This window comes from Aethina tumida, chromosome 1, assembly GCF_024364675.1.
Source record: "Aethina tumida isolate Nest 87 chromosome 1, icAetTumi1.1, whole genome shotgun sequence".
Lineage (NCBI taxonomy): Eukaryota > Metazoa > Arthropoda > Insecta > Coleoptera > Nitidulidae > Aethina > Aethina tumida.
The window spans coordinates 3,425,412-3,895,475 of NC_065435.1; the positions used below are offsets into that span (position 1 = coordinate 3,425,412).

General features: G+C 29.1%; 28 protein-coding genes and 2 long non-coding RNA genes across 52 annotated transcripts; 19 read left to right on the top strand and 11 right to left on the bottom strand.

Annotated features, from left to right (window-relative positions):
* Positions 1–45,745: 45,745 nt before the first annotated feature.
* On the top strand, positions 45,746–52,502 carry LOC109608301 (zinc finger protein basonuclin-2). Of its 2 annotated transcripts, XM_049961164.1 has the most exons (3): positions 45,746–45,824; positions 45,990–46,225; positions 48,377–52,502. In XM_049961164.1, the coding sequence occupies exons 2-3, from the start codon at positions 46,007–46,009 to the stop codon at positions 51,509–51,511; spliced, it is 3,354 nt and encodes a 1,117-aa protein (XP_049817121.1). In that variant the 5' UTR covers positions 45,746–45,824; positions 45,990–46,006; the 3' UTR covers positions 51,512–52,502. The 2 variants fall into 2 exon arrangements, with proteins under 2 accessions (XP_049817121.1, XP_019880277.2); XM_020024718.2 differs by having other exon boundaries at positions 45,812–46,225.
* Positions 52,503–57,753: 5,251 nt separating this feature from the next.
* LOC109608302 (uncharacterized protein DDB_G0287625) lies at positions 57,754–65,973 on the top strand. Of its 7 annotated transcripts, none has more exons than XM_049970384.1 (13): positions 57,754–57,931; positions 63,852–63,905; positions 64,020–64,094; positions 64,165–64,233; positions 64,290–64,316; positions 64,395–64,430; positions 64,662–64,697; positions 64,751–64,792; positions 65,243–65,290; positions 65,347–65,379; positions 65,458–65,501; positions 65,578–65,616; positions 65,844–65,973. In XM_049970384.1, the coding sequence occupies exons 1-12, from the start codon at positions 57,914–57,916 to the stop codon at positions 65,609–65,611; spliced, it is 516 nt and encodes a 171-aa protein (XP_049826341.1). In that variant the 5' UTR covers positions 57,754–57,913; the 3' UTR covers positions 65,612–65,616; positions 65,844–65,973. The 7 variants fall into 7 exon arrangements, with proteins under 7 accessions (XP_049826341.1, XP_049826340.1, XP_049826337.1 ...); XM_049970383.1 differs by lacking the exon at positions 57,754–57,931 and adding an exon at positions 58,592–58,762; XM_049970380.1 differs by lacking the exon at positions 57,754–57,931 and adding an exon at positions 59,427–59,595.
* A 19,824-nt stretch (positions 65,974–85,797) lies between these two features.
* LOC109608316 (uncharacterized) lies at positions 85,798–88,808 on the bottom strand. The gene is made up of 3 exons (XM_020024733.2): positions 88,552–88,808; positions 88,154–88,370; positions 85,798–87,306 (listed from the first exon to the last, which is right to left on the bottom strand). The coding sequence occupies exons 2-3, from the start codon at positions 88,364–88,366 to the stop codon at positions 85,912–85,914; spliced, it is 1,608 nt and encodes a 535-aa protein (XP_019880292.2). The 5' UTR covers positions 88,367–88,370; positions 88,552–88,808; the 3' UTR covers positions 85,798–85,911.
* A 528-nt stretch (positions 88,809–89,336) lies between these two features.
* Positions 89,337–90,888, top strand: LOC109608319 (mitochondrial import inner membrane translocase subunit TIM50-C-like). Its single transcript, XM_020024737.2, has 4 exons — positions 89,337–89,592; positions 89,646–89,941; positions 89,999–90,479; positions 90,537–90,888. Exons 1-4 carry the CDS (start codon positions 89,466–89,468, stop codon positions 90,734–90,736), a joined length of 1,104 nt encoding a protein of 367 aa, XP_019880296.1. The 5' UTR covers positions 89,337–89,465; the 3' UTR covers positions 90,737–90,888.
* A 1,372-nt stretch (positions 90,889–92,260) lies between these two features.
* Positions 92,261–113,863, top strand: LOC109608304 (zinc finger CCCH domain-containing protein 13). Of its 5 annotated transcripts, none has more exons than XM_049962117.1 (11): positions 92,261–92,399; positions 93,517–93,603; positions 95,815–96,086; positions 96,148–96,580; positions 99,971–100,057; positions 102,335–102,627; positions 102,684–103,256; positions 103,363–103,731; positions 104,472–104,537; positions 104,596–104,760; positions 111,962–113,863. In XM_049962117.1, the coding sequence occupies exons 2-11, from the start codon at positions 93,525–93,527 to the stop codon at positions 112,466–112,468; spliced, it is 2,844 nt and encodes a 947-aa protein (XP_049818074.1). In that variant the 5' UTR covers positions 92,261–92,399; positions 93,517–93,524; the 3' UTR covers positions 112,469–113,863. The 5 variants fall into 5 exon arrangements, with proteins under 5 accessions (XP_049818074.1, XP_049818075.1, XP_049818073.1 ...); XM_049962118.1 differs by lacking the exon at positions 92,261–92,399 and adding an exon at positions 93,034–93,093; XM_049962116.1 differs by lacking the exon at positions 92,261–92,399 and adding an exon at positions 93,112–93,434.
* LOC126264386 (uncharacterized) lies at positions 105,872–111,940 on the top strand. Its single transcript, XM_049962115.1, has 2 exons — positions 105,872–105,990; positions 107,475–111,940. The coding sequence occupies exons 1-2, from the start codon at positions 105,974–105,976 to the stop codon at positions 111,082–111,084; spliced, it is 3,627 nt and encodes a 1,208-aa protein (XP_049818072.1). The 5' UTR covers positions 105,872–105,973; the 3' UTR covers positions 111,085–111,940.
* Positions 113,864–116,681: 2,818 nt separating the features above from the next.
* LOC126266464 (uncharacterized) lies at positions 116,682–120,431 on the top strand. Its single transcript, XR_007548816.1, has 3 exons — positions 116,682–116,754; positions 118,375–118,412; positions 119,475–120,431. It is a non-coding gene; the product is annotated as an uncharacterized LOC126266464 (long non-coding RNA).
* A 3,095-nt stretch (positions 120,432–123,526) lies between these two features.
* On the top strand, positions 123,527–125,695 carry LOC109608326 (uncharacterized). Its single transcript, XR_002192290.2, has 5 exons — positions 123,527–124,147; positions 124,198–124,387; positions 124,439–124,489; positions 124,546–124,878; positions 124,929–125,695. It is a non-coding gene; the product is annotated as an uncharacterized LOC109608326 (long non-coding RNA).
* Positions 125,696–134,752: 9,057 nt separating this feature from the next.
* Positions 134,753–258,577, top strand: LOC109608305 (neuronal acetylcholine receptor subunit alpha-7). The gene is made up of 9 exons (XM_049961001.1): positions 134,753–135,123; positions 180,525–180,664; positions 181,159–181,203; positions 232,211–232,320; positions 236,563–236,743; positions 247,110–247,185; positions 250,345–250,736; positions 253,410–253,678; positions 253,733–258,577. The coding sequence occupies exons 1-9, from the start codon at positions 135,036–135,038 to the stop codon at positions 254,016–254,018; spliced, it is 1,587 nt and encodes a 528-aa protein (XP_049816958.1). The 5' UTR covers positions 134,753–135,035; the 3' UTR covers positions 254,019–258,577.
* Positions 258,578–261,737: 3,160 nt separating this feature from the next.
* On the top strand, positions 261,738–289,617 carry LOC109608327 (acetylcholine receptor subunit beta-like 1). 2 transcript variants are annotated; one of them, XM_049961093.1, is made up of 10 exons: positions 261,738–261,991; positions 266,571–266,707; positions 271,562–271,606; positions 271,667–271,776; positions 271,896–271,986; positions 276,614–276,961; positions 279,390–279,583; positions 279,989–280,150; positions 282,489–282,735; positions 284,799–289,617. In XM_049961093.1, exons 1-10 carry the CDS (start codon positions 261,910–261,912, stop codon positions 284,961–284,963), a joined length of 1,581 nt encoding a protein of 526 aa, XP_049817050.1. In that variant the 5' UTR covers positions 261,738–261,909; the 3' UTR covers positions 284,964–289,617. The 2 variants fall into 2 exon arrangements, with proteins under 2 accessions (XP_049817050.1, XP_019880304.2); XM_020024745.2 differs by having other exon boundaries at positions 282,501–282,735.
* A 1,429-nt stretch (positions 289,618–291,046) lies between these two features.
* LOC109608325 (QRFP-like peptide receptor) lies at positions 291,047–303,541 on the bottom strand. 2 transcript variants are annotated; one of them, XM_020024744.2, is made up of 7 exons: positions 303,391–303,541; positions 300,166–300,425; positions 295,297–295,418; positions 292,763–292,886; positions 292,228–292,433; positions 291,480–291,755; positions 291,047–291,428 (listed from the first exon to the last, which is right to left on the bottom strand). In XM_020024744.2, exons 2-7 carry the CDS (start codon positions 300,412–300,414, stop codon positions 291,266–291,268), a joined length of 1,140 nt encoding a protein of 379 aa, XP_019880303.1. In that variant the 5' UTR covers positions 300,415–300,425; positions 303,391–303,541; the 3' UTR covers positions 291,047–291,265. The 2 variants fall into 2 exon arrangements, with proteins under 2 accessions (XP_019880303.1, XP_049824157.1); XM_049968200.1 differs by lacking the exon at positions 303,391–303,541 and adding an exon at positions 303,275–303,296.
* A 2,758-nt stretch (positions 303,542–306,299) lies between these two features.
* On the top strand, positions 306,300–312,077 carry LOC109608328 (vitellogenin-like). Its single transcript, XM_020024746.2, has 3 exons — positions 306,300–306,391; positions 306,581–310,954; positions 311,013–312,077. Exons 1-3 carry the CDS (start codon positions 306,361–306,363, stop codon positions 311,996–311,998), a joined length of 5,391 nt encoding a protein of 1,796 aa, XP_019880305.2. The 5' UTR covers positions 306,300–306,360; the 3' UTR covers positions 311,999–312,077.
* Positions 312,078–315,121: 3,044 nt separating this feature from the next.
* Positions 315,122–320,931, top strand: LOC109608329 (vitellogenin-like). Its single transcript, XM_020024747.2, has 3 exons — positions 315,122–315,167; positions 315,441–319,802; positions 319,862–320,931. Exons 1-3 carry the CDS (start codon positions 315,137–315,139, stop codon positions 320,845–320,847), a joined length of 5,379 nt encoding a protein of 1,792 aa, XP_019880306.2. The 5' UTR covers positions 315,122–315,136; the 3' UTR covers positions 320,848–320,931.
* Positions 320,932–322,202: 1,271 nt separating this feature from the next.
* On the top strand, positions 322,203–327,860 carry LOC109601625 (vitellogenin-like). Its single transcript, XM_020017877.2, has 4 exons — positions 322,203–322,299; positions 322,421–324,626; positions 324,679–326,732; positions 326,788–327,860. The coding sequence occupies exons 1-4, from the start codon at positions 322,272–322,274 to the stop codon at positions 327,786–327,788; spliced, it is 5,289 nt and encodes a 1,762-aa protein (XP_019873436.2). The 5' UTR covers positions 322,203–322,271; the 3' UTR covers positions 327,789–327,860.
* A 2,582-nt stretch (positions 327,861–330,442) lies between these two features.
* On the bottom strand, positions 330,443–332,562 carry LOC109601630 (inhibin beta chain). The gene is made up of 4 exons (XM_020017882.2): positions 332,095–332,562; positions 331,563–331,796; positions 331,107–331,501; positions 330,443–331,019 (listed from the first exon to the last, which is right to left on the bottom strand). Exons 1-4 carry the CDS (start codon positions 332,504–332,506, stop codon positions 330,855–330,857), a joined length of 1,206 nt encoding a protein of 401 aa, XP_019873441.1. The 5' UTR covers positions 332,507–332,562; the 3' UTR covers positions 330,443–330,854.
* A 14,630-nt stretch (positions 332,563–347,192) lies between these two features.
* On the bottom strand, positions 347,193–353,885 carry LOC109601641 (RING finger protein 11). The gene is made up of 2 exons (XM_020017897.2): positions 353,571–353,885; positions 347,193–349,424 (listed from the first exon to the last, which is right to left on the bottom strand). Exons 1-2 carry the CDS (start codon positions 353,694–353,696, stop codon positions 349,086–349,088), a joined length of 465 nt encoding a protein of 154 aa, XP_019873456.1. The 5' UTR covers positions 353,697–353,885; the 3' UTR covers positions 347,193–349,085.
* An 879-nt stretch (positions 353,886–354,764) lies between these two features.
* Positions 354,765–362,803, top strand: LOC109601644 (uncharacterized). 5 transcript variants are annotated; one of them, XM_020017900.2, is made up of 5 exons: positions 354,765–355,195; positions 355,756–356,043; positions 360,224–360,371; positions 360,438–360,800; positions 360,883–362,803. In XM_020017900.2, the coding sequence occupies exons 1-5, from the start codon at positions 355,035–355,037 to the stop codon at positions 362,158–362,160; spliced, it is 2,238 nt and encodes a 745-aa protein (XP_019873459.2). In that variant the 5' UTR covers positions 354,765–355,034; the 3' UTR covers positions 362,161–362,803. The 5 variants fall into 5 exon arrangements, with proteins under 5 accessions (XP_019873459.2, XP_049826505.1, XP_019873462.2 ...); XM_020017903.2 differs by having other exon boundaries at positions 354,767–354,929; XM_020017901.2 differs by having other exon boundaries at positions 355,055–355,195; positions 355,461–356,043.
* Positions 362,804–364,151: 1,348 nt separating this feature from the next.
* LOC109601639 (mesoderm induction early response protein 1) lies at positions 364,152–369,472 on the bottom strand. Of its 2 annotated transcripts, none has more exons than XM_020017893.2 (6): positions 369,340–369,472; positions 368,961–369,204; positions 368,691–368,904; positions 368,569–368,639; positions 367,033–367,413; positions 364,152–366,100 (listed from the first exon to the last, which is right to left on the bottom strand). In XM_020017893.2, exons 2-6 carry the CDS (start codon positions 369,159–369,161, stop codon positions 365,840–365,842), a joined length of 1,128 nt encoding a protein of 375 aa, XP_019873452.1. In that variant the 5' UTR covers positions 369,162–369,204; positions 369,340–369,472; the 3' UTR covers positions 364,152–365,839. The 2 variants fall into 2 exon arrangements, with proteins under 2 accessions (XP_019873452.1, XP_019873451.1); XM_020017892.2 differs by having other exon boundaries at positions 368,560–368,639.
* Positions 369,473–369,677: 205 nt separating this feature from the next.
* Positions 369,678–370,430, top strand: LOC109601640 (COMM domain-containing protein 5). The gene is made up of 3 exons (XM_020017895.2): positions 369,678–369,819; positions 369,875–370,196; positions 370,250–370,430. Exons 1-3 carry the CDS (start codon positions 369,738–369,740, stop codon positions 370,416–370,418), a joined length of 573 nt encoding a protein of 190 aa, XP_019873454.1. The 5' UTR covers positions 369,678–369,737; the 3' UTR covers positions 370,419–370,430.
* Positions 370,431–371,162: 732 nt separating this feature from the next.
* Positions 371,163–373,005, bottom strand: LOC109601632 (golgin-84). 2 transcript variants are annotated; one of them, XM_020017885.2, is made up of 6 exons: positions 372,822–373,005; positions 372,582–372,772; positions 372,441–372,522; positions 371,556–372,394; positions 371,344–371,504; positions 371,163–371,290 (listed from the first exon to the last, which is right to left on the bottom strand). In XM_020017885.2, exons 1-6 carry the CDS (start codon positions 372,932–372,934, stop codon positions 371,231–371,233), a joined length of 1,446 nt encoding a protein of 481 aa, XP_019873444.1. In that variant the 5' UTR covers positions 372,935–373,005; the 3' UTR covers positions 371,163–371,230. The 2 variants fall into 2 exon arrangements, with proteins under 2 accessions (XP_019873444.1, XP_049820330.1); XM_049964373.1 differs by lacking the exon at positions 371,163–371,290 and having other exon boundaries at positions 371,347–371,500.
* A 463-nt stretch (positions 373,006–373,468) lies between these two features.
* On the top strand, positions 373,469–375,728 carry LOC109601631 (G patch domain-containing protein 11). The gene is made up of 3 exons (XM_020017884.2): positions 373,469–373,620; positions 373,675–374,131; positions 375,122–375,728. The coding sequence occupies exons 1-3, from the start codon at positions 373,571–373,573 to the stop codon at positions 375,407–375,409; spliced, it is 795 nt and encodes a 264-aa protein (XP_019873443.1). The 5' UTR covers positions 373,469–373,570; the 3' UTR covers positions 375,410–375,728.
* Positions 375,729–376,332: 604 nt separating this feature from the next.
* On the bottom strand, positions 376,333–377,119 carry LOC109601634 (translocon-associated protein subunit gamma). The gene has a single exon (XM_020017887.2). It carries the CDS (start codon positions 377,005–377,007, stop codon positions 376,459–376,461), a length of 549 nt encoding a protein of 182 aa, XP_019873446.1. The 5' UTR covers positions 377,008–377,119; the 3' UTR covers positions 376,333–376,458.
* Positions 377,120–383,290: 6,171 nt separating this feature from the next.
* On the top strand, positions 383,291–430,266 carry LOC109601635 (transcriptional coactivator YAP1-A). Of its 2 annotated transcripts, XM_020017888.2 has the most exons (5): positions 383,294–383,979; positions 425,882–426,012; positions 426,293–426,424; positions 427,964–428,209; positions 428,264–430,266. In XM_020017888.2, the coding sequence occupies exons 1-5, from the start codon at positions 383,516–383,518 to the stop codon at positions 428,512–428,514; spliced, it is 1,224 nt and encodes a 407-aa protein (XP_019873447.1). In that variant the 5' UTR covers positions 383,294–383,515; the 3' UTR covers positions 428,515–430,266. The 2 variants fall into 2 exon arrangements, with proteins under 2 accessions (XP_019873448.1, XP_019873447.1); XM_020017889.2 differs by lacking the exon at positions 426,293–426,424 and having other exon boundaries at positions 383,291–383,979.
* A 74-nt stretch (positions 430,267–430,340) lies between these two features.
* LOC109601636 (protein MON2 homolog) lies at positions 430,341–438,107 on the bottom strand. The gene is made up of 13 exons (XM_020017890.2): positions 437,766–438,107; positions 437,580–437,711; positions 437,341–437,523; positions 436,914–437,285; positions 436,084–436,281; positions 435,776–436,022; positions 435,577–435,721; positions 434,231–435,523; positions 434,012–434,174; positions 432,248–433,638; positions 431,785–432,195; positions 431,087–431,169; positions 430,341–431,028 (listed from the first exon to the last, which is right to left on the bottom strand). The coding sequence occupies exons 1-13, from the start codon at positions 437,883–437,885 to the stop codon at positions 430,853–430,855; spliced, it is 4,914 nt and encodes a 1,637-aa protein (XP_019873449.2). The 5' UTR covers positions 437,886–438,107; the 3' UTR covers positions 430,341–430,852.
* Positions 438,108–439,867: 1,760 nt separating this feature from the next.
* LOC109601633 (leucine-rich repeats and immunoglobulin-like domains protein 2) lies at positions 439,868–442,257 on the top strand. The gene is made up of 4 exons (XM_020017886.2): positions 439,868–440,109; positions 440,448–440,635; positions 440,930–441,491; positions 441,926–442,257. The coding sequence occupies exons 2-4, from the start codon at positions 440,459–440,461 to the stop codon at positions 442,144–442,146; spliced, it is 960 nt and encodes a 319-aa protein (XP_019873445.2). The 5' UTR covers positions 439,868–440,109; positions 440,448–440,458; the 3' UTR covers positions 442,147–442,257.
* A 404-nt stretch (positions 442,258–442,661) lies between these two features.
* On the top strand, positions 442,662–449,338 carry LOC109601643 (congested-like trachea protein). 2 transcript variants are annotated; one of them, XM_020017899.2, is made up of 5 exons: positions 442,662–442,773; positions 442,835–442,973; positions 444,594–445,020; positions 448,517–448,690; positions 448,742–449,338. In XM_020017899.2, the coding sequence occupies exons 2-5, from the start codon at positions 442,881–442,883 to the stop codon at positions 448,939–448,941; spliced, it is 894 nt and encodes a 297-aa protein (XP_019873458.1). In that variant the 5' UTR covers positions 442,662–442,773; positions 442,835–442,880; the 3' UTR covers positions 448,942–449,338. The 2 variants fall into 2 exon arrangements, with proteins under 2 accessions (XP_019873458.1, XP_049826611.1); XM_049970654.1 differs by lacking the exon at positions 442,662–442,773 and having other exon boundaries at positions 442,803–442,973.
* On the bottom strand, positions 445,196–448,505 carry LOC109601642 (toll-like receptor 9). The gene is made up of 3 exons (XM_020017898.2): positions 448,202–448,505; positions 447,329–447,487; positions 445,196–447,278 (listed from the first exon to the last, which is right to left on the bottom strand). Exons 1-3 carry the CDS (start codon positions 448,256–448,258, stop codon positions 445,374–445,376), a joined length of 2,121 nt encoding a protein of 706 aa, XP_019873457.2. The 5' UTR covers positions 448,259–448,505; the 3' UTR covers positions 445,196–445,373.
* Positions 449,339–450,614: 1,276 nt separating the features above from the next.
* On the top strand, positions 450,615–455,856 carry LOC109601638 (patj homolog). Of its 2 annotated transcripts, none has more exons than XM_049970561.1 (4): positions 450,615–451,175; positions 451,227–451,508; positions 452,606–453,306; positions 453,474–455,856. In XM_049970561.1, exons 1-4 carry the CDS (start codon positions 450,714–450,716, stop codon positions 454,480–454,482), a joined length of 2,454 nt encoding a protein of 817 aa, XP_049826518.1. In that variant the 5' UTR covers positions 450,615–450,713; the 3' UTR covers positions 454,483–455,856. The 2 variants fall into 2 exon arrangements, with proteins under 2 accessions (XP_049826518.1, XP_049826519.1); XM_049970562.1 differs by having other exon boundaries at positions 450,616–451,175; positions 451,230–451,508.
* Positions 455,857–456,486: 630 nt separating this feature from the next.
* Positions 456,487–460,807, bottom strand: LOC109601628 (AP-3 complex subunit beta-2). Its single transcript, XM_049970889.1, has 13 exons — positions 460,607–460,807; positions 460,479–460,554; positions 460,254–460,424; positions 460,044–460,204; positions 459,743–459,992; positions 459,046–459,604; positions 458,773–458,993; positions 458,240–458,486; positions 458,026–458,183; positions 457,817–457,971; positions 457,178–457,761; positions 456,916–457,123; positions 456,487–456,863 (listed from the first exon to the last, which is right to left on the bottom strand). The coding sequence occupies exons 1-13, from the start codon at positions 460,732–460,734 to the stop codon at positions 456,710–456,712; spliced, it is 3,072 nt and encodes a 1,023-aa protein (XP_049826846.1). The 5' UTR covers positions 460,735–460,807; the 3' UTR covers positions 456,487–456,709.
* Positions 460,808–461,791: 984 nt separating this feature from the next.
* Positions 461,792–465,330, bottom strand: LOC109601629 (1,4-alpha-glucan-branching enzyme). The gene is made up of 8 exons (XM_020017881.2): positions 465,037–465,330; positions 464,679–464,848; positions 464,506–464,621; positions 464,317–464,445; positions 464,056–464,265; positions 462,848–463,337; positions 461,987–462,792; positions 461,792–461,930 (listed from the first exon to the last, which is right to left on the bottom strand). The coding sequence occupies exons 1-8, from the start codon at positions 465,147–465,149 to the stop codon at positions 461,883–461,885; spliced, it is 2,082 nt and encodes a 693-aa protein (XP_019873440.1). The 5' UTR covers positions 465,150–465,330; the 3' UTR covers positions 461,792–461,882.
* Positions 465,331–470,064: the final 4,734 nt, after the last annotated feature.

Sequence of the window (470,064 nt, forward strand, 5' to 3'; positions counted from 1 at the left end):
AAAAATTAATAACAAAATGATTTAAAGGAGTAAGTACTACCTTCACACTCAAATAAAAAATCTAACAACTTTTCGAATATTTCTAAAACTTTAAAAATATATCAAAAATTGTTGATTAAACACAAAATAAAATTATGTCAACATTTTTATTTACTGAATCCTGAATTAAAATTTTAATAACTTATATTTTCCTAATAAAATTAATTAAATTAATTATAAATCAAAAATAGGTATTCCAAATATGTATCTTGACTTCCTTCTTAAGGTCAAGGAATATATTAATTAGATAGTCTTTTAATTAAACAAATAGTCGGTACCTAAAGTTTCTTCACATGAAACAATCTTTAAATTAAAATCAAAACCTCTTCAGTTAATCATAAAAATGAATGTTTTAATAATATAATTAATTAAAGGAACAAGAAGTACCTACTCAGTGAAATATTAAAAATTGTAATTAAACTCAAAATAAAATTAACGAGTTATTATTTCTTTAATTAATTAAAATTTATATTTTTCTAATAGAATTAAATTAATAGACACATTCTTATAATATTTTAATTTCCTTCTTAAGGTCAGGAAACGTTAATTAGATATTTTAGTTAAATAAATAGTTGGTATCTAAAGTTTTTTCACATAAAACAATTCTTAACCATGAACATCAAAGCTTTTCAATTAAGCAAAAAATAAAAAAATAAGTGTATAGGTACTACTTTCACAATCAAATAAAGAATCAACTGTGAGCTTCTGCCAATAAAAGTTTTAATAGACGTATTAACCTTTAATCTAGATCTGAAAAGTTGGAGAATAGTCGAGCAGAAAGCCTATTTCCAACAAAGTGGAAGCGAAATGAACCAGTCATTAGTTTAAAAGTATGTGTGGCAGTAAACGTTATTACCATAAAAATCAACGCTAATGAATTGATAGTACAATAAGATGAGTAAAAACGTTAAAAGACCGTACCAGTTCAGGAGTTTCTGATTGTGGGCTAATGATTGTTATGGTCGTTAATGGTTTTTAAGTTGTAGGCCGGGCTTTGGTACCATGAATCGCAATATTTTGGACGGACATCGGTAGATATCTATGTATGTGTGCATCTGCCGCTCCAACATCTGCCCACAACCCACCAATTAAACCATAAGTGTCCAGTCCATAAGGGTCGATTTTATAACGAAACGCCTTTGACGCTATCATAGACATCTGTATTGAGACGATATTTCATTATGAAATATTTTACAATCTAAATGAACTATACCGGTATATTAGTCGACGACGCACAATCCATTCATTAAAGCCTTTTCGGCACAGTCGCACGACTCCAGGAGGAATTCACGGGTTCGGTGGAAAGTGCAACATCTGGTTGTTGTGCATGTGCACCAGTACGTACGGTTTGCGTAATGTTAGAACAAGGTAATGGATACATAAAATCGAAAATAAACAGGACACACAATACCGTACCGAAAACATCACGCTCCAGGCCATGATCTACGGTGACTTGCATCCGGTTATGTTACATCGGATGCAGATGGCGTACGCGTCACTCGCATCACCACAATCGCATTTTTCTCCTCGATGGAAAACCGTTTTTCGTTCGGTTTCCTAATATTTTGATAGTGGTCTGGTCTAACATATCTATTGTTGGCTGAGTAAATACATAATAATGAATGTGGTGCAAATCAAGTACACACAAAACGAATTACAATAAAATAAATTTATTGAACAATACACCTGGAATAATGCGTTTGTTTCAGACAATGTGGCTGAACTTAAATATCAATATGTTGAGTATTCATTGCCACACAACGAATACTGTTTGTAATATTACAATCAAACAGTCTGTGATACAAAGATGTCGAAATTAAATTAGGTTGAATGGATATGAAATAAAATTAATTTTTGTTATTTGATAGACGTGTTAAACAAACAGTGTATCAACTAAAAATTAAATCGACCTCTATTTACAAAGCACTAATTAATCATTTATGAGTTTTATAAAAATGAAACCCAAACATATTATTTCTCTTACAAAATTTTATATCAATGGTGTTTAAATACTATTAGTGTTACGTAAGAAATTATATCGACTGGTATTTAAAAAAGGAATGATTCAATATTATAAAATTAAAAAAATATATTTGTATTACATAATATCAACTTTTATATTAGTGATTTTTAAATACTGTTTCAAACTTTTTCAGTCCATACTATACTTTCAGAATCAAATAAAAAATTGTGTCAACTCCTATTCAAAAAAAATTAATTAAGTATAAATTTTATAAAAATAAAACTTAAATTTTTCTTACAAAGTATCACATTTATTTTCAGTCTTCAAATAATATTTGATACTATATTTCAGCGTAGTCTTCAAATAATATTTAATACTATACTGTCAAGAAAGATAAGAAAAAGAAAGGAATATATAAATGAATGGTTTACTCATTAATGAGTATTATAAAAATAAAAATTAAAAAAATATATTTATCTTACAATAAATCAACTGTTTTATTAGTTCTGTTTAAATACTGTGTCATACTATTCTATACTATCAAAATCAAATAAATGTCAATTCATATTCATAAACAAAATGAATTATTTATGTATAAACTTTACAAAAATAAAGTATAAAAAACATATTTCTATTATAAAATATTAAATTTAATTTAATGGTCTTCAAATATTATTTGATACTATACTTTACTATCACTATTAAATAAGAAATTAATTCAAGTGATATTTATAAAAAATGATTCCATTATTAATGAATATTATAAAAATAATAAATAAAAAATATGTTTGTCTTACAAAATATCAATTTTTAAAACCGTGATGTTTAAATACTGTTTCATACTTTCCATACTATACTATACTATTAAAATCAAATAAAAATTGTGTCAACTCATATTCATAAAAAATGAATTCATTATGTAAAAAAATTATATAAAAGTAAAATGTAAAAACACATTTCTATTACAAAATATTAAATTTATTTTAATGGTCTTCAAATACTATTTGATACTATACAATCAGTATTAAATAAGAAATTAATTCGAGTGGTATTTATAAAAAAAATGATTCAATTATTAATGAATAATAGAAAAATAAAAAATTAAAAAATATCAATTTTTATATCAGTGATGTTTAAATACTGTTTCATACTATTCCATACTACACTGTACTAGAAAAAATAATTGTGTCGACTCATATTCATAAAAAATGAATTCATTATATAAAAAAATTATATAAAAGTAAAATGTAAAAACACATTTCTATTACAAAATATTAAATTTATTTTAATGATCTTCAAATACTATTTGATACTATACAATCAGTATTAAATAAGAAATTAATTCGAGTGGTATTTATAAAAAAAATGATTCAATTATTAATGAATAATAGAAAAATAAAAAATTAAAAAATATCAATTTTTATATCAGTGATGTTTAAATACTGTTTCATACTATTCCATACTACACTATACTATCAGAATAATTGTGTCGACTCATATTCATAAAAAATGAATTAATTATGTATAAACTTTATAAAAATAAAATTATTACATAATTTTATTTCTAAATTAAATTTAATATTTTGTAATAAATATTAAAATTTATTTGATACTATACACTACAATCAGTATTAATTAAGAAATTAATTCGAGTGGTATTTATAAAAATGATTCAATTATTAATGAATAATATAAAAATAAAAAATTAAGAAATATGATTGTCTTACAAAATATCAATTTTTATATTAGTGTTGTTTAAATATTGTTTCATACTTATTCTATTGTATACTGTACAATACCAAATAACTAACTCAACTATATATTAATAGTAATTAATTTTTTATATACAAAACAAATATTTAATGTTTTTAACATTTGTAAAAATATTTAAACTTTAACAACCTTCACTTTAGCACAAATTCACCGAATCCATTTTACATAAAACAGTCGTATATTTAAATATGGCAAAAGATATATTTTATCATAGGCCATTATTCACCTCAAGACACGTTTGTCCTTTCAATAAATTGTCAAGTGACAAAAACTAGAATGAAAATTGATTGCGCAGCCCCGGAGTGTATCAAAGGAGAGCCATATTTGGTGTTGTGTAGTATACAACGGACATAATCATTTTGTCATGTGAACGACCAATATTTTCACCATAATGTCACCGTTTTATTGCCTTTATGAATTATGTCGTTCCTACGTACGTAATATAGTGCTAGTTCGGAACCGAAACGACGACAATGCCAACAACAACCTATGCGTTTATAAAGCAACAACTTATGTCGCACGTACGACGAGTTGTGTCAATTTAATTTTAAAACAACGCCGTTCGAAATATAATTTCTTTTTTCTTTTTTTTTTTTTTTTGTTGTTTGCCAATTTTGCCGAGGGGAAAGCGGTGCGTAATTCGACATGAAAAACATTTAGTGTCACGGGGGAGGATGGACACTCTTACGTACATATGTTCCGTATGACCTAATTTAATTAAAAATTCACAAGCCACGTGACCGGGCGCACGCCACAATGTAACTAACGCGGACGACCCCAAAAATCTTTCGAACAGACTCGTTATTATTAGTTCTGGAAATTTAATATGGCGAATCCATTATCTGCGTTCGGGTGTTTTTTTTTTTTAAGTTTTTCGACGGTAATACAAACACACGGGGAACTCACAATTAAGGATTGTTATACAAATTTATGATCTGTTGAGTCCGGTATTGGACGGAGGTATTAGATCAGTGAGCAGAAAGAAGTTAGTGCGAGATACATATTAATTTTAGTAGTAGAGTAAAAAAATGTTTTATTGATGACGACCGTTCGTTATCTGTACGGTAGGATCTCATTCTGGTTTCCTTAATGAAATTTATTCAGTTTCATTGTGACTTGATTCTTGGAGCATAAATATTAGAGATTTTATAGGGAATATATTAGTTATGGTCGACGAATGTCCTGCTCTATACTCGCAATAATTAAAGGCCACGTCCGTTAGTTAAACTTAATTTAAAACTCAATTGTATCTGGTCTTGTGACTAGATATAATCTTATGAGGCTCCCTGTGTGCTGGAGAAAGACACAGCAAGTACGTATAAAGTAAATTATTCAACAGCCGACACTTAGGTATCAGAGACCTTGCATTTGCCTTAATTTAATACAAAGATTTCCCAGCGATATATCTAGTGTCGTTAAGGTGGTCACATAGCGAATCAGATATGGAGATTAGTCAACTAACAAATGAATTTTTAATTAGCAAACAAATACATATGCATCTTAAGACGACTATGTGAATTTAAAAAAAAGGAAGTACACGTATACACCATACGTATAAGCCACTATGACTATGAATGTACTTCTACTGTTCCATTCAACTCTATTGTCGTTTCAATTTTCGAATTAGCCTACACAAATGTGAGAATTTTTTTTAATAAAGGTATCACATTACCATAATTGCCTCGTACTTGTGATCACTTCTTTGTTAATTCGACTAAATCTTTTGAAAAATATACACACACTCACAAAACTATTTTAACACATTAATTTAATGTTAATACATACATTTACATAACTTTATCTATTCAAAATACAGTTTATTATTACTGTAGTTGAATAATAGTCTATAACTCGTGTATAATGAATATTGCCCACTCAAGTCACCTCCGGGAGCAACAGACACCAATTAATTTTTTATATTTCTATTTCTTTATCTTAATAAAATTTTAAACAACTTTTCAAAATATTTTGCCACTATAAAATAATTGATTTAGCTTAAGAAAAGATTTTTTTCCCCATATAACCTATTTACTGCATTAATAAAATGTTTAAACATTTAAAAACTTTTTTTATGACTATAAATAAATTAACTCACGTTGCTTAACAAAAAATAAAAAAAATTTTTATTCCAATTAACATTTATAACATTTAAAAAATAATCAAGTATTCAAGTTATTACTGTAGTTCAATAATAATAATAATCATTGTAACTCATGTACAACTCAATTAGATAATTTTTAAGGACACAACAATCATTATTTTACATCTATTAACTGGATTAATCATTATTTAAAATTAATTTTAAAAATTCCTATTGTTTATTCTAGTAAAATTAAATAAATAATAATAAAAAACTTTTTTTATGAGTGTAAATTAACTTAGATTAGAGTAACTTAAGAAAATAAAAAAATTTAACAATAATTTTTTACCCCATATGACATATATAACTTTTAAAAATAACCAAGTTATTATTCTAGTAATAATTATAACCCATGTACAATTTAGAAGCACTTTTTTATGATTGTAAATTAATTAACGTAACTTAAAAAAATTCCAAAAATTTTAAAAAATTAACAATAATTTTTTTACCCTATGTGATACGTATATATTAAAGATAATCAAGTATGTGTTCAAGTTATTATTGTTGTCAATAATAATTGTAACTATGTACAATGGATATTACCCACTTAGATAATTTTCAAGGTCACAAATCATTATTTTACACCTTTTATAATAGGATTAATCAAATTAATTTAAAAAAATTCTTGTTTATGCTAGTAAAATTTAAAAAATCTAACATATATTTTTATGTTTATAAATTAACAGACGTTGCATAAGAAAAAATAAAAATATGTAGAAGATATAATAGAAATTGTTGTCCCCAAAATAAATAAATAGTTATTTATTCTAATCAAAATTCAAAAATATTTCACTACTGAAACAATAAATTAAGTGATTCAATTCGTGCAACAATAAAACAATCGAAAAAAATTAACAATGTTCGATTGAACAGGGGTGTCGAGATAATACACGGTATCATTTTTTTTCACCACACATAACATTTCCAACCTTTAAAAATACATCAAATACGTGCCCAAATGAGATTGAAATAAAGCCGGATTAAATTTTACGTATGGCTCTCGAACTCCCCCTTTCTATCATCCCAAAGCGCCACACATAAGTATTATTATTCCACAAAAATGACAAAACGCGAAACGAAATGGGGTGAAAATGACTGGATTTTATCTAGTTGAACGTCGAACGGGGGGTGAAACATATGCAGCCATAAACACCAGTTTTTTTTTTCCTCCTTGAATGCTTAAACGCCGTTTGTGCCTTTCTTTATGGTTCGCAGAAGTAAAGATTATTAAATTAATTAAATGACCGATTGCGAACAGGGCAGGGGAAAAAAGTGAAAGCAATTAAATTGAACATCGTGTGTATCTCCGCATATTTTCTGGGATGGTATATCAAAGGATTATCAAGATTGAAGTCACCATTGCATGCTGAATTAACAGCATTGATTGTAATAGCAGTGTTTTTAGTAGAATCTGGTTCTTTAACGACAAACCGAAAGCATACAGTGGTGTCTACCATATGATTGTGTATCTAAAGTTCCGTGAAGCTTGTGTCGTGACCAGCATTCATCAGATATGGGTACCACTCATCCATCAAACGTTGGGTGTGAAAACCCGATGAACAAGATAAGAGAAACACTTTGTTATAACCTTTGTCTAAATGACCTTTTACATGTGTTTGCTGTAAAAAAATCATTTATCTAAACTAGGGGTTGCTATTTCATTTAATAAACTACAATCAGATTTCAACGAGTCCCATTACAAATATAGTCACACAGCTGGTGGTTACAACGTCGGTTCGCTTTTATACCGTTTTAATAGTTTACACCTGAAAATGTACGACGATATGGGATATAAGTTACATATTAAAATTCTGTAATTTAATACGTGCAGGTTACCGACTCACCGTTGATGCAGAGGACAGTTTTTAATGGGGATCGTAAACTTGTCGTTACCACACCGTTTTATTTTATTGTAGATTTCAAATATTTAGGTTATTATCGTAATAAATTTGTTTAAACAAATCTTAAGTATCCAAAGTATTTATAAAATAGAAAGAAACTAACCATTCTTATCAGAAAATAAAAAAAAAATGTTTCTATATCCTTCAGTATAAGAATATAAAAAATTTTACCATAATAAACGGAATTATTATTTTTTTAAATAATTAGAAAGTCAATAGAATCTAAAAAAAGGAAAATATAAGGATGTTCAGAAAAGAAAACAGAAGAAGAATAAGATTCAGAGACAAAATCCTAAATATCTCAAGAATAAAATGTTACAAAGAAGAGAAGAAGAGGAGTTTCTACAATAAAATAGAGTAAGAACAAGAAATATATAAATAATCAAATTTAATTCAGGAACAATAATGAAGAATAAGAAGCTGACAAGGCTAAAACATCTAAATTAAGAAGCTTTAACAATAATATAGAAGAAAAATAAGAAATATCTAAAGAATACAATTTGATTCAGACACAAAAATTCTAAAATTCTGAATAATAAGAAGATACAAAGGAGTTCAACAACAAGACAGAAGAAGACGAAGAATTATCTAAAGAATGCAATTTGACTCAGGAATAAGTGTCTTAAATATATAAAGAATAAGACGATACAAAGAAGCTGAAAAAACTAAAACATGTAGATATCGAAGCTTCAACAATAAGTTAGAAGAAATATCTAAAGATTACAATTTGATTCAGAAACAAAAAACTTAAATATCTGAAGAATAAGACGATACAAGGAAGTTGAAAAGACTGAAACATCCAGATGTAAAAACTTCAGCAATAACATAAAAAAATATCTAAACAATACAATTTGATTCAAGAACAAAAAACCTAAAATTCTGAATAATAAGACACAAAAGAGTTCAAGGAATCAAAATATGTAGATTTGGAAGCTCCAACAGTAAGACAGAAAAAGAACAAGAAATACCTGAAGAATAAGACAATACAAAGAAGCTGAAAAGACTAACCCATCTAGATGCAGTAGCTTCAGCAATAAGAAGAAAAAAGATAAAAATATATCTAAAGACTCCAATTTAATTCAGGAACAAAAATCCTAAAATTCTGAATAATAAGAAGATACAAAAGAGTTTAAGGGACCAAAATATCTAGATTTGGAAGCTCCAACAGTAGGACAGAAGAAGAACAAGAAATATCTGAAGAATCAAATTTGATACAGAAACTGAAAAGACTAAAACATCTAGATGTAGGAGCTTCAGCAATAAGAAAAAAGATAAAAAAGAATACAATTTGATTTAGGGACAAAAATCTCAACATTCTGAATAATAAGATACAAAAGAGTTCAAGGAACCAAAATATCTAGATTTAGAAGTTCCAATAGTAAGAAAGAAGAAGAAATATCTAAAGAATTCAATTTGACTCAGGAACAAAAATCCTAAATATTTCTAAAAGTATAAGACGAAACAAAGAAGTTAAAAAGACAAAAAAAATAAATAGACAAAAAAGTTAGAAAATATGTAAAAAGTATAATTTGATTCAAGAACAAAAATTCTAAATCTTTGAATAATAAGAAGAAGATACAAAGAGGTTCAAGAAACCAAAATATCTAGATTTGGAGGTTCCAACAATAAGACACAAGAAGAACTAGAAATATTTGAAAAATCAAATTTGACACAGGAACAAAAACCCTAAATGTCTGAAGAATAAGACGATACCAAGAAGCTGAAAAAACTAAAACATTTATATGTAGGAGCTTCAGCAATAAGACAAAAAAATATCTGGTTTTAAAAACTACAACAATAAGACAAAAAAGGACTATTTAAGAATAAGAATCTAGAAATCTGAAGTGCAAGAAAATACAAAAAAGTTGATTATAATTGAAACTTTTAGATTCCGAAGCTTTAATAATAAGGTAGAAGAAGACCAGTAAATACTTAAAGAAGTCAATTTGCTTCATGAGCGAAAAATCAATAAAACTAATCGACCTCTAAACCATACAAAAGAATATAAAATGATTTATTTCCGTTGACATTTTTTATTGAACATATATACCATATGGGGTTGCGTAAATGCGTAAAAATTAGCACAGTAAAACATATAAATTGCACGCTGGCATTTCCATATTTACTGCGCAATAAATTATTTTCGATTACTAGTACGGTTATAGAGATATGTATACTTATTTTGTCGTTAAAGCTAGTACATTACTTAACAGTGGAACTGTATTATTAAAATGAAAACTCAGTTTAATATTAATTATAGAGCTAATTGTAAATTACTTGTAGGTTAGGTACCGTAATAAAAATTTTATTAGCCATTGTTGATGGGACATAGAACTATATTATAGTTATAAACATTAAACTAATGAAGAACGCCGAGCTATTAAGACCGAGCTATTCTCATAGCATTTTCCTGTTTACAACTTTTATACTTGAAGACTGTTAAACAGAGGAAATATCATTTATTTCATGCGCTCACACTTTTCTTATTTCCTACTTGGTGTAAATATTTACTTATTAATCATTCCGTTCCAATCTATCAATCCGTCAACGTGCATTTCATTATATCAAACTGTCACTGGTACATTTACGACCATAAAGCGATTGCACCACATCGAAAGAGTCCAGTTCCATTATTTTTTTCTTTCACTGGTGCCGTGTCAAAGAACCATATGAGTGAATTCGGATGGGTGTTTAGAAATTTAAATTTCTGCCCAGATACGATCGAAGTGTTACAAATGTTATTATTAAAATGGCTTATAAATAAAATAGATGAGTGCTTTGCACATTTATCATATAACCAATATTTTCGGTCGTGCCATATCAGGATGGTTATCTACGCGTTTCTAAAACAATACAGAACATTATAAAAGTTAATTGTGGGTTGTCAAGGTGTCGATTTGTGGTCTTGTAGATGTTATCAAAAATAAATATTATGCGTTGAAACAAGAGAATCGGCCGCGTGTACACTTTCGACGTTAAGAAACGGCGTTTTAGGGGCCAGAATTGCGGGGAGGACACAACCGATCTTGATAAATTTGATTGAGAGAACCCCAGTTCCGATTGCATGACACGTTTTGTTAGCGGAAACGGAAAACTATGCAGATGGCATTGTTTTAGACACTTCTACATGCACACCTCAGGAAACCAAAACCCAATTTTATGTCCTACAAATTTTATGCTACGCCCGATCCTATCTGCGATCATCTACCTCAAATTACATGGATACTTCGTTCTAATTCTACGTCGCCACCAATGTCTCGACGTGTTTTATGCTACGGGGGACAATTTTTGCCTTAAATCGGCGGGATTGTTGTCAAATTTTAATGAATGCTAATAAATATTCACAAAGATAAAGGGACTATTAGCTGCACATTTGTTTTATGCCGATTTTAATGATTATTACCGGCTGAATGAGTCATCGTTGGTGCAAAATACAGTTTTCTAATGGTAGACTGCTTGACTTATTATCATAATAAACACGTCTTAACTATCGAAAGCATTTATAAAATAACAGGAAACCAAACCATTATTATCAGAGTATTTAAAAAATTCAACAGGACAAAGAATTTTCGTCATAAGAAATATCTAGATTCATGCATAGTTCATGTATTCAATTTGTCAAATGAATTGTAAGCTTGTATAAATCAAAACTATATAAAAAAATGTTAAATGGGTTAATAAGTAAAAAATAACTAAAAAATTATATTGAAGGAACTAAAATTTCTAGATTAAAAGCTCCGTTTCCTTTTTCTGCCTTATAAAAAGGTATGTACAAAAAAAAATTTAGTATGTCTAAAGTACAAAACTGTACAAAAGAAGTTAAGTGGGTTCAAAGGCAAAAAATAACTAAAAAATTACATTCAAAACTTCGCTGTGATAGTACTAAACTAATAAGAAATCTACACAAACTGACAAAGTTGTCTAAGAAAGGACATTAAGAATTGATCAAATCCTTGGAAAATATAATAAATTCTTCATCTTTATCAGGATAATTCATAATATTCTAAATTATTGAAAATTTATAGATGGTTCAAACACTAAAATATCTAAACTAAAACACAAAAGGAACAAAAATATCAACTATTATATCTAATCTTTGCTACAAGAAACATGTTTTTCTTAAATATAAAGATACAATAGGTTTTATGTAAAATTATAATATAAAATAGAAGAAAATCAAAATTTCTAGATTCAGAAGTTCCGTTTCTTTTTCAGGCTTGTAATAAGATTTGTACAGAAAAGAATTTAATATGCCTAAAGAGTTAAAAGTAAAGTTTTAGAAGTTAAAATTGTAAAAAAGAAGTTAAGTGGGTTCAAAGACAAAAAATAATGTAATAGTACCAAACTAACAAAAGAATCTACACAAACAGACGAAATTGTCTAAGAGAGGAAAATAAAAATTGATCAAATCTTTGGAAAATATAATAAATTCTCCATATTTATCAGTATAATTCATAATATTCTAAAATTTATGGAAGGTTCAAACACTAAAATATCTAAACTTAGAAAATCCAGTAATAAAATACAAGAGGAACAAAAATATCAGCTATTATATATAATCTTTGCTACAAGAAACATGTTTTTTTCTTAAATATAAAGATACATCAAATTTATGTAAAATTATAATATAAAATAGAAGAAAACCAAACTATTCTTATCAGAAATTTTAAAAAAAAATCGTTTTTATATTCATCAGGGTAAAGAATTTTATCATAATAAGCTGAAATATTGAATTTTTATTTAAATAAATTAAGTCTAAATGTTCAAAAAACAGAAAAATATAAAAACATTAAAGAAACTGAAATTTCTAGATTTAGAAGTTACATTTCTTGCTTTCTTAATTTTGGAAATAAAGATTGATCAAATCATTGGAAAATATAACGTCTCCATCTTTATCAGGATAATCATAATATTCTAAATTACTGAAAATTTATGGAGGATTGAAACACTAAAATATAATAAAATACATGGAGAATAAAAATATCAACTATATATCATTATAAAATTTTAATATAAAATAGAAGAAAACCAAACCAACCAAGATTGCTGAAATTCTTGAAAAATATAATAAATTGTCTCCATTTTTATGGTAATATTCTAAATTACTTAAAATTTGGAGAAGGTTGAAACGTCAAAATATTTAAACTGAAGATTCTGTAATAAAACACAAGAGGAACCAAAGACTAAAGAAAGAAAGTTTTAGATTTGGGAGCTCTGTTTCTTCTTTACCTTGGAATAAGACTCGTACAAAGAAGTTCATTATTCATCATCAATAATATCTAAAAGTCATATTATAGATTTAATTTAAATAGCACCGAACTGATATGATAATGAAAAATTTCACATGAATAAGAAGATAATAACATATAGTTTGTAGAAAACTAAAAATCAGAAGAACATTTTTGGAATAAAAAATTAAAATGTCTAGATTTAGAAGATCCATCAATAATCCAATCATACCACAAGGTTCAAAAAACCAGGATGATATCAAATATTAATGAAGACAACGAGCTTCCTGGTGAAAAACATTCTTTGAAGGAAAAGAAACGACGACCAGCACACTTGTTTAGTGGCGATTTTAATGAACGTTACCGGGTGAATGATTTGTAGGAAGCTTACGGTTGGTGAGTGTGTTCATTGTAACGAAAAAAAAAATTATAAAACACGAATGGTACAGTATGTAAATCGTGTGTGTGTGTGTACGTGTTATGAGGAGTCTTTGGGGAGTGACAGTGGGGCCGTATCAACGCGTTAAGTAGCGAGTTGGTGAGAAATGAATGCCAAAGATGAAGATTGTCACAGGCGCTGCCCAAATCTACATACAATACAATGACATGTCGTAATGGGAAAAAGTTGTTCCGTTGAATGAACTTGTAGACGGACGGTATGCTCCTTGAACACAATTTTCTATAAATCATTGTTACGTTCCGTTAATTAAAAAGTTCAAACATATATCTAACCGCTAATCTCGGCTATCGCCGGACTTTTTCTTTTTTTTTTAACAAATTGACGACGATTTATTCGACGACTGGCGTGAGTTGGCCGAAGACGTTTCGTGACAATCTCCACGCCACCTTTTATTATCATTTTTTTTGACATTTTATCAAAACTTTTTAATAATATTCCCCATATAAATACAGTCAAGTATCCAGTGTCCATAAAAAATATAATATAAAATGATGTTACAACCTCTTTTTAAATTAAAATAATAACACCCAACAAATATCCATATATATCTATCTATCTATCTATATATATATATATATATATATATATATATATATAGACTGTTTCAAAAAAATCAACAATATTTTTTTCTTATTTATATCGAAAATCTTGTTGGAAATGGTAAAAAAATACTGTGAAAGTTACAGCTCTTAATATTAATATTTCAAATTTTAATTTCCCGTTTAAATAACACGGGAACGGTGTTCTTTTGGATTTTGAAATTGTTTAACTCTCGTTAAAGATAATATTTCAAAATGATCAAAACAGATTTATATAGAAAATTTAACACTCTACAAAAAATGTCTATTACAGTTTTTTGATATATTCATTTTTTCAAAAGTTATTTAACACTGCTTTGCTTTAAAATTTTGACATTTTTCTCATTTTCTGACGCAACCATCAACTTTATGGAAAAATTTTATATGACATTTTTTGTAGAAAATTCAATTTCCTATAATTTATCTCCGAAAAAGTTTTTGATATTTTTTACAGATCATAAGTTATCTGCAGAAAACTAAAAATTTTATTAAATAAATGTTATTTTACTGCTTAAAATTAAGCATTTTATATAAATAAATAGATTTTTACTAAAAAAAATGATTGTTTATTATAATCAAAGTAATCGTATATATATATAATCGTTACACTAATAGACTTTTACTACAATTTGGCATTTTTTTCTGTATTCATTTATAACTAGCAATAAGTGTTTCACGAAAAATGAAGAGCAATTACAATACTTATTGTACTATTGCTTATTAGTAAAAGTCTGTTAGTGTAACGATATATACTACTTTGATTATAATAAACAATTAATTTTTTAGTAAAAAACTATTTATTTAAATAAAATGCTTAATTTTAAGCAGTAAACATTATTAAAATTTTTGGTTTTCAGCAGGTAACTTATAATCTATAAAAAATATCAAAAACTTTCGGAGATAAATTATAGAAAATTGAATTCTCTACAAAAAATGTCATATAAAATTTTCCCATAAAGTTGATGGTTGCGTCAGAAAATGAGAAAAATGTCAAAATTTTAAAACAAAGCAACTTTAATGTTAAATAATATTTGAAAAAATGAATATATCAAAAAACTGTAAGAGACATTTTTTGTAGACCGTTAAATTTTCTATAAAAATCTGTTTTTATCATTTTGAAATATTATCTCTAATGAGAGTTAAAAAATTTCAAAATCCCATGAACACCGTTCCCGTATTATTTAAACGGGAAATTAAAATTTACGATGCAGCACCTCATAATATTAATATAATAATAGCTGTAACTTTCACAGTATTTTTTTTACACGATTTTCGATATAAATAAGAAAAAAAAAATTGTCGATTTTTTTTAAATGTTAATGTTTTGGTCCAGACTTCGCCACACCTCTTGTACCTCCAGAATTAGCTGATGGTGGTCTCCATATTGGTTTTGGCGATTCAAAAGTCTTCTTTTCATAGCATCCCACACTTTTTCTATTGGCTTAAAGTCTGGGGAGCTTGCTGGCCAAGATTATTTTTACAGAAATGATGAATATTGGGCCAATAAAACAAGATATACTAAACTGCACCGTTTAACGAGTACCCAGAAACTCGATAAATAGTGAAAAACATTTAATTTTTGCATTAAAAATTGTCTTATACAGTGTGTCCTTTTATATTTAGTTATGTTATTCAAGTCAAAATATTTTTTAATTAAATATAATTCGATTTTTCTGGATACTCGTGCGTATAATAGTCACATTTCAGTGATGACGTAAAATTAAACGTTTCCAACTTAATAAAACGCTTTTTGTGTGCGTAAAAAAAACCCCGGAGAAATGACGGCATATTAAAGAATTCTTTGGATCGGTTCTAATGTTTCGTGTCAACCTGCCATGTGCTGTGTCTCTCAATTCTCGTCACTGTCAATTTAAAACAAAGTGACTGTTTAATAACTTCATGCGCGTAGAAGAAGTGGATAGGAAGATGTTTTTTTTTTTCCTTTAACAGAGGGCCGATAATAATACAATATTGTGAAATGAAGGCTCAGGTAGAAAATTCTAAACGCCATATGCACAGGAAGTAATAAAGGCAATATTTTATTCCCTTTTGTCATGCCTGAAATTAATTTCGTTAAATATTAATAAATGACATACGCAATCTTGATAGTGTCGTTACGTTGTTAAACGTTAACGAGTGTATTATTAATTACATGGTTTTAATCTTAATTTAAAATCTGTGATTTTGAGCACGCATGATCTCATTCATATAATATTTATAAGTGGGATTCTACCCGTTTCCTAGGCTTTGTAATTTTGTAATTTTCTCCGCGTACACGGAATTATCCGCATTTTTTCCGTTCGTAACACAAATAGACGCACGCCGAGATTTATCGTCTATTTATAATTTACTTGACAGTTACCCGATAATATTAATAAAGGAAATCAATTAAGCCGCTCGTAAAAAATATCACATCACTTTTGCTCGGGTCCAATTTAAATGATGTTTATAGTCACAGACACACGGTATATATCATAACAGTTTATTTTTAAAATCCTATTTCTAAACGTGTCCGAATTGATATTGCACGTATAAAAATATCAGCGAAATGTTTCGTCCGAAACGTATTTTTATCAATTAATTTTATGACTATTTTTTAAGTAAAGATTATTTTTGTTGGGGCAATTTTGATGTTATATCATATTAGTCGGTGCGGTTGTTTATTGTTGTTTTCCGTCTGGATGTGTTCAAATATTTTCACCACACCGGAATATCAAATTAAATGCAGCTGACAAACAAAAAGAATCTAATTAACTAATTCAACAAGGATTATATGTTTATATTTAACAATTAATTATCAAATAATGATAAACCAATCAGAAACATATTTACATGGCTATCAGTAAATCGAATAAAATTATTATACATATTATTTACAATTACGCATTGTATGTATATATGCATGGTATATTGGCAGATAATTTTAACGAATTACCATAATCAGTTCAACATCACAATTCAAATAAATTCTGTCGTGTAAAACGTTATTACGAATCGTTTTCAAATCATCGCAACGCAATTTTTCCACTTACATTGTATTAATTTTTATATTGTAGTAGTAAGGGGTGAATATGGATATTTTACATTCGTATTTGTGCTTTTAACAATAAAATATTAATAAAGTGTGTTATTTTAACGATTTCAACTATTTTATTCAATATGTTTTCCTTTAATGTTAAAAACCCTTTTATAATTTTTTATACTTTTATAAAAACTAAAGAATTTTTTTATTTATTTTTTAACTTTTTCCTATAATTAAATTCCCAGTAACTCTTATTATATTAATTAAATTATCAATCAAAATGTTTATGATTATGAATAATTTTATACATTTTTTAATACCGTTTTTTAATTTAACAATTTCTCAGTATATATTTTTTGAAATTTTAATTGATGTTTTATTTTGTGATTTTTTGAATTTTAATTACTTTAATATTTGTTATAAAAACAGTATAAAAAAAATTTACAAACAATTTCTGTATTTTAAGTTTTTTCTTCTACAAAAAAAATTTCTAATTTTTTTATTTATTACTATTTTTATTAACGAAGGACTTTTCCTGTTAGAAAATAAATAAAAAAAATAAAAAAAAAATTACGTAAAAATAAATTTTTACTGACTTTAATTTTATATTTTTTTCACTTTTATTACAATTTAAAGTTTTTTTTATTTCTTGAACAAATTTTTGATTTTTCTATAATTAAATTTATAATAACGTAATTTTAATTAAATTAACAACTGAAATGTTATAATAATTTTATGTTTCTTTGTTTTTAACTGTTTTTAAATTTAACAATTTTAATTTGGTTCCTCTGTTCTCTTTTATTTTTGAAGTTTATATTATTTTTTCCAAATTTGTTATTATTAATAATTTTCAGCATATTTTTGTTTCTTTTTTCTTAAAATTCTAAAATATATTCACATAATCTATAATTCAACAATTTTAAAGATTCTAGTTTAAGAGTTCTTAAGAACTATTAATTAAATATTTTTATAACAATTGTTTATAATTGTAAATAATTTTTGAAATTCCATTATTTTTTATTGATTTCTAATTTCACAATTTCCACTTACCTATTTTTTTATTAAATCCATTTTTAATTTTTTTACAATTTATAATTTTTCAATTTCATAAAAAATATTGAGTATTTATTAATAATTTTTAACAAATTATAATATAAAATAAAAATAGAAAAGGAATTCCGTAAAAGTAAATTGATAAATTACCACTATTTTTTTTTTTTTTCATATTCTGTATTATGTTTATTACACTTTACACTATTATTTCTTCCAAATTTGAAAGAATTTAAGAATTTTTTAAAAAATTACTAAAATTCCACATTTTTAAAGATTATGACATTTTAAGTATTAATTAAATACTTTTATAACGACTGAAATGTTTATAATTATTAATTTTTAAAATTATCAATTTTTTATTGACTTTTGATTTCACAATTTAAAATAAGTGAACTATTTTATTAATAACTCTATTTTTATTTATTTTTACAATTTATTATTTTTTTACATTTGTTGAGTATTTATTAAGTTCTGCTTTTTTGTATTTATTAACAATTTTCATCAATTTTCGCTTTTTTATAAAAATTTGTCGAAACAATTAGTTCTTTAACATTTTTTTAAAATTTTACTAATAACATTGAAAATCTGAATTCATACATTGAAGAATATATTAAATTTTCAGATAAAATTGTTTTTTTTTAGTATTTTTACATTTTGTTCCAAACAAATAAATATTTAGAAGCATATTTTCACATTTTTGTATTTATTTTATAATAACTTCAGAATTTAATTTATTTTTTCTTTATAAGTAAGTTTCTTAATTTTTTAGACCTTTAACAGTTTCTTGAGCAAGAAAGTTTTTTTTTTAATTTATCAATTTAAAATTTTGTTATTCTAATATAACTTCCTTTCTATTCTCTTATTTTCAATTTTATATTTTTGATTTTATATTAAAAACATTAAAATGTTGAACAATTTAGTTCTTTAACATATTCTGTTTCGAAAATTGTCATTACATTTTGTCAATAATATTGGAAAACTAAATTGAATAATTAAAAAATTGCCAGATAAAATAAAAGTAATATCAATATTATTATTTTTCTGACTTTCTAAATTTTTGTTACTTTTATATTATTTATAAAAATTGTAGAAAATATTTAAATGTCCACATTTTCATATTTTTAATTTTATATACAAATATGTTTTTAATAAATTTGAGAATTTCATCTTCAATAAAAACCAATAATAAACTTAAAATTTCTTAAATTTTTTCTCTATTTTAAAATTTATATGTCTTTGTTTTTTGTTTTCAAAAAATATTGACAAATATTAACAATTTAAGAGATCAATTTTCTGTTGAAAAATTTAATTGTATGAGGAAGTAATTATGTAAAAAAAGAATCAGCTGCACCAACCTCAGTGATAAATTTTGAGAGAATGGTAAGTAATAGTTTTGAAGCAATTATTTACTTATCTTACAGCTTGCAGCATCCTCATCCTACGCACAGTCTTCGGTTAAATCTTCCGGAAAAAATGTGCTCATAACGCAAAAATATTTTCGAATTTATTCAGCAGCTCAAAAATTATCGAACCATTATGAATTTGTGCGTTGTATTTTTTTATTATTGTTGTGTAATTTGATACAATATTTCCTAATGTCATATGGTCCGTTGAACAGCTCATAATGCATTGTCCCTGAGGCATGGATTAAATATAATATGGCATAAGGGCCATTGATACAGATTTCGGGTTCTGTCCATTTTTGTCTATGAAATAGGGATGAAACTGGTCTATAGAAACATGTTCCGTTCACATTAAAAATTATATTATGCGGTCCCATTGTATTGTCAATCATTTCGTTGAGCTGGCCCGCTCACGACATTTGCGGAAAAACCAACGCCGAACCAAATTTTAGGTAACCAAACAAAAAAATAAATAAAATGAAATAAAGCGGACGCCGCAAAAAATGAGACACCGGACCGATCGTTATCTGAAGCACTGAAGCACAAGGCAAAGCCGGAGCCTCCCAATAGAGAGACACTTTATTGTCCTTTATGTTTGTCATTGTGCATGACGCCCGTCCCCCATTGGTCGCTATTGTCACGTTATCCGGTGGCCAATCGCGTCCCGTGTGCACCTTCAATTCTTCATGAACTATTGTCACAATTGTCACGCAAATGTCACCGAAATGGCAGACGGTCTATTTACGGGACTCCATCGTTAAATAATTCAACGTACAAATTACGGCTTGCCTAAAAACCTGATTTTTTTTAAGGTTTTCTGTGCGTGTGCGCACATTTATTTTAAAATCGGATTATGGATAAACAAAAGTGTTTAAATATTTCGCATGAAACGGGGTATATGCCTATTATTAATTGTTGACAAAAATAACAAACATTAACGTATTTAATTCGTTGCAAATGTACAAAGTGCTCGTACATCAAAGTTACAATCAGTTTCATAAAATAAATACATGTGCATAATAATAAAATTAACAAAACAAATAAACTAAATGTAAATGACTGTTTTATTTGTTTTCCATATACAATAAACAAAAATATTATAGAAACAATAACATTCATGATAAATCTTCTTAAAATAATTAATTTAATATTAATTAATAAAATGATTATATAATATAAAATATTTTAATATTTAAAAATTCAATTTATGATGGGGGGACAAATATATATTATATACTAAATTATCTTTTTATTAAATTTTGGGATATTAAAATTAAATTGGGCAACATTAAATATGACAAAATTATCGTATATATATATATATATATATATATATATACATATATATATCTCATATCTCGTCATATCTTAGCTAAAGATAATTTAGTTTTTGTTTGTTGTATGTTTTATAGAGAATATCTCGAAATTTATCAGAAATATTGTTACATAATATATAAAGATATTTTATTATTTTATAAATTATATATTTATGGAGGTCTTGATATTTTTACGACATTTTGAAGGTAAACTCAATTATGATTTCCATTTGAAATAAAGAAGGTTCCATGTCTTCTAAAATTTGATGGAGATATATTTTTTAAAGAAAATATCTTACAGTAAGTAACAACGTCCCAAACAAATTATCGATGGTTAAAACATTTCGATAATATATTTTTTTAAATATTTTAAATTATAGATTTAACAAAATCAGCTATGAAAAATATTCTGTATATAGGGGATAACATTAAATATCTCGAAATTTATATCGTATATCTTATCTAAAGATAATTTATTATTTATAAATTATATTATATGTTTATGGAAGCTTCATATTTTTACGACATTTCAAGGTTACACTCAATTATGATTTCCACGTATCACGTGTTCTAAAATTTCAAGTAGATCGATGGTTAAAATACTTAATATCTCAAAATTTATCAGAAATATAGTTATATCTTATCTAAAGATTATTATTTTACAAATTATATATTGATGGAAAGCTTTATATTTTTTCGACATTTTAAAAATTAAAACTCAATTATGATTTCCATTTGAAATAAAAATAAAAAAAGTTCCTCTTCTTTCAAAATTTCAATGAGATATATTTTTTAAAGAAATTATCTTACAGTACGTAACAACGTCCCAAACAAATTATCAATGGTTAAGATTCTTTGATATTTTTTTCAAATATTGTATATTGTAGCTTTAACACAATCGGCTTTGAAAATTACTATTTTGTCTATGTTTTATAGAGGATAACATAAAATATCTCGATAATTATCAGAAATATCGTTATATCTTATCTAATGGTAATTTATTATTTTATCCATATGTTTATGGAAAGCTTTATATTTTTTCAACGTTTTGAAGGAATTATGATTTCCATTTGAAATAAAAAAAATCAACTTCTAAAATTTCAATGAGATATATTTTATAAAGAAAATATCTTACAGTACGTAACAACGTCCCAAACAAATTATCGATGGTGAAGATACATTGAACATATTTTTTTTCAATATTGTATATAATAAGTTTAACAAAATCAGCTTTGAAAAATTTTCAAGTATCTCAAAATTTATCTGAAACATCGTTATATTTTATGTAAAGATAATTTATTATTTTACTAATTATATATTTATGGAAAGATTGATATTTTTAAAGGTAAACTCAATTATGATATCCATTTGAAACAAAAAAGGTTCCACGTCTTCTAAAATTTCAAGAAGATATATTTTTTAATCAGCTTTGAAAAATCTATATTTTGTGTTTTTTTATAGAGGATAACATTAAGTATCTCAAAATTTATCTGAAATATCGTTATATCTTATCTAAAGATAATTTATTATTTTATTAATTATATATTTATGGAAAGATTGATATTTCTACGACATTTTAAAGGTAAACTCAATTATGATTTACATTTGAAATAAAAAAAATTCCACGTCTTCTAAAATTTGTAGGAGATATATTTTTAGAGAAAATATCTTACATTAAGTAAAAACGTCCCAGACAAATTATCTATGATTAAGACACCTTGATAATATATTTTTTTTTTTTCAAATATTATAGCCTTCACACAATCAGCTACGAAAAATACCATATTCTGTATATTTTATAGAGAATAACATTAAATATCTCGAAGGATCTTGATATTTTTAGATTTTACAGGAAAACTTAATTATGATTTACATTTGAAATAAAAAGTTTCACCTATTCCAAAATTTCAGGGAAATATATTTTTTAGAGAAAATATCTTACATTAAGTAAAATCGTCCCAAACAAATTATGATTAAGATTTTTTTTTTCAATTATATATAGCTTTCACAAAATTAGCTATGAAAAATACTCTTCTGTATGTTTTATAAATGACAACATTAAATATCTCGAAATTTATCAGAAAATCTAAAGATAATTATGCATTTTTAGGGAGCTTGATATTTTTACAACATTTTAAAGGAAATCAAAACCATTATATTATTATCACAAAATTTTAAGAAGATATATGTTTTTGATACCAGTGTCGTATATAATGTAAAAAAGTGCGCAAAGAAAGATTTTACTATTCATGTCAAAAATGAACTAAATGTTGTTAAATGTCAGTTATTATTTATATTTTAAAAACTGTGAAAGATTAGTTCTGTATTCGATCTGTAAAATGGTCGTAACAGCCAAAACGAATAAATTTGGAACACCCCGTACTTATAATACATAAAAAGAGACGACAAGTAGTGAGGCAGAGAAATTGTCAAGTACATAGAGTACATCTGTCATACGAGAGCGTGTTCCCATGGACTGAGGGTCGTGCATAATACAAATATACCCTTTATTTGAGATTGTAGAATGGCCAAAAGCTGATCTAAGCACACGGCATTATAAGGGTGATCCTTCCAATCAAAAGGGTGTATTTAGTAGGTGGAGCTCCCCGATGTATTGACAATTGTGCAAATTTATTAAAATGGATCCGAACTTTCCCATACATTTGTCGTGCACATTTGCATGCGTAATGCACGTAAGACACGCAGAGATAAAGTATAAAATGTGTTATTCAGAAAACACAATTCCAAATATCAATATGTTTTCCACTTGTAATTCGTTATTGTTCGTCGTGCCCTCGAGTTAGTCTGGCACAAAAATTATGCATGTATTTGTACGCTTCCTGGTTTCGTACTGTATCTTCAATAATAATTTGCAGACATTACGCTTAAAAAATGTTTTTATTGGACGAACGGTTGTGCAATAAAAACCACATTCACATACATAAATACATAATTGGTGAAACGTTACACTCCTCACAACACAAACACACTGCTACTTTTCACCATTATTTAACTGCAACACGAACTACACAATTTTCTTTGCACACTCCATTAGACTTCCTGCAAAATAACTTTATCAACACTGTGTTTATTATTTACTTTGTTTATAAAAAGACATTTTCCACTTTTTCCCCGGATTAAAATCTATATAATCAGCGACTTAGTTTAACTTGCATATAGTAAATACTACGTGTTGCATGACTAACCATGCATGGTGTCTATTTTACATGTGTGTCACATTTATTAAACAAAGTAATCGATTAAATCATAATTGTCGTGCTAGAGTGGATTTATTATTTGCACTGTCACTTCTTTCATGTCTGAATCGTGTTCAATTATAAATATTGAAATGTTCCCAGCGATTATTAACAGGTGAATAAAACATGAAAACAAATATTATAACCTAACTATTAAACTTGTTTCAATTTACTGTTAATATTACCTTAAGTCTGCGCAGCTTAAAATCATAAAAAAACTGGACATACATTTTAATACGAACTATTAAATATTTATACGATAGTTTACTGATATATGTTTCTCAGAAACATTGTTTCAATTTTTATTTTAAATGTTTTCACGAGTAAAAATATACGAAATTGTGCAACATCACTTTTAAACAATTTTTAGTAATGTAATTTAGTTAAATTTATATTTTAACTAATTCTATGTATTTAAATCTGTTTAAAACTTATTAAAAATGACATTTTTAAAGGCATAAACTTAAAAAATCCACTGTGAAAGTCTGCTCAGCTCAAAATCCTAAAAAAACTGCGCAGTAATATTACTACGAATTATTAAATATTTACACTTAATTTATTTGAAATTTTGAGAACGTTTACAATTATGTATTTCCCAAAGACCTCATATTTGATTTCATTTTTTTCTTTTGTATTCATCATAAGTAAAATTGTGCAACATCACTTTTAAACAATTTTTAGTAATGTAATTTAGTTAAATTTATATTTTAACTAATTCTACATGTTTAAATCTGTTTAAAACTTAGTAAAAATTACATTTTTAAAGACATAAACATAAAAAACACACTGTGAAAGTAATATTACTACGAATTATTAAATATTTACACTTAATTTATTTGAAATTTTGCGAACGTTTACAACTATGTATTTTCCAAAGACCTCATATTTGATTTAATTTTTCTTTTTTGTATTCTTCATAAGTAAAATTGTGTAACATTACTTTTAAACAATTTTTAGTAATATAATTTAGTTAAATTTATATTTTAACTAATTCTATGTGTTTAAATCTGATTAAAACTTATTAAAAATGACATTTTTAAAGGCATAAACATAAAAAATCCACTGTAAAAATCCTAAAAAAACTGCACAGGAATGTTATTATGAATTATTAAATATTTACACTTAATGTATTTAAAATTTTGAGAACGTTAAATATTTTCACACAACTACAACAATTTGGAATTTTGAAATAATTTACGATTATTGATTTTGACAAATATCACAGAAACCATAAATTATTAAATAACGTTAATAATAGTACATTAAATCTCTTTTACATGGAATTTTACTAACAATCTAAAAAAAAATGCAAAATTACTTTTCAATTCTATTATTTATTTAAATTTATGTATGAACATTTTCTAGATATACCATATAATTATCGAATAAAACTTTCTGAAATTACTTCTTACACCTTAGTAATTCGAAATGTTTGTTGGTAAAAAGTAACGCAAAATATGAATTAGAATAAGAGGAGAATAAATAATAATAAATGAAAGAACAAAGTCTCATAGTAGCAAGGTGGTTAATACAAGTTAGGCCTCTAATGCAGGTGTATTAATTTCACGATTTTTTCGCCAATAAATGTTTTATAATGCGTACAATCATGTTAGCATTTTTACGAGCATTTCACAGCATGCTAAGTCGTTTGCGGGTAGGTTAACAGCAGATAAATTTAGTATACCTTCGTAGCCTACCTTTAGCATCGGCCGAGATTTGATCTCCCTTCAAATAAAATAAAAGAACAGCATCATTTTACATGTTTTGCTGAATTATTGAGTCATTTACTGCTTCCACGGCGGTGGGTATTAAGACGTCCGTTTACGTTTGAGGTTTGGAAATGTTCGAGTAATACACTTACAATAAACAGTTAAAAATAACGAATTCGACTTGCAATTATGGATTTTGTTGGCAACGTTTTATGTAACGGAGTTTCAAAACTTTTATTAAATATTAATATTAATGTCGAGTGTCACTTGTCAAATGTTGCGATATAATTACGGCATAATTTATAAATTATACATAATTTCTTGTGCGGCATAAAAATTATTGATGGTATTGCCAAATTATGTTAAAGCATCAACGGAATATTTATTAGCGATTTTAATTGTCACAATATTAATTTATTTAAATTTATCGTCAATTAAAACCCACAAATGGTGACAATATGTAAATTATTTAATTATTTATTGGACGGACATATTGTTGAGTGTGACTTTTAGAGCCCCCGGTACCATATATTAAAGGAAAAGAATTTATAGACGCAGCGGTCTCCCATAAAACGATAAACCAAAGATTGCCTATAATTATAGGTTAGCTTGTGTTGTCCACCTTTCCGAATTAGTTTCACTTTAGGTAAAGTACGATCTGTAGGTACCACGCTCCGAGAAAAAAACTCGTTCCAAAACATTACACACGTTTTTTGTTGTGTATTTATCATTTTATGTTTTATCTTCAATTTTCTAAATACTTATTAACTGAGCCTTTAACCTTTAAAACTTGCGTCACGTATAATTATAAGTTGATTAGTTGCCCATAGCTTTGGAACCTCTCTTGTTTTTGCCCCATTTTTAAACCGCTGTCAAACGCAACAATTAGTACCCAAATTGGAATCCTCCGAGTACCCGAACGCACGTTTACAACTGTTATTAATAATAATTATTAAATGACAGATGCGCCGTGTATGTTACATACATTACATGAAGGCTTTGCATACTTCGACGCTCTCTCTAAATCGAGATGTGGGAGTATACCCAAACGGGTGAGCCAGCAAATACTCCAAATAAACTTTGCGTAAAAATACGAATGTTGGAATTTTCACCAAAACCCTCGCGAATGGCAAAACCAGAATTGTTCCCTATTTATTTGCGGCTTACACAATTTTATAGCATTCCAAATATTTAATCCGATAATTCGAGCAGAATACCACGCAAAACTTTTATCGGAGGGATACATTTACTCACTAGGAGTCTTAATAAAAATAACGAGAATTCTCCCAGATTTACCAATGTTATTTGTTGTTCTTTGTTTATCTAATGTCAATTATGAACGTCACATTATAGCTTATAATTTTCCTCCAAGTTTTATTAGAAACTAGTTTTCTTTATTAAATAAAAACTTCCTTTCCCATTTCTTTAAAAAATGGGCTTGAGATTAAATTGTCAAATTTGACAGAAGGTTCTTTAGGATATTCTCATTTGACTCTGTCGAAAACTAGATTTTTTCATTAAATGAAAACTTCCTTTCCAATTTCTTCAAAAAAGGGTCTTGAGATTAAATTATCAAATTTAACAAAATGTTTTTTAAGAAAATCACATTTAACATCTGTTAAAAACCAGTTTTCTTCATCGTTTCTAATTTCTTCAAAAATGGAGTTTGAGATTAAATTATCAAATTTGACAAAATATTATTTCTTCATTAAATTAAAACTTCCTTTACAATTTCTTCAAGAAAGAGTTTCAACATTAAATTATCAAATTTGATAAAAGGTTCTTTATGAAAATCACATTTGATATCTGTTAAAAACTAGTTTTCTTCCTCAAATGAAAGATTTCTTTCCATTTCTTCAAAAAAAAAAAGGTTTGATGTTAAATTATCAAATTTGACAAAAGGTTCTTTAAGAAAATTACATTTGACACCTGTTAATAACTAGTTTTCTTCACTAAATGAAAACTTTCTTTTCAATTTCTTAAAAAATGGGGTTTTAGATTAAATTATCAAATATGACAAAAGATTGTTTAAGAAAATCAAATTTTCTACATTAAATGAAAACTTCCTTTCTAATTTCTTGAAAAAAAGGCTTAAGATTAAATTATCGAATTTGACAAAAGGTGTTTTAAGAAAATTACATTTGTCATCTGTTAAAAACTAATTTTCTTCATTAAATGAGAACTTCCTTTCCAATTTCTTCAAAAAAAGGCTAAACATAAAATTATCAAACTTGACAAAAGGTTCTTTAAGAAAATTACATTTGACATCTGTTAAAAACTAGTTTTCTTCATTATATGAAAACTTCCTTTCCAATTTCTTCAAAAAAAGGCTAAACATAAAATTATCAAACTTGACAAAAGGTTCTTTAAGAAAATTACATTTGACATCTGTTAAAAACTAGTTTTCTTCATTATATGAAAACTTCCTTTCCAATTTCTTCAAAAAATGGCTAAACATAAAATTATCAAACTTGACAAAAGGTTCTTTAAGAAAATTACATTTGACATCTGTTAAAAACTAGTTTTCTTCATTATATGAAAACTTCCTTTCCAATTTCTTCAAAAAATGGCTAAACATAAAATTATCAAATTTGACAAAAAGTTCTTTAAGAAAATCACATTTTCAGTGATTTTTCTAATTTCTTCAAAAAAGAGACTTGAGCTTAAATTGTCAAATTTGACAAAAGGCTATTTACGAAAATCACATTTAACATCTGTTAAATTTGACAAAAGTTTCTAAAAAATTATTTTGACATCATTAAATGAAAACATTCTTTCCAATTTCTTGACGTTAAATTATCAAATTTGACAAAAGAATCAAATTATCAAAGGAAATCACATTAAACATTTGTTAAAAACTAAGTAAAAACTTCTTTTTTAATCTTTTTTATAGAAGGGGTTTTAGTCATAAAATTTGACAAAAATATAGTTTAAAAATATCAAATTTAACACGTTAAAAACACGTTTTTTTCTTTAAATGAAAACTTTCTAATTTCTTCAAAAAAAAAAATCAAAAATTTGATAAAAGACTCTGTTAAAAATTAGTTTCCTTCGTTAAAATTAAAAATAACGAGAACGCTTCCATATTTAACAATGTTGTTGTAGTTTGTTTAACTAATATCAATTACGAACGTGGAGTATTGAATGGTAAATTGGCATGTGGCCGTGCATCGTGAGAATCGTAAAAAAATTGCACATTTTGGAATGATGGAGTGGCATTCGCATTTGGAATATCATGCGGCCATCATTGATCAATGGAGGAACGTAAAATCGAGAACAAAATCCCGGAGGTTGTTAAGAGGCTGTCATCAAATATGAAGCAATATTTTGGTCTGATAAGTGGGGGCACCCTATATATTTTTTACCCTTTGTCGAGCATTAATAGGCAACCCTTTATAAATACACAATGCAAGTTTTTCATCATGTCTCTATTATTTATGTTTGGATGACCGCTTTATCTTTCCGATGCTGTAGTTTTGTACGTTGCTCGCATGAGTCACGCAATTTATACGCTACTATTGTAGCCACTTATCATCCAAATACCCCATACTATTTTCGTCTTTTCATTAGTTAAACAAAACAAAAAAAAAAAAAAAATAAAAATAAAAAGCTTGTGTCAAAAATGTATCGCGTTCCTTTTTACCTGTGGACCGCAGCTTAATAATATTCATAGCCGGGGATTAAGGGATTTTAGACAATAACGAGATAAATGTTGCAATCTAAATTTAATTAACCTTAAAGGAGGCTGCGGTCTTAATTCGAAATTAACATATTTGCCTTCACATAATTTTTTTTTCTCCGGTTCCGTTACGATTCGTCAATGTTTGAGGAACAATGAACGAAGAAAATCCGCCCGAACGGATCACCGTTGATTAAAAAACAATATTTTCTATGAGTAAAATTTCCACGATAACCAGTATATACATAACAGCGAGAGGGTCCATCGAATAATTTGGTGCGGTATGACTTGAGGCAGTGAGCATAGATAATGAAGGCAGCAGAACGAGAGGCACACATCGAAAACGAGAACGAGAACGAGAAGAACAGAGAGTCCGTCCGATTCTTGTTATATTAGCTATAAAATATCGCGTCGTTTTAGTTAGGGACGCGGCGGATCCGTGCCCGTTAATGATGCTGCCCGAGACAATGAGTTCTCGAGACATATATTACACTATCAGACAAAAGTATGCTGGTTGATTTTCTTAACGAGAATATTTCGGTGTATGGGACAATTTCGACGCAATAAATCCGTAATAAATCATCGACGTATTTTAATTAATGCAATAATTAAAAAGGTTTTTCTGTCGCGCTCCGCATAATGACCCTGTATATCAAAATGACAAGGTCCCATTATACGTTGACCATTATTAAGAATAGTTTACAAAATTAATTTAAATGGGAGGTGCCGTATCTGAGTTAGGCCTGTTTAATTATCTTAGGTTACGGGTTGTAGTTTTAGTTCGGGAAGCATATATTTTACGTATGACATTTTTAATTTTTCTTTATTAGAAAACGCCTCGTTGTCGACCGATTCCAGATTAATTTAATAAAAAACACGCTTATAAATTATTGCCCGTGTTTATGTTTCTAATCATGCAACACGAATTCCTGAGATCCTCGAACCAAATCAAGAATGTGACACATTGTAACAGCCGTATATTTTATTAATCAACACTGTGTAAACATTTTTAAGTGTTCTAATAAACCCTAAAATAAACACAATATTCCAATCCGCCACTTATGGGATTATTTACATTTCGAACGACTTTGTCGCCTTAATTATGTCGACGCTTGGAAATCTGTTTTCGGAGCCGTATGCAAATACGAGGTGTCAGTCAGTTAACGTTACAAATACAAGACGTATTCCGATCCGAAACAATATACATAGTTCCCTTGATTTTGGTTTGCGTTGTATGCGAGAAGGTTCGGTGCCACGTTTTGCCATTTATGGTCAGGTAGAGCTTTATTGAGAGGGCGGAACGACAGAGATCCAAGTCTGTCACTTATACATAGTCTCATCTTCTCAAAAGTTCATCAGGTTTTCGTTTAATAGGTCCATCACAAAGTGGACGCAAAAAATATCATTTGTGTCTTCCAGAAGGACACTTAAATTATCTTAGCAAAGTTCTTTGTCTAATAGAAACTAATTTATCTCACTGAATACAAAATTTCTTTTAAATTTGGGCTTCAAGCTTAAATTGTCAATTTGAAAAAAAAAAATTCTTTAAGAAAATCACATTCGACTCTGTTAAAAACTTGTTTTCTCCATTAAATGAAGACTTCTTTTCCAATTTCTTCAATAATGGGGTTTGAGATTAAATTATCGAACTTGACAAAATGTTATTTAAGAAAATCACATTTCACATCTGGTAATAATTAGATTTCTTCATTAAATGAAAACTTCCTTTCCAATTTCTTCAAAAAAGGGTCTTGATATTAAATTATCAATTTTAACAAATAGTTCTTCAAGAAAATCATATTCGGATTCGATATTCCTTATAAATTGGGGCTCCTTGCTTAAATTGTCAAATTTGACAAAAGATTCTTTAAGAAAATCACGTTTGACATTGTTAAAAAATAGTTTTTTTCGTTAGATGAAAATTTCCTTTCCAATTTCTTCAAAAAAGAAGCACGAGATTAAATTATCAAATTTGACCAAAGATTCTTTAAGAAAATCACATTTGACTCTGTTAAAAACTAGTTTTTTTTTCATCAAATGAAAAATTTCTATTCAATTTCTTCAAAAAAGAGGTTTGAGGTTAAATTATTAAATTCAAAAATAGGTTATTTAAAAAAATCACATTTGACATCTGTTAATAAGTAGTTTCCTTCATTAAATGAAAACTTCCTTTCCAATTTCTTCGAAAAAGGGTCTTGATATTAAATTATCAATTTTGACAAAAGGTTCTTCAAGAAAATCATATTCAAATTCGAGCTTAAATTGTTAAATTTGACAAAAGATTTTTTAAGAAAATCACCTTTGACATTGTTAAAAAATAGTTTTCTTCGTTAAATGAAGACTTCCTTTCCAATTTCTTCAAAAAAGAGGCTCGAGATTAAATTATCAAATTTGACAAAACATTCTTTAACAAAATCACATTTGACTCTGTTAAAAACTTGTTTTCTTCATTAAATGAAGACTTCTTTTCCAATTTCTTCAAAAATGGGATTTGAGATTAAATTATCGAATTTGATAAAATGTTTTTAAGAAAATCACATTTGACATCTGTTAAAAACTAGTTTTCCCCATCAAATGAAAAATTTCTATTCAATTTCTTCAAAAAAAGAGGTTTGAGGTTAAATTATTAAATCCAAAAAAGGTTATTTAAGAAAATCACATTTAACATCTGTTAATAACTAGTTTTCTTCATTAAATGAAAATATCCTTTCCAATTTCTTCAAAAAAGGGTCTTAATATTAAATTATCAATTTTAACAAAAGGTTCTTCAAGAAAATTCGAAATTTCTTATAAATTGGGGTTCCGAGCTTAAATTGTCAAATTTGACAAAAGATTCTTTAAGAAAATCACCTTTGTCATTGTTAAAAAATGGTTATTTTCATTAAATGAAAACTTTCTTTCCAATTTCTTCAAAAAAGAGGCTCGAGATTAAAGTATCAAATTTGACAAAATATTATTTAAGAAAATCACATTTGACTGTGTTAAAAATTAGTTTTCTTCATCAAATTAAAAATTTCTCTTCAATTTCTTCAAAAAAGTGGTTTGAAGTTTAATTATTAAATTCAAAAAAAGGTTAAGAAAATCACATTTGACATCTGTTAATAACTAGTTTTCTTCATTAAATGAAAACATCCTTTCCAATTTCTTCAAAAGAGGGTCTTGATATTAAATTGCCAATTTTAACAAAAGGTTCTTCAAGAAAATCATATTCGAATTCGAAATTTCTTATAAATTGGGGCTCCGAGCTTAAATTGTTAAATTTGACAAAAGATTCTCTAAGAAAATTACCTTTGACATTGTTAAAAAATAGTTTTCTTCATTAAATGAAGACTTCTTTTCTAATTTCTTCAAAAAAGAGGTTTGACATCTGTTAAAATGTTCTTCATTAAATGAAAACTTCCTTTCCAATTTCTTTAAAAAAGAGATAAATTATCAAATTTGACAACAAAATAACATTTAACATCAGTTAAAAACTAGTTTTCTCCACTAAATAAACATTTCTCTTAAATTTAAAAAATGGACTTTGTACTCCCTTAGCAAAGTTGAGAAGCAGCACCTCAAAAATTGCGCACCATCAAAAACTAGAATATCAGTGAAAGAATGCGTGGGTAAAAATTAAGCCACATTATTTATAAAAATTTGGCCCATAACCGACATAAATTTGGAGCGGGTGGTCCGAAATGTCATGGGGTCAGTCCTCTAGGTCCCCGTGTCACCGTAATTTAATGGTTTCGTGTAGTTTAGTGGGCTGGTGACAGACATGAAAAAATTGTCGATTGTCACAGAGTTGTATTGACAGCGGGGTGCGACCCCCCAATACAGGAATCGAATGCCGCAAGGTGCCTCTTTTGACAAAACCCGACACGACAAAGAAATATACACTTGATCAATGCGAAATGGTTTTTATTTTTTAATTTGTGATGGTCGCATTATTGATGTGGTCTTTTTGTTCGAAATTTTTACGCTTGTACCAAAATAATGGACCATTATTTCACATTGTTTTTTTTTTCTTTATGTTCTTTCACGTAAACAGTTTTATCATTTGTGTTTATTAATTTTTCATGAGAACATCGCTTTTTTATGTATTTATTCGTATTTACCTTAATTTCGTTACCGTTTGTATTCAATTGCTACAACAATTATATATGGTTTCTATTTTACATTAATCGTTGGGAGTAACCAGTTTTTTTTAAAAAAGAACAAATCTAACTTAAGTATTGTTATACTCTTAATATAATCGACGGTTTTCTTCTATTATCCCACATATTCAGTTACACTTTTTCTTATCACTATCATTCACTTGGATGTTTTGTCTTTTGTTGGCAGTTTACGTGGGTTTAACGTGTAACTACAGTAAAAGTGACTCACTAATATTTTAAATAATGATAACGACAATTGTTCACAAATGATAAGTTTGTGTCAATTCAAATATTAAAATTTATAGGCACATAAATTAAGATAAGTATTATCAAAAGTATTCGTGTAATTTTTTATTTTTTAACATTTTATTACTACGAAAACAAAATGACCAATTAAAATTTGGACTTTTGGATCTAAAAGTGAAATCACCATCATTTCATTTTTCGTGATATGTAAATAAATATTATAGTTAGAAAGAGCTTTCAAAAGCTCTCAAATTATATAAATTTTATAAAGCTTAAAATATAATATAAAAATTTATTAAAAGGAATCATAAACCAAAAACGATACGAACGATAAAACTAATTTCTCTCGAAAACCTATCACGTAAAAATTTTTGTATCTATTTCACTAGCTTCAATCTATTGTCCAGACCGACAAAAATTGTCCTAACCAATTAATATTTCGTCAGAAGTAAATAAATAATATAGTTAGAAAGAGCTTTCAAAAGCTTTCAAATAATATACATTTTAAAAAGCTTAAAATATAATATAAAAATTTATTAAAAAAAATCATGAACTAAAAACGAACCCAATTTAAATAAAATTAATTTCTCTCAAAAACCTATCACATAAAAATCGTTTTATCTATTTCATCAGGTTTACTAGCTTCAACCTATTGTCCAGACCACCAAAAATTGTCTTAACCAATTAATTTTTCGTCAGAAATAAATAAATAACATAGTTAGAAAGAGCTTTCAAAAGCTTTCAAGTAATATACACTTTAAAAAGCTTAAAATATAATATACAAATTTATGAAAAGAAATCTTGAACCAAACACGAACCCAATTTAAATAAAATTAATTTCTCTCGAAAACCTCTCACGTAAAAATCTTTGTATCTATTTCACCAGGTTCAGTAGCTTCAATCTATTGTCCAAACTAGCAAAAATTGTTCTAACCTATTAATTTTTCGTCAAAAGTAAATAAATAACATAGTTAGAAACAGCTTTCAAAAGCTTTCAAATAATATACATTTTAAAAAGCTTAAAATATAATATAAAAATTTATTAAAAGAAATCATGAACTAAAAACGAACCCAATTTAAATAAAATTAATTTCTCTCAAAAACCTATCACATAAAAATCTTTTTATCTATTTCACCAGGTTTACTAGCTTCAACCTATTGTCCAGACCACCAAAAATTGTCTTAACCAATTAATTTTTCGTCAGAAATAAATAAATAACATAGTTAGAAACAGCTTTCAAAAGCTTTCAAATAATATATACTTTAAAAAGCTTAAAATATAATATAAAAATTTATTAAAAGAAATCATAAACCAAAAACGAACCCATTTTAAATAAAATTAACTTCTCTCGAAAACTCACTTAAAAATCATTGTATCTATTTTAACAGATTTACTTGCTTCAACCTATTGTCCAGACCTGGAAATATTGTCTTAACCAATTAATTTTTTGTTATATGTAAATAAATAACTTAGAAAGATCTTTTAAAAGCTTTCGAATAATATATAAAGCTTAAGACATGAAAATTTATTCAAATAAACCAAATATAAATAAAATTAATTTCTCCCAAAAACCTAAAAATCTTTATAACAAAATCGAAACAGCACTCATTAAATCAGCAATCCAATTCGCGATAAAACATCAACCACACTTAAACCACATCCATTTAAAACCGAATTCGAACACCTGAAAAAAAAAAATGAATGCATCAATCCTGTGGAAACATTAAATGCATCCGTGATCCTCACCCGGTTGTTCCATCTCTGTAGAATTGCGGTGTGCAGTCGCGTCTCCCCGGGGACCGATGTCGGGGGGTGAAATTGTTAAAAAAAAAAATAACGTAGGAACGTTTGTTGTCGCAACGTCCCATTAGAACGGATCCGTGCATATTTATTTGTCAATCCATCAAAATAAGGGTCAAGTAATTTCTCCGTCCCGACGTCATGGACGGGTTCAGACGCGCCCTGCTTTAGATGTTACGTTGGAAGGGGTGAATCGATCGTAGTCTCTCTCTAAAGAGTTCTTCGCTCCATATCCATTAAAACATTTTGTACAACTCACTAACCTGGAAGCTTTTAACTTTCTTATCCCGGCCCATGGGTTGTTTTTTTATTATTAATAGACGGTTAATCTTAATTTAATTATTATTTAACGTGTTGTTGTGACAACTTTCGCGTAATTTATGCTAGCTGGGTGAAGGGGGAGGGTAACGAGATTAAATAATTACACCGTGATACGTCAAATTGTCACTGGTGGTGTAACATTAAATTCGGGATGTAAGAAAGGCATCGACATGGGTGGGCCGGCCGACAAAGCGCCTCAAATACATTAGGATACAATTGCTACGCAGGATACCGGTAAGGCAACAGTACAAGTTACGATCTTTTACATTATTACCGAATAATACGGTTGTTACACTTGTTTTAAATAATGGTTAACTGGTTAATCAGACGTATAATTGTAATCCTTTTTCTTTCCGAAGTTAATTCCGACACAGGTAAGCGAAAAGACAAAAACAAATCCCGCAGAGATGTCAACTGTTGACGGTACAACCCACCCGCACCGCTCATGACTTTCCAGACAAATCTCGTATGAAGTAATTGCCGGACAATGGGCCGCTGCGCAAATCTCATTAAAAAATTACCTTTGGAACGGGGGAGGTAGGGCGGCACAACCCTTTTTTGGGGCCCCCGTACTCGACACCAATTTTACAGGTGACATAATTTCCTATCGCGACTTTTGATTTTACTTCTTCTGGTCAAATCCATCGTATTGTTTCGTTGAAAAAAAAAAATATAACGAATTAACAGTATTATTTTAAAAAGTTGATTTAAAACCATTAGGTTGGGATTAGGTTAATATACAGAAAATTTTAAATTCAACAAATCAATTAATCCAGATTGAAAATTTGAAATATTTTAAAACATTTTTTCTACCAAATTTGTTTTCTATTTTATATTTGTTGTATTTACGAAAATAAATTTATTTTTACATTAATTTTATTTACAATAGCTGTTTTAACAACAATTTTTGTTTACATTAGAAAAAATAGTGCATAAAATTTATTGGAAAATAAAAAATAAATTTTAAATTGCTTTAAATAAAAATTGATGGAATTATATTTTGAATTTCAAAACGTTATATATTTTTAATAGAAAAATACACACAAAAGTTAATATATAACAATAAATTTTAATTTATATTTTATAAAATTAAACTAAACTAAAAATAGAAAATATTTATAATTTGGGATTTGTTTAACTTAAATTTAACTAAATTGAGTTAGGTTAAAATTAGGTTTATTTAAGTTAGGTTGAAGTTAGTTCAGCTCAGATAATTTTAAACATTATTAAATTAAAGTAAACTAGATAGACACATCTGAGATCGAGTTAAGTCAGAATTAACTAGATTGAATAAGGTTAAGATTAAGTTTATTTAATTCACGTTAGTTTAAGTTAGATTAGGTTACGTTAGTTTAGCTTTAGAAAATTTTAAACATTATTAAATTAATCTAACTGGATAGACATAGTATTGATTAAGTTAAATTTAACTAGGTTGATCTGCATTAACCTAGTCCTAACCAAACTCCAACCTAAACCTAACCTTGAAATCAACTTTTTGTTTTTTTTTTTAAAGGCTACTGCTAATTTTTAAATATTTCAATTTATGATTATTTTTATCTAAATTGATTAAATTTATTTAATTTGAAAATTTCTAACCTAACATTAATGTACTCTTAACTTAACTGCAACCTAATCTTAATCTGAACCTATATCAACTCTGACCTAAACCTTATTTAATCTTGAAACCAAATTAAAATCTGATATAATTTTTAAATATTTCAAATTATAATTTTTATCTAAATTAATTGAATACATTTAATTTGAAAATTTCTAACTTAACCCTAATCCTAACCTAAGTTTAACATTTAAATCAACTTAAAGTCTTTTAAACTATTCCTGTCCATTTATTATTTTACTTTACATTTCCATTAACAATTAAGAAAGCCGGATCTACTTAAGATTTTATCTTCAATTTCAACAAATAACTCAAAAAAAAAAGAATTTAGTGATAATCGAGTCTAATAGGTGACATAATTATAGGAAATAGTACAAATTGAATCGGCTTAGATAAAAAAATGCGGAATAAAATGACATTAAACGGTCGGTTTCATTCATTAACGGTAAACATCATCCGGCTTACGTCTTATTATGAATCATTCTATTTCCCTTATCGCATTTCATTTCAATTTAATTGATATATTTGTCAAGTTCAATTAATTTATCTGCTTGTTCTGTTATCGTTATAGTTAGTTAAAAAAGAGGACAAACATCAGCTGTCGAATATATATATACAAATATATTTAGACAAGGTGACCAGTCTGTAAAAATGCTTTGAACTCTTGTTCGTGATAAGGCATGCTTATGGATGCATTTTATAATTTTGTTTACTGTCACAACGTATCAGATGGTTTCCAAAACACGTCTGCAATATAACCGATGCTGAAAAATTATGATTAGACCACATCAATTTCCACTAAAAAGGGTAAATAATAAATTGGACGAAAGGTGTTTCAATAAATCCCAAATTATTTAAGGGTCGTTATAACGTTTCGTAAAGAAATTCCAGGTAAAACGTAGCGCCGTTTAGTTCCGGTATCTTAACAAAATAAAAAAAAAAAATTAAAGCTTAAAATACGTAACCTTCTGTTCTAATTGTGTTTGGGTATATTGATTGGGTTTTCGGTGGAACAACACAAGAGGAACGAACGAAATTAAATCGGTTACCGATCTCGAGAAAAGATTCAATGCAAATAAGTTTCCGTTGGCACTCGTGTTTTTTTAAGTGCCCAGTTTAGTTGGATAATAGGCTTGTGATCTATTTTACGACTGGATTGTCCGAATTTAATGTAAAACAAGTCGTTATAATGGTGTTTTACAAGTAATAAAGGGCCCCGACACAATATATTAACTTTCGGCGTTCTTAATAGTCGAAGTACCTGCCGGTGCCTAATGTAAAAAATGCGGTTTCGCCTTTTCATCGACAAAGTGTCACTAAAAGGACCCTAATAATTGCTTTTTGGACAGATAGCTAAAACACTGGGGCCGGCCTCTCTCAACCGGCCGGTTTAAGGTCGAAAAGGGATTTTTACTAACTTTTAAACTTCATATTTCATATTCTGTCAAATAACCCCCACTAAATGATTTTTTTTCTTTTTGGCATAAAACTGACTAAGATTTTCAATATTTTCTAATTTTCAAATTTATAATTATTTCCATTTAATTTATTTAATACTTAATTTTCTAAAGTAAACTAACTTTAATCTAAACTAAATAAACCTAATCCTAATCTTGCCAAACGTAATTAACAATAAACTACATTAGGGACAAATTAGAATTAGGTTAAGATTAGGTTAAAAAATTTAAAATTAAATAGATTCATTTAACTTGGAGAAGAGTAATTATAATTTAAAATATTTTTAAAAATCTCGAATTTGATAAATATCAGTTTTATCAGTAAATAATTTCACACTAATAATTTTATAAAAAATTAAATTGATTTAAGTAACATTAAACTAGGTTGGTGACAACTTAGAACTAGGTTAAGATTGGAACAGAAAATTTCAAATTAAAAAAAATTAAATTAACTTGGGGAAGAATAATTATAATTTAAACTATTTTTTAAAATGTCAAATTTAATAAATTATCAGGTTTATCAGGTTGGTGGCTAATTAGAATTAGGTTAAGATTAAAAAATTTCAAATTAAATAAATTCAATTAACTTGGAGAAGAATAATTATAAGTTAAAATATTTTTAAAAATGTCAAATTTGATAAATTATCAGTTTTATCAATAAATAATGCATACTAAAAATTTTACAAGATTTGAATTAATTTAAGTAACATTAAACTAGGTTGGTGGCAAGCTGGGATTAGGTTAAAATTAGGACAGAAATTTCAAATTAAATAACTGCAATTAACTTGAAGAAGAATAATTATAATTTAAAATATTTAAAAAATGTTAAATTTGATAAATTATCAGTTTTATCAGTAAATAATTTTATAAGAAATTAAGTTAAATAATTTTATAAGAATTAGGTTGATGGCTAGTTAGAATTAGGTTAAGATTAAGATAGAAAATTTCAAATTAAATAAATTCAATTAACTTGGAGAAGAATAATTATAAGTTAAAATATTTTTAAAAATGCAAAATTTGATAAATTATCAATTTTATTAATAAATAATTCATACTAATAATTTTACAAGAAATTTAGTTAATTTAAGTAACATTAATCTAGGTTTGTGGCAAGTTAGAATTAGGTTAAAATTAGGACAGAAATTTCAAATTAAATAACTTGAATTAACTTGAAGAAGAATAATTATAATTTAAACTATTTTTTAAAATTTCAAATTTAATAAATTATCAGGTTTATCAGGTTGGTGGCTAATTAGAATTAGGTTAAGATTAAGATTTGTTTAGAAAATTTCAAATTAAAAAAATTCAATTAACTTGGAGGAGAATAATTATAATTTAAAATATTTTTAAAAATGTCAAATTTAATAAATTATCAGTTTTATCAATAAATAATTTTTACTTATAAATTTACAAGAAATTGAGTTAATTTAAGTAACATTAACCTAGTTTGTTGGCAAGTTAGAATTAGGTTAAGATTAGGATAGAAAATTTCAAATTAAATAACTTCAATTAACTTGAAGAAGAATAATTAAATTTAAAATATTTTTTAAAATGTCAAATTTAATAAATTATCAGGTTTATCAGTAAATAATTTTACAAGAAATTAAGTTGATTTAAGTAATATTAAACTAGGTTGTGGTTAGTTAGAATTAGATTAAGATTAAGACAGAAAAATTCAAATTAAAAAAATTCAATTAACTTGGAGGAGAATAATTATAATTTAAAATATTTATAAAAATGTCAAATTTGATAAATTATCAGTTTTATCATTAAATAATTCATACTAATAATTTTAAAAGAAATTGAGTTAATTTAAGCAACATTAAACTAGGTTGGTGTCAAGTTAGAATTAGGTTAAGATAGGATAGAAAATTTCAAATTAAAAAAATTCTATTAACTTAGAATAATTATAAATTTATATATATATATATATATATATATATATATATATATAAATATATATATATATATATATATATATATATATATATATATAAATATAAATATAAATTAATTCAAGTAAACAATTTCACACCAATAATTTTATAAGGTGTCATGTCTTATTGATTTTATTCCGTATTTTTTCGAAACCAATTCAATTGGTGCCATTTCCTGTAATTATGTCACCTATTAGAGTCAATTATCAGAGTTGAGTTCTGTGCGTGTCAAAATTTGTAGATGAGATCTTAAGTGGGTACGGTTGAAACCAATGACAGTGCGACCATAGAACGTTCTGAAAAGCCGGGGTTTTTTAAATGTTAATGAAAAAGTGTCCGGTCGATATAGTTAGGCGCCGCGGCTAGTTCTCTGTATAAGAAGTACAATACGGAATGACAATGCAGTATTATACAATCGGTAAAGCTGATGACTGACTATGAAGGAAACTATCTTGATCGCTTCTTAAGTGGATGCAGCATGTGTTTGTCCTAGATATATTTACACTGGAACGCTTCGAAATGCCGCACGGTGGGCACAAAGAAAAAAATACTTTGTACACCATTAATTTGCCGTAGTCCGTTTATTGTTTTACCATCCGCACAATCGCCGCTTCAGCCAAAGGACAAAAATCTAATCGCAATATGACGAATCATATTTACAAGTCAACAGTTAAACGATGATATTAAGAATAGGCCAACACTTAAAGATGAGATCAGACCCGGCTTTACATAAATATCCCAGTATGCAGCGGACAATTCAACAACAACTATTAAAATCTCTCAATAAGACTGCCACTTGAACTGGCGCAATTCTCCAACACGTGACGCCGTACGATTTTTTCCAACCGAAAGTCCTCGAAATCTGCGATGTTTATAATTGTGCCATCGGCAGTTATTAAGCGCGATTAGTTTTCGTTATTAAAAAAAAATCTCGTGCCATCGATAATTAGGAACGTAGTCTTATTAGCGAGCGCCGCAGATTCTAGAATGTTTTCCTTGTGCTCTGCATGTGGAAAAAGCGTATGGCACAGCCAGGTAATTGGCTTAGGAGACGCCATCTCTGAACTGTGAAACATATTAAGACAGGTTCACTCGTAAAGCGTGAACTCGAGCATATAATGAAATGTATTATTCTTTAAAGTACCGCTAAAATTGTCTCACTTTTTATATTCTCAATTAAAAACACAATGCTTAATGACCAATTAATCTTTTTATGCCACTTCTAAATTGTGACAGACTGAATATGGCAACTTTTGATTTCTAATTATACTGTGACCGTCTAACTGGTGTACAATGTGACAAGCTTAAGGTGATTTGTGCCAGTTTTATTAAAAACTGGCAGAAAATTGCTTTGAATATTCATTTTAATAAAGGATACGACAGGTGTCCTGTTATAATAAGGATTTCCCCAATTATTATTATTCTATTAATCAAATATCTTACAAGTGACAAACCAATCAATATTCTGTTAATATATAAGATTAAATTTTGTTCCAAACTCTATATATTAATTAAAATTAATTTATATCCTATTTTTATTGGACATCAAAATTTTATTTATTTTATTACTGATATGTTCTTAAATAATTAATGTAAAAATATTTATAAATATTGTAAAAAATATAAATTATATTTCGAAATTATTTATTTAATATAACTACTGTCTTGGTACACACAAAAAAAGAGGAAATATGAATTTATAATATTAAGTTGGGCGCCAAAAATGGTGATTTAAAATAGCTCTATAAATATTACAAAAGCTATTTTTTATCAAATATTTAGTTGAAATTATAAAATATTTTAATATAAATCCAATTTTTATTTGAAAGTCACTAAATTCTTAATACAATCATTTTAAACTCTTTTTTTCTAATGAATGTTGGCGCCCAACGTAAGAGACTCATACAATTCATTTAATATAAAAAAAATTTTATTAATAGATCCTTGAAGTTATAACATTTTAAATGCATGTGTATTAAATACTATATTATTTATTTATTGAAAATTATTAAATATTGATAACACTTAAAATTAATTTATGTTGTATTTTTTGTATTTTTAAATAAAAAATCAAAAACAAAAAAAACGTGTTTAATACGTCAGTATCAAAATATGTATTTTGATATCGAAATTCATTAATATGTTAATAAAATTTTAATAAGAGTTCTTACGTTGGGCGCCAACAAAAATCGAATTTTAGTTTATCAGTGTTAAAAATCTACAATTTTAGATTGAAATTCAATTAAAAAAATGCAATGGTGAATATTTACATGAGACGCCAAACAGGCATTTCATCTGTATTAAAATCTTGAATTCTTATGTTGGACGCCAAATAAGATTTATTTTCAGTCACTATATAATAACTATGTGCATTTTAAGTTAAATATCAATTACATATTAGTAAAATCTTATAATTATTCCATTATTGAATGTCAAAAATTGCATATTTTAATCCATATTAAATATGTGCTTATTTATATTGAAAATTCAATTAAATTTAAACAAAATATTATAATGGTCTTACGTTGGACATTAGAAAAACATATTTATAGTGCATCTGTAACAAATATTTGCATTTTTATATTGAAAATTATATATTAATAATAATAATTAAGTCTTAAATTAATTTTTATTTTGGGCGCCAATAAAGCATATTTTCTGTATATCTCTATTAAATACTTGTATTAAAACTCAGAAAAGACATTTTTAGTACATCTGTAATAAATAGGTGCATTTTAATATTGAAAGTCAATTACGTAAAAACGTTGGGCGCCAACAAAATATATTTTCGATACATAAATATTGAATTTGTTGGACGCCAAAAATTCCAAAAACATTTTATTATAACAAATTTAAAGACCTCAGACATCAAATCAATAATTATAAGTAATTTATTTTAAATATTTAAATTGATTTCAAAATATCAATTAACTTAATTTAATATATTAAGTATCAATAAAACATAACATGTATTTTTTTGACTGAGAAATTTATTTACATGTATTGTTAAAATATTTCAATTTAATGCACTCTTAAAAATATATACGTCAATATAAATGTGGATAAAATCTTAGAACGAATATTTAAGTTGGGCGCCAATTAAACTTATTTTCATTATATCTGTATTAAATATTTGAATTGAACAAAATCTTAATAATATTTTTTATACATAGGACACTAGAAAAACATATTTTTAGTATATTTGTAAAAAACATGTTCAATTGTACATCGAAATTCAAACACAATATTAACGTTGGGCGCCAACAAAGCACATTTTCAATACGTAAGTATTGAATTTGTTGGGCGAAAAAAATTACAAAAACGTTTTATTTATGAATATATGAATTTATAACAAATTTAAAAATCTCACACATCTAATCAATAATTATAAGTAATTTATTTAAAATATTGAAGTTGATTTTAAAACATCAATTAACTTATTTTACTATATTAAGCATCGTCAAAACATAATATGTATTTTTTTAACTCACTCTTAAAAATATTTATGTCAATATAAATGTGGATAAAATCTTAGAATGAATATTTAAGTTGGGCGCCAACAAAACATATTTTCAATACATTGTTGAGCACAAAAATTACTAAAACACGTTTTATTAATTAGTGTACATTTCAAATCATAACATATTTAAAGATCTCAGACGTCAAATCAATAATTAATTATAAATTAATCTGTTTTAAATAATTAAATTGATTTTAAAACATCAATTTAGTCGAATTTTATTAAATTAAGCATTATCAAAACATACTATGGAGTTCTTTAATTTATTTACATGTGCAAATTTATATTTCGTTAAAATATTTCAATCTACTGCCCTTTTAAAAATGTATATGTCGATATAAATGGCTTAAATTTTGTGTTTTGTAATTATTTTATGTCAAACAATAATAAGATCGACTAAATGAAACAAAATTAAAGTTATTTGAATGTTACAAACATGAAAACCGAATTAAAAAAGGTTCAAAACGTTTCCACCGTTTTGTCCAACCCATTTATATTTATGGTAACATTTTACAGTTCAATAAATTGAAATCAAATATAGTTTATTACCCTTTTAAATATGCGTCATGTTAAATTTTAAAGTGTGTTTTACATCAGCTAGTAAAGTTTGTTAAGAAAACAGGAGACAATGTTTATGTGCACATCACGTAACTATTTATTATATTTTGTACCGCCAAAATAACCACGACATCCTCGTAGTTTATTTGAATTCCTTTTTGTTAATCATTTTTCCTCCTGGTGAGTTAGCTAAGACAGCAAAATGTGGATTTGTACATAAAGTTGGGCGCCAACAGAAGAAAAACTCTTTAAATATTATAAAACGAACTTGTTTATTACCAAATATTTAGTTTTACTTAGAAAACAGTCACAGAGAACTCTTGTGATGTATTTTACGTTGGGCGCCAACGTAAGATAGATTTAATATAAAAGTAAGCAAGTAACTCCTGATGAGTTAGCAAACCGATACATTTTTATGCTAAAATAGAGGAACAATAAAAATGCTAAAATGGAAGAAAATGTGATTCGAGTATGGTTAGTGTACGTGTGTGAGACTTAGATATAGATCGCGTCGGAAAATAAAAGAGGACGGGCGTAAGAGAGAGTCGGGCACAGAGTCTGTCGGTAATTTAGATAGTTAAAGTAAGATAGTGAGTAAAACGGCGAGCGGGCGAGCGGGCGAGCAAGCAAGAGTTCGTGGAGTAGAGTGGCGTGGAGTCTCCGGCTCTCCGGCCGGAGAACCAGAGCCGGGCAAGTCGGAACGATATAGGTAGGACAGTTTGACGGGGGGTGTACTATGTCCCTCTGTGCCCCTTGAAGGGGTATCGTCACCTACACGCCGAACGTCCACCTTGTCGTGCCTCCCCCCACCCCTGTCACCCAAAGCTCCGCCCCACCAGTGCGCACGCTGACTCACCCCCCACTTTTGTTACAGCACTGGACAAGTTGGGTATGCGACATCTCTTCGCTAACAGTGCTCCTGAACCGGTGCAAGTGAATGCCGCGTTCGACATCGCCAGTTTGATACTTTACGGATGTCAAGCTCTGCCAATCCGATTGAAAATATTATTGGACCGTTTGTTTTCTGTGCTGCGCAACGATCAAGTGGTGCGGGTCTTGCATGGATTTGGCTGGACACCGGACGACTACTCTAGAGGATACATCTTACAGGTAATCCCGTCCATCCTTAGCTGGGACTTGGTCCTCTCTGGTTGTTGATCTGTGATCATTGAAGTGACTGTGGTGTTTGTGACAAGTGACGGTGCGACCTGCGACTTCTGTCAGTCAGTGTTATAACACGCGACCCCCTTCCGGAACGGATTCTTGTACGTACGTCCACATCTAGCTCTTCCTTCCCTTCCAACATCTTCATTTTTTTTTTCTTCCGCAAGACGCATTCGTAATCGACTTCTTTGGCACGAATGCGTTTCGGCTCGGGATATTTTTGATGTTGCTTTCGTGCAGAATCACAGACGCTCAAATTATACAGTGTTTTGCATATCATTTTTGCGAGACGCAATCATTTTTAGTTAGGTATAATTTCGAAAATGGCCATTTTCTTTTTTTTTTTCTCTTCTTCTTTTATTAATAACCTTCGTGCTCTAATGCTGGATTCTGGCACGTAATGATACACTGTCTTAAATAATAAGTGGGGTCATGATTAAACGGTCATTCCGGCCTGTATAATCAGCGATATTCCTCAAATTATTGCATCTGCAACGGACACAATTCTTCTTATTATTATTCTTCTTCTTTATGAACAATCAATTATCAATAGCAGTGTTAAAGGCCCTTTACTTAATACCCTGCTAAATTGATCATTTACCAGCAATTTACTTATTAAAATAATGGCGCGTATATACATGATTAGTATTCATTTATGTAAATTAAAAGTGTTTGCTCTTCGTTGGTATTAAGACAACAATGTCACCGACGTTACACACCTTCAGCCAAACATGTAAATAAACCCTAACTAGAAGCAAATGTTTTACTTGCGACGGACTCCGATTATATTATCAACATGTTACTGTCGCACCAACATTAATAAATCCTAAACTTAAGGGGGCAACTTATTATCACCCCACGTCGGACGTTTAGCACATATCTTTTTTAAACATCACACATAAATATTTTCTCTCTATCTGAGTGTGTGTGTGTGTATGTGCATGATATTTGTTTACATTCGATTATTTACTACAAGTGATTCACCCATCATAGAAGAACTACCGACGCTTCTTCACCAATCAAACGACGATAACAATTTTGGCCTTTAACTTTTATATGGTAGAAACTCAACCAACCAGACCATCAAGAGACAAAACAATTGAAGAGGAGGTCTTGGGTGAATTTCCTCACGCTCCAATTTGACTTGGTCAATTAAAATGAAGTCTTTCCCAATCTAGTGGCAACAGTTTTTTCTTTTCTAAATTAAATCCATTTTAATTATTGATAAACGCAATTAACGGGTAACCTTGTTAAAGTGATAATTGAAGTTTAATATTGTTAAAAGACATCCTTTTCTAAATTGTGATAATTTTTTTTTAATGAAAGGTCATTTTCAATATCCCATTGTTCTTAATAAACGCCGATGAGTCATGAAGTAGCGTCATTTTTATTGTAATAAGGAATTTTTATGTCCGAATTAAGGACTTGTGAAATTTCTCATCTTGCACGACCAAGATTGTTTGCCGACGGGAGCTCATCATCACTTTTTACGGCGCGTCCAACTAACACCTTTTACGCAAACTTGAAACAATCAATGGAATTCTTGTGACTCTTTTAAATTTAATTTAGTAATGAGGCACCCTAATCCAATTTGATCTAATAAATCTAATAGACTTCAGGATCTGACTTAGTTGTTCAACTTGTGGGTACAAACAAACACAACTATCATCTAACATCTAATAGACACTTTTATACCTTTAATGAACTTTAAAACAACACGAAGGGGAGGGTACCGTTCTCACTGAGGGAATTTTTCCTAAAATTATTTATTTATGTAGATGATTTTTAATTTGAGTCTTCAATAATTGATTAAATTAACTGTAAGTTATCATGAGCACGCATCGGCAAGTTTTAGAGCATATCTGGTTAACAAATCACAATTAAAACCATCTACATTATTATTGGACCAGGTCGAGGAAACGTTTCACGAGTCGCAATAACGCTTGGCGTTCAAGCCTTACTCCACAATTCCGTTTGGCAACCGTCCACTTTAGTGTGTGAAGCAACAAACACCACATCCTTCTTCAACTTGCCCTCACTTGTCACCAATCCCTTTGCTTACGACTAGGTTATCCTAAATATGGTGTTTCCTTCCAGGAGTCACACGGCAGCACTCTGGACCGATGGAGTATATGCAGTCCTGAGGAGGAGCCTCTGGTCCTCCAGCAGTTCCTCAGGTTCGGAGAGACGCGGGCAATAACGCAGCAGTTACTTTTGGCACAGCAGGCGCTTCAGGACCCCACACTGGAGCGGCTAGAGCGGCTGCACTCGCCTCATCCCCCACGCAACCGGGCGATGTCCCCAAACCGTCACGGCCCATCACCGACGACCGTCCCACAATCGGCTTTCCATCCGTCGCGTTTGCCCACAATGTCGCCGCATCAAAAGCACCCGCTCAGCTTTCTCAAGATGCCAACATCCAACGGACCCATATCCTCAAACTCGCCGCCCCGAAGTATTAACAGCTCGCCACTGAACCGACTCCAAAACATGCAGCCGTTCGACTACCGCAAACTCGGCGCCGGCCTGTGCAACTTCCCTAGTCGTGTCAGTCCGGACGTGACCAGAAGACGTACATCAGAAAACGAATCTGTGGGCCTGAACCTGAGCATGGCCACCTCCCTGTCTCTGCCGCCTCCTCCACCGCCGCCCAGTCACTCGGCGGCCGCAATGGCGGCTGCCGCCGCCGTATCCGTGAACTCTAGTTTAGTGGCGGCCAGTCTGGTCGCCTCCTCCTTCCCCGGGCTAATGTCCTCCAAAATGTCGACGGGTAACCGATCACCATCCAGTGCGGAAGCGGCCACCGGCAACAACAACAGCGAAGACGACGAGGAGGACGAGAACTCGCACAGCGCCCTGAACCTAAGCCGCGACCGCGACCTGCACAAAACACCCCGCCACCGCAGCATCCCCGGCAGAAAACCGGCCACCCCAACGAAAAGACAGTGGGGCTCCCCCAGCCTGCCCTTGAACCTCGGCACCCAGTTCATCAATCCGGCGACCGGGAAGAAACGCGTGCAATGCAACGTTTGCCTGAAAACGTTCTGCGACAAAGGTGCTTTAAAGATCCACTTCTCCGCGGTGCATCTACGCGAGATGCACAAGTGCACGGTGGAAGGTTGCAACATGATGTTCAGCTCGAGGCGATCCAGGAACAGGCACAGTGCTAACCCCAATCCCAAATTGCATTCGCCTCACCTCCGACGGAAGATATCGCCGCACGATGGCAGAAGTGCACAGTCGCACCCCATTTTAATACCCCCGCAAACCGGACTGAGTCTGCCAGCTGCAGCTGCCGCCCTAAATCCGCTTAATCCGTTCGGGCCTTTCCCGTTATTGACTCCCCCGCCGGATATGAAATACCATCCGCTGGCGATGGACTTTAAACAAACATTGGATTTGAGCATGCAGAGGCTTGAGGAGAACAAACACTCCTTGAAGGAATACAGCGGTTTGTCCTTAACTCCGAGTCAGCAGCAGTCTCATTCCGAAGACGATGAAGACGATGATGATGGAATTGTTGTGGTGGCGGGTGATGAAGAGGATGACAAAAATGATTCCACTAATGGAGTATCGGTTGCGTCATCTGATCAACCAGAAGACTTTAGTATGCCAGTGAAAAAACAAAAAATGTCAGTTTCTGATGTAGAAGAAGACATAGCCAGTAATGTAGATTCCAATGAAGATTCTTTAAGTGTAGTAGACACCCACAGTTTAAAAGACGAAAGCAATGTACAAACCAACAAAAGGAAGAGGAAGAGTCAAAATCCTACAAGGTGTGCAGTACCAACAGTAATGGAAGACGCAGTTAGCGACGGAGACTCATCTAACGACGTATTCTCTGAACGTTTGATCGAAAAACCAAAACCAATGGAAGTGGAAGAACCCAAAGTAAAAGAGGAACCGGAAGTCAAAGTTGAGGAAAGATGCGAGTCCCCTTTAAATTTGGGAAAACGCAGTCCAGACGTAAACGCCAACGAACCGGAAAAGCCCATTAGTCCAGAAATCAAAACTAGCCTAGCTCCATTGTTCATGATCGACAAGTTAAAAAAAGAAAAGCCATTTCATGAGACTGAACCGACGGAAGAACCAGAACCAGAAGAGCGACCGGCTAGTTCAGTAGAGAGCAACAAAAGTGACGAATCCTTCGATTCGTCAAACCCCTTGCGCCACTTGGAGAGTTTGTCACATGGACATTTTGGTGATTTGATGGCAAGGCATCTAGGTTTACCCCCACAAAACCCCCAGTTCCCGCCGTTGGGGTTTATGATGGGAGGTGGTCCGCCCAGCCCAGCCCGTTCCCAGGCTTCTTCTGCTGGAAGTAGTAACGGAGGCGAATCACCGGACGAAAATAGTCAAAACCAGTTGTTCGGTCACTACGACAACGGCCAGTTCATCAGTACCATGGATGTGCCAATCGATAAGGATAACCCGAGGAGGTGCACGGCCTGTGGCAAAATCTTCCAGAACCATTTTGGCGTCAAGACCCACTACCAAAATGTCCATTTGAAACTGATGCACAAGTGCAATGTGGACGGTTGCAATGCGGCGTTTCCCTCCAAGCGAAGCCGAGACAGGCACAGTGCCAACTTGAACTTGCACAGGAAACTCCTCTCCACCACATCCGATAAGTCTGCGACCAGCTTGTTCCTGGAGAAGAGTCCATTCGCTAGTCTCACTGGCAATCCAGCCTTGCACAACGACTTCCTGACCAGGTTGTACGCCGAAGAAGCTTTGAAAAGTCACCATCTTCCACCTCCAAATCTAGATCAATTAATGCTGAACGGTGATAGAATACCCCATCCTCCGCTACTTCTTCCACCACTGGCCGGTCTTCCATTCCCCCTGGGAAACTTCAATCACTTCAGCCAGTTCAACGGTTCCTCCACACCATCGCGGAAGGAACGGTCGTCCAGTTCGAGTTCACCGGTTTCGGGATCTCCGCCGCCAACCAACCTGTCACCGAGTGCGTCGAAATACGTGCACTGTGTGGAAGAGGACATGCCGACGCCCGACAAGGAAGGTAACCTACCCTGTAGACTTTGCAAGACCTCCTTCAGCTCGTCCTCACAGCTGAAGGACCACTGCGAGAAGAACCACATATCGGAAATGTTCAAATGTACTGTTATGGGCTGTCCTAAAGTATTTATATCGCGGACGAGGAGGAACATCCACTCGGAAAACGAGTCCTTGCACGTGAACTCGACGGGCAAGGAGTCCCAAGTATCGTGACCGTTAAACAATGTTTTAGATTTTAGAACAGTGCCGTTTTGGTGGTGATCGAACTGATGGACTCTAGATTATGTTTCATATATGTGATTATAGTTTAATTAGTTATTATTTCTTGAAGCCAGTTTCATTTCTTTAATTTATTTAACGCTTGTATAAAGGATGTTTATGTACTTTGTCTCCGAATGTACGATACACATTATGATGAACATGTGATCATGGTTACTTACTTAGTAATTTGTGTGCGTTCCTATTTTTTCCGTACTGTTTATGTACATATGTTCGAGGTATGTGTATGTTTGGGATGGAGTTTACTTTTTACTTCAGTGATGTTTTTTTTTATTACTCTGTATAGAAAATTAGCCAGTCTTGACAAAATACTCATTGTACATACTTAGTAGATATTAGAGATCATTAGTACGATGTGATTACAACAAATTGCTATTAATGTGAATATTATATCCAATTGCTCATTTTTATAATCTAATGGTTTTTCTTTTTATCGATAGTGAAATTGTCGCTTACAGAATTCCCGTTGTTTAACAAATAATATTCACTTATAGATAGAAAATATTCAAATGTATATTTAAATGTGCAATAACTCTGTAAATACGCTATCTTGCCTATAAATGTATAGATGTATATATTATTTAATATAAGTTTCAAAACCAAGGATTATATTTCATCCTTAATACGTATACGAACGAATTTTTCGCCAAATTATTTTCCTGGTTTATTTATTTACCAAAAAAATGGTTTTAGTGAACAGAAAAACAAACCTTTATGAAATGTACAATTTAGTTAAATAGTTTGTAAATTATTTCGATTTTATGTTCGCGAAAAGTATTTTTTTGGGGAATGTTTAAAAAAAAAACCTTTTGTATAACTATATAAGCACCATTGTAAATGTTTGTTATTGCATATTCACCTTCTTGTGTACAGTAATCAGTAATATGTACTGCCTCTGGGCTTTATTAAACCTATAGCTGTCGTATTTTTGTGTTTTATTTCTTTAACAAAAAACCTTCCAACCACAATTTAATCAACCAAAAGAATAAGACCGTAAGTATGTTTCAATATATTAAGATCAATTTATTTATTATTTGTACAAGGTGTGGTAGTAAACAGAATAAAAAAATCTTAACAAAAATGAGCCAACTAATGATTGAAAAATTCTTTATTTAAAAAAAAAAATAGTTATAATTACTTATTATTTTTTCATTATTTGCAAACAAAAAAGCTTCTAACAAGTTACAAAAGTTCAAACTGCTTTCCATTTCTAAAAAGGCATGAGATCTTTGTGCAAAGGCGTTTTTTGATTAATTAGTAGCTGGAGCTTCTGGCTCTTTACATCAGTACCAAAGACTGTCGTTTTTAAAAAAATCTAAAGGGTTTAAATCTAGAAATCTAGCAGGTCATAATACAGAAGCACCCTTTCCTATCAATGTAGGCGGAAACGTTTCATCTAATTGTTCTCTAAGCTGAAGCACCATCATGGTGGAAGCACATTTGTTACCTTTGGTTCAAAAAAATATCTTCCAAAATACAAGATTTTCTTTACTTCACATATACGTTTCATGAAAATTAACAACAATCATAGAAAAAATTTCTCTTGGAGAGTTTTCCTAACAAGAGAAGTACTAATTCATACCTCAGCTGACATTCTCCTCGTTCTTACACATTATTCTTCAATTTTAAAAGTAGATATAGACTTAGTACTATTTGCTCAATGAACTTATATAAAAATAAAGAGGCCATAAAGCATCACACCATAAAAACTTTGGAGAGAATCTAAACTGACCTCAGTCAAATTCTTAAGGTTTATCTCACAATACATTGGTCACCATTCTTAAAAAAGATAATAAAGAGAAGACACAAATGAATAATCCCCCATATTTCAGTTTATTTCCGGACCCATATTTATTAAGACTTTTCTGCTTATTTTGGTACATACTTAAATATTTTGAGCACATTCACTTATATATTATGATAAATATAATTTAAACTAGTAATAGAACCTCCAGCGCCATCCATTCGTCTAACTAGAAACTACAGTCTTACATCATTAATTGAACAGCAATTAAATTTTATCTAGATGATAAAAAATAATTAGTTATATTGGAAAACATTTCATTTAAACCTAAACACTATTAAGCGATTTAATTAAACAGGTGATCACAATTAAATTTAGAATTACATTTTTAAAAGAAAATTTTATATGAAAGATAAATTATTATATCTTTATCTCATTATAAATGTTTTCAGTAAAAAACAGTTTTATACAATAATTAGCATACTTTTACGAATTTTTATTGTTATTTGTGTTTTGAAAAAATATCTTAACCAATATTCAGAAACAATGAATTTTTAAACTTGAATAATTATAAAGTAAAATTAATATATTTATAACGACATTTTATATTAATAAATAACTTATTCTTCAAATAATATATACAGGTTGTACATTTTTATGGAACCTATATTAAATTAATTAATCGATTAAACATAGAAAACTATTAAATGGTTTATTTAACCAGGGGATCATAATTGAGTTTAGAATTACATTTACAAAAGGAAATTTTATATAAAACTTAAACAATTAAATCTTACAATTATCTCATTATATTATTTTTGACTAAAAAATAGTTATAGATAATTAATATATTTTAATAAATTAATAAAACTCTTGATTGAATTGAAGAAATTATTCACAAAAAATACATGTGCACAATTTTTGAACAATTAAACTAATTTAATGATTTAATTAAGTTGGTGATCACAATTAAATGTATGTATGAATATATAAATAAATTTTGTGTAAAAAATATTTATAAAATAATTAGCATGTTTTCATAAATTAATTTTATCCATTTTATTTTTATAAACTGCAGATATTATTCATAAAAAATATCTGTTCTGAAAAATATCTTAACCATATCATTAATTAATAATTTTTAAATTCGTAAATTGTAAAGTAAATTGAAATTGTGTGTTTTGAAAATATATCTTAACCAATATTTGGAATTAATAAATTTTTAGATTTGGAAATTATAAAGTAAATTAAAATTGAATTAAATTATTCCAGAACAAAATTTTGACATATTGATAACTTACTGTCGAAAAAATATATACAGTTGTGACCACAAACAATTTATTAAAATATGTATTAAAAATATGTAAGATTTGAATTTGATACTTATAATATTTATTCTTTCTGTTGTTGTTGTGTCTACTGATCAATCTAAATCAATTCTTTCAAAAATTGCATAGTTTTTATTTTTTAATGGATAAAATTATAGCAAGTTTATATTTTATTGCCATTTATTATCCTCTATGAATTTAAATTGTTTATTTACTAGCGGTCTCTTATTTCTTTATAATTATTTAACAATTAGTCGAAATGAAACTATAAGAAAAATTATGATTCAGAGTTACCAAGTCAATTAGTGACGAATCTAAATTTATTTTATATGTAAATGATGGTTCTGCGAATGTTAAACATCCTACAGGGACAAAATTACATAAAAAGTTTGTTATACCCACAGTGAAACATGGTGGCGATTCAACTATGCTATGGGGATGCTTCAATTCTTTTGGAGTAAGCCCCTTATACTGATTTATGTACAGAGATATATTTAACAACAAATTGTTTCCATATATTAAAGAAATGATGAAAGTTAAAAACACAGATTTAATCTTTTCAAAATTCAAGTTGCTTCAAATAAAAGATTGAAAAATACAATTACTCTTTCAATAAAATAAAAACATTAGAAAACTATTTAATTGTTTTAATTGGTACAGGAAAAATGAACTGGAATTAAAAAATAAATAAATAAATTTGGATGTTAATAATAATGTTCTAGTAATTATAATCAATTATGCGTAATATAATTTATTAAAACCGACAATAATTAAGATGTTACAAAGAACCGATACCGATACGATTTGCTTGGGTTTTCGATATCCTGACCGAAGAATATGACAAGAGAGTACGGTATTGTGGCGTGTTAATTGCGTGAATGCGAAGACCGCGATAACAGTAAGTAAGCTACTCAATTTACCTTAATTCTGCAATTGGAGATAATAACTTCCTATATCGTAGAATTATATGAGTTGGCAGATTTATCCGGTATCATCTGAAGCGTTCACTGAAACAATGGCTTCGCCTTGTACTTACACATCCACGTTGCCGTTCCGTCTTTAATAAAGTTTTATCAAGAATTGGGCGGTTTTTTTTATGTAAATCGCGTCGAATAAAAAACGCCGATTTTTTATGTAAACTAGGAGGATTATTCTATCTGATAGGTACCGTGCAAGTCTAGCATATGACATGTTAATAATAAGGTATCACCACCGGCTAGAAATTTGACATGGGTCGGTTGCTTTTTCTTGGAATATGGCAATTAAGAATTTGTTAAATTATATGTAATTTTGACTGCTCTCTTGTATTAATCGGCAATTTTTATCCGTGCATTGCTTAATACTGCTTAATTGTTAATTTTATTCAATTTTCATTTAATAATGTTGCTAATTGTTACCGTATGCTGAGGCTATCCACTTTTGTATACACAACATTGATTAATTATTCAACAACATTCAATAAACGCAATAATTCAGAAATTCTTAAAAAATAATGAAACATGTTCAAAAAGTTGTTCTTTACCACTCTTGTTTGCTTAAATTAATATTAATGTATTCCAATTTTTGACAATTAATATAAAGATAAAGATCTTAAATAAATAATTAATTTATTAATGGGACTTACCATTATGTTGTAAATTAATCTGATCTGTAACAAAAAATATATATTTAGTACTGAAGATGACAACTAAGTTGAGTTCTGTACAATCTTCTTCCACTACTCACTAGATGTCGCAACTTTACTCAGTATTTATTCATTAATTGCTGGGTGCTAATTGACAGAACTTATTTCTTTTTGTGAAAAACAACGAAACACTTTTCAGACATTAAAAAGAAAATTTTTGGAAATTGTCTTTTCAATATTTTATGTCATGGAATCGATACAAATGGCGAGTTACATCAAATATTTTAAAGTAATCAAAACTGACACTGTAAATATTTTTTAGGACTTACTCTTTCTAGTGTGTGTAAGTTTAAGCAACTTGTGTTATCAAGGTTTACGACCTGCATCATCTTTGGAAAGTGAAACATGTATGTGTAGCCAAAATAACATCATGTAACATTGTTCTTCTAGGAAACATATTAAAGCAATTCATTTATTTTTTATGTTGTTAACACTAGATTATCAAATATGTGCAATTTTATTCAGTTATCCAGATATCCTCGAAAGTTTTGCCTAGAGCTGCTAAAAGCTTCAGAAACAAATCTAATCGATATTCTCTTTAAAAATGTATTACATTCAAGGAATATTTCAATTAGCGTTGTTTCCCGTTGATGTTTTCAGTACACTTGAAATTGCTTGGAATAAGTTCCTTTAAGACTTCTAATTTTATCAAATCACTACCTGTTAAATTTTATTTGTTCCAGATTTGGAATCATTCTGGGAAAACTTCTTGATTTTTATATTAGCTTTTTTGACTTATTTTTTACTACACATACATTTATATTTGTCAGCTATGCAGAATGTATATCCAACATTTGATGATTATGAACATGATGAAGATGATGATCCAGGTTATGAAATTGTTAATCTGTCAGGACATTGTTATTCCAATTAGATGGAATTAAGAGGACAAAATCACAACATTAATAATTATTAGTATGATAATATTCATGAATGTTGTATTTTATTACTTTTATAATATAATTAATGATAATAAATCTAAAAGAAGTATATGTGTTTATTTTTTTTAACTAAACAAATTTAATTTGAAGTGAACTTCAAATATTTTGAATAATAAATTAATTAGTGAATTTTACTTCAGTTGCAAGTAGGAATATTCATTAAAATTCACTTTCAAAATTTATATTTCAAATCAGAAGAAGTATTTAAATTTCTTGCTGATAGATAGGCGCCACATGTAAACATTTTGATAGTCATTTTAGCAAGCACTATTAAATATTTATTGATTTTTTTATTAATTATAGAGCAACTAACAGTAACCTATGTTAAAATACTTAATAATTATTTATATTATACATTTAACTTCATAATTTTTAAAAATACTTTCAGCTAGTTGATACCAGAGGGAGCCAAATAAAATTTACGAGTTAACCTCAAAAATAATTTGGCGGTTAGATTAAGAGTGTCGTGCTGCTTTGCTTGCATGATTTTTTGTCGCTGCCTTGACTAGAAAATTTTGCCTAGCTTCGACACAGTTGCAATACTGAACGTACATTCTTCGATACAGTTGCAGTACTGTAGTCACATATTCGAGTTTCAAGATTTTTCCAGAGAATTGTCATAAGTTGGTTGCTGTCAATATGGAACGTCACGAGGAGGTTCGTTGTTAACCATTAATATTCTTCCAATAGCGTTTCTTACAAACATGTCTGTTTTTAACCACAAAACTGATATTTCCTAATATCATTTCACCGCTCTGGACACAGACCTGTTTGTATGAGACACTATATTTATGAAAACGTATTCCAGATTCATCTGACTGGATGATATATCAATTTCTACAGCGTTTTTAATTTGTAATTGCAATTTAATGAAACATTAATGCTAAACAACCTCAGACGACTCAATTGGCATATATTTTTTCGAAATTGACATCGGTTGTTACTATTTTCCGTAAATGTCACAGATTGTCATTGGTTTTGCTGTCGATTATTCCAAAATTTTTTGAATATTAATTTAATTATACATAATCATGAAGTTAAGCTAAAAGAATCAGTTTTTATGATTATTTCTGCATGGTCTTTAGAACCAATTTTCAAAATCTTACAGAGAATGAGGTTAATTTTTCTAATTTTCAAAATTTTTGTTTCAAATAATGAAATAATTAAACTACTTGCTAACAGACGGCACTACATACCAACCATTTTAAAAATAGGTTTATCTAGTTGACACCAGAGGGAGTCAAAAAAAAATTTACGACCTAACCTCAAAAATAATTTGGCGGTTTGATTGAGTTTCGTACTGCTTTGCTTGCATGATTCTTTGTCGCTGCCTAGACTAGAGAATTTTGCTTTTCTTCGACATAGTTGCAGTACTGAACGTACATCCTTCGATACAGTTGCAGTACTGTAGTCACATATTCGAGTTTCAAGATTTTTCCAAAGAACTCTCATAAGTTGGTGGCTGTCAATATGGAACGTCACGAGGAGGTTCGTTATTAACCCTTAATAGTCTTCCACTAGCGTTTCTTACAAACATGTCTGTTTTTAACCATAAGGCTAATATTTTCTAATATCATTTCACTGCTCTGGACACACACCTGTTTGTATGAGACACCATTTTTATGAAAACGTATTCCAGATTCATCTAACTGGATTATATATCAATTTCTACAGCAGTTTTAATTTGTAATTGCAATTTAATGACACATTAATCCTAAACAACCTCAGACGACTCAATTGGCATATATTTTATCGAAATTGACATCGGTTGTTACTGTTTTCCGTAAATGTCACAGATTGTCATTGGTTTTGCTGTCGATTATTCCAAAATTTTTTGAATATTAATTTAATTATACATAATCATGAAGTTAAGCTAAAAGAATCAGTTTTTATGTTTATTTCTGCATGGCCTTTAGAACCAATTTTCAAAATCTTACAGAGAATGAAGTTAATTTTTCTAATTTTCAAAATTTTTGTTTCAAATAATGAAATAATTAAACTACTTGCTAACAGACGGCACTACATACCAACCATTTTAAAAATAGGTTTATCTAGTTGACACCAGAGGGAGTCAAAAAAAAATTTACGACCTAACCTCAAAAATAATTTGGCGGTTTGATTAAGAGTTTCGTACTACTTTGCTTGCATGATTCTTTGTCGCTGCCTAGACTAGAGAATTTTGCTTTTCTTCGACATAGTTGCAGTACTGAACGTACATCCCTCGATACAGTTGCAGTACTGTAGTCACATATTCGAGTTTCAAGATTTTTCCAAAGAACTGTCATAAGTTGGTGGCTGTCAATATGGAACGTCACGAGGAGGTTCGTTGTTAACCATTAATATTCTTCCACTAGCGTTTCTTACAAACATGTCTGTTTTTAACCACAAAACTAATATTTTCTAATATCATTTCACCGCTCTGGACACAGACCTGTTTGTATGAGACACTATATTTATGAAAACGTATTCCAGATTCATCTGACTGGATGATATATCAATTTCTACAGCGTTTTTAATTTGTAATTGCAATTTAATGAAACATTAATGCTAAACAACCTCAGACGACTCAATTGGCATATATTTTTTCGAAATTGACATCGGTTGTTACTATTTTCCGTAAATGTCACAGATTGTCATTGGTTTTGCTGTCGATTATTCCAAAATTTTTTGAATATTAATTTAATTATACATAATCATGAAGTTAAGCTAAAAGAATCAGTTTTTATGATTATTTCTGCATGGCCTTTAGAACCAATTTTCAAAATCTTACATAGAATGAGGTTAAGGAAAATCTAATTTTCAAAATTTTTGTTTTAAATAATGAAATAATTAAACCATTTGATGACAAACGGCACTACATACCAACCATTTCAAAAATAGTTTTAGCTAGTTGGTACCAGAGGGAGCTAAAAAAAATTTACGACTTAACCTCAAAAATAATTTGGCGGTTTGATTAAGAGTGTCATACTGCTTTGCTTGCATGATTCTTTGTCGCTGTCTAGACTAGAGAATTTTGCCTAGCTTCGATATAGTTGCAATACTGAACGTACATCCTTCGATACAGTTGCAGTACAGTAGTCACATATTCGAGTTTCAAGATTTTTCCAAAGAACTGTCATAAGTTGGTGGCTGTCAATATGGAACATCACACGGAGGTTCGTTGTTAACCATTAATATTCTTCCACTCGCATTTCTTACAAACATGTATGTTTTTACCCATAAAGCTAATATTTCCTAATATCAATTCACTGCTCTGGTCACACACCTGTTTGTATGAGACACAATTTTTATGAAAACATATTTCAGATTCATCTGACTGGATGATATATCAATTTCTACAGCGTTTTTAATTTGTAATTGCAATTTAATGAAACATTAATTCTAAACAACTCCAGAGAACTCAATTGGCGTATATTTTTTCCAAATTGACATCGGTTGTTACCATTTTCCGTAAATGTCACAGATTATTATTGGTTTTGCTGTCAATTATTCCAAAAAATTTTTAATATTAATTTAAGTATGCATAATCATGAAGTTAAGCTAAAAGAATCAGTTTTTATGTTTATTTTGCATGGCCTTTAGAATCAATTTTCAAAATCTCACAAAGAGTGAGGTTAGAGTAAACTAATTTTCCAAAATCTTACTTAGAATGAGGTTAAGGGTAATCTAATTTTCAAAATTTTTGTTTTAAATAATGAAATAATTAAACTACTTGCTAACAGATGGCTCTACATACCAACCATTTTAAAAATAGTTTTAGCTAGTTGGTACCAGTGGCGGCCAAAAAAAAATTTGCGACTTAACCTCAAAAATAATTTGGCGATTTGATTAAGAGTGTCGTACTGCTTTGCTTGCATGATTCTTTGTCGCTGCCTAGACTAGAGAATATTCGAGTTTCAAGATTTTTCCAAAGAACTGTCACAAGTTGGTGGCTGTCAATATGGAACGTCACGAGGAGGTTCGTTGTTAAACGTTAATATTCTTCCACTAGCGTTTCTTACAAACATGTCTGTTTTTAACCACAAAGCTAATATTTCCTAATATCATTTCACCGCTCTGGACACAGACCTGTTTGTATGAGACACTATTTTTATGAAAACGTATTCCAGATTCATCTAACTGGATTATATATCAATTTCTACAGCAGTTTTAATTTGTAATTGCAATTTAATGAGACATTAATGCTAAACAACCTCAGAGGACTCAATTGGCATATATTTTTTCGAAATTGACATCGGTTCTTACTGTTTTCCGTAAATGTCACAGATTGTCATTGGTTTTGCTGTCAATTATTCCAAAATTTTTTGAATATTAATTTAATTATGCATAATCATGAAGTTAAGCTAAAAGAATCAGTTTTTATGTTTATTTCTGAATGGCCTTTAGAACCACTTTTCAAAATCTTACATAGAATGAGGTTAAGGAAAATCTAATTTTCAAAATTTTTGTTTTAAATAATGAAATAATTAAACTACTTGCTAACAGATGGCGCTACATACGAACCATTTTAAAAATAGTTTTAGCTAGTTGGTACCAGTGGGAGCCAAAAAAAAATTTGCGACTTAACCTCAAAAATAATTTGGCGGTTTGATTAAGAGTGTCGTACTGCTTTGCTTGCATGATTCTTTGTCGCTGCCTAGACTAAAGAATTTTGCTTTTCTTCGACATAGTTGCAGTACTGAACGTACATCCTTCGATACAGCTGCAGTACTGCAGTCACATATTCGAGTTTCAAGATTTTTCCAAAGAACTGTCATAAGTTGGTGGCTGTCAATATGGAACGTCACGAGGAGGTTCGTTGTTAAACCTTAATATTCTTCTATTAGCGTTTCTTACAAACATGTCTGTTTTTAATCATAAGGCTAATATTTCCTAATATCATTTCACTGCTTTGGACACAGACCTGTTTGTATGAGACACCATTTTTATGAAAACGTATTCCAGATTCATCTAACTGGATGATATATCAATGTCTCAGCATTTTTAATTTGTAATTGCAATTTAATGACACATTAATGCTAAACAACCCCAGAGAACTCAATTTGCATATATTTTTTCCAAATTGATATCGATTGTTACTATTTTACGTAAATGTCACAGATTGTCATTGGTTTTGCTGTCAATTATTCCAAAATTTTTTGAATATTAATTTAATTATGCATAATCAGGAAGTTAAGCGAGAAGAATCAGTTTTTTTGTTTATTTCTGCTGGGCTTTTAGAACCAATTTTCAAAATCTTACATAGAATGAGGTTAAGGGAAATCTAATTTTCAAAATTTTTGTTTTAAATAATGAAATAATTAAACTACTTGCTAACAGACGGCACTACATACCAACCATTTTAAAACTAGTTGTAGCTAGTTGGCACCAGAGGGAGCCAAAAAAATTTACGACCTAACCTCAAAAATAATTTGGCGGTTTGATTAAAAGTGTCGTGCTGCTTTGCTTGCATGATTCTTTGTCGCTGCCTAGACTAGAGAATTTTGCTTTTCTTCGACATAGTTGCAGTACTGAACGTACATCCTTCGATACAGTTGCAGTACTGTAGTCACAAATTCGAGTTTCAAGATTTTTCCAAAGAACTGTCATAAGTTGGTGGCTGTCAATATGGAACGTCACGAGGAGGTTCGTTGTTAACCCTTAATATTCTTCCACTAGCGTTTCTTACAAACATGTCTGTTTTTAACCATGAAGATAATATTTCCTAATATCATTTCACCGCTCTGGACACAGACCTGTTTGTATGAGACACTATTTTTATGAAAACGTATTCCAGATTCATCTAACTGGATGATATGTCAATTTCTACAGCGTTTTTAATTTGTAATTGGAATTTAATAAAATATTTAATGATAAACAACCCCAGAGAACTCAATTTGCATATATTTTTTCCAAATTGACATCGATTGTTATTATTTTTCGTAAATGTCACAGATTGTCATTGATTTTGCTGTCAATTATTCCAAAATTTTTTGAATATTAATTTAATTTATGCATAATCATGAAGTTAAGCTAGAAGAATCAGTTTTTCTGTTTATTTCTGCTGGGCCTTTAGAATCAATTTTCAAAATCTCATAAAGAGTGAGGTTAGAGTAAACTAATTTTCAAAATTTTTGCTTTAATTAAAAACATAATTAAACTACTTATTGACAGGCGGCGCCACATACCAATCAATTTGACAAGCACTATAAAATGTTTATTATTTTATTAAGAATGGGGTAACTAGTAGTAGTTTGTTAAGTTTCTAGTTGAATTTTTCTAAATATAATTTTGACCATCAATTAATCTCACAAAGAAGAGTTAGAGTACGATTCCTGTAATATTATGCATACAATTTTGTAACTACTAATGTCTTAACTACATTTTTACCTAGCAATAGTAGAAATGTAGTAAATCCCTCAAGGCTTTCATAAATTTAATTCTTTAATGTCAGTTCTAACCCACAACTTTTCTCATTTGAATAGTTGACATTTTTTACAAGTTTCAGCATAAATTTAAGTATTATTGACACTTTGAAATATCAATAGTGTCGAAGAAGTTCCTTCACTTCATTCATTCATCACTTTATTTATTGCAGAATAACGATGACACTCTCAACGGTACATCCAACGACAACAACAATATTTGTTTGGTAAGCTTGTTTAAATCACACAGACCTAAAAAACCTATAAGGCTTTATTTCTGTTAGTTATTATAATACTATTAGATACACTTTCCATAATTCATTTAAACATTTTAATTGTAGATGGACGTGTCTGACGACAGTACATCCAACAATAACGGCAGTACAACCCGTGTTGACGCCAGTACTTCAACTACGGTACGTTTGTTTATGTTAGAAATATAAATACTAATTGGATTTATATTTTTCCCACAATTCATTCATTTAGCTTGACAGAATGGGTGATACCACCATGGGTGATACCACCATGGATGAGGACATCTCCGATATTTCATCGGCAAGTAGTTTTATGTTAATGAAAAAATTACCATCAATTTCAAAATTTTGTTTTAGGACGACGATTCTGAGACTCTTTCCTCCGTAAGTTTAATTGATTTTAGTTTTATTGTTTAATAGCATTAACTGATCTTAATTTATTATAAATATTTGCATATTTAGTACGAGGGATCCGATATTGATGATTTGATTGAACACGTGAGTTTTATTTTTTATCATAATCAAAAATGTATAAGTTAACTTGAAGAAACGAGTAATTCATCCAGTGAGCTTTCTTCCTGCCTCGTTGTTATTTTATTTAAATGTCAATTTATGAAATGATGATTTCAGCTGAAAGCAAGTAACACATTTTTAACGGTTGAACTACTCTTATATTTTGGTTATTTATTTCCCTCTTATTAATATAGGACATTTTTTTATTTTTGGTAGGAGGTTATGTATGCACCGAATGCAAACGCTTTTATCGTGAGTTAATTAATTACATGTTCTACCACAACTAATAAAAATGTAATTTTTAGCCGGAGATTGTTGGCATTCTTGATGAGGATATCTCAGACATGGTAAGTTTTTTAAACTTTATATAATAAAACTACATTAAATATTAACTATGTATTTTATCGATTTATTCTTGATGTTTAATACAAAATTTTAATTAGATCTAATATTTGTTTATTAATTTATATGTGTTACATACTTTTTATTTAATATTTTAGGAAACTGATGATGATATAGACGAGATGTAGAGTGTGCATCAAGACCGACAACACAGCTATTTTTTCCAAATTACTTTAAAGAATAAGTTTAAACTAACTCTGATTTGTATTTCCTTTCAAAATAAAGTTTAAGAATTAAATTATATAATTAACTGACCACTAAATAGAAATTTTATTGTATGCTTAGTAATATAGTATATATTTTTGTAAAAAATACATATGACAATAATGTGTAGTTATACAAAACAGAAATAATACTTTAAAATTTAAATAGTTTTTCATACAAACTTTTGGCAGGACACTGATGACGAGATTGACAATGAACCAGTTTTAGCCACTATGATGGTAAGTTTTATATCATAAAATAAAATGACGTATCCTACTACACTGAAAACTTTCAGCCGGAGGTTGGTCTTATTTATATGGAAGCCACGGTAAGTTTTTTAAATAAAACCACTATACTAAAACAGTAGTGGCCATAAGTATAGCAACTTTATGAAAACTTTTTGCAGGAAGTTGACATGGACAATGATGCTATACCGCCGATAACTCATTCGTAAGTTTGTTTTATTTATTATACTAGAAACGTATCCTGCCACTGAGAAGTTATAAATATGTACTTTTGCCCACAGAATGGTGCTAATTACCTGGAGAATGATTGTCTAAATATGGTAAGATTTTTTTTTTTAATATTTCTTAAATAAAACCACAGTTTATACATCCAGCTAATTTATTTTTTCATAAATTACGCATTACATATTTTCTCAACTTACTCTTACTGAATTTGAACGAAAAATTTACAACTAATATATCTTTATTAATGTATGTCAGTAATAATTTTTTAAATTTGTGTAAATGATTATATGTGTATGCTAATACTTTGTTTTTAATATTTCAGATTACTGCTGATGATTTTGACGTGACTGAGTATCAAGTACTAGTAACATGACCATTTTTTCCAAATTACTTTAAAATCATCAAGATATTTGTATTTCATTTCAAAATAAAGTTTAAATAAGTTTATAGTATATAAATAGTTTTATTTCCCCCCAAATTGAATTTTTATTGTATGCTTTAGATATGTTAAGATAGATTATTGATATTAATGTAATATTGATATGTACAATAGTAACCATAATTAAAGCAACTTATTAAAAAATATTAAAAATATGAGCTATACTACTTGAAATGGATACTAATATCCATAATGTTGTTTGTTTTTTCTGTGTCTACTGTGGTCAATCCTAATTTTGTTTTTTAAAAAATTGCCTACTTTCTTATTTTTTAATGGACACAATTATAGCAACTTTTTACCTTCTAGTATTTTATTATTTTCCTACTGAGGTAGGATATAGTGCTCTTCTTGTTTTGAGTACCCTCCACGACCAGATGATTTATTAGTATCGAGCTTTAATTCCACTTGATTATCAAAAATAATTAGTTTTTTGCCTCTAATTTATTTGCAAAGATGAAGACCCCATTCTTCTTCCAAAATTGGAATGAAGTAGCTACTTTTTAGAATATGCACTTAAATATTTAACATAGTTACCATAATAATGACTGATCAGTACAATATATATCTTTTCAACTTATTCTTTATGTTTGGCATACAAATCACTTGTAGTTCAACCAGAAACTTAAAATTGTTTATTATAACCAACCAATGTTTCTTTATCAATCTATGTCAGTAATAATTTTTTAAATTGTCTCAATTATCATACAGTAGGCCGTCTGAATTTAGAGAGAGACATCATGCATGACAGAGACAGTAGAAGTCTGTCTCGTAGAGGGAGACTGACTGTCTCTATTGTTCATGTTGTCTCTTTCAGGATTCAGATGAATCAATCTCTTTTCGTATTGTATACGCTAATACTTTGTATTTAATATTACTGACGATGATTTTGACGAGATCTAGAAAGCACCGACATCACTGATAGTTTTTAAATTACTTTAAAATTTTGAAAAAGTTGAAAGTAAGAGTGATTTGTATTTAAACTTAGAAAATACTCTAAAAATATTGAAATTTTCTGGACATGGAGTACATTTATTTTATGACCTCTTTAATAAGTACATAAATTAATGTATTAATGCCAATTTTACAAAATTCTAAAAATATAATTAATAATGACTATTATTTCTCATTTGTTCTTTTAATTGTGAATATTTTAATAAGTAATTTAATATTCTTTTATATGTATAAACTTTCAAAATACTCTAAAAATATTGAAATTTTCTGGTATAAAAGTTAATAATGACTGTTAAAATTGTTACTTTAGTCAGGCATGGAATACATTTATTTTATGACCATTTTAATAAGTACATACAGTAAATTAATATCTGCTAGTTTTATAAAAATATTAAAATTAAAATTTTCTAGTATTAAAATTAATTATGACTATTCTTTGATTGTGAATATTTTATTAAGTAATTACTGCCCTTTTATATTTATCTGGTTGTCCCACAGTGGGAGAGTTACTGACTATTATTCATGTAGTCTATTTCAGGATTTAGATGGATCAAACTCTTTTCATATTGTATGTAGAAAGCACCAACAACACGGTTTTTTTAAATTACTTTAAAATTGATGTAGTTGAAAGTAAGAGTGATTTGCATTTCCATCCAAAAGAAATGTTTAAATAAATATGAAAATGAATCAATACAATTAACCAGCCATTAAACTGAAATTTTACTGAATATTTAGACACATATTTTTTGTCAAAAATACAAATAATGATAATGTGTAGGTAGCATTAAAGTTAGTATTAAAATTAAAAAAAAAAACAAAAGTGCTTTATGCTTGCGGAGTGATCAAAACAGAAAAAGTGTTTTAAGATTTGAATAGTTTTTTATAAAAACGCCGGGTTACATATAATTTCCCTTGCAAATTCGTGAGACAACAGGCAATTTGCTTAAAAACTACGAAATTTTAGATTTCCATTCAGCAAAATGTAAATGATGCCGTTGTAAAATTGCGAACAATTTGCAAATTTTACGCATGCATACTCGAACATTAATTATATTTAAGAATCTGCAAATAATCTATTATTATTTCTAAATAACTATGTCGACTTCCATTGGCGGACAAACTTGTATGGTTCCCATACAATTATGAATTACAAAAAAACCAAGCGATGTATAATTGCCTCAGTTACAACTTTAAAAATTTAACCAACCAATAATTAACATGTACCGAGTATCAATGCAATATTATTTTTGTACACCTCAACACCTGAAATCAACCGATTTTAATGACACAGACTCCTCGCAACTTCCAACGCCATTTTAGTACCTTAAATTTCGGAAATTTTAATTTATAACGTGGCACCGCCCGTTTTTGATATTAAACCTAAGAAAAAAACATTTTGGCTTCTTGCACAGCTTAGCCGGCACCTAAATTAATTGCCGATGAACATAAAACTCTTTAGCTTGCACGACAAGTGGATGCGAGCGAGGATATCTCAATTATCAATTTTTCACGAAAGCCCGCTTTAATTTCCCATTAATTAATTTATTTTCGCATACAACTAATTATTAACTTTCTTCCAATGTGTTTATTAATCAAAACATACTCATATAGCGTAGTAAATTACAAAAAAAATCTTTAAAACTTTATTATTTCTCGACATGAGACTAGGCAATTTAAATACAGAAAGACCAAACAAAACGAACGCGTAAATCATTGAATAATTATTGTTGAACCTCTCAACGTTCTTGTAGACTGGGGCGGACGAAAACTCCACCAGCAACGGCCCGTTTTAATCAAATCCCACCGATCACCACACAATCGGGCAAAAACCTAAACCGACAACGTTTTTAGTCCTAGTAAATAATTTGATGAACAACCCCCTTACGTAATATATTTATTGGAAGCACTTTGATTGTGTTTCGCATGGACCTGTGTAGTTGACGACTTCCTTTGCTACCCTCTGTCGGATCTTAGACTTTCCCACATGCTGAGTTCGTATACAATATACAAGTAACAATATCCCATTTTACAAGCTCACCGCTTACTGATAATCTCTTTTTGTCATTTACTGTATATATTTTACGAAACTTGTGTTGACTTACTTATTCATGTTCGCAGTAATATCATTATCAAGGAATATTTCGCTATTGTACTATTGTCAGCATTTAATAGTTGTTGTGACAGTTTTAAGGTCATAAATCTACATTTTGACACAATTTTAAATATGTTTTATCTTTGTGACAGGTTGTCAGCAACAAATATCAAAAATAGTAACAAGATTTCTGGTATAAAAAGTTAACCATTAAAACAAATTTCTAGTTTAGTAACATCTTAAACTAGTTTGTTCATTAATTATTAATTGATATCCCTCTTAAACTATGACCTAATTACACAATTAATTCTATTATTCAATTTAAATGTTTTAAAAATTATTAACGTTAACTAATTAAAGATAAAATTCCCCTGTTCCCTTTCAAAACACTCTAAAAATATTGAAATTTTGTGGTAAAAAAGTTAATATTGACTGTTAAAAGTATTAGTTTAATTAGTCATGGAGTACATTTATTTTATGACCATTTTAATAAATAGGTACAACAAATTAATATCTGCCAATTCTACAAAATTCTAAAAATAAAATTTTCTAGTATTCATATTAATAACAACTATTAAAATATATTTCTAATTTGGTCCTTTGAATGTGAATATTTTAATAAACATTCAATAAACTAAAAATATTGAAATTTTCTGACATAAAAGTTAATAATGACTGTTGAAAGTATTAGTTTAGTTAGACATGGAATACATTTATTTTATGATCATTTTAATAAGTACGTACAGTAAATTAATATCTGACAATTTTAGAAAATTCTAAAATCAAAATTTTCTAATATTAAAGTTAATAATGACTATTAAAAGTGATTCATAATTTATTTCTTTGATTATGAATATTTTAATAAATACAGTATTAATAAATCTAGTATTAATATTAATAATTACTATTAAAAGAGATTCCTAATTTACTTCTTTGATTATGAATATTTTAATAACTAATTACTGCTCTTTTACATAAAAAAAAAGTTTATACACATGTATAAACTTTAAAAAAAATCTAAAAATATTGAAATTTTCTAATATAAAAATTAAAAATGACTGTTAAAAGTATTAGTTTAGTTACACATGCAGTACATTTATTTTATGACCATTTATTATTATTTTATGTACAGTAAATTAATATCTGACAACTTTAGAAAATTTTAAAATAAAAATTTTCTAATATTAAAGTTAATAATGACTATTAAAAGTGATTCCTAATTTACTTCGTTGATTATGAATATTTTAATAATTAATTATTGCTCTTTTATATGCATAAACTTTCAAAAACTCTAAAAACAATGAAATTTTCTTGTATGAAAGTTAATAATGACTGTTAAAAGTATTAGTTTAGTTAAACATGAAGAACATTTATTTTATGACCATTTTAATAAATACATACTGTAAATTAATATCTGTCAATTTTACAAAATTCCAAAAATAAAATTTTTTAGTATTAAAATTAATAATGACTATTAAAAAAGATTCCTAAATTACTTCTTTGATTGTGAATATTTTAATAAGTAATTACTGCTCTCTTATGTGTATAGACTTTCAAAAAACTTTAAAAATATTGAATTTTTCTGGTATAAAAGTTAATAATGACTGTTAAAAATGTTAGTTTAGACAGACATGGAGTACATTTATTTTATGACCATTTTAATAAGTACATACAGTAAATTAATACCCTTTGGTTATTTTAATATTCTGATAAGTAATTATTGTTTATTTTTATGTTTGTATTTAATTTAATTTCTGAAAATTATTGGTGACGGTTAAGAGAATTGGCTTAGTTAAACAATCATCCATTATTAAATTCTGTAACTAATAATATTCTAAAAATATTAAAATTAATTATAAAAATTATATCAATTTATTTTAACCCTTAAAAATTCTAAAAAGTGATAGTTTTTCGATACAAAGGTTAATAATGACCGTTAAAACAGATTGCTAGTTTAAACATGAAATCCATTTGTTCGTGAGTATTGCGATTAGTATCATTTAATAATTGACCATCACATAGTCATGGCACTAATTTGTACCCTGTCAGTGGTAAGTTTCAGCTGTTATATATTTTATTTTGTTTCTTTTTTTTTTGTCGTATCGATTTTACGTGGTAAATGGTTGAGTGTGGACAGTTCCCCCCCAACGAGTTTAACTTTAACACTGATCTGTAAACGATAAAACGTTTAGCCTCGGGCCGAAAGACACGCTTGTCGCACTGAGACCGTATAAAAATAATTACCTAAAACGCAATAAATTATCCAGATATCATCGCTCTTTCAACATTTACTAATTCCTGATAAATATATTTAATTGCACGGTTTTTAATTAATTGCGGATAATAAATTGCCATAGTGCCTCTCGCCACCTTCGAAGGCTGATTCAGTTTTTCGACTATTTCACAGATTATTCAACAACCGAGGCTATTTAAGACTTTATAATGACCCGGACCGTTAAGGCACTTTCAAAGGGATCTCCTCAATATGAAATATCACCTCTTTGACACTGAGAAATGGTCTGGACATTGATTCTTTCACGAATTTTTTATCTGTCATTTTGGATAATGATAACTGTTTATAGTGTTGCATCAAATATTTCATGTGTGATATAAATAATACCGGAATAATAAATACGAACCATTCAGGCAATAATAATAGTGGCGAGGAATTTAGAGGCAATTTCAATGATAAAAAATCTACTGGGGACCCGAGATGATTAATTGTTCTTTTAGCTGATAGTATTCCAGCTTCTGTGGACCAGGGAATTTGAATGAAACGCAAGAAGTTTCCTCTTCACCCAACAATTCCACCATCAATATTGATTTGATCGACAAATTTTCGTGCCATGACCAAAGCTCGTCAATAATTAATTCCACACAAAGTTAATGGGGTTGATGGGTCAGCTGCGGCTTAAGTTTTTGTCATCGTATGACATATGCACGAAACACAAAAACGATATTAGGTAACGAAGTGTTATAAAACAATATATTTCTTTGTGGAAAATTAAAACAGATTCAGTCAGTATCCAGTGGTGATTGGAAATGAATACGCCCTCCTGGGGGCTAAGTCTCGCATGCCCCCCTGTTGTAAGTCACACAGCCTCATTATTTACCGGGCAGCAGGCCTCTTTGCGAAGGCCGACCAAACCAACGTCTCTTAACTGCGTCCTGCAAGGCCACAAAAAATAGAACGCCGCCACTATACCTTCATTTAAATAGAACACTTATCAAAACAAAACATTAACTCTTATTTAGAGCCATCGTGTACCAAAAGATATATTGATTTCAATTCCACCACTACCGACCCAAGATAGATGGACGATTAACATTTCTATGTGACCGCGTAACATGATTTATTATACCGCACGAATCCTCCCAAGCTAATTATCAATCCACCACGAAATCTGGTACCGCAGCTTCTGATATTATCTTAAATTAACAATTTGTTATTGTTTTAGCAATTATTAATGAGGGAATACGTAAAAATCGTGAAAGGTAAACCGATTGTGAGTGGTAAAACTGGTGTCGTACCGTACCCACATGTACGTAGATAAACTGTGTAGATTTGTTTTTTGAGTGATCATATAATTATCTATCTGAGTTGTCAGTGGCGGTGTGCATATACGTGAAGTATGTATGATTGTAATTTATTTTGGTCTACAAATAGGAATAGCGTGTTCAGATAGAAGTTACGAGGTTTCGCATGTAAAGATGCCATCTGCAGATAAGGGTAATTAGTGTGCCTGGTTAGAACCGTGTAGAGTATGCCACATCTACCTACCAATGCTGGATACGCCGCTCACATACACATACTCACACAAAACACCCATAAAATAAGACCTTTACGAATATGGTTTATAATTACGTTATGTGAATTGCTGTTCCACGTCCCAAAACCCACACTTTTATATTTATCTACGTGTTTTTTTCATCGCAAACTCTACTATTACTTTATAACTGTTGAGCCTTACATTTATCTAATTACTAATTATTAAATTCAATCCCAGTTCAACTGTTGTCATTATTTATTATTTAAATAATGCATTAAGTAAGTCAATTACAAAAGAAATTTGTACTGACCCTAAATTTTCTATAAGATATTTTTAGATAACAGTCAGAAGAAGAAACTTCAATCATATCATGCCTATTGAATGTTTTAAGAAAATTACAAAAAAAAACATCTTTTAATTAAATTAAAGAAAACGAAACAAAAAATCCAATATTGTTATTAGTATATCAGATATTTTGATCAAAAGGAAAGGTTTCAATTACATTACACATTGCTTATTGATTCTTCGAAGTTTTACGAAGGAAAGACAAAAATTTATTCAGATAGAGAATTAATTTTAAGAAATTTGGACGAGAAATTCTATTTTAATATTAGTACACTGATACAGTGTTAAATTTAAGAGACAAGAAATCCAATATTGTTATTAATATAACCAACTTTTTCAGCGAAAGTAGAAGCTTCCACATTGCTTATTGATTCTTTGAAGTTTTAACAAGAAAAAACAAAAACTTATTCAGATAGAGAATTAAATTTAAGCAATCTGGACAAGAAATCTAATTTTAATAATAGTAAATCTAACTGTTTTATCAAAAGGAGAAGCTTCAACCATATCACAAAGTGTTTATTGATTCTTCAAAGCTTTAAAAAGAATAGACAAAATCTCTTACTGATATAGTGTTAAATTTAAGAAAACGAGACAAGAAATCCAATATTGTCATTAATATAACCGACTTTTTCAGCGAAAGTAGAAGCTTCAATCACATCACATATTGCTTATTCATTCTTTGAAGTTTTAACAAGGAAAAACAAAAACTTATTCAGATAGAGAATTAAATTTAAGCAATCTGGACAAGAAATCTAATTTTAATAGTACTAAATCTAGCTGTTTTATCAAAATGAGAAGCTTCAACCATATCACAAAGTGTTTATTGGTTCTTCAAAGCTTTAAAAAGAAGAGACAAAATCTCTTACTGATACAGTGTTAAATTTAAAAAGAACAAGACAAAAAATCCAATATTTTTATTAATATAACCAACTTTTTCAGCGAAAGTAAAAGCTTCAATCACATCACACATTGCTTATTAGTTCTTTGAAGTTTTAACAAGGAAAGACAAAAACTTATTCAGATAGAGAATTAAATTTAAGAAATCTGGAATAGAAATCCAATTTTAATAGCAGTAAATGCAGCTGTTTTATCAAATGCAGAAGCTTCAATCACATCACAAAGTTTTTATTATTTTTTAAAGCTTTAAAAAGAGAGACAAAATCTCTTTCTGGTGCAGTGTTAAATATAAGAAAACAAGAGAAGAAATCCAATATTGGTATTTGTTTATCCGACTTTTTCATGAAAAGGAGAAGCTTCAAGGTACTTAAAAATTTTTAGAAAAAAGTAGAGCAGAAAATTTAAGAAAACAATATTAAAAGAGGTTTTCAGTGACATAATCCTTGTTGGTACTTCAGGGATTTAAAAAAAAAAAGAAAAAATACACTAACAAAATTGATTACTACTTTTGTTATTAATGACCAGTGAAGATGTTTCCAATCAATTGATTGATCTGAGGTAATTCTAACCCCATCCTTTTAGGTGGGATGATTAATTCCGGCGGCGCGTATAAAAAAAATGTAAATTTTATGATGGTGCGTAAACTGAGTAAATAAATCAGTGGAGGCAATCGAATGGAATGAAATAAGCCCGAATGCAACCCTTGCGAATGCGAAATGAATCTACAGAGTTTCAATATTGTAAAGTAACAATGACTCCACGTTTATTCTAAAGAGCAACCATAAATACGAAATCAATCCATCTTGTGGTCAAGGGATGGCCATCGTAGTATATAGGTAACATTACAGGCCGGCGCTTTGTTCATTTGTGGAGCCTCGCATCTCCGACGTTACTACCAGTTCGGATCCCCTTGTTTCGTTCCTCATTTACATTTTCAGTTTCAGTTTAACTCCTGAGTTCCTCGGGCACAATTAAATCGTTCGACCAAATAAGAACCATCGCCATCAGTATTTTAATTTAGTCAGTCCACCCCGAGCTGTAATATATCTAACATTCAACCTAAATTGTTTTAATGCTTTTTCGGTTTAGTACGGGCTTTTTTAATTGTTGTTCTCTACTTCAATCAATTAATTGTTATTCAAAAATATTAGCACTAATCATTAATAAAAAAAATATCTAAAGATAGCACAACAGTGCTAACAGTAAAGGACACAGTTAAAGATGGAGGCACTTAATTTATTTGAAACAAATTTCTACCACTAACATTACTTATTGGTTATCCAAAATTGGAAGAAATTTAATAATTAATTTTAAATTAATAAAAGAATTATCCAAAGATAGCACCACAGTGCTAACAGTAAAGAAAATCAAGAAATCCGATATTGATATTAGTAAATTTTAACATTTTCGTCAACAGGAGAAGCTTCAGTCACATTATACACTGCTTATTGGTTCTCCAAAGTTTGAAGAAATTTAATAATTAATTTTAAATTAATAAAAAAATATATTCAAACATAGCTCCACAGTGCTAACAGTAAAGAAAATCAAGAAATCCAGTCTTGATATCAGTAAATTCTAACATTTTCGTCAACAGGAGAAGTTTCAGTCACATTATACATTGCTTATTAGTTCTCCAAAGTTTGAAGAAATTTAATAATTAATTTTAAATTAATAAAAAAATATCCAAAGATATCTCCACAGTGCTAACAGTAAAAAAAAACAAGAAATCCGATATTGATGTCAGTAAATTCTAAAATTTTCGTCAACAGGAGAAGCTTCAGTCACATTATACATTGCTTATTGGTTCTCCAAAGTTTGAAGAAATTTAATAATTAATTTTAAATTAATAAAAGAATTATCCAAAGATGGCTCCATAGAGCTAACAGTAAAGAAAATCAAGAAATCCGATATTGATGTCAGTAAATTTTAAAATTTTCGTCAACAGGAGAAGCTTCAGTCACATTATACATTACTTATTGGTTCTCCAAAGTTTAAAGAAATTTAATAATTAATTTTAAATTAATAAAAGAATTATCCAAAGATAGCTCCACAGAGCTAACACTAAAGAAAATCAAGAAATCCGATATTGATGTCAGTAAATTCTAACAATTTCGTCAACAGGAGAAGCTTCAATCACATTATACATTGTTTATTGGTTCTCCAAAGTTTGAAGAAATTTAATAATTAATTTTAAATTAATAAAAAAATTATGCAAAGATAGCTCCACAGAGCTAACAGTAAAGAAAATCAAGAAATCCGATATTGATGTCAGTAAATTCTAAAATTTTCGTCAACAGGAGAAGCTTCAATCACATTATACATTGTTTATTGGTTCTCCAAAGTTTGAAGAAATTTAATAATTAATTTTAAATTAATAAAAAAAATATCCAAAGATAGCTCCACAGTGCTAACAGTAAAGAAATCAAGAAATCCGATATTGATGTCAGTAAATTCTAAAATTTTCGTCAACAGGAGAAGCTTCAGTCACATTATACATTGTTTATTGGTTCTCCAAAGTTTGAAGAAATTTAATAATTAATTTTAAATTAATAAAAGAATTATCCAAAGATAGCTCCACAGAGCTAACAGTAAAGAAAATCAAGAAATCCGGTATTGATGTCAGTAAATTCTAAAATTTTCGTCAACAGGAGAAGCTTCAGTCACATTATACATTACTTATTGGTTCTCCAAAGTTTGAAGAAATTTAATAATTAATTTTAAATTAATAAAAACATATCCAAAGATACCTCCACAGTGCTAACAGTAAAAAAATTCAGGAAATCCGATATTGATATCAGTAAATTTTAACATTTTCATCAACAGAAGCTTCAATCACATTACACATTACTTAATGGTTCTCCAAAGTTTGAAGAAATTTAATGATTAATTTTAAATTAATGAAAAAAATATCCAAAGATAGAACCACAGTGCTAACAGTAAAGAAAATCAAGAAATCTGATATTGATATCAGCAAATTTTAACAATTTCGTCAACAGGAGAAGCTTCAATCACATTATACATTGTTTATTGATTCTCCAAAGTTTGAAGACGTTTAATAATTAATTTTAAAGTAATAAAAAATATCCAAAGATAGCACCACAGTGTTAACAGTCAGGAAGCCATCTAAAACTGAAGGCAATTAATAATAATTTGTTTAATGGCAACAATTTAGAGCTATTTTACATCTTATTGATCTAATTACAATAATATAATTAAAACATTCAATTTATTTGAGTGCCGTTAGTCCATACGAAGCGATTAAACGAGTTGCCGGTTGTACATGGAGTTTTAAAGCGCACGATGATTGATATAGTCGTACGTTGTAAATTGAAAATTTTCATCGTCCATCAATTCAAAGATTAAAGATAAAGTTTTGATTTGCATTTTACCAATAAATCTATTGTAACATGCGGAATAGCGGCCTATTCGAATTGACAGTTTACATTTGGCTTTGGCTCGGTCGACAGGTCAGTTCGTGAGGTTAAGCACAGAAGTATTATTTAAGTGTTACTGTACCATTCACGGATCGCCATATACAAGGACAAGTACGCAACATTTAAATCGGCGTTTCTAAACCCATTCAGCCAGACCACTTAACATCTAACCTGGTTTTTTATTCGTTATTGATGGACGAATCTGTGTCGCAACAAATCATCGTTTAATCGTGTCTTTAAGATTGCATACATGATAAATGATGGCACAAACTAATTTTTTTGGTTACATTGAAAGGCCTTACCTCATTACAATGAACGTGTCCAATAATAATAAAACGTATGTTAAATCTCGCCACCCTTGTACAATTTAACCGTGCAAAGTGGCAAGGAACCCTTCAGTTGTGTTCAATGTACTTAACTTAATTTTGTTGTATGTAAAGAACTCACCATAAAATACGTCTCCTTAAAATTTCCATCCTTTTAAATTTAGATTTCGTTCGGTCCTAAAAGCATTTCACCATAAATAAATTCCATTATGGGTTGTAAAACAAAGACGTGCACATTTATATCGGACAGGAATTATTAATACATCATCAGATATATAAATTTCTGCGGGTGTTTATTGAGAAAATCATATTTTGCGTTGTGTTTTCTCTATAGAATTGTTTCCCCTTCTTTGTCACTAATACTTTGGAATTCTCTCGAGGACCCTCCGAGGGCCTTTTCCATTGTCCACGGAACAACGGAAAAGAATACGAAATTGACGAATCACCTCGTATGAGTTATATACTGAAAGGTGAATGATAAATTTAATATTTTCTTCAACTTTTTTCTCGAAAACTTTTATGCCGAAAGTTTCGCTTACTTCATACATATTCTTTATTGAATGTTCTGTCTTTGAGCTCCCAAATAATAATAATAACATAAAACCCACGTTCTTGAAGGCCGCTCTAGCACCTCGGTGCTATGCACACAAGAATAATCAACAGTCATTTGGTGGTTTGGTGTCATTTATAAGCAACGGTGAATGATTTCAGTTTTTCACATGTCAAAATAATTTGATATATTGAATGTAAAAAAATGTAGCGGCGGTAGCGGCTGAATAATCTAATGATCATCGAGGATCAGTCCTACCGTACGTGGGTCTTTTAAAATCAATCAATTTTTATTTATTTTTTATCGTGCCGACGTGTCCGCAACCTCTTGTGCAGGGAGGAAGTTAAACATAGCAACCAAGAAAAAAACATACAACACAGAAAAATTTGAATGTCCCCGTCCATGATTCGCTATTTTTTTCTTAGAACCCTGTGTCTAATAATATTACCGTCTGTGTGGTTATTACTAAAAAAACTGAATAAGTAATAAGCAGATTAAGCATTAAAACATACTATTATTATACTTGCTCAACTTTTTATCAAAGTGTCTCACTAAATACAAGCCTGTAATTTTCCAAAATTCTTTCTAAATCGCGTGCTTCTCTTGTACCGCAGGCACTTCTTTGCCCATGGATTATTATTAACCTTCTGTTAAGCCTGCCTGCATTATTTTAATTCTTAATATGTAATTGTCAAGGTAATTGTGAAGCAGGCGAGCCCGCAAACCTTTTATTGCTACCGAAATGTCTTTCAACCACCAAAATTGATAATGATGTTAATGTTTTAACGACTCTATAATCAAACACCACTCAACCACGTAACCCCACATTAAATTTCACATTTGCGTTGGCAAAATATTAAATTAATACATGTGGAGTTTCTTCAATTTCGCCTCAACAATTTCATCAAAATGAATGTCACAAATCTGAAAAAGTTAATGTGATTTGATATTTTATAATGCACAAATTAAAATTAAGTAGTACCACAGAGTCATCAAAAAAAAAAGAAGAGTGAAGTGCCAAAAACGGTGAACGTGATTTGACATTTTTCAAATACTTTTAACAAAAAAATGTGGAAAATACAATTAAAATTAAAGTAGTACCACAGAGTCATCAAAAAAATAAGAAGAGTGAAGTGCCAAAAACGGTGAACGTGATTTGACATTTTTCAAATACTTTTAACACAAAAGAATTGCAATGTTTTTAATAGTTAACAACAAATTTTGGAAAAGGCCATTAAAATTACAGTAGTACTGCACAGTTATCAAAAAGAAAAAGGAAGTGTGGAGTTACCAAAAAAGGTTTTAACCAATTTTAATTAATTTTAACCAAAAAAATTGTAATTGGCAATTAAAATTAAAGTAGTACCACACAATTATCAAATGAAAAAAGAAAGGGTGAAGAGACTGAAAAAGATTAATCTTATTTATCAATTTTTTTAATACTTTTATAAAAAAAATAGAAAAAAGCAATTAAAATTGAAGTAGTACCACAAAGTTAACAAGACAGTGAAATTATCTAAGAAAATTAATGTGAATTGACATTTTTTTAGATATTTTTTTATTTGATATATTTTTTAAATAATTTAAACAAATAAATGGAAAAGACAATTATAATTATAAGTAGTACTACACAGTTATCAAAAATAAAAATAAAGAGTTAAGAAGTTACCGAAAAAGATTAATGTGATTTGAACTTTTTTAAAACAATTTTAACCAAGAAAATTAGAAAAAACAATTAAAATTAAAGTAGTACCACATAATTATCAAATGGATTAATAAAAAGTGAAGTTATCTAAAAATATTAAAGTGATTTGATATATTTTTTAAATAGTCTCAACAAATAAACGGAAGAGTCAATTGAAATTAAAGTAGTACCTCACAAAAAGATAAAGAGATAATGAAACTACCGAAAAAAAATAATGTGAGTTGACTTTTTTTAAATAATATTAACAAAAATATTATGAAAGTCAATTGAAATTACTGTAGTACCAAAAATTAAATATATATTTTCTCTTCTGGAAACGTATATATTTAATTTTTGGTAGTACCATACAGATGTCAAAAAAGGGTGAAGTTGTCGAAAAAGATTAATGTGATTTGACATAGTTTTAACAAAAAAATTGAAAAAGACGATTAAAATTAAAGTAGTACCACACAGAAGAAAGAAAAAGGATAGAGTAAAGTTACCGAAATACATTTACGTTGACAAAATATAAATAAAATTAATAGTACAGGTTCATCAAACAGAATGTCACAAATCTTTGCCGGCCGTGTCCAATAAATAATAAAGACTAATTTTTACTTGCGATTAAAAGTGCACCCTTCGGTGATATAAAGTTTACTTATGTGACCTGTGCAGCAGAATTTATGAGACAATTAATGTTTTTACTTATTCCAGTGAGAAAGTTTTTGGGTCTTTTAATATAGCAAAGATGATATATACTTTGATTGTTCGATAAAGGGACGGTGGCCGACTTAAAGAGCGAGAGAGAGATTTAGCCACATTGCGGTGTCATCCACTAGTGTGATAAATCGTGTAATATTTTACTCAGAGACATAGGACTTTGGCAAAGATGATATCTTCCACTTCCGCTAGTGAGCCCACGTCTTAACTCGGACATTGGTTATTTACTGGTCGCTCTCGCAATCTTATTTATAATTTATATTGATATTACATGTTATCGTACAAGAGTTTACGATTTAATACGACGATGATTTAGTGAGTTGCACAGTCTAGACTGTCACCGACTTATTATTTATCAAATGTCGATTCGTTCTTTATGCAATATCGACAGAAACCCGATACTTAAAACATCCGTTCGCGGCCAGGCAAATTTCTTCCGTCATGTCTCCCGTAAACAAATTATTCGATAAACAACCATACGTAGAAACTCTAACATTTGAAAGGATGTAAAGGTCAACATCCACTTGGCATGATTTAATATGATTTTTAGACAGGACGTATTGAAAGTCCGTTACGTTTTATTTATCCTTTGGGAACAGTTTTCGACGTCCACCACGCTTAGCTTGACCCGCCGAAAGGGAGAAATTTAAAGTGACAGCCTCGCTACAAGGGGGGGATTTACTTAAGTCCTTGTCCTTTGTCAAAAAATATTGTTTTTTTTTTTTTTTGACGAAAGGTTTCGGGGGCATTATGGATGCAAGAAGTTAATGTTATGCTAAAACAAAATCGGCTTCCCACCACTGAAACGTCCCTTCCGATTACAATTTATCGATTTTTGGTTCGCTATATACAATAAACTTTCTCAAAATATAAATTTTGCGATTTGATTTTCGATTCGTACGTTCTTTCTCCGCCCCTTTTGTCTTGGATAAATAAACGTAATTTATATCAAGTTAATTAGTCCATGTTTACAATCAGCAATATATGTGGTTGCATGAAATTGTAAAGGTGTTTAGAGCATATGTGTCTTTATGTGAGAACCAGTAAACCTGCGTGTTGAAGCATCTCAACGTGCACTCTCCAGTGGCGTAGCACCAAAAAAAATAAATATGGAGACCAATATTATATTTAAATGTTTTTTTTTTTATTAAATTAATTTGTCAATATTTAGTACTTTTCTGTACATATGTAATAGTTAATAAACCTCCAAAAAAATAAAGTGGATACACTAGTACTAATACAAAAAAAATTAATGTGTTGTTTGTGTTACTCTAATTATGAGTAATAAAAGTAAATATTTTGTAAAATGTTTAGAAAAATATATACTATAAAGCATCTAAAAAGAAATGTAACTAATAAGACTACAATTGAAAAAAAAATCATAAAGCAAAATATTTAAAAGTAATACCATTCAATTATTAAATAAAATGTGAAGTTTTCGAAAAAATTAATAATGTGACATTTTTAATACAAAAAATATTTGGAAAAAGTAATTAAAATTAAAGTAGTACCATCACTTATGAAAAGGAAAAAGAAGCAGTGAAATAACCGAAAAAAAAATATGATAAGATATTTTTTTAAAATATTTGTATCAAAATATTTTGGAAAAAGGCATTTAAAATTAAAGTAGTACCACACGATTATCATAAGAAAAAGGAAAGAGTGAAATTATTAAAAAAGACTAATTTTATTTAACATTTTGTGAATATATTTATCAAAAAAATGGAAAAATACGATTAAAATTAAAGTAGTACCATACAGTTATCAAAAGAAAAAACATTAAAATTACCGAAAAAGATTAATATTACTAATTATATAGTAATTTTTAAATATTTTTATGTAAATATTTTAGAAAAAAGCATTTAAAATGAGTAGTACCACACAGATATCAAAAGAAAAAGATTAATGTTATTTGATATTTTTTTAATATATTTAACAAAAAATATGGTCAATTAAAATTAAAATAGTATCATACAGTTATCAAAATGGAAAAGGAACAGTGAAATTACCGAAAAAGATTATTATCATTTGATATTTTTAAAATATTTTGGAAAATGCATGTAAAATTAAAGTACCACACAATTATCAAATGAAAAAAGAAAGGGTGAAGAAACTGAAAAATATTAATGTTATTTAACAGTTTCTAATCCTTTATCAAACAAAAATGGAAAAAAGCAATTAAAATTAAAGTAGTACCACAAAGTTATCAAAAGAAAAAGAAAGGGTGAAGATATTGAAAAAGATTAATATTATATAACATAAAACAGAAACATGAACATGAAAAAGAGAATTAAAAGTAGTACCACATAGTTATCAAAGAATAAATATAACAAGACAATGTTATAGTTCTTTAATCATAAATAATAAAAGAAGAAGGTAGAATATATTAGTAAAATATTATAGATGATTTAAAGCAGGTGTGAGTAATTATGGTTTGTCGAATGCGTTGTGGGAATAGTAAAAACGTGCAAAGGAATAGTTGCACGTTTCAGGTACGCTACTGGCCGGTAAGAAAATAAAAGAAGAGAAGAGAGAAGAATAGGGAGTACCGCCAATAGGTCCTCATTAGGACGTCTAGCGCGGTCCATAACTCAACAACGATGTCAAATATGGCGCTCTATAGAATGTTATTACTACATTTATGGGCTGTCAAATGGACCGTAGTTGCTTTGGCGACCTATAATTATTATACTTCAAAATTTCAAACATTTCACCTATAATTCAAGGATTGACAGAAAAATTAATCTAATCACTTTTTTAATGATACCGTGCTTTTGTGGCTTTCCTAGAATTCTACTTTTTGTTACATTGTCATTTGTTTTATTATTGCCACGGTTAACCCCGCAAGATTTTCCCCTTCAAAATAAAATCCCAGGTAAGTTAGAAATTTCAATTAATTACGCATAATTTTTTGCATCATTTAACATCACTTGAAAATTCTTCCTTCCTTGGAGTAAAGTGCAATTTGGACGCATGCAAAAAATGTTCACGGACATTAAAATAATTGAGGGGCTAATTTGTTGTGTGTATATGTTGTATATATTTATTGGAACATGCAAATTTGTATTGACGTTTTTGACATGTGTACTCAACAACGGTACCCGAGTTAAAAGATTATGACGTGTTCATCTGGCCGTAAAATATGACAAAGTAAATACTTTTGTAAACTTATTTGTCGACAATTACCAAAGGACCACCAAGCCAGCTTTGCCGTTTTTATCCAACAATTGCCTTTACAGGATTATATTTCATGAACTATTGTATTCCATTTCAAAACACAGGCACAAACAAATTGACAATGTAACAGAATGTATAATTCTAAGAAAAAACCAAATGCAGATCAACAAGACTCTTCTAATTAGTTTGGGGTGTGTTTTAGGGCGATTTCAAACCAAAATTGATTTACTCAACAATCAATTCAATCAACAGAATTGATGATCGTTAGATATGACATTAAAATGACAATGTATCGCTACCTGGGTGGCCGCAACATAATGAATAAGAAGCCTCACTTTCAAATAAGTATAAATAATGATAAGCTCTATAAAGTCGCGACCAAAGGACTACTGATTGGAAGCAAAAGCGCACACAATACATAAGTCATCCCCTTTTGTCAACATCAAAACCTGCCGAAATAATTCATCACAATCATAATTTTTCATTCTCAATCAACAATTAATTGTTCCAGAGGCTTTCGGTACCACCGCACAAATTTTATCCATTATTTACTAGGTTCAAACCCAACTTTCATATTTTTTAATTTATTTTAACTTTACACATGTCGTTTGTGGGTTTAGGTTCTTGTAAAATTTTCCTCAATTTCCTAAAATATATTACATCGTACCATTTACGAATTTGTTGTGGTTACACACATCTTTTTTTTACACTTAATCTCCACATCATTTCGGTCTATTATATATAATTTCAAACCATATGAGTGCTAAATCTTTTCCTTTGATTCCCGTGGCAATTAAGTGTAATTTGCCAATTACGAAACCCATACAAAAATATAACAACAAAAAACATATTTTTGTCGTAATAAAGGTGCGAATAATCTATTTAATTGATTCCCCTGTCTATTTCACCGTGATGTACGTTTTGGTGAAGTATAGCTTACATTTTTAATTGTACCTTGCCTGATGTTGAGGCGTGGTGGAACTAACAGCAATTTATCGTCCAGGTAAAGTTTAAAATATTTCATCTGACAGATGATGGCCAATATTTTACTTTATTGGGTCTCCGTCACGAAATTTTATAATTATTATACGTACAACAATGAACAAATATTAAATAACAAAAATATTAACTTAAATAATTGATAATCATTAATAAAAATTAAAGCGTATCAACTAATTAAATTAGCTTTGGTATAATTACACTAAATTAAATTAGCAGGTAGCATTACCAATCAAAGAGTGCAATTAGAAGCAATTATTTTCAATTTAAAGTTTCAAATATATTTGTATTCATTTGGTATTAACGTCTCCCTCTATTGCCCGGTAGTCGTACTAAACACGTTCATGTGGTTAAGTTAAGAAATTCATAAAGATATCCGTAATACTAACTTCTTAAATAGTCCAATCAACCTCATTCAGACTCATAATCAGTAAAATAAACACATTAATAGCAGCCTTAAATATATATATATATATATATATATATATATATATATATATTTGTTTGTAGTTAAATAATTTTAACTTTCTATATATATTTAATCTTTAACAATAATTCAGGATTTGGGTTCTTGGGCATTTATTAAATGAAACTCATTTGTTTAATCAAATTTATTATTAAGACACATAAATTTCACAAATAAAAAATATATATATATATCTATATATTTTTATATAAATAGCCGCAGATTTGTTGCTGCTTCTGCGTCTCTAGTTGCACCCTGTCGAATATATTCTCAATCCTAATATCTGCCGTTTTGTTTTAGTTATCTATCCGTTTATTTTTCTATTCTTTGTGTCCTTTATGTCTTTACACTAGCCAGTAAAGTTTTAGAAGAATTACCTTTCTCTATCATAAAATTGCCCCCCTATTCCAAAGTAATAAAACTCAATTGATTTAACTACTTTATTAAGTTTAACACATAAAATTCAATCACAAGTTCAAAAATATCTATATATGCAATCTCATATAAAAATAAATAATCCAAATCACAGTAGTTTAGTAGTTACAAAAAAGAAATGCTTGATTGGGGTAAGCTCTTGCGTTTCTCTTTTCTCTGTCGCGACCTGTCGAAAACCCAGTCGCTTTGGTGCTCCTGTTTTCTGCGAACAAATCGTCCTTTGCCCAATTCTGAATACCAATATCCTGGTATCGTTTTGAATTCGCTCTTCAATGGTTTATCAAATGTTTTGTTTTTTAAATCTTTCTTCTTGTCAATGTATTTTGATTGATTTTTATATTCCCTGTGTGTTTTGTATCGATTTTCTTTATCTGAGGGCTTTTTGTCTGAATGTTTAGGCTGTTTAGGTTCTGAATGTGCTCTTTCTTTTTCTAAGAATTCTTCATTAACGTATTTGAAATGCTTTTTCTTTTCTTTGAGTATCTTTTCCTTAGATTTTGTTTCTGAGGAATCCTTGTCGTTGTTTTCCTTTTTCCAGTGCTTGGAGACCTTTTCAACTTTATAATATTCATGATCACCAATTATGTAATGCTTGTGAGATTTCTTTTCTCCGTTTTCTTTGAGTTTCTTCTCCTTGTTCTCTTTATTTTTATTTTCTTTCTTTAAGTTTTCTTTTTGTGTGTTTAAATATTTATAATTGTCTCTATCTTTTTGCTTTTTGTCTTTCTTCACCCCTTGAACCTTTTTAATACTATTTTTTTTAATATTATCAACATCATCCTTATACTTTCCATGCTCTCTTTTTAATTTAATTTCAGCCTCATACAGCTGCTGCTCTTTCTCTATCAAAAACTCCTCCTTGCGTTTTAAGTACTCCTCTTTCATTTTCAAATAGTGCGCCTGGTCAGTCTGATTTAAATCCTTCAATTTCTTCACTTTACGTAGCTGCGATTTTTGTTTGTTACGTTCCGATTTCTCGAAACATTTCTTACATCGTTTAATGTTAATCTCCCGATAAATCCCGTCATTCTTGTGCTTGTCTTTGCAATAAATAACGGGATTTACAACGTCATAATTCTTACTATTTACATCGACATCCTTAAGCGGTTGCTCGTAGATACCCACGTCATCCTCTTTGATGGTTGACGTGGAAAAATACGGCGACAAAGCAATGGATATAATCGCTAGAGACACGGTCGACAAAAATATAAAATTGCTAAAATACTTCCTTATATCGAACCAATCGGTTGTTTTTTTGGTGACGACCTCTTGCACCTCAAGTGTGCCGTCCAATTCACGCGTGTGATCGTCGGTGTCGCTGATGATACTTACGCCGTCAGATTCCAGGTCCGAGTTTATGGATCCCAGCTCTTGTTCGGAGAGTTCCTGGACAGGTTCTTGCATGCAGTTCAGGTAAAATTGTCTCGTGTGGTCCGATGTTACCATCTCTTCTGCGTAGGTCCATTTGGATGATTCTGTACTTTCTTCTAATGATTCTTCCTGAAAAACAACAAATTTGTTTATTTTATAATCCAATAACTTATTAATTTATAAATTTTATTATGAATTCTAATATTACACAATATACAGCGTTCCAAGATATTAAACGCATCAGAAAAATATTTCATGATTAATTTATTCTATGGAGTATATAAAGAAATGCTGTGATGAGTTCATTTAAATTTGTATGTCGAATTTGGTTATAAACGTGATCCCCATATTTTCTATAGGGTTAATGTTAGGAGATTGAGGCGGGTAAGACAAAACATCGATCCTTGGGTCTTTTAACCAATCCATCACAATTTTGGATTTGTATTTGAGGTCGTTTTTATGTTGAAACACATTTCTAGATAGTTTAACCTGTTCTACTAATTTATCAGAATTGGTATACTCAACATAATAATTTTAAATAGAAACAGCAAAACACTTATAGAACCAATCATTCACTTTTTAATATTCATAGTTTAAAAACTATCTAATAGGATTTTGTATTTTAAAAATAATTGGTGGCGCCTCAAATTAGTAGATATTTGTAGTTTAGTAGGTAAGTATATAAATATATTATTATTGTTTGTTAAAATTTGTTTATGTTGAATTCGTAGAATTATGATAAACCTAAAAATAATCTAAATTTAAAACAATTATCTTTGCTTTAGTAAATAAACTTATTTTCATAGAAGTATAGCTAAAAATGGTTTAAATAATGACACATAAACATTTGGAAAAAATGTACAAATATATAACTAAATAGGTAAATAAGTCTGATTATAAATTGTTATTTATATTAAATATATAAAAATAAAAAGTTTTATTGTACACATTTGTTTCATTTATTTCCTATTCTCACCTTTTTTAGAGAATTATCATCATCAGTACTGCATTCTTGCATTTGTGTTTCACTAATAACACTGATTCCATCTGAGTCCACATCAGAATCATTGCTCTCCGATTTTTCCTTATTTTTGTCTAAAGCAGTGGCTTCTTCGGCTTCCTCCACATTGTTGATCAACACCCAACTTCCATTCAACGATGGAGGTTCGGATTCAGGTTTGTCAGACATTTTTCTGGAAACATGTTTTTTATGTGTAATCAGGACATTTTAATAATCGTTAGCATTGTTAATTAGGCATAATTAGCAACAGACTTTTCTTAAAACTGTGAACAAGGGAGGGGAATGCATGGCCATGAAATCACAATGATTATGCGTTTTTTGGGTATATTATGCGTTCTAGAATAAAATCTTACCAGCTGTTTCATAGAGACATCGTTAAACTGCAGGAACAAGCACTTAAATTCTTATTTAAAGCATTTAAATAATGAATAAGTGAAAGTTTAAGATCATGTGAAGGTACCAGCAAAATTGGCTAATAACGTATGATTATTAGGAATTTTACTCAACGCGGAAAATGTGGTTTATATTTAGCACTACTTTAAATACACACTTTGTCAAAAGCAGACTTCTTTGTCCCGAAAGGACAGATCATTGCAAAATGTATTGTTATTGTTTTGACACAAACTGTTGCCAATTGGAAACCGACATCTGTCTGTTGTTATTAAAACTAATTTGCGTGGGAAATTATTATAATAATAAAAAATTTGAACTGATTTTTTTAAAACTTACCAATATTGTGCATTGCATTATCTTAAAATATTTTCAAATTACAATTATAATCTGTTTATTAAATAATTAATTATTTTTAAAAGTACCGCATTAAATTCTTGTTTTTTATCATTTAAACGTAAATATAAATCACAGATTTTTGTTTAATTTAGCAAAGAATCAAGAAAAAACTGATAAAGGTAAATAGATTTTATTTAATTGTGCGTTTTTAAATCGATAATCGATAGACGGACAACGTTGCCAAAGGTAACGCGATGTGCTTGACGTTTTCCCAACCTTGTGTACAAAATACTCACCACAGTCCCTAGCAACACAAACTTAAAATTATATACAATGTGTAATCATATTTCATAACTAAATATTAAATAATCATGTACCGTTGATAAATATTTTAAAATTTCCATTTAGCCAAGATTCCGAGTGTAATTTATGAAGTAATCTTGGCAACGGGGAGCAGTAACCTCGTACCGAATTATTAGGTTAAGTTTTTGATTCAAGAGAAAATGTGAGTGAGTTTATCGAAAAAAAACCCGGAAAAATGTTAAGAATATCGAACATTTTGTACACGCTGGTCAGAAGAAAATCGCACTTGGTTCTGGACCACAAACAGTGTGCCACCGTCTTCAAAGTGCCCTACAGTTTCATTCAAAATGCCTGTTATAGCGGTAAGTTAGGTTATACAATCACAAGTTCTTGTGTAATTGTCGATAACTTGCAGATACAAAAGCGAAATCCCCGCTCGGAAACATAATCAACAAGGACGCAATTGAAAAGGAACACGACTATGAGGAGGAACAGAGGAAACAGAGGGAGGCCTCTTGGAAAACGATGAAACGAACATTGACAGCTTTCGGTGTTACATTCCTTTGCCTTGGAGGATACCTGATCATCAGTCTGGGAGGACCAGAACTCGATTCTGATGGCGACCCAGTTCACGAGGAGGATTTGAAGGATAAGCCAATTTGGCAACAGTATCTTATTAGAACATACAGAGAACTGGATTATTACAGAAGAGTGAGTGAATTATTTTAATATTAGTCAACCTGTACAGTTTACATTTTGTTCTTGTAGCTGATCAGGGAGCCTTCTAGAGAAAAACTGTTACCAGATCCACTGGAGTACCCATACATCCAACCAAAATACACTCTAGTCTTAGAATTAACAGATGTTTTGGTGCATCCAGATTGGACGTACAACACTGGCTGGCGTTTTAAGAAAAGGCCAGGCTTGGATTATTTTCTCGAAACACTTCAGGGGCAATATGAAATTGTCATCTACACTGCCGAACAAGGAATGACAGTTTTCCCACTGATGGAGGCTTTAGATCCAAAGAACATTATCTCATATAAATTGGTTAGGGATGCCACACACTTCTCAGGGGGACATCACGTTAAAAGTTTAGATAAACTCAACAGGGATTTGAGTAAAGTCATTTGCATTGACTGGAATCCTAAGAACGTCAAGTTCAATCCGGAGAATTTGTTCAACATCAAGAGGTGGAATGGCAACGACCATGACACGTCACTCATGGATTTAGCTTCATTTTTGAAAAGTAATTTGTCCTTAATTTTGGCCAACATTTGTACTAATATACACATTTTCGTTACAGCAATCGCAGACAATGATATTGAGGATGTTAGGGAGGTTCTGAAGAACTACAGCGAGTACGAAGATCCGATCGAAGCTTTCCGCGAGAAACAAAAGAAATTGATTGATCAGCTCGAGGCGCAGGCAGCCGCAAAACGCGATCAAGACGTTTCAAAAGCCTCGAGGTGGACGCCGAACTTCTTTAACAGAAAACCGTTCTAAAACATAAAATGTTATGCGACTTGCACATTTTCTTTTAACGCCGGTGCGAGGTTTTGCCGTTTTTACTATGGTGCAAATAAGCTGTTTTTTATTTTTAAAATTTTATGTTTTTGTTTAAGTTTAATTTAAATACATGCCTGATAGTCTTTGTATTTATTGGTTTTTTGTATGTTTTGTTCTCCTGCTTTTTTGTTACAATCCATGTTTTTACTAAAATACTAATTCTGAGTTTTTGAAAACGGGTGGTGGAAGCCAGTTGTTCTTTAGCTTTTAGTTTTAAGCTAATAAGCTATTGTATAATTTTTTTGATTCTCTAAAATATTAATGTTATAAAATTAAACTTCACTATGAATAATATAGTTAGTATGTACTAAATACAATACAAGGGCAATTTTCAGAATCAAAATTTTGGAGGGTTAATGAATTTATCACTAAAATATAATTTTGATTAATGTCAAAATTTATTGAAAATTTATTATGCTCAAAAATTAATTTAGTATTTCTATTTTATATGTTTCTGTCTAAAATTTAAGAAAAATTTGTGATTATTTTACATTTACTTTAATTGTAAAAATTGAACAACGTTAATTATTTGATAAAATAAGAGGAGAATTAAATGTGGGGATTAGTAAATTCCTTATAAAATTTTTTCTTTATAAAATTACGTATTATGAACATCATATTATTAGTTGGAAGTTATAAATTGATACTAAATTGTTTTTTTAATATTTTTTCAACAATTTTAGATAAAATTCTCATTAACTTTGTAAATTGAAGTACATTAATTATACAGTAAAATTTATTTTTTATTTAAAATTTTTATATTAAGCTTTTTTCACACATTTAAATACATCTCTTCCAGGGGCAATTTTAAGAATCAAAATTTTAGAGAGTTGATAAATCTATTATTAAAAAAAATTTGACTACAACGTCCAAATTGACTGAAAATTTCTTATGCTGAAAAATTAATTTAGTATTTCTATTAGTAGTTTGTCTCAGATTTCAGAAAAAAATCTTATTGTTTTAAATTTAATTTGGTAGTAAAAATTGAACAACGTTAAACATTTAATAAAATAAGAGGAAAATTAAATTATTTCAAGATTTAAAACTGGAGGGTTAATAAATTTTTTATAAAATGTTTTCTTTTCAAAATTACGTATTAAGAAAATCATTTAACTCGTTGGAAATTATAAATTCATATTAAATTGTTTTTTAATTACTTTTTAAAAATTTGAGATAAATTTCTCATTAACTTTGTAAATTGAAATACATTAATTACACAGTAAAATAAGAGGAAAATTAAATCATGACATATCTTACAAAATGTGTAATTTAAAATTTTTCTATTATATTAATTATTTTATGCAAAAATTGAGAAAATGAATTTATATTGATTAATTGAAGTATACGTGGAACTTATTCAATATCCCTCGTACGTAACTTTCCCACAGATGTTTTCCCTGCGATTATTTTTATATTTCAGTCAATGACCCATTTACCCAGTAGACTTTTACCAAGTCTTAAAACCGCCTGAGATAATTTTTAAAAATAAAAACATGCGCGAGATAACTCATAATCAATATACCAAATTATAAATAACTTTGCGTAAAAAATAAAATGTTGACATAACCTCCAGATGTCAATTACACAAACAAAATCGAAGGTACGTATGGATTTTGTGTGTTCGGATTATTTGTGAATTTGTAGACGTAATTTTTGTGCATCGCCTTCCTGAAGTCACTCGAGATTCATTCAATATTGATGTTCACATTTTTATTAATTGAACCAACACGCCCACCGCGCCGTCTCCGCCAATAAAAATGTGTCATGTTGTAACTTTTCAAACGTCCCGCCTCAAGTGTCAACAACTGCAGTTGCAATTCGCACGAAATTCCCAACATGATTTGAATATGAAATAATTATTTAAATTAATTTAGCCCCAATTAAGGGAGATAATTATACTTAGTGATAATTTTAGTAATTTATTACGACCGTTTATTTGTTTCCAATTTACATTTTTCCCTGTACGTATTATTATTATTTTTTATAATAAATCATTGATTGTTACTTTGTTCATTATGAATTAAATTATTTCAGGGGCAGTCTCAAATATATTTCCACCGAAAGGCGCCATAAAAATTATTAATTTGTCGTCCGCAATCGTTAAATCACAAGAAAAAATAAATTAAATAAATATTTACTCCCGTCATTAATCAGAATAATTGTTATTAATCGATTGTTAATGAATAAAATGTCCGTAAGTGCTTTAAAGCCTTGCTGAAAACCCAAAGGGGCATTATAAACAAATAAACATAGTCAAGGCTGTTTGAAACTTTCGCTGGACCATCAGTTAAGAGGTTAGAGTTAGTGATTTGAGTAGCTTCATACACGATCTCTTCTACATGTTTAATCAACGATGTTGCAGTAAATAAGTGTTTTAAACGTCGATTTCAGTATTATAAAGAGTTTCTAATTCAAGTTCACATATGAATCTGTTAATCAATCGACAAACAGAAGAGATTATAATGTATTTTCCTCAACCTCAGACAAAATTCAATAACGGAACGAATACATGTTTTCGTGATTATGCCTGGTTTTAAATTGTTTAGCATATTTTATACTGTTTATTACATTTATTTGTCTGTTTTATGATATTAATAGCTTTAATACTTTGTGATTTTAATAATAACATTTTAAGGTTAGTTTTTCTAGTGTTGCAATTTTTTTTACAACTTATTCAGTCTCTCCGTTCTCTAATTTATTGTATCGTTTTGTTTTAGTGATAAAAATGGAAGACTTATTTGATGGATTTTCTCCTGAAATCACTCAATGGGACTTGATTAGGAATATAGCTGATTTAGATTTAGGTAAGTACCAATTTTTGTTCTATTTTATTCCAATTATTTAATTTATACCCTTTTATTCATTCATTTTATTTGTTTAATGTGTTTACAATTCAATCTGACCCAGTAAGCAACAGCTTAAATGTAGTATTTAGTTAAACATATGCATGATGGGTGTCGAAGACTTTTTAATATTAATACCTGTCCTCTCATTATCATGCTCCAACAAACATAGAGGCTTATATTTTTTGCATAACTAAAAGTACAACTTAATTCTTGCACTATATATTAGTAAGGTATTTGTCTAACATGTACTTAACCATTTTGTATTGTTTAAAATCTGTGAAGCTTATTATTAAATACAAAAACAGCCCCCTTGGTGGTCCCCAGTTGAATTCAGTGTTATAAAATGTTTGTGTGTGTATATTTTTTAAGACAAAAAGGTGAATTTTCTCAAAAAAAGTTTAAATTTAAACATCTGAATGTTTAGTGGTTACATAATTTGGTTTTTATTTATTTTATACATTCAGGTATTTGGTGCTTAATGTATAAAAATTTGAAATTAATTGGTAAGGATTCATTTCATTTCATCCTTTGGTTTGGTTAATGGGAAAATTACGTTTTATAAATTAGGTCAATAAACAATTTTAATTTGAATTACAAAGTTTCTAGCAAAAGTAGATTAAAAAATGTATTTAAATATACAATTCTCTTCATTTAAATAAATAAATACATTATTAATTTGCAGCACTGCATTCATAATTTATAATATGCATATAATTGATATCTGTATAAATATAAAGTTGGGAATTTGAGGGATTAAAATATTGTGTCAGTTTCGTAATTTTCAACCTAAGTTTTAAATAATTATACTGCAAATATACAGTTTTTTCGGGAAATTTTTAGGATAAAAGGTTAATTTTCCTTAAAAATTGCGTACTTAAATACTCCTATTTAACGCTTTCAAGCTACAGGAAATTATTTCATGTATGAAAATATGGAAAAAAAAACAGAAAGAATTTTAATTCGTTTCATATTTCATTAAATTTTATTCTTTTTTAATAGGAAAATTACTATTTATGAACAGGGTTGAAGTTGTTCACATTAAACAGTTTTAACTGCAAAAAGAAGTAGATTAGAAATATATTTAATTATAGAATACATAATTTCATTTAAATAAATTAAAATTCCAACAGTGAGTATTCATAATATTCATTAAGATTAATTTGCCTGTTAAAATAGTCATTTTTACAAGTAATTATAGATAAATATTAAATATTTTTCCTCTGTCAAGTAAATGTTTATAACATTTAAGTATTACAATTGACAAATTTTATATGTATGTAATTTTGTTCCCTAAAAATATTGAATATTCTTTAAGGTAATATTAATTTTCTAATAACCTTAAGCTAATTTACAGTTATTGTATAATATACTTTTTTACTAATATAAGCTTTAAGGGAAGGAATAATTTTAGTTTCTTTTAATTGGAAATAATTCTTTATAAATTAACTGAAAATGTTCATACTAAACTGTTGTAATTTCAGTTATATAACTTTTACTTTAAAAGTAAATTACAAAATATATTTAAAATATACAATAACTGTTTAAATAAATATATTATATAATATAAATTCTTTGAAATAACATGATAATATCCAGAAATTGTTATTTTTACCTTTAATTATTTTGAATAAATCAAGGTTAGACTCTTTGAACTTAAATAATGAACAAAATTCACATAATAATATTTGTTTATTTTAAAGAAACATAACAAACTTTACGAAACTTTTAATATAATCAAGTTTTATATGCGTTCTGTTGGCAGAAATAACAAATAAATAAAATTTATTAATGAAAATATATAAATTAGCCCTGGTATCTGGCCTTGGCCCTGGACACATTTCTAATCAATGGGTAACGCCAATGTTATAATGCTCCAATAAATGCATAAATGTTTGCCATGTTATTCAGCAGCGATTGACTCAAAATGTTTCCTGGAATTCCGTTGTTATACAAATGATTAAAAGCTAAGTGTCTATTGAAAATATTCGATAATACATTACGTTTTCGACCTTGAGGCATATTTTTTAAGTGTATCATTCTCTTTATTGCGAATTAATTTAATAAATCGATAAGCGTGTTCTAAAGCCTTAAACATGCATGTAACGTAATAAAATATAAAATAAACGCATTCATACAAAAAAGGTTTATCATCGACTACGTTTGTTCCAGATGAAAAACACGAAGCAAAACAAGACCACCCCCGGGTGAAACTGCTGCCCAGACAAGATGTCATGTTGTACGGCATCATACCAAAAATGGAACAGAGGGTTTACAGCAAATGCAAGGAGTGCACGACCGTGTTCAATCCCAGGGACGTGATGTTGCACAAGTCGTGCGATAAAAGCACCGCCACGTCCAATGTCAAGGACCTCAAGAAGAAGGCCAAAAGCAAGAAGAAACCCTTGCCAACAAACGCGTCAACCCCACAAGTACTATTTAAGGTACGTTTTGTGATGTGGGTGATTGCAGTTATTTGACTGACGGAATTTCGTTTGATTTCAGAAACCTGCGACGCCACCCCCCATCCAGCCCGCAGCAGCAGTCAGTGAGGTCAAACCTAGCATTATTGTCAATACAATGGACATGTCCTTTCCGAAGGAAAAGGAAAGGGACGGCCATAGAGAAAAGGAGAGAGACAAAGATAAAGACAGAGACAAAGAAAAAGATAGAGATAAAGAAAAAGATAGAGACAAAGAAAAAGAGCGAGACAAAGAAAAAGAGCGCGACAAAGAAAAAGACAGAGACAAAGAAAAAGAACGAGATAAAGAAAAAGACAGAGACAAAGAAAAAGATAGGGAGAAAGAAGGCCATCGTGATAAAGAAAGAGAAAAAGATAAAGACAGAGATAAAGAAAAAGATAAAGAGAAAGCAAAGGACAAAACTAAGGAGAAGTCCGAGAAGGAAAAGGACGCGCAGTGTATTGTGAAAAACGAAAGTATGAGTTATTCTAATTTAATTTATTACTATTATTTCTATGTTATATGATATTAATAACTGATTTTGTGATTTTATTATTAACCATTAGTTCAAGACTTCATATAAGTAACGAACGGTTTGTTTTGGCTCAACGTAAACCGCGACTTGTACAAATTGTATCATTATAAATTTGAAATGGGGATTTCGGAGACTTCATAAGCTGATCTTGAATAAAAACTTCAAAAAACTTATTCCGATTTTATATGGGTGCAATTTGTATGGTTCGGGTAATTAAAAAATAATTCCGTTGTCTTTTGTGTTTGGTGTTAATTGTTTAAAATATCGGCGAATAAATCCTAATTGGCTGTGCAAGGAAGACATCCGATTTCTTTGGTAAGTCCAGTTTGTTCTTATAACACAAACAAGTGGTTTTATGGTTGGTTTTCAAATAAACAAATAACATGAACAGAATTATAATCTGATAAAATGTTTTCACTGCTTCAGAAGCTCAATTTACTATAGTTCTGTTTATGTTGTGGTTGATTTCGAATATGTGTGTGTGTATGCGTAATATTATTCGTATTTTTTAGTATTTATATATATATTTCTTGGATGTTGTGTTATGGGAGATGGTTTTGTGGGTATGTATAAGGTAGGTGGATACAAAATTGACATTTACATTGTATATTGGCCGAATTTTAATTCACATAAATCCTCCTTGAAATTTGCACTGATTATTTCACTGAAAAAATAAACTTAATAGCAGGGTGACCGCAATTTATTGTTAACAAATTACTAAGATGACAAAAATTTTCAATTAAATAGCCTATCATATTAAGAAATTAAAATTTCACTAAAAAACTTCTATTTAAAGAAATATTTTTGTGGAAAATCAATTTATAATTATTTTGATACTTTAAATAGTAATTTCTACTTGTTGAAGAAATTTTGAAGAGATTTAAATATTTGTGCTTACCATAGTTGATTTACATTTTTAAAATTGTACTTTTTTGAATTATTTACATTAATTAAGCTCCCTCTCAACACATTAATAGTTAAACATTGCTAGAAAACGTGTACCATCGGAAAAATTAACATTTTTACACACTAATGATTGAACAAACATTTTAAATAAAAATTAAGTAACCTTCAGATCTACAAAGGTTTTAAAGTACGAGATGCTACTTTCTAGAAAAACAAATTTCTTTTAAAAAATATTACTTTAAGTATTAGTTAGAAGTTATTAATTAATTTACACTTTTAAATGTTTTGACAAGAAAGTGATTCATTTATTTTATCACTTCTTAATCATTATTTTGTTGTAGATTACTATTACGGTACTGTAAACAGTTGTAAATATTTTCTGTCTAAAGTTTCTTGTGGAAGAAACTCAGAATATTTTTTTGAATGGTAGATTCAAATATATATGTCTAATTAATTGTTAAAGCAGTTACTAGAAAACGTATACAATGGAAAAATTAACACACTAATGATAGAACAAACAATATTTTTCATATAAATTAAGTAATCTTAGAATCTACAAAGGTTTTAAAGTATAGAATCCTACATTCTACAACAAAATAATTATAAAAAACTAATTTGAGCAATCAGAAACAAATTTCTTTTCAAAAATATTAATTTAAATATGATTTAGAAGTTAGATTTGCACCTTTAAAATTGTACAATAATTAATGTTTTCAAAAACAGTGATTCATTTATTTTATCACTTTTTTATCATTATTTTGTTGTAGATAACTATTATGGTACTTTAAACAGTTATTACTTTTTTCTGCTTGTCTTACATTTTAACAGAAGTATTATTTGTATAAAGATTCTTGTGGAAGTAACTCTGAATATCTCTTTGAAGGGGTGATTTAAATATTTATAGTTGATTTACGCTTCACAAATTATTTGAATTATTTTTATCAATTAAGCTTCCTGTCAACAAATTAATAGTTAAACATTTGCTAGAAAATGTATACAATTGAAAAAATTAACATTTTTGCACACTAATGATTAAACAAACAATATTTTCGATAAAAATTGAGTAACCTTAGAAGTTACAAAGGTTTTAAAGTATGAGATGCAACAAAATAATGTTCAATAACTAATTTAAACAGTAAAAATATTAATTTAAATAGAAGTTATATAACAAATTCAAAGCAGAGAATATGCAAAAATTGACTAGGGGGTCTCCGTGTACGTCCGAATTAATCATTTTAAGGATTTCATTAAGTCGATAATTATCGAAACGTGCGTCACAAACATTTGTAAATGAGAAACGGACATTTTCGTCACGAATTTCCGCGAATTAGGGTTTATATCTTTGTCTGTCACTTTCCCAGCTTGCTACAACCGAAACAAAGGTACTGTACTCTTTCAATTTTATCGATGTTGATTGTAAATTAAAAAGAAAAATGAAAAAAAAAATAAATTAAATGTCGTTTAATCGTCGAACCAGTGTCTGCGTCTCTGTCTACGCCTCTGGGATACTCCTGTTGTTGTTGTGTTGTCTCTGTTTGATGCGTTGTCTGAGCCAAAACAAATCAGCTGGAAGTGAACTTATATGAAGTCGGTGGGAAATGCGTAAGACCAACGCGTGTAAACCGACTCTCGATCAACAATTTTTGCGGGTATTTTATTTTGAATCGAAGGCCACACGTTTTGCAACATTAAAATGAAAATGGACGAAGTTTGTTTTGTTGAATGTTATTTATTCACAGGGAGTCACGAGATTATTAAAAATTGCACAATGACGTGTCTACTTTTTTATTTTTTTGGAATTGTCTTTGCGCATGAAAATTCAGTTTTGAAATATAACTACTGAAACATATAATCAACAAAGTAAACAATGAATTTACTGCATACATATACTCTTTTTGTGAAATGTGTAAATGTAAATGTGTGTTATCTATGTCATCCTAAATGTTTATTAATTTCGGTCTTATAGATTAGTAATAAATTAGAGTTTCTGTTGTAGAACAGTCCTTAAGCTAAGGTTAATTTTATAAATCTGTGTTCTTATTTTATGTAATAAAGTATATTAATGAAAATTCATGTTTTAATTACAGCGTCTGATTCGTTTTAGTTTAACGTCCCTTTCACGTTTTTCTTTTGACCTACAAGGAACAATGTTTGTGTGTTTATAGGTTAGTTTTGCGTTCTAGGTTATGTTCGTTTTGAACACTTGGCATAATTTCCTTGAATTTTTGTTTAGGTTGGTCTTATGTATTACGTTTGTTATGAACGCACGGTAACGATGAGCCAAAACAAAACGTGCACCAAAAACAATATAGTTCCGGGACGTTTCAGTTTCAGTTTCACTTTGGTTATGTGATGACTTTTAGTGATTATGTTTTGTATTTATTATTTCCTTATAAATAGTTTACAACAGTCAATCTCATTTTAGCCAAAAACATGGAAGACTTATTTGACGGATTTTCACCTGATATCAAACACTGGAGTGCAATTAGGAGTCAAGCGGACTTAGAAATTGGTATGTAAGATTACATCAACCGATCAATGCACAAGCAACTTTCCTTTGCTTCATTCACTGATTTTCAATGAATGGCTACGTTCTTAAAAGTGTGTTGTTCATAATCTGTAAATTTACTGTAATTTGTGTGTTGTTTTATCATAACAAGCAACTTTCAACTTGTCCCTCCAAATCTATGCATCATTCCTATTTAAATTATCCATCAGCGACGGATTCGTTAGTCGCAAATCGTCCAAAATTGCCAAAATTTCCTGACACTTTTGACAATGTCAAATCCACGTTGTTTACATTCTTATCTTGGTTATGTTTGGTTTGTTATTGTTTAAAACATGTGACCAATTCATCAAACTTGTTGCTTTGAAGTTACTGTCATCTCAAATTTGATTCAAATTTGCATTAAAGAAGACACAACTCACTGTTAGTTGTTGCAATTAACATATATTCATTCTTATTTAATACCCATTAATAATTAATTTGTGTTTTAATTTATGAAAACTCATTTCAACATTATATATTCTAAAAACAAGTGAACAAGCATTTTAGATGCTAGGAGAAGCTAAAGTGGAAAAAATTACATCACATGCTAAGTGTACAGATTTTAGAAATGCCAATTATTTAAAATCAATGGCATTTCAACATACGATTACATAGACAATTTTTCATTAATATATTTATACAGTTCAATTTCAATATTTACTATCTTATTATTATGTTTTGTTAAATATTTAATTTTTTTGTGCTGAATTGTAACCATATTTCTAAAATGACTGTTAAGGGGTTAATCGAATTATATGATTAAAAATTGTATGGACTATGAAGACTGATACTGACTCATAAATATAAGAAATATATCTAAGTATTATTAATTATTAAATAACTTGCAACATTATGTTCAATGCAGCAGTATCTTACATATTATATAATCATTCTGTTGAATAATAATGAAATAAAGATAAAAATAATAATACAATAATCTAAATATCTATTTTAATGTCAAAATGTAATCAATAATACCTCTATTAAGAAATTATATCGAAATTATTACAGCAAAAATCTTTACAGTTATTTTATTAATAATTATTGATTAACCTGTGGGTTTCAATTTAATAAAACTTAATTGAATACACCCAATTCTTTTTTTACACGATATATAAGAATTTATTTCGTGCTTGCATATTTTAATTCATTAAATATATTATAAAAAATGAATTATACTTTGACAAAAAGAAAATAATATCTAAAAAATCATAGAATATTGAAAATTGTGTTAAAACAAAACAATTTGTATAAAAAGAGATTTTTTTCTTTATTTTTAACTCGTGTTAAATCAAATTCATAAAAAAAATCGTGTATTCTGTCATAAAAATGGACAATCCTGAATAAGAAACATTTTAAGATGTATTAAATTTTATAAAATTTTACGCGTTAATAATATAACGTCGTTTAATTAAATTATGAATGCATGATGAGATTTAATATATCAATAAAATATCTAATAATAATGCAAATGGATTAATTAACAATATTTTTAAAACCAGTGTCTAGTATTTCAATTATTATTCATATTATAAAGGAATTAATTAATTATATAGTGAGAAAATATGTGGATAATATAAAAAACAACATTTTCAATAAAATACATTTAAGAGGTATTATATTGTATAAAATCTTACTTGTTAAACATGTTAATAATTGAAACGTCATTTAATTAAATTATAAATGCACTTTAAGATTTAAAACATCAATGAAATATCTAATACCAATAAGCAAATGAATTAATTAATAATATTTTTAAAACCAGTGTTTAATATTTCAATTATTATTCATATTATAAAAGAATTAATTATTTACATAATGAGAAAATATATAGATAATATAAAGAGCCACATTTTTTAGTATGAACAATTATTTCTGTGAATTTTTAATATATTGGTTATTATCTTCCAATCACAACATTATTTGTCATGGAAAAACCTTTCGTCCTTTTACACTTTTTATAAAAGAAAATTTTACGTTTTTAATTATTTTTTGTGTAATATTTAAAAATAGTCAAGCTTCAACTTCCTAAACATTTTCTAAAAGCATTTTAAAATATAATTTACGAGACCCCTTTCCCAAAGAATTAAATGAACTTTTAATTACAAAATTTAAAAAATTAGCTTAATTTAAAAAAATCAACTAAACCTCGATTCAGAATTAATTTATATATTATATATTGAACCATCAAGTAGTCCCAACAAAAAGAAAAAACCGCGATCCAAACCTAAACGTGTACAGTAAAATTTCCAGACGACAAAGATGAAGTGTCCAGACCTGACCATCCTCGCGTCAAACTGCTACCCAGGCAGGACGTCAAACTGTACGGCGTCATACCGAAGATGGAACAAAGGGTGTACAGTAAGTGCAAGGAATGCCACCTCGTGTTCAATCCACGCGACGTGCTGCTCCACAAGAGCTGCGTGGCCAAAGGCGTCGCCCCAAGTGCCAAGGACCTCAAGAAGAAGATGAAGAGCAAGAGCAAAAAGTCGTCTTCGAGCACCTCGCAATCATCCTCGCAACCAGTATTCAAGGTACTTGTTTCTATGATTTTACGAGGGACGTTTTTCATTGGTTGTTTTTGGTGCAGAAACCCATCACGCCTCCACCTTTGTCGGCCGTTTCGCACAACGTCGATGCCAAAATGTCCCTGCCTGTAACAATACCGATGGACACGTCCTTTCCGAAGGAGCGAGAGAAGGACAGTCACAAGGAAAAAGACAGTCACAGCCACAGAGAGAAGGACAGCCACAGTCACAGCCACAGGGACAAGGAGAGAGATAAAGATAAAGACAAGGAGCACCGGGACAAAGATCACCATCGGGAAAAAGACAAGCACGAGCACAGGGAGAAGGACAGGCACCGGGACAAGGAGCACCGCGACAAAGACAGGGAGAGAGACAAAGATAAAGACCGCGATAAGGAGAAGGATAAAGAGAAAACAAAAGACAAGGATAGGGACAAGGAGAAGTCCGAGAAACAGAAGGACTCGCACTCGGACGTGAAGGACGACTCGTCGCACGGTTCGCCCAACAGTTCAAAGTACAAAAAGAGCAAGAGAAGCAACAAGGTCACCAAGGACTACGATCCGGACGTCCATTGTGGCGTCGTGGAGGGCAACAAGGGCCCGTGCACCAGGTCCATAACGTGTTCGAATCATCGGGTAAGTTCAGACTTTTTAATGTACGACTCGGAGTTTTTTAGGTATCGACACAATGGCCGGACAAAAATTACCCGTTTAATCATTTAAATCGATTTGTATTTTATAGATCCAGTTGCGTAAACTGGTTCCGGGCCGCAGCAAAGACATCCACCAGCTGATCAGCGAGAGGAAATTGGCGAAGGAGAAGGAGACGAAGCACACGTCCAGTTCGAGTGGCAGCAGCAGTGTCGCGACGCCCTCCCACGCGGACGACAAGGAAACGATCGGGCAGAGTGTCCCGATCGTTGGCAGCGTCCCGGTGGCGATTCCGATAGCGGCTGCGGCTGCCATCGCCAACGTCGACGCTCCAGCCACGTCGCCGATTCCGGTCGACCGGTTCGCCCCAATGTCCGGCGTGGTGGTACCTAGTACCGTCCCGCAACATTCTAGGCCGACAACTACCTCAATAACCTCTAGCACCAATAGTTTTCCAAAGGTAACTGAGGTTCTTCGGCTTGTTTTTAGTACAATTAGTAAATTTTACTGAGTTTTTATTCGTTTTTTTACGACAGTTAAATTGATCATGTTTCTCGAAAACATTTTATAAAGGATTTTGCAGGCTGATCTTATTGGAACTGGTGTTATATATTTTTTTAGTCTGTAATGGAATTAAGAAGGTGTAAAAAGAAAAAATTAATGTGAAATTTTTGGAAAGAACGTGAGAAATCTGTGGTCAGTCATAAATGAGAAAACTGCATAGTGGAAATATGAAAATTTTAACAAAAATCATTTTTTTTTTTTAATTATAAAATTTAACTTGAAAAATCGATTATGTACAATATTATAATAAACTGTGATTTCGTTGTATCATTTTTTTCAGACAAAAAAGTTTTGCAGTTGGATTTGTTAAAAATTTAAACAGTTATTAGATCTGAAAATTTTGATAATTAGTTTTGACATGATGTCAAAGAAAATTAGATTAGTAATTTGTAACAAAACCTTTTCAGTTTTTACATCAAAGGAAATAAAAACCAAAAAGGTCTTGACATTAAAAAATAATAGTGTATGCGAAGATTCAGGAACAGCTTATAAATATTTCGAAATAAATACATTGAAACTTTGCATTCTTTTTATAATAAAAAAGCTTGAATTTTGATTACATTTTAAAAATTAAGTCGTAAATTTGTATTACATAAGTTTCCAACACTTAAGAGAGTAATACTTACAATTTTACAGCAGGATACTCCAAAATATCTTGTTGTCAACCCGAGACTTATGGATTCACCATCAGATTCACCAAGCGTAAGCTTGTCAAACAAGTTGTCATCGTTGAAAGTTTGTTAATTATTTGCGATTATAGGAGATGCCCAGTCCAGATTCGATGCTCTTCGACACGTCCAGTGTGTTAGAGAATGGCTTTAGCCATCCATCAATTTTAACTAATAATTCTCAGGAAAACGTCATCGGGACCGTGCCTGTGGTTTACATGCCAATGAGCCCCATCTCCGTTGTCACTCCAGTTCAAGTATGTATATTATTAGTTCTGGAAATAGTGAGCTTTGTTGAAAAATGTTACTGTTTTTCTTCATTATGCGTATTTAAAACAATTTTATGCGGTTTAATTCAGTGATAATTGGTAGAAACATAGTAATAAATGATTATAAGCCTAACTAAAACATAAAAATATGGTTCTATAATATTAATAAGTCAAGAAACTTCAGTTATGATTATTTTGACATTGAAACTTTGTCTCAATAACTGGTCTTGTGTGTTTAAGACTAATTTATTTAGTTTAATTAACTGTCAGTTATTAAAAGAAGGTAATAAATATTTATACATCTGTGTGAAACAGTAAAACTAGATTATCTGATATTCGTCGATAAATTGGATACCTATACAATGATGTACAGATATCAGTGATACACAGTTCACATTCTGTAGACATTAAAAATTTGGTGTTCACAACTGGTTATTCTTTTACTTCAATTTATATGTCTAAAACTGATGTGTGAGGTTTATTTAACTGTCAGTTATTAAAAACAAGGTAATAAATACCAAAAAGTCTTAGTGAAATAATAAAATATGATTATCTGATGGTAGTCGATCAATTGGATACCTTTAGAGTGATCTACACTGTTTCCAAGACAAAAAACATTAAGCTGTTCCATACGCCACTAGGATTTTTGGATCTCAAATATTAGGGAATCATGTCCGACAACATTGTACATTTAAAGTACCAACAAATAATATTTTATTATTATTTACGCCACTTATTTGATGAATTATTCCAATGTTTCCCAAATAAGTATTAATTAAAATGTGCGTTTAATCGCGTCTTTATGCATTTTATCGTCGGTGCAAATACGTTTTAAAACGCAAACCACAAAATCCGTCTATAAAACCTGTTTTCTATGGATCGCGAGTGACGTTTTTTTGGGCGCGAACGTCAAATTGGATCGGCATTGAAGCATATTGTGAACGAAAATTGGTGTTTGAAAGTGTGTCCGGCGGCCTGTCTTCGTATTGAATGGTTGTTTAACCGTTCCCCCAATAGTGAGTGTGATTATTTGACTCAAACCAGCGAGAAATTCGGAATAAATTTCTCGTCGCATAGGCAACCCGCACGATACGCAACTCGTCCCCCTACCACATCTTGGACTTGCCGCAAACGTCGTTCAACGTTCCTTTTGCGATAAACCTTCATGATGTGAACATCTCCGGCTTTACTCTCATCGAAAATGCAGGATAAGTCAAGGTAATTATTATGTTTTTTTATTTATTATGTTTATAACAATAAGTATTGTATGTTGTTACGTGTTTGGATGTAGAAATGTTTCGTTAATGCCCATTTTTTTACGTTTTTTTATCGTAAAACATGGAAACAATATGGCTGATTTGATGGCTGTGTTTGTTGATAAAAGCTTACTTGATTCGGAAACATTTTGTTCCGTTTTCGGTTAAGGACAACTATTTCGTTATATTTCATTATTATTTATTATATTTCAATGAGATTTTGTTTTATAATAACTTTTTTTTCATTTTTAATATACTTTACCCAACTTTTTAGCTTACTCATGTTGATGATTATACGCTTTAATATTTTAATATTTTCTAATATTCAGTTTTTAAATTAGGTCAAACAGACGTCTATCTATCTAATTCGGTACTTCACTTTTATTAACAAATTGAAAAATGTTTTTTTATACTTGAATTTAAATAATTTTCAGTTCTACAGAGTTAATATAAATTCAGTTTCCTTTTATACAAAAAAACCAGAACTTTACTATTCAATGAAGATTGCTAATAGTTGATCTTCAGTAATTATCAGTATTTTATAGTTATAATACAATAAATTCAATAATCTTGTTTTTGGAATGTACTTTTATCTAGTTTCTTAGTTTAGTCATGTTAACGATGTTTTATATTATACATTTTACATTTTCTGGTACTCGTTTAATTCAAAACTTGAATCTGTCTAATTTGAGACAACTTTTACTTCACTTTTATTCACAAATGATGAATAATGTTTTATATTTGAATTTTAATAGTTTTCGGTTTTATAAATTTGTTATAAATTCAGTTTCCTTTATACAATCATTGTTGAAGATTGTTAATAGTTGACCTTCAATAATTTTCAGTAATACGTAATTGTAATTGTAGTTACAATAAATTCAAATCTTGTTTTTGGAAGGTGCTTTTATCCAATTTTACTAATGTTGGCGATGGTTTATATTATAGTTATAGTTTTTTCAATTTCTAGTACTCTTTTAGTTGAAACAAACTTGTATCTGTCTAATTCGATGGAGCTTTTATGTCACACAAATGTTATACAAATTTATTATAAATTCAGTTTCTCTTATACACCAACCAGAACTTTAACATTCAATGTACAAGTTTATCTTTATCTTTGTATCTTTATAAACTTTATCATATACATACCCAGATTTTATCATTTATAAACTTTATATACTAATAAATTTTATAGTTTTTACTTATAACTTTTTGTTTAGTCACTTTGATGATTCTTTATTTTTTACATTTTGTTTTTAGTATTACTTAGATTTGATTGAGTCTAATTTAAAGAATTTTATCAACAAATATTGAATATATATTTTAATTTTAATGGTCTTTATTAAACTGAATAAATCACGTATACAAAAATGGTAATAAATTCAAAAAGTAACATAATGCAATCTGTATTCTTAAAATGGAATTGTCAATTAACTTTATATTTTGTAGGCCCCCTCGTTTGAGTCGGAAACGTCGGCGACAACATTTAGAGTCGCCAGAGCCACCCTCGCAGAGGATCGTCTATTGTTGCACCGAACGACAAGTTCTACGTCGAAGCTTGAGACTAAATGCTCTTCCAATCACTGAATCTCCACCTCCATCACCACCGCCATCTCCACCTCCATCTCCACCTCCATGGGCGCCTAACGATAACCATCGTAATCTACCAGGACCAACAAATATTCTTAAAAGAAGGAGAAGTTTCGCTTGCAGTTCTCCAGCTGGACCCTCATCATTCACTCTTTCACTTTCTTTGTCATCAATCAGCTCTCAATCCTCCACGGTCGGCACACAAACTGAAATCCATGAATTTCCCATCAGGCCTTGTCGTTGCTATACGAATCCCTCGGAGCCTTTGATAAACTCATCACGCTCATCTGGGACCGATGATCCAACGTACTCACCTTGTCACCAAAGTTTTAGTTGTTCCAGTATCAACTCATCAACTTTGACAATCGAATCAAGTTCAACTGATAGCGATAATGCACGGATAGATTCACTTTACTCTCCAACTCAACCATGTCACAGTTGTCCTAGTCCCTCAACTATGACAAATACTTCAAGCTTGATTGGTGAAGAAGAGGCAGTCACATATGACTGTCATAGGTGCAACTTGGACTCTGGAAACAATTCATTCAACAACGGTGAAACAGATATAGAAGAACTCACCAAAAATTACTTGCAATCGCCAAATTTGGCGCCCTCATTCGACTCGCTGACTTCCTTGGGAACTGAGGGGGGACCAGTCAAGCCGTCGATTCCAGAATCTGGTCCAAATAAAAATACACGTTCCCCTTTATCTAACGACGGTCATTTAGATCACGAAAATGCTCCTCCACAAAGGGAAAACGAGCCAAAGCCCCTGATTTGTATTGTTTGTAAGGCTAATATGGATTCATCGACTGAAGAAGTTGGTCGCAAGCATCGTTTATGTGAAAGTTGTTGTGCAGCTATCGTTGAACGATGTAACAGAAGTTGCGAACAAAAAAGAAGAGAAACCGATGTGAATGGAAATGTAAATGAAGAACAACGTCGTGGAAATGAGGAGAATGCGGATATAAATAAAGCCGTTCAACCTTCGAAAAAATTTGATTCAAATTCAACATTTGATAACTTAGAATTATTGTCCTTCAGCGAAATGTCATCTATTGTTTCGTTAGGTGACATCAGTGGATGGAAGTCGGAGTTATTCTCGGATCTTCAGGCATACGTTGAAGATCCACAAGGAATCGAATCTGCACAATCCGCGGTTTTATTAAGCAGTGGTCACAATGAAGGAACGGAAGGAGATCGACAACCAGACGGATTAGTTGCTTCTGATCGCACTGGAGGCGAATCTGCCTCGACAGTAGATGCTTCAGGTGACGCACAGGTTCCTATCCCTCAGAATGTGGGAGCACCAAATACGGACGGGGTTCAGCAGTCACGTGATGGCCATCTGGGAGCACCAAATTCGACGCCTTCAGTCGACTCGCTCACTTTTAACTATGGAACCACACCTCGTAATTCACCCCACCAGTTGACTCCTTCCCCGGAAACTGAGGGGGAACCAGTCAAGCCATCTCTTCCAGAATCTGGTCCAAATATAAATACACGTTCCGCTTTATCTAACGACGATCATTTAGATCACGAAGATGCGCCTTCACAAAGGGAACACGAGGCAAACCCCCTGATTTGTATTGTTTGCAGTGCTAATATGTACTCTTGGACTGAAGAAATTCGTCGCAGGCATCGTTTATGCGAACGTTGTTGTATTGCTATCTTTGAAAAATGTAATAGAAGTTGGGAGCAAAACAACACCGAAACCGATGCGAATGGAAATGTAAATGAAGAACGTCGCGGAGATGGAGAAAATGCGGATAGAAACCAAGCCGTTCAACCTTCGACGCCAATGGCATCAAACTCTACGGATGACATAGAATTGTTGTCTTTCGGCGAAATCTCATCGATGGTTTCGTTAGGTGACATCAGTGGATGGAAGTCGGACTCATTCTCGGATCTTCAGGCACCCGTTGCAGAACCACAAGCAAACGAATCTGCGCAGTCGGCGGTACCATTAAGCAGTGGTCACAATAAAGGAACGGAAGGAGATCGACAACAAGACGGATTAGTTCCTTCTGATTGCACTGGAGGCGAATCTGCCTCGACAGTAGATGCTTCAGGTGACGCACAGGTTCCGCAACCTAACCCTCAGAATGTGGAAGCACCAAATGGGGACGAGGTTCCGCAGTCGGGTGATGGCCATTTGGGAGCACCAAATTCGGCGCCCTCACTGGACTCGCTCACTTTTAAATATGGCACCGCTCCTCCTAATTCACTATACCAGTTGACTCCTTCCCCGGAAACTGAAGGGGGACCAGTCGAGCCCTCGGTTCCAGAATCTGGTTCAAACACACGTTCCCCTTTGTCTAACGACGATCATTTAAATCACGAAGATGCGCCTCCACAAAGGAAAGACGAGGCAAATCCCCTCATTTGTATTATTTGCGAAACTAATATGGATTCATCGACTGAAGAAATTGGTCGCAAGCATCGTTTATGTGAAAATTGCAGTGCTGCTATCGTTGAAAGATGTAACAGAAGCTGGGCACAAGTACACAGAGAAACCGATGCGAATGGAAATGTAAATGAAGAACGTCGTGGAGATGGGGAGAATGAGGATATAAACCAAGCCGTTCAACCTTTGATGCAATTCATATCAGACTCAACGTCTCTGTCCTTTGGCGAAATCTCATCGATGATTTCGTTAGTTGACATCAATAGATGGAGGACGGAGTTATTTGCGGATTTTCAGGCATTAAGCAATGGTCACATTGAAGAAACGGAAGGAGACCGACAACCAGACGGATTAGTTGCTTTTGATTACACTGGAGGCGAATCTGCCACGACAGTAGATGCTTCAGGTGATGCACAGGTTCCGCAACCTAACCCTCAGAATGTGGAAGCACCAAATGCGAACCAGGTTCAGCAGTTGGGTGATGACCATCTAGGAGCACCAAATGCGAATGAGGCTCACCAGTCGGATGATGGCCATTTGGGTGCACCAAATGTGAACGATGTTCAGCAGTTGGATGATGGCCATTTGGGAGCACCAAATGCGAATGAGCCACAGCAGTCGGATGATGGCCATCTGGGAGCACCAAATGTTAACGAGACTCACCAGTCGGATGATGGCCATTTGGGAGCACCAAATGCGAATGAGCCACAACAGTCGGATGATGGCCATCTGGGAGCACCAAATGTTAACGAGACTCAGCAGTCGGATGATGGCCATTTGGAAGCACCAAATGCAATCGAGGCTCAGCAGTTGGGTGATGGTCATCTGGAAGCACCAAATGCGAACGAGGCGATGGGTCATGGCCATCTGAGAGGAGTGAATCTAGATAATGCACGTGCTCAGCTTAATGTCACCAGAGAATTGTTCAGGAACTATGCTATGCTTAGAGTCCCAGATCACGTTTTCCAACAGGTGCCGATGGAACGTGTCATTAATCGCCACTATGACGTGGGAGATGTTCTACAACTCTTAAGAAGGTTTCGTCGACGTAATTGTTACTGAGTTTTTTAGTGGTAGTATTAGTTTGTATAAGTTCGTTCTTTAGGTTAGATTCTTAGTTATTCCTGAAGTTGTTGTGAACATTTCAAGGCAGTGATTTTGTGATAAAACATTTAATGTTACTATTAGTACTAATTAGTTTGTATAAGTTAGTTTTTTAAGGATAGTTTAGTTAAAAGTGATGAGATAATTCAACTGTAGAGAGTTAAGTCATTTTTGTCATTTCTGAATATCAATTAGAGAACAAGATATTCAAAATTTTCCCTCCTTTTAATATGTGCAATTTCATGACCAATTATATAATTGTTCATTTTAGTTGTAATGCCTTTATATAATTAATAAATAAAATTCGTTTATCTACGATATCTTTTATTCTATTGAATGTACCGGAAAATAATGCCGTTTCTGCTGCTCATGTCGAAAGTTGATTATTATTGGAATTGTCAACACTCGAAAAAATTAATGAATGAGAGGTACTGCCTCATCCACCATGCTCACCCGATATTGCATTCTCAGATTTCCATTTATCCCTACAACATTTTCTTAGTGGCAAAAATTTTAAAATTTGGATGAGCCATTTCAAAATATTTTACTCAAAAAGCAATTGATTTTTATCGGTCTAGGATTGAAAATTTGCATACTAAATGGCAAAAGGTTGATAACGAGGGTGATCATGTTATTGATTAAAAATAAACCTTATTAAAAATTTATTCGTTTGAACTTAATGTAAGAAACCGACATTATTTGCCGGCCCCCTTATATTCCTTCCTTGCTTGTTTCCTATCAATGAGGCTTAAATTCCAGATGAATCCTGCAAGGTTTCAAGATTCTAGATTAATTTACTGAAATATTTTTATTAATTAAACCCGCCTATTTCCAGGTTGTCCATATTGGAACGAAAATGATCTGCCTGGAGTCACCGCAGTCGGCGATGAGTCCGCCGCTGCCAAATCAGACGGTCTACATGCCGATACCGGAACAAACCAACGTCAAAATGTACAAGACGCATCCGAAACCCATTTCGATCCCGACGTTCGGCACCAGGAAGGTGGGCGGCGCCATCCTGCTGTCGAACCAAAGATTGGAGACGCAGAGGAACGACTTCCTGATGGCCATCAGCCAGAAGCGCGGACGCAACCATGGCTACAAAACGGTATCGGTGTTAAACAATTCGTCGCACAGGCCGAACATTTTGAAAGTTAGAAGTTTGAGGGTGAATTGCAAAAGACCGTCGATGGACAAGTTGAACAGTGGTGACAGTAAACAGTTAAGGTTAACGCCGGACGTGAACGGTTTCATTTTGCACGCCGACATGAGTGAAACAGCCGACGCACCTCAATCCAACAACTGTATACAAGAGAAGATCGCTCTGCTTAACATGAAGTAATTGTTCAAGATGAAACTTCCTTGATATTAACTTTTTGCCAATGGGTGTATGATAATGGTTATGTGACTTGTTCAATGGAAATAATGTAAAGGGAAAATCCGTTAAATGGGGCTACAAATTTATGTTTTAATCGTCATTTTGTAAAATTTTAATGTTTTATTAATATTATTCTTTTTTTTTTGAAGATTTTAAACGAAAAAAAAACGAAATTGTCTGTTAACAATTAGGAACTATGAGATTGAATTATTCTGGTATGGATCAATTTTTATTTCACTCCCTTGTACTGATAATATTGTTATTTACATAAATATTTATTTATTGTATAATTTATTAGGTGAATTTTTTTTATCTTTTTTTCTACATTTTTTATGTAACTTTTTATTGATTCAATTTTTGAATTGCTCCTATGTAATATCATTTCAATAAATATTTTGTGTAATTTCATTTTTATTAATTATTGTTTTATTACATTTTTTATCGATATAAAAGGTAGAAAGTAATTTCCGTTGATACTGTATGATATTAATTATTAGTAATCTAGTCAAGTAAAATCATATTGCTTCAAGGATTTACCCATTTTCATTGACCCTTTAATCAAGAGAATTATTGTAATCGTTTGAGTTTATTTAAATTAATGTAACTAGTTAATTTTTCCTAAATTTTATATCGATATAAAATGTAACAACACTTCACAATTCATAATGTTTTATACTATACAAATATTTAATTTTATAAATCTAGTCAAGTAAGATCTAATTGCTAATAGCTGTTAAAATCTGCCTTATATTAATAGAATTGTACAACTAAAGTAGTTTCTTAGTTTCATAATTTGTTATTAGGGTATGTTATTTGTGATAAGTTATTTATTTTTTTACTTTAGCGTTTTACGGTACGTTTGAAAAGGGCAATATTGTGATAAAATACCCTTGTATTCACTACTACGATAGGTTAAAAGGACTTAGCTCATCTCCTTTTAAACGATTGGGTAGTTTAACAGTTTTACTTTGGTTGTACTATTTGATATAAATAATAATAGCCATTGTCATACTGAACAATTTTCTTTATGTAACAAATAAATTCAGGGAAAATATTGTTTTCTTTTTGTTTAATTTTAAAAAACCTAGTGTGATTTCGTGTAAAAAATTTAAATGTCCAAAAACTCGTACATATGTAAATATTTTAATTAATTAAATAGGCATATATTTTTTAACTTAGCAAGTAGCTTAATTTTTTAGTTCCCCAGCTGAAAAAAAAAATTGTGATGTATCACCATTAATGTTAGACATAGTTAAAGTATGTGGTAGTTATGTTACTCCTTAGTTTTCAATATTTCTATACGATGTGATCTTCTGGTGAAACCAGATACAATATACAAATTAAACGATTTAATATCAAGGTGGTTTTAATAGTCGAAACGACCGTTTTGTCGAAAAATTATTCCGTTCGAATGTTCGACAACTGAAATTTTGAGTATTATTGTAAACTGGAATCATAAAGAGTGTAATTGAATGGCTGGAATGTATTCACCCTATGTTTGTACTTTTTATATTCAAACTCTAACGTATGCAATCAGTTTTTTTTTCTCATTTAAAATTGTTACAATATCCAATGAGGCTGTTCTTATAGATATAGACATGGCATTGCGTGTATTGAAATATAGGCTTTGATTGGCTACCAAACGTAAACCCTGTTCAATCTTTGGAGGGAAATATAAAGAAATAATTACTGTACACGTTTGTTTTATTAAATACCCATAATGCTAATGATATGTAAAGTTTAATGCAATATCTACATTTGTTAATAATGTAATAATCCACAGCATTTTGTAACAAGTGTAACGTGTGATTCAAGTGGATTTTTCTATAAAACAGATAAAAGGATAGACGTTTAGAGAGTAATTTAGCAGGAACTAGAAATAAGTTGCAAATATCTGGATTTTTTAAAATGTTTTTAAATAATAAAAAAAATATATATTGATACGTTTCATTTTTATAATCCATTTAACATGGATACGCCCCCGCAACTTTTTTATTTATACCCCTATTCAAAGTGTAACTTAAAGGTCTCGCTAAAAAACTATGTGCATTCCATAAAAATTGTCGATATTATGTATCACATTATTGTTACAAAAATTGGTAGTAAACATTTTTAGGAAAAAAAATATCTCCTCTAATTAAATTAACATCTATTGACTAAGAACAAGTCTGTCTCAAATTTAATATCATTCTCAAATTTCTTCTTCTGAATGACTTTGTTTTATTAAATGTTGATTGAATATTTGAAAAGCATAAACTATTAAACCTAACATATTGTATAAATCAAATATGTTTTATTTTACATAAGGTCATCATGAAAAACATTGAATAATCCAAATGATTATTCAGTGTTTTAGTAATTACCAATTTGAAATATTAATATAATTCAGTAAGAATATACATTTTATTTATTGAGTATTAATTTAAAAAAAATGTATAAATTAAAAAAGTTATAATAAAAAACTAATTTTAAAAGCATTAAATATAAAACAGTAACTTATTGTTAGCTACATTAATGAATATAATAAATTGATGAATTTATTGCCAAATTAAAAATTTAATTCTTTTGAATGTGATATTAATAAAAAATTAAATTTTAAAAGACCCTAAGTAAAAAATAATGCGAAAAGTATAAAATATTTAAACTAACATATTGTATAAATTAAGTATGTTTCATTTTACGTGAGGTCAGCATCAAAAACATTGCATAATTCAAGTGATTATTTAATGTTTTAGTAATTACCAATTTGAAATATTATTTAATTCAATAAGAATATACATTTTATTTATAGAGTATTATTTTAACAAAAATGTATAAATTAAAAAATAATTTTAAAAACATTAAATATAAAGCAGTAACTTATTGTTAGCTACATTAATGAATATAACCTATTGATGACTTTATTGCCTTTTGAAAGTGATATTAATAAAAAATTAAATTTTAAAACTTCATGAGTAAACAATAATACGAAAAGCATACTACTACTTTATAATTTTTTTTTCAAGTTTATATAAATTTATTTAAAACATTTAAATAAAAAAATAATTAAATGTTACTTTATATATGTACATTATTTTAAAACATCCTAATTAGAAAATAATGTTAAAACCTTAAAATAAAAAAATAAAATGTCTAAACAAGAATAATATTTAAAAAAATAGATTTTAAACAAAGTAAAATTTATAATGTATTACATCCCTGTTTTAAAATATATGAAATTATAAAAATTAATCAACTTTGATAAAATTAACGATTTAATCAATTATTTATAAATACAATTCTTTTAATTAGTATTAAAAAATCATGTTTTTTAAATTAAATGTATTAAACTACACCAATTATAGATTTGAAAAATATTTTAGAAGATAATTTATACACAGTAATTTGAAATATTTATTATTATGTCTTCCACCTCCAGTTAGTATTCACATGTAATTATACAATACACGTTAGTAACAATAAATAATTTTATCTAAAGAATTCGTTTCATAAAACTGGGTGGCTCGCCAAAAGTATTGTCTTTCTGCTAATCTAAAGAATGGTGTAATAAATACTACAGCGATACATATTTTCGAACGAACAATCGATAAACTATTTATTTATCAAAAGAATTTGTTTATTGAACGATCACATCGTTACACGTATCATTACGTTTCGTGGAAAATGATTACGTTAATGTCCGTTTTAAACGTGACAAATCGCTATAATTATTTATATGTTCTTTTCTAAAAATATCCAGTTCAGTTCCATTTAATTTGGAACAGTAATAAGAATAATAAAACATAATTAAATGTCTAAAACTGTTCGTCATTGTCAGTCAGTGGCGCTTAACAACAACCAATGACAGAGATGAACTAATCGTCTAGTCAGTTTTATAAAACGAAGCCGACATAGTGTCCGACCAATGGGAACGACGCAGCCTTAGAAGACCTAAGTCACAATTGCGCAGAACGGACTTCGCTCAATTGGTGGGGAGGGAAATGCGCCATCTTTGATGCCGGTACTCTCTAAATAGCGCGAAGTTGCACAAACGCGATCAGTTTGTCCAGTTCCCTCCAATTAATTACTAGATTTACTTCTAGAGTACTTCTGATGTAAGCTTTCTAATTTATTACTTCTATACACTATGTTTGTTGTGATTTTCATCAATCTAATAAACTTATTTTTCAATTTTAAGTTGGGTTGGAATTTTGATTTTGGACTTTGAGAGTATGGTGTTCTCACGTCGTCGTAAACGAGCCAGGAAAAAGGTAAATAATTTTTGCTTTTCTTCATTTTTATAATTTAGATATTATTTAATATTATTTTTTAATATTTATAATTATATTACATGGTTACATCTTTGTTTTTTATCTTGAGTTTTGATTAAATATCGTATTGTACTTCTTTATTAAAAGTTAAATATACATATTGCTTCTATTAATATATTTTATTATTTTATTTTTTAATTTACTCTTATAATTTCTGTTATTTAAATTCAAGATATTTATTTTTAGTTTTATAAAGTTAATTCGAAAATTTTAAATATAAATTAGGTTAATGTCTCTGGAATTTATTATATGTTATTGTGTTCAAATATTAAATTTTTATAATTAAATTATTTAAATTAAAGAGTTTTATAAATTTTATTTATTAAATTTTGAAATTGACCTTCGTTTATGTTTATTTTCAGTTTGAAGAATTAATTAGTATTTTATTATTTTAATATTTCATTTATCAGATTTTATATTTATTTTCTAAATTTTTATAATTTAATAAATTTTCCTCAATTATCTATTGATTTTCAAGCTTATATTTTTCATCATCTTTCTTTTTTATCTTAATTTTTAAATGTCCCTAAAATTTATTATATGTAGTAAATTATGAACTTTTATAATTTAATTTTATAATTTTTGTCATTTAGGATTTAGCTTAGAATTTTTTCCACATTAACTTCAAAGATGTGTTATTTAAATTTGTAGTTTAATATTTCTTTTTTCAAAGTTTCAATAAATTCTTAACTTTTGTTAAGAAAATGTGAATTTTTATTTTTATATAATTAATATTAGTGAAATTTATCATATATTTTATTGTATAAACTTGGAACATTTATAATAATAATTCTTATTATTTAAATTCAAGAGTTTTTCATATTTATTAAATTCTTGATGTTCTTTTCCAATTTTTAAAATTTTATAATTTAATTTCATAATTTTTATTATTTAGTCTCACACTTATTAAATTTTCTTTCAAATAACATTTATTTTTTTATTTTTGCAGTATCTCTATAAAAATATTGTTATACAATTTTAAGTGTTTTTTAGGTCATAATTTTTAATTTTTGATATAATATTCGTATAATTTTATTAGTATCAAAAATATTAATTTTCACCATTACTTTCCTCAAATTTTAAAAACTTAAACAAATTTGCAAATTTTAGAGTTATTCTTAATTAACAATAATAAAGAGCTTGTAAAATTTAAATACTATTTATTTAAAAGAAAAAGATCAATATTCAAACAAATCAAAGACTTCAAAATATCGTGATACAGTGTTTTGCATCGAAGACCAACTTCAGTGAGGATTTCCAAAACACCATCGTCTCAAATAGGGAAGCGTTGATAATGCCTTGAATGGGTTTATCGATCATATTTTCAAACAACTTATAAAACAATCTATTTTTAGTAGTTTTAAAGATGTGATAAAACCGCTTCTATTAATAAGTTTGCATAAGTAGTTCTATCAAATTATCTTGTTCAACGTGCAACTTAATCGATACAATAAATTGATTTCAATGTTAAGTCTTACATCTTACTTAAATCCCATACACTTTTTATGTAATAAATTAAATTGGTTATAATTTTAACAATAAATTATTTGACTATTTCAGGCGATCACGTTTTAAATTTTTATGCTTCAGAAGTTTTGGTGAGTATTTTTTTAAATAAAAAAATACCTCATTTGATTTGAAAGTAAAATATTAATATCAATATGTGAATCATATGTATGTCAGTTTATTTACAGATTTACACGATTATTTAACTATATTTAAAGACTATATGAAATAATCCTTTACAGAATAACTTCTTTCCTTTAGCTGATTTCTTTAAATAAATTTTTGATTTGTCAATTAAAAGTTTTTATCAATTATCCAATTAGGAATGAATATTCACATTATTTGAGTGAAATATTATTTCACATTACTTTTAGCATGCAAATTTGCAGGTTCATAAACTTCTTTTATGAGTAATTACTTTTTATCTCTGGGGCATGTTTTATGCATAGTTAATCCGATATTAGTTACACCGATAAAATGCCTTATTATGATTCGTTTATTAGTTATTAATATGATTGGAACTTATGCGTTGCATAATTAAAATATCAGACAAATGCATTTCCGCGAGACGACATTATTTATCACAATAAATAATAAAACGTATAGTTTTCTAAACTTCTTTTTCCCACTAACTTTTGCACGTGCATAAATAAATAAATTTCCTGATCAAACAGATATTGTTTTGGAACCATGTATGTGATAAGTCACTTTATTTACGTTCAGATAATTTTTACGTCGGAATGTATTGACTCACTCGACACTTCGTCGATGTTGTTTTATGTAACATTCGCTCATATGTAGAACAACTTCAGAAATTTTCATTTGTCTGAATAAAAGTGTACGTCAAAATATCTATATTGTTGTCAGTTATATCTATATTGTTCAAGATTCAAAAATAGAGTAACTATAAAATAAAACAACCTTACGTACATTTAGCCTCCCTTTATTTAGTATCTTAGTATATTTTCATAATCTTTGGAATAAATAGAAATACATAAACATATATTTTGCATATAACAATGTTTTGAAATTTCAATAAACATGCTATTTTTGTATTTTAATATCTAAATATGTCTAAAATTTATATATTAATACCAAATTCTTCATTTTTTGTGATTTAATTAAATAATTTTATCACCGTTATAATTCCACAGGTATTTTCTGGAATATCGTCGTTCATTCAAACCAAAATTGGCCATAGCAACATAAAATACGATGTACACATCTACTTCAAACCAATAAAATTATCATCGGTAATAATTCAAATTGGCACACATAAAATCACTGAATTATAGAAGCATTTCAAAAACTGGATAATAGAAATAATTTACCACATGTGGAGCAATGAAAGGCGTACATCCAGATTTTCCATTTAATGTTTAAGTAATATTTTATATTAATCTTATAGTAGGGGGTTTATTTTTGGGATTTAGTTTTACTGTTTAATTTAACGTTAGTTAATTCAATTCGTTCCTCCCGATAACTGTAAACTATTGAAACTGAAATTAGGTTGATTTGTCTGTAAATGGAGGTGGTAATTTTATAATTTTATGGAAAAATGAATTAATAAATTTGCACAATGTACTTAATGGGTTTTAGAGCGTTTATTTTATTTTATTAACGTTTACACCTCATTAGGGGGTACGTCCCTGATGATAATCTAACTAATAATTTACGCTGTACTTTTTTTAAACAACTAACCCAACTTAATACTTAATGGCTTTAAATGCTTATCTATAACTTATGTTTATCTAATCAGTGCAATAATTTACATTTTAATAAATTCCAGTTACCGAAAGATCTCAAAGCAGCAAGAATTAAATAATTTATCAGAGTGAACATTTTTAGTGCAAAAGGACCATTATTTTAAGTTTTATTTCATATATACATAACTCATACGCTTATTTATAATATTATTTTATAGGGACCGCATATAATTGTTTATAATTAAATTTTAGATCACACTGCGACTTAATCTGGGTTAATTAACAAAAATATTATCAAAACAATATTTAGTTTTTAGTTTTCAAAAGATCTCACTTCGACACATTCCGTTTCGTTTATAAAATAAATTTCCACAAAAATATGATTAATACAGAATATATTGACAAATTATTGAGTGCACATATACAATTAGTTTTAAGTTTCTGAAAGTACTTAATTTTTCAATGTGTTTAACCTAAATAAAGTAGCTATAAAATATAAGCATAATTTTCTGTAATTGCCTCTTCTCTAAATCTTCCATAAAGTGCCATCTACAAAGAATCAGTATTTTTTTTATGTATTTTTTAATTTTAAAAAGATCTCGCTATTAAGTGTTTTGTTTTATTGATAACTCATGACAGTTTATTCAGTGTAGTTTCATATTTCAATTTAATTCCCCTGCAAATTGGTCAAAAACTCACTTTTTTCAAAATTTTTCTAAAGTGTCATCTATAATGAATAAGTAATTTAATTTTCATTGCAGTCAAAACTGAACAAAACAATATTTAACAATAGGTAATAGTCTTAACACAATAATTTGTAGTGTCGTATTTTCAGATTTCAATTTAATTTTCTGTAAAAAATTTTCCCAAATTTACTTTAGTCTATAATCTTCAAAAAACGCCACGAATAAGTATTTCTCTGATGTACAATTTAGTTTTCAAAAGATTTCGCTACACTCTAAACTGTATAAAATGGGAACATAAAAGCATTTAATGTTAAGAGTAAAAGCCCACTTCTTTAAAATAATATTTATATTAGGTTAGTTTTAATAGAATAAGTTGTACCTTTAGTGTTTAGTTTTCTTTTTCATATCTTAAGACAGTTTATTCAATATGTATTTCCTTATTTTAAAACAATTTTTCTTGATAAATCTTGCCCAAAATACTGCCTTTTTGTTCACCTTTTTCTAAACCTTCCTAAACAGTGTCATCTACAACGAGTAAGGATTTCTCTGACGTACAGTTTAGTTTTCAAAAAATCTTGTTGCGATCTAAACTGTGTACAAAAAGCATTTAATGTTAAAAATAATATCACACTTCTTTAAATTCAAATAATATTTATATTAGTTTAGTCTTAATAGAATAAGTTTGTTCTAGTGTTTAGTTTTAGTTTATTCAATATGTATTAAATAAATCTTGATAATTGCTCAAAATATTTTTAAATATATTAGGTTAAGAATAATATCACACTTTTTTAAATTCAAATAATATTTATATTAGTTTAGTCTTAATGGAATAAGTTGCTCAATTCATATAACGGTGCCATATTTTAGTGTCATTTTACTTTAACCATAATATAAATATGTTTATGACTTGAAACAAAATAACAGTTTTAATGTTTCAAGTCATTAAATAAATTTAAAATAATTACTTAGAAGTCTAGTCTCTGAAATAATTTTCATGTGTCTTCTTTAACTAAAACGAAGCTATAGAAGTTATTACTATAATCTTTATTACTTATAAGTTAGTATTTAGTTGTGTTATATATTATTGCTACAAATCTTAGCATTAAAATATACACATACTGCTACGACTCATCACATAGACATTAAAAAGTTAAGTTATAACTTTTGTACTTAACTTATATAAAAGCCATAACATCCCCTCATAAATTGTGTTTATGAGAACAATTTTTCCTTAAAAATTTTGATAACATAAAGAATTTGTAGAGAAGGAATAACCATATATGGTCAATATTAAGTAGTTATGTCAACTGAAACTGTGGTTGTTCTGAAGCTTTTATTATAGATTTGTTGGCGTAAATGTGCTTACCAATCACAAGATAAACATAATTTATAGAAATATTCTTTGATATACCTAACGATAATTAAAAATCACATTTCTATTATAAATCAAAAAGTATAAATTCGATTTTAACAAAATTTTCTGAAGCTCATTTTTCCATTTAATTTAAAAGGACCTTTTCCACTCATAGCAGATCTCTCAGGATTGTTCAATAGTGAATTTGCTACTATTCACTAGATGGCTATACAAGTAAATAAACTATAAATATATTAAATTTTTGGTTGTATTTTTATTGGGAGTGTACGTTTCGGTTAAATATTAAATATATAAAATATATTTACTTTATGTTAATTGTATTGATTACATATATTAATGTTTACTATGTATAATATTGTATTAGTATGGGGGACAACAATTTTTAAATCACCAGTTACCAATCAAAGTAATAAGGTAATAAGTGTAAATTATTATTTTTCATCCTTAAATTAATATATAAATATTCTTAAGTATTGCAGTGTAAAATTATATTTTGACTTCTGTTTTTATGATTAATACTAATAATAATAAAGTAATAATTTGAGTATTTTAATTATAATAACACAAATTATAGGAAATAATAGATCTTTATTTATAAATATTTATGTTCAATATTAATAATGATCAAAATTTTCACTTTATGTAATTTGTTAATGATATAATTTCCTTGTCTATAAACGAAATCAATGTAAAAATTTATTATGATTTAATAAATAATATAAATAAATTATATTTACAATGTTTTAACCTAAACCATCCTTATTAACAAACCTTTACACCTTTTCCAACCTCGAGAGTACTCTCACCTCCTCGTGGTTCTTGCCGGACAATATTTTTTAAATCATTTAAAAAACTTATTGACGAAGAAGAGTACATAATTAAAAAACACAATACTGTTGTGCAGAAAAAGATTTCGATTTTTTTCTGTCGCGAGCTGGACCAATCCTAACTATTTGTTCCTTATTAACAATGTTAATTTTCTATTCAGTATATTTATTTCTTAACCAGCATTTCTGATGTAATGCTGTAGTAGTAATTTATCAAGTTCTGGATAGGTATTTAAGGACAATTATTCTAACCAATAAAGCCTATCACTAATGAACCTTTCCCGTCCCTTCCAGGCGAGAATACTACTCCCACCTCCACGTGGTTCTCGCTGGACTATAAAATTTGTCAAGACAAATTTTATTGGCTAAGAGGAGTAGAATAACAATTTTCATGTTTAATTTCCATTACATTAATTAAAATTATAGTTTGCCTCCTCTCACATTTCAGAAGTAGATGAACTGAAGAGGTCGTTAAGGTAAACAGAAAGGTTATGTATCCTTTAATTTGAAAAAATTAAATCGTTTAGTTGATATACAAATTAAGAAGGTTTTTATTTTTTATATTATCCATCCCAGTTTGAGAAATCCTTGTGGCAAGAGCGTACTCTCACCTCCTCGTGGTTCTTGCCGGACAATAACATATTACTTTATTTCATATAAATGTTATTGACCAAGAAGAGTACACAAACCTCATTCTATTCCTATATGAAACCTATTTAAAATCTACCTCCCTGACTTAATCTTAATACCATTAATTTTGAGACCTACCAGGCATTGAAACTATGCGATATATAGTGCCTCAATTCAAACCCAGTATTTTAACTGATGTATTAGATGAATTCGGTGATTACCATTAATTTTAAGACCTATCAACTCTTCCAACTATCTGATGTATAATCTCAACTCCTTAACTGATGTATTAGATAAACCCTGGAACATTTTAAAATATGGAAGAAATGCCACAACGAACAACTACCATTAAGTTTGAGACCTATCAACTCTTAAAACCATCTGATGTTAGTACTTCAATATGCACCCAGTACTTCAACTGATGTATTAGATTAAGTAAGGAATATAAAATGAGTAACAATCAACAACATATAGTACAAACTCAACTGGATTATGGTGATAAGAAGAAGAAAAAAAAACAAAAAAAGTATATATATATATATATATATATATAAAGTACCTTTACTGTTGAATAAGGGATAACAACGTAAAGGATTATCAAAGGTAACTTTTTTGTCAAGTTTTATTTTTTATATTTTTAAACATTGTTTTAGGATTAAATTTTTGGAGTAACCATTTGTTTCCCCCAAATTGGAAAGACATCATCAAATAAGTGTTAGAAATTTCTAATTGTCACCTAACCACCAAAACTGTAGTTTTAAGTTTCTGAACGGGTCCTACTTCGAAAAGAAAGAAAATGGAAAAAAAATTGAATGAATTTGACTGATCAGTGAACGAATATAAGTAAGTGATTATTTTAAGTTAATTTTAAATTATAAAGTGTTAATTTTACAGCCAAGCCTTATGGAATCATCTATTTCCAAGATGTTGATTATCATTAACAAGGTAAGAAGCGTTTTTACGGTTTTTGATAACATTTTATGTTCTGTGATTAATTTCAGATTAAGGCCAAAGTCCATCGTTCACTCCTGACAATAATATTATTTTGATTTTGTAATAAATACTACAAAATATTTTATTAAAGAAGCTAATTTTAATTGTAGTAATTACCATCTTCTTGACACAATAATTTGTTGTGCCAACAGAGTATTTTTACTTCCTGATTATTATAAACATTATTTACTGAAGGTATAAGTCTTAATTAATTAAATTAAAATAGTCCAAGCTGAAAATAATTAAAAACATCGTCAACATAATGTTTTTATTTAACACGTTGGTGTAAACAAGACGTTGAAGGAATTGTCAAATATCTTCGGCCACTTAAGGATTTTAAGGTTTGTAATATTTTCTGAAATTCATAGGTAATTTTATTATTTCATTTCAGACGTTTACGACTGGGAGTTAATTTCGAGATCATCGTCAACACAACATTTCAACACTTATGACGCCTCAATTATTTCTTATTCTTGTCATCATCTTTATTTTTATTGTTTAATATTACCACAACCTCATTAAAAAAAATATATATCCTAAGATTGAAGTTTTCATCTCACTGTTAATCATAATTTCATACTCGTGAATTGACTTCATGACTTATAATCGAAATAAACTGTCGTAAAAATTTATACGAGGACTAAAAACTTGATATAATAAAACAGGTATGTTACTATGAATATTAATAAAAATTTATTAAACCATAACTTTTTAAAGAAAGAAATAAGTAGTCTCAGATTTTCTGTTGAAGAGGTGAATGACTTTCGTTTAGTTGTTTATTTTTAGTTTTTACTTGAAAACTTTAGTAAAAGCTAAATAACCAAACTTTGGGAGGTATCTAGAAGTTAATTTGACGAGATGCAAAGTGTTGTAAATGTAGTTCAATATTTTAGTTGTACTTTATTTGAACTACTTCCACTATTAATATTAAACTTCCTTGACGGGGAATTATTAATTCCTGTTTATATTTAGTTTATGTAGGAGATAATAATGATTTATTTTCATATATTTGTTTTGTAATTATTATTTTATTTTTTATTTAAGGAATGTATGACACAGCATCTGATATTGATATTATTGCAGATATTATTTTACTATTATTATTGTAATAATTATTTTCGTACTCACTCAAAAAATATTCATGTATTTGTAAATTAATATTTTCACCTTATTGTTATTAATTTGACATTCTTGTTTATATTTGATGTCATTAAAACTGTTACTATTTTAAAACTAATACATTATAATAGTACATTTGTGGTTTGATTGAGTTAAAACTTGTCTCTTAAAAATGAAATAAGTACTTACTTTCTAAAAGTATTAATAATATTTACAAAACACAATATTTTTTAAGAAATACACAGTCAAAATGTTTAAGAAATACCAAAAAAATCGAATTAAGTTAAATTGAAAAGCAGATTCTATCATTACCAAAAACATCAGTATTGATATTATCATGCATGTTTCTGTTATTACTGAAATTATTTTAGTTTTATTGTCAGTTTTATTATTGTTATTATAATACTTATAAACGTATTCATTCAAAAAATATTCTTCTAATGTAAGTTAATGTTTCCATCTTATCATTAATTATAAAACATTATTAATTTGGCATTTTTGTTTATTCTTTAACCTTATTGAAACAGTTAATATTTTAAAATTAATAATGATGGTCGTAGTTCTGTGATTTGTTTCCAAAACTATAATTGGAATAGAACGAAAATATAAATTTATAAAGAACTGAAACTTAACTGGTACAAAAGTAGGTAAGAGTATTAACAAAACTTACAAACTTATAATTTTTTAATGAACGAAATAAGTAGTTTTAGATTTTCTGTTGAAGGGGTGAATGACTTTGGTTTTAGTCGTGGTTTTTTATTTTCGGCCTGAAAACTTCGGCGAAACCTAAATAACCAAACGTCGGAAGATATCTAGAAGTTAATTTGACGAGATGCAAAGTGCTGAAAATGTTGTTCAATATTTTAGTTGTGCCCTATTTGAAGTTCCTTCAGTATTAGTTTTAATCAGTTACATGAAGGAAGGAAAATTGTTCCTTCTTGTTTGTGTTTAGTTTAATAACAGCCACATTTTTATTTAAAATATTCTCCAAGAGAAATAAATAAAATAAATTGTAACGTTCACATTTTTACTCCGACTATAAAAAACACGTGATCCATTAGTATCCACTTTTACACGTAAAATTCCATATTTCAATTTCCACGCCGGGAATATTATAAAACTGATGGAAAATTAAGGACCGATAAAATTTTATTCACTACCGAATACTTGTATGTAAAATCAATAGAATACCGGTACTAAAAACCCAACCGAAAATAAAAAATCTATGCAAAATTAAACCACTTAATTAATTAAAAATCGACATCGTTAACCCAAGTTAACAAAGTTTCCGATAATAATCAAAAACTTGAATTCCTGTTATGTTAATTAAAGTTCGAGGCGTACAATTCAAACCACTTTGATAAGTACCGCTCATAATCCTAACACATAATATGATATACAGATATGAATTTCTATATAGTAAATTGTTTGCTTTCCGATTTAATTTTCTTTGTTAAAGTTGTGCACTGTATGTATCAAATAATTGGATTAACTTGTTCGTAAAACACTTCGGTTTCTGTTTGCTTCTAGATTGTCGCAATTAATGTGTAATGTTTCCACTGAAAATACGTATGTACATTGTTAAATTCAATTATACGTACTTTTGATTATGGTTACGTCGCACTTATTGTAAATTTTGTTTTTGTTCAAGTTTGTATGATACAACTAAGTTTATTTCGTAAGTTAATCAAACTTCTGTTATTAGTGGATACTTAACAATATGAAAAGTTATTTATAACAGAAGATTATCATTAGTTTGTGATAAATTGGTGAATATATATATATATATATATATATATATATATATATATATATATTATATATATATATATATATATATATATATATATATATATATTATATATATATTTAACAATGAGTGATTTTAATTAGTTTTACCATTTAAAATTGCCATTTTTCAGAAAAAAATGTTAAATTGTGATTCTAAAAATAAAAAAATTATTTAAAATTGCGACAAATTGGTTGGCAAAAATATGTTAAACAAATGCAGAAACTTCAATTATTAATTGATATTTTAAAATGAGAAAAATAATTTATAGGAAGAAGGTTTTCATTAGTTTTTCTATTTAAAATTGTTGGAAAGTTGGTGAATCTTGTAAAAAAAAATTTAAATCATAATTTTAAATAGAGAAACCAATTAAATTAATAAATTAATCAAATATAGAAACTAAAATGTTTAGTAGATACTTAAAAATAAGGAGTGATTTTTACGAAGATTTTAATTAGTTTTTTTCATTAAAAATTGCAACAAATTTGTCCAATTTTTCATAAAAAAATAAATTGTTATACAATTATATTATATTCATACAAAATAAGATGAAATTATATTAAAAAAATAAAGAAACTTTTATTATTAATTGATACTTTAAAATGAGAAAAATAATTTATAACAAGAATGCTTTCATTAGTTTTTTATTCAAAATCGTTGGAACAAACTCTTAAATCGTAATTTTAAATAGAGAAATCAACATAAACATGAATTAATTAAATACAGAAACTTAAATTTTTAGTAGTTACTTAAAAATAAGGAAAGTGATTTATACGAATATTTTAATTTGTTTCTTTAATTAAAAATTATAACATATACGTCTAATTTTTTATAAAAAATAAATTATTATGCTGAATACAAAATGTGATACAAAAATATGTTAAATAAAAGCAGAAATTTCAATTATTAATTTAAAATGATAAAAATAATTTATAGCAAGAATGCTTTTATTAGTTTTTCTATTTAAAATTCGTGAATCTTGTGAAAAAAATTTTAAATCTTAATTTTAAATAGAGAAATTAATATAAAATTAAATTAATCAAATATTCAAAGATTTTAATTAGTTTTCCCATTAAAAATCGTAACAAATTCGATAAATTTTTTTATAATAAAATAAATTGTTATGCTGAATACAAAATGTGATACAAAAGTATGTTAAACAAATGCAGAAACTTTAGTTATTAATTGAATTCATATATTATAATTTTAAATAGAGAAATTAATATGAAAATAAATTATACAAGTATATAGACTTAGATTTTTAATAGATACTTAAAAATAAGGAAAGTGATTTATACGAAGATTTTAGTTTGTTCATTAAAAATTGCAACAAATTCGTACAATTTTCCATAGAAAATAAATTGTTATACAATTATATTGTATTTATACAAAATTATATTAAACAAATACAGAAACTTGATTAATTGATACTTTAAAATGAGAAAAATAATTTATAACAAGAAGGTTTTCATTAGTTTTTCTATTCAAAATCGTTGGAAAGTTGGTGAATCTTCTTAAATCATAATTTTAAATAGAAAAATCAATATAAAAAGGAATTTGTCAAATATAGAAACTTAATTAGCTTTTCCATTAAAAATTATAACAAAATCGTCTAATTTTTTCTCATTATGATAAATTTTTTGAATTTTTTTTAGAAAAAGTGGTTGTAAACACAAAAGTCATCTTTAATAGTTAGAATATAATAAATAATTGAATATATAATAATAAAAATGTTAAAGATATTGGTAAAATTATTATAACTTGTTAAATTTAAACATTATTGTAATATTTAACCAAATTAATATTTAAAAATGAGAAAGTTTTTTAATAAAAGTTTTAAGAAAAATAATTAATTTTCGAAACGAAGTGAGTTTAATAGTTTCTTCGGATACTTAGTGTGTAACAAATCGCATTAACTTTTTCTCAAAATAACGTGTTATAATGTTTCGAGGTAGGTTGTTAAGCTAAATTTTACTGGAAGACTTTTACGTCGCATTCCGGGAATTATTAAGCTTTGTCACACCATGCTTTTGATATTTTTCTTGAGACCGCAAATTTCGGGTGGTAATGGAATAAGGTCCTCAATAACAATAAAATTGAGATAAAGTACGCTTATGCATGTCAATTAGCAAGTTCCACCATGAGATATTAAGGTTTGGAAGTTTTACAGAGAAAAATTACCTCATCCTGTAGGATATCCAACTTTTATTATGTTTAATTATTCAATTATAACTTTATAGGGTTTGAGTTTATTAAGTTCTTTGTTGTACTTTGTAAGAAATGATTATGAAGAGTGCTCCTTTTTGTAAAAGGTTCGACGATTAATATTTATTTTTAACCAGTTACCACTTCAGAGAATTTATTGTCTGTTATAAAGGAAGTTATAAATTTCCCTTTATTCAAATGAATTCTTCTGACCTCCGTTTATATGGTATGAAAACAAAAGTTTATGATCTTATATCTCATATTAATAATTATTCGTATCGCTCTTCACCATCAAATCATTATATTTCCAAACATTAACTTTGTTACATCAAAATGTTCTCTAAACTTTTAACACCACATTAGCGCACGTGGCTTTTAATTCAGATGACCTAGCTTAATACCCACAAACACAATTTATTTTAGCTTATTCTAATTAATGGTAAACAAACACACATCAACTCCGATAATTAATTTACTCAAAATATTCGTGCATCGTATTTTGCACATCCTGTTTAATATTAATAACAGGATTTAGAATTTAATTATTTTATATTAAACACATTTAAAATAAAAAAAAAACAAATGACGAAGATGCGAAGGCGGAAGTTTCGTTTGATATTTCTAAGATTTTCACCACTGGTAATTTAACTTTCAGTCCACTAGGATGCTGTAAAAGATAAAAACTAACTCCATTAAATCCCACGCCATATAAAAGGATATAAATTTAAAAAACAGCAATAAACTACGTGTATAGTTGTTCTTTATTGCACTGATCTTGAATTATGTTCCGGATTTACATATATAATTTCATATAAATTATAAAATTTATGGTTTAATTATCACACGTTAGTGGAGAGTAAACTTATAATGAATATTTATCTGATGTTATTATAATTAATATTAGTGCTGTAAACTTATTAAATGACAATACGTTTGAATTACGAATTGCGACATCGACAATTAAACAATGCAATTATCAATAAAAATAGTTTCATTTGTGCTATTAATCTTATGTCAAAAAATATTGGATCAGCGGCTATACATCACATTAAACGCAATAATTTGTTATTGATGGTCGGAGAGATTAAAGTGATTCATAAATTTTCCGTTTGATTTTCCCAATTATTTTGTCAAAGGAGTTTAGTGCCCCGCTGAGTTTCTCCGATGTATTTCAGACATTGGTACTTCCGGGGATTTTAAAATATTGATAGAAGCTATAAATACTAATGACATTTTAGAATATGGCAAGTCGTGAGATGTAATAACATTTTCAAAGGAGAAACTCCGCAGGACGGTATTGATATTCGAACTCTTTGTCGACTGTATGCGAATCGTTCCTTGGAAATCTCGATCGTCGATAATATTTATATCAAATCGTTGCATCTTATAAATATATTTTTTTCAAAATCACCATATTATTACGCGTACCTTTAAAGGAAATTTCATATGAAAGGTCACATGTAAAAATTCTTTTAAATTACGTCTACTTTGGTATTAAGTATAAAAATATTTTCTCCAATATTCAGTAAATCTACACTATCGCTCATATGTAAAAAAATATTTTATTAAAAGAACGATTTTTTTAATTAATTTAATTTCTAAAGTTGCTCTACATATGAACAATACTGTATGTTATTTGTAAAATTATTTGTAATATTTAATTATATTGTAATACATATTTGCCCTCGTCAAAATATTATTATATTAAATCCATTATTTAAATATGTACATACATTATATTTTATAAATAAAGTTTAATGTATTTAAATTATCTATTTTAAATTACTGCTTGTACAAACATTAATAAATAAATTAAAATAAATTATACATTTTTTAAATTTATAATTGTGTTATGAATGAAAAAAATAAATGTGAACTTTCGCAGACGTTACAATAAAAAAAAAATGTATGTATAAAAATGTTAACTGTCGGTAAAAGGAATTGTCCTGAAGAGAAATATGCATGAAGTTATTTCAGGAATCTCCACATTTTTATTTGGAAGGTTTAAAAAGGAAACAAGTCCAATTATATTCCCACAACAAAGAGTGCTTTTCGGATAATAATTTTTTAAATATTCACAACGTTTCATATATGCAAAGGTGGGAGCATTCGCCATTTTTTAAAAGATCGTGTTCTATTATTAAATTTACCGATTTTTTAACAAATTAAACAATGACTTTTGTGATTTCACATTAAACAAAAGTTCATATACAAATTTATTTATATATAAATGAATCAATTTTATTAAAAATATTATAAACTGTAAATACTCTATTTTAAATTATGGTGAATGCGCATATTTTTTATTTAAACATTTCTAAAGCTATTTTAAAATAATTTTAATCACGTATGAAATTATATATGTCATAATTACTTATGGATTGATAAAAATTTAAATATAATACGATATTCGTTAATGCATTTATTAAATAAATAAACATTTTATTAAAATTATTTTGATTTATTCACAGTTTCAAAAAAATATTCTTGACTTTTATCATCTTCATTATATATATATATATATATATATCTTCTTCTTAAAAAAAAACAGTCTTTTATTACCTTTTAACAATAATAGTCATTTGAAAATATGAAAAGTTATTTATTTTAAAAATGTTTTCATCAGTTTTTTTACTTTAAATTAAAACAAAGTCACTAATGTGATAATATGTAATATTATCAATTATAAATATGTTTAATAATATTTTTAAATTTAAAAATGTTTTATAATCATTGATAAATTAAATAAATGAATGAAATTTTATTTATTATTCTTTTACAATAAATTAAAATGGAAGAATATTTTGATTAGTAATATGATGAAATCGATAATTTGGAGAGAAATTTATTATTTGTGATATTACCTCCAAAAACATTTTGAATAATTTTTTAAAATATATACACGTTTAATATAATAATAGATATTTGAATAAGAAAAACTTATTTAGCTATTTAAAATTATGACGCATCCACCATTTTTTAAAATTATTTCATTACTGGTTTATTTATAATTTATAATTTATTAGATAAAAATTAATAGTCTCTTAATAATAAATTATTCAAATATATAATTTAATTTTTAATAGATATTTGGGAAAAAAAAATTATTGGAAGAATATTTTCATTAATTTAAAATAGACGCATTCGCCATTTTTGTAAGTTATATATAATTTATCAGATAAAAAAGTTAATTCTTTCTTAATAATCTTATTCAAAACTTTTTACTGGAAGAATATTTACAATACATTTTTGTTTAAGATAATGACGAAATCGCCATTTTGGTAAGTTATTTGATTTCTGATAAATTATTCAAATGTATAATTTGAATTCTAATATTTGAAGAAGAAAGCTTTTTAATGGAAATATATTTTCATTACATTTCTACTAAAAATTATGACGAATTTGCCAATTTTGAGTATGTATTTATTGTGATGTTATCTATAACAACATAATAATTGAAATTACTAATTATACAATATATATTAAGATTTTAAAAGGAATAAATAATATTTATTTATGTTAAATATATATATATATATATATATATATATATATATATATATATATATATATATATATATATATTGTGTAATCTTTAATATTTAAAACAATTAAACATTCTGTTGAAACAATAGAAAAGTGCCAAGTTAAACAAAAAAGCATTTTGTGGTCTATTTTATTATACAATCATTTGATATAAATCAATTTTTTATAAACTGTTTAAAAATATAGAAAAATATAAAAAGTATTCTTTAAGTTCTCAGTTTAAATGGGAATTAGTTAGCTTTTTGTAATAAAATATTTTTTAGGTTTATTTTAATTTATAATACAATAAATTATTCATTTCATATATTAACATAAAGTAAAAGTAATTTTGGGAGGTTAAACATTTTTAATAGTTTGTAAAATAATTATTATAATTATATTAGAGAAAAGGACAGGACAAGAAAAGGTTAGGTGTTGAGACACTTAACGAAACAAACAAGAAGAGCGTTCGTTAATATAATATTTCAATAAAAGAATAAACAAAACAGCCCAATTAATTTTTAATCCGATAAATTAACCCATAAACTGACGATTAATAAAAATAAAAGAAAAAAAAAAGACCCGAAGATTTAGTGCAAGAACAATTTCACAGTGAAGTTAAGGAGCTGCGCCCTCCTTCAAATTAGATTAAGACCGTCTTGCAAGTAACTCCACGGCAATTAACACAAAATACCCCCGTAAACCCGTCAGGCTGGCCAATGAAAAATCAATATCAAAACCCGACACCGTCGGAACAACAAACACCACGACATTTTTGTATTGCATTGAACCTTGTTCAGCCACCTCGACAGATAAAGTGATCCGTTATCTGGAGAATGTAAATTGAGATTTGAACGTATTGTATATGACGTGCGAGGGGAACGGGACCGTCGGCACGGCAGCCAGGCCGCATGTGCAGTCCCCGTCGTCGCACAGACAGTGCGAACGGGGACCGAAGGAAATTAATCGAGTCAAATGAAAAACGCACCGCGTCATCTCATCTTTGGTATGAACTTAACGAATCGAACGGCACAAGTAAGTATGAACTGGGGCGACTCAACTGAGGGCCGGGGATGGGGATGACGTGGGCGGAGGTAGGTTATGTTCGGGTGCCGTTATTTTTCTCCGATGCAATTGTGTTGTTTGGTACGGGTTGCAGTTAAATTGTTGAGTTAACCTGATTTTGAAATGTTCCCGGTTGACATGCCCATAATTGTAGGAAAGGGGTTAAACTGGCTTTGGTTGGCGGACGGGGAGAAGCGTGTTGCGACAAGGGGTTGGGATTCATGCGCAGTCGGCGACGGGGGCCGAAGAAAACGTGTTCGGTAAAAGTGCAAGCACGTGGCGGCGGTCCAGGGTAGGAGGGAAACATGAGCGAGCAGGAGATACAGTGTGGGGTGTCCCAGTTAGGTTAGGTGCCTGGAGAGAGGCGTCAATTTAGCGGTGTCCGAGCTGCGCGGGAATGCTCCCATAACGTTCCCGGCGCAGTAGCACACAGCAGAAGGAACATTCAAATTCGCGTACAAGACAGCGCTCCGTCAGTAAACGAATGTGCATTGTCCGCACGACATGTAAAAATGAAATAACCTAAAAAACTTTTATCAGCCGGTTAACAACATAATAATATGTACATGTGTATGTATAGTCTTGCTTCCTGTACTTATATACATAAGTATATATGTATTTAACACTAAAATTTTAACTCCCTCACGAAATCCATTTAAAATTATGTGCCCGGTAAAACCTTAAACAAAAAACCATCTAAAATAACCCAATCGAGTAATTCGAAAAACTAAAACAAACTAATTTAAACAAATTAAAACTAAAAACGTTTTGTCTGAACTTTAAAACTAAACACTCATGGAAAGTGACATGCAGAAATGTGGTCAACGAGCTCTAACGCTCACTATCTTTCTTCACTTCTACATCATCCTCTTACTACCAAACGGTACGTTTTTATTATTATTATTATTATTATTATTACTATTGTTACTATAGTTGTTGTTATTCCCTACCCAACATCAACCCTTTTGCATGCGGTCCTTTGTACGAGCACATGGAACGTATTTATTGAACCCCCGGCCCAAAATACGTACCAAGTATCAGCCAAAATATTAAGGACGACTGCAAAATTTACATGTAAAATTGCCACACTTCGACGCCGCACACATACGAAAGTAAAAAAAAAAGGAATTGTTAAATTAGGCCGGAATCGATTGAGGAATATGTGGCCCAATAAAATATACTTGAAAAGGGTGGTCAGGCCACTTTAAAAAAAGGTCCACAAAAGGTCAGAGGCAATGCTTGTTTAATGGGGGTAAATGCATGGATTTCTATACAGGTAATGATTTTAGTTTTGGTGGTTATTGGCATATTTTTTGTTCGGTCACAAATATTAATTAATGTGACCGTTCTAACTGGCCACAACAAGTGACATTATTTGAGTAACACGACGTTATTTAAATTTTCAGGCAAATTTAGATCAAACAGTTTTTATTGTTTACTTGCCGTTAAAACCGTAAATATATAAAAATAGAAATATCCCATCAATTTTATATTTTTGACAACACTTTTAAAACCAATCGATTGATATTCAAATTGCCTTTGTTTCTAATTTGACGTAAAATTGAACCGCATTTATTAATTGTTTTAATGTCCTATAAAATTATTGAATGAAATTATTACATTTCATTAAACATTTATTAAAACAATTTGATTAAATAAAATACTATTTATATGCCTTGTTTTAAAACATTAATTATAGTAAAAACAAAAAAAAATCAAATACTTGGAACACAAAATGAAGTCGAATTAGATTATTAAATTTTTTTACGTTCATAAAGGTTGGTTCATTTATTTAAAATTTTTATGCGTGGTATTTGTTAAGTAACAAATTTTAATTAATTTAACCTTTGAAACAGAGCACAACAAGTGATATCGCAAATGTTAAAAATCATTTTTTACTAACATAACGTTATTTAAATATAAATTCCTGCCATATTCAGTTCAAATATACATTTTTATTGTTTACTTGGCGTTAAAAGAGTAAATATATGAAAATAGAAATATACCATCAGTTTTATATTTTCGTTAACAATTTTAAATTTAATTCACTGACATTTACTTCGTTTTGTGTATTAGTATACGTTTTATCGTTTTAGTATGTAGTATTTATGAATTGATTTAAAGTCTCAAATTAAATTAATTAAAAAAAGTTGTGTACTTTTAAATATTTAACAAATAAATTAGAAACGTAATATTTGTAATAGTTTATAGAAACACAGAGAACTTTACTTCATTTTATAATAAAACAATTAATATTTGAATTAAAGTAAATATTTAAAAAAGTAAAATATTTTTATTATATATCTATTCCAACAGTCCAATGGATAATTTTGTCTTATTTTGAAATAAAATTAAAACTGCATAATTACAAAATAAAAAATATAAAATACCATTTTAAAATTTTTATAAAAATTTAAAAATAAATAAGTAAAAAGATCTTTAATTGATTTATTTATTTAATCTTATAGATATATTCCAAGTTAATTCATATTTTTGGATCATTAAAATTGATAATTAAAGAAAATAATTAAAAAATTAAAACATTTTTGTATATTCGAATATTCTAATAACTTTAAATTATTTTAAAATAAAATTGAAACTCTATGTAATATGATGAAACAAGAGTAATATAGATAATCAAATCAAATATGTTGTAGAAATAATATGAAAAGAATAAAAACATAGAAAAAACATAAATTTATAACAAATATAATTATAAAATTTCAAATTTTTTTATAAAAATATTAATAAATAAATAACTGAACAATTAATTGATTTATTTATTTAATCTTATAGATATATTTCAAATTAATTCATTTTTTGGTTCATTAAGATTCATATTTGAATTACAGTAAATAATTAAAATATTAAAACATTTTTATAGCTAATTATTCGAATATTCTAATAGATAACCCTTATTTTTAAATAGTGAGAAAGGCAATTACTCAAATATGATGTAAAAATGGTATTAAAAGAACAAATTCACAGAAAAAACATTTAAACAAATATAATTATAAAATTTGTGTATAACTATCGTTAATTGATTTATTTATTTAATTTAGATATGTTTCAAGTAAATTCATATTTTTTGATTGATTAACAATTTATTCTTAAATTAAAGTTAACAATTAAAATATTTAAATATTCTTTTATTCAAATATTAGACTTACCTTATTTCAAAATTATTTAAACCAAATATAATAATAAAATTTATAATATGCATAATTTAATTAATTGATTTATTTATTCTTATAAATGTATTTCTAGAAAAATATTTTGATTGATACAAAATTAATACATGATTTAGTAATATTTACTAAATTAATAAACAACATTTTAACTATTTAGGTAAGTATATTTATATGCTTTCTCTTTTTAATCTAAAAAAATATATATTAATGTATTAATACTTCAATTTAATTATTAAATTAAAAAATTAAAACCTTTTCAATATTTCAATATACGAATATTAAAATAAAAATAAATATTCCAATTATTTGAATTGAATTCTGATGAACATGATAATGATGAATTTTTAAAAAATATTCGAATAACTTAACATATATTAACATGTCTTTTTTTTAATTATTTTAGATTTTAAAATATATTACTGTTTTACCTTATTAAATTAATTTTTTAAAAACAATTCTATCCTCTACAATTTAGTTAATATAATGTAAAAAATTATATAAATTTAACCCAAATATAATTATTAACCTAATAATTAATCTTTGAATATGCGTATAAAAAATTAGATTAACAACATTAACAATATTTCTGTCTTAAAAAGTTTCTTCATATAAAATAAAGAATATTAATTATATCAATAAACAAATTGTCAAATTATTAGTTAAAATAATATAATAAGTTTGACCCTTTACGTATTTATAACTTTGGTATGGAAAATACGTATCCAAGACACTAAAAACACGAAAAAACAAAAGTCACTAACTCCCAACTTGTAGGTGGAACTGCACCTGTTCCAATAAAAAAACAAATAGTTAAATTAGGGTGAAATCGATTGAAGAATGTGCCCAATAAAATACATTCGAAAAGGGCGGCCAGGCCACTTTGAATAAAGGTCCATAAAAGGTCACAGCCAATGTTTGTTTAATGGCCGTAATGGAAGGGATTTTTATTTATTATTATAAATCGCACTTTAGTCACGCTATCGATTATTATTTTTATTGTGAACGCGAAAAGGATTTAATATATTTATTTTTCAAGCGGCTCGAATTTCAATTGAAATTGTGAGAAGGGTAATTTCGCCCCCGTTTTAATAGCGAGCTCGTGACGTTAAATGTTTTAATCACAGCTAATGCTCCTTCAAATATCACAAATATCCTTACATTAAAAATGTTTGTTCAATTTTAATTTCATTTCGAAACGGTTAAAGCGAAATCATACGGACTTTATTTATGTCACGACATTTAAGGGGACATTAAATTGGCTTTACGATACGTGTGTAGTACGAAATCGCTTTAATTCCCATCAATTATAGTTTTAAAGTTAACTAAATTTACACATTCTTGCCAGTAACTTGGCGGAATAAAGTAAAAGTTGGTCGTGTGCAGCAGGTTATTGTTAAAATAGTGCAAACTATTTATGTAAATAGACATTAGAAGTAATTATCTCAGAAGTTCCAACTTACCCATATATTAGGCGCATCCCCAGCATCCCCAACATCCCTAAATGCCTCTGTGTAGCTTCTGTTGTTTCATGTTCCTTTATCTACTGAACTTCAAGTCGTAGCTTCCCAACAAAGCGAATTACGCAAAAATATATCACAGCCAAGATTCTATACGCCGAGAACTTCCCTTATTATGAATACCTCCAAATTGGGTGTTTATCTTCTGAATTCATAAAAAACGTCGGTAGTTCGCAATTAAATACCCCCGGCGGCGACTCATCAAAACCAACTTTCGACAAATGAACGTGTCGAAATTTTGCAGCCACGAAGCAAAAATTGATCAGTGAGAAATTTGATGAAATCGGAAGTTTTAAGCCGTACGTAATGCCCGATAATAAAAAGTTTTTTGCACAACACGGATTTATTTTGCTTTGAGTACTCACCATCAATATTATAACGGTTTCTGTTCGGTTGCGCTTAAATGAAACTTTACGCTAGTTTTAATGCGCTCTTCTTAAATAAACAACCAACTATCTGCTAAATGGATATAGTAGAAACTCGTTCGAGTAGTTTTTAATCAAGCTGACGAACTTTGTTGGACTTTTTAATTTATTAAATTGTCTTGTGAATTGTTTATACGGCAAATAAGTATTGATAACATTTTAATGGACGTACCTTTATACTTTATAATGGATTTATTAAACTTTTAGTCTGAACCCTCAATTTTTAATATAAAGTTATTCGATTATTTATTCGTGTATTTAATTGAAATTTATTATTTATCTGTTAAATTATTTTTGAACATACTATATCGTAACTGATACTGTAAATATTTAAAAAATCTAAATATTTTAACAAATTGTCGACTTTCCGAATATTTAAATTGTTAAATGTTCATTCGAAGAGTCGAATAAACTTTCTTTATATTTATTTTTAGCATTAAAAGTATTATTTCGTACTGTGTGAATATTTGAATTAGATTAAAATTAAACATTACAATTTTGAATATTTAATAACACTAACAATATATTATTTATATGTATTTATATTCAACTACTATATTCTAATAGTTAAATATGTACTCGAATATTTAAATATGTTTCTCTGAAATTATTCCTTAGTTTTAAAAAATCCTGTATTGTAACTAATGTATTAATACTTGATTTAGAATAAAATCCATAATTAAAATATGTTACATATTCAATTATTTAAGTAGTTAAATATGTAAAAGATACTTTTAGTTTGAGCTCACAATTTTATATTTTATTCGTGTAATATTCGAATATTCAACTAAATTGTATCCAATGTAATATTTAAATAAATTTATGGATGAAATATACAAATTGTAACTCATGGACTATTTGAATTAAAGTAAAAATTAAAATATTTTAATATTCAACTATTCGAGTATCCGAAGATTTGACTCTACGAATATTTCAATAAGCTTTCCTTAAATTAATTTCTAATATATAATATAATATTATTTTGTAATTTGTTAATATTTGAATTATAGTAACATTATATTAAAATTATTAATATTTATTTAAAACAACTGTATTCGAATACGTATTAGAATATTCAAACTTTCAAATGTTTTCCTCAAATTAATTTTTAATAATCAAAATAATTTAACATTAAATTATTTGAATATCCAAATATTCGATTATTTAAAGAGTTGAATATTTTGAGCTTAGAATTTTTTAAATAAAAATATTTGAATATTTATCTTTGCCATTAACTGAATATTTGAATATTCATCTAAATTGAATGCAAATATTTAAATAAATTTGTAGGTTAAATTATTTTTTAGTTTAAAAATGCTGTATTGTAACTAATGGACTAAATAAATTAAATATTTTAATATCCAATATATTTTCGAATATTCTAATTAAGTTTCCTTAAATTATTTTTTAGTATTAAAAATACCATTTCGTAATTTATTAATGCTAAAATTATAGTAACATTATATTAAAATTATGATTATTTATTTAAAATATACATATTCAACAACTATATTCGAATAGTTAAATTAGATTACATAATTTAATTATTATTATTATTATTATTATTATTATTATTATTATTATTATTATTATTTGATTTGAATATTATAAGTATTCGATTATTTCAGTTTTAATTAACAAATTTAACTATTTAAATAAAAATATTCGATTTTGTTCAATTGTTTTATATATTTTTTAAAAATTTTGATAAAATTTGAATTAAAATCTAAGCGTTATTTTCAGTTTTAATTAAAAATTGCATTAAAATATAGAGTATGATTAAAAATGACTGAGTCGTTGAAAAATGTCATTGATGTTCATTATATTTAACATTTAACATTGCCAAGACATTTTTGAGATTGAGATATAGATTTTAAACTCAAAAAAGAGGACAAAACAAACAGCCAAAATGGCTCGAAGTTTGATACGTCATAATGTGATGTGATCATAAATGACATGACGTTAATTTTCTTCAAAGAGGATCCACGAGTGTCACCAAAAAATTAGTAAATTTTCCAGTAGATTAAACGATGACAGAAATTGATAGTTCTTTTAGTCAATCACTTTTGATCACACTCTATTGAAAACTATATAAATAAGGCTTAGTTTAATAGAATAAAAATTTATTATGACGTTCGAAACATGAAGTTGAAGCGTAAAAATACTTAGTGTGAAAGTGCCAAACCATAATTGCACACACAGGTAGTTTTAAAAGCTTGCAATTAAGTCGAATTAGCATAATTACACAAACAGTGAGTGGCCATGACCATAATCTAGCATTTGAGAGTAAAAAGTGGAGTTTATTAAGTGGTGGAATTCTTTGTATTTGAGCGCAAACCTTTTTAATATTCTATTTTGGAACAGTGTAAAGGAAGTTGAAATTGTTTTATAAACGCCAGTTTATGTTCGTTTTAATACTTATTGCCCGAATCAAGCACTCGGAAAGGGCAAAAGAGAGAAGTCTAGTTCTCATTCAATATTTGCCTTTCCTCCGTTGCCACTGTTTCTTTTATCAGTTTACGTTAAATTATGTTTTTCTAAGAGACACGCAGAAGCAGCGGATATGTTCTAATTTTACATATCAGCATTTTTACGATGTAGTAAAAGCGGTGGGGTTATAAATTTCAAACAGTCCACCCCTTTGTACTCCACCCCCTTTATCTTTGAGCATTGTAGGTAGATGCTCCCCGTGTGGCTGTGTGTTCCGTGTTCGGCGGCTGCTGCTGTTGGCTGATGTCGGCTGATGTTGGCTGCTATCCCACATCATGCCTTTTTGTTTTCTGGATAGGTGCATACATTTAATGTGATAAACGCCCGCTCTCTGGATTCTTCTTAATATCAATCTCTCCACGGTAATGGTGTTGAAAGCTTCGCGATCATTATTTTTAAATGTCGAAAATTATTAATCGATCTTTCTAACAATGCGAATCACGACGTTTCACCGGTTTCACCAGTTTCACACAAATCGGACGGGTCTATAATGACATCATTTATTTTACACTTTTCCTGCATTTATAAATTAACGACCGTTTTACGACCTTAACACATTCAAACCTGCTTTAATCAACTAACAATTTATTATAGTGTTTTAGTAGTATATAATTAACAAAATTTGGTCACATTATGTTTAAATAAATTATTTATTAATTTTATACGTAATCAATTATAATTAATTATAGAATTTATAAATTAATAAAAATAAATAAGATATGTTTTGAGAAAAATTCAAAAAATTGTCTACAAGTCTCTTTAAATTAGAATTAATATAAAAACTGTGAATCTTAATAAAACATGTAGTTATTTACAATTTTTTAAATAAGTAATCAAAAAAACTCAAAAAAAAAAAACAAAAAATCATTATAAAATGTAATAAATTATGTTACAATATTTTAAATATTTATATATTCAAAAAATTTAAAATTTTTGTGACATTTTTGAATTGATATAAAAAATCTTCTAAAAAATTAAATATTTTTTCCAAATGTCTCTTTTTGTATTTCATGTTTTTGAATTATAAGTGTTTAAGATTTAAAAAAAAAAATTAAAATGAATATAAAAAATCCTATAAAATAAATATTATTAATAATATATAAAAATAAATATAATATTATAGAAAATGTTATTTATAAATATATTGATAAATAAATAAAATAAAAAAAGTTTTTAATTTGGATATAAAAATGAATTTTTTAAATAAAATTAAAAAGGAACTTTTCCGGTAAACTTAAATATTATTAAATTTTAATTAAATATTATTTAATTGGTAACAAAAATTACTTATAATTATTTAAATATCCAGAATTTAAAATGCAATTTTCAAATTGACAAAAGTATATTTCATTTATAAAATTTGAATTTTGCATAATTCGAATTATTTATTACTCCTTTTGTCAAATAAAATTTCGAGGCTTATTTTCTGTTTTAATTAATTACAAGAGAGGAATTTATCATGTGATCAAAAATGATTGACCATGACCTTGAAAAATTAGGGGAAATGCTAATTTTATAACAATTTTTTAACAAAAAAAAAAAAAAATAAAATTAAAAAGTCAATTGTTTTCTGGGAATCTAAAATTTTTATTAAATATTATCTAACTGGTAAAATAACAAACATATCTCTTATAATTAATTAAAAAACCCAGAAATTAAAATGATTCAAATATTATTCTATGTATTCTATTTATAAAATTTAAATTACTCCATTATTCGAATTGAATTTCGAGGCTTATTTTAAGTTTTAAGTAATTAAAAATAAAGTATTATCGTGTGACCAAAAATGATTAACGGTGACCTTGAAAAATATAGAAAATATTAATAATGAAACTTTTCCAAATAGTGAAAATCTAGAATTGTTAATCAAAATCTAAAATTTTAATTAAATATTATTTAACTAATAACTAAAATACCTATCTTATAATTAATTAAAAAATCCTGAGTTTAAAATGAAATTTTTGAGTGTTATGATATTCAATTATTCAGAAATTCGAATATTCAAATGAACACATGTGTAATCTATTTATAAAATTTAATTTAGAAATTGATTACTCCATTAGTCGAATTGAAGTTCGAGGCTTATTTTTAGTTTTAATTAATTACAACCCGGGAATTTATCATGTGATCAAAAATGATTGACCATGAACCTCAAAATTAGTAAATGCTAATATCTATTATTTATTAAACAGTCAAAATCTAGAATTTTTTAAAACTTTTGATAAAGAAGATAAATAAAATATAAATAAAAGTCAATTATTTTCTGGTAATACAAAATTTCAATTAAATATTAAATAATTAATAAAATAACTATATTAATATATCTCATAATTAATTTAAAACTACAGAAATTAAAATGATATTTTTCGAATTCTATAATATTTAATTATTCACATATTTAAATACCAAAATATGTTTTCTTCTTATATAAATTCAATTAAGAATTATTCAAATTAATTAATTATTCCATTATTTAAAAATTAAAAAGAAACTTAATGTAAAATAGTTTATTAAATTATTTAGCTAATGAAATAATAAAAATAGTATAGATTTTATTAATTATATTATTATTTTTTGATGTTGGGACTGAAATAATGTTTTTATATTTTCCAACTTCAAATGTGTTGTTATTCATATTTACCGAAATATTTTATACAGATACAGAGAATTTGTATAGAAATTGCTTAATAAATATAATCATTTTAGTGTTAGAAAATAAAAAATTATTAATTTAAAAATGAACATGGAATTATGATTTGTGAAAACTCCGGAGAGCATTTTTCCAATCATAAAGTTCTAAATTTGTTAGAATTGTTGTCAATTATATCACTGGGTTAATTAAAATGTTTTGACACATTTTTATCTGAAATTCGATAATATTAAAAACACAACAAATCACTTTCGAGAAGTTTCGTCCCCAATATCTCAATAAATGTATACAACTCAAATTTCATAATAAAATATCAATAACAATTGTATATCAAAACACATGAAATTCAAACGTAAAAAACTACTTAACTTGGGAGTAGAATTAACTGTGTCTGGTTTCATTGTTGAAATGTGAAACGAAGACTAACAAAATCAAATATGATTGATGTATGGAATTCTTCGGGCTTCTCGAATGATAAATAGGTCTAAAGTCGATTGAATAGTAAAGGTGAACGTATTCAATGTTCGACCAGCATTTGATAACTTATCAAAATTCCACGATTCAAACAATGCGTAAAACCTGAACAAGGCGGGAGCAGCGTGGAGAGTTATTGATTAAAAATTTCCTCTCCTCCGATTCATTCATCTAAAAACGCATTCACATAACGGGAGCGACCCTCAGCCGCGCCAACCCCCACAACAACCCCGCTGCATATGTTCTCCTTTTGCCCACATTAATAAATTGGATATTTAAATATAATTATCGCACGTTTCACGGACGCTTTCAGCACCATTGTCGCCGAGATTGACGCTAAGATGGAAACACTGACAATGAGCGGAACGTTTATCACGTTAAACGTATTCATCATTCCGCGAAACAATAACCCACTTTTTCGCACTTCTGCAGTCGCTGCAGATTTTTGACGGCACAACACCCGATCCCCGAGTACGTACTGGAAGCGCATTTGTCTCAGTAAATTCGACGATTTACTTGATAATTTCCGGGTGTTCGAAATAAAAAATGGGGGGTAAATTCACCCGCTGTTTTTAGCAGAATGTGGCCCCGTAATAGTAAACATTGTTATTGATTTTTAATGTTGTATGATATACAAACGGTTAAAGTCCAGTGAGTCGGACAACATTGCTTAATTGGGGCGTCATCGAAATGGGGGATCTATATGTCAAATGAAGTTAATACTTCGATTTCAAACGTGGGATAATGGAAGAATTTTAACAAAAACGCATACACGTTTTCGCTTTTCATTCGTTAACGGAGCCGGTTCGAAAATAAAACTATAATGTTTCCGTCGTAATTAGTGAAATTTCACATTGTGTACGCAAAATATTTTCCGTACACGCAGACCGATCAATAAAAAACCAATCCAAGATATAATCCAAAAAGAGAGACACAAACATAAATACAAAGTCGCAACATTAATATGTAATGAAGCTACATGACAAGAATATGAAGTATGAGGATATATGCCCTAAATAAAATACATGGATGTACTGCATAACATACATAAGAAACTATCTATGTATGTCTGTACCGTGACCGGGGACCCTATTTATTATTGATACACCGGTAGATTTCAATTTATTACCACCTTCAACACCAATGCCAATAATAATCCTTTACTCCGCTTTTTTTATTTGTTGTGCACTTTATGCGAAGATATTTATATTTCTGTCTAAAATTGTGCAGTTCCACGAAACGAGATTAAGGGATGAAGATGGTTCCGGAACTTTTATTTGTATACATTTTCAACAACTCTTCAAGTAATAAGATAAATAAAAGTGTAATATGACAATGGAAGTCCTTTCTCATAAATTATTACTTGGTTTTATAAGAAACACTTCAGAACCACATAAAAATGATGAAAATATGTTGTGGTAGGATCAAGTGTTAATCTAAACGTTTATTTCTTCTTTTATTAATTCTAATATATTATTGTTTTCAAATACCTTTAAAATGCCTGGTTTTAGAAGAGACAATTTGGACCAATTATCAGATAAAAGTGATGAAAAATTATAGCATTTAAATATTATTAAAGAACTTAATTTTTATTGAATAATTTTGATTACATATTTTTAATTACCTTAGGTTAGTTAATCTGTTTCTAAGATCCATAAAATGTTTGACACGTTTATTTAAATCCAAAACTATCATCTTCTGGAAATTATTATCTGTTTTTAGAAAAGAAAATTTGGAGCAATTATCAGACAAATGTGATGAAAAGCATTTTCATTTTTACTGAATAATTTTCTATTAATAATACATTACAAGATTTATTCACACATATTTTTTAAATACCTTAAGACAAGTCAATATATTTCCATAAAATCCATAAAAATGTGGGATACGTTAATTTAAATCCAGAACTATAATCTTTTGGAAATTATTATCTGTTTTTAGAAGAAACAATTTGGAGCAATTACCAGACAAATGTGATGAAAAGCATTTTCATTTTTACTGAATAATTTTCTATTAATAATACATTACAAGATTTATTCACACATATTTTTTAAATACCTTAGACAAGTCAATATATTTCCATAAAATCCATAAAATGTTTGATACGTTAATTTAAATCCAGAACTATAATCTTTTGGAAATTATTATCTGTTTTTAGAAGAAACAATTTGGAGCAATTACCAGACAAATGTGATGAAAAGAATTTTCATTTTTACTGAATAATTTTCTATTAATAATACATTACAAGATTTATTCACACATATTTTTTAAATATCTTAGACAAGTCAATATATTTCCATAAAATCCATAAAATGTTTGATACGTTAATATAAATCCAAAACTATAATCTTCTGGAAATTATTATCTGTTTTTAGAAGAAACAATTTGGAGCTATTACCAGACAAATCTGATGAAAAGCATTTTCATTTTTACTGAATAATTTTCTATTAATAATACATTACAAGATTTATTCACACATATTTTTTAAATACCTTAGACAAGTCAATATATTTCCATAAAATCCATAAAATGTTTGATACGTTAATTTAAATCCAGAACTATAATCTTTTGGAAATTATTATCTGTTTTTAGAAGAAACAATTTGGAGCAATTACCAGACAAATGTGATGAAAAAAATTTTCATTTTTACTGAATAATTTTCTATTAATAATACATTACAAGATTTATTCACACATATTTTTTAAATACCTTAGACAAGTTAATATATTTCCATAAAATCCATAAAATGTTTGATACGTTAATATAAATCCAAAACTATAATCTTCTGGAAATTATTATCTGTTTTTAGAAGAAACAATTTGGAGCTATTACCAGACAAATCTGATGAAAAGCATTTTCATTTTTACTGAATAATTTTCTATTAATAATACATTACAAGATTTATTCACACATATTTTTTAAATACCTTAGACAAGTCAATATATTTCCATAAAATCCATAAAATGTTTGATACGTTAATTTAAATCCAGAACTATAATCTTTTGGAAATTATTATCTGTTTTTAGAAGAAACAATTTGGAGCAATTACCAGACAAATGTGATGAAAAGAATTTTCATTTTTACTGAATAATTTTCTATTAATAATACATTACAAGATTTATTCACACATATTTTTTAAATACCTTAGACAAGTTAATATATTTCCATAAAATCCATAAAATGTTTGATACCTTAATTTAAATCCAAAACTATAATCTTCTGTAGATTACTATTTGTTTTTAGAAGAGACAATTTGGAAGAATTGCCAGACAAATGTGATGAAAAGCATTTTAATTTTTACTGAATAATTTTCTGTTAATAATACATTACTTGATTTATTCACACATATTTTTTAAATACCTTAAACAAGTCAATATATTTCTAACATCCATAAAATGTTTAATACGTTCATTTAAATCCAAAACTATAATCTTTTGGAAATTATTATCTGTTTTTAGAAGAAACAATTTGGAGCAATTCATAGATAAAATTAATGAAAAGTATATACGATCTAAATGTTAAACTAAATGTTTCTTTTTTGTGCAAAATTGTCTTAAGAAGATTATAATATATATAATAGTGAATAGATATATAAAAATTGTGTCCATTAATGTCCAGGATCTCCATCTTATAAATGTACATTTCACCTCTAAGAAATATTTTAGAACATATAAGATAAATCTGTTAAGAAATGTGTGGATTCTGAACAACATTAATAAATAGAAAATTTTAATTTACGTATTTATTTTGAAAATACACTAATTGATATTATATTCTGAATGTGATGCCGCATCCAATTACAGGCAATGCAAGATTACCGTCCTTTATAGAAGCACACATTAGTTCCAACGCGATTCAAATTGTTTAATATTAATATCGCATCGCAGATTATCAGACTACTGCAACATATCCGCTGATTTGCATTATCGCAACCAACGCACGTCTAATTGCAATTAGTGATCGATTAACGCCGCCAACAATAACAGAAACGGGAAAATTGAATCCAACGTGTGAGAGCGATAATAAAAAGGGGGGGACGAAAAGGCCGAGCCTCAATTTAGGGCAGTGATTAAAATTATATTTTTTAATATTTCACGTCGAAATGGGGTTGAATGGTGTATGTCCCCGGGGCGAGTGAACGAACACAATTGACGTACGATTAAGCAGCAGCACTTTCCTCTTTGCACCTTGCGCCTTGCCTGTTTCCGTAATTCCACCTTGGGCTTCGTGCCCAACTTTCCGTGTTTTACGACGGGAAAAACTGAAAAATTTAATTATATCCCGATCTATGTGTTATTCACCGAACACTTCGTTTCGTGGCGAACGCATTTATCACCCTTCTTTATTTTTTTTTTTTTTGTATAAAAAAGGGTGAGAAACTTTGGACGCGCCATGTTGATTATTTCCAAAGTGGAGATGTGTCCTGGAAAAACTACTGAAATTAGGTAATTGCACTTGATAAATGACAGGAATTTTGCGGTAAAAAAACGACAGGAAAGGAATGTTTAAATGGATAAAATACGTGAAGGGGAATCTTTTGAGCAAATACGACGTAATATATGATAGTGTCAGACAACCCTACATCCAAATTATTATGAAACTTCGGAATATTTTGATACTTTTATTATTTTCCTGATGCCAAAATCAACCTATCTGAAAACTTTATAAAGTAGTAAAGGATGTTTCACATCTTTTACTTTTCTCAAGGATTAAATGGAAAAACTTTCTATGTGTATAATAAATATTTCCCCTCGTTGATTGTTATTTCATTTAGCCATATTGTTTATCGAGTTTTATATAATATTTACGGCGAATGTGCAAAGTTACGTCTTGGAGCAGTTATCGATTGGCCCCGCCACATTTTTACAATAAATCAACAATAAAATGACACGTTGAACGTTGATCTCTCGTGCGGCATCCGAAACTGGATAAAAAATTGCTTTTACTCTGTTCACTTGATTGATAGACGTAAAAATTACCCAACTGATATATTTAGAAACACTTAAGTTACCCATTTTGCATGTTTAGGACTTCCTTTTAGGGGGAAACTTTTTGTCGGGAATATTGTGACTCCCGTGATGTTACGTGCATTAAAACTTTGTTTCGGTAACATATCCATTAATTACGTTACAACTTGAACGAATAAAATTTTCAGACTTTAACCATATTAATGGGTTTTTGTTAATAACATTATGCGCTCAGGAATTTCAATTTTGAACCGGATGAAACTACCAAATCATGTTGAAATGTACATACTTTTTTATCTTGTTCGACTTCAAATGTTATATCCATACGAGAACTACTTTACTGATTGCTACTGGGAAATATTTCATTAAAGTCGTGTTATTTGCTTCAATTTTCGAATGGAAAGATGTATTTGGATCACCCATATTGTTTTATTTACATTTCACGTTGAAATATAAAAGTAAATACATCGAGATTAATTATAATTAATTTAACATGTTCTCTTTCACTGGTAAACATTTTAGTGATTGCTGTTTGGTATTACTTCGCTAAAGATCATATTTGTATCATTCTTTCTTTGTTGGATCCATCATACGAAAGGTTTATTTATCAAATTGATGTTACGTAAACGCCACATCGATTTTTATACATTAAGGAAAATAATTTAATTGAATTACCTGTTTTGGAAGTTCAACTTTGCAAAACATCTCTGCATCCATCATATATTTTAATTTGTAATCAAATATTATTTGTGATTTTAATAACGAACCCATGTTAATAAAATTACCCACCAAATAAAATACCCATGGCAATTGACTGTGCTACGTTAATAACAATTAAAAATTTGAATATGTATATTTTTAAATGAAATTTTTATTAAAATAAACGACATACATTTAATATTTGTTTTATAATCAATCAACTCCATATAAAAATATTTAATCTATTAGTTTTGGAAACTATATTTATTTGAAGTTGATTTATACTACCTATACATATAAAAAATAATAATAAAAATATACATTTAATATTTGTTTTTATAATCAGTAATCATATACATAAATAAACTAATTAGTTTCGTAAATTTAATTTATTTGAAATTGATTGACAGCAATTGCCAATGCAATGTTGAATTTTAAATGAAATTGTAATTAAAATAAATTATTAACATATTTGTTTTAATATTCAGTAATTCTATACAAACAATATTTGATGTATTAGTTTTGAAAGCTAAATTTATTTTAAATTGATCAATAGAAATTACCCATCTTACTTTATTAATCATTAAAAATTTGATTTCGAATGATTTTAAATCATCTTTTAATTAAAATAAACTATACACACATTTATCTTGATAATCAGTTAATAAATACGTGAAAAAATAGTAATTCGAGGCTGAAATTGAGTCTCATACTAATTTTTCGAGTGAGGGTTAATTAAAATAAACTGTTGTATATGTACATTTATTATTTATCTTGTTAATAAGTAACTCTGCATTAAAAAATATTAATGTATTAGTTTCGAAAAATAAATTTATTTGAAATTAGTTATTAAAAATTACCCATTTTACCATAATAACAAAAAAATTTGAACACTCATTTTAATTAAAATAAACTATCTGGACATTTATGTCTGCCTGAGTCAGTAATCAGAAATTGTGAATGAAAATATGAATGTGTTAGTTACGAAAATAAATTTATTTGAAGTTGGTTGATAGAAACCCATCTCATCTTAATAATTATTAAATATTTGAGTATATGTGATTTTAAATTAAATTTTAATTAATATAAACTATATTTCCATTTTACCATAATAACAAAAAAATTTGGACATGTATAATTTTAAATAAAATTTTAATTAAAATAAACTATAAGACAATCAGTAATTCTGTGTAAGAAAATATTTAATCCATTAGATTTAAAAACTAAATTTATTTGATGATTTTATGATCGAGTTAATAAAGAAATACGTAAAAAAATAATAATCATAACTAAATGAAAGGTAATTTCCCCTCATGGAGATACGAAAGAAAACTGAAATTGAGTCTCAAACTAATTTTTCGAGTGACGGTTAAGAATATTGAGGACTAAGTACAAAAGATTTCTTACTCTTAGAAACGTTTGGTTTATTGAGATAAAGTTCACCCCCCAATTTTATTTGAATTTAAATTACTTGTAATGTCTTTAAAAACACATTTTTATCTTAAAAACAAAAAGAATGTAAAGGAGCAATTTACATCTATTAATAAATTATTATACGGAAGAAGCCCGTCGTGAAGAGCCTTTTCTTTAACCAGATTAAAATTTGTTTCTCTGTACATATTTATTCGTAAATGCACATAAAAGATATAATTCGAGATTAGTTAAAAGCTTTCTGAAAGTGAAGTCGGCGCCGCAATTAACGTTCCAATCTTAATTAATAAAACGCAAATACACGAATTATTTTTAAGTACGACTCTCTATTTGATAATTCATCAAGTTTTTAACTTGAGTAAATTCGATATACTTTTAATGCCGCTGTTTACCGCTGCCGGACTAAAACATAAACACAAAATGACAGCTGGATTAACTTTCCTACACTGTATTCACTCAACCAAAAACTCGAGGATTAAGCAATGAAATAAATGTGTTTCACTGAAATATTGCTTTAAATTCCATGATATGTTCTCGGGCCATAGATCAAGGCATAATTAAACTTTAACTGTTATATTAATTACGTTTAATGCTTATTTTTATTAATTACTATGAAATATTTCAAGATTTAATGTTTATTTGCAAACAAACTTTTTCTCGTTTTAGGTCAAATTTGATTTATATATGTTATTATAATATAATATAATAACTTGTTAAATATCAACGTTAAAATAATTTTTATTCAATAAAATAATCACCAATATTTTTTACCATAATCATTTTATAAAAGAAACGATTCTTTTTAATTCAAATTAGATTTACAGATCATATTTTTCAATTGCTATAATTATGGCCACTACTGTATATATAAGTATTTTAATACAAAAATATAAAAATTTATTCGAATAAATCATGAATCAAACACATAAAATACTCTTTCCGGTTTCTAATGTATTATATATGATTTAAACATTTTATGAAATATGATTAACATTACTGTTTTGTTGTAAAAATAGATATGAACATTAATTTTTAATTTCCAGTGAATTTTAATTCAATTTAATATATTTTATCATAATCATTTTATAAAAGAAACGATTCTTTTAATTCAAATTAGATTTACAGATCATATTTTTAATACACTTTAATAAGTTGCTATAATTATGTCCACTACTGTATATATAAGTATTTTAATACAGAAATATAAAAATTTATTCAAATAAATCATTAACCAAACACATAAATTATTTTTTCCGGTTTCTAATGTATTATATATGATTTAAACATTTTATGAAATATGATTAACATTACTGTTTTGTTGTAAAAATAGATATGAACATTAATTTTTAATTCCCAGTGAATTTTAATTCAATTTAATATTTTTTACCATAATCATTTTATAAAAGAAACGATTCTTTTAATTCAAATTAGATTTACAGATCATATTTTTAATACACTTTAATAAGTTGCTATAATTATGTCCACTACTGTATATATAAGTATTTTAATACAAAAATATAAAAATTTATTTAAATAAATCATGAACCAAACACATAAATTACTCTTTACGGTTTCTAATGTATTGTATATGATTTAAACATTTTATGAAATGTGATTAATATTACTGTTTTGTTGTAAAAGTAGATATGAACATTAATTTTTAATTTCCAGTAAATTTTAATTCAATTTAATATTTTTTACCATAATCATTTAATAAAAGAAACGATTCTTTTTAATTCAAATTAGATTTACAGATCATATCTTTAATACACTTTAATAAGTTGCTATAATTATGGCCACTACTGTGTATATAAGTATTTTAATACAAAAATATAAAAATTTATTCAAATAAATCGTGAACCAAACACATAAATTACTCTTTACGGTTTCTAATGTATTATATATGATTTAAACATTTTATGAAATGTGATTAATATTACTGTTTTGTTGTAAAAGTAGATATGAACATTAATTTTTAATTTCCAGTAAATTTTAATTCAATTTAATATTTTTTACCATAATCATTTAATAAAAGAAACGATTCTTTTTAATTCAAATTAGATTTACAGATCATATCTTTAATACACTTTAATAAGTTGCTATAATTATGGCCACTACTGTGTATATAAGTATTTTAATACAAAAATATAAAAATTTATTCAAATAAATCGTGAACCAAACATATGAACATTAATTTTTAATTTCCAGTGAATTTTAATTCAAGATAATTTTTATATTACAATTATTTTGAAAATAATTAACGTAATTACCATAATTTATTAAATAAAATTTTATGATTGGATAGGGGATGCATAATTTATATTTGAATAACCGTTTTATATATTTTCAAAATTATAACTGATCCATATATGTTTTTACATACATTTATATTAATAAAAACAAATTTTACAATAAACAACAGTATTTATATTTTAATTATGTTTGAGAGATGTAAGAAGAACAGTCCAGAAAAGAATTTGAGAAAGAAAACTTGTATTTATATTCATTATTTGATAATGAGTAAATAAATAATAAAAGTAAGTAAATTTACATTTGAAATTGTTTTCTGTATTAATCTTTAATCAAATCAACTTTATCGAAACAAGTTAAAACTTGGTTAGCCTTTAACATTCCTGTAAAGAAAACCAGATCCAGTATTAAATTTTTTAATATGAACTTGAAAATAATATTTACGAAGTCGATTTTAGAAAAATTATATTTCTCATTACAGTGTGCCAAGATGTAACAAATATCGAGTGGATTTGGCAGTCACGTTCTGGAACCAAAACATTGTAATAAAATTGATACTGGGACGTATTAAATCAAAAGAATGTTAGAAGCATGTGCCTGTGAAGGTTCGCCGTGTAATAAACGACGTAGGAGTAAAACGATTTGAAAAATAAAGTTTTATAATAATTTGGAAATAGTGAGAAAAGTATATGAAAGTTTGACACTGTCTGATAATATTTCATGGCTGAATGTTTCTTATTTGATATGCAAGTCCGTAGCAGATGTTAAGTTTATAAAATACACTCAGACAAAAAGTTTTTTGTATCTTTTCTGTGTGCTTTTTTTTATCTGTATCGAATCGTTTGGCTTTGTGTAAAAATTTAATTAAAAGCTGTGTATTTATTAACACATTTTTATCACGAAATTCATGGTTTTTACCTGAGCAATCAAAATAGCCGAGCCGGGCTAAATAAACGTTTATACGGGAAAAACTTGTAATTTAACGTTACTTAGGTCTTACTCCGCGTTTAATTAAAGATGTCTACGATGTTTTAAACGTAAAAGCTTGCAGTCAGTATTTCCCTAAACTACTGGTACTGGTGTCTGAGCACGTCACAAATAACTTTCCCTGATTAACACAAATAATTTTAAATTATTTGTCGCGTCTTTTTGACAGTTATTAGAACACGGGCTCATCCGATCTCACTCCGGTTACAAACAAATTTAATATGCAACGAGTTTGATTGATGACGAACAGAAAAAAAGACAATTTTAAGTTACTCCATCTGCTCCAACGGGCCTCTCAATAGTGCATTTATAATTTTAAATGATTTACGTCTTGAAACTCACTTAAAATCATATTAATAACTTCGTTGCGAGAATTAAGTTGGTGCAGTTGATTAATGGCCGTCGGATTTTTCAGCAAAACCAAAACGGAAATCCACGTGGGAAATGATAAAATCATTGTTTTCAATTTGGATATTTTATTCATAAATATGTAAAGGTGCATTAATTTAAAAACTGTGTTTGTTTGGTGATTTATTCCGATTTGGAATAAAAACTCTCGGTTCTTTTAAATTCTAGGTTAAAATTTAAATTAAAACCTACGTTTCGATTAAAATATAAAAGTAAATATGACAGCTGATGTTTTTCTAATTTTATCTTCTTATCTTGTTCTTTGTGTGAAAATATCGATTTAAAACTTAGACTGTCGTTTAAATGATAACGAACAGTTGTCGATTAAGTCGTTTTTAAAGACATTACCTATAAATGGTAATAAATTAATAATTTAATACAAAATAAATGTTATTTGAAGTACTCAGAACGTTATTTAATTAGCAAAGTTTGTTCACATATTCACCTTCTCCTTTTACAGAAATATGGGGGAATCTCTTTGTCTAAAAATAATGGATCATTCGTTTATTATTATCAATTATATGCGGAAATCCATTACAGGCAAATCCATAATAATTGACAATAATAACATTGTTATAAATACTATCCAATATTGATTATATTATTTTAAATAGTGTTTAAGGGACCCTGTCCATAATGGGCCTTTTATAAGTAGGTCGTACTGTACCAATAACTAATTTTGGGACTATTATCAAATTTGGAAATATTTAATATCAACAATAGTATAAAAAAGAAAATTGGAGGCAAGAAAAAAGCAAAATGAAAGTTGTAGTGTGAAATTTAAATTAATTTTGTTGACTTATCTTGATGATTTTCATTTACTCTCTGTTAATTCATTTACTGTCTATTAACTCTGAAAGCCCATTATAAACGAGTCCATAATATCCAATATTGATTATATTATTTTAAATAGTGTTTAAAGGACCCTGAACACTGTCCATAATAGGCTAGTGCCTTTTATAAGTAGTATGAACTGTGCTAATAACTAATATTTGAGACTATTATCAAATTTTAAATATATTTAATATTAAGAATAGTATAAAAAAATTAGAGGCAAGAGAAAAGCAAAATGAAAGTTGTAGTGTGAAATTTAAATTAATTTTGTTGACTTATCTTGATGATTTTCATTTACTGTCCATCAATTCTTAAAGCCCTTTATAAACGTGCCCATAATATCCAATATTTATTATATTATTTTAAATAGTGTTTAAGGGGCCCTGAAAACTATCCATAATAGGCTAGTGCCTTTTATAAGTAAGTTGTACAGTGCCAATAACTAATTTTTGGAACTGTTATCAAATTTGGAAATATTTAATATTAACAATAGTATAAAAAAGAAAATTGTAGGCAAGATAAAAGCAAAATGAAAGTTGTAGTGTGAAATTTAAATTAATTTTGTTGACTTATCTTGATGATTTTCATTTACTGTCCATTAATTCTGAAAGCCCTTTATAAACGAGTCCATAATATCTAATATTGATTATATTGTTTTAAATAGTGTTTAAGGGGCCCTGAAAAGTATCCATAATAGGCTAGTGCCTTTTATAAGTAGTTTGAACTGTGCTAATAACTAATTTTTGGGACTATTATCAAATTTGGAAATATTTAATATTAACAATAGTATAAAAAAGAAAATTGGGGGCAAGAAAAAAGCAAAATGAAAGTTTTAGTGTGAAATTTAAATTAATTTAGTTGACTTATCTTGATGATTTTCATTTACTGTCCATTAATTCTGAAAGCCCTTTATAAACGAGTCCATAATATCCAATATTGATTATATTATTTTAAATAGTGTTTAAGGGGCCCTGAAAACTATCCATAATAGGCTGTGCCTTTTATAAGTAAGTTGTACTGTGCTAATAACTAATTTTGGAACTATTATCAAATTTGGAAATATTTAATATAAACAATAGTATAAAAAAGAAAATTGGAGGCAAGAAAAAAGCAAAATGAAAGTTGTAGTGTGAAATTTAAATTAATTTTGTTGACTTATCTTGACGATTTTCATTTACTGTCCATTAATTCTGAAAGCCCTTTATAAACGAGTCCATAATATCTAATATTGATTATATTGTTTTAAATAGTGTTTAAAGGACCCTGAACACTGTCCATAATAGGCTAGTGCCTTTTATAAGTAGTATGAACTGTGCTAATAACTAATATTTGAGACTATTATCAAATTTTAAATATATTTAATATTAAGAATAGTATAAAAAAATTAGAGGCAAGAGAAAAGCAAAATGAAAGTTGTAGTGTGAAATTTAAATTAATTTTGTTGACTTATCTTGATGATTTTCATTTACTGTCCATTAATTCTGAAAGCCCTTTATAAACGAGTCCATAATATCCAATATTGATTATATTATTTTAAATAGTGTTTAAGGGGCCCTGAAAACTATCCATAATAGGCTGTGCCTTTTATAAGTAAGTTGTACTGTGCTAATAACTAATTTTGGAACTATTATCAAATTTGGAAATATTTAATATAAACAATAGTATAAAAAAGAAAATTGGAGGCAAGAAAAAAGCAAAATGAAAGTTGTAGTGTGAAATTTAAATTAATTTTGTTGACTTATCTTGACGATTTTCATTTACTGTCCATTAATTCTGAAAGCCCTTTATAAACGAGTCCATAATATTCAATATTGATTATACAAGTGGGTTAAACTGTGCCAATAACTAATTTTTGGAACTATTGTCAAATTTGGAAATATTTAATATTAACAGTAATAAAAAAAAGAAAATTGGAGACAAGAAAAAAGCAAAATGAAAGTTTTAGTGTGAAATTTAAATTAATTTTGTTGACTTATCTTGATGATTTTCATTTACTGTCCATTAATTCTGAAAGCCCTTTATAAACAAGTCCATAATATCCTATATTGATTATATTATTTTAAATAGTATTTAAGGGACTGTCCATAATAGTCAAGTGCCTATTACAAGAGGATTGTACTGTATCTATAGCTAACATTTGGAGTTATAATCAAATTCGATTACGGTATCTATTTCTGACCTTTATTTTTCAAAAGTCCGTTATAAAGGGGTCCATAATATCCTATATTGATTTTAAGTATTTAGGGGACCCTAAAATTGACCATAATAGGCGAGTGAACATTACAAGTAGGAACACACTTTTGGGGCTCTTATCGAATTACGAAAAAGCTTAACATAAACAACACCAGAACAAAGAAAACTGGAGACGAGAAAAATGGAAAACGGGAGCCGTAATGCAAAATTCAAATTAATTTTGTCGACTCATCTGGATGATAATTAAACATTGAAGTGTATTTCCCGTGAAATTTTGTATCAGACTATTTGCACGTCTTGTAATTTGCGTAGGAATAAATAGAATATTAGGGAATAATCGAGTTAAAGCGGACTGTGTTGCTTGGTTTTGAGATCGGCAAGGAGAACCGGAGTGCGAGATGAGAAGACGACGAACGGGCATGCGTGGAGGGATTCTGCGGCTGCCTTTCAAATGTGCGATACAGTCGGGTATTATTAAAAGTAAAATAATCACCGTTTCTAGCCTGTTTTTTATGTATTTGTTATGAGAAATGGGATGAACGTCATACACCTGGATTTACATCCGATGTTAAGAAAAGGATTACAGTTCTAAGAATGCTGCAACGAGATCATCCGTAACTTGACATGCACTTAAAGTTCTCCTGCATTATAAAAGTGCAGAAATGCCAGGCACAGTTAAATTTTAAATAAAACTAAACGAAAATCAAATTTTATTTAGCGAAATAAATAATAAATGGTTGATTTATCTGTGTCAGTGAATTGGAAACATTTCTCTGCAATTATTATTGTACACTGTAGTCAATTTTATATGGTAATTCAATTTTTGCAATCAATTCCGAAATGTAAATTGTAATTTTGTGAAAATAATGCTGGTCAAAACTTGTGATCCATTTTATACCTCCATTACTGGTACAACAGGCTTAATAACCAACCAAAAATCAAATTACATATTTATTGCCTTCCCCAAATTTATTATGGCCTGTATGTATTTTATATAATAAATCTTTTTAAACAAGATTAATTGAGGGCGAAAGGGTTTTCGGGGGCCGAATCGATTTTCTTAACCGAAAACTATAGTTTGGCGACGATACTAATTAGAAAAGTCGCCTCAATTAAAATTCAGTTTACGTGCGAAGGATTTTGACATTGAACAAAATTAATATTAATATTCCTTTAAAGTGGGCTAAATATTTCATGTTTTCTTCTGCGGCCACTTAATTCAAGCCAGTATAAGTTTAGTGATTTATAAAATCTCATATTGCCCTCTTCTGTATTCTATCTGTTACCCACATATAGTCGGAAGGAATTTTAAGTAAGGACAGTTGGCCTTAACTGTTAGTTTGATAATATAAATTCTCATTTCACTCTATAAAACTTTATCACACTTTTTTTTATGAAAAAATTTCCTCGTTCAAAAACTTTCGACGACACATGTTTTTTCCCCGTATTAAATAATATTTTAAGCGTACAAAGGCGACCCAGGAAATGGCACACACCACTGTTAATGTTTAAAATATATTCTTTCACAATATTTTATGTTGTACCTGAATAAAATAATTTCTAATTAAATTAAATTTTAAACTGACGGAAAAAAAAAACACATTTGCTCATATGTAGAATTATTTTTAATTTAAATTAATTTTATAATTATGATGTGTCTAAACATTTCGTACCTTCCTTTATATACATACAGATATATTTATTCACATAGTTTTTGTTTCGAACAGGGTAAAACAACCAAACTGTATATTCAATACAGTTGATTCTATAATTTATTTCTGCCTCCGACATCGTTCCTTAATCGATACAAATTAAACAACATATTGTAGAAAAGTTCCAGAATGGTGGAAAGTAGAATAAAATTGCAGTCGATTTAAATTTAAACAAATCGATCATTTCGAGAACGATTTCCAATTTTCACAGAAGGAGTACAATGAAAGGAGCTCCCAAAAGTGGTAGAAAACGTAAGACTAACAGAGTCGTGGACAGAAAATAAAAGTGCTTTCTGTGCGACCATTTTATCAGCGCATCCACCATAAATCAAAAAATAAACGAAGTCAGTGCATCGGTGAAGACCATAAAACAAAGACTAAAAGTTAGTCTCTATGGCAGAAAATTAGCAAAGAAGACCTTGATTTCTCCAAAAAATAAAGCCGAAGAGGACAGACGTCAACGAAACAGTTAATAATATTCCTGCAAATATGTATTTTTGATGTTAATATTCCTGAAAATACATAATGCCACCAAAAAATAACTTATAAACTAAGCTCAGAGATGAAACAATTAAAATTTATGTTACCACACTCATTTTGTCACCGTCATTGAAAAAATAAGTTAATTTTGAAATTAGTTATTAGAAATTTATAAATGAATTTAAGTAACCACCACCCTTAAAAGTTTAAAAATGAAAACCTTTAAAATCTGTGGCACTACATTTATTTTGTCAATGAAACAGGCAAAAATATTCCTGCAAATATGTAGTTTTTATGTTAATATTCCTGAAAATACATAATGTTTCCAAAAAATAAGTTATAAACTTTTTATGTTACTTTTTACATGAGTTATTAGAGATTTATAAACGAATCCACTTTACCACTACTCTTAATAGAAGTTTAAAGAAGCTTATTGTTTAAAGTTGCTCTACTTTTGACCCTTGAATCTTTTTCAAATGTTAATAAATACCCAAAAAAAAACCATTAATATACAATTATAACTAAAAACTGAGGATTTATTGATTTTGTTAACAAAACAAGTAAAATATTCTTGCCTGTAATATAATATCACCGAAAAAATTAATTATAAATTCTATAAGTTACTTATAATAGTTACTAATAAAAGTTTAAAGATGAAAAAAAAAAAGAGTAACTTTGGTACTACATTAATTTTGTCAACGAAATAGTTAATAATATTCCTGCAAATATGTATTTTTGATGTCAATATTCCTGAAAATACATAATGGCACCAAAAAATAGCTTATAAACTATAAGTCATCTTTAATACAAGTTTAGAGATGAAAACAATTAAGATTTATTTTACCACACTCATTTTGTCAATGAAACATGTAAAAATATTTTTGTTTATATGTATTTTGTGATGTTAAAATTACTGAAAATACACAACGTCATTAAAAAAATAAGTTATAAACAGTCCAAGTTAATTTTGAAATTAGTTATTAGAGATTTATAAACAAATTACTAACTACCACCCTTAATACAAGTTTACAGATGGAAAAATTTAATTTAATTGAATCTGTGGTACCACATTTTGTCAATGAAACAGGTAAACATATTCCTGCAATTATGTAGTTTTTATGTTAGCATTCCTGAAAATACAAAATGGCTCCAAAAAATAGGTTATATGTCACTTGAAATAACTTAATAGATATTTGTAAACGAATCCAAGATAGCAACATTTTAAATACAATATGAAAACAGTTAAAATTTTTGTTACCACATTCATTTTGTCAAGGAAACTTATAAAAATATTCCTGTTAATATGTATTTTATGATGTTAAAATCTTTGATATTATTACCACTGAATAAATAAGTTATAAACTATATAAGTTGCTTACGTAAAACTATAAGAGTAAATTAATATTATTTTAACAGTCACATTATCTAAAATATTTGACATTTTAAAACTTGCTATAATCATGGTCATTACTATATTCGAATATGTTATTGTAGTAATATATCCACATAAACGTATAGATTAAATTAAAATATATGTTATATAGTGCTGATTTGACAAAATTTGAATTAAACCATTTTAGGAAATGTTTAATTTTAAATTTTCAGTTCATGTACTTTCATTTTTTTAATAGTGAAACTGTCAGTTATTGACGAATTTAATTTATCAACTAAGGAAACAGAAACGTTTGATATTACATTTGAATTTTAAACTTTCGCTTTGATTCGTTTGAAATTGCCATTTATAAATTTATTTTTTGCCGAAACACGTACACGTTTCAGTTTTAAATCATATTTTTACAGAATCTAATTAAATCCCGGCCCCCATTTTTACGGGCGAAATCGACTTGGAATCCCATCAGTGCGAAATTGTCCCGCACACAATTTAAATAAAAACAAAATTAGCCTAATTAAATGGAACTATATTCGGAAAGTGAAACAACACGGAACACGAGGAAAGTGTGGTGCGCCGTTGACGTTGCGAAATATTTCATTAGCCGCTGCCCGACTCCTCAAAGAATACGATGCAAAAAGGAGAAAGTGAAAGGACCCAATAATTTTAATGTAAATCTGTTTAATCAAATGTATTAAATTTAAAAAGATTCCGTTTCGGTCCGTTTTAATATCGGGAATCTGGAAAAAGTAATGCGATCGTGTGCTTTAAAAAAAAGGGATCAAAATTTAGTTAATTTTAGACTCGCGTCCGTAAATTCTTCAGCTAATTAAACGCGAAAGAATTTACTTCAATAAGATTCGAGCGTTGAATTGAAACTGCATCGAGAGCCAATTCTCATTGTTCGCCACGTACTTCATGATTTTCCGATATCCTTTTCGTCGTAGTAAATTTACGGACAGTTATTTGGTTTTAAATTGGGTGTAAGAATATTTATTAATACAAACATTTTCAATGTACTTAGATTTGAAGGCAAATTAGAGTTAAAAGCGGATGCACCATATCGATTTTGTTCATGTAACCTGCAACGTTGTTAAAACCGTGGACAATACGTAATTGGACCAAAGAAAAAAAAAAAGAAAACTGAGTTGGATTGTACCAATATAGATTTAAAAACAAATTAAAGAAACTACCGTCCTCAATATAGGTTTGAAAATAAAATAGAGCTAAAAGTTGACGTATCGTCTCATTAAATTCTTGAAGAAGCAAATAAATTGTATACTGAATAAATTGCTTTTCGGATTATGTTAATAGATACCTATTTAAAAAGAAATTCTTCGAAGTAGTAATATACAGCGTAGGTTTAGAGACAAAATGGAATCAAAAGTTGAGATATAATATTGATTACTGATGTTGGAATTGTTGGAAACATGTAACATGACCTAGAAGACATAAATTGTAAACCTTTTTAGTATGTTAACAGAGATCTAAAAATGAACTTAACCTACGACGATCTTCAGTACATATTTAAAAATAAAAGGAACGAAAAACTGAGGTACTATTAATTTTATTAACAAAACAAAAAAAATATTTTTTTTATTTTTGAACCATGATTTTTTTTCAAATATTAATGAATATCCAACTAAACCCATTAATAAACAAAACTGTTAATAATATTCTTGCAAAAATGTATTTTCTATGTTAATGTTACTGAAAATGACACTAAAAAAATAGCTTATAAAGTATACAACATACTTTTGAAATAACTTATTAGAGATTATCTTTAATACAAGTTTAGAGATGAAAACAATTAAAATTTATGTTATCACACTCATTTTGTCAAGGAAACATGTAAAAATATTCATGTTAATATGTATTTTGTGATGTTAAAATTCCTGAAAATACACAATGTCATTGAAAAAATAAGTTATAAACAATACAATTTTGAAATGAGTTATTAGATATTTATAAACGAATTTAAGTAATCACCACCCTTAATGCAAGTTTAAAGATGAAAACATTGAAAATCTGTGGTACCACATTTATTTTGTCAACGAAACAGGTAAAAATATTCCTGCAAATATCTTTTTTTATGCTAATATTCCTGAAAGTACGTAATGGCACCAAAAAAATAACTTATTAGAGACTCATAAACGAATCCACGGTACAAACATCTTTAAATCAAGTTTAGAGATAAAATTTATGTTACCACATTCAGTTTGTTAAGGAAACAGGTTAAAATATTCCTGCTAATATATATTTTGTGATTTATAAATGAATTTAAGTTATCACCACTCAATACAATTTTGCTTATATTAAAATTTCTTAAAATCTGTACTTTCACCAAAGAAATCATTTATAAATTCTACAAGTTACTAATAAAAGATTAATGATGAAAAAATAAGAGTAACTTTGGTACTACATTCATTTTGTCAACGAAACAGTCAATAATATTCCTGCAAACATGTATTTTTATGTTAATATTCCTAAAAATACATAATAGCATCAAAAAAATAAGTTATAAACTACATGTTACTTTTGAAATGAATTATTAGAGATTACTAACATCTTTAATACAAGTTTAGAGAAGAAAAAATGTATGTTACCTCATTCATTTTGTCAATGAAACATGTAAAAATATTTTTGTTAATAAGTATTTTTTGATTTTAAAATTCCTGAAAATACACACCATGGAAAAAATAAGTTATAAACAATACAAGTTAATTTTGAAGTTAGTTATTAGAGATTTATAAATGAATCCAATTTACCACCACTCTTAATAGAAGTTTAAATATGATTCACATAAGTGTCAAAATGTAAAATATTAAAAATTGTGGTACCAAATTCATTTTGTCTTATGTTAAAATTCCTGAAAATACGATCAATTAAATTTTAGAAGCAAGTGAAAACTTGTCAAACAATTTTGAGGTGATAAAATTATAAAATTTGTCAAAGACGATAAATTGAACACTAAATATGTTAGAAGATGTTAACAGAGATACAAAATAATTGAAGTTGCATGTATATTTAACAAAAATTTATTGCAATTTACCTTCATATTCAAAACAGATTTTAAGATAAAGTGGAGCTAAATCTGAGACACCATATGGATTTCATTTTAGAATCTAATGAAAATTTTCTTGAAAACATTTTTTGACGTTAAAGTAAAACTAATTATATTCTTTTTTATATTTTAATGAAATATTTAAAAACATAATTAGGTTTATTACTCACTTTAAAGCAGGTTTAAAGCTAAAATGGAGCTAAATTCTCAGTCATTATATTGATTTCAGTTTGGAAGCAAGTAAGTCTTCCTGGTAATGTATACTTTCTGATATTAAAATTATTGATGTAAACTAAACAAAATACTTTTTTATTTCATTGGTAGTTATTTAAAAACTTAAAAAACAAGTTTAAAAGTAAAACCCAGGTATTATATCAATTTTGTTCATGAAACAAGCAAAAATATTCTCTCAGATATATATTTTCTGATATTAAAATCCTCGAAAATACATAAATTGGGGGAGGAAATAAATTGTAATCTGAATAAGTTGCTCTTTTAAAGTTTCATAATTATTACACGCCCAAGTCAATTTATTGATTATGTCTAAATTTAAATTATAAAATAAATAAGTTCTTAAAAATACGTGACCAAAGAAAAAAAATGTAAACTGAACAACTGGTATAAGAGTATGAAGCTTGAGCCCAGGATGTTAATTTAAAGCCTTGACTGTCTTTTTATAATGAGTTTTCTGAAGGTTTTATAAAATTACGTACAAAGAAACCCACTTTATTATTAAAAGGGCCTTACATATTTCATGGGGTAGTGTTACAGGCTATAAATCAAAAGTGATCAGCCATGTAAGAAACGTCTCATACATCATATTAGGAACAGTTGTTCTAAAAACGCTGTTTTTTAATTTTGGGGAGATATACCGGTCGAGCCTTATCCGGCCATAAATTATGACGTTAAGCCAGGCCAAACTTAAAACTAAAATCACTGTGACTAATAAAAAAGTGAATTATGAATTAATACAAATAAACAGTGGACCGTTTTTGGCGCGTCTCGCGTTGATATTGACGTTTCTCGCTTTTTATTTTCCCTATTATTCCATCATCGCGCCGTTAAATAAAACCACCAGATTCGAGTAAAATTACGTATCCAGCGGTAAATGAGTGTAATGAAAAAATCACGATAACAAATTTATGAATTTAGACCAAGATGCGCGGTTTAAAATCAGTTTAAACCCTAATAGGAAATGAAAATGTTGCACGGCCGAAATGTAGAGATGGAAATAATAATAAAAAAAAATACATAACGGTTCAGTTAAATGTGACACGTTTTTTTCTAATTGCCGTCCAATTTACATATATGGGGTACATATTTTATTTGATGGTTAAGTGCCCGGAGCAAAGTGTTCTCGCTCAAAAACGTGGGGATTTTTTTTTTTATTATTTTGAACTTCACGTTATTTATACGCGAAATTTTTCATTAATTACATTTGCATTTTTTCCACTGCAATCTAAAATGCGATCTTATGAATGGTGACGTTTCCATATTAGAATGATTTCGGGACGTTCATTACGGTTCAATTTTATCAAATGTAATTTAGAAAGTTATAATGCTGTTTTAATCGTTTAATTCGTTTCAGCACAAGAAGTGAGATAAAAAAGTATCGTTTTTACATTATAACAGATTTAAACGTAAATTTAGATTAAACTTGATACGCAAGCGTCCTGTGTATATCGGCCCTTTTTTTCTGATATTATGAACTTACAGCGTGATGTTCAAAAATTCAAAAATTGTTAAGTTAATTTTAGACAGTTTTGTTTATCTCATAAATTAGAATTTTTTTTATTTTGTCGTAAGAATATTTTGGACAATCGTGTTATTTTTTATATATAGAATCTTTTTTTTTAACTGATTGTATTTTTACTTGTAATAAATTTTAAACACTTCTGGATATACATTATAAATTAAAAATATATTACAATTTTTTTATTGAATTAGTTCTTTGTATATATTCGTCAGTATTAAATTATTACCCTTCTGAATATCTTAAAATTAACTTTTGTCATTCAGTATCAATTTTGGATATAATTTATTTTATAAAGTATTTTTATTGTATATTTTCAAATGTTGTAAATTTTAGACATTATGTTCCCTATTATAAATCAATAAATCTTAAAATATTTAAAGCAAATTAATTTTTTGTGTACTTTTGTCATAAGTAAATTTTGGTCATCTAATTTATAATGAGTTTTGTTGTATATGTCTTATCAGAACTAAACTTTTGACTCTTCTGTTTATATTATAAGCTAAAAAATCTTTTAATTTTTTAAATTAATTTCTTTATGTATTTTTGTCATAAATATTTCAGTTCATATTACAATTTATTTTCAAAATGTAAAATCAGAATATTTTCTAATCAAATTAGTTTTATTGTATATTTTCGTCAGCAGTAAATTTTAGACCCTTCTGTTTATCTCTTAAGTTAAAAAATCTTAAAATTTTTAATTTTTAATTTCTTTTTGTATTTTTTTCATAAACAAATTTTGGACGTCCCAGTTTATATTACAATCTATTTTGAAAATGTAATATCAGAATATTTTTTAATCAAATTTGTTTTATAGAAAATTTTCATCAGCAGTAAATTTTAGACTCTTCTGTTTGTCTTCTAATTTAAAAAATCTTAAAAATTTTAAAACAAATTAATTTCATTGTGTATTTTTGTCATAAGTAAATTTTGGGCCCTTCTGTTTATCTTTTAAGTTAAAAAACCTAAAAATTTTTAAAACAAACTAATTTCTTTATGTATTTCTGTCACAAGTAAATTTTGGTCGTCCCAGTTGTTTATATTATAATCTATTTTAAAAATGTTACATCAGAATATTTTCTAATCAAATTAATTTTATTGTATATTTTCGTCATCAGGAAATTTTCGACCCTTCTGTTCATCTCTTAAGTTAAAAAATTTTAAAATTTTTAAAACAAACTAATTTCTTTGTCTATTTTTGTCATAAGTAAATTTTGGACGTCTCAGTTTATATTGTAATCTATTTGAAAAATGGTATATAAGAATATTTTCTAATCAAATTAGTTTTATTGTATATTTTCATCAGCAGTAAATTTTAGACCCTTCTGTTTATCTCTTAAGTTAAAAAATCTTCAAATTTTTAAAACAAACTAATTTCATTGTGTATCTTTGTCATAAGTAAATTTTGGACGTGCTTGTTTATTTTTTTATCAGTAGTAAAGTTTAGATCCTTCTGTTTATTTTATGCATTAGAAACTCTTAAAACATTTAAATAAAATTTATTTTTTTGATGTATTTTTATCATAAGTAAATAAAGTCTCAGTTTATATTATAATTTATTTTCAAAATGAAAATGAAAATCTATTATATAGTGTTAATTAATTTAATAATAAATTAACTGATTTTGTGTTGAAGAGAACAAAATTGTGACAATTTCGAGTTGCTGAATTAATAATTATTACCACTTCATTCAAGTCATTATCTGTAATTAAAAATTATAATTAAAAGCTTCCCATTAATGCATTATTTAGTTAAATGTAATTTGAAGTTTTCAAGTTTCAAAATAGTAAACCTTTTAAAAGTAATTTTAGACGCCCCCATTTAATTAATTAAAACGTATAAATATTTACCTTTGTTGCAAAATGATGTTTTAGTAATTTCAGTAACATTAAAAGTGGTGAATAATGTGTGAATAATTAATTATATGCACTGTAATGGTAAGTAAAAATTGTTTGTAAATTAATATTTTATATATCAAAAATTAATTAATTAATCTTTTTGACAAACAAATATATTATTGGAAACGATGTTTAATTGCAAATTTCATTTGTATCTCAACTGACGTGTCGTAATCTTACCTATTTATTATTATTGAATATTTAGTTCTGTGTATACGGCTATGAAATTATTAGTTGACAAAGATGACATTTAGGATTGTGTAAAATCAATATGGCGATTCCAGAAGCCAGTTATTAGTTCGAATTTACGATTCAATCACTTTATGGCAATATTAAATGGAACCGGCAAATCAGTATGCAATTTTCGTAATTACAATCACGTTGTGTATTATGAATAAAAATCCCGGAGTTCTGGGAAGATCGTCTTTGTTGTGTTATCAAAGCAAATAACTGAGTTGCGTTGCTTGTACAGTCATATTAAATCACTTTAATTTGACATGTAAAATACACTGTAACATTAATTGAAATCTAGCTAAACAAGAGAACTGTAATTTGATCTCTAAGTAGCTGTACGTTAAGTGTTTCGTTCTAAATAACATAGAACGATTTCGACAGTTTAATTAAGAGCCATTTAAATTAGCTCGGAGTATTGTTTAATTTAGTCGGTTATGTAAAAATGTTAATTCTACATTTCCAAGAGTTACTTCAAACACAATGACGCCACTTTATCTGTCGTTCGTTCAGTGATTCAGATTCAGAACATTATTTTTTTGTTTGTGTCAGTGAGTTTTTCGCGATCGAAATTGGAAATTTCAATGTTGAGGCCCATTAAATCGAACATCGACATTATAATAGGCGTATTAATCCGCCAACAATGAAGACTTAACTAATATAATAGCCAATTCAAGATCAATTGCCCATGGATATAACCGATGTATTAGTCCAAATATTTGCTTGATATTATATCTCTAACCACTTAAATAATAACACCGTAAATTACATTATTTTATTCGACCCTAATAATACCTTAATCACACTCACTTTTCCTTAATGAATTTATTGTTATAATATTTAAACTATCGCAATTTTAGCAAGTATGCGTAGCTTTAATTAAACTAATTGTGAATTCATAACATCACATAAAGATTAACGGTGTTAATGCGGTGTAAAATGTAATTTGGGTAACTTAGAAATATGGTAATCTTTACAAATTCCATCTAAATTAAGATTTCGAATAGTCGTTCTGTTATCTAAAAGCTTTTGTGTTTCGTTTTGTTACTTTTAAGCATTTCTGCCTTTAGTTTTATATTCTAATTTATTCTGTTTTCTGTATGTGTAAATTATATATACAGTAGTGGCCACAATTATAGTAACTAATTAAAATATATTAAAAATATGTGCTATACTAATTGAATTGGATGCCAATATATATAGTGTTTATTGTTTTCTCTTTTATTGTTGTGACTGGTCAATCTAATTTTATTCTTTACTTTTTTATTTTTCAATGGACTAGATTAGACTTTTTACTTTATGGTTTTTCTAACTGTAATGATTAAATCAGTATAAAATAATATTGTTTATATTTCAAAAAAATCGACAAACGGTGTTCTCTTGGATTTTGAAATTTTTTAACTCTCGTTGGAGATAATATTTCAAAATAATCAAAACAGATTTTTATAGAAAATTTAACGCTCTACAAAAAATGTCTCTTACAGTTTTTTGATATATTCATTTTTTCAAAAGTTATTTAACATTAAAGTTGGATTGATTTAAAATTTTGACATTCTTCTCATTTTCTGACGCAACCATCAACTTTATGGGAAAATTGTATATGACATTTTTTGTAGAGAATTTAATTTCTTATAATTTATTTCCAAAAAAGTTTTTGATATTTTTACAAATTATAAATTACCTGCTGAAAACTAAAAATTTTATTAAATAAATGTTATTTTACTGCTTAAAATTAAGCATTTTATTTAAATAAATACAATTTTTTTAGTAAAAATCTATTTATTTAAATAAAATGCTTAATTTTAAGCAGTAAAACATTTATTTAATACAATTTTTAGTTTTATGCAGATAACTTATGATCTCTGAAAAATATCAAAAACTTTTTCGAAGATAAATTATAAAAAAATGAATTCTCTACAAAAAATGTCATATAAAATTTTCCCATAAAGTTGATGGTTGCGTCATAAAATAAGAAAAATGTCAAAATTTTAAATCAATTCAACTTTAATGTTAAATAACTTTTGAAAAAATGAATATATCCAAAAACTGTAAGAGACATTTTTTATAGAGCGTTAAATTTTCTATAAAAGTCTGTTTTGATCATTTAGAAATATTATTTCTAACGAGAGTTAAAAAATTTCAAAATCCAAGAGAACACCGTTTCTGTGTTATTTAAACGGGAAATTAAAATTTACGATGCGGCACTTCTTAATATTAATATTAATATTACTTTCACAGTATTTTTTTTACCATTTCCAACAAGATTTTCGATATAAATAAGTAAAAAAAATATTGTCGATTTTTTTGAAACAGTCTGGTTTATATAACTCAACTACGTTTTAGAGAATTTAAACCTTCCTTTAACATTAAAGTTAATAATATATATAATAATGTAAATAATATAATGTAAATAATCCGTATATAAAGGGAGGTACGAAATGACTGTATAAAACAACAATAGCCAATTAATATTATTTTAACACTTCACATTATAATTAAAAGGGTTGCTATTATAATGGCCACCACTGTATATATACAACTTATACTAGAATGTCTAATTTAATATACTCTCAATTGGAATAATAATGTTAGGATATTCTGGAATGTCTCAGGCCGACCACCCTGCATACAATTTAATCTTCTGACAGTCTAATGGTTCGTGATGGATAAAAAAATATGTTACATCTCATTTCATCATCCCCTCGTATCAAAAATGGATCGAGTAGAACAGTTCCCAGTCGGTATTATTAAATATAGAGCACTGAAAAGGTTTGTTAAGACTCCCCTAATATAAAAATCGACTTGGGATATATAACCCGGGGGTAGTTTTTGATTACATCCAACATGTAACACGTCACCCAAAGTTGGATTCGCGTGTATTTGGTTTGGTGGCGTCGCACACAAAAACCCCTTTGAAACAGTCCTGACCCGAAACAATAAATAGAAAATGTGCGATGTTGCCTGTGCATTGGTTTAGCACGGTGCAGTTGTCAAAGTGTGTTTGACGTTTCCACCAGTCGGCGGTATTCATTTTTACGGTTCTCACCGGGGGCCGGGGGGAACGACCTAATTCGCGATGACAAGTGTTTTTAAGCCCGACCCCAAATTGATATTAAATCTGTCTGTCCATAGATTAGTGATATGTCTTGATGGTTGATGTGGCTGACAAAAGGTTCTAAACCCTTCGTGTTTCAATTTATGTCCTTTGGCGTTTCTAATTATGATCTATGTGCAGCCGGATTCAAAGTGTTATCCACGTTTATCCTTTCAACTCACCTCGTTTTTCATTAAACGAGAAATATTTGTGGAGGTGGAAAGTTATATCGTTATGTTTTCACCTTGATGCATGTACACTAAATTATCTCTTTTGATGTGCCCAAAACGGTAAATAGTCCTCAGGTTTGATGTTAATGGCCTACTTAATGTAAACGGTTATTGATTTGGACAATATAGTCAATATTATTATGAAATTTCCTCCTGTTACACGAAAATTAATTAATCATCTTTAGGTTGACATCTCCGAACTTCAATTAACAAATATGGAGGTGAAACGATTGTAAACATTGTGCATAGGTATGGCGTAAATAACAGAATATTAAAGCCACGCCGTCCTCGTTTTTTTAACGTTAATTGGAGTATTAACAACAGACACCCACCCCAAAATATCTTCGAGGCATTACAGTCCAATAATTCGGAATTTATTAAAACCTTTATATTCGACAATGTATTATTTTATCTACTTTAAACTGTAAAATGGTATTAAATTTGTTTATAGCGTAATAAAAGTTTGTTACTCGCATATTAAACTAATAAACTTTTATGCATTTCTGAAATTATGCAATTTTTCTATAGATACTGATGAATATTTGCAATTATGAACAATTTTTATTTAATCCTTAAAAATTAAAACCTACAAAAAATACATCATTATAAATCTGAAATGATAAAATTAAACATGTTATTTAAGCAAGTATAAAATTAAATTAAATAAATCAAATGAATTAGTACTAAAGCCCAATTAGTTAATAATTCTCATTAATTACGAATTTAAACTCAAAACAAATAACTGAATAACATATTTATTTTTTATATTATAATTTATATATTTTTTTTTTTTTTTCGAAAAGCTCGAAGGAACTTTTAAACCAAATTAAATAAACCCGTATTAAAGCATAATCAATAAGTCTCATTAATTATAAAACCCAGATATAAATAATTGCAAAAACAAATATTTCTTTACATTAAATGATTCACAATGTAAAATAGGAAGCGAAACATTTCATGTATGAAACAATGGAAGCTTTCAAACGAAGGAGGGTTAAATAACTAAAATACGTTTTCAATAACTATCAAATACGATTTATCTTTCATTTGAAGTGATTCATGTTTCAAGTTTGCAGTTCAAAGTTGGAAATTTGTGAAGCCAATATTACCAGATTTCCATGTTATAAACGGTTTTAAACTGTTATAAAACATAATTTTGCGTTCTTTGTTATTCAGTTTCATTGTGCTATATTTTCATTATGTTATGTGAAATTTTAAAAAATGTTTGGTTTCGAAGTTTTGCTAAAAATGTCAAAATAAAGTACTTACACCCATACGTTGTATGTAGAATATTTATTCAGCAAATTTTCTTGCAAACAAATTTACAACATTAGAAAAATTCTTCTTAGAACTAATTAGAACTTTTTCTCTAAATTTTGTAACAATATGGGAAACGATTGACTTTTTTAGCCATCTCTTTTTGTTTCCGTCGGTCTTGATAACAATGAATTAATTTTTTACAGTTTCACTTCAACCAATGATTAAATAATTATAAGCAAATAATCGATTTAAATTTACAGAAAGCAATTAAAGAGTAGAAAGTAAAAAGTTGCTATAATTTTGTCCATTGAAATAGAAAAAAGTACGAAATTTTTAAAGGATAAGACTAGACTGAGCTATTACATAATGGACAAAACAATAACAGCAAACACTATAAAAATATAAATACTGGAATCCAATTCAAGTAGTACGGCTGACATTTTTAACATTTTAATAAGTTGCTATAATTATGACCACTCCTGTATATGTTTCTAGTCTCTCAATAGAATGAGGAAGTATTTATCATTATATATGAAAATTAGAATTTAAAAATCACATATCCATGTATGAAAAAAGAGAAAAATAAAGAGAAAATCGATATGAAACCTTAATAAACATTTACCAAGATAAAAATAAAACACATTCAATTTGTTGAGATTGAATTATTTTTAGTCTGTCAATGTCGATATTTTAGCCAGTCCAAAAATAATAATTTTATTAAAACATCTTTAAATGTTGAATAAGAAAGTTGGTATTTAAAGATGGTACTTCCATACATGAACAAGATGAAATTGAAGAGATCGAAATAGAAGCACAATCTGAATAAATATCGTAGGTTGATATAAACCTAATAGTCCAATCATCTTACTCAGAATTAGGTGAATATCTTGGAAATCGAGATACTCAGGTATAAACCCATATAAACTTATATTTTGACATGCCAAAACATGAAACAAGAGAAAACTGAAACCAAAAAATCAATGTCGAACCCAAATAAACAACGCAACCGCCAAACCACATAATTCCAAAGAAGTGCTTAATTGATCCAATTGTTTCGAGCCAGAGCATTGATTAGAAACGCCATCCCACCATCTCCAATTGTTATTCAGGAAAATTAGAATTTAAAAACGGTAAAACGGGAGAACGATGAAGAAGGAAAAAATCGATGTGCAACCTAATAATAAATATCGTACCCAGATACAAATGTTTCCGTTCTGATTTATCACAGCATCATCCTGCAATTGAATTCGGGGACGTTCCGTCCGTCGTCCGGTTCGACCAAACAACATTTTATTGCAGTTTTATTAACCACATTTCGGCTTCTTACACAACACTAAAATTCGCCTTTAATTATCTATTGTCTTGTGCCGGGATCGTTTCGAATAACCGAAATTCGGTTGCAGCGGAAAAGATTTGTTGCTGTTAATCACGCCGGGGGAATTGGTGTGTTTGAGCAACAATAAATTTAAGAATCAATATTACACAAGGGTTAGCACTTAAATCTGGCGTTATTTACAATGTTTGGATCCGTCTGTTGTGTAATAGAATATAGATCAGCATCCCGTAGGATTTGTTACGTCCTCATTATCAACTTTTTATTGCCGGGAGGAATTTATTATTCTTTAGCGGCGTAATTCTGGCGTCGGCTTAAATTAAATATTGCGCGATGAAAAGAGAATTTACTCGTTAAATGGATTTAATTTAACGTTCAAAAAGTGCGGCCAAATGAGCTGGAGCATGATGTGGATCCCCTATAGTTCCTATTGATCTGTACTACTACTCTACTCTAGTTTACTTCCGGGGAAAGAGAGAGATTTACAAAGAAGGGAACGCATCGAAAAACCAGAACGTCGGCCTTATGCGAACAAAACAGGCTAACAATATCACTGGAATATTATACAGTCCTTCGATCCCACAAAAAAAATATTACACACTGAATTTGGTGGGTTTGTCAAGGTCTAAATTAATTGAAATTTATCCCTGTTCAAACAGACAAACAATTGATTATTTTAAGTGAACTGTCCTTAAGAACAGTGGGATATCCACAGTTCCAGGAATGTTTAATTACATATGGCAAAGGTATGCATTATTCTGAATTATGGTGAACCAATGTATTTGTCTAGACAATGGATGAAATTAATCATGTAAACATACCTATACCTCAAATCTACCTACTTATTTTCAGGGTGGCTTCAATTGTTTTGAACTAGACACACATTCCATTATGTTTGACTGAATTGCGTTCCACAACTGCACTTCACATTGTCAGAATAAATCACAATGGCGTTTTATAACCTGACGATTTTGTTATCGAATTAATTTTGCTCTAATCTCTTCAGTGCCAAACCACCCTAGTTAGTTTATCGGGGAAGACGGCGAATCCACCCACACACATAGTACAATTTTATACCATTGTAAAGAGATAAAACGAAAATATCCACAAACAAAAGTTCTGAAGCTTCGGATTATTTGACGGAACACGAATTTGACTGAATTATAATGAGGATTAAATTACGTCGTGCGGTTCGAAATAAAATTTAAAACACGTGTATTAAATGCCACATTTAAATTCCACGCCGGTTTGTTAAAATAGCAAAATTTTAATGCAATATTGATTTCAGATTTAGCAAACGTGCATTAAACGATTGAATATGTTTGGATGCGCCATCTTGAAATTGTAATAGACAGAAGAGTACACGTAACACTAGTTTATAGATTTTGACGTATTTCAGAATGTTCTAAAGCCTAATTTTCTGTAGGATTCGATTATGTTAATTGTTTTTTAAATGAGGATTTTTCAAACATTCTCCAAAAAACCATTGGACATAGAATAGTGACAACAACTTTTTAAAATATTGTTAAAATAATATTAATTTACTATTGATCTATACAAGATTATAAAAACTATTATATTCTCATTCAATAAAATGTTACATATATTTTTTTGAATTGAGCTGGAGATAAATATACTAACAATCTCCATCTTTCGAGGCAGAGACTCGACCATTTTCCAAATATACGACAAATCTACATTCCTTCTAGCTTCTTGAATTGATATGATGAGTTCATTCAAATTTGATTTGATAGATTGAGACGGGCAAGACGTCGATGATTTGGTCTTTTACCAATTCATCACAATTTTGGATTTGTTTGGGGCTGTTTTTATGTTGAAACATATTTATTAAGGGCATCGTTTCTTCAATATATGGAAACAGATATTTGTTTAAGATGTACCTGTACATAAATCAGTCTAAGGGAGCATACACCAGAAGGGTTGAAGCATCTCCATAGCATCATTTCTTTTAAATGACTAAAAATTACTCGTCTCCACTGTCCAGTGTTCCAGTGTATGGGATCCTAAGTGAGTCAAAAATAGGACTTTCACATTTTGAGTAGAAACCAGGGTCTTTTTCTTGTAGCTCTGAGATCAAAGGAACTGTCATCCACTAACCATCTTCTCACAGTCCTTGAATTAATTTCAAAAACCCCCATTTCCTACAAGTTGGTTTTAATTTCTGTTACCCAATAAGATTGGATTGTTTTTTGACTTTCAAATTATCCAGTTATCAATTTTCTTTCAAGTCTTTTGAACTCAAATTTTTTCGTAGTCATACTTGGTCAGTTTCTCTAAAATTTTTAATGATATAGGTATTGGAATCCAATTCAAGTAATATAATTATGGCCATTGTGGCATTTGTTTTTTAAACTGAAGAAATGATGAGCCAGTATTGACCTCCTGTTCAGAATTTAATACATAAAAATTTGGACTATGACGAAAATGGACTAAAACGGAACATATCTGGGCTATATCTGATAGATAAAATATATTAAGATAAGCTTCATTTGACCCTCTAATACGCCATGTGGTTTTGCACTGTGATGAAGGACCTGAATGCCTTTGTTTTTGACTAAACGAGGTCGTTTTTGAGTTTTTCATAAACTTGATCAATTTGGGGTCTGTAGACGGATACATTGGTCGATTGACCTCTTGATACGTACTCAATGTGAAAAATTGCAGGCACAGTCCATCATATAGTGACGAAAGTCTTTAAGTACCACCAGGTGTACCATCTTCAATACATTGTCCACAAAATTACACTGGTTTACAATTTAATGACTGGAATGGAGGATGTTTTTTAAATAATTTGGGTTCAAATTTACAGTGAAAATTATGCTTTCAGGTCTAGTTCTATATATGAAGCTCACCTAGAAAAAAAAAAAACATTTCCAATAAACCGTTAGTTGATCCAAATGACTTTCTACTTCCATCACTGCATATAAAACTTTGTCCAGATCCTGAATAAAGGTGGTGCTGCTTTTAGACATTTGTTAGATGTTATCTTATGCTAAAATTAAAGAAGGCATATTTGTTGGTCCTCATATCAGGAAGTTATTGAATGATAATTATTTGTCACAATATTTATTAAGGAAATAAGCTGCAGCCTGACAATCTTTCCAAAGTAACGTAGATGGTTTTCTCGGAAACAATAAAAGTGATAACTACAGACAAATTGTTACTGAATTATTGAAACATTATTGTGAGTTTGGGACAAAAGTATGCTGGGAGATAATTATTGGGCTCTAAACTGACCCAGAGAAATACATACGATGTTCAAACATCATTGAAATTTCCTTTATTTGTGAATAAATTTATAATTATCAAAAACATACGAGAACAAGGATATTTTATATTTCCTGCCTTGATAGAGAAACACTCAGATTCGAATTCAACTCACCAAATTACCTTACCAGTGTTATCGTAATCAAACAACTGTTTATAGCATGAAACAGTATAGTGAGCGGTTCATTTGCGTTGCGTGCAAAGAGATAATGGACAATTGTCAAACGCCTAAATTTGTTATCCTCACTTAATTTATATGAGATCTATTAGCCTAACCATTTGAGGAAGTTTATTGCATTCATGCAAGCCTCTTTCTGATGGATGATTAGAATGATTTAATGAGTGACATTTTGAACAAGATATTGATAGTTTCTTCGAGGGTACTGGTTACAGGACAACCATGACATTATTCATTATCAATGCATTAATTATTACTTTTATTTTTTTATTTTCCTTGTTCAGTGCTAAATCTGAAAACGGATTTAAAGGCCAATACATTTCCTGCCTCCTTATCTAAGTTATTTTCCTGCTAATTTAGAAGATGAAAGTGACGCACAAGGAGAAGATTTTTACCAAGATTTAATTACTGTGGGAAAAAAGTATCAAAGGTATTGGGATGAGGGCAATCATAAAAGAAGCTCACTATAAATAGACTGTGCGTCTTTTGAAGTGGATGATTTGAATTTCTTAGATTAAATTGATTTAAAAGTTATTCTAAATAAAATTATTTTGTAGTATAATAAATATATTTTACTTTTAACAGACAAAAATAAACAACAGTCCATTTTTTTGGATGGATTTTGTGGATTTGAATCAAATTAATTGAGTTCATTTAGTATTATAATATGGTAAATTGAAAGCAACAACTAAAATAAAAAAGTGAAGGATAAATTGACTTGATTAAATAAAATAAAGTTTTATTTAATTTAATCCCAGTTATAGAACAAAATAAGAAAAATGTATGAAAAGCAGTGAATACTTTGTTTTTATAAAGTGAGTGCATTTATCCTCCACGTAGTTTAACATGTAAAAGAGCCCTCCATAAAATCAAGTAAAGAAAGAAGTCTTTTTGATCTGTTTTCTGTAATTTTAATGCTTGAAAGAAAGCAAATATGGAAAAGGAGACGAAAAATTGCTTTACTTTACATTCAATTATTAATAGTCAAAGAACTACCACATTTATAAAGTCGTATAATGGTTTAAAGTGTTAGTCTACCTTTATTTTATAATTTAATGAAAACTAGAACAAGAAATTACATTAAAAATACTGTTTTTACAGTCCTTCCTGCACTCCAATTTGCTCACGGTGGATATTTTTAAACTCCAATAAACTATTAACATTTTAGAATTCCACGGAAATTTCTACTGTAGTAAAGTTAATTTTCACGTTATGTGTTATTCCGCCGTAACCTAGTGTAATTAGAGGAGAGTTTGAGTGTTAAGTAAGAAACCGAAAACGTGGTTAATAAAATCAAGAGGCACTCTAACTTCGCTAATAAAATCCCAATAAAATGTTAACATGATCTATCGTGGTGAAACGGGAGGTGTTGTTTTATAAAACAAACGGGAGAGACATGGTTGCATTAATATTTTATCCGACGATTCGTGGCTGTTAAAACCGGTAATCCGAAACTTGTAAAATTGCTGTGTGAGTTAGATACAGAATCTTTCATTTGGCTAGATGACTAATTGAACGTGAACGTGCTGGAATTTCTGGATTTAAGGCTTACACATAACATTTGCTGAATTTAGATCTCCGCATCGTGCACTAACGGGGTGAAAACTGAAGAAATTTATTGACCCATTCAGTCACGAAATATTACTATGTCATCTCCGGGAACCAAAGTAAACGTATAAAGAAAATTGTCTACTTCCTCTGTTTTAACACCAACTATATTTTAACGGCAGTGCAAACACTTTAACACCCCCTCATTGCAACCCCCTCCCTAAATGCTCATAGTTTAAAAAAAAAACCACCACTGAATAATCAAAAGATTTGTTGTGAAAGTTTAATTGACTTGAATTTTCTTTACAGGGACTTTGGCAGGATATAACGAGAAAAAGCTCTTACATAAACTTCTAGACCATTACAACGTATTAGAAAGACCGGTAGCAAATGAGTCTGATCCTCTCCAATTAAGTTTTGGGCTCACGCTAATGCAAATCATCGACGTGGTAAGTTCGCAGTCGGATTATTTACGATTTTTCATGCAAATCACCCGAGTTAAACTAACACGACCTTTCGCGAAACCCCATCGCAATACAAATTCAAATTCACCCAACACACCGTCCGTTGTTTGTTTGTACATTCGGCGTCTTTAAATTGCCGTCGTTTTGCTATTTATTGTGATCCGGCACAGAACAACGGATAATTATTGTTTGCGGGGCCGAAAAGTAGTTAATAAAATCGACGACCACTCTAACTTCTCTAATAGAATTCCAATAGATTGTTAACCTGATCTATCGCGGCGAACGGACAACTTAATTCATTGTGTGGATCTGCCATCTTTAAATTCCGTTGCCCATTGGTATGATTCCGAGATAAAGAATTTTGTTCCGCCGAGGAATTTTTGTTTACGATGGAATCCAGATTTTTTTGGTTTTGATAATTAAGTCAAGTATTTCGAATTCCGATGTTTGCTTTAATTTTGTTGTTTTTCTCTTTGTAGGATGAAAAAAATCAGTTGCTGATAACCAACATCTGGTTGAAACTGGTAAGTGCAGATCCTAAAACTGTAATATGCACAAATTGCACAGTTTTAAGGGAAATTAATCAAAATTTATCAATGAGTACAGATTTAAATTGTCTAAAATTGGCAAAAGTTCTCAGATATTAAATTAAATTACAGAAATACGTGGGGATTTCCCTAATAATATTTATGCAATGTGTGGAAAAATATTTAATGACGTATGAATATAGCTTTAAAATTTTGTTAAATGTATATGTATATACACACTATCGTTCATATGTAGAACAACAGGAGGTACGAAATTTCAATTAACATAAAAATAACCGTTATTTTAATAAAATGTTTTTTAATTTGATGCTCTACATATGAGCGATTCGTGAAAACAATTATTTTTAATATTATCATAGTGTTTTTTTGTATATTATTTCTAAAATGTATTTTGTATCACAATTTTTACAAAAAATATATGCTTGTCACAATTTCCGATAAAAATTAAGTAAAACTTTAACGACATAAAATGTGGTTTTAGTTATTTAAAAATTATTTGAAACAAATATTGATATATATATATATAACTATACAGAAACCTTTGAGTTAAAATTACTTTTAAATGGAAATTGTTATTGTTAATAACATCTATTGTTTTTAATAACATTTCTGTAAAATGTATATTATAATTAATTTCATATTGGATAACACAATAAAATGTTAAAATGGTTGTTAAATTCATCATTTTACAAATATTAGTTTAAATCGAAAAATGAACATTGATCCTTAATTATAAAAGATTTCCTTGTAAAATTGAAAAGGTCAATTTATATAATATAGAATTTGTTTCAAATTCCAAATTTTGCCAATTTGTTGGTAATGAAATCAAGTTTTCAAAAAATACAGTGTATGAAATAGTGAATGTGTACAAGGTTGGTAAATTAAAATTTATATTTGAAACAGAATTGAACACACATAACCTTTATTAAAGTGACAATTTTGTTGTTATCCAAAAACGGTTATGAGCAAAATGTGAAAATCAATATCAATTCTATATATGTTCTAAATTACTTTAACAAACTATATTTATTAACTAATAACAATTCTGATAAATATTTAAATAAGTTTTTAACGTATATTTTTGGGTTTGGTTTAATATATTTAAGAATTTAAGTAAGGAACGATGATATGACATAAGAAAATTGTTGTAAACTAAACAATAATATTCCATGGATCATAAAAGTTAAATTTAGAATTTTTGCAAATATTAATTTAAATCAAACAAGTTTAATCTACTCTCAATTATAAATTTATGCTTGTAAAATTCAAACTAAAAAAAATTGTGTTTAAACTAAATATTCACAATTGTTCATGATTAAATATCAAAGTTCCAAGAAAATCATGTACATAAATTAATGAGTAAATCGTTGAAAAATTAAATTTGAAACTCGTATAACATTTATTGAAGGAATAATTGTGTTCGAAGTGGAAATGCATTTTAACAAATGATTATACATTAATTTGTATTTTTATTTTTTTATTTTCTGTATCAGAATTTTGCAAATGTTATTTTAAACCAAAGTTAAATTGATTTCAATCACAAAGTGTTCATGTAAAATTTGCAAAGCCAATCGATAAATTAATAAATATTTAATTTAAATGTATAAATTAGTTAAATTGTTAAACATTTACAATTTATTCGTAATTAAAATCAGGTTTCCAAGAAATATCCTGAATGAAACATTGAATGGCCAAAATGTCGATAAATGCCTAAATTTTACACTGAATTAAACAGATAAAACATTTATTAAATTAACAATTTTGTTTTTACCAGGAAACGATTATGAGCAATATGTAAAACCACGAATTGCAATAAAAAAACAAATATATGTCCAATTAATGATGGATATCTATATAAACTAATTTAAAGCTATAACAACTTTCAATAGATTTCACTTGAAAATTTTAACGAGGGTTTTAACATTTATTTTATTTGAAGTTTAATGAAATAAATAATAATATGGCATTAAAATAACGAGTATCCATCCATTCGTGAAATTTTAAAAAAGTATTAATTTTAATAAATTGCTTTGATAGATAATTTTGTTAGAACCAAAAAAATGGCTGTGAGCAAAATATAGAAGTAAATTTCAGTTCAATAAAATACAATTGAGTGATATGTAAAAGTAAAAGTTTCATTTATATTCGAGGCTATCTAGACAAACTATTTTAATTAAGTAATAATAATTCTGATAAATAATGGGAAACTGTTATAGTAAAATCTAATAAAATTAAATTTGAAACAAATAACTTTTATTAAAGTGTCAATTTTATTGTTAACAAAAAACGGTTACGAGCAAATATATTTTAAAATTAAATATTAATTTTATTATATTTTGTTGAGTGAAAGTTGTTTAAATTTTGTTTTGTGAAAACTCGATCGACAAATTACTAAATATTTAATTTATATCTAAAATTTGGTTAAACATTTCCAATTTATTCATAATTAAATATCAAGTATTCAAGAAATACTGCCGATAAAATATTGAATGAGTAAAATGTTGACAAATTAACGTATAAATTTTAAACAGAATGGAACAGATTAAACATTTATTAATGTGATAATTTGGTTGTTACCTAAAAACGATTATGAGTGATGTGTAAAAAGCAACATAGGCTGCAAATAACTATTGAGAAAAAATTAAGTTTACGTTTAATTAAAAATTTATGGAAACAATAAAATACAACAATAGATCACATAAAACATAATAAAACGAAGAACTACTTTAAACTAAACTATTTATATTACTTTGAATGAAATTTCTATAAAATATATTTGAATCAGTTTTAATTTTGTTTTACACTAAAATATCATGGTTAAAAATCCACATTTTTGTCAAATATTAATATAAACCAAACAGTAAACAAATTTTTCTACCCTTAATTATAAATATGTGATTGTAAAATTAACAATAAAAATAAATATGGTTTAAACTCTAAATTTTTCAACAATTTCACTGAAAATAATATGCATAAAGTAAAACATTGGAAAATTAAATATGAAACAGATTAAATATTTATTAAAGTGATAATTTTGTTGTTACCAAAAAACAATTATGAGCAAAATGTAAACAGCAAATTCATTACATTTTTGTTTAAAGTTCGTGAAAATGCATTTTCACAAATGGTTAAGTATTAATTTTATTATATTATTCTGAATGAAATATCTCTAAAATGTATTTGTATTTGGACTATTATTTTGTGTATCACATTGATTAAAGTCATAATGTTTGCAAAATATATTTTAAACTAAATTAATTAATTGTTCATAAGTCTGCATGTAAAATTTGAAGAGTCTATCGATAAATATTTAATTTCTATATAAAATTTTTCCAATTTAATAGGTTAAATATCAAGTTTCCAAGAAATACTGCGCATCAGATATTGAGAGTTTAATCCACAAATGTTAAACTGAACTGAACAACCCTCAATGAAGTAAAATATATATACCAATATAACATTAAAATAATAATCCTATTCCTGGAATAATAACAAACATGTACAGTAGTGGTTATTAAAGCAACTTTTTAAAATAATATTTTAATTTATTATTTTAGCCATAATCTTTTGTTTAATGTGAAATATTAAAATAATTTTAATTTACTATTGTTATTGTATGCAGTATTATAAAAATTATTATATATTCTTTTTCTATAAAATGTCACATATATTTGGCTGAATTAAGCTGGATATAAATACAGCAACTTTAATTCTGAAAGGTATTTTTATTGATTACATCTGTGTTATTCAATTTAAACTTGATCAACCATGTTTTTCAATCTATTACAATTTTGGATTTGTCTTTGAGATCATTTTCATATCAAAACACATTTATTAAGAGCATCATTTCTTTAATATATGGAAGTAAATTGTTGTTTAATATATCCCTGTACATAAATTATTCTAAAGGGTTTACATCAGAAGAATTGAAAAAACCCTATAGTATAACTGAATCGCCACTATGTTTCACTGTGGGTAGTTTTGTTCTTGTAGAATGTTTAACATAAGCAGAACCATCATTTTCTTATAAATTAAATTTAAACTCGTCACTTTAGTGACTACTCGTCTCCACTGCTCTATGGTCCAGTGAATGTAGACTCTAAGTTAGTTAAAATTGGACCTTCACATTTTTAGTAGAAACAAGAGTTTTTCATTTAGTTCTGATGTCTAACAAAGTCTCATCCATTAATCATCTTCTCACACTCACTAATTTCAGCAAATCCCGTATAGTTGCTATAATTTTGTTCAATGAAAAATAATGCAATTTTTAAGTGTGGGCATAAAAATAATAGAATAATGATGGCAATTCACATAGTAAATATATTTTTAATATATTTTAATAAGTTGCCTTATTTATGGCCTCTATTGTAAGTATTAATTTTAAAAAATTATTTTGAAATAAAAAATGTACTTGAATTTGTATTAGACTTATATTCAGGTTTTGAGGATGAAAATCAAAAGATAAAAATGCAAACATTTAATTTTTATATGAAATATCATTTAAACTATAAATGTTGCTAATTAAGCATAAACATTTTTAAGGAAATAAAGTGCATAAAACAATGAGTAAAACGTTGGTAAATTAACGCATAAATTTTTACCAAAACTGAACAAATATAACATTTGTTAAAGTGGCAGTTTCGTTGCTGCCAAAAAACAAGAAATATGTAAAACAGTGCGGAGTTAAACAAAAAAAAAAAACAAAAATCAATACCGGCCCCAATTTTTGTTCGTAACTGCCTAGACAAACTAATTTAATTAAGTAATAACAATTCTCTTGCGCAATAAATCTCTTTAATTCACATATACGAAGATAACACAGCTCTGTGTAACAATCCAGCATTAATCCGAAAAGATATCTGACTTTTCCATTTAGAAAGTATATCTATAAAGCCTCTTATCTTAAATTATCGTGTAATGTTAAGTTTATTGCAGCTTTAGTTTTCTGATTTATTTTAGTTACGAGTAAGTTATACGTTTATTTTGACGCTTACACTCTCATTTATCTGTCCCTGAGGCGACTTTAACTATTATTAAACCAGAACTACCGAGAGTGTGAGCGGCGGAGAGGGGCAACTTTAAATAATATCCCCTCACGATTTATAACCGGCCACAGCCGCGAGTTCATTTTTTTTTTTCTTAACACCACCGATATTTATAATGCTGAAACATATTTCGGTGGGGCGCGACTCCTGCCGGTCGGAAGCGGGCACAAGAAACCGTAATTAAAAGCCAGTTATCTGAAATCGTTTTCCATGATGAAGCTCGTTTTTTACCAAAGACACAAAAAGTAAATTGCATTCGGTAACATTCAGAGCGGCGGGAATTAATTAAAAATTGTTATTACTTCAAGAGCTGTCCTCAAATATCAATCAGTTTCTGTTTTAAATTTCGCTTTTTGTTTCGCTTCCACCACACTGTCACGACCGAAATGTTGCGTACTGTACTCGCTGACATAGGAAGTGGAATACACAGATTAACAAAATTTGGTGTGTATACTTGTGAGGACAAAAAATGATTAGGTTTTGAGGGCTGTTTGTTGAAGAGTTTTAGTTTCCCACTTTTTTGTACAATTTTTATGAGTGACAACTTCAGTATTCATTTAACTTTTGTTGTGTCAAAAGTATTTTTATTCTTCTAAATTGTACAAAGAATGTAATAAAGATTAATATTCAAAAAACCAACCTAACTTATATCGATTCAACATGTTTTTCTCTTTTACCCTAAATAATAAAACAAAAAATCATTGAAATCACCGAATACATTACATTAGATTGTGATGAAAACACTTCGTGTGAGGGATGGGGCGAAAAATTAAATGAATTAGCGGTCAGTAATTAAAATGGGCGGTGGCAAAAGAAACGTTTGTGACCATTTAATTATCGGGCTCAATTAAAAAAAAATGCGCTTGGCAAGTCGAAAAACCGATTAAATCAACCGTCAACAGTAATTCCACGTTTTATAAAAGGCTTTTAAGTCGGTTTCAGATCAAATAACATCCATGACTGACGTTGATATTCCGCAAATATAAAATTTAACTGCAGTGGTACAAATATATAAGAATATTGAAAGTAACTACTTTATTACACAGGGATAAAATTTTATTAGGGCGCCGTAAAATGTAATATTGTTATTTTTAAATAACTACATAGTAAAAATTTTATTTTCCACGTTCGAGGCAAACGTTTATCACGAGATATAAATAAAATGTTTCGAAACAAGTGATTTCAATGAGACAGATTATTTTTATTATTTCGGCTAGAAATGCGCCTCGAGAGACTTCTTTAATACCGGGGACAAAAGAAATGTTGCAATAAAACAAAGGACACAGTTTTACACGACTTAAAATAATACCTGTCATGTTCGCAAATACAACGCTCACCATTATCATTGATTTTGAAACGTTCATCATTTTTTTCTTTTTCGCAATTAAAAAATGTTAATGTCATGAATAATTGCCAAAACTAATTTGAATATAAACTGAGCGAAGTGGATTTAAATATTTTAAGGGTCATAAAGTACGTATAATATAATAATAAAGTAAACTATAAAATTATGCGCTGAAATATAAATTTAATTTTAAAAATATCACCACATTATCTTGCTGTAAAAAACAAATCATAAGATAAGCTACAATATAAAAGGTAACTAATTTGCCTCCAGTACTTTTATATTTTAATATTACTGAATTATAAATTTAATTTTATGCCACTATATTAAAATGGCATGTCGTTGAGTTTTTTACATTTTAATTACTATGAGAGTTTTTAATAAAATATACTTTGATGTGATTAATGGAACTCTCATAAAACTTTAGCACTATAAAATTTGAAGTGTTTTTCCTATAATATTATTAATTATTATTATTTATATTTATTATAAGTAATTTTATTATAATATTTATATTGTTTTTAATACATATATATTGATGAAAATAAGCCTATGAAAATGGTTATAAATATACACTTTAATATAGTAATTATAACATTAATTATTATATTTTAATAATATAGAGACAAATTATTATATATATATTTTACAAAAAACTAATTAATTGATTAATTAATTAAACGTGTTCCAATAATTAATACAATTAAAATCTATAATTTAATATACAGTTATATAGTTTGAAAAATATGTTTATATATGTTATATCTTCAATTTATTCATTAACGTCTAATATAATGTAAATTTTGAAAAATAACATTTTTATAAAAAATAATTAAAAATAATAGTTCTATAAATTGAATAACAGAATACGGTAAAATTGTTTTAAATAATAATACAAGACAATTTTAATGAAAGAAGGAAAGAAACTACACTTATTATGTTAATACAAATTAATAAAAATGTAAAAAAAAATAATAATTATTAAGTAACGTATTTACCATATATTATTAAAAATATTTCAAATAATAATTAAAAGTTTTATTTTTTATATAATTTTAAAGATTTAATTTTAATGAAACCACTAAAAGTATATACCAATCGATAACCAATTCATGCGACTGAATTTTGAAAGAGACATCATGCACGACAGAGACAGTAAGTAGTAAGTCTGCATTTTTGCTTCGTATTGGGATTCTTTTACCGTCTCTGTTGTGCATGATGTCTCTCTCAAAATTCACTAGGATCAAAGGCTTTACAATCGATATAAAATATGTTCTTTTTTAAAAATTAATTATTTCTTAAGAGTATTTTTATTAACAATAAAATTATAATTGCGGCAAATTTTTTATAAAAACCAATTAATAATAATTGATAATAGGATTATCTATTTAATATTAAACATTTAAAATAATTTAATAACTAATTTATGACAAAAAATTACTTCAAAATTTTTATTTTAATAAATTTATATAAAGTATGTTATTAAAATATTCATTATATTTTATGTACATAATATTTTCTTTAACTTTTGACAATGTTTATATAAATAATATTTTTTCATTAACTTTATAAAATTTAATTTTTGTAAAACATTCGATACTTTTTAAAATATTGTAAATTTGTTTTAAATAATAATTTTAGAGTATTTTAATGCAGAAAATCAATTCAATAATTGATATAAGTACTTATGATTAAAAATTTGAAGTATAAACCTTTTTCATAAAAATTAATTCTAAAAATATTACTTTAATCATATCACAAGAAATTTGATGTATTTTTAACAGCTTAATAATAATATTTGAAGTGACATTTTGCCATACACATTAATAATTTTTAAAAATATTAACTAACTAAATTTTTTACAAAGGCTAAATTAATAATTCTAATGATTAAAAATAATTAAAAAATATTTCAAATAATTAAATCACAAAAAATGTGTTTAGTTATTTTGTACATATTGATTTATGTTTTAAGGGTTAAAATAATAAATAGTAAGTTAAATTAATTTTACTTTAAGTTAAATAGTTAATATATGTATTTAATAAAAATATTTTAAATAATTTAAATTAAATGTCTTTATAAATAAAAAAATATTTCAAATAAAAATTTATAAATATATTAGAAAAAATATATTTACTTTTTTGTTCATACAGATTTTTCAGGGTAATATTTTAACGTTTAATAATAAAATTTAAAGTGATATTTTATGTAAAAATATATATATTATTTACGTTAGATTTATATTTTTTAAATATTGTACACAATTTTATTCGTATACTGGTAATATTAAAAGTACTGTAAAATAGTTTTAAAAATCACCATTTAAGAACATTTTAGTGTAAGTAAAGTCATACGTCAATGTAAAAACAGTATCTGTTTACACGTCATGGAGTTAAATAGTTGGTTGAGGCTTTTAACGTCGAGTTGATTCAAGGGAAAAAACGCCGCAGCACGTGGTACAAAGAAAATTGATCTAATGGATGCAAATAAAGTGGATGATGATAAAGTGGAAGTTTGAAGTAATAAAGCACGTAATCGAAGATTAATATACAGTGTTGGAAGTCTTAAAACAGCTTAATGCAATTTCGTAGCGCAGAACTAGCGAATGCAAAACGTACAAAAGTTCGATTACGGTCTTAAAACGTTCGCGTAGTAATTCCCTTTTCTGCCGTCGATATTTTTCATCTCGTTTGATATAATCAGGGCTTCGTATATATTTTAAAGGGAAAACAAAAAAAAATGTGGAAGATAATTGAGTTAAGGACGAAACTACGGGTCCGTGAAAGTTGCCACTGCCGCATCTCGGCGCCTTAAAAATCTATAAAAATAGATACGGATGCAAACAAAGGATGTTTGTTCCACTCGTAAATTTCCATATTTCAGATTTAATTCCTGCCGCAGTTCTTTTATGCCGCACGAAACCGCAGCCGTGTGCACGGAAAAATTGTAAATCTTCAAGCCCGGCTGTTATTCACCGGTAAACATGCCATTTGCGGCCGCCGTTTGTTGCAATCCTCCAAACATTTATGCGTCCAGTTAATTAACATCCAAAAACACGGGCCCGTAATGTTAATCAACAGGTACGTTCAAAAAAATCAATTTTTCCTCCTGCGGATTTTTCTGTTTTAAAACCGGCGACAGTTTCGGATTTGGCCTTGTTTCAATCCCCCAATCTATTCTTTTCTCGCCCCATTAATTCCCTATCCTATTAGGAAAGTAAAAGAGGGAAAAAATAAATTCAATTTCTTTAATTACCTTATTTAACGTTACGCTCGGCCGACATTATTTTATTGTGCGTCACTACTAACACTACAAAATTTATTTTCATAATTCAATATTGGACGAATTCGAAATTATCACACCTTTAGGTCTAATGCACATTTAATCCGACTTTTCCATTAAGTTTCATATTTAAATATTGCAAGAAACTTTGGAAAAATGATTATGTTGTAATGGAAGACGTGAGAATGAAAAATTAATGAGAACAAAATTAAATTTGTCAGACAGAAAAGGGTTGAAAAACTCCATTCATTCTTGCTTAGGTAAATGACATATTTAATATAGTTTTTTTCAATTACTTAAATGTATTCAGCAAAGCTATCACACATTTCATCCTCCTTGTTCTATATGAAATAATTTCATAATTATATTCACGTTTAGAACATGTAATGTAAATTTAATCATATTTTAAACTATAATTACCACTATTAGTGCATAAAGTTTTAATTTTAATACTGCGAGAAACTTTGGACAATTAATTATGTTGTAATGAAATAATTAATGAGAATAAAATTTGTATCTAATTAAATGTCTATTTAATGTTAAATTTTTGCTCTCTAAATCATTTTTTATCACTAAAAAGTACAAAACAAAACAAACTGGTTCCAATTGAATATCTTCCAAATAGTAATTTCATTTAGAATATTTAATGCAAATCTAATAGAATATTCACACAAACTTTTAAATTTAAATAACACTAAATAATTAATAATAATTGTGTAGTAACAGAATATGAGTGTATAAAAAGTTAGTCAGATTACTGAAATGTATTTAAGAAAAGTACCATACATTTAAGCCAATAATCTCATTTAGAATAAAACTAACAGAAATTTTACAAACAGTTTTTAATTTAAATATTGTGAAATAATTGTGTAGTAATATACAGGTTAGGTTTAGTGATGGTAAAATTAAAATTGTTTAACAGGCTTTAATTTTCATTGCCTAAATAAATGTCAACTTTGATATTGGTTTTAGCATTTTATTTTGGATTATTGAAACAAAATTTCCATACAAATTATTTGAACTATTGCAAATAACTTTCGAATTGTAATGTCATTTAGGGTATATAAGGTAAATGTAATCAAAATTTTACATAAAGTTTTAAATTTAAATATTGAGAGAACTTTGGAAAAGTAATTAAGTTGTAATGGAAGATGTAGAAATGAAAAATTAATCACGATGCAATTAAAATTGTTAAACAGAAAATTGAGAAAATATTCGTTCACTCTGTGCCTAAATAAACATAGTTTACTATTTCTTGATCATTGAAAATAATTTAAAAAAAAAGGCACATTTTATTCAAGTTGAAATAATTTCAAAATTTTAATTTGATTTCGACTGTTTAAAGTCAAATCTAATTAAATATTTTTATTCCCCTAAATTTTGATGTTATGAGAAACTTTAGAAAAATAATTAAGTTGTAAGTGAAACATAAGAACGAAAAATTAGAAAGAGTAAAATTGAAATTGTTGAAGAGAAATGGGTTGAAAAATTTTGTTCAATCTGTGACTAAATAAGTGTCTTTTTTAACATTGTTTTTTTCCAATTTATTATATTTTTTTCAATTATTCAAAAGTACTCAACAAATGTGTCACATTTTCGTGAGTCATACATAAGTTTTATTTTGGTTTAGAATATTTAATGTAAATTTAATTCGGTTTTTACATAAACATCTAAATTAGAATGCTATAAAAAATTTTGAAAAAATAAGTTTTTTGTAATAAAATATGTCAATACCAAAAATAAGATAATAAAATTGATAGAATAGAGTTGAAAACTTTCTATTTTGTGTTTTCTTTTTCTATTGAAAAGAATTTAACAAAAATACTATTACATATTTCATCTAAAATATTTAATATTAAAATGATTTCAAAGTCTTATTTTGGTTTAGAAAGTTAATGTAATTCTAATCGGATATTTATAAAAACTTCAAAATTTAAATATTTTCATAAAATAATTATCTTGTAATAGAATATGTAAATACCAAAAATTAAAGAAATTAAAATTGAAATTGTTAAACAGAAAAGATTGAAAAAATACAGTTCAATTTTTGCCTAAATAAATGTCAACTTTTAATATAGTTTTTCCTATTTTATGATTTGTTTTCGGCTATTGGAAAGTATTGGAAAGTATTGGAAAGTATTTAACAAAAATGTTACCACATATGTTTCAAAAATATTTAAAATAAAATGATTTCAAAGTTTTATTTGCGTTTAAAAAGTTTAATAAAAATCTAATCAGATGTTTACATAAAACTTCAAATTTAAATATTGGAAGAAATTTTGAAAAATATGTAAATACCAAAAATTAATGATAATAAAATTGAAATTGTTGAACAGAAAAGAATTGAAAAATTCAGTTTTTATTTTTGCCTAAATAAATGTCAACTTTAATATATAATATATGGGAGTTTTTCCAATTTTATTTTTTTTGACTATTGGAAAGAACTTAACAAACATACCACATATTTTATCCACAATATTTAAAACTAAAATGATTTTAAATTCTTATTTTGGTTTAGAAATTTTATTATAAATCGGATATTTACACAAAATTTCAAAATTTTTTAAAAAATTATTATCTTGTAATAGAATATGTAAATACCAAAAATTAAAGATAATAAAATTGAAGTCCTTAAACAGAAAAGAGTTGAAAAATTCAGTTCAATATTTGCTTCAATAAATGTCAACTTTAATATTGTTTTTCGTATTTTATGTTTCTTTTTCCGACTATTGAAAAGTATTTTATTGTATCCAAAATATTTAAAATTAAAATTTCACAGTCTTATTTTGATGAAGTTTAATAAAAATCTAAAAAATAATTATGTTGTAGTAGAATATGTAAATACCAAACATTAAAGACAATAAAAACCATAAAATTGAAATTGTTGAACAGAAAAGAGTTCAATCCAATCCTAAATATAATATATATAATATAATTTTTCTTATTAAATTTAATTATTTATTTATTTATTTTCTTCGATATTACATCCAATAAACGTGCCACATATAATAACGAATCTACTTCAAACACTATCAAACTAAATAAATGTCAATTTTAATTTATAGTTTTTCATTCTTTATTATTGAAAAGTACACAACTCTTTCAAATTGGAATAATTTCCAACTTTTATTCTCATTTAGGATATTTTATGCAAATGAAATCAGACTTGTGTGATGTGAAAAATTAAAGAGAATGAAATTTAAATAATCAAACAAAGGAGGGCCGGAAAATTTCGTTCAATATTCGCTTAAATAAATGTCAATTTAACTATTTATTTTTTTTATATTCGACTATCGAAATGTGTTCAACAAAAACCGTCATAATTTTAATCCAAACAGTTCCGAAATCGCAAAAATCACGCATTAAATTATGCTCTCGGGCCTTAAAACAAGCCAGTCGCGGGACTAAAAGCCGCTGCGAACTATTCAGCCGGGGTCCCCGCTTGTAAACAGATAGTGTCTCCTCAACGAACATGAATAATTCCTGCGACATATGACCCTCGTAAAATTCGACGTTATAAACCCGCGTCATTACGCCAAAACGAAATGACTTTTCCGGGACATAATTGCAAAAAACTTTTTACTGACGACTTATTCGCCATTACCGAGATTTTCAGCCGGGGCTCCGAACTCCAGAGACAAATTTTTACCTTTTACACACACTCTCGCATGGCCATTGTAAATTACATCCGAGAGACACTCAATCTACGTCCCGGACGCATATTACTAATTAATTTTTCACCTTGTTTTTTTTCGGTTTTCGGGCACATCCCAAAAAATTTATGATCACCATCCCGCCGGCGTCCTGTTCGAGTGAATCAATTTACGTTTCTAATGTAGTATGCGATGCGAAAACACCACTGAACTGGAATATATTATAAAACGGACTCGATAACGCGAATCTATTGTTTCCTATGTGCATTAAATTGTTCAAAATAATTCACCATGTCGGGCTTTTAATCGACACACGGCGAAAAACGTTTTTCAGCCCGTTCAACCCAAATCGATTCCTGCGTTTTTAAAACCGCCCATCAAACAGGACGGTTGACGTTCGATCACGCGGAAAAAACTAGCTCTTCAGACAAAGTGATAATTTATTGTTTTTTTTTTTTTTTTAGAAAAAACACAATGGTTTTTGAACAAAGAATTTGACGTAATATAAAAGCGCAGCTTTCCCGGATTATTTCGGCGTGTACACAAGTGAAGTTTTCTTTTCTCTTAATCGCCACACGCCAAAAAAGTGTACGAGCTCGGTCAACCGAAATCGATTTTCGAGCGGGCTTTGCTAAAATAAAAGCGAGTGGAGAAACATTTTAAGAAAATTGGCACACAAGCTGGTTAAGAAAACTATACATTTTCTGCTTCATGGAGTTTCTAATATTTATTAAATTGCAAGCAAAAAGCTCCTCGTCCGGGAAAATACGCGATATTGGTAAATAAGTTGGAGTCGGGGAAAGAACGAAACGGGGGCGACGATTATGGATGATCACTTACAACCTGCCTTAAATGTAAACAAGTGTACTTAGTATGTATAAAAAAAGTTGATGAAACTGACAAAATTTCGAGCATTAAAATTTGCCCAATTTAATTATGTGCATTAAAATGCCATTAGGTTAAGTTGATTACATATTATAAATTTGATGGATCGCTGAACATATGTAATTAGTATATTTTCATTTTCCTCATGATTTCCGCCTATTATACATAAAGTTTTTCAGTTATAATTGACTGCATGCTTACAATTAAATTTAATGAGGTGTTAAAAACTATTTTTATTACTATGTTGTTATTATTTTTGAAAATTTTTAGTCTAGAATTTCGGTATTTTATTATTATTGTAAAGCAATACAATAAATTTAAAAAGGAGTATAGAACAAAGAATATAAAAATTGAAGTTATGAACATATGTTACATAATCAAGTAAATTCACTGTAAATCTTTTGTAACATAAGTTTCATAAAATTTCAATTCTCTTGGACATCTATTACATTCAAGTTCCGAGAAATGAAGATGAAGAGCAACCCACGTTTTATATAAATAAATATAATAATATAATAATATAAAGTATAATATAAATATGTATTTTAAAAATGTGACTTATATTTAACATCAATTTAAAAAAAAAGTTTAGAAATTAATTTTAATAATTTGATGTTCAAATGTATTGTGTAAGTGTATATTATTTGAAAGAAGAAACAATAAATATGTATTTTAAGCATATATTTTCAATAATTGTTATTAATTTTATCAATGCCAAAATTAATATTGAATTTTATTGAATATTTATTTAAAAATTTCTATTTTTTAATATAATTTAATAATGACTTTTTGGTATAAGTTGTTTGTTTAAAAATTGGATAAAAAAGTTAATATTCAAAGAAAGAGTAATATAATATAAATAAATAAGCAATAACAAAATTTATTATTAAAACAAAAAAATAAATATATATTATAAGAATTTAATATGTTGAAAATGTTCCTAATATTCAATTTCAAAATTAATATTGGATGTTAAAAAATTAATAATTTAATATGAAAATATTTATTCGTAACATAATTTAATAATAATTTTTAATGAGAAAATTCATACTGTTCTGAAAAATATCAACAAATGTTTGTTTTCCTATTTTAATTTTTAAATTTACCTAAAAGTAATTTAATAATGCATAAATTGATTGTTCATATTGTTTGAAGTATACTGATAAATCTTTGTTTTTGTATTTTAAATTACTTAGAAAAATATAATATTCAAAGAAAAAGTAATATTTAATCTAAATAAATAAACAATATAAAAATTTATTTAAACATAAAAAAACTAATATGTTAAAAATGTACCTAAAATTTAGTCTCAATTAATGTAGGGTTTTTTAGATTAAAAAAATATATTTTCAGAAATTTATATAATAATAATAAAAATATTTATTCGTAAAATAATTTCATAATAACTTCATTGTATTGGATGCTTTTTTATCATTCCGTAACAAATTTTAATTTTTCAATCATAATTTTTAAATTTATCTAAAAAATAAGTTATTGAATAAATAAAAAATAACAGAATTTAATAATTTTTTGAATAAATTAATTGTTCCAAAAATATGAAAAAACAATTCATATTATCCTGTTATAATTATCCTATTTATAAATGTTTGTTTTTAATTTTTAAATTTATTTAAGAGAGTAACTAAAAATTAATATTCAAATACAAACTAATTTAATTTAAATAAATAAACAAAAGCAGAAAAAATAAATATATTTTAAGAGTTTAATGTGTTAAAAAGATTCCTAAACTCAATTTCAAAATTAATATTGGATTTTATTGAGAATTGAAAAAAAAAAAAAATATTATAAAATATTCAGAAATATTATAAAATATCATTAATTGGAATAAAATTAAATATTAAATATTTAATACATTAAATATTTAATGTAAATAAATAAACAATATAAAAATTTATTTAAACATAAAAAACAAATATATTAAAAATGTGTCTAAAATTTAATATTTTTAGATTAAAAAATGCAATTTTCAAAAATTTACATAATAATAATGAAAATATTTATTCATAAAATAATTTCATAACTTCATTGTATCATTATCATTCCGTAACAAATTTTATTTTTTCAATTATATTATTTAAATTTATCTAAAAAATAAGTTATTGAATAAATAAAGTTATTGCATAAATAAAAAATAACATAATTTAATAATTATTTGCATAAATTCAAAAAATATAAAAACAATTCATATTATTCTGAGAAAATATTCTAAATGTTTGTTTCTTTTTATAATTTTTAAATTAAAAATACAAAATAAATAAATAAAAACAGAAAAAATAAATATAACAAGTTTAATGTGCTAAAAATGTTCCTGATCTCAATTTCAAAATTAATATTGGATTTTATTGGGAATTTAAAAAAAAATATATTATAAAATATTCAAAAATTAATATAATACGAAAAAATATTTATTCATAACAATTTAGTAATAAATATTGTTCAAAAGTTTTTCTCAAAAATATTGATAAATATTTGTTTTCTGTTATAAATTATATATTTACTTTGAAAAGTGAGTAAATATTCATAGAAAAAGTAATATTTAGTCTAAACAAAAAAAAAAAAAAACACTATAAAAACTAAAAATCATTAAAACATCACAAATATATTTCAAGAATATTAAGAATATGTCTAAAATTTATATTAAAGAAATACAATTTTTAAAAATTTATGTAATAATTATTTATTCGTAAAATAATTTCATAATAACTTCATTTTATCATGATTTATATCATTTCGTAACAAATATTTATTTGTAACATAATTTAAAGCTTGATGAAAACACTTTTTTTTTTCTACGGACATTTAATAATTGAAAATTTGACGGCGATAATTATTTGTTGAATTGGAAACTGTCATTAATTAATTTACTCATCCAACGTTGATTACTATCATTCGTATATTAAAACAATACAAAAATCACGCGCATATTTTAATTACATCGGATTTAATCCAATTAAAATATTAAACCTAAAACAAACGATAAATTTATTGCGATAAATATAATAAATAAAAAAGGGCCATCACCAACTGGGGAAACAACCCGCAAACAGTTTCAGATATATAATTGAAAAACTAATTTCGACACAATTCTTAACGATTAAATGACAACGTTCTTGAGGGATTTTACCGAAATAATAAATGATAGCGGACATTTTTCTGTGCAACAATTTAACGTCCCAAGTTACAAAACTTATTATCTTATTTGTTAAATGTAATATCAACCAGGGAGTTGCGCTTAAGAGCTGATTAAATACAAGTTACAAGCTACAAGCGTCGCCGGATATCAAATCATTTATGTAGTGGCAATTAATTTGGTAATTGATGTATTGGACGTCGCTTAATTGCAAAAGTTTCTGTTTTAAGTTTCAGAATTGTCCTCCTTAACAAATTAGCATTGAAATAGGTAACCCTAAACTAATCCACCCATTAATTAACTTTAATTAAAACTTGTTTATAAACATTTTTTGTTTGTGCGATTCGTTAAGGAATGAACACAATGAATGTTAAATAGTTCGCAATATAATTAGTTTGCAACTAAAACGGCGGGACGAACAATTTGTCAATTTCTTCATTTAAATGTAGTACTATTGAGTACTGTCGAACAGGAAATTAAATGTGACATAGTTAACATGTGTATGACACATTAATATTGATTAAATCTAGTAGCAAACTCAAATGATTGATGTAGTGGCAATTAATTTGTTAATTGATGCATTGAAAATACATTGACTCGCATCATTATTTATAATTAAAGTTTATGTTTGTGTGTAGTGCATTCTATATTTGATATACATTGGTTTACCGAATATTAATTGCTAAAAATTAAAACAATTAGTAAATGCGAATTGATATGCAATGACTAATTAATTGATGCCATTCCATTTGCATATAAACTAACTAACTTAGCACTGTTTAATCATTATCAAATTGATATAATCAAATTTATCAAGTATTCTTTCAACTTTGAGCTTAAAAGGTTTATTTTGTACTTTGCAGCAAAGCTCTGATTAATAAAACCACACTTTACTGTTGCTGCCACAACTTACAATTGTATTAAAGTTACATATAACTAATATGTAACATAATGTTGTTTTAACTAAAATAAACCTATTGAAGAAGGAAACTTCAGTCCAGATCAAAAGCAAATTTTACGTGGACCAAACTATGGCATATTTAATCTCAGAATTTAATTATAATATCACATAAATGGAATTTCGCCACGTATATATTAATTAAAAATTATTATTGTTATTATAGGAACCAATGCAGTTTCAAAATACAATGACTAAAATTAATTACAACTGCATTCAATCAATAATAAATGTCACACACATACAATAGCTTAATTTACTGAACAAATTTTAATAATTTACAATTTTTATACAACCTTAAAAACTATTTTAGACATTTTTAACAATTTTTACATAAATTAATTATTTAAAGAATATGGAAAGAAATTTAATTCCGTTCTGACAAAATATTGACTTATTTTTGTTTTTTTTTTTTATTATAATTTTTAAATTTATTTAACAGAGTGAATAACAATTGATATTCAGTTAAAAACGTGCCTAATATTCGATTTCAAAATTAATATAGGATTTTAAAAATTAATATGAAAATATTCGTTCATAACTTTAATAATAATTTTATTGTATAAATTCAATGTGATTTTATTTATTTATATTATAATTTTTAAATTTAATTTAAACTGTAGAATACAGTTTCTTCACAGAAAAAGTAAGAATTAAGAATAAACAAACTTGTTTATAATAAAAATTATATTGTTAAATTAAGAAACAATAAATATACATTTAAGAATATAAATAAAATTTTTAGTCAGTAGTTTATATAGTATATAAAAAAATAAATAAAACCATAACATATATTTTATAAAAAAACCTATAAATTAAAGTTATTTTATAATTAAGTAAAAAAATATAAAAATTCTTAAATTTAATTTAAACTGTAGAGTACAAATTTTCATCTTCACAGAACAAAAATTATATTACTAAAACAAAAAACAACAAATATATATATATATATATATATATATATATATATATATTTAAAAATGTAGTAATTTAACAATTACATTTATATAACAGTTCAACAATTTTTATTAATTTAATCCATTTCAAAATTAAGATTGAATTTCATTAGATATTAAAATATCAATATTTTCTTAATAAATATTGTTTTCAGAAATAAAATAAATAAAATAAATCAATAAACCCATTTTTAAATTTATGTATTAATTAAATGAATTAAATAGAACAAAGTTTATAAAAAATAGCATTTTAAGTATGTTAAAAAGCTCTTTATAATTTAATATTCAAATATATAAATTTCTGAGTTTTTTATAATTTTTAAATTAACTTAAAAAAGTGTAGAGTATAAGTTAATAACCCAAGTGAATTAACTACAACAAAGTTTATAAAATACCATAAATATGTATTTAAAGTATTAAAAAACTTCTTTTAAATTTAATATTAAAAATCGACAAATTCCTGAGTTTTTTATAATTCTTAAATTAACTTAAAAAAGTGTAGAGTAAAAGTTAATAATTTAAATGAATTAACTGTAACAAAGTTTATAAAACAAGCACCATAAATATGCATTTTAAGTATATTAAAAAACTCTTTATAATTTAATATTGGAATATTTTTATTAATCTGATCAAACTCCATAAGTGGATCTTAAATATGTTTTAAAACAAAACAAAATAAAATTTTTAAGTTGAGAAATTATTGTTGTGTAATTATAATTAGATATAATAAAGTTTATGCTATTAAAACAGGAAACAAAGTGTAGTTTTAGTTTTTAATAAAGATATAATTTTGTGCAAATAAAACAAGCGATAATCAGTCCAAATTAGAAGATCGTTTAGCTAATAAGTACTCACTGGAAATTAGTTTCTACTATGTAATAATATCTTAAGCGGCGAGAGAGATTATTAACGTAAACGGTGTGATGTTTAAGTGTATTAAAAGTGAATATTTAAACATAAGTATATAATGGTGTGGGTAGTTCCCGTTAAATATTTACATGGGGTTGAAGACAAGTTATGTTCCTGATCATAGTTATTGTCTATAATCTTATTACAGCACCTAAGAGCTGTTTAGCCGAAAGCCGAAATTTTATTACACGATCGTATATTCGATTTACTATCGCTCGGAGAAAATGCAATAACACCACTTAATACAAAAGGTATCAAATTTTATTTTTATCCGCCGTTGAACGGTGGCGGCGTTTTGTTTTAATTAAATAACCGGTGCCTGCCTAATCGATGTGTGTGATTACAGCACCGCCGTTGTTTATCGCAATAAATAACCAACACTGATCACTTGCACACTTTCTTCAAATTGAATTACTGTACCGAAACGCCACCCCTCAGGAACGGCGCCGGTTTTTATGGTCGTCCCTCGGTGAACGTTTGACGAGTGACGACTAATTTATGCGGCATTTATGCTATTGTGTTGGAGGACAATTGATTTATGGGTTCGGTTTTTACACTTGTTATTTGCGGCGGATTATGGCCGAAATGTTTGCCAAACAACTCCATACAAAGGTACGGGACTGTACAGTACGTTAGGGGTTGTTCGGGAGGGAGGAGATTTTCATGTTAATTTGTATCGTTATTTTGTTAATTATATGCCTGGAATTTGTTTATGGAACAATGGGGGATTTTGTACAATGGGTTTCGTTTTAAAATTTTATCAAATCGTTTCCTTTTCATAAATTTATACTTAGATACACATTTACTTTTAGTTGACTAAAAAATGTACATCAAATATTTTAGAATTTTGGCGGAAATACGATAATTACTTTCAATTATTAATATTAAAATTGGTGACACTAAATCAGATACAGTAATGGCTGAGCTGTGGTACTTAAATTGGCTGTCAGAATCTATAATGTCTATTGTTTAGTCAATCTAGTTTTATTCCTTAAAATTAATTTAATCAGTCTACAATAATTGATTACGAAGAAAACAAGAAAAAAGTATATAAAATATATTAATATATTGAATGTATAATGTCGAGTTTATTATAAAACTTAATAATTTAATAAACTTAACAAAAATAATTCCTAAGAATATTTATACCTAATCACACTAAAATAATTAATGACAAACAAGAACCCAATTATAAAATTTAAAATTGTATAAAAGCTTATAAGATAAAGCGATTTTTTAATATGTTTAAATAACTGTTAATATTCTATTGATTTATAAATGTAAAAGAAATAAACACAAGAAATTTTAAAATAAAACCAAATATTATAATATAATATTATAAATAATATTGTTTTTATTAGATATAATGAAGCTTATTCAATTAAAACTATTTTTTAAGTTAAAAAGTATTTTTCTGTTTAATTTCCAAGAATATTTTATAAATTTACTCAGTCAACAAAAGTTGATTACAAAGAAAGCAAGAAACAAACAAAATATAAAATATATTAATGTTATATTACATGGGATATTTAATGTTGAGTTTTTTTATAGAAGATTATTATTTATTAATAAATATAATAAACATAATTTCTGAGAGTATTTTTTAACTTAATTAATTTAAAATAGTTGATAACTAACATTTTTACACAAACAAAAATACAATTATATTATAAAATAAAATTAAATAGTAAAAGTTTATTCGATAAAACAATTTTTTTAATATGATAGAATATTTTATTAATTCATCTATATACAATAGTTGATGATATAAAATTTAAAAATAAAACCACTTATATAAAATAAACTGATATTGTTTTCATTGGTTATAATGAGCTTGTTGAATTAAAACAATTTTTTAAGTTAAAAATTGTTTTTCAATTTAATTTTCAAGAATATTTTAATAAATTAATCAGTCTACGAAAACAGGAACCAACCTAAATATAAAATATATTAGTATTATATTGGGTATTGGTATTAATATTATAGAATATAATAAAAATAATTTATATTGTGATATAATTTTCAGAAAAATAATTTTTTTTTTATTTAAGTTTAATGATTAATTTAAATAAATTAGCTATAGTAAGGAATACGTCATATATAATTTAATTATTTTACAATTCAATTTACAAAAATTAATAACAATTTAATTTTCCCAATCAAAATAATACTTTATTAAATTAAATTTATTAAAAAAGTAAATTTCTACAGTAATTTTGAAATTAATCCTGTACCACTTGTGTTAACAAATTATAATACAACGATAGTATATATATTTAAACAATGCGATTTTCAGTTTCATCAGGTAATTTAATAAAATTTAATTAACGTAATAGATTTAATAGGGATTTAACCTTAAATAACATATACACAATATAATTTAAATGTGAATTCTGTCTTTGCAATCGATAAATTAATGGGAATTTTCAATTAAAAATTGTGACGAACGCGTGAGTAATAGAACAAGGTCCCGATGAATCAGAACTAGGATATTAGGGAAATGAAAAAAGGAAATATGAACAGTGCATCATCTGAAAAGGATGCGACTCGTAAAGGGATTACCACACCTGGAAGTTATCGTGTGTTACGAACTTTCATCGGGTACGCCAATTAAAATCATCCGAATTAGTCAGGACACATTTAATTATCAAACAAACTGTTTTATTGGCAAGATTTCTGAACTTCAGGTTTGATAAATAAATTAGTTTTGTGTACTTATGGTGCCAAGTTTTAGTTAGTTCGCCAATTAAAAACAGATTGAATTAATCGGGACACGTTTAATTATCAAACGGTTTCATTGACAGTGTGTTTCACTTTGTAATTGAGTAACTAATCATTTTAAAATACTGCTTACTTTTACCGGAAAAAGTAGTTTACGTTATTGACATTTAACTTTAAAGTAATACAACTTTTTGCCAACTTTCTACTAGTAAATTCAAAGTATTTTTAAAAATTTTCGTTGTTTTCTGTTTTTTTAATTGGCAAAATTATAGCAACAACTTAAATCGAATATTTACTAGCTGCCTTTGCTTATTATAATTATTTAATCATAGGTTGAAGTCCGAAAGAAACAAGAAGAGTATGCTAAGAGTTTGTGGCTAAATAAGTCAATCGTTTCTCGTATTATTAAAAAATTTAGAGAAACTGGCCAAGTGGTAGTTACGAAAAAATTGAGAGAATATTATTTTAACAGTTCACATTAAATAAGAATTATTGTCAAATATGGCGAATGCGCAGAACCCATTTAACAAAATCTTTCTTTAGTTAAGTCTTCTTCTAAGCACAGTTTTACTCACTATTTAATAGCTTTAACTCACCATCGAGACTGTCGAAAACTGCCATAATTAACCCATTTTTCGGCTCACCTAACAACACGATCAATAAAAGGCTCATTTGCGTTGCGTGCAAAGAGAGAAATGGCAATTGTCAAACACCTAATTTTGTCATCCTCATTTAATTTATGTGAAATTCATTTGTCCAACTTTTTGATGGAATCTATTGCCTGAAGCCCCTTTAATAATAATGGTTGGCTCATCATAGTTTAATTACCAACCTATACCCAAACATGTTGTACAGAGGATTTTGAACGAGATATTGATTAATTTCTACGTTGTTGTTCAATTTCGACGAAACCAAAATCATGTTACTTCATCGTTTACAACATCTTGATTCGTAATTAAATTCATAAAGTAAACTACACCACTTTCAAAGTAAACAATGTAGAAAAAAATAAATGTCACAACATAAAAGGCTTTCAAATAATACAGTGGTGACCAGAGAAATAGCACAAAATTTAAAATGTTTGTAAGATATTTTATAAATGGATTTAATTCAAACTTTGTACAGTAAGTTTTTTGTCACACATCTTAAAAATGACAGGGGTACTAATTTAAATGCACATATTAGTCTGATTTGGTTGGACAAATAGCACATTTAAATATATTTATATTTTGTGACAATATTTAACAATATTCTGAATAAAATAAAAATTTATTCTTGGTAGAATTTATATTATTTTATTGAATTTTTAATGAATTTATCCACTTTCAATGGGAAGAATGGTACGTTGCACTGCAGAGAAAAGGGAAAGTATAATTAACATGAAAATTCAAGTCTAAATACAATGTTAATAACAAATAAGAAATAACACATTCATTTTAAAATACAATAAGAAAATGTCCTGGGAGAAAACTAACTCCTTTTATACACAGACAAATTGGAAGAGTCAGTAAACGAAATACCTTCTTGCCTTCTAGGTAAATAGAAAAAAATTGAGTCAAACTGTATCAGTGTGTGTTATAGTAGAGCAATCAGATATCGACTGAATGAATAAAACTAGCGAGGATGTATCTCAATAAAGAAACCATTGTTATCAAAAAAGGAAGATAAGGAATAAAGTTTGCACAAAAATATATTAATTATCCTCCAGAATTTTGACTAATAGTACTTGGAAGTGACGAATCCTATTTCAGTAAAATAGGATTAGATGATAAACAATACGTCGTCTTCCAATTAAAACTTTGGGCCCTAGCTACACTACACAAATTTTAAATTATGGTGGAGGAGCCGTTATAGTTTGGGGTTCCTTTTCTTGGTTTGGTGTAGTTGCAGCACTGAAAATTATTGATAAAATGGATCGTTTCATCTACAGTTATGTAGTGGGATATATCAACTATAATTTACCAGTTACATGGATTTTTTGCATGGTAATGATCCGAAGCACGTGTCCAAAGTTGTTCAAAACTGATTAGAAGATTGAGGTTCTTGATTGACCAGCGCAAAGTTCTAATCTAAATCCAATTGAAAACTTATGATGGAACGGCATGAAGTATCGATTAAAACATCCACAACCATCAATATTTGGATGAATTGTGGTTATTAATTGAAGCTACGCCTCACTGTTATTTTGTTAATATTTAATTTAAGTAGAAATTATTTTGGTATACATATCTACAAAATGAATAATTATGGAAAGAACAGGGAATAATTATTTTAAATAAAATATTTTGATATTTCTCTGTCCACCACTGCATAAATCGATAATTAATTGATTAAGAAAACGTGGAAATGTAATATAAAAGTGTATTTAAACGTAAATTACTTTTTCCGGCGAATGTATTCAATTAAAATAAGAAAATCGAATTCACATTTTTCAGTAGTTAAAAGCTAGCGTGTAAATCACATGTAGGAAAGACAATTTATTTTGCGCAGTTTAGTTGATTTACGATGACAAAAAAAAAAAGGTATGTGACAGTTTGGGTATTCTTTATCATAGTTGCATTTCGCGTCAAAAATGTAAAAGTTTTAGGTGGGAAGGTAATGAGATGAGTAAAATTTATAACCACTTTGCAACTAGATTTACATTTAGGGATATCCTTAAAAAATGTAACCTTGCACAAATTCCACAGTCTTGGAAATGACTGAATTTTCGGTGGGGTTCGCGGGATCGATACGTCGACTATCTTTGCACAAAAATGTAATATTTTCCAGCAATATCTACCTTGCCGGGGAATTGTAATAAAAAACCATCTTTATTATTCTTAAATGAAATCTAAAACAATTCGGAAAATGTGCTTTATTAAAAATCATTTCTTCCGTCTCATAATGATTTTAACTTTAACGAATCAAATTAGTTATTCGTTTATAAAATTTTACGACTTTCAAACATATTTAAATGTGTTTTTCCATTAATTACATAATTTAATGTCGAATTTTATTGTATATTTTATACGTATGTAATAAATATTCAATATTACATCTAATCTGTGCAGTATTTTTTATATTTAATATATTATTATATACACAATCTATCAATTCGTTTGGTGTGAAAGTTAGTTATTAATAATAAATGTTTAAATATACTTTTTAAACATTCTTGAAGTAAAATTCGACATAATATAGTATTAGACGTATTTTTTAATTAATCTAATTAATCTAAAAAAGTTGACGACAAAATTAATTAATTAAATTAAATAAGCATAATTTTGTATTCGAAAATCGTCCAAAAATAATAAAATAATTTGATGTTGAAATACATTTATCCTGTTTATGTTGTGAGACTTGTTATCGATTTTAAATTATATAAAAAGCGTTGTAAGGTAAAAATTAATTACATTAAAATTTGCATTAACGTAAAAGTCACTGTCTTTTAAGAATTTTTAATTGTTCATAGAAACCTCTAAATCAATTAAACAATAAATAATAATTCTGAAATAAGAAATATAAAAAATATAAAAATTAATAATATATTTAATACTTTTTAACAAAACTCATCATTTCATAAAACAAATTTAATTTAAATATTAAGAAACTTTTTATAAAAACATTAAGACAATATTAAAATTTTGAGAAATGGTTAACAAAATTTGATCATACAAATATTGATTAATTACTTTAGAAAAAGGTGTGTGAAGTTAGTTATATTTTCAAGATTTTTTAATCGTAATTGGGAACGAAATTGAATTTAATTTTCAAAGAAATCTGTAAATAAATTGAAAGTAATAATACATAATTGTGAAATAAGAAATATAAAAAATATGAAAAGTAATAAAATACTTATCTTTTTAACAAAATTCATCATTCCATAAGATGAATTTAAATCAACAAAATATGATAATAAAAATATTGATTAATAATTTATTTTATACTTACATTATAAATAATCCATATTTTTAACCTATTTTATAGACAATAAATATAATTAAATTATTCAAAAAAAAAATATACATATATTTTTTATAAAATAATTATTTTATTAAAAAAACAAAGATAAACGACTTTATTTTCAGAAAAAAATTGATGATAAAAATATTGATTAATATATATTAAATTATATTACAAATAATTAATGTAATTAATATAAAAATTTGACAGAAATGTTAAATATATAAAACAAAATAAATTAATAATTGTAGACTAAACATAAAAACATTGTTTTAAATTATCAATTTTTATATAATTTATTTGTATTTTGTACAGAATTTTAAGAAAACAATTGAATTAAATTTACCTGCCTTTTTAACAGGATGTTGAAATCACACAAATCAGTCAAACGAATCGTAAAACACAACACGACACCTCGATAGAAAAATCCGTGAAATCCGAAGAAACATCACAAAATAAATCAACTATTTATTTGAAAATGAAGGCAATCTGTCCATTTATAAAGCTAACCTGCCATTAAAAATAAATTCGCAGTAAACTTTACAAAAATATATGTGGTTAAATTTCCAGTTTTTGGTTTATTTACGTGGATTATCAACGTTGATATTTAAAAAATGCCTGTATGAATAAAGCAGTTGTTGTTTAATACAATGATATGTGGTAATATCATCGGACTTCCATAATAAATTTTTAAAAAATAGTTCAAGTAATCTCTACAGAAATTTTTGACATGTCATAATAAAATCCTGCGTAAACACAAAAATTCATGAAACTGAAAAAACACCACAAAATAAATCAACTTTTTAACATTGAGTATTTAGAATCGAGGACAATTTAGCAACAATTTGCCTCGCCATTATAAATTTATAGCCAACTTATTAACAATATTATTGTAATTGTTGTTTAATACAGTAGTAAACAATAAAATCGTCGTTTTTCCATATAAAATAAAATTCTTAGTTGTTCTATTAACCCCCCCAAATTTTTGACAGGACGCAAAAAATCCGGTGTTAAAAACACACACAAATCAGTCAAACGAATTGTAAGACACCATACAACAACACAAAAGAAAAATATTAATAATAGGTTAATATTTTTCTAAAAAAAAATGGAATAAATTAATTATATGGAGGTGTTTTCTTGAACTCAATATATTTCTGTTCGTTGCAACTTTGTCAGTTCTTCCGCCTTTTTGATTTCGTCGAAACGCGGCACAATTTAATATTTACGAACGGCATTAATTTTAAGTACGGAATTGCATTACGGGACGTTTATTTATTTTCTGGACTTCTGAGAACGTCACGTGCACATCCGTCGTGTAATTTTATTGGACGAAACGGATAGACGCTTATTTGGCAGCAGTTTAAACAAATTTTATCGCGTCCGCGGTTTTTCGTCGGTTTTCACGGATTTTCCTATTGTATTTATTGTGCAAATTTGTCGTGTGATGTTTTATGTTTCGTGTGGCCGGCTGATTTGTGTGATTTTAACGCTGGATTTCGATAAAAATATTTGCATCAGTTTTACGAATATCGTTTCGAGAGACTTTCATAATATCATTGTTACTATTATTATTGTTATTGTACTGTCACATTTTCTAAATGCAAACAAACACAATATAAATATATAATGTATAAATACAATATAAATATAAAATACAAGGGAATAAATAAATAAATGAATTTTATTTCCAACAGGTATACCCAATTACAGGAAATGTAAAAATAAATTAAAAAATGTTGTATAAATAACAATCCGGGTAAAATACATTTAAATAATTTATCAAACAATATATACGTATACAATATATACGTATATAATTTAGGATTAATACACTCACATACCTTTTTTTGTTTAATACTGATTTTAATTAATAATAGCTGAAAAAATAGATAATGAATTTTTTGGAGTCAATTTCAATATTATAGAATAGTTTAATTGTAGGGAAATCATAAATTTAATATAAAGATTGTTAAATTCAAGAATAATTTATTTTTTGTCAAGGAAAATACGTTGACCAATTGTTATTTTTTCTTTACCATAAAACATATTATAATAGACCACTACCAGATTAATTTAGTTGATCAAAAAACAAAAATTGCTTTACCCTATGGAGAACTTAATTTCTTTTATAGAAAATATCTTGATCAACATTTCCATTTTCTCACCATAAAAAATGTTATAATAGGCCTCTATTAAATTAGTTTAGTAGATTAAATAGCTTAATCTTAGTAGAAAAATTGTAAAATTCAATGGAGAACAACTTATTTTCTTCATGGAAGAAGGTACATTGATCAATTTTTTCTTTTTCTTTATCATAAAAAATATCACTACCAGATTAATTTACTTGATCAGAAAACATTATTAAATTAAAACATTGCTAAATTAGGTCTTACCTTTTTTCATAGAAAATGACTTGATCAATTTTTTAATTTTCTCACCATAAAAAAATGGTAATAGGCCTCTGCCATATTAGATTAGTCGATTAAAAAAAGTTAATCTAAGTAGAAAAATTGTTAAAATCAATGGGGAGCAATTTATTTTCTTCATGGGAAGTGCATTGATCATTTGTTTTTCTTTTTTTTTTTCATAGAAATTGTCTTGATCAATATTTTCAATTCCTATAAATGTTATAATAGACCTCTGCAGGATTAGTTTATTAGATTAGAAAACTTAATTTTAGTAGAAAAAATGTCAAATTCAATGGAGAACAACTTATTTTCTTACAGTTTTTTCTTTTTCTTTACCATAAAAAATATTATATCACTACCAGATTAATTTAGTTCTCCAAAAAAATATAATTTGAGCAGAAACATGTGCTAAATTCAGTGGAGAACTTACTTTCTTTCATAGAAAATGTCTTGATCAATATTTTCATTTTCTCACAATAAAAAATGTTGCTTATGTCAGATTAGTTTATTAGATTAATAAAAAACTTGTAAAATTCAATGGAGAACAACTTATTTTCTTTATGGAAAGTACATTGATCCTTTTTTTTTTCTTTTTCTTCACCATAAAAAATATAATAAATCATCATATCTTAATAGAAAAGGTGGTAAATTAAATGGAGAATTTACTTTTTTTTCATACAAAATGACTTAATCAATATTTTTTACCATAAAAAACGTTATAAAAATCTCTATCGGATAAGTTTATTTGGTCAGAAAATATAAACTGAATAGGACAATTGCTAAATTAAAGGGAGAACTTATTTTTTTTATAAAAAATGATAATGTTTATTTTCCAGTAGTATTATATACAAATAAATATTACAATAATAGACCGTTACCAGATTAAAATGCAATTTTTTATTCAGTCATCTATTAACACGAAAATTGTGAATGAATTGAAATTCAATGAAAAATGTATTTGTTAAATAAAGAAAAATGAAATAATAGACCTCCGCCAGCTAATAGAAAAACATTTTCATTGCGTGCATAGAGTTAATAACTCCGTTGAAATATTGATAGAGTAAACCACGAATTAGAAATGAGCATTAAATGCAACGTTAAATATAAGATTAATATAAACACGTATTTATTATTAGAATCGTTTTGGGTAAGTATTTGTGAGTTGGTGACAGTTTTTAATTAATAATTTTCTTGAATGCAGTCCCGAAAATCAATCACCGACAAATTACAGTAACGCCCCGCATGAAATAATTAGCCACAGTTTTGAAGCAGTGACGTGTGTTCCTTTTTTACGATTATTGACAGCGTTGACGAGAGCTTTTGTGATTCCATCGGAAAAGCTGTAATGCATTTATTATGCGGTACATGAATTTGCTTTGAAACATATCGGTATGTAGATTAACAATTAATTCGAAATTGAATTTAATATCTTCTGGTATATTAAAATTATTTATAATTGTAAATGGCATAGACGGAAATTGATGAAAAATTAATTGAATTTAATAAGAGCACGGATAATTAAATTTGTATCATAATTAGCACTTAACTAATGGACCTGTATGTACGACAAAAATTAAATAAATTTTTAATGCTAATTTACATTTATATATAACACGTAAGTTATTATCATTTAATAATAAACATGAGTACAAATAATGAAAATTATGTTTATTTTATTCCTATATGTTTCTGAAAATTTTAACATGTACAAATAAATATAGGGAGTCCTTAAATTATACCGATAAAATTTTTAAAAATATTTTTGTTGTTTTACAGCTTATTATGTTGTAGTTAAGGAAATAAAATTAAAATTTGAATTACCATACAGAGTCTTTGTTTTATAAACGCCACTTGATTTTTTAATCATATTTTTTTTTTTCAAATCATGATTATATAAAAAAGTTATTACCGATTAATTAATATTAAAATTTTATTGTTGTATATTAATTTAAAATGTTTTATTTTAATTTTTGCATACATAAGCAATATATAAAGTTTTATGTCGATGAAATATAGTTTAGATTTAATTTGGATCAGATTGGATTATAATATCATCAGATTATGTTCTTTTATTATGTGAAAAATAGCAAAGTTTTATTTTTTATAATAAATATCTCTTAAATTGCATATAAAATATTTATATATATATATATATATATATATATATATATATATATATATATTTAATTAAAATTGATAGATTTGATAAAAAATTAAAAAAAAAATTAACCATAATTTCTGTCATATTTTTACAGCATTTTTATTTTTAGGAATTTTTTATTGTAAAAAAGTTAATATATTAAATTAATTAATTAAAATTTAATCGTATATGAATATTTTAATTTAGAAAGTTTTATCTCTATTTTTGTACAGAATATTTGTTATTTGGTACCGATAAAATACAATTTTACAATACAATACAATATATTTTAATATAATTTTTTTTTTCAAGAAAAACGTTTCTTTAATAATTTTATCTAATAAGTAGATGTAATTATTTATTGCCTAGGGTTTTAATATTAAGTGTCTAATAAGATAAAAAATAATGAAAAATGAATTTTGTAATAAATAATCTTTTATATCATTTTTAAAAATTTCAAAAATAAACAAACATTCTTTCATACTTTACTTATTTAATTAAAATTAAAAAAATCTTTCTTATCAATTATTATTATTTTATATATTTCCACAATTTTAAATTGATACATTTTTTCTATTTCTAAAATTTTAATAATTTTTAATATTGTATATATAATGTTTTGTTTTCTTTTTAATTTTCTAACATTTTATCACATTTATCAAAATAAATAAAATAAACAATATAAGAAAATTAATATATTTTTTTAATTTTCCTGTCCAAATAAATATTAAAATATAACTGAATTTCCAAAAGGTCATATACAAAGTCGTATTTTAATTATTATATATATTATTATATATATTAAAATATTATTTAGGATTAATTTTATAATTTTTAATAATAATACATTATATAAAATAATTTATTTATTTAATAAAAATAGACTTTTTTAACTTTTTATGTGTTTTAAATCATAATTTTTCATATTTTTAAAATATTCTATTGATTCATAATTTTTTACACAAATATTACACAAAATTATAATAGAGTGGGGTCTTAAAAAGTCACTACAAAGTCGCATAATTATTATAATATTAAAATATTATTAAGGATTGAAATTTTATAGACAAAATTATAATTTTTATATTTATACATAATTTTTCATAAATTCAAATATTAAATTATATAGTGAGATCTGAAAAAGTCACATGCAAAGTCTCATTATAATTATTATAATATTAAAATATCATTAATCATTATAATTTATTATAAATATTAAAAATGTATCCTATTATAAATAAAATTATAAAAATAATTATACTAAAATACATAATATATAATATATACTTTATTTGTTTAATAAAAATGGGTATATTTCAGTAAAAAATATTTAAAATTTTTAAACCATAATTTCTGATATTTCTAAAATATTTTTTTATAATTTTCATGTTTACACATAATTTCTCATATGCAAATATTAAATTATATAATGAGGTCAGAAAAAGTCATATGCAAAGACTCATTATAATCATTATAATGTTAAAACATTATTAAGGATTGAATTTCTATAATTTATACGAAATATTTTTCATATTATAAACAAAATTATAAAAATATATATAATAAAATATATAATATAATGTATAACTAACACATTAAATATTTTGTTTAATAAAAATTGATATATTTCAATAAAAATGTTAGTTTTTAAACCATAATTTCTCATATTTTTAAAATAATTTTTCATAATTTTCTTGTTCTTTCATAATTTCTCTTATACAAATATTAAATTATACTGTGAGGTCGTAAAAAGTTATTGTTACTAACAAAATTATAAAAATAATCGTAATAAATAAATCAATTTAAAAGTTTAGATATAACAGCTAAATTTGGAAAGGTTTTCTCGAAGAATATATATGTATTTTGTCAATCAAGAGTACCTTTATCGTGCAATTCTCAACATGCCATCCATTTTGTAAACCTAAAGAAATGAAAGAAGTTATGACGAATGAAAACAAAAAATATTTGTGGGAAATTGTCGTAGGAAAAGGAAATACAAGTTATTGAACATTTTCTGACGAATTATCCTGATGTGTTCCACAAAATCTCCAGTTGAATATTATCGGTGTACGATAATCTAAGGACACCCCGTAACCGCCGTTTGAACAGAACGAAAAAATGTCCTTATTATTAATTTGCAATAAAAAGGGAAATGGTATATCGGCATCGCCAACATCTGTGCGCAGTGGTAATATAATTGGACAACAGCGCAGACCGGTACAAAAACACACTCTCTCCGGTTGACTCCGGTGAGAGCTGAAACGGCGAACGCCGAGGGTCGGTGAATGCTGTGGGGTCGGGAAAAGTTGGGGCCGCGACCAGATCTGGTCGCATCGCGTCGCCGCCGCCGCCGCCGCCGCCGCCGTTCCGCCGTTTCCACTGCGGCATTGACTAAACACTGAAGGAGAGCCGGGCCATAAACGGAAGTCGCAACTTTAAACGGCGCTGCGATACATACAATGGTCACCGCATACATCGCCACTAAATTAACTTTACTTACTAATAAATTATCTGACGGCCCGGGTTTTGTTTATGACACGGATGCGGACAAAGAACGTCGCGGCGGATCGTGTAACTTGCGACGCGTTTTTTACTCTCATACCCACAAGTCCGGGGTGGCTGAATATTAAATTGGGCCGTGCCGGGGATTATGACTTGTGGAGACCCGTGAAACTGTTTAATTCTAAGGAATGCATCACACGAATATTCCTTTCCTATTCGTTTATGATTTTTGCGGGGGTGGCAACATCGTTGGACAATTTTCTCATTAAGTTAATAATCCACAAACAAATTTTCTACTGGCTTTTTGCCTTTATGCTATCCTGAATTCATGTAAAATAGAGAATTTTATTTGAAAAATTTCCAATCACAACATTTTAATTCAATTCAGTTTTATTATACTGTTATTTTTAGTTTCTTTTCAACTTAACCGAATAAAAACATTTTCAATTAAGCGAATTTATAGTATTTTTAGCATAGTTGTTACTGTAACAGTTCATAACTGGTCAATGACCGACATCGTCCAGCCTTATTTATACTCAGTGACACAGAAAATAGAACACATGGATCCAGTAGTTGAATCATTTATTGATTTTTGGTGTACAGTTTGAGGATAATAGATAGATGGCAAATGATTCAAAATTCAGACAACAATGTTGAATACATTGGTCAGTATCATTTTTTAATACTAACATTGAGCCTTGTACAATGGTCATTTGCTCGCTTCAGCATTGCTCTAATGAGGTGGTCAATTTCACCCTGAGTTATCTCACTCCATGCCACCTCTACTTGACTCTCAAGGTCCGCCAAAGTCTGGGGACAGAGTTAGGGAGTCTCCTACCTATGATATCCCACACGCATTCAATGTTGTTTCAGTTTTATTTTATTTTTTCTATGATTTATCAATATAAGAATTTATGGTTATGTTGTTAAATGTTTTAAACCAGTGTGCAGATTAAAATTAATTATGTTATTTAAATTCATCAATATAATCAGTTATGATTATTATATTCTTCAAATATTGTTAACAACAGATATTTTGTAATTTTAAATAAATATGTAATGATCGTATTTTGATCACAAACGTTAAAAAGTTTATTATAATTTTTTTAAATGTTTTATCAACATTTGAGTTAGGTTTTATAAAATATTAATATAATTATATACCTAATATTATTACATAAATAATATTAGGTATATACATTTTTTTAATATTTTTTAAATTATAAACCATATTTTATTTTAATGTAATTCAAATATAAAAATTTTATTAAAATAAATTATAAATATTCAAACCACTCTACATATTTTTTAAGATTAAGATGCTTAATAAAATATTTAAAAATGTGCCATTTAGATATTTAGTAATTAAAATTTAGTTATAATGTTCCTAATATTATATATTTTTAAATTTAAAGTTAAGAAACCATGTTTTTTAGACGTCTATTGGTTTTTAAAAATTTATTTCCTCAAATTTGATTGATTTAATAATTATTATTATTATTTAATATACGTCTGTTTTATATTTTTTAAATTTTAAAGCATTCTATATTATTTTCATTATACATTAAAACATTTTTTTATTTTTTAAATGTTAAACAATTAAATAATCATTTTATTATCACTATAGTTCTCATAAATTATCGTCTATTTAAATCAAAGATAGTTGAAAATTTATTTTCTATTTTCTAATATCGTTTTATTATATCTTTTTTAGATTATAATTTAATTTAAAAATTTATTTCCTCAAATATGATAAATTGAATTAAAAATATTTAAAACTGTGTCAAAATCTATTTTTTTTTTTATTTTTTAAATTTTAAGCATTAAATATTATTTTATTTTAAGTTTAAACCATTAAATAATCTATTTTATTGTCTATATAGTTCTAATAAATTTTAATAATATATTTAATTTAAAAACCATTTGTAAATTTAGAGTTTTATTCTCATTTTTTTCATATTTTAATTTTTTTTTAAACTTCACTATTAAATATTCTATTTTCATTTCATTATTTATTGAAATATCTATTAATTTAATTTTTTAAAGTTTAAATCATTAAATAATCTATTTTATTGTTTCTATAATTCTTATAAATTGTATGGATAATATATTTAAATTAAAACTTAACTATTGCATGTTCTATTTTTATTTTATTATTCATTAAAGTATCCATTTTTTTGATTTTTTAAATTTTAAACTATTAAATATTCAATTTTTTAGAGTGCTCATAAATTTTCATTTACTGAAATCACAAATTTACTGTTTTATTTATAATTACTCATATTTTATAATCCAAATGTTAATAAATACATTTCAAAAAAACTTTTTCTGTTGACTCTCTATTGACATGGTTCATTTAAAAATCAAAATGTGCACGAAAACACTATATTTAATTTTTTACATTTTATAAAAAAAATTGAAATTGAAAATGGTGTTATTTAGATACTTTAGATATATTTTTGATATTTTTTTAAATTTAAAATTAACTAAATATACAGATTTTAATTTATCACGACTTGTTTACATTTTTTTTTACTTTTGAAACTTATCTAGTGAAAAAATAGTAAAAAAACAATAAAAAAATACATTCTCGATAATCTATTTTCAAATTGAAATTGTAAAAAAAAAAAACGTAGATTTTAGTGTACCACGTATTTTGAGTTGAAAATATTTATTTCCTGAAATTTGTTAAAATAAGTTAAAAATTAAAAATAATAAATATTCCATTTTATTGTGATTATAGTTTTCATAAAGTTTCAATATGATTTATTTAAACCAAGACTAGATGAAAATTTACAGCTTTATTTGAATTTTCCCATATTTTATTATTGAAATATATTTATTAACTTTTTAATTTAAAAGCTTTTTTGACATTGACTTAGTTTAAAAATCAAAATTTGACCCAATTTTTTCAATTAATAACAACTGTTTATAAAAATATTGTTTTAATTTTTTATATAAAAATATAGTATGTTTATATTTAAAGCAATTAATTAAATTAAAACGTTTTAATTATTTTAAAATGTTATAAACTATTGATTTTATCATACATTTCCATGCTACTTTATTCAAAAAGAGGAAAAGAGTTTTTATTGTTGACTATACAACCATAATTAAATGGACCACAAAATAACATCTGGTTTATGTGATTTTTAGTACACGATCGTAACCAAACATATTTTCCTAACTTTAGTGCTACATAAAAAATATCTTAATTAACATTGAATGATTTAAGGAACAGAATAAACATGTGATGACAAACTGTTAAAAAGGATAAAAAGCCGTTTTTATGGTTTATGTTGATGTAAATGTGCTGTCATTGAACGTAGGATGAGCAAATCTGTGGCAGATCCTTATCTGGTTGTTCGGGAAAGGAAATTAAGTAGTTTTCCGATATATGAAATGCACGTAGACAGGATAGATACCGTTTATTTTATGCAGGACAAGAAACAATACTATTTATCTAATTTTACGAAATCAGCAATATTTTCGTGGAGAACGTTTTCCGACGATATTGGATATTGGTGGATCAAACCAATTTCGTGGTTTTACGTGATACACTTACATCACGCCAAATTTAAAAACTTATTCTGGATTTTTTCCAACTTATTAATGTAAGCGATAAAATAGGAAAACGCCACCGCATACGAATTTTACGAATTTTCCAACCAACAAACGGGGAAAAATCCAAAGATCAGATCAAACGTGTGACTCAAATTTCAATTTAACGTTCATGAATTTTAGTACTATATTACCAACATGTGACAATGCGAACTTTAATTATTCCATAATACAAAAACATATTCAATTTATGTCCGATAAATCTCCAGGATAGCATGATTTAAGAGATATAGCCAATTTTAATTATTCAATGTGTACAAAACGTATTTGGGCAAATGCATAAAATATGCAACACAAAATTTCATTTTTAAGTACTCCTGATGTGATTTATTCCAATTTAAAATGAATTTGTTCCGATAAAATATAAATTAATCGTTGGAAATTCATTTTAAATTTAATTCAATGTCAATTCATCAAATTGTGGCCATCGTATATGTATAATATTAATAGGAGCTTGGACCTGTGCCGAATTTGCTGTTTCCGCAATTAAAAACGTCCAAGTTTCAACAATAAACTCCCGACCATCAATTATAAATTACTCACGTTTTATGTTCCACTAATCTAGTTTGGTGTGAAGTGTCACCCCATAAAAATACACCCGACACCTGAACTATTCGACGCGGAAACCTACTCAATACTACGATATCTGATGCTCACATCTTATTAAATTTTCTTCAGAGCTAAGTTTAAAGTACTACGAGTGTAATCTGATCGTTTTATTTCGGCTTTGTTGTTTGTCGTTTTACTTGTATTGCACGTTCGAAAATTCAATTTTTAACACTTCAAACAATATTGGGTGCTAGAAATAGTTTGCCTTTCTAGTGCCTCATTTGTTTCAATCAAATTTTAAATTGTAATGTAACATTTTTATGCTCTTTCTGACTGTGATATTTATTTCTTTTCCTTCAAAGTTTCTAACACTTTTTTGTTAAAGTTGGTCTATTCAAGTTTAAAATTCGCTTTATTTGATCAAAAATCAGCTTAAATTAACGGCACAATTTTGTATTCGTCAGTTTAAAAGTGACAACGAATATACTGAAGAATAACAACGTGAAGATCGACCTGAAACCTGAAATCCTCGTGCATAAATCAACCATCGGATACGTTTTATGGAATTGTATGGATTATTATTTAATGTAGTAATGCCCAAACACCCATTACCTTTCATTAATTCGCCTTCTTACCCATGAAAAACCATCAAATTTGAATGATTGGAACCGACTTTCATCGGAAAACAAAATTATTTTCCATCCAGTTCACAGGTTCTCCTGCAAAAAGTAGTTTTGCTGCTCTATTTTTGCAGAAATGGAGGACTTCTTTGCTGATTGTCCACCACAGAGACCTGCTTCTTTTAATCTTCGTTTTATGGTACTCACCTGACTTCGTTTATTACTTGATTTATGCGGGATTTACTGATAAACGGGTCACGAACAGAAAGCATTTTTATTTTCTTGTCCACGGCACAATTTGTTGTTTAATTTGAATCGATACATTTTTAGCTTTAAGGAACGATGTCGGGCACAGAAATAAATTATAAAATCAATTGTATTTAATATACGGTTTGGTTGCTTTACTTATGAACCATGTTCAAAATAAAAAGTTATGTAAAAACTATAATAAAGACACTTAATATTATAAAAGTAATTTAAATTAAAAAGATGTTTTCTTAATATATGTTTTTTAATTTATTGCTCTACATAGGTGCGATAGTGAATATGGTACTCTTTTTTGGTTTGATCATGTAAAACTAAATTATTTCTCAAAATGTATGGGAGATTTTTTGGAATCCGATTTTATAGAAAATCACATCCGCCAGGAACCAAATTGGATTCCCTTTTATTGTGTACGTTAAAAAAATGTTTAACAGTTTTTATCAATATTATGTGCAAACAAAAATTAGCGATGGCTTTTGCTGCGGGCAGCTCTTTTTTCCGTTGAAAACATGAACATCGGAAGAAACTCCTAAGCCAACATTCCTTTATGGCTCAATTAACTCGAATCGGATCACGTAGATATTCATATACGACACACGAATTTCGATTTTGCCGAAAATTGATTGAACTCCCGAAACTTAGTTATGTTTTACACCCCGTGATTCCGCTGGGTTAATTTCGCCTGTGGCGATACGGAGGCAATGCCTTTAAACACACTAACATAAAAACATTCTGGATTAATTAGTTTTGTTTCTGTGTAGTTTGATCCAGTCATTTCCTGTAATATAGTTCGACTCAGTAATTAAATGAAATCTGTTGTTTCGTAAAATACCACCTGACTGCAAATGTAAACATAATAAACAAAGCTGTTTGTTCATTGACGAAATGGGTTTGTAGCTCGATCATGTGGTCCTAAAGGGGTTTAATTGTTAACCTTCATGCATACATAGACTCTAGGAGCGACGGATATTGCAACATCGATTCACGACCGCACGATCGAACCACCCTTTTTTAAACTCCATCAAAACAAACCCTGGTGCATCTTTTCATTGCAAATTGGAATTACTTTCTACAGAAAAACAATATTACATTTTTTTTTAAATTACTTTGTGACAGACATAAAAATAAAATGGGATTTGGCCACTCAAAATTGAAAAGAAGAATGAATAAGAATAAAATGAATAAGAATGAAGTTTTTTTGTATTAGTAAAGAATTAAACAGAAATATAACAAGGAAATTGGTCTATATTGAATATCTATAAAATAAATTATTTACAAAAAATAAAAATAAAAAACACTAAGTTTTTATACACTGTTTATTACAAAAAAGACACTTTAAAGTAAGGAGAATATGAATAATTATCAAAATATATCAATAAAAACCAGAAACAAATGATTTAAAGCTACAAAAAGAATTAATAATTGAAAATACAACAAAATTTAATACATTTATTTTTAATGTGGACAAGAAAAAAGAAAATAAAAAGGGACACAGATAAAACAAAAATATTTAAATCTATCATAGAAGTGAATATTTTGCTTTTCCTTTATTTTTACGAAATATCTATTAAAAAAAGACTTTAAAGTAAGGAGAGTATGAATAATTAATTCATAAAAAATAACAGGAGTACTAAATCGAGAACCTGAAGATATTAAAATATATCAATAAAATCAAGATAATAAGTGATTAAAGCTATAGAAATAATAATAACTGAAAATACAATAAAATATAATACATATTTTTAATGTTGTGGATAAATCAAATTAAATTTAAAAAGAAAAGAAGGAAAAAAGACCATTATAAAGCAAGAATATTAAAGTGTGTCACAGAAGTGAACATTTTTCCTTTTCTGTGTTTCTATAGACTTTCTATTACAAAAATGACAAGATACTTTAAAGTAAGGAGAATATGAAGAATTAATTCATAAAAAACAACAGGAGTACTAAATCGAGGACTTGAAGATATTAAAATATATCAATAAAAACCAGATAATAAGTGAATCTTTTGTCTTTTCTTTGTTTTAATACACTGTTTATTACAAAATTGACAAGAACTTACTTTAAACCAATGAGAATATGAAGAATTAATTTATAAAAAATAGTAGTAGTACTAAATCGATATCTAAAAATCTCAACAAAAACCATTTAATTGAAGAAATAATATAAAATACAATAGAATTTAATACAGTTTATATAAATTTTATGAACAGTTTAGTTTAAATTTAAGAAGAAAAAAATGAGACAAAGATACAGTAAGAATGTTAAATTTTATCAAATAATTGTAAATTTTTGTCTTTTTTTGTCTTTATAGTTCATTCATTACAAAAAGGATAAAAACCTTAAAGAAAGGAGAATCTAAAGATTTATAAAAACTAATGGAAGTACTAAATCGAAGACCAAAATGCAATGTCACAACGGAAAGCAGATAAAACACAATTTAAAGCTACATAAAAAATAATAGCTGCAAATCCAATACAAGTCATCTGAATATATTGGACAATTCAGTTTAAATATAGAAAGAAGAAAAGAAGTCAAAAAAGCAAGAATAGCACATTCCTGCCGTATCCCCGTGTTTATGTGGTGCCTGTGACAAAGGACACCTTGATGGATAATTTATAAAGATACCAAAAGTCTAGACCTAAAGTCATAAAAAAGTATCACCAGAAACAGAACAAAAGAAAATTGAAAGCGACAGAAAAATTAGTAACCACAAATTGATTAGATTGTGTTTTTTTATCCCGTGTAAATGTACCTTAATATTATTGTTGATGGTCTGTGAGAAATGAAATAATTAAATGGGGATCAAGCTCGTGACTGTTAAATACAAAAATGGCTTTGTACGTTTGCTTTTATTCAACAGTAATTACGGGTATTTGGAGCAAATAAGACTTGAAATTGTTTGCGAGTATGAATAATTCCGTTACACGTGTCGACGTTATTCGGCATAAAGACCTTATAAAATGTAATACAAAGGGAGAAACACAACGTATTTCTAATTAATATTGTTTTAACATTTAAGAGGCTAGTAATTTTATGTTGCGAGAGGTTTTTGAAACTAGATGAAAGGATATTAATTAAATATTAGATGCGGCGGTTGAAAGGCTGGCTGATTACGATAGAAGTTATTTACAACATTTACTTGAGGATTTCTTGTACAAAGCTGCATGAAAATCATGTAACTTATACCCGACAAAAAGCCAATTTTCCTTGTAAATCGAGGAAGTTTACTTTAAGGCCCAAACTTACGTTCAAGGCCAACACTCACTTGACAGCACTTTGATGTACGAAATTAAGATTTTAATTGAAAACGCAAACAATGTAAATATATAAAATATACACTTGACATACATTCAGACAACCAATTAGCTTAGTAGTTTTTCTAGTGTCTGCGCCCCTTTGAACTCAACTTTACATTCAATGTCAAGACCACGCAACACTCAGATTAAATTCCTTAACTCTTTTGACATGCTAAATTAGCTGACTGTTATCCTGCCGATGCAAGTTCTAAGTCAATACAATCTCTTAATCGTTGTTTTATTTAGAAATCTAGTTCCTCTATTAAACCAACTTGAGTTAAATACACATCAAGAACAAACATGCAGGCAGATCTTCGGAGTGGTCTTCTTAAAAAAAGATTCATTCAACTTTGAACTTTAACCCCCCAGTTGGTATGGGAATTCTTAAGGACATTTTAAAAATGTATGAGGCCTTTCATCAACGTGTAACAAAGATGATTTGTGTTTACACGCATTCCTGAAATACTCGGATTATTGATTAAAGCGATTATGCCAGTGCTTAAGGACGAATGTTTTGTGTATTTAACGGCGAATTTTTGCTGCCAGCTCGTCCCGATATAAGTATTGCCAGACTTGGCTTGGCAAAGGGAATTTTTAATGGCGCACCGTTCTGTGAACTTAAAAGGGATGCCACAAAAATCTACGGGAATATTCGAGATGTTGGATGAAAGATTGATAAGCGTCACGAGTCGTAAATATAATATTCGCAAAGTGAGACATAATAATTAGACAAGGGTCAGGTTGCTGCCTGATGAAAGGTGACAAGTATCTGCCAAATTTTACTCGGATGATCAACAAGGGCGGAGGACGATCAGAAACGTGGAGGAGGAACAATACGGACGTGAACGCGACCAAATCAGACAGAAGAACAACCGTGACAAAACAGGCGGAGCAGACAAGACGTGATATATCAAAGTCACGTGATTAAACATTAAATAAATAAAAAAAAGCACCAATAGATTGGCTGATAAATGCAAAAGTGCCGTGCACATCACACCTGTTTTTATCGTGTTGAAATTGTGTGTGAGAATGGGAGTGAAATTTATTGGGCCGACATAAATCGTGTCCTTTAGGGATGACTAAAATGCCACAAACAGTCATTATTTATTATTTTGGTGATGTTTGCAAACAGTGTACCGAAAATCATTCAGTAATCCGTGCTTGTGTTTCCATAGCGAATCTGATAATGCCCTCTCCATTCGGTTGTAATTTAATTTAATAGAAATCGACTGATAACGAATCAGTTCATGGCTGGACTCGATCGACATTTTTATTAGTCCTGTGGGCATTGTTAATTCTAGTTTTTAAATTCGCTTTTATTGTACGATGACACTATCACTCATATGTAGAGAAACTTTAGAAATTTTCATTTGTCTTGTTTACTTTTGTTTGATAACAATACGGCAATATAATTGTTTAATAGTGAGTTTAGTTAGATATTCATTAATATTTGAAAGAAATTCAAGGGTCAAAAGTACAGTACACAGAAATAAATTATAAAATCAACTGTATTGATATATTATTATATAAAGCCTTAATATTTAGACACTTAATAATTTATAAAATTAATTTAAATTAAAAAACGTTCTTTTAATAAAATTGTTTTTTAATTTGTTGCTCTACGTATGAACGACAATGTAGCCCTGTTCGAATGTCTGGTTTTCAGCAAGCTTCTCCACGGTTAATTCCTGAATAAATGAAACGATATTGATATTCTCCGGTCTTGACGAGCCTCTGTTGTCTCCCGTTTTCTTAGCGGGCCGGAATTTTGCTAAAATATGGGGAGGACGGTAAATAACAATGTTTGTCCATATTACGTTAGATCGTCTTTCTATTTGTGGAACCCTGAAAGCTTTGAAATCTGTGTGTGAACTATTGCCCACGCAACATCATCTCCATCATCATTAAAACGTTTTACTAATTTCTCCGAAAATTAATATAATTCCTTTGTCTCCACTGATTGATTAGAAGAAGATTATTTTGACTTGTGTAAGGGACAACTCAAATGGAAGTGTTAAGATAATCACTTTACTCTTTTCAGGCTCGTCATTAATAATCTTGTTGTTTTATCTCATCGATCTCTACATGTATTTACGAATTGTGGTTATATTAACAATGTGGTGTGTCACAATACACCTAAATTGAGTGGTTGTGTGTGGTTGAGATGAAATCGATCGTTATCAATAGAAATTATTCTCATGAAAATTGATTATATGTCATTATAGTGGCTATAAATGCGGTTGTCCAGTCCTGGTCACTTCAATAATTAAGTAATTCCAGCAAAACCATCGGGAATTACGAAGTTGTTCATTATCAATACGTTGCAGAGCTAATACTTTCTGTGGTGACGAAATTCAGCAAAATCAACAATAATTTTGTCTAATTTATGATTGAATATCTTAATAAACTGACTTAGTTAGACTTAAAGGTCGGTGAAGGAGTCACAGCTCGCCATCATTGATAAATGAGCTTAAACCTACGCGTTTGTGTGTTGGCTTAACATGAGACATAAAAAGACTTTGATAAAGGCATTACTTTTGGACAAATCCCATACGTTTAATTAATTGAAAGGGCCTACAATGTATAGTAAAACCATATAAATTTCTGTTTAATTGTCATCAAAACCAGTAATAAAACCTTTCTTTGAAGCCATAATAATAGAATCGCCTTTAATAAACATGTAAACAGAACCAGCACAGGCGTGAACCTTTGAAACGTTAATGTTTATGATTTAGTGTCTCATTAAAGTTACGTTAATTGGTCTAATACAATTGCATGTAACGTTAATAAACGAAGTTGATGCGTTTAAAGCTATTCACGTACTGCTAAAATATTTAAACAAGCATTTAGAGGGTTTTGCATATGGGAGTGCTATGTTATTAAATACCGACCCCTGCATTTTACACCGTCGCCTTCCCACCGGCACAAAATCCGCTTTAATACCTAATAATTTCAATTAATCGCCTTTTTATTGCACGCCGAAACAATGGTTTACCCGATAATGTTGTTTCGGTTTTACGATAAAGTGCCGAAACTATCAGATAAGTTAAAAACTCTCGATACGAGTTTATTAGCTCTTGCACGGTGCCTTTTCATAAATTCTCTTGAAATTTACTGATGTGTGCCCTATTATACAATCGATCGTTGCCGCAGTTTTGCTTTGAATGTCCTGCAGGTGACTAGTTCTCGTTTGCAGGAACGTATCGTATCGGCACTATTGAAATCTATCTGCTAAACTTCCAGCCGTATTACGTACACCCCAAATCCAAGATACAGTACACAATTGGATTTACTTTGCTGATCGGTATATATTTTTATTTTTCCTCGTTTGATTTGGTCAGTTATTAAATTGTTAAATGGCCCCTACAAATTTTATATATCTCATTTTTGAATATATTGACTGATCAGTCAATTTTGATGTAAAACGTCTTGAGAAATGTATTCAAACTATTTCAATTCAGTCCTTCATAAATAGAGACTCGCCAATTCTTAAATTAAAAAAAATTATTTGAGATTAACCAACCAAGATAACTTTACCTATTTCCTTTTTAATTCTTTTCTTCATAAATGAAATCTCATTAATCATTCTTAAACTAAAGAAAAAAATTGTTGAAAACAGAAATAAGAAGCAAATGAGTCTATGTAACATTTTCATTAGCTCTGTTACTGAAATATTATCAGGAATATAATTTTAGTATTTACTGAGACCAATGCTGTTTCTTACCAGTTTGTTATTAATTATAATTAAAGACAACAAATATTGAAGAAAGAAAAGGTTTAATTGTCTCTTTCAAAAATCTTTTATCGAAATATTTTCAAGAATGTAATTTTGTAAGAAATAATCAATTTTGAACTCAGCTATTTATAAATAGGGATTTATTAATTAATTATCATTAAATTAAATAATAAAATTGTTTGAAACAAATTATTGTTATCGAAATATTTTCAAGAATATCATGTAAAAATTCATCAATTTCAGAAGCCCACTATCTTGAAGAATATCTTGTTACTTATCAGTTTATGCTAAAAAAGAAATAAGAAACAAATGAGTCTATATGACCTTTTCAAAATTAATTCTATTTCTTATCGAAATATTGTCAAAAATCTCATTTTGTAGGGGTTAATCAACTTTAAAGTCAAGCATCTTGAATAATTTTACTCATCATCTTATTTCTTATCATTTCAGCTGTTTCTACATAGATATTTATTAATTTTCCTTAAATTAAATATAAAAATTGTTGGAAACAGAAATAAGAAGCAAATGAACCTTAAAGTCATGTAAAAACTCATCTATTTTTGAAACTCAATAACTTAAGAGTTTACTTAGAACATCTTATTTCTTACCAGTTCATTATTAACTATGGTTAAATATGCTGAAAAAATAAATAAGAAGCAAATGACCCTTTCAAAATTAATAGCCCTTTTATCGAAATATTGTCAAGAATGTCATTTTGTAAGGATTAATCAACTTTGACGTCAAGCTTCTTATTCCTTATCATTTCTAAACGATATTTTCAAAATTTTTAGCTCTCATAACGAAACAGTTTTAAAATATCATCATATTTTGTTAGCATTGAAGTGAAACATCTCGAAAAATTGACTTAGACCATTCTGTTCCTTGCACACTCCGATGACTGGCAAATTAAAGAGGAGCAGAGCCAACCCGGAGATGTATCGTTTAAAATACAGGTTTAAAGAAGGGCAAAAGTGATGGAAAAAAGAGACACGGTAAATAAAAACAGGGCCGAATAATCCGAAAATTGGAGACCTGAAAATTAATTTGAAAAGACCCCAAATTTAATATGTATCAGAATTATGCCCCTCAAACTGAGACGTCTGAAAACGGTTTTGATGAATACAGGGGCAAATTTAAATTCGAAATCAAAACAAACATCTGATAACAAACACCCGTAAAAATAAATGTGGGGCCGCTTAATAAAAAGAAAAAATAAACCGTTATTGTATTGACGTTTATGTAGTCGACGGGGAGTAGGAAAAAAGTGCTGGAGAAGTTGTTTGATACTCAGTTATAAGACTGTTAGTGATTTTCGTTGGTTGACCGCAGTCTTTATTAAATTCACCGTTAAACGCCTTAAAAAGTTTTTATCTGAGCCGAGGGAAATTCATCGAAACTAATTCATGGAAGTTTATTTTTTGCCTTGATAATCTTGTGCATCGGACAATGTTCGTAATATTAATTTTGAGGCGTGAACAGGTTGCAAAAGTTTGCCCCATAAATCAAAGGGCGATTTACATAAACCAATTTGGTTAATAAAATATTTAAGCAATTAGATCAGCCATACAGGAAACTGTTTATACGTTATTGAGTAAATTCGCCACTACAAGGCAAACACATAATTTTCAATTATGTTTATCTAAGTGAAGCTGTGCTACGGCAAACATGACTAACAAATATAAAGTACTTGTTACATTAAATATCATCAAGATAGGAAATTATCTCGTTCGGTGGAATAGAATGGAATGGCTTGTTTCGGGGTCGGTGAATTTTTTAAAAGTTCTGCGTTTGACTTACTTTAAATGAACCACAATGGCGATATATAAAACTTCGCCGGGTTACACAATGTGAACGTCTTCGTGGTATTTATGACACTTAAGTGCAAGATTTATATTGTGTAGCTAAGCGGTTGCTGTACTGCACTTTTTCGGTGTTGGCAAATTTTCAAAATACTTCCGATATTTCACTGATGTAATGTAGCTTTTTTGTGGGTGAACCACCCATCAATCTTGGCCAGAATCAACCGCGAAAATTCATTAGATGGTATAAGACTTTTCGGCTGCGCCGCGTACGTTAACAAATTCGTATAAGGCCCCCCAATAAACCTCCTAATATATGGAATTCGTCTTTATTGAATATGTATTGCTTTCGTAAATTATCGGAGAATATATCCAGCCAGTTAATTCTCTATTTGCTGCAGATTTACATATAATGAATATTTCATGTATTTCTCCTTATATTGAAAGCACAATGTTAAATATTTTCATCCTGTTTTAGAAACCGAATATAAATTTAATATTTTCTGGTCCCTCTTTTCTTACTAACAAAACGTTTCTACGCTTTAAACTCAAATATGCTAACATATATTTTACTGATATTGAAATTGACTGACGTCAACACATACTTTTTCTTGTGCATCTTCCACTTCTTAACACATTTTTACCATTTGCAACCTCGGATATATATTTTATGTGCCAACACTTTGTCTCCAGCAACAACTTTGTCAGAATACTTAAATTAGGTCAGTTTAGGTGATGTTAAGTTAGATTAGTTTATGTTAGGGATTTTAACTTTCTGGCTCTTTAGGAGATTAGATTAGGTTAGGTTGTGTTAAGTAAAGTTAGTCCAAATAAAAGCACTATAACTATTTAATTATATTAAAATGTACAGTTTGGCCATAATAATTTTGAAAATTTCATTCTAAAATATACCTGTTGAACATTGTTTCTTACCAGTTCATTATTAATTGTGATTAAAGATAAAAATGCTGAAAAAAGAATTAGGATCCAAGTGAGTCTAAATGACCTATTCAAAATTAATAGATCTCTAATCGAAATATTGTCAAAAATGTCATTTTGTAGGGGTGAAACATCTTGAATAATTTTACTCAGATCATCTTATTCCTTATCATTTCAGCTGTTTCTAAATAGATATTTATTAACTTTCCTTAAATTAAGGATAAAAATTTGTTGGAAACAGAAATAAGAAGCAAATAAGCCTAAGTGACTTGTCCAACATGGACAGTTCTTTTATCGAAAAATTTTCAGGAATATCGTGTTGTAAAATTTCATCCATTTTTGAAGTCCAACATGAAGAATTCACCTAGAATATCTTGTCTCTTACCAGTTCATTATTAATTGTGATTAAAGATAAAAATGCTGAAAAAAAAAATTAGGATGCAAGTGAGTTTAAATGACCTATTCAAAATTAATAATTATCTAATCGAAATATTGTCAAGAATGTTATTTTGTAGGGGTGAATCTTGAATAATTTTCCTCAGATCATCTTATTCCTTATCATTTCAACTGTTTCTAAATAGATATTTATGAATTTTCCTTAAATTAAAGATAAAAATTTGTTGGAAACAGAAATAAGAAGCAAATAAGCCTAAGTGACTTGTTCAACATGGACAGTTCCTTTATCGAAAAATTTTCAGGAATATCGTGTTGTAAAATCTCATCCATTTTTGAAGTCCAACTTGAAGAATTCACGTAGAATATCTGGTTTCTTACCAGTTCATTATTAGTTCTGATTAAAGACAAATATGCTGAAAAAAGAATTAGAATGTAAGTGAGTCTAAATGACCCATTCAAAATTAATAGCTCTCTAATCAGAAATATTATGAAGGATGTCATTTTGTAGGGGTGAATCAACTTTGAAGTCAAGTATCTTGAATAATTTTACTCAGATCATCTTATTCCTTATCATTTCAACTGTTTCTAAATAGATATTCATTAATTTTCCTTAAATTAAAGATACAAATTTGTTGGAAACAGAAATAAGAAGCAAATAAGCCTAAGTGACTTATCAAGATGGACAGTCCTTTTATCGAAAAATTTTCAGGAATATCTTGTTGTAACGTGTTCTAGGACAAATTTTTATTTTACTAGTTTAGACACTTAATAATTATAAAATTAATTTAAATTAAAAATAATCGTTTTTTTTTGTTGTTCTGGATAATGTATATTATGTTGAGTAAGGTTAGGTTGGGTTCGATTAGACAACATAAGGTAAGGTTAGAATGGGTATAAAAATAATAAACTAATTTATTCTTCCTGAATACATAACAGATCAATATAAATTTAACAGTTTCAATACATTTCTGTATATTTTATCTATAATACAATAATTTCGTTAATATTTTTTTTAAATTCTATAATATTTTTCCAATGTAATAATATCCCTTAGCCACGTAAATCAAAATGTTAAGTAGCAACAATTACTCATTCTTAACATAAAATCAATCGTGAATTATTTCCCTTTAAGAAAACGTACTTCCTGTTAATTTAAATAACAATAAATGTCCGTGAAAATGTTTGTAATTAATCAAAAATAAGCCATTCGTACGTCCAATAAAATTAATGGCCATTTATTCAGAAGTGTTTAAAAATCATTCGAAATTAATCCTCTGTATTTAACAGATTTCCATTATTTATTTGTGGTGATGTGAGCGAACCCGATAAACACAGGGTGATATTAACTGAAGTTAAATCTATAAGCGAAAAATCGGAAAACTCGAAAAATTTACATGTTTATTGAAAATCTTCGTAAAGTAATCCTGGGGGTGCAATGCTTGAATTGTGCAATCTAACTCCGTCGATCAAAAAATTGTTGGGCAATTTTAATATTATTTGCCATCACTTTAGTAATTATGTTATTGGAATCCTGTGACCTGTGTTGTCACCAGGTTTATAATATATAATTTCATTATTACACACCAATTAAAAACAAGCAGTAATTAAATTAAAGCCACGTTTATCATGTTTAACCATACTAAAACCACACATCGACTCTATATATTTAAACTTATTATCCAAATAATGATTAACTAACTAGTTCTGCAAATTTGTCCATTAGATAATCCGCGTTGAATTAATTACATTTCGCACAACTAATTAAAAACCGCATTAGAAGCAACGGTTAATTGCTAAAATTATACAGCAATTTGATTAATTACAAAATTTTGTGCATTGAATTTTGGTGTCGGTTTGTTACAGGAATGGAACGATATGAATTTAAGATGGAACGCATCGGATTATGGGGGTGTAAAGGATCTCCGCATACCCCCGCATCGCTTATGGAAACCTGACGTACTCATGTATAACAGGTAACGTAATAATACTCTCCCGGATCATCTAAATGTACATTTGATATGCCATAAACAAAGGACCAAAGACAATTAAAATTTCCGTCGATAAATTTAATGGCATCAACGTGATGTTTAACGCAGACGAAACTATTAATATTTGTGGGCGAAACGATTTTTTTACTAGTGGGGATGCAGTACGATAATGGCAATAATAAATTGTGGAAATAAAAGTGATTTAATTGTGTATTTTTTGTCGTGGGTTCGCAATCAATAAGGCCGATGCTAAGCAGCGTTTCAGGATCGTAATATGAAACGCTATCAAATAAAATAAATGTGTAATAAAGGCCCGGTCCCTTCCGTGGAGTTTTATTAGCCAAAACAGTGTAGGGAACATTCTTTTTGTTTTAAAGAAAGTCCGAGTAACGATTGGGTGTAAAAATAAGTTTTAATCAAATATCGTCGATAAATTCTCCATGGACATTAACGGTGTAGTTTGTTTCGTGATACATTATACTCGGTGCTTTGTTAAACGCCAAGAAATGTGTTGGATTGAAAACAAAGCTCGAGTAATTTATAGTTTGGGGTATTAATTAAATTATAATTGCATTTACTTTTGGAATAGTTCGCGACTCGTATTAAAGGATATATGAATGAATGTGTAACTATCAATATCCCCCCATAATTTAAATTGAGGAAGACCTTAATCTTTAATTAGTTTTCCTTACGACTGGAAGATGGATGAATGAATGAAATGGAGAACGTGCATGTTTAGCATATGCCGTATGATATCAGCACTCAAACACTACACTATTATATTGTGTCAAAATACATTGTTGTTTAATGTCGTTTTAATGTTTCAGCGTACTTATTTGTATTATATTTAGGATATGTTAGATGAAATTAGGTAGAAAAAAGTAACGTAAACTCAAAATACATTTAATATAAATTTATATCACATTCAACAAGAATTATTTTATTGAATCAAAATATATTATAGTTTAATTTAAACATATTAGTTTCATATTCTCATTTACATTACTTTATCTTAATTTAGGTTGAATTAGATTAGGCTAAGTAAGGTAAAGTTATACTGGGTATAAAAACAAACACAAAAATTGTTTCAAATATATACAAAGACTATTTTCTGATTCAAAATACATTACGCTTTAATTTAAATTTGATAGTTTCTCGATTACGTTAGGCTAGATTAGGTTGAGATCGATTAGGCGAAGAAAAGTTAGGTTAGATTGAGAATAAATTCTACAAATTATTTTATTAAATCAAAATACAGCATCGTTTAAATTAAATTCAATAGTTTCATATATTTAACTACATAAATTTAGGTTAGATTAGGTTGAGTGAGATTAGACAGGGTCATGTTGGATTATAATTATATAATTGTTTTAAAATATGTATCAAATAATTTTATTGAGTTATCGTTTAATTAAAATATATTAGTTTCATAATCTTATTTATATTACGTTAGGTTAAATTAGATGGGGTTACATTAAGCAAAATAAATCGAGTTCAAATTGAGTATAAAAATACAAAAGTTTATTAGCCTTTAAAAATATATACTAAAATATTTTTTTAATCAAAATATGTAACTATTTAATTTGAATTTAATAGTTTCACTATTTTTATTATGTTCTTATTTCATCTATTTAATTACATTAGGTTAGGTTAGGTTGGGTTAGATTAAGCAGGGTCATGTTGGATTATAACTATATAATTGTTTTAAAATATATGCCAAATAATTTTATTGAATTAAAATACACTATAGTTTAATTAAAATATATTAGTTTTATAATCTTATTTATATTACGTTAGGTTATATTAGATTTTACATTAGCAAAATAAGTAGAGGATAAATTAGGTATAAAAATACAAAAGTAAATTATTCTTTAAAAATATATAATAAACTATTTTTTTTTTAATCAAAATATGTAATGTAACTATTTAATTTAAATTTAAAAGTTTCATTATTTTTATTATATTCTTATTTCATCTATTTAATTACATTAGGTTAGGTTAGGTTGGGTTAGATTAGACAGGGTCATGTTGGATTTTAACTGTATTATTGTTTTGAGACAAAATATATTACTATTTAATTTAAATTTAGTAGTTTCACTATAATTAAATTACATTAAGCGAGATTAGATTGGGTTAGTTTAGGTAAAGAAAGGTAAGATTAGATTCGAAATAAAAACTCCCAAACTATTTTATTTTATTATCGTTTATTTTGCATAGTTTCATATTCTAATTTACATTAGGTTAAGTTAAATTAAGCAAAATAAGATATGATTAGGTTGAGTATAAAAACACAGAAATATTATTCTTTCAAATTATGTACCAAACTATAGGTATGTCTCAAAATACATTACCATTTAATTTAAATCTAATAGTTATAATGTGTATAAGTACATTAAGTTATAGTAAGTTACATTAGATTGAGTTAGATTAGACAGAGAAAGGTTAAAGTTAAATTCGAAATAAATACTCCAAAACCATTGTTTAATATGTACACCAAGTTATATTATTGAATTAAAATACATTATCATTTAACATAAAGGCAAAAAAAGGAAAGAATACATTAAAAATTTAATAGTTTCACTATTCTTATCTACATTACATTAGGTTAAATTAAACCAGTCATAGAATGGTAAATTTAGATTGGGAATAAAACTCGAAATTATTTTAGTGAAACAAAATTTAAGCATAGTTTAAATTAAATTTAATAATTTCATATATTTATTTACATTAGGCTAAATTAGGTTCGTGTAAATTAAATAAAATAAGATATATTAGATATAAAAACTTAAAACTATAACTAAGTTAAATACAAAATGAAAAATCCAAAACTATTTTATTAAGTTAAAATACATTATTGTTTAATTTAAATTTAATAATTTCATATACTTTTACATTATATTAGGTTAGGTTAGGTTAGGTTGGATTAGATTAAGCGAAGTTAGATTATATATAAAAACGCAAAATTATATTATTTAGTACATAAACGGTTAATTTAAATTTAATAGTTTCATATATTTATTTATATTACGTTACGTTAAGTTTGTAGATTCATTATACTTATATACGTTATGTTGGGTTCAATTAGATTAGGCAAAGAAGGTTAATGTAAGATTGGTAATAAAGCATCTAAACAGTTTTATTTAAACAAAATTTATAATATAACATTCAAATTTAATAGCATAATTTATTTATTTATATTACATTACGTTAGGTTAGGTTTGGTTAAATAGAAAAGTAAGGTAAGATTAGATTGAGAATAAACACATCAAGGCAAAATAATAATTATATTAGTTAATCCTTTAAATCAAATTTAATAGTTTCATAAATACGTATTTATGTGATGCATAAACGAACATGTAACCGTAAAATATTACCACACAATTTAAATTGAGGGGGACGTTAATCTTTAATTAGTTTTCCTTACGACTGGAAGATGAATGAATGAAACGGGGAACGTGCATGTTTAGCATATGGCGTATAATATCAGTACTCGATATCGACGATTCCTAACTGGGTTAAACAGTTTAGAACAACATCTTCTGGTTGGAACATGAAACAATCTAACTGGTCACGTACTCGGAAACTCCACAAAATGTTTGATAATGTAAGAGTGGAAGTGCCCTGGAATTTTCTAAGGAACGTTCTTTATTATTCAGTGATAGCAAATAAATAGGAAAACTTTGTTCCATCCCATTCACGGAAGATTTAAACAACAAGACATAAAACCGGGCGAAATTATTTTTATTAACTTTGCTTTACGGTTTACGACAATAAAACATTTAATATGTGCATTCGTAGTGCCAGCAAAATTATATGAGATATTAACATATTTACCAGGGTAAACACACGTCGACACTATTCCAAATTCTATTATCCCCGTTCATTTTTAATCGCACCGACTGTTTCCAACAAAAACAAGCTTAATTAGGTTGGCAATAATTCAGCAATTAATTTTCCAAATTATTTGCTGGGCTGCAACCAAATAGGATAGTGACTATCTCTCTGTTTCAACCATCCCATTTAAATGGTATAGTTCAAATGTGTTGACCTGTTATGACGCCTCCATTGTCACTCTTATCTTACAACCCACTATAATTAAACCCTTAATTAGAAATGTGTTCAACAATTTTTTTTTCCTTCTCCCATCCTCCCGGCCACGACACACACACACACACACATGCACACAGGGTGGAGAAACGTAACTGAAAGAGGCGATATTTGTTGCAGTGCCGACGAGGGATTCGACGGCACTTACCCCACGAATGTGGTGGTAAGAAATAACGGAAGCTGCATGTACGTACCGCCAGGCATTTTCAAAAGCACATGCAAGATAGACATCACATGGTTCCCGTTCGATGATCAGAGATGCGAGATGAAATTCGGAAGCTGGACTTACGATGGTCTACAAGTAAGTTTCTGTTCAATTAGCCAACAAAATTGTTCACACTGATGAAAGGAGCAGTTAGCTGAAAAGGGATTTAAATAAAATTTAAACATTTTAAATGCACATGACCAATTAAATTTACAGTGAATTTATCAAAGTGCGCATTTGTTTGCTTCATTTATAATAAACAACACGGTTTTTAACCCTTGAGGGCATTTTTGTACTTTCCTAGTTTAAATATTCCATTCTTTTTGTTTACAATCCAGTCATTTTAGTTGTTTAACATATTCTAGGAACTCGTATTTATGTAATTTCTAAAAATGTTTTTTTTTTACAATAAAAGTTTTAATCTGGAAAACTTTCATGTACTAACAAAGCAACTACATCAAACAAATATAATTGTAACAAAGACAGTAAAGTAAAAAGAACCTTAACACAGGAACAAATTAAAAATTCTAATTATAAAAATGCTAAAAAATATATTTTTATGCATTTTTATTTAACTATATAAGGTTTCAAACACACAACCAATTAAATGTATCAAAATGCTCATTTGTTTATAATCAAAGTCATTGTTATCTTTTGAGTGCATTTTTGTACCTTTAGAGTTTCAAATTAAATTTTTGTTACGTTTTTTGCCATTTTATTCGTATTTTACCACACACTATTTATTTATTTATTTTTTATTCAACAAAACTTTAAAAATCTGAAATTATATTAATTTTAATTTATTATTAAATTATGCAGCCTTCTTTGTTTTAATTATATTAAAAACAGTTTTTATTTGCAATGTAGTGGTTTAATTTATTTTATGTCTACGTTCAATTTTCACAGTGTTTAGATTTTTCGAATTTTAGTTAGAAAAACTAAATAGCTAACTAAATTAAAAATTAATTCTGAGAAAGCTTGCACTGTTAAAAGAATTTTAATAAACATGGGAACAAATTAAAAATAGAATTTATAAAAGAAACAGATTAACACATTTTACTAAATAAATTAGATATAAACTGAAAACTTTCATACACTAAATGTCCACTATATTATAAATAATAATAATATAATAGATAATATAAAAGGAATAATTTTTTGTACATTCTAATTTATTAATTAGGTTACTAAACTTTTTATATAGAATCAACAATAAATAAAAAGATTACTGTAAATATGAATAGATAAATTTATAATACTTGATTATTTAATGATAATTTTGTCAAGTACTTACTGACTAATTGTCTAGTTATTGAACATATTACATAAAAGTGACAAATACTAAAAATATATCTGTAAATGTGAATAAAAACTAAAAAATAATTTTTATTACTTCATAGCAATTTTATCAAATAATCATTTTATGATCTATTGACTAAATTACTAACAATTTTTAAAATGCTATTTAATGGCAATTTAGTAAAGTACTCACTTCATGTCTTATTGACTAAGCTACTGAACATTTTATATAAAAGTACAAAAACTATCAATATATCTGTAAATGTGAATAAAAAACTAAAAACTAATTTTTCTTATTTCATAGTAATTTTGTCAAATAATCATTTTATAACTGATTGACTAAATTACTTCCAAATTTTATGAAGGTAATAAAAAATAAAGAAAAAACTGTAAATGTGTGCAATTTTGTCAAATTTTATTAAGGTAATAAAAAATAAAAAAAATAATGTGATTAGATAAGTTTACAATATTTTATTATTTAATGGCAATTTTGAAAAGTACTCACAACATGATTAGTTGACTAAGTTATTAAACATTTTACCTGAAACTAACAAAAGTTAAAAAAAATTCTGTAAATATGAATAAAAACCAAAGAATAGCTTTTATTATTTCATAACAATTTTGTCAAATAATCATTTTATGACGATTGACTAAATTACTAAGAAATTTTATGAAGGTAATTAAAAATAAAACAATTACGATAAATGTGACTAGATAAATTTACAATATTTTATTATTTAACGGCAATTTAGTAAAGTACTCACTCCTTGACTAGTTGACTAAGCTACTAAAAGTATACAAGTACAAAAAACTAACAATATTTCTGTAAACGTGAATAAAAAACTAAAGAGTAATTTTTCTTATTTCATAGCAAGATTCTAATTGATTATTTCTAATCATTTTATGACTGATTGACTAAATTAATCACAAATTTTATGAACGTAATGAAAAATAAAAAATATACTGTAAATGTGTTATGACTGATTGACTAAATTAATCACAAATTTTATGAACGTAATGAAAAATAAAAATTATACTGTAAATGTGTTAATGATTAATATGTAATAAATAAAAAACTAAAAAACATTTCATAACTATTTTGTCAAATAATCATGTTATGACCGGTTGACTAAATTACAAATTTTACTAAGGTAATAAAAAATAAAAAATTACTGTCAATGTGATTAGATAAATTTATAATATTTTAGTATTTAATGGCCATTTTGAAAAGTATTCGCTCCATTACTAGTTGACTAAGTTACTAAACATTTTACCTGAAACTGACAAAAGCTAAAAATAATTCCGTAAATGTGAATAAAGAACTAAAGAATAACTTTTATTATTTTATATATAATTACTGTAAATATGATTAGATTAATTTAGAATATTTAATTATTTAATGAAAGTGAAGTACTCACTTTAGGACTAATTGACTAAGTAACTATCTGAAACTAACAAAAACTAAAAATAATTCTGTAAATGTGAATAAAAATGTTATTAATGCAACAAAAATAATAAAAAAAATACTGTAAATGTGATTGGGTAAATTTACAATGTTTTATTAAATAATAAATAAAAATGGCAATATTTTAAAGTACAATTTCTGTCTAGTTTTTTCTTTTTTATTACAGTAGAAGTTGGATTTTAATCTGAAAAGTTTCCTTCACTAAATAACTAACTAAATTAAAAGTATTTGGTTGTGCAGAAGCTCGTACAGTAAAAAGAACATTAACAAACAAAAAGCAAAAAAACAAATTATAAATAGAAATTGTAAATGGGTTTAAAAAAGTATTAAAACTATATAAAACTTCAAATGCACACAACCAATTAAATTTACAGCGAATTTAACAAAGCACTGACTTATTTATTTTCATTTAATCAGCAATTTTAGCTAATTCGTTATTGGTTCCACACTTTAAATAAAATGCGTTGGCAAAAGTGAAACGAGCAAATGATTTACAATCCCTCAGTCGGTCGACATCGATGGTAATGGGCCGCGGTAAATTCCGGTTAGTTTTGCAGCGAAATGCAAACTTAATGTCTGCGGGGATGGTTTTTAACGCCCAAGATAGTTGAGTCACTTACTCCCCGGTCTCGATACACTAAAGGTGGATAAATTTTAAATGAGAAATGCCACTGAATATGTGAACGAACTCGTTTTCTTCTTCTTTTTTTTTTTCCTCCCCATTTGCCCCAAAGTAATTGTGAATTATGTTAAACATTCCGTTCATCCGGACGCAATGTTCGGGGTTTGTTAAAAATTTATCCGGGACGGAAAGCTTTTTTCTTGTTGCGAGTCGAATTGGAAAATCATTTTAATATTGAGGCAATAGTTGTTTCGGGCATTAACGCAAATAAATCCCCGGAATCGAATACGACGGTTGAGTTCCGGGAAAATATAAAAGTCTGTTTACTTTAAAATTTGAATAGGTAATGCTAACGTCAATGAAAATAGAATCGTTATCCACGTCTATATGGGAACTATTCAGTTCACTAGACGAAGTGGATGAACTAGTAAAAAACAAGAAAAATCTTGGTCTTGGTTTACGGAGCTTCACCAGACACAGCACGTGCACGAAGGTCGAAGTAAGCCTTTATCAAATAACAATGTTTATAATATGTACAAATCCAGGAAACTGTAAAGTTTTAGAGGGCAATAATTCTAAATAAAGAAACAGTACGTACAGTTCGAGGATTCTTTATTTATGTAACTGGTCTGGCGGAAAACTAATAACAAATTTATCAGCACAAAATCCGCCAAAAACTATATAATGCACTTATTGCAATAAATTATCCGATTTGTGTAGAGAGTAATTTGCATGAAACGTCATATATCTGCATATTAACATTAATCTTTGTTAGAATTCGGATTTAAAAATGACACATCACGAGGGTTGATGCAAAATGGCTAAAATCTGCATATGTACTATATAATGCATTAATTAAACTCAAAACTCGATTATTAAGAACCAGATATATGTATAGTCTGCGGGTGTGGTATGTCAACTAACCGAGATAACTCAATTTTTATTAATAATTCCCTGTCAGGTGTTCGTTTATACGGATTTATAAAATAAACATGAAGACCATTTAAATGTTTAATCTCTGTTGACTACAAAATAGAGTGACCTGATTTTTTCCTATAAAAATCAATTGGCTGTGGTCAACACAAAAAATATTTACTGCCAATCGACTAAATAACTGAAAATTTTATAATGAACCAACCAAAAAATGAAAGGATTGGATAAATGTGTATAATAAAAATTAATAATCCTTTGAATAATTATGGCAATTTTGTAAAATGCTCACTTTACACCAGATTGAATAAATAAATTACTAAAAATTATATGTGGTTGTAACAAAATATAAAATATGTCAGTAAATATCAATAACAGTTTTGAACAATATTCACTTTACAGCCGATTGACCAAATTAGGAAAATTATGAGTGTAATAAAATATAAATTGTTTTATTTATAAAATTTAATATTAAAAATGTTTATATACATTACAAAATTATTGAAATACTCACTCAATCAATTATATAGAGAGAGAACCAAAAATTTCTTTGGAAATGAAAATAATCTCGTCATTTTATGACTAAAAACTAATTATAAGTATCAAGAAAACATTATTAAAATAATTAAAACTATAATACATTGACTAAATTGAATATGCAAGCAACAACAAATAAATATTAGTAAGACAAATTAACACTTCTCGTTATTTAAAAGCAATTTGTAAAATAGTCACTTTGTTACAAATAGACTAAATTACTAAATATTGTATGTAGAAAATAAAAAACAACTATAAATATGAATAAGAAATTTTAATAATAATATATTTTATTATTATAGGATTACTGTAAAATTGGATATGTATATTAATAATATATTTTGTTTCATCGAAATTTTACAATATAGTCACTTTATAAGTAATTTACTAAATTACTAAATATTCCCGTGGAAGCAATAAATAAATGTAAATATTTATCATATAAATTAATAATATTTTTGTTAATTAATAACAATTTTGAAAGATGGCCACTTGATGACAAATTGACTAAATTACTGAATATTATGTGTGGAATCAACAAAAAATTAAAAGATTATTGTAAATATTAATAAGAAACTTTAATAATGTATTTTATTATTGCAATTTTGTGCGAAGAAAAAAAAATAGTGTTATTAGTTACAAGTTATTATAAAGATAAAAAAATTAAATAATTACTGTAAATTTGGAGAAATTTTTGTCATATATTATAAAATTATAATGTACTTTATGATAGATTGACTAAAGTACTAAACTAGATTATGGAGGCAAAGAAATGTTTACAGTAAATTTATATTATTATTAAAAATTAATTTATAATTTAATGACCAATTAACTAGCGTATTTTATATATTACATGTGGAAGCAATAAAAAATAAAAAAATTGGGATATTTTGTAGACAAAAAAAAGAATTTCTGTAAATTTAGGTATATTAATTAATTTAATTATTTAACAGTAATTTTATAATATAGTCAGTTACTTTATGACAGACTGACTAAATTATAAACAATATTTTTTATTATTTTATGGTATAAACAAACAATTAATTTACAATTTTACACGTGGAGGAAACAAAAATAAATAGTATATGATATTATTAAGTAATATATCTATCATTTTATTATTTTAGTCACTTTATGACTAATTGACTTAGTTATTTAATAATAAACGGGAAAGCAACAAAATATCAAATATTACTGTAAATATTAACTTTATATTCAATTGACTAAATTACTAAACATTACTATGGAGACAAAAAAAGAATTACTGTAAATTTGTATATATAAATTAATATTACTTTTAGTATGCTGTAAATTTTATAATAAAGTCACTTTATATTAGATTGACTAAATTATTACTACTTGTTATAGAGGCAAAAAAGATTTAGTATAAATTTGGATGGACTAATTAATAATATTATTTATTATAGTTATAACATTATAATTAAAAAATAATTTTTAATTTAGTGACCAATTGTAATTTTGTATGAAAGCATAAAAAAACAAAGAATATTATAAATATTACTAAGGTAAATTTATATTTTATTAATTAATAGCAATATTTTAAGATTAGGTACTGATTAACTAAATTACTAAATACATATATATATATATATATATATATATATATATATATATATATATATGACCTATTGACTAAATTACTGAATCGTAAAGTACTAAAATAAGTGTGAGAAAAATAAATTAATAATACCTATTATTTAGTAAAAATTTTGTTTCTTAAAATAAAATTTCAAAAATTCATATTCATCAATTTATATTTTTAAAACGGTAACAAATCGATTTAATTGCCATAAAATATTTGTGAAATATAGTTTGTTAAAAAAATTTGCATGTAAACCAATAATTTATACAACAATAAACGTGTCCAAAATCAATTTTTGTATTTATAGATGCAAATGCATGCAGAAGGTTGAAATTTGTTTCAAAAACTTGTTCACCATTTAAAACTGCGCTCTATTTTTGCTACGACTATTAGTTCGAAGTGTTTAAACTGAATTTATTCAATAAAAGCTGAAGACAGTGAACAATTTGAACATTTAAAGAATTTGCAATAAAAAAGGGATGGCGTAGCAAGTTGGTCCGTTGAATAATATATTCTGTCTCCTTGATTAAGTGAAGCAGCTTTTTGGGGCACAATTTCAAGTAGATTTTCGTCTTTAACAAATGTCTCGCTAGACAATTTTCTTTCTTGAAACAGTGCCGCTTAAAAGTGGAGATAGTTTATATGTCGCAGATAAGCTATTGCCACTTGAATGAAAGCTACAGTAATTTTAAATCTGCCAACGCCAACACACACATAAGTTAAAATTAAACACGTACACGTACGAAATGACGTTTTGGAAATTCACCAAATCACCCACCACGACGACGACGACGTCGACGACGAGAAAAAAAAATAATGCTTAATGAAAAAACTTTCGGCTCACATTCAACGTATTTACCCGAAATGTCGTAAAGTTTGGAATTTAATTGATAATAGGAAATTGCCTTCTTTCCATCAGCACACAGTTTGATGAGGGTTAAAACCGAGACCGTGCATCCCCAACAGTTACAAAACCGTTTTCCAGGCTATATCTATACATTTTCATTTCACTTTGTTCAAACTTGATTTTTTATTATCGCCTTTTTCCATACGGATTTTTATTTATTGTGTACATTTTTATATAAATTTTAATTAAAGTTGCGTTGTGCATTCGTACTTTTATGACAAGGAATTCGTTCACTAAGCCGTGAATGGTATTTTTAATATTAGTTCCCAACTTTTAAGGCAGAAATGTTAAAAAGCAGATTCATACTTTTTGTATTATGTAAATAAAACAGAACAACGTTTATTTCCTGTTATAACTTCTTTAGAAAATTTAAATTCATTATTCAAACTACACTCGCAAAATTTAATAAAGACTTGGAACTGTAGATGCTCTTTAAATTATAAAGCATTTACTTGCAACGTACAATTAATCTCTGAAATCAATTACGGTGTCTTTTTCTTTAAAAAAAAAGAAGGCTTGTCTATTTTAATTTACTCGTTTTGAACATAAATATTCGAAGGCTTTGGAAACTTTATTAAAAAGCGAAATAAATAAAATTATAAAATCCCTTAGTGTAATTAACTGAAAACATTAATTAAAAAGTTTCTATTGATAAACGGAACTTTTATGTTTCTGTCTGTCTCTATTATAATAATAATAATCATCCCATTGAATAAATCATTAAACATTAGAGAGAAAAAAAAATAATTACAGTGAATTGGGATAAATAAGTTAATAAAGAAAATTGTTATTTGATAGAAATGTTATATTATTATTATTTTATGAAAGGTTAATTATTAACTTACTGAACTATATTAAGGAGGCAGAGGAAGATTTACTGTAAATTTGGAGAAATAAATTAATACTAATTTTTATTATTAAACAATATAGTTAAAAAATTAAGTTATAATTTAATGATCAATTAACTAACTTACTAAATATTGCATGTGGAAGCAACAAAAAATAAAAAGATTAACAGATTTTTTTATGATAGCCACTTTATGACCAATTGACTAAATTACTGAACATTATTAATTACTGTAAATTTGGTTACATAAATCAAACTAATTTTTAATTATTGAATAGAATAATTAAAATATTAATTTATAACAAAATTACTAAATATTGCATGTAGAAGTAACAAAAATAAAAAGATTAGTGTATGATATGTTTTCTTATGTTAGTCACTTTATGACCTATTGACTAAATTAATAATGCAAAATATAAAAATATTACTGTAAATATTAGTAAAAAAATGGTAATAGCAATTTTGCAAAATAGTTACTTTTACTAATAGTGTAATTAAAAATTAACTTTCAATTTAATGTGTAATATAATGTATATTATTAATTAATAGTACTTTTCATGATAGACACTTTATAATCAATTAACTAAATTACTAAACATTATTATGGAGACAAAATAAAAGAATTCCTATAAATTTGGATATATAAATTAATATTTAATAATAATAAAGTGACTGACTAACTTTATGATAGAGTTTAGATTGACTAAATTACTAAACGTTATTAAAGAGACCATAACAAGTTTAATACAAATTTGGATAGACAAATCTATAGTAAATATTGATATCATCATACAATATGTTATTCTTTTTGTGTTACTCTCTTTATAACCAATTGAATAAATTATAAAATATTGTATGTGCATAAAAAATACAAAGCTTAAATTAAAACTATTTTTTTTTATTTAATAATATAATTAAAAACTTAATTCATAATTAAATGGCCAATTAACTAACTTATTAAATATGGCATATAGAAAAAAAATAAGATTACTGTTTAATTTTACAATATTGTTATTTTACAATAGATTAATTAAATTACTGAACTGAAAGATTTACTGTAAATTTGGAGAGGTAAATTAAAACTATTTTTTTTTTTTATTTAACAATATACTTAAAAATTAATTTATAATTTAATGGCCAATTAACTAACTTATCCAATATGGTGTGTAGAAACAATAAAAAATAAGATTACTGTTTAATTTTTATAATATTATTTTATTATTTGGAGACGTTAATTAACTAACTGACTAAATATAGTATGTAGAAACAATAAAAAATAAGAACATTACTGTTTAATTTTGTAATATTCTTATTTTATTATAGATTAATTAAATTACTGAACTATATTACGGAGGCAAAGAAATATTTACTGTAAAAATTGGAGTGGCAAATTAAAACTATTTTTTTATTTAATAATATAGTTAAAAAATTAGTCTGTAGAAACAATAAAAAATAAAAAGATTACTGTTTAATTTTATAATATTGTTATTTATATATATTAATTAAATATATAATATAAATATATATTAATTAAATTATGAAGACAAAGAAAGATTTACTTAAATTTGAAGAAATAAATTAATATTTCATTATTAAATAATATAATTATAAACTTACTAAATATTACATGTGGAAGCAACAAAAAATGAAAAGATTACTGTAAATATTATTAAGTTAAATTAATTAACATCGTATTAATTATCATATTTTTTTTATAACCAGTTAACTAAATTACTAAATATTATCATAGAGACAAAAAAAGAATTACTGTAAAATTTGGATATACAGATTAATACTACTTTTAATTATTTAATAGAAATTTTATAATATAGTCAGTCACTTTATGATATATTAATTAAATTACTAAACATTGGACGAACTTGAAACTGTAGATGCTCTTTAAATTATAAAGAATTCACTTGCAACGTGCAATTAATCTCTGAAATCAATTACGGTCTTTTTTAAATAAAAAAGGCATGTCTATTTAAATTTACCCGCTTGGAACACAAATATTTCGAAAGCTTTGTAGGCTTTATTAAAAAGCGAAATAAATAAAATTATAAAATTCATTCGTGTAATTAACTGAAAACATTAATTAAAACGTTCTCTATTGATAAACGGAAGTTTTACATTTCTGGTCTTTGTGTGCAATATTAAAAAAATTAATTAAACCTATACCACTCCCCCTTTTTTTTATTTCATTTCGGGCACGACGTTTTTAATTTAAGTGTTTCCCTTTTCTTTATTTACAGTTGGACTTACAACTGCAAGATGATGCAGGAGGCGACATCAGCAATTTTATTACGAACGGTGAATGGGACCTGCTAGGTAAGCATTAATCCACCACGTATGTTGCGACGGGATATTAACTGTGATGTGTGAAAACGTAACGTGTTACTAAAATTAAATTAAACCGACCGGTTGTGAAGCCAAACAGCAGAAGGTTTTAATTGGCGGTTCTTAAATAAAATTCCGCGATGCGAACGCGAACGCGAACGCGAACCGTAATTGCGTTACATCGAATCCGACTTATCGTTTGGATTTTCCAGCACCCTTCGCCATTCGCCTGGCAACATAAAAAAGGAATCTCGCAGTCCTTATTTAGGCGCTGTTTAGAATAATGATGTCGAATATCTCTGCAGCAGCCCCCGTATTTTTTACAAACTTACTATGACGCAATATTGATTAAAGTACTGTTACACCATCTAGTGCAAAATCGGACAACTTCTTTTTATGGATTCCCTTTCGGATCGGGACGAGTACAAAGTTATCTTTTCGAATTACTTCGCTCGAGGAAATGAATCAATTTCGACGTTTAACGAGCCATATTTCAAATGCTTATGCCGGGGGGTCAATACAAGGAAGTGGTTTAAAATGTTCTTAGTTTTAACTTCACCATTTTACTGCTCTCCAGTTTCATTATTTCGACTTGAGAAAGAAATAAAACTGGACTGTATGTTTTTTAGTCGAAGCCACCGCACCGCACCGCACCGCAGAGTGATGAAATTATCTCTTTTCCTTTGTAAATGCCAGTTTATCTTCAATAAATCTACTGACATAACAAGCTTATAAATGTCAGTTTCCTTTCGACAAAGCTACTGACGTCACAAGCTTGATAAGAATTTAAAAGACTTATCATGATCAGTGTTTCTCTTATCATTTATTTTTGAAAAACAAAATATATGAAGAATAGTTATTGTTATTCATAGTCTCTACACACCATGTGTTTGACACAAAACCAAAATTTGTCTAGTTTCTCTTCAATAAAGTTATTGACGTCACAAGTTTGGTGGGGATTTAAAAGGTTTGTGTAGTCAGTGATTTTTTTCTCATTTAAGTCTCTATATCTTATTGTTTCTTTTAAATATCAGTTATGAGTTTGAAATGCCCCTGATTATCAGCTTTTCTTTTTCCATTTATCTTCGGAAAAAATGTTTCTGTATCTTTGAATTGATTCATTTTTATAAAAACAGAAATAGATGTTGTCAGTCAAAACGCAGAATGCTAAAATTATCTTATTATTTCTTGTAAATGTCAGTTTCCATTTAATAAAGTTTCTGTCATCAAAAGCTTCGTTACGTGTTTAAAAATCTCATGATTATCAATGTTTCTTTTCCCATTCCCATCTTCAGAAAAAATGTTTCTATATCTTTGAATTTATTCATTTTGTATAAACAAGAATAGTTATGTTAATTATCAGTATTTTCTCATTTACCTTCAGAAATTCAGATATAGAAAATGTTTCTATATCTCTGAATTGTACTATTTTTGTGAAAACAGGAAAAGATGTTGTTAGTTAAAGCCTCCACACTTCCTGTGCTTAACGCAGAATGCTGAAATTATCTTATTGCTTCTTATAAATGTCAGTTTCCATTCAATAAAGCTTCTGACATCAAAAGCTCGTTAAGTGTTTAAAAGACTCATGATTTTCAGCGTGTCTTTTCCCATTTATCTTCAGAAAAAAATGTTTCTATATCTTTGAATTTATCCATGTTTGTATAAACAAGAATAGTTATTGTCAGTCAAAGCTTTCACACGTCGTATGTTTGATAGATAAGCAGAACGCTGAAATTATCTTATTGCTTCTTGTAAATGTCAGTTTCCATTCAATAAAGCTTTTGACATCAAAAGCTTGTTACGTGTTTAAAAGACTCATAATTATCAGTATTTTTTTTTTTTTCTCATTTACCTTCAGAAGAAAGTGTTTCTATATCTCTGAATTGATCTATTTTTGTGAAAACAGGAAAAGATGTTGTTAGTTAAAACCTCCACACTTCCTGTGCTTGACGCAGAATGCTGAAATTATCTTATTGCTTCTTGTAAATGTCAGTTTCCATTCAATAAAGCTTCTGACATCAAAAGCTCGTTAAGTGTTTAAAAGACTCATGATTATGAGTGTTTCTTTTCCCATTTATCTTCAGAAAAAAATGTTTCCATATCTTTGAATTTATCCATTTTTGTATAAACAAGAATAGTTATTGTCAGTCAAAACATTAACACGTCGTATATTTGATAGATACGCAGATGGCTGAAATTTTCTTTATAAATGTCAGTTTCCATTTAATTAAGCTTCTGACGTCAAAAACTTGTTACGTGTTTAAAAGACTCATGATTATCAGTACTTTTATTCTCATTTACCTTCAGAAGATAATGTTTCTATATCTCTGAATTGATCTATTTTTGTGAAAACAGGAAAAGATGTTGTTAGTTAAAACCTCCACACTTCCTGTGCTTGACACCTAGGCAGAATCCTGAAATTACTCCTTCCCATAAATGTCAGTTTCCATTCAATAAAGCTTCTGATATCAAAAGCTTGTTACTTGTTTAAAAGACATGATTATCAGTGTTTCTTTTCTCATTTATCTTGGCAAAATGTGTTTCTATAGCTTTGAATTGATCTATATTTGTGAAAACAGGAAAAGATGTTGTTAGTCAAAGCCTCCACACTTTCTGTGCTTGACACATACGCTGTATCCTAAAACTATTCCTTCCTATAAATGTCAGTTTCCATTCAATAAAGCTTCTGACACCAAAAGCTCGTTAAGTGTTTAAAACACTCATGATTATCATTGGTTTTTTTCTCATTTATCTTCAGAAAAAAATGTTTCTATATCTTTAAATTTATTCATTTTTGTATAAACAAGAATAGTTATAAAGTCAAAGCATTAACACGTCGTATGTTTGATGAAATTATCTTATTGGTTCTTCTAAATGACATTAAAAGCTTGTTACGTGTTTAAAAGACTCATGATTATCAATGTTTCTTCTCTCATTTATTTTTGGAAAAATTGTTTCTATATCTTTGGATTGATCAATGTTTGTGAAAACAGGGTTGATTAATTTTTATTTATGCTGAGTTTAAAAGTCTCATTTTTCAATTATCTCCATATCTTTTCTTTTGAGATTAAAAATTAATGAACCCCTCTTTTAATTTGTCCATCCACTGGATAAATATTATGGGTAAAAATGAGAAATAATTTGTTTCAGGTGTACCGGGAAAAAGGAACGAGATTTACTACAACTGCTGCCCGGAACCGTACATAGACATCACGTTCGTGATAATAATCAGAAGACGGACGCTGTACTATTTCTTCAATCTGATCGTGCCGTGCGTGCTGATCGCCTCGATGGCCGTACTCGGCTTCACCCTGCCGCCGGACTCCGGCGAGAAACTGTCGCTCGGCGTCACCATCCTCCTCTCGCTCACCGTCTTCCTCAACATGGTGGCCGAGACGATGCCCGCCACATCGGATGCGGTACCGTTGCTCGGCACCTACTTCAACTGCATCATGTTCATGGTCGCCTCGTCCGTCGTCTCAACCATCCTCATCCTGAACTACCATCATAGGAACGCCGACACACACGAGATGTCCAATTGGGTAAGGCGCTTTGTTCTATGGTATCCGGGCGTGATAATGGAACGAGCGTTAAAACAAAATTTTATTATACATTTACTTATGGCTTAAATATGCAAACGGCTTGTTTCTTCCCGTCTTTCTCGTAAAATCATATTAATCTGCTAATTGAATTAAGCCTCCTTCGTTTCCAACATTTCAAGCTAGTTTGCATCTAATTAAATGCTTAATAACGTATATAACAATGACTTTTAATATTTTGCATCGACTTTAATTGCGTCGTGGAATAATTCCACATATAGAGAGGTAAATTTTAAAATTAAAATCGAAATGAATGAAACAAATTCAATACGCTCTTGTCATTATTTGCGAACTGTAATTCCCGTTTTAATAAATACGTATTTACTATTAAAAACGTGCTTTTGAACAAAGTTTATATTCAGGAATTCGTGCTCAAATCTACTCCTCAAAGAGGGAAAAGATCGTTCAAAGGAACAAAGAATGTTTAATTAATAACATCCTGCTTTATATTTTTAGGTAATTAATTAGTTTTCCTTGTGTTTACTTTTTTATAAGAAAGTTTTGAAAAATGATAACAAATATTTGTTTAGACAATTTTAGACTTAAATTAAAAGTTAATTCCTTTTCCTTGTATCGCAGATTTTTAATATTATTTCATTTCTACTTGGATTAAAGGAACCAGTATTAAATTAAACTTGCAATGTCTTTATTAACAAGCACAATTTACTATGAAAAATACCTTTTAGGTATTCTTGTTGAAATCTATTTCTCAAAAGAGGAAATATATTAATTCAAAAGCACAAAGAACGTTTAATTAATAAAATTTTTCTGTACCTTCTTAGACAATTAATTTATTTTATTTGTGATACTTTTATTTGAAGCCGTAAAATACATTTACTTTTTTATAGGAAGCTTCAAAATGGTACAGACATTTTTCTGATTAAGATTTAAAGAATTTAATATTTTATTTGGTCATGTTTTGTAATTCCCTTTTGATAAGCACGTGTTTAGTACCAGAAATGTACTTTTGACCAAAAGATGTATTTAGGAATTAAGTTTATGTCGGAAAGAGGAAACAGGCTCATTCAAAGGAACGAGGAATTTTTAATCAAAAACATTTTGCTTTAGGTTTTTACTTAATTGATTAGTTTTTCTTGTGATATTTTCGTTTTTAACTTTTATATGAAGCAATAAAATATATTTAAATTCATGTTCAAATGTTGCCAAGGTTTTTTGTCATTTTATCTTTTAGAATTTTTTAATTAAAGTTAAGTTTCACTTTAATTTTCTTTAAACATTAAAACTGAAATATCTAAAAAAACGGCTGTGATAATCAATATTAATCAAGAGTACCTTTTTTCTTCTGAATTGTGCTAAAAATATGAAAAGCTTAACAGTTTTGAAAAATATACAGTGGTGTAGAAAATAGGATGATTTAAAACAACCTTTAAAATTAAAATTTCAAAAATTGTTTATTAATCGTATTTCCTTAATCTTCGGTCCAAGAATATTTAAATTTGGTCTGTATTATTCTAAACTATATACCTACATTTCAATGTAATATACTTAAATTTTATTTAAATTTTCTTCACATATTAAAACTGATATATCTCAAAAATGTGGTGAGTTCTTCATGTTTAATCGAAAGCACCTCTTCTGAATTATGTAAAAAATATAAAAAGCTTGATAGTAAAAAAATATTTAATGGCATAGAAAATAGGGCAAAAAAGAGAAGAAGCCCCTAGAATCTACGCTACTGTATCATTAAGGATAAAGTTTATTGTATTGAATTGTAGGCATATATTTTATACCAAATTTAAGCACAGTTGGGCTAAAGATTACTGAAATATGAGAAAAATACAATATTTTAAATATAAACTTGAGGAACTATATTTTTTTCAGGTAAAACTTTAGAAAAAAATTTAAATTTTCTTTATCAATGAACGTGTTCTAAGTGCTAAATTTTGATCACCTATTTTAGAAACACCTTGTATATACAATACAAAGTACAATCAAATTTAATTCATAAAATTTTAATATCTTTAACATTTGGATATGAGTTTACTTTTATATAAGACTTTTTGAAGATAGTAACTCCTCATTCCGTTATAATTAATTAGAAAGAATTAATGTTGTTGTTTTAAATCACAAGTTTATTATTAATTGGATTATAAGAATCAGTATAAAATAAATAAATTGCATTTGGTTCTTTCAAATCCTGATCCATCAAACACATTCCATGACATTCCTAGTTGCACAATAAATATTGATTTGCAATGTAATTGTTAAAGAAGAGAAGGCATTTTTGAAGAGTCACGTATACATAAACGAGCACTAATATTGTTTCTCATCCTTTCATTCGGCATTGAGCTTTCTATCAGCCCCCACTTTCTTTGAGCCATTGTCTCGAGATGGAAAAAGAGAGTTACAATAGATATTTCGTTACATAAGTTCCAGCGGCATTCACCCCAAAAATTCCTAGCAATTAACCAACCCCCATATTGTGTTTGCCAGCAAAGGTGGTTTTCATAGTTAATGAGTATATTTAAGTTGTCTAAATCGAGCCGAAATTTGTCTTTGCCAAGGCGGTTTCTATTGATTAACCGTTCCGTGGGAAAGCACACGTATCCCTTGTCGTTTAGACCTTGGTAATTATGTGTTCCGTTGTTGTTTTAGATAAGGACAATATTTTTGATTTGGCTGCCGTGGATCCTGCGCATGCACAGGCCACCGGGGTCACCCGACTACGGACCACACAATCGGCCTGCACCGATGATCGCTGAGAGAAAACCCATACATTTTCCAGACGTAGAGATGAAAGAAAGGTCATCCAAGAGTCTACTGGCTAACGTGCTAGATATAGATGATGATTTCCGACACAATCATCGCGGTGGCGGTACACCCACGCCAATTCCACCATCCTCTTTCTTTAGATCAGTCTACAGGTACCCAAATTGTTGTAGCCCCTTTTAATCACAGCTAAAGTGTTGTTGTTCCAGACAAACTGAAGATAACGGTAACGGAGCTCGTGTACCAGCACCACCGGAACCAGTAGTAGCACCCCACAGTTGCATAAACGCCGACTACGAATTGGCCATGATCCTAAAAGAGATAAGATTCATCACGGATCAGATGCGGAAGGACGACGAATCGGCGAATATAACCAGAGACTGGAAATTCGCAGCCATGGTGGTGGACAGATTGTGCCTTATAATCTTCACACTGTTTACGATCATAGCAACTTTAGCAGTGTTATTCTCGGCGCCTCACATTATTGTCTCGTAGCCCAGCGCTCCTGTAACTGGCACGCCATCTCCAGATTAGTCGCTTTAGTCGTACCATCGGTACCACTAAGGTGTCACCCCATAGTTCTTTCTATCAGACCATAATTGTTAATTGAGAATGCCGGATTGAAAGCAACGACAATAAATTTCGGTTATGGGCACCACCACCAAGTCGGCCGCACCTCATCAAACCGTCTTCCAACCAATCGATCACTTCCTAGCGCCAATCAATCTTGTCTTCACCAAACAACTGGGGTGCGGATGGACGTCCGCATCCGTTCGGGCATCGTTCACACACCGCGATGGCTAGTGCCAAATGATTTTCGTCGAACGGGCCCTCTTGGTGGTCGGCGGACCCGTTCTGTCTTTGATTGATTCAATTCGTCAGTAGACTCCTAATTTTTTAAAAAGACTGAACGTATTAACAATTAAAAATCTTCAAAGCTGTTCCTTCAACGTTACATTTAAGCACTGGAATGGTGTCAACTACACACATTGGTTTAACATCCCGTCTTCTTGATTACATAATAAAATTTATATATTGGTACATAACATTTAAATAAAAAAATGAATAAAAAAAAAATAAAAAAAAAAAAATTAATTAAACCGACTAAAACTCAGCTTAAAGCATAGTGTGTTATTTTTTAAGAAGTGCTATAGAAGAATTTAGATGAATTCCAGGACTAATTCTTCTATGTAGTTAAACTAAAAGTATAATAATAAAACAAAACTAACTTAGAGGCGCATTGCTCGTATGCAATAAACTAAAACTAATAAAATTATGTTTTCAGTTTTGATATGTACTGATATATCTCTGATTATAAGAAACTGTGGCAATTTGGAGATGACGGTCAGGCGGATCTAGGGCTTGAAAAAAAAACATGGTGTGCGTCCTAGTTTTCAAACAAAAAAAAAATGAAAAAACATGGCTCATACCATAATTTTAGATAAAAAAAACCCGCGATTTTCCCTAAATCGCTGCCAAATTGAGGTTCATTACAATTGGCAGTCTTTTTTACTGGAATTTGGTTATGTATCGTGTTTTTTAGATATTAACACAAATATACTGTGATAAAACAAGTTAAATATTGGGTTAGCCACATATATTATCGCAAGATATATTCGGAAAAATTATTAAGCTCTAAAAGCCCAAAGTTTTGTTGTTTTACCTTTAGTACCCGTTTTGGTTCCCCGTCGAGATGTTGGTGATAATGTTCTAGGTGCCACAACTCAAGTAATACCCATGAATTGCATGAAAGAACAATTTTGAAGTAATAATGCTGTAAATAATTTATTTATACCGAAGCTAGACTTGGCAACAGTGCAACATTATGGCACATCTCGCGGCTTAATTAATAAAAATCCGTTCCTAGTCTAGTTGTTTTGATCGTGATATCACGCGTATTTATAGGATTTTTCGTGTGACCCCCGGTGCTAATTTTTTTAGTAATAAAAATATCGAGAAAATTCCTATAAATGTAAATCGAAATCTACTCGTTCAGTAGGTGAGACGTTAGGTTCTATTTTACATGTCCTCGATATTGAAAAAAAAAATTTTTGGTTCAATTAGGACAATATTGATGATAAATTAGATATTTTTTATTAGGATGAGGATTTTTGCTCAAAGAACCTATTTAAATCTGCGTACCTGCCATTTAAGATTTACATTGAAGTAACGTTAAAAATTAATAAAAACGAATTAATTGAATGTCCCACAGCCAAATAGGAATTAGAGGATGGTGATGTGTGCAATTTAAATTTCCTTTCTCGTTGCCAAATTAGTGACCGATTATTAAATCGTTAAATTCGTACATTAGTCCTATCATAAAAAGGTCAAACTTCAATTTTAATAAAATCCTTGCTGGGTGGTTGTGAAGGTGAAGGTTGACCCTTGATCCAAACGACAAATAAAGGGAGAGTTCGAATTAAATTCTAACCGTTGAATAGACTAGAAAAAAACAAGTACGATAATGCACTAAGATGAAGCAAATCCCCTTTACACAAGGAAATTTTCCAAGACTGTTTAGATACTAGGATAACAGTAAAGTAGATCTTTAGATCGTTGATACTTGAATTTATTTGTATCAAATATCAATGGTATATTCCCGTTTATAAGTGAGTGCGTCGCTTTTAGAGCTTAACAATAACACCGGACTTATCCCGATGAAAATTTGAAAAAAAATTGGAAACCCGACAATAGTATTTGTGCAGTATTTTAGTAACAAGGCGAATCGAAGTTTTCTTAAACACGTGCCGCATTATTATTCAATTGTTGTTGAGGCATTTTATTTTATACAACATGTTCCATCTACTAAATACGGGACATTGGGAACATGAGAACCATTTATTTTTTAACGAAGACATGCACATACATAAAAATGTGTCACTTCTGTTTGTTTCCATGAGATCTCGTTATATTTTAGTCATGAAACTTAATGTAAATAAGTTTTGAAATATCGTTTGTGCATTAAAATATAACGACAATAATATTAATAATAAAATAACAGGACAAAGATCACATGCAGTAAACTAATAGAGCCGAATCCTGTGTTTTGTGTTTAGAATGAACTGATTGTATAATATATTAATGTAGACTATATTAATTCTCTTGTAAATGATAAATTAATTGTTACACTCTCAAAAATGCATAACTAAAAGTTAAATAAGTAAAAAATCGTTGGCAAGGTTAGTAGTTTACCAAACGTTAATATATTTAAAAGTGTTTTATGTACAAATGTTTGCTTAAGCTCACCAGTTAGATTTGTGTCCCTGACAATAAGCCCAGCATCCAACCCAATCAGTCCTTGCCTTCTTGGTGATCCACTCTTTAATGTTATATGTGTTAAGTTTTAAGCAAACATTGTGTATGACCAAGCTATAAAATCTCTCAGATTCAAGTTTCTTTCCACGTTGATTTAAGGTCGGTTACTTTGCAAGAGGTAATATGGCTTGCCAGACGTTCATTTTGAGTAGAATTATCGCATCTATCGAAAGGAAATACCTGTATATAGTGGCCCCATTTTAGAAAATAGTTAATAAGGACTTCGTACATATCTTCACATGTATCGTTCAATCGAAAATCAAATGAAATGTCTAATAAAAGATAAATAAATGAACAGACGACAATTAGATTGCGAATTTGAGACATATCGGGAGTTCAAACATTTTAATCTATCTTTTTTAATCAATCCGTTACACACAGATGGAAATATTTGAATTTCGTAGAACCGTCTGTTATTTCATTTGCTTTTTTAATTGATCATACGATAAAATGTACAGAGTATTACTCAAGATTAGTCATGATTTGAGTGCAGAGGCCGTTGGAAGGAGGTTCGAAGTTATGTAGTATCACATATGCACGTTTTGGTTAGGCCAGGGCTTGAAATTAACAGGAAGTTGCTGACCATTGACAAACGCTCTGAACGTGTGTTTATCACGTCCAAAAGTTGCCTTAGATCTGTTACCTACTGTTGATGTTGGTGGTCAAAAATCTTGTTTAAAGACTTGTTTGAGGAACCTTTTTGACCAGCTTCAAGCAAAAATATCTCCCTCAAAGGAACAACAAAGTCAATACGTAAATTTTTGTTAGCTCATTAGAAAACTTTTGGATTGTAAACATATGCAACAACACCAAGAGCAAACCACAAGGGCCCTGGCATAACTGAAGTTGCTACGACATTTCACTTGTCAAAATACGGAGTGCATCAACTGAGAAGAAAATAAATCGTGATACCATGTTTATGTTCATTTGGAGATGATTTGCTTTCAATTTGTCTTTTGTTCAGCAATAATTACAAAGTTTAAGTTTGTAAATAGTTACCACAACTCGGATTCAACCATTTCATTTCGAATGAGATGCTCAATGTGGATGTAAAATGTAACGCATTCATGAAACAATTTATGCTCAACACAAACAAAATCTCGGTGGTTAAATTCGATGGGAAAGCAGATTGAAATCATTTCATGTGACGGACTGTAACAGATTTCAGATAAAATTAAATATATACTAGATGTTTTCCTTGCAAATATTTTTGTATTTCTTTCTGGTCTTTGTAAATACGATGTATGTATCTCGTATCTTTCGAAATCTGTTGGGTGTCCGGATTAAAAAAAAAAAACACAAAGATGTTTCTTGCCAACTTAATTTGATGTCTTTAATATAATGGAAAAGGCAACTAAAACGGCTGACAATGTTAGGTCATCTATCTCTCTTAAGGATGTAAATTTTAGTGATGAAATAATTTTTGAAAAAGTGCAAACTCAAAAAAATCACATTAAAAATTGCAAATCTTTTTCGATGATATCTGTAATATTAAGTAATAAATTTCAAGTTATATTGTTATATAAGTAAGTAATTTCCAAAGTACTATTATAATTTAAAAAAAATGCTAATCGGATTATAAATAATATTTAAAAAATCGACAATCCATTTTGATTCAGACAGTTCGTAATAAAAATCAGTTAGACCGACGTATTGTGATAAACACATACATAGGTGTGTGGTTTGTGTCTTTCACAATATTGCCAATGAAATGTTTTCTACTAAGGTGATAAATTGTATGGCGATGGATTGTACTTTGTTAAATAAATTTAAATTAAACATAAACTGCTGTTATTTCCCCCCCTCGTTCCTTATAAGGTGTCGACACCAAAAGAGCTGAGTGAGCATTAATGCTGCAACTCAAACTCAACTTCAACAACACAAACTCCACCGCGAAACTTTTACGGTTTATCATTATAGTGTTAAAGTGATGAATTGATTGTTTTAAAGTTATTTCCTACTGGGGAAAACGGGTAAACACAGATGTCGCTTTGATTGAAAGGGAAAGTTTTTAAACTATCGGGAACAAATTGAATTTAAATTCCCCGAAGTAAATACACAATGAAGGCATAAACTTTATGAGCAGATAATGCATTTGACAGTTGTGGCGTGTAAATTTTACAAATTTAAATTCCAATCCCAGTTGGATTTTGAAATTGGAATTCCCATTAATAGTGACAAAACTTGTCGTTGCTCAATCAAAACTTATCGGTAATTGCATGTCACAAACTTAGCAGGACCTAGTTAAATTTCCGCCGTTAATAATTCATTGCAACTCAATTTCCTGTTCGCAATTCACCAATAGATTAATCATTGTTGGCGAAGCCACTTTGGGGGTATCAATAAAAATGATTTAAGACTAGTTCGTTTCAAAAGTTTCCTTGTTAATCGACATCACATGCTGTAATATGTGTACTCTCCCTTGGTGGTTAATGATGACGAATGGACACATCTAAAATATAAAAATGAAATCAGGTCAAGTTGGATTTTTGAGGCCTTAAATCTGTCAGATTTAGAAATTGCCATTTCATTATAAATCAGCTTCAAGTATTTAAGACATGTGTACATTCCTTTGGTAGTTAATAATATTTGAGTTTGGTTCTTGATATCTTATATACTTCAACTTTAGAAATTCCGGAAGTATCATAGTCAAACTTTATGTGTTAAGGCTGATATTCACTTCCTTGGTGATTAATGATGATAATTTTAGGTAAAAAATTGATATTGATTCTTGAGATCTTAGATGCTTTATCTTTAAAAATTTTGGAAGTTTCATTCAAATTAAGACAGATAATTGGGGTTGATTTTTAAGTTTTACCTTTAGAAATTCCAAAAGTTTCATTGTCAGACTCCACAAATTAAGACTTGTGTACACTTAATGGTTAATAATGATTTTAAATATACCTTAGGTATCAAATAGAAGGATTACCCTTTGAGTCTAATTATAGAGATCTTAGATCCTTTATCTTAAGAAATTTCGGAAATTTCATTGTCAAACTTTAAGTGTTAAGCCAGGTATTCACTTCCTTGGTGATTAATGGGGATCTTAAACATATCTTAGGTAAAAAATAGAAACATCACTCTTTGGGGTTGATTTTTAAGTTCTTAGATCCTTTAACTTTAAAAGTCAAAAAGTTTCATTGCCAGACTTCACAAATTAAGACTTATGTACACTTCCATGATGGTTAATAATGGTTTTGAATATAGTTAAAAAATAGAAGTATAACTCTTTGAGTTTGATTAATGAGGTCTTAGGTCCTTTAGTTTAATATATTCCGGAAGTTTCATTGTCAAACTTTAGGTGTTAAGACAGGTATTCACTTCCTTGGTGATTAATGGTAATCTTAAACACATTTTAGGTAAAAAATAGAAACAACACTCTTTGGAGCTGATTTTTAAGTTCTAGATCCTTTAACTTTAAAATTCAAAAAGTTTCATTGCCACACTTCACAAATTAAGACTTATGTACACTTCCATGATGGTTAATAATGATTTGAAATATACCTTTGGTAAAAAATAGAAGTATAACTCTTTGAGTTTGATTAATGAGGTCTTAGGTTCCGGTTAGATATTCCGAAAGTTTCATTGTCAAACTTTAGGTGTTAAGGCAGGTATTCACTTCCTTGATGATTAATGATGATCTTAAACACATCTTAAGTAAAAAAATAGAAGTTCTTAGATCCTTTAGTTTTAAATATTGTATTGATTGTATTGACTTGTATACACTTCTATGATGGTTAATAATGATTTTGAACATCTCTTAGGTAAAAATAGAATTATTACTCTTTAAATCTGATACTTCAGATCCTTTGACTTTAGAAAATAGAAGTATTACTCTGTGAGTTTGATTTTTGGTCCTTTAGCTTTGGAAATTCCGGAAGTTTCATTGTCAAACTTCAGGAGTAAAGGCAGGTGTTCACTTCTTTGGTAATTACTGCCGATTTTAAACACACTTGAGATGAAAAACAAATAAACATTACTCTTTGAGTTTGCTTCTTAAGATTTTAGGTTCTTTAACTTTAATATTCTAAAAGTTTCATTTTCAAACTTTAGGTGTTAAGGCATGTGTACACTCCGTTGGTGGTTAATTATGATTAACAAACCTTAGATAAACAAGAGAAGTAGTACTCATTAAGTTTGATTTTTGACTCATTCAACTTTAGAAATTATCAAAATATCAGCCAAAAATCTCCAGTCAGTAACTGTGGCATATATAAAGCCCTTAATTTCCTACCGTTAACAAATCATAACTGTTCAAAAGGCGTGATTGATGAGCACGTGGCCACGAAGATAAACAAATAGACCGCGCATGTTTGTCGGCAGGATTAATTTCAAAGGCACGCATGTCGTACGTCCTTAAATTAGCCAGAACTGTTTATTGGTAAAAATTAGAAAACATCAAAAACGAAGAAGTTTTATAGTTTATTGTTGTATGCCATCTGTTGGTTGAGTGTTTGAAGCTGAGGAAGAATCTTTACCATCCTCTATCTGGACTAATTACATCATTTGGTTATCACGAATGCAGTCATCATTAAACTTGATGGTCATTAAGTCTTCAAAGTACATTGAGGATGGAATTTAGTTCGAAGGTTCAAGTGAAGTTGCAGCAGGGGGTGTAACGGGTGCACGTGGAGGCCTTTGTTGTTTTTTTTTCTTTTTCATTTGCTAAAAATAGTTTTTGGCCCACGTGCGAAAAATCGAAGAAGGGGCGTGGTGCGGATGATGTGGCCGCGAAACCGTCGGACGATCTGCGCATCCCTTGGAGACCCATCTACATTGGACCCCGTGTACCCTTAAAAAGAGATCGATAGACATGAGGGCACGTTTCGGAGTCAGTCTGTGAACGCCGTCAGTACATGTTCGAACTGTTTAGTGATAAGACGTACGATGAGAGACTATATATGTTGCGGTGTTTATTTTTTTGGTCATTATTTTTTTTCGAAATTTTGTGCGGACGCGTCCTGTGCCATGGCTAATCAGGATTTAGCCGTGAGTTCAGTCAAAACTCGATGCCGATGATCTACCGGGTTGCCAAAAAAACAAAAACAAAAATAAATTAAACAATTGTGTCATGCGCTACCCTCAACAGAGTAGTGGTCTTTTGGCCAACCTCGTCAACTACTTAATTTTCATCAGTTTTCTGATAGTTATCGGTAAGTTCGGGCAGGCACACCCACCATGCTGCATGACATGTAAACATGCCCCTCCCCTTTCGTCAAAAGACAAAGAATTTACACCATCACCCGGCTAATATGTGACCGCAACCGCATTCAGAACAGCTGTTAATCATCCGCAACGTCTCATATTTATCCGGCGGATCCTCCGATGATTGATACTTTCGCTTTTGTTTACGTTTACGCGCCAAATTCCCCCCATTTGTTTACCGCCGCAAATAAACGCAAGTGCTAATTAATCGGTCCCCGTGGATCACCAGCCATTCATTCATCAACGAATTGTTTTCGCCCCCGAAGCATCGACGTCGAAAAGTTTTAACCTCGCCCACCTTATGTCATGTTTATGGTCCGACGAAATTGCACAGCTGTACGAGCGTCGCCGGATCGATTAAGGACTTAAACGCAAGATTCGTTTTGAAAACAACAATTTTACGGCCACTTTTGTTGAATAACCGTTAACGCACACCAAATGTATTTTACGGATTAATATTTTAGTTTGTTGTCCGTAGCTTTTGATTGAAAATCCTCAAGGTGATTCTTGGATGAAAATGCCCCGCCCACTTTTTTTAAAAAAATCGAGGATGTACCGATGTACTAATTAACGATTTGTGTCAGCACGTAAAAGGAAAGTTGCCATTGAAACGGTGACCTGGATGGTTTTTGTTTTGCTGAAAACACTACAGTGTGACGAAAAGTCCAACCTCGCCCAAAGTTTGGTGGTACAGGGTTGCTAAGTTGCCACAAAATGTTTTAACCAGCCACAAATTTAACATTTTTTGTTGGCAACAAATCTTCGTTTCACTTTTAATTTTGTTGAAGAAGCTTTATTCAAATGAACATCTAGGAATGGGATGTTATACACTAAATATAAAATTTTCAATATTTTCTAAGCTGTAACTAATTTTATTTATTTCTTTGTTGATAGTTTTGAGTTAAAAGGCCTCGCCCACTTTTTCTTTGACTCACTTTAGTGAAAAAAAGCAATAAACAATTTTAGTTTTGAAGACCTCGCCCACTTTTTCCCTATACAAGTAGGACAACAAAATTTAATTTTAGTTGAAAGTTTTTCGATATATTTTTTTATTATTATTTTTTAAGACAATTTAAATTTGATGTGTTTTAGTCAAAATTATACTTCCAAAATCAATAAATTATTAACTAGTTGATGAAAAACTTTTACCACATCAGTATAAACAATATATTTTATTCTTTTATTTCCCAAAAAAATTGAAGACTCTTCCTTCTTTTTTCTTTACTATTTTATTTGTTTCTTTTTACATGAAAATTTGAGTTTCAAGGCCTCACCTACTTTTTCTTCGACTCACTTTGATCAAAACATCAAGACTAAGAAGTAACTTAAAATTAATGCATATTTATTAATATTTTATTTATAAATTTTTGTAAATATTATTTATTTTAAGATCATTTTAAAAGATTTTAAGAAAAATATTCAAAATTAAAATAAAATCTTAATTTAATTAAACTAAAAGACATTTTTAATGCTTTAATAAAAATTTTAAGAAAATTTCATATCAAATATAACCATAAATTTTAATCTTCAATTTCATTTCTAAAAAAGAAGAATGAGATATCTTTTTGCTTTACTACAAAACTTATTATTACTTAGTTAATCTCTTGTATTATTATATCAAAATTATCAATTTAATAATATAATAATTTTATTTTTTATTGAAAATTGTACTTGAAATTTTGAATTTCAAGACCTCGCCCACTTTTCCCTCGATTCACTTTGCTCAAAACGTGAAGAAAATATTTTAGTTTTGGAAACATCACACACTTTTCAGTACAATCGATGTAATATAAATTAATAGTAGTTATAAATTGTAATTTTATTAAACTAACTCATTATTATTTATATTTATTAACAAAAATTTAAGAAATTCTTGAAAATATTAATTATTTTAGGAATATTTTAAATCAGTTTAAGAAAAATTCATCTGCAGTGTGAGAAAAAAGCCTTTTTGAGCAATTAAAACACATATTTAAACAAAATTATGCTGTCAAAATTAATGAATTATAGATAGTTTGAACAAATTCCTTACTATGTAAATATAAACAATAAATTTTATTTTTGTATTTCATGCTTAATAAAATTAAAATTTCGAGTTTCATGATAAAATTCTTGAAAATATTAATTATTTTATACCATTTTAAATCGTTTTAGGAAAAATCCAGTTAAAAAATGAGAAAAAAGTTTTTTTTTTTGAGCAATTAGAAGACACATTTAAACAGAATTATGCTGTTAAAATTAATGAATTATATATAATATGAAAAAAATCCTTACTATGACAGAATAAATAACAATTTTTAATTTTGTATTTCATTTCTAAAAGAAATAAAGATATTGTCCTCTTTTTTCTTTACTACAAAACTGAATATCACTTATTTAATTTCTTGTATTATTATATCAAATTTGTCAATGTAATAATTTTGTTTATTGTTGAAAAATAATAAAAATAATTTTAAGAGAAATACAGCGTTAAGCAATTAAAAGACACATTTAATCAAAATTAAGCTGTTAAAATTAATAAATATGTAATTTTAAAAATATTCCTTACTATTTCAATATATTTTATATTTGTGAATCTTTTTTCTTTAATACAAAACTAAATATTACTTAATCTGTTGTATTATTATGTCCAAATGTCAATGTAAGAATTTTATTTTTTGTTGGAAAATATACTTGAAATTTTGAGTCTCAGTTTTAATGATTTTTAGAGAAATAATCTACCTTCAAAGTGAGATCTTATTTGAGTCATTAAAAGACATATTTAGTCAAAATTGTATTATTATGTCAAAGTTTTCAAAGTAAGAATTTTGTTTTTGTCGAAAAGTGCTGCTACAACTGCTTCAATATAAATTAATTAAATTGTTATAACCATATATATGGTGTGAGTTTCTTAAACTAATTTATGGATATGCATATCTATTAATAAAATTTTAAGAAATTCTTGAAAATATTAATTGTATTAATTTTAAAGCAGAAAAAGTCTTTTTTGGGCAAATAAAAGGCATATTTGGTCGAAATTATGCTGTTAAAAATAATAAATGTTATTCTTGTATTTAATTCCTTTCTTTATTATTCTATTGTATTATTACGTCAAAATTGTCAATTTAACAATTTTGTTTTTTGTTAAAAAATTTACTTGAAATTTTTCTTCAGCTCAATCTACTCAAAACACTAAGATCAAATTTTAGTTTTAAAGACCTCATCCACTCATTCTATTAAGTGTGCTGCAACAAAACTTTCTAAATCTTTCTAAAATTTTCAAAATGACACTCCTAAAATTAATGAAAATATATATTTTTGTTACTTATTTTATCAACATAAACAATAAAAAATTTGTCGGTTTTCTTCTTAAAAAACTACAACGCCCCCTTTTTTTACTAGAAATCTAATTATTACATATTTAATCTGTTGTATTGTTAACAATTAATATGTAGTTACAAAATACATATTTTTTTAATATAAAAATTTTAATTGATGTTGGAAAACGTAATGTAGAATATTCTCTACATTTAATATAAATAAAGTTTTAAATTTTCATCACTGTTATTTTTCTAAATAAATAAATATTTATAAATTTTATCCTTTAAAAAGGATTTTTATTTTAATAAAAATGAAAATGTTATTTTATGTTACTACATCTGAAATACTTTTATATTTAAATTTAAAACATCTGTATCATAAAAATTTATACATTGAACTAGTTTATAGAAAGTGCTCAGCACAAATCATGTTTAAAATTCATAGATCGATTACTTGTATGAATATTTAAAAGGTTTTACTATACTATATGTTTCCTTTTGGTTTCAAACTTTTGTAATAGATGCAGAGTGATGTATATATAATTCAGCGAAGCAAATTTTCGAGTGAGAGTCTCATGCAAATTGCATATTAAAAACGGATCTTGCGTATCATGTAAATTTATCGAATAGAATTTAATAAATAAATTCGACCTAAATCGTTAATTGTGAAGTACAAAATTTAATTGTGTGTTAATTAATTAACTATTAACATGAATTGACCCACGAAACAAAAAATAAAGAGAAATTTATTTCGATAATGGAAAATCAACTAAAGCTTTTAGCATTTTGCATTTACTGTTTGTCAGTGATGAAACGTCAATTTAATAGAACATTTTGGATGGGAAGGTTCATCGTCCCTTATTAAAACTATTAACAAAAATTGGACGTCACTGTCCTCATTTGAATTTTGCAATTTATCAAGGGTACTGACAGTTCCAAATTTAGCTTGTTAATTAATCTAAAAATTTTAATTAAGCAGTCAGTCAATAAATTAAATGTTTAGGTGACACAAATTCACAGACTGGTATTGATTTTATGAAATCCAACTAATAAAATGTTGATCTTAATTATGCACAACACCAGGCGGTTAATTAATGCAATTTATAAAACATAAAATTAAGCTCCCAGACTTTGATTAACCCTTTGTGTGCTCAACGTCACATTTAATAGATACAGAAATATTATGCTGCTTGATTTAATTTGTAATTGTTGTTTGTATTTTTTGCAGGCAATTGCTCAGAAGATGAGGAAAGATTGGTGCGGGATCTTTTCCGGGGGTACAATAAGCTGATAAGGCCTGTACAAAACATGACCGAAAAAGTCGACGTACGATTCGGTCTAGCTTTTGTACAACTTATCAATGTTGTAAGTATATTTAAATTAATTCTGTTAGAGAAAGAAGACAAAGCTGTAAACTATTAGATACCGGAAATAGTTTTTAAAGTTTAACTCTAAAATAAGTGCCTGCGAATGCGCAGGTAATTGTTTCAAATTGTGAACGTGTGTGTATTAACACAATTTACTAACTATTTTGTAGAAAAATGTTTCTAAAATAATTTAAATTAATTCACTAAGAGATCAAATTTATAAATAAACTTCTACAATTATTAGTAGTATTATTTTTACAAAAATGGCGAATGCGCCACTAATTATTAAAGGCATATAGTCGTCAGAAAATTGTAAATCATTTTATGTTAATAAATAAAAATTAGACTAGGACAAAAGTAAATAAATTTATATTTAAAAATGGCGAATGCACCACTAAGTTGCCTGAATATTGTAAACCATTTTATATTAAGTACCTGAAAAAGTAATTTACATTTCTAATATTTAATTTAATTAGTTTTCTTTAAAATAACCTTTATTCAATAAAATAATCACTATTACAATCAACAATTTTTGTCAATGTTCTACAAAGTCACGTCAAGAGAAAAAATTCCGGATTCTGGGAACTGAAAAAAAGACAACCTCTCTCCAAAAATTGTTTTACGACAAAATTAAGTGAAGTAATATCTGGTCTATAAGGTGGGCGAGATAGATCCTCTCACTTAACATTTTACAGTTTCCTTTGAGTATCTATTGTGAACTTGTTTTCTGTCTCAAAAAAGGCTATGACAATCAAAATTAATCAGAACTGTCATATTTTTCTAAATTGTTCAAAAAATATGAAGTATTAATTATAATAATGTTTCAAAAAATATATAAGGGTAGTAAAAAATAATAAAATATAAGTGGTGTAAAAAATAGGACGAAAAAAAGGGGGAAGCCTCCCAGAATCTACGATGAGTATCATTATGAAAAAAGTCTATTTCATTGAATTGATGTATTTTAAATTTAATAGCTTTAGAAGAAAATATTATTTAGATTGTAAAGGTTAAGGCTTTCGTGACCATTATTCGAGTACCTATATGTGTTCGAGTTTGTAGGTCGACGTTTATTGGAATTATTTTCTGACGAGTGTGTAACATCTTCAGAAGTCTGATCTGGTTCAACAACTGAATGACTTAGACAACCGAAGAAACTTCGTTCTGTTCAGAGACCATTCTTATCTGTTTAGTTATTTTTGTGGTTCTGAGAAGTGGTGCCAATATTTTACTCCCAAATTTTGACCATCTCTTTTAAAAACACATCGTATATAATTTAAGAAAATTAAAGTAAAAATTTTTTTCAAATAGATCAAAAACCAAAAACGTTCCGGTACCACAATTTAGTTCTTAATTTTTTTATGTTTATTTCTTTATTTAAATTAAACTTTATTACATACACACTATTTTCGTCAAATATTTAAATCAGTATTAGTATTTTAGACAATAAAACTTTCTCAAATTAGTGTATAAAACAAACAATTATATTACGATGAATAAAATACTCAATAAAACCATCGTAGAACCTGACGAAGCTTTTGGCACTGTATCACATAAAAGTTTGAATTGCTTAATTTATTTATAATTGAGACTAGAGAATTTTGACAAATAACACATCTATGACGTTTTTATTAACCATTAAAGTTTATAACGCTAATAAAAACTGTAAAAGCGCCGTAAGATAAACTGGACCAGAGTAATCTATAGGATTTAGTTGGGTTTCACGTATACAAGAACTTTATGATACATCAATAAAATCAAGTTTGATGTTGCCCGCAGCAAATTAGAATTTTTTTTCTTTTATTGAATTTGAAGTAACGACATAAAATGTTAGTATAGTCGAACTTCTATAAGTAATGATTTACCACAAATCACATGTAGAACAACAAATTAAAAAATATATTTTTTTTTAATTTAAATTAATTTATTAATGTGTTTAATTTTTCCCCTTTATATACAGATACTTCAAAACCTATAAATTCATAATACATAAACAATTATTATTATTATCATGTTTTATATTATATAAAGTTTTTATTTTAATTAAAACACGTCAGTTCTTTGTTTTCGACGAAAGAATTTTTTTTTTTTTCACTTCAGAATAGTTTGGTCAACATTGCCAATCAATTTGCTTCGAGTCATCAAAAATTCGGGTTATCAAAGTTCAGCTGTATGTAAAATTTATTTATTTTTTTAATAAATAATTAGACAATTAGAGGTTCCAAAACGTGATAATAATCGACGAAGCCTGAAAATTATTGAGGTCGTAAACGTCGGTCGGTGAAACTTTTCAGCTTTCAGATGTGCATTTGGCAAGCCCGAAACTCCACATCGGATTGATGCCACGACGAAACTTGGCAATAATTTCAATTTAAGTTGCTGCCATCGAATGCTCAATTTCCGTTCTTCCCGTTACGAACAGGATCCCAATATCCCAAAAAGTTATTCACGAACTACGCCGTCACATTTCGCCGAGTTCGCCGCTAAAGTAATTATTGAGCGGCTAATTAAAACGTTCGTTATGCTCGTGTTGCACATTTCGACATTGCGACGACGAAATGCGACTTGCTAACAAACTGAACTTTGGATTTAGGCAATGCGAAATGCAAATAACCATTTAGAGCTATACTCAAATTGAACTAACGCCTCGGGCTAATTTAAAGGAGTTTTTGACGACGAACGAAGTATCTGTTTTGCTTTTATTGTTTTAATAAATTTTAACTGAACGGCTGTGCTCACATTCAAAATTAATTTGTCGTCAAAATAGAATGAAATAATACAAACACGTATTTTACTATTGAGACATTTTGTGCAACTCTTAAATTGAAGTTACTTTTATTTATTCAAGTAAATACGAAGAAGTTTGTTCGAAGGAAAAGTCTCCATCGTACTTTCTTGTTTTAATAAGGTTTATAAAACTTTAAACTCATTAAAAATAATCTCTTTTATTATTTTTACTATTCAAACTTTTTGTGCAATTCTTAAATTAAACTAAGTTTTCAAGCGAAATTAAAGGAGTTTTTAAGAGAAATACTTTTCATTCATTTCGCTTTTCTTGTTTTAATACAGTTCTAAAAGACGAACTTAATTTATTTTAACTATTAAGTGATTTTCTGCAATTCTTGAATAGAATTGATGATTTAAGCAAATTTCAAAATGTTTTTAGGAGGATAGTTTTCATCCACTCTGCTTTTCTAATTTTTATACAGTTTCTGAAAGACTGAACTCATATTTAAAAATAATTTATTTTACTATTTTTACTATTTAAATATTTCGTGTAATTTTTCAGTGAACTGACTATTTAAGTGGATTTAAAAAAGTTTTTAGAAGCAACAATTTCCATCCATTTGGTTTTTATTGTTTTAGTGTACCTTCTGAAAAATTAGTCACATACAAAAATAATTTATTTAACTACTTTTTCTGTTTAGACATTTAGTATAATTCCTGAAATGAACTGACAATTCAAGTAAATTTTAAAAAGTTTTAGATGGAGAAGTTTTCATCCATTTAACTTTTCTTGTTTTAATACAGTTTTTAAAAGTTAAACTCACATTTAAAAATAATTTATTTTACTATTTTTACAATTTAAATATTTTACTATTTCTACAAGTTAAATATTTTGTGTAATTTGTGATTGAACTGACTATTTAAGTGAATTTAAAAGAGTTTTTAGAGGGAATAGTTTCCATCAAATTGGTTTTTCTTCTTTTAATATAGTTTCTGGAAAATGAAACTCACATTTCGAAATAATTTATTAACTACTTTTTCTGTTTAGACATTTTGTGTAATTTCAGTAAAGTTTAAAGTTTTAGAAGGAAAAATTTGTCATCGATTTATCTTGTTTTAATACAGTGTTTAAAAGATTACACTCATATTTATAATTAATTTGTTTTATTATTTTTACAATCAAAATATTTTACTATTTTTACAATTTAAATATTTTATATAATTTTTGATAGAAGTGACTATCAAATGAATTTAAAAATGTCTTTAAAAAGAATAGTTTTCAACCAATTTTTCTTGTTTTAATATAGTTCCCGGAAGATTAAACTCAGATTAGATAGATATTCTGTGTAATTCCTGAATTGATCTAACTGCTGAAGTAAATTTTTTAGAAGAAATAGTTTTTATCCATTTTGTTTTTCCTTTAATACGATTTATAAAAGTTTAAACTCACGTTTAAAAATAATTGAATATATAAATGACTGTAAATACATTCTTTAATTTTATCCATTTGCTTTTCTTGTTTAAATACTTTCTCTGAGAAACTGAACTAACATTTAAAAGTAATTTGATAAGGAAAAACTAACAATATTAAAACCACGACTTTAATAGCTTTTTACTAGTTTTAATATTCAACCACTTTCTGCAATTTCTAAGTGAAAGAAACTGAGCTCACATTTGAAAATATTTACAGTATGATTTTAACTTTTTTTTTAACTAAATTTAGAAGTGAAAGCAATAATTTCCATGTAAATTAAAGTAGACCATATAAAATCACGCATCAACGATAAACAGCATTTTAAAAGCCGGATCAACTTTTTAAGGGTCATAAACCGGCAAAGTGCATTTACATAAATGCAACACGACGAAATTCCACCGCCGGTCATTTTTAATAAAGCACCAGTTTTGTATAAAATGTCGGCATATTTCACGAATAGCTCCAACCTTATAACTTGACATTCCCGACATTGTTCATGCGTACTTTATTGCTTGAGCTTCTAAAGATTCTTGAGGACGAGTATTGAAATACCCAAGCGTTATTAAAACGGTTGCGACTCCATAAAAGCGTATAATGTATGAGTGTCTGTAGTTTTATGTAAATTTTTAAATGGTGCCTTTCTTCGTGTTGCAGAACGAGAAAAATCAAATTATGAAATCGAACGTGTGGTTGAGGCTGGTGAGTTAAGAGAGGCACTTAAAATAATTTATAACCCGAATTAAATTGATTGAATTCAAGGTGTGGAACGATTACCAACTTCAGTGGGACGAGGCGGATTACGGGGGTATTGCGGTGCTCAGGTTACCCCCCGACAAAGTCTGGAAACCTGATATAGTGTTATTTAATAAGTAAGTGCTCTCAATATTTCTCCACATTAAATTAGTAACAGGTGTTGTATTGAATTGCCTCGCACTAAATTATTAATGTTGATAATTCTTAATGTTGTCTACTTGGATTTCGTTTGCAGTGCTGATGGAAACTATGAAGTTCGATACAAATCAAACGTGTTAATTTATCCGAACGGGGAAGTGCTTTGGGTACCACCGGCGATTTATCAGGTAAGTGCTCGACATCGACAGAAGGAGATACTAACATTTGGCCCTCATTCGATGCACCCATCATTCATTCATTCATTCATTCATAAAGCTCATCTGACAACTCTTTAACAAGTTTGAATATTTGTAAAACTGGCGAATGCGCATGTAATTGTTAAAAAATTGTGAACGTGCGTTTACACACAATTTACTACCGGTTTTATAGATAAATGTTTCTAAAAAAATTTAAATTCGTATCTTCACTAAGAACATAATATTTATGAATAAACTTCTACAACTAAACAACTTGATTTTTTATGTATAAAATGACAAATGCCCCACTAATTATCAAACACAATAATTTCCTGAAAATTGTTAATCACTTTATGTAAAATACATGAAAAAACCTTTAAAATACTATAAAAAATATGATTTTGATGTTTAATAAATGTTTAAACACCGTGAATGCACAAACAAATTGTATAATTACAACTACATCCAAAAGACAATTAATTTTACGTTTTCAAATATCTTATCCTAATTCATTTGAATATTTTAATTAAGTTTTTTGTTGCGCATTCACCATTTTTATAACTGTTGTTAAAAATGGCGAATGCGCAACCAATCCAATAATTAGTTATTATTAAATAATTTCTAAGAATAAGTTGATTATATGTAAAGTAATTTATTTTATCCGCTTTTAGATCCACTTTTAACAGGTACTATTTATATTTTTTCAATTAATCAGTAAAGTAACCTTTAAAATATGTTTTTGACGTTTAATAAATGTTTAAACATCATGAATGCGTAAACAAATTGTATAATTACAACTACATCCAAAAGGAAATTAATTTTAAGTTTTCAAATATCTTATCCTAATTCATTTGAATATTTTAATTAAGTTTTTTGTTGCGCATTCACCATTTTTACAACTGTTGTTAAAAATGGCGAATGCGCAACCAATCCAATAATTAGTTATTATTAAACAATTTCTAAGAATAAGTTGATTATATGAAAAATAATTTATTTTATCCGTTGTTAGATCCATTTTTAACAGGTACTATTTAAATTTTTTCAATTAATCAGTAAAGTAACCTTTAAAATACTGTAAAAAATATGTTTTTGACGTTTAATAAATGTTTAAATATCATGAATGCGTAAACAAATTGTATAATTACAACTACATCCAAAAGGAAATTAAGTTTAAGTTTTCAAATATCTTATCCTAATTCATTTGAATATTTTAATTAAGTTTTTTGTTGCGCATTCACCATTTTTACGACTGTTGTTAAAAATGGCGAATGCGCAACCAATTCAATAATTAGTTATTATTAAACAATTTCTAAGAATAAGTTGATTATATGAAAAGTAATTTATTTTATCCGCTTTTAGATCCACTTTTAACAGGTACTATTTAAATTTTTTTAATTAATCATTAAAGTAACCTTTAAAATACTGTAAAAAATATGTTTTTGACGTTTAATAAATGTTTAAACATCATGAATGCGTAAACAAATTGTATAATTACAACTACATCCAAAAGGCAATTAATTTTAAGTTTTCAAATACCTTATCCTAATTCATGTGAATATTTTAATTAAGTTTTTTGTTGCGCATCCACCCTTTTTACAACGGTTGTTAAAAATAGCGAATGCGCACCAATCCAATAATTAAATTAACTATTAAACAAATTCTAATAATAAATTGATTATATTAAAAGTAATTTATTTTATACACTGGACCTCGGGACCTCAGGATCCAATAATTCCAATAAACTTACAAGCCCGAAAAAATATATGTACTCATGTATTTCATCAAAATAATTGAATTTTTATAAATTTATCGAAATTTCACATTAGTAGTACGTAAAATTTAATTCAACTTCACAGTTGTTTAATTTTAAGTAGTAATTCAGTGTTTAACAAACTTTGAACATAATTAATATTCATGAAATTTTGTCCAGATATTTAAAAATTATATATTTAGATCGACATAATATTTGATGTTGTTAAATATTAGTGGGAATTCAGTGAACAACTTTTACAAAATGTTTATCTTACAAAAAAGTCGTTAATATCTATTTGCTTTAATGTTGTAATTTTCATGTGTGACTTTCATGAAAAAATATTAAATAATAGAGCATACAGGATTAATGTTGAACAACGGCCAAAATTTCATTCAAAAGCAATTCAAATATTTTTGTGGAAACGAGTAAATTACGACGTTCTATTCAAATTTTCCATTTCCACGAATAAATTTAATAAAACGACGAAACCCGGGGGAGCAAAAACGTTTATTCAAACCGAAACCCATTAAACTTTAACCTCAATAGGCGAACTAATCAAAACATTAATGCCGAAAACGAGTTAATTATATAATAAACATTCTATGAGGAGGATTCGTGCAACCCCATTGAAATTTGAAAACGACGACTTAAATATTTTTTTTAACTTTCGAAATGAACTCGTTCAACTCATAACACGGATTCCGAACCAGATCGTGCGAAAGACGAGTTTCTTTTGCAGCAAATCGATATTTCATTAGGGCGGGTTCACTCAGGGTTACAGCGAACGTCCGCTTAACCCTGAGCGTGACATAATGTTTAATATTTATAACAACTGCACCGAACAAATTTACAACCAGTTAAAATACGCCGTTTAATAAATATTTATAGGACAATTTTCTCTGTTTTTTTTTTTATCTTTTCTCTACGTGTCTCTGTTAATCCGTTTTGGATTTTTAATCTTGGTTCATAAATAATAATTGGGTGGGTGCGACGATTGTTGAATTTTTAAAAAATACCTCGATTGGTGGACGATTCATTCTTTCTGGTGATTCATTTCTTTGTTGAAATAAACGATTGAAACAACTTTTACTTTGTGCAAAGGAAAGTAAATTTTAAAAGATTAATTAAATTTAGAGTAAATTACTTTGTGAAATGAAGTTTATAAATATTATATAAATTCCTACTTCCATATTTAATAATATTTAATAAACGTTATATTTTATAATTTTATATTTGATATTCTCGATTATTATTAATTAGTAACTTTCTTGCTACTTGCTTTAAATTAATTGACGATTTTAATTTTACTTGACGTAAATTAAAGTAGATTTTAAAATGCTAATTAAAATTTGAATTAAATTCTTTTTATATTTTCTCTATTAAAAATAATATTTTAATGTTATCTTTGATATTTCATAAAAATGAATTTCGAAATCTTTCAGCTTACTTTTAACTCTCTTGTCTAATTTCATCAATAATTAATTAATCATTTTAATTTTATTTGGGAGAGTCAATTTCAATCTGATTATTAAAATTTGGAAATATGTGAAATAAAAGCCTATTTTACATTTCTTTAATTAAAAATATTTTAATTTTATCTTTGACAGACCATAAAAATGAATTTTGGAATCTATCAAATTATTACTAACTTTCTTCACTGTTATCTTCAAAAATTAATTAATGATATTAATTTTATTTGACGTACATAAGAGTAAATTTTAATCTGATTATTAAAATTTGAAAATATGTTAAATAAATATTTATATTTTCCTAATTAAAAACAATATTTATCTTTGATCCTCAATAAAAATGAAAATTTTGAAATGTTTCAAGTTATTACTAACTAGATTCACTACTTTCTTCAATAATTAATTGAATAATGATTTTAATTTTATTTGGCATAAATAAAAATAAATTTTAATTCAATTATTAAAATTTGAAAATACATTATATTTTAATTAATTAAAAATAATACTTTAATTTTTTCTTTGATACTCCATGAAAATAAATTTTGGAACGTTTCAAGTTATTACTAACTTTCTTCACTGCTTTCTTCAAAAATTAATTCATGATTTTAATTTGTTTAAGTAAATTTTAATCTGATTATAAAAATTTGAAAATATATTAATAAAAACTAGTTTTATATTTTATTAATTAAAAATAATATTTTAATTTTCTTCAATAATTAAATAATGATTTTAATTTTATCTGACGTAAATAAGAGTAAATTTTAATCTAATTATTAAAATTTGAAAATAGATAAATAAAAAAATAGTTTTATATTTGTTTAATTAAAAAAAAATTATTTTAATTTTAACTTTGATACTCCATAAAAAAAGAATTTTGAAATCTTTCCAGTTATTACTAACTTTCTTCACTGCTTTCTTCAATAATTAATGATTTTAATTTTATTTGACGTAAATAAGGGTAAATTTTAATATAATTATTAAAATTTGAAAATATGTAAATAAAAAAACTAGTTTTATATTTTATTAATTAAAAATCATATTTTACTCCATAAAAATGAATTTTGTAATTTTATTGAATTAATATTTATTTATTTAATCCAATTAAAATTTGAATGAAATATTTTCATATTGTGGTTTATAAAAAATAAACATAATAATAATAAAACAATGTTTCAAATTTACCTTTAGTTAGAAAAAGAGAAACAAATTTTAATTAAATAATCATATTTATCAATTAATATTTTAAAATAGAGTTGTCATTTGAGCTAATCATTTAATATATATTAATAAAAATGATAAAAAATCAATATTAACGCATATTTAGAATTAAAACTCTCGACATGCGTTAATTTTGATCTGTAGTGTATATAATATGGTATATAAAGTAATGTTTCAGAGTTCATGTACAATAGATGTAACGTACTTTCCATTCGATCAGCAAACGTGTATAATGAAATTCGGCTCTTGGACGTTCAACGGCGACCAAGTGTCGCTGGCATTGTACAACAACAAAAACTTCGTCGATCTGTCGGATTACTGGAAGTCCGGCACGTGGGACATAATTGAAGTGCCCGCGTACCTCAACATTTACGAGGGCAACCACCCCACAGAAACCGATATCACTTTTTATATTATTATACGGAGGAAAACCCTGTTTTATACTGTGAATTTGATATTGCCCACCGTATTGATATCGTTCCTGTGCGTCCTCGTTTTTTATCTGCCGGCCGAAGCTGGCGAAAAGGTAACGGATATCATATTATACGTTTTTATCACTGTCCCTCTTTTTACTGCTTTATGCCGGCATCAACATTTTTACTGTGCACACAAAACTAAAATAATACACTTAATTCAATTTACCTTTTATGTTATTATTTTCGTATTTTTATGCGTAATTGGAAAACCACAAATTCTTCTATGGGATTATTCAGGAGATTGATTTTTTTTAATAATCAGCAAATAGTTATCTTTATATTTTATGTCTCAGTTCCACTAAAAATTTCCTATTTCGATATTTATTTTCGGACATCACATTCATTTATTATAAAATTTTAACACCAATTTACTTTTGATTTTTAATCTTTATATTCTAATTAGAAAGCTTAACATTTTTATTTAACGTATAAATGAAATTTATTTTTATATAACTATTTTTAATTTTATTTTTTTGTAATTTACTTGTAATAACTAAAATAGATTTTTGTTTCATTTTTTATTTATTTAAAAAATTAGTTATTTTTAATACATTTATTCTACAAAATTCAATTTCACAACGTATTTTTTTATTTTTAATTTTTATAAATTTTTACAGTTTTGACAACTATCAAGGTTATTGATACTAAATTTTTTATATTTTGTGTTATTTTTTGATTTTTTAATATTTTCGTGTCACATTCACAAGCTTCTCGTTTTTTAACAATTTTTATGACTTTTTTTCAACTATTTAATAATCCTCGAAAATTTTAATTTTTTATTTATTATCAGAATGTTAATTGGTTTTAATTAATAAAAATTTACTAGTTTAATATTTTGATTTAATATAAGAATTATTAAACAATTTTTAACATATTTAATAATCAATTCATGGATTGTTAAATATGTAATAATTTTCAAATTTAGATATGAGTTTATTTTTTATTATCATTATTTCTTATTATTTTTAAATTAATGTAATTTTTTTAGTAAATAAATTTTTTAGCAGTTTTCATGCATTTTTAAATTCTCAATAATTAGTTTTTTATATTAATTTTGAGTTTTTTTATGTGTACTGAATTTTTAACAATCAACGTAGAATTTTTTGTTTCATATTTTATCAAATATTAATTAATTTTTATAAGATTTTATTGAACAAATTTTAGAAAATTAATAATTTAGTTATTTTTAATACATTTATTGTACAAAATTCAATTTCACAACATATTTTTTACAAATTTTATAAATTTTAGTCTTAAAAATTAACGAAATTAATTTAATATTTTTTATAGAAAATATTTAAATAATTTTGTTTAGTTATTTATATACACATATAATTATAGCTTTTCTTAATTAAGTTGAATATTTTAATAACTGAAATTTTTTACACTTTCTCACGTCAATCTTGAATTTTTTAAATTTAAAAACGGATAGTTTTTTGTCTGAATTTGTGTAGTTTTTTATTAAATATTAATTAATTTCCATAATTTTTTGAACAATTTTTTGAAAATAAATAATATAGTAAGTGTAAAATAAGTGTCGCAACATATTTTTTACACTTATTTACAATTTTATAAATTTCATCAGTTTTAAAAATAAACAATAAATATTCATTTTATACACAATTTATTATATCACACAATTTTTATTTTTTTTTTCGTTACTACATTTTTAATAATTTATATATTTTGTTTTAATTTTTATATTATTTTAATGTTTTCATTTAATATATTATTATACATTATTATGGTTTACTAATTTTTTTATTTATATAAAGGTTTATATATATTTTTAATTCCTATTTCTTTAAAATAATGTGAGAATTTTAATAACTAAAATTTTTTACCAGATTTCATTTTTTTTTTTTTTTTTTCATATTTTGAATAAATTTTCTTACATCACTTTTGAGATTTCCTTTTTGTGTTTTCATTATTTATTGAATATTTTATTGAAGTTTATTGAAAATAAATAATTTCGTTATTTTTAATACATTTAATACATATCCATAATATACATTTTATTTCATTTACTCTTCTTATTAAATTTATTAGTTTTATGAATTAAAATGGTTTTTAACTTTTATTTAGTTTTGTATTATTTTTTTTATTAATTTTTTCACTTTTTTATTGGATTACTGTCTTATATTCCACATAAAATTCAATTAACAGAAAATTCAATAAATAAATTCAATTTAACATTCGTTTTGTTCAACATTTTTAACATTCTACCGATTTTCACATTTCTTAATATATTTCTCAATGGTCTCTAAGCTATTTGCTGACAGATAAATTTATTTTCGTAAATGAAAATTGATTTTTTACCTTTTCTTTTTCTCATTATTTTCAATTTATACTCAGAAGAGGCAATAAATTCACATTATAGTACGATTACTTTAATCTTCTTACTGATCGAATATAAATTGATGCATAAAGCAAAAATAATGAAAAACTGAATAACGAATTGTTTTCTAATTGTTACAGGTGACATTGGGAATTAGTATTTTACTGTCACTCGTTGTGTTTTTGTTGCTCGTATCAAAAATCCTGCCACCAACTTCCCTCGTGTTACCGCTCATCGCCAAATACCTCTTGTTCACTTTTATTATGAATACCGTCAGTATTCTAGTTACCGTTGTGATAATCAATTGGAATTTTAGAGGTCCTAGGACACATAGGTAAGTCCTTTCCTTTAATTAATGCAAATAACTTAGACACAATATCAGCCTGAACAAATAGTAATTCAACGTAATCAGTTCATAAGATTCCAGCTTCACAAACTTAAACTTTAATCAGCGCCGCTTAAAATCATTTCTCGTCGCAACTTTTTAATTAGGCACTCCAGAAAGTAAATGTAACTTAAACATTGCGAAGGAATTTCCGGGGCAATAACCAAAATTTAATAAAACCATTAAAACCGGCGCCCGAACAAAACTCTCGACTTGACAGGCAAAGAAATTCCGGTATGCGGAACGATCCAATTCGGCCGAAAGTTTCAAATAGTCATGTTCTCGACATGAAGTAGCTCATAATCTAGGCCGCCACGCCCCAACCAAATTCACGTCAATCAATCCGTTTTGCAGAATGCCTTCGTGGATACGTACCGTATTCCTCAATTACCTGCCTGCATTATTACTAATGAAGAGGCCACGGAAAACCAGATTGCGCTGGATGATGGAGATGCCCGGCATGGGAGTGCCCCCGCATCCGTACGGCTCCCCCGCAGACATCCCCAAGCACATCAGGTAGGAATTTCGAACTGTATCTCCCACCCCTCGTTTCGTTCATTCCGCAGTTGTTTAGTAAGTCGCGATTAATTATGGAGTTGTTAATTTTATAATTGAGGAGGGTTGGGGGCGGATCAATACGGTTGGCAAAGCGTGGGCACTGTTACCAGCAATTCGGTCGGATTAATACGTCTAATCACGGACTTATCTTCCGCCCAAATTTATTCAAGTTCTTACTGTTCCAACCCCCGACTGTTGTGTTGCGTACGGAAAGCTTTTCGGGACCTGTTTGGCAATTTGGACACGACGCAGGAATCGATTTTCTCCTACGTTTTCTTTCAGCTGTTTAAGAGTCGGGATAATACATTTTATGGGCACAAAATCAACGGTTTTAGTTTAAATTCGTTCGGCCGAGGAAAACTTGGAAATGCGATTAATCCACCAGGATATAAAGGCAAGTTCGAAAGGCCAAACCAATTTAAGCTTTCATCGGATAATTTAAAAGTTATGAGGGATTGGATGGACTCAATTATTAACGATAAAAAAGTGAAATTAATGATTTTATGTCTTGCAGCTGAAACTGTGTCAAGTTTCAAGCTTAGACTCTAAATTTAAATATCGTCTTTGTTTAATTTCACTCACAAGGTTATTACGAAAAATATTTTCAATAAAAATATATCAGAAATGTCTTTAATCCATCAGGATATCAAGACTAAATCTAAACTCCAAAGCAATTTCTTCATCACAAAACTTAAAAATTATGAGGTATTAAATAAATTCAGATGTTAACAATAAAAAAAAATAATTTCAATGATTTTACATCTTAGGGATGTCAAAAATTCCTTTTTTGGCTCTAGAATTAAAACTAATCTTTGTTTAAGATTTAAATTTAAAAACATATTACTAATAAAATACATAGAAGTCTTAATGAAGTTATCAAATATTAACAATTACCCACATAATTTGAATTTTTATATAATCAGTACTGTTCATCTACTTTTTAGGGATATCTTCCATAGGAGGAAAATTTCGAAAAGCCTTTAATCCATCACGATATCAAGACTAGATCTAAACTCTAAATCAATTTAGATTTTCGTCAAAGAACTTAAAAGTTATAAGGTGTTAAATAAACTCAATTATCAACGATAAAAAAGTAATTTCAATGATTTTACATCTTGGAGATTTGTCAAAAATTCCTTTTTTGGGTTTAGACCACCATATCCAGTCCATATACGTTTAAGAACGTCAGGGTTAATATTTTTAATGGTTAACATCATAAAAGACAAATTTAGAAACAGATTGCTTAATAAGATATGTAGAAGTCTTAATGATGTCATCAAATATTATCAATTACCCACAAAATTAAAATTTTTATATAATCAGTACTGTTCATCTACCTTTTAGAGATATTTTTCATAGAAGGAAAATTTGGAAATGTTTTTAATCCTACAGGATATCAAGACTAGATCTAAACTCCAAAGCAATTTAGGCTTTCGTCAAAGAACTTAAAAGTTGTGAGGTATTAATAAACTCAATTATCAACGATAAAAAAGTAATTTCAATGATTTTACATCTTGGAGATGTGCCAAAAATTCCATTTTTGGATCTAAACTTAAATCTTGTCTTTGTTTAAGTCACATAATTAGAATTTTTATATAATCAGTACTGTTCACCTACTTTTTAGAGATATCTTCCATAGAAGAAAATTTAGAAATACTTTTAATCCATCAGGATATCTAGACTAGATCTAAACTCCAAATCAATTTAGGCTTTCGTCAAAGAACTTAAAAGTTATGAAGTATTAAATAAACTCGATGAATAACGACAAAAAAGTAATTTCAACAATGATTTTATATCTTGGAGATGTGTCAAAAATTCTATTTTGGGTCTTAACTTAAAACTTGTCTTTGTATAAGTCCATATATGCAGCTTATATACGTTTAAAGCCATCAGGACTAATATTTTCAATGATTAACATGATAAGAAAAAAATTTACAACAGACGTATGGAAGACTTTGTGGTATTATCAAAAATTAATAATTATTTAAATAATTAGCAATATTCATATACTCAATAATGTCTTTTTACATATTTTAAAAAGATCTTTCTTAAGAGGAAACTTGGAAATACGATTGATCCTCCAGAATATAAAAGGTCATCCTAAAGACCAAACCAATTTAGGCTTTTGTCGGATAATTTAAAAGTAATGAGGGATTATTCATTTTAAAGACTTTTATAACTCGAAGCTAAATAACAAAGTCCATTTTTGACTCGGAATTCAACCTCGTCTTAGTTATAAGTTCACAATCACCAGCCCATGTACGTTTAAGGCCTTCCCGGCTAATATGTGAAACAGGAATGATTTTAGTTCCATCGAATCGCAAAGCAAGGTGGAGGTGATGGAACTGTCGGACCTCCATCATCCGAACTGCAAGATCAACCGCAAGATCAACTCGGATCTTGGCGTCGGTGTCGGCGCGGAGAGTTGTAGACGCGAAAGCGAAAGCTCCGACTCCATACTGTTGTCGCCGGAAGCTTCGAAGGCGACCGAAGCCGTCGAGTTCATCGCCGAACATTTACGCAACGAAGATCTTTATATACAGGTAAGCTTTTCTCTCTTTTTTTTTGTCAGAATTTTGTTTGGTTTCGTGCGTGTGCGTCGGCAAAGGTTATTAAACCGACCGAAAAGGGACGTTGCTAAGCGACAAAACGAGGGGGGAAAAGATGGAAAGCCCGAGGGTTACAAGCCACAGTCAGCAACTTTATGTAATGTGAGATGAAATACGACGTATGAATTTGTTTTATCTGCCATTTTATCTCGTGCACGTTTTCGCTCTGCGGCGTTTTATACAGGATGGACCATAAGTAACTGATATCTGCGTCGTTTGGGGTTTTTGAGTAAAACGAACTGGTGCACAGAATTAAAAACACCCTATTTATCAGTTTTAAGGGGCCATTACCCCACGGAAAATGAACGGGGAGAAACCAAGCTTTGTTCAAATTATCATTTTTGAAATAAAAAAAAATAAATTATTTCAGGTTTTTGCTCAAAAATCTTAAATACAATACATACAATAAGTAAACAATAATTTCCAAAATTTTCGTTATTATACAGATATGACATGATAACATAAACATACATATTTTTTTAATGAAAATTTAATGAATAACAATATAAGACATAAATTTTGAAACAGAGTACTAATGAGAATCATAAAGGCCTTAATGAATAATTGCTTTTATTTATTATTTAACACCTTTTATATACATTTTGTCCAATATACTCATTAACGTAGAAAATAGAACATATAGATCCCGTGGTTCAATTTTATCCTATCCATATGAGGAATAAAATGATTTTCAAGGTTATTTGTTGAAGAGTTTTTGTACTATACTTTTTTGGTACAATTTTTATGAGTCTTAAATTCATATAATGAGACAGTTCAGTTCTCATTTTATACTGAGTTTAATAGAATGTCAAATAAAAGAGGCCGGATTTTCGTATGTGGAAATTGTCAATCGGATTAACCGGAGTCGAAGCATTGTCTGGAATTGTTGGAGGATATAGCCTGAATAAAGTCGTGAACGATGTGTGGCAAATTCAAGAGGATGATGGGTGACAAATGAATGTTAAAAATTTCTACAAGACTACTTTGTGACCATGCAATTATCAACCACTGCTTTACAGAAGGAGGAAGGCTTCTTACCATGCATACTGTAGAATCTGGTCTTCTGGACTTTTTTCTTACCATTTTTATCAGTTTGTGCTTCTTACAATATTGCACTATCGTCATCTATGATTGAAATGGTGTGGAGAACTGTGACTCTGATATGTGGAATGGAGTGAGATCATCTTCAGTATTGACTCCCGATTTTGTTTGAACATGCATGATGGTATTTTTTTGTGAAACTCCTTTTGCTGTCTTTCCTTCAGGCCCCTCACAATACACCTTTCCAACAGGATATTGCTCGACCTCATATTGTTGTCATGACCAGTAAAATCTTCAGAGTTATTATGGATTGAACACTGTGTCTACTCACAGACTTCGGAAGTGGTATTCCTACAGTTAAACATGGTGGGGATGCTTTTCTCGATCCAAACTGACCCTTGATTCAAGTGGAGAATAAAATGAATCGTTTTCAATACAGGAATACATCATGTTTCCATTTGCCGAGGAAGAGATACCACTTCGTTGGATATTCCAACAAGACAACGATGCCAAACTCATGTCTAAAATTATTAAAGAGTGATTTCTAATGAAAAACTTAAATGTGATTGAATGACCATCTCAGTCCCCCGATCTAAGTTATGTTGAGCACCTTTGGGAAGTATTAGACCCTTCTTCAAATCTCACAGGAGCAGTGGCAACAAATTCCTGTTGATGCCAAATAGTGATAGAAACCAAAGTTTGCGTCACAAAATATTGAAATATTTGAGTTATTGTTCATTTTTTATGAATATTAATAAAATATTCCATAGTTTTATCCAAGAAAAAAAAAGTAAAAATCTGTGAATATAATAATCATTGTGATTAATGGACTGTTATTGAAGTAAATTAGATTTGCAATTGATTAGGGACAACATTAAGTAACATTTGTAACAAGGAATCCACCCCTTATATCCGGAAACATGTCGATATCGATGTAATAATGTTTACTGTTGCAGACAAGGGAAGATTGGAAATACGTGGCCATGGTGATCGACAGGCTCCAGCTGTACATGTTCTTCATCGTCACGACGGCGGGCACGGTTGGCATATTGATGGACGCGCCGCACATCTTCGAATACGTCGACCAAGATCGGATAATCGAAATATACAGGGGCAAATAAAGTGCGCCACGTCAGCCGACACCCGCCTACAAATCACATGGCTTCCACGCGGCCTATCGAAGTGACATTATTTGTGTTAAAAATTCCTTATTGTAGTAATCTGAAAGAAAGAAAGAAAAAAAAACGCGACCTCTCAGTTCTTCCAATTCCGGGTACCGTTCGTTCGACGTGGGCGGGCGAGCTGCGCTGCCCGACAACGCCGTTCCGGTCGTCGGCCCGTTTCCGGAGCTGGGCCGGCGATCCGGGGCGGCACACATTCTTTGAGACCTGAAGAGCGAAACACTATTTTTATACATTCGAAATGGTTTCCTTAGCTTAACACAATTGTTCCCGTACGTTGCGTTCGCCACCCGCCTGATTTACGCCGATCCCACCCCGACAACGCAGCTCACCCGCGGTCGCGCGACGGGGCGGCTTCAAATCGAAACGTTTTGCTTTCCGTTCGACGTCTTGTTTTACCATTTTTGACACTGTATCAACGCAAAGTGTTACACCGGACACTCGTTTACGGACGCGAGTGTACGATTAAATAATGTGACAATCGACTCAAACTGAGTGTTAAAACCGTTCAACGTCATCAAAAAAATTAATAATACGTATAGAAAAAAATTGTTAAAAGATGGCGCAGATTTTTTAGAAGTTGCGTTAATATTTCTTTTTGGTTTTCTAGTTGTGTTTAAGAACTACTACAATCGCACATTGTTGATTTTGTTTTGTTCGCCTTCACGTTCAGATCTGTTTAAGAAAAGAAACAATTTTTGGCGTGCAAATGAATTCGGATACGTTGTTCATTTGGTTTGCCAACAAAACTTGAATCACACTGCCTTTAAAGATCTGAAAATACGTTTTTCCTTTTTATTGTTGGATTGAAGTGGTTTTTAAACGGGCTAAGTGTTTATTAACTATCACATTATTTAACTTTGGGTGCATTTACGTATTTGTTGCAGAAATGGCAACAACAACATTTGGATTTGCGTTCTTCTATTGGAGTGGTACTATCGATTTATAGTAAAAAATTGTAAAATCGACAATAAAAATGGTTTATTATTATTGTATATATCTACACGATATAAAATTTAGTGAAGTTTAGTATAAGAAATTATAGATGTCATCTTACATTATATAAATGTTATAAAATATCTTAATATCCATTAGTTTTTTAAGACAAAAAAATGATCACAAAACAAAACATGGACTTACATATTTAGTCCACAGCTAGAAGCACTTGATGAGGGTAAATCACATAATTTATTATACTTAGACTTAGTTTATAGCTATATAGATGTCACAACATTTTATTAACGTTATTTTGCGTATGAAAATTACGAATTGTATCGACATTTGTATATAAAATGTCTAGGAACGAACATTTACATATACTTTAGGTGTATTTTTTTCTACATTTGTGTATTTAACTAAACAAAATTAATCAATTAACGTATTTTATCAACGACGTCTCGAAGTTTCATTCATTATTTCCTGGATTTGAGCTTTTCGTACAAGTTTTTTGTGCACGAGTCAAATTTCTGAGACGCCCGAGATGTTTTTCATGCTAGGAAACCTGTACGTCCCAAAACTGATCATTTTTGTGTACTCACTTTGAAATACGTCAATATATTGACAAAAATTACTTAGGAACAACATTAAATTCCTAAATGAAGTGACAATAATGATATTATCTTCATAAAAGGTTGCCTAAAGTTTGACAGGTCAGTTTATGTTATAATCATCGATTTATAGATGATGACTATCACGTAGCAAGTGCAAATTACTTTTATTTAATAAAATTATTGTAAAATAATTAAAAGGCATAAACTGCCATAATGTAAGTGTATTTAACAAACTGGCATGTCAATTGACAGTAATACTAAAGTCAATTTACTTGTAAAAGTGATTACCCTAACAGTATTTTTCTTGTTACAGTAAATAAAATAGTATTTTTTTAAAAATCACAATTAGGTGAACTAAAAACATCAAAAGTTAATCGTTTAGGTTGGGACATTGGGTACAAAGTTTCCTCAAAAACCGAAATCCAGATTTGTTGTTGTAAACTTCCGAAATCAATTGCAATTATACACTGTCTTCCTGAAGTTATTCTTTAAATTTTTGCTCAAAATTACAATAAAAAAAATAAAAATAAAAATAAAGTAACAAAATTGCTCAGCGCGTTGCTCATGAATTTAAAATTAAAAAAAGAAAAAAAGTTAAATAATGTCGATAGTCCATCGAATGTACCTATGCTAGACTCGAAAATTTTCTCCGCGAAAATTGATGAATTAGAATGTAGTCGTGTGAATGCCAATGCAAATGAGAAACATTAAACAAAAAAAAAACTACTGTCGTATGTTTAGAATAGTGAGTAGAGTGAATGACTTAGGCAGTGTTATACCGTAAGGATGTAATTGTTATTTTGTTATAGGCTGAAAATATAGTGGAACTGAATCAGTCTGGCTCATTTTCACGAATGAAAACAAAAACATATAAAACAAAAATGGGAGAAAATTGCCCGTCCAAATTTCACCAGTTCAAAACATCTTTTATTTGAATCAAGACTGACCGCAACAATTGTAACAAGACATCGAAAATGAGGATAATTATTTGAAAATTCACTATATTTTCACTCCAATTGTTATTTAATATCAAGGTAGACCATTAAGCACGACAAGTCCTACACATCAAACGCTTTGTATCCTAGTTGTCTGTGTAGGGAACAAGATGAAATCAATAAATATTTTTTGTGATATTTAAACAAATCTGCGCCAAGCCAATAAAAAGTGCAGTGTGTAAGGCAATCTCAGTTTGTGATCACCGTCACAGGTGATCGTCACACCTTATTACAATAGTAATTTATCAATATGGAGCTCGAACGGTCGTTGTAACGTGCAATTAATAGTGTCCCTAAAAAATTAAATGTTTAAATGGATGTTTTAATAAAAAAAAACTATAAAGTGAATCGCACAATTTTGTACAGTTGACCTCTGTAAAAGAATGATTCGGCATTGTGATATTGAGGTGCCAAAATTTCAAGTTTTTCTTTTGTTTCTTTTATGGAGGTTGTTTTATTAATCCAATTTTAATAATAATACATATATAACAATCAAATATATATGCATGTGAATGTTTAAATAGCACTAAACAATAAGATATATATGTTTGTAGGACGTAGTGTTAATATTTTTTATTAAATGTGCTAACAATTGTCTACATGCTTATAAAATGTATATATTTAAATAAAAAATATTAATATTAGTACAAAGTATATTAAAATAAAGGATGCACTATTATTTTCTGGACATGTTACAACGACGCGTCTTCTTGAGCTGATCTCATACTTTTCGGATATGTAAAATAAAATCGTCTATTTTTTCTGTTTTAGATATAATTTTGCATATCTGGAAATTATACTAAACATGTCATTGATTCATTTTCTGTGACAATTTGCTCAATATAAGGATTTTGTAGTCGGAAATTATATATTCATAGGCCATCTAGAATAATATTGTACAGGTTTAGCATAGTGTATCATTGAATTTTGTTTACAAGAAGCTACCACAGAGAGGAACGTCGAAAAGCGCTGTTTCTTATATTTCATTTCCACAAACTTTCTATAAAGGGCTTTGTGAACATTGAAGGTCTTCCAAAATTTCGACGTCCTTCTCTTTGGCACTTCTGGATGTAAATCATGCAATAATTATATTGGCCTATAACAAATAACTACAATTTGTATCATCTCACACAACCAACGATGATGTTAAATATTAAAATATTACAATTATTAATTTAAGACAAATATCATCCGGAGTTGGGGATTATTATATTGAAATTTGTAGGGTTAATGTTTAGGAAAATCGTCCTGAAATCTAATTGTAACTTTAACTTGTAGTATTTTAACATTACATACACTTTGTATATCCAACACTTTTTTAACCAGGCAAAAAACTAAATCAAAATACCTTTCATCAATATCAAAAAACATAAATAATCGTCCAGTCCTTTGTCCGTGGATAAAGTACTGTACTATAACTAGCAAATTGTAGTTATAACTATACGTTTTCATGTAATATATTCAACTAGATCTAATGATTACGGGTAAAGAAGAAACTATTTTCAATCACATTCCTCAATACCGTGACATCAAATCTGGTATAAATCTATAACTCCATTATTATTAATAAATATTATTATTATCGTAACTGTTGTTGAGAAATGATGGTTGTTTATAATTTTTCCTCTCCTGGTGGTAACTACTTTAAGGTCACTAACAAATTGTACCGTATAGCACTGCCTCTTGTGTTTCAGCACTTAAACGCTTGGAACACCACTTGACTAAATAAATGAAATAATACAAATAAATCCATTACCTGTGTTATAATAATTGTAGAGGTAAGGAAGATAAAATATGTTAATGTTAACTATTTTTATTTAGTTTACCGCGTTTTTCCCCCGACACCCTAACATTGCAATATAACACCAAATAATATGAAATATAAGAGTTGATATACCTCATATGCGACTGTAAACTAAATAAACTGTTTAACATGCGTATTTTATAATTTTCTAACTGAACATGGGTTCAACGATAAAATGTTATAATAATGTTAAAATGTATCAGACAGACAAGCATTTACAATAAAATACGCAAAATAATTGTTAACTACTTGTTTTCATTATAAACCCCCCTATAAATAATAATTACTTATAAATTAATCCAAAATTTTATAAAATGGTTTCTTAAAATAGCCATGTCTTCTCTAGTTGTTGTCTCATCTAATTTTTTTCATATTTGAATGTGGTATTACTCAAAATGATTTATCTAATTTCATGAAGTAATCATTTTTCCTCCAATTTCTTGAAGTAACTATATGATTCTTAAACTTGTCTTTGAAATTTGGTATTCTTCAAATGGTTGATTTGAGTTCTAGAAGCAATAATTTCTCTTCTAAATGGTCTTTAAAATTCCTGGTATTCCTCCATTGGCCTTTTTAGATACTTTAAGAAGTAATTTATCTGTTAATTTACGTTTCAAATGTATTACTTAAGTGGCTTATTTCAGTTACTTAAATTGTCTACTTGGTTTTTTCAAATAACCATATACGTCTAGACACATTTGAAACAAGACTGGCTATAACAATTGTATCAGGACATTGAAAATGAGGATAATTATTTTAAAATTCACTATACTTTCATTCCAATCGTTTACTCAAGTAATCTATTTGGTTTTCTGCCTGTGGTAACTATCTCTTCTTTAATATTCCTTTCGAATGTGGTATTACTGAGATGGTCTATTTAAAGTCATGAAGTAATCATCTCTCCTCCCCTCTATTGAAGTTAATATCTTTTTTCAAATTTGTTCAAATATGGTTTTCTAATAAATAACCATTTCTCTTCTAAATTATCTTTAAAATTTGGTATTTCCCCATTGGAGTAATCATTTCTCTTTTATCTTGGTCTATAGATTTAGTATTACTTGAATGGTTTTATTGAGCTATCAAAGTAAGTAATTCTCCTCTAATTTGTCTTCCAAATTTGCTATTACTCAGTTGACCTTTTATTTAACTGTTAGAAGAAACCATTTTCCTTCAATTTAACTTACAAATTTAGCATTACTTGCTCTATTTGATTACTTAAGCTAAGCCTGGTAACATCTAATTTACCTTTCAAATTTGGTAATACCTAAGTAGTATATTTGAGCTCTAAATGTAACTATTTGTTCTCAGATTTGTCTTTCAAATTTGGTATTCTTCGATTTGACTTCTGGAAGAAACTATTATTCCTCCATATTATCTTTAAAATAGTAAGTAGCCTATTTGTGTTGTAGAAGTAATTAATTGTCTTCTAATTTGGTACAACCTAAGTAGAATATTTGAGTTCTAGAGAAAACTATTTCTCCTCTAATTTGTCTTTCAATTTTAGTAATACTACAAAGTTAATTAAACTAATTTATCTTTCAAATTCAAGAGGTCTATTTTTTCTGTATCTTTTGGTCATTATCACTATAAAGTAATTTTGACAACAACCAAGTCCTTTTGTGTGATCCTTTTAATTAAAATTTATTAGGGATTGTTGTGAGAAAAACATTCTGTCCAATACTAATAAGTTTATTGAAAAGTCTTACACGAAAATATAATACAAACATTTATAATCACATTCAATTGGACATTCATAATTGTAATTTGACACGTATACATTCTTGATGATTGTATTAAAATACTAACATGTACTCTACCTACATAGAAATTAGGTTCACCAGAAAAATCCCTAATTATTTAATTCAGTTACAATACAGTAACAGTCCACTTTTTTCATCTAATCAACGTCGACCTAGTCTGAGATCCATTCCTTGAGTTTTGCCTCAATGTAACACTGTTAGTTTTGGATCTGTTGTCCTTTGAGCAGCACAACGTCCTTAAGAAACCTTTCCGGAAACTCCTCGACATGAATCCATAGATTATCGGATTCAAAGAACTGGAAACAGATGCATGTTAGAGGAAGTATCAAAGGGAGAAGATTTGTCACCTGTTGCAATAGGCCATGAGATGAAAGGCGGTGTTCATCTGCTTCAACGATCCACCTCGCAAGGCCGGCAGAATGTCGAAGGCCATCAGCACATTGTCGACAAGAAGAGGAGTCCAACAAATGGCGAAAACCACGACCACCGCAATCAACATGCAAATCACCTGCTTCACCATCTGAGTGTCATCTCTTGTGTGCTTCAGTTTGGAGGAACGTTTCAGGTTGCCCAATTCGCTGTCCTCTCGGGAGTTACCGTGGACTGTGTGATTCCTCGTCAAACTAGAAAAATGCATTTTTTCGTGTGTCTTTTTATAGCCACCTTAAACAAACTGGGCGTATAAACAATTTTAATTCCTTGATGGAAAGGCAAACAATTACATTATAAATATTTAACTTTCTGTCTAATTAATGTATCAATATTTCATATAAATTGATTGGCAACGTGAAAACTGCTAAAAAAAAATAATTAAATATACAGTAAGTGTAAGCATTGTTACCGCCTGGAGTTTCCACGTCTATGTGTGAGGTCTCGTCTACTGCTAAAGTAAATATTTATCTCGCAAGCCGACACTAAAGTCTATTTCTTACTTCAGCAACCGTGTTTAACACTGTATTATTAATGTCTGTTATATTATCGTCGTTTTTAAATGATCCCCAATTAATCAGAACTGTTTTCCCTCAAGATTGAAAGTACATTATTGACATTCCCAAATATAAATTCATCATTAATTCATGATGAACATGTACTTACGCCTGTTCGCTTGTCATAACGAATCTTCGCTCCATCAATTGCCAAACTTCCCAACAAATCAGGGAGTACGACAAGGTCATAATGCAGAATGGAATTATCAGTATTATTATTAGCATGTAGACCTCGTGGAACTTCCATACCGCTAGGTGATCCCAGTCTCTGACGCACCAAAAAAATGTTTTGTTTATGCCCACAGGGTAAAGAATCTGTAACAAATGTATTAATTAATCATTTTTAAAAATCACTATAAAGGTATTATAACTAATCTAGGAAGCTTTTTGAACGTATTAAAAGTTGTAAAAGTACACAAAGGCACCATTAACATGAATCGAAACAAAAGTTGTCTGAAACATTTAAGTAGCTACTTCAAAATAAAGTTTTAATATGTTTACTTAGTTCCAAAATAATCTCAAAAAGTTTGTGATAGACTTTACTTACAAATCAAACATCCATCAATAAAAATAACGAGATAAACCCTAAATATTGATAAGATAATCGTGGATAAACAATGTAAAGTGACTAATTGAAAAATTACCTGTGCATGAAGTGTGGGTTCCCCCAAAACAAAAGATACTATCCAAATAACGAGAATAATTTTCTTGGCTTGGCTTATGGTACAGATGTACTTCGCTCTCATCGGATGCACAATGGCGTAGTATCTAAAAATTATATTAATAAAAAAACTTCAAGTAATTCATTCATTCATGTTACTTGGTGATTACAAAATTTACACAACACTTTCGCTCTTGATAACCTTACAATTTTTTATTAGATTAAACTGCAATTATCAACTAATTATGTTAATGTAGAAACGGAAAAGTTTGTTAATTAACATAAAATTGGCAAGAAAGTTGCAAATTTGTTAAATTGTAATCTCGAAATGTAAACAATTTATTTAATTTGCAATTTGCGCAACCGTGTACCTACGTAATTATCAGTGTGTTTCGAATCAATATCTATTATTATTTGTTCAACGGGTTCAGTAATTTGACATTGCAAATATTATTAGAGTTAAAGCAACAATGGTACTAAGTGTGGATTGGAATAGAGGGAGGCTTAAGCCCTCATTTAAATTTGTGACACAACTACTTTTGGATTGTTTACGTAAAACTATCAATTTGTAGTCAATTTGTCAAATATTTCGTCCTGTATAGTGATGTTATAGAATATTCTCTTCCAAAATTAACTTTCTTTGAAATTTATACACAAACTGTTTTTATTATGAATAGTCTGAATGTCTAAGAAAACAATTCAATTGATTCAATTTTCAGACTAGACAGACATATGTGATCTTAGGTTAATTTTCTTGAGACATTGTTTGCCGAAAACCGCACTTTCGTATCTCTAAAAAAATGCTTAATTTCTCTAAATCTTTTTTTTTATTATTTTTTCTAGTTTTGTAAAATTTTTCTGATACTTAAAATCATCAAATAATTAATAACATTCCATATATTTTTATTTTTTGAAAATTTGCTAAAATAAGTATCAGTTCCTTAAGTATTTAATTTCATAATTTTAATTATGGTAGTACCAAACTTACAATTTTAATTTTTTATTTACTTATAATTACTTTACTTTATTTTTTAATTATTTTATAAATATTTATAAAATACATTTCTTACTTTCCTTTAAATTTCAGATTTTTTTGGCTTTTTCTAGTTTTTTTGATACTATTGATAATTTACTAAAATAATCAGTAGTAAATTGCTTAAGTCCTTTTTTTAATTTTGTACTTTAAATCATTTTATCAATATTTATAAATTACCTAAATTCATTTTTTTTTTTTCGTTTTTATAGTTTTTTAATGTTATTGTGATTCTTAAAATCATCAAATATTTTAACATTTCAAACATCTTTATTTTTAGTAAATAAGTTTTCTCAATTTCTTAAGAATATCTTTGTGAATTTTCAAATTATAAGAAGTTACATTACCAAACTCAATTTTATAATTTTACAACTTTATTTAATTATAAATTCTTTAAAATTTATAATTATTTTATTAACATTTTTATAACTAAAAGCATAAGTTAAGCAAACAATTGAACAATCTTTTTCTTTAATTTCTCATTCAGTTTTTATTTATTTAAAAAACCTTAAATTTTCATAATTATTTTGTCAATATATATATATTATATTTTTTCCTCTATTTTCTATATTTTTGCAATATCTTAATCACTTTTTATTTATTTGTTTAAATTCCTTAAATTTTTATTAATTTAAACATTCTGTCATTGTGTTAAATATTTTAACATTTCTAAATACTTAAAATTATTAAATATTTAGCATTAATACATCTTTATTTTTTGAAAATTTACTAACATAAAATATTTTTTCTCAATTTCTTAAGTATTTTTTTTAATTTCATGATATAGTTATATTAGCAAACTCAATTATATAATTTAATTTTTTATTTATAAATTCCTTAAATTTTCAATATTCATAAAGTGCTTTAAATATATTTTTTATCTTAATCAATTTTTTTGTTTAATATTTTAATAATTCTTACTTTCTTTTAAATTTAGTACAAGTAACAATAAACAATTTTTAAATTTTTTTTCTTGAAACATGAATTTACTTATACAACGAACATTGATAATTTTTTTTTTATAGTTATCTTGTTGAATTAAAGTTATTTTAAAACTAAACGTTAAAAGCATAAATTATTTTTCAGGTTTTCTTGAGATGAGTGTCTACTATTAACATATATTACGTAAAAATTGCCTGAGGAAACTTTCTACCATTTGTTAAAAAAATAAATAAATAAAAATGTTATAAATCTGCCAACCAACGTTTTAAAAGAATTAATCTTTTAACACTTAAGTCAGTTTTTCTCTAAATAAAGTAGTCTGGAAATACTCCTAACAGCCAAAGTCAAACAGTTTGGGACACCTTGTACATATAAAAATAATTTTATAACAATTTCTTCAATTAATTTTTGAAATACATATATATATATATATATATATATATATATATATATATATATATATATAATTTTTTATATTCAAATTATCATTATAATCATTGGAAAATTAGGTAAACCACACAATTTATAAAAACAAAACTTACCTTTCAATACTAATTGCAGTCAAAGTTAATACTGAACAAATGGCGGACACATTTTGCATGTAATGTACAGTTTTGCACAGAACATATCCCATGTCCCAAGTGTACGAGAACAACTTTGCTATCTGAAAACACAAAAAATAAAAATCTAATTGTGCATCGTCAAGAAGCTTCCAACGTGCTTATCATATCCAATACTTGGGAGTCAATTGAGGAGTAAAGAAATAATTAAGTTAAAATCCTCGTACTAAACTTACTGGCAGTCAATTCAATCGATGTGTACGTTCTAAACAAGCCTATTTTTAAAACACAATGTAATCGAAGATAATAATTAATCCGTACCACACTTTTACACCATATAAATTTTCGATTAAAACATATAAACGTTCCAAAGTCCGACAGTGCATTTAGCTAATTATTTACAGCGCAATTTTATGGTTTTATAACGCACCAGTGATAGATGAAATGTAAACAGGAAGATTTTCAGGTTTTACTAATGTTTATGTTAGCACATACTCAAAATGTCACTTTGGCTATTACTCATTTAGTAAAAATTGGATGCGAAAACAATTTTGAATAAAACTTTAATTTTTCCTTGACAAGAATTGATTTTACTAAATAAGTGTATCGAAACAAGTGATTAATAATAATCTGTCTTGGTTACGGGGATTTAGTTTAAAACTTCTGGTCGTTAAAGTTTAATATTAATTTAATATCTCTCGATCTAAAAAATCTCATTAAACCACGATTATAAGAAACATGTCAGGTAATTTGCGTATCTCATTAGATAAAGTAATACACCAAGTACTTTAAGTTGAATGACTGTGGTGGTTTTTGAGTGGATTTATTTCTGTGTTTGAGGGCCAATAATTTTGCCTTTATGCCTCGATACTTCTATAAATACCATAAATGTTTTGCGGTCATAAATCCAGTCTTTATCTCAATTGCGGCAAGAAGTGATATATCTTAAAAGCTTAAATCAACAAATTATTAAAATATTTCAAAAGTACGAACAAGTTATAGTGATTTGAACGTATAAACAAGACCAAAATTAAATGTTTATTTATAGAGCTTTCAATCTGTGTGTACGTACCCACTTTATTATTTAAAATTCTATATTTATAACAATCAAATGGACCATTTTAATAAGTAGATCAATTATAAACTTCAGATACACACGAAGTAGCGTCACTAAAATTAAATATACCGAAATACGTTCCGTGCCATTATAATTTTATTACGGAAGTTTGCGTCAAATATTATGGAAAAAAGGCGTAATTATATTATGAAATGCGTCTAAAATTAAATTAAGTAAACAACTTAAAATAACATAAAAATTGTACTTTTATGTACGAATTCCAAGGTAGTACTTCAAATTTAACGAGATAAATCAAAAACATTAATATTTATTTTTAACGTAATTTAATGTCTTACATCTTCTTTGATACCTCCGAAGTGGCACTATTATAGTAACTGTTTAAAATGTTACTTATTTTAGCCATAACTCTTTCATTTAATGTGAACTGTTGAAATAATATTAATTTACTATTATTGTTTTATACACTATTATAAAAACTATTCTATAAAATCATTATAGGTACTGATATCCAATTAGAGTAGTACAGCTCATATTTTAAGTAAATAAATATTCCATATTTTTTTCTACCACTGTACTTTCAAATTTTGACCACCTATTATATTTTAGAAACACCTTATATATTAAAATTTGAAAATTATCAGATTCATTTTATTTTTTACATTTTCATCTTTGTGTAATATGATTTTATTTGCTCACAAATATCATGTTGCAGTGTTGTTTACTCTCGTAAATTACTCAAATTTAATATACCACGTTTCATGTAAATAAAACAACGTTTAGTCTCTTTTGATCTGCTCACCAAAGTTACGTATTTACTTGTATCCAAGGATTTCTTTTTATTGTAGGCAAAATAAACTGTTTTTTATTGTGGAATTAATAATTCATTTCTTTCAATGAAGGCCTCCAGCTGAAAAGGAGGGAATTAAGTCACAAATGACTTTATTTTATAGTAAACTTTAATTTTCCATCATGTTTTGTGTCCAATTTTGAAACGATTGGACACAACCAATTAACTTTTTTCGTCATTATTTAACAATTTCTTTGGGATATCGGGCATGAAATTGAACCGAGATAATTCTATATAAATAAACGGTATCAAGTGATTAGAAATATATGTTTGAGGAATGGAAACCTTTTCAATTTACCAATGGTTTATCCATTAAATGTATTTTAAATGTAATATTATCTTTTAATCCTTCAGTAGTTGCTTCTTAAAGTTTAATTTAAGTTAATTGGACTAAATTTGGTTTATTTTTCGTAATGAGTAATGAGTTTTACTTAGCATTGCTTATTGTGGTGAGTGGATCGATGCTTTCAAAATCATTTTATTCATTTCCAAACATCGGATTTGTTTTGATCGCCTTGATCCCAAAATAATTCGAAACCTAATCAAAATAGCCAATTCCCTTAAGTTAATGGCCGTGGAATGTTTCATTTATTTGTAATTTCCTTCACATATTTTTTGGCATTTAACCAACTGTTGACAAGATAAAAAGTATTCAAACTATAGTCGGTAAATTTTGTTGTCTGATAAAAGATAAAACACATTCAATAAAACTCATTTTATTAAAATACGACCTAATTCGTTTAATACAAAAATGTATATTACTAAAAGGTTCAAATTAACATTATCTACATATGCGTTTATCTCTTATAATGGGTAAATATTATCACAGATTCGGATAGATTGCCAGTGTATAACAGCAGAAAAAAAAATCCGTAAACATTGTAATAATCAAATTAATTAATAACCATAAAATCACGAACTGATAATGCGGTTTTAACCTATTTCTTATAAGTAGATTTTTTCCCAAATTTATTAATTTCTTGGCTACTCTAGGGGATAATTTGAATTTATTTATTTGCAGCTTAAGATGGTTAGTTACTTTTTATATATTTAATAGATACAAAAATAAACAACGTTCCATTTTTTGTAAAATCTTTATTTCTAAAAATGCATTTTATGGATTTAAACACATTTTAATCGGTTCTTTCTTAAGTTATCAGTTGCTTAGCACTGTAAAGTGCCTCAAAGAAGACTTTCTTCTGAAGATTTTACCATTTTAATTTAATGTAATTTTTGGCAATTTGAGTCAACATTAAGTAGCCCAAATGTATGTCTCACAAAGTGTAGTAAGTAATGCATACTTAACTTAATATACGACATGGTGGTGGTTAACAACCAGCTGCGACCATTTCTGCTCAGATTCTCTACATTCAAGCTTCGTGCAGACACTGAATTCACTGTAAGTATGTCTACGATCAGAAGAAGGTTGAATGAAGCTGGTCTTAGAACCAGAAGACCTTCTTTTAAATAGATAGCATCGGATTGACAGCAAAGCATGGGCTGTAGCCTATGAGCAGCAGCTGAATGCGGTTAATTGTTCAGAGAGAAATCATAATCACACATTGTACCACCTGGATTGACATGGCGTGGACGTGGTGACAGATATCTTGAGCTATAGGTTAAGAATTTATTCTTTCACTAGTCTTGAGTTTGTGTTTCTAGAGTCACTGGATCTTAACACCATTGACCACTTATGGGATAACGTTAAAAGAAGCCCTCCCAGAACAACTTGTATTGACAGCTTTAGAAGAATGGGGGAATGTTCCCCAAGAAGCTATTAATAATTTAATAGAAAGCATGCCATAAAATGTATTTTCTGAAAAATTCTCATTTTAGTTATTTGTTCTATATAAAATTTGTTTTAATCAATTTGTCTATAGTGTTATAGTAAAATTGGTTTGTGTAAACAGCTTCTTATTTTAAAAATACTTTTGACCCAATGACCTCGTAATTACTAGGTGTTTCCATATAAGTTTGATTGTGTGTATATCAAGATATAACTCTTCAATATCTCAACGAAATGAAACGAAAATTTTATAAAGGTCTGAGTAAACGAAGTGGAAGGCCTTCCCAGTTGATTAATTGCTTTTGGATATATATTGGTACAGATGATTTCTTTATCAGGATGTTGATGTTTCTTAACTTCCTCTGTATTAATATTATATATATTTGTTTAATTTTAATTAATTTTGTTTTATTAATTTCCGAATAAATTTGATGATATTAGTTTTATTACTTGTTTAAATGTTCTGTTGTTGATGTAATTTTGTTTAATTTATGTAGGAGATTACATTGTTTATTAAAACATATTTTGATACATATTTATAACAATATTTTGATTTTTTAAATAATTCAAATTATCCACTTCAAAAGACGAGAAAATTTTATTGAAGCTATTATTTTTATTTTAATTAGAAACTTGTCACTCCATCAAGCATAAATTGAAATGGTGTGTTGAAAATAACTTAATACCATAAAAATGTTGGTGTTAATTTACATCATTAACCAAAGGGGCTTAAAAATATTGGTGAATAAAATTTCAATACATTTTTTTTGTTCGACTGTTTCCATAATTAAATTGACATGTTTTGGAGGAGCCTTGAAGTATCATCTCTAATTACAAGTCAATTGTCACGTTCAAATATTGTTTTGCATGAATTTTTCAGTTCGTTTTAATTACAGTTGAAGAGTAAGTCCGTCAGCGACGATCGATCGTCTAATTGGGGACGGCCAACATAAGAATACGCATTCCGTTGCACTCGATGATATTGAGAGAAAATAACACTACAAGTGGGTTCATCGCATCCGTTAACAAACATATGCAGCTGCCTTTTAAATTAACAATAAATAAGTGAATCGATATCGAGTAATTGATGTTTATTGACCACGAATAAACAAACCAATTTAACATAAACCAAACACTCACCTTAACGGGAATACAAATAATAATCAGCAGAAGGTCCGAAGAAGCGAGACTGCAGAGGAACACGTTGGTGACGCTGTGCATCCTCCGGTACCGGAACGTGGTGACGATCATCAAACAATTTCCGGTCAGTCCCAATACGAACGTCACCGCGTAAACGACCAGTGGTGGTATTAATTCGTTCCAGAAGAATACCCTATAGGATTCCTCCTTGTTGTTGTAATAGCCGTCGTAGTCATTGCTGTCGGCCATTTTAACGCAGCCTGAGGATTATTTCAATTGGCGTGAATCGTTTTCCGAAGGTTTTAATCAGAGTTATTGTTAGCAATTTGTTGCGGCATGTTTCGAATGAAATGCGTGGCGAAATGACGCATTCCCTGTGTTCTTTTTTGCAACACTTTGGTTTGAATAAATGAAGCTGTCATAATTGTAAATATTAGCACAACTTGATTTTGATGGTAGGGAAATTTTTACATGAATATTTTAGGTGTAGGTTGTGACTGGAAACAGTGTATTTGATATGATTGAATATGATTAAGTACTCAAATTTATTTTTTAGACGTCCAAACTAATCTTATTTTGAAATTTATTAAAATATAAATTAATATTTCCTTTATTTTTGTTAATATCGGAAGAATTTTTATTACATTTCAAATTTTTTAATTAATATTAAATTTCAGCAAATTAACCATTATTAAATTTCCAATTAAAATTTGAATAAAATTATTAACTTAATTACCTAAATAAAAAATAAATCGTTTTTTCTCTTAAAAAGACGATGATATCTTTTTTAAATCAAGAGAAAAAAATAAAAATTATAAATAATATTTCAAAAAAATTATTATTATTATTATTATTAATTTATTTCACTAATGATGGAACACATAAAAGAAATTTATAAATTAAATGGGTAATAGTGTTTTTCCCTTAAATTATGATAAATAATTAAGTAGTTTTTGATATTTTAATTAATATATAAAACTTATTTTTTCAATAATATAATCATTATTTTTTTCTTATTTACTGTTTCTATTAAATGATTTATTTATAAACATAAATTTTACGAAAATCAATATTTAATTTATCAGCAAAAATTTAAAAATTATAAATATATTTCAGTATAAAAAAAATTATTTAAATTTATCAATTTATTTAAATTTTTTCAGTATAAAAAAATACATAAATTTATCAATTTATTTAAAAAATGATGTAACACAAAAGAAATTTATAGATTAAATGGATCATATAGTTTTTTCCCTTAAATTATGATAAATAATTGAACAGTTTTTGAAACTTTAATTTATATATAAAACATTCAGAATATTTTTAATATTTTTTACAATATAGTCATTAGATTTTTTTATTATTTACTATTTCAATTAAATGATTTATTTATTAACATAAAATTTATAAAAACGAATATTTAATTTATCAACAAAATATTAAAAATTATAAATATTATTTCAGAATGAAAAAAATACATAAATTTTTCAATTTATTTAAATAATGGTGAAAAATATAAAAGAAACTTAAAGATTAAATGGGTCATAGTGTTTTTTCCCTCAAATTATGATAAATAATTAAACAGTTTCTGAAATATTAATTTATGTATAAAGTACTCACAATATTTTTAATAATTTTTAAATTATAATCATCAATCATTTTTTATTATTTACTGTTTCCATCTATTTATTAACATAAAATTTGTGAAAATCAATATGTAACTTACCAACAAAAATTTAAAAATTGAAAATATTATTTCAGTATGAAAAAAATACATAAGTTAACCAATTTATTTCAATAACAGGAAAAAATTTAAAATAATTTTTTAGATTAAATGAGTCATAATAATTTTTCCCTTAAATTATAATAAATAACTAAATAGTTTCTTAAATTTTAATTTATGTATACTGTATTATGAATATTTTTAATAATTTTTAAATTATATTCATCAAAATTTTTATATTATTTACTGTTTCTATCAAATGATCTATTTATTAATATAAATTGAAAATCAATATATAACTTACCTACAAAAATTTAAAAATTATAAATATTATTTCAGTATTGAAAAATACATAAATTTATCAATTTGTTCCAATAACAGTTGAAATATAAAAGAAATAGATAAATGATAAATAGATCATATAAGTCATCGTTTGAACATATAACAGAAATTTATTTATTTATATTTTATTTGTGATGAATTCAGATTATTTTTACAACATAATCATTAGATTTTTTATTATTTTATGTTTCTATATAATTATTTATTTACAAGCATAAAAATTCTTAAAAATCAATAAGTTTCCAGTTTCTAAATTCTTTTTTTATATAAATATTATTTTAACAAGAAAAAGGAACGTAAACGGATCAATTTATATCAATAAATGTGGAAAATAAATAAGACATTTATATATTAAATAGTTTTTTTCCTCTTAAATTATAATTGACAACTTGACAGTTTCTGAAATTTATTTATAATAAATACATTCAGAATATATTTTATCATTAGGATTTTCTTATCATTTATTGTTTCTGTAAAATGATCAATCTACACCAAACTTATGGAAATAACATGTAATTTATCAATAAAAAGTTTAATCTAATTGTAATTTTAATATAAAATTATTAAAATATTTTTAGATTTAAAAATTAAAAGAATTCCGAATCTAAGATATGAAAATAATAAATTAATAATATTATTTATTGTTTCAAAAAATGCAAATATATAATCATATATTTTCATAATATATTATTAAACATTTTATTAAAAATTTTTTAAGTGAATTTCATTGTAAAAAATATTCTTTTAATACATAAATTGTATACAAATATATCGAAACATTTTAGAATAGCAAAAAATTGAGAACTTAGGAATTAATTAAAGGAATTTACATTCTAATTTTCTAAATAGTAATGATAAACATTAATAAACAACCCTCATACGCATACAGAAAATACGCACTAAATAAATTGAAGTGAAGTCAAAGGCACATAATAAACTTAATCAGAATTTATTATTAAAGCTCGTTAGATGCATTCGGCCTTGCCTCACGTTGTATCTCTTCAAAACATAATTACACAACTACAGCCGACAAAACGAACTCACCCTGCATCAAAATAATACACGAATCAGTTTTTTTTTGTTTTGTTTTTTTTTTTTTAAATTATTAGTTTACAAAGTAGAAGAACGTTCAACACATAAATCTCGCCATTGTCACTTACTGCGTGTGTCAGTGTGTGCGTGTATTAATCTTCACTTTTCGCTTAGCCCCTCAGAAAACATAACAAATGTGCCGGACAATCACGGGAACGCGTATCAGAAAAATTCTTCAATACGCGTAACGCCGCCGTCACGCGACCGAAGTGCCGAAATGATTTCGAGGGAATACTGTGCATCAGCGTCGCGACGCTCAAGTATATATGGGAGACGCAAACCTCCCCGAATCACACACATGATCTCGAGCACTTTTTTTTTTTTAAAACGTTCGCACGCACAATCGTAACTGGCTACGTTTAGGTTTCTGCCAGTTAATTGTTTTCCACTGGCATTTAAAAAGTCTGACTTGAAACCTTTTAAACAGACCCGATGTTTAGAATTTGTAAATTATTTTGGTTTGTCGAATTTAATTTTATTCGTGTATTTTCTATTTTAATGCTTCAATTCAATATAAAAATAATCAATGTGAGATTATTTTTAAATATATTTAAAAAGAATATTAGAATATAAATATTTTATGTTGTATAAACATATAAATTGGATAAATAGAATTAACATGTTGTGAGAAGCGAATAAATCCTGTTTCCTTTCATTGCCCGAAAACTATTTTAAAACTAAAACGCCGACAATGCTTAAGGTAAAATATAAATTGTTTATGGTAATAGATTTTAAATATTTATTTGTTCAAATTTTTTAGCATCGTTAGACAAAACATAATAATATTTAAATTAACTCCACTACATAAATAAATTACAATTAGTTTATAAGTTATAACTGGGACTTTAATAAACATATAAATATGTTCGCATCTCTTTGTTTTCCAGCAATTATTTGTTCATTAAATTAAATTTTTGATGCATTGTCGAACATCCATTTCATGTGTATAGACTACGATTTTAACTATTTTACTCGTCCATATTTCCCTATGTACTATCGCGTTCATAAGTGGTCTGCCACTTCAATGACATCAGGCCGTAAACGGTCACATCTGTATTACCGTGCACAGCCGAGACGGCAGTGCACGGTAATACAGAATGTGACCGTTTACGGCCTGATGTCATTGAAGTGGCAGACCACTTATGAACGCGATAGTACGTTTCAATTGATTCTCTTGGACGAAAATAATTGCTTAACAAATTCATCAACGACTTCGAAAGTAAATTGCAACAAGGCTGGTACAAACTTACCCAAGTCAACCCGTTCTGTACTTAAACAAGGTCTACTAAAACCTTGGAGAAACCCAACAAATCAAAACTGCTGCTGTCTTCCAACTCATGAGGACCAAACCATCAACTGATATGCTTCAACGTATGGCCCAATACACCCACATTGATGGACACAACAACGTTAACGCTGCTGTCAAATTCTACATCGAATCCGCCTGCGAACTTAAAGGAGAAGAATTCAAGAACTTGCGTTCTTCCGCCAGAGCGGCCAAACCCCTTCTTACCAAGAAGACTTTCGGTATCCGTCAATCTCAAAACAACCTCCGCGGATGGGCTATTGAAGAACTCAAAGTATGATACAAGCAAATCTTGCAAACTATCGTCACCGAAGGTTCTTTCGTCCACTCTGCCATTAAGTATTCCCTTGAAACTAAACTTGTAAGACTCCGACGTAACTTGATCAACGTACAAGCTATGGTTTCCAGCATCGATGAACTCATCAACCAAGGTGAAAAACAAACTGAATACCACAGACGCAGTACTGAAGAAAACAACGGTTCTCACCAACAACAATTCTCCAGCCAACGTATTGCCGAAATCTTGAACTTGCAAGTTGAAGAGGAAGGACAATTGGAAGGTTTATTGAACTTGGACTTGGCAAACATTCAACAAATTTTCTCCTTCGACAACCACACCATGGAAAAGATGGTCAAAGACGTCGGCGAACTCGAACGTAAATTGCAACAAGGCAAATACTTCCACCACATGAAATTCACGGACGTCGGTGAATTCCAAATGGCTTTCCCTACTGAAATGGGTCTTCCATTCGTTTACACCTACAGGAAGCCAATGCTCTTTAGAGCACTGTTGAGAAAATAATTGTTTAACAAAAAAACTACACTTGGGAAAATGTAAAAGCTTAAGGCAATTTATGATAAATTAAATAATCCTTGTTTACACATGCACGTAAGCTTTTAACCCATTGCAATTTTTTGGCGTAAGTGACACTAATCTCTCATTTATTACCAAAATGTAACATATGCATGTATTAGTAGATCATTAGATTTATGGTTCTATTTTTACGACAGCGATGCAACAAAGAAAAACGTGTTATGGTAACCATAACATAAATTTTCATATCGTTTCCCATAGAGTCAACAAAAGGACTTTTATAACGTTCTAAGATATTTAATGTGTCTAATATTACAGAAATTGAGTATAAAAATGTTTAATTTCCTATTTAAAACAAAGTATATTATAACAACACACTTAATTTTCATTACATATTTAGTTGCCCAAATCATTTATTTTACACATATAAATTTGATTAAAGAGGTGCTAAAATTACTTTCGTGTGTGGTAATAAATTTTAATATGATTTTGATGTATTACTCAATAATAAATAACAAAGTTTATCTATACAAAACATCTTCTTTAAACTTAATTTATTATTATATGTATTTTAAACCAACAAATGTTCTAATTAAATGATTTCTAATATTTATTTCGTTTAAACAAATAGAAACAGAGTAACAATAATAATTTAAATTTATTCATATAGGAAATATTCCCCTGTTTAATATTTATTCCTCGAGCATGTGCACATTTTTAATCAACAGCCTCACTGGCTTATCATATGCATTTCTTGCTGATTGAATGAAAATTTTATCGGGCCGTAAGTTTCTATGCGATTCACTGGATTTTGCACTAAAAATATGATGTGTTATCAAACCACGATTTCGTATATATACTTCGATTTTCAAATTTCAAATCACACTTCTTTTGGTCCTCGCAACCAACAGGTCCAAGATGTGGTCGCAAATACTCCTCGCTTGCCTGGGTAAGATAAAATATTTCTTGTTTTCTTAATTTTTGTCGTTCCTTTTTAATTAAGTGACATTTAATTTTAAAAATATTTAATTACATTATTAATTTAATTAAATATTTCTGTCTAATAATATTTAATTTGAAACATCTAATATTAAATTTTGGTTTTCTAAATTTACTAATGTATTTAATTTTGTTACAGTCGGCCTCGCTTACGCTACTAGCAACCCAGCCTGGAAGGATAACTCTGAGTACACGTACTTGGTACGTGGACGCACAGTTGCCAGCCTCAATGAGGTCTCCAACCAATACACCGGAATCCTCTTGAAAGCCAAATTGACCGTTCAACCCCAACCTGATGGACTTATGGCCAAGATCACCGAACCCCAGTACGGACAAATCCACACCGCTTTGGCTGATGGCTGGAACACTGAAATTCCAGACTCCCAAATCAGCTACAAGCACTTGCCTTTGTCCGACAAGCAATTCAAGATCCGCATGGAACAGGGTCTCATTACTGAATTGATTGTCAGCAAGGACATCTCCAACTGGGAAGCTAACATCATCAAGAGCATTGTTGGACAATTCCAATTGGACACCCAAGGCCAAAAACTGATCTCTCACCCCATCAACACTTTGCCTAACAACAACAACAATGGTGTCTACAAAACAATGGAAGATACCGTCAACGGCGAATGTGAAACCTTGTACGACATCCACCCTCTGCCAGAATACATTCTTGAAAGCAAACCCTGGTTGGCTCCTCAACAACAATTGAGAGGTGACGGTGAGATCATCGAAATCATCAAAAACAGAAACTTCACCAACAGCGAACAACGACCAGCCTACTGGCAAGGATTAGGCGGTATGGACCAATGGGAACCCGCCACCAACCAAATGGGTGAATTCTTCACCAGGACTTCCAACAGCCGCATTGTTGTCTCCGGAAACCTCAGACGCTTCACCATCCAAAACGCTTACACCGTTAACAAAATCATCATGAGCCCAACTTTGACCGATGACAAGAAAGGATCTGTCGTCAGCATGTTGAACGTTACCTTGTCTGATGTCCGCGCCGTGAGCCAAAAATTGTCCGACGTTTCCAACCCCATCACTTTGAAGGACCTCGTCTACAGATTCGAGAACCCCTACGCCACCAACAACCACGTCACTGAAATGAACAACGTTCAATATGGTGACTACCAACAAGACAACAGTGACGAAAGATACAACTACGGCCACTCCAGACTTTTCCGTCGCTCCATCAGCCAACAATTGAGATTCCAAGGAGCTCAAGCTGGTTTCAGAAACGTCGAAGAAAACTGGAGGAACCAACAACAACAAGACAAACCCCAAATTGAAGAAGCACCCAAATCTCCCTTCTTGCCCTACACCGCAGGTTACAAAAGTCAATCCGTGAAGACCGCCCCCGAGTTCAACCTCGTCGAAAAAATTGAAAAGCTCGCCCTCTCCATCGGACAAAGCTGCCAACAACCCGACTCCATGCTCGAGAAATACGTTTTGAACAGATTCGCCACCTTGACTGACCTTGTTCGCATCGCCAACAGCCAAGAACTCCAACAAGTTGCCGAAAAATTGTACAGCCAAGAAGAGAAAGGACAAAGACGTGACTCCTGGATCGCTTTCCGCGATGCTGTTGCTCAAGCCGGAACCGGCCCAGCCCTTCTCCAAATTGACCAATTGATCAAGTCCAGGAAAATCGAAGGTGTTGAAGCCATTGTTGTCGTAACCACCATGGCCAGAAATGTCCGTTACCCAACCGTTTCTTACATCCGCCACTTCTTTGAACTGGTCAAGTCTCAGGAAGTACAAAGACAACAATACCTTCAAGAAACCGCCCTTCTCTCTCTTTGCAACCTCTTGAACAGAGTCTACGTTAACGAACGCGTATCCCACAACGAATACCCAGTTCACAGTTTCGGTAAATTCCGCTCCCAAGAAGGCAAGAAATACATGAGAGAAACCATCGTCCAATGGCTGTCTCAACAATTGCAACAAGCTGTATCTGAAGCCAACCCAGCTAAGATCCACTCCTACATCGTCGCTTTGGGCAACATTGGTGACAGAACCATCCTTTCCGTCTACGAACCATACCTCGAAGGCAAAAAACAAGTTTCCCAATTCCAACGCTTGCTTATGATCGCCAACATGTACAAACTTACCCAAGCCTACCCTGAAAAGGCCCGTTCTGTACTCTACAAGGTCTACCAAAACATTGGAGAAACACAAGAAATCAGAACTGCTGCTGTCTTCCAACTCATGAGGACCGAACCACCAACTGACATGCTCCAACGTATGGCCCAATACACCCACATCGATGAACACGACAACGTCAACGCTGCTGTCAAATCCTCCATCGAATCTGCCTGCGAACTTAAAGGAGAAGAATTCAAGAACTTGCGTTCTTCCGCCAGAGCTGCCAAACCCCTTCTTACCAAGAAGACTTTCGGTATCCGTCAATCTCAAAACAACCTCCGCGGATGGGCTATTGAAGAACTCAAAGTAGGATACAAGCAAATCTTGCAAACTATCGTCACCGAAGGTTCTTTCGTCCCCTCTACCATCAAGTATTCTCTTGAAGCTAAACTTGGAGGACTCCAACGTAACTTGATCAACGTACAAGCTATGGTTTCCAGCATCGATGAACTCATCAAACAAGGTGAAAAACAAACTGAATACCACAGACGCAGTACTGAAGAAAACCACGGTTCTCACCAACAACAATTCTCCAGCCAACGTATTGCCGAAATCTTGAACTTGCAAGTTGAAGAGGAAGAACAATTGGAAGGTTTATTGAACTTGGACTTGGGAAACATTCAACAAATTTTCTCCTTCGACAACCACACCATGGAAAAGATGGTCAAAGACATCAGCGAACTCGAACGTAAAATGCAACAAGGCAAATACTTCCACCACATGAAATTCATGGACGTTGGTGAATTCCAAATGGCTTTCCCCACTGAAATGGGTCTTCCATTCGTTTACACCTACAGGAAGCCAATGCTCTTCAGAGCCACCGGCAAAATCCAAGTTTCTTCTGAACCCCAACTTTCCAGAAGTGGAAAGATTCACGTACCAAACACCATCTCTGGACAAGGACAAGTTCACACCGCTCTTCACGCTAAAGTACTTGGTCACCTCTCCTTCGTCGCTCCTTTCGAACACCAAATCTACGTAGCTGGATACGACAAATCTTTGTTGGTTCATGTCCCACTCCGCGTTAAGGTCGAAGTTGACTTGAAGAAAATGCAAGTACAATCTGAATTTGAACCTATCACCGAAGAAGGACAACAAGGAGAACAACGTCTTGTGCAATACAAAACCACACCTTTCACCTCCAGAGCTGATTTGCTTTCTACAGAACCCATCCCATCCAGGCCAACCACCCACTTCATCCGCCAAACTTTGCAACAAGGATTCGACAAAGTTTTCGGTAACGAACAAACTGGATGCGCCATCCGTGTAAAATATTTGCACGAACAACAAAGAAACAACATGATGTGGCTCCAACAGCTCATCGAAAAGAGAGATATCTACGTCTTGTGGAAACTGTTGAACTCCGGTGTCATTGAAAACACCCAATTGAATGTTAACTGGTTGCCCCAACAATCTTCCACCCGCAAGGTTGTCATCAAGATGGGACTCCAACAAGACTACAGGAAGGAAGGAGAAAGTGAAAGCAATGCCAGCCAATCTGAAAGTATTAAACAAATTGTCCAAACTCCATCTGAATCCTATGCCCGCCAACAAGACTTCATGAAGAAGGTATCTGTTGGAATCAAGAGCGTCAATGTTAGAGCTATGGATGTTGAAGTTGACTTCCAAGGACAAAAATCCATCAAATACTCCCTTACTGGTGCTGTAGGCAAAAGCAACGTTGATCCCAAATCTCGTGTTCTGGTATACTACAAACAACAAAACCAACACCCATACGAAGTTGTACTTTCTGCTAAGAGCCAAATCCCCAACACCAACGGCTTGGGATTGACTGACTCCTTGAAAACCGAACCTAAAATGAACACTCAAGTTAAAATTGCTTTTGGACAATCTATCCAAGAATCTGCTTCCCAAATCGAAGCTAACATCCAACTCCGCAGAAGCCAAGAACGCGTACAATACTTGCAACAAGAACCAATGTACCACCAATGCAAACGTGAAATGCAACAAGGAAACAACCAACTTCCAGCCTGCGCCAACATGACCATCAGAGCCAACAAATTGGATGACATTGAAATCCAAGTTCAACACAAGAACTTGAACCAACACTTCGTGAAAGGCATCAAGAGTGTTTACGATTCCCTTCGCTACAGTTTGACCATGTACCCATTCGTCGAAGTTGACCAAAACCAAGGTGGTCAAGAACAAGTTACTCTTAAGGCCCGTTTCGCTCCAAACCTCAGATCTGTCAACGTAACTGTTCAAGCTGGAGAACAAGAAACCCATTTCAAGAACATCTACGTCAACGATGTTGCTAAGGCTATCTTCGTCGTACACCCCGTATTCCATCTTCCATCTCGTGTTTACGGACAAGTTCTTGGATTCAGAAACTACAGACGTAAGTATGGTAGTTATCTAACTTAACGCTATTATTTACCTTTATTTCTATGTTACAGAAACCTGCGTTGTAGACCAAACCGAAGCTAACACTTTCAGCAACAAGACCTACTCCGTTAACTCTTTGACTTCCCAATGGACCGTCATGATGCAATACGTTCGCGAACAAGCTCGCCAACAAGGACAAGAATCTCACCAATCTGGCAAAGACTTGTTGAAACACCAACTCGAAAACTACCTCGTCTTGGTACGTCAAAACAAACAAAACCCCAAACAAAAGGATGTTAAGATCACCCTCAGCGAACCTAGAAGCCAAGGAGAATTCGTTGAACTTACCTTGAAACCAGCCCAATCTGCTGAACAATACGGAAACGAACCCAGAGGAAAAGTATACAAGGGAGAACAACAAGTTCAAATCAGCCAACACCAAAGCTACGATATCCAAAAGGATTTGGTACAAATCTACACTCTGCCCAACGGTGAAGTGAAAGTGGAAGTCCGCGACAAATTCTACATCATCTACGATGGACAACGCGTCAAGCTTACCCTCCGCAACGGACAATTCCGTGACCAAGTTCGTGGTCTTTGCGGTCAAAACAACGACCAAAAATCCACCGACTTCCTCACCCCACAATACAAAATCGTTGGACAACCCAAGGACTTCATCCAAAGCTGGAACATCGAGCAACCTCAAGAACCCCAACATGGCATGACTTACAACGAAATGATCTTCGCTGATGTGATCTCCGCTCAAGACGCCGGACACCAGGGCTCTTACTCCAGCCACTCCGATGTCTGCAGCCTTCACCAAACCCGCTACATTGAGCAAAACGGAGAAACTTGCTTCACCCTCCGCCCCGTGCCAGTCTGCAAGTGCAACACTCGTTCCACCATCACCAAGAACGTAGCTGTACACTGCGTACAAAAGAGCAACGTCGCTCAATTGTGGAAGAAGCAAATCGATAACGGCGCCAGCCCCGACTTCGCTTCCAAAGCCCAGTCCAAAACTATCGAAATGCAAATCCCAAGCGAGTGCACCGCCTAAGAAATTCAGCGGCCAAATTTCTTATTAATTAATTAACGAACATTCCAAAAATGTAAAAAAAATTAATAAATAAAACATTTATTAAAACAAGCTCTTTTATTCCCTTATATCCTTATACTTAATAGATCAACAAACTATTTTGTAAAAGAAATATATAATTTTTGTTTTTATGTAATGACCCTCCCTCAGTGGTCGAAAATCATATTAATATTTTCTGGTCCTTGTGTCCCGTTCGATTATATCGAGCGGTTATCGATTTATGAACAAAGTACAGTTTTTACAAAAAGAGGTATACTTAATATAATTTTTGCTGAATAAAAGCAAATGAGCACATTTTACTTACCTATTAGTTATACATTAATAATAAATTTGTGAGACGTGCATTTAGAGTAGTATTTTTTAAAGTATTTTTCTAAAATTACGACTAATTTTACTTTAGATTAGTTTTCAACAATTTATAACAATAAATATTGATTCTGTGTTTCAATGAATCATTAGAATAATTCAAATATCCGTAATATATTTATTTTTTCAAAAGAAACATCTGGTTTTTTTCACCTAATCAATATGTTTAATATGAGATTGGAGAATCAATAAATAAGGGTTTTATTGACTTGAACAAAAATACTTTTAAAAAATACACTCTTATGTTAGTACTTGTAATATTTTTAGAATAGTTTCTTTAAAAGTTATTTTCTATAAAAATCTATTATCAATTCTGCTTTATTTAATTTTCAGCAATCAGTAACAATAAATAATGATTTTTTATTTCAACGAATAATTAGATTACTTCAAAAGGCAATAACATCTTTATTTCAAAATCCTTGTTTCAATATACATCACTATTTAATATTGAACAATGTAGAGGAGGAGATTTAGAGCAATATTTTTTATATAAATTATTAAACTAGTAAAAACAAAAGTATTTGCCTTTTTTTTCCTAGTGTCCTAACTACGATAGTTAGTTTATATTATGTCCTTTACAACCCTTACCAATTTGTCGAAATAATTATGAAATTATTAATTATTAATTAGGGTTGTAAGGTAGTTTGTTTAAAAATATTTTAACAACAATATGCTATCAGTTTTATTTTAGTTTAGTCTTGTCACGGTTTCTTTTTCTTTCTTTTCTTTTTCTGTAAAAATGAAAACAATTTTTTGAAACATCTTTTGACATATAACCTCACACTCATCTAATGCCCCTTGATAAGTTTGTAAAATATGTTATATTTTGTTCTTGGGTACAAATTGTTGCACCCTACATTTTAAAACTACATATGGTACTTTGAAACTCATTTAAGATGTAGACACACCTGTAACTTTTTTACCAAGAGATGAACGTTAATATTTTTGTAATGAACATTGAAAAACTTTTATGAAATCAAATTGGCATGTGTTATAGGCACCCATAATTTAATTGAGTAGACCACTATTTTACAATAAATTTGATTAGAAAAATATATTAACAAGAATATGGTTTTTAACTTATTTTTCTCTCAATAAATACCATAATCAATTTTTTCTCATTATGATAGTATATATAGCAAATTTTTCACTAAATTCAATTTAAAAATAAAATAGTTATGGAAAAGTTTTCATCTTAAATGGAACACACACAATATTTTTATTTTGAGATACAAAATATAAAGATAATTACGGTATTTTCTTTGAAATTTATACACTTAAATCTAAAATAACATCAATATAAAAACATAAGTAAATAAACAAACTCGAAAGTTTAGAACAAATATTATTTATTAATTTGATAAATATCCTGAGTTGAAGGAAGGATTTTATTTATTTTTGGTTTGCCTAAAAAAGTCAATAAAATACACAAACAAGCTACAAATTCTCAATTAATAGTTTAAACATTTATTTATTATTTTTATTAATATTTTCATAAGCAATTTTAAATTTTAAAATTAAAAATTCAAAATTATAAATAATTTTATTTCAATTCAAAATATGTACGAGTGTCCACACTGTAGATAAATATTATAAAAATATTTTAATAACAATATGCTATCAATTTTATTTTACTTTAGTCTTTTCACAGTTTCTTTTTCTAAATGAAAATGATTTTTTTTTGGATATCTACTAACATGTCCCTCACACTTATCTATCTTGTAAAAAATGTTCTTGGGTACAAATTTTTACAGCTTACAACTTCAACCTGCATATAGTACTTTTTTATTTTTAATTAAATTTTAATGAATAATATCTCTAAAGATGAATGTTAACATTTTTGTAGTAAAAAAATCTAGAAAAATGTATTTACCAAATAAACAATTTTATAAAAAATCTGCTATAAATTTTATTTTTTTATTTAACTTTACCACTTATCAAATTTCACTAGAAAATATTAGTTAATATAATTTGTGCAGAATTAAAATTTACATTGAATTTATTTGTTTCTACTTCCTAAGTTAGCGGATTTAAAATTTGTTTTCAGTTAACAACGGTGTGATGACTTTACTCACCCATAATTAAACTAACTATACCATTATTGATTTATGTCACTTTCCAATTTTCTAAAATATTTTTAATTTTATAATAAATTTGATTAGAAAAATATATTAACAAGAACCATATAACTTATTTTCCTCTTAATAAATACCAAAATCAGTTTTTCCTAAATTTTGATTGTAAAAAATATTATAGCAGATTTTTTATTAAATATATTTTTATTTTAAGGGTATGTTGTCTGTTGATAATTTAAAAAAAAAAGTTTAAAATAACATCGATATAAAAAGTAAGTAAATAAACACTACAAATTCTCAATTAATAGTTTAAATATTTATTTATTATTTTTATTAATATTTTCATAGACAGTCTTAAAGTTTAAAATGGAAAACTCAAAATACATAAATAAAACTTATAAGATTATTAAAAAACACACTAATGCTAATTTATTTTAATTTATCTATGTCCACATATTGCAGATAAATTTTATAAAAATTATCAAATGCATTTCTTGCTGATTGAATGAATCTATTATCACGCCGTGCGTTTCTATGCGATTCATTGCATTTTGTATCAAAAATGTGACGTGTTATCAAAACGCGATTTCGTATATATACTTCGATTTTCAATATTCAAATCACACTTCCTTTGGTCCTCACAACCAACAGGTCCAAGATGTGGTCCCAAGTACTGCTCGCCTGCCTTGGTAAGTCAAAAAATTGCTTGCTTTTTTTTAGATATTAATATTATTTTGAACATTTTTTATAACTTTAAATAATTAATTGAAATTAATTAGTATCTAATTTTGCTCATCTTTGATTTCTATAATATATATTTTTCTGTCTAGCAATATTTTTATAAATTTTTTTATTTTGAAATTAATTTTTTAACATTAGTTTATTATTTTTATAATAATTTCTTAAATTTGTTTCATCTTCGAAACATATTTACTAATGTAATTTTGTTAATATTGTTACAGTCGGCCTTGCTTATGCTACTAGCAACCCAGCCTGGAAGGATAACTCTGAGTACACATACTTGGTACGTGGACGCACAGTTGCTAGCCTCAATGAGGTCTCCAACCAATACACCGGAATCCTCTTGAAAGCTAAATTGACCGTTCAACCCCAACCTGATGGACTTATGGCCAAGATCACCGAACCCCAGTACGGACAAATCCACACCGCTTTGGCTGATGGCTGGAACACTGAAATTCCAGACTCCCAAATCAGCTACAAGCACTTGCCTTTGTCCGACAAGCAATTCAAGATCCGCATGGAACAGGGTCTCATTACTGAATTGATTGTCAGCAAGGACATCTCCAACTGGGAAGCTAACATCATCAAGAGCATTGTTGGACAATTCCAATTGGACACCCAAGGCCAAAAACTGATCCCCCACCCCATCAACACTTTGCCTAACAATAACAACAATGGTGTCTACAAAACTATGGAAGATACCGTCAACGGCGAATGTGAAACCTTGTACGACATCCACCCTCTGCCAGAATACATTCTTGAAAGCAAACCCTGGTTGGCTCCTCAACAACAATTGAGAGGTGACGGTGAGATCATTGAAATCATCAAAAACAGAAACTTCACCAACAGCGAACAACGACCAGCCTACTGGCAAGGATTAGGTGGTATGAACCAATGGGAACCCGCCACCAACCAAATGGGTGAATTCTTCACCAGGACTTCCAACAGCCGCATTGTTGTCTCCGGAAACCTCAGACGCTTTACTATCCAAAATGCTTACACCGTTAACAAAATCATCATGAGCCCAACTTTGACCGATGACAAGAAAGGATCTGTCGTCAGCATGTTGAACGTTACCTTGTCTGAAGTCCGCGCCGTGAGCCAAAAATTGTCCGACGTTTCCAACCCCATGACTTTGAAGGACCTCGTCTACAGATTCGAAAACCCCTACGCCACCAACAACCACGTAACTGAACTGAACAATGTTCAAGATGGTGACTACCAACAAGACAACAGTGACGAAAGATACAACTTCGGTCACTCCAGACTTTTCCGTCGCTCCATCAACCAACAAATGAGATTCCAAGGAGCTCAAGCTGGTCTCAGAAACGTCGAAGAAAACTGGAGGAACCAACAACAACAAGACAAACCCCAAATTGAAGAAGCACCCAAATCTCCCTTCTTGCCCTACACCGCAGGTTACAAAAGTCAATCCGTGAAAACCGCCCCCGAGTTCAACCTCGTCGAAAAAATTGAACAGCTCGCCCTCTCCATCGGACAAAGCTGCCAACAACCCGACTCCATGCTCGAGAAATACGTTTTGAACAGATTCGCCACCTTGACCGACCTTGTTCGCATCGCCAACAGCCAAGAACTCCAACAAGTTGCCGAAAAACTGTACTGCCAAGAAGAGAAAGGACAAAGACGTGACTCCTGGATCGCTTTCCGCGATGCTGTTGCTCAAGCCGGAACCGGCCCAGCCCTTCTCCAAATTGACCAATTGATCAAGTCCAGGAAAATCGAAGGTGTTGAAGCCATTGTTGTCGTAACCACCATGGCCAGAAATGCCCGTTACCCAACCGTTTCTTACATCCGCCACTTCTTTGAACTGGTCAAGTCTCAAGAAGTACAAAGACAACAATACCTTCAAGAAACCGCCCTTCTCTCTCTTTGCAACCTCTTGAACAGAGTCTACGTTAACGAACGCGTATCCCACAACGAATACCCAGTTCACAGTTTCGGTAAATTCCGCTCCCAAGAAGGCAAGAAATACATGAGAGAAACCATCGTCCAATGGTTGTCTCAACAATTGCAACAAGCTGTATCTGAAGCCAACCCAACTAAGATCCACTCTTACATCGTCGCTTTGGGCAACATTGGTGACAGAACCATCCTTTCCGTCTACGAACCATACCTCGAAGGCAAGAAACAAGTTTCCCAATTCCAACGCTTGCTTATGATCGCCAACATGTACAAACTTACCCAAGCCTACCCTGAAAAGGCCCGTTCTGTACTCTACAAGGTCTACCAGAACATTGGAGAAACCCAAGAAATCAGAACCGCCGCTGTTTTCCAACTCATGAGGACCGAACCACCAACTGACATGCTCCAACGTATGGCCCAATACACTCACATTGATGAAAACGACAACGTCAACGCTGCTGTCAAATCCTCCATCGAATCCGCCTGCGAGCTTAAAGGAGAAGAATTCAAGAACTTGCGATCTTCCGCCAGAGCTGCCAAACCCCTTCTTACCAAGAAGACTTTCGGTATCCGTCAATCTCAAAACAACCTCCGCGGATGGGCTATTGAAGAACTCAAAGTAGGATACAAGCAAATCTTGCAAACTATCGTCACCGAAGGTTCTTTCGTCCCCTCTACCATCAAGTATTCCCTTGAAGCTAAACTTGGAGGACTCCAACGTAACTTGATCAACGTACAAGCTATGGTTTCCAGCATCGATGAACTCATCAACCAAGGTGAAAAACAAACTGAATACCACAGACGCAGTACTGAAGAAAACCACGGTTCTCACCAACAACAATTCTCCAGCCAACGTATTGCCGAAATCTTGAACTTGCAAGTTGAAGAGGAAGAACAATTGGAAGGTTTATTGAACTTGGATTTGGGAAACATTCAACAAATTTTCTCCTTCGACAACCACACCATGGAAAAGATGGTCAAAGACATCAGCGACCTCGAACGTAAATTGCAACAAGGCAAATACTTCCACCACATGAAATTCATGGACATCGGTGAATTCGATATCGCTTTCCCCACTGAAATGGGTCTTCCATTCGTTTACACTTACAGGAAGCCAATGCTCTTCAGAGCTACCGGTAAAATCCAAGTTTCCTCTGAACCCCAACTTTCCAGAAGTGGAAAGATTCACGTACCAAACACCATCTCTGGACAAGGACAAGTTCACACCGCTCTTCACGCTAAAGTACTTGGTCACCTCTCCTTCGTCGCTCCTTTCGAACACCAAATCTACGTAGCTGGATACGACAAATCTTTGTTGGTTCATGTCCCACTCCGCGTTAAGGTCGAAGTTGACTTGAAGAAAATGCAAGTACAATCTGAATTTGAACCTATCACCGAAGAAGGACAACAAGGAGAACAACGTCTTGTGCAATACAAAACCACACCTTTCACCTCCAAGGTTGATTTGCTTTCTACTGAACCCTTCCCATCCAGGCCAACCACCCACTTCATCCGCCAAACTTTGCAACAAGGATTCAACAAAGTTTTCGGTAACGAACAAACTGGATTCGCCATCCGTGTACAATACTTGCACGAACAACAAAGAAACAACATGATGTGGCTCCAACAGCTCATCGAAAAGAGAGATATCTACGTCTTATGGAAACTGTTGAACTCTGGTGTCATTGAAAACACCCAATTGAATGTTAACTGGTTGCCCCAACAATCTTCCACCCGCAAGGTTGTCATCAAGATGGGACTCCAACAAGATTACAGGAAGGAAGGAGAAAGTGAAAGCAATGCCAGCCAATCTGAAAGTATTAAACAAATTGTCCAAACTCCATCTGAATCCTATGCCCGCCAACAAGACTTCATGAAGAAGGTATCTGCTGGAATCAAGAGCGTCAACGTTAAAGCTATGGATGTCGAAGTTGAGTTCCAAGGACAAAAATCCATCAAATACTCCCTTACTGGTGCAGTAGGCAAAAGCAACGTTGATCCCAAATCTCGTGTTCTGGTATACTACAAACAACAAAACCAATACCCATACGAAGTTGTACTTTCTGCTAAGAGCCAAATCCCCAACACCAACGGCTTGGGATTGACTGACTCTTTGAAAACCGAACCTAAAATGAACACTCAAGTTAAAATTGCTTTTGGACAATCTATCCAAGAATCTGCTTCCCAAATCGAAGCTAACATCCAACTCCGCAGAAGCCAAGAACGCGTACAATACTTGCAACAAGAACCAATGTACCACCAATGCAAACGTGAAATGCAACAAGGAAACAACCAACTTCCAGCTTGTGCTAACATGACCATCAGAGCCAACAGATTGGATGACATCGAAATCCAAGTTCAACACAAGAACTTGAACCAATACTTCGTGAAAGGCATCAAGAGTGCTTACGATTCTCTTCGCTACAGTTTGACCATGTACCCATTCGTCGAGGTTGCTCAAAACCAAGGTGATCAAGAGCAAATTAATCTTAAGGCCCGCTTCGCTCCAAACCTCATGTCTGTCAACGTAACTGTTCAAGCCGGAGAGCAAGAAACCCATTTCAAGAACATCAAGACCAAGGGAATCTTCGTTGTACACCCTGTATTCCATCTTCCATCCCGTGTCTACGGACAAATTCTCGGTTTCAGTAACTTCAGACGTAAGTATTGGCTTGATTTATTATCTATACTATTATTTACTATTTCTTTTATTTTACAGAAGCCTGCGTTGTAGACCAAACTGAAGCTAACACTTTCAGCAACAAGACCTACTCCGTTAACTCTTTGACTTCCCAATGGACCGTCATGATGCAATACGTCCGCGAACAAGCTCGCCAACAAGGACAAGAATCTCACCAATCTGGCAAAGACTTGTTGAAACACCAACTCGAAAACTACCTCGTCTTGGTACGTCAAAACAAACAAAACCCCAAACAAAAGGATGTTAAGATCACCCTCAGCGAACCTAGAAGCCAAGGAGAATTCGTTGAACTTACCTTGAAACCAGCCCAATCTGCTGAACAATACGGAAACGAACCCAGAGGAAAAGTATACAAGGGAGAACAACAAGTTCAAATCAGCCAACACCAAAGCTACGATATCCAAAAGGATTTGGTACAAATCTACACTCTGCCCAACGGTGAAGTGAAAGTCGAAGTCCGCGGTAAATTCTACGTCATCTACGATGGTCAACGCATCAAACTTACCCTTCTCAATGGACAATTCCGTAACCAAGTTCGTGGTCTTTGCGGTCAAAACAACGACCAAAAATCCACCGACTTCCTCACCCCACAATACAAAATCGTTGGACAACCCAAGGACTTCATCCAAAGCTGGAACATCGAGCAACCCCAACAACCCCAACATGGGATGACTTACAACGAAGTGATCTTCGCTGACGTGATCTCCGCCCAAGATGCCGGACACCAAAACTCTTACTCCAGCCACTCCAACGTCTGCACCTTGCACCAAACCCGCTACATTGAGCAAAACGGTGAAACTTGCTTCACCCTCCGCCCCGTGCCAGTCTGCAAGTGCAACACCCGTTCCACCATCACCAAGAACGTAGCTGTCCACTGCGTACAAAAGAGCAACGTCGCTCAATTGTGGAAGAAGCAAATCGATAACGGCGCCAGCCCCGACTTCGCTTCCAAACCCCAATCGAAGACCATCGAAATGCAAATCCCAAGAGAATGCACCGCCTAAGAAATTCGGCCACCAAATTACCAATTAGTTATTTAATATGAGAATCCCAAAAATGTAAAAAAAAATAAAGCAATTATAAAAATATTTTTTTCTTTTTTTTACACTATAAACAATTTTACGAAACATTTTCTATATATCAAAATAAACACAAATTATTTGTAAATTCCATAAATCAAATTAATGTTTTTTTAATCATATTTAAGTAATTAAAGGTAAAATTGCTAATTAATTAATGCAAATACAATTTAATCCTAAATCTTTTAATACTTTAGGTTTTAACTAATGAAAGGTAAAATTACTAATTAACTTATACAAATGCTAATTATATTTTTCATTAATTACTATAGTTACGGTAATAAATAGTATTTAATAAAAATACATTCTGTTAAAATAAACGTATACATATTTATAATATGTATTGAGTTTATATAAATGTTAAAACAAAATTTCTTTTTCAATTATAACATCAATAAAAACAAGCGTTGAACTAAATAATTTTTAGTATCAATTTTATTTATTGATGAGATTTAGTATAAAAAATTATAAAAAATCATGAAATATGAAAACAGAAATTAATAAATATTTCTATATTTCTAAACACTTTCAGAAATAATTTTAAAATTTAAATGTCCATTACTGTAAACAAATTTTTAACAACATATTTTTTTCATCAGATAATTATAAAAATTAGATTAGATTTGTATTCAGAAATTAATATATATTTCTATATTTATTAGCATTTTCATATTTTATTTTAAAATTTGTCAGTTATTGTAAACAAATTTTCAACAAAATATTTTTTCATTAGATCATTATAAAAATTAGATTAAATTAGTATTTCATAAATAACTGAAATCAATCCCAACAGTTTTAATATCAAACCTCTAATTTAGAACTTTATTTATTTAACGAAACGTTAAAATTCTTGTACTAAATATTATAGTTTTAGTTATGTTATAATATATTTTTTAATATATTTCAAATTAAAAAAACAACATAATTAAATATCAATAAGTAATTTGAATTATTTTTAATTCACTAAATAAACTGGAACATAAAGAATGACTTTCAAATTGAAACTTTATTAATTGTTTCATAAATATTCTGGAAAATAACGGTTATACATATAACAAAATTGGCATAAAATAAGATTCCTATCAGTACCTTAAATTACGCTCTTAACAACAACATTTTTAAGCTAAGCAATATCAATAGTGTGATTACACTCATGAATGAACCTAAGACTAGATAAAAAAGTGCATCCTTTGCAAAATGTGCAGAATTTCTAAATCAAAATTTCATTCACAATCTGACATTTGACCTATCATTTTGCTGAAGCGCCACATGCAGTATGTATTTAAGAAAGTTGATCTAAAATAAAATTTACACGTCTCTGAACCTTCTTCAGATACTGGTGTCCTAAAATGTTGAAAGTTATCCCATTTTTATTTGGTAAGTTTGTTTTTAATTATTATTAATAATTCACGCTTAATTATTTAAAGTTTTCATTATTTACATAATGCTTAAATATTGCTTCGACATATACTAATTTAATTTTTTTTTTTTTTTTCAGTGGGTTTGGTGGTTGCTTCCACCAACCCAGGATGGAGGGACAACACCGAATATACTTATTTGGTGCGTGGTCGCACTCTCGCTAGTCTGCACGAAGTTAGCAACCAATATTCCGGTATTTTGCTTCAAGCCAAACTCACTGTCCACACAGTGTCCGACGAAGAACTCTTCTGTAAAATCTCCGATGCAAAATACAGCCAAATCCACTCACACCTTCCTGAGGGATGGAATAGCAGAATCCAAGATTCTGAACTATCCTGGAAACCCTTGGAAATCTCCGAAAAACCATTCAAAATGGTTGTGAACCACGGAGTAGTGAAGGACGTAATTGTTAATAGTGAAATCGCTAACTGGGAAGCTAACGTCATCAGAAGTATTGTAAGTCAATTCCAACTGGACACCAAGGCCCACAATGTCATCCCCAGCCCTGTTAATACACTCCCAGATATGACCACCAACACTGCCAACTTCAAGACCATGGAAGACACCGTAACTGGTAACACTGAAACTTTGTACGACATCCATTTGCTTCCCGAATACGTATTGCAAAACCAACCCTGGTTAGCCCCCAAATACGAAGAAAACTCCAATGAACAACTCATCGAAATCGTTAAGTCCAAAAACTACTCCAACTCCGCCGATAGACCTTCATACCATTTCGGTCTTTTCAACATGGAATTCGTGGAACCCACTTCCAACAACATGGGAGACTTCTACACCAGGTCGTCAGTGAGCAGAATTGTTGTCACTGGAAACTTGAACAGTTACACCATCCAAAACAGTTTTACTGTCAACAAACAAATCATGAGTCCCACATTAACTGACAAACAAAAGGGATCAGTTGTCAGTATGTTGAACGTTACCTTGACTGAAATGAAGAAGACTCCTCAGAAACCACAACCAATTACCAGACCAGTTTCACTAGGAAATCTGGTGTACAGATACGACGAACCTTACGGCTCCAACAAAGTACGCCCTTTGAACCAAAACGGTGATGAAAAGCAAGAACTGATTTCCAGCGAAGAATCTTTGTTGAACATGGGTAGATTCCGCAGATACAGTGACATAACCCACAAACTCTACAACGACTTGATCTATTCATCAATTCAGGAGAGGTACCCACAAAAACAAGACGAATCTCAAGTGCAAAACCCACCAAAATCCCCATTGCTTCCTTTCACCGTCGGTTACAGAGGAAACTCCATCAAAAACGACCCGAGCTTTGACATTGAAAAGACAATTAAAAAGTTAGCTAGAGAAATCGGCGTAGAAATGCAAGAGCCAGAAAAAATACCCAGCCACGACACTTTGGCTAAATTCACCATCATGGCTTCCCTTTGCCGCGTCATGTCTTTCGAAGAAATGAAGAACATCGCTCAAGAACTGTACACCACCGAACAAACCGGACTAAAATATGGTGCCTGGGTTGCCTACCGCGATGCTGTTGCAGAAACTGGAACTGGACCAGCTTTACTTACAATCCGCCACATGATTGAATCCAAAATGGTTAAAGGCCAGGAAGCTTGTGCTTTGGTATCCACCATCGCCGTAAGTTCCCGCCAGCCAACTTTGGAGTACGTCCGCGAGTTCTACGAACTTGTCAACAGCAAGCAAACCACCGAACAAGAAGACTTGCACCGTGTTGCCCTTCTGTCCTTCACCGACCTTTTAAGAAAGGTGTACGTGAACAAGCAACAATCTCACAACAAGTACCCAGTACACAGCTTTGGCTCCTTCAGAACCGAAGAAGGCAAAATGTTCGTCACCAAGACCGTTATTCCCGAACTTCAACAAAAACTCCACGAAGCCATCACCAAGGCTGACTCAAACAAAGTTCTCACTTACACCAGGGCAATTGGTAACATCGGTCACCACCAAATCCTTTCCGTCTTCGAACCCTTCCTGGAAGGTCAACACCAAGTGTCCCAATTCCAACGCTTCTGGATGCTCATCTGTTTGGATAAGTTGGCCAAAACCGACGGTGTACGTGCCCGCTCCGTAATGTACAAGATTTACCAAAATCTGGGAGAAAACCCAGAAATCAGAGCCGCTGCAGTATTCCAAATCATGCGCACTGGACCACCCAGCAACTTGCTCCAACGCATGGCCGAATTCACCCACATCGACAACTCCAGAATGGTTAACGCCGCCGTCAAGTCTTCCATCGAACACGCCGCCAAATTGGAAGGAAAAGAATTCCAAAACTTGTAAGTATTTGTGATTTAAATTTATTCGCCTTTAATTAACTTTAATTTTTAGGAAAAATGCTGCCAAGACTGCTTTGCCTCTTCTCAACAAACAACAATACAAACTGCATGAAGCTGGAAACATGATTAACAGCTACGTTTTCGAAGAAATCAGCACGATGTTCAAGAACACCATCCAGTGGGTTGGAGACGAAAACATGGATTTACCAAAAATGCTGAAAATTGCTCTGAGATTAAACAATGGCGGTATGAGGCAACAATTGGCTATTGTTCAAGGTTCTGTTTCTAACTTATTGGAATTGACCAATGTTATGTATGAACAAACCGAAGAATATAAGAAAGATCAAGAAGAATCTGTGAATGGACAGAAAAACCAATGGTCCAGTAAGAACATTGCCAGGCTTTTAAATTTGAGAGCTGACGAACGCGAAGCATTGGAAGGTGTGTTCAACATGGAACTTGGACCAATGCGTAATCTCATCACATTCAACAACAGAACTATTGAAAAACTTCCACTTTTACTCCGTGAAATCGAAGGACAACTTGAAGGTGGCAAAGACGTCCACATGACCAAATTCTTGAACAGAGATGAAATTGCTTTCTCTTTCCCAACTGAAATGGGCTTCCCATTCTTGTACACCTACGACAAACCAACTTTGCTCCATATTAGAGGTCGTGTAAGCGCCAACTCTAGCCCCAAAATCTCCACTGGAAAACTTATCAGAATGCCAGAATCTGTTGAAGGACAAGCTGAAATTGAAACCATCATCACAACCAAAGTTTGTGGAAAAATGTCTTTCATTACTCCATTCGACCATGAGCAGTACAGCGCTGGTTTTAACAAAATCGTTCACGTAAACTTGCCTCTTAAAGGAAAAATGGAAATTAACCTGAAAGAAAAACAAGTCAAATCTGAAATTGAACCACTAGTTAAAAACAAAGAAATCAAAATCTTGCACGCAAGCTCATCGCCCTTCACTTCAGTCCACAATATCTTAAACACCGAACCACTTTCCCAAACTTACAAGCTGATCAGGCAAAGAAGTCAAAGAGTTATCAATCAAATCTTAGGCAAGGAAACCACTGGCATCGCCCTCCAGGTTAAGATTAACCATGAAGTCGATCAAGGAGACTCTTTGCTCCAAGTTATCCAAAGAATTCAACGTGAAGGATGCATCATCCCCAAAGGCAACATTCAACAAGGAGCTATGGACGTCGTCTACCTTCCACAAGAATCATCTACCAATAAACTTAGCATGCACTTCGGTATGCAACAAAAATACAAGTCCCAGAGCAACGACGACAAACACGACCTGAGCCACTTGTACAACGCACCATCCCAATCCATCGCCCGCCAACAAGATTTCGAACGTAAGGCCGGTTCGAACATGCGTAACGCAGAGATTTCCGCATACGACGCTTCGTTTGAATTCCAAGGCAAACAAACCTTGAAATACACCTTCACAGCTGCTACTGCCAAGAGCAACGTCGACCCTACTTCCAGAATCTTGTTCTATTTCAAGAAACATTCCGACGGTGGAGACCAGAAATCTTACCACGTTGCTATGAGTACCAAAATGCACATTCCCAACAGAAACGAACTTAACCTGGAAGATGCTTTGAAACACGAACCATCCGGCAACGCTCAAGTTTACATCGCCTTTGGAAACGAATACGAATCCTCCTCCAAAATCAAGGCTGAAGTTCACCTCAGCAGAAACCAAGAAACCAAACAAATAATCACTGAAGATCCTTTGTACCAGGTCTGCAAGGAAGAACAAAAACAAGGTCTCCAACATCTCCCAGCCTGTGCCAACTTGACCAGAATAGCCAACAGAATGGACGTGATCCACGTTAAATTGCAACACCACAACGTCAACGAACAGGTCGTACAATGGAGCAGGACTATCATGGATTTGGTACGTCTCCACTGGAGCCCAATGATGGAAGTTGACCAGAAGTCCAACGGAAAGCAGGATGAGCCTGAAATGGAGCTGCGCATCAACCCAAATTACCGTTCTGTGAATGTTTCGATCAAGGGAGATCATATGATGAAGATACGTGATGTTGTCTTGCCTTTGGGTGTTATTCTTGGAGAACAGAAACGTAAGTTTGTTTGCATATTTTAATGTAATGATTATTTAATTTTTAATTGTTTTAGCTTCCTGTGTCGTGGAACATTCCGTCATCAACAGCTTTAATAACAGATCTTACCCAGTAACTTTGAAGCAATCCTGGATTACTGTCCTTCAGTACGTCCCACCAAGAGCCAGAAGCCAAAACATTCAACAAGAACAAAACAAACATGGAGTAAATGTTGAACAACAGTTGGAAAAACAAATTGAAAATTACGTAGTATTAGCTCGCCAAAACCAAGGAAAAACACAAGAAGTTAGGATTACCTTGAACACCCCAAAAACCAATGGCGAAACCATTGAAATTCACATGAAGCCATCCCCCACAAAATCACCCAAGGCTAAAGTTTTAGTTAACGGCCAAGAAGTTAAAGTCAACAACGAGGAGAGTCACGAAATCAAACATGGCCTGGTCGAAATTTACGCTTTGAACAACGGCGAAATCAAAATGGTTGTAAGAAACGCCTTCGAATTAGTGTTTGACGGCGCCAGAGTGAAGGTCACTCCTTTGAGCAACAAATTCAGGAGTGCTTTGCGCGGCATCTGCGGCAACTTCAACGAGAACGCCGACAAGGACCGTCTCACCTCCGACAACTGCGTCTCCAGAAGCGTCAGCCAAATGGTCGAAAGCTACACCGTACAAGAAGGCAAACAAAGAACCAACCAACAAGACACCCGTTGCTCCAAAGTTAAAGTATTGTACGCCAACGTAGTGTCAGACCTCGACGCCGGCAGGGACTCCAAATACAACATGCAATTGGAAAACAGCCCAAGACTCTGCTCCATCCACCAAACCAGGTACATCGAAGAAGCCGATCAAATTTGCTTCACCAGACGTCCATACCCCGTGTGCAAGTGCAAACAACAAGGCACCTTGAGGAAGGAAGTTTCCGTGCACTGCGTGCAAAAGAGCCAAGTGTCCGACATGTGGAAACAGCAAATCGAGAAGGGATTGAGCCCCAGCTTCGAAAACAAGCAAGAAACTAAGACCATGCACCTTGATGTGCCACAAGTGTGTACCCAATAAATTATTACTTAAGACGAACATACTCGCATAAGATGTATAAATATATTATTTAAATAAATTTTTAATACATCACTTCAACTATTTTATTCTAAGTACACTGATCCAATAAATCCTGTCAAAGTGAATAGCAAACTATTTCTATTAATTTTCAAACACTTTATTATCATTATCGTTTTAACAAGAGGTTTAGTTTGTCTGTGAAACATGTTTTATGTCAAATATGCCAAATTTGGTAAATTAATAAAACGGTTTGTACTTGTTCGTTGTTTCATTAAATCTAAATTATCAATCTCGTTTTTGTTTTAATGTGCAACTCTAATCTAGAAATCTACTCCTGGCAGTAGAAGAAAGTTGTAATTATTTCAGAATGATCAAAAGGTTTGATGTGTCCAATATATATTTTTTTTTACATTTTACAACGGTTCTTGGAGACTTGTGACTACACCAGAAGACCAGGACAACGTGATTTAAATCTATTCGTCTTAATTTTTAGGAAAAATGTTGCTAAAACAGCTTTGCCTCTTCTCAACAAACAACAATATAAAATGCATGAAGCTGGAAACTTGATTAACAGCTACGTTTTCGAAGAAATCAGCACGATATTCAAGAACACCATCCAATGGGGTGGAGACGAAAACATGAATATACCAAAAATGTTGAAAAATGCTCTGAGATTAAACAATGGAAGTATGAAGTAACAATTGGCTATTGTTCAAGGTTCTGTTTCTAACTTATTGGAATTGACCAATGTTATGTATGTACAAACCGAAGAATATAAGAAAGCTCAAGAAGAATGTGTGAATGGACAGAAAAACCAATGGCCCAGTAAGAACATTGCCAGACTTTTGAATTTGAGAGCTGACGAACGCGAAGCATTGGAAGGTGTGTTCAACATGGAACTTGGACCAATGCGTAATCTCATCACATTCAACAACAGAACTATTGAAAAACTTCCACTTTTACTCCGTGAAATCGAAGGACAACTTGAAGGTGGCAAAGACGTCCACATGACCAAATTCTTGAACAGAAATGAAATTGCTTTCTTTTTCCTTTGCTTCATATAAGAGGCCGTGTCAGCGCCAACTCTAGATCCAAAATCTACACTGGAAACCTTATCAGAATGTCAGAATCTACTGAAGGACAAGCTGAAAGTGAAACCATCATCACAACCAATATTTGTGGTCTTTCATTACTCCATTCAACCATGAGCAGTTCTGGTATTAATAAAATCATTCACGTAAACTTGCCTCTTAAAGGAAAAATGGAAATTAATCTGAAGGAAAAACAAATCAAATCTGAAATTGAACCACTAGTTAAAAACAAAAAAATCAAAATCTTGCACGCAAACCCATGGTCTTTCACTTCAATCCACAATATTTTAAACGCCGAACCACTTTCCCAAACTTACAAGGTGATCAAGCAAAGAAGTCGAAGAGTTATCAATCAAATCTTCGGCAAGGAAACCACTGGCATCGTCCTCCAGGTTAAGATTAACAATGAAGTCGATCAAGGAGACTCTTTGCTCCAAGTTATCCAAAGAATTCAATGTGAAGGATGCATCATCCCCAAAGGCAACATTCAACAAGGAGCTATGGACGTCGTCTACCTTCCACAAGAATCATCTACCAATAAACTTAGTATGCACTTCGGTATGCAACAATAATACAAGTCCTAGAGCAACGACGACAAACATGACCTAAGCCAGGGATCATCAAAATGGTCCCAAGAACTTGGAGGTAGCGAAGCGCCATCTTGGGTAAATTTGGAATATGCTAAATCAAAACGAAATTTGGGCAGAGCTTTTGAGTATGAACAGGTATGAGACTGGAGAATGGACATGGACCCAATATTAATAATAATTAATTTATACAGTAAATGAGTTTTATTAATTTTCCATTTTTGTTATAATTAAATTATTTGTAATAATTCGAAAAGAAATACTTTTTTATGTAGAAATACAAATAGTTTATACCTTTATATTTCCCATTTTTAGAAAAAAATGGTTAAATTAAATGATTAATTATTATTCTTGTGATACATCAATTTTTTTGAGCAGTTTATTACACACTTAGCACAAGTTTTCTTAAGTAACAAACCTCCATTATTATAATTAATCTCTATAGATGTGGACAAAATGTTTAATTTAAATATTAGTTGTTATAATGACTATAAAATTAGAGTAGTTACTAATAATGAACTTGTCTTTACTAACAGTCAAGATATTTAAAATACATTTTGTAGAAATATTATAATTTTACACACCCAAGCCACTTTGAAACATTTAGTTGGCCAATTTAAAGAGTTCAATTGAAGTGCTCCTATAATTAATTAGTAATTATTATGTCAGATTATTAACAAGTATTTTTTTATTCTATTTTGTACTACTTTTTTTAATATATGTGTTAATCATTACAAAAAGATAAATACTTCTTATGACTCATGCTTTATTTCTGTAGTTACCAAAATATATTTAACTTGTTTAATTATGTAAGGCAATTTGTTTCTAGAAATTATAAAGTATAAAAAAAATTGTTTAGCATGATGCAATTATAAACTATCTTTGATTTAACTCGACTATGTCTTAAAAAAATGACATGGTGATAAACCATGAACCTCGTATTTTTTTGTGGGTGAAATTAAATTAAACAAAGATGAATAAAAAACATTTATATTATATAATGTGATTACAAAAATTAACATACAAATTAAATAAATAGAATATATACAAAATTAATACAATATTAGTCGAAAAAAAATAAATAAATTATCACATTCACACAATGTTACGATTGCATGCTCTGAATATTAAAAAAATATGAACACATTTGGGCAATGAACCTAAAACATTTAAACGAAAATCGTACTGACATACAACGGAAATAATATTTTTCTAATATTCATCGACATCAAACCACTGAAAAACTTTCAAAATAACTGAAAGTCTCAGTGTGGCAAACATGTTTACATAACAAACCGACAAAACGTCGATTTAACATTTCCTCTTTACACCGGATATCACTAGAGTAAAAATACTGTTCTGGAGAATCACTAACACGGACATATTCACTAGAAACATCCGCATGACTCCACAATCATATTCGGCAAGATTTTCGTGCTTACTGTCGTGTTCACCTTGTAGACCAGCTGCAGCTGCTGGTACTGTGTGGCGGCGCAGCACGGCGTGATTTCCGGTCGGTTGCCCCGCTGCCTCGACTCACCGTTGATCAACTTCTGCAAAAGACAACCACCTGTTAGCCAACCAAGCTCACCAACAACTTTCGTCTTAAACGCATTCAAAGTCTTCGCAAAGATACTTACTCTGAGTACGGTGTTGTGTGCGTTGGCGCTTAGAGTGAGGGCGGCCGGCGATATGCAGGAACCCTTGCAGAAATACGCGTTGTACCCTTCCGGCTTGATGATCCAGTTGTCCCAGCCGATTTCGGCGAACGAAATGTACAGACTTTCCCTGCAGCACTCGTTCACGCCCGCCTCGCAGGTGAGCGAACGCTTTGGACGTCTGTGCACCGACTTCCTGCTTCTCGAGTGCGTGTAAATCACCAGGAACGGTTTCAGGTTGGGGTTGAACGAGATGGGCGACTTGGTTTTGTCCATTCCGCACGTTTTGCACGCGATGTTTATGGCGTGGGTGGGCGAATCTTGCAGTTCCAGCCAGTTTTTTATTATGTAGGTTACGTCCACTTTGAGCCAGCCACCTGTAATTAACCGGAAGTTGTGGTTAGATGTGTTGGTGCGGTGGGAATGTGGTTTATTTACCTTTCAGGTGGGTCTCTTGGATGGCGATGGGTTTGGTCTTTTGGAAGCTCTTGTTCGTGTCCCAGTGGGCGACCTCGGAGATGACGAAGGTTTGGTTGTGTTGGTCTAAGATGTCCTCCTTTTTGTGGAACCACAATTCGGCTGAGCTCACGTCTGAGGTGTAAATGTCGTTGGGCATTTGGAAAGGTAGGCAAGCCGAAGGGACACGGATCTTTTTTAAACATTTGGCTTCATCTACAATAAATAAATGTGGTTAATTACTGTACAAGTTGGTGGTGTTAATTTTTCTTTAACTAGCCAGTGCCAACAATAATATTACTGACTAAAAATGGAATAAAAACATGTAGTAATTGGATGATCAAAGTTTACTAAATCATATCGAGGCCATATGTTATAAGGGTATGCTATAAGATTAATACCACTATCTGAAGTACAAAGATTACAGGAAATTTTTTTATGTTCAAAGTATGTGTCAAGATTTTTCCCGTACGGCTTTTGTTTATAAAATGAATAAAATAAACAAATTAATTACCTTCCGAGGGAAAAATGATGGCCTGGGTGGTTTTTCCATAAAAATCGTCGCTGCCAATGAGATTATCATCAGCTTGAGGTAAAAAGTTGTCCTCTTTAAGTGGAATAGGTAGATCATCGATGGTGCTGGTGGGCATTTCCTTGAGCCTCAACTTCTTCAGAATCTGATTTTTGATGTACTCGATTCTGAGTGCGGTAAATTCTTTTTCGGATATTGCGAACGGCACACTCGGATTGTCCTCGTCTTCCGGCACACTAGTTTGCACATTTTCAGCTTCCGGTTCTGGTTCGTTCGACATGATTGCGGGAAGTTTGTATTCGAAAATAGCACCAAAAACTGAACGTACATCTCGAGTCCAAACATTATGAACTGTAAATATTAACAGCACCAGAAATACTAATCGGAATTTCATTTTGAGTTTGTTTAATTTGTTCGCGAATTTTTAACTGGGTGACACACTAGCTTGTTTACAAATTGTATAAAGATTGACGCGAAGAAGTTCAGTCTTAAAACATAAGTTTCTGTTCCCCACTCTTTTACTCCTTAGCATTTCTTTAACGAATGATAGATATGAACCTTGAACCTGTTCCCTATCGGAACTAGAAACACTCTCTGCGCCCAAATTAGATAATAGTTTGTTCGTTTTAGAAAAATTACCAGCTACCACGTGCTAAATTAATGGGCCATGCTAACTCAAAAAAAAAATTGCTTATCGCTCAATTGTGCCATGTCATATTTCGACCGATCATTTCCTTGTTCATGCGTTACCTACTCATTTATTTACTATGTTTGGGTATTGTATTGTCAATATTTACTATTTGTTGTAGATAGAGAAACCGGATAAAATGTAAATATGCAATATTTGTCTTTCAGTGGGCACATTAAGTAACCCCAATCAAAATTTAAACAAATACATACATAAACATTAATGTTCATTTTATTTTTATTTTTATTTTTTAATAATTATTTATTTTAACACATGAATTCTAAAAGTAAAAAAATATTATAATACCAAACAATTAAATTTATTTAAAAAAAAGAAGCACACTATTATTTATATTTCAAATATTATTACAATTAAATTAAAATTTACAAAATATTTAAAATTTAAAAACAATATTATTATATGCTATTTTTTAGTATTTTTATAATAAAAAATTGTCCTATATTTGCTTAAAGAAGCTATTAAAAATTCAATCCATTTAAAATATTTTCACTTTCCTAAGTATTTAATATTTATTATAATAATTTTTCAAATTTTAAAATGATTTAAAATATATTTTCATTCTCAATTTTAATAATTTTATCATATTGAGTAAAGAATTTCACTAAATCAGTTTATACTTTCATATTCAATAAGTTACTATAAATTTGAACATTTTATTAAATTTATTTATAGAATCTTGTCAATTTTTATTATTTTTATAACAATAAATTTATATAAAAATATTTAAGACAAGCATTAAAAATATAAATATTTTCTTTAGTCAAAATGTTGCAATTTACACAATTTTACCTTATAGTATAAAAATCCCACAGAAACAGTTTATATTTTCATTTCTAATAAGTTATTTTATATTTTAACATTTTATTAAATTTTGTTATAGAAATTTCTATGATTTTTATAACAACAAATAGATACAAAAATATCTAAGACAAAAAACTAAAACAACAGAATGTAATATGTCTTAAAAATGTATTTTCTTTTTCAAGATGTTTCATTCATAATTATTATAACAATTTTTCAAGTTTTTACGTTTATTTCCAATTAGTTATATTACATTTTAACATTATATTAAATTTTGTTATAGAAATTTATGTTAATTTCTATGATTTTTATAACAACAAACTGATAAAAAAATATTTAAGACAAACATTAAAAGGTAGAGACAAAAGACTGAAACATAGAATTTAATATATTTTAAAAATAAATTTTCCTTTTTCAAGATGTTTCATATTTATTATAATAATTTTTCAAGTTTTTAAAATGATTATTATGGTACAAATAAAACAATTTATACTTTCATATCCAATTAGTTATTTTAAATTTGAACATTTTATTAAATTTATGTTAGAAATTTCTATGATTTTTAAAACAATAAATTGATACAAAATATTTAAGACAAGCATTAAAAGTTCTTTGGTAAAGGCAAAAAACTAAAACAACAAAATTTAATATGTCTTAAAAATATATTTTCCTTTTTCAAGATGTTTCATTCTTAATTAAGTCTTTAAAATGATTTAAAATATATTTTTACTTGCAATTGTTACCATTTTATCTTAAGTATAAATAATCCCACTAAAATAATTTATACTTTCATATCCAATGATTTATTTTAAATTTTAAATTTTATTAAATCTCTTTAATTTATATGATTTATATAACAACAAACATTTGATAAAAAAATATTTAAAACAAAAAATATATCTTCCTTTGTTAAGATGTTTTGATGATTCTTATAAAAGTTTTCAAATTTTTAAAATGATTTTACTTATATTTTTATTTGAAATTGTCACTTAAATATCACATGTCACTTATCTTAAACATAAATAATCCCACTAAAAACGTTATACTTTCATATCTAATTAATTCTTCTTAATTTTACAATTTTATTAATCATGTTTATTAAATTTATTTACAGAAGTTTATGTTTAGAACAACAAATTGGTGCAAAAATGTTTAAAATATGTATTAAAAAATCTAAAAATATTTGGAACAGAATTAAAAATGTCTAAAAATTATATTTTCCGTTGTCAAGGTGTTTCTTAATTATTATAACAATAATATAACAAAACCCAATATAAAGTTTAGACTTCCATATCAAATTAATTATATTCTATTTTATAATTTTATTCATTATACATTCTGTTACTTTTATAACAACCAATTAATACAAAAAATATTTAGTAGAGACTAAAGACTAAATAAACTACAGAATTTAAAATATTATAAAAATATTCTTCTTTGACAAAATGTTTCAAAATGATTACAATTTTTTAAAGTTTTAAAATGATTTCAAATATATTTTACTTTACCTTATAAATATTCCTACTGAAAAATAAATTGACATAAAATATTTAAGTCAGGTATTAAAAAACTGAAAATAGTAGTAGAAACCAAAAATTAAATAAACAACAAAATTTAAAATACATTTATATATTTTCCCTTGTCAAGGTGGTCATAATTATTATAATAATTTTTCAAATTTTTAAAATGGTTTAAAATATATTTTAATTTGTAAATGTTACCAATTTCTATTATAATATAAAAATGGTTATATTTTCATATTCATTTATTTATTTTTTGTTTTATTATTTTATTGATCAATTTTATTTAATTTATATTTAATATTTTTCGAAGTTTTTTAATATTTTTGTTACAACAAATTGATACAAGTCACATTAATAGAAATAAACATATCTTATACATTTTCCCTTATAATGTTTTTATTTGTAAATGTCACACCACTTTATCTTATAATATAAATAATCCGACTAGAAAAGGTTATTCTTTCATATCTAATTAATTATTTTTAATTTTATCATTTTATTAATAATTAAGTTTATTAAATTTATTTTTAGAAATTTAAATTGATACAAAAATATTTAGGGTAGGTATTAAAAAATCTAAAAATATTCAGTAAAGGTGAAAAATAACAGAATTAAAAATACATTGAACATGTATTTTCTCATGTGAAGGTGTTGATAATAATGATTATTTTTAAAATGTTTAAAATGATTTAAAATATATTTTTTCATAGTATAAGTCATCCTACTAAAAAGTGTATTTTATTTATTTATAGAAAACATAATAATTGCTTTAAATATAATTTTTGAAAATAAATAAAATAAAACTCAATACTTAATTTTTTATATATTTTTTCTTTTGCTTTTTTATATATTACACATTTTAAAAATTTATTTTTAGAATATTTCTTTTTAATTTATTTGTTAAACAATTTCTCCTATATTTCTGCTACATATAATATTTTTCCCACATTCTTAGGCTGTTATAACTCATTTATCTCTCAAATTAGTGTCGAGGCTGAAACAACCAACAGAATTTACTATCATTCTTCTCATTACCATACTGATTCTGAAAATTCCAGTATTAACAATAATTTCCATGTGCACAACTAAGTATTTTCTTTTACTATAAATTTTTCAGAATGAAATTCGTTAATATCTCCCAAAAGATAACGAACGTATTAATTTGCGAAATGCACGCAATATTTCATCATTTATTAAATAAATTTTGCCATATAATCCTTGATCATCATTTCGTAAATCCAAACTACACAAAATTTTATCGAATATATGCCAAATTATCACTCAGATTAATCCCACCAATGTGTTTTTTAATGCACATAAAACAGTGATTTAATTGGCTTCTTTAATTGTGTTGTTACTTATAAGGCGAGGAATCCGTTCAAACTTTAAATAAATATGTGCTGATTAGTGTTATCTAGATCGTTTGTGGGAGTAATATTAATATTCTTCAAGTATAATAATTAATATCTATGAAGCTGGGTAACGATCCCGGATTTGTACTATGGCCTTTTACACTTATGACTCAATTACTATTTTTATAATGGCCATAGTATTTAAGTCCACGATTTATCTTACTCAATTTGTAAAAAATACAATAGATTTTTATGTTTTATTTTCATTTTTAGAAGGCGCAGCAAAACGTCCTTTACGTGTCCATTAAAAACCGACACAGGATAAACCAAAGTCAAAAAACAAAAACGCCGGATTTTTTTGTTGTTTAATTTCCGACACGTGTCATATCAAAATTATATATGTGTGTATGTGTGTTGCAATAATTTTGGAGAATTAATTCATTATCGTGTTCGGCGTTTATTAATGTGATCGTAATTAATTATAACTAGTGACCTTAAGTAGACACAAATTTGGAGCATCGATTAAATTCCTTCGCATCACAATTTGAGTATGGAACGGTTATGAAACCGACCATCGGATCGTGACTAATGGAGTTGGTGTTGTTCGTGGATTTCCTAAACTTTGAACGTTCGCAATCAGGAAATGCAACGGCCATTTTGTTCGGCTTATTTGCTTTGTAAGAGGTAAAATTGGGCAACATGTTTTGTTGAACTTTGTCTATTTTTATATGCTTTCTAATGCTTATCAATTTTGTAAAATTTTATGTATGGCAAATTTATTAAAAAATAACCGTAACTTAACTAAATTTTTATTTATTTATAAAAAGTTATAGCTGTAAAAATAATTTAATTAAATGTAATCACAAGTACTTTAGTTTTTTTTTTACCTTGGATCTTATATAACTGTTCTTGTCTTGTTACAGCACAAGACCCAAGTGACAAATTTTATTTTGGACCAGTTGTTTTGCGGCATAAAAACCAAGAAAATATTTTAATTAGTAGATAAATTCAAAGTAATCAAAATAGGAACATAAATTTTAATTAACCGATAAGCTGACCTAATATATATTTTTTTGTACAAAAAGTGTATCCGCGATTAGAGTTAATAGTTAATTTTCGCAATTCCTAATTTAACTATTCAAAGGAAAAATACATTATATCATAATAAATTACCCGGATGTGATAAAAAAAATATGAGTAATATTTGAGGCATGCGTGTGGCTTTTATCATTTCGATGCTGTCAGCGAATCAATAAATTTTATGTGAAAACCACCGAAAGCGTGCCTGTTCACAAGTTCAATAATCAGACATTTACACAATACCTTGTGCACTATCAACGAAACTGAAATACCATTTAATTGTCTGATAAACAAACATTCTCGGAAAGTTCCTCTTGGTTTAAAACAGTCATTTGTCGAGGGCGTGATTCCATCTCTGTACCATCTTTATTCCGTGTTTTTTCGAAAAATATTTTTCGGCTCTTTTGTATCGGACCGATTGTCTAAATTAATGGATGGCAAACAAAAATGTTTGTTGTTTGTTAAATTTATAATAATTATAAATAAATTAATTTATTTTGATTAATTAAGTATTTAATAACAATAACAGTTTTAAAAATAAACCATAATGAAAAAGTAGCAAATAGATAAATGAATTAGTTAAAAAATCTGTCCCGATATAAGTTACACAACAAACTTAATTAACTAGTAATAAAAAATATTTATTTGACGTTTAAGGAACGCAATAAATTTAGGACGTAATTCATAGTAGATTAATCAAACACTGAAATTATCTAGAAATATGCATTTTACAGAGAAGCCATTTATTTAACTTGATAGTGATATTTTCCAAAGAAATTTTTTTATAAATAATTATTTACAAATATTTATTATTTAATTGTTTACACAAAATTTAAAAAAGCACTCCAGAAATTCTTATAATTTTAGACAAAAAAATTAAAATTCACTTTTTTCCTAGTATATTCACTTATTTATTTATTTACTATATTTTATCCATAAAAACCATGTTTAAATAAGCTATTTTATATGATATTATACCCAATATTATAGTAACATATTCAGTGGTTCAATTTTAATAAAATTTGGCATATACACTCATCCATGTGAGGACCTAAAATTATTAAATTCTGAAGGTTTTTTAACAAAGAGATTTTGTGTACCTGTTTTTTTTATTCACATCAAAGGACATTAAAAGACACTAAGATTACCTAGAAATATCCATTTTACCATTAAATCATTTATTTTACTTGATAATAGATTTTACAACGAAATTTCCTAATCTATAATTATTTACAAATATTTATTATTTAATTATTTACAGTGGTAGAATTAAAAAAAGAAACACCAGAAATTCTAATCATTTTGAATAAAAATTTAATATTATTTATTTATTTTTTTTTTCTAAATTATAAAAAACTAGTTTAAATTTATATATAAATTTATATGACATGATTTTTCTGTTATTTTATTAAACCCAATGTTGTAGCAATATATTCGGTGATACAAGTTTGACAAAATTTCATCTACATGAAGATACAAAATGATTAAACTTTGAAGGGTTTTAACGAAGAGATTTCTTGTAAATATTTTCCTTTCTATTCATTTCATAGTAGATTAATCAGTTATTAACATTACCTAGAAATATCAATTCTACAGAGAAGCCATTTATTTTACTTGATAATGGGATTTTCCAAAGAGATTTCTTAATATATAGTTACTTACAAATATTTATTATTTATTTATAATGATAGAATTAAAAAAAAACACCAGAAAAACTAATAATTTTGGAAAAAAAATAATATTGTTCATTTATCTATTTCCTATATTTTATTTATAAAAGCTAGTTTAAATATATTTTTCATATATAATTTTTTATACCCAATGTTAGTAACATATTCAGTGGTTCAATTTTAACAAAATATAATATGTACACTCATTCATATGAGGATACAAAATGATTAAATTTTGAATGTTTTTAACGAAGAGATTTTGTATAACCACTTTAATTTTTATTCAATTAAACATATAATTCATTTTTTAATGATGAGATTTCTTATAATTATTTTCCTTTCTATACAATTCTTGTAGATTAATCAGATACTAAAATTACATAGAAATATTCATTCTACTGAGAAGTTATTTATTTTACTTGATAATGGGTTTTTATAAAGAAATTTCTTTATACATAATTTACAAATATTTATTATTTAATTATTTACAGTTGTAAAATTAAAAAAAAAAAACGAAATTCTAATAATTTTGAGTAAAAAAGGATTAATATTGTTTTTATAGTTTATTTTTAAAAATGGACAACAAATGGTTTAAATATATTTTAAGTAGAATTGTTTAGCCATGTATGGTTGACTACGTCGACTACGTGGTAGAAAATACCGTTGGGAAAGGTGAAATCCACAATTTCAATCAACAATTTTTTGAGGTCATTTGATCTCCCAAGGGTGCATCTAGGAAACTGTGGAACCCCATTTTCTACGTTATATTAGGACTTGTTGCGATTCTCTGAAGTTATCACTATTTGAACACGTGTAGGGAACCATAGTTAGTGTATATGGTTCCCCACACGTGTTCAAAAAGTGATAAGTTCAGCACTTCATTCACAGATTTTGTAGGACCTTCAACATAATGACATGGAATTAGGTATCTCAGTTCAATAAATTGCTAGTTTGATGCTGACCAATATATTCAATAATTTTGATTGGATTTTAGTCATTTACTGCTTTGTATTACCTCAAACTGTACAACAAAAATCCATGAAATCTAACAACTGGGCCTATGTGTTCTATTTTATTATTATATAATATTATTACATAATTTTTTGTATTTTTCCTCAATTTGTTCATTTTATAGTTTCCTTCCTGCTCTGAAAGTACGAAAACAAAAATTTTATTTATAGATTTAAATCTAATAAGATTTATGACATGTGTCGTCCAATTTGACCTTAGTTAAATAATATACCTAGTGAATCTAATAAATTAAAGTTTATTAAACAAATATGGTTTACTTCAAGGATTGTTATTATAATCAATCAAAAGTACGTTCTAACATTCTAAAAATATACAAAAAATAAATTATTTATATCTTGTATAAATTCTACTAAGCTAAATAACTTAGATAATTTGCAGTTTTTAATCATAGTTACGTGATCGAAACCATGAACCGGACGTAAATCAAATGCAAGCTGCACTGGCTGTTAGATTCCGAATTCTGGTGACAGAAACTTGAATTTTATCGGTTCGGCGTGTTCCCAAATTGACCTCGTATAATAAATGACTAATGTTTAAGAAATTGTGACAGCATTGAACCAGAACCTCCTCGGTAAAGTTGCACAACCCTGGTGCATGTTTGAGATACACCGTTCGTCCGATAAAATTCCATTGCAATTAAATGACAGTTCTGTCGTCCGATTTATGTATGTGGACGGCTAATAAATCTTTTATCGTTTAATTAATGTCGATTGAGTCGGTGTTCGATTTAGTGATTGAAACATTTGACCGACCTCTTGTTAGTTTCAAAAAAAAATTGATAATACGTTATACATTATATAAAAGTCGTGTGTGTGTGTGATCGTACTGAAATGCCGCCTCTAATATGTTAGATAAACTATTTACAAATTGGCAAGAACTATGTTGTACATATTTTGTACGTATCACGCAGTATCATAACAGTTTTTCAAATCATAATTCATTAATAATTGATGAGGCACACTTCTTAAATGTGATAAGAACGGCCAACCAACTGAATATACAGCATACTGCGTATAATTACCAGAAATGTTTTCTTATATTTATTTTCGGAATAGAGTTCATTTCCCATATCGTTTTAATATAAATGGCGGTTTTATTTACGAAATTTTATCTGTATTTATAATTTTCAATACAGTAAACACATATAATTGAATGCATTTATATGTATAAACACGCCTACATCAGGAAAAAGTACCAAGTTCACTTTACGTTTCATAACTCCACAAATCAACATATTTATTATTAATGCTTCTTTTTTTTATCGCAGTTCAAATGATTTCAGTTACAAATACAAAAACCCAATCGTTGCATGTACATATTAACAATGTTTTTCAATAATTTCATCATTTCACCCAAAAACAATAAATAACAACGATTATGTGGTATAGGTGAAGCATTGACTTTTCTTATATCGAATCAGAAAAGTCAAAGTTTCAATGTTGTATCAATTATGATTCATAATAATAATAAAACAACATATTTGTTCTGCAATATCCGAAAAATTGCAACAAAGAAAACAATTGTTAAATTATTTGTAAACAAAATTTTACACATGTTTATGTTCAAGTTTAAGAACTTAAAGGTGAGCTCTGTAGAATGATCTGAAATTTATGACTTTTACAAATCTTGAGGGAATCTTTATTTTAGACCTATTAATAACTATTTCAGTTATAACTTCCCAAAAAATAAATTTAATTTAGTGATTCGAAATCCCTCTCCTACTTACAAATGTCCAAAGAATTTTATTTTATAAAAGAGAGAATTGTAACTTTTCTCACAAAATAAATTTAATTGAGTTATGTGAAACCTCCTTCTTTCTTACAAATGTTCAAAAAATTTTATTTTATAACTATATATGATTCCTTCATTTTTTAACTGATGGTATCAAGAAACAGTTGTCAAGTCCACTTTTAATTCCTTCACAATAAAAAGCATCACGTGAGCTGAAACTTACAGCTCCATTTCATGATGATAATTTTTTACACAAAATAAATTTAATTGAGTGATTTTAAATCTCTTTTTTTCTTACAAATGTCCAAAGGAATTTTATTTTATATTATATATATTGACTCTTTCATTAACTAAAATAACTGAAAGTATTGTGAAAGTTTTCCCACAAAATAAATTCAATTCAGTGATTTGAAATCTCTCTCTTACAAATGTCCACAATTGTCAAGTCCACTTTTTATTCCATTTCATAATTGAAATGTCATTTCATAACTTCAAATCTTTGTCACACTACAAGAGGAATCACGTGAGCTGAAGTTCCATTTCATAACTGAAATATCTTTTAGTGTATAATAAAATTGAAGGAACTTTATTTGTTTTATATCTATTAGTGATTTTTTCACTGTTTTACATAATAACGTTAAAAATAGTTATCAAATTCACCTTTTATTTCTTCACAACAAAAAGAATTAAGCTAAGGTTTACAGCTTTTTGAAAGTATAATAAAAATTATAACTTTTATCATAAATATAATTTAGTGATTTGAAAACTCTCTCTCTCTCTCTTACAAATGTTGAAAGGAGCTTTGTTTCACATCAAACCTGTTAGTGACTCTTTTATTTTTTAACTGATGGCGTCAAACAATAGTTATCAAGTTCACTGTTAGTTCCTTCACAACAAGAGGAGCTATAAACGTCATCCAACTTGATTCCTTTCGTTGTGCTTTGATAATAATTTTTTTGACGTCAACATTTAAAAAAAATCATTAACACTCTAAATACTATAACCTGCCTCAATTATAATAATATTCGGGTTCCAATAACTGATAAGTGGTTAAATCCATAAATTCATATAAAACAACGCAAATGAGTCATTTTTTAATCTGAACTCAGAATATCGCTGTAATTAATTGTTTTAGTCGTTTTGCTTAAGCAAATATGTTGACTTGGTTTTTGGAGTTAATCCAAGATAATTGACGTGTTGGATTTATATGAGTCTATTCTTAAGAATAAATTTATTTGCGTTAGGAGCATTTATTTGAGTTAGAGGCATTCAGTGGTTGAATTTACAGAAATGTCGTAATTGATGCGTTAAGAATAATGAATATATTATACAGATTTTGTTTAAGAGCAATCGCAATAATATTTACAGTTCTTTGTTCAGTTTTGTTTCAATACAATCGAAATTTATTTGCAGTCCCTAATTCATAAATTGTTTTGCATGTTTGATGATTCTAACAGTCCAAGGCCGGTTTTATTGCCATTCAAAAGTGTATTTTTGATTGAACAATCGAACTATGTACATTTAAAAGATCAGATATAAAATGTGGGTTTGCGACAGTTCAAAAGTTCGCAATAGAAACGTCGTTGGCCAAATATGATATCGCTTCGTGTGTTCCGCATAATAAAAAACATTAAACAACATTTAATCAAAATATTTTTTTGTTTATTTTTTTGCACGCGCTGAGATTTTATTTACTATAAATTATCTAATAATCATTTTTATTGGGAGTGACATGACATATCACATTAAATATGCGTGTATTATCTAACATTAATTAATGAGGTCGTTACTGATGAAATGGTGATTCCGATGGTGAAAAGGCCGTTAAAAATCCGTCACCAATTTTCCAACGACACACTACTATGTAATTGTAACATTCAATATGTCGGATCAATCGGTTTAAGCATTTTAATTGTTATTAGTCAATTGTTACACTTTGACTTGTGTGATTTACAATTTGTTTTCGTATTTACAAATTCCTCCATCATTTTTTTGGAAAATTAACAGATACACGAAGATTACATCCTGTTATTAGCTCGTGCTAATGCAGAAATATGTTGACCTTTTGCACGCCAAGCAAACGCATTTTTTTAATTAATATCGTGATTACATTAATCATAGCTACTATTTCGATAGAACAGATTTTGTTTTTGTTTTCGTTGTAATTTCGCCAAATGTTGCACTCTCTTAACAATATTACCAAATGAATTGTTTGTTTTTTAATGTGTGTTCATATCTGTTGCAAATATTTTTAACATTAGTCAGCCACAATCAGAGTTGAGCACAATCAAAAACAACAACAAAATTAAGTAAATGACCTCTAATACTTTATGGTGATTTGATAATAATGTAAAGATGAATTCATTATGTGAGACTACTATGATAATGTAAAAAATTCGTTTTAAACTAAAGTATCAGATATAAAATCCAATTTAAGCGGCAACTAAGTATACATTAAGATATATTCGTAGTTGTATAAGATTATTAAAACTGTTATTTATTATTTTTTTTTTTTTTTTCTTCTTAATAGACTGTGATGTAGTATATATTGATTTTAATCCTTACTGTTTGTTTATAAAAACATTAAAACTAACATACTTTTTAAAGTGAGTTGTAAAATAAATTTATAATAACTGCGTACATGTATAATTGGAAATTTTAATCAAACAACCAGTTCTACATCACACAGTAACGTTTATTGCCTATTTATTCCGTATCAAATAACAATAGAGCCAATTATGTAATTATTGATCAAACTAATTATTGAAATATTTTGCATTTAATCAACTATTAATTAAATAATGATGGTGGAGAATTAATAAACAGTTATATGGTTGCAAAAAGACATTTACGTAATATATTTATATTTATTTAGTTTTGGTGGATGCGCCGGTTTTATAAAACAATTTAATTTAATATTTAGTTATTAAAATATAAATTAAATGTGAGATTTCTATTAGAAATATGGTATAAAATAAGTTTATATATAAAATATAAACATTATATTTATTAAAAATTTAAAGAAAATGAAATGTAATTTCTATCATTCAAGTTTAATTAAAAATAATCATTCTACAATTTAAATTTATACTAGAAATACAAATTAAGTTTAATGCTTAAATATAAAAAGAGGAAATAAATAATTTTCTACCAGTAATAATTAAATGTTTTACTAACTTTACTAACAAGTTTTCATAAAATTGAAGGAATCTTGTGGGTAAACAAAAATTCATTGAAACAACATTTTAATTTAAAACTTTTTTATAAAGTTAAACTCTACAGAAATTTTTTGTAATAACAAACCCCCCTTAGAAATGTAAGTAAAAAATAAATAAATTTACTCATTTATTAATGATTTTTGACTAATACTTTTATTCTCATTAAAAAATTTATATTTATATATATTTTTGAGTCTTTAAAAGATTTACTAGTCTTTTAAGCTATTTTTCTTTTATATATTCTTTTATTTATCTTCATAATTTGATTTATTTGATTTATTTATGATATTTGGTTATTTTATTCTCAGTAAAAAATATAAAATTAAAAATATATATTTTAAAACAGATTTTTGTTTTTATTTTTCCTAAGATGCACTTTGTTTGAGAGTCATTAAAAGAGTTTCTAATCTTAATCATTGTATCGACTTTTTTATGTAATATTATATTATATTTATAAACAACCTAAAGTATATACTCTAAAATGCAAATAATTTATTTTGTAACAACGAACCCTCATTAAGAAAATAAGTTAATTAATCAATACTTATAAAAGAAAATTAAATTAATTTAATTTTATACCAATTAATTATATTAATCAAGTAATTAGACGAACCTTCATTCTGATTATATTTAAGGAAATAACAGAACATTAACAGAACATCTTAACATTAAATTTAAATATAAGCACACAAAATAAGGATACAATGATAATTATCACTTTATCATTTAGCAGAATTAATAAACATAAACAGGGACGTACTAGCCCGGAAGGTTACTAATAATTAGAACTGGTCTTGATACATTGCCTCTACGAGGCCAGTGCATTCCTGTACAAGTATTTGTCAGTTGAAACTCCACTAATTGGAAGCATAAAACTTGATAAAAAAATGACTAAAACATAAAGATGAGTAATTATAAATTAAGGTAAAACCAATCAGACTTAAGTAGATATATATGACGTATATAAAAATTGATTATGTGTGGTGAAAGAACAACTCTACACGGAAGAACGCAAGTCCACCTAACACCCACCAGGACGATGTTCGTCCCTCTGGAGATGTTGCTAATTATATGCTATATTGTGAGCTTTCGCGTGTGAAAATTACATGGCTCACCGTAAATAGCCTATCATCGTGACATTAGTTCAATTACAAAATTAATGCTAAACTGGTACAGTAAGTAAATCCATCAAGTTATCCAATAACAATATTTAAGTTTCATTACTCAAAATAATCGTTCCTGATTGCAATTAAAAAATCTTATTAGAAATGTGAATTGAGTATAATATTCAACATATAAAAAGGGTAATACATTAATTTTCAGTCAGTCAATGTTGAATAAATTATTACATTATTCTTCATAATGTTACAGTAAAATTGAGGATGTGTTATTAATAAAATGAAACTTGTAATTGTTTCGATATTAGTACCAAGAATAATTTAATTAAAAAAATATTATGAGAAAAATTGGCAGTTTTGTCTATATTATTACAAGAAACATTATATTTATTTAAAATTTATAGAAAATTAAGCTTAATTTCCGACAATCAAGTTTAACTCATTAAAATTTATCATTCTTGATTAAAATTAAAAAAATCGTATTAGAAGTACAAATTATGTGTAATGTTCAAATTTAAAAATAGAAAATAAATTTTCTTTCAGTAAAAGTTAAATGTTTTACTAACATTTAGGTATTAATAAAAATGAAGAAATCTTGAGGAAAAACAAAAATTAGTTATTGTGTCGTCCTTTTTATGTAAAACAATAAATTTATAAACTCTAAAATTCAAGTAATTTATTCTGTAAGAATGAACCTTTATTAGGAATGTAGATTAAAAATATTTAATCAATACTTATAAAAGAAAATCAGATTAATTTTACGATATCCGTTAATTATATTAAAAAAGTAATTATACGAACCTTCATACTAATTATATTTAAGGATATAACAAAATAAAACAACAATTGGTCATTTTGTCGATATTATTATAAAGAACAAGATATTTATAAACAATATATAATTTTTTGACTAACATTTTACTACTATTATCTGAAATTATACATTAACAGAACACCTTAACATTACAATAAAATATAAGCACACAAAATAAGGATACATATAATTATCACTTTATCATATAGCATAATTAATAAACATAAACAGGGACGGACTGGCCTGGAAAGCTACCAATAATTATAACTGGACATGATACAACACCTTTACCAGGCCAGTGCATTCCTGTACAAATATTTGTCAGTTGAATAAAATAACTAGCATCGGATTTACAAAATAAAAAATGCCTAATATGCAAGTATAAAATATGTTGCACTTTAATAAGCTAATATATCACTGTTTCAAAATGAATACGAAACTAACTGGACGTCTTTTAGTTCCCAAATGGTGGACGTCTGATCTTACGATTTAAAGGAATGTTACTTACGTATGTTAGAATTGGTATTTTACGTCGATTCGAATTGATCAGAACTCCACTAGTTGGAAAGATAAAAGTTTAATAAAAAAATGACTAAAACATAAAGATGAGTAATTATAAATTAAGGTAAAAACAATCAGACTTAAGTAGATAAATATGACGTCTATAAAAATTGATTATGTGTGGTGGAAGAACAACTCTATACAGAAGAACACAATCCCACCCAACACTCCCCCAGGACGACGTTCGTCCCTCTTTAGATGGCGCTAATTACATATTGCGGTCTCTCACGTGTAAAAAATACGTGGCCCACCGTAAACACAACTATCACGAACACATTAGTTCAATTACAAGGCTAATGCTACACAGTTACAGTAAGAAAATCTACCAAGTTATACAATTCCAACATAAATTCACAACGGTTTTTTTGAGACATCTCAGAAATTGTAAAATTAAGGCACTACGATTTTAAAGCTGATTTGTGCTGTTGTTTTAGATTTTTTTGCGTATTGCTTAGATGGGCGCCATCTGATAAGAACTGTACTGTTGTGTTGATCGGTATATTTTGTTTTACCCCTTAATATATAATTACTACGTTAACTTAGTTAAATACATGACGTTGCTCAGAAATAATGATGAGCATTGATATAAATTAATGGACTTAAATTTCAACCTATTGGGCCAGACACCGAACTCGACATATGTTCGAAAACATATCGGACGTTGGAATAACTAACAAAGTTCCTAAATTTCGCTCAGGGTCAAGGTGTATTAGTGAAGAAGAACAAGGTACACCAAGTACTGTGAGCGAAGTATCGAAACGCACCTCGCCAATGTCCGATTATAATGTCACAATAACTTGTCCCTAGCACCACAGTGCTAAGGCACGATTGAGGCAACATTATAAGCAGAAGCGGGATATTTTCTCGACACGAATTCAAACAGCAATCCGTGCTGTGGTTCGCTTAATCTACAGCCCAGATACGTGTTAGAATTCGGGACCAGCAGCACTTCAGACAAATGTGCTTACGGCATGACACGAAGCGACAAATTCGGGTCATACAGCAAAAAACAAATGTGAGTGCGCGACGCAGGTGGCATTAGTTGTCCGTACTATATCGAAAACTAGCACAGTACAAGACGACTTATGCGACTTGCAACGTACCATAAAAACGATTTAAAAAAATACATATATAAATAAATGCCCGGCCGAGTATCCGACCCACTAAGTTACAACTTAAGTTGGTTTTGCCCAAAATTATTCCCCATGCAACAGTGGAAATCACAGCCACACCATTCGCACACCATTCAAGCCCCCACAATTTCAAGTTGTTTCCTCAGTTCCCAGATCACAGTGTGTATTCACGTCATTTAATTTTTTTTTTCTTATTTATTTGTTTGCAAGGCACTGGCCGATAAATAAAACTCAGTTGGTTTCGTAGCTCGTCAGCAATGCCGCGTCCACCGGTTCCATGCAACTGGGACAGGTGAGACTCCTCATGAGCCAGTCGTCGATGCAAGACATGTGGTAGGTGTGCATGCAGGGTAGATATCTCAGGGAGTCGCCGACGAGGAACTCGCCCATGCATATGACGCATTCGCGTGCCTTCTTGCAGCCGTCGTAGGTGCCGGTGGGCAGGTGTTGTATCAGGCCGATGCGTTTTGCTATTTTCACTTGTTCCTCCTCGGTTAGCTGGGTTACGGAACGGGTTACGCTTGGTGATGGGTGGAATACGGGTGATGCTACTTGTATTGGAAGAGATTCCTGAAATATAAAAATTATATTTAATAAATCACATCACACTAATAATTTTAATACAGGAGATTTAAAACCTCTTCTCAAAACTGAGGAAATCAAATCAGTGGTGAGTCAAGTCCATTTACCCCGAATTTGACAAGTGACAACATTTTTTTCAATTATTATTTTATCGAGTAAGAAACTGTTTTATTTTAACTACAAGAGTCAAGAAAATCCTCCTAATAATTACAATATAAGAGATTGAAAATGTCTTCTCAAAACTGAGGAAATGAAGTCAGTAGTGAGTCAAGTCCATTTACCGAATTTGAGAAGTGTCATTTTTTTCAATTATTTTATTGAGTAAAAAAATTGTTTTATTTTAACTACAAGAGACAAAAAACTTTCCTAATAATTTAAAGATGAGAGATTTAAATGTCTTCTCAGAACAGAGAAAATTAAATGAGTAGTGAGTCAAGTCTATTTACCCCAAATTTGAGAAGTGACATTTTTTTTTTTTAATTTAACTGCAAGAGACAAGAAAACCCTCCTAATATTTTTTATTATTATTTCAATGGATACGAAACTGTTTCATTTTGACAAGAAACAAAATTCTCTTAATAATTTCAACATAACAAATTTAAAAATACTTCTCAGAAGCAAGAAATTCAAATAAATAGTGGATAAAATACATTTGTTCTAAATCTGATAAATGTCAGTACAGTATATTTAATTTTATTTTAATGACAGAAAAACTGTTAATTATATCATGGAATTGAATTATTAGAGCAGTGACTTGCCCACTTTTTCTTTGAAGAAATTATAAATTATAAAACAGCATTCCTCTAACTAAAAGAATTGAAATATTAAAATGATAGTGTACCATTCCAAACTCATAAATAATTAATAGAGCACAGTGGTCCAACGCAATTATACTACAAGCTAAAGTACAAGACTTCACTGAAACATTCAGAACAAAGGGAATTCTAAGGAGACAACTTATCGATTTTGCATTTCTCAAGTTATAAAATATAACTAAAACTAATTGTGTCTTAAGATCTAAGAAAAAATGTTTCAACAATAACCACGGTGGTTTTTATAACATGGAAAAACAACAGTAAATTATTAATATCGCTAAGTTGGTATATTATTATCGTTTCCTGTAAACTATCAACTCGTAATAATGTTTGGTTAAGCATACAATTATCGTTTTTCCACAATGATTACAATTAATTTCTGACAGTTTTCCGGTGTTACCCAATTACTTCGCATGTAACGTATACTTCAAATTAAGTTGAAAAGGATAATAATGATACTTTTATCATTACTGTTCAAATAACACCAAATTTTCAGTAAACAATTCTTTGTATTTTCTACCCAAAGATATATATTTTTTCTTTCTATTCATATATATCAATTTGGTCCAAAGGACACTGTTAACTTAAAATTTTTTATACGATTTATTGGATTTTTGTACATACAGTGGTGAAAAAAATATGGAATATTTTTTAAAATTTCATTTTATTAAAAAAAAAAGTAAAAACCTGTAAATATAATGATTGTTGTGATTAATGGACCTATCTTGCAGTAAATTAGATTTGTTCAGATAACAAGTAAATAAATATTCCATACTTTTTTCCACCACAGTATCTACTGCATTTTTATAAAGGTAAGAGTATTAAATTAAGTAGTAATAAAATATTTTCAACATTTCGACTAAACCAATTGTTTTTGATATAGTTCCAAGTCCCAGTAATAAAATACAATGCAATCAAAATACCACTAAATAACAACATTACTGTGTCCATGGCACGACGCCCAAAATTATTTTCGTAGTTTATTCCGATATGCAACCCAGATTGCACGCGTCGGAAAATTCCTATAAAGTTAAATCGAGAACATGCAAAAAACCTTCAATTACCTCATACATATTAAGTAAATCAAGCAACTGAAAGACGATACCATCTGATTTTAACACGACACAATCTGCACAATTAAAAAATTGCACGTTCCAAATGCATTATTTTACGTCGCAAAAATTTTTTGTACACGTTCACGTGGAAAGTGCCAAATTTGATTTTAATTCTAGCCTTAGGCGCACCGTTATAAAACGATTTCGGTACATTTGGCGTACATAATTAACGCATAAACTGGTTGAAACGGTCGCAATTTCACTAATTTCACATTCATCCAACCAAATACAATAATTTAATTTATTTGAGGACTTACGTTCGTCATTTTTTCGGTGGTTTTGGGCACGATTACATAGTTTAGATATATAAAACTCAGTTGTAACCTTCGGCAGTCTCTCCGAGGCACTGGTCAAATTTTACTCGAGTATTTTGGTCTTTGAATGTGTGTAAAAAATAATTAAAAAATATTGTTCAATTTAATACGCCACACTCTATATTATACAGTCCTGATTTTCGCATTAATTTGTATTCGAAACTGTTAATTGAATAATTACATACATATTCATTTTATTTATTTAGTCACTTAACTTAAATGTGTTACTTACTTAAATGTGTCCCTTGTTAATAATTACAAATTTTAAAAATTGACAAACCATTTTGATAATTTTGTCCTTTCATTTAAAAATAATTATTTAAGGTGAGGGTTTTTATCTCAAATCTTCCAAATATAAATTAATTAATAATAAATGTAACGAGTTAATGTTGATTATTTTGATAAAAGTAATTGACAATCAAGGAATAATTATAATTTATTATACTTATAATGTTTATCGATAGTAATTATATTTTACTATTAAATGTAGCTTAAAGATCCTACAATTATAATCAATTACTAATATTAAATCTCAAACTACCCAAAATTAAAATAAAAGGATATAACGATAAACAGTCATTATATAAACTATTTTTTAATAATTGAAATAAAAGTAATTATTGATAGATAAGAAATAATAAATATATACATATAATAGTTTTCCTTCTTAATTTAATCACAAAATATAACATTATTGATAAAGATATTTCAAATAATTAATTTACAGTTATAAACTATTTTTTTAAATAATTTAACAGTAATTTATAAACTATATTTTTATAATTTAATAAAAACAATTATTGATAGATAATAAATATTTACATATAATAGTTTTCCTACTTAATTTAATTAAAAATTATATCATTATTAGTCATGATATTCCAAATTGATTAATTTTACTATTAAATTAAACATTTTATTTTGCATTAAAAAACGATTGAAACTAAGAATTTCTGTCCCAAATTTTGTAACATAAAAGTACACTTTGAACAATATTTCAACACATAAAGAAACACACTTTAATTTCAAAATATATCATTATTGGTAATGATGTTCCAAAAACATTAATTTTACTATTAAATTTAATATAAACATTTTATTTTGCATTTAAAAACAACCATTCAAACTAAGAATTTTTGTCCCAAATTTTGTAACGTAAAAGTACTTTTTAAGCAATGTTGCAACATATAAAGAAACACATTTTACTTTGAAAATATATTATTATTGGTAATGATTATTAAATTTAATATAAATATTTTATTTTGCATTTAAAAACAACGATTCAAACTGAGGATTTTTCTTTCAAATTTTGTGACATAGAAGTACACTTTAAACAATATTTCAACACACAAAAAACTCATTTTACTTTCAAAATATTATTGGTAATGGTATTCCAAAATTATTAATTTTATTCTTAAATATAATTTAGATATTTTAACTGGCGATTCAAATTGAGGAGTTTTATCCTAACATAAAAGTATACTTTAAACAATATTTCAACATATAAAGAAAGACATTTTACTTTCATATTTAAACTGGTTACATTTAGTTTCTTGTTAATTTGCACATACGTAGTTTGTATATATATATTTTGTATATATTAACAACCCAATTGCAAACTTGAACATTGTTTACAATGTTATAATTATCTTTCAACAAACAGTTAAGCAGATTGTACTGTCATTGATCAGCAGCCATAAACAAAGTTGATTGGACTGGAAACGTTTAAAATGACTATAATAAAATATCGAAATAGACGACACGACCCAATCAGCTGTGATAAACATAAACAATAATAAATGTTAAACGAGAGAAATGCAAAAGAGAGGAGATAAATAAATATGTTATGGATGAACAGCTGATCATGGCATGTCCATGTCCATATCATACCTGGTATGTTGGGGGTCCCAATTGATCCGACGACGACTCCCTGACATTATCGCTGCCCCTCAGCAATGAAATATCATCGGCTGTGGATCGTTTCAGACAGTTACCCATGATGTTTGCCGCCGTCATACATTTATGTCGACGAATTCGTTCCTAAAGCCATCGTAACACATATGAGAACGAGAAACGACAGTCTGATTCATGTAGACTGGTGGCTCCTAACTGGCTACGGCTAGCGCGCCGCTTTCAGCCATATGCATGACCAAAACAAAATTTTTGAATCACTTTAATGGTAAAATATTGACACATAAATGTTAACAATGGAGTTCACCATTCTTTATTCTTTTTTCTAAATTTGGCTGACGCGCCGTTGCCAAACCTACTTGATGTCGCAAATCCTAGGATAATAACATAGGTATGTTTACATATACAAGGGTAAGTCATTAAGTTGGTGAAACCGTACACAATTTAGCGCAAGGGAAATTTATGATTTTAAGGACATTTATTATATAATAATATAAACCCTACAAAGAATAAATTCTTACTATTAACAGTATTTTTAAATAGTGCCACAAAATAAATAAGTATAATATATGTGTTATTTCTTTAGCCATCTAAATCACTAATATGTTCGTTAAAAGTAATTTTTCGTCGTTTTTAAGTTATGTGACAAAGAAGCAAAAAGTCATAGAAAATTTTTAAAAACTTTCTACAAAATATTTATAAAATATGGAGAATTTGGCAAAGATATGATACGTTGTAAGTGTTCTATCTTTTTTAATATTTACCATCACTTTATTTAAGAAGATACAGCAAAAAGATTAGGTAGAATTGATAAAAAATATACAAAATATTCTCAAATACACCTATTAATTAATAAATTAGAAAGAAAAATTAAGTATTGATTAACTATTTGGCCATCTGGTAATTTACTCAATATTTCTTATGCATTTTTTTTATTAATTTAAAGCATTTATTTATCGTTCTATGTTTATGAAAATTTGTTTATTTAGAAACTTCAAATATCTTTCATTGCACCCCGTAAAATCGAACGAAAAGGTGACAACGCAGCGTTTCGATGCGCCACCTACTGGACGTATTCGAAACGTCACGCGACTAGACGAGAAAACTGTAGTTGGTACGAGTGATGTATGTCATTGCATTTTTTTTAGTTGGGCTGGTTTTTTGATAGAATGCGCTGCTAAAAAAGCGACGTCGAGCGTCGTAGAAAAGCGACGCTCACGGAGACACCGACAATGAGCTCCGGAGCGAAGCTTCTACAAAAATACTGGCCGATAACATTCTATTGATTTTTCAAAACGTTCGTTGAACCAATCACAGAGTTGGGACTATTTTTAAAGGGTGAGGTTGTTGTTGCGTTTTTGCAAGCTAGTGCGGGCCTAATGTAAAGTGTGTGTGGTTTAGTTTTTTTTTTGGTGAGGAGCAATAGCTCCAATAAAATCTCCGATGCAGGTGGCAACTCTTTTCCGCGAATCCACCACCTTGCTGGGAGCGGGCATGGACTCGGGCGGTGTTACCTGTGCCCCGGAATCGGGGGTCCAGTCTCTGGGACCCCATCACTACGATTCCTATAATCATCCCGTCAACTTTTCCAACAAGTACAAGGTGTAAGTAGCCCGCTTTTGGCCCGCGCCCCCATTTTAACGTCACCCTCACGTCTACACCCTCCCTTCTATGCGATTTATGTATTTTTATTTACCTCCCTTAATTACCATAACATCTGATTCGGTTGTTGTGGACGCGCATTTTGTTTCGCTGCCCTTTTTTTGCGGTTATTGGCAATATGGCATGGACGTTTTTACACCTGTAACGATTTATTTACAGAATGATTTTTTTTATCCTTGTATCTATTTTAATTTTGCTTTTGAACAGTTTGATGACCGCTGTGCATATTGTGTTTACACAACTCCGGCCCGTTTCGCCTTCGGATTCCCATCGAATTGTTTACTTGTTGCCCAATTTGAGAGAAATCCCGACTTTCCGTTTGGGATTTTTCGGTGTCGGAGGCTGAGGCTTTGCATGGCATTTTTTCATACACGCCCTCACACACTCACACTCGAACACACACACGCATACAGACAATCAGACAATCAGACACACACACGTAAGTCCGCACATTTAATCGACTCGTATGTGCGTCCGTTTTAATTCTGTGTTTCCTGCCTAGTAACATGAAATTAGAGCCCCATGACGATGGTTATGAGACTAGTGCCGATATGCTGCTTAACAACCCAAGCAACATGACCCACAGCCATAACCATGATGTCAAGTGCGAAAAACTCGAAGACCCATACAGTTTCATTGATGATGACCCCATGCCAATGCTTCCTGTACCCCAAGGGCCCCCACATCTAATGCACCAGCATCCTCATACCCAAATGCCACCAATCAATACCCAACAACTCATGCCGGGTCCAAAAAAACGCGGAAGGAAAAAGAAAATCAAACCGGAACAGTAAGTACCAGCCGCCCTTTAACTTAACCTTATTCTGCATGGATTTATCTGTCAAAACGATCAAAACAAACAAACACGCCTAAATCGCTCATTCAAATTTTTTTCCCCGTCCATTGTGTGCCGCTGCCCCGGACTGTCAAAACGCCACTGTCAAACCCGTTCACGTGTAAACAACCCGATACAACAGAACCCCAAACGCCAACCCGTCCATCACAAATCATGCATAATCACAGCCGTGAATCGGTGGTGAACAACAGCACCGTTCACCAATCACCAAGTAGTGCCGTTCCATCGCAATCCGGACCCTGGCTATACGGCGGCGGGTGATCAGCTGTTTCTTTGTCCACAATCAATCAATAAAAAGTATAGTTCGCTTCAGCAGCCCACACAGCATTACGCCGTTAACGCCAGCCTCTCTCTCTCTTTCTGTGTATGTTTCTTGTCGTCGTCTGGCCCCCCCGCTTATAAATATTAGTTATGTAATTGGTTTATTTTGGCGGAATTCGTATCGTTTTTGGACCCGTTCCATGTTGTGCACTCGGTCGCTGCGAACATAATTCACAGGTAGCGTTTTTAAAAAAAGACGGGCTGGCCCGCGACGAATAGTTTTTCGGGCCGTTTTGCGCGTGCACCACGCGTTTTGTTAACAACAAAAGTCGGAGGCTGTTGGTAACGCAACGGGCTCCGCACGGCACACGGTTCGCTGTCGTTATGCAAGGTTGTCCAAATTTAAATGTTGTAACTGAAATGTATTTTTTCTTTTTTGTATTAATGGCGTACGTTTAAGTGCGATTAAAAACCGTTCTCGGTGTTTCCTGTGCTATGCCGATTATGATTTAAAAGTGTGTCCAAATTTAAATGTGTGCACTTAAAAAATTTAAAATTATTCACATATATTTAATTTTTTTTATTATTTTTTAAACTGCCTATTTCCACATTTCGAGGGGGGCAAATTTAAATAATTGATTTTATTTTAATTTCGAAAATATAATTATCAAAATTTTCAAAAATTAATTTTCAAATCATTTTTATTAACTCAAATTAAAAAAATAATTTTAATTTTTAATTCTAAATTTAATCTTTCACATGGGGGTCCAAAATTTTATATATTAATTCTAATAACTTATAAATATTTTTTTTAATTTATTACATACATATTATATACACAATAAATTTAAAAAATTAATTTTATTTTGAATTTTTTTATTCAAAATTAAGTCTTCCACAAGGGGGTTCAAAATTAATATATTTTATATATTAGTATTTAATAAATATTATATATATTTTCATAATTTTCAAAAATTAATTCCAGAATAATTTGTATGAATTCAAATAATTTATTAGTAAATATTTTTTAAATTTGTGACGCATATTATATACACAATAGATTTAAAAAAATATATTATAATTTATTATTAATTTTTTTAATTCAAATTAAGTCTTCTATAAGGGGGTTCAAAAATAAATATATTTTGTATATTATTATGTATATATTAAATATATTTTTATAATTTTTAAAAATTAATTTTATTAATTTTTTTATTCCAAATTAATTTACAGGAGCTCCAAAAATAAATATATTTTATATATTAGTATTTATATATTAAATATGTTTTCAGAATTTTCAAAAATTAATTTCGAAATCATTTTATTAATTCCAAATAATTTATTAGTAAATATTTTTTATTCTAAATTAAATCTTTTGCTAGGGGTTTAAAATTATATGTATTACTGTTTATATATCTTATCAGCATTTTCAAATATTAATTTCGAAATCATTTTTATTAAATCAAATAATTTATCTATAAATAATTTCTTAAATTTATTACATGTATATTGTGTATACAACAAATTTAAAAATTATTTTCAATGTTAAGTTTTTATACTCCAAACTCTCACGTGAAAATCCAAAATTAAATTATTACATATATTATCAGAATTTTCAAAAATTGTTTTTGAAATCATTTTTATTACTTCAAATAATTTAATTATAAATAATTTTTTCAGCGTATTATATATTTATCGTATATATAACAAATATCAAAATTAATTTTAATGTTAAGATGAAATTATGAATCCCTTTACAATTAACAAAAAATCGACAAACCGACTAATTATATTTTAAAAAATAAAATTCAGTCGATATCAAAATTTTAGTTACCATTTCACGAGTATATATAATTATATAGCAGAAAAAAATAATTCACATAATTTACGATTTTTAATCATCATAATTACTTTAAACATTATTTTCTGCACCACAGATAATAATTTATAAATTATATCTAATTAAAAAATTGTAAATTTTATAATTATCATTATTAATCATAGTTACTGAGAAAAACTATTTTGCACATTATTTTTGATTTGAACAATTAAAATTTTGTAAAATATAAAACGTAAAAAAATTATATTAAGATTATTAAAAAAAATTAAATCTACTATCTATTATAGGGGCGAAATTTATTGCTAAAAATAATTATTTTAATTGATTTTAATATGGTTTAATTTTATAATCTAGATAGAGGTGCAAAATTTTCTTCTAAAAAAAACAAAATATTTAAATTTAAAATTAAAAATTTTATTTTAATTTAAAAATATTCCAATATAAATAAAACAAATGCGCAAGATTTTCTTGCAAAAAACGTTCAGATTAATTCAGAAATTTCAAGTTTACATATAAAATATAAACAAGGATGTCTAAAGTCTGCTTCTCAAAAATTTTCTGAAATATTAAATTTAAAATTATTGTAACATTAATAATAAGATTTTCTTCTCAAAAAGAACCACAAATTAAAATTAATTCAGAAATTTTCTAAATGTCGAAATTTTAGATATATAATTTATACAGAGGTATTAAAAATTAATTTATAAAAAGCAAAAATAGATTTTTTGAAAATTTCTTCTAAAAAAAATAAATAAAAATTCAAGTTGATTGTATGTGTAATATAAACAAGAGTGTCCACAATTTTCTTCTCAAAAAAGTCAGAAAAATCATTAAATTAAGGATTTTCTGAAATTTCAAATTTAAAAATATTATAATATAAATAAGAAAAGAAAAATTTAAGTTGATTCAAAGATTTTCTAATTTTCGAATATGTATGTGAGGCTCCAAAATTTATTTAGTTCATTTAAAAAATTTCTTTTTAAATTTTGAAAATATAATGTAAACAGAGATGTCAAATATTTAATTTTACAAAACAAAATATTCAATTTAATTAAAATTTTTCAGTATTTTGTTCTATACTCATATTAATTCTGTAAATTAATTTTATAATAATTAATTAAATTTAAATAAGAATTATTTACGATTTATTTACTTTTTTTTTCTAAAATAAAAAACAAAAACTCAAATCAATCCAGAAGAACGTCTATAAAATATATAATGTAAACAGGAGTATCCAACATCTACTTTTAAAAAATCAATTTGATATGTTTTTTATTAAATTTAGAATTTATTTCTGTTAAAAGCAAAAATTACGTTGCTTTAAAAGTTTGGTAATCTACACAGGAAAAAACTGAAATAGATTGTTCGACTGTATTTCCGGCTTGGTGAGCAACGGACAGACCACGATTGTTAGCATCAGCAAAGGTCGAATGTTTCAAGGCTGATGCTAGACCGGCTTTTGACTGCAATGTTATACAGGGACGTTCCAATATTATATTCCATAAAATAAGGAAAAAATTGCAACTTTTAAATTTGGACAATCTCGTAAAATTTCCATAAATTACTTTTAACTGAAAGCGGACAAAACTATTTTTCTATAAACTAAATATAAATGGAAGATAAATGTTTAGGATAAAGAAACAACGATTTAAAAGAAAACATTTGCTGTTTCATTTAACTGTTAAGATATAGCACAGTCAGGGTCAAAGTTAATATTTTTAGAGTCGTTTAGCGTTATTGTCCTTGATAAAACAATCAATAATAAATTTCTAAACAAGAAACATAATTTTTCAGTGATTTGTTCTGCAATTACAGAACTAATCTCAAGCTCATTAACACGTCCTTGTTTTACTGCATGGTTAAAACGAATCGTTTAATGATTTCTTATTGTCGTAGTTTTCTATTCTAACATTTATTTTCCCGTATGTTTTGTTAGAAACTTTTTTAATAATTGTTGTTGTTGTGTTTTGTGTTTACAGAAATTTCTATGTACTAAACTCTCAATTTTGATAGGCCTGAATTTAATCAAGATTTAAATGGTGGAATTCCTCGGCCTATAAAAGAACGAAAAAAGCACGATAGATTTAATGGGATGCCCGAGGAGGAGGTCTCGAAACGAACTTTACCAGATCACTTAACCGAGAATTTAGATATAATTATTGTAAGTTGGCCACCGTCGCAAGTGTTTAAGACCCACTAAATGAGTTTGTTTTTGATACGATTACAGATTGGAATAAATCCGGGATTGTTTGCCGCATACAAGGGTCATCATTACGCCGGACCAGGCAACCACTTTTGGAAATGCTTGTACTTGGCGGGTTTGACCCCGCAACAGATGTCCGCTGACGAGGACTACAAGCTACTGCAAGTGGGCATTGGATTTACGAATATGGTCAGCCGTGCCACCAAAGGCAGTGCCGATCTAACACGTAAAGAAATCAAAGAGGGTAGTCAAATTTTGTTAGAGAAATTAAGGAAATTTAGACCTAAAATTGCCGTATTTAATGGTAAACTAATTTACGAGGTGTTTTCGGGGAAGAAAGACTTCAAGTTCGGGAGACAGCCTGACCTGATCGAAGGCACCAACACGGTAAGTGACTGAGCAGTGGATTAGAGCTGCGATTAGAGTAATTGTAGTTTATTAGTTTTATTTGAATGTTGTTTGGTTGTAGCACATGTGGGTGATGCCATCGTCAAGTGCAAGATGCGCCCAGTTACCAAGAGCCGCAGACAAGGTGCCATTTTACGCAGCCCTAAAGAAATTCCGAGATTATTTGAACGGAGTGATCACCGAGATCGACGAGAACGAAATGGTGTTCTCGGAGCCAAGGGTCAAGTCATGCTACGAAGCCGAACCGAAGCCGGACCCGTTCTCGACGGACATAACGGACATAAGTAACGCTGTGATTAAAAACGAAGATGGTACTATAATCCCGTGCAAGAAGAAACGCGGCCGACCGAAGAAGATCAAAGTCGAAGGTGAGGAGCCGCCGCCGAAGCCAGTGGTCCGGAAACCGCCGCAAATTCAAAACAATAACTGTGATTTTCCTAAGAAGAAACGGGGCCGGCCTAAAAAGGTTAAAGTAGAGAATCTAGAAATGACCCCGTCAGATAATACATCGACCAACATGTCCCAGTGCTACTCCAATCAGTCCCCAATTCAGTCGCCCAACACATTTTATCAAATGGGCCCAGCACTGACGCCACCGAACAGCACGAGCAACTTGTACGCTCCACAGCCGACGCCCTACACCCAATCCCCACGACCCCCCTACAGCCAGTCTCCCAGACCGCCCTACAGCCAGTCACCCCGACCACACTCCCAACCGTTCACCCACTCCGACCTGAGCTCGGAGATCAGTGCGGCGATCAGTTCCGAGCAGCTCGGCTCCCCGGCCTCCCCGATGGGACCGCTGGACTTCGAGCCGCCCACCAGCATGGCCGAGGAGGCCGAGTGCCGTTTGGGCAGTCCGGCTCCATCCAGCAACAGCGAGCAGCCGCACTATCCGTATCACTCTTACAACATGGATCCGCCGCAGGAGCCGCAGTATCCTTCCCCGCGCCAAAACCAAGACATCGCTTCCAAGAGCCTGTCGGGCTTGGAGTCCCTCGTGGACCAGATTCCTAGTATAACAGAGGGCGAGGCCCAGTTAGGTGAGTCACCAGAGCAGTATTCCGGCCAGTTCAATACAAATTACAACGTTTCATCGAGAGCTAGTCCTGTTCCGTACAATTATCCGCCGTCGTCAGGGTATCCTTTGTATCCGACTCCAACATGGAGCGGCCACTACGAAGCGATGCCGCCCCTTGCATATCCGCAGCTTCCGTACGCTCAAGGCTATGGGCCAGCCGGTATCCACGTCCCTAGTCCCAATTATCCGTATTACAGTTATCCCCAACCTGCGCCAACACATCCACCTGGCTATCCCCCGTACTTGGGCGGGTTCTGATTGGTTTCCGTCACTGTGTATTCATGTTGTGTACCTGTACCATATGTTCAGCTAGTACCTAGCAAGTCTGTCCGCTTGAGTACAGTTGGTCACTTGCATTTTGACAACAACAGAGACTTGCACAGGGTAAATGGTGATATTTTTTTGTCATAAGTATTTTCTCTAAACTTTGAATGTTAGATAGGCCAAAGGTTTTGTGCATTATTCTACATTCAGATCTCAAATCGTGTGTGTGTGTATCTGAGTGTGTGGTTCATCGTTATAGCTGTAGCCCATGTCATTCATTTAAATAAACATTTGTTATAGCTCTTCAGGTCGTATTTTCTTGCCCCATGTTTCCCCTTCCCACATATCACTGCATCCAAGATCGGCTAACCACAAAATACATTGTAAGTGGTTGATCGCATCCAAAAAAACTAAAAAAAATGAAAAAACTACTTTTATAGTAACAGAACTGATATTTATTTAATAATTATCTATTTAATGTGTTATTAAAAAATGATACTTTTTTTATATCTAATGTTATATTTAATACTCGTACTAGTTTCACATTTTAAGAAACTCTATCTTCAATTTTTGTACTTTAAAACAATATTAGTATTTAATGAGAAAATTGATCAAATAAATTTTGTTTAGTTCTAAACTTGGACTTTTTATTAACACCCTATTTTACCCAAAATTCCAATATCCTTAAACAATTTCTATAAACCAATAAGCAATTTTTTGTTAAAATCAATAAATGAATAATTAAATGGTAACATCGACGACAACCCAACTTCCAGTAGATATCGTCAAATGACATACGACAAACCTGAGCATTTCAAACGCCAATGGTTGGTATAGAATATGAAACAATATGATCTAATAAAAACTTTGGAATCTTTTAGCCTATTTTTGAAAAACACATTTAGTTAGCAAAAATATTAACTGACGACATCGACATCAAATGAGCAATGATGTATATTTTAAACGATTGTATGATCTATTAAAAAGTTCTAATTAATAGAATATAATCTTTTGATAACAAAAGTAATTTTAAAGGTATTCTAATTATTTCAAAATTATTAAAGAGATTATAAAAAAATGCATTAAATGTGTACTATATATTTAAGAAAAATACTGAGAGTTTCTATAAAATCACTTTGAAATCTTTTAGAGTGATTCTAAAATGTATATTTAATCAGCAAGAAGATTAACTGACGATATAGTCTGACGACAAAGGCTCTTATGTCGTCCAGAGACCAATGATGTGACTGTGAAACGTATTTTAAACGTCAATGGTTGGTAGAGAGTTTGAAACAGTATCATCTATTAAATAGATCTAATTAATAAAATATAATATTTTAATAGCAAAATTAATTAAGTAGAAACAGGAGTTACTATGGACTCACTTGGAAATCCTTTAGACTAATTCTGAAATACATATTTAATCAGCAAGAAGTTAACTGACGATAAGAACTGCTATATTGTCAAATGACCAATGAGCCTCAATATTTTAAACGTTGATGATAAGTTTATTAAAAACCTTTAATTAATAACAAAAGTAGCTTTAAAGATATTCTAATCATTTTAATAGTAATAGTTTTGTGAGTCATTTAATATTACGATTAATAAACAAGGAACCCACATTTAACTTATTATTATTTAGATTAACTAACGATATTGTGTTGTTAATTGGTCACTTTAATAATCAATAATGTTAATAGATAATATAAAAAATTGTAGTTAATAAAATAAAATGGTATAATAAAATTAATTTTAAACAGCTTATAAATAATAAATTAATTGTAATAATGTAATTATATATAAACTGGTAAAACGCTTTTAATATCATATTTATGTGAAACTAGGTCATATTTTGGATTCATTGATAAAATTCTGAACACATTTAATAAGGAACGAGAACTTTTTCAATTTATTCAAGTACGCCAAACTTCAGCAACTTGATAACGGGAACTTCTGTGATAAATAGGTGAAATAAAAGACTTAAGTTTAATAAAAAATGTATATTTAAAAAAAAACTAACCGATACTGTTATGCGACATCAAAATTTTTATAACTTAAAAATAGTAATGACAAAACCCACCACGACGTACATAATTTAAAGCTTTAAGTGACTGAGTTATTGTGCTTAAACTGTACAAAAAACGTAGCACAAATATAAAACTCTGTACAGCGAATCATTTTTAAATTATAAAACTTTGACATTTAATTGGTAGTTTTTTGTATGTATATAATATATAGTTACATATTCTAACAATAAATAAATTTATAAACAAAATCTAAGTCTAATATATAAATATAATTAAAAGCATAGTATAAAAATACAATTTAGATTGCCTATCTTATTTGCTTTATTTGTTTGCACTCCATAATGAAAAATATGCACAGTGTAAAAAGATGCACTGTACACATTTCTCTTTTTTTTTGATATTTCTGTACGTATATACATAATTAATCCATACGACACACCTACATTACTGTCAAAGTCATTCTGTATTTACAATTTTGTACAAACAAAAATATATCTGTTCAGAGGTTTCCGAAAGTCAATCAATTCAAACTTAAACTGTCTAAAACTATTCCGCAGCTGTATCACAATATAAAATTATGCTGTGACCACTAAAACTATTGTTCACAAGTAAATCCAAACAAAATTATATGTACGTTCGATCAAAATATAAAAACATCATTAGACAGAACCCATGTAAAAGTTGTTCCAATTGACGGATGTAAAAATGTGACTAGAACAAATGTACGACGCTGAGATCTTATTTGTATATGGTATAGGCACTAATTTTTGCGATTGAGTTACAGAAACCACTCGAATTATATGTAATATCACCTGTTATACTAGTTACATCATTTCCGGACAAAAATTACAACGTTTGTACAATTAAATCATACACTTATTAAATACTCGTACGCTAATCTAATGGACAATTTTCAAAATATTTACATGCTAAATCAGCTTCACGCGTTTTTAGTCCAAGAACACGTTTTATCCCGCACATGTGTCAAAATAACCGACTACTGTTGTTTCACACATCAACACTGTTTGTACTAAAATTATTTAACTATTACAGTTTTTGGTTGTTTTAATTAGATTGTGTTAGGTCATTTACAGAAAATCTTTCATTACATTGCGAGGTGTAACAAATTTCGTGATTCTCAAGTTATTTAAGTAAACGAAAGCTTTAGAAACTTAAAATTAAAATTAAGCGTGTTTCTAAACAAAAGTGTGATTGTTGTACAACAAAATAAATATTAAACTTTACAAAATATGTCAACAAATGACTGTGGAAATAATAAATACAACAACTGTTAAATACGATGAAAAATTGTAGAAAATACAATTTGTTTCAGAGTGTCTATTAAAGGCCTTCCAATTTAAAAGCGATGCTTTGACAGGATCACATCGTCAGTGATAAAAAGTCATCAGTTGCTAAACGACAGTCCTCCAAGCACCGCACTTATCATCGTAAATCAATAATAATATACAAGTTTGTACTGTGTCAAATATACAGGTAAAAAAATAAGAATACTTAACCGTAACGAATATTGTAAATGAAACTGTGAATGAACAATTATAAGTCGTCCCTGGAAAGTAACATTCCAGGTTGAGTTACTTTCAAGGGGACGACTTATAATATCTTAAATACTATCTGTTGGCCAAATACTATACATCCGGCGATTTGCTTTGGCCGTGGTTCTCGGTGGGTTTTTTCTCCTGGCTGTTGTTGCACTGCACGTTCGGCGACGAGCTCCTGTCCCTGCCGTCCTGGTCCTCCAGGAAACGGTCCATGAAGTCCGTCAGTCCGGGGTGCAACGTGTACTTTTTCTTTTCGAGGCGGGTTTTGTTGGCGAATATGTCGTGTCTCTCAGACTTCTTCCACAAGTAATAGAACTGGACCAGTTCCCCCACCGATCTTGTCCGCACCTTTCGATAAAAATCCCCTCATTCGTAAATTTATTGTCAAGCTCTCAACATCGAAGCTTTTTGTTTAAGTGTTAGACAGCCGATGAAATGTTACGGAAATTCTTCGCAACCCATCAATGTTCATGACCAAATTTGATCATTAACACATGCAGAATTACATGCTAAATGGGATGGGATGAAATGTGTTTAATGGATGTCTTGACACATGCAAAATAAACGCCACTAAACTAAGTGCATAAAGCAACCAAAACACCTTCAGAAACCCGAATACGTGTACAAAACGATCAAGCGTTGTAATATTTTGAGTAAAACATAAACAAAATTGTACGAAAATTTTATTAAACCCGACTAAACCATATACAAAAGAACAAAAAATATATAACATAAACATTTTAATAAATAAAGGTAATTAAACGAGTGTTTTACTGAAACCGATTATATAATAAAAGGTTTACATCAATCTTATCATAATGAAGTAAAAAATACAAAACAAAGACGTATACAAAATTAATATTATTAAAATAATTTGTGGTATAAAACTGGTAATACTATTTTTTGATGTAGCATGCTTAGCTTAAAGTAATTTGTTACTAAATAAATTATTTAAACGAAGCATCCTACTTCAAAAGAAAACATTACAAGTCCTGATTTCATATTAATTGTACAATGAAGTTTATGTTTCAGAACGCAACCTAATACAAAATTAAATGAAATGCTCACGTAATAGTTGGCAAAAATGAATATTAATGTGAAACAGCCACTTCATCACTAACAAAACATTTATTTGTAGACAGTAATCGACATAAAAACAGTCCACCATATCCAAGCTATGTAACAGCCATGCAATAAACAAAAGCATTCAAACCACAACCCACATTCATCCACAATCAATGATGCGATGAATATCCTTCGTGCGTATTTAGTTAGTCTACCTTATTTTGTTGGATAAGATGGAAATTCTTGCCGAAACTGCGCACGCCCGACTCGAAGTTCCTACACTCCTCCTCGGACCACAGCGTCACCTCCGAAGGCGGAGTCAGATTCATTCTGAGCCTGCGCAACGCCTCCTCGTCGCTGTGGCCGCACTGCTGCAATAAATAAAGCGCCTGCTCGTCGTCGCGCAGCTGCGTGCCCATCGGTATGGCGGGTTTGGTCGATATTAAGGCTTTTTTGAGGTAGTCTTCCACTAGACCTTCCGGCGTTATGTACGGGTCCCACAGCAGTTTGTCCTCGTTCTCGTATGGCAACGCGTCGTCGTAGTGGCACAGGCCTTCGGGGATTTGAGCCTGGTAGTCGCTGCCGACCATGATGGTCTGCAAATTCATTTGTTATGGCAATAAATGGGGACACGAACGGGGGAACCGGCACAAGCACTCGCAACGATGAGTGAATTGGGCCTGAAGTTCCACCAGATTTTAATGGTGTACAGTAACTGATTAGTGGACAAACACTGTTAAGGACCAAACTCTCATAGCAGTAAAAAATGTCACAACCACAATGTTAAAACATGTCAAGAACATAACACAATAAATTTCTCTATATTTCTATTTTTATGCATTTTTTAAAATATTTGTTAGTTATCATCGTTTTTTTTATTGGACACATTTTTTGAAAAGTATGGAATATTATTTTATTTGCGGTCAGTTGTATTTAAATTCTTAAAATATTCGGAAAAAGACCATGTTTTCATTTGTCGAAGAAGTGATGTCATTTCTTTGGATATTTCAACAAAACAACGACCTCAAACACTATTAAAGGGGGGTTTCTAATAAAAACTTAACTGTACTTGAATGACCCCTGATCTAAATCCTATTGAGCACCTTTGGGAAGTATTAGACAGTCGCACCTGAACAAAAAAACATCAAAAACAAACAAGAACTTATTCAAACCATACAGGAGTAGTGGTAACAAATTCATATTAACACATTGCAGAGACTGGTAGATTCTATGCCTAACAAATTAAATTTGTTCAAATTTTGATGTTTCAAAAAGTGATTTCCATACTATACAAATATCAGAAAAATGATTGTAACAATCAAAATTAATCACGTTTTTCTTCTAAATTGTACTAATAATGGGAAAAACTTAATACTGAAGCACAGATTAGGGGGAAATATAATATATTTACAACAGGAGAAAAAAAATTATTTAGATTTTCTACATTATTATTAAACGTGTTCTAAAAACCCCCAAATTTTGACCAACCAGTTTAGAAGTGAGTGGAAAAGCCAATTTGAAATGGAATCAGTCTATTTATTTACCCATTTTATTTGTGTTTATAACGTATATTTTACTGCTATGGAAACTCACAAGACAAAACTCTCCACTCTAATTAATTGAGCTAGCAAACTGATTTAAAAAATTTTAGCACCTTTGCCCGCTAACATGTTAAATGAATGTGTGTTAGTATAGACGTAACAGTATGGTTTTGTTAGTAAAAATGACACAAAGGAAATAACCTTATTAACCTTTCTCCACTCGTCCTCATCAGGACTGTAATCGTAATCTTCCTCCTCCTCTTCACTAACTCTCGACACAGCTAAAACACCAACATCTTTACACACACCAAATCAAATTATGTAATCCTTACAACGCAATAATCTCGACGCATCCTGGTCGTTTTCAGGTTCTAAGTTTTCGTACAATGCCCTGAGCTTTGAAGGTTGCTCTGGCGGTTCCGGTTCACTTTCCTCCTCGTTTACAGCCTCAGAGTTGTCTACGTCCTCAACAGGACTTTCGTTCTCTTGGTTTTCACCGTGGTAACCGTACATTGCTAACAGTTCTTCTAAAGGCATGTTACTCTCCTTAAAAAATACTAATTGTTAACAAGGTACATGGCAAATTAGACAATGAGGGGTACCTTTTGAAGGCTGGACAATTCGGCGTTCGGGTCGTCAGATTCGCCTGCCGCAAGTGCTTCTTCCTCTTCTAAGGTTCTCTCGTCGTCGAAATCATTAACTAGCATATCAATAGACGGGTCGAAAAGCTTATCTTTAACTGGGGAGTCATCTTTTCCATCTTTGATAGAAGAAACAATCTCTTCCATGTTATTGAACTTCATTCATGAGAATATTTATTGTTCGTATTTACATAGAATAAAGGACCTGCAAGAGAGGTTGCAAGTTTTTATTTCGGGATTTGTTGATGATATAAACAAAAACATAGATCAAAGTGAGGTTAAGATTGGGGGAAAATGAGCGCGCAATTCGTTTTCTCCGTTATTCCTCGATCCAACGTACCTCGCACATGTGCCACATGCAGGACATCAAGGATTTGACGACGGATTAAATATTTTCGGATACTATTTGGCCATTCCAAACGATTTCTTAAACAAAACCCCTAAAAGTTTCGCGTCTTCTATCACATCACGTGAACAATATGGTGGACACTTTTTACCAACTTTCGTTTCCGATGTGAAAGATTTTTTAACCGAAAGCTCCCCTATTCCGTAATTACCGGTAATAAATACGATCTGTGTGCTAAAATATTCCATTTTAACGTTTTAGGATTTATTAGCAATGTCAAATTGGATCTTTATTAATCACTTTTGAAACCGAGACGAGTTAAGAAGAAGACGACCTTTTGACGTTTCTAAATTTTTAATGTTTGTTTTTAATTTGTTCCGTAATAAATACAAATGAATTTAACGCAGGTGCCAAAAACTCTAATTAACACAGTATGTGAGACACAAAACGAAGTACAAAACAGGGTTTTAAAACGTAAGTTTTTTACCACACTGTGTCAAATTAGATAATTATTAATATAATTGTTTAGTCGCTCTAGCAATACAACAATCGCCAAACCAGGATCGTACAAAAATAATAGATAAAATTTGCCATGAGTTTAACATTCCAAAGGAAACCCTGCATTGTATCCTAGCAGTGTATCTGTCACTTATAAGATTCTTCCTCGAAGTTAATGACAAAGAGTACAACAGCAGGCTTTTGGAGCTGGGATTTACTGAAAACTTCGTGGAGTCGTTGCCATTAATTAGTAATAGGGAAGATGTTGTCAACAAAATACAATTTGCCACTCACACTGATTTTGGCAAGTTGTCTTATTTAAAATGGAGAATTGATATTAGTTTAGTTAATAGGTAATTAATACATAAATAGTACTCATGTTTTAATATATATATGCATTTTGTAGTACATTAGTGAAGAAGGTACCTACAAGTGTGATATTAAGTGTTAGTATGAAGAACCAGAGGAAAATAACAATTACTGTGGATGCAAAAAATTACCATAAGTTAAGATTTAACATAGCTTTAATTTTAAAAGAACTAACATGTTTAAAGGCGAATTATTTAAATAAATGATTTGTAATTAATCTAATTATTTCGACAAGTTGTCAATTAAAGCATTAAATAAAACAACACAATAAATAAACCAATTATAAATTATGTTTTAATTTTAAACAACACTTTACACAAACAGTACTATAAATGGTTATCTATTACTGGGTGGGTATAAGAAAAATATTATTAAAACAGAATTTTAAAAAGTAAGTCTTACCATAATGTGTCAAATTAGATAATTATTAATATAATTGTTTACTCGCTCTAGCAATACAACAATCACCAAACCAAGATCATACAAAAACAATATATAAAATTTGCCATGATTTTAACATTCTGAATGAAAGATTCTTCTTTGAAGTTAATGACAGAGTACAACAGCAGACTTTTGGAGCTTGGATTTACTGAAAACTTCGTGAATTGTTGCCATTAATTAATAATAGGGAAGACGTCAACAAAATACAATTTGCCACCCACACTGATTTTGGCAAGTCGTCTTACTTAAAATGGAGAATTCATATTAGTTTAGATAATAGGTAAATATATATATATGCATTTTTTAGTACCTTAGTGAAGAAGGAATCTATAAGTGTTAGTATGAAGAACCAGAGGAAAATAGCAATTACTGTTGATGCAGAAAATGACCATAAGTTAAGGTTTAATGTAGCTTTAATATTAAAAGAATTAACCTGTTTAAATTGTTTAAATAATTAATCCATTCTTTTTGACAAGCTATCAATTAATTCATTAAATAAAACAACACAATAAATAAACCAATTATAAATTATGTATTAATTTTAAACAACACTTTACACAAACAGTACTATAACTGGTTATCTATTACTGGGTGCGTATAAAAACAGTATTATTAGGACCCAAATATGCAGAAGTACCTAAAACAATTGGGTTTATCACAGACACATCATAATAAATTAACTAAACATACCATATAACAAAATATAACAACTCTAGCAACAGGGTAGCGCCTTAGAAATATTCCAGTTCTAATGCTTATGGCATCCACCACAGAATAAGCGTGTTTCACTCTCCTCGTCATTCCCTGATCAAACAGGGAGACCCTCATAAACTTTGGTATCTGATTTCTATCTGTAACAAAATGAGTCACATAAAAATTATTATTAATTAATTAATTTTCACCTTCGTTTGCATCTTGAACGTTGATGATCTTCACCTGGGATTTCTGTAGCTGGGCGATTTTCTGCAGATGTTCCTTCTGCAACATTTCCAGTTTTTCAGCCTGTAATCTCAGGGCATTTCTTTCAGTTGTGACAGTCTCTAAGTTGTTCTGTTTCATCATTAGTGTCTGCGTTAAACTTTGCACTTGACTCTCCAGGTCTTCATTAACATTGACCATTTTCTTCTGTTTTAATGCTAACTGCAACTTCGCAATTTCGTTTTCGTGTTCTTTCAACTGCATTTCAAGTTGGGTCAACTCTTGGTGTTTTGCTTGTATTTCCCTGGTTTTAATAATGCAATCTTCTTCAGCGGATTTTCTGAATTTTTTCTCATTCAATAGACTATCCTCTAAAGCTTGATTTGACTGCTGCAAACCATTTAAAATCACTTGGTGTTGCATTTGTAATGATTGTATATCACTTGTTAATCTCTGATTTTTCTCCAACAGTTCATTGTTTTTTTCCTGTTGAAATTTTAGTTCTTCCTTTAACTGGTCGTTGTAATTCGCGAATATATTCTCGTTTTCTTCAGGTGATGCATTTTCTTGTTTTAAAGCTATCAAGTTTTCCTTTTCTTGTAAAATTCTTTGGGCCCTCGCAATGTACTGTTCCTTTTCCTGTTGAGCAAAGGATAATTGTTCATTGGTTCTTTCAATTTGAGTTTGTAGATTGGAATTATCATTTCTTAAACCAGAGTAAAGGTGTTGCAGATTTAAAAGCTGCTTATTCAGATCCTGATTCTCAAGTTCAAGCTTTGCAATCTTTTGGTGTAAATTTTGCGCTTCCTCCGCTAAAAGGAAACTAGCACCTAAATAAATATGTCATCCTTAATAAGTAAATTAGTCACCTGTGATGTATTGATGAGTTGGAAGACACTGATTTATCACTACGTAGTAATTTATCACTTATTGCCTCTTCTGATGCTGTATCTGAAATGGGAGTCCCATTATATACATGTTTAATATTAGGGATGGTTAAGAGCTCTTACCTTTTTTCTTCTCTGATGTAACTGTGAAAGTTATGCCTGTATCCACCAAGTCTGTATCTTTAGGAACATCACTTACTGGGGACTGTCTTTTTACTGGTGTTCTGTTATATGTATTTAAGCTGGTGTGACTGGAACTGGCTCTAATTTCATCCTCCTTAAATAAGTCACTGCTCGAACTAGATGTCAACAAGCTAAAAGCGAACAATTAACGATTACAACTTTAAGGGACGTAACCTTTACTTTAGTTTTTCCGTTGATTTAGATGTAGACTTGTTTAGGACGGTGGCAGCATTCTGATCGACTTTGTTTAGCAGGTCCTCGGCTTTTCCGGCCAAATTTTGCAGCCAGGCCATTTTATTTGCATTTAACAATAAAATATTCACTTTTAACTGGGTTTGTTGGTTATGTTTGCTTACGTTTGACGTTCGACGTCACTGACACAGGACATAATAAACATTGAAACGAGAGAAAGCGAAGATCGGCGAATTTAATTAGAAAGAGGAGGATAGAGCAACAACAATTCGTTCGAAAAGCTTTAAGTCCAAACAACCTCATGTTTATCACGCCACATTTAACTTTATTAAATTGTATTAATTGATTGTAATTAGCTGTTAATTTGATTTTAAAGCATTAACTGCCCTTTGTAAAGTATTAACAAACACAAATATTGCAATAAATTGGTTTGTTTATGTAAAAATTAAAAACAGTTTTCTGCTTACAATAATGTAATGGAAATATACTGAACAATTATGTTGTTGTCAGTGTTAAATAATACCTAAATACACATTGACCCAGCTTAAAGTAGTATAATATTAGTGATATATTGTTAAAACGCATATTGTATAACACATGGACTTCCCCCGTAGCTTTTATGGATAGTTGTACCGGTGCACTTGATTTGGGATGTCGGAGGTGTTTGACAGTTCTTTAATCAACAAAAATTTAGGCTTGTACATTTTATTTTTAAACCGTTTAAAAAATTGTGGAACATGTCGGATTCGGAGGACGATTATATGTCCTTCAAGGTTTTAGTTGATTGGTAAGTACATTGAGATTGTTCAGTTGCATTTTATGTACGTTTACGATTTTGTAGCCAGGACGATGTACGACCGAGCTTGCTGTTCAACCGGGAGAAACGCAAACACGAACTGTTTAAAAAGAAACAAGAAGCGATAAACAAAAGGCAAAAGACGTTTCACGAACTGGAAAGGGAGAACAGAGACAGGGGCCTGAACACAGCATTGAGCACTGAAAACAAAGGCTTCAGGATGCTGGAAAAGATGGGCTTCAGGGCTGGCGAAGGTCTTGGCAAATCCAAAAGTGGCTTAAAGGAACCCATCGACATTGTCTTAAGGCAAGGCACCTCAGGAATTGGACGTGAATCCCACCTAAAGGAAGTACACAACAAGAAAGTACAAAACAAAATTAACCGCTTAAAACACCACGAAAGTCAGTTCAGGCTGCACACCAAGGAGAGGACTGCTCTAAACTTACTCAGGAAAGATTTCTACAAAGCCCAAAGGATATGTGAAGAACTGGATTTTCGCAGTGTATGTTGATTATATAACTTTATTTCTAAATTTTAGTTTTTAGAAAAATGGTATGATATGATTTATTTATATTTACACTATTTTTTAATATTTTTCTGTAATGTAAAAATGCAGGCAGTCAGGTAATTACGTTTTCGCTTTTTTTAAATTTTTTTCTAGACCTTGAAACGTATTCTATCGACCAAGTTGAATAATTATTCTTCAAAAATTCCTTTAGTTAACCTTTAAAATTTTTTTAATAATAGTATAAATGAAAAATAGAAACACTTTAAATTATTTGTTTTTATTTATTATGATAGGTTTCCAAAAAAAAAAGATTTTGAAAATTTTATTAAATTTAGTAAATAGTCTTAACAAAAGTAGTGATTTATCAGTAATTTATAAAAATTCCTTTAAAAAATATCCTTTTAAAATAAAACTAAATAATAATAGAAATGCAAAATAGAAACACATTAAATTATTTGCTTTTATTTTTTATGCCAGGTACTTGAAGATTATTTTGATAAGTTTATTAAATTTAATTCAATAAACATACAGTTATGGTCAAAAATCTTAATAAAAGTGGTGATTTATCAATAATTTATGAAAATTCCGTTAATAAATTCTTTTAAAATGAAACGAAAAATATTTTAATAATAATGTCAGTGAAAAATAGAAACACTTTAAATTATTTGTTTTTATTTTTTATAATAGGTACTCAAAAAAGGAAGATTTTGAAAAAAATTAGTCCAATAAATATGCAGTTGTGCTCAAAAGTCTAAATAAAAGTGGTGATTTATTAGAAATTTTATACACTAGAAGTTACAAATTCTTTAAAATTGGACTACATTGAATTTTAGCCAATTAATTGTTTATATACAAAAAGAAAAACTACTTTAAACATTTTTATTGCGTAATTATAGGTAAGTGTATGTATAAATATAAAATGTTGAGAGATTTAATAAGCCACTATTCTACAATTAATCTTTAATAATTCAATTTGCCCAACAGAAAGTGTCTGATCCGGTGGAGGAATATTTTTGGACAAAAGACACGATGAAGAAAAGGCGGAAGCTGGAGAAGAAGGAAGTAGACAGCGGGACGGAAAGCAGTGACGATGAGTTTGATGAGGAGTTCGAGCAATACATAACCGAAGATAATCTTTTAACTTTGATAGATTACATTAGGGCTAAACATTTGTACTGTTTATACTGTGTAATTACAGGTACAGATGAGGAAGATCTAAAAGAAAATTGTCCCGGTCCTTATCGAAGGGATCACGATGATGAATTAGATTAGTTCTGTTAAGTCTGGAATATGTTATATTATATTTTTCGAGCCGTGATGGGTAAATATATGTAGATGACATGGACAGTATTTTTATTATTGTCGGGTAGCCATAACACTATGTCAGTCGCATGTATGTTTGCTTAGGGTGGCTCAATTATTATTTAGTTCAGTTTTAGTGTTGGTCATGAATGTGGTCATGTGTGTACTGCAGATTGTTTGTGTTTGGTGCTCACACAATGACAAATTAATTTGTTGATTAGTGTGTGGACCTTAGGTATTGTTACAAAATATTTATTTTGTGAAGTTTTGCAATAAAAGATTAATTTTATAGTATCTTGTCTTAATTTACTTACCTCCACCTCAACCCCAAACAATTTAAATAAAACACAAACAAGTTTATTTATCAAAATAAATCAGAACTTTGTTATTTATTCTATAACAAATAAATTATTGTGAGCCAGTTGAAGTTAATGGCATAGTTGACAGTCGGGGAGAAGGTTCTGACAATTGAGAAGCTGATGAAGATGTCGATAGCCAAAAACAGAAGATGGAGAAGGTTGTGGCTTCAAAGTCCGCCACTTCATTCTTCTTCCACAGGGTCCTTTCATCCTTTTCAATTTTGATAATCCTCTTGTAGCCAACTTCTTCAACTGATCCTTGATGACGGCCTCCTATCTTTTCATAGCGATTTTGTGTTGGAGTGAGAACTTCGTTCTCTTAGTTGTTCTTGTTTGTTTTAACTAATTAAACTACACCTATTAACAAGTATACATACTTTCTGTAGTAATTAATTTATTTAGTGTGTGGACTTTAGGTATTGTTACACAATATATATTTTGTGAAGTTTTGCAAAAAAGAATAATTTTAAAGTATCTTGCCTCATTTTACTTATCTTCAGCTCAACCCAAAACAATTTAAATAAAACACAAACATGTAGAAAACAGGTTTATTTAACAAAATAAATTACAACTTCTCGTTTTTATGAAATGGTGTATAAAAAACTTATACTCGAAGATGGTATATATAAAATGTTACTTATTCTATAACAAATAAATAAATTATTGCGAACCAGTCGAAGTCAATGCCAGGATTCCAGCTGTGGAACCAATGGACAATGCATAGTTGACAGTTGGGGAGAAGGTTCTGAGGATTGAGAAGCTGGTGAAGATGACGATAGCCAAAAACAAGGCGTTGTTGTAAAAGATGGAGAAGGTGGTGGCTTCGAAGTCTGCTACTTCGTTCTTCTTCCACAGGATCCTTTCGTCCTTTTCTTTTTTGCTCATCCTCTTGTCATCAGCCAGCTTCTTCGACAGATCCTTGGTGACGGCCTCCTCTCGTTTCACGGCGATTTTGTGTTTGAGTGTGAACTTGGTGTTACGGTAGGCCAAAGACAACAAGTAGGTGGAAATCGCAGTAACAACGATGAACAACAATAGGGAGGAGTAGATATCAATCATATGGATCCTCCAGTATAACCATATTGGCACAGCGGATACAATAAATGCGTTACCGTAAAATAAGGCAGAGGATTTTGTGGTCACGTTCCTGCTAAAGTCCTGCAACAGGAGCTCTTCTTCTTTTGTGAAACCTTTGGTTTGATTCTTCATTGTTCTTATTTGTTTCAACTAACTGGACTGCACGGACCAACTTCGACAACTGTCAGCACGCAACGTAACCGCAAGCTCGACAACTATTGACAAGTACACTTTCTATAGCCACGCGATGTTTTGTATCTTCCACGTATGAAGTTTGGGGTGTTGCCAGATCTGATGAGCGCCGCCACAACTTGATGACGTCGACGATTTTGAACATTAAATTCTCATTTAATTTTACAAATTGAGCAGAAATTTGCACAGATTGCCATAAAAAATACATTAAGTTAATGTAATAATACGTATTAAAATGTTTACTAGAAATTCTAAATTATTTTAACAAGAATTTTATAATTGAAAATTAATTAAAAGTTATATAAGTCTAATTATGCAATTATAATTTACTGTATAGTTTTATTTATTATGTAACAATAATTTTAATACTGTTTTAATTCATATTTCATACAATTTTATGAAATTTATCAAAACGTCAAAACAAAAATTAGCATATTAAATAAACGAGTATTAAATTAATAACACAACTTTTAATAACAAGTTATTACAAGGTGTTAATATATTAAAAATCTATAAATTGGATTCATTTTCAGCATTTAATATATTCACAAATCAGGCGACGTAAGCAACATTTGACAACAGTGCAAAATTGAACGCGTTTTTGTTTATCGATATTACAGATTCCGCGAAACCGAAACAGTATAAGCGTTCGCTGGCGGCGCCTGGTGGCCGTGATCGCAAACGACGGGTTTGAATTAATATGGGCTGTTCCTGGAACAATGTGTTACTGCGCCTGCGTCAAGGTCGTCTTGGCCACGCAGCACGATAATAATAATAATATCTTTCAAAATGAACGTTTTCGCTTAGTTATGTCACCTTACAAGAGGAGCGTGTTATCTTGTGCGTTCTAGAAATAATTTCTTCGATTCTAGAACTGCCTCTTAACGCCTTAATAAGGAACTCGATGGATTTTAAACGTTGTTATAAATAGTTGTGTTGCATTTCTAAGAAACCGAATCGAATTTCTTTGGCTGTTCAATTAAAATTATCGTTCCAATTCAATATATTTTTTATGACTACTAATAAAACAATATTTATATTTGATGGAACCAATATCTTATCAAACTCCTTTTTATTTCTATAATTTAAAGCATTGCACTTACATAAACTACAAAATAATTCAACAGAATAATCTAGAAATGTTGTATATATGTACTTGTCTCATTAGTATATACTAAATCCATAATAGATTTACATATATTTATTATGAGAAAGGTGAAATCATCAATGATTCAACTAATTATTTCAGGTCAGGAAAATTTTGTGTGTGTATAAATTGTTAAAAAGACAAAATCTAAATGTCAATAGCAATTTAATTAATTTTAATAAATAAAATTTAACATAGATACATACATTTTGTGTGTGATGTTTTTCTCATTAGTCTATTTATTATCCGATAAGATAATTCAAAATATTATTTATTAATTAATATATATTTATAGTATTTCAAAATAATTTAAAAATATGTCTATTTTAGGAATTGATTTTATTTTTGTATCTACAATAATAATTCATATAAATTTAAAATTTGTGTTTATATTTTTTTTTTCTTACACTGTGGTACGTAAAAAGGAAGATTTTGAAAAATTCATTAAATTTAGTCAAAAATCTAAATAAAAGATTTTGAACACATCAATCTGAACAAAAGTGGAAATTTATCAGATACATCATTAATATTGCACTACATTGAATGTTTTTTCAAATTAATTGTTTATACACGAAAAGAAAAAATATGGATATATTTTAAAATTAAATTCGTAATTATCAAAATATCAATAGCGATTTAATTAATTTTAATAAATTAAATTTAACGTTGGACCACATAATTCATAACGTTAACAGCAGTTCAAAATAATTTATTAATAACCTGTATCATTTTGAAAGTTTTCAATTGTACTTAGATCCGGACTTTGTGCTGGCCAATCGAGAACTTCAACATGATTATCTTTTAACCAATTTTGGACACTTATTTCGAATCATTATTACATCACTCATGATATGTTTATTTTACCAATAATTTTCTGTAATGGCCTTATACCATGCAAAGAAAAGGAACCCCAAAGTTTTTTTTATTCAGTCAACGTCTGATTGTTCTAGTAGACACACTGATATTATATGACTCAATTAATTAATTTTTAATTGCCTGGAAGACAAGAAAGGATTTCATTTATTGATTCTTCCAAATTGTTTGTCTATAAATGAAGTTGTTTTTTTGCTAGGACGTTTTCTTATTGAATTTTCGAATGAGTGTGTTGTTAATATTTTTAATAACACTGTAGTTGTTTTTTTTGTTAGGACGTTTTCTTATTGAATTTTCGAATAAGTATGTTGTTTAATATTTTTAATAACACTGTAGACATTAATTTTTCATGTTATTTATTATTTCCCTCTTGTCATTAGTCTACCATATTTGTTATGAATATATATTCTGTCATAATAATTACAATAAAATTCAATAGAAAGCTCTAAGATTTCTTTATGTGTGTATTTTTCCCATCGGTCAATTATTATCGAAAACAAAACTATCAATATTAATCCAATTCATTTTTAAACACTACACTAAAAATCAACAATATTATCTAAAAATAAATATCAGCTTCCTTGGTCTAGGGAAGGCAAAATGAAAATAATATTCTCTTATTCATATTATAATAAAAATCAATTGAAAAGTTTAAAAATCTTTCTTTTATGACACTAAAAATCAAAGTTTAGAATTTTGTGCTCATGTAAAACTCTGTGAAATGGATCACTTTGTCGTAATTTCGAAATATTTACTTATATTACCTTTTCTGGTTTTTACTATTTTGCTACAATTTTCACACGTCCAGCACCCTGAAGCGCTAACAACTTTGAAGTCTGTGGTGTCACGTCGCCACTTACCAAGTATTTTTCTTCAGTAATAAAATTTGTGCCAGGCGAAATGGTTACACGAGGCGCTCGCAAAAAGCCATAAAGACCAACTCGTTTTCTACCTGAGTGTGTGATAATATTGATTTGCTCAACTGCTCTATTATGTATAATATTCATAGACTTAACCGGACCAATTTTTCACGAAGGGCCATTTCCATAAATTTAAGAGACTGACTGTGAGGGAATAAAATGATAATATTGTAAGAACCACGATGCCCAATAAAACCAATAACAACCATAAATTAAACATGAAGAACAATTTCTTCATGGCGAGTTTGAAGATAATTTGGCAGAAAATTGTGGTGTTCAACTTAGTACCTTGATCATCTTCTCAAATATTTTTTTGAAGTACTGACGAAGCGGTACTTCAAAAAAAAGTGTAAATAAATAGTAAAAATTTGACGTGAATGGAGAAGATGTTAAGGATGAACAAAAAATATTCCAATAACCTTGTTGTCAACCTGTTTATTAACGGATTTGATCATTGCCCGATTGAATCACGGCGCTGCACCGTTTCGAACGACACAATAATAGTAGAACCAACAAAATGCAAATCCTCATTATTAAATTTCTCGAAGTATAGACAACGGCGTGTCGATATGCATACATGTGATAAAATTAAGTCCGTGCCAGGCCGAGAGAGACAACAGGTGAATAGATAGCAGTCGACATCAACAAGTAGAAACCCCAGAGACCGAGACGGAGTACCATGAGAACCGCCTGCCGAAATACAGAGAGAGAGACAGATGGCATAATCTTATTGGTATTGCGGGCATAAATGGTAGAGAGAATATGGAATGATGGAGGATATACGTTCGGTGCGACTCTGGCCAAGTCGAAAGGTAGACGCGGTACGACGGATGGGTAAGGTATGTGTGTGTGTTTTAGTAGACGTTCATAGACAACCTAGTAGTCACTCATAAAACTTGGAGATCATATAATGCTATGTTGCCAGGCATGTAATAATGTAGCGGTTCAGGAGTTTTATGTTGTGTTGGCGTGTCAATTTTAATTTTTTTGGCCACTTGATTAATTGAATTAACGAATTAAGAAGTTTTACATGTTCTTTAATTGTCTACAGAGCTACTAAGGACGTTTCAGTTGTTTAAATTGTATACAAAAATGATGAAAAAGTCTCATACATATTTTAATTGAATACACAACTATTTGGAAAGTTCTAAACTGTCGAAATTGTAAACTAAATTGCACATTAAGTTACACAATTCTTTTTATTATATACAATACTGTTTACGAAGTTCTCAACTGGTAAAATTATACGTAAAATAGTTTAAACAGTTTCATATTTGCCTTACTACATTCAGAACTGTATGTTAGGTCCAAAACTACAAAATAATGGACAGTACTCTCTCATTTCTAAGAGTTTCTTTGAGACAATAAAAATGTTTCACTTGCATACAGAACTATTTAAGAAGTTATAAATTGTATACAAACAGTTTTAGTTGAATACAGAACATCAGGGATGAAGAAAAATGTATTGGATAGTATTCTCTCATTTCTAAAACTTATTTGACCATCTCTGAGACAATAAAACTAAGTTGTATACAAATAGTTTTACTTGAATCCAGAACGTAAGGGATGAACAAAAATATATTGGACAGTACTTTCTCATTTCTAAGAGATATTTGACCATCTTTGATACGATAAAACTGATTTAAATGTATACACAACATAAGAGTAATCTCTCATTTCGAAGTCATATTTGACTCTCTTTGAAACAATAAAACGGTTTTAATTGTACACAAAACTATTTAGGAAGTTTCAATTGAATACAGAATGAAGAACAAAATATTGGACAGTACTCTCTCATTTCGAAGAGTTACTTGACAGTCTTTAATGTATACAGAATTGTTTAGGAAGTTCTAAATTGAATGCAAATAATTAAATTTAGAGTATATAAGGTGAAAAACAAAATATTAGACAGTACTCTTTCATTTCGAAGAGTTATTTGACCATTTTGGAGAAAATATCACTGTTTTAATTGTACACACAACCGTTTAGAAAGTTCTAAATAGTATACAAATAGTTTTAATTGAGTACAGAACGTAAGGGATGAAGAAAAATATATTGGACAGTACTATCTCATTTCTAAGAGATATTTAACCATCTCTGAGGTAATAAAACTGTTTTAATTGCATACAGAATTGTTAAGGAAGTTCTAAATTGAATGCAAATAATTAAATTTAGAGTATATAAGATGAAAAACAAAATATTAGACAGTACTCTTTCATTTCGAAGAGTTATTTGACCATTTTGGAGACAATATTACTGTTTTAATTGTACACACAACTGTTTAGAAAGTTCTAAATTGTATATAAATAGCTTTAATTGAGTACAGAACGTAAGGGATGAAGAAAAATATATTGGACAGTACTATTTTATTTCTAAGAGATATTTAATCATCTCTGAGGCAATAAAACTGTTTTAATTGTTTACAGAATTGTTTTGGAAGTTCTAAAATGAAAGCAAATAATTTCAATTGAACATACAGGTTGAAGAGCAAAGTATTGGACAGTACTCTCTCATTTCGAAGAGTAATTTGATCATCTTTGAGACATTAAAATTGTTTTAATTGTATGCAGAACCATTTAGGAAGTTCTAAATTGTATATAAATAGTTTAATGAATTGGATACAGAATGTAAGGGATGAAGAAAAATGTATTGGACCGTACTCCCTCATTTGTAAGAGATATTTGAAGACAATGATACTGTTTTAATAATATACAGAATTGTTTAGGAAGTATTCAGAAAGTTTTAATTTTATACAGAACATATAGGGTGAAGAAAAAATGTTGGACAGTACTCTCTCATTTCTCAAACTTACTTGAGCATCTTGGAGCAATTTGTTGCATTTGAAAACAAATTATATAGAAAGAAGGAAAGAATATATTGTGAAGTACTTTTTCGTTTTCGAGACAATGAAACGTTAACCAACCTTTGAGCTAGTTATCTTAAAATAAAAAACGTGAGAGAAAAAATGTATCATATATCTGTTTTGACCAGTTCACGAAAAAAAAAAAAAAAAAAAAAAAATCTGACAGTTTGGTTCTGGTTTATATAGAGGTGATAGAGGTGATTGGGGGGACCGTACCATTAGGGAAGGAAACGAAGAGAGCGACAAGTGGCGAAAAACAGGTAGACGGCCGCGGCGTACGAGTGCAGGAACTGGTAGTGGTGGTGGTGGTGGTGGCAATCTAGCTAGTACCGACCGTGCCGGTACGAGTGCGGGGAATTGGGCCAGGCCAACCGGCAACAGGGCGCCAGCACGAGTGAATAGCATCGGGCATGGGGCATTGGGCATCGGGCATCGGGCATCGGGAGACGGTGGGAAGTGGCGGAGACGGAGCGAGAGAGAGAGAGACGGCGATCGTGCGGAGAGCGTAGTCGTAGCGAGCGTAGTTGTGTATAGGTCGTCGGAGCGCGAGGTGAGTGCCTGTTGCGGACACCGTGGAAAATTCATTAGTGACACTGTGTCGGTGGTTGTGCTAGTCAGTTCCGGTCCCCTTGGTGCCCTCCGAAGATGGCATTGAACCAGGACGAGGACAAGCCAGTGCTGCGCGTGGACCAGGACTCCGAAACGGACCTACAGGCACTGTTCGACAGCGTACTGAAACCGAACTCGAAACGTCCGCTCCAGGTCCCATGGAGTATGCGGAACATGCCCGATTCGTTCTTCAATCCACCATCCACCGGTTCCAAGTCCATCAATCACTCGCGCGAGAACTCGGTGGACTCGGCCTTTGGTAGCGGCGCTGCCAATTCCGCGTCCGTCAACTCGGTACCCCTGCAGACCGCACACCACCGTGCCCACAGTTCCCCAGCCTCCCTTCAACAGACTTACGCTGTCGGACAACAACAGACCCCAACACACCACCACATCAAGCAGCGGTCCTACGACGTAGCCACCAAGACCGAGGACGATACCCCTCTGCCGCACGGATGGGAGCAAGCCAGGACTCCCGAAGGACAGGTGTATTACTTAAAGTGAGTACCTGTTCCACTCTTCCTTCCATAACGTCTCGCGTCTTCTCTCCTCTCATCTCATCTGCTCTCTGCTCCGATCTGCTCTGCTCTGCATTCGGCCAGGCCCGTACTAGCCACACTCGCTCTATCCATTCCAACCACGGCTATCGTACTCCAATGCGTACCGAATTCTATTACATAAAATCCACGTTTACAATCTGACGTGGGCTTAACCTCCTCCATGCCATTCCAACAGAAACAAACAGATCGGGTTCACCGCCAAATAATAACGCGAACAATACGGCGAAGAAGTATTGATAGTCGGCCTTGGTCTTTTCTCATAAACAATGTGGTTACCATGGAAACAAATACAAACTACTGCAAACCGACAATTTCTTGATGCATGCACAATTTAATATGCATTAATCGTTTCAAAAACAACGCACGCCGCCACTTCGTAGCACCATTCAGCCGCGGTGTTAGGTGGTACCATCGAAATTCATCTCTGTTGTTTTTTTCTCTCTCGCAACACCATTTTAAATAAATAATTCGTAACGGTGCCAGCGACGGTGCTAACTAGTACCGGATCAAATGTGTGGTACCAGTCCCGCGATGAATACGCCATTCACGGGCGCGACACAACAAAAGGTTTTTCGGCTCCCTTTCGGCTCCTCAATGGAAACCAGCCCCACGAAAGGACAGGTGTAGGGACCTGCTAAATAAAGCGAGGCACAGGTTCTACAGTACTTCCATATCGTCTGACGAACTCGCCAGGGCCGTATCAATTCAAATTTGTGCCGTTTTCAGTGACTGTAGCATTTTAATTTGGCACAGCAGTTGATCGATTTTGGACACAACGAATAAAGGAAGTGTAATACAAGTAGTTTTTTTTTTAATTAATTGCACACATAGACCGTATTGTTCTAATTATTAATGATGAACAATGAAAGCTTGATTATTTTGCCAATGTAAACAATAAAAAATGTACAGTTCATTTGCGTAAATACGTAATAGTAAACAATCAGTTTTTGTCAGCATTAAAATGGCAAAATCAGAGTTTGCATATCTTACGGTGTTGGTGTTATCAAATGTGGGTTTTAATAGGGCGTAGAAATTACTTAAATGGTAATTTATACAATGCCTGTATAAAATCTAGTTTGTTTTGTAATGTTTAATATTTAAATTTTGCCACAGTAATTTATGATGAAAGTTTTTAAATGTATAATATTAAAATATATAAATTTTAATATTAAATTGATTATTTATCATGTAACAACTGGCTGACTTTAAAGTTGGCAAATAGGTAGTACTCCCATATCTAAGAGATATTTGACCATCTCTGACACAATTAAACTCTTTTAATTGTCTATAGAATTGTTTATTAGGTTCTAAATTAAATGCAAATAGTTTCAATTCAATACAAAATATTGGACAGTACTCTTTCATTTCAAAGAGTCATCTGACCATCTTTGAGATAATAAAACTGTTTTAATTATATATAGAACTGTTTAGGAAGTTCTAAATTGTATGCAAATATTTTTTTTATTTGAATACAGAAAGTAAGAGATAAAGAAAAATATGTAGGACAGTACTCTCTCACTTCTAAGAGATATTTGGCCATCTCTGAAGCAATAAAACTATTTTAATTGTACACAGAACTGTTTAGGAAGTTCTAAATTGAATGCAAGTAGTTTCAATTGAATACAGAACATATAGGATGAAGAACAAAATGTTGGACAGTACTCTCTCATTTAGAGAAATTATTTGACCATCTTTAAGACCATAAAACTATTTTAATTGTATACGGAACTGTTTAGGAAGTTATAAATTGTATATAAATAATTTTAATTGAATACAGAACGTAAGGGATAAAGAAAAATATATTGGTCAGTACTTTTTGACTTCCAAGAGATATTTGACCATCTCTGAGGCAATAAAACTGTTTTAATTGTACCCAGAACTGTTTAGGAAGTTGTAAATTGAATGCAAATAGTTTCAATTGAATACAGAATATACAGGATGAAGAACAAAATATTGGAAGACTTATTTGAGATAATAGAACTGTTTTAATTGTATATAGAACTACCACAGTAATTTATGTTGAAAGTTTTTAAATGTATAACATTGAAGTACATAAATTTTAATATGAAATTGACTATTTATCATATAATAACTAGTTGACGCCAATGTTGGCAAATAAGTAAATAGAAATAGACACTTATGGATTTATGATAACAAATAATTTGTAAATATTTTGTAAACCAAATAAGGTATGATACCTAAATTGGTACCCGATAGTCAGATAACAACTTTTATTCTAGTCATAATAAATTAGACGTCCAAAAATGTTGTCATCAATTTCGGTGGACAGTAACAAGGTTGTATTTATTTTCATTATAAAAATCGGTGTAAACATACGTTTGATATGTCATAAACTATCTTTCTCCTTCGGTAAATATTTATTCAACGATAATAACATAAAAAAAATAACAAATTACCATTATTTTGACACCAGCTCGCATTCAACAAGTGTGCGTTATCCATCGCACATTTCACAATTGCCCATTCGTTTTTGAACGTCGTTCGCTCCCATATTAATAATTCTCTATTCCATAAACAAAAATAATACGTGTGTTGCAGCGTTTTAAAAATACCCCGCCGATAAAATTAGAAAACGTTATAAACCGACGGCCAAAAAACCGTTTCGAATGATTTTGCGGCTTCCTCGTTGTGCGACGAAAAAATCGAAAACGGATGGATTTACGTGCCCCCGACCGTTCGAGGTGCCGGGTACCTGGACACCGAATTTACCTGGGCGGCCGCCGCCGTCGTCGCGTACTCCACGGTCCGTCCTCTCCGCCGGGCGGCTCGGGCTGTTCTCTTGTCGCGCACACGAACTTTCTACGTGTGTGTGTACGTGCGGACGTGTACGCGTTTGATTTTTGATTCGGCATCGAAACGGAAAAAATAAAAACGGGAATTGTTGCTACGGGTACGCCGTTGCATATGTGTTTGTTATTTAATAGTTTCGACAAACTGGATTTCTAATTGATCGACGTAATCGAATTGTGATTTAAGTCATGTTGGCTTGTCGGTTTTAAATATTTCTTCGGTTTATTATTACTTTATATAACATTAATTCAGTAACATAAGGAGTATATTCAATAATATATTTTTTGTTAAAAATTAATTATTAAATAGTTTAAAATTTGTAACAATATTATTTTGATATTATATAATTTATAGTTTTAAACAGCCTTAAATTAAATATTTTTTAATAAATAGATCAAGTATTGATTGATATTTCAGTTAAAAATGAAATAAATAATATTTTATCAATTTTTAAAATAAATAAATTTGGAAAATTCTTACTAAACTTAAAAAATTATTTTTTAGAATATAAAAAAATATTAAAAATTGTTATTAAATAATTTTTAATAAAATGTTTTTACTAAAGCCTAATTGTTAAATAATTTAATATAAAATTAATAATAAATATTTATTTTATATTTTTAATGTTGTATTCAATAATCATCTTATCTTAATTATCAATTTTAATGAATTATGTTACTTAATCTCTTAATTAATTTAAATTAAATAAATATGTTATTTTACTAATTTTTAAAATAAATAAATTTAGAAAATTAATACTACACTATAATGAAATTTTCTTTGATAATTATCTTAAAAAAATAAATCAAAAAACGATTTAGTAAAATAAATGTATAATTATCATAGAATAAGAAAAAATGTAATATTTCCTTTACAATTGAAATAAGAGAAATTTCACTATTTTTATCATAAAATTAACAGTTTAGTTACTGACAATTACGTTTTTTAAATATTATCTTAGAGAGATTTAATTTGACCAAAATCAGATTGTTAAATTAAATAATTCTAACATATTTTCATGAATTTTATTCTAAGCATATTAAATAAAATGTAAAAAATTGTTATTAATTTATTAAATAAATTGTGTGTTGAAAATAAATTCAGAAAATCTTGATATAAAATACAATAAACAAAAAATTAACAAATATTTTCATAGCAACTAAAATAAAGAGAGATTTCAACATTTTTATCATAAAATTAACAATTTAATTACTCAGAACTGTTCTTATAAAGTTATATTTAAACAATCTTAAAGTAATTTAATGTGATTAAAATCAGATTGTTAAATGAAAAATATTATAATGTTAAATAAAATGTTTGCTAAAGTAATTAAAAAATTGTTATTAATTTATTAAATAAATTGTGTCTTAAAAATAAAATCAGAAAATCTTGGTGTAAAATAAAATAAATAAAATATTAACAAATATTTTCATAATAATTAAAATAAGATAAATTTCAACATTTTTATCATAAAGTTAATAATTTAATTACTTAGAATTGTTCTTATAAAGCTATATTTAAACATTGTCTTAAATAAATTTAATGTGACTAAAATCAAATTGTTAAAATAAATAATTCTAACATCTTTTCATAAATTTTAATCTACAGTATAATAAATAAATTAGAAAATATTGTTACAGAATAGAATTAGCAAAAATTTAACAACTACTTTTATTACAATTAAAATAAGAAAAATTTCAACATGTTTGTTATAAAATTAACAATTTAATTTCTTAGAATTGTTCTTATGAAGTTTTTTTTAAATATTATCTTAAGGTGATTTAATGTGACTAAAATTAGATTATTAAATTAAATAATTCTAACATATTTTCATGAATTTTATTCTATTGCATAATAAATAAAATCAAAAAATCTTGTTATAGAACTGAATTAGCAAAAATTTAAAAATATGTTCATTACAATTAAAATAAAAGAGAATTCAACATTTTTATCATAAAATTAAAAAGATACTTAAATTAAATAATTCGAACATATTTTTATGAATTTTAATCTACAGGATAAAAAATAAAATGATTACTATACCAATTAAAAAATTTGTGTTAATTTAATAAATGTGGATTACAAATAACGTCAGAAAATCTTGTTGTAGAACAAAATAAATAAAAAATTAACAGATATTTTCATTACGATTAATATAAGAGAAATGTCAACATTTTTATCATAAAATCAACAATTTAATTACTCAGAATTGTTCTTATAAATTTATATTTAAGCATTATCTTAAAATGATTTAATATGACTAAAATAGGAATGTTATAATAAATAATTTTTATGAATTTTATTCTAATGCATAATAATAATTAAAAAAATAGTTTAAATTAATATATAATATAAATTGCATATTAAAAATAAAGCCTGAAAATCTTGTTATAGAATAGATTTAGAATATTTTCAATATAATTAAAAGAAATTTTAACATTAGTGTTCAAAAATTATTAATAATAATCTACTGATTGAGTCAAGAATATTACGTTTTATATTTAACAGAGTTAATAGAAGTTCAATTGAAATAATAGGAACAAATTATTTAAATATTTTTATTATATGATTACTTCAAACTTGTTTTTCTGTATTTTATACTAAAATCTTTGTAGAATAAATATAATTTACCAGTTTTCAAGAAGTTATTAACTACTCAAGTAATTGTCGGTAAAACCCAATAAATAAACTGGAATATGCACAAAGGTATAAAAACATTGTTAAATCTTAAAAATTTTAGTGCTTATTAGAAGTATCATAAATAATATAATTTTTTATATTTTTATTACACAAAAAATAAACTAAACAACTTGTTAAATTTTTTTTAAATCTATTTTTTTATACTTTTTAAAACGAATATAATGTTTTATAAATTTATTACATGAAAAATAAACTGAACAACTTGTTAAATTTTGTCTAAATCAATTTTTGTATAATGTTTAAAACTGTATTAAAACTGGCCTTGTTTTAAAGAAAATTAAAGTGGCAAAAAACAGCTAAAATTTTATAAACCAGCCCAATTGAATTAACTCATCACACACATTTAGTCACATGATCTTAAAATAACTCCACAAAGGATAAGCAAAAATTGGATTATCTTAAACTATAAATTAACACAAAAACAAAAACAATATTTCTGGTTGTGTCAATTAAACCCAATAATAATAATAATAATAATAACAACGATAAGGAAAGTATGCAATAAATGTGAATGAAATTTAAAACCCATACATTCATTTCTTTTGTATATATTATTATTACCATTTTGAATGCGACAAATCTATTTTATTATGGTGAATATTTATAAACAAATGCGCGATTAAGCCGTTGACAATAGAACTAGTGACGGTATCTGGGTGCGTAGTCCTTATCAACAGTGCGATAAACATTTCGGTCTGGCTTATAGAAATGATTATCAGCGAAATGTCTTTGTTTACCTGGTTAGGAGCCACTCGACGGAATGGGCCGCCGCCGGATCCTGATCCTAATTTTAAAATGTTATCGAAAAATCCGCTGGATCCGCGTGCGTGTTTTGGAACGTTCCGCAGTCAATTAAAAACACGATTAAAATTATCTATCTGGGGTACAAAGTGCGCGAGAAATTGCGGATCAGCATCTTTCCAGGTGCAATAATCGGCTTGGCCGAGTCGTACCGGCCGCGGCGCGATGCCATTGCACACACGGTATTTGAGGGAGGAGAGGGCCTTTCGGTGATTCACACGGGCGTGATTGGAAGTTGTTCACGCGGTTTTTTGAAAATAAACAAAATTTATTTTCGGGCGCTGGGTTAAAAATACGGAAAATTTGAAATGTATCCATCTCGATTGTGCTACTATAATTTTAGATAGTTTTCTTAATTGCATAGAAACATTTTACCATTTATTAAAAAATACTCGATATTTTTTATTCTAAAAACTATTTGTAATTTTAAGCACAAATACTATGATTTATATTAAGTAACATTTGTACTTTTAATATGATTTTTTTTTTATTATTTTAGGGCTTAGCCTTAAATTAAATATTTTTTAATAAATAAATTTAATTAAAAATAAAATGAATTTATTATTTTATCTATTTTTAAAATTAGTTATTACCATTTGAAAAATTGCCACTATAACTTAATAAATATTAATTAAAACAATAAAACATTTTTAAAAAAATTATTTTATACTTTCAAAATTTTATTTAATAATTATCTTTAAAAAATTATAGAAAAATTTTATTAAATTAATAAAATAGTCCAATTTGGACAGTAATTGATAGAATTTAATAATTTGTATATGAACATTTAAATCTGTATTTATAGTAGGATTATATTTTTTATTAAAAAATAATTGTTAAATTAATAATTAATTAATTAAATAATATTTGTACATTTAAAATAAAATAAAATTATATTATAAATTACTTTAATATATTTCTATAAAAAAATTAACAAACCAATATACAATATAACAAATCTGATTAAAAAGTAAAAAATATATAAATAAAATAATAATTAGCAAGTTAATGTGTAGATTTTTATGTAAAAAATTTGACTAAAATAAGGAAGTTAACCTTAATTTAAATATTTTTTGAATAAATAGAATTAAAAATATTGATTAACATTTTAATTAAAAATTTAATGATTATATTATTTTACCCATTTTTAAAATTATTTATTACTATTTAGAAAATTGTTCTGCAACTTAATAAATTGAAATAATAAATAATTTTTAAGAACTTTATGATTTTAAAATTTTACTTAATATTTAAAATATTTTAAAAAAGTCATAAATTGAAAAACAAATTTAATAAATTAATAATTAATATCCATCTTAATAAATTGGAATAATCAATAACTTTGATTTATGATTTTAAAATTTCATTTAATATTTAAAATCTTTTTAAAAAAATCATAGATTGAAAAACAAATTTAATAAATTAATAAAATTATCCAAAGAATATATTTTTTATTAAATTATTCATTAAAATTTGAAACAGAAGTAATAAGATATGAAGTAATATTTGTACATTTATTATAAAATAAAATTACTTTATATTATAAATTACTTCAACATATTTCTATAAATAAAATTAATAAACCAAAACAATACAATTGTGATTAAAAAGGAAAAAATGCATAAATAAAATAGTAATTAGTTATCAAGTTATTGTGTAGATTTTTTTATTAAAAATTTGACTAACATAAAGAAGTTAATCTTAATTAAATATTTTATTATTCAATAGATTTAAAAATATTGATTAACATTTAGTTAAAATTAAATGTTTATATTACTTTACCCATTTTTAAAATTATTTATTGCTATTTGAAAAATTTTATATCTAAAATCCTAAATTAAAAACAATTTTAATGAATTAATATAATTATCCAAATTTGACAGTAATTGCTAAAATTTAATAAATTGTATGTGAATTTTTAACATTTTTATTAAAAATTAAATGATTATATTATTTTTTTTTTAATTTAGTTGTTACTATTTGGAAAATTTTTCTACAACATAATATATATTTATTGAAATAATCAATAATTTTTAAGTACTTTATACATTTAAAATTTTATTTAATATTTAAAATCATAAATTAAAAATAATTTTTATAAACTAATAAAATTGTCCAAATTGGACAGAAATTGCTAGAATTTAATAAATTGTATATTAACTTTTAAATGTTTATTTAGAAAAGTGCTAAATATTTATTGAAAAAATCAATAATTTTTAAAAACTAAAATTTTATTTAATAGTTATAAAGTATTATTAAAGAATCATAAATTGAAAAACAATTTTAATAAATTAATAAAATTATCCAAATTGGACAGTAATTTAATAAATTGTTTACCAACATTTAAATTTTTATTTAAAAAAATAATTACTAATATATTTTTTGTCACATTATTCATTAATATTTGAAACAGAAGTAATATTTGTACATTTAATATAAAATATATTATTGTATAAATAAAAGAATAATTAATTAGAAAATTAATTTTAGATTTTTATATTAAAAATTTGACTAAAGTAAGGAAGTCTTAAGTTAACATTTTTTTTAACAAACAGATTTAAAAATATTGATAAATTAAAAATAAATAAATTTTAAAATTAGATATTCCTGTTGGGAAAATTGTTACACCATAATAAATTATTTATTGGAATAATCGAAAATATAAACAATGGAAACATAATAATATTATCAGTTTTCAATATACCTTCAAAATATTCTTAAATAAAAAAAATGTGTTTAAAACATAAATAAATGTTAGACCATCAAAAATTGTTATTATAGTTTTATAAACATTTGCCGCCCCCCACCACCGATAAAACAAAATTAAACGTAATTTTCGTGCAATTTACAAATGCAGATTGTGATTCTCGACACGTTAAAATTGGATTCGAAATTCGCCGTCCTTGGAACGGCGTTCAGTCTCTGGATAATCCAGCAATAATTCAAACAGTGGAAATAAACGCATGCAAAAGCAATAAAACATATAAATAAGGACGTAGAAGTGTAAATAAGTTCATTATTTTGCGTATATATTCGACAAAAGTTCGATGTCCGGCTTAGGCGCCTAGAATTTTAAATTCTAAAAATACACAGTCTGGACAACTAATTACATGTATACGAAATAGGCCTAACAGCGAAATTTTATCATCTCGGCGACTCCGCGACGCTTTTCTCATTCCCATTTCGCTATGTTTATCTATATTAATTAATCTAAATTTTTTTTTTGGCAACGGGATTATTAATGGCCTTTCTTAATTTAACTCCTGCACAAAAGAAACGGTTTTTTATTTATATTTCCTATATTAAATACAATCACGTGTTGTATTGTGGCATCTATAATAATACTTTATTTATTGTTAACATCCATGGATTTATATTTAGATATATTAGAAGATATAAAAGAGATCTCGGTGATTTAATTGTAAATCTTTCTTCGCTAATTCGATTTACTTTTAAATTTGTAAAGAAAAAAGCTTCTATTTCTGGAAAAGAAGATGTATGATTTCAGATATAAATGCAGATAAAGATTGGCTATTTTTAAAGAGTTCCAATAATTATTTTCGTGTTTTAATATGTATAATTCCAACTAGATTATGCTAATTCAAAATTCTTGGCCTTCAAAAATTGCCCCAAACTATGAAAATATAAAAAAGAACAATATTAAAGCAAAATTAATGGTTAAAATTAAACGAGTGTATTACGTATAAACAACAAATATCTACACCAATATTCTAGACGTCACAACAGAGATTTTTATGTTTTTATGCAACATCCAATTAATTTTGAAAGGTGAATTTGAAGAAACCAATAAATAATTTGAAGGGTAATTGTGAAGATTGACACACTCATACAGGAAGATTCCTTCGTTATTTCCAGTTAAGAAAGATCATGTTATAAAAAAGAAAAAATATTTGTTCGTCGAAAAATGTTTTAAAGGATTCATTTTTGTTCTTTTCCAATAACTATTTTTATGTTTTAATATTTATAATTTCCAACAAATTATCTTAATTCAACATTCTTTGCCTTCAAATATTGTCCCAAACAATGAAAATATAAAAAGGACAATATTTAAACAAAATTAATGGTTAAGATTAAAGGAGTGTATTATTTATAAAAAACAAATTTCTGAATCAATATCTTAGACGTCACAACAGGGATTTTGATGTTTTTATGCAATATCTAATTAATTTTAAAAGGTTAATTTGAAGAAACCAATAAATTTGTAGATTCACACACACATCCAGGAAGATTCTTTCGTTATTTCCAGTTAATTTTTAATTTGAAAGGTCATGTTATATACCACAAAAAATGTTTCCTCGTTGAAAAAATCTTTTATTACAATATTATTATAACATTTTGTTTCTGGAAGAGGAGACGAAGGTTTTCAGATGTAGGATTTATTTCTCTTCTTTTCCAATAATTATTTTTATGTTGTAGTATGTATAATTTCAAACAGATTATGCTAATTCAAAATTCTTTGTCTTGAAAAAATGTCCCAAACAATGAAAATATAAAAAAAGGACAATATATAAACAATATTAATGGTTAAGATTAAAGAAGTGCCTTATATATAAAAACCAAATTTCTGAACCAATATCTTAGACGTTTCAACAGAGATTTTGATGTTTTTATGCAATATCAAATTAATTTTAAAAGGTTAATATGAAGAAACCAATAAAATATTTGAAGTGTAATTGTGATAGAAAATATGTTTTCTCGATGAGAAAGCAACATTTATACAACACTTCTTCAGATGAGGTCTTCAAATCAAATCAAGACAAATATTGACTATTTTTAAAGGGTTGTTTTCTCTTCTTTTCCAGTAAATCATATTTATGTTTTAGTGTGTATAATTATATAAAAAAGAAAAAACAATATTAATACAAAATTGATGATTAAAATTAATTTATTGTATTATGTACAAAAAACGTATCTAAACCAGTATTTTAGACGTCACAATGTTGATGTTGATGTTTTGTGTAATATCCAATTAATTTTAAAAAGTGAGCTTGAAGAAATCAATAAATAATTTGAAACGTAATTGTGAATATTCCTTCGTTATTTCTATTTTATTTTTAATTCGAAAGGTCATTGTTGTGCACCAGAATAACATATTTCGTCGTGGAAAAAACTTTTATTACAATGTCTTTATGGAGATGAAGCAGAACTTTAAATATATACCATACATTCATTTCTAGAAATTATTTAATTTAAATCACAATGTGTTTAATTTGAATTTTTTGTCTTCCAAATTATAAAAAATACAAAAAATAATGTAAAAACTAATGGAATATATAATAAATATAAAATCAATTATCAAATCAATATTATACACGTCATAAAAAAAGATATTTGTGGCTTTATGCAATATCCAATTAATATTAAAAAGTGATGAGATCAATTAGTTATTTGAAAAGTATTTCCAATTTATTTTTAATTTGAAAGGTCATTGTTGTGGACCAAAAAAAAAATGTATGTTTCTTCTAGAATGGAAGACAGACGTAAATGTAGACAAAATTGACAATTTGTAAAGGTTTTCTCTTATCAAGAAAAAAAATATTTCTGTTTTAGTAACATACGTTCAGTTAAAACCAGAATGTTCTTTGTCTTCAAAAAATTGTTTCAAAATGATAAAAATATATGCGAAAAATAAACAATCGCTCATACAATTTGAACAGTGGAAGAGAAAACAATCGAATGGAAACAAGTGAAAACAAAAGCCCGAGTGCTTTTGCACTAAAAACACAAAAATCGAATGAACACAAATAATTGATAAGAAGGTTTGTTTAAAAAATTAGCGGCATATTAGCAAAGGCAAAGCCATGAATAGGATGTTGGTTCTATATAAATAGATAAATCTGAAATGTATATATAGAATTCTCGGTACAAATGAATTGTATTTATCATGGCGCCACAGAGTAGGTATATAAAAATAATGCTTTCACCCTATATTTCACAACGACTGTTTGTTGTTAGAACTTTCCATTTACAGCGCCCGACTTTAGGTAATACGTAATATTAAATAACAATAACAATATGTGTGTTAATATTGTTTAGTTAACGGTGGAATTACTTCTAATCGTAATCGCGGCATTTTTCAATCGAAAAACGATACTTAAATAAAAATGCGTTCTACGAACGGCACAAATTTCATTGGCGTTTTGTTATTGGTTATTGTTATAATAGATAACCGTACCGATATTATTATAAACGTGAATGTAATTCGTGCAATTTCTTGAATCGTCACAATTGACAACAACGCCTCGAGTTGACGCCACCGTAATTATTATTTAATTTTCAATACATTTTACCATTAGGCACCGTATTATGCAACACAAATCTGTCTGGTAATTATGTTCACATTAGATATTTTCTACGAAGGCGGTTTCTCTTTTCAATTCGAAATTTCGAATTTTAACCATAATTAAAATTCGTTCTTCATGGCTAAGTGTATTGGCAATTTACCTCTTCAATATTCCTTTGTGTGCTTTATGGGCTGGTACGGTTTGTATAATAAAATGGCCCGACACAAAACACATGTTGAAACTGAACGCAGTTTACTTGATGTGTTACTCGTGTGACCGACGACGACGAATTATGATTTTCGGATGGGGAAAAGTTCTTTTTACGAAATTATTGCAGTGAATTAACAATAGAAATTTTACAATGATTTATTAAATAATTCATTTATTTTTTTGATCGACAATCAATTGATTAATATTACGTCACAGAACTGTCAAATTCAAGTATATAAAGGCACTGATATATTGTTTTGACGTTTAACTTTCAAAACAGTGTCTAAAAAGTTACAATATTACTACACTTAAATTGTAAAATGAGTGTTTAAAACTGTCAGTATCTAAAATGTTGCAATATTACTTCATCTACATCATAAAAATGTGAGGAAAAACCTATAAAATTAAATAAAAATAGCTTACAACTGGTCGACACACTATCAGAGGGTTAAATCAGATTTTAACATTATTCAACAATCTTAATATTGTTTAACTTTATGCTGTTTAAGTAGTTGTATATTAAAATAACTCTGGACTATGATAATTTATATTTTTAGAAAGGAAAAAAGTACAACATTGAAGAAAAATTAATCAAAGGAGCCTCAGCAAGAAATTTAATTTAATTATTTTAAAGCTGTACAACTGTTAAACAATACGTCTATTACAAGAGAGATTTGCACTTACAATGGATTGAATAATATTACCCCATCGTTGTGTCAAATTCGAGTATATAAAAATGGCACTGACATTGTTTTGACACATATGAGCTTTCGAAGCTGTCAGTATCTAAAAGATTGAAATATTACTTCATCTTCATCATAAAAATGTGAGTAAAAAACTAGAAAATTAAATAAAAATAGTTTACAACTGGTCGACTTACTATCAGAGGTTTAAATCATTTCTAACAATCATCCTAACTGTTCAATTATTTTAAAATTGTTTAAATTTATGCTGTTTAAGTAGTTGAATATTAAAATAACTCTTGACTATGATGATTTATATTTTTAGAAAGAAAAAAAGTATTTTATAAACCTTTTTTCGAAACAACATTAAAGAAAAATTAATCAAAGGAGCCTTATCAAGAAATTATTTTATTTTAAAGCTGTACAACTGTTAAATAATGCCTCTATTACAAGAGAGGTTTGCACTTACAATCGATTGAATAATATTACCCCATCGTTCTGTCAAATTCGACTATATAAAAATGGCACTGACATTGTTTTGAAGCTTATGAGCTTTCAAAGCTGTCAGTATCTAAAAGATTGAAATATTATTTCAACTACATCATAAAAATGTGAGTAAAAAACTAGAAAATTAAATAAAAATAGTTTACAACTGGTCGACTTACTATCAGAGGGTTAAATCAGTTTCTAACAACTTCCTAACTATTCAATTATTTTAAAATTGTTTAAATTTTGTGCTGTTTTAGTAATTGTATTTAAAATAACTGTGGACTATAATAATTTATATTTTTAGAAAGAAAAAAAGTATTTTATAAGCCTTTTTTTAAAACAACACTAAAGAAATATTAATCAAAGAAGCCTTATCAAGAAATTATTTTATTTCAAAGCTGTACAACTGTTAAATAATGCGTCTATTACTAGAGAGATTGCACTTACAATCGATTGAATAATATTACCCCATCGTTCTGTCAAATTCGACTATATAAAAATGGCACTGACATTGTTTTGAAGCTTATGAGCTTTCAAAGCTGTCAGTATCTAAAAGATTGAAATATTATTTCAACTACATCATAAAAATGTGAGTAAAAAACTAGAAAATTAAATAAAAATAGTTTACAACTGGTCGACTTGCTATCAGAGGGTTAAATCAGTTTCTAACAACTTCCTAACTGTTCAATTATTTTAAAATTGTTTAAATTTTGTGCTGTTTAAGTAGTTGTATTTAAAATAACTGTGGACTATAATTATTTATATTTTTAGAAAGAAAAAAAGTATTTTATAAGCCTTTTTTTAAAACAACACTAAAGAAATATTAATCAAAGAAGCCTCAGCAAGAAATTATTTTATTTCAAAGCTGTACAACTGTTAAATAATGCGTCTATTACTAGAGAGATTGCACTTACAATCGATTGAATAATATTACCCCATCGTTCTGTCAAATTCGACTATATAAAAATGGCACTGACATTGTTTTGAAGCTTATGAGCTTTCAAAGCTGTCAGTATCTAAAAGATTGAAATATTATTTCAACTACATCATAAAAATGTGAGTAAAAAACTAGAAAATTAAATAAAAATAGTTTACAACTGGTCGACTTACTATCAGAGGGTTAAATCAGTTTCTAACAACTTCCTAACTATTCAATTATTTTAAAATTGTTTAAATTTTGTGCTGTTTTAGTAATTGTATTTAAAATAACTGTGGACTATAATAATTTATATTTTTAGAAAGAAAAAAAGTATTTTATAAGCCTTTTTTTAAAACAACACTAAAGAAATATTAATCAAAGAAGCCTTATCAAGACATTATTTTATTTCAAAGCTGTACAACTGTTAAATAATGCGTCTATTACTAGAGAGATTGCACTTACAATCGATTGAATAATATTACCCCATCGTTCTGTCAAATTCGAGTATATAAAAATGGCATTGACATTGTTTTGACGCTTATGAGCTTTCAAAGCTGTCAGTATCTAAAAGATTGAAATATTACTTCATCTATATTATAAAAATGTGAATAAAAAACTAGAAAATTAAATAAAAATAGTTTACAACTGGTCGACTTACTAACAGAGGGTTAAATCAGTTTCTAACAACCATCTTAACTGTTCAATTATTTTAAAATTGTTTAAATTTATGCTGTTTAAGTAGTTGTATATTAAAATAACTCTGGACTATGATAATTTATATTTTTGTAAAGAAAAAAAGTATTTTATGTCTTTTTTCAAAACAACATTAAAGAAATATTAATCAAAGGAGCCTCATCAAGAAATTCTTTTATTTTAAAGCTGTACAACTGTTAAATAATGCATCTATTACTGGTTAACACACTATCAGAGGGTTAACTCAGTTTCTAACAATCATCCCAACTACTCAATTATTTTAAAATTGTTTAACATTGTGTTGTTCAAGTAGAACTCTTTTACTGATGATTGAATAATATTGGTCCACTGATCTGTCAAATTATGAAGTATGCTTATTAACACAATAAAAATGTAAAAAAAAAAACTTTAATTCGCCTAAATATTTCACATTGAGCCAACTTAATTGCGTAGATTTCCTCCCAAACGTCTTGGAGAAAAATAAAACGATCGTGAATTAATAACATGTACAATGACATCAAAATGAAACATTTTATGTTGTTGTGTGGTGTACGACCTTTAGATACAAACAAAATAACGGGTCTGACTCACTGAGTCAATGAATTCGACGGTTGCGTGTAAGGAAAACCGAAAACAACCCTTAGAAAATGTGATGTGTAACACGCGAACGAAATTGTTTATATTATTGCTCTTTGTGCGACTATTAAAAGACAAATTTATCGTATAGACAATTGGATGAGGCCGATTTGCGTTTAGAATATATTAAGAACATGTTCTACATGCCATGTAAAAACGCCACTCGAAGCCTAAGAAGTTCTTATTTTTAGTTATCGAGACTTAAACACATGCAACCATTGCGAAAATATCAGTCATGCCAAGAATACACATATAAATATACTCGGTGACAAAAAATTGGTCGCAGACAGAGGAAAACGTGCCGAATTATTCACCGAAAGGAAACTGAACTGATGCCATCAATAATCACTCTCCCTTCTTGTGTTTGTAATTAAATTCAATGTGTACACAGTTTCGTTGATTACATAAGCGTGCACTAATTAAAAATATACTATATGCCCTGAATTGTGACAGGCGGAAACCAGTGTTTATGGAGTGTACATTTCCTTTCTTACGGTATGTCTTGTCCAATATGGTTGTTCTTTCACAAATAGATAAGCGTTACATGGACTAATGCAAAAACAATTAGAAATTGAAAATTTACTGTGAACTTCTCCTTTTTTATTGCGATGACTAATCGCAGAAATTGTTTTCTAACAGCTTTTAAACTGTACTAAATTGAAACTTCCACGAATCGGATTTGGATCACCTTTTTTTTTCTGTTTGCAAGAAGTTTTTCTACCTGATATTAAAAATATCAGGTAAATGGAAGTGAGTTAATACATTTCACTTCCTTGTTGGTCTTTTGACCATACGTTTCTTTCAATTTTAAGACAGTTCTGATTCAGGTTAGATGCTTATCTAATCGTATGAAGTTTTGCTTCATTCTCAAATACTTTTGTTGCCAAAATTTTGTATTACCGTAGAAAATTCAAGACTATTTTTACCGAGTTTCGTTGGTAATGTACGTTTATAATAATTGATAACTATATTTAGATTGATTACGTAATTAAATTCGTCCAAATAATATTTAGAAATACCATCTTCAAAAAACTTTAAAATAATAGTTTTAAATATATAAAATTTGATATTTAGTTGATAGTTATTCCTGAAAAAAGAAAAAAAAAAAGATAATTATCAAATATTTATTATAAGTATCCGAATGTTTAACCTCCTTAGAAGTTTTCTGTAAATTTCGATGATGATTTTTGTGACACCTTAACTGATAATCGAAAAGAATCAATTTTGTGATCAGTTAATGATCTTCCTGTTGTACATGAAGAACCCCAATTAGTTTCCTCTTCTGTTTTGTGTGATAAAGATTTAAGAATTATTTAAATTATTACTTATATGACTTCTTTAATTATGTGAACTCTCTTTAAAATAAATAAAAGAGTTTTAAATATGTAAAAATGGATAATTATCTGGAAAATTATTAATTTTTGATAATTATCCAATATTTATTATAAATATCAAAATGTTTAACCTCCTTAGAAGTTTTCTGTAAATTTGGATGATAATTTTTGTGACATCTTAACTGATAATTGAAAAGAATCAATTTTGTGATTAGTTGATGATCTTCTTGTTGTACATGAAGAATCCCAATTAGTTTCTTCTTCTATTTTGTATGATAAAGAAGACTTAAGAATTATTTAAATTATTACTTATATGACTTCTTTAATTATGTGAACTCCATTTAAAGTAAATAAAACAATAGTTTTAAATATATAAAAATGGATAATTATCTGGAAAATAATTAATTTTTGATAATTATCCAATATTTATTATAAATATCAAAATGTTTAACCTCCTTAGAAGTTTTTTGTAAATTTAGATGATGATTTTTGTGACACCTTAAAAGAAAATAGAAAGGAATCAATTTTGTGATCAGTTGATGATCTTCCTGTTGTATATGAAGAACCCCATTTAGTTTCTTCTTCTGTTATGTGTGATAAAGAAGATTTAAGAATTATTTAAATTATTACTTATATGACTTCTTTAATTATGTAAACTCTCTTTAAAATAAATAAAACAAAAGTTTTAAGTATATAAAAATGGATAATTATCAGGAAAATTATTAATTTTTGATAATTATCTTATATTTATTATAAATATCAATATGTTTAACCTCTTTAGAAGTTTTCTGTAAATTTGGATGATGATTTTTGTGACACATTAACTAATAATCGAAAGGAATCAATTTTGTGATCAGTTGATGATCTTCCTGTTGTACATAAATAATAATCTCAATTAGTTCCTTCTTCTATTTTGTGTGATAAAGAAGATTTAAGAATTATTTAAATTATTACTTATATGACTTCTTTAATTATGTAAACTCTCTTTAAAATAAATAAAACAATAGTTTTAAATATATAAAAATGGATAATTATCTGGAAAATGATTAATTTTTGATAATTATCCAATATTTATTATAAATATCAAAATGTTTAACCTCCTTAGAAGTTTTTTGTAAATTTAGATTATGATTTTTGTGACACCTTAAAAGAAAATAGAAAGGAATCAATTTTGTGATCAGTTGATGATCTTCCTGTTGTATATGAAGAACCCCATTTAGTTTCTTCTTCTGTTATGTGTGATAAAGAAGATTTAAGAATTATTTAAATTATTACTTATATGACTTCTTTAATTATGTAAACTCTCTTTAAAATAAATAAAACAAAAGTTTTAAGTATATAAAAATGGATAATTATCAGGAAAATTATTAATTTTTGATAATTATCTTATATTTATTATAAATATCAATATGTTTAACCTCTTTAGAAGTTTTCTGTAAATTTGGATGATGATTTTTGTGACACATTAACTAATAATCGAAAGGAATCAATTTTGTGATCAGTTGATGATCTTCCTGTTGTACATAAATAATAATCTCAATTAGTTCCTTCTTCTATTTTGTGTGATAAAGAAGATTTAAGAATTATTTAAATTATTACTTATATGACTTCTTTAATTATGTAAACTCTCTTTAAAATAAATAAAACAATAGTTTTAAATATATAAAAATGGATAATTATCTGGAAAATGATTAATTTTTGATAATTATCCAATATTTATTATAAATATCAAAATGTTTAACCTCCTTAAAAGTTTTTCGTAAATTTAGATGATGATTTTTGTGACACCTTAAAAGAAAATAGAAAGGAATCAATTTTGTGATCAGTTGATGATCTTCCTGTTGTATATGAAGAACCCCATTTAGTTTCTTCTTCTGTTATATGTGATAAAGAAGATTTAAGAATTATTTAAATTATTACTTATATGACTTTTTTAATTATGTAAACTCTTTTTAAAATAAATAAAACAATAGTTTTAAATATATAAAAATGGAAAATTATTAATTTTTGATAATTATTCAATATTTATTGTTTAACCTCCTTAGAAGTTTTCTGTAAATATGAAGAACGATAGTTTTTTTGTATGATAAAAAAGACTTAAGAATTATTTAAATTGTACAAATTCTCCATTAAGTAAACAAAATAATAGTTTGTGAATGTATAAAAATTAATAATTAAGTGAAAAATTATCACCTTTAGAAGTTTTCTATAAATAAATATGGATGATAAGTTTTATAATACCTTAACTTAAAACTGAAAGGAAACAATGCTGTGGTCAACCGATGACCTTCCTCTGGGACTTGAAGAACCACAATTAATTTTTTTCCTCCACAATTCGTTGAAATTTAAAAATTAGGTAAATTATCATTGACCTTCTTTTTTCTTTATGCAAACTCTTAAAAGGTTTCTGTAAACATGGTACCTCAACTTAAAATCGAGAGGAAACAATACTGTGATCCATTTGATGGGCTTCTTCCGCTCCAACATGAAGAACCACCATTCGTTTTTTTTTCTCTCCTTCGACACGAGATTTCGATGATTTATGAGTGTTTCCAGGAACGTTAAAATTTGGTCCGCAAAGAGGCAAACAAACACCGCCAGGTAGATTCTTTTACCTTTTACGATTCCTTATTACATATTTTATATATATGTATTTTCGTTTTGATAAAAGGCAAACAATAAAAAAAGGCCCGGGCGTTTCACTAGTCTAACCAGATACTGCTGCAAACGTGTTATAAGATACATGTTTATAGGAATTATATTCATATATACACATAACTGTTTATACATAACATAGTGCAGAATTGAGGAATGTAAACTGTGAATACCTGATGTTTTAACTATCCGCTACCTCTGTCAACTTAGTATTATGATGGTTATAATACGAATACCGAAAAGTCACTGATCTTTACCATTTTTCATTCATTTTCCACCGCATCAAACTCGTTCTTGCGATCGGAATTCGCGTTTATATACGATTATATACATTATCTGTTGGGCCTTTGGAAAAATTCTTAAGAAAAAAAATGTGCTGATTTCTTCGGTGTATTCGTTAGATTTGCACCGGTGTTAATTATCGCACATGTTCACATGCAAATTCTATTTTTAAAGCCGCACACAGGCATAACAATACTTACAAAGTCCTTTATGTAATGGTATACTGTGGGAATACGTTTATTACTCCGGTATATTCTGAACGGATGAACATTGTGTGTGTATGTGTGTGTTTTTTTAATTATTGTAGGTATAATTTTCAAATCTTACACAGCGTAATATTATACGTGTTCTTGATTTGGGTCACGTAGAACTTATTAAATGAATGAACTTCTCTAGTATTATGTACTGGTTAAGTCATTTCCACATGACGGAACATAACTTAGTTTCACATTGTTTACGCCGAGATATATCCAAATTCTCGTACCGCTTTACTAAAACTACGTCTAAAATAAAATCGAAAACCGCTCTATTTTTGTTTCTAAAACAAAGCCAGATGACTCAGTTTTTGTTTCTTTTTTATAATCGAGGCTTTTTTCATAAATCATTTTATGTAATGCATAAATTTGAACGTAATAAACTCATATTTTAGCGTACTATCTTACATGTTTTCTCTTTTATTTTAAATTGTTAAAATTTATTTTTCTTCTTGTTAAAAATATTATGGTCAATTTTTAGAATTATTATTGTTTCTTTTTATAAAATCTAAATTTAAGAGTTTCCAGGATGTTCGACACTCTGTAAACATACTTAACCAAAATATTTACAATCAATGAGTTTTTAAGAAACATTTTTTGTTTCAAAATAAAAAAAAAATCAATTTTAATAGTAAAATATAACCAATTTTTTATATTTTTTGATTTTCTTTTCTTTTTATTACACTCAAAATTATTTATTAAAATTTTTATAACGAACGAGTTTTGTGACATTTAATATTTTTACAAAATTTAAAAAAAACTAATTTTAACAGTTTTTTTTTTAGATTTTTCGAAGTTATTGATCAAAATTAAAACATTTCTTACCATTTTGGTAATATGTATTCTATAATATATTTTTATTTTAATTTCCACATTAGAAAAATAAATTTCTGCAATTTTCAATATTTTTATAATATTTTTGGTCCTCTTTATTTACCATGAAAATTATTAATCAAAATCTTTATGATGAACCAGTTTTGTAAGATATCTTTTATAATTTTTACAATTATATATTATAGATTATTAATCAAAATATTTATAATTAAGATTTTTAATTTTTTTTTTTTAATTTTTATAATATGATATATTTATTGCCCCAAAATATTAAAAAAATTTTAAAATAAAATATTTACAATCTAATAATAAATTTTAGCAATTTTCAAAATTTTTCTTTTTTTTTCTTTTTATTTATTAAACAAAATCTTTATGATGAACCAGTTTTGTAAGACATTTCTTATAATTTTTCCAATTTATATTTTTCGAAATTGATAAAGTAACTGTTAAAATTACAGTTTGTTAAGATTTTCGAGATTATTAATCAAACTATTTACAATTAACAAGATTTTTTTTATAATTTTTATAATATATAATATTTTATAATATATTTATTGTTCCAAAATATTAAAAACTCCAATTTAACAGTAAAATATTTACAATTTTGTTACCACATAGGAAAAATAAATTTCACCAGTTTTTTTGGTCCCCTTTATCTATCCTCAAAAATATTAATCAATATCTTTATGATGAACCAATTTTATAAGATATTTTTTCAATTTATATTTTTCCAAACCTAATTATAACAGTTTCATAAGATTAAGATTAATTTAACAGTTTTTTAACATTTACATTTTTTACAATTTTTATAAAATATAATATTTTATGATATATTTATTTATGCAAAATATTAAAAAATATAATTTTAACAGTAAAATATTTAAAATTTTCTTGTTTCCACATAGGAAAAATAAATTCCAGTAATTTTCAAAATTATCCTTTCTGTTTGTCTTTTTTATTTACCTTCAAAATTATTAATCCAAATCTTTATGATGAATCAATTTTTTAGGACATTTTTTATGATTTTTATAATTTATATTTTTCCAAATTGTTTAAATAACCTAATTATAACAGTTTCTTAAGATTTTCGAGGTTATTAATAAAAATATTTACAAGTGACTAATTTTTTACAATTTATTAAAAAATCCAATTTTATCAGTAAAATATTTATAATTTTCAAAGTTTTTATCATTTTTTGTTGTCCTTTTATTTACCCTCAAAATTATTAATCAAAATAATTATGTTCAACCAGTTTTGTAAGACATTTTTTATAATTTTTACAATTAATATTTTTCCAAATTGTTTAAAAAAATCTAATTTTAACAGTTTGTTAAGATTTTCGAGGCTGTTAATCAAAACATTTGCAACTAACAATTTTTTTAAAGTATTGTTTACAATTTTTAAGACATACAATATTTCATAATATTTTTAATTATTAATAAATTTTAAGCAATTTTAAAAATTTTTATCATTTTTTGATTGAAATTTGAATTTATATTTTTCCAAATTGTTTAAAAATCTAATGTTAACAGTTTTTTAAGACTTTATTATTTATTTTATTCAAATATATATATTCAAAATATTTATAACTAGTTTTTAAAACACTTTTTACCATTTTTGTAACATACATAAGAATATATAAGTAATATAAACTTCAACAATTATAAACTTTTTTAACAATTTTTTTTTATAGTATTAAAAAAGCTTAATTTGATTAAAGATTTTCGATGGTATTTAAAACATAAAAAGAATAAGTATAAGTAACAATTTAATCAATAACTTTTGTAAGGTTTTCACATTGAAAAAAGTGAATTTTTACAATCCTCAAAAGTTTTTTTTTTTGGTTTTTGATACTGTTCATCACAAAGCATTAATATTTTGTTATTCTTATTACTTCAACTTTTAAAAATATAAATTTTCAGTTTTCACAAGATTTTCCATTGGCACTTTGTAGCACAACTTGATGTAGCAATTAATTTTAAATACTGTATATAAGAAAACCATTATTAATTTGAATAAATCCTTAAGAGTTTAGATGAATGAACATTTAGATAATCCAATAAATTATGTGCAATAAATGTGCCTCAATTATTAATAAATCAAACGAAAGTTACCATTAAGTGGTTTTTAGTACGTATAATTGATTATTTTTAGGTTCAACTCGCACCGATTGAGATAAACCGTAAAATTGCTACGTGTTTTGTGTAGGGTTATTCGTATATGACGAAACACAGAAGCAAGCTAACACTCGTTGCTTCCCCGTTAAAAATAGTAACGCAAATTAAAAATAAAGTGAGACGTGGTACGCTCTTGGTAATGCTTATAAACATTAATTTGGATTATTTGGTGTATTGAGTGGAGGAGAGCACGGAGAGAAAAAAAAAAAAAAAAAAAAACTAAGAAACGAAAGCTTCTCTCACGTCCAATTGTCAGCTTGCGTCGGTCTCCAATTGGATGATAATATTAACGGGTTTGTCTTTAAATGTCAAGGCTTTTCAAAGACGTTCGTTTGATAATTTAAGAAAATGATATGCGTTAAAGAAGATAACCCAATAATCTTGAATAAATTCGTGGCGGTGAAACTGCATCTAATTAAAAAAATTAAAAAACCTCGTGAATGTTTCACCATGTGTCTTGACTAAAATAGCGTTTCAATTTTCCGAAGTTCGATGCGGTTGTAAAATCGAATTTTTAATGTGCCTCTCTGCATTTCGTCTAATTAAAACCGGCTAATTTTGGAATAATACCAGGAAAATCGCATTTTAGACAAAACACTTTGTAAATTAATTTTAGGAAAATATAAACAATTGGTGGGCGCGTGCGTGTGTCTAATTTATAAAATACGGCCTTCCTTTTCGCCATCATTATTATTATTTTAAAACATTATACAACGGCTGCTTTTTTATTAGTTGTAGTATGATTTACATACACTAATTTCTCGCCGTTCTATTAATAACCAAGCTAAATTTTGGCGTCATGACATTTGGAAGTCACCAAAAATCGTTAGTCACCATGTTTTTTCTTTTCAATTTACTTTCTAAAAACCACCTTGCAGTTAAAATTAGCGACAATACGTTCAATACGTTTCAAATTCTATAAACATCAATTGAATAGATTATTTATAAACGCGTCGAGATTAGATCTTTGTCATTTTTTTTTTCTGTCACGAGTACAGCTGTTTCTCAGATTTATAAAAATCGTTGAGTCATTTTATGGGAAAACTTTATTTTAATTGAGATAACGATCGTCTATGCACTGTATATAAACATAATCCTTATCGTGATCTGTTCGAGGAATTAATTTAACTTATTGTTTTTCCAAAAACTTCGAAAATTTAGTGTTAAACAAATATTATATTAACATAATTACAAAATATTTTTTATGTCCATCTACAGAGTTACAAAATAGGCCACAAGAAAAGTAATTAAATATTTCAATCCTTTATCTTAAAGGTTAAAAAAAAACATAAAATTAATGTAAAAATATTGCAATTATTGATAATTGAAATCGTTGAGTAATTTTATGAGAAAATTTTTAATATTTATAGCAGATGTTAATAAAATCTTCACAATAGATGTTCAAGAAATTACTTTAGTTACTAAATAATTTCAAAAATGTAATATTTTGAAAATTAATAAATTTCTAATTAGATATTCTTTAGATTTTAATTTTCAATTTTCAAGTATTTCTCTAATTATAGTAAAAATTAAGTCGAATATTGTGATTATTAAATCCTTGATTGACATTTTATGAGAAACTTAACCTGAAGACATTCCTATAGTTGTTTCAAAATTTACTAACTAAATAGTTTTTTGAAAATGAACAAAATCTAGTTCAATATTGCCTAAAATTAATATAATTTTACAAATATTTTCTGTATTTACACCTTTTTTATATTAAATATTTTAATCCTTTAATTTAGAGTGAAATTGTAAATGCATAAATTTAAAAAAAAAAACTTAAAATTATTGTATAAACTACGTCACAGGCAATATGAAAGCTATTTAATTTTATGTTACTGTGAAATTGTAAATGTATAAAGATAAAAAATCATAAAATTATGTTATAAATTACGTCGAATATTGGATTATTGGTTTATAAATTGATTGGGATTTTATGGGGACTCTTTAATCTTTGTACCGAATATTGACATAGGAGTGGGGGTTCTAAAACAACTGTAGTAACTTGAAATAATAAAAAAAAATTAATATTTCGAAATTAAACAACAATTATATTGTAGTAATTGGATATTGTTTATAATCACCATAATTACAAACAGTTTTTTGGACTTTTTTGAAACTGGCTTAGTTCTTAAATAAGCATTGGGAAAATACTCCAATACTTCAAAAATCTTTAAGTTCTTTACCCCAGAATGAAGTTGTAAATGATTAAAATCAAAATATTATAAAATTATTGTAAAAACAACGTTGAATATTATAATTATTAGTTGTATGCATTATACGAAAAATATTTAATTTGTAGATCATATATCAAACAAAACTATGGTAAATGTTATTTTAGTCATTCCAAAAACTCTAAAATTATAATATTTTGAAAATAAACAATTAACTACATATTGCTTGAAATCAACAAAGTTACACAAATATTATGAAATGAATGAGTCATTAAATAGGTAACTGAAAATATAATTAAATGACTCAATCCATTTTCGTGGAGTGAAATTATAAATGTTTAAAGTTAAAAAATGATAAAATTAATTTAAAAATATATGTAAGTTGTGTTATTTCATGGGAAAACTTCAATCTTTGCACCAAATATTGAGACAATATTTATAAAGCAAATTCACATATTGAAAAAAAATTTTAACATTTTTTATTGTATATTATATATGTATAACTTTTTTGATCTATCTATTTTTGAAACTGAGTCAGTTATTAAATAAGCGACTGGAAAATACTTCAATACTTCAAAAATGTTTTATTTGTCTACGTCACAATGAAATTTTAAATGTTTAATCTCAAAATATCATAAAATAATAGCAAAAATTACGTCGCATATTAAAATTATTAGTTTATAAAACATTTACCAATGTATTAAATGAAAAATATTTAATCTATGGATCACATATTAAACAAAACTTTATCCTGTTATTTTAGTCATTCCGAGAATATAATATTTTGAAAATAATTTTCTAACTGCATATTGTTTAAATTCAACAACAATAAAGTCATACAAATATTTTCAAATGAATGAGTCATTAAATAAGTAACTGAAAATATAATTAAATGTTTCAATCATGTTTCTCGGAGTGAAACTATAAATGTTTAAAGTTAAAAAAATCATAAAATTTGTGTGGAAATTACGTCGAATTGTAATTATTGATTTATAAAAATTGTTGAGTCATTTTATGAGACCAAATATTGACACAATATTTAAATAGTAGATGTTCAATATACTCAATATACTATAATAATGTCTAATTGTATATTGTTTATATTCAACATATTTTTTGGTCTTATCTATTTTTAAACTAACTCCGTTATTAAATAAACATTTGGAAAATACTTCAATACTTTAAATGTTTCAATCCTATTTTGTATAGTAAAAAAGTCAAAATTAATCTATAAATATAAAACATTATAATTACTGATTTAAAAAAATAGGAAAACTTTAAACTTTGGACCAAATTTTGACGCAATATTTATATTACATCTTCAAACAACTACTCTAGTAACTTCAAATAATTAAAAAATGTAATATTTTGAACTTAAATAAATTTACGTATTGTTTATATTTAACATAACACTATTTTCGACCGTTCTATTTTTGAAACTGACTCAGTCAAATATGGAAAATATTTAACTATGGATCACATACTAAACAAAACTATATCGTAGATGTGATTTTAGTTGTTCCAAAAATATCAAAATTATAATATTTTGAAAATAAACAATTGCATATTGTTTAAAATCAACAAAGTTACACAAATATTTTCAAACGATTCAGTCATTAAATAGGTAAATGAAAATATAATTAAATCCTTCTTCATAGAATGAAATTGTAAATTTTAAAGTAAAAAAAATCATAAAATAATCTATTAATTTATTAAAATAAAACTAATCTTCAGATCAGGTCTTTATTGTAATTACTGTTGTTGTTCCAAAACATTAAAAATTAAACTAATTACCAATAATGTTTAAAATCAGCAAAATTACACAAATATTTTAATTGTGTTTGAATAAACAACTGAAAAATGTCTTAATATTCCACATCTTGAGAGTGAAATTGTAGTAAATGTTAAAAGTTAAAAAAAAATCATAAAATTAATGTAGAAATTAAATCGAATATTGTTTCTCGCTTAATGAAACAATACGTTATGGCTACATAAAATTAAACATCTATATATATATATATATATATATATATATTTTTTTTAATTACAAAAGAGAGTTAACAATAAAACAAAGCGGACTTGTTTTTCTATCATTCTAACACTGTCCATTAAAACAAACACCACGATAAAATTATTGAAACTGCGATAAGTCCTTGAGTCATTTAAATAAAAAAACAAATAGAAAGGGGAGGAGGAGGGCTTGTTAATTGTTAATCACGGACGAAATTTCCATAAGTTACGGGAAGTGAATTATTTTTGATACAACACTAAATTTTCACAATGTGTGAAATTAAATAGACCATGTCTGGTAATTAAATGTGAGCGTTAATTAATTGGCCAATCATTTATTTTCCAAAACGTGTTCCACTTTTTAGATGTGGTCAATCTAATAATAATAATAATGAATTCGTTGCGAACGAAATCTCTGCGACTTGTTTGACGTGATGACGAGTAGGAGGGTGATGAGGTGGAGGAGGAGGGAGGTTTTAAGTTATCATAGAAGTGTTACGTGTTATCATGGCATTTCCTGTAGTATGGACTATTCGATTTGATGCACGAATTTTATAAGGTAGGTCCGATGTTGGAATAACTGTAAATAGTATTGTTGTGGGACAACTAATATTTATTTATTGGTGAACACGTTGACCTACACGAAAGACACGAGCGTGTTTGTGCCTAGAAATTTTTGTACGCAGTTCGATATACGTTTTTATTGCTAATTTATTACGCACACATTGACAAAACTAATTATCGTTGGAAAATGTTTTGATTGAATGCGCTAAAAATAGTGGTTAATAAATATAACCACCAGATGTAATAAGTGGCTTCTTTTGATATTTTAAATGGAAATACATTTAATATAGGTACTATTAATAAATTCGGCCATTACATAAAACGTGTACGGGCGAAATTTTCCTATTTAACGTTGCTCTAATTTTGTCAGATAGTGTATACAAAGAAAACGTTTGTTTTGTTTAATGTTGAGGGTATTAGTGAATTAAGATAAAAGCCTTATCATCTCGACGTCCTATTTCAATTAAACTTGTAGGCGACAGATAATAGATATTTGATTAATTCGTCACTTCGTTTTTCACTCCATTATTATTCTTAATTTAACATTAAAATTTCTAAGTTATTATACATACAAGGTGTTCATAAAACTTCTTATAAGCAAACACAAACAGAATTAATTTATCTAAATTCTTTTTAGGACAAAGTGTACTTTTTTAAATTGATTAAAGTAACTTTAATAAAACTGGATTACTCTCATGGTTTACTAGAAATTTGTAATTTTAATTACTGACAACGAATTTGACACAAAAATTAAATTACTAGAAAATTATTTAACTTGAGTCATTAAACAGGTAACTGAAAAAATAATTAAATGTTTTAATCCTGTTTCGTAGATTGAAATTATAAATGTTTAAAGTTAAAAAATTATAAAATTAATCTGGAAATACAATATAAAGAACAGAACCAACGAATTTGACACAAAAATTAAATTACTAGAAAATTATTTGCTATTGTTTCAGAATTTCATTATAGAAATGAAATTTTTAAAAGTTCTATTTATTCGTTTTACAGCACAAAACATTTCTTATGTAAATTATAATTAATATCAACAAATTCAATTAGAAAAATAATTTGAAGTTTAAATGTTAAATGAAGTACATTGTTGTGCTCAAAAAAGTCACTTTAGTAGATTGTTATTGTCTTAGAATTTCGTTAGATAAAAATGGAAGTTTTAAAATATCTACTTATTCATTTTATAAGACAAAAATTTCTTATGAAAATTATGATTAATATCAATTAATTCGAGAAGAATTTATTTAGTAACTAAAAGTTCAAAATTTCTTAGTTAATATAACAAAATAATAAAAATAAAAGTTAGAAAAGGTAAATTATTTTGTTTAGAAAAGTTTCTTTAATAAAACTGGATTACTTTTATTGTAATTTTAAGTATTGACAATCAATTTGACACAAAAATTAAAAAAAAAACAGTAAATTAATTGGTATTGTTTTAGAATTTTGTTAGAGAAAAATGGAACTTTTAAAAAATCTACTCTTTCGTTTTATAGGACAAAAAATTTCTTATAATAAATATAATTAATATCAATCAATTCGAGTAGAACTTCTTTAGTAACTAAACTTTCCAAATTTCTTAGTTAATATAACAAAATAATTTTAAGAATAAAAGTTACATGAAGTAAATTGTTTTGCTCAAAAAAGACACTTTAATAAAACTGGATTACTTTTATTGCTTATTGTAAATTTGTAATTTTAAGTATTGACAACCAATTTGACACAAAAATTAAATAACCCGTGAATTAATTGGTATTGTTTTAGAATTTTGTTAGATAAATTTGTAATTTTAAGTATTGACAACCAATTTGTCACAAAAATTAAATAACCCGTGAATTAATTGGTATTGTTTTAGAATTTTGTTAAATAAAAATGGAACCTTTAAAAAATCTACTTATTCGTTTTATAGGACAAAAAAATTCTTATAATAAATATAATTGATATCAATCAATTCAAGTAGAACTTCTTTAGTAACTAAACTTTCCAAATTTCTTAGTTAATATAACAAAATAATTTTAAGAATAAAAGTTACATGAAGTAAATTGTTTTGCTCAAAAAAGGCACTTTAATAAAACTGGATTACTTTTATTGCTTATTGTAAATTTGTAATTTTAAGTATTGACAACCAATTTGACACAAAAATTAAATAACCCGTGAATTAATTGGTATTGTTTTAGAATTTTGTTAGATAAATTTGTAATTTTAAGTATTGACAACCAATTTGTCACAAAAATTAAATAACCCGTGAATTAATTGGTATTGTTTTAGAATTTTGTTAAATAAAAATGGAACCTTTAAAAAATCTACTTATTCGTTTTATAGGACAAAAAATTTCTTATAATAAATATAATTGATATCAATCAATTCAAGTAGAACTTCTTTAGTAACTAAACTTTCCAAATTTCTTAGTTAATATAACAATATAATTAAGAATAAAAGTTACATGAAATATATTGTTTTGCTCAAAAAAGTCACTTTAATAAAACTGAATTACTTTTATTGTTTATTGAAAATTTGTAATTTTAAGTATTGACAACCAATTTGACACAAAAATTAAATAACCCGTGAATTAATTGGTATTGTTTTAGAATTTTGTTAGATAAATTTGTAATTTTAAGTATTGACAACCAATTTGTCACAAAAATTAAATAACCCGTGAATTAATTGGTATTGTTTTAGAATTTTGTTAAATAAAAATGGAACCTTTAAAAAATCTACTTATTTGTTTTATAGGACAAAAAATTTCTTATAATAAATATAATTGATATCAATCAATTCAAGTAGAACTTCTTTAGTAACTAAACTTTCCAAATTTCTTAGTTAATATAACAATATAATTTTAAGAATAAAAGTTACATGAAATATATTGTTTTGCTCAAAAAAGTCACTTTAATAAAACTGAATTACTTTTATTGTTTATTGAAAATTTGTAATTTTAAGTATTGACAACCAATTTGACACAAAAATTAAATAACCAGTAAATTAATTTGGTATTGTTTTAGAATTTTGTTAGATAAAAATGAAACCTTTAAAAAATCTACTTATTCGTTTTAAGGGTCAAAATATCTTATGATAATTATAACTAAATCAATCTATTCGTGTAGTAACTAAACATTTCAAATTTCTTAGTTAATATAACAAAATAATTTTAAGCATAAAATTTAGATGAAGTAAATTGTTTTACATTAATAAAACTGGATTACTTTTATTGTTTATTGGAAATTTGTAATTTTAAGCACTGACAATCAATTTGACAAAAAAATTGAATTACCAGTAAATTAATTACTATTGTTTTAGAATTTCATTATATAAAAATGAATCTTTTAAAAAATCTACTTATTCGTTTTTGTAGGACAAATAATTTCTTATGATAATTATAATTATAATCAATCAATTCAAGTAGAACTTGATTAGTAATTGAACCTTCCAAATTTCTTAACAGATATGACTGTATAATTCTAAGTATAAAATTTAGATTATGTAAATTATAATACTCGAATTAATTGACATTAATCATAAACCACACCCCTTGTAATTATTAATAAGTTATTTTCATTGATTACTAGTTTGTGTATCTCTGTACATTATAAACAATTTTAATAATAATAAACAAACCAAGTATAGTTGGTAACAAAGTTTCTTTCGAATGGTTCATTTTAAATTAAAATTTTTAACCTTTGCCATAAAATTTGTAAATCACATAATCACACGTGTTTGGCAATCAAAAACCGATTATTCGCCGAAACCGAAATTGCGATCGGATATTCAAGGAATATTCGAACGATTGTTCTTAGAACCATTAATTAGTTGCCATTGACTCATTCACTCTGTTACCTGTTTTCATTGAAACCGAACGAACGTCCTTTAAAAGTCGCCTGCTTTACCGGAAGTTGACGCATTATCATACAGGAATTGTTATAAGCCTAGTTACAAATTAATACTGTGGCCGCTAATCACTCAAAAAAATGGTTAAATATTATTAAACACGCTTCCGGTGTATTGTTTATTAATTATTTTATTGGTGGGCAATTGAGGGGTGGTACATGATTTCAAACAACGTCCTTTCAATTAATAATTTATTGGTGTTAATGATATATTTTATAATACGTTCCTTGAACTGTCATTGATATTTAACTGATTGATTGATGATACTTAATTCAAGAGATGTCCTTTTACCCTAAATTTGGGAAATGTATGTTGGAAGTTGTGTATCATCAATGAATTTGAATTTTATTAAATTTTATTTTAATGAATGAAAGACTGTTTATCTCATATTAGAAAATGTTTGGTGATACTTAATTCTAAGACATATCTTTTCACCCTAAATTTGGGAAATATCTGTTGGAAGTTGTTTATTATCAATGAATTTGAATTTTATTTATTTTTATTTTAATAGATGAAAGACTTTTTATCTTATAATGGAAAAATGTTTAATTACAGCAAGGAAAATACATTCCTCGAGCTATCAATTGATTTTTAAATAATGTTTGGTGATATTTAATTCCAAGAGACGTCCTTTTCTCTAAATTTGGGAAATGTCTGTTGGAAATTGTATTTCATCAATGAATTCGAATTTTATTTATTTTTATTTTAATGGATGAAAGACTGTTTATCTTATAATGGAAAAATGTTTGATTACAGCAAGGAAAATACATTCCTCGAGCTATCAATTGATATTTAACTAATGTTTGGTGATACTTAACTCCAAGAGATGTCCTTTTACCCTAAATTTGGGAAATGTCTGTTGGAAATTGTATATCATTAATGAATTTGAATTTTATTTATTTTAATTTTAATGGATGAAAGACTGTTTATCATACAATGGAAAAATGTTTAATTACAGCAAGGAAAATATATTCCTCGAGCTATCAATTGATATTTAACTAATGTTTGGTGATATTTAATTCCAAGAGACGTCCTTTTACTCTAAATTTGGGAAATGTCTGTTGGAAGTTGTATATCATCAATGAATTCGAATTTTATTTATTTTTATTTTAATGCATGAAAGACTGTTTATTTTACAATGGAAAAATGTTTGATTACAGCAAGGAAAATACATTCCTCGAACTATCAATTGATATTTAACTAATGTTTGGTGATACTTAATTCCAAGAGATGTCCTTTTACCTTAAATTTGGGAAATGTCTGTTGGAAGTTGTATATCATCAATGAATTCGAATTTTATTTATTTTTATTTTAATGGATGAAAGACTGTTTATCTTACAATGAAAAATGTTTGATTACAGCAAGGAAAATACATTCCTCGAGCTATCAATTGATATTTAACTGATGTGTGGTGATACTTAATTCCAAGAGATGTCCTTTTACCCTAAATTTTGGAAATGTCTGTTGGAGTTGCATATCGTCTATGAATTTGAATTTTATTTATTTTTATTTTAATGGATGAAAGACTGTTTATCTTACAATGGAAAAATGTTTGATTACAGCAAGGAAAATACATTCCTCGAGCTATCAATTGATATTTAACTAATGTTTGGTGATACTTAATTCCAAGAGACGTCCTTTTACTCTAAATTTGGGAAATGTCTGTTGGAAGTTGTATATCATCAATGAATTCGAATTTTATTTATTTTTATTTTAATGGATGAAAGACTGTTTATCTTACAATGGAAAAATGTTTGATTACAGCAAGGAAAATACATTCCTCGAGCTATCAATTGATAATTAACTAATGTTTGGTGATACTTAATTCCAAGAGATGTCTTTTTACCCTAAATTTGGGAAATGTCTGTTGGAAATTGTATATCATTAATGAATTTCAATTTTATTTATTTTTATTTTAATGGACTAAAGACTGTTTATCATACAATGGAAAAATGTTTAATTACAGCAAGGAAAATACATTCCTCGAGCTATCAATTGATATTTAACTAATGTTTGGTGATACTTAATTCCAAGAAATGTCCTTTTACCCTAAATTTGGGAAATGTCTGTTGGAAGTTGTATATCATCAATGAATTCGAATTTTATTTATTTTTATTTTAATGTTTATTCTATACTGGAAAAATATTTGATTAAAGCACAGATTGTGGTACCACATTTCAACAGAAGTACTTTTACCCTAATTTGAGAATTATCAAGAATGAATTTTTTTATTTACTTTTATTTTAATTTCATGTTGGCAAAAATGTGTGATTTGTTCCACTTTTGCCTTGCAATGTTCAATTTACATCTAATTGGCAGTTGGTCAGACTTAATTTCAATAAATTTTCCAATGTTCCACTGTTCTTTTGTCGTTGCGGTTTTCTCATTATTAAATAAGTAACACACAAGCGCAAAACAGGAAGAATTCACCCGGACATTCTAATTAGACGTCAAGAAAAAAAGCACCATCAACAACATTGTGATATGCGAACACGATTTTCGGGCCTGATGAGGCGTATCAACGCGGCGACGGTCGAACCCGGATTCCGTTTGTCGGTTTTGCTCGTTTACGACGCTTCACCGGCTCCGATTTCTTTGCCGTGGATCCCGGATTTTCCGCGCCTCAATCCATTGTCGCCGGATTTTCGAACGGAACGACCGTGACGCAATGGTTGCGGTTTTAATTACTGCGAGGATGCGGAGGCCGCTTTATTTTCGTTCGCAAGATGGTGGATTATTGAGTGACCACGTTGCCGGACTCGTTTTCAATTGGACAATATCGGTGTTGTGTTGGTGTTTCGTTTGGGTCGGATGAAACTAAACGGGGCGATGGTGAAACTTTGACTTGTTTGTCACGCGTTCCATTAACGCTATCGAAATCACACGACAAGACATTGAACTTGGGCAGATCTAGAAAACGTAAGGGGACCCGATAATGTTTTAACACCACGCACTGGAATCTGGCATAGATCTGAAACGGTCCCGATTATTGGCAATAAAATGTTCGCGGCAATAAAACCGGGGGCACGACTACACCCATAAAACACCCAACACGGTTAACTCGCGAATTGAAATCAAACCGATCCAATGAAGTGCGTGATTTACGACGAAATTAGTTATGATACAAAATTGGCGGAACGTATAGCAACAATAGTAAAATCCGGCGCAAGTTTATTAAGATGTTGGCGAGTCCTAAACATAGCGGTTTTATTACTAGTTTTGACGCGTATCCACATTATATTTCCAAACATACAACATTCGTAATTCGAGACAGGATTGTGAGTGGCTTTTTATAGTTTTTTACTGCTTGTCGTTTTCACGGTACGTACGGTACACTCTCGTTCGTACCTCGTGTCTCGGTTCATCTATACCAGATTTTTCCCCCAAAACATGTTCGGTTAATTTAACGAATTGACCGCTTAAAGTCGCCAAGGTCGCATCTCTATTAGGTTTACAAATCTTCTCGTAACAAAAAAACCTTGCGACTCATTCATGTCGCATTGTTTCGACGTACTTTCATTACACTTACGTTTTGCATCATATCTTAATGTAAATCTTCCTTATTGTAATAAATTGATTTGTTTGGTAACATTTAGGCTTGGTTTCACCAACCCAACCTCCAACAGGAGCGGTGCAACAACAATTGCGTGGGACGGCTGAAAAACGAATTGTAATATTCACAGAAATGGGCATTAACAGTTTATTTTTTTTCTTTAATTTTTGTGTTCTAAAATTTTGTGTACACGTGTTATCTGCAATAAACTCTAATCAGGTCACAGAGTGTTCCCAAGGAGAATTGTCACTTCATGTAAAGTCTTATCACCTCAATAAACGTAGATCAACAATTGGATGCCTGTGTTCAAACCAATTGATGATTGTCCAGCTTTTCTAAATTTTCCCAAAACAAAATAGGAAGTAATAAGATAACACATTTCCTTATAAAACTAATTTTTTTCAAGAGAAGGTGGGATGTTTCATTTGACCAAAGTCTTCCCAAATTTTCTGTAGATCATCTTCAATACACATTTAACAAGCTAATACTGACATTTCAGTGTACAAAGCAATTTTGAATAAACTGTTCAGCCTTCCTAAATGTTATCTAGAGAAGATGGGACGTTTCATTTTACTAAAGTCTTCCCAAATTTTCTATAGATCATCTTCAGTACACGTTTAAAAAGCTAATACTGACATTTCAGTGTACAAAGCAATTTTGAATAAACTGTTCAGCCTTCCTAAATGTTATCTAGAGAAGACGGGATGTTTCATTTTACTACCAAAGTCTTCCCAAATTTTCTATAGATCATCTTCAATACACGTTTAAAAAGCTAATACTGACATTTCAATGTAAAAAGCAATTTTTAATAAACTGTTCAGCCTTCCTAAATGTTACCTAGAGAAGATGGGACGTTTCATTTTACCAAAGTCTTCCCAAATTTGCTATAGATCATGTTTAATGCACGTTTAAAAAGCTAATACTGACATTTCTGTGTATAAAGCAATTTTGAATAAACTGTTTAGCCTTCCTAAATGTTATCTAGAGAAGATGGAACGTTTCATTTTACCAAAGTTTTCCCAAATTTTCTATAGATCATTTTTAATACACGTTTAAAAAGCTAATACTGACATTTCTGTGTACAAAGTAATTTTAAATAAACTGTTCAGCCTTTCTAAATGTTATCTAGAGAAGACGGGATGTTTCACTTTACTAAAGTCTTCCCAAATTTTCTATAGATCATCTTTAATACACGTTTAAAAAGCTAATACTGACATTTCAGTGTAAAAAGCAATTTTTAATAAACTGTTCAGCCTTCCTAAATGTTACATAGAGAAGATGGGACGTCTCATTTTACCAAAGTCTTCCCAAATTTGCTATATATCATGTTTAATACACGTTTAAAAAGCTAATACTGACATTTCTGTGTATAAAGCAATTTTGAATAAACTGTTTAGCCTTCCTAAATATTATCTAGAGAAGATGGGACGTTTTATTTTACTAAAGTCTTCCCAAATTTTCTATATATCATCTTCAATACAGGTTTAATAAACTAATACTGACATTTCTGTGTACAAAGCAATTTTGAATAAACTGTTCAGCCTTCCTAAATGTTATCTAGAGAAGATGGGACGTTTCATTTTACCAAAGTCCTCCCAAATTTGCTATAGATCATGTTTAATACACGTTTAAAAAGCTAATACTGACATTTCTGTGTATAAAGCAATTTTGAATAAACTGTTTAGCCTTCCTAAATGTTATCTAGAGAAGATGGAACGTTTCATTTTACCAAAGTCTTCCCAAATTTGCTATAGATCATATTTAATACACGTTTAAAAAACTAATACTGACATTTCTGTGTACAAAGCAATTTTGAATAAACTGTTTAGTCTTCCTAAATGTTATCTAGAGAAGATGGAACGTTTCATTTTACCAAAGTCTTCCCAAATTTTCTATAGATCATCTTCAATACACGTTTAAAAAGCTAATACTGACATTTCTGTGTACAAAGCAATTTTGAATAAACTGTTCAGCCTTCCTAAATGTTATCTAGAGAAGATGGGACGTTTCATTTTACCAAAGTCTTCCCAAATTTGCTATAGATCATGTTTAATACACGTTTAAAAAGCTAATACTGACATTTCTCTGTACAAAACAATTTTGAATAAACTGTTCAGTCTTCCTAAATGTTACCTAGAGAAGATGGGACGTTTCATTTTACCAAAGCTTTCCCAAATTTTCTATAGATCATCTTCAATACACGTTTAAAAAGCTAATACTGACATTTCTATAAATTATATTAAGTAACTTTTTGCATAAATTACTTGTTATTCCCAAATGTTTGCAGGAGGAAAGTTGATTGCAATAAATTCAATATAAGATGTAAATGTAGGAGGAAAATCAAACAAACGATAATAAAACAGAAGCAATTGTATCAGTGAAATTTATTAACCAAAGAACGTATCTTACCCACATTGTGTAATATAATTCTGTCAGCTACATAAGGGTTTTAATTAACTTTATATTGAACTGGCTTCGTATTACGTGTTACAAAACATTAAACCAAACGAACCACTTTCTTATCGATATGATTTATGCATTTTGTATACATTGTAGCATTAAATAACAGCAATAGGTTTAAATTTATCTTATTTCTTTGGAAAATTGTTTTTGCATGAAAGCAGAAACCGCGATTCTTTTTCATTTCCTTTTCCCACTGGCTGGCGTTACGATTACACAGTTTGCGACCTTCAGTTATTAATACAATTCTGGGATAAAATCACTTTATATTTAATTAATATAATTTATCAGATGTTATCGTTGTTTTCAGTTTTTTTCCCACTCGAGATTGAACGTTAATAAAACCCCACCGAAATGTACTTTGTAATCAGGCAAACAATAATAATAATTCCCCGTGTAAGCAGTACGCAAGCAAAACGGCGACGTTTCGAGCGTTAGCCTTTGTTTGATGATTAAATACATGAGATTCATCTTAAGTCAACAACTATCTATGTGAATATCCCCACCTTGCTTTTACTTAATTGACGCATGAGCCGTTTGATACTTGACTAAGTTTACTTTGCGGGTATCGTGCTAACGCAACAGATGGCACTAAATAACACGGCCAGTTCCATATACACTGGGAACCAGCAATTTAGCGCATTTTTTACGGCCTCGTTTTGTTTTGTTTGCCGGAAAGATTTATGTACGTCGTATTTTCGGATATGTTGCCGATTGGCAATTATTGGGTTACAATAATCGAAAATGATTTAGCGCGTGATTTTCATGCGCGACAACAAAGGTTCCAATTTATAATTTACTTTAAATTTAATGGCTTTTTAACTACCAAAACGTTATAAATAAACTCAATTATTTTACTCCGTTGTTTAACTCATTTATGTTTCATAATAAAAATTCTGGATCATTTTAAAGTAGAAATATTCAATGTTTCTCATGTTAGCTATTTAAAGGTTGTGTGAACTAATAAACAAGTCAGCAATTACTTAAATAATCAGCAACAAAATCACACACATATTCAATTACTATTTTCTAATATACAATCAATTTATTTTAAGCCGCACCTTTTCTGGTTTATCATGTTTTATTTAAAAGGTTTTACACTAATAAATAAAAAATAATGTCAGTCTTTAGAAAGTGTTAAATAATCACCAACAAATTCGGAAACTATTTTCTAATATTAGCTTAATCTATTTAGTTTGAGCCTCACTATATCTAAAATATCATAAACATCAGTAAAAGAGATTTTTATTTAAATAAATAAAAAATAATATATACAAAAAGTCAACAATTTGATAAATAATCATCAGCAAATTTAGTGAAGTCTTCAACAACTATTTTCTAATATTAGCTGTTACTACTTGAGGATGTTGAATGTTACATAATCTACATATTCTGAGCCTCAGAGTATCAGGTGTATCATAAGCATCAACAGAAAAGATTTTTATTTGCAAGAATTTGGACTAATAAATAAAAAATCGTATCACTAGAAAGTAACAATTTATTAAATAATCTTCAGCAAATTTACAGAAGTATTCAATAACTATTTTTTAATATTAGCTGTTACTACTTGAGGACGTTGAATGTTACATAATTCACATATTCTGAGCTTGAATGTATCTAGTGAATCATAAGCAGCAACAGAAAAGATTTTTGTTTGCAAAAAATCAACAATTTATTAAATAATCATCAGCATATTTAGTGAAGTGATCAACAACTATTTTCTAATATTAGCTTTTACTACTTGAGGATGTTGAATGTTACATAATCTACATATTCTGAGCGTCAGTGTATCTAGTGTATCATAAGCATCAACAAAAAAGATTTTTATTTGCAAGAATGTGGACTAATAAATAAAAAATCGTATCACTAGAAAGTCAACAATTTATTAAATAATCTTCAGCAAATTTACAGAAGTATTCAACAACTATTTTTTAATATTAGCTGTTACTACTTGAGGACGTTGAATGTTACATAATTCACATATTCTGAGCTTCAATGTATCTAGTGAATCATAAGCAGCAACAGAAAAGATTTTTGTTTGCAAAAAATCAACAATTTATTAAATAATCATCAGCATATTTAGTGAAGTGATCAACAACTATTTTCTAACATTAACTGTTACTACTTGAGGATGTTGAATGTTACATAATCTACATATTCTGAGCCTCAGTGTATCTAGTGTATCATAAGCATCAACAAAAAAGATTTTTATTTGCAAGAATGTGGACTAATAAATAAAAAATCGTATCACTAGAAAATCAACAATTTATTAAATAATCTTCAGCAAATGTTCAACAACTATTTTTTAATAGCTAGCTATTAGTACTAGAGGATGTTGAATGTTACTTTGAAAAGATTTAGCCTAATAAATGTCAGCTAACAAAAATTCAGCAATTTATTATTATTAAATAATCAGCATCCAATAACCGAAAGGCGATGCAGTTAATCATTAACCGACAGTTAAAGACTTAATAGCTGCATTTGTTGCGTTGTTTTCGTGTCCATATATTCAATATTTATTGATTGTGGGATACCGGTCAATGACCCATTTATTAACTCATAATAATTTATGGTCAATGGCGTTAATATTTTGATATAAATCCTGGCACCAGATTTAGTTTTTAATGTCGTCACATACCCTCATCTCTAAATTGCTCCGACATAATCGAGTTTAATGCGTAGATGACCCTGTTCTCCCGTAAAATGACAAATTTATGCATAGTTTATTACACCATAAAGTTATAAAATTACTCGACTCATTTATGGATTATCACGTAAAGAGGTCTGCTGATCGACGCGATTTTTTTTTAACATTATATCTTTAGAAATCTATTTGGAACCCGTTTTGTTTTCTACGTGTTTAACACTTTTAAACATCTTAATTCGCTTCTCACAGCTTTTGTATCATTAGTAACAGGCTGAAAATAATAAAAAGGATCAACGACCGATATTCCACAATCAATAAATAAATATATGGTCACGAAAACAATGCAACAAACACGTCAATTAAGACATTAACTTTCGGCTAATGCGATTGATTAGCTCGATCGCGTGTCACTGAAAGATTCCCATTATTCATCAAACACCGACGTTTTTGATAACACAAATGAATTTAATACCGGATAATTAACCATATTTAATGAGTCAGAACTTCCTACCAGCGGTTATCGGGAATAATTAGAATATTTAATTATTACAAACCGCCAAAAATTCTAACATGTGTGCCACAAGCCAATGTCGGAAGATAAGGCACGTGTTGGAAGACTTATTTTCGTACGGTACTCACGGCCAGGTTGATAAGGTTGATCTATTTTTGGTTCAATTCCTCCACCATCCGATTCCTCACTCATTTTTATGGTTTACAATAAAGGATTTGTGCTGATTGGTTGTTTCTCTTGCAGCCACACGACCAGAACGACAACATGGGAAGACCCAAGGAAATCACTGGCTGCCCAGGCCGCCGCCGCCCAACATCAAAGCGCCGAACACCTACTGTCCTCACAAACATCACACCCATCGCCGACTTCCACATGTAAGCCCATCGCGTTTTGTTCGAGCCACGGAAAAAATTCAAGGATCGTCTCCTTAAATTTTTTTGCACGGCCTTTAAAGGGGATATTTCACCAGTTAAGCTCAAGCCTTACAAATGGATAAACACTGGTTAAAAATCATGTTGATTGCACCGCATCATCGATTTCTTTTCCAATGATTTAGAGTGTGCAAGTCGTGCAATCAACATGGACACCGCTTAAAATCAGGCCGGACTGTCTTTCTTTAATTTGATGAAAGTAATTCAAAATTTTTGTCTACAGCTGCCAAATTAACGACAGACGTAGATTTAGGCCCATTGCCGGAAGGATGGGAACAGGCCCAAACTCCCGAGGGAGAAATTTATTTCATTAATCATCAAACACGTACAACCTCGTGGTTTGACCCCAGAATTCGTAAGTTAAGCTAAACTGGTTTTGTATTTTCTATATTAACCAATTTGCTAAAGGGCTCGGATTAGATATTTGTAATTGTCATGTTTTAGCTGTAACTGTAAAATAGACAGATATGCTAGTTGCTTTAAAATAATTTATTAGATACTTTGAACCTTCCAAGTTTTGCAAATTGTCTTAAAAATTAAAAAATCAGAAGAAAAGCTTAAATTACTGTAATTCTTTGTTAAAAAAAAAGTACCAAATTAGCTGGATTTTTGAGGATCCACACAGAAAAGCTTATAGTTTAAGTTAATCTTCTTAAAACACTGTTACTCTGTGTATATAGTTGTGGTGTTGGGTTTAAGTAGTATCAAATCATCATTTAAAATATTACCATGATGTTTTGCATACATTCATGTTTTTGTTGTTATCATGTTTAGTCTTGGTTTTTCCTTTGAGGTTTTTGTGCACCTACTTCCTTCCCCCCAAATCAGTTAATATTGAATTAATTTGTTCCTTGGTATTGGGCGTTTTCAGCGTAAAAAAATGCGTTTTTCATCTTCTCCAAACAAAAATAAGCATGATAAATACAGTCAGAATATAAAAAGATTTTTATAGTTTTAGTGCATGTCCATAAAAACATGCGAACAAAGATTTTGGCGCAGTCCGTAAAAACAATTTAATTACTTTGCGCATTAAATTTCGTTCCTTTGAAGGGATGCGCTCGTAATTTTTAGATGTACCATTGTGTCTGAAACGAAATGAATATAATGAACATTGGGAATTGTCCGTTGTTGAACTTAGCACTGCGTTGTTGCCGCTACCATTCCATGTAAAGCCTTTATGTAATGAGCATTTTTATAGTGGATAAAAGACACGAGGAAATAACAGCAACAACAATAACTGGAAGAGTTCCTTACGCCGTGTCATATCTGTTGTTTCTTCATCTAACGTCGGTCGTCCATTCACATCAGTCAAGTACCAACATTCAACAAGTATAACGTTGACAAAGGTCAAGAGCTTTGGTTGTCCGGTTGTTGTGAATGAACGAAGAAACCCTTTAAGACACATCAAACACCATTTAACCAATCTCAAGTCAACTATCTCTCCTTTCAACATCTGGTATTTGTTTACACGTAGAGCACTAAACTAATCGATCCACATCAGGTTGTTTGCATACTATTTTTTCGCAACAATGAACTTTTACGACTGAAGAGAATTGTTTTGGTTACGGTTAGCTTTACGACTTGTCGCAGTGAGGCGTCATATAATTTAAACAAAGTTAAAAAAACGTGATTTACCGCAGCGGCATACCTTCAGATCTCGGAACAATGCTGCAAGAAAGTCCATTCTAATTCCAGCCCTTTCGCACACCAATTCGCCATCCGGATTGTTAAAAGATGGAGCACGGCGGAAAAGTCTTCTGGTGCTCAGTTTTTAATGATCATCGAGTTAATTATTAGGCCAGGCATCACTAATTAGAAACACAATGTGGCTTTAATTAGATTATCAATAGATGGTAGTTAAAGGGGTAATACAAATATGCTTTTTCTTTTGCAGCCCAACACTTACAACAAAGGTCCCCCAGCAATTTGGTAGGTTCGACGTGGCACAGCCCTCTGTCGCAATCGCCGGCGAAGGCGCAGCAAGCGAGATTACACCAGCTCCAGTTGGAAAGGGAGAAGCTGAGGCAGAGGCAGCAGGAGATCAGACGACAGGAATTGATCAGGAGCAGTAGTCCGATGGACCCGTACATATCAAATTATACAGATCACTCTAGACAAGAGTCTGGGGACAGTGGGTTAGGTAAATATTGCATCTAGGCGCACCCTAACGGGATGATTAATGAATTTGTTGCAGGAATGGGTAACTTTTCTTTGCCTCACACCCCTGAGGATTACCTATCCAACATAGACGACAATATGGATGTGGCGAGCGAAACACACACAATGGACACGCCGGATATATCGACTTTAAGTGATAATATTGACTCAACAGACGACTTAGTACCGACTTTGGGATTGGATGAGGAGTTTCCGATTTTAGAAGAGGTACAGTCGTTGATAAACACACCCACCACGAGGCCTGATAACGTACTCATCTGGTTGTAATGTTCAAGTGCCTATGCTCATTTTCGCTCATAAGGAAAACAGTTTATTTTTAATACAATTTTTTATTTCTGTTGTATGAATTATTTATTTATTCGAATGTTTATCGGTAAGCTGTTTTCTGTTGTATTTGCAATATACCACTAGCATACGCTTTAAATGGCAATAATATTCAAAATATAATTTAGTTATCAAATTGTTGATTAAAAAAGTTTCATTTTAGCATTTGTAATTGTCACTCAATATATGGGATCGTTATTTAACTATTGGGTATGTTTTTCATACGTATTTTATAGTTTTTAAACTAAGTTAGTTGTTGTAGTTGAATATTCATATTTTTTCTATTGTAATTGTTTGATTTAAAAGTACTGAAGACAACTAACACGTTTTTTTAAAATATTTATTTATTGTTGTGTTCTAGAATAACATTATTTAACGTTTACATGTACTTTTATACCGTCATATGTAATATATTTCTACATATTACCCAAATTGAACTTTTATATTGGCAGTGAGATTTACACAATTTCTATGATATACATACGATATACACCGGTATATCTATAAGTTATATACAACTTATATGTTAGTTCATACGCAGCATATTCAAAAATCGGCGTTTGCCCCACAAATAACAGTACAGTTGATATGTGAATATAGCAATACGAACAAATGAACCGAATTTTGAATATTCTGTCCTGCACAAACATGTGCAATAACTGACTGTTTTACATTAGCCAAGAGCTAAAGTAACAACACGTTGCTCATAATTTAAACAAATCCATCCATTTTGGTGCCTTTAATGATAGTGTATATATTATCGACAATCGTTAATTATAATAATAGATTTATAGACTTTAATATACATTATTTTCACTAACATTATAAAAGAAAGTTTTTCAGAACAATTCACAACAGTTTACGCCCCACAAAACATTTACTATATTTACAGTTTATTGAGATTAATCTAATTGTAAGTCGAAATTGTTGTGGATGGTTCTGGAATACTGTATATATCAGTGCCTTCAGACACGTTTCACTTTTAGTGTAGATTAAGTATTAGCTTTAATTAACATTTTCGAAATGTTTTTTACTCAACGTCTGTCACGTATTTAATTTATCCATGTTCAATTTATTATACAACCCTCCACAATTAATCATGAGTGTAAATATATGTCGGTTAGGTTTTATATTCATATTTTTCAACGCTACTTAATGTTTAAAACAAAAAATTAAGCAACAGACGAAATGTACCTTTAACAGGCTTTTTTAAACCATGTCAAAATTCACTCATATTCTGACAATACTCTAAATTATATACGATTTTATTTTATATAATTTTTAGTATTATTTTTTTTATTGCTAGAACCTGAATTGAATTGAATCTTTCTCATCTAGGATTGATCAAAAGTGCGCTGAATGTATAGTCAAATGTGAATATTAATTTGAAATTACAAAATTCTAATTGTAACTGTACACATATCATAGATTAAGGTGCATTTTTAAATGTGTTCAAATCAAATACTCAAGACTATTGTACTATTTATTGCAACGGCTGTACAAATCAGCGGAAAACTGTAAATGGTAATTTTATGTTGTTTATTTTGTAGAAAGTGTAAAATGCAACATCATTTTTTGCAGGGACTTTTGATTAACCTACTAGAAACCTTTATACAGTTTACAATATGATTAATTATGTATTTGATTTTGTGAAATTGTATTAGACATATTGTAAATATATATTTTAAAAGTGAATGTTATTTAATTACTGCTACCCTATTTAACCACCCTGTTTTTCTTTGGGAGGTTTTAAAAAATAAAACAGTATACAATATAAGAAATCCTTTTTATTTCAATGAAACAACTGTTGTAATGAAGTCATATGTAGTACTAATACTTATCATTTTCAAGAAATAATTTGGACTAGGCTAATTAACAAGTATATTAATAATATAAATTAAAAACATCAACAAAATTAAATCACATATATAAAACATAATAATCTCTACGCGCTGAATAATAGAAGTTTTGTCGTCCAGCATTTATTGATGAGTACATGCTTAACTATTATTACAAATATGTACAATTTCTGAAAATTTAATGTGAATCAATTTATCAGGCAAATGGGCATGTGTATATGAACACAAACAATTTTTGATCTCGAATTCGCTCTGCAAAGAGCATATAAATTCTAAAAACACATTCAAAGAGTATTACCAAAATTTATCATTGGTAGTGTGGAACAAAAATTTCGTTTGTACAGACAAGAACTGATATTCCGTCATAAACAATACTCAGGATATGAATTATTTTAAGACAGGTACAAAATTACAAATACTAATTAAATTAACGTATTTGAATTCTTCAAGCCACTCTGTTTACTTGGAGGTGTCAATAAATCACAGAACTGAAGCAACGCTTCCCTCAACGGTTTTGATACTTGTGTCGATGTTGTCGTTGTGCATTCCACCAAATATGGATACAGACTTATTAATTGTTCCCACGCTTTGTGATCTTCTGCAATCAATAAATATGAATATTAGTTGTGTGACTGATGAAACTGGCATAGGCAAACCTTTCACTGATGTTGCTTTTTTCATGGATATGATCAGCGTCGTCAATGCTTTTAATACGAAGGAAATCTCCGACAAGCGATATCTGTAAGGAAACAACATACCAAATTATTTCTTATAGTTGTTTATTGTACAGTTTTAAGACCCTTAGATTATATAATATAGAAATAATGTTAAGTATATTAGACATAACTCTTTTATTTACTTACTATATTCTTATTATATAAAATGTTACATATATATTTCTGAATTTAGCTGAACAGAAATAAAGCAACTTTAATTTTGAAAGGGATTTTTGTATGTATGACAAATCTATGTTCCTTCAAGCTTCTTTAATTCTTGTGATGACGTCTGGAGATTGGGACGGGCAAGACAAAACACCCATGCTTTGGCCTTTTAACCAATCCGTCACAATTTTGGATTTATATTTGGGATCATTTTCATATTGAAAGACATTTATTAAGAGTATAATTTCTTCAATATATGGAAGCAAATTGTTATTTAATATATCCCTGTATATAAAATATTTTAAGGGGGCCTATAATATGTCAGAAGAAATCTTCATAGCATAATTGAACTGTGAATGAGTATAACCCATTTTTTGTGTGTCAAAATTGAACCACCAAAAATTAACAAAAATTGTTGTCAATAAATTGGTATGTGCAAACAGCTACAATTAAAGTAGGAATATAATTCATACCTAGGCAAAGGACATTTCCCACTTAGTTTCTCGTCTTCAATATACTTTCGAAGCACCTCCTGAAACCTGTGCAGCAGACTGGTCACCGCCAACTGCCCAGCAATACTATTTTCGTCCCCGTTAGCCATCAAATCCTTGTTGTAGCCGTCAACCAGCGAAAACTGCAGCAACGTTTCGAAGCAGGTCTTCGCGAACTCCTCCCTGAGCGTCAGTTCAACGTCGCAGTCGGTTTTCACATTGGTGGCCGAATGGATCGACCCTTTGTTCAGTAATATCACGACCTGCATTATGAATTCCTTCGGAATGCAGTTTGAGTAGGGTAATACTTCGGTTTTAAGCAGTTCTATTATTTGACAGTCGGTGGTTTCGTCTGAGACCATTTCGTCCAAACCTTTGTCGGAGGGAGGACATCTAAAAAATAATTTATAGTAAAAATTATATGGAAAGTCGATGAGTTACTCACGTGTTAGGAAAGAGGAAATCGTTAAGTGTGGAGGCAAGTTCGTTCCACATGGAGAAAAATTGATTGCCATGGGATCTGGCAACTTTGAGACCAATCTTTAAAACAGTCAGTAAGCTATTGGCGGCTAGTTTCCAAATGGTGCTTGACATGCAGTTGTATTTTAAGGCGAGAGGCGTATGCAAGGTGGCAATTATGTCGTGCAGAATGTTGGCGCTTATTACTTCTGGATTATCTGATGTTTTCTCGTACAGTTTTACCGCCATCTTTATGGATTTCTCGCCAAAAGGTACGTAGTTCATGGAGATCCAGTCGGTTATTTTCGACTTGCTGGTTTCCAATTTGGTGTACGAGGGTGGTGAACACGTAAACTTGGCGAAGCATAGAAGTCTTTTGAATATTTCTGGGATCATTTTGTTGGAATTCCTAGTCATGACTTCCTTTTGCAACAATTCCATTGTGTGTAAGACGTTATCATGCAAATGTGTTAGACTGTAATCTGACGACGAGGATGTTATTATATAAGCAGTCGTTTCACCGTTAACGGGCACACTAACTACGTTAGTCAAGATCGTGCCCAACTGCTTTAAATCTTCTAAACTAAACGTATTTCTTGTATGAAGGAATATGTTGGGAAAAATTTGTACTAAGGCTATCAAATAATTTTGGCTGGGTATATAATAGTCGTCGGTAACTTCATTGTCCGCAGGCACTCTGATTTCGCTACCGATTTTAACCCAAACCTTCCAAGCAACTGCCCAAATTTCCTTGTCGTCGGGCTGCGCCACCTTCTGGTCCGGATTGCTCGACTTCTTCTGGAACAGTATCTCCTGGAACGACTTCAAAGCAGCAATGGAGACCTCGTTATTTTTACTCAAGGCCGCATTCTCGATGAAATCCAACAAAATGGACCAGGCCCTGGGAAAATCACCCAAGGCTTGCAAGAGCGGTCTTTTGGTGTTGAACACCCGAGCCACGCCCGACAACGTGAGCACCTGAGTCTCCGCCCACTGTTTCTGCGCAGTGTTCCGCGTGTGGTGTATCATGATGCTGCCGTCCGAGTCTACTTTGTCGGTGCTGGCGGAGTTCGAGAAGTTCCTCACGTTGCTCAGCAGTGGAAACAGCACCTGCCACAGCAACGCCTGCCACGTGGACTGTCTGAGGAGGCCCCCGTGAGCCGATATGGTTTGGAACAGGGTTTGTCCGGCCGATTTGCGTACGGCCGGCCGGCTGTCCACGCACAGCTCGCCGAGCCGTGCGTACAGGCACATCCACAGCTTGTCGAAGCTGGGCATGTTCGGGACGCCGGGGAAGTCTGGCAACACCGTCGTGTCTTCTGTTACTGTCTGGTTCAGTTTGCCTTGGTTTAAGTGGAAGTAATCCGAAATGTTCCACTGGAAATACAATAAATATATAACTTAAAACAATAAATATATTTACATTACATGACTTTTTATAATTATTTTTAAACATAATTTTCATCTTATTTTGTTCAATACTTAAATTTTATTATTGTATTTTTCTGTTGTTATTTTAATGAATATTTTTATATTGTTTTTATAATATATTTAATATTTTTTTTACCTTAATGTGTAATATTTTATTTTTAAAAAAATTTTTCATCACATTTAATAAATAATTTATTAATGTAATTTTTGTTATTGTAATTTCCTTTAATATTTCAATATTTCATACTATTCCATATAAGTTCTTCATATGTTACCATATGCTGTCATAGAAGTTCAGATTGTTTTTTTCTGTACTTACCATCAAACCAACAGCCGTGAGGGAAATGTTAAGTTCCTGTGTCTGAGCGCCGAATTTCGCGACCGTATCAACGCAAAGTGGAAGACATCTCCAAGGCATAACAGGCAAGAAATCCGTTATTATCAATTGCAAACACTGAAACGCCGACCTGATCAAAGTCTCTCTGAAACCAACATTTATTAAACCCATTGTGAATTTTTTGAAGATATTTATACTTACACGTGTTGGTCGTTAACTGCTCCAGTAATGCCCAGAATTAATGGCCAACCGTGAGGCAGAATTTCTCCGGCGCTTTGTAGGATATTCAGGACACATTCCAGCTGTCTCATCCTTACGTCGCTGTGTGGCACTGAGGACAGCTCAAACAGAGGCCCAAGTAACAAAGTTTGTAGTTTTTGATTTTCACGAAGGGGTGTGGCGTGTTTGAAATGCAGGGCTTGTTTAACCAGATAAGTGATGGCCTCCACTCCCCATTCTCTCATTCTAATATGCGGATGATGGCAGACTTCCAGGAGATGATTAGTTAAAGGCCTCCACAGAACTTCAATCCTAGGCATGTTGACCAAACCAGTTTCCAACAGTTTTGCCACAGCAAACAAAGAAGGCTCTCTGTTGGAGTAAGCCAACTCCATGGCCTCATGGGATAGTTTACACAAGGCATTAATTAAGTGATGCAACGCCACATCATCGAGGTAACGACTGGATTCGAACAACTTGCTCAGCATCGTTGACAAAACGGGAAGATCCGCCATTACAGACGTCTGTATCCCAGCGTTTTGTTCAGTCGAAGCCCTTCCAGCCTTTAAACTGCCCCCGGTCGAGGGCTTCAGCCCGAGAATCCAAACCAAGTGTTGCAACGTCGTGAGCACCAAGTGCCAGCTGGTGCCCAAAATACTCCCGTGACAATGAGCCAAACTCAGTAACGCCCTCATCGATTGCAAATTCTTGTTGGTCAGCATAACCGGGCCTTGGTGGGTGCCGGCTGGTACCGAGGACGTGGGCAGTGGCGTCCCAACGGCCACGACTTGCTGTCGGAAGTCACCCTCGCCGTACTGCACGATCAACGAACTCAAATCCTGGCTGTCGCGATGGTGGGAGTGTCTCAAGTTGACGCCCGAAGGCACCGTGTTGAGGACAGTCAGGGCGTAATGTGGCGGCAGCGACGACTTGCATATGGCCGTAATGAACGCATCTCTGGGCGTCTGCAGGTCCAGCTCGCCGCATAGCGAGATGAAAGTTTGTATCGACTTCAAAATGGTCTCGGTGGTCGATTCGTCGGTGCTGGCGTCCACCAGGGGGCTGAGGGCGGCCAGCAGGCCACACCAACTCGAGTTTATCAGCTGGCATTTTAATTGTTTGCTGGGTTCAACTGGGATTGCCGGCTCCTCCGGCGACTGCGGGCCCAGGATTATCTGCAACGAGCGGATTATCTCCAGCAGGCAGGCGTAAGCGACGGATATGCCGTAACCTTCCTGCGGTGACACGGGGTCGATCTTGTCCAGCATCTCTAAACTGAAATTAAACGGATTAGATGGTTAAGAACGGGGTTTGTGGTGAGCAGTTACAATTGTGGTTTAGCTTGGCCTGTGGGGAAGGTGACGACGATCGGCAGCCAGACGCCCCTCAATGAAAAACCGGGAGGCGGTGAGACGCCCGGTCCTGTCGGCAAGCCACTCAAGTACATCTGTTGCTGCGGCTGATTCATCGACACTAAAAATAAACGTTTAATAGTACAATTCTAATAAAAAAATCGAATGTTACTACTTGAATTGTTGATCTGTTGTGTTGTAACAAATAATGATTGGACATATGCTCCTAATGAGTTGACAATGTCTTGGAAAATACTAGTGGTGTGCTTCTTCAAGTCGTAGCACTGACAAAAGGAAAGCAGTAGTGCTGGCTGTATTGTCATTTTGTGAAGTACTTCTAATGCGAGTGATCTCTGCCAATTTGGTTTGTCTGGATCCAGGAACTTCACGATTAGTGATAGGAATATCTCGCATTCGGTTACCTTGATTTATTAAAAAAGTTTGTATTAGCACAATATTTTTATAAAATTGCAGAAATCTTACCAATAAGCTGTGGTATTTTTGGATGAGAATGGACACTACACGTAACAACCTCATACTAATAGGAAAATATGGTTTTTCAAAAGGCGCTGCTTGTTGTATATTTGTAGGAACATTGCTTCTATATTTAATATTCGGCGAAAACAGTTTAATAACGAGAGGACAAACCTTCTCCTTTAACAGCCAACTAAATTCAGGATTCTGTAACAAAAAAAATATATATTTTTCAATTAAACATCTACCACAATTGTAAATAATAATTATTTTAATTAAAATTCACCTAATAGCAGTTTAAAATAATAAAAATTAGCAATTGCCCTTTGTTCCTAGCAAAATATCCTTGTTTTTTATTTGTTTTAAATACCAAAAGAAAGAATTAACGTTATAAATCCGACTTTTTCAAATTCACATTATTGTCAATTTTTCAACAAATTTTAATTGTCTGTAAAATTTTTGGTTAGTGTGGTCTACATGTTTATTTTCAGGCTCAGTTATTTTGATATATTTGGTATATGTAACGTATATGTTTGCAAACAAACTTTGTTAATAAAAAATCAATTTGGCCTGGAAAAAATATGGTATATTATTTTATTTGTGAGTAGTTGTACCCACAAATAAAATAAGACGTATCTGGTAAAAAGAAAAACTAACAAATTGTTTAACACCATTACAACAGATATAAACAATTCCAGGGGATAAATAACCAATTTATAATTATGTATATAGTTTTATGGCGTATTTTCTAATGTTAACGTTAATAAATAACAATAAATGTAACTAAAACATTTGACAAATTCTGGACACACTAAAATTTGATTATATAGTTCTCTTGCCTTGAAAAACACGCTGCTGTACTGCGTCAGCACAGACTCGAGCAGCTCCAGCCCGAACGTCCTGGTCATCTCAGTCATGCCGATGAGCCAATGGGGCTGGTCGGCGTTCACTAGCTGCACCAGGTCCTGGAACAGCAGAAACGCGTCCTGGGCGCACGGCGGCAGACCCTTGGGCGCCGTACCCGCCGCCCCTTTGAATTCTTCCACGTTGAACTCGCGCTGTTGCATGTTCTTGTTGTCCTTCGACAGGCGTTCATCCTCGACGACCACGCGCTCGAACACCAGCGACACGAGCTGTCGAACGGTCGCGCCGGCCGTGTTTATCGTTGTGGAGCTTTTGGCGAAGTGCAGACGGAAACACAACACCAGTGTCTGTAATTGGGATGTTTCGGTTTATTTATTTCGACTTGTGAATTGCGGGACTTACTTTTGCTAGTGTGTCGCCGTGGACTATGGTATTTGTTGTGAGAAGTAACGTGACTGACTGTAGAATTTTGACTTCCTCCAAGCCAGACTCCATGAGCGTCCATAGTGTGTTTGTGATGAACTTGGCACCTTTTTGGTCTATTAATTGTTTGGTTATAAGCTTCTGCATTATTTGCAAGCAACACTACAACAAACAACAATGTACCAATTCATAAATACAACCATGAGCCTCTTACGTACTTTTATAAGCTTAACATCCTTTGTTTCACAACCCTGAGACAGTGGATAAATAATTTGGTTGACAACAGAATAAATAGAAGTCGGTGGATTATTGAGGGTACCTTTGAGCTTCACCACAGCCTCCTCACACGCCTAAAATGTCGATTTATTAATGAAAACATGACCACTGTTGTATGAATTAAATACCTCCTTGACTTGGGGATATTTCTTCTTTGATTCATTGGACAACGTTTTAAAATCGCTTTGCAGACCTTCAATAAATGCCGGCGTTAGCTCAATTTGTACCGCAGGTGGTTCATAAGCCATTATTTCGGTGTTATTTAAATCCACGTATGACAATGTTATTGAGGTGAGCTGGCACCTGTCAAATGTCACTTAAAAAGTGCAACTTTTTCGGTTTTCTCCATTAAAATTGTAGTATTTACGGTCACATTGACACCTTAGAGCACGTACCAGTTTGTTTTTCGCGTTTACTTTAATTTATTTTATAAAACGAGACGTTGTTTACGCACCCAAATCTCAACCAATAACAATAAAATTTTGACACATAACATAACCTCAAAATAAACTCATAAATTTGATTATCAAATATTATTTAAATTAGTTCACTTATTGATATTGATTGATAAATATTAATAGCATTACATTCTATTTATGTAATTTGTTATTTAAATATGTGTAATAATGTAAATATTTCTTGGTGGGGATAATGTATAGTATGTTCAATACATTATACCTATAGGTTATTCATATAATAAAGATTTACCATTATAATCATGTTTTCTTTTATCTACTATCTTTTATGATATTCATTAAACGTTATTTTTTAATTGATTTATAATAAATCCAAATGTAAATTAAAATCTTATGTTTTACATTAACTACTTTGTTATTTTTAGTTGATTAAATGAAATATTTTAATGACAATTGAAATAATATTTAATACGATAGTTAGAAACAATGAAAAGTTTTGATATTATCAGAGAATTTGAATTACTTGCATCTTAAAAAAAAAATCAATACAACAATGTTGCTAGTTTTAAATAATAAATCAATAGTGACAGAGATCAAAAACTTTATTCAGATTCTTAATTATAATAATTTTATCTCTATCCTTTTTGATATTCAATAAACTTTATTTTTTAATTGATTTATAATAAACCCAAATGTAAATTAAAATCTTATTTTTTACATTAACAATGTTGCTGATTTTAAATAGTAAATCAGTAGTAACAGAGATCAAAAACTTCATTCAGATTCTAAATTATAATAATTAATGATTACGAATACATACATAATTCAAATTACTGTAACAATAAATGAGCATTATACATAACGTAAAAAATAATAACATACAAGTTGTGTTTTTAAATAGGTGGTCAAAATTTGAGACCAGATAGGATAAAGAAGAAAATTTAAATAATTTGTTTTCAATTGTTTTTTTTTCCTTTTTGGAAGAACAGTCCCCCAAATTTAAATTTCAAAAATATTTGGTACGTATTAATGTAAAATACGTACCTACAATTATTTACATAATTTAGACGTTTATAAAGTGGTGTAGAAAATAGAACAAGAAAAAGAGGAGAACCCCTCAAAATCTACATTTCCATATCATTATGGAAAAAGTATATGACATTGAACTGTAGGTATATAATTTAGGATAATAAATATGAAATTTAAACACGACTGAGCCAACGGTTGCAAAAACATGAAAGAAATAATTTTTGAAATTTATATTTCTTCAGGAGAAACTTTTCTGTCAGCTTCCAAATTTTGACCACCTGTTTTAGAAACACTTTGTATGTGCAGCTGATTTTATATAAACTATAATTATCACAATGTTCTTATTATTCCATCCTGTACAAAACTAGCTTTAAAAATTGTCTTAAGTTCTGCCTACAGGAAGTTTTAATCAATCCTTAATTGTATTAACCAGTATTTATAAATTAATAACACATGGTTAAATAAAACGCATAAAAAAATTTGAATCGGGCATTTGGCAAGTGGTGCGTTCACTTAAATTACAATGGCACTGTACCCAATTGAGTGTCTTTAAGTTTATTAATTAATTGGTTCTAATTTACGGGGTCAGAGGTTTAGAAATTCCCCGTTCGCAAAAGACATGATTAGTAATGTTTCATGGTACGAACACAATTTACGTGCGAAGTAACATCGCTCCGCCAGTTGTTGAAAATTACTAATTAATTAAAGATTAGATAAGGAGCTAAGTTAAAAACAAATACATAACTGGGTGCTCAATAGGTCTTTATCTCCGTAACCTTTAACTTCTCAAGATTATTATTCTCGGTCTTCGTTAAATCCTATGCCTAACGCACATTGAGTCATTAATATTATCGCTCCAAGAAAAGAATCTATTAGCATTATGCTCCTCTTCATGAGCGTTTACTGCAATAATTTAACTAGTTAAGTTTTTATTGGTGGATCAACCAGTCGCGTACAGTGAGTGAACAATTTAGGGAGTGCTGTGTGTGATTTTTTTCAACGCTGCATCCACAAAATAAAGAACATGGTATGTAACTTACAAATATTATTAATTAGGTGCATTATTATACCTGTTCAGGTGCGAAATATTTTAAGTGGGGGCAAATTGTTCAAAACTTGTTTCGTAACAACCAAATCGAATGCAATTAATAGTTTAAACCTTAGAAATGATTGTTAATTTTAATATAACATTTAAGATTTTTGACACAAATATTCTTACATCGTAATTTAAATACTTTCTTCTATTGTTTAAGCATCGATTCCAATAACAATATTCATAATTATCTCGGGTTTTTTAATTTTGTGCATTAGATATTTATATTTTTAAATTCAAAAACAAACTTTGAACATGATTGACAATTTCAGCTTTGAAAATAATGGGTCCAGGATGTATTTGGATTTTGTTCACGTGCTTCTTGATAAATAATACTTTGGCTTCAACCTGTGGCAAAGAAGCAAAATGTAGCATCAACAGAATCCACGGAATGAAGGCAGCGGACTGCTTTAATCAAAACATCAGGATGTTCCCGCAGTGTTTAAGCAGTGATTTACAGGTAATAAACATTTTAGGTCAACAATTGAATTCATAAATTTTATTGCCAAACGTGATTGTTTATCATTTAAGTCACTGTTCTAGAAAATGAGTCAGTGACGTTTGTTGTTTGATATGCGTGGTAACTTGTGTATATCAGTACTACAGCAACTTGGAACTGTATATGCCCTTTTAGATAAAAATTAATTTCCTATTAACTACGAACTTATATTTAAGATAAATTAAATACTTCACAAACAATGTTATCTTCAGACTGTTTACAAACTTTTAAGTACCGAATAATTTTCCGTTTCAGGTTTTGGACATCTCTCAAAACCGTATAAGAAAGCTGGATAAAAAAGACCTGAAACGTTATTCCGGTTTAAAAATGTTGTACTTATCAGACAACCTAATACGTTTGATTCAGGATGAAGCATTTGAAGGAATGAACGATCTGACAACAATAGATCTATCCTGGAATGCGATTGAGGTGGTACCTCCCTTGATTTTTCAACTGCCTTCACTCAAAACTCTATATTTGGGCCACAACAACATCAACATCGCCGACACTTTCGATCAAATTAAATCAATATCTAGTCCCTTGTCCAATTTACATTTGGATTATATCTCTGAAGATGGACCGGTGCCGTTTCCTAGTTTAGGTGTAGTTCCTTTGTTGACAAGGCTTAACATTTCGGGCACCGATTTTGACGATATGACTCCAAAACAATTCGCTGGACTGTGCAATCTCAAGACAATAATCAACGAGAACACTACTGTGGAGTTTATTAACAGGTGCGACTGTTGGAGGATAAATCGGTGGTTGATTAGGCGGCGGGTGGAATTCAAAGCCTTCGAGTGTGACATCGATGGCAGCGGTAAGGGATTATCAAAAGTAAAATATTTATTTCTTATAATTATGGTTGATAAAGGTTACTTGGTATAATACGAGCATTATCTTAATGGGGCAAATTAAAACCAACATGTTTGTATTGATAGCAGGTTCAGAGAGTTCAATTACTTTCCAATAATTGGATAGACTAACACACAGGCCCTTTGTATTAAAGAAAACAAATATAACTGATTAACAGTGATATCAAACTTTAATGATTTGTTAATGTTTACAATGAATTATCTAGGTTGAGTAATTTTTTGTAATTCAGGTGAACATTTGACACAGTTAAGTGTTTCTCAATTAAGATTACAGTAGCCTAATAAATTATAGTTGTGGGTTTTCTCCAACTTGTTCAGTTATCAATAAAAACTGGGTCTATTTGTTCCGTTCATTTATTAATAATTTATATTTTTACAGAGTGTGCCATGGAAATAAGCGAGGAGGACCTTAAGACATTCCAAGACTGCGAAGTGTTCGCTGAAAAGATGACAAGAACTCAAAAATTAAACAAAGGATTAATTTATGCCGGCATTATCGCCGGTATTTTTGTCTTGTGCATATTAGTGTACATTATTTATCAAAAAACGAACCGAATTAAGCCGAGACTTAATCAAAAAAGTACCGTCAATCTTCTATGAGGAACTACTAAAGAAATGTGATATTTGTGTTTATCAAAACTAGTTGAATAGTTAGATTTTGTATTATTAGTTTATAATTTATTATTGATTAAATTGATTTTTAATAAAAAAGAGCGTTATTACGTGCGACCATGTATATAAACCAAACCCAGTTTGCGGCTCATTTATCCGTTAAAAAGGTTTTCGGAAAATGATACAATTGTATCGTGCTTTGTACCAATGACCTGATTAACAATAAATTATTATCCATTTACTTCGAGTCCATTCATTGATTTAAATTAACAAATTATTGTCGCCTACAAATGAGGGTGTGAACCCACAATTTACCAATTTCCGTTTTAAATAACGTCCTAATAAAACGCGCACCTTAACTGATCAGTTAATTAATTTTTGTCGGTAATTGATAATATTTTGTTCATTAACCCCAATTAATATAACACGTTATTATAGTTTAAATAAAAAATCAAATTTAAATTTTTAAATAATTAACACAGTTTTCTTTAAGTTAAAAGAAGGTCGTGCAGTTAGGTGTTGATAGATGGCAATACATCGATGACGTAAAACCGGCACATGTAGTTTTGCGATTGTCAATTGTCATTCTCTGTGATATTACGATCTGGACACAAGGTAACCGAAACTATTTTCAATTGGAGTTTGGCCCCGCTTTAATTGACAATTTCTGTTTCAGATCGTGCAGTATTAAACATAGCAATTAATAAAAAAAATCGTTGAAAATGGGTGAAATGGGGCCTTTGGAGTATTTCGTTTGTGGTGGTTTCGGTGGATTTTGTACGGTGATTGTCGGACACCCTTTGGATACGATTAAGGTAATATTTTTGTTTTTGTTTAGGTTTATTGGCTCGTACAAAGTCTGTGTCTAATAATAGCACGGATCTGCATTTTTATTTTATTTAAGATGTGGCTGTCATTTTTGTATGAATATTGTTTAAAAAATTTGAATATTCAACAGCTTTCACTTAAAATTCAAAGGCTGCAGGTTGTCAAGGAAAGTATTAATTAAAATGTAATCTATATAAAGAACAAGTTTATTTGATATTAATTATAATTTGTAATAAATACTTATTTAATGTATTTAATAAGTACTATTTAATTGTAAACTTAAAATACTTTCATAAATGATAATAGTTCTCATGTTTATGTTATTATTATTTTGTTTGTATAACATTTTTGTGATATAATTTATCCCATTGAATTAAGGTCATATAAAATGGTTTATCTGTCTCTTTATTTATCTTAGTTTAATATTTTATTTTTATATTTATTTGCGTTTTAACTTTATCTTTTATACAATTTTGTTTGTTACATTTATTTATAGATTAGATTTTAAGAGTTTGTTTCCAATTTTTAGTATAAAAATACTTTTACCCTACACACATTACATGAATTTATTTAGATAAAAGTTAATTAATTGTCACTGGGGCAAAAGAATCGTAGTTTTGAAATTGATAATAATAAAATTAGTAAAAAAATTGATTTTATATTCACATCTACTTACTTTTTAAGGTTTCAAATTGAAAAAGTTTATTGGTTCTATGAAAATAGTAATTTTCAATTAAAATGTTTTTGGGTCCAAATTCTTTAATCATTGGTCTAAATGAAACTGTAAGAAAAATTATAATTCAGCTTTACCAGGACCAATAGAAACATGAAGAAATGACTAAGAGTTTACAGCTTAATATTAAAATTATTAAAATATTTAGAGATACTGACCAGGTGGTAAAAAAATTTGTCTGAGAAACATAATTCGAATGTCAAAAAACAGTCTAATCTGATCGTCAACTGAAATTAAAGCCTACCTGGAGGAAATGGTACTTACTGAAATTAATTCAAGGACTGTGAGAAGATGGTTAGTAGATTGGGGTTCGTTTGATCGCAGACCTACAACACTTTCACTGGACCACAGAACAGTGGGGACGATCAGTTTTTAGTGACAAGTCTAAATTTAATTTATAAAAATGGTGGTTTTGCTTATGTTAAACATCCTACAAGGACAAAACTACCCAAAAAGTTTATTATACCCACAGTGAAACATGGAGACACTTCAATTATCTTGTGGGAATGTTTCAAATTTTCTGGTATAAGGTATAGACTTATTTATGCACAGGGATATATTCAACATGAAAAGGATCCCAAACACAGATTTAATCATTAAAAAATCCGTTCTTGTTTAGCTCAATTCAAAATAACACTCTGAAAATTGTTATAAAATATAAAAATTGATATATATTTTTTTAATTAATCATATGTCAGTTAATTCTGTCAATTTAGACGTTTATTCTTATGTCAATTTAACATACATCATTAGTACCCAATTTACAATCATCTTATACACTAAGTGTTGGACCACTATTTTACCCTGAGTTTTCGACATTTCGACAATTCCAGTCTTCGTTTTTACATTCAGTGCCCACTTTTAATTTTTCCAGGTCCGACTGCAAACTATGCCCAGACCACAACCGGGACAACCACCATTATACAAAGGTACGTTCGACTGCTTCAAAAAGACCGTCCAACTGGAAGGCTTCCGCGGCCTTTACAAGGGAATGGGCGCCCCCTTGGCCGGCGTGGCCCCAATTTTCGCCATATCATTCATGGGTTACGGCGTCGGCAAAAAGGTGTTCTCCGGCTTGGACCAACACAAATATCAGCAGTATTTATATGCCGGTGCGTTCTCTGGTATTTTTACGACGTTAATCATGGCACCTGGAGAGAGAATTAAGTGCCTCTTGCAAATCCAACAAGGAGTTAACACTCCTAAGGTCTATGATGGACCTATTGATGTTATCAGGAAGCTGTACAGGCAAGGAGGTCTTCGCAGTATTTTTAGGGGATCTGGAGCCACACTTCTTAGAGGTACGTGTAATCTCGACGAAAATCTAAGAGCTGTTTCTGAAATAGATGGTCAAAATTTAGGTAGAACACATCCAGTAATGAAGAAAATCTAAATAATTTTTTTAATAGTTAGTTTCTCTAGTTAGACCACCTATTTTAGAAACACCTTGTATTTTAATTCAGAAATAAAATACAATTCTAAACCACATTTTTATTGATTAAAATCTTATTTAAATTGAACAGTAAATTAATTTTAATCATAATCAGGCAATTAAATTTATCTTCCTTTCATTACATATGTTTCTAAAATAAAGTTACTGATTATTTTTAAAAAATATATACAATAAATATTATTTAAGTTCAAGTTTAATTACTTAGATGATGTTGTTACTGATGTCACTATTTAAATTATTATACTGTTGTCCCTGCGTAAATATATTATTACTGATATTATTGTCCTTCGACTGAGCCATATACTTTCTTCTGTTTTGGACTCTCCTGATTTTCTTCCTCAGCAACCTCCTTTTAAGTGACAAATTAACCGTGGGCTTTACAGTACTTGCAATGACTTCTTCCACCACTTCTCGCACCGGAGCTAAAATCTCTTGAACAACAGGAAGTTCTTGACTTTTTTGAACGATTTGCTCCGATGAGCTTTTCGAACCAGGTTTTTTGAACTTGGGTTTGTAGTCCTTGCATTTCAACAACTTACGCATGGCCAAGAATACACTCCAGTTGACGAATTGCTTCGGTTCGACGCATTTCGGGGCTACACGATTGTCGTAAACGTATTTGAATGCGAACTTGTTCTCGTATGTGCACGACACACCCTTGTCGTGGGTGGAGACACAGGGTTTGTACACCTTCTGTTTAATCCTGTTGACGATGACCGGTTTCCATTCGCTCATCTGACAAGAACAGTGCCAAGGATTGTCGGTCAATCTTATTAGCTTCGGGTGAATGCGTTGGAAAATGTCTCTGGGCAACACCTCCAGCTGGTTGCCGTTCAGGTACAGCTCCTTCAGCCCTGTCAGCATGTCGAAAATACCCGGAGGCAAGTGCTGCAGCTTGTTCTTCGACAGGTCCAAGTACTGGAGTTCGGAGAGCCCCATAAACGAGTCCATGGATAGCTCCACTATGTTGCATTCGGCCAAAATAAGCGTTTCCAACTTGGGTACCTCCACGAAGGCGTCGAATTCAATCCTCGCTATATTACCAGTGAGGATCAATTCTTTTAGCACCGGCATCCCGACCAGTTGCTCCCGCTGCAGTACCGGCATCAAGAGGTTGATGAGGGTCAGCTTCTTTAATAAATTCAAGCCTTGGAATGAGTTGATGGTGAGGTTCAAGGGCATGTCATCGCTGCCAATTATTAACGAGTCCGTGGTGTTCATAACTTCGAAAGTGTTGCTGAAAATCACACTTATGGGATTGTTGGCGAAGTTGGCCAGTTTTAACTTAGGAAAAGGTGGAAGAGACAGCTCAGAAAGTTGAGAGAAGTTGTTGTACGTCAAGTCCAAATATTCCAATTCAAGTAAACCAGCCAAATCCCTGAGTTGAATGTCCAACAAATTGTTGTGGGCCAGGGACAAAGTTTTCAAGTTGGGCGTGCCGTAGAACGCGAACGCAGGGATGAATTTGAGGAGGTTCTTCTCCAGGATTAAGTACTCGAGATTGCTCAGTCCGTCGAACATTTCCCAATAGATATGGTTCAGGTCACAGTTGGCGATTCTCAAGAAGAACAAATTTTTGAAGCCGTGGAACATGGGGTATTCGTGCAGGCCTTCGCCTTCTTTAACAACTTTCTGGTACGGCTGAATTTCATCTGCACCTTTTTGCACGATTGTCAAAGGATGCAGTTCCTCGTTGTATCTGTAAACGAACTCGAATGTAACATCGTCTTCGTTGAACTCCTTGACGAACTTCTGTATTTGGGTTAAGGACTTCTTAATTAAAATCCTTTCGAGGTTTAGATATTTTAAGTCTTCAATCGGTGTGTCGATTTCGCAGATCAAATGACTCTCGTTGTTACGTTTGCTGCCCACGTTCGGTCCGAGCAATTCCAAACTGATGAGCTGCTTAAACTCGCTGAGGTCGCTGAATTTGACCGACTTGTTGCCGGATTCGTAGCCTTGTATCAATGTCAAAGACTCGATGTGTTTTGGTAGTTGTTCCAGAAGTGTTAAGGGGTTGGTTTCCGTTTGCAAAATGCAAATCGCCGATCGTACTATGGCCTTGTCCTCAAACAAACCGGAATCCAACGATTCTTCGTATAGCACCTGTAATTGATTGTTTTGTACGAGTGTTTTAACAATTTGAAGGTACTTACGTCGTTGTTTTCAACGGAACCGAGCTCTCCGGGTAGTTGGACTTCTTTGTCCTTTTGCATGAAACGATAGATGGCTGTGTCGCTCAAGTGTTCTAATCTGCAAGTGCAGATTAATGGACATCGTCCCAAGTCAACTTCTTTGTCCCATATTCCTTCACACTTAAAATAATTACACAATAATTAGAAGACAATCTATATTTTATCAAGTTTTAGAAATGAATAAGGTACCAAGGTCTGCTCTAAACGGTTTCACATTGGAAGTAATTACACAATATTTTGTGTGTATATGAAATTGAAACTACACTACATTTAGTGACTACACAATATTTAGTGACAAATTTTATCAAGGTTTAGTTTGAAGAAACGAAATTAGTTGTAAATTGAAAAATATATGTAATTAATATGGTATTATCTGTAGATACAGATCAATGGACAGTGTCTAAAAGAAATTTCTATGTCTCATTCTTGAAATAACACAATATTTAGTGGCAAATTCATCTTTTATCTCTATCTGTCTCTAAATTCTAGTGTGAAGAGATGAAACTAATTGTTAATTGAAGTCGGAAACTAGTATCAATTATTTAACATTTCATATATTGTTATAAACAGTTGATATCTTCACATACAAATTTATCATATAATTGAGTAACTTCCTATTATGTAATTAGCTTACAAAAATTACATAAAATTTAGTGATATAATTTTGTACAATAAACAAAAAACTATTTTGATATTAATATTACAACAAAAATTAAACATCTATGCATTATCCAAAATTAATGAAGTTCAAAAAATTTTAAAATTTCAAAATATGTGCAAAACGAAGTTGAATCGAATCAGATAAAAAGCTGAACGATTGTGGCAAAAACTTACCCCACAAATTAGAAAACCGAGAAATGAGCACAGAACCAATTTCACGTGTTTTCCCATTTTGAAGTTGTGGCGTCAGCTCGGCACGAAACGATTTTTGTTCTGCGATTGATACCAGTTGACAGGACATGTAAGCCCACTCATTTCCTCCTAACCGTTATCACACCCGGCGAAACTGAAGAAAATGGATCAAGTCGCATAGTGTCAGAGTGAAATAAAACACCACGCATCGATTTCATTTTAATTGATAACATTTTTTCTCCCACATTATCAAAAGTGCATTTTGGTCTAAATATAGATTGTTTTTATTTTTTACAGACGTACCTGCCAGTGGACTGTACTTCTTGTCCTACGAAGCGGTGAAGGACTACTTCACGAAGGAGGGCGAGTCGCCCACCTTCCTCGTCACAATTTTGGCCGGCGGTGCCGCCGGTATTTCCAACTGGTTGATCGGCATGCCGGCCGATGTGCTTAAGAGCCGCCTTCAGACGGGTAAGTTTGCATAAGTTTCAGCCACGTTCACGCTACAAATTTGAGTTTTAGCACCCGAGGGAACCTACACGGGCATCAGGGACGTGTTCAGACAGCTGATGAGGGAAGAAGGACCATTGGCATTGTACAAAGGCATAACACCGGTACTTTTGAGAGCTTTTCCGGCAAATGCGGCTTGTTTCGTCGGTTTTGAACTGTGCAAGAAATTCATAAACTTCCTGTTCCCGCACAAGGAGCATTCGGAATTGTAAGAGGGCTTTTTGTGATACACAAGACTTGCGTACTGACACGAATTATTCAGCTATACCAACACGTTGGACAATTTGTTAAAGTTACGAATTTTGTAGTGATTTGCCTGTGAATTGAGAAGCTGTGGTGAATTTTGAAAAGTGTCCCCCTATTTTTTGTGTGTTTTTCCATTGTAATTGTCTGATATATATCTTTTTTGTAACGAATTTAAATATATTTTATTTTATTATAAGTATTTCTATGACTTGCATATAATTAAAATAATTTTATAATTAAAATCTGGACTTATGGTTTGATCTTATTTAAAATTTACTACAGATTAAAACTGCCTATTGTTACAAAATGTATATGTATTTTATATACTATATTTTATAAATATATATTTTATCATAATTTTAATTGTGCGCTTTTATTTATTCATCCAAAGTTTTTATTCCTCTGCTAATACATTAATTAATATTAATATTAAACAATACATTAATTAAATTGAGGAATTAAGAGCGTATAAATAATTATTTTGTGGATTCCAGTCCACTTATTCATACTAATCATCTACAATAAGTTTAAATCTATATTGTCTGTAGTGTGTTTGAGTGTCACTCACATTAAAAATCAATCAATTTAAATATGTATTTTGTAGATGATGTCTAAAAATATCATTTTATATCAATTGAAATCGGATTTTATTGAAACAACATCAATAACTTCATTTAAGTTAACTTAAATCCATTATAATCCAGCATAATTTAAAAACAATTAAATAGATTTTTCCTGGAAAGCAATCAATCATTTTAAGTCAATTTAATATTGTTTTTTAATTGGAACTTAAAATTTTGAGTTAAATCAAGATATTAAAGGATAATTCGAATGTTACAAATAATCCAATATTATCGTCAACTCAAACAAAAGCCCTCCTGGATGAAATTAGTTCAAGGATGCTTCAATCCTTCTGATGTAGGCCTCCTTAAACTAATGTATGTATAGGGATATATTAAACTACAATTTCCATATATTGTAGAAATGATGCTCTTAATAATAGTGTTTCAGCATGAAAACGATCCCAAACACTAATCCAAAATTGTGATGACATCAACCCTATAGAAACCATGGGTAATCATGTTTATAACCAAATTCGACATAAAAATTGTACAAATGGAGATGGGTCAAAATTATGCAACAAAAAAGATATTCTACAAAGTGTCAAAGTTAAATTAAATAACACAGATTATTCATTAAAAATCCCTTTTAAAATGAAAGTTGCTTTATTTATGTCCATCTCAATTCAGAAAAATATGTGCAACATTTAATAGAATAAGAATATAATAGTAACAAGAGGAAATTAATATTATTTTTACTGTTCACATTGAAAGAGTTGTGACTAAAATATTTAACAATTTAAAAAGTTGCTACAATAATGACCACTACTGTAAGTATGTTGTGGTACTTTTGATTAGTTTTGATAATTAAATAATGAAATGAATATATTTTATTATTAACATATATATAATAAATTTCTACGACCATATTTTTTATAAATTTAACTTGTTTTTAATGTCTGATACGAAATTTAATTTCTAATCAAGTTGACTTACAACAATTTGAATTTGGCGCGCCCGTTCATAGCATTCTTGACCTGTTGTAATATTGTTTTTACGTCCCCTTCGCATGTTTTATTTGAACAGCTCGGCAACAGTGCGTGTCATTGAAAGGTGTGGTGGTTGTTTATAATTTTTTTCTAAACAGCATCGCCTAACAACAAAACCACAAAAACAAAATGCATCTGAATGCGGACATTTCGAGTGCGTTGCAGCTATTGGAGGACATAAAGAACACAGTGGACGAGCTGGGCGATCCGAAGCTGCAGGTGAACACATATCAGGACCTCAATTTGCTGATATCCGTACTCGAGAATCCCGTATTCAGGAGCATAGTGACCGTACAAGATTCGCTGAGCGAACTGAACCAACAACTGGGCCAACATCCCTCGATACTGCCAGTCGATTTCGATATAACAGCGTCGGGCGAATTGGTGTTAAATGTGCCCCCAGCTGGCGAACTGTACGATCCGGACTACACGGACGATTTCCAGACGAACAGGGACTTCGACGAGCAGCGAGTGCCGTCCGCCCCCATTTCACCGGGGTCGCCGCAGGTCGCCACTTTCAACAATAATCCAGACAATAAGATGATCCTGATCAACAGCAAAACAATAAATGGGGGGCTCTGCAACCAGGACGTAAGTACCTGACCTTCATTAAGCCATACAACATTTTAACAACATTCTTAGCAGGCTTTGAGGTTGTTACAAAACAACCCAGGTTTCAACCATGACGATGACATAATACACAGGTCCCCGTCAGTCAGTAGTGACGCTTCCAAAACTGGATCAGACACGCTGTTGAAGAGCGAGTGGTCACAAGTTGAAAGTATAGATTTGATAAATGATGGCACTGGCTTAGGATTTGGCATTGTTGGTATGAGGAACATGGGGGTCGTTGTTAAGACCATCCTTCCTGGTGGGGTGGCTGATCGAGATGGCAGACTTCAAAGTGGTGATCACATTTTACAGGTATTTATTGGTTTACTGGTTTGTGTAGAAAGTGATGATATATAAATACAAATATATAAAATCAGGGTTTACTGATAAATGTCACTGATAATTATCTTGATATCTCATATATTTATGCCTTGATAGTTATCAATTGATCACTTTATCAAGATTCATGAAGATTTTATTAATTTAACTATTAATTTATTAGAATTTATAGTACTGTCAGTTTGTTGTAACAACACAAATCAAATTAAACACAAAAATAAAACGATGTAAGTAATTCTAAATGCAACAGATTCCTTAAAAAAGTCAGTTACACTGATAAATGTTACCTAAATTAATTTTTTTATTGATTTTTTTTAGAATAATAATTCGTTTTTTACTAATAAATTGATTTTAATTTATAATAAAGGAAGTTTAATAATCTTTATCATATATTTTCTGTTATTTATAATAAATATGATGTTTATAATAAATATGTTATTTCTTAGAACTGTATATAAATATAAACTATCATAATGTATATTTTAATTTTTTCATTCCACATTATTATATAAATAGTTTTGAATATACTAAAACTTGGTTACTTATCATATTTATTATAAATGATTTTCATCTGGTCTTGATATGGCTTGAACAGTTTGTAATTAACTAAATAATCCAAAACTTTCAATGTTTGTATTATTTATTGTTAAGAAATGACTCAAATGAAGATCTTTAAAAAATTCATGGAATTTGAAATTTTAACAGTGATAACTCAGTTACTGCTGATCATAATGAAACTATTGAAGCATCAATAGACGTATAATTTTATCAACATATAATATTTATTATAAATATAAAATATAGAGACTTAATAGTAAATTTAAATGCTTTTTTCTTATTTTTATCATAACTTTTATTTTTCAAATGAAGAAAATGGTTGAGAATCGTTAAAATTTAGTGTAATTTGAATTTTATGTCGTAACTCAGCTGCAGTTGATCATATGAAAACAATTCTTTCTAACGATGGATTATTCACCTTCACTTTTGGGTTGTTCACTCTACAGTGTGGCTTTCTTATATAGAGCATTTAAATTACAGTAAAATGTGAACAACATTTCGTCTTATTACAGATTGGCGAGGTGAACTTACACGAAATGGGTTCGGAACAGGTGGCCACGGTGCTGAGACAGTCGGGCACCCACGTGCGTCTAATAGTGGCACGTCCCGTGGACATCAGTTCAACCGAGTACAAATATTTGGGCAGCTCCGCACCCCTGGTGCCTACCAGATTGCTGAACGACTGCGTGGAATTGGACAGGTACTTGATACAGCACAAGTACTCGCCGATCTTCCACAAGGATCAAGTGAGTGAGATGTACCAATACGACCAGTCGAAACCGCCGTACACCGGACTGTCGAGGGTGCCCGCCTCACCGTCGTTGCCTTTGCTTAATCTGGACATGGCCGTCAAAATGCCAGAGATGGAGAAGTTCGTCGTTGAGCTGAAGAAGGACGCGAACGGATTGGGAATAACGATCGCCGGCTATGTATGTGAGAAAGAGGAACTGTCGGGTATATTTGTAAAGAGTGTGAGCAAGGGCAGTGCGGCCGATGTAAGTGGCAGGATAAAAGTAAACGATAGAATTGTCGAAGTGGATGGGCAATCATTGCAAGGTTACACCAACCTGCAGGCCGTTGAGGTGCTTAGAAATTGCGGGAACGTGGTGAAACTGTGCCTGGAAAGATACTTGCACGGACCTAAATATGAACAGTTGCAGCAAGCAATAGCGGCAAGTGAAATAAAACCGACTTCGCCACCAGAAGTGCCACGGTAATAGCTCAAAACTAAACTAACAAGTGCTATAACCCCCTTAGTTGCTTTTTTCAAATTCCTCTTACTAATTAAACCTAAACTAATCTTTAACCTAATGTACTAATCAGGGTATCTGGATATAATTCTCTCTTGTTCTAAACGTATCATATTTATATAAATTTCAGATATCCTAAAGAAGACGACGGGAATTTAGTTCTTAACGGAGAGAGCAAAGAAGATACTCACTCCGACTTATTTAGCAACGTTAAAAAGGAAGAGAAACCCGTTCTTTCCGAAGACGAAATCATAGCCAAGTGGAAAAAGATAATGGGCGACGAAACTGAGATAGTGGTGGCCCAGTTGACTAAATTCGGGGAAAAGGGAGGCCTGGGTATTAGTCTGGAGGGCACCGTGGACGTGGAGGATGGCAAAGAAGTACGTCCCCACCACTACATACGATCGATCCTCGCCGAAGGACCGGTGGGCAAGAATGGCACCCTCAAGTCCGGCGACGAGTTGCTAGAAGTCAACGGCCACAAACTCCTAGGCATGAACCACCACGAGGTGGTCAGCATACTGAAAGAACTACCCATCAACGTGTGCATGGTGTGTGGCCGCAGCCCCGTCAATCTATTCGACACGCAGGAGTCCGCTTATTCGGAAAGATCGCCTCTGACCCGCAGCTTGCACAATTTATTACCGGCCTCGGATAGATTAGTCAAAGCCAAGTCGGACGGATCACTGGCCAGCAGCATAGCGGCGGTGGGGCCGTCGAACGCGTCGTTCAATAAGATGAAGTCACGGTCCCTGGAACCGCTCACCGGCCTCGCCATGTGGAGTTCCGATCCACAGATCATCGAGCTGGTGAAGGGCGAACGCGGCCTCGGATTCTCGATACTGGACTATCAGGATCCGATCGATCCGAACGACACGGTCATCGTTATCAGGAGCTTAGTGCCTGGCGGCGTCGCCCAGTTGGACGGTAGGCTCATACCCGGCGACCGGCTGCTTTTCGTCAATGACACTGTTTTGGAAAACGCGTCCCTGGATCAGGCGGTGCAAGCCCTGAAGGGCGCCCCCAAGGGCATTGTTAGGATAGGCGTGGCGAAGCCCCTGCCCATTCCCGACACGGCCGTTCACAGCTCGTTCACCGAAATGGATCCGCATAGACTACTTACAACGACACTCAAGTAATGTACGATAAGTGATATCATGATGTTGCCTATTTCTTTTGTGTGACTCGTCAAAAATCTCGGACGCTCGGAAACAAAACACTCGTATCTCACCGCCCGGTGCTTTCCACACTCCTTAGGTAATACTCGCACGTGAGCATGACAAATAATATCGGGGTGTTTTGTCTCTACACTAGAAATCGATTAGTTTCTTGATGTAGTCGATGTTACGCTAGATATCTGGTTTTCATAAATATTGTCACCCATTACCAAAAATTCTTCATACCAAAATGAAATAGAAAGGTGGAAGACAACAATCCAAGTCTGGCTTTCTAAGCTAAACTAGGATTGCTGTCTTCCATCTTTCTGTTGAATTTGGTTCGTGTGGCCGCCAACGGACAACGGTATGGGATGTTTTAAAGGTATTTGGGCAGCATTCGTTGCGGGGCAATGTTCAGGTGGCGTGGTTACCACGCCCTCTCACCAGTGTCAGCTTGAATTTCCTTTATTATGTCTTATGCGGTTCTCTTATTAAATTGGGTTCAATCCGTCAAGAAATTTTTAGAAAAGCGTGGTTTTTGTTTTAGTTCTCTGTGATATGCCTCGAATAGTTTGTAAGCGTTTAGAAATTTCTCTAGTGATAGCTGTGACAATATTGATGGAATCTACTCCAACTGCCAAAACCTTCTAGCAATAATTTGTATGCGGTCTACACAAACTTGCAATCCTTGTAAAGTTTTCGATGCAATTAATAACGTCTTGATGTAATTGATTTTTTAGCAATAAAACGCATTACTAAAACGGGTAAAAATTAAGCTTAAGCTTTCTTTATAAGGATTGTATTACCTACGTCTTCCTGCTAAGCACTAGTTTTTGTTATGCATTTTCGATAGTGTAGTCCGTTATCTTTATAAAAAAAACTTATTGGCACTGAAAAAAGTATTGAATAATAAGTATTATATATTGTTTAAGTGTTGAATAATTTGATGTTTGTTGTTTATGTTACCAATTGCGTGACTTAGGTGATAATTGTCGTAGAATGTTGGATATTTTATAAAGGTTGTGGTGTTCATTCACTATTAGTTGATAATTTAGATAGTATTTTTGTAAAAATATATTAACATACAAAAGAAATAGGTAATATCATATTAAAATTGCATAACAGCATATGTATATTTAGATATTGTGATATAATCTTTTCCAAAAAAGTGTTATTCCTATGTTAATTATATGAAACCTGAATTACTAGGTTTTAATGTTATATTAATATTAGAAACGTATCTCTTCATATCTTACACGGATCTTAATTGAGCATTTTGGTATCATTTAAATACAGCAATAATTTACATTTTTATATATAGAAGTATGAACCTTAAATATATAAATATTTTAATCAGTTGTTGTTTTATTTTCTTACCTTCCTTCGTTAAAATAAATACACTTTAAAGTGTAGTTAATACATTTTAAATTAAATAAATAGTACCGCATTTTAGAGTAAATACTCTTACAGTTAATTGTAGCAAATTTGTTTATTTGGCGATTTACATAAAATTTTAAAACAATAGTTTTTAAAGAGTAATATATTAACGATAATTTTAGCTTCAAATGTCTTACAATCTTACAATGGTGGCTTGAGAAATGGCACACACATTTAATGTTAATTAAGAAATTCACGAATCTAATTAAATAAGATCAAAATATTTCATATTTTATTTAAAATAATTTTATAATCTTTCTACTCGTACATTTTTGCTTTGATTTTGGCGCTTTAATCGAGAGTTCATGTCGTTCCGTAAGTTTTCAATTGGATTTAATTTAATTTTCTGTAGTGGTACTATACTACGCCAAAAAGAGGAAATTACATCAACAATAAACAGCAGTTTTACATGATTTAATTATGTTATAAGTACATAAATATTTTAATCAATTTTTATATTATTTTCTTACCTTCTTTCCTTAAATTTAGTAAAAAAATCCCTATTTTGTTAGTAATTTTATGTGTAGGATGTAATTAAACCATTTTAAATTGAATAAATAGTATTATATTTCAGAGTTATTACTCTTACAGTTTAATTGTCCCAAGTTTGTTCATTTGGCGATTTACATAATAAAATTTTTAAACAACAGTTTTTATGAAGTAATATATTATTGACAATTTAAAGCTTTAAATAACATATACAATCTTAGGAATGTAAAATATATAAAAAAAACATTTAATAAAAACTTTACATCAAGAATAAACATCAGTTTTACGTTACTAGGCTATGTAACAATTCATTGAGAAGAACAGATCCAAAAATAGTATTTTCACAATTCACTGTAAGAGTATATGGTTGATCTTCATCCTTTCGGGAAACGGTGAGTAGAGTTAAACTTGAAGAAGTCAGTGTTTGTCCTGCAAATCTAAACACATACTTACATAATAAAAATACACCAGAAAATAGTAAAAACGTACCTAAAAACGTCGGAATCCGTTTGACATTGTCCTAAATTGGTAATTTCATTAATCCTTTCGACAATATTTCCTTTACAGTTGCTCAGGTTTGAGGTATGCTCGTTCATACCTTTCAGCTTAGATTGTTTCTCCAAAAATAGACTACTGCTCATGGTTAAAGGCCTCAAAAGCTCACCAATTGATGGTTTTATACAAACATTGAAATTACCTAAAACAAGTGACTGTAACAACAGGCTTATCAACTGACTTAAGTAAATGGTACCTAAGGAAGACGTTATCTCAAAGTTAGCCGGCTGTGTCGTGTCATTAAAATCAATCCCTAAAGTAGCTGGTAGAGAGCAGTTGGGAGGCAGCCTCGTGATGCACGCAAAATCGTGCACACTCATGCCCGCCGCCAAGTTCTTCTTCCCCAACCTGATGTTAGTGACGTCTTCGTTGCCGGTATTCGTGAACAACACGTTAATATTCGTCATGCTGGGCGAGTACAAGTGGGGACACCGGGTGAACCTGTAGGTGGCGGACAGCCCTTTGCCGTTCAGCCGATTGAGCAACTCGACCGGTTTGGTGTTGACGAAGGACGGCTGCACCACGTGCATGGTGGTGGACGGCTCAGAGGGCACGCTGGGGCTCAGAAAACCCCCAAGAGAGGGCGTCATAACAGGCGCACAACTTACACCGTCGTCCCCTTCCAGGTCCAGCAATAGGTCCAGGTTTGACTTCTGCGTCTTCTCCGCCGGGGTGTTTTGCGGTTTGGCCTTGTAGTTGGGCTGTGGATTGTCGTCGCTGCTCTCCGAACTCGACTCCTCGCTGCTCGACTCTTCGCTTGATGACGTCTTTGTGCTCTTACTGGAAGATAGATTTTAGCTTAAAGGGTACACTCTAATTTGACGCTGGGGCTTACGCTTCTTCTGCTTCTTCCTCCTCTTCTTCTGAGGAACTCTCCTCTTCTTCGGATGACTCCTCCTCACTGCTGCTGGATTCGCTACCGGACGTACCTGAACTGCTTTCAGCCGGGGAACTGGCTTCACTTTCCCATGTGAATACCCCCTTCTTTTCCTAAAACATGTACGTCTAGAAACTGACAATAAAACTTAATCAGAGACATCTTACAGAGTTTTTGTTTTGTCTTGGATTGTACTCGGCGATTGGTTCAACGTTTCTTACATCAGTTTGTGGGGGATGTTCAGGGAATGGTGGCAAATCCTCATAACCGGTCGCTCTTTGTTTTATATAATGTGACAGAGATCCTAGTTGTAATTCTTCCTGATCTAAAACAGACAATGTTTAATAAGTATTTATATGAGTTATATTCATTTTTATTTACCAAACTGTGATTGAAGTAAAGGAGCAGGTTTGTTGGCCAAAAAAATGTTACTGCTGTGCTTTGCGAAGAAATTATTTTCCCCAGGTGGAATAAACTGCTTTAAAAATCTAGCCCTGTCCCTAATATCATAATTTTGATCATACCTTGCCAGATTAAGGATATACTGGCTTAACAACATAGTTTGCTCAGGGTTTGTTATACTTAGTTTTACAGCCAAATTCATCACTTGTAACTTAACAATATCGTGCTAAAATAGACATTATTTTAATATACATTAAAATGTTGTCTTAGGTGTTCCACAACTTTATAATTTGATCCTTATAATTTATGATAGTTTTATGAGTTTTGAACCAGATTATAACATTATTTAAAAAATTAAATAATATTAAATCTTGATTACTTAAGAAAATTGAGTTCTTTTGGAAAAAACAATTAAAAACTTTACTAAAAAAATTATAAGGAAGATATTTGAAATTAAGAAATGGGAAATTATGTAGAATTATTATTATTAAACAGTTAAAGTGAAATTGTACCTCATCGGAAAACGTTTTAGCTAATTTTCTAAGAACATCCGGTGCAATTTTAGGAACCTTCTTAGAGTGTTCACCAAGTAACCACAAAATAGCAGCTCGTGCTTGAGCCACTGTTATACTATCCAACAGTCTAGCCATGTGTGTGATTATCTCCTTCGGATCCGCTGCTTGAGTTTGCAGCAGCCTTTTTATAACTACTACGCTTTCCGCGACAACCGCCTCTGAAAATTACATAAATTAGTGCCCAAGTTTGACTAATAACAAGTCTTTTACCATCTCTATTGGACAAGAGTGAAACCAAACCATTAAGGCACGAGTCTGTGACTTCAGATATTGAACAGGCACATCTTCCAATGGCTTGTATAGTGGCAGCAACAAAATTCTTATCACTATTAGATATATAAGTCTGCAATTCCCTTAAAATAACGGACACATTCGAGTCCGTCGTTAAATTAGTCAATATCTCGAGCTTAAGTAACTTGACTGTGGTGTAATCAGATGTCCTGACGAAGAAACTCTTCAGGTACGGCTCAAACATCGCCTTGTTCCTCGAACTGATAGAAGCTATAGAATTTAAAACGACGCTCTGCACTTCAGCGTGCGATCTAAGCAGCCTGACCAAAGCTTTAGAGGCTAAGGGGCTTTCACTTTTGGGCGAGGCGTGATGGTATAGCTGGGCAACGGCCATTACAACCGCGGCGTTTCTCGACTGAAGCAGAGGTCTTGTCGACCTCAACAGTAAGCGGTGGTCCGGGTCCAAGCTCACAGGCACTGTTTTCTCAGAGGCGTCCGAGCCTGAGTCGTAGAAAGCTTTATCGTTCTCTTCTGTCGCCTTAAATTACCAAAAATATATATTAATACGGTTTTAATAAGTCAAATCATTTCAGCATTTCATTTTTAGGTAGTTTTATTATATTTTTGAATGATGCAACTATTAAAAATTTGGAAAATAAATAGAGATTATACTTACATTAAGATTGGGGTCTGCAAACTGACTTCTCGCATACCTAGTAAGCATATTCACTATAGTGACTTGACCCCATTCGTCTACGTCAACTAACAAGGCACAAAGTTTACGGTAAACCTGGTGGATTAAGTCGACCCTTTCCGGACACACCTCAGTAAAAGCCATAACGGCTGATCCTATCACAAGAACTGTTTTATCAGCTAATAATTTTTGAATGATTGTTACCAGTTCTGACTTTAATTCACTATCCAGACTGCAAACAAATAAAATGAGTTTAAATAACATTTTACAGATGGGTCAATACCTGTATAGTTTTGGTATTGCATGGGCAGCTGTCTTCCTCACATAAGGGGACATGTCAGAGGAAGCGTCACGAATTGCAAGCATAACAATTGGAGATATCATTTTCACCCTTATACTAGATAATACTCTTAAAGCACCGGCACGAATTAATTGATTGGGTTCCTAAAATCAATATTTTGGTTTCCACTGTTAGATTGTTAAAGTGGCTCACCTTTAAGGCTCTTTGAAATGTTGATATGGATAAGAGAGCCAAGTCTTGTTGCTCCTCAGCATAACGTTCCAAATACACATAAACCAATTTCTTAACTTCTATGTTTTTGGAGACAACATTTTTAACTACAGCCGGAAACAGTACAGAAGCATCTCTACCTTTTGCAACCATCTATAAAAGCACTGTTAAAGTACATCAAATAAAAACTGAGTTTAACACTTTTACCCCAATTATTCTTTTCATTGCCTCCAATTTAAGGCTATCTTTATTGGAATCCAGCATTTCTTTGAGATCATCGTGTCTGGAAAATAATCTTTTAATTAAACAACATTCAATTAAAATAAGATGTGTACTTTTTAAAATCCGAGTGAAAAAATCCTCCCAAAGCTGGATCCACAGCATATTCCGGCTCGATACTGCTACTACGGTCATTAGAATATGATCCATTGTTTGACATGTTGTGGGAAGTGGGTGTCAGCATTCCAAAATTTATAATTTAATTAGTAACTACAGTAAAACAACAAATTTTGCCTTGATTATGAATGATGTTGACATTTATCAACGTTTGACACGTACAACTGTCAGTTGAAAAGAGGTTAGAAGAAGAACCAACCTAAAAAATCTGAAATTTTATTTGATATTAGTTAATTATTAATTGTTATTGCTATTTACATTATTATTAGCAGCAAACAAAGATATAACTAAGTTATTAACACAGTATAAATAATTATTTATTAAAAATAAACAAAAATATAATTTGGAATACTAAAACAATAATAAGGAACATTTTAAATAAATAGGTAATTATTCCTTTTTGAACATTCACGTTGTATAAAAATATTTGTAATTAATGTAATAAATAAGTAACAGCAATATTTTGTATTAAAATAAATAAATATATTTTCTAATAAGACAAATATACGTTTTAATTAAACATATTATATAAAACCTAACAATTATTGCATTTTGTTTAATATAATGTATATTTAGAAAAAAGTCAAATTAGAGTTAAAAATATGAACATATTTATAATTAGTAATGATATATATCATTAATTAATCAATTTGAATGCATAACCGATATGAATGTAGTCTTAAACAATTATTTTGATATTTATTTGTTAAACTTCTTGGCGTCGGTCTTTTCTTAAGCGTTTTTAATAAAATAGTCACGGTTTTAAGTGTTTTGAATAAACAATTATGTGTTACATTGTACAAAAATTGTGTGGACATATTAATTAACTTAATAAACGCGGCGTCGGTTTTATAGTGTTTAAAAAATGTTAAGTTTTAAAAACCTTTACAGACATTAATAACAAAATGAACGTAACAAGACCTAAAGGTAAGTGTTTAACTATAAATAACAAGAATTGTCAACTTGTTGATAGATTAAAAAAATTGTTAAATATATTCAACTGAATTTTTCTCAACGCCCACTTTTAACTGTAAATCAATCGCTTTAAAATGTAAGGATACTTAATAGTTGTTGAGTTAATGCAGCTCATACTAAAATGCAAATAAACAGAGCCCTGAGGTAAATAAAATTTATAACTAAATAGATAATTTATTCAGTAACAAAACATATTTGAGTAATATATAACAGACTTTTAAAACATCGAGATTAACATAATTAACCGACTTTTGCTAGCAAAAGAGCAGTCCTAGAAGGTATATAAACCTGAAAAACAAACAAAATTAAACCACCACATACATAATAAGTTGAATCATTTTTACCTGAAGGGAGTTTCTTCTACCAGCATAGCCCTCAGGTTTGGTAAAAATAGAAATCGAATTGTCGACCCTTTTGTACCCGCCAAATTGTTCATCATCTGAATTCAAGACGATTTTATATTCCCCACCTAATTCTACGCCAATTTTATAATCAGGAAAGCTCTGATTGGGATGGAAGTTGAAAATAAATAAGCAATTGGCCCGCTCAAATGCAATAATCTTGTCCTGTTGGTGCTTCCAACTGACGTAACCGGGGGCGGCGCTCAACCACCCGTACTTGTTTTCGCAGTGGTTCATCGCCGCGTCCCAGTTGTTCAAGTACTTGTACTTCAACAACGGATCATCCACCAAGTTCCATTGCCTTCTGGCGTAGTGATACGAATCGTTGTTGCCCTGTCGGGGGAAGTCCAGCCACTCCGGATGCCCGAACTCGTTGCCTATGAAGTTCAAGTAAGCCTCGCCGCCCAAACCGTGGGTCAAAAATCTGATGAGCTTGTGCAGAGCGATTCCTCTGTCTATTATGGTCGAGGGGTCGGATAAGGTGCTCATGTGGGTGTACATTTCTTTGTCCATTAGCCAGAAGGCGATTGTTTTGTCGCCCACCAGTGCTTGATCGTGCGATTCGGCGTAAGCTACGTTGGGTTCCATCCATCTTCTGTTGGAGAGAGTGTGGACGATGTTGCCTATGTCCCAGTTGTCGTCGGAGACGTGCTTTAAGAGTTCGATCCACTTGTCTGGGATGGCCATGGCTAAACGGTAATCGAAGCCTAGGCCTCCTTCTGTAATTGGTCTGCAGGTTCCAGGCATACCTAAACAACATAACAATTATTACGGGAAATAATGATTTAAACAACTATTAATTACCAGAGACGTCTTCAGCAATGGTGACAGCATCTGGGTACAAAGTGTGAATGACATGGTTGGCCAACATTAAGTAAACAACGCCCTCAGTATCGACGTTCATATTATAGTAATCGTCATAGCTTCCACTGAAACCTTGTCCAATACCTCTTGAATGGTACAACATAGAAGTGACGCCGTCAAATCTAAACCCATCGAATTGGTATTCCTCCAAATACCAACGGATATTGGACAGCAAAAATCTCAAAACTTCGTATTCTTGATAGTTAAACAGACGAGAATCCCACAAAGAGTGGACGCCTCTAGAGCCGGAGTGGAAGAAGCACGAGTCGGTACCGTCGAAGCGGTTCAACCCGTCCATTACATTTTTGCTGGCATGGGAGTGAACCAAGTCCAATAGGACGACCAGTCCCAATTCGTGGGCTCTGTCTACCAATCTTTTTAGCTCTTCCGGGGTGCCGTATCTGCTCGAAGCCGCGTAGAAACTTGTCACCTGAGAGAATTGTTATTTTTTACGAGAACTCATACAAATATTAGTTAAAAATGTTGCTTACTAATTTTTGAAAATAAGGTATTTTACTTAAAAATTTATATAAAATATATTAACAATTTATGTTATGAGGCAAGATTATTAAAATTATACGTTTACTATTTATTTCTCATTAGAAAAAAGTCAATTTTATATTTCATTTAATTTTTTAAAAATTGGTTTCTAATAAGAAATCTGACTGCGCTTGAATAGCCGTCTCAGACTCCTGATCTAAATTCTATTGGAAAGTATCGCTTCTGAACAAAAAATATCAAAAGCAAATAAATATAAATATATATATATATATATATATATATATATATATATATATATATATATATATATATATATATATATATAAAATATTTTATAATTTTTCTATACCAAGTTGATTATAAAAAACTTGTAATAATAATGATCATTATAATTAATAGATAAATCTTGCAGTAAATTATTCAGATTTGCAATAGATTAGGGAAAATATTAAGTAACATTTGTAACAAATAAATAAATATTCTATACTTTTTCCCACCACTGTACATTGAATTTTTATAAGTGAAAATATTGATTTAAATTCTGTCCCAATTAAAAGGCGCAACCAATGATATTACATGTCAAAAACAGATGGCGCAGACAGTTTAAATATGATTTTTTCCCCCAAAGGGTGAATTCAATACTATACCTGATATCCAAAACTTGCATAATAAGCATGTTCCATAACTGCCATTAATTGGATTGTGTTGTAGCCCTGTTTCACAATCCTAGGAAGAACATTATCTGTGAAGTTGTCATAGGATCCAACTTTTAATTCTGACGTTGCTATTCCTACATGACACTCGTAAATTCTTAAGCTCTTTGGCCTTGGTACTCGTTTATTTTTGAAAACGTATTTCTGAAATTAGATAATTACTTATTGTATAATTTATAAATAGTAGAATTTTACTTGTTCGCTGGGAGGGTTCCATAATTTTTGCTTGTAAATGGTGCCCTCATTCTTTGGTGGTTCAACCACATAAGTGGCATAAGGTGACAGTCTATCAACTTTGCCTTCAGTTTCAGTGTCAACGACGACCTAAATATAAAAAGACATAAATAAAAAATAATATTTATTGATTGGCAGCATTCCAACTACCTTAATTTCAGATAAGTGTGGAATTGCACATGTTCCATCACTTTTTGGAGGCAATACCAGTTCCCACTTGCCAAATTCTAGTTTTTTGTACGGATGTGAATCACGGTTCCAGCCATCTAAAATTATGAAATTGAAATAGAATTTAATTCGATGAAATTTTTTATATTATTTACTGAAATCTCCTGTTAAGAACAGTTGTTTTGCTCCGGGTGCCCATTCCCTACAAACCACTGAGTTGTCGGGCTGTACGTTGATGCCGTAATAATTGTAGGCTTTTGTAAATTTGTCCAAACCACCTCCATCTTCTTCGATCAACTCAATTTGGTCTTTCAGGCAGCCGTAACTAAAAAAATACGCAAAAACATCAATGACCAACAAAGTTTTACGATTATACTACGCAATTTAATTACATATTTCGTATTTGTTAGAATTTTCGTTAATTAACGACTGGTCAATTGGTTGTTGAACGTTTGTTTACAGATATGTCCTTAACTGACCTTGTCCAATGTCATGCAATTTTTCTTTACTCACCGACGTCGTATTTCTTTTTCGTATGGCTTCAAATAAGGATCACGTTCCAGGAGGTTTTGAATTGCCGGCACCTCAATCTCCATGGGGTCCAATTTGGAGTATTTCCCACCCATTTTGCCGGTCGTTCAACGAATTATTAAAACACCAGTCAACGTTAAACGCATTAATGCCAATAGATAAATTAGTTTTTGGTTTCTGCCGTAAACGCGATAACGGTGTCAATAAGTCAAATTGTTTGTTAACTTATGTTAGATCTAAATAAAAACACTGCCCGTGATTTTTTAAAAGCTAGCGCGATTGGTTCAAACACGTGGGTGTCACTTTCATGCGGCCGGACGTTGCCGAACGTCCACGATGGTGTGATGTAATTGCGGTTCGGGTTAAGGTGCATGTGCATTGAAAGCTAAAGGCGCATCTTTATGCAGTCGTAGAAATTAACGAATTGCCAAACATTCTAAATTCTAAAAGCGTGGTTTATTTAAATTCCATCATTTGGAATATTGATTTATGTAGAAATGTATACATAACTGAAGAATAATTTTTAATAATAATAATTTTGATTTCAATTATTGTCATTAAATTTCATATTTAGAGTTTTTTTATATAACAAAGAGAAGAATAATTTTAGTTGTTTAAATAACAGTTGTAAGTTAAATATTTAAATTACAAAATTGTTTGCTATGAGAGGATAAATATTTTAATATTTAATTTTTGTTAATAAAGGAGCATAAATAAAATATCAATTATTCTTATCAAATTTCATTATTTTAAAATTTTGAGTTTTATTTAAAAATATGTACCAAATAGAAGAATCATTTTTAATTATTTAAATAATTGTTTTAAGTTAAATTTTTCAGTTACAAAATAATTTGCAACAAAAGGATAATTAATAATTTTTAATATTTAATTTTTATTAATAAAGAAGGATAATAGATAGAAATTTCGTCATTTGAAGCTATTGAAATTTATTTAAAAGTGTATAAAAATTAAAACTAAAAATTATTATGCTAATTTTTCAGAACAAAATAGTGCAAAGAAATTATAAATATTTTGACGTTTCATTTAATGCATTTTATTTAGAATTTTATAAGCATAACTAACTTGAAGTTGTTTAAATAATAACTTTTATAAAAAAATAATTTATGACTTTAATTAAATTATTTGAACGATTAATTTTTATTAGTAAAAATAGATAATTTACATTTCTTGATTTTAAATCTCAGTGTTGTAGATATTTAGATATATTTTTGTTTGAATTGGATAATTTTATTTCATTTTTTTTTAATTCGTATATTTTAATATATATTATAAATTGCATTTTTAAAGTTTTTTTAGAATAAATATATTTTTTAGGAATTGTGTTTTATTAATTAGTTAAAAAAGGTTTTGTGACATTAAAATAATGTAAGTACAACAAATTGGTCCTTATTTAAAGATTTCAATAGTACGCAAACAAGCTACTTTCCTATTGTCGTTTTTATTTAAGCAGCAAACGTATTCCTCGAAATGACGACTGTAAATTGAGTAAATCGCCTTAAAATTTCCTAAAATCGCCTATCGATTTCCAAGTTCAAGGTGCACCAAATACATTTTTATTCATTCATCACCGTTTTTACAGTTTTTCAATCACAATACAGTTTGCATAATATATTTTTATGTGCAGGAGTAATTTCCAATAACTTCCTAATAAACTTTTAGTGCTTGAAACTTAATAAATCTGCTTTAACAATAACCCGAAGCATTTTATAAAATCGGAATGCTTTGTGGAACATAGTTATGAAATACATTCGGTAAATTACATGCATCTATGGATCAATAAGTAATAGGCAATTTTTGAAGCGGCGTCTGAATATTGCGAAAGCCGTTTTCGTGAACCTTTTACACATGTAGATCGTAAAATTCAACGAAAATTTCAATTTTATGAATTAAACAATACAAGTTCGAGAAAACTGCCGGCAAACAATGTACACAAAATTTTATTAAATTATTTAGTCGATGCAGCCATTTTGGACCGGTTAATTCAGTCGGGAAATTTTCTTCAGAATTAAATTGAACTTAAAGATTTCATTATTCATTTATTATGTAATATTTATATATAACAAAAAGGGTTGAATTAATTTTTCGATTAATTATAAATACGTGGCATTGTTTACAACTGTTTTAATATACAATTTCAATGGTTAATATATTAAAACAATAAAAACAATGCAAAACAAAACAATGAACTTCTATTTTAAAGCTTTAAAAATGGCATTATTAATCATTTTAACATATTTCCTGACGTCCGCATTTACATAATAATAAAATAATGTATATTAAATATTGTATTTTATTTTATTTTTGAAAAATTAACAATACCCTAATAATACTAGTAAGCATATTAAATAAAAATCATGCCAAACAATAGAATAAAATGTATCTTTAAACTGGTGCAAAGCAATTAACATATGGTCGATATTTTTATGAATGGTAAATAAATGCGCGTATTGATATCCCATTTATTTAATCAGAGTCGAAGATAATCTGTTCCAGAACCACACAAACAGTTCATGACTAAAACATCGTTCCGTGACTCGTTAATTGAAACGTGTATGGTAATGGTGGATGTTTCATACATGAACATCTTTAAGAATCGACGTCGAATTTATGCATTATTTATCTTTCCTACAATTGTGATTAATCGTTTTTTAGTCGTTCTGTGTCCTGAAATAATTTATGTCAGAAAGTGGGCAATTTAAGTCTTAATATGTCTATGAGTAGGGGAAAATTTTAGTTAATGTAAAATTTAAAACTATTGGTTTTTGAGAAAAAAGTGAACATTTAATTTTTATCAACAATTGAAACTGTCGTGTTTTATGTAGGATTTATATTAAATTGAAAAAAATTAAAAAAGGAAAAAACATTTAACATTAACAATTACTTAAACTAATTATTTTTTATTTATTATTATTATTTTCAATTTTTTATTTTAAAACTGATATTTATGTACAAATTTATACAAAATTTGTTATATATTTTACAAGAAAATTTTTCAGTTTCAAAATAACTTCCTTTGAGAATATGAAGATACATATTAAAAATAAGAGATAATTTACTTGTCAATTTACTTTTTTACTTAAAATTTCATACTGTGTTTTATTTTAGAAATTTATCCAAAATTGAAAAATACATTTTTAAAATTATTGAAATTTTGTCGAAATTTTTCAGTTTCATTAATTAATAATAATAATAATAATATCAAATGAGATGATGAACTTCGTATGGTTTAATATATAATAATAATATTAGAAAAAAATCTATATTAATAAAGGGTTATAGTTAGTCCTCAATTTTTTGTTATTTAAGTAATAGTTTTAGTAAAATTTTTCAAATGAAAGAATTTTTTTATACAAAATTAAAGGATAATATTCAATTGCTAATTAATATTTTAAAGCCAAATTTTTAATTATAGAATAAATTATCTCAAAAAATTAACAATTAAACACAAGAAATATTTTGTTTTATTTACAAATTTATACAAAACAAAAACATAATTTTTTATTTAAATAATATTTTTAGTAAATTTTTCAAATTCGAGTATCGAGAGTATTTTATTTAAAAATGTATAAATCATTTAATTAATATTATTAATTAAAAAAAATAAAAAAAATTAACATTTAATATCTATTAATAAAGACATTAATGTTTATTTTTAAAAATACTTTTAGCAAATTTATACAAAACGATTTTTGTTATTTCACTATTTTTTAGAAAAAATGAATTTCTTTAGGATTAATATTTATAAATTTTTATTTTCATTTTTACTATAAAGTTCAACATATTTTATTTAGAAACGAACACAAAATTGAAAATAAATTATATGAAAAATTGAACATTTTAATATTTAATATCTGTTAATAAAGATGTATAATTTAGTCATTCATTTTTGACATAAAATTCCATACTTTAAAAATATTTTGTTTTATTTACAAATTTATACAAAACAGAAATATATTTTTTCTTATTTAAATAATTTTTTTGAAACATTTTTTTAAATTCAAAAAAAAAAATTGTATCAAGAAGTTGAATTTTTTATAAATAAAAAGAGATAATGTGTATTCTCATATTTTAATACAAAATTCTATATTTGAATATACAGTATTTTATTTAGTATAAAAAATTGAAGAATAATATTTAATTATTTAATTAATGTTACAAAGTTAAATAATTAATTACAAAAAAAAAAATTCTAAAAAAATTAACATTTTAACATTTAATATTTGTTAATAAAGAGGTATAATTTAATCCTCCATTTTTGACATAAAATTCCATACTTTAAAAAATTTTGTTTTATTTACAAATTTACACAAAACAAATACAATTTTTATTATTTAATTTTATTATTATTATTTAAGTTTATTATTATTTTTAGCAACATTTTTCAAATTCAAAATAATTTGTATCAATGAATTGAATTTTTTATAAATAGAAAGATATAATTTTTATTGTCACACATACATAAAGAATAATACCTAATGACTTAATATTTTAAAGCTAAAATATTAATTATAAATTAATGAAAATGAATATTTTTTGTGTCCATTAAGGTATATTGTTTAATTAAAATTATATATTATATATTGTCATTTATTTACAAATTTATATAAAACAGAAGAATAAATAGATACATTATAACGAAATCTTTCAGTTACAAAATAATTTGTATTGAGAACATCAAAAGGTTTAATATTTATTAAAAAATAGAGATAATTTATTTTTCATGTTATAAATTAAATTTCATGATTCAATGTAATTGTGTTCAATTTAGAAACTTATCCAAAATCGAATAGTATTTAATTGTTCAATTAATATTTTAAAGCCAAATTATTAATTATCAAATAAATTACCTCAACAAATGGACATTTTAACATATAATTTGTATTAATAAAGAGGGATAATTTACTGCTTTTGACTTTAAATTCATTAATGTGGAAATACTGAGTTATTTAGTAATTCACTCACATTTAGTTTTTTAATTAATATTCTAAA

What these genes read in the sequence shown, in the direction of transcription:
- LOC109608301 (XM_049961164.1), top strand. Translation starts at nt 46,007, where the DNA reads ATGCGACATCTCTTCGCTAACAGTGCTCCTGAACCGGTGCAAGTGAAT. An exon ending in CTAGAGGATACATCTTACAG is followed by an intron (nt 46,226 to 48,376) that starts GTAATCCCGTCC and finishes GTTTCCTTCCAG; the next exon opens with GAGTCACACGGCAGCACTCT.
- LOC109608302 (XM_049970384.1), top strand. An exon ending in ACGCCAGTACTTCAACTACG is followed by an intron (nt 64,095 to 64,164) that starts GTACGTTTGTTT and finishes TCATTCATTTAG; the next exon opens with CTTGACAGAATGGGTGATAC. An exon ending in TTATTTATATGGAAGCCACG is followed by an intron (nt 65,380 to 65,457) that starts GTAAGTTTTTTA and finishes AACTTTTTGCAG; the next exon opens with GAAGTTGACATGGACAATGA.
- LOC109608316 (XM_020024733.2), bottom strand. Translation starts at nt 88,366, where the DNA reads ATGTCTGACAAACCTGAATCCGAACCTCCATCGTTGAATGGAAGTTGG. An exon ending in ATGATAATTCTCTAAAAAAG is followed by an intron (nt 87,307 to 88,153) that starts GTGAGAATAGGA and finishes GTTGTTTTTCAG; the next exon opens with GAAGAATCATTAGAAGAAAG.
- LOC109608319 (XM_020024737.2), top strand. Translation starts at nt 89,466, where the DNA reads ATGTTAAGAATATCGAACATTTTGTACACGCTGGTCAGAAGAAAATCG. An exon ending in TCAAAATGCCTGTTATAGCG is followed by an intron (nt 89,593 to 89,645) that starts GTAAGTTAGGTT and finishes GATAACTTGCAG; the next exon opens with ATACAAAAGCGAAATCCCCG. An exon ending in AACTGGATTATTACAGAAGA is followed by an intron (nt 89,942 to 89,998) that starts GTGAGTGAATTA and finishes TTGTTCTTGTAG; the next exon opens with CTGATCAGGGAGCCTTCTAG.
- LOC109608304 (XM_049962117.1), top strand. Translation starts at nt 93,525, where the DNA reads ATGGAAGACTTATTTGATGGATTTTCTCCTGAAATCACTCAATGGGAC. An exon ending in CCCCACAAGTACTATTTAAG is followed by an intron (nt 96,087 to 96,147) that starts GTACGTTTTGTG and finishes GTTTGATTTCAG; the next exon opens with AAACCTGCGACGCCACCCCC. An exon ending in CCGTTGTCACTCCAGTTCAA is followed by an intron (nt 104,761 to 111,961) that starts GTATGTATATTA and finishes GCCTATTTCCAG; the next exon opens with GTTGTCCATATTGGAACGAA.
- LOC109608305 (XM_049961001.1), top strand. Translation starts at nt 135,036, where the DNA reads ATGGAAAGTGACATGCAGAAATGTGGTCAACGAGCTCTAACGCTCACT. An exon ending in CCAACATCTGGTTGAAACTG is followed by an intron (nt 181,204 to 232,210) that starts GTAAGTGCAGAT and finishes GGTTTGTTACAG; the next exon opens with GAATGGAACGATATGAATTT. An exon ending in GACGTACTCATGTATAACAG is followed by an intron (nt 232,321 to 236,562) that starts GTAACGTAATAA and finishes TATTTGTTGCAG; the next exon opens with TGCCGACGAGGGATTCGACG.
- LOC109608327 (XM_049961093.1), top strand. Translation starts at nt 261,910, where the DNA reads ATGCGCTACCCTCAACAGAGTAGTGGTCTTTTGGCCAACCTCGTCAAC. An exon ending in CGAACGTGTGGTTGAGGCTG is followed by an intron (nt 271,607 to 271,666) that starts GTGAGTTAAGAG and finishes ATTGAATTCAAG; the next exon opens with GTGTGGAACGATTACCAACT. An exon ending in GACATCCCCAAGCACATCAG is followed by an intron (nt 280,151 to 282,488) that starts GTAGGAATTTCG and finishes TATGTGAAACAG; the next exon opens with GAATGATTTTAGTTCCATCG.
- LOC109608325 (XM_049968200.1), bottom strand. An exon ending in TTATTTGTATTCCCGTTAAG is followed by an intron (nt 295,419 to 300,165) that starts GTGAGTGTTTGG and finishes TTGTGTTTTCAG; the next exon opens with ATAGCAAAGTTGTTCTCGTA. An exon ending in ACTGCAATTAGTATTGAAAG is followed by an intron (nt 292,887 to 295,296) that starts GTAAGTTTTGTT and finishes TATAATTTTTAG; the next exon opens with ATACTACGCCATTGTGCATC.
- LOC109608328 (XM_020024746.2), top strand. Translation starts at nt 306,361, where the DNA reads ATGTGGTCGCAAATACTCCTCGCTTGCCTGG. An exon ending in AATACTCCTCGCTTGCCTGG is followed by an intron (nt 306,392 to 306,580) that starts GTAAGATAAAAT and finishes ATTTTGTTACAG; the next exon opens with TCGGCCTCGCTTACGCTACT. An exon ending in TGGATTCAGAAACTACAGAC is followed by an intron (nt 310,955 to 311,012) that starts GTAAGTATGGTA and finishes TCTATGTTACAG; the next exon opens with AAACCTGCGTTGTAGACCAA.
- LOC109608329 (XM_020024747.2), top strand. Translation starts at nt 315,137, where the DNA reads ATGTGGTCCCAAGTACTGCTCGCCTGCCTTG. An exon ending in AGTACTGCTCGCCTGCCTTG is followed by an intron (nt 315,168 to 315,440) that starts GTAAGTCAAAAA and finishes ATATTGTTACAG; the next exon opens with TCGGCCTTGCTTATGCTACT. An exon ending in CGGTTTCAGTAACTTCAGAC is followed by an intron (nt 319,803 to 319,861) that starts GTAAGTATTGGC and finishes TTTATTTTACAG; the next exon opens with AAGCCTGCGTTGTAGACCAA.
- LOC109601625 (XM_020017877.2), top strand. Translation starts at nt 322,272, where the DNA reads ATGTTGAAAGTTATCCCATTTTTATTTG. An exon ending in GGAAAAGAATTCCAAAACTT is followed by an intron (nt 324,627 to 324,678) that starts GTAAGTATTTGT and finishes TTTAATTTTTAG; the next exon opens with GAAAAATGCTGCCAAGACTG. An exon ending in TATTCTTGGAGAACAGAAAC is followed by an intron (nt 326,733 to 326,787) that starts GTAAGTTTGTTT and finishes TAATTGTTTTAG; the next exon opens with CTTCCTGTGTCGTGGAACAT.
- LOC109601630 (XM_020017882.2), bottom strand. Translation starts at nt 332,506, where the DNA reads ATGAAATTCCGATTAGTATTTCTGGTGCTGTTAATATTTACAGTTCAT. An exon ending in CCAAGAGACCCACCTGAAAG is followed by an intron (nt 331,502 to 331,562) that starts GTAAATAAACCA and finishes GGTTAATTACAG; the next exon opens with GTGGCTGGCTCAAAGTGGAC. An exon ending in CACACAACACCGTACTCAGA is followed by an intron (nt 331,020 to 331,106) that starts GTAAGTATCTTT and finishes TGTCTTTTGCAG; the next exon opens with AAGTTGATCAACGGTGAGTC.
- LOC109601641 (XM_020017897.2), bottom strand. Translation starts at nt 353,696, where the DNA reads ATGACGGCGGCAAACATCATGGGTAACTGTCTGAAACGATCCACAGCC. An exon ending in TGGGACCCCCAACATACCAG is followed by an intron (nt 349,425 to 353,570) that starts GTATGATATGGA and finishes TTTATATTTCAG; the next exon opens with GAATCTCTTCCAATACAAGT.
- LOC109601644 (XM_020017900.2), top strand. Translation starts at nt 355,035, where the DNA reads ATGCAGGTGGCAACTCTTTTCCGCGAATCCACCACCTTGCTGGGAGCG. An exon ending in TTTTCCAACAAGTACAAGGT is followed by an intron (nt 355,196 to 355,755) that starts GTAAGTAGCCCG and finishes TTTCCTGCCTAG; the next exon opens with TAACATGAAATTAGAGCCCC. An exon ending in AAGAAAATCAAACCGGAACA is followed by an intron (nt 356,044 to 360,223) that starts GTAAGTACCAGC and finishes CAATTTTGATAG; the next exon opens with GCCTGAATTTAATCAAGATT.
- LOC109601639 (XM_020017892.2), bottom strand. Translation starts at nt 369,161, where the DNA reads ATGAAGTTCAATAACATGGAAGAGATTGTTTCTTCTATCAAAGATGGA. An exon ending in AATTGTCCAGCCTTCAAAAG is followed by an intron (nt 368,905 to 368,960) that starts GTACCCCTCATT and finishes GTATTTTTTAAG; the next exon opens with GAGAGTAACATGCCTTTAGA. An exon ending in TGCGTCGAGATTATTGCGTT is followed by an intron (nt 368,640 to 368,690) that starts GTAAGGATTACA and finishes TTGGTGTTTTAG; the next exon opens with CTGTGTCGAGAGTTAGTGAA.
- LOC109601640 (XM_020017895.2), top strand. Translation starts at nt 369,738, where the DNA reads ATGAATTTAACGCAGGTGCCAAAAACTCTAATTAACACAGTATGTGAG. An exon ending in ACAAAACAGGGTTTTAAAAC is followed by an intron (nt 369,820 to 369,874) that starts GTAAGTTTTTTA and finishes ATAATTGTTTAG; the next exon opens with TCGCTCTAGCAATACAACAA. An exon ending in GATATTAGTTTAGTTAATAG is followed by an intron (nt 370,197 to 370,249) that starts GTAATTAATACA and finishes TGCATTTTGTAG; the next exon opens with TACATTAGTGAAGAAGGTAC.
- LOC109601632 (XM_020017885.2), bottom strand. Translation starts at nt 372,934, where the DNA reads ATGGCCTGGCTGCAAAATTTGGCCGGAAAAGCCGAGGACCTGCTAAAC. An exon ending in TACATCAGAGAAGAAAAAAG is followed by an intron (nt 372,523 to 372,581) that starts GTAAGAGCTCTT and finishes CTCCCATTTCAG; the next exon opens with ATACAGCATCAGAAGAGGCA. An exon ending in AACTCATCAATACATCACAG is followed by an intron (nt 372,395 to 372,440) that starts GTGACTAATTTA and finishes TTTAGGTGCTAG; the next exon opens with TTTCCTTTTAGCGGAGGAAG.
- LOC109601631 (XM_020017884.2), top strand. Translation starts at nt 373,571, where the DNA reads ATGTCGGATTCGGAGGACGATTATATGTCCTTCAAGGTTTTAGTTGAT. An exon ending in TTCAAGGTTTTAGTTGATTG is followed by an intron (nt 373,621 to 373,674) that starts GTAAGTACATTG and finishes ACGATTTTGTAG; the next exon opens with CCAGGACGATGTACGACCGA. An exon ending in AAGAACTGGATTTTCGCAGT is followed by an intron (nt 374,132 to 375,121) that starts GTATGTTGATTA and finishes TTTGCCCAACAG; the next exon opens with AAAGTGTCTGATCCGGTGGA.
- LOC109601634 (XM_020017887.2), bottom strand. Translation starts at nt 377,007, where the DNA reads ATGAAGAATCAAACCAAAGGTTTCACAAAAGAAGAAGAGCTCCTGTTG.
- LOC109601635 (XM_020017888.2), top strand. Translation starts at nt 383,516, where the DNA reads ATGGCATTGAACCAGGACGAGGACAAGCCAGTGCTGCGCGTGGACCAG. An exon ending in GGACAGGTGTATTACTTAAA is followed by an intron (nt 383,980 to 425,881) that starts GTGAGTACCTGT and finishes TTTCTCTTGCAG; the next exon opens with CCACACGACCAGAACGACAA. An exon ending in GTCTGGGGACAGTGGGTTAG is followed by an intron (nt 428,210 to 428,263) that starts GTAAATATTGCA and finishes AATTTGTTGCAG; the next exon opens with GAATGGGTAACTTTTCTTTG.
- LOC109601636 (XM_020017890.2), bottom strand. Translation starts at nt 437,885, where the DNA reads ATGGCTTATGAACCACCTGCGGTACAAATTGAGCTAACGCCGGCATTT. An exon ending in AATATCCCCAAGTCAAGGAG is followed by an intron (nt 437,712 to 437,765) that starts GTATTTAATTCA and finishes TCGACATTTTAG; the next exon opens with GCGTGTGAGGAGGCTGTGGT. An exon ending in ACAGCAGCGTGTTTTTCAAG is followed by an intron (nt 436,282 to 436,913) that starts GCAAGAGAACTA and finishes TTTTTGTTACAG; the next exon opens with AATCCTGAATTTAGTTGGCT.
- LOC109601633 (XM_020017886.2), top strand. Translation starts at nt 440,459, where the DNA reads ATGGGTCCAGGATGTATTTGGATTTTGTTCACGTGCTTCTTGATAAAT. An exon ending in GTTTAAGCAGTGATTTACAG is followed by an intron (nt 440,636 to 440,929) that starts GTAATAAACATT and finishes TTTCCGTTTCAG; the next exon opens with GTTTTGGACATCTCTCAAAA. An exon ending in GTGTGACATCGATGGCAGCG is followed by an intron (nt 441,492 to 441,925) that starts GTAAGGGATTAT and finishes ATATTTTTACAG; the next exon opens with AGTGTGCCATGGAAATAAGC.
- LOC109601643 (XM_020017899.2), top strand. Translation starts at nt 442,881, where the DNA reads ATGGGTGAAATGGGGCCTTTGGAGTATTTCGTTTGTGGTGGTTTCGGT. An exon ending in ACCCTTTGGATACGATTAAG is followed by an intron (nt 442,974 to 444,593) that starts GTAATATTTTTG and finishes TAATTTTTCCAG; the next exon opens with GTCCGACTGCAAACTATGCC. An exon ending in TAAGAGCCGCCTTCAGACGG is followed by an intron (nt 448,691 to 448,741) that starts GTAAGTTTGCAT and finishes TTTGAGTTTTAG; the next exon opens with CACCCGAGGGAACCTACACG.
- LOC109601642 (XM_020017898.2), bottom strand. Translation starts at nt 448,258, where the DNA reads ATGGGAAAACACGTGAAATTGGTTCTGTGCTCATTTCTCGGTTTTCTA. An exon ending in TCGGTTTTCTAATTTGTGGG is followed by an intron (nt 447,488 to 448,201) that starts GTAAGTTTTTGC and finishes AATTATTTTAAG; the next exon opens with TGTGAAGGAATATGGGACAA. An exon ending in GTTCCGTTGAAAACAACGAC is followed by an intron (nt 447,279 to 447,328) that starts GTAAGTACCTTC and finishes AATCAATTACAG; the next exon opens with GTGCTATACGAAGAATCGTT.
- LOC109601638 (XM_049970561.1), top strand. Translation starts at nt 450,714, where the DNA reads ATGCATCTGAATGCGGACATTTCGAGTGCGTTGCAGCTATTGGAGGAC. An exon ending in GGGGGCTCTGCAACCAGGAC is followed by an intron (nt 451,176 to 451,226) that starts GTAAGTACCTGA and finishes CAACATTCTTAG; the next exon opens with CAGGCTTTGAGGTTGTTACA. An exon ending in TCGCCACCAGAAGTGCCACG is followed by an intron (nt 453,307 to 453,473) that starts GTAATAGCTCAA and finishes TATAAATTTCAG; the next exon opens with ATATCCTAAAGAAGACGACG.
- LOC109601628 (XM_049970889.1), bottom strand. Translation starts at nt 460,734, where the DNA reads ATGCTGACACCCACTTCCCACAACATGTCAAACAATGGATCATATTCT. An exon ending in CAATGAAAAGAATAATTGGG is followed by an intron (nt 460,425 to 460,478) that starts GTAAAAGTGTTA and finishes GTGCTTTTATAG; the next exon opens with ATGGTTGCAAAAGGTAGAGA. An exon ending in TGAGATAACGTCTTCCTTAG is followed by an intron (nt 457,124 to 457,177) that starts GTACCATTTACT and finishes CACTTGTTTTAG; the next exon opens with GTAATTTCAATGTTTGTATA.
- LOC109601629 (XM_020017881.2), bottom strand. Translation starts at nt 465,149, where the DNA reads ATGGGTGGGAAATACTCCAAATTGGACCCCATGGAGATTGAGGTGCCG. An exon ending in ATGCAAGTTTTGGATATCAG is followed by an intron (nt 463,338 to 464,055) that starts GTATAGTATTGA and finishes CAATTCTCTCAG; the next exon opens with GTGACAAGTTTCTACGCGGC. An exon ending in GTAGAAGAAACTCCCTTCAG is followed by an intron (nt 461,931 to 461,986) that starts GTAAAAATGATT and finishes TTTGTTTTTCAG; the next exon opens with GTTTATATACCTTCTAGGAC.